At 34.0% G+C, this 575180-nt stretch overlaps 32 protein-coding genes, 1 long non-coding RNA gene and 2 pseudogenes across 67 annotated transcripts; 22 read left to right on the top strand and 13 right to left on the bottom strand.

Moving 5' to 3' along the window:
• The first annotated feature begins 242 nt into the window (after nucleotides 1–242).
• Nucleotides 243–13786, top strand: LOC128183973 (scavenger receptor class F member 1-like). The gene is made up of 6 exons (XM_052853220.1): nucleotides 243–556; nucleotides 1350–1443; nucleotides 12227–12364; nucleotides 12532–12813; nucleotides 13129–13260; nucleotides 13521–13786. The coding sequence occupies exons 1-6, from the start codon at nucleotides 251–253 to the stop codon at nucleotides 13661–13663; spliced, it is 1095 nt and encodes a 364-aa protein (XP_052709180.1). The 5' UTR covers nucleotides 243–250; the 3' UTR covers nucleotides 13664–13786.
• Nucleotides 13787–18870: 5084 nt separating this feature from the next.
• On the top strand, nucleotides 18871–19849 carry LOC128183974 (toll-like receptor 4; annotated as a pseudogene).
• Nucleotides 19850–19947: 98 nt separating this feature from the next.
• Nucleotides 19948–24864, top strand: LOC128183971 (toll-like receptor 4; annotated as a pseudogene).
• A 4063-nt stretch (nucleotides 24865–28927) lies between these two features.
• On the top strand, nucleotides 28928–31551 carry LOC128183968 (toll-like receptor 4). Its single transcript, XM_052853216.1, has one exon. The coding sequence runs from the start codon at nucleotides 29371–29373 to the stop codon at nucleotides 31549–31551; it is 2181 nt and encodes a 726-aa protein (XP_052709176.1). The 5' UTR covers nucleotides 28928–29370.
• An 81-nt stretch (nucleotides 31552–31632) lies between these two features.
• Nucleotides 31633–34213, top strand: LOC128183976 (C-type lectin mannose-binding isoform-like). 2 transcript variants are annotated; one of them, XM_052853224.1, is made up of 5 exons: nucleotides 31633–32743; nucleotides 32847–32925; nucleotides 33313–33386; nucleotides 33515–33608; nucleotides 33770–34213. In XM_052853224.1, exons 1-5 carry the CDS (start codon nucleotides 32579–32581, stop codon nucleotides 33985–33987), a joined length of 630 nt encoding a protein of 209 aa, XP_052709184.1. In that variant the 5' UTR covers nucleotides 31633–32578; the 3' UTR covers nucleotides 33988–34213. The 2 variants fall into 2 exon arrangements, with proteins under 2 accessions (XP_052709184.1, XP_052709183.1); XM_052853223.1 differs by having other exon boundaries at nucleotides 31646–32743; nucleotides 33313–33407; nucleotides 33770–34212.
• A 969-nt stretch (nucleotides 34214–35182) lies between these two features.
• Nucleotides 35183–37431, top strand: LOC128183750 (toll-like receptor 4). The gene has a single exon (XM_052852903.1). It carries the CDS (start codon nucleotides 35206–35208, stop codon nucleotides 37429–37431), a length of 2226 nt encoding a protein of 741 aa, XP_052708863.1. The 5' UTR covers nucleotides 35183–35205.
• A 1942-nt stretch (nucleotides 37432–39373) lies between these two features.
• LOC128183753 (uncharacterized) lies at nucleotides 39374–43979 on the bottom strand. The gene is made up of 7 exons (XM_052852906.1): nucleotides 43606–43979; nucleotides 42685–42827; nucleotides 42109–42225; nucleotides 41892–42002; nucleotides 41444–41805; nucleotides 40984–41142; nucleotides 39374–40646 (listed from the first exon to the last, which is right to left on the bottom strand). The coding sequence occupies exons 1-7, from the start codon at nucleotides 43968–43970 to the stop codon at nucleotides 40437–40439; spliced, it is 1467 nt and encodes a 488-aa protein (XP_052708866.1). The 5' UTR covers nucleotides 43971–43979; the 3' UTR covers nucleotides 39374–40436.
• An 842-nt stretch (nucleotides 43980–44821) lies between these two features.
• Nucleotides 44822–68195, top strand: LOC128183752 (src substrate cortactin-like). Of its 2 annotated transcripts, XM_052852905.1 has the most exons (21): nucleotides 44822–44916; nucleotides 45069–45132; nucleotides 45778–45884; nucleotides 45985–46126; nucleotides 46702–46932; nucleotides 47266–47362; nucleotides 47978–48120; nucleotides 56158–56259; nucleotides 56745–56948; nucleotides 57112–57222; nucleotides 57648–57702; nucleotides 58586–58696; nucleotides 59278–59388; nucleotides 59913–60023; nucleotides 61969–62135; nucleotides 62613–62679; nucleotides 64046–64194; nucleotides 65200–65349; nucleotides 65582–65717; nucleotides 65909–65964; nucleotides 67325–68195. In XM_052852905.1, the coding sequence occupies exons 1-21, from the start codon at nucleotides 44837–44839 to the stop codon at nucleotides 67403–67405; spliced, it is 2475 nt and encodes an 824-aa protein (XP_052708865.1). In that variant the 5' UTR covers nucleotides 44822–44836; the 3' UTR covers nucleotides 67406–68195. The 2 variants fall into 2 exon arrangements, with proteins under 2 accessions (XP_052708865.1, XP_052708864.1); XM_052852904.1 differs by lacking the exons at nucleotides 44822–44916; nucleotides 45069–45132; nucleotides 45778–45884; ... (2 more) ...; nucleotides 47266–47362; nucleotides 47978–48120 and adding exons at nucleotides 54181–54318; nucleotides 60790–60900.
• A 9754-nt stretch (nucleotides 68196–77949) lies between these two features.
• On the top strand, nucleotides 77950–148230 carry LOC128186245 (cGMP-inhibited 3',5'-cyclic phosphodiesterase 3A-like). 8 transcript variants are annotated; one of them, XM_052856032.1, is made up of 13 exons: nucleotides 77950–78915; nucleotides 111700–111726; nucleotides 129767–130018; nucleotides 131808–132401; nucleotides 137902–138159; nucleotides 138803–138914; nucleotides 139592–139732; nucleotides 141543–141724; nucleotides 143362–143568; nucleotides 143816–143977; nucleotides 144378–144570; nucleotides 144751–144980; nucleotides 145298–148230. In XM_052856032.1, the coding sequence occupies exons 1-13, from the start codon at nucleotides 78040–78042 to the stop codon at nucleotides 145415–145417; spliced, it is 3354 nt and encodes a 1117-aa protein (XP_052711992.1). In that variant the 5' UTR covers nucleotides 77950–78039; the 3' UTR covers nucleotides 145418–148230. The 8 variants fall into 8 exon arrangements, with proteins under 8 accessions (XP_052711992.1, XP_052711993.1, XP_052711994.1 ...); XM_052856033.1 differs by having other exon boundaries at nucleotides 139592–139720; XM_052856035.1 differs by having other exon boundaries at nucleotides 77951–78915; nucleotides 131808–132131.
• A 1483-nt stretch (nucleotides 148231–149713) lies between these two features.
• Nucleotides 149714–180747, bottom strand: LOC128183865 (excitatory amino acid transporter-like). Its single transcript, XM_052853057.1, is given in 15 exon segments — nucleotides 149714–149896; nucleotides 150164–150276; nucleotides 151431–151590; nucleotides 151679–151893; nucleotides 152605–152648; nucleotides 163091–163253; nucleotides 163602–163736; nucleotides 164497–164691; nucleotides 165707–165940; nucleotides 166648–166774; nucleotides 167698–167990; nucleotides 174546–174762; nucleotides 175920–176118; nucleotides 177416–177824; nucleotides 180517–180747. Coding segments are annotated over 14 exon segments (2388 nt in total). The 5' UTR covers nucleotides 177560–177824; nucleotides 180517–180747; the 3' UTR covers nucleotides 149714–149747.
• A 12606-nt stretch (nucleotides 180748–193353) lies between these two features.
• Nucleotides 193354–211942, bottom strand: LOC128184232 (uncharacterized). 2 transcript variants are annotated; one of them, XM_052853614.1, is made up of 14 exons: nucleotides 211862–211895; nucleotides 211397–211462; nucleotides 204778–205940; nucleotides 201977–202701; nucleotides 200349–200431; nucleotides 199638–199801; nucleotides 199085–199205; nucleotides 198683–198850; nucleotides 198125–198263; nucleotides 197684–197815; nucleotides 197296–197429; nucleotides 196553–196684; nucleotides 196242–196328; nucleotides 193354–195949 (listed from the first exon to the last, which is right to left on the bottom strand). In XM_052853614.1, exons 3-14 carry the CDS (start codon nucleotides 205911–205913, stop codon nucleotides 195842–195844), a joined length of 3129 nt encoding a protein of 1042 aa, XP_052709574.1. In that variant the 5' UTR covers nucleotides 205914–205940; nucleotides 211397–211462; nucleotides 211862–211895; the 3' UTR covers nucleotides 193354–195841. The 2 variants fall into 2 exon arrangements, with proteins under 2 accessions (XP_052709574.1, XP_052709576.1); XM_052853616.1 differs by lacking the exon at nucleotides 211397–211462 and having other exon boundaries at nucleotides 211862–211942.
• A 729-nt stretch (nucleotides 211943–212671) lies between these two features.
• On the bottom strand, nucleotides 212672–222340 carry LOC128184233 (dual specificity protein kinase Ttk-like). Its single transcript, XM_052853617.1, has 15 exons — nucleotides 222199–222340; nucleotides 221958–222109; nucleotides 219688–219761; nucleotides 219476–219582; nucleotides 219123–219263; nucleotides 218563–218815; nucleotides 217811–217987; nucleotides 217452–217588; nucleotides 216897–217180; nucleotides 216597–216677; nucleotides 216332–216495; nucleotides 216031–216200; nucleotides 215485–215696; nucleotides 214969–215145; nucleotides 212672–214513 (listed from the first exon to the last, which is right to left on the bottom strand). The coding sequence occupies exons 1-15, from the start codon at nucleotides 222275–222277 to the stop codon at nucleotides 214436–214438; spliced, it is 2286 nt and encodes a 761-aa protein (XP_052709577.1). The 5' UTR covers nucleotides 222278–222340; the 3' UTR covers nucleotides 212672–214435.
• A 414-nt stretch (nucleotides 222341–222754) lies between these two features.
• Nucleotides 222755–253767, top strand: LOC128184235 (rho GTPase-activating protein 8-like). Of its 8 annotated transcripts, XM_052853629.1 has the most exons (16): nucleotides 222757–222976; nucleotides 234969–235073; nucleotides 235306–235335; nucleotides 235774–235863; nucleotides 239848–239954; nucleotides 240422–240485; nucleotides 240921–241008; nucleotides 241199–241330; nucleotides 241872–241958; nucleotides 247063–247161; nucleotides 248608–248715; nucleotides 249063–249133; nucleotides 250305–250382; nucleotides 250683–250811; nucleotides 251220–251326; nucleotides 252364–253767. In XM_052853629.1, the coding sequence occupies exons 1-16, from the start codon at nucleotides 222964–222966 to the stop codon at nucleotides 252529–252531; spliced, it is 1476 nt and encodes a 491-aa protein (XP_052709589.1). In that variant the 5' UTR covers nucleotides 222757–222963; the 3' UTR covers nucleotides 252532–253767. The 8 variants fall into 8 exon arrangements, with proteins under 8 accessions (XP_052709581.1, XP_052709585.1, XP_052709582.1 ...); XM_052853621.1 differs by lacking the exon at nucleotides 252364–253767 and having other exon boundaries at nucleotides 222755–222976; nucleotides 240404–240485; nucleotides 251220–251434; XM_052853625.1 differs by lacking the exons at nucleotides 235774–235863; nucleotides 252364–253767 and having other exon boundaries at nucleotides 222756–222976; nucleotides 240404–240485; nucleotides 251220–251434.
• A 380-nt stretch (nucleotides 253768–254147) lies between these two features.
• On the bottom strand, nucleotides 254148–268953 carry LOC128184234 (cyclic AMP-responsive element-binding protein 3-like protein 1). Of its 3 annotated transcripts, none has more exons than XM_052853618.1 (9): nucleotides 268569–268953; nucleotides 261686–261860; nucleotides 259687–259989; nucleotides 258316–258494; nucleotides 257884–258027; nucleotides 257587–257645; nucleotides 257181–257343; nucleotides 256573–256762; nucleotides 254148–255779 (listed from the first exon to the last, which is right to left on the bottom strand). In XM_052853618.1, exons 1-9 carry the CDS (start codon nucleotides 268668–268670, stop codon nucleotides 255463–255465), a joined length of 1632 nt encoding a protein of 543 aa, XP_052709578.1. In that variant the 5' UTR covers nucleotides 268671–268953; the 3' UTR covers nucleotides 254148–255462. The 3 variants fall into 3 exon arrangements, with proteins under 3 accessions (XP_052709578.1, XP_052709580.1, XP_052709579.1); XM_052853620.1 differs by lacking the exon at nucleotides 268569–268953 and adding an exon at nucleotides 267023–267110; XM_052853619.1 differs by lacking the exon at nucleotides 268569–268953 and adding an exon at nucleotides 263092–263286.
• A 1097-nt stretch (nucleotides 268954–270050) lies between these two features.
• LOC128185604 (dynein axonemal heavy chain 1-like) lies at nucleotides 270051–312716 on the bottom strand. Of its 7 annotated transcripts, none has more exons than XM_052855192.1 (75): nucleotides 312597–312716; nucleotides 312112–312282; nucleotides 311847–311919; nucleotides 311641–311726; nucleotides 311459–311547; nucleotides 311037–311320; nucleotides 310480–310641; nucleotides 310086–310338; nucleotides 309748–309905; nucleotides 309334–309548; nucleotides 308882–309049; nucleotides 308611–308741; nucleotides 307992–308142; nucleotides 307691–307884; nucleotides 307169–307397; nucleotides 306880–306999; nucleotides 306685–306767; nucleotides 306455–306596; nucleotides 305945–306100; nucleotides 304743–304941; nucleotides 304381–304493; nucleotides 303674–304192; nucleotides 303173–303400; nucleotides 302615–302794; nucleotides 302083–302384; nucleotides 301849–301962; nucleotides 301634–301724; nucleotides 301439–301536; nucleotides 300257–300362; nucleotides 299822–299935; nucleotides 299388–299537; nucleotides 299205–299291; nucleotides 298982–299088; nucleotides 298262–298341; nucleotides 297906–297997; nucleotides 297663–297817; nucleotides 297358–297535; nucleotides 296999–297193; nucleotides 296623–296742; nucleotides 295675–295692; nucleotides 293850–294008; nucleotides 293531–293644; nucleotides 293233–293373; nucleotides 292952–293112; nucleotides 292601–292758; nucleotides 292231–292404; nucleotides 291420–291592; nucleotides 289419–289652; nucleotides 289001–289197; nucleotides 288377–288721; nucleotides 288121–288292; nucleotides 287604–287915; nucleotides 287390–287515; nucleotides 286951–287274; nucleotides 286318–286596; nucleotides 285944–286075; nucleotides 285532–285777; nucleotides 285271–285420; nucleotides 284998–285158; nucleotides 284635–284860; nucleotides 284264–284459; nucleotides 283973–284130; nucleotides 283291–283794; nucleotides 282881–283012; nucleotides 282300–282473; nucleotides 282069–282083; nucleotides 280740–280919; nucleotides 280442–280618; nucleotides 278304–278474; nucleotides 277959–278089; nucleotides 276956–277100; nucleotides 276609–276704; nucleotides 276339–276449; nucleotides 272703–272937; nucleotides 270051–271048 (listed from the first exon to the last, which is right to left on the bottom strand). In XM_052855192.1, exons 2-75 carry the CDS (start codon nucleotides 312274–312276, stop codon nucleotides 270927–270929), a joined length of 12636 nt encoding a protein of 4211 aa, XP_052711152.1. In that variant the 5' UTR covers nucleotides 312277–312282; nucleotides 312597–312716; the 3' UTR covers nucleotides 270051–270926. The 7 variants fall into 7 exon arrangements, with proteins under 7 accessions (XP_052711152.1, XP_052711153.1, XP_052711154.1 ...); XM_052855193.1 differs by lacking the exon at nucleotides 300257–300362 and adding an exon at nucleotides 301014–301119; XM_052855194.1 differs by lacking the exon at nucleotides 282069–282083.
• Nucleotides 312717–314479: 1763 nt separating this feature from the next.
• On the top strand, nucleotides 314480–317171 carry LOC128185611 (putative amidohydrolase YtcJ). Its single transcript, XM_052855205.1, has one exon. It carries the CDS (start codon nucleotides 314580–314582, stop codon nucleotides 316491–316493), a length of 1914 nt encoding a protein of 637 aa, XP_052711165.1. The 5' UTR covers nucleotides 314480–314579; the 3' UTR covers nucleotides 316494–317171.
• An 872-nt stretch (nucleotides 317172–318043) lies between these two features.
• LOC128185621 (ataxin-7-like protein 3) lies at nucleotides 318044–329671 on the bottom strand. The gene is made up of 13 exons (XM_052855221.1): nucleotides 329626–329671; nucleotides 324346–324485; nucleotides 323917–324032; nucleotides 322947–322963; nucleotides 322558–322759; nucleotides 321675–321751; nucleotides 321500–321571; nucleotides 321039–321104; nucleotides 320800–320825; nucleotides 320288–320331; nucleotides 319859–319927; nucleotides 318855–318991; nucleotides 318044–318285 (listed from the first exon to the last, which is right to left on the bottom strand). Exons 1-13 carry the CDS (start codon nucleotides 329654–329656, stop codon nucleotides 318182–318184), a joined length of 1101 nt encoding a protein of 366 aa, XP_052711181.1. The 5' UTR covers nucleotides 329657–329671; the 3' UTR covers nucleotides 318044–318181.
• Nucleotides 328036–331326, top strand: LOC128185608 (uncharacterized). The gene is made up of 3 exons (XM_052855203.1): nucleotides 328036–329413; nucleotides 329943–330080; nucleotides 330285–331326. The coding sequence occupies exons 1-3, from the start codon at nucleotides 328072–328074 to the stop codon at nucleotides 330950–330952; spliced, it is 2148 nt and encodes a 715-aa protein (XP_052711163.1). The 5' UTR covers nucleotides 328036–328071; the 3' UTR covers nucleotides 330953–331326.
• Nucleotides 331327–333466: 2140 nt separating this feature from the next.
• On the bottom strand, nucleotides 333467–343746 carry LOC128185609 (uncharacterized). Its single transcript, XM_052855204.1, has 2 exons — nucleotides 340687–343746; nucleotides 333467–335529 (listed from the first exon to the last, which is right to left on the bottom strand). The coding sequence occupies exon 1, from the start codon at nucleotides 343658–343660 to the stop codon at nucleotides 341594–341596; it is 2067 nt and encodes a 688-aa protein (XP_052711164.1). The 5' UTR covers nucleotides 343661–343746; the 3' UTR covers nucleotides 333467–335529; nucleotides 340687–341593.
• A 9392-nt stretch (nucleotides 343747–353138) lies between these two features.
• On the top strand, nucleotides 353139–375727 carry LOC128185636 (GTPase IMAP family member 8-like). Its single transcript, XM_052855239.1, has 8 exons — nucleotides 353139–354035; nucleotides 354501–354665; nucleotides 354809–354847; nucleotides 357497–358240; nucleotides 364622–365007; nucleotides 369721–369820; nucleotides 369940–369978; nucleotides 374163–375727. Exons 2-8 carry the CDS (start codon nucleotides 354587–354589, stop codon nucleotides 375065–375067), a joined length of 2292 nt encoding a protein of 763 aa, XP_052711199.1. The 5' UTR covers nucleotides 353139–354035; nucleotides 354501–354586; the 3' UTR covers nucleotides 375068–375727.
• Nucleotides 375728–378033: 2306 nt separating this feature from the next.
• LOC128185625 (uncharacterized) lies at nucleotides 378034–379325 on the bottom strand. Its single transcript, XM_052855226.1, has 2 exons — nucleotides 379230–379325; nucleotides 378034–378833 (listed from the first exon to the last, which is right to left on the bottom strand). The coding sequence occupies exons 1-2, from the start codon at nucleotides 379246–379248 to the stop codon at nucleotides 378034–378036; spliced, it is 819 nt and encodes a 272-aa protein (XP_052711186.1). The 5' UTR covers nucleotides 379249–379325.
• LOC128185632 (uncharacterized) lies at nucleotides 379267–389586 on the top strand. The gene is made up of 8 exons (XM_052855233.1): nucleotides 379267–379356; nucleotides 379474–379644; nucleotides 380013–380189; nucleotides 380391–380522; nucleotides 386731–386843; nucleotides 387745–387848; nucleotides 388039–388273; nucleotides 388376–389586. Exons 2-6 carry the CDS (start codon nucleotides 379599–379601, stop codon nucleotides 387751–387753), a joined length of 477 nt encoding a protein of 158 aa, XP_052711193.1. The 5' UTR covers nucleotides 379267–379356; nucleotides 379474–379598; the 3' UTR covers nucleotides 387754–387848; nucleotides 388039–388273; nucleotides 388376–389586.
• LOC128185612 (uncharacterized) lies at nucleotides 382114–384186 on the top strand. The gene is made up of 2 exons (XM_052855206.1): nucleotides 382114–383692; nucleotides 384040–384186. Exons 1-2 carry the CDS (start codon nucleotides 382355–382357, stop codon nucleotides 384169–384171), a joined length of 1470 nt encoding a protein of 489 aa, XP_052711166.1. The 5' UTR covers nucleotides 382114–382354; the 3' UTR covers nucleotides 384172–384186.
• Nucleotides 389587–395233: 5647 nt separating the features above from the next.
• LOC128185628 (uncharacterized) lies at nucleotides 395234–396211 on the top strand. Its single transcript, XM_052855228.1, has one exon. The coding sequence runs from the start codon at nucleotides 395341–395343 to the stop codon at nucleotides 396019–396021; it is 681 nt and encodes a 226-aa protein (XP_052711188.1). The 5' UTR covers nucleotides 395234–395340; the 3' UTR covers nucleotides 396022–396211.
• Nucleotides 396212–416098: 19887 nt separating this feature from the next.
• LOC128185629 (uncharacterized) lies at nucleotides 416099–420059 on the bottom strand. Its single transcript, XM_052855229.1, has 3 exons — nucleotides 419935–420059; nucleotides 416748–417093; nucleotides 416099–416484 (listed from the first exon to the last, which is right to left on the bottom strand). Exons 2-3 carry the CDS (start codon nucleotides 417052–417054, stop codon nucleotides 416129–416131), a joined length of 663 nt encoding a protein of 220 aa, XP_052711189.1. The 5' UTR covers nucleotides 417055–417093; nucleotides 419935–420059; the 3' UTR covers nucleotides 416099–416128.
• Nucleotides 420060–422370: 2311 nt separating this feature from the next.
• On the bottom strand, nucleotides 422371–427646 carry LOC128185613 (PR domain zinc finger protein 13-like). The gene is made up of 3 exons (XM_052855207.1): nucleotides 427366–427646; nucleotides 424229–424472; nucleotides 422371–423401 (listed from the first exon to the last, which is right to left on the bottom strand). Exons 1-3 carry the CDS (start codon nucleotides 427567–427569, stop codon nucleotides 422533–422535), a joined length of 1317 nt encoding a protein of 438 aa, XP_052711167.1. The 5' UTR covers nucleotides 427570–427646; the 3' UTR covers nucleotides 422371–422532.
• A 3431-nt stretch (nucleotides 427647–431077) lies between these two features.
• Nucleotides 431078–437789, bottom strand: LOC128185620 (radial spoke head protein 3 homolog B-like). 2 transcript variants are annotated; one of them, XM_052855218.1, is made up of 8 exons: nucleotides 437673–437789; nucleotides 437404–437553; nucleotides 437078–437165; nucleotides 436654–436941; nucleotides 436224–436427; nucleotides 435588–435750; nucleotides 435174–435424; nucleotides 431078–431764 (listed from the first exon to the last, which is right to left on the bottom strand). In XM_052855218.1, exons 2-8 carry the CDS (start codon nucleotides 437508–437510, stop codon nucleotides 431669–431671), a joined length of 1197 nt encoding a protein of 398 aa, XP_052711178.1. In that variant the 5' UTR covers nucleotides 437511–437553; nucleotides 437673–437789; the 3' UTR covers nucleotides 431078–431668. The 2 variants fall into 2 exon arrangements, with proteins under 2 accessions (XP_052711178.1, XP_052711179.1); XM_052855219.1 differs by having other exon boundaries at nucleotides 437404–437550; nucleotides 437673–437763.
• Nucleotides 437790–438755: 966 nt separating this feature from the next.
• LOC128185606 (amiloride-sensitive amine oxidase [copper-containing]-like) lies at nucleotides 438756–445241 on the top strand. Of its 2 annotated transcripts, XM_052855200.1 has the most exons (3): nucleotides 438756–439041; nucleotides 439496–439652; nucleotides 441249–445241. In XM_052855200.1, the coding sequence occupies exon 3, from the start codon at nucleotides 441252–441254 to the stop codon at nucleotides 444057–444059; it is 2808 nt and encodes a 935-aa protein (XP_052711160.1). In that variant the 5' UTR covers nucleotides 438756–439041; nucleotides 439496–439652; nucleotides 441249–441251; the 3' UTR covers nucleotides 444060–445241. The 2 variants fall into 2 exon arrangements, with proteins under 2 accessions (XP_052711160.1, XP_052711161.1); XM_052855201.1 differs by lacking the exons at nucleotides 438756–439041; nucleotides 439496–439652 and adding an exon at nucleotides 439672–439849.
• Nucleotides 445242–451389: 6148 nt separating this feature from the next.
• Nucleotides 451390–453809, bottom strand: LOC128185633 (dynein light chain Tctex-type 5-A-like). The gene has a single exon (XM_052855234.1). The coding sequence runs from the start codon at nucleotides 453431–453433 to the stop codon at nucleotides 452960–452962; it is 474 nt and encodes a 157-aa protein (XP_052711194.1). The 5' UTR covers nucleotides 453434–453809; the 3' UTR covers nucleotides 451390–452959.
• A 3125-nt stretch (nucleotides 453810–456934) lies between these two features.
• LOC128185614 (carbohydrate sulfotransferase 11-like) lies at nucleotides 456935–470712 on the top strand. Of its 2 annotated transcripts, none has more exons than XM_052855210.1 (5): nucleotides 456935–457130; nucleotides 465257–465364; nucleotides 466764–466873; nucleotides 467559–467765; nucleotides 468018–470712. In XM_052855210.1, exons 1-5 carry the CDS (start codon nucleotides 456950–456952, stop codon nucleotides 468885–468887), a joined length of 1476 nt encoding a protein of 491 aa, XP_052711170.1. In that variant the 5' UTR covers nucleotides 456935–456949; the 3' UTR covers nucleotides 468888–470712. The 2 variants fall into 2 exon arrangements, with proteins under 2 accessions (XP_052711170.1, XP_052711169.1); XM_052855209.1 differs by lacking the exon at nucleotides 456935–457130 and adding an exon at nucleotides 464660–465066.
• An 8356-nt stretch (nucleotides 470713–479068) lies between these two features.
• Nucleotides 479069–485079, top strand: LOC128185634 (uncharacterized). Of its 3 annotated transcripts, XM_052855236.1 has the most exons (6): nucleotides 479069–479101; nucleotides 479228–479333; nucleotides 481143–481249; nucleotides 483965–484053; nucleotides 484215–484268; nucleotides 484389–485076. In XM_052855236.1, the coding sequence occupies exons 2-6, from the start codon at nucleotides 479302–479304 to the stop codon at nucleotides 484500–484502; spliced, it is 396 nt and encodes a 131-aa protein (XP_052711196.1). In that variant the 5' UTR covers nucleotides 479069–479101; nucleotides 479228–479301; the 3' UTR covers nucleotides 484503–485076. The 3 variants fall into 3 exon arrangements, with proteins under 3 accessions (XP_052711196.1, XP_052711197.1, XP_052711195.1); XM_052855237.1 differs by lacking the exon at nucleotides 479069–479101 and having other exon boundaries at nucleotides 479132–479333; nucleotides 483968–484053; nucleotides 484389–485079; XM_052855235.1 differs by lacking the exon at nucleotides 479069–479101 and having other exon boundaries at nucleotides 479132–479333; nucleotides 484389–485075.
• Nucleotides 485080–491062: 5983 nt separating this feature from the next.
• Nucleotides 491063–517410, top strand: LOC128185615 (carbohydrate sulfotransferase 11-like). Of its 3 annotated transcripts, none has more exons than XM_052855213.1 (5): nucleotides 491063–491199; nucleotides 510262–510368; nucleotides 514331–514434; nucleotides 515689–515892; nucleotides 516421–517410. In XM_052855213.1, the coding sequence occupies exons 2-5, from the start codon at nucleotides 510266–510268 to the stop codon at nucleotides 517288–517290; spliced, it is 1281 nt and encodes a 426-aa protein (XP_052711173.1). In that variant the 5' UTR covers nucleotides 491063–491199; nucleotides 510262–510265; the 3' UTR covers nucleotides 517291–517410. The 3 variants fall into 3 exon arrangements, with proteins under 3 accessions (XP_052711173.1, XP_052711172.1, XP_052711171.1); XM_052855212.1 differs by lacking the exon at nucleotides 491063–491199 and adding an exon at nucleotides 497161–497299; XM_052855211.1 differs by lacking the exon at nucleotides 491063–491199 and adding an exon at nucleotides 505333–505498.
• A 5698-nt stretch (nucleotides 517411–523108) lies between these two features.
• LOC128185637 (uncharacterized) lies at nucleotides 523109–525297 on the top strand. The gene is made up of 3 exons (XR_008243832.1): nucleotides 523109–523279; nucleotides 523977–524117; nucleotides 524696–525297. It is a non-coding gene; the product is annotated as an uncharacterized LOC128185637 (long non-coding RNA).
• A 7090-nt stretch (nucleotides 525298–532387) lies between these two features.
• On the top strand, nucleotides 532388–539110 carry LOC128185617 (innexin-11-like). Of its 3 annotated transcripts, none has more exons than XM_052855217.1 (3): nucleotides 532388–532516; nucleotides 535784–536543; nucleotides 538124–539109. In XM_052855217.1, the coding sequence occupies exons 2-3, from the start codon at nucleotides 535906–535908 to the stop codon at nucleotides 538503–538505; spliced, it is 1020 nt and encodes a 339-aa protein (XP_052711177.1). In that variant the 5' UTR covers nucleotides 532388–532516; nucleotides 535784–535905; the 3' UTR covers nucleotides 538506–539109. The 3 variants fall into 3 exon arrangements, with proteins under 3 accessions (XP_052711177.1, XP_052711176.1, XP_052711175.1); XM_052855216.1 differs by having other exon boundaries at nucleotides 532393–532516; nucleotides 535671–536543; nucleotides 538124–539110; XM_052855215.1 differs by having other exon boundaries at nucleotides 532394–532516; nucleotides 535684–536543; nucleotides 538124–539110.
• A 6066-nt stretch (nucleotides 539111–545176) lies between these two features.
• LOC128185506 (innexin-11-like) lies at nucleotides 545177–550761 on the top strand. The gene is made up of 3 exons (XM_052855087.1): nucleotides 545177–545311; nucleotides 548411–549302; nucleotides 550437–550761. Exons 2-3 carry the CDS (start codon nucleotides 548437–548439, stop codon nucleotides 550759–550761), a joined length of 1191 nt encoding a protein of 396 aa, XP_052711047.1. The 5' UTR covers nucleotides 545177–545311; nucleotides 548411–548436.
• Nucleotides 550762–575180: the final 24419 nt, after the last annotated feature.

Here is a 575180-nt window from a genome sequence, read left to right on the forward strand (position 1 = left end):
CAATAAATGTAGAATAGGTTATCCCTTCTATCATTAAAAGAAAAAAAGCTGTTTGTATACCGTATAATCTGTATGTATGTGGTTTTTAATATAAACAAATATTGATGACATTCACTGTCTCTGTGCAATATCCTGGATAACGTGACTGTGGTGTTTTTCAAAATGTTAGACAATGTTTTCCCTTCTTTCAGTTGATACGTTTTGTGTCAGGTTTCAGTCGGGACAGCTTGTAACTGAATGTACCATATGCATGATCCGTCGGAGTACTCACGCAATATTGCAATCAACCATGTTTGTAAGTAAATCTATATCATATATATTATATGACTGGTCAGATTTCTGTTTTTCTAATTACTACCATTACTTTTTTAAATTCGATCAAGAGGGGAGTATGTTGACAGTTTGGATCGCTCTGACGCTCTATTTAAGCATTGGCTATGCAGCAAATCGTGACGTTAGGTTAAAGGTTAATTGTTCGTCCTTGCTTAACAAGCAGCTGTTCCATCGTCATTCAAATCTGTGGAATGTGTCCAAGTCAAGCGAGGTTTTTCTTAAGGTACTTAACCTTTTGTTTTTTCTTTATTATTTGCGTTCGTGTTTCTGATAGATTTAAAAAAGAAGAAATACACATTTGCTGAAATTGTACATAATTTCGTAGGAAAGCGTCTTCCTAACCACATTTGAAACAAGATGTTCTAATGAGAGGTGCTTAACACGGACTTCTATGGCAAGACATGGTATGATAAAGAGAAGGGAAAATACGTTTTAAATAACATGTGGATAAATCTTGAAAAAAAAATCAGTTTAATAGATTATTGAATTTACCAAATGCAACCGGTGTGTCATGCTTCTTTGCCCGAAAAAAAACCCATTTACCTATGAAAGATAATACGCAAAAATTATGAATTTAAAACATGTTTCATGTTCTTTCCAATTATTTAATACACAATTTTTTTATTCAACTCCATTACTTAAATCTTGTCCAAAAGGGTGGACATCGAGAATGAGTAGTTGTTATCGAGTATTCTACAAAAAAGTTAACTGGTTTCAGGCCCAGGTAATGGCAGATAAATTATTTAATAGGACTGAATGGTTGTGGTAATTTTTGGACTACATTAATCCAGACTCGTAACATTAGTGGGGTGACTGCCCCCTGCCCCTCGTCGGAGTTGGTCCCCACTTTTTAGATCTAAACAAACAATATACAAGAATTTACGCAAGATCTGATAAGTAATGGATGGACCATCCAGCCTCTTTTATAAACAATATGATATATGCATTTTATTATATTAGATTTTTTGTACGATTTTACCTATAATTGATAAAGTATACGTATGCTTTTCTTTAAGATGAATTGCCGAAAATTTGATAGCACTCTTGCTCACATTGAGGATGAACTTGAAAACCAATGGTTAAGAAAACAATATCCTGATATCAAAACAGGTAATTCTAGTCAAACCATTAAATCACAGAATATAGAGAGTCTTGAAGTATTTAAGTGTGTTTGTATTTATAGCTCTGTTTGTTTTTCTCCTTTATGTCTGGGTTGAGAGAAATACACGATATGATGAAATAATTTTAAAAAAATTCTTTTAAAACGTTATTGCTCTCTATTTAAGTGAAAGGAAAATAGCAACGTGTAATATCCATTTTATATGTTATGCGAACGACCACCAGTGACATCGATTGGTATATTTCATATATGTAACATATTCAAATATGATGAGTTATAATTAATATACTACCCTATACGATATGAAATAATATCCATGGAAGTATCATGTAAAAATTATGATCGTTTCACTGAATCTAAAATATACATTTAAGGAACATGGATTGATGCCGTAGATTTAGGAAAAGAAGGTCAATGGATGTGGTTCTCATCCGGAAAAACCGCAGCCTATTTCCCTTGGTTCAGTGGTGAACCAAACAATTATCGATCGATTGAACACTGTGCAGTTATCTTCGATAAAGGCCAAGAAAAATGGCATGACACAAAATGTCATTACAGCTTTTACTTCCTTTGTGAGAAAAAAATTAATTAGTTTTCAAATTCTTTGTTCATCATTTAATGTAACTTTCAATTCCGGTATTTATGAACCAATACATGTAAACCATGTGACATTTATCTTGTAATATTTACATATACACATATGTTTCTTAGATGAAGCATTTGTAAAGCGAAAACTTTTTGTGTGCGCGTGTGAAATTTTAATGACATCACAATGATTACCATAGGCGCTTATCTTTTGACGGATTCATTACTGTACTGAAGACATAAAAACACAGTTATGTATATATTTTAGACGAGTTGCTTTTCTCAAACCTTAATAGAAATAACAATTAGCAATGTTATTAAATTCACCGAAATATGAACTTGGTTGGTACGTGATCAAACTTTATCAGAATCTCTTTGGCATTCACGTGACCAACCAAGTTCATGGTGAAATTTAAGATTGCTCTTTATTTTCTAAATAAATAAATAGTAATGATTTTAATATCAGATGAATAATGATAATGCCTTACTTTTTTGCTTGTAACTGAAAAACTATGGCAGGACTCTAAGGAAAATACTAATCACTGGTAGTTGGGGCTTTTTTATAAGTACAATCCCCTATTAATACTTTGGTAACAGTCTACGCAACCTATCTAATATGTACATAATAATCAGTTTACGTGAAAGCTCCTCACCCACATTCTTAAATTATTGCCTACAACAGACGCAATAAGAGACAAACCTTTGCATCATATACTAACTAATTGGTTCATATGATGTTCTTACCAAATTAAGAAAATGCCTAATTCAGTTTGTTATATTTCTTACAATGGCATATGCATGAGTTTGAACTTTGTTAATTCAGAGAAATAAACGCCCTATATAACGTTAATATAAATATGAACAAAATTTAAATTATTGGAAATTGTTAAAATTGAATAACACATTTGTTAGAATATTGTGCTCTGTATTCTAAAGCAAATATTAATGCGTGAACCGAAAATCATATATCAAATGTAAGTATTTTTAAACACATAAGACCCAATAATTTTTTAAGTCGTTAAATTTAGGAACATTTACACGCCTACGGTCATTACAGTATTTTTTAAAATTGTTATTGGTTAGGCTTTTTTAAGTACATATGTTTTCCGTTACCATGTTGCACAATTGTTTAAATTGTAAATAAATTGGGTTTTTTATTTCATAATGAACATTTTAAAAATTCTTTAGATTATAACTCTCCTGCAAAAAAACTTATTTAAAATCAATCATATTCAAAATTAATAGAAATATAAAATTGTGCTTTAAATAACTGAACCTAAACCTGCTCACGTTATTTTGTAAAGTGACAGAAAGTTTGTGTCATATTTTAAATACTTTACTTGTCTCACGGGTAGAAAGATAAGTAACAGCTTTCACTTCATACTTATGTATGTTATGTACTTCCTTGTACACTGGGTTTTTAAGTGTAGATGAAGATTGTTTCCACATATAACTAAAATTTGTTCTTATAGTTTGCTTTTTGGCAATAGTTTCCAAAGAACTCACCATTCCTCATTTCTGCGCCCAAGGTTGGGTTTATAAAAAACTAAAAACGGTTACGGGTGCTCATTTAGATAATCTTGATAGTCTTTGTTCTAAATTTACAGTTTGTACCGATTGCACATTTACATATTTTGATAACAAGGTGAAGGTCAACTGCTCTGTATGTAACTTGGCATGTATACCAAGGTAAAACATAACTGTCACTTATCTATACTAAAGTCACTACAAACTTTCTTCTAATTGCCGTCTGATTTGAAAGATCTTTCAAGCAAATAAAATGTAGGTAATCAATACATGGGGTTGAAAAAAAGTTTATTGTCGCATGGTTAACAATAGTTAATAATTAAACTGAGAGTCTGAGCACCCATGCTTTTATGACCAATTTGGTATGGATCGTAAGAACTTCAAGATTCCCTTTCTTTAAGCTATTCAGAATGGCAAAAACATGTACCAGTCTTATTCTGTTTAACTTTTTAAACCTCAAACTTGCGATTGTCATTAAAGTTTCAAGAAAGCAGATATTATGGTTTTTTACATGACATTGTTTAAGCCAACCTAGGCTTATTTATTTTCCGCTTAGGAGCATCTTCGCAAGCCAAGGGTTTCTGATCCGCACCGCTTCTCACGAACCCCTGGCCTATCGTGCTATCAAAAGTCGGGATTTTTTTCCCTTAATTCTGATTGGGGTTTACTATAAGTGGTCGACCAATCAATAAGTGCATAACAAATCTCATATGACGTACAGTCTCCGTTCGTGATGTTTCTATACTGTTTACTCAAGGGAAAGAAAAAAGTACGTTAACAATGTTCCAAATGATAACAGCATGGCCGCTAATACAAAGTGCTGTATTTGTTCAACCGAAATCGGTCCTAAACAGCGCCGGTTAGTGTCTTCCCCAGCATTTCATTTAAAAAATCAACTAGAAAAAGTATTGGAGAGATGAAATATAGATGTAACTAGCATATGATTTAGAATTTTCACCTGTCAAACAACAATAAATCGCAACTTTTTTTTCAAAAAAGGTGATGCAGCTCCAATACTAATTTTACCTAAAGGAGTTGCAGATAAAATGGAAAAATCGAAGTAACTGTTACAGAATGTGATGTAATTCTTTCTTTGCTTGCAACGTTGTATATAAAGCAGTGTAAAATTTTATCTTAAAAGTTTACTGACTATCATAAAAGATTATATACATGTAATTTGAAATTGGTTGCACCGACAAATATGGCCAATTTCACCCTTTATAAAAGGGGAATCCTCATTGTTGTGAAAAACTGCCTCCTTAAAACAAAATTAATCTTAATGTATATAGTAAGACGATTTTTTCAAAACTGCTATTTCCGATTTTTGAGGCATATTTTTTAGTAATCTAACTTTTTGAAGAAAAAAATGTTAATACCTCTGAAATCTAAAAACGCTTTGTTAAATTTCTCCACAATTAGTCAAGTCTAGATTAGTCGTGTGGTTATGCAGATAGAATAGATTGTAACTTTGACCGACTTGTTTTAATGGGTACGAATCCCGAGGCAGGTGCATTTTTAAAATACACTTTTCATAATAGTTTGCCGTGTGCTTAATTTTTTTTTCAGTATTACTTACTGTGTGAAGTCTCCGTTATAAACTGGAATTTTAAACGTCTTCATCTTAACAAGGGATTGTAAAACAATGTAAGCTTCAATGTAGAAAGTTGATTTTTCTCCTTAACCGGTATGCTGATTTCAAAGATACATGTACAAGTAATTAAAAGCAAAATAAAAGATGAAAGCATCGATAGTGAAGCAATAGGTCAATGAAAGTATGTACGGATAAAATGTTTCCACCTTTTTATCTGAACTAGGCGTTTATCTAGATACTATAGAATCATAGGATGATTTTAATTACAACTCTGACGATTTTGAAGAGCCAGAATTAGATTTATTCATGTAGCTATAAAGAAGAAGAAATCAAATTTATGTATGTTAACATTAAAATACAGAATATATTATTATCTTCCTAACTTTTTTTTGGTTGTTGCCCATCTTCGCAAGCCAAGAGTTTCTGATCCGCACCGCTTCGTGAGAAGCGGTGCGGATCAGAAACCCTTGGCTAGCGAAGATGGTTATTGCCGTGTTCGATAGAATGCGCGTAAATGTTTGACGTTTTTGCCTTCAAACAAAACATACTAGCTATGTAAATGTAGCCGTCTATGTAATGTGTCTATATTTAGAGATATGACTCTTTAAGCAATTCGTGTTAGATATATGCCGAAAACTGTTCTGTATGAAAAAAATATCAGAGAGTTTCGAGGCCCGTTAGCGCGGAAAACTGTCTGATATTTTTATACAGAAGTGTTTGAGGCACATATCGTACTAAAAACACTGCCATTGAATTTCATTGTTGATTTATCTGAGACAGTCCGACTTTAAAGGATATCAGTATTGTAACCACTGGTAACGGTCTGATATTAAGAAACGTATCAACATCGGACTGTCACATGTAAAATTTTAGACTGCTGGAACAAAGAAATCATATCATAGCAGTGTTTTAAGGACATTTAAAGGTCCTTTCTATGTTAGGGAATATTCCCGGTTTTTTTTAAAAACCTTTTATTTATTCACAGAGAACAAGGTCACTTAGCATAAATTTGTGCTTTTAAGGCTGTTCGATGCACCATAATATTATTATATCAATCTATAATGTGTTTTTAATGATAAACATACATGTATTTACATCCATGAAATATGTTTATTACTTTCTCCAACAGAAATTGATTATAATTCATGCATGACGGGACAAAAATATACACAATCCAAAGCACGACTTTCCTATGGGAGTAAGTTATAGATAAATTGTTAACCTTTTAAAATGTTAACTTCGATTCAAGTAGCTTTATTTGATAAGTTTTACATTGTTCATAGATGTCTTTTTTAACACTTTTGCTGATTATTTTGCGTGAGAAAATTCTTGATCAGAGCTACAGCTACATTGAGAGCACTAACTCTACTTTACACAGGCTGTTCTTAGACAATCAAGTAGACTGTTGATACAATGACAACATTCACATATAGGGAAAATGACTGTTTCTTCTTTGCAACGTCGTAAACGACAATTTACGTTATTTTATTCGTTTTATGGGGAACTGTTTAAATAATAAAATGTAAATGTGAATATAAACATAAGGTGTAGATGTTTTCTTTAATGCCTCATTGCTATCAATGCAGATTGCATTGCAGAAACTTCAATTCGTCATCATTTTAAAGAGGAGGTCAAGAGCTTATCTAATTCCGTTTTTGGAGAGACTGTAGGTATTCTAAATATATATTTTAGTAGTAAAAAATGGAAAATCCGAAATTTGTTCCTTCTTTCTTTTGTATTACATAGAAATTGACAGTTTAAAACATGACTTTTTATTGTGCTTACCAAAACGTTTAGCCCCAGTACACCATATCAAACAAAGTAAATGTTATAAAGCATCATTGAAAGAATTTATATCTAAAATCTTATAAACCCGTAGGCACCTATCATTTACTAGATCTTGACATGAAGGTCAAGAACTAGGAAATGATTCCAGACTGTCTTTTTGGTGCTAAAACCATTATAACGTCATAATTGATGGCTGCCATAATTGATTTGATGAATCTTTTCCCGTATTTTACGGCTTTAAAGGAATCATGTAGAAAATAAAACAAATTTTGACATTCTATATTTTATCACGGGAAAAGTAATCCCGGTACCTATATTTAGTTTGACATCATTGTAAAGAGGAGGTAAAGAGCTTGTTTAATGCCGTTTTGGAGAGACTATAGGCATTCTAGATAAATTTCTTTAGTCAAAAATGGACAAAATTCCGATGACTGTTACTTTTATCCTTCATATTTCATAGAAATGGTTGTTTAAAACATGATATTTTCATTGTGTCTACCAAAGATTTAAGCCCCGCTACACCCTATGAATCAAAGCATCATTAAAAGAATTTATATCTTGAATTTCATAAACCTGTAGGCACCTTTCATTAACTAGATCTTGACCTTAAGTCTGTTTTTGAAAGAGCAGACTTTGAAAATAGCATTTTGTCTCAATATGTCGGCGATTATTTTCGGTCTTTATCTCAACAGAAATCTACCTGAACAGTCCAAAGGTGTTAATGTTAGTGTCTTGTAATATTTCGTTGTTAATGATTTCTGTTTCTTTTCCTTTGGTTCTTTTACGTAAATGAATAAATAATTAAGTTTGCTTAAAATAATTAATATAAAACAAAAATGTATTATTCTTAAATCCTCCATGTTTCACAAATATATATATATATATATATATATATATATATATATATATATATATATATATATATATATATATATATATATTTCCCTGTGCTTTAAATATATCTATATCATTCACTATGGGCAGGTATATGTCAATTCGAGAGTTATTGCAATGTTTGTGCTTATCATATATGTGTGTTTCTATGCAATGTGTATCGTTCCGATCCTCTCGAATTGTCGTTTAACTGTATTCCACCTTTATCTCAAGCGAATGTGTAGTGCGCGGCCAGCGCGATGGGTTCTTTTTGTCATCGAAAGCAAGATTTTTGTCTTGCCTAGATGGCCGAGTGGGTAGCGCGGTGGCCGCTCACTGCTAGGAGAATGGGTTCCAGAGGTCGAGAGTTCAAGCCTCGGTCGGGAAGGAGGTGGAGCTCAAACAAAAGTGAATTTCCCTGTGCTTTAATATATATATATATATATATATATATATATATATATATATATATATATATATATATATATATATATATATATATATATATATATATTCACCTCGTCTTACACTTTGCTGAGCCTTATCGCACCGCGGGTTTTTTTTCATTTTGTGTCGAGGCCAAAACAGAAAACAACAGATCAAAGGCACGGGCACCTCCTCGCTTAGCGTGGATTCTTATAGAATAGTGCTTATAGAATAAAAACTAAAGTCTGGTTATCAGCCTCTCTTTCAGCGTCGATAGCGTTGTTGACGTAGATACCGATAGATTAAAGCGTTATTAATGTCGGTAAAATATCAATTTCCGAATTCAGTTTTAAAAGAAGTTATATTGTTCACATGTGACAACCAACACCACTTTGATTGGATGAATAAGTGATGAAATTATGAGCCTGCAAGTTAATTTAAACGTGCGTCTATTGTTATCGTGTGTGAAAGTGTCTCATACTCATAAAACATCATGAACGAGGATCCCATGTTTAGCACACATCATGTGTCTGTATGATTTAGCTCATATCATACTTCGTTCAATGCACATCAATTACACAGACGAAGGCGTTAAAAATATCGTAAATGTTGCGGTCAAATACTGCCATTACCGTATCTTGTTCCAGGGATGGGGGGGGGGGGGGGGGGTCCAACGCTTTTTTTTTTCGAAGAATATTTTTGAGAAGCCGTAGCAAATATAATTTAAACATCTAATTTTAATTAGGTTATAGAAATAGATTTTATACGAATGAATAAATAAAAAAGAAGACATGAAATGAATGACCTAATTAACAAAATGAAATTACTTAGAGATGTAAATATAAATAATAACGTTATGCATAGACATAAAATAGCTGGTGGAAAATGGTTTATAAAACCTGCGTATTCAATTGCATTATTTACCTGCAGTAAAGATCTGTATATGCAGTCTTATCGCTTAACAGCATTTTATTAAATTTTGCAATATATGCAAAAACAAGAAATTCATATTTTATGCAATATTAATCAAAAAAGTTAGGATGCTAAACGTGTCTCGATTTTTAAAAATAATTGTTTTCTCCGAACGAAATCTGTAATTTTATGCATCATCGTGGATGTAAGTTTTTACCTAAACTCCACTAGATGGCACAATTTAACTTTAGCCTGGTTTCCAAGGCCTTAAGCCTCCGAAGTGCAAGCTTCGTGCTTGCACTTCGGAAGACTTCGGGAAGTAGGCTAAATTTTACTTCCGTAAATTTAGACGAGAAAGGAAACTCAAGAAAAATGAGCAACAACTTGTTTATAATCTTAATTTTAGTCTTTCTGGTCCCCTTAATCAGTATATCATCTGGTAAGTTTTGTAAATAAGTAATATTGTCGAGTTTTTTTTTATATTTGGGGTGGGATTTCTATGTTAAGATAAACTTAAAAAAGATCATTGGAATATATGAGAATGTATATCGTAAAATCTAGTTTGAATTAGGCAATGTATATTGATTGGTGAAAAGACGATCTTAAATCACTCTTTGCATTTTTTGTTTGTATGGCAATTTGTTTCAAGCATTTTTTTATTATTTGAACCAAGTTCTTGGTTCATCCCCTTTTATTCATTAATACCTTTAAGCCTATTATCCGTGTCCTTGTTTTGATTTAGGGAATAACAGCGTTATTAAAATCCTCACGAAAGAGACGGGGTATACTGTTTAATCCTTGTGTGTGTGTGTGTGTGTGTGTGTGTGTGTGTGTGTGTGTGTGTGTGTGTGTGTGTGTGTGTGTGTGTGTGTGTGTGTGTGTGTGTGTGTGTGTGTGTGTGTGTGTGTGTGTGTGTGTGTGTGTGTGTGTGTGTGTGTGTGTGTGTGTGTGTGTGTGTGTGTGTGTGCGCGCGCGCGCGCGCGTGCGTGCGTGCGTGCGTGCGTGCGTGCGTGCGTGCGTGCGTGCTTGCGTGCGTCCGTCCGTAACAATTTTGTCGCATTTTTCTCAGCAACTACTAAGTGGGGATGCTTAAAAAAATACGCTCTTTGTTAAGACATGCCACATGCATGGTCGCATTTATCTTGATACAGATTGGACGTCAACTTCCCATTAAATGACGACTTTTGATAATCTTAAGCCTAAATTTTCAACAAATTTTCGTCAAAGATTTCTTACCAACTATTTAACAGATGCTCATTTGAAATTTTTACGCACTCTTTGTTTAGGCAAGCCAAGTATTGGGATTTTTTTACCAATTGCACGTCAACTTTAAAATTTTAAAAATTTAGCCTTAATTTTACAACAAAATTTTGTGAAAGATTTTACAGCAACTGTTTGTTGCAGATGCTTGAAATTTTAATACACTTTTTGTTTAGACATGCCATATTGTGGGATTTATTTTCGTACCAATCGCACGTCAACTTCCTGTTAATTGATGCCGGTGTTTATGTATTTCTTGCTTAAAATTTTGAATACATTTTCGTCGACACACTCTGTTGCGGAAGGCAACATGGTTGAATTCATTTTTCACAAATTTGATGTCAACTTCCTGGTTTATTTCCGCTACTGGAAATAGTCTTACATTTTTCTAGTTATCCGTTTCGTCGGTGTCTCTCAAGCATTCGAGTGTCCTTAATTACATGTTTGGTTCTTATTTCAATAGTGTCACTAGAGTCTCTTCCTTGGACTCACACAACAGTTAAAAACGTCTCTTGAAGAACCCTTTTGAACTCTGTCAGTGCCCGTTTTTTTGGACAACTTAGATTGCAACTACCATATCACATATCTCCTAACATGTAGATAGTTTTACGATTTTGAATATAGAATTAACTGCCACTGTCAAAATACATAAAACCACCGATTTCCAACCCACAATGATGATTCTTTGAGTTGTAGATTCGTGTTTACTGGAAATTCAACCATAAGTCCACACAAATCCGCTAAATGAGGAATACATGGTTGTCTACTGATTAAAAATTGTACAGGTTTCTTCCAAGATACATGTATTTTAAAATACTTAACATGTACTGGTTTATGATTTAAGAAATAAGTTTTTGGATTGACGTACCAACGGATAAATTTTGAAAAATTGCAAGTTCTTTGTGCTTTGTTGTAACAGTATATTTAGCCGGGTTGATTTCTTGAAGAGCAATTGCCAGCTATTATCGTCCTGTTCATTGGCCGGAAACTTACCATTTCAGTGCTTAATTAAGCCTACGTTCTTTTAAATAGATAAGCACTCCCGATTGCTGTTGAAGCTAGACTTTTAATATGTGGCTTATAACATCAAGCAAAATTAATAATAAGTTTAATTACTTCTAAAAGTATAAGTTAAATCAAGCATATCATCTTGTGCATTTTTCCCTTGAACAAAAATATATTAACATCAATTGACCATTTTTTAAAATAGAATTATGCTGATCTTGTAACTGAATGTAACTGAGGGGCTGTGAATGAATACGCAATAATAACAGCGACGGTATTCAAAATGAATGCACCTTCAGCTAATGTGAGCTGAATGTAATGAATTTCTCACGAAAAGAAAATTGTAATATGTATGGAAAGCCAGAGGATTCAATATTATATCTTTGTGATTAAAATATATTTGATTTTTTTTTTCTTAAATGCGTTACTCGTTAAATGTTAACGAAGAAATTTAAATTTTCAATCATTCATTGAGTCTTCGAATATTGTACATATAACCATTTGTAAATCGTTATTTGTAAGCTTTTAAGGGTTTCAGTAATTCGTTGATTCATAATCCGTTTGATGCAAGTTTGAAATGTACTTGCGTCATTCGTGATTTGTATTTCAAGATATGTAAGGCAATGTATATTTATGACGATGGGGGCACTCACTACATCAAATCGTATGGGTAACGGATAAAGAATTATCTAAATATTTTAATTCTTAAATTTAGGAATTTCATAAACTTTTAAGATATTATCTCTGAAGTTCAGAGGATATGTTATAGGAATCTTTTTAAAAATGAAACGTGTTCTTTGTTTCAGCACAAGTGTGTCCCTTAGGCAAGTTCGGATGGCATTGTAAGTTCTCATGTTTTTGTGCTGGAGGAGACTGTGACTCAGACACTGGACACTGTCCCTCAGGCTGTAAAAATGATCGTTACGGACCAGGATGTCAGCTTCGTAAGTTCCAGGGAGTGTAAATGAGCTTTACATTTATTTTAGTATGTAATTCAAAGACATAATCAATAGCTAATAACATGCGAAAGTATTGTGAATCAATGTAATAAAAGTTTGTGGTTGTTACTAATGCTCTATTCCTCAGTTTCTTTACCATATTTTTATTCCAGTGTCAGTGTACCGATACTCCAAGCTAGCACATGGTTACCTTGAAAACATGGACAGAACAGAATCTGGTAAACAATGCGTGCAGGGGAACAGCACTGTTTTTGTTAAATGTTACGGGCTACATGCGTCGTATTTTCCTGACAAAAAAATTCCTGGGGCCGTATGTCGAAACATGCTGGACAAAGTTTTGAATAGACTTGGACCGAAAGACAAAGGACCTTGGTGCTTTACTAACTACTCCGAGGATTCCAACTTCATGGAATCATGTGACCTTCCACTCCAAGGTTAGTAAAGTCCTCATGTAATGTGAATCTGGGTGACATGTACATACACTCCGGTTTCAATAATAAATATATTTATGGGTAACTTTTTAAAATTATCTCGCACTTTGTAAAATTTAAAATTAGTGGCATTGCATGGATATCATGCTCAATGGCATTCTTTGTCATGTTTCTTACCCATTTAAGCATTTGAATTTGTATCACTAATATAACAATTAATAGAATCAACAAAATTTAATTCCCATGAATGATTACGTTACAATTTAAGATATTCACGTAGATAGAGGAATGTCATCGTGAGTTCTCTGTGTTTGTAAGGTTGTGACCCGGGGAAGTTTGGAGAGATGTGTGAGTTTGAATGCCACTGCAAAAACGAGGAACCATGCTTTTATCTCGGCAGCTGTCCCCACGGATGTCACCCGGGCTGGATGAACACCACGTGCCAGACAAGTATAACTCGGCAACACAATCTTCACGTTCATCTTCTTATTGTCCAGTCTTTATTCCTCTATTTATGGTTTGCAAACAAAAAGACATATGAAATTTTAAATCCTTAACTTTTTTAGTAAACCTTAACAGCCTAAGTGTAACATTTAATTTTTAAAAAATAATGAGTGGAAGTAAAAATGAAAGCTACAACACAGTTCAGTTTAATTAAGTGAAGTGATGGACACTGTGTGCAACAATTAGCCTCGTTTTGCGTACTGTAGAGTGCGAGTCTGGTCGCTATGGTGACGGCTGTAACTCAAATTGTGGAGAATGCAAGTCAGGGCCATGTAACATTGAAACAGGAGAATGTGAGGGTGGGTGCGCTGCAGGATGGAAAGGAGCGCTATGTAAAACAAGTGAGTAACAGGAGAAAGTGATTGTCGTGTGATTTTAATTTGTTATATTTACATTTTTCAGTGTCTTTGCCAATGATAACACTACGTATAAATTTTGTACTATATAGTATAATAAATTCAAAATACGTACAATTGTGGCACAAAAGGGGTTTGCTTATCTATATTCTAATATTTAATCATACAATACCTGAAAATTATATCAATCTTAGTAATAAGGAATCATTCTGTGAACATTATGAGGTAATGATTTCTGTCGGTGCTAGATCAAACCTTCAGCCTTTATTAAATTGACCCGACCAAAATTATCACCTCATTATACTCAAAGAATGATTCTATATTCTCTAAATAGTTAGTGATATCTCCATATGAATCATCTAGATTTAGTGAATTTCAGTATTTGTAATTTAGAGTCCGAATTTTGGAGATTAATTCAAATGAACTAAACGCATTAGTTAGAAGATTATACTTAATGCAGTCAATTAGTGTTACAAAAACACATGCACTGTGTGGTTTCTCTTGTATGTTGTGACCTGAAAGAATATAAAGAGAACTATCAGAAAGTGTGTAGGGCGTGCATCTGGGTGACAAGTGACTTCCGTACTTGTCAGTGTACAAGTGGGACATGTGACATCCGTACCTGTCAGTGTATCTGGAGGTCATGTGACACCCGTACCTGTCAGTGTACCTGTGGGACATGTGACTTCCGTACCTGTCAGTGTATCCGTGGTTTTTACATTTATCCTTAATACACGCTCTTCATGCTTTTTGAAAGTTTGTCGTAAACTTATTGCATATAAATAATTGCTGCTAAAACAATAGAAATTGCTAGTCCTTTGTCCCTGGTGCTATGCTGAAACAGTATATTTGTTAAGATAACATTGTGTTACTGCAATTGTTCGATTACAGAATGTGACCCCGGTCGGTATGGAGCTAACTGCAGCGAGGTGTGTGGACATTGTTTATCAGGGAGCTGCCGTTTTGTGACGGGGGCGTGTGTGGGAGGATGCATTCCAGGCTGGCAGGGAGAGAAGTGTCAGGATGGTGGGTGTCACAGCTCCTCATCGAGGCAGCTAAATAATGTGTCAAATACATACTATATTAATTAAAAACATTGTTATATACTTTAAATGTCAAATATAACATTTGTCAAAAAAAAGTGATAACGAAAGAACATGACAAACACATACTTTAATTATGTTTCAAATACAAAAATTATAATGTGTTAAATAAAGAAAAAATTGATACAGAACACCTTAACTACAGACCATGCCATATGCATAATGTGGCATACAGCCTTTATCAAAGAAGGTTTCTTTACCTAACCTGAATACCAATAATTTTTTTTTTACTAAATAATAATGGTAAGGTGCTTTCTTTGACAGCCTGTGATGACTTTACTTATGGAGACAACTGCTCCTCTAAGTGTGGGGTATGTCGAGGCTTGACTTCGTGTGACAATAGAGACCGGACTGTGTGCAGAGGGCTGCGAGCCCGAGTTTGTGGGACAGCTTTGTCTGGGTAAGTTGATTACATGTAAACACTGTTACAGCAAGCAAGCTTTAAATGAATTCAAGTTTCACACTTAAAACTTAAAATTGAATATTAATGAATGTTATAATTTTTGTTAAAACAAATCAAAATCGCATGTCCCTTGTGCTTTGCTGTATATAATTTTTAACCGGGCTTATTGTTCGACGAGCAATTGCCTTTTTAATCGCCAAAAGCTGGCTGCTTTACGGCTATTTTATTTCTACGTACTAAAATACAGTGCACATACTTCAAATCGCTGTTAAAACAACACATTCCATATCCAGCTAATAACATGCAGATAATCTAGCATTATTGATAAAAAAGCACAACAAAAACTGCATTAATTTTATTTACAAGATATGTTCTCTGACAGTCTTTACACATAACAGAGAGCTAAAAATATTATGCAACATCTTCCGCAAGATGAGCGATAAATACAAATGGGCAGAAGATAAAAAAAATATATAAATGCACAGTCCTGTGTGGTTTGTTATGTGCAAAACTATTATCAATCATAAACATGCAAAGGACGCCAGTTTTAAAGAAATAGTAACTTTTATTCATCAGAGTTGGCTAAGATATGTGTTATGGGTGCAACTGTAAAATAGCGACCAGAGTGGATATATTACCCTTACTATACAACAGTAAAATTTGTCTCTGCATGCATGCCACAACACAGTTATGCAATTTTTCAAAATCAAACATGGCATTTATATAACAATGTTTGTTAATATTCTTTATTAAATCGTAAGTAAATCCGTCTATAATTTTATTGATGCAGGTATCAAAGAAATTTGATGACCAATCGGTAGCGCCTTTAGTTCGTCCATCTAATAAATATCTCAAATAATACACAAACAAAATGTCCACATTTGAAAAATATATGTTTAACTTTACCTGTTTATTGTATATGTTAAACACATATTATACACATGTGCAACATATGCATTATACATGTGTTTTACACATATCTAAAACATATACATGTTAAATACACTTTTCAAACAACATAAAATACTTATAATACTAATAAACTTTTGCCAGCTAACCTATTGAAAATTTATTTAAACCAATTCCGGATTTAGATTATAATTAGCTTATATTCTGTCGTTCACAATCAATCGTGATTTTTTACGTCACGGAAGCAGAAGATGATTTGAAGCTTTAGGTAAGGATGATGTTTTTAACGTCGGGGCTTAATGCTTTTCTTTTTTCTGCCATCTTGAAAACTGTCATCAAAATACTGTAGAAAATGCAGATGACAGTCAAACTTATGGCACGTGTCTGTATGTCGGTAAACATTTTCCACAGAGCGTCAACTTAACAGCTATAGCTAAATACTATTCAGGTTGCTTAAAGATTAAGCTTAAATAAAATACAATGTACATTTTTATTTTGAGAAGTGCAAGTAGAAAAAACAACTAGAGTAAAGCTCGTTGCGAGTAATGAGTAGGTTTTCCATGAAGCAAGTCGAAATTTTATTACATTTATTTGTTAATTTGTCAAAACTGAACAAATTAATTTGATTTTAAGTATCTTTATCTTTACAAAATCACTCGCTGAAATTTTCTGTTGATTACTTGATATATTAAGCGTTTTCTTATTAAACTATTTTGTTTATTTTCAGACCTAAATATTGTTTAATATTGAAAACATCAGATGTCTGCAAAAGCACTATATTGGAGGCAAAAGTGTAAACTAAGTGCTCTAAACCTCTTATCATGTACATTGAATATACATTAAATATGTCATGTTTCCATAGTTTTTGTATTATAATACATGTTATACTGTACCTGCAAAGTACTATCTGATATGCAGCTCATTGTTTATATCCAACAATTGTGTGTACATGTATGTTTTGGAGCAAACGGCTTTAGTTCAAAGAATACTAATATTTGGTTAGTCAGGTAGTCCGAAGACATATTACTGTATTGAACTTTTCAAGATCCAGACGTTCTTTTTGACTTCATACATAGTCCTGTACTGTGGCTTGTAAAACATCGACAACTCATGGTAGTTTTCTCATCAAATGGTTTACAGGGTGGAAAATCATAGACCACCCAGGACGATCTGTTTCTGAGGCGGGCGGGGGCGATACATCAGATGACTGTCTAGAGGTCGTTCAAATTTTAATAATCAGTTCTTATCTTTAAATTGACAATTTTTAAATTGTTTACCTCATTCTCAAATAGACACCCCTTAACTTTCAAAAACGATGCTACCTGCCTGAAACACTACATTGTAAACATAACCAAAAAAAAATATTTTCCATCCAAAGAAATTATACTTATAATATACTTATGACTATAATTACACGTATATTCGTAGAATCATATGCGTAGGGTTTTATAAATTACTTAAAATTCTTTGAAGACTTTTGACTTTATTAAAACAATAATACTAAAAAGGCCTAAAAATGTCTCTCAAGGTATGCTTATGTCACTTTTCTGCTATTCAAATACATTTTCATATTGTCAACAAGGTCTGTACAGGTGTTGGTCCAAGGGGGGGGGGGGGGGGTGATAACAGGTCATGACATTGTGTAGAGTGTAAACTGTTCTACGGGCATTCTCCAAATACTGTTGTTCTGCCTGCGCCTCTAAAATATTTGCCTATCTATTTCTGTGTAAATCAATGTTTGAGTCAGTAAGATTTGAGATTAAATAATGCTGGGTTATTTTGGGCAAGAAAACATTTCATATTACTATTTTGTCTTATATAGCAAAACTTTATTTAGCTGCTTGTGATAGAGTATTTTTTGCAAAATTCGTTATTGACACAGTCCTAAATTGGGCTTTTTAATGTTTAAATAAAGATTATTATGCAATAATATCTTACGATTTATTTCGTTCTGCACAAAAGCTGGCAAAATAAATCAAACATTTTGAACTGCGATTTCAAACTTTCCTGGGATATGTGAAATCACGGAAGAATCTGCCTGCCAAATCCCCTCTTCTGAAGTATGAACAAGGTAACTGATTTTGTAAAAACCTAGAAGGTTGTTAGAACGTGACTTTGAACGGTTTGTATATCATTATACAATGAAATATGTTCAAACAAAATCAATTGGCCTTCTTTCAGTTTACTTCTTCATCCTAACTTTCAGAACACATTATCTTTGTCTTTAACTTACATTTAATTTACATAATTTTCTCTTACAAATGTATCTTGCCCTAAAATACAAAAAAGGGTTTAATATTATGAAATAACATTGCACACGAAAGATTTTAATATCTGTAACATAACATTATCAATGATCAAAATTGATGGGCCTTTCTTACTTACACAATTTTCCGATCTATTTAAACACATATATCAAATCACACGATGTAGGATTTCAACAGATGCATATTAATTGCAAAATTGTGTGACATTTCATCTTATTTATTGTATGTATAAGTCTCACTTAAGTATTGCAATCTTAAAGATTTATAGGTCGTGTATTTAAAAACAAATAAGATAAGCGTGAGTAAGAGAGGCAACAGTCTTATCTGGAATCTTGAAAAAAAAATGACTCATTCAATATCAATTTTAGAAGTAATCTTAACTTCCTACTTTTAATATCACTATCACGAGGCCAACTTATTTATGCAATTTATAATGTGTAAGATAGGATAAATAGTAAATAGTAAATAGATAAATGAAGTAGCTTCGCACGAGGTTAATATTCTTGAACATTATAAAAATGAACGATTTGGCGTTCTTCTTTTTTGGATTATCCCGTTTGGATATGGAATCTCTTCCCATGCTTTTTCGAAAAATTGCAAATGGACATACAAGGACAACGAGGTAAAAGTTAATTGTTCTGAACGAGGTTTAAAATCTATTCCAAAATTCAACGACACTGTAACTTACTTAGACTTGAGTCACAACGAAATCGGTGTAATCACCGGCAATTCATTACCAAAAAGATTAAAGCATTTTGACATTTCGTGGAATAGTATCAAGCATTTAAAGACGGCGTCCTTTGGATTTTTACCAAAGCTGGAATATTTAGACTTGTCCTACTGCAACATACGTGATGTCGACCAAGGAGTGTTTGGAGAGCTGGTCAATCTACGGTATCTTAACTTTCATATAACAGAGAACTAGGATTTGCATCCTTGCCCAATCTAACGTTTGATCTCAACAGAACAAATATTTTGTCTTTGAATTTTAATGGAATGAACTGTGCATCTGGTGTAGGTACAACGATAAAAAGATCTCATTTAAAATACATTGAAACAGCAAATTTGTCTGAACTGTTTCTTGCTAATAACAGACTTGAACTTTTTAAGCCAGGGGTGATATATAATTTGCCAAAAAGTGAGCAACTTCTTTCTACGGCCGAAAATAAATTAACAGCAGGTGTTTATCTATTGGAGTATCAATCAATGTCTGGATTGAAAATCCTAAACATGAGTTACCGATTACACCCACCTGTTTATCCCAATTCTGTCGTAGACCAATGTAGAAAAAAGGTGGATAAAACATGAAAGGAATTGTTTACCATCAGAAAACCATGTCGCACCATTTTAACTGGAGTATGCCATTTCCTCCAAATTTTGAAACCTTGTATGCACAATCTAGTCGACTTTATATCGTTGATCCCCGATTTTCAGTTATTGCTCCAAACCTTCGACATGTTTACCTTCAAAACAACTTTATCATTTCTTTGAAAGGCCAAATACGAGCGAAAGACAACCAAGTAGAAACCATAGATATTTCAAACAATTTTTGTAGCCATTTATTTCGTGCATTTGATGGGAAAAGTGTTAGACACATGAACATTTCTCAAAATGATTTAAGCCAAGATATAGAAAGAGACACAGAGGGTGAAATCTTTAAAACGTTTACAAATCTTAAAGTATTAGACATGTCCTTTAACAAAGTGTTGTCCCTTCCAAAGCTACTGCTAAAGAACCAAAACAAACTGAAATATCTGAATGCAAGCAATAATCGTTTATCAGAGTGGTTTGTCAATGTAAAACACATGTCAAATCTTACGTTATTTGATCTGTCTGACAACAAATTTGCAACAATTAGTCCAAGTGCTCGCAATCAATTAGAGAAGCTTTTCTAAAGCAACTTAGCTTTGGATTTGTCAAGAAATGGATAAGCATGTACATGCGAAAACCAAAAGTTTTTGATGTGGATTCTAAAATATAAATCCCATTTTATAAATGACTGCCGTCACGAGAAAAGGGCCCTTAAGGTCAAAATTTCACAAACTCACTTTTTTGTCAATTCTGATTAGTCAACTCTTTCTGAATACAAATATACTAAGAAATCCAAGATCTTGTGTGTTTTAAGCATTTTATGACAATTTTAGTAAGAGATGTTAACACGACTTTGACGTAGCTCGTCGAAAACGTCACGACGTCACGAACGTCAAATTTTTTTTGGCATTAATATTTTTCTTCTATACTTCCTTTCATCGTCTTGAATTGTTTGAAATGAAGTAGAATTAATTAATAATTTTCTACCACTCTAGATTTTTTTTACAATTTTAGCAAAAGAGATCAAAACATTTAAATATCCGGATATAGTTAAAGTTCTGCACACTTCTGATGACTCCACACGCAATACCCCCACCCCCTGCACATAAGATAAATAGATAAAGGATATCTAAGGAGAACAACAAATATCAAACTTCTCCCCAACCTTTAAATAAATCAAAGTTATTTAAGCTGCCGAGAAGCAAATTAAATAAGCAAACATGTAACAAACAAAAAGATTGTCAAATTCGATGCTTATGTTTCCCAATTTCGGGGCATTGTAAAATTGCATACACGAATTTATTTTCAAAAAGAGAAATATTTATTCTTTTTAATTAACCTTTTGCACGGAAATTTTATCGCATATTTACTGATATTACTTTTTAAGTATCTTCATAGTTCTGAAACAAGTTTAAAATCAATTATAGCTGTTTTTGAAACTCGGATGGTATGGTGTTAAATTATTGTCATGATTTCTCTTCTTTTTTATACGTTATCAACACTTAATTCTAATAAAATTACCGATGGAAAAAATCGGTTTTGACTGTCTCACTGAAAAGTAATTACAATTACAAGAATGTAGACAGTTTATTTGAGAAAAAATATTTTAACAAAAATGGCATCTTATATTTATAGATGAAAATTTACATCCATTAAGTATGATTCCCTCTATTTCGTACGAAAATTGATTGTAATTCACAGCTGTATAGAAAAAGACAAGTCTGAAATCAACTCGGTCCAGTTCTAACCATGCAGTTTACCGATCGGTCGAAATCTTCAGAAACCTAAGAAAAATCACTGATTGCACGAACTACCGTATATCAGGTTTTTTTCCGTGTCTTGTTTTTTCCGCGATTCAGAACTTAAAACTGTATATAACATTTTTTTACTATTTCAAAGTCATAGTGGAAATATTATAATATTCAAGATTGTTTAAACTTGTGAGGAAGGAGGGTAAAAGTATCTAAATTGCCGCTCTTAAAATAAAAAAAAAAAAATTGGCCAATAAACCCATTTACTCGATTTCCTTAATGTTAAATAATTACCGATAACTATTTTCAGTGACGCAAACAGTCATAAATAAAAAGATCATGTACCCTTACATATACCAGTAGCTCAGGTATGATTAGACATCGGTTTACGCAAGAAAAGCGACCATTTTAATAAGCTTGTCAATGGATTATTAAAGAAATTACGAGGCTTACATACATGTTATGTGGCGCTTGTCCGCCAAACCCGCAATTTGTACCTCTAAACTTACTGATCACAGTTCATTGTACTTTAACATACCTGTTTACTTCATAAGAAAAGAAAGAACTAAATAATAGATACCAAATTTTGTATCAAATTTACGCTGATATATTTTATGCGATTCGGAAATCGTCGCGAACAAAGCGGAAATTGGATACACGCGGAAAAAACTGATATATGGTATATAATCATGATGATGCCAAACTTAAATTCCCATATAAGATGCTTTGGCTACAGCTTTCATCTATCGTTCTGGTGTACATTAACAATAATTTAATGACCTTTGCTTACTTTTTACGATCAATTCAATTAATTAATTTATTAAGTAAAAGATGTAAATATATAAATAATAAAATGCTTTCTTTGGTCTTCGGTGATACATGCGGGTTATGGCTATAAAGATAGTTACATTTCAGAACGCGGGTTACATCCCTACTTTTTTTTCATGTTTATTGTTTAAATATAATAGTACACACCAAATATCGGCTAAGTGATTATCGATTTTAAACAAAATGACAAATTAAATGATAGACTTTATAGAGTGCATAAAGTTGCATACGGTATTCCGAAGTTTTAAGAAATATCGCGATTCTCGGATTTTTTTATTGCTGTACATTGTAACAAACACACATTTATACACATTGACTATCATCGAAAATTGTTTCTTGCATTAAAAAGAAAAGATGAGAAACCATTATCTATGAAGGTGAATTGTACGGCCGTGCATGTAATTAATTGTAAATGTTGCACATGTAGTGTTTATATTTATCGATAAACATGAATTAATTTATAAAACGGCAATTTTATCGACTTGATATGTAACATATTACTATAGTAGTATAATGATTGCGTTTACAAACCTGTTTAATTTTGAATCATGTACGTAACTGATTTGAGATGAATATAATCATACAAATGCTATAAATCCATGAAATTGTGGTAAGTTTTCAGGCATTATATGACTGATTTTTTTTTATCTAAGCTATAAAAGTACACACAACATGTGGATTTGGGTTGTTAAATTGCACAAGAAAACAAAATATGTTGCACTCAATTAATAAACAATTTTTCATTCGTATATGTAAACATACTTTTATGTTGTTTCATTAAAGGCACTTTAATATGAATATGTCACTAAGAATCAGACCTTTCCGTGAAATCAAATGCGATATACATGTATCAGAGTTAATTTTTACGCTGTCAGAATATTTCTCAAACTCTACTAATCTTTTAATTATAGCTTTTTATTCGTTAAATAATTTCAAAATTTGATTGCAAATTCTTAAAATGTAATAGAATATGCGAGAATTCATTTTGTATGTTGGCAGTAGCACTATAATTGAGATATAGCCGCTTCTCTCGTATTCCTTCCTACTAATTCAAAAAGTGTAGAATCGTCTCCCGTGAGGTGAACTTCCAAACTTATGATTTGAAATATTTGACTTGTATTGTTTCACAGTAATTACTGCACAGATAACTGGTAGATTTGAACAATACTGCTCTGCATCGATTCGGTATGTCTCAGCCTTCAACATCTCTTATCAACAACGAGTGTACAGTGTAGTTTTTTTTTACTTTATTAAATCATACATGTATTGCTCATGCTAACTAAAGTTGTAGAATTTTACTCAGGTTACTTTATTAATCATCATCGGAATCCACGACCAGTTGCGCATTCAATTAACAGCGTATGCGAGACGGGTTTTTGGTTTTTAACAATGATTTATAAAAAAAGTGATTTCCCATTTAGGGAATATTTTCATCACACACTAGAATGTAAAATGTGGTGTTTAAGTTTCATAGCGGATGCAAAAGCAGTAATTTTATGACGTCTCAGCATCAACTTTTGTGCAATATTTACGCGTTCGAAATGTGTAGATATTGACGTTACATGTGTATATTTCATTTATCAATATTTATTTTTTAAACCAACAGGTAATATTTGACTGAAAAAATATTAATCGCGGTATTAAAACAAGGCCAGACTCTAGTTATTCAGAAAACACAACACAGACGCAGAAAAAAAAATAGAAACAGAAAATTAAAAAACTGCGTTTACAAAGCCGCAACTTTGACGTCGTTTTCTGAGCATTGTGACGTCAAAAGATAAGGGTCCTTTTCTCATGACGGCAGTCAAATATTGATAACTACACTTGTTCTTCAACAAATACTTTATTCAAGTTTAAAGAAGATTCAAAAGTTTTGAACTTGTGCATCATATTTAGGTTGGTACATAGGTTGTTCAGTAACTTTGGCAATGTTCATTACGTTTGTAATCAGTTTAGTACTTGTTAAAAATAAATGGAAAATACGATACCTTATTTACAAATCCAAGCAAAAATTCGGAATTGTCACTCCCTTTAATATATATTTACCAACTGGTATGCATTATGAATATGACGCCTCCCTTTCATACAGTGGACAAGAATTAATGTTTGTTTTAAAGGAAGTTATACCTCGGCTCGAGGTCAACAAAAGCCTAAAACTCATTGTCAGAGACCGAGATTATCTGCCAGGCATTCCGAAAGTCGACAGCATAATGAATGGTCTTCAGGAAAGCAAGCGGACCATTTGTATAGTGTCGAAGAAGTATTTGGAGTCTAAGTGGCGTGACTATGAAGTAAACATGGCGAAAGTAGAAGCCATTGAAGATCGTGGATCTCTTGATTACGTCATTCTTATAATGTTACCTGAAGTTTATAACGATGGAATTCCGCATAAAATCATGGACCTTATCAAAAAAGACCGCTTTATTGAATATCCGATGGAATCTTGCGCGTATGATGACTTTTGGGAGAGGCTTATGGGGATGCTTGATCAATTAATTGACAGTCTGTTATTCAAGGGTGGTAGAATTTTATTATTTACTATTAGGAAAATTCTTAAGCGTAGTTTTTCTTATTTCTATCCGAATTACTAAAAGCTACTGGGGTTTTTCTTATGTCTATACATGTCAGTCGTTTTGTTTTTGTACTAGTTAATTTGTTCCCTTCATTTGTTGACGATAGAAATTATTTAAAAATTCTATCTTTAAAAACACATATGATCAATTCTGAAGATGTGTTAAATTATTAAATACACATAATAGAATTTTTTTTCAATCGTTTGAAATGAAGATTCACACATCTTATGGTGCAATGAAGGTAAATGAGTGTCTATTTTTATGCGTGTTAAACCAAAGAGATTTTTGATATAACTATTCACAATGATAAATATCTGAAAGCATTTAATATATCTGAAAAAAAATTAACTTGATATAAGCATGCATTTTTTTTTGGCACCAGCATTTAATAAAATGTTAGACTGAAATAATTGTCTGATGATAAATATAAACCATATTGAAAAAAAGTGGATTGTATTCACAGTATCTTTATATTGGTTATAACTAAAAGGTTGTTAAATGCTATTAGTGAGTCAGAAAAGTACTTCCCAATGGTTAGAATGAATGTAGATATGGTTTGCTATTTTACCATTAGATTGATGTTGTATTTTCAAGTATTTGTATTAGTTTAACAGTTTAACACTTAATTTATGTTATATATTTTTTTAATCAGTTGTATTACGTTATCACTAGGAGATCTCTCTCCTTTGATACCTTAAGTTCTATAATGCCAATTTCCGTATCCTTCCAAAGTTGCTATATTTTTTTCATACGTTTTAAAAATGAAAGCAATATAAATTTCATCACGGTTTTCATACACTTTAAAACATTATTGCAAGTATACGTCACAATCATGATAGAATTGGGGGAAATATTTCAGTATCTCTTTGTGTCAAACTGTTTTTGTTCTTTTTTATTGTTATTTTTTGGTCTCCGCGTGGCCACATAGACACATATTTTGTAGAAATTAATGTTCCACAAAACACTTAAAATCACACAAAATTTCTATTGTTGTTTTGCTCTTCTGTATAACAACACTTTTCAAGGTGTATTGGGTTTACGCCTTTGTCAAATTAAACTATGGTTACTATAATCATTTTGATGAAAACATTAAATGTTTCATATATTATTTACATATGCTAGCAGAACTTTTTTCAATAAAATCAAAAATCAAAACATCACAAAACAAGTCAATAAATCAAAAGTTTTTGCTCACTTTTCAGTGTTGTATGTTACAAACTTGATGATAGATTGATATTTGAAAGAGAAAAATTGGCACTGATCTTTTATCGATATCAATGATGTATTTTCTATATTTTAAAAATTCAAATCTTACGAAAATCGTTTGTTTTATAGCTGAAGATTGCAATGCATTGTAAATAGATTATTATCATTACATGAATAATGATATTACGCAGGATTATAAGCGTAAATTTTTCATTTTTTTGGGAGGGAGGTGTTTTTGTTTTTGTTTAATTTTTGTTCTTCAATCAATCTGGAGTTATTTAGATTGGGTAAGTAATTTTGGTTTTACTGGTTTCTTAAAATTCGATTCAAACCAAAAAAAAATTACTATTTTTTAATACGTAAATTCATGAGTTATGGCTCTAAATTTAGTAGGATTGCCTGATTATTGTTGGTGTTAATTATTCGTATTTTTTTTATTCTATAATACATTTTTAATTAATATCCTAACGTGAAAGTAAATCGAGATGGTATGCCCTATCGTTTAGGAATAGAAAAATGGGTTATGGATTTCAAAAAATCTAGCTTAGTTCGGTTGCAGGTTGCACTACAGTTTTAAATTTTACTATATATATTATATACCAAAATTGCAAAACTTTACATACAGATTAAAAATCTAAAACGAACTTTTGGAAAACAATCCTCCTGACATCTTTTTAAACAACGTTCATTTACAATTTTCTAGCAAAATATACACGCGCATCCAGCAAGGCGTGAGACTTTGTTTACCTCGAAGTTAGTTGAAAATCAAGGCCGGGCCTTCCCCCCCCCCCCTCCGGAAACAACAAGCATCAAAAATTCAAAAGACCTCGCATTATTACAAAACTGGCATAGTTTGATCTCTTACAGACACGTAGCATCAGGGGGGCCAGGGGGGGTTAGTGCTGTTAGTGAGCCAGAATAGTACTTCCCAATGTTTAGAATGAATGTAGATATGGTTTGCTATTTTACCATTAGATTGATGTTGTATTTTCAAGTATTTGTATTTTTATAACAGTTTAACACTAAATTTAAGTTATATATTTTTTAATTTTTGTATTACGTTAACAGTATTATCACTAGGAGATCTCTCTCCTTTGATACCTTAAGTTCTATAATGCCAATTTCCGTATCCTTCCAACGTTGCTATATTTTTTTCATACGTTTTAAAAATCAAAGCAATATAAATTTCATCACGGTTTTCATACACTTTAAAACATTATTGCAAGTATACGTCACAATCACGATAGAATTGGGGGAAATATTTCAGTATCTCTTTGTGTCAAACTGTTTTTGTTCTTTTTTATTGTTATTTTTTGGTCTCCGCGTGGCCACATAGACACATATTTTGTAGAAATTAATGTTCCACAAAACACTTAAAATCACAAAAAATTTCTATTGTTGTTTTGCTCTTCTGTATAACAACACTTTTCAAGGTGTATTGGGTTTATGCCTTTGTCAAATTAAACTATGGTTACTATAATTATTTTGATGAAAACATTAAATGTTTCATATATTATTTACATATGCTAGCAGAACTTTTTTCAATAAAATCAAAAATCAATACCTCACAAAACAAGTCAATAAATCAAAAGTTTTTGCTCACTTTTCAGTGCTGTATGTTACAAACTTGATGATAGATTGATATTTGATAGAGAAAAATTGGCACTGATCTTTTATCGATATCAATGATGTATTTTCTATATTTTAAAAATTCAAATCTTACGAAAATCGTTTGTTTTATAGCTGAAGATTGCAATGCATTGTAAATAGATTATTATCATTACATGAATAATGATATTACGCAGGATTATAAGCGTAAATTTTTCATTTTTTTGGGAGGGAGGTGTTTTTGTTTTTGTTTAATTTTTGTTCTTCAATCAATCTGGAGTTATTTAGATTGGGTAAGTAATTTTGGTTTTACTGGTTTCTTAAAATTCGATTCAAACCAAAAAAAAATTACTATTTTTTAATACGTAAATTCATAAGTTATGGCTCTGAATTTAGTAGGATTGTCTGATTATTGTTGGTGTTAATTATTCGTATTTTTTTTATTCTATAATACATTTTTAATTAATATCCTAACGTGAAAGTAAATCGAGATGGTATGCCCTATCGTTTAGGAATAGAAAAATGGGTTGTGGATTTCAAAAAATCTAGCTTAGTTCGGTTGCAGGTTGCACTACAGTTTTAAATTTTACTATATATATTATATACCAAAATTGCAAAACTTTACATACAGATTAAAAATCTAAAACGAACTTCTGGAAAAATCCCCTTGACATCTTTTTAAACAACATTCATTTACAATTTTCTAGCAAAATATACACGCGCATCCAGCAAGGCGTGAGACTTTGTTTACCTCGAAGTTAGTTGAAAATCAAGGCCGGGCCTTTTCACACCCCCCCCCCTCCTTCCGGAAACAACACGCATCAAAAATTCAAAATACCTCGCATTATTACAAAACTGGCATAGTTTGACCTCTTACACATTGTTTTCATCAGCAAATCAGCTCATGTCGCGTGAACGCCGCAAATTCAAAGGGAAATTCGGGAATTAATTTGCCTTAGCCATGTTTTGAACCTTCAGTGAAATACTGTTATGACACCTATATTGCTTATTGGAATAAGATGCTGTTGTAGTTAATAATTAAATCCATGTTTAATATTTTAGAATAGAATGATGGGATTGCTTATTGTTATGATATATTTTATCTTTTTGACCTTTACGAAATTGTTTGTGCAAAAATGAAGAGTATTTGTACATGACCTTTTTTGTTTCAGTAAATTGTTTTTAAAATAAAAGGGAGGAACCTATGCAATTCATGTAAAAAGAAAATACAATCGAACATTATAAAAATCATTTAGCAGTTATTGTTAAAGATTAAATAACTTCTACGTTTCCTCAAGATTATAAAGATTAATTGAGTAAAAAGTAGCTTTATGATAAATATTAAAGCGACCAATCACACAGAATGAATACAGTATGTTTAGTCAACAACTTTTCAAAAAACATGTTTTGTTAAAGTTGGTGTTAATACTCCTTTCCTTTTTGGTGGTTTAGTTTAGCTACTTAATGCCTCTTGTCAAAATGAAACCCTTATACAAAATTCTGTTTTACACTTAATTATTCCAAGTACTTCTTGGGTGCATACGGGAAATACACATTATACTGCTAACGTGGATATGTTGGTGATTTCCACGGTAGAGCTACAACATATTCTGTTATTTTTTATAATGCTAAAACGATGGCCTTATGAAAAGCAGTGCATTCGATAAAAAAAATAAAGGAATAGTCATTGTTTGTCGTTTTGTTAAACTGTGTCATTTCGAAATTACAAAAACTGAATAAAATGAGAAGCTTCGTCATTTGGATTCTCGCGGCGGAAAGTTTATATTCTGTGTTTGCATTATATACCGATTGCACATGGACATATTTTGATTATGAAGTGGTGGTAAACTGTTCTGGAAGAGGTTTGACATCAATACCAAGGTTTAATGACAGTGTCACCTATCTAGACTTAAGTCACAACAGATTCTCATCCATTCCCGTGAAATCATTGCCTAATAATTTGAAACATCTTGATATTTCTTGGAATAATATAAAACAAATAAAAGGTAGGACATTTGAATTTTTATCAAAGCTGAAGTTTCTAGATTTGTCTTACTGTAATCTACAGGACGTTGACAGAGCAGTCTTTGGAGAGCTGATAAATCTGCAGCACCTTAATCTTTCATATAACAGAGAACTGGGATTTGCCTCTTTGCCTAATATAACGTTTCACCTAAACAAAACAAAAATTTTGTCTTTAATCATTGATGGAATTAATTGTGCGACAGGCATTGGTACATATATCAGGAAACATCATGTGGATGGGATTCGAACAACTCATTTGAGAAAACTGTCACTTGCTAATAACAGGCTTGAACTTTTTGAACGTGGTGTAATTTATAACTTACCGAAAACTTTAATGTTTTTTTCAATAGCAGGGAATAAAGTGACTGCTGGTGAATATCTTATTGAAATGCACACAATGTCAAACGTCCGAGTAATCGATATGAGTTATCAATATCACCCACAGGTAAACTATCCCTACTCAGTACTAGAGAATTGCGAAGAGAAAGTTGAAAAAGAAATGAAAACTCGTTTTACAGGTTTCAATACTCAAGCGGTACTAAGCGGGCCAAACTGGAGTATGCCTCTGCCTCCAAATTTAGAGACTTTGTATTTGCAATCTGCCAGATACATAATTAAAAATCCAAGTTTTTCCCTTATAGCACCGAATCTGCGGCATGTATATTTACAAAATAATTTTATCATGTCTAGTAGTGGTCGAATAATATTCCCAAACAATACCATAATTACATGTGATATTTCAAACAATATATTTTCCCATAATCCAGTGAATGATGGCCGTCACATGAAGTACTTGAATATTTCAAACAACAGGTTTGATAAAAGTTTTATGACAGACACAGATGGTACAATATTTGCAACTTATACTAGTTTGGAGGTAATAGATATGTCTTTCAATAACATTTTCTCTCTCCCAACGATGCTACTTAAGAACTCACACAAGTTGAAAATCATAAATGCTAGCAACAACAGACTGTCAAACTGGATGGTAGATCTGACTGAAATGCCAAATCTAATATCATTAGATTTGTCTGAAAACAAATTTACAACTTTAAGTGAGGGAGACCGCAACCATTTTGAAAAGGCGTTTCAGAAATCTAATTTGTCTATCAATTTGTTTAGAAATGGGATAACTTGTACGTGTGAAAATCAAGAATTCTTGATTTGGATACAAAAGCACAAAAAACATTTCCTAAACTTTGAAAACTACACTTGTTCTACAAAACGTACTTATTTTGATTTCAAAAATCTAAGATCTTCCTTGGCCATCCTGAAAAAGCAATGCGCGTCATACTTAGGCTGGTACATTGCTTGTGCAGTCACATTAGCGACATTCCTAACTTTTTTAATAAGTGTACTACTTGTTCGAAACAAATGGAAAATACGGTATCTTATTTACAAATTCAGGCAAAGATTTGGGTTTGTAGTTCCATTCAAAAAGCATTTGCCAACCACAATGCATTATCAATATGACGCCTTCATTTCCTATTGTGGGCGTGAATTGATGTTTGTTCTCAAAGAAGTCTTACCTAGGATCGAGGTTGACAAAAATTTAAGACTCCTGATCAGAGACCGGGACTACATACCGGGTATTCCTAAAGTTGACACCATTATGAGCAGTCTACAGGAAAGCAAACGGACAGTTTGCATAGTGTCCAAAAAGTATTTGGAGTCTAAGTGGCGTGACTATGAACTAAACATGGCTAAAGTAGAAGGCATCAAAGATCGTGGATCTCTTGATTATGTCATTCTTATACTGTTACCTGAAGTTTATAACGATGAAATTCCGCATAAAATCATTGATCTGATTCGGAAAGACCGCTATATTGAGTATCCGATGGAATCCTGCGCTTATGATGATTTCTGGGATCGATTAATCAAGATGATTGAAGAATAACTGTTGCTTGACTTATCGATTATGATTATTTTGAACTTATTTTATAAATACATTTCTTCACATTGTTTAAATAGAAGATACTTACTATAACATTTGTTTAGTTTTCTTTTTTTGGTGATCTTTATTTTCTTATCATCTCTTTTTTTTAACTGAACTTTGATGTTACAGATTGAATTGGACGTTTATTGATCCTAGAGTTATTCAACTTTCAACTAATTGGTATTTGATTTTTATCGAACATGACATGTTTAGGCAAAACGAATTTATCCATATATAATCTTTATTTAACAATTTTTTAAATTTAAATTTGCCTAATTAATCTGCCCGGACTAATGTAGAGATCAAACATGATTCCAGTGATAACTTATTCATATAGAAGAATTGGATGTCAAAATTATAAACGTTTAACCAATTGATTGGTAATACGAATGTTTAAGCACATTTGCACACTTTACATGAATACATGAAGAGATATTAAAATAGATGTAGAAAGGGTATCATCATTGCAGGAATGATTTGTTCAGTCTGCAGACGCAACTTTTATTGCTGTCTCCACACTTATTTGACCACTAAAGATGTTTGATTTATTGCAACAATTATCTTTTAGAACTTTCGATGTGATATAGGTCTAGTGATTTTTGCATATTCTATATACTTTATCATATCTATTTTCCATAAATGATAAGCCCAGTTTCTATCAGTATTATATGTATGTGTTTTTTAAATAAACAAAAAAATGATAACATTCACCGTTTTAGTGCATATTCTGGTTATATTAACCGTTGAATTTTTTCAGAATGGTGGGTAAATATTTTGCCTTTTTTCCATCTGATAAATTTTGTGTCAGGTTGTAGCCAGGACAGTTTTTAACTGATTCTATCATTTGCATGATTCGTCGAATTTATCACGCAATTTAGCAATCAGCAATATGTGCAAGTAAAACAATATCCTGTATATATAATATGGGATTGGGTTTATTCTAACTATTACCACCACATCTTTTTTGAAGTTCGGTCAAGAAGGGAGTATGTTAAAAATCTGGATCACTTTGACGCTCTATTTAAGCATTGGCTATGCAGCAAATCGTGACGTTAGGTTAAAGGTTAATTGTTCGACCTTGCTTAACAAGAAGCTGTTCCATCTTCATTCAAATCTGTGGCATGTGTCCAAGTCAAGTGAGGTTTACCTTAAGGTACTTTACCTAGTATTATTTCATTTATTGTTCGTATACGTGTTTCCGATAAATTTAAAAATGAAGAAATATTCATTTGTTGTAGTTGTATATAATTTTGTAGGAAAGTGTCTTCTTGACCACTTTTGAAACAAGATGTTCGAATGAGAGGTGCTTAACACGGACATCCATGGCAAAACATGGTAGGGTGATTAAAATAATGGTATTTCATATATATACAGCTCTCACATAAATCATATATTTTGGGAAAATTATTTTTCTGTACAAGTATTACTGAACTGTTTGAATGAATTTTTAAGAGAATACTTCTAAAATATCATTTTCCCATTAGGATTTGAAAGGCCTGTAAAGGATGATTAAATAGAACAAGATAATTATGTTGATAAAAACGTCATATTTTTATAATAAATTAATATCCTGATGTGGTCATTTTAAGTTGCAGCAGCACAATTTAAGATACAAACAAAAAGTCAAACCTAAATTTAATACTGTATTTAAATGTAGAATTCTGTTATTTTATAAAATTTATAATTTTCTTGCTAATTTATCATGCATTTTGAATTCATCAGTTCCAGTACCTAAAGTTTGTCCAAAAGGGTGGAAATCGAGAAAGGGGAGTTGTTATCAAGTGTTTTCGGAAAAGGTGAACTGGTTCCAAGCCCAGGTAGTGACAGATCAATTTATAAATGATAAAGAAGTGTTTGATTATATTCGATAAAGTTATTTATTTTATGTTTTGGTTGATATTCTGAGAGTACATTTTCCTCACAGATGAATTGTCGAAAACATGATAGCACGCTTGTTCAAATTGAGGATGAACTTGAAAACCAATGGTTAAAGAAACAATATCCTGATATTAAAATGGGTAAACCTTCGCATAAGATAACAACTTAATTTTAAACATAAAGATTTTTTTTATGAGTGTTAAGATTATATCTCTGTATATTATAAAGATCAAACTTTATTACAGAAGAAAAAAAATTAAAATAAAATTATTTTATTTTATTTCTTTTGTTATTACCATAGCAACATGGATTGATGCCGTTGATTTAGGAAAAGAAGGACAATGGATGTGGTTCTCATCCGGAAAAACCGCAGCCTATCTCCCTTGGTTCAGTGGTGAACCAAACAATCACAATTCAATTGAACACTGTGCTGTAATATTTCATAATGGCAATGAAAAATGGAACGATACAAAATGTCACCACAGCTTTTATTTCATGTGCGAGAAAAAAATATACTAGTCTACAAATTGTAATCGTGAAAATTTTATATTATTCAAAATACCCAGAGTGATTGAATAAAGTAGACATATGCATATTAAATGATTCATTTGTAATTGATAAATCATAATAATTCCTAAACAACGAAACACTGATTCTGATCGCATTTTTCCAATTTGTTTTACAACTCCAAACGTCTGGGCAGGTTGTTTTAGAAGGTTTCGGCCTCTAGTCAGTTGTTTTATAAAATATGAATAATCAATCAAAGGTAACATTTGACAGCGGTTTGACACAATCAGTATTCTATGAATTCTGATTATATACACACATATACAATGTATCAACACACAACATATAATTAAAAGTTTACTTTTTAATTTTGTAAATAGAATCAACACGTCATGTTCAATACTTTTGTATTAATTTCATGCAAATTATGTAGAGAAAGAATATGATTCGAAATAAAACAAATTACTGTCCTTACTAAAATGATTACACCGTATTTTTAACTTTATTTGGATGTGATGAATTATTACGATTCGAATTTAACAATACAAAAAACGCAATAATAAAATGATAGCTGAAATAAATCATTTATCAAATGAATTTTTAAGGTATCAGTGAAACTCTTACTATACCTACTTGAGTTTTATTTTATAATAAATCTTAATTTTCATTTTATAAATTTAACCACAAAGTGTCTACAACCTTGCTAAAACACACATTTCTCTATACAACAAGCTCTAAAAATGAAAAAATAAATATATATGAAAAGAAAGACCAAATATGAAAAAATAAAATATTAGAAATAGCCCAGATTTGGAGTTTTTTCTTCTTCTTTTATATTATATGAAGAGATGCATAGTGTAATGTGAATTGACTTATATTTGTACGAACTGACATTTTAAAACACAAAGATCTAGTACATATTCTCTTATTTTGGGTTTCTTAAATACTGTTACCATGGAGTCGGCTGTTCGTGTGTGTTACGATTCAACAATATAGTTTGTCTCATAAGAATAAAAAAAAGTACTTTAAGAGCTGTTACTGCATATTTGTTTTATTATGATAAGTACTTCCTGGTACACTGGTATACGGAACCTCTAAGTGTGGATAAAGATGTTTTCTACATCTCACTAATATAAGATGTAATATGGGGCCTTGCATTCGATAGTTTCAAAGGGAGTCATCATTCATTCTTCTTTTCTTTCGAAAGTTTTTTTTTAAAGATCTGATACAATGACAGGTCTGCTCATTTTGATAACTTTGATAGGAGGTCTTTGTTCTGTGAGTGTAGTTTGCACATTGGCACATTTCGATAACAAAGTGGAGGTCAACTGCTCTGAAACAAATTGCACATGGACATATTTCGATAACGAAGTGAAGGTCGACTGCTCTGGAAGAAATTTGACCAGTGTACCAAGGTTTAACGACAGTGTCACTTATTTAGACTTGAGTCACAACAAAATCCTTTCCATTCCACCAGTGAAACCTTTCCCTACTGATATAAAACATCTTGACATTTCGTGGAATAACATTAAGCAATTGAAAGGTAAGTCCTTTGGATTTTTACCGAAGTTGACATACCTGGATTTATCATATTGCAACTTACGCGACGTTGACAAAGGAGTCTTTGGAGAGCTGGATAATCTACAATACCTTAATATTTCATACAACAGAGAATTAGGATTTGCATCTTTGCCTAATATTACATTTAACCTAAACAAAACAAAGATTTTATCATTAAACTTGAATGGAATCAACTGTGCGACTGGCGTTGGCACTGCTATTTCCAAAAATCAATTAGAAAACATTCGAACAACCAATCTAACAGAATTATTTCTAGCAAGCAACAGATTGGAGCTATTTGAAAACGGAGTGATTTATCACTTACCAAAAACTATCACTGCATTTTCTATAGCAGCAAATAAACTGACTGTTGGGGAATATCTTATCGAAATGCACACAATGTCAAACGTCAGAGTTATGAATTTGAGTTATCAACTGCACCCACAAGCAAAGTATCCTTCCTCGGTACTAGATAATTGCAAAGAAAAGGTTAATAAAGAAACTGAGAATCTGTTTGATAATTTCGATACCAAAGTATTTTTTAAAGGTATAAATTTGAGTATACCTTTACCCCCAAAACTAGAAACATTGTATTACCAATCGAGCAGACTTCTAATAAAAAATCCAAGCTTTTCTATTTTAGCGCCGAGTCTTCGGCATATTTATCTACAGGATAATTTTATTATGTCTAGCAATGGTCAAATACGATTCATAAACAACACCGTTACTATATGTGATGTTTCAAACAATATGTTTTCCCATATTCCAGTAAATAACGGACGTCATGTGAAATACTTGAATATATCAAACAATAGGTTCGATAACAATTTTATTTCAGAGCAACGTGGCGAAATATTTGAAACACTTATTAGTCTAGAAGTAATAGATATGTCGTTCAATAACATTTTCTCGCTGCCAAAGCTATTGTTTAAAAACTCAAGGAAATTGATGTATGTGAACGTCAGTAACAACAGGTTGTCCGATTGGTTAGTGGATGTGAGTGAAATGTCTGATCTAAGATCGATAGATCTGTCCGACAACAAATTTACAACACTAGGTGTCAGTGCCCGCAATCAGTTTGAAAAGGCATTCGAACGCTCTAATCTGACCATCAATTTGATTGGAAATGGGTTAGCTTGCACCTGTGACAACCAAGAATTTTTACGTTGGTTACAAGAACACAGAAAACACTTAATAAGCTTTGAAAACTTTACTTGTACTACAAAGGATACGTCTTTTGATTTCAAAAGCCTAGGATCTTCTTTAACCATCTTAAGAAAACATTGTGCGTCGTATTTAGGTTTGTACATTGGTTGTGCAGTAACTCTTGCAGTATTTTCCAGTTTTATCATAGGCGTAATGCTTGTGAAAAACAAATGGAAAATACGTTATTTGATTTACAAATCTAGACAAAGGTTTGGATTTGTTATTCCATTCAATAAACATTTGCCAACCAGCATGCATTATGAGTATGATGCCTTTCTTTCCTACAGTGGACGCGAATTGATGTTTGTTCTCAAAGAAGTTATACCTCGGCTCGAAGTAAGCAAAAACATAAGACTCCTAATAAGAGACCGGGATTATTTGCCTGGCATTCCAAAGGTTGACAGCATTATGAGCAGTCTACAAGAAAGCAAACGGGCCATTTGCATTGTGTCCAAGAAGTATTTGGCCTCTAAATGGCGTGACTATGAACTAAACATGGCGAAAGTAGAAGGCATTCAAGATCGTGGATCTCTTGATTATGTCATTCTTATACTGTTACCAGAGGTGTATAATGGTGATCTTCCAAGTAAAATCATGGACCTGATTCGGAAAGACCGCTATATTGAGTATCCAATGGAATCGTGCGCTTATGATGATTTCTGGGATCGGCTAATCAAAATGATTGAATAGTGATAACGATAAAAGGGTAGAGACGAAGATACTTTACTTCAGACTAAATTAAAGATTGCAATTACGTTACATCTAAACGGATACTAAATTTTAATTAGTGATTTAATGTTAAGGTTTTTTTCGTTACATGCTTTGTGCATAATTGTATTTAATTTACTTTCTTTTGTGTTTTTACGCATGCTTATTCCAAATTATCTACATGTGCTTGTACATATGTTTGATAGAAAGTTATAAAACGAATATATTTTACTCAATTTAACAAAATATACAGTAGTGAATACTGGATTTTATGATTTCACAAACACACGGAACGAGTCACATACACTTCCATCTCTACTGCTTATTCATAATAAAGAGTGCTGAAGGCGGGGGAAAAACTTATTGATAGTTTAACGACTGACATTCTAAAAGATTGAACCCCCGGGTACAGAACATGAAAGCAATTTTAAGTAATATAAGTGACTGTGACAATTTCTATTGTTCCATTTATCTACTTCAATAGAGCTGGTTGGTCGTGACCATTTTCTGACTAAATTTACCGCCTTTATACAAAGAGCTTTGTATAAAAATGTATGAAAATGTTCGAAATCTAAATCTAAAGCTTAAACATTTTCATTTGTATTTCTTTACTAAAACAAAGTTCATGGCCAAATAGATCATAATCAAACATTTTAAGACAGATATGATTGGTTATTTGTAATTTGTGGACCACCCAGCCTGCGTTTATTATAAGCCTTTGATTTAGCCCACTGCACCATATTCTACTCGAAGGGAAATAACTGTGTAGTTTGAATGTAAAATACCACAATATTCTAATGACAAAGTATATGAGATGAGATTGATGAGAAAATAGAACTATGAACTTCAAACAAATAAATGAATAGATTCTGCAAACAAAGTCTTAAATGATTATATGATATACGTACACTTAATGTGCCTGAATTAAGTTTTTATTTTGCATGCTTTTGTGAATTTTTATTGAAAGATGTGTGTTACAACTTTTACGAAAATATACAATAATCACAATAATTACAATAAACAAAATACAGATAAAATATCCACATGTTTTGTTTATTGTTATTTGGTTGGTGAATGTTGCCATTTTTCTTTCAAAGGCAGCTTACATGTACATTTAAATTCGGTAAACTCTACGCTGTACAATTTTCTTTTTTGATATATTTTTGTTATATTTAAAAGCAGCTTGGATTGATTCAATAGAATTTAAAAGATCGAGTCGATCGTTGGATGTTGTTTCCATCCGGAAGGACAGCATATTATCTTCCTTGAAACATGGGGGATCCTAATTCAGTGTTTTCTTGTCATATCGAATTACTTGTAGATATATGGGATGGTGAAAACTAAATATCAACCATTATATTATCTGTGAGAATTTATTGCTCTGAGAAATGGAAAAGAAGATATTTCTCTCTTTAATTTTAGGAGCAATTTCGTACGCTGTCGACGCATGCGTATGAATCACCGGTGTTTTCTATAAGTTAGAATTGGAAATAAAGAACCGTGCAAATGCTCTGTAACGCGGTAGTCTTAATGCCTCTAATATACATGTTTCATTCTCAAGTTTGCTTGGAAAGTACTAAAGTCACTTCAAGCGTTATTGCTAGATTTAAGTGCGAAGGAGTGGGAAAAGGCGTACATGTATTTGTGATATAGTTTAATTGTTTAAGTGCTTAGTTTTATTGTCATACGCAAAACGAATATTGATCAAACTAATTTTCTTTTGCAACCACAATATTGCTATAGGTACTCCATGTTTACCAGGTTATTTAATGTATTTTGAACTCAGAACATACATGTTTAAAATATATTCTGAAAATATCAGGAAATACCTATCCATATTTTGTTTCCTTCCTTTTTTTTCTTGATTCAAAATTCATCGATAATTCCATTAGTTTTGTTTAAAACAACACATAAACAAGATCCACAAATTGATTACATTGTCTGTATTGTGTTTTTAGTGTTTGTAATCATCGTTATTAATTTGGCACAACAAGTTTACAAAGCCTCTAGTTATGCAATGATCTTCCACTTACATGTACCAATGTATATTAAAAAATTCAAGAAGATGGGGGAATAAGATGGCGCAAATGCCCATTCGGTTTAGTCGTGAAATATAATTTTGAATTTATTTTTTCCCAATTAATATATTCAAATTTATTATAATACAAGTTTGCAAAAGCACAATTTCTAACTGTATTCAGTTTTTAATATATTTATCAAAAGATAAGAAAAAAAAATATTCTCTGAAATGTTGCTGGCATCGAACCCATAACATAAAAACTCTAGATATTTAAGGTTAGCTTATGTCAGGTACTCTAACCACTAATCCATTTCAGGCACAACAAAGTAGGCTGTTTAAATACTATGTGTGACTTTGGCCACGAATTTACGGACTTGTATTATCTTTTCAAATCGTTAATTGTTTGGATACAAAATGATATTTTTAATGTATAGTGGGTCATCTCTCCACGTTTTTATTGATTGAAATCGGTTTGTTTTCCAATAGACCTAAATTAGACGATGAGAAAAATATGGAGCACAGACCCACTCTATAAAAGAAGATGCCTTGAAGTTCCAAAATATGACACTATTTGCAGGTTTTGATACGTTGACGCCTGTCTGAGTCAACATATTCCAAGTATTGAACATATTTATTGGTTAAAAATCAATGATATGTTAAATATGTATTGTTTTAAATGATGTTTTTTTTAAATATCAGATTTATTGACATTTTAATTTTTCAGTAACTTGTTCGACCGTGTATGGGCATTTTACACGCCTTATCCACCCATCTTCTTTACATTTGTGTTAGGTGACTTTGATTAATACAAGATTACTATAAGTATTATCTACAATATTTCTGTTTCAATTCCTCGTTTGCACAATGCTAGAACAATTCACAGATATTTCAAATTAACTTTATAAATGTATGCGACACCGTCTGAGGTTTTTTTTACGTAAAACTTTAACTTCTTATCATCAAAGGTTTACAGTTTACATTTGTGAGATACTGGGTTTGTATGAATCGAGTCCTTCCAGTTGATCTGGCTTAAGGCGTCAACTAATTTGACAAAGTCCGATAACTCGTTGTAAACGTTCGCCGATAGTCTGAGAAAAAACTGGCCCTGAACAGCACAAATTAAACAAACTACTTTGTGTTTCTCCATGATATCTAAATTCAGTTTTCTCGCTCCCTCCTAAAATATAGAAGAAACAAAGATTACCAAACCTGACTTACAAATCCGGTAAAATTGTTTTTAAAAAACTTCATCTCTTTCAGCTAAGCTATTAGAAATTAAGCCCATCTCTCTCTCTCTCTCTCTCTCTCTCTCTCTCTCTCTCTCTCTCTCTCTCTCTAACTCTCTCTCTCTCTCTCTGAAAACATCTATACAACCATATAAACGGTTGTGTTAATTAAACTTAGATAGGTACGATATTTTTTCATTAATTTTCATTAATAATCAAAAGATACACAAACAAATATTGAGATTGTGTCTTTTATCATATAAATAGTGATAAGGACTTTTTACGTACAAAGTTAATTGTGTATCCTTTGAATCGAGGAAGATGAATCAATCTCATGTTGGGAGCCTTCATGGATTCAGGAACCTCTACTGGTCTGGCTCCCAGACGATTCCACAGCATTTGACAGGCACTGTCTAGAAGAGTGTCCGCATAACAGTGAATTTTTTCCTTATAATAAAAATTTTGAATCTTTTAATTGAAATATTTATCAAAAACAGCTGAAATTAGATTCAGTGTTTTTAAGATAACGGAAGCATGTTAAGAAATAAATATTTCGTTTCAGATTTTTTGTTTGTGTGTGTGTGTGTGTCTGTTCTGAATTTCTTTTTCATTTTATTGTAATCTCAAAAGTATTTCTTAAGCATATTCTATAATTATTCTACTAGTATTGTCTAACTGAAGTTTAACATACATTATTTTTCGCGTCTTAAGATTCATTTTTAAAGTTTATTTCATAAAAATTTTATACCAATCCTCCTATATCTTCAAAGAACTTGAGCACTTCCGGTACCACTAAATACGGTATATTGTCACGTGTTCCTTGAATTTTGAACTCCTTTTGATAACCTTTCTTGTACTGCAGTGAAATTAGTAATGGGGCACACCATTTCTGGTGTTCCTCTGCTACCCATAGTATGGCACATCCTCGTGGTGTGTATAACCATTTATGAAAATTTCCGGTATAAAAATCTGGTCGAAGGTCCTCTAAATTAACTTCAACTTGTCCTATTGCGTGCGCACCATCAACCAATGTTAGAACGTGTCTTTTCCTGCATTCGGCAATCATCTCCTTCACGGGGAAAACAACTGTAGTTGGACTGCTGATGTGATCTACAGATCATTTAATAAAATTAGCTAAACTCTAAGTATATGGGTCCATTTTATAGATATCTATATAAAGGTTCTGGAAAACATACCCAGCACAACCAATCGAATTTTCTGGAAATTATCGAGGTATGACGTCATGCTTTTGACGATTTCTGACGAATCTTTTATTGGAAAGCGTATTTGAAATTGGTGAAACTTTCCTATAAAACAATTAGGAAAGTAAATAAAATATGTCTATAACAGCACATGCGTGAGACGAAATAATTTCTTATAATTACATAATGAATAAATTCTCAATTTTTCTACCATTTATGGAATCTGCGACACTGCGGCAAGCATTAACATTGGAGGTAAATGTGAAGTTTGTCCCTAGAATCTCGTCACCATCGTCCCAGGGTAGAGACCTCAGAACTGTGTTGACACCTTAAAATACAAGCAAAAATCCAATAAGCCAAGTGATCCAAAATTCTTTAATGTATTAACTAATATATCTAAAAATTGAAAACTTTTATAAATTATTTTCCTTTCTTAGTTTATACCATAACAAACACTTTTGATTTATTCGTTTCTTCCTATGATACATTGAGGCTTCACTATATTGACGTTTGGTTTATAATATTCTTACTGAAATCCGCGGGTAAAAGTTGGAATTGCTTAAATTTATGTCTTAATTAAAGTAAAAATCAATGCTTATAGACACAGTGGTTATCGTATAAGTCTCGCATTACCTGCAGATATTACATAAACTATCTTCAAATTGCTTAAGAATCTATTTCTCTATAGTTATTATAAATCTTAGACATTTTCTCCCTGATTCCCAAAACGGAAAGTAAAATACATAGACTTGAACACGTTTTTGTATAATATACATGTATGTCTTGCCTGTGGTTGCATTTGGAACAAAGACCAGATTCTCTGCTTTGGCGCCTAAGAATGCTGAGGCCGCTCGTCGTGCTTCATCATACAGCCTGCCCTCGACGATCTTGTAGAATCGGTCAGGGTTCTCATTCATCAAATCCAACAATCTGGTCGAAGTAGAAAGTAAAGAGGTGTGGCGACACACATGACATTATCGTCGATGTATGTACAAAAGTATACACTACATGTACTTACACTGTCGTCGGCGATATCATGTACTATACACATTGACCCTGGCGACATGATATACTAAGTACACTACAAATATTATCGCCGGCGACATTGTGTACAAATATACAAATGACAAATGTACACTACATAATGGCACTAGCGACACGATGAACAAAATCCAGAAGTCACGGTTTTGGATATGGTAAATAAGCAATATGTCGATGTATTCCATTTAGTTGTATAAATCTCTCTTTCTCCACCTCTCTCTCTCTCTCTCTCTCTCTCTCGCTCTCTCTCTCTCTCTCTCTCTCTCTCTCTCTCTCTCTCTCTCTCTCTCTCTCTCTCTCTCTCTTATTTGGATGTTACCTAATAGAAATAGAAAGTGTAACTGGGATTTAGGGGGCGGGGCTGAATGAGAATGATTCAGGTCACTAGGAAAAACAAAACAACAATCAAAACCAGTTTCTTTTCCTCCAATTTCTGTTTGTTACATTGGGGTTGGATATTTTATGATGAACTTTAGTTTTTATTACTCCTTATTTTATAAACCTAAATTTGTTTTCTAACAAAAATTACTCACAATATTTTAATATTTCTTGCTCAAAAATGAGATTTAAAAAAACTTACCGTTCTTCTAAGATAAGTTTTATGCAATTTGAAATAATAACATTATTTCACCCAGTTATAAATGTATCTATTCTCTAGATTACTCACTCTTTTTGCCTCTCTCGCACAGGCACAGGGACCGCTCCGTAGGACCCATGATTCAGAAAAAAATACCCCTCCTTGAAACCAAAACATGTCCGCCTTATAGATCTTCCGAACTCTATCTCGGTCATGCTTTGTACTGACTGTATTATTACATGTCTGCATATCCTTTCTTCTCGGATATGATTACGGTAATGCATGGATTCAAATTGCTTGCTTTCAAATACCGGTATTTTAAATACACACTTATACCTGGTTACCGCTGATTTTAAAAATAAACTAACATAACAATCATGAAAATCAGTGGCCAAACACCTACATTTAAAACTTTTTTTGTTTTGAATCCGTTCTTCTTTTTGGCTTTTATACATGATAAATACTTCTGAATTTAATAACAATCCACTAAGTTATTTGCAGGTGTCCATTCTTAAAAATAATGGATAGAAAACTGTCAATTCTTTATAATAATGGACAGAGACAGGTAAAACTGTTAACTTATTGGACGTCTACAGATAAAATGGAAACAAGAATCACATTTGCAATAAAGAAACAGATTTAATGTTTAACACCTTGAGAATGAAACAGATGCTAGCATGATAGAGCGAAGAAACACTAAGAACTGGTAAATATTATTCAGATTTCAGTATGATATATATATATATATCTGCTCCATTTTTCCGAATCAAAATTATTCCATTTTATCATATCAATAACTTGTAATTACAAATCACATCAGATATGATCAGAACTAAGATTGAGAAAAATTTCACTTTTTTTTTTTTTTACTATATGAAAATCAAGTCCCCAAGCGACCACCCCCTCCCCCCTTGAAAAAAAATCCAAGAGCTTGCATGGTACTTCCATCATCTCAAAACATGCCCAATATGTACACTCTGTAGAATCCGCTCCCACGTACATGTACGTGGACTCCCGACCATGGCTTGAGACGACGATGTTCATGTTCCTCATGCCAGTCCCCTCAACGCCCACCCCCCCCCCCCCCTTTTTTGAAAAAATTCTGGATCCGCGACATGATGTGGTGTTGGTCCTTCACTTAAATTGTGGGTCAAATTGCCAGTACATGTACAGGTACATGTATATGCATCCTCCACCCACTCCCACGAAATATAGGCTTTTTACGATTCGCAAACATGCTTTTTTATCTCTTTTTTTAAACGATGCCATGCTACGTGCCTGTAGAAGTATGTAGCGTTTTCGTTCATTAGCCTCCCACAGCATGAACATGAAAGTGAAAGTAGCAAAAATGACACAAAATGTGGGTCGGCTGCTCAGAAAGGCGTCTCTTGGTTTTAACAGGTAGATAAGGCTGGGAGATAGTTATACTGTAGTCATTGAGAAACTAGTAGGTTAATTTAGCCATATATGATAATATTAATCAATGTTTATTTGGTCTGTGTTTTTGTAGAAATCTAGGCCTAGTAAGTTTACATTTGTACAATTCTTTTCAGACTACAGCTGATGTCGGGTAAATCTGACCATCTGCAGAGAACAGCGGAAAAATCCAGAGAGAATGCAAGTATTTTTTTAAACTATGATTAAATGTTACAATAAGGACCCATGTGTCTTAACTTAAAAGATAACAACAACACTCTCCCTCACCCAATGCTTTGAATTTATTTAAATAAAATATTGAAAATGTTAAAATATAGTCTGTCCCAAGATATTTATGCAGCACATTTGAACAACAAGAAATACACATACCTGTGTAAGAAGTGCATTGAAATAGATGAAAGGGAAATTATCCAAGGAAATTTTATTCACACATTATATCATTTTTCACTTGGAAAAATTCATGACAGCAGCAGACTGATTTCTTATGGAGATTTATAATGGGGAATGTTGACATCTTTTCTTCATTTGAAAGTCACTCAGAATTTTTTAACGTTATCATCTAGGTCTGTTGCTATTCCAAATTCCTGAAGACATCACATATTTAAGCCATGTACTGAAACCTGATAAGCTAGATTTGGCATTTCAATTGACAAAAGAGAAATCTTGGAAATTTTTCATACTTTTGAATGAACATTGTTTTAACCTTGAGGTATTTACAGATATCAAGTAATTAAGCAAAATTCGAATGGACAGAGTATAACATGATAGAATTAAGTGCCTTTGTTAATGTTACATGTACTTGATTACATGAAATATGTATAATAGGTTGTATCTGTGGCCGAAGTGATAGCAATGAGAAATGAATCTACTACAGTGAAAAGTTTAAGACTAAAAGTGATAGAAAAAAACCTGACATTCAAAGCTGGACAGTGGTGAGCAATCTCTCTCTCTCTCTCTCTCTCTCTCTCTCTCTCTCTCAGGATTTATGAAACAAGAATGAAGAAACCTTCTGTTTTGTTCCTCGGTCGACAGGGTTGACACTTTTCTACCAGGTTTAGAAAAGGTTGGTGGATTCTCAATGTATTCATCCCCTGGAATGCTCAAAAGGGAGAGAACTCTGGATTTAGCTGTCAAATACAGTGAGCATCCTCCAGCAAAGTGGATCCATGAAAAGGTAAGAATTGCAAGACAATTTAAACCTAACACCCCTACCTTGATTTCTCAGTGTTCCCTTTCCATCACTTTTTGTTTAATTTGTTTCTGATTTATACTTGAACACCTCTGTGCTGCTTTCAAAGTTTTAAGGTTCATTGTAGTTATTTTAAATGAACTGTCATCTTGTATTTGTCTCTTACTCCAATATAAGTTATTAAGAAATACTGGTACATTATTTGAATATATCTTTTATATGTGATATGCATGCCAATTTCAAGCAGAGAAATGAATAAAAAGATGTTATACTATAGAATAGTATATTTTACAAAGGTACTATCTGATTAAATTATAAAGTAAGGTTGAAAAATTATATTAAAACCACCATATTAGATAACTGTTAGTTATCTTATCTTCAAAATACATGTACTAGGTTACTAGATTATTTTATTTAAGGGCTAAATTAGATTTTTCTATAGGATCAAAGCTTCTACTTTCTCGATCCTTTCTGTGACATTCTAAATTATCAACAGAATAGACAAAATACTAGACATACCTTAATTATAAATACATATACTGTGATTTGGGGAAATTCAGTGCACAGTTGGAACGGAGCTCCAGATCCGAGTGGGAGGAGACGTGTACTTTGATCCAGATCCAGATAAGCCATGTCCCGACCTACTTTTGATTGCTGGAGGTATCGGAATCAATCCAATCCACAGCATCTTTTGTCATGTGACAGATCTTCTGGACTCTCATTGGACACACTCTCCTAAACATGTTTCTCTTCTCTACAGTGCATCTTCTATGGATGAACTCATCTTTCATGTAAGTTTTTGATATTTCTGGGTCTTAAGTATAAAAAACAAGATTTGAAGACAAAAATGATGAAATTTTAATATTATATTTAATATAATACAGTAAAATGCATATGTTCTCTCATATTGATTGAAATTTCTGAATAGCTAAGGTTTAATACACACATGCATTTAATTTGTAGATATATACATTTAATTAGTTAAGTTATAAAAGTATAAATAAGTCTGTAGGGAATTCATTATGAAAATTGCACACATTTGCTTGTGTCTCATAATTGCATTACAAATGCTATTTTATTTCAGGTGGAACTATTACAATACAGGATTTATTTTTATTTTTTAGGAGGACATTTTGAGACATTGTAAACAGAAGCCACATATTCTATCTTACCAAAGCTTTGTGACAAAAGAGTCATCCTTGGTTAATGATGAGATCTGTGGTAAGAAACGAATCTTATGTAAACAAACAGGTGCCTTCTTCCAATCTTAAAGTCAATCTATTGTAGAATTGGCTATAAAAATATGTTTCTTAAGTAATATTTTTTTTTCAATATTGCTTTCATTGTTAGCTGTGTTCAACAATTTTTGTGGATTTAGAAAATTCAATTTTGAGAATACATAGATTCTTGGGACAATGTATATACCAACACAAATTGTTGTTAGTTATCTTCTTTCAACGAACATTTGAAGTAATCCAAAAAATGAAAAAGAGGGGGATGGGGTCAGGGAACTGAAACAATACAGAGATTTTCTTGCACAAAACTAAATAAAAGTATGTTAATTAAAGCCAACAGAAACTTTTAAAGAAGAATGAAGTGTTAGCAATATTTCAAACTACATGCATGTACCTTCAAACCTCATGAACTCTGGAAAATAGAAGAAGTTGAAAAATCTGAGGATTCTACCCGGTACATAGTATAGTAAAATATATACAGAAAACAGTTTTTGACTAATGGTTCACTGAAAACATATCTTAACAACCTCACTGATAAGCCAAAATGGAATCCTGGCCAGTTCTTCTTTATTTATAAAATATTTCTACAATTTCTTGTCAGGTCGGAGGATTTGCAGGGAGGATCTCCTGAAGGAGGTAGAGAGGATGAAGTCACATGACCTGATGGTATTTATATGTGGGCCGCCTCCTATGATTCACAGTTTAGAGGAAATGCTGGTGTCAGTAGGAGTTCAGAAGGAGAAGGTCCGATATGAGAAATGGTGGTAGTGAGAGACCAACTGTTAGAGGAGTAAAATTTGTGGATTACAAAATTAAAATCCTATTGACAGACCTCAGGGATAATTTTTATTGTTGATGTTGAATTTAATTCTTGTTTGCTTGAGTCTATGATGCTATTAAAAGTTTGATAAATTTATGTTTTCTCTCTGTTTGCTCTTAATCTGTGCGTTGAGTGAGAAATATATGAACTGTAACTTTAGAGTTCCAATGTGTCCACCTCTTTTGTCATCATCGGTAAACCACGGTTGGTCTGGCTTCTTGGAAGTGAGACCAACCATTGGTTTCGTATGAGGATTTTTTGCACCTGTAGATCAGTTGGTAGACTAATTATTGCATGATCAATATTTTTTAAACACTTTGTAGGATAGACCTTGAACCCTTCAAGAAGTAGATGACCAATTGAATTTTAGATCAAAGGTCAAACTACTCTAGCTGTTAGATATATAATTATCCATGCACTTAATATCTAGAGTAACTTATGTTGGTTAGTATTAGACATATTGTGCTCCTGATGCATATACCAGATAGTGACATTGTATTATATGTATTTAAGGTCTTCCGTTTTCAACGGAAGACCTTGTACTGATTCTGTTGGTAATTCTTTTTATTCTTTTTTTTCTTCTAGACGTTTTTTAAAACTCAAATATCTTGCTTGTTTGTTGTCCTATGAAATTCAAATTTTCAGAGCCCATTGGTAGTTACTAATCCTCAATATATAAGGAAAATCGTTGAAATCGACACTTCCGGTACCGAGTTATTCCCCTTTTCCCCAAAAATATAGGCATTCTTGTGCACGCAAAGGCTCTGAAACCGCTCACAGCATGTGTTACAAAGTCACAAATCTTAAAAATAGAGAGTTTGAACGTTGTCCCCCGAGTTTTGTTTTTACAATTTTCCTCCTTTAAAGTTTCAAAAAATTAATTTAAATTTGTGTTTCAAAAAATGCTGATTTTTGGTTGTGTTTTTGTTATGTAGCTCTTTAGTTTAAAATTTTCTCTAAACACATATAGAACAAAATATGTGCGAATTATCAAGGGCTTTCACTTGACACCATTGAAAAAGGGCTGGCCCCTTAAATTAGGGGTCTAGAGCCCTTAAAAGTTTTCGCTTTATAACTCAAAAATGGTTAATATTTCGCTATAGCTGTCGATAGAAAAGTTGTTCATTACTGTGTTATCAATGTCGCTACAAAATTATTTTGTACCAGTAATGCGTAATATGAGTGTAAAAAGCTTGTCTTGTTAACATGTACCTGTATTCATTTGGCAAGTAAGCGAATCGTCTTTGTGCGCATAACGTACATAAATTAACAGCTGAAAGTGTACCAGCATATACGGGAGGCTTTGATTCATTTGAAAAAGTGTCTAAAAAGTATACGTGTACATGTTTTTCTTACAGCCTTTTTTTGGAGTCACCTCTGTTTAGGTCCTATAGTGGACAACCGTTAAGAAAAACAAAAACGAGAAAATATAAACGTTCTTTTTCTTATTTAGTGAGATAAATAAACTAGGCCTAGATTAAAAAAAAAATAACTTCCATGAAATAGATTTGAGTCATTTTACTGCAAGCATTTCAAATCGACCTAAATTCTTAGTTGTGTGTGTCATTACATAACCCATCTCGCCCGCGGCCGAGAAAATCGATCGCCAAGGTCGCGGCTGGACTACCTAGCGGTCAGCAGTTATCTAATTCACAAGAATCGCGTCTGTCATATGTGATTTTATTTAGCTGCAAACACAAGAATCGTACACAATGACATTAAAGCTTACTCTTCTTAATTTGAATTAAACGATAGAGTGTCAATAAGAAATCGTTCTGCTTAATCATAAAAGCAATGCCATTCTCGAACTGAAGCAGTATCAGACAGATAGATCAGCTGTGGGATTAAAGGGGGAAAAAAAAACTTATATTAATTAGAGTTTAGTCATCATACTGCAAACATTGTAAATCTTCCTGGGTTCTGAGCTCTCTATGTGTGTTTTACCTTTACGTAAGTTATCCGATCCCTCATCCGCGGCCGAGGAAATCGGTCGCGGCTGCACTACCTAGAGGTCAGCGGTTATCTAACAACAAGATATATATACAAGAATTGTTTCAATTTTATGTTCTTAAAGTTTGTTCACCTTCAATTTATTTAATTAAACATTAGAATGTGAATTGAGAAGCCCCTCTAAAAATTGATAAAAGCCATATTATTCCAAATCAGAAACATCATCAGACACAATTCAATAGTGAATTTGTAATTCTAAAATGTTCTAAAAACTTATACATGTACTAATAATGTTATAGATAAACAACGAAAAACCACAAAGATTAAACCTTAAAATGATGATCACCCCTAGAACATAGCCAAGGAGATCCCGCGCGAGTTGACAAGTGATCCGCGGTAGCTTCGTGTTCTTCTACATGTACCTTATCACACGTGCATGTTTATTGATATTTTGTACGATTCAAACTATTTGTTTATTCGAGATTTTGACCGGTACATGTAAGATTGACTTGTGTTTCAATTTAAGATTTTTTTATTTACCCACGAATATTTCCGCTAAATACTGCTGAGAGGTTTCATAGATATCGTAGAAAGTAGTTGACGTCTTCATAAGGTTGCACATAAAATGAGAGAGAGAGAGAGAGAGAGAGCGCTCAAAATTGGTAGCATTATTTAGCCGAATTTAGAAAATGAAACAGTCCCCAAGCGTTCAAGGCAGGATAAAAAAAAATCAAATATCAAATTAACACATGCGGTAGAGGCAATTGCAACTTCACTGGCCTTTCCGGCAAGTTTGGAAAAACACCTCGAATGTATTAACATCACCGGGTGTTAGAATTTTATACAAAATGGAGTGGCTTCCCATTAAAATAAGTATCGGCAAGAAGTCTTGTATGTCGTTTCTGTGTTATATTTTAGTGTATATTGATACCTTTAATGAAGTATAGCTCGCATCTCAACAGATCATAAAATGTGTTGTAATTATATCAAGTTTTATAAAAAGGGGGGTTGTCATGGACGCCTAGGTAATACATTCGAAGTGTTTTTCCGAGCTTGCCGGAAAGGCCCGAGAAGTTGCGATTGGCGGTAGAGGCTGACACGATAAAAGAATTGTCCAGAATTGAGGGATTTAGTGATTATTTGTAGAATGTTCACATGAGTTTTTAAACAAGATTTGTTTAGATTTTATCGGTTTCATGATCAAAGTGCAAGGGCTTTATTTTTTTTCAAAATGTGGTTTTGAAGACCTATTTTTGGCGACTACTTAACATGTGTACATTTTTCTCCTCAATGTATGTCACTTTCCCACCCGTGTGTTTATTCGGTCAGTCTATGGTGGCAGGGGATATTTTTTTGTTCGAGGATATGCGAGGCAGATAGTGCTCATATATGTGATTTAAATTTTCAGTGGATTTTTAAATTTGCTTAAATTGGTTTGCATGCAGGGGACACATGGTCCCGACTCTTGAGAATTTTTAAACATTTCAGAATAAAACAAGTACAACTTACATATAACACTATGTAGAATAGCCAGGGACGGTCTCAAAATTTTCTGAAAAATTGCCCTTTTTCACATTTTCACGGGTCCAGCACCACGCTTCAGTCCCAAGCAACTGCCATAAACTACCACAAGATTGGTAGCTTATTGTATACCCATGCAAATAATCACCAATTGATGGGGGTTCATTCACCTTCTTTTCGAGTGACATTTCGTGTTCTGAACCCACCCTACTTTTCAAGCACAAAACCAAAAGTGAAAATTTTAGCCACAGTTTCGCATTTTCATTCCATATCTGATGAAAAGTGCTACCGTTATTAAAGTGTCATATATCAATTAAATTGACACGAGCTCCTATATCCACAAAATGAATGCAATAAATATTCTAGCAATTTATACCCCTCAAAAAACCAGCCAAGCCTCAGGTTTTCCCTTTATTTCAAAATTTTGACCGGGTCTTTCCTTCGAAACTATCCCCTGCCATTTATGCTAAGTCAATCCGCTCCACGTGCGACCAAAAATCTTGTGTCGCGTCAGCGCACATAGCTCAGAATATTGCCCCCGGGCTGCAGATCAGCAACTGATAAATAATTGAGTAACATTTGGAAGGATGCTTTCACTGCAGCGGTCAATTGTTAATAACAATAGACAATAAGTGTCTAAATATTCGATGTCAATTAACCTCACATTAAAGGTGCGATATCGTAATCTGAGAATGTGGCTAAAAAATTAACCTGTTGAACACGCTAAACTTCTATAGTTATGAACAGAATAAAATATATATTATCAGAGACATAAATAACTTAATAAGTTATTTATGTCTCTGGTTTTATAAGTTAATAGTTTTAAGTCAAAGATTAAATAAAATTTGTTCTCAGGATTAGAAGTAATGATATACGACTACATTAAGCAATAAAGTCGGTCGATCGTCATTAAATCATCAGAGTACTGCAAGTGTCGACAGTCTCTTATTTCTTTGAAACAATTGACTTGCAGACTATAATATAGCGTATGCATTTAATTGCGATAGATATTTTTTCTTGGAGATTTTACTTATTGTTATATGCACATTGATAAAAAAAATCATCGAAGTTGTGTAGTATGAGGTTGTAATGCAGATTAAGTGACCTAAAACTCAGCTGAATATTTTATTTTAAATCTAGCTTGTCAAAATGGGAGATTGTTAACTTGTAGCTTGTTAACTCTGAAAAAGTCTAGAACAGAAGAAATAAAGTCTTTATAGCTTTCGCTACATCTTCTTATTTATGTGTACGCGTACATAAAGCTATTTTAGTGTTTTTTTTTACTGTATAAAAAGTGTTGTTTTTCCTAACCTTAAATTGAAGTTGTGTAGTATGAGGTTGTAATGCAGATTAAGTGACCTAAAACTCAGCTGAATATTTTATTTTTAATCTAGCTTGTCAAAATGGGAGATTGTTAACTTGTAGCTTGTTAACTCTGAAAAAGTCTAGAACAGAAGAAATAAAGTCTTTATAGCTTTCGCTACATCTTCTTATTTATGTGTACGCGTACATAAAGCTATTTTAGTGTTTTTTTTTACTGTATAAAAAGTGTTGTTTTTCCTAACCTTAAATTGAAATCTATAGAAATTCAATATCTACATGTAACATCTCAAAAGCTTTGATATAATATTATATAGAAGAACTTGCCTGGTATGAAAATAATACTTTGAAATTGAGTCTCGTTTTCGATTTCTTGAACTTACTATTATCATATTGATAATCCAGTATCATTAAAGACCATTTCCCTTCTCCTTACACTCGCCAGTTTCTGATAGACCTGTATCAATAACAGACTATCTCCACTTGACCTCCACATTTGCATACAATCTAAATAAACACCTACTTAGCAAAGATATGCCTTTATCTGTTTAATGAGTGGTGCAATACTCAATCTAGAGGTTACATAGAAAACAGGCATGAATTAATTTTTTTTTGTCTCCATTTGAAGAGTTCCAATCAATTTTCTAAAGCTCTAAATTAAGAAGAAATGGTCGTGTAAAGATGACCTTTTATCAATACAGGGTCTGTCAGGCTCTGACAAGTGTCAGGAGAAGGAGGTGTTTTAATCAGACTGATGGACAATCCTTTCGCGACACGAAGTTGCGACGGAAGACCTACTCGTTGCTTTGCAACGAGCTCGGCTCTAGTTCATATTGTTATACACTCCAGAACACCTCTGAAGTTTATATGTATGGTAACATTTATGTATTGTGGGATCGCTTCGGACCCTAGAGGTTTTGGTGATGGGGATAATGAAACTTATATTGACATGAAAAATGCATTTTAAATTGATGTATATTTCTCTCTATACTCCTGGACAAGATCTTTAACTGTTGCACCTGCGTTTGGAATGGCAGTACGCCATTTTAGGAAACTTACAAGGCTATCCTTGAAATTAGAACTACATGTGTTCAATAGACTAAGAAAAAACATAAACAAAAGGCAATTTTCAATCAGTGGTAAAAGATATGATAGGGCCAAATTGATCGGGGGTCGATACCACCAGATGCCGATGTTGTGAAAAAGATCGGGTTCGGTATTCTTAGGCTTTGACTAACATTGCGGAAGTGGGAAGTTTCTGTGTACAGACACTTATTTACTTTTGACAGGGAAGAAAATTGAAGTTTCTGTGAGTTTTCCGCTATTATCAGGTAAGTGGACATTTATTTGGCCCGTCTTAGACATATATAAATTATGCATCGCTAGTTTTTGGCAATCGTGCGTTTCTAAATGAGTCAGCCGGGTGATGTGCGCGAAAACATGCAACACACCTTTGCTTCTCTGTCATGATTTTCAAAACAAACTCTAAGACGGAAGAGTAATCGTCATATATGTTCCTGTTTGTAATATAGAGAGCAATATTGTAGTACTCTAATTTTTTTTTAATTAATTAAGAATAATGTTTGCTTAAGATGACAATAATGCCACTAATGATTATGAAAAACCGTCAATTGTTTATTATATATAGACTACCTTTCATTTGCAATCTAAAAAAATCTTGGTTAGTGATCTACTTTTTATGAATGATAAATGTGTGGCACATGACATAGATTTGGGAATGCATTATATATCTGTATTAAATCAGATTATATATATGTTTGTTCATTAACCAATCAAAGGCCCTCAGGTGGGCATATACGAGGGTTGTTCGGAAATTATTGAGACAACACGGATATTTCCCTTTCCAAGTGATGAATTAGGGTGAAAATTGGCATGGACTTTGAATCAACCTTAATAAATAATTAATGAAAGTAATATTTAAAAATTGTTTAATATTTTGTTTTCAACGGTAGATAAACAAATCTGTGGTCGGGGTACCCGGCGCAATCATAAACTCGGAGAATAATAAAACTAAAACTTCATCTATCTAAGTGTCCGCAAACTTACCGTTTATAATAAAAGAAATCAGATTATATATTTTCATTTTGCTATTTTTTGTGACTAACTTTTGATCAAGTTTCACTATTGTTCGAGTTGAAATACGGATATGGTACAGGTATATTTACCAAGCAATAGAAATCTGACAGTGAAGGTATATTGAATTTTGATGTCAATGCGGCGCAGCGAATATCATCAAATTGGTGGAAATTTCGGAAAAAAACCTTTTTCAGGGCAATTAATTGCTTTAACAAAAAATATACGATGGCAAGGGATAAAGAGCTTCGGTTTATCTTCTTTGTTCACTAATTGATTAACTAGAATTCAGACAAAGTGACTAAATATCAAGTACTTTTTACACACTTACAAATGTCAACAGTTCTAAAATATGTACACAGAATGACTGTAGGAGACATTTTACAGTAATTTGACTTTTGCTTAGAAATAACCCGATTTTTTTCCACAAAAATCTAGAATGGAGAGAATGTGCGAATGTTGACATCTTAAAATGTAAACAAAAGATGAGAAATGAAAAATTAATTCTATTCTATTTTGTTTGTAAGGTGTTTAAAACATAGGATCAATGAGCTGCATTAAAATGCCGTTGCGGTAAGTTTGCGGTTGCGCCGGTCCACTGGACGAAGGCAAGTTGGTCAGTTTACCAGGAATGATCTAATCATGCTATGGACACAAAACTTTTCGCAGTGATGAACCCTATCCTGGTTTACGTTTTGGGGAAATTTGAAGGGTTTATCTTTTTCCCTAAGGAAATAAGAGTAAATGTCTCAATAATTTCCGAACAACCCTCGTACATTAAATTTACTTGTTTGCCTGATTAAAATATGTCCATTACTTTGATTTTGAATTAAATAGAAATAATAACCCACAAAACTTAATTCAAAAGTCACTGCCGTTAAACTGGGTCATTTGGACATTATCATTTCAACATTACAATATTATCTTTTAGCTATCTATGGAGTTCAAGTTAATGTACAAATTGTTTGGGGTGGTTTTTCTTTACATTTAGTTTATCAATCAGTGAATGTGGTTTTGTAGTCATCATGCAGTTTGTTGATATATATTGATATATTTTCTGTGATATTGTTACACAGTCATCAATCATGTGGAAGGCCGCTGCTGGACACAGCGTGAAGACAGGGAAGCCCCCGGTGAATGACGACGATGACGACTGGGAGACGGAGGCCGACTTTGTGGTTTGTATTTGTTTCTATAAATGTGTGTAAATCTTTTCTGGTTGGTAGGGTTAAAAAAAAAATTCAAAATTGACAGAACATTTTACTGTAAACTAACTACATTTGCTGTGTATTCTAGCGTTTTTGGCGGAATGCAACCTCCGCTAAATCAAATTCGTTGCTAAATGCCATGCCCATATTTATAATTAAGAATAGTCAAATTCAGGAAAACACTTATTCAAATCCACTCTAACTTGTTCAAAAACTATTTTCTGCCAAATATCTTACACGCCAAATATAATACCCTTACAGTATTACTAAATCATTTCTGATTACTTAAGTAAAAAATAGATGTATAAACAACTTAGAATTTTTAATGATACTCAAAATGTTGACAAGTATATCAGAGTTGGATTGTTTTTTAATCCATCGATTAGAAGAATGTAAACAAAATAATTCTTAAAGATTAAGAAATTTAGGAAGTTACATTTTGTCCATCTGAACAGAATGATGTCAGTGAACAAGAACAGAGATGGGGTGCCAAGACAATTGAGGGCTCAGGTCACAAGGGGTCACTGAACCTGGACCAGCTCAGACAGGAAGTGTCGACGGATGACAAATCCGTCAAACAAAAACAAATGGAGGAGGGGCCAAAGGCATCATATGGATACGGAGGGAAGTTTGGGGTGCAGAAGGACAGAATGGACAAGGTGAACATGTCCCAGTGAAGTTTTATAAGTGCTTAGAATCTTTATTTCTTTGTGTGGGATTCTTTTAAACTGGGTTTGTTTTTTTTGGAAAACAAAATACAAACGTTATAGTACACTGTACATGTATAGTTCAAGGTTTTGTGTTTTATTATTTTTTAACCAGTCTGCAGTTGGAAGCAACTATGTGGCAGATGTAGAAAAACACAGCAGTCAAACTGATGCTGCCAAAGGATTTGGAGGGAAGTATGGAGTCCAGAAAGACAGACAAGATAAGGTATGCTACCCCCAGAGTTAGTGGCTAATATACGGTACTTTTGGGAAGAGGGAGATCAGTAAAGGTACAATTACCCTTTTAAGAGAGAGAAGTTATTCTTACAGGGGTAAAAGACAATTTTGAGATTGTAAATAATCGTAATTGCCTCGAAAGCTGTTATTGATATTCTGATATGGTGTGTGTTTCAGCTGTTCGTAAGATTCCTTATGTAAAACTCTTTCCAACATGTGTTTATTAATGCCTTTTTTGCACATTATCTTAATAGTATTATTTTGTAAAATTCAAAAGTGGTGGATAAGAAGAAAGAGATATTTAGAAAAAAAAAATTTTTGACTCATTAAATGACCCAAAAATGAAGACTTCATAATAAATGTATATTTGGAATACGTGTATCAACAACACTTATGAATTGAATTTCTTCACAGGCTGCTGTTGGTTTTGACTATGCTGGTAAAACAGAAAAACATCAATCACAAACAGGTTTGTCTCCATGGAAACAAAAAACAACAACAAAGATTTTTTTTTTAAATACAGTAATTATTAATTTATGTGTGTACTTTATGGTATATCACTTTTAGCATTAAATTGAAAAAAAACATAACAAATCCTCTTAGTAAGCTGCATACCATATTTTAAATGTGACATTTTAGCAATAATTTGAATTTCAAATCAATTTTGTCAAAATGCATATAAAATCTTTATCCAATATAACTGAATACTGCATAGCTTTTTATTTTTCTGTAAATATCAATTTTAAATTCCAAGTTGCATTCTCTACCAGTTTTAGAGGAATTCTTTGTACTCCAAAACTTATCATAAATGCCATGAATTTCCCAGAAATTGTATTTTGCTACATCTTCTGCAGTTTATATAAATGTCATTTGTCCATATCCATATTACCGATTAATGCAGATATACCGGTATGGGACATGAATGGTCAAAATGAAAGAGTATGGGGAAAGAAAATGTATACAAACACAACAGTCTAGATCTTAATAACATTTTAATATGAATTTACTTCGCATGAAACAATTTCGAAACTCAGATTGATGTTGTTTGAATGATATTAATTAACTTTGTATGCAAAAATTGAATGGATGTTATTGATTTGAATCCTATCAGCTAATTACTCATGTTAATAGGGAACCAAGAACATTTTTTGCATCTTAGTGGGTCATTATTGATTCATATCTTGTCACGTGCTGACATGCATGAAAAGATTTTGCATATTAACTATGAATGTTAAATCCAACAAGTTTTGATGATAATTTCATAAATCTAATGGAAAATGATTTAATGTGAATATGCATGAATCTGTTGCATGTTTTCTATGTTTCTTGAATCTCTTTGACTGTGAACGTAGATTATTCCACGGGCTTTGGAGGGAAATATGGAGTTCAAACTGACCGCAAGGATAAATCTGCTGTCGGATGGGAGCATCAAGAAAAACTTGAGAAGCATGAGTCACAACAAGGTTTGCCCCCCAACGCCCCCGCCCCCTAAACATTATTTCATACGCTGTTGGAGTGTGGAGTGCTTAAATTTACAAAATAATATCAGATACAATTAAAAAGATCTTATACAGTGGATTTTGAGAGATTATTGGAGGGGTTGGGGTGATTTACTAAAGATTGTGATTACAAAAAATTCTTCAACAGATATCTTAAAGAAGATACACATACATGGAAAAGTGGCATTTAACATCTTCTAGTATGTGTGTGTATGCATATTTTTTAGATGTGCTGATTGATGTGAAAGCTTTTCAGAGCTTATCCAGTACTTGGTGGCAAATGTTTGCAATGGGTTTCTCTGTTCGCTTGATTTACAAAGATTTAAAGCATGCTTAAATATCAAGTTGTCATTATTAATAATAATTCTTTCAAGTGTTTGTCTAACTCATCTTGAAACCTTCATTGACAAAGGCATAACATCAAAAATTTGCAACACCTACATCATTGGTTTTGGGGGAGTTTTTTTAATTTAGAGCACATATTTATGTGAATTAAGAAAATCATCTTTGGAAATTGTATTCATCAAGCGCCTGAATTTTTGTAGATTACTCTAAAGGATTTGGAGGTAAATACGGAGTACAGAGGGATCGCCAGGACAAAAATGCCGTTGGCTGGGAGCATCATGAACAGGTCGAAAAACACGAGTCACAAAAAGGTAACTAGACAATATAAGCATTGAATACATTACAGTGGTATTAACTAAGCTATGTTCACAAACTAAGCAATGTTCACAGTTAAAAGAACTTTGGGGAGGGGACAATAAATCAACATTTATATTTGTTTCGTACCAGTTTTACATCTTTTAAAATTGTTTGAATATACTGATACAGTAAAACACGGTTATAGCAGACCCGCTTATAATGAATTGATGCTTACAGCGAAGTGATTTTCATTCCTAGTGACTATATTACATGTTTTAAACTTGAAGGATATAATAAATTACACATATGATAAGGAATTTATTGTCCAACCTTTGGTTAAACTGAAATGATTTGCCCTCCTTCTTTTGATAAGGATTTTTTTGTCGGAATATTTAGAAGCCTAAAACTCAGATTCAAAATATTTTAATTTAGTGATTTTATCTATTCAGTAACAACAATTTTTTATGTTATTTGATTATTACACCCATCAAGTAAATTATGACTATAAGTTTCTGAATCAGTGTTTTTGATTTTGTAGATTATTCCAAAGGATTCGGTGGGAAATACGGCGTACAGACCGACCGGGTTGATAAATCGGCCCTGGGGTACGAACACCATGAACAGGTGGATAAACACGAGTCACAGAAAGGTAAATACCTGTGTGTCAGTCTTTAAGGTACTTGAGTAATGTTAAGTTATGTTAACATTATGTCAATTAATGATGATAGGTGGTATGTGACATCTGTCAATATTTATATGGATTAAAGTACATTTATAATTAAACTTCTTTCACTGGTTTAAATTTTTCAGACATTACAATATTTAACAAAAAAATACCTTTTTGAATATTGTTTGGAAGGTTAAAATTTTAAATCCCCATTGGGATTCGAACTCATGACCTACAGATTTGTAGTGAACCCTCTAACCCACTGTGTTATGCTGTTAGATGACAGTTTGGGGAAAGAAACTATTCATAAAATTACACTAGATTTTGATGAATTGTAGTCACAATATGGAGGTGTCCAATACCACCCTAGAGTAACAAGTACTGTTAGTTTCATTCCAGCAGTCCATGCTCAACCTTTCCTCTAGCTCTAATGGCTCTAATTTTAATTACCGTAATTAATCTCAAAGATCCCAGTAGAAACAGTCTAATTAACAATCTGACTGCTATCTTTAATATGTTTTGGTACTTTTGATTTGCCATAATATATCAAGCTTGAAATTCTAGATTTTAAAAAAAATAATTTTAAAAACTTACTCTGAAATAGATGCACTGGAATGTGTATTTTTGAATTGATAACATTGTATACAGGTTTATTCAAGATTAAACACAAGAGCCATATTGGAGATTTGATGAATTGTATTGCATGTTATCGTATCGTTGCTGTACAAACTGAATTGTTTCCTGTCAGATTACTCTAAGGGTTTTGGAGGAAAGTTTGGCATCCAGACGGATCGTGTGGATAAATCCGCCGTCGGATTTGATCACCTAGAAAAAGTTTCAAAACACGAGTCCCAGCGAGGTTGGTCGGTGTGACCTGCATGGGTGTTGTGTTAACTTGCTTGGTGTCTTTCTTTGCAGAGAATTTATTTCAAACCACCACCACATAAGAATTTATCAGTTCAGTGCTGTGAAACTTTTGTACCACTGGACACATGTAGATGGAATTTTTATTTGCAGATTAGGAGTGTTAAAATTGAGTTCCCAAGTTTCACTTTCAAAGCATCAACATGTACAATATGTTAAAATGATAATTTCATTACAAACCTGTTTTAGTTGTAAAAGAACACCAAGGTTACAATCCATTACATGTATATAAAACTGCACAAAAACATTTTATTAAATTTCATCACTCAGGGTTATATTTTATCACAAGTCAATTGGCCTTTCATCTCAAGGTACCTCACCACATCAATGCTTATACTTTTTATGACGCTATGTCACAAGATGGCAATTTAATAGTTTGTTAAAATTTTTGTACCATAATAGTCATGAAAAAGTATGAAACTTGATTGGTCTAAAGGGCAACTGATCTTTACAGATCACTAGCTGAAACCCCAAATTATTGGTCCTAGATTTACTGGACCATCAATCATTTTAAGCTTGTTCACTGCTCTAATGTGATTAACTGTGTTTTGTGTCTTCTTTAAAACAATAATTGATGCTATGAAGTGTAAAATGAGTCTTCGATGTTGTTTTGTTTGTTGCGCTAGAATAGTTTGAGTGAATTGATAAGACTGTGTATTTGCTGTTATCATACCTTTATATATTATGTATAATTTTTTTTTGTACAGGTACATGAACTATAATACTTACAATTTAATGCTGAAAGAAGACTAAAAAATTTCATACCAATCGAACAATTGCAATGTATATTTTTTATTGATCATGATGGATACAATTTTGAAATTTAAAAAAAACGGTGTCCTATCAATCTTTAATGTGTGCTTCTAGACTTCCCATTATCAATTAAAAAAAAAAACCATGTACCAATATTTGTACTAGCTTAACTCTTAAATTCTTACGATACTGCTTTATCAGTTTGTCAAAACTTAACAGTTTTCTCTGTATTGCTTTTGTGACATTTCAGACTACTCTCGTGGCTTTGGAGGTAAATATGGTGTCCAGACAGACAGACAGGATAAGTCAGCCCTGGGCTACGACAGTCAGGAGAAGGTCGCCCTCCACCCCTCACAGACCGACATGAGCAAGGGCTTTGGCGGGAAATTCGGTGTCGATGCCGAAAATAAAGACAAGGTCAGATTATTTTCTGTGGAATCAGTTTCTCAATCCATGGAACTGCATGTTTTCAGAAAGTTGGTTTTTACGAAGAACATATTATCGTGGAATGTAATGGACCCAGAATTCTCCATTTTTCTGGTTGGAAAGTTGTAAGGGACCCATGTATCCTGAGGTACATGAAAAATATTCTAAGTGGTTTGATATGTTTATTGTGATCTACATAATAGATACAGTTTTCTGTGTCACATGAAATGTAGAAATGTATTATGTTTTATATGCATGTATGTTTTTTACCTGCTTACATAAAATTCCTCAAAATGAACCTCTTTTTGTACAATAATTAGTTTAAGCTCTGTTACCGGTACAAGAGGCAATGCGTATTCCTCATATTAGTAAGAGCATATTACAATAGAGAAGAAGCAGTTAAATACAAGTACAGCCCTGCATATTTGTCTGAATAGGTGAGTTTATCAGTCGTTGATTTCCTTTCAGTCTGCTGGGTCATACAATGACATGCAGGGAGTGTCGTCTTCATACACCAGAACACAGGCTGATGCTAGTGAGTATTCACATGGAGTCTAAAAATAAGTATAATCAGGGTTTGACATTAAGTTTTTGAATTACTAGACCAGTCGGGCTACGTCAGCAATGTTTCACTAGCCCTGACTGCTTTACTACTAGCCCTGACCAATTTTGACAAAAATAGACTAAAAGTAACAACAAACACCAAATATGAAAGACTTTTTTCTGTTTAATTGTATTGGTTTATCTTTACCAATAATGAATCATTCAAACCTTATTTAAGAGTCAATTTAATCAACTTGTATGTTAAGGATCTTTTTTTTTTAAAAGATAACTGTATTCAAACTTTATGATTATTTAGCATTAATTTGGCAGAGTTATTAACTAATTACAACTTACCAACCAACTGAAATATCAACACTGGGTCTAGCCTAAAAGTAATCAACATTGTTTTGCACAGCATGTGGTTGCAACACCCGTCTCGACTTATTAATCACAACAGGCATTAAATTAGTCTGAGAAGATGTCTTTAGAATTAGATAATTACTAATTTATTGCATCTGGGTTAACATACACGATTGTGAACTCAGTGTACAGGGTGACTTGAACTTTTCTTTCGGAGGAAATTCCGGCGAAGTAACCGATCAAAAAGCGAGTATTTCGCCTACATCATCTTCTAGGTTAGTCATTGGGTTGTACTTGAATTACGATAGTTTGTAGAATTTATGCCTTTTATAGGAAAAGGTGCTTTTAAAGTTATGTGCACACTTATTTATTTTTTCACACGACCCAGTCGGGCTCGTACACAGACATTTTGCCCCGACCGGACCTATCATTTACTAGACAAAGTCGGTCGGACATGCCTTAGTGTCAAACCCTGATAATGTAACATAAATCAAAATTATAAGATTTGGGATTTAAATTTCATTGCAAATTTACTGCTAAGTTTTATCACCATTATATGTAAATATGGTGGTAGTTCCAGACAACTGATGAATATTAGAGAATAAAATCAGACTTGCAGAGATTGAGACTGAGCTAGTGCAGAAAAGTTGCTTTTAATCCAGTCATTTATACAGAAATCAAATGTTTAAATGAAATATTCTCCAGCTGTTGCAAACAAGCAATTCATACATTAATCTGTGATGATACAACGAAAATTGTTAATGATCATTTTTAAGGCTAACTGCATGCATACCAAATTATCAATTGACATTTACAGTATCAATACAAACCATTCAAAAAGTTATTGTATTGAAACCATGACCAAATTGTATGATCCTCTCTGTATATGAAGAAGACCTACATATGTACTCCTGACCAAGTCTACATATGAAGCAATCTTACTTTCTTGTAAAAAAAAACTTTTAGCATAATATATCCTGGTAATTTTTCAAATTCAGGTTCAGAAGGAGCCAGAAATATCAAAGCCAGGTTTGAGAACTTGGCCAAATCTGGGGAAGAAGAGGCGAAGAAGAAGGCAGAGGAGGAGAGGAAGAGGAGACAGGCTCGTGAGGAGCGGGAGAAGGAGGAACAGAGGAGACAACAGGAGGTGAGGGGCCAGAAAGTGTATAATGTGTATATAAAGAATGGTAAAAGTTAGAGTGGAGATGAGGTTGTATAGTGTATACTGTAGAAGCACATACTGTACACAGACTTATATTCGTGACGACTTTATTTCGCAATTTACTTCCGATAAACTGGTTTGCTACGACTTTTGTTCATGACCAAGCATTATCCAGACTCCTGTTGTTATAACAACCATATGACAACGACTGGTTCACGGCGGGAAATATTCGTGACGAGACTCTCGCAAACCTCTCGAAAATTTCTCACACACCGAATATAAGTTGGTTTACAGTATTCGATGGGTTAAAATTTCATTGTTTGTTAAGCAAATAAAATTTCTAAGGGATTTACTTTTGTCATAATTTAATCTTTAAAATGTATTATGTATAAACTCTGTATTTAAGAATACTTGGGTTAAAAATTTGTCATGGATTTAATTTCTTTGATTAAAATTTCCGACGAAAGTAACGTATATAAATCCTCAACAAATATTTCTGAATCAACAGTAGATAAATTGTGTGAATAACAGGGTATGATTTAAACAACTTTATGAGAGAGGTTCTCCATACTGTGAGAAATGCTTATTGTTAATTAATAATTTTGTTGAAGATAAGATATAAATGTACTAGCATATGTTCAATTTGAAAATTTCTTATAAAAAGCTATTTTTTTTTTAGGGGGAGGGGGCATAATTTTCAACAAAAAATTGTAATTTGACATACTAAATCCCTGTTGTATTCAAACGTAAGATCTGTGGGTCAGTAGTCTGATGCTATAATCACTGCACTACAAAGTTATACACGAATAAGAAAACATGTGGATCTAAACAATTTGCCAATGCAATTTGTTCTCCATGTTATAAAAAGTGTAAGTTTCCATATGTGCAGGACCCTTAAGCAAACTTGATTTTATGCATGGTGTTCCTAAAATTATGAAATATGAATAGCTGTAAATGATTCAAACATATATTTTTTTTAATTTATATAAGGAGAGACTAAACAGAGAAAAATTGGAGGAAGAAGAGAGGGCGGCCAGTCAACCGGAACCACAACCAGAACCAGAGCCTGAACCGGAACCAGAACAGGAGGATTATGGAGACGTGTCATATCAACCGGAACCGGTTCACAGACAGGTGCCGGTATGTAGCGGTGTCACATACACAAGGCTCTCAACATTGCAGAAAAAAATTACTGCTATCACAGTTTATGTATTTTTTCTGCAATGTCGCCACCTTCATAAACCGTATGAATCATCAAGGAAAACATATTATTGTTTAGATAAACATTTCAGTGTGACATTTACTGAGGTATTTGAAGTGTAATATGGTAGATTCTATCCCCACTATTTTTGCCTGTTTTTGTGGTTTACAGGAAGAACCTCCAGCTGAGGAGCCAGAGGATGCATATGAGGACACGACTCCTCAGGATGCTTATGAGGACATAACGCCTGAACCAACGAAAAGTTCTGGGGGGCTAACTGCTGTAGCAATTTATGACTATCAAGCTGGTTAGTGGAGAGAAACAGAGTTACTTCTCTTTATGTAAAGGATTAAATACATGTAGTGATTGATTTAAATTGTTGAATACATAATTGGTTTTTTGGGGGGAGTTTGTGAATTTTTTTGTTGGTTTACCTGTCGGTGAATGCAATGACGTTTGGACAACATATTTATTACAATCCTCATTTTTTTTTTTCAGCTGATGATGATGAAATAACCTTTGACCCTGATGACATCATTACAGATATTGAACAGGTAATTGCCATTTTATGAGATGAATGTTCGCATCTAAATGAGTAGTTTTCTGAGGAATTCTCTGGTGTGGAAGTGGTAATTAAACTGCTAAGGATGGAGAAAACTGATAGCCAGTGAAGTAGAAAAATAATTAAGAAAGACGTGTAGCATCATGATGTCCATGTAATTAATATCTGTTATCTTTTATCAGTTGACTGATTTAGAAAATTGTTGAATGTGGTACTTAATGTTTGTATGTACTTGTTGTTTGTACATACTTAGTACAGAGTAACAATCGTATGTGTATTCAATATCTTCTCTAAAATTATAAAAATTGCCTAAAAATTTCTTTTATATATTAACTACCCACCTATATTCCTTTGTCTTTCTAAATGTTTAGTCAGAACTTTGAGTTGACACACACATCACATTTTAAGTTGGTTCATTTTGTGTAATCTTGAAGTGTAGATAACATGTTCCGAAATTCCACAGGGAATTAACCATTAATAACCGGAGACATTTCCAGAGACCATATCCTTCTTAGAAAATGTTATTTTTATGGCTTTCAATCAGTCAGCGTTAAGAAACTATTTCCAACGACAAAAGCAACCAATTTCTGGCCGGGGAAAGACCACTGCATTTGTCAATGATCTGGATAGCTTTATTACCTTCAACCATGGAAGTGTTGTGCACGACCATGAAAGTGGATAGCACCTAAAGCACATCAAAATTAATGAACGAATCAAAATGTAGATTGATGCCTCCAAAGGCAGGGTCGCTCGTACAGAGGACGTTCCTCACGAGACGGAAAATTATTGGTGCTATCCCGAGGACAATTTCTTCGCTACATTCGAAGATCATACACATGGTTGCACTTTTTTTATTTCATGTGTCACTGTATGCAATATATTTTCTACCAAGTTTGACAGCATGTTTTATTTGCTTTATAACTGATGAAATTACTATTGCTGTTTTTCTTCCTACTTTGAATTGTTTCGTTGCCCTAAGATTAACGACGAGGGGCAAATTAATGTTTGATGTGTCTACAAGTTTCTTAACCTGCAGCTTTAATGTTGGCCATATCATATGAACTTAAGAGTTCAGAAAAGAGACTTGATAATTATTTGGTTAAAATAAAGGTCAGAGGTCGAGAGATTAGAAGGTCAAATTTTTTTTCATTCAGACTTCCTTATCAAACTTCATAAATACCTGTACATATTGTTGGGATTTATCTTTAAGGTGCATCTATATGTCAACTTAGGTTATCAATAATCTCCTTTCGGTAAAGAGTTCTGTCATGCTGTGTTTGGTTTCTTCTTTGATGTGTTTTTTATGACACCTGCTTGTTGACAAGATCTTACCTTAGTCTGTTTTTTTACAGGTGGACGAGGGATGGTGGAGGGGATCGTGTCGAGGTAAAAACGGACTTTTCCCAGCCAACTATGTGGAAATACAGCAGTGAAATCCAGGGACAAAGTTTCTGCTCGAAAGTTCAAAGTGCACAGATTCCAGTTTTTCATACAAACAGATGACGGAGATTAAGGGTTCAAGTCATGGTATAACCATTATATGCAACGATATAACAATTTTCAAAGAAATAGTCATTCATTTTTTTTTTTAATAAATGTTTAATTGCTTTTTCCATGAATTTAAAGAATGTTTGGAACCCTGTCTTCCTTTGAATGTGTTTGATAAATGGTTATATTCATTCATACTTATTTTATGTGGGTATCACTTTTTTGATGACGATGTATACAAACAGTTTTTAAATAAAGATATTATATATGTGTATGTATTTTGTAAAGCATTTTGAAGTCAATAATAATTTTTTGATTTAATGCATAAACTTTATGTGTTATGCTGTCTGTATAGAAATTATATGGACCTCAATGAAAAAAATGATATGCTTTGAGGATCAAAACTGTCAGTTTATTATGATTCTTTGATACATGTATATTGTAACATTATACACTCATATTACATTTTCCACTTATGGTGATATTTTTATTATTTTGAACAAAAAAATGTATTAGGTTTGAATGTATTCCATCTCTTAGATTTATTTAAGTTCATAGGTTTATACTACCTGTTTTAGTGTTTCATAATGGTGAATACTTGGATGTTGCATTCCAACAAAGATACATGATTAACGCAAGCCTAAAGAATCAAGACTATATCCTGTCATTTACATTTTTGTGTCCTAAATGATGCTGAAGGCCGATTTCTGAAATCAATAAAATTTTATATTTATATTCATATTTTTTCTTTAAGTTGATTGCACCCAGAAATGTGGTATTCTTTAATAATTTATGTTTTTACATGAGCAACAAAGCAGAAACAACAGGGTTTATAATTATTCAGATATATTTATCAGGTAGATCATTAAAAAACCAAGAAAAAGGCAAGCCATTACCCTGATGTAATTCTGCAAAAAAAAAAAAAAAAATTATCACGTTTTGGAGAATAGCATAAATATTAGATTAATGATGATTTTGGGTGAGCGATCTGGGACAGTTAATTTGTCATTTGCATAATATGTCGTCTAATATTGACGTCATCAACAGCCACGTGCGTGCCGATCGTCTGCTGTGCTCCGGAAACAGTGAAAGCGAGGTGTTGCGTGAGTAACATTTAGTCTTTATTGTTTTCTGTGGATTGGAATATTGTACACCTTCTAAAATCAATGTCACCTCTCTCACGGTAGTCTATATTAGATAGAGATGGCTATTTATCGCGCCACAAGGGAGTGGGGGGGGGGGGGGGCTCTAATTTTGGGACAACGCAATATTCGGGCAGAATAATATACGTTTGGATCTAGCCGTTTGTTGAAAGCATACATCGGACTGTTTATCGAACTTGCCGAAATAAATGTGTTTATCCCGACGTCCCCCCATGCAAGATCCATCATGTTGATATTTCCATAAAAGTCTAGAATTTGAACATGCAAATTGCATTAAGTTATTCACGAAATGAGCATTTAATGTATACTCTTTATTTGCTGATTTTGAGAGAAATTAAAAAAATGGCTTTATAAAGAAGGATACAATATAATTTGACACGTACATGTTTCCTCACCAATAGACGCACGAAATATGAGAAGTTTGTGTATACTAAAGCAAGATTTAAGATGCTTTATCAGTTAATGTGAGAAAATTACTCGAACCCTTATGCGACTCAAATAGATTATTTTAACAAAAACTTTCTCTCAAAGGCCCATTTGGTGTAATACTTCCCATTTCTATCGAATTTGCTCCCAAAATATTTGATATATAGCGACGTTGAGTAATTAACACTGCGTCACCGTGTGCTGGTGGGTCCAAATTACAAAAGCAGAGAATCCAAAGAGGTGCAACATTAAGTTGTCGGCCAATCGATATATTCGAGAAAAAAATTTATAGTAAAGAAGTTTACAATTCTTAAATTAACGTATTTATTGAAAGGTTTACGAGAACAACAAATAAACACGTAAGCTATCCAGCTTCTTGCGTTTTTGGATGGCCGATCTATAAGCATATAATATTGATAATTGCATCCTGTATCGAAAATGGCTTCGTGAATGTAGAAAATATTTATGGGTCTTTGCTTTGAATTTAAATGCGTATTTTCAACAAAAAACAAATGCACATAGAATAGATTATAGTTGATTAAGGGATAAATTTAACACGAAGAGCGACATCAAGGAAAAACCACGTTTTCCGCAGTTATTTCCGAATAGTCCCCCGAGCTATAAATAATTATAAATATGAGCCCGTTGCTGCAACAACAATGACGTCAATCAGCGATTTTTTTTACAATATTGTCAACTCTTTTTCCGACAAAAATTTCAATCATTTAAGCGCTACATTATCCTTTTTGGCGATATAGAGAAACGAGGAAGATATTGAATTAAATGCGCTTCAGCGACTCTGCTAGACTGAGTGTAAAATGAATGAAAACCCCTCTCTCTCTCTCTCTCTCTCTCTCTCTCTCTCTCTCTCTCTCTCTCTCTCTCTCTCTCTCTCTCTCTCTCTCTCTCTCTCTCTCTCTCTCTCTCTCTCTCTCTCTCTCTCTCTCTCTCTCTTTTAAAGCTTTTAACTATACTTTTATTTCTTAATTTTTTTAAAATCATAACCATTGTACATATAGAAACTTTCAAACAGAAGGTAACGATCACCATGAACATAAATATATAACTGTAGGGGGTGTTCCTTCTATTACTAAACCATGCAAGTTTATGTTTTACAAGACGTGGCTGTCGGGCCAAGTGGTATAACTAGTAATACTTGGAGAACTAGGTTCGAATTGTAGCATGTTAGTTGTTAGGTTGTGTTTTGATAGTCTTCCCTATATAATTTATGTTGAACTCAACATTTTTTCGAGGGATCCATTTTTTATCCCGATAACTTCACTTTATAAAGCAGCTTTTCTGTAAATATCGCATGGTAATAGTTTTGCATTTCTTTGCAGGTTTTTTTTTTCTCGGGGAATGGGGATGTTGTGTGTGATTTCTTTTAATTAATTACGTATACTGTATATCTTATTGCAGGAAAGCATGACTTTTTGTTTTAAAAATGCTTAAGCACTTAAATACTAATTATGCTTTTTACTTAGTTTGCATTCTCTAAATTGGTCCAGAAGACCTAGAAATATTGAAGGAAGAGTGAAAGTTAAACCGCGCGCAACAACGACAAAAGCTGTAAAAATTTGAATTTCATTTGTAGAACGGGCTTTGTGTTCAGTAATTTACTCATTCATGTGAACACGTGATTGATTTGTGAAAAAAAATGCATAAGATGTAGATGGGTCAACGGTTGAGATATACCTTATCTACAGAACGAAATAAAAGTGGGCAGAATATTTTGAACCAACGTTAATTACACATGAACAAACAAAAAACTAGCTGAATTATTCAGTTCAATAGTTCAGTACTTTTTCCGTTTTTAATAAGTATTGATTTGAAAGTTTAATTCCTGTGAGCACGATCTGTACCTCTTTAGATAACAAACAGATAATAATGAAACAATTCTGTGTAAACTCGACGCATGCACACATGTATAAAGACTCTCCAAGTCCCTTGTCGGATGTGCATTAATTTTGCATGTGTAATTTTCTGATGGTTTATTTTTGGTTTATTCGTTTGTACTGGTCGATATACGTGTAGATCTGTATATATCGACATTTGTGTCAATGCCATTTCTATTCATTTCTGATTTCTTAAAACAAGTCTGGTCAACAAAATATTTTTTTTGTACTAGATTATCTGTAAAACTTTTTACTTGATTCTGTACAAATCATCAAACGAAAGACAATATTTTCAAAAGGTCCAACAGTGTGTTATTTTTTAATAGTAAGCACGTGCATATAGATGTAGGCCTATGCAATAATAGCTGCGACGCTGCCTTGCGTAAACCCATCAGGACTATTAGTACTTTGATTTTGTAGACCTTTTACGCGTTGAATGTTCGCTCCCCTGTGATATGGTTTTACGACTGTCGTTCAATCAGCTGGGGATTCCGGCCTTTTATTTCAACTTTTTCGCACACTACAGTTGACCTTGCACTGATGGTCGCCTCCTGTAATCGCTATAATTACTGCTTTCCAATGAACTACTGACGTCAGTGAAATCCAATTATCAAAAAATTATAGAAAAGTGACTACTTTTTTGTAGACAAGGCCGCGAAAAGGCGCAATTTCTTCCTCGTCTTCTTAGGAAATAAGAGAGAAGAAAAAAATCGATTGTTTGATTAGCTGATGTCTTTATAAAATATTGCAGCGCAGGGGAAGATCTGCGATAGCTGCATAAATACATAATTATATACCGCTTTTGCGTGCATCCCTTTGATGACGTCAAACATAAATGATGTGGTAAGGGTCAATAAACTTATTTCTTCGGTCATAAAAAAATCAGAGTGCACCGCTGCATTGTACGGTGCAATGTTCCGGTTGAACGGACAGGACAGCGTGCGCAGACGCGATTAGAGTTCACAGATTGCATAATATACCTTTGCTTTTTCAGCAAAATAAATTACCGGAATGTTCAACGCTTGCACTTGTGAAAGTATGCAAGATACTATGTTTCCTCTAATATTTTACGTCGCCAATACGTTTTTAATTGTTTTCATGAGAGAGAATGAAATCAAAAGATAGAGGAAATAATGGAACTCGGCAAAGGACGTTGCTGTGATCAACAGTCGTGTATCTATATTAGAGGTTATTTAAGTATTGAATCCTTATTTTTTGACAGATTTAGTCTCATAACTGCAACGGTGTGTGCATACAAATTGAATAACGCGCGTTAGCGCGTTATGAAAATTTGTTTGCACACACCGTTGCAGTTATGAGACTATTATATCTTTCAAAAAATAAGGATTTAATGCTTATATTAACATTTTCTTTACCTTCTTGCGTTGTACGCAAATGCACATTATACCTCAAATTACTGCATTATCCTATGGGTAAGAAGAGCCACAGTAACAGCCACAAGCTTAATCTTTGATTTTCGCTTGTGACGTTGTATTTATCAGCGTTCAACGTTTGTGACGTCACAATTAAAACTCGTGATTTAACCTTTTAGTACCCTGTCTGTGTTATGGTGCTATATCTGCAGTAGCTTTAAATGCAAAATATATGTGGAATGTAAATATAGTAATATATTTACATTCCAAATATTTTTTGCATGTAAAGTGTGTGAAAAGATACTGCAGTTATTATAGCATTGAATCATGATTTTTTGAAGTATACACTCTCATAACTGCAGCGGTGTGTGCATACAAATTGAGTAACGCGCGTTAGCGCGTTACTCAATTTGTATGCACACACCGCTGCAGTTATGAGAGTGTATACTTTAAAAAATCATGATTTAATGCTTATATTTACATTTTTTTAACTTCTTGCCTTGTCTGCAAATGTGATTCATACCTTAAAATTCCTATCTTATCCTAAGGGTAAGTTAGTATTAATGGAAGAGCCACAGTAACAGCCACAAGCGTGAACTTTGATTTTCGCTTGTGACGTTGCAGTTTACAGCGTTCAACGTTTGTGACGTCATAATAAAACTCGTCGATTTGACCTTTGACTACTTGTTGCATTTAAAGGCATTTGAAGATCACAGAATTTAATGGAAAAACACAGTAGAATGTAAATATAAGACTGTAACACACACAGGGTACTCAAAGGTTAGAATGACTAGTTTTATTATGACGTCACAAACGTTGAACGCTGTAAAATGCAACGTCACAAGCGAGAATCAAAGTTCACGCTTGTGGCTGTTACAGTGGCTCTTCCATTAATTTAAACTTACCCTTAAAATAAAACAGAAATTTTGACGTAAAAATCACATTTGCAGACAAGGAAATAAGTTTTTAAAAATGTAAATATAAGCATTAAATCATTTTTTTTTTTGAAAGATAGGGGACTAGGCCTATATCTTTCAAAAAATAATGATTCAATGCTTAAGTATCAATTTCTTAAAATGTAAAGGAAATTAGACTTCAATCTGTGGAAATGATATCATTGAGGTTGTGTTGATTTTCAATACCAAAAAAATAAAAAATACTATTCAACGCCCAAGACACATACATTCTATTACAGGAAAATAAACTTCCCTTAAATTAGTGACCTGTAAGATTGACCTGTAACCTTTATTTTACAGGTGATATTGATAAGTAGCCTTTAATTGACCCATGATATTGACATTTAATATGGCCCTGTAATGTCTGACACATCTCTTGGTAGTATATATAATATAGTCTTTGGTAGTCAACTCTAAGCCATCGCGGGGGTGTTAAAGTGAATGAAATCTGAGTTACATGTAATTATTTCCGCGAAATTACTGATCATATCCTCAAAACAGTCTTCACCCAGATCTACATCAGAAGATAAAATATCTTCACTCCTGTACAATCAAATCTAAAATACATGCAACCCCCGCCATTTCAGTATATATGTTTTTATCGCAACAGGAAGTATAGGGCTCGTCCATGTAAAGAATCTTGTCAAATGTAGTGGATATAGACCTTTAATTCTAATATGCTAAGACTGAGAAAAAAATGGGGGAACATGCCACTAAACTGCCTAAACCTTAAAACTAAAAAAAAATAAAGACAAGAGTGACGTGAATCCGAGACCCATCATAACAGCAATGGCCAGATATATTGACCATGCAATAAACACTGGGTGCGTTCAGAGTATTTCAAGTGGTACCAATACCTGTTTGCCAATGGTAAGCATTCGTGCCATTGGTGCCATTGGACCCATATATACTCTGAACGAGTTTTGGGGTGAGTCATTACTATGCGATTACTATACCATCAAATACACACCCGATGATTGTAATTAATACCGTTTGTCCAGGGACACATTTGAAAGTCAATGCTATGGTTAATGCCAACAAAAATCTAAAGGGTCCTACCCCTAATATTGAAAAAGAACCGTTGGTGTTTTGTGGAAACTACGTTTGAGAGCTTTAATGTAAACAATATTTAATTCAAAATAGAATAGGATCAAACAGCAGGCATGGCCTATTTTTGTCCTCTCCCTACAAACAAGATCAAGATAACACTATGTAATTAAATTAATAATATAAGTATGGTGCATGAAAATAAAAAATGTTTAAACAGGAGATGCACAGACAACAACAATTAAAGAATGAGAAAGGAAAAAATACCAAAAAAATAGTAAAGAAAAAAAAACAAAAACAATAACAAAAGAAGTGTTTTAGAACATCTATTAAAAGAAAGATTTTATAGAGTATATTTTCTTCATAAAATATATAGAATAGATAGACAGTCTACATCACAAGCAAAACATTGGAGAAGACTTTCAATTTCAAATTGTTTTTGGTGCTTTAGATGGCAGTCATATTCCAACCAATGTCCTCAAACACCTGCAACATGCCTACATATACTGAAAGAATTTTTTTTCAGTTGTACTTTTGGTATGTTACAATGCTTAGAAGGAATTGTTCAGCTACAACGAGATTTAAGGTGGAAAAGCTGTGAAATTAATCTGTTGCCATCACTGCATAAATAATATCCGCCATTTTTGTGACGTCATAAAAAAGGTTACCATCGCTAACAGAGCTCTAGATCGTCTGCAGAAATGTCTACCTATGGTAAATTTTATCGACAAACATTGGTACCGTTTGCATACCAATGGTAAAAATATTTACGTGGTAACATCTGTCTGCCAACCACAGTACTCTAAACGCACCCGCTATAAACAAAGAAATAAGTCCTATGGGTATTTTCAGTACTTTGATTGTATATTACAATATAGTAGACTTTAGCCCAAAGTTTTTACCTGGCAATTGCCCATACTGAATGATGATAAAGCACAGAGAAAATCACTTTTGTGACGACCTATGGAACCCATTCTCCTAGCAGTGAGCGGCCACCGCGCTACCCACTCGGCCATCTAGGCGCTACCCACTCGGCCATCTAGGCAAGACAAAAATCTTGCTTTCGATGAAAAACGGAACTTAGCGCGCTGGCCGAGTGGGTAGAGCGGTGGCCGCTCAGTGCCAGGAGAATGGATTCCAGAGGTCGTGAGTTCAAGCCTCGGTCGGGGCGGAGGTGAAGCTCCAATACAAGTGAATTTCCCTGTATATATATAATTATATAAGGATTTCTGATGTCAACTTTTTCAGATATTTGATTTGATTAATACATATTCATTTTGCACTTTTTGACAAACATTAATTTTTTTTTTGGTCAACTCCTTTGTAAAATTTGGTATTTCAAACACAATATTAATTAATTAGAGTTCTACTAATAATAAATGTTTGTAATTCTTTTGCTATATGCAAGCCGCAAAAATGCTTATTTGGTATTGTTATATAAAGTCTCAGGAACACCATGTTGGGAATTTTCCTAAATGTATATGTATCACAATATTATCCATATTATCCATTATATTTCTTCAGACTTGGAATCTGCAGAATTATATAATGACCATTTTCTTAGGATATCAAATGATGACGTGGAAATGTAATTACATCCACGTGTTTGGTGGACCCGTCCTTACAACAATATAGTACATGTATACTAAAACTCTCAATCAGTGCATAATCCATAATTCATAACAGGGGCACATGTGCCTATTCGAAAAGTATACAAAACAAGGCAAATCATGTGTAAGACTTTTAAGAGAGTTATCTTTCCTTTGAACAATTATTACATGTCAGAGTTTAAAAAAAATTAATTTGAAATAATTAAATATCTAAATGTTATGAAAAACATGCACAGTCATAAAACAATCACGGACACACCTCTCTCTCTCTCTCTCTCTCTCTCTCTCTCTCTCTCTCTCAATCTGAGAGAAGAGTATGGTTGAAAGTACAAGATCAAACGATGAACAGCTCCAAAATTGTGCATGTGTGAGCTTAGCGACAGCCTGGATTCCGTCATTCTTACGACACTCGGCATTCAAAGGCAATAATCCTCTATAGAAAGCCGGATAAATCGGTTTAATCCATGTCTGACGTCTGTGATAATCCTACATGCTTTATCACCCTCGGTGCTGCATTAAATGTATCGTGAGGAGTTTTATTGCTAGACAACTATTGAAACAGTCCCAAGTTAACCAACAAACCAGAAACTGACCATCTTTTTCGAATTTTTGAACGCTCAGCTGTTGGATAAAAATCTCATAAAAATATTCGTTGAATATTTCATTTAAAATTTTGCGCTTTTGACCATTTAGAACTCGTTATTGTTATTATTTTTAAAAATCTTATTGATGTAAATATAATATTCTTAAGAGAGAGAGAGAGAGAGAAAGAGAGAGAGAGAGAGAGATTAAATTGAGATTCTTTACTTGGAGTAATCAATAAATAATTACGAAAAGTTTGTCTTCTCATTTAAAACACATTAGTTCTTAATTCATTTTTCACTGAACCCAACAGCAGTGTGTGATGGAATTCACTTCGGCTGAAAGTTCGTGATATCTGTCTATCTCTTTGCCAACGAAATTACTACCAGCCTAAATGAGGTTACTAACAAGATTTTGAAGGATTAACTGATGGCTACATGCAAGCATTGTATGGACATGTCCATCTTTGTATAAAAATGACCGGCCTTTTTTTAACACACAAACTGTACTCATACATGTAAATTACCGAATAAAGGGTGGAAAAGGCTTTCCAGAGTGTATTATATTTCTCAATATTTTAGACAATCAATGAAGCTTTACGTATGCGTATGTATTCAAAATGTTTATTCTGTATATCATAGTTCATCAATATTTAGGAGAGGAAGTTGTAATTTGTAAGAACTTGTTTCCAATCCTTTTGTGTAATTTACACAATAAAATATGTTCAAATTAAATCAATACTTACTGAGTGTAAAAAATATGGAGTCGTGCATTGTTTTCTATTTGATGAGGCCAAAACATATGTACCACACTGACGAGTTTGAATGGGTATATATAGAACTTCATGACTGTCGTGTATTCTCTAAAACCAACCGTGAAAATTACATACAGAAATGATGGCTTATTGAACTAAAAAAGAATAAAGTATTGATTTCAAAGCATTAAAAATATTTACATTACATGCGTGAAACACCCCTACATATGTACATTATATTGGCCTACATGCATTTTTATGGAGCCAAAAAGTATAGAAAATTATTAATCTAATATAATTATAAATATAAACCGGTGGAAAAAATCTTCATCCGTGCACTGTTGGTTAATAAAACTGTCTATGGGAAATGCCTGATATTATAATTTTTTTAACACAATGACTTAAATGGGGAATGGCTATGGGAAATGCCCGATCCACTCCGAAGTTTCAGCACACACACTCAATTCTATCGCTGTTATAGAGAGCAACACCAACTATCGATTTCCGAAGATTTCTGTGTATCACTTCGCATCAAAAACAACACTTGCTGACAAACAAAAGTGTGTGACACAACGGAACGGCAGGCATAATTAACATTGTATGTAGCAGCCAGTCAATGTGAAAGTAGACTTTTCGCTTCCTTGTTTACGAAATTCGTTACCGCTAGAGGGAGCGCAGAAATATATTACCCATGATTCTTGTTGTGTATTGCAGAAGTGTTGTGTTCGAGGCACGTCGGTGTATTAGAAGGGACAATCTCAATGTAATTTAAAATGGCCCTGCACCGTTCCCCCCTTTCCACGAGAAGGGGGTCGAAAAATGATTCGCAAAAGGACGATGACGATTCGGAAAATAATGGCTACGTGCAGGTGCTTGTAAAGCCTCTGGAGCAAGGAAACCTGTCCCTTGTCCTGAATTGGTTAGGAGGAACGGCCAGTAAAATATCGTGTCAGCATCAGGGTGCAGTTTATGGAGTAGTTTTAGCAGTATCCCTTGTGATAGGGTATCAGTTACTAAGATGTGATATTGGATCAGTATTTCATCGACTATGTGGGATCCTTGTACCAATGTTTACAATAATTCAGAGCTTCTTTTGGCTCTCTGTAGGGCTGCGGAAAACATGGAGTTGCACCAGCGTGTATCTCTTATTTGCATCATGTTTTGTGGGGGAAGCCATCGCACAAATATTCATTCAGTCCTGGTGTGAGGAGGATGGTCCCTCCCTAGAGCCAGGGGACAAGGGTATAGAGAATTACAGTCAAATCACCCAGCCCCTTGTGGTTTTTGTGGTCCTTTTTGCTGTGTGCTCAGCGAGTGTGTTCTCAACATTAGAAACTCAGCACAGTGCAGCTGTCATTTTCCTGGTCAGCTTCACACGCTTTTTAGCATGTTCCACGTTGGGCGACTTTCCCCAAAATCTCAGACCTTATGTGTCCTATGTGTGTGGGCTTACTGGAATAATCATATCTAAATATATGGAAACGCTGTTTAAACCTCAAATAAATAATTTTATGACACAGGATGGAAAAATTCCAGCATACAAGAGACGATCAAGCTCCAGTTCCCAAGGTGGATTTCCAGCAGCAAGGGCGACCGCCAATCATACAAGGGATAGGAGGGTCTCCCTACCTGCTCTTGGAAAATCACAGGTAAATGGGGGTATATTTATTTAAAAAATTGTAAAAAGAAAGAAAATTTAAAGTCAAAGTATTTGCACATTTATTTGACCATTAAAAATGAGCTCCTATGGTCCCAAAGTACATTTGCTAGAACAGTGTACCTAGTTAAAGGAAAAGGGTTTAAGGATTGCTGCAATGTTTTTCAGTAATATTCTTATTTACTGGGATTAAAGTAGATTATATTATTTAAAAATAATCTGAAAATGTTTCGGAATAACACATTATACAAGAAATCATGTAATGATATGAACTTTCCCTAACGTGCTTACTTTTTATCCTCTTGTTTAATTCGAAAAAAAGAAGAATTTGAGAAAAATTGAATAATTCAAAGAATTAATATACAGAAGAAGCACAATTTGTTTTACTTAGATCTTATTCCCAATGTACAAATGTGAATATGCTTAGATTGTCAACATGTTTCTCCTGTACAGCATGTTCAACATCTGTACATTTACCTTAAACATTTTATACTTGAGCAGTCTGAACATGTTGAATGAAGCATTGCTACATTTCCTGCTCTGTGGGTTGAGAGAAACTGAGGTTATGTTTTTATGTTATTAAGTCAAAATATGCCCCCTCATTTGATTACAACCATGCAAACAAGAGTGCTAAGAATAACCTGTCGTGTAATTAATTTAGATTATGAACATTACTTTGATGAATGCAGTCTATTTCTTTCCTAGGCAATTGCAATGTCAAGGCTGATAAGGATTTTTATTTTGTAACAAATAAGATATAATTGGTAGGTAGTGATAGCTAGCATATTTTGCAACCTAATCTCACGACAAAAAATAAATGACGCAAATATAAGAGCTGTCATCATTTGCGTTTTTTTTATTTTGGTTATCTTCTTTTTTTTATCATTATCAGTGTACTTTTTAAAAAATTGCATAGTTTTGTTGACACTTTATACGCTGCATTGTAAAATTCTTTATTTGTATTAGCAAGAGAGGACTCACCTTTGCTTATGAAAATATGAAACACAAGTCATTTTTACCTGTAAATTGTATTTTGTAGCATAAATCTGCATTAATTTGCCATTTTAAATCTATCATCAGTCACTTTTGTATCAAAATAAATCAGAATAGGAAACCACACTCGTAGTATGCATAAAAAAAGAGACCACAATTTGTAAACCAATGAGGCCTATTTCTCGAATAAAAAATGAAGAATAAGAATATAAACTTAAAGCATTATGCTGATTGGAGAATTAAATGGGAAACAATTTAATGTATGTAAATATTTGTTGTATATCATGGTATGAAAGGAAAAAATGATAGATTCTTTGCTGCTTGTTTACACAAGGCTTGAAATACTGACTGTAAATTCATGTCATTAAGATATCTTGTAATGGGGAAAATTTAATGCACTGCAATGTGATATATATTATACTATGATACCTACTTGCAAAACCTTTATTATGACATATGTCTCAAAGCCATATGCCATTTTCAAAACGTGTCAGTGCATTGCACAGATTTTAAAAGATTTCTTCATAGAAAATTGACCTCACTCTTTCTGTCCCACTGACTTTAGACAATGCCGCAGAGTATTAGTGCACTTCTTTTAGCAGTTTAAATGACTCCCTTTGGTTGTGTCGTTGCATTATTTGAATGAGGTTCAGAAATAGGTTAGATATGGTGTTATTTCTGGTTTTGTTGCCACAATAATGTGAAGTTTGGATGTCATTAGAATGTTGTCTGGTATTTGCAGGTGTTCAATGGATTATTAATAATGTCTGATCTTATTCCTGTCCTTCTTATTACCGGTTGGCACAGACAAGTAATTGACCCATGTATCGAAGCATACGTTGTACATCAATCAGTTCTTGTTTTCTGGGCTTCTTGCAAGTTTTAACAGAATTTCTTGAATTCAATCAACTGATGGTCATTACAACTGCCATATAAAACCCTACAATCATTTAGAGAAGTTGGGTCCATGGGCAATTCAGTCTTCTTTTCATAGAAGAAATGTCCACTGTTTATTTTTGTTTTTTCAATTTCTGTGAATCATCAGTCTATTCATATCTTTTACAAGTTTGTTGTTAACGGATAAATTATTTCCAGTATTTTAGCCAGCTAGCAAACAATTTTTATGGTCGCAAAAAAAGCGTCCATTTCCTTCGCGGGAACAGTTGTACCCTGATAGCAATCATTGGTGGAGTTGACATTTCATCAGAGTGAAATGATGCTGTGACATTCAATTGTAATGCAAATGCGAACAATTAAATGTAGCACCCCATTCTCCATTAAGTCTAGATTTCCTCTGTTTTGAGATGATTTATCAGGCAGTCCTATGCAGTGAAGACTCTATCTGCAATCAGTTTACTTAGCTGTTAAATTGTGTTGACTCTTCTCACCTTTTGTGACGTAAGGTGCCATTACAAACTGCTGAAACAAGACAGGCACAGGTAGTTTCACCTGTGAATTTATAGGTTACAGCATTGCTGATAAACTTACCTGGATGAATGAAACTCGTACAGCTCTATAGCTCATTCAGTAAAGTAATTGTCATTTGTGTAGACTATGTGGAATAATAAAATCATCAGATTCAGGCACCCTCCCTCAATGCCTTCTCTATCTCAGATCTACACCATGAAGTTTGATGGAAAACATGAAAGGGTTTATAAATCCCCAGAATGTTTCAGCCCCATTCCATCTCATTTATACTGATTAACAAGGGGGAAATGGGACAGGATTGCAAGATTTCTACAAGGTTAAGCATTTTAGCACTGAAGGTTTACAATAGTTGGTTTTCACTTGACCACAGGGGACATTTTAAAACTGTAGAAACACAAGAATGAGGGCAATGCTCCCTGCTCTAGTGTTTTGTTTTGTGCCCGGGTTTTTTCCCTCCAGTATTTTCTGTCTTATCAAAATAGTATAGATGACAAAATACATAGAAGAGACTTCTCTTGGATCCTTTGATATTCGATATGTCCATTGAGCTGATTTAATGGATGATCTCCCTAGAACCACAGTATTCCTTTGAATCCAACAGTCGGTGTAATAGGTGTATAAGCAAAGCTTTTCTTAGCTATATACATATATACATTGCTCATTGCAAACTTTTGACCATCTGCAGAAAATTCAGCTTTGTCAGGTGCATTAGTATATATGAATTTCATCTTTATGATCATAACTGTGTAATGTTTTGATCATCTTGTGAAGATGTTCAAAGTATATGTGGTTAACACATATCTTTTGTGGACGAAATTTGAAAATGTTGATCAAAATCATGAAATGGTTTTAAAAAAGAGAGAAATAACTTTTTTATAATAACACATTCATTCAATGCATTTCTTACATGCATACATGTAAAAGTTCAGGAAATGTACTTGAAATTAAATCTTCTTTGAATAATCCCTTTAGATCAAGCAGCATAAAATTTAATCTTATATCAGATTAATTTTCATAAGAGGTTATAAAAAATGAGTCTTTAGACTGTGGAAGTGTAATTGCTCTGTCCCTTTGAGTTGTACTTGTCCAAAAATATTCACAATCCGGTCCCTAAAACACAGGAAAACTCGAGCATTAAACAGCAATCAATAGATAGACATTCATTCTAGGCTGGCTTCTGTGGCCAAATTACACCATCTCCTGCCTGAAACAAAGGGTAACCAAAGGCTATGGATTTGTTTGAAATATTACCTGATCTACTTTTATTGACAGTTGGGTTTTGAGAAAGTTGAATGGATATGAGGATAAGGTTTTCCTTTCCGGATCAGGCTGTGGTGTTTGGGTAGGCGAGCTGCCTTGTCAGAATCCATCCGATCCATTATCCTGATAGCTGCCCCAAAATCAATTCCAACAGACTGCCCAGGAAATATGCTTAAGTTTACAGCAGTTTTCCAATGGATTACATTACAAGATTAACATACAATATTTTAATGTCAAAATTTTATCACTCAAGGACAACAATGTACCGTTTCTTGTTTTTCATTGAATATATTATATATACACACATATTCTTGTGTATAAGTCTAAAAGGTTTATAAATTGGAGCTAACATTAGAACACAAACGTATCTGGTCGAATTATGATTGTAAAATTTATATCTTCAGCTTGTTTGAATTGTGACGAAAAATTCAAAGTCATGGAAATATGTATGGTAATTGTCATGAAAAGATAGACAGATAAAACAAATAAAAATCAATTTTTAACTTTTATTGGCTTTTCATTCCATGATGTTAGAGTGGAAACATTGTACAGTTATGAAATTAAGTTGACAAATTGCCCCGTTTTTCCCTTGGTTCTGCCCCATAGGAAGCCCAAAGTGTGCTACCGTTGTCATCATTGGTAGCAGATGTCAGCTCTTAAATAAGTATTTGGTTTTTTGATTGCCTGATTGTTCATAAAAGATGTCTGAATGTGCATCTACCATTAATGTAATATATACGGTGTCTGGGCCCAAATAGCACCTTCTATTGGGCTTAAAATGGGATTATTTTCGTAATGTAATTTTGAATATAATGCAGATAGTTTTAGAGGTTACCGTTTTATGATGCATTTTCATGTACCAGTAACTGCCATATACATTTTTGTGTCAAAGTGTTTAATTGAAGCAACTTTTATGGCTTTGAAATTTTATTTGTCTTGCCAATTGAAAATGTTTAGAAGCAGTTAGATATCATGTTTGTTCTCTTTTTTTTCATTATTATTTTTTTTTACATGTCAAAATATCCCCATCCACTGCTTGGTATTTACCGGAGATTGCTAACATATGTTGTAGACAATCAGAAATGACTGCAACCTTCCAGTAATCTATCATCATTGTAGAGCAATATTGTTTCTCTGTTGAACTAAAAGATAAACTAGAAAGCTTAAATATGTAGGTAGCCATTGGTGGTCATCGAAACAACGAGGGCAGCATTTCATCATTTCAAGAGCAAGCTCAAGATGTCGACAATCTGTGGAGATACATATGATACCTATTTGAAACCTACATATATATATATGTATGTATATAATAAACTATGACAGACGTGCACTGTCATCCCCAAAAAACAAGGAGCAAGTTTTTGCCTGAGATGACGACCACACAAGCTCTGAACATTGATCAAGTTTTTTGTCACTTTATAATACCGGTACATTTTTTTTTTTGGGGGGGGGGGGGGTATAAAATGCTCACAATGGCTGCTCAAGAGAAAGAGAGAAATACATGTGCTTGGAGTGTAAAAGGAAAAGGTAACAAGTGGATGGATGATGAAGAAAGCCTGTCTTGTTGAAACACTTACAAAAACAATCATTAAATGTGCCTGTTATCTAATAAAAATTAGTTTAGTTTTACTTCAAACTCGCAGGTACTTGCATACCAGGATGCTTTGGGAGCTTCAGTGAACAAGTGAAAGGGTTACAGAATCATTTCATTCAGTTGAAACTAACTTCTGTATTTTTCAACCATACTATAATGATGTTTTTACTCTCGCCTCTAGGCTTTTAAGATTTAATTGGAAATTAGTAGATTCTCATATTTCTCCATTAAGGCCATAAAAAATTTACTGACTGAAAGAGAAAACGCTAATTTCAATTACTGTCATTTTTCAGCCATATTGATTTGAAAATTAGTTATATGGATATACATGTTAACTTCAGTATATACATACATAAATTTGTTTATCGAGTGATATTGTTAGTCATATGCGTTGATATAAAAGCATTGCTTGACTACGAGGGAATTGTCGATTGATGACATGTCAACACATAGTAACAGATGATATATATTAATTGATAACAAAACTTTGACTCTTTTAATGATCTTGTCACTGAACAACTTCCTCAACCTTTTGCAGAAATTTCCAAATACTTCTGAAATCTTTGTTCTTGGAATTGTAAACATCACATTGTTGGGTTTTGGATGGTGTAAATTCTTTGGACATGTTTAAGTGGAAACGTTAATCTTCTCTTGCAGATAATCAGCATGTTCACTAAAAATATTATCTTGGTGATAACAAGGGGATTTGAATTGTTTTTCAACACTTAGAAATGCTATCAGTTCACAGTTTTCTCAGATATTTTCATCTGGAGAGAGGGAGAGAAGAAGCAATTGACTAAATAATGAGGCCCTACTCATAGGCATTCTTGGGTTGCCAGGAAATATGGCATTCAGAACAAAATGGAGTGTTTATATCCATTCATTTGGTGTTAGAAACTCGGAGGAATCTATAGTCCTGTCTGATCCCATCTGGATTGATTTGATTCCTCAGGATCTTGTGCATGTTGAATTCTCTGGAATGCCAAAATTGTTATTAGGTAATCAAAGCACTGAAAGTACTAACTGGCAATTCGATGAAAGTTGGATACAAGTGGATTTAGGAAAGATGGGAAATCAATTTATTTACAAATTTCAGTCAAAACAAACATCACATGATTGCATTTGTTTGATTGAAAACTGATTGAGTAAAATATATTTATAACATCAGAATAGCATTACACAGAAATAAATGACAGTTTACAATTGAATTGCTGTCTGGTTCTCTCTGTATCGTGATTTTGCAGCAGGTCCTTTAACAGTGATGCTGCTGCTTTAATTTCTACTGTAATCTCTTTGTATTAAATTCCATTCTGTCAAAATATTCAGTTTCTTATTATAGTAAAGATCGATGCTTACTGGTTATTTTGGGTATTAATTGGAAAAACAGGGTTGTCTTTAAGACCCGTGAGGCGGGGAATTCCCCCGCCTATAATGCCTTAATGACCCAGCTATTATTGCATTTCAACACAATGTAGCTATAAGCAAGACCCCCAGACCACCCTTGTATTTTTTTATTTCTCCCTTCTACTTCAATTTTTAGAGACAACCCTGGAAAAATTCAATTATGTCAAAATTTTCAGTTTCTTGAACTTTCTTGTTATAGTTGGGGTTCAGGGTGATTATGATTTCATGCTGTAGTGAAATCTTTTGAGCAGTCTTGTACAAAATAATTGTTTTGATGAAAAAAATAGAATTTAAATTTAAGAATTTTCTAGGAAAGGGCAATTAATAGTCATTTAATTTAGACAAAGAAATACTGTGATTGGTGAATTTCTAATATCTCCGTCTTCACAATTACTGCTGCATATGTGGAGAAAGTTGGAAATTTGATACGCTATATCAAATTCTACTGTCATTCAAATTGCCAGAAAAGGATATATTATTCTTCAACAAGGGACGATGCTTGCATTTCAAAAAGTTGTGCTTGTTTGTTTTGAAAATCTAAATAGGATTCAAAATGGAAATTGGAGATTATATATTTTGATCTGAAAGATTGAATTTTTGATGGTAGTATTCTGCCTCTGCATGCTCTGATTTGCATTGGATTGAAGATTGAATCAGAACATAACATAACAGAACATAACTTTGTTAAGGTGAAGGACAGTGTAATGTCTAAAGCATCTTTTGACATCAATATGATAATGAAACATAGGACAAAAAGAATCTCCATAATTTGTGATGGAGTATGATTTTTATTGGAACCATTGTGTGTTTTTATCCTTTTATGAAGGCCACAAGAGCGTAAAACATACTGATATATATAGTAAATATTATCCAATCACAAATCGTCGGAGATTCTTGATTTAAACTTTTTATATTTTATTTTATGTATGCCTTTGATCCATCATTTATATTTATTAACTATTGGGAAGAAAAGAGACACATTAACAATTCTTGAGTTGCATTATGACCCCTGGGTAGACTTAAAGATTTTTCTTCGTGTGTGCCAAGGCTATCGGTGTAAAATCTTTATGGAAATCTAGAATTGATGGAGAAATACAACCTTTTGGCCTTTGTATGTATGTAATTTGAAAATAAATGTATGATTTATGTGTGATTTACTGTTTACTGTGGAGGTTTTATTGAGAATTTGTCTGTACAGAGAGGTCAAACATTCATCCCAAGAGCTGCACATTTAAATAGGTTTGTAGATCTCCAAATAATAATAATTATCAACCTGTTAATTTGAACTCTATAACACAGTTTGATGAGTCGTGATTGGAATTTAAAGTCTGAGTTTTAAAAATAATCTTTAAAGACTTTAGAGGCATTGTTTCAAAGTGTTGTTGAACCTGATTGATTGAGTTTATAATAATGCCGGCCTGCTCAATGACTGGGCATGTGATCAAAGTCACTGGCACACTGATATTCTTGGCCCTGATTTGGCACCACATTTGTGTGTAGTAACAATCGCTCCAATGATTAATTTTCGTCAAAGAAATGACGCTCCAATGATTAATTTTCGTCAAAGAAATGACGCACAGGTTTAGTGTTATTGTTGTATTCTGATAGTTCATTACGAAAAACAAAGAAGGTTTAGGTTTCAACTTACAGAGTGGCTAAACACTGTCAGACAAGTGTTCTTTGTAAATAATGGGGATAGATACCGGTATGCATTGAATGAAGAGCAGGGAACCAGATCAGACAGTGAACTGGTTACCAAACGATTTATTTTCATTGTTTCTACTTATTTGTTTACTTTATTTATGAGTAATCTAAAAATCACCGATGTAAGTTAACATAATTAACAACTTAAAAATATGAATTATTACATGTAATCAGTTATCATAACTGAATATCTGCATTTGGTTTTGGGGATAATACATTATTTGCACTTAAAGTTTGGGCAGTATCTTTATGCAATAAAACTTAGTTATAGTGAATTCTTAGGAACCAATTTATCTACAGGTACTTTGCTGCATTCATAATTCATCATATCTGTATGAAGAATTTGTAATAATCATAAGTATGCAGCAAATTTGTAATATACGTTTTCTACACAATTACTACAATATGTGCGTATATATCTAAAAATCTAGAATTACTGGAATATGAAAGGAAGGATTTTTGTAGAAATGTATTCTTTCAAAAATATTGCAAACTTTTAAAACAATGTGTTATGATAGATGATTTTTAGTAGCTCATTCTATTAAATTGTAAAATTTTACAGAAACAGATGAGAATTTTTTTGGAACCCCAAAAACTTGCTATATCTGTGATTGTATTTAGAACATGTTTTACTGTATATTTATATGTTTGCAAAGTTTTGGCTTTCGGCTTTCAGTAATTTCTGTTTCGCTGGTAAAGCTATGACCAAGCAGGATTTGTTTAGATATATGTACTATCTGTATATTATCGCAAGCTCCTATATTTTCATTGCCTTCTCCCTTTATTTTGATGTTTTGGCCTTCAAGGAGGCAGCATTTTCTGGAGATCTGGAGAAAGGAATTGGATTACTAAAATAGCAATGACTAAAAAACCTGTCCATTCATCAAATAGATCATTTCTCAATTTTAATTGCATATGCTGCTAATGGACTGAAAACAGCATTATTATACAAAAGGATTGACAAATTACAGATTGATTCTTTGTTGTAAATGACAGTCAGATTTGACATTGATCTGTGTTGTTTGACAGACTAGGTGCTAATCAGCTCCGCTAACTGTGAATTTTATGCAAATTTTCGTACAGGAGTCTTGAGAAAACAATAAATCAGAACTAATAACCATCTCGTTAAAACGGTGTTATTATTAAGATCTCTGCTATCTATGTGAAAGGATTTTGGAGTAAGAACTTCTGAGTGCTTCAAGGTTATGATAAGCCCGTTGACCAGGGGGTAATATTTCTGAGGCTTAGAGTAAACATTGATTCTGTTCCATGTCTAACAGTGGAGCTGTGTTGACGTCATCCACCAACTGTACAAAGATCTCGATCATTCCGAGCTACTTACCCCAACAATTTATGATTTGTCAATTTCACCAATATTTGTTTCATGTGGATTGTCACACATTCTGTCAGTATTTAAAGAGAAGTGTTTTGATAACCTTTGGACGATTGACCTAAAATACATACAACATGGAAGGACAACAACAAAGGAGGAAAGTTTACAAAACAAGATATTGCTGTTGCAATTGAGTTAAACAGCAAGGAATCGTACCCTACTTTGACATAATATGCAATTATTGTTATTTAGAACTAATACATGTTGACAAAATTGCACATGTACATTGTACCAAGGTTATTTTCTCTGAAACTATGTACATATGTTTTGTATGCACTGAAGCGAGTATGATTTCAAGCATTAAATAGTGTTTTGGATGGATTTAACATAGTTTTAGACCAAAATCATCTGTATAAAAAAGGATTATGTAAAGAAAAAGATTTTATAGCTATGGATGGGTGCCCTTTGCACACATCACTTGAAGCATGTCTAGCACAATTTTTGAAGGGTAAGGCCGAGATAGATCTTTGAATGAAAATACAACAGATCAGAGATTTCATGAATGTTATTGCAATAAAATGTAGATGTTGTTTTGCTTGTTTGTATGTTGACAACTACATTTGGCTTCCCTGTATCAATGGTACTTGTAGATGTGTTTGTAAGCAGAGAGAGAGAGAGAGACAGACAGACAGACAGAGAAGAGGGGGAAAGGGGAGAGAATTCTTTTATTTCTTTATGATTTTGAAAAGGATATTATTAAAATGATAATTTTGTGAGTCACATTGGCTTTGAAAAGTTTGAACCCGTGATATTACCATGATTACCACATTGGCTTTGAAAAGTTTGAACCATATTACCACATGTTCATTTGGAATATTTTCATGTCAGGCTGTAATGTAGCATTTCAGAGAGTATCTGAAAATCTGATGCTGACAATAGAACTGGATCTCAGCAGCTTGCAGGAACTGGTCAAGATTCACTTAATCAGCCTGGAATACAGATTCTTCTAGATATAGAATTAACACGGAGAAACCCTCCAGCAATATCGATTCCAGAGATTGGGATTAGAATGCACAGGACACAAATTGGGATTTTATGGAAATTGTAAGACAGAAGTCCAGGAATTGAAGGGTATTAGAAAGGATTAAGTTGAAGAACGTTAATTAGAATCTGTAGGTCGAACTTTTATAATGTGGATGTTATGGAAATGCAAGGTTGTGACTTATGTACACCAAACTTCCAGGGGATAGAACTTAAATGGAGAGCAAGCAATGGATATATTACTAAAATAATAAAATCACTATGAAATGTTAGACTCTTAGCATTTTATGATTGTGAAGGAGAAAATGATATTGACAGAAAAAAACCAAGAGTATTCGAGATCCATAAAAACCATTGACAACCTTTGTTTCAACATGTGCGTGTGTGTTTTATCTACACTGGGAGTATAATAACTGGGCCCCTGATTTATTTGATCCTGCATTAACAGCATTGTAAAATGATTATCAAGTCCTGTTGTTGGAAGAACCCCTAGTTCTGCCTGCCCTGGCTGGGTGATGGCTCATTGTTCTGTTGACAGTTGCTGAAGTCACTGGGATTCTCTGATCTTCTGCAGCAACAGCTGGTCAGAAGACCCTACTAAACAATGCCCCACCGCACAATGCAGGCCTAGTTTCTGTGTCAACTTTGTCTCATCACTGATAGTATCTCTTATGCTTGCAATAAATTAATAAAATTACATTGAAGTGTTTTGCTGTAAACTATGGTCTCGGAGATGGATGCAATTTTTTACTGAGTAATTTTTTATTTTTATGGCTTATAGGATTAATGTAAGTTTCAAATTTCAGTTTTTATGTCCAGAACAGATGTGGATGGTTTTAGAATTAATTTTGTTGACCTTGAGATGCCCTTTTATGTAGTGTTGCTCTGTAAAAGACAGATATTTATTGATTAACCTTTAAACTTTGGAGAGGATAAGTAAAGAAAAGTGGAGGAAACCCCATTGGAAAAGTTGATCCCTGACAACCTACAAGTGTTGATATGATGGTCAATGGAGAATGTAAGCATCCCCACAGTAATTAAAGACCAAGGTAATCAGTCAATATAACATAGATAGAGCTTCAGTTCTCAGAGAGTTTGGCAAGAAACCCTATAGGAAAGTATGGCTGATAGTAATGCAGTGTCTGTGGCAAGCACGACTCATTAATCACCCCGACATCTCCGGGATCCACTGAGAGATGACCAACTTCTGCTGCTGCCGCTGACAATCTAGATCACCAACATCACGACAGTTCACTGTGGAAAACAACAAACTGACGTCTGTTGAGTCAGATTTGACATAGAATATATGTACATCTGTCTTGGGGAATTGGGGGGAAACATTCTGTCAAATTGTATAAAAGATTGGGGAAATCATGTGTTTATATTGATACATGTATTAATGTTTATTCCTGTGGAAATTTGCCAATCATTATAGTGAGCAGATTGTTAGCAAAATGTAACAAAGCTAGGAGATGTGCCAAATCAAACCCCCTGTTAAAAATTCATAAGTGTTCTTGTGCTTAAAATAAAAAAATAACTTGTCTAAAGTTAGTATAAAAAAAATCACATATCTTGGCAAATTACAGCAACTATATTTATTTATGTCAAAGAATACCGAAAGTTGAAACATTCTGCCTGCATGCTTCCAGTCCTTTGTACTTTTTAAAAACATATTTGATATAATATTATCAAATCTTGCAGGATTCGCTTATCTTGTTTTAATAAATCCCAACATTGAAATAATGAGTTAGACATGGATTAGGATGGAGGCTATAATTTAGGGTAGCTGAATTTAATCTGGACTTCAAACAAAGCGGGGTTGGTTTTGGGGAGGAAGAAGGCACTTGTGTATATCTGGTCAGTAGTGTTAAGCATCCTTTGTAGTCTTAAGGAGGTCTACCTCTTCCCTGAACGAGATACAGACAAGTGCGTCACAACGTTTATTTCTGGCTTACCAAGTTTAATAAATAAGTCATGAAATTGTCAAAACAAAAGGAATGTTGATAAGTCATTCAAGATTTGAGGATGCAGTTCTTGAGTTTTATTATAAGATTTTACTCTAAATGTCTGTGTGCTTGTCTACAGCTGTTGAGGTTTTGAACATGGAAAATATAGGAAGTTTTACCTCTAATTATTGATGCAGCAACGTCATTCTTGCGTTGGTGAACTAATATTTAGGAATTATTAGCACTCTATAGACTGTTACATCATCAATTATTAAAGCAACGAGGCATATATCACCAAATGTATGAGAGGTCGAACTAATAAACCTGCCCTTGTTTACAACACCTTAATGTGAGCAAAATATGTACGTAAAAAGAAAACCAAATCAGCTAGTGTTGGAAATGATGTAAATGGGTGTGAATGTCGGATGTGAAATAGGAGAGAGAAACACCGTTTAGCAATTACAAAATCAATAGCCTATTTATGTTTGAGTATTGCCCTATTAATGAAATGCCTCATGAGTTATTTCCCTTCCAAAAGGTCTGCTTGGATAATGCAAATTAATCATGGTGCAAAGGTTGCCCCAGTTTGAAAAATGATGCCATATTTACTTGGAAAGTTTTTATTTTTGAGAGCCATAAAAGTAGAGAGATAGATGCATGAAAGTTATCATGGAAATTTATCGATACTGTTTATTACATAGTTACAGGGATGGAGGTTATGAATGTAAATTAAGGAACAATGTAATGAATCTTTCCCAACTTAAAAGACTATAGTGTGAAGTGGTGACTTGCAGGATGTTTGATTATGTATGATGTAATCACTGATTGTTTCCTTGCCTGCAATGTCTGCTTCGGTACACTCCCTTGACAGTTTTGGTCAGACAGCTCATAAAGCTTAAAAGCTGGAGTGCTGTTTTATGTCCTGGAGACAAGGAGATGGCTACTTGCAGTCAAAACAATCCATTCTACTTACATCACTTGTAATCACTGTGTACATTGCAATTGAACTTCATGTCCCTGATTTTCTTCAAGAGTTCCTATCTGTCAACCAAATATCATAAAATAAGTAAAAAGTATGGAGACCATGGTGTGATTAAGTTTTTGTAAACAGTTAGGGTCCCAGTTTTTGGACTATGAGTGTACAAGTTTGAAATTGGTGGCGATGCCGTCACATGCCAATGTAAGTCATCAGCCCCAGTCAGAGAGAGAGAGAGAGAGCTTGCTTGCTTTAGAAGTTGTCTATGGTATGTAGGAGTGCATCTTTCCCAGTGTGATGTGTAGCCTGAAATAAGTAATTACCGTGATTACACAGATAAAGAAGTGATTTCACATTCTTGGCACAGGCTACTGGAACTTCAGTGGCCAACACTTCCCTGTTAACAATGCATTGGAAACGGCAGACTTTGGGGATGGTGGAATCCATAGTGTTAGATCCTCCACATGGAGTCTTCTATGCAAATGTCAGAGTGTGCATAGTGGCGTAGGCTTATTAATTACAACATACATTTAAGAAACACCATTATATTGAACAGCATTAGAAATATTGCTTTTGATGAAATTTCATATTAAAATCTAAAGTTCATTGCTCGCAGTAACAATATGAACTTGGTACAAGACGAGACAGTCTTTACACAATACATTTTATGAAGAAGTGCTCAGCCAGTATCCAGCATCTATTTACCACAGTGACATTGAAAATCTGGTTTATTAATGAACCACTGACTTCCAAAGAGTAAGAAATTTTTAGAAATTTGGTGGAAACAAGTGCTGCAAGAGGGTAAGATTATGTGCTATTGAGAGTGGGGGGTTCCCAGCAGGTGTGATACACCATAATCAGCAGCCACAGGGGACTGTTAAAGACGGAGTCAGAACCAAATTAACCAGCAATAAAAATTTGTCAGGAAATGGTGTGATTTGTGTTGGGCTGTTACTGTTGTTGTGTGGGAGCTCTCTTTATGTGCAGTATTGATACAACTCCGCAGGACGTGTGCTCTGTTCCCCTGCTCAGAGACGCTTTTTTCTTTGCATTAAGGGAGGGAGATTAAGATAAGCTGATTTGATGGGAGATGAAGTCTTACTTATTCTCTATTATTCTCCTTATATCAGTTTTTATGCAGTTTCACTGTTGAAGATAAAGATGTACATACATCATTGTTCTTCTGTGTGAACAAGATTTAGAGATTATTGTAGTCGTGTGTTGGTAACATATTGTCACAAGAAATAAGTTACCTATAATTTTACTATGAACTCCCCTTTGATACATGTACTAAAGAGACTAGGCTAGACTCTGTGTATTACCGTAATGGTCCCTGGGTACTGGACTGGTGGCCTGTCCTCACCACTCCAGCCATACAATCCCCAAACCTGTCTCGGCAGTCAGTGATGTTCACAGCTCTACTACTTAGCTGGTGATTGGGTTTGTCTGGTTCTGGGCCCTGTTGATGCTTTTGTCTATGTTTCTTTGTTTCATCCCCTATTTTCATAATCAGAAGGGACAAAAAATGTGTGAAAAGTTGGGATGTATGGTAAATGATTTGTGGTAAATTTGATGCCAAGATAAAAGGGCTTTTGTAGAATTTAAGGGTATTGTATAATTTGACATAAAAATGGTATATAGATGTTGAACATGAGATAGAGGCTAACAGCACGATGATGTGTAATGGTGCCATGTACTTTAACGTTCTACAGTTCGTACATACAGCCATTAAATATCCTTGAAGTATAAGAGCTAATTCAGAGACTGACATTATATTATGGTTTGCAATATGGGAAAAAAAGTTTTTGGATGTACTAAATGCCCTTTGATATTAAGCAAAATTAGATAAAAATATGTGTAATTATCTGAATTTCAAGGCTAATGTAGGGTTATAAAGTTGAATATTTTGAAGTGGTTCCAGTAAATGGTGTGTGTCTGATTGCTTCAGCATTCTGACCGAGGTCATTGATCAAGATTGACTCCAATAACTGTAATTCTATAGACTGGAATACTGGGGCTCTGCTCTGTATGAACTGTAGTCACTTATACCAAGTCTTCAAACTGTAGCCTCAGATTCTCTATAGCCAAGTCCTCTAACTGTTGCTGTTAAAATTGTGACGACAGTGCAGTTTCTAAAAAATAAACAAAATATACAATCTCTACAGCCATGTCTTTTAACTGTAGCTGTAAAAAAAAAGGTCCAATATCAAACTATAGTACATGTACTTGTAACGAATGTGACTGCAGACTACAGTGCAATCAACTAACTGTTACATTAGTACTTATAAAGACTGTGACTGACTACAATCCAGTCTCTAATTGAAGCTGTTAAGACCAAGACTTTGTGACTGCAGCCTATTTTGTTTAACTGTCTCCGTGAGGGATGTAACTATAACACAGTCCAGTCTTAAAGAATGGGAATAATTCAAGGAAAAGCTCTAAACTCTTTTCTTCTTCTTTTCTTTGCACATTTTTATTAGCTCATCAGAGCCAAAAGCTCAAGTGAGCTTTTCTGATTACTTTTTTTCAGCATCTGTCTGTTTGTCCATCTATCCAACCATTTGTAAGCTTTTTATGTTTTCAACTTCTCAAGAATTTCTGGGCTAATTTCACTGAAACTTTGCATGAAACATCCTTGTGTGGAGAGTATTGAAGTTTCTGAAAACGAAGGACCATATTTTGAAAGGGAAGTTAATAATTATAAAATTGTTGAAACTAAAAAAAGATCTTCTCAAAAAGTATTTGGCAATCAAGTAGTTAGATTTATAGTAAGTGTGGTCATATCATGATCCCCAGGGGTAGGGTGGGTCCACAACGTGAAGTTGAATTTTTACATACTAGGAATAAATAGAGAAAAATCTCTAAAAATCTTCTCAAATATTGAAACTACAAAAGGGACTTGATGTTTATCGTAACAAGATGTAGATGCTCTACTAAATTGTCCAGATGTTTTGTGCTGGACTAGATAAAGCTGATCTGATCAGAGTTATGGCTATTGTTGCTCAGGTGAGCAATGTGGCCTCTGGGTTTCTTGTATTTTTTCTTGGAAATTCATTTCTTTCTTTGATTCTTAGAAAAACATCAGAAATTCCAATAAAAGAATGGCAAGTCTTATGAAATATGATTGGTTTTTTTTATAAGCAGGCTCCAAACTGTTTCATGTATAGTCTATAAATACATAGATAATAGTATCATATTTTATAAATACTGGTATATCATCAATTTTTTTTTTCTGTTGGTAATTGACAAAGTTATTACCATTATATACGCAGGCTGTCAGGCCTGTTGCATTTATATCTAATGTTTTTGTCTGTTATAATAGGCATTGAATTTTTGTGTGCGTCAAAAAGGGAAAATGATTCAAGAATAACCAGATTTTTCTGGTGTTTTCCACCGCACCATTTATTTATTAACCATTGGTATCTTTCATATATATGTGTATAGATTATCACCGAAATTAATAAATTGCATGATTCAGTCATGACTTCAGGAGATAATCCATTATCTGCCATTTGAATATGTTCACAGACCTTATATTGATTTCAAAAGTAATTAATGAACATTAATTTTATGTGAAAATTCAGGCACTCATGAGTAATGATTATGTTACACAGAGGAAACAGTGCAGAAAGCCAGTAAAGATAGAGTAGAGTTTCATTGATCCAATCTAATAGGTCTCATTAAAATTAGTCTGGCATGCACTTTCAAATTACACCAAATTACGCTAAAGTTTACTTTGCCTCAGTTTGGTTTTCAAATTTGCTGATAAGACGTCCTAATAAATTTGATTGCTGGCTAAAGGTACTTTTACTGTGTGTGATTGACGGAGTGTAGGATTTTGGTGACTAATGGGGGCTCAGATTTGATTTAGAGAATGCAGATTTTATAATCTTTTGGCTGAGCCATGTGACAACTCAACTCAATTCCTCCCCTTTCTGATACTATGCTGTTGAGCATGAAGGTCAAACCCCTCCCTCGGATACCAGATCTTTAATATATTATGGATCAATTTGATTTGAAGAAAACTTGAAAGGATATGCAAAAAAATTCAATTATGGTTTGCAACAGACTTTTTGATTGGCTAAGAATTATTTTGTGTGCATGAGCTTATTTATTGTTCTATTAATAACTTTTCTTTGGTCTCCCTTGATTTCTTTACTTGTCTCCTTGGTGATATTTAGATTCATATCAAGATCTTCACTGACACCACAATTTTTGAAATTTAAGCATTTCAATTAACATTTTCATCAGAAACTTGTGTTCAGTTTGCTCATTTGAATGCTGCAACAGCTGAAAATTTCATTCCTGTGCTGTGGTGGTGCTTGTGTGGGTGTCCTTATGGCAGCATGCATGATCATTACACAATATTCTCAATATATGTCCTTATACAACTCCTGTGTTTGCGGTCTCGTATTTTATTTTCTTGGAGCCCAAGCTGTCCACTTTCTGCCTATGTCGCAAATCTTGGCATTCCTGACAGAATCTAAGGTGAACACAGATGCACCCGTCTTTGTTGCGTTCATCATTTGTTAATCCTTTATGAGGGTGTCTCTAGAGGAGAGAACTGTGTATTGACTTAAAGAGTTGTGTATTGGTTCCTAGGAATGAGTCTATAGACAGAGGAACAGAAGGAGACCCTCGGTGTCATTAACTATTCATCATCCCTCCCTGTAGTGTCCATTAAATCTAAACTTCTACATCAGCAAACTTTACATCAATCAGACTCCCTCTATTCAATCAATGTCTTGTTCTGTCAGGCGTCCTGGTGGTAGATTATTGTAAGGAATTATGGCCTTAAATTTCTGTGTATAATCTGTATGGTCAACATAGTTGTTGATGGGGAAATGGGGGGGGGGGGGAGGGGGGGGGAATCTGAAACCATATTCTAGAGCCACACTGTGATGAAGTTAAAACAGGGGATGGTTGTGGCCATTTTTAGACTATATTAATTTCCCAGAGAAAAAGAGCTTTGAAAAAAGAAATAGGGAAACATTAGAATTTCAAAACTGAAATATATTACAGAATTTTTCTTTCCCATCAGATAATAGTTTATGGCTTAAAAATCGTCTATAAAATTTTCAAGTGGACCTGATTGGTGATTTGGCTGATCACCCAGCCAAATAGGCAAAAAAGAAGTTGGTCATTAACTCACCAAAACTATGCAACGTGTCCCAAGATGTTTTATAAATTGGCCAACATTCTGGGGTTTCTCAGCCTAGCTAGGTACAGGATAGAAGGAATGAATTTGAGTATTTTCAGAGATATTAACTTCTTTAAAATCTATCTCTCTGATAGCGCTGTTTAAATAGATTGCTATGGAATGCCTTCATGTTTTGATCCTTGATTTGATTCTACAAAACACTGAGGTTCTTGCAGAATGTTTTGGTATATCATTTGAACTTTCGTTTAATAGTTTTCTTTGTTTTTATCTTTTACAGGTAGGTGTCTTCTATGAAATGTAATCTCAGAGTGCATCAACAAGGTAGGCTTTTTGTGTGTGGATGGTATGTAGGCCGATTGATACCAACAGCTTGCAAAGATCGAACTTCACAATTCTCTCAGCTTCAGCTTCTGAGCAGCCCCATTAGACAGGGGAAAAAATATTACCAAGAATTGTAATGAATTTGCTGGCAATTTCAAATAATCTAAACTATAAATCAAACAACACACAAACACATGAATCATTTCCAAGGAAATTAAAGAAAAGAATTCCATCTTGTTCTCTGATGTTATAAAAATCACCAGATGAAATATTTCCCTTGATAATGCACGATATTTCATGAAGTAAAAAAGTTTTCCCATTTGTGGTTTAATCAGTGTGCAGTGTGCAATGCACAATGGATGATCCTTGTTATATTTTATATTTTCTTCATACAATAATACCCACAAGTTGCATTTCAAAACATCCCGGGTTATAGATAAAACCCAAGTTTGGTAAAATATAATTTATATAAGCGGGATAGTTTTAAAAACGCAACATCATAATGAAGTACCCGGTAAGGCCCAACAAAAATTTGTAGTAACTTATAAGGTGTCATTTACTGTGTTAAGAAAATTTTGTTATGAAACTGAGAATCTTTTTAGACCAGCGTTGATGTTGTTAGAAGAAAAAAAAAAGTTTTTAGCTTCACTTTTGTTAAAAAATACAAGACTATATGGAAGGGAGCCCATTTTCTGTATATCACTCAGCAGGTAGTGTGAAAGCCATGCATCTTGTTTAAACCTTATACCTCATCTACACAATATACAGCTTTGATTCCAAGTTCTCTAGGACTGATGAATGAGTTACAAGATTTTTACATAATATGACGGTTATTGCACGAAGGTTTTAGTTTCCTTGGTTAAAACCTGTAAAAACGATTAAAAAAAAATACAAGTGCTTTCCGTAAACCCATTGATCGAAAAACGGAAGATTATGTAATTGTGAAAGGGTCTAAAACCAAAGCTATGCCTGAACACAAAAATAACGTGAAATTCTTCCTATCTTTTTTTTCTCTGGAAAAAAGGTTAATTGATATATCATTGCAAAATATCATTTATTTCTGAAATGATTTGTCGTAAATATAGGATTATATTTGGTAAGCTATCATTTAGGCAGTTCTCTCTACTGTTTTTTTATAGAAAACAACTCTTTCTTCAGGGAGTCTCTTTTAAATGTATCCTTCATAAAAACAACTGTCTCTGTAGAAGGAATTTTGCAGCTCAGTTTGCATTTTATAATGATTATAATATACATGTACGTTATCAAATACAAGATAAAAAGTATTGGGGAGACTGTTAACCTGCAATATCCATGTTCTATCTCTGTGATCAGTTTGAAGGTTAATGTAGGGAATTGATGCTTCCAAGTTCTTTGGTCTACGATCCACCATCACATCAATGAAACAGTATAGGATCCTACATAGTGGCAGTTGCACATTAAACCACAATATTTTATTGGTGGAATTTTATTATAGTCTAGATACAATTACGATAGCTTTCCTCATTGATTTGGCTGATGGTGAACAGCTTTTGGAAACAGGAAGTGCGATGCAGAGGGGTGTTCCTCTAATAAAAGTCATGAAAAATGACAAACTAGTGCAATGCTTTGAAGAGATAGGGGCTCAATGCTATAGTACTTTGGTTAATGCCTGTTGTATGTATATACAATCATGTAGTTACTGTATTAGGCAAAATTACTGCTTACCAGTGGAATAGTTTTCAATGCATGTACATATTAAAATAGTTTCCTTTACTTTGTTTCTATTTAAATGCCAATACATGAGCACTGTTTGCACGTACATATAATATAGCTTACATAGAGATATGTTCATGGTGACATACGGTAGATGACAACATTTGGGCAGGTGTCCCAGACATGTAAATCAATGCACATGATGATAATTAAAAGTACATGTATAAATATTGTATTGCTCACATTCAGTGAATCTAAGCCAAGAGTGAAAATTTACCATACAAGGATGTTAATGATTTAGGTCTGATGGAAAAAGGATTGGTTGTAGAATATCCGTGACTTGATTTTGTGTCTGACATATTTTTTTTAAGGTTTTTATTGTGAGTCAATTGAATTTAGGAATTTGATGGTTTAGATTTTCAAGTGATTAAAAAAATTGTTCTCATTCATAAGTTGAATAAGTTTCATATCAAAATCAGTTAAGTAAATTTAGTATACAGTATTTAACTAAAGCAATTTCAAAAATTCATTTTCTCACACCCCCTTCTTGACCTAGTCAGGGAAATTCCTAGGAAGAGAGAAATTGGTTGTAGATTGGATATGATTTATGCTCAGCGGTAGAACATTAATTATAGATTTGTTGCAAGTTGGTGGGACTCTAGAAGCAATGAGAGAAGAGAGCTGAGGAATCAATCTCATCTATACCCTGGCTCTCACCTGTAGTATCAATATAGGTAAACCTCTGAGAATAGAAAGGAGGTCACCATCTACGTCAGTCTAATCTACAGTGCTCTTCATGGCTTCAGAAGTTTGTAGGATTTTGCTCCCATTTTTTGTTCGGGGGATAGATTGCCTTACTGTCACTCCATCAAGAGAGTAGTGGTTTCTTTGTTTTAGTAAGGCTGATGGACAACTATAGTTATTGGGCCTGATCTGGGGTCAGGGGATTTCAATCACTGTCTCGCTTATCAGCCACGAAATGCAGACATCTAAACACAAGAACCAAGAAATGTCTTATATATACATATAAAAAAAAAACTTGAGTAAATATTTAGATTTACTAATGCCTTTCATTTTGATGGTCAGTATGTGTTAAAGAAACTTATTAAAAGCCTGCCTGTACAATGAAATTGCCCCCCTGTCATTGGGGTCCGACAGTTCATTTATATTCCTGTGCCAAGATCATCATCAGTTGATTTATCCTCAAAACACCTCTTTTCTTACCGCCATCACAGGGCTGAAATAGGTCTTTTTATTTGATGTGTATATCTGTGTATTGCAAGAAGAAAAAGCCATAGAGCAGAATTAATGTAGATCTCTTTTAACAACATGAAATTGACGCTAGGCTTATAAGATATTGAACTTTTAAACTTAAGCTTTATATATATTGGCGTTTAATTTTCCAAACTCGATTGAAATTCTGTCAGGTAGTGTAGCACTTCTTTCATGTAGGCCTGATCAATAGTATTAAAGGTGTCGTTGGGTTTTGACTGACAAGTGGCACGGAGAATGGAACTCGGTTATGTATAATGTATATAGACTTGACAATAACAGGGAACTTGGATCGTTAAGATTTGGTGACAGTGATAATTTGACTGTCAATTTAACCATGTTAATGAAATGTCTTTTGACAATTGCTATGACAAGACGAGACCTTCAATGCTCAGTGCAGACTAACTCCTCGGGTTTTACAATGCAATAAAAGAGGACCCTATTGAGTACGTTGCAGTAACTCTACCCCAAAAGTCAACATTATTACATTTTTCTGACAAAACAAGATGTACTTGATATCATCATATTATACCTCCAAGAACATTATGACCAAAAGATGATACGTAGGATATAGTGAAAAGGGGATATTATTATCCATACATAAAATGCTCAGATAACATCTAATATATTTTCTGAGGGTTTTTCACCCCAATTTTGTAATTTGGAGATTATGGTTTTTAATCAATCTTTCAGCAATATTCCAATGGTGATTTGATCCTACAGTTTGATAAATTCATAAACAGCAAATTGCCTTTACATATATTTATGATATTTATTTCATGAAAGTGCATGGTTGGTGATATGTTGTTGTCAAGAAAAAAATCCCATGAAATATCATTAAAACTGTTACTTGAATACATGTAAAGTCAAACTTTGTTATCTTGAAGTAGATGGGACTGCATGTTTAAAAACTTTGAGATATCTGAGTATTTGAGGTATCAAGGGTAAAATAGTTTTAAAAATAAGTAGCCGGAACTTAAAAATCACTTCGACATATCCGTGTTCGAGATTTTAAAGTTCAACTGTATATGCTTATAGACAAATGAACATAACAAGAATATGATTCTTTGTAGGTTAAACTGCAATTTTAGGTAAAAATTGAAATTTAAATATTCTTGCAAAACTTAACCAATATATACCATATTGCTTTAGGCCTAATTGTTACTTAGGAGATGACATGATTCGATCATGTCCATTTTACCCACTTGAACACTAGGGATTTTGAGATTGTTATCTGTTTGTAAAATGAACTTTATGACTGTATTAACTTATGAACAAAAAAGAAGCCAAGGCTTCTGCCTCTTATTGATTGTAGAATAAATATGTCGGACACAGAGAAAAGTCTGATGTTCAGTTTAGATTGTTGGTTATAATTATTAGCATACATACTAGCTGCAATAATATAACTCAATTTTTGTTTATATAAGGAGGGGGGATGTTAGATTTTTACTAAAATGTCAGATTATAAAAAGAATGAAGAATAAAGCTTTTTGCATATTATTGGATAGTTTGTATTCACCAACTTGCACATCATTTTATCACCTTACAGAGGCTTACACATATCATTGGCTTGCTCATATTCATCATCATACATACCATTTGATTGTTTAGATGCAATAGTCAATCAGATATGCTGAACCTGCATTCACAGACATGTATATAAGCATGCTTGGTATTTGCCATCTTTCCACAGCCTTGTGGGCAATTTTTCAGTGGACAGCATTATCAAATTCATTAGGCATCAATAATTCATTTCGCAGTGAACTTTGTTTCTACTTATTGGTAATATGTTGACACAAAATCTCAGTGGGGCTTGGCATTTGGTGTACATGTACTTTACAAGTTCTCTCTAAACTACCCAACATGTACTTCAACAGAATGGTGTTGTATTTCAAAGTCTCATGCAAATCACGCTCAGCTCTCTCAAGTTTTCATGTTATGAGATCATGGTTCTTGATGATCAGAGAGGATATAAAAATTACAGTTTCCTAGGATGCTGTATAAATGATTTTCCTTAATTTTAGAAAATACAACAGTGGGAAGTTATTCAACTATTTATTTTGGGAATGTTTCTTTTTTGGATTTAAAAAAAACACTGATTACAATATTGCCAAAAAGTCATTGATGGAACACCAAGATGGCCTTTTTCATGTAATTAAAACTAGTTTCCTTCCCTGTCCCCCAACAAGGAAATTCCATTCTGTATTCAGCGGATAGGGTGGGGAGGAGAGACACTATCACTAATGGATACAAGTTCCTGTGTAACAGGGCCTTGGGCATATGGACTGAGATGATCGGGGTCAGATGGGCTGTATCGTACAGTGCAAGGACCCTAAGACATGAGTAATTACACAAGGCTTCTTGTAATCATGCAGTAAGGCATGTGGGAAGGGTATTGATCCTGTTAGTTTGGATGTTACAATCCTCTTACTCAGTTCCACTTTGTTCCAGATTCTTGGATTGTCCTATATGTTTCACCATTCCCATTAAATAAATTAAGCATGCAACATTTCATGTATTCTGACTTTGATTATGAGTTAAGAGTGGAATATTGGGGTGTGATAGATTTAATTAATCAGAATGTCCCCGTATAATGGCGTGTTATAAAAAGTGGCAGGGTTTTCTCTGGAGGTCCCAGTGTCGTTTGACGTCAAGCCCTAGCCTTCATCATTGCGTTGTCTGTCTAACAGGTAGTCTGATACCTCTTCTCACTAAGTGACTGTGATGGCATTCCCTCATTCCAGGAATTACATGCGAGGTTCTGCTGTTCATGGCCAGCATCAGATTAACCAAGATATTGTAACACTGATGTGGAGGGTTGAGATCACACTGTTTAGTGGATGTCAGAACTCTGTTACATGAGCTCCTAGTTGCATCAAACAGATGGGAGCAAATCACATCTTTATGCTTGTTGTTCACTCTCTCAAGAATAGAAATCGGGAGACTTTAAAAATTACTGTGGAATCATTTTTTTCATGGGGGTCAATGTTCGTGGGCAGCCAAAATTTTCCTGGTTAGTAGGGATGTAGCTTCGTTGGTAGCAAGTTCAGTACGATTTTATTAAGTATGAAACAAATGCTTGTATATATATGTATGTGGGAATGTAAATTCATGGGTAAGGTTTACCCATGAAAACCATGAATATTGATCCCCCAGGAACAATGATGATTCCACAGTACCCAAGACAGGATGTTTTAAATTTGCATTTCTTTCAGCCAACTGAAATATCCACAACTCGTTTTAAGAATACCAGAGTTATTGTTCTTGCATAGAGTATAAAATAAAAATCAGATGATTTATTTATTTTTTTGTATTCAATTAAGCTGACCTCCAGATATCATTAGTGTGTAAGAAAATGCAAATTGGTGATAAGTGAACAAATTGGTCTCATGCATTATTGATGCAGCACTTAAATTACAATAAACGCAGCTACAGTAGAATAGCTATTGAATAGGCACACACAGAGTTCTTTGTGCTGGTGTGTGTTTTTTGTAATGCATTCAGGGAGGGATCAAATTTCCATAGGATAATGTTTCATTGTGCGACATGGAGACTGTTACATAACATCCGGCAGATAGATCGCAAATTGAATGTCATTGTCTGTTTGGGAAGTGATTGGTGATAAGGCTGCATTAAAATGCAGTCTCTTCTATTAACAGGTTGCTCAGACTTTTATACACCATGCATTTTAATATATCTGTCTATCTCCCTCTCTTCCTGTCTAGTAGAGCATCTAGTCTCTCTCTCTCTCTCAGTGTGACCTTGGGTATGTTTTCATCAATGTTTTTTTTAAATTACGCACAGCATACGCATACCACAGCATGTAGCACATGGAATCCTCAAGTCTGTGGGGAGGATCTGTAGAGCATGGCTCTAAGCAGACTGGTGACATGTTGAAGGAGATAAGCTAGCAATCAGCCCTGGCTATCGCTATGTAGCATCTGTCGCAACCTTGGCTTTTATTCCCACCATTTCAATTTCAGTTTGAAGTATGCAGATCAACAATGAAACATATGGATATATTATGTAATTAAAAATGAATCCATTTTGGGGAGCATCATTGAAACAAATGAAAAAAGTCATTGATACACTCAAGGATAACTTCGATAAAATAGAAAAAAAAAGTATGAATATTATTCAATCTTGAGAATCATCTTTAAGGATTTCATCATGTCACAGCTTGTATGTTTGATTGTAATACAGATTTCTTGAAGAGAGTATCTTTTTTCTTGTGTCTTTAAAAAAAACAATTACTTTCTTATATACCCCGGTATTTAAATTGAGAACACAGCTATTTTTTTTTGTTCAAAACTTTAAAAAAAAGTTTTTTGATTTGTAACATGTACAAGAAGTCTCTTGGGAAATTCATGCAAAATGTACTGACTCTTGACTGCTGCAGATAGTTCTAATTCACTTATTCAAACAATCATGATGATTTTGAAATTATTACTTAGACACTAATAAAGGATAAATAAGTTTAGTGGATGCATACAATTACAAGTGCCCCATACATATACTGTAACTCAGTAACACATAAAACAAATGCATTCCAAGTTGACTTTGAGTGGGGTTGGGGATATGTTACACTGTCAGATAGGCAAACTGTAAAAGCAATTTTTTTTTTATATTAAAAACAAAGATTTTTTTCACAAGTTAACCTATTCTACCCATTTTAATTTTCAATACTACCTGACATAATCATGGATTTGTAAACAAGCTTAACTTTTTATTCAATGTACAGCTGACAAACTTTAGAAAGAGGTCAAATCAAAAACAATCATTAGAAAGTTCATACCAAATATATATGTATCTCTCTTTATTTTTTATTGTATTAGCACACAGTCACTGGTTGCCGTTTTTGGTCAGCAGTGACAAAGAGAGGTAACTCCAGCTGGAAGTGCAGGAATGATAATGAATTATCTCTCTTTGACATGTTCCATTTTTAATGCTATTTAGAGATGCTGAATCCACAAATTATAAAAGAGCTTTAACCTTTATTAGTTACTGATAGGCTAAGAGGAAGAGAAAAAATTTCAGATTAATTGAGGTAACGTGGTAATGAAAAAAAGGTGGTTAACTCGAACCAAAGAATGAATCAATATTTTAAAGTTAATGAGGAATAAAGTTGAGAGGTCTCCATTCAGGCATTGTGTGACAGTGCAGCCTCTGACTTGAAAGGCAGAAGTCAGTGGTCCACATTTCTGTGTTATATAACAACGATTAACAGAGGAGCATTCAAGTCAATGTCCCAGTTTATGACTCGTATTTCATTGCTAGGCGGGGTGCAATTCTGCACTGGTAGGGGGAGGCATACCCAGAGGTTTAATCTGAGTGAGCTCCGATCAATACTCCAAAGCAAATATAATTCAAATCCATACGCATTTCCAAAAAGTTTTTTTTTTTAATTCTAAACATACATTTATTCAGGATTGAAATTGTCTTTTGTGCTCTCGATCACGATTTGGGGACAGATTTCCCAAACAAAAGAATTTTTTGTATCTTTGTGATGGCACAGAGGGGAAGTTCTATTGCACTGAGAGTTGGCAGGCTCTGTACAATTTCTGATGTTACGTGTTGGTTCTATTGATCACTGCCTGATGACGCACTATCCAACTCTGTTACACTGACCCACTAGAAACACCAAATTGAGATCATTCATTTTCTTTTATGGGGCCTTGGTCATGATTTTTTTTAGTGCTAATGCACATTACACTAAAATCAGATAAAACGGGTCTGGGCCATTCTGACAATGGGCCCCATGACGCAAATCATTTCATTTCTTTTGACATTGCTCTCCACATTTTTTAAACAGAGTAAATATTAAAGTAGATCTTCAGTAATTATGCAATGGGCTTTTATTACTTGTATTTTTTATATTGACAAACCAGAGTGCAGTTGACACATTTTTTGTCCCACTTTTTCTGTTTCCAATCTTTGATACACTTTCTACTGCAAAGAGAAAAAAATAATTATTGCTCATTCATTATAATAATGTTAGACAATCTTTGGAGCTCTTTATTATTCATAATTTTCGGGTTCAAAAAGTGATAAGACTGAGGTGCGGGATTCTTTGTTTCATATTAATTTTTCTCAGGATTTAGAGTAGGAGTCTTTTATACACATATGGGAATCATTTTCAGTCTGTAATATTCCAATTTAACACATTTTTTAAAACACATACCACCCAGTGTTACATAAGACAGGATGAAATAATGAGCTGCAGGAATAATGTGAATTTTATCACCATTTGGATTACCCCCCAAAGTGAGGTTCTATAAAGTTGCCTATAACCCTTGCCAACTAGCAACTTTATTTGATCCCTATAATAGGTGTATCTATCAGAGGTCAATTCTGTTGCAAGGTTAAAACTCACTCTCTCTCTCTCTCTCTCTCTCTCTCTCATATTACTTCATTTGAAAAGTTATGTTAAGAACATGCAGTTACAGAGCAGAACTCATCACGTAAGGTTTGATTCCATTCTTACTTCTTTATTTTATTGGAAATTATTTTGCAAGGCTATTAACACACACTTCATTCAGAAAAAACCAATCTAATGACAGAGAATATTTGCTGAGTGGGATTGGTAGGCAGTAGATGGATGGATTCTACCGGGAGACTGCGTGAATGACACAGTGACCTTCAACTTTCTGAAGGTCACTGGCTCCACTAGTGCACATTCAAAAAAAGCTTCTTTTTACCACAAATCAGTTTACTGACCATATTTTGAAAAAAATAGAACTAGTTCTTTTGTTCCAGTAATGATTTTCTTTTTGATGTTTAGCTCTAAGCAAAGTCTATGGAAACCTTTCATGATTGATGGTACAATGTAATGCTTGTAATTAAACTTCAGTTTCTTTATAATTCAAGAAGAAAAGAGAGATCTAGTAAGAAAAAATTTGCTTTTAGATTTGTCTTTGAGTTTCTCAGAAAAGATTACAATATTCTCTTCTGTTTCTTCTATTCTCTATGCAGTGCTGAGATTTCTGATTCCACGTCTTGCTTTCTCATCAGTGGGTTGTAATAATTTGTTGATGGTCAGTGGGTGTTGGAATTCGGTGATGGTCATTGGGGGTGGGGGTGGGGTAATTCGGTGGAGAGGTAACTTGGTCAGCGAGTGAGTCTGCCAAACCTATGATGAACTGCAGAGGTACAGAACCATTCAAAATATCACCGGCCTTGAAGCACAGCTTATTGGTATTCATGGAATGATGCAGGAATAAAGAATTAAGCTGCAGACAGAGCTAGGGTGGTAGCTTGAGATCCTGACAGATCTGAAAGCACTCAAAGAGTGAGCACCAGAAAGTCATGTGGCTTCAGCTCATTGCTGGACACAGATACCATTTCTTGTTGAACTCTGAATGAGTTCACATGTACTTGGAAAGAGAGAGAAAACACTTTTGAAAATTTTACTATTAATGTAAGGTTTATTTGTTCGTTTGCAATGTTATTTATTAAAAATGAATCTTGTTTCAATTAAGAAATTGCTGCAATTACTCCTAATTGGAGGTACATGCATCCTCTGAAATACTCAGATATTACCTGTAGATATAATCTGGCCGATAACATTATATGCTGGCTATACAGTGTAACGTAAAGCTTTTTAGATAATGACAATATTTTTTAAAACCTTCACCTACTAAAACTAAAGTACAGCTTTTCTCTGCAGGTTTTAATGGATTGGCAATTTCTTAAAAAGCACTCTGATCCTGTTTTATTTGCTTACTAGATTTATTAGCATGCAGTCTATCATGTAAATCCAGTATTATATCTCTTGTAATGTTATGATTACTTACAACATACAAGTCGTTAACTTCTGAGCTAAATGTGTGTTTCTACATACTGTAGATTCCTAATTAAATGCGAGGAATTAATATCCGCGTAAAATCGCGAGAAGCACCCTTCGCGAATTTTAAAATCTCGCAATTATTTTTTGAGAGTTGAGAACTGTGAGAAATATGGATAAAAGTTCCGCGTTTGTGATATTATATTCTCACGATTTGATACAAAACAGCGGGATTGCGAAATTAAGTACTCGCGTAATATAAGGAATTTATAATGCAGTTTACTTACACTAATTATTTGGGAAATGTAACTTTTTTCCTATTTTCTATTTATAGTCTGTCCAAAGTTATTGCTTCCATCACTTTTTGATGATTTTTGATAAAGATACACATACCTGTGAAAGAAATACAATTGAAATCGATAAAAGGGAATATGTGCAAGATATCTTCATTGAACAATTATCATTTTTCACTCATTAAAGTTCACAGGAGCGATAACAAATTTCTTACGGAAATTTATAATGGGAAATGTTAACATCTTTTCTCCACTCGGAAGTACATGGGATACCTCGCGCAATTTTTCAACGTAATCATCCGGGCTTATTAATGGCTGATTCAATGCAAAATCCCACAGACTTTCTATTAATGGATGTGTATTGAAACCTGAAGCGGCAGAGGGGGCGTTTCAAAACAGATAATCTGGACATTTTTCATATTAGTGGATGAACGTAGTTTTAGCACAAAGGTATTTATGGTTATTGAAATATCAAGCAAGGTGGTGGAAGCAAAAATTCGCGACAGAGTTAATTTACATGCATCCTTTGATAAGTCTCGGTTGTTCACCAAGTGTCCTCAGAGGTCTGATGCTGACACTGCCTATTTTCAGGTGTATGTTCTAGACTCAGGCAAACCTTCCCAGTCCAGTCTATGTGACTGGGACCAATAACTGTTGTAAGTTTACTGCAGAATAATGATCCAGTAATGACAAACTCTAATAGCAGTAATTCAGCGTGGAGTAAAAATGACAATCCATTCTGGTGATTGACGTCAATGGTCATGCTTCAGCGATTCTGGGTATTACACAGCAGGGCTGTGTCGAAAAACTCTTTGCAATTAGACCATTCGAGATTTATTTTTTTTTTCTGGAAAAAGGTATTTTATCCAGTGCCGAAAAAGAAAGCATTCTAATCATTATCTTGTTGCGCCATGTTGTAAAGCATTCACCGAACATATTTTAATTTAGGAGATTGTCAATCATCCAGAAGGGAAAGTCTGATTAAGAATTTATCGTCATTCCTTGAGGGGAAATCTGAAATAATTTTACTCCGATCCTGAAGTGTCGGAGTGAGAGTTTTACTTATGCTGCACATCTGGCTGGAACTCGTAGTCAGTTTTTCTTTACAGTGTATGTATTTTAGGGGGGGGGGGGGGTTCTTTCTCAGGTTTGATTACTTTTGTATTTTTTCTGTTTAGAGTTTTATCAGGCAAGGTTGTATCTGATTGCAGATAAAAATTGACAGAGGGCCAAGAAAAAACATTTCATTGTCTGACCTTCCAATTAAGCATTTTGATCTTAACAAGAAAAATTTAAGACTAAAATAAATTGAAGCAGCAAAAAAAACATCATTATTCTTACATAATGAGAGTAAAAAAAAAATAGTTGTTTATTTTTATTCTCTTTCATTATCGGAAGTTGACATATTACCAAAAAAAGCAGATATGATATTTCATATGATATTAATTTGGCTCATTGCTGATGCAGAAATGGAAATAATGGCTCTGGCAGACTTATTTTTGAGACCTTGCCTAGGTCACAACAGAAATATTACAGGAAGCTCCGACTGACGTCAGTGTAAATGTGATGCGTTAGATACTGGGCGGTGTTGGGATGCAATACCAATCAGGCAAGGTCGTCTTGGTCCCTGATTGGGTACCAGATGAAATCTGTAATGGTTATTATGTAATAACACTTAGTTTTGGCCGATTAGGGACTAGTAAGGCAAGGGAGAAGTCAGTGAAACCGAGTACAGATACAAATCTTAATGTGATGTTATAGTGGAGTTTTATCAAGCATATTAAATGCCTGAATGTGTTTGTGACGCCATGCTTCAAAGAGCTAGTTCAGCACAGACCCAAGATTGCAACTGTCATAATTTCAGTAATTAAATGAAACAACGGACGTTGCATAACATACGTCTGTATAAGAGAGGCGAATCTGACTTGTCTGTGGAATAATCACTTATCTGAAATATCTCAGATGTATATACTTGCTTATAGTATGCTTAATGAATAATCTTTATTATGTAACATTCTACTTATATAAAATATTATAAAAAGATATGAATGTGATGTACTTTTAATGAGCAAAATATGTCAAAAAAAGGAATGCGATACTGCATGAGATTATGAAATGCATCTGCTTTATAATATATTCCAAACAGAAAGTAATGTGATGGTTGATAGTGGAAAAATCATTGAATACATAACCAAACATTTCCTTCCCACTCCAACGCTACAGATGCACTTTTCTTCAAACCTTTGAATTATCTCAATAAGCCAGTTTAACTAAAAAACTTAATAAATCTAAATGTACAAGTGAGGACTCTACTAGGTGATTCCTTTTGAACACAACCAAATGTACTTGTTATTGCCTAATCCAACCACCCCCCCCCCCCCCCCCACTTCAACTCCATGAAAATTTACTAAAACGCAAAATAAACCTACATGTGCAAGCGAAGGCTCTAATTTCTTTTGCTATGCATGATTGATTTCTATTTAAACCTTTCTTGTTGTATCCTATTTAATGCTTTAAGTACACCTCTGTATACCTATTGACTGTATTATCACAGCTTTTTACTTTGTATTTTCAGATTGACTTTTTGCGCTATCCGAACAAGGTAACGCCTGCTGCTCTCTGTTTGTTTTGACATCGTAAAAAATTCTAACCCTACCATTGTGTGTACTTGTAGATACTAGAATCCTAAGTCAGTCAATCAGTCAGTCCTTTAAATTAATGGATTTGATGTGAATTTTATTTACTAACATCAGCACCTTTTTTTCATACACTCTGAATTGTGCACACAAGACCATTTTGCACTAGCACTTTGATTGCATGATTATTTGATGGGTGCTTCCTCCATTAAATCTGTTTTGGAAACTTGCAATGCAATAAACTTTATAAAGCCTTTGATAAAGAGTAATGTAGAGTAGAGCAAAAATTGTCATTGAATTAGTACAGTTGTACGAAAACCATGCTTAATTAGCCTCTTTATATTGATGTCTTTAAAACACGAAATGTTGATGAATTATGTGAATAATAAGCAGATTTATTGTAATTCTACACCGGAGATTTAACTCTTATTATGAACATGTTGTCTAAGAAAAAACTTGAGAGTCATTACAATCTTAGTTGGAGGGTCCCTGACCCGATTCTCAAATGAAAAGAAAATTATGATTCAGAAACCCAGAAGCCTTGAAACGTTTAAAGTTGAATTTTTTGAGAAGGTTCATTCCACCCACCAATACTGGGGTTTTTTTTCCTTTTAAATATTTATAGTAAATTTGATTTGTAGCAAAATTATTCCGCGTTTAATTGACTCTCCTGCTCCCGTTTCTGAATTACCGTGCATAGCTGCCATAAATTCTTGTTGTTGATGTCAACCCTTCTCCTGTTTTTTCAAACCGAATTTCAAATGTTCATTGGATTGAATCCGAATTTTGTAAAGATGTTATGAATAGGAGCATTTTAAACTGGCACTGGACCAGTTCCAATCACTTTGACCTAGTAATATTGTGTTGCACATCATTACAAAATAAAACCTCATTATGCTGAAATATAATCGCAGCATTTTATAATGGGTTGTAGATCATTGGGAGACTTCAGAAAATCTATTAAGCTTTTTTTCAATATACGGCAATATCTTTGCATGTGTGATTTTAAGGATATCAAGAAATGTGGATTTTTTTTCTGGGAGAATGGTTTTTGAAATCAGTGGAATGGAAAATTTTGATACCATTGAATGCGTTTTTTTTTTTTTAAAATATATGTTATTATAGATGTTTACTGCTTATATAGCGATAAAAACTGCCAGGGTCACTTAAAGTGTTGATCAGTTAAGTGGAAAAATATATCTACTAAGTGGAAAACAATCAACTTGATCTTTCTTTAAAGGATAATTGACAATCTTATACTTAGAAGTTGTGTGCTTTTACGATACATCTACCATATATAGTAAAAGTAGAAGTCATCATATTCAATTGTTATTATAGGTAAATATGAAATCAGGAAATGAACTTTACATACAATGTATACATGTATCAATAAATGAAACCTAATTCATTAGCATTGTGAAATTTGTATAGTATCTGTAGCTTATATCGTATTGATCGATGCATATTTTTGATGTCTTAGAACTTTTCTTGTCCTGTCAATTTAATAATGTTCATATGTTTATTCTTTTAACACCAAATTTAGTTCAAATCAATATAGCGATCCTATGGACATATTTCTGTGGAAGTAAACAACTATTCATACTCACACAGTACAATGGTGATGTCATTTAAACAGTCAATAATTTGTAAAGATCAGCCTTGTGATAAATAAATTAGGTTCTACTAGAGGTTAACTTTAGGGATGTATCTCTGAACTGTGTTTCCTCACTGCAGTATTTAAATTTCATTAATTAATACTGAATTAATTGTCCGACTTCCAATCCCCCAGTGAAGTATGTGGATGGACTTTTAGGATAATGTATTCTGAGTTGTTGTGGTCTGTTCAATATCTGTCGCCTGCAGGGACCTAGAAGTCACTGAGGTTGACTCGATGCCAACATGTGTGATTATATTCAAGGGGAGGCAGTCGACGGCCCCAGGAAAAGAGTAAAACTGTTCTCTCCAATCGGGTCTCTCCATCTTTAAATTGTACTGTAAAAGCCAAAAACATGGGGAAATAGCACGTTCTTGCACTCCAAACATTTTTCTACTTGACCATGTCACGCCATGCAGATAGTGACGGCCTTGTCAGCAGTGCACCCTGTCTTTGCTCTGTATCTTTGTTCTGTAGCGCACTGAAGCCTGCAGTCAAATATCAATCTTTTTAGAACTGTCTGACTCTTGCTAATTTTCTGTAGATGTCAGTCAGTAATCGGCATGTCCAAAAATTACAAGGGGGAAAAAACATTGGAACAGATCTTGAAGATAAAAATTCATATGCTGATCCGCAGCTGCAAAAATGCCTGCATGTACCCAATCACTTCTGTACACGATCTCTGTATTAAGGCATTCTACTTATCGAGAAAAGGTCAAAATTACCATTTTAAGGATTAAGCCTAATGGAACATAGTGAAAATAAACTTTCTTTTTAGAATCTGCCTTTTCTTTGTTGTATTCAAGCAGGAAACTGTTTTTTAGTTTAAATTGTTAGCACTTATGATTCTGTTGTGTCACCTAGCTTGCTTATGTAGCATCAAGGTCCCGATTAGATCTAGATTAATGGCCGTCACACCCTTTATTTCTTTGACTTCAGTGATATGGATCTATCAATGCTAATTTATGCCAAATTCTTCCATCAATCTGGTCTTTTACAGTTGTTCTTATGATCTGCTGTTTTGAAGTTTTAAGATTTTTGTTTTGGTGTTGGTATGGATGAAGTGAAGTTATTATTTTTTTATATGATTTTAAGGTATTGGTAACTTTAAAAAGAAATACAGGGTTTTTAAACTGATGTAGGGCTAAATGCATTGGAACTTTATTTTCATAAACTAGATGAAATGTTTTGCTTATAACATTTTTAGATACCAGTAAGTCTTTTAGAAAAGGGAAAATCCCCAGCAACCTCTTTACTGTCCAGTGACAAACCAATGATTGGTCTTCATTTTAAAAAAAATCATGTTTAATATACAGACAGCTAAAAAATAAATTCCATGATCAGTCTTCTGCAGATTTCCACACTGGATGAAGAACATTTGTATTTACTTTAACTTGCGGAAATAACAACCTTTACAAGTAATAAAATTCAGTGGTATAATTTACCTGAATGAATGTAAATGAAAACATCAACGTAATGAACATGAATTAAGTGGCACAGTTCACAATTCACCTTCCTAATTAAACTGTTTCAATGAAAGCAAGGATGGTACCAAAGATATACCAGAGAAAATGCCAGGATGAAAAATATGCTAGCGTTGTTAACTGACAGAGTATATTTTTTTCATTGTCTTACACAACTAATAAATAAAGCAGTGCAAAAAGGCGCTTGGTCTACTTGTACATAGACCAGGAATTTTTTTTTTTTACTGCAGGAAAAATGGTATGAAAACTAAAATCTGTTGATTTTGTTCGTTATCAAGAAAATTACATAATTTTGTTGTTCATGTGGGTGTTAAGATATGAGTTCTTTTGCCAGAAGAAAGTCTTGGTTATACAATTATATAATATATTTACATGAGATGAAAATTCGATTAGAGTCTGAATGAAAGACTTGGTGTAACATGAAACACCTACATGAATGTTCCTTGGAAAGACTGGGCACGTCCATTTATTACCCATGTTATTGTACAAGAAAGCATTATGCAAAGAAAATGCACTTTGACCATAAAATGAAAGTTTGAAAGTTTTGTATTCTTGTAGGGAAATATTCTAATGGCTGATACTTTAGTGGTTAATACATTTTCTCCCCATCCTTAGAACTTCTACGCCACACACACACACAAAATATTAAAAACTTTTAAAAAACTCAAACGATTGGTCAAAAGAGAGGACATTGTTTCTACACAAACCAAAAAATAACTCAAAAAAAAAGAAGCAAAAAGATTGGTCAAAAGAGAGGACATTGTTTGTGCACAAACCAAAATATAACTCAAAAAAAAAAGAGCAAAGAGTGAGAGAGGACATTGTTTCTAATATGGGTACACATTAATAAATAATTCAAACAAAAGAGTCATTGCTGCTCCCGTCACCTTCTGTCGTGATGACAATGAGCTGTGTGGGAGAATGAACAGCCCTGTCACTCCTGGTCCAACCAAAAAAACTTGGCCGGGCCAACATCAACCAATCACAGTCCCCCAAAATACCTGGGAATAAAACTGTTGTTTTTGTTTATATATATTGTTGCTGTCAGATCCTGTAGATCTAAAAGCCTTTTGGTTATTTTTATTCTTATCTTTTAATAGAGAGAATAAAAATGAACCATCTACTTTTAATATAGCTTTTATATGTGTGTATATACATGTATATCCGTTTGCTTCAACAAACATGTTTCGTCAACTTTAATATATAAAACGGGGAATTTTGTGTGGTTTCCTGTTGTTTGGAAGGATTCTAGGGAACTTTGAGCCCTTGTAGTAATTGCAGCATCTCTCTCCGGTATCTGGAATCTATCAGGAATTAATACCACTGTTATATGAGTTGTTTATGGTGTATATCAGAGCAAAGGCCATTAAACATTGAATTGACATATTCCAATACATTGGGTACACATTTACCAAACCAATTTCTTAATTAATCTAGCAATTTTCTCCCCTGTGGCACTATTAAGCCAGTATCTTTGATCCACCTTTATTAACAAGAATCTGTAACAACTGCTGTGTAAATGAATAGTGAATGCTGGAAGAGGCAGTCTGTGATTGATACTCTGTAGAGGTTGTCACGAGTTTCCTACAAACAAGTCAGCTAGGATACGTCGCACTGTGTCCTTCCTCTGTACTTGTACATACAGAATGCATGGGAATATTGTACAATCTGATTCAGACTTTTGTGTCGGACACAGTCGGCTGGTACCAAAGACGTCAACAGACCCCTTTGCTTGGTACCTATCTATTGTGTGATAACATCAGTAATGGGACCTTGGTCATGTGCATTCAATACACATCTGCTGCTACTGGATTTGGACTGATTTTTTGTGCACACATTTTTGGACTGCATTAATTTGCCTAAAATCCTTTTTCTTCCTTAAATACTGGGAAAAGGGGTCAGAGATTGTGAATGATTTATATGATAAATTCTATTACTGAAAAAACTTGTTTTATGACGATTGAGACTCAGGAAAACATTTAAATGATTGCGTAAATTCCGATTCAATTGGCAGGCATACTTAGGGAGACTTCTCTGTGGCATTTTTGAGCAGCTCTGGGAGGACAGAGTTTATGGCTGACTGTTGTCTCTTTTATGTAGATCTCGGTAAATAGGAAAACTATCCAGGCCTGGTGTATGTTTACAGCTGTGTCTAACCAACGCTGGAGAACAGCTACCCTTGAACCATTGCCAGGAGTCGTATTCATTACAAATGTTCATAATCATTCTATTTACTAACATGCACCCCCAGGCTATTTTGCATATTAATTCCAATTAACCAGTGGTATTGTTTTAGTGGCTTCAGTACAGCTTTGAGATAATTTGATAAACTGAGTTGTTGGACTGAGCTTTAGTGGTGAGGATCAATTTTCAAATGAGGAGATGATTGGTATAGCCTCATTATTGATAATTTAAAATATGCATATCTGCTCTAAATCAATGGAAAGGACATTCACAATTGATGGAATCTTCCCAGCCAAATTAAATGCAGCATGAAAAGAGAGAAAGTTTCATGCATTGAAGACTCTGTTTAACAGGTGCTTTATTCTCCCTATGTGGTATTTTCTTGGTTTGCTGCCCATTAAAAAATTCTTTTTGGAGAAATTGTCTTACATTTGAAAAGAGGAGTTAGATATCAATTTATCAGCAGTAAAACTTTCTCCTTTGAGTGCTATAGACTCCCATTTGTCGAAGGAAGTGAACAATGTAACAGTCAGGATTTTCCTCAAGGACATATTGCAGAATCGGTCAGGAAATTCTGTGCTGTTTGTACTTTTTCCCTTTAATTTCTTTTGACGTTGAAAACCTAATTATATATCTTATTTTGTGAATTAACTTCTACCAAGTGTTTAAACCCTCTTCAGGAGACGCTTTTCCCTGATTGGTGGAAACGATTGCGATTGATTTGGCTGCATGTCACTTAGGTTTCTGACGAACATGCTATGATGTATAAACCTAGACAGGCATAACACACTGGTCACTTACTGAGGGCTTGTGTATTAACATCCATCACAGGAGGTCAGGGGTCAGCACGGGATTATAACATTGGACAGACTGTGACCCAACACCCCCCATGTCATGTCCCAGCAAAACCTTTATATACACTTCCTCGTGAAAACAAAACAAGAACTATATCATTGAGCTGGGAGGAGGTGCTGGCTGAATTTGGCCGGTCACTGGTAGGAAGAAGAAATTCACAGGATTGAATCACCTGTTGATTGAGACTTGCCAGAACTCACCTGAGTAAACGAACGCATCCTTTATCACAGAGAACCCCAACTTGTTGCCAGAAGTTGTTCTGACTCTCCAAGGAATGAGAAAAAAAAACTATTCAGATGCTGTGGTGCTAACAAGAATTTTCTTGATTTTTTTTCCCCTCTGAGATAATGGAGGGCATGATTTTTTAAGCAGTCGTGGAACATTGATTTTATTTTTGTGTGTGTGTGCAATTTTAAAATTGTGGAGATTATTATTTGATTTTCAAATTGGAATATTATTACCTATGGGATGTGGATTTTCTAAGTCACAATGATGTTCCGGAAGGACAAAGCTAGCCAGACTCCGGATCATTGTGTACACTGCGTGTACACAGATGATGAGGTAGCCTATTACATGGTAGGTACTGTAACAGAGGGGGCAGGGGGCAGATTTCACACCCCAAGGTCATACAATGATAAGATAAAAAAAAAATTCTAATTGGGCTTAATTTTTATCAGTCCCTGATAAATGTACTTTGTATGAACTCGCATATTCAAAAAAAAAATTCTGTTCCATTTTCAAATGGTTTTAAAAATAATTTCAGCTCAAAAAATCCCCTGTATAGTTTGGACTATTTCCCTGATATTGTTGAGTTATAAGCTTTTGTGTGGTGTAGATAGGAGTAAGAGATATCAGTATTGGCTCTCTGTAAACTTATCAGTGCCTTTAATCTTTTGATAAGCTTATAAACTGGTTCCCTGTGAATATTAATCTCCAGCCTTTTTTTCATGTCTGAATATTCTCCTCTGTTTAATGTTTGTTTTCGCTATATGTATGTTTACGAAGTACTTAGCTTAGGGTAATGTTGACCTGTAAGGCTAATCATGGTCCACGATTTAGGGGTTTCAGCCCTCCATGTTTATACACCTCGGCCCTAGGCCATTTAATTACCCAGCATCCCCAGTATTCTACGACCCTTTCCAAACAGTGAATGATGGTCAATGGTATTATCAGGTCGGAGATTTTTGCACAAAGTAAATATGGCTGTCAGGGGTCCCATGGAGATCATTAATAAGGATGAAGCATCACCTTGTGAAATCTGTCAAAAGATTGCAACAAAAAAGCCTATCATCTTTATACAGAGATGATTTATGTTTCCTTTTCCACTATTTACACTGCCTGACAGAATCAAGACAAAAATCTCGCGTTTTGTGTGCGGTCTTCGTATTATTTTTTCTTTTCTATGCTGTATTCGTTGAACATCAAATTAACACGATTTTGTATGGTAAGCCAACTGTTGGATCTTGTACAGGGTTTGCAGAGTCTAAGCTGCCAAGTTATGAAAACTTCAGATTCTGTCTCTGTGGTGGTAAAAAAAAAAAAGATGGCCTAATTTTAAAATCCCAGTCATTTATGAAGTATGACAAATGCCATTAAAAATCCATCACTTGGTCTAAAGTTTTGGGGTCATAAATCATCTAGTAATGAGGACAGCTTTACTAAAGTCGGCTTTTTTGTCATGGACTTTGGTTTTTATTCATTATTAATAGTTCTTATCAATATTGAAATCTTATTCATCAGAAATGTTGACTGATTGTTGAGGTACATAGTTAATGAAGTCATACAAGGCTAAATTTCTCCAGATCCTAATTACCGCAGAGGGATTTTCAGTTTTACATTTTTTTCAAGAAAACCTTTCAAATTCTATGAACATGTATTGGATGATATATTGGATTAATTAGTGGCAGATGTCATTTTACTTTTTTGACTTGGAACTGATTTCTTAGAAATTCTTTATAGTTTTTTTATGTGATTTTTAAAAGGAAATTTAAGCAAAATACAGAAAGTTTCATGAATTTGTTGTGGTTCAGATTATTTAGTGAACCTAGATTATGGAAATTGACTTAATTCAAACAGGAAAATGATGTCAAAATACTCTCTGGCAGTGTTAAAACTTCCACGATTTTGTGACACTGTTTGAATTGACACATTCCATTAAACTTTGATCTGAAAGCTGTTTAAGATGTTTGTACTTTTGTTAAAAAAAATGTGCAGCTCTCTCATTTCCAGTCACTAGAGTGACCTTTTTGCACTTAATAACCAATAAATGGCTTTTTGTACAGTATTTAAGACAGGCAACTGTAATATTTTTTCCCCAAAACTTCACCATTGCCAGACTTCCGCACAGTTTTCAGAAAAGAGATACAGGTATTTAAGGGTAAATAATAACCATGACCCAAGCAGAACAACAGATGACAAACCAAGACAAATGAGTTTACGCAAGGTGTTCGTGTGGGGACACAGAAGGAACTGAATGAGTGGCATAAAAAAAAATATCAGGAAAAGAAAATCCCCAGAAACTGTTGCGTTTTGTCCTTCCCTAATATTTCTATGTTCCGCTGTTGTATGTTCTGTTCTGTTCTGTATGACAGCTTTCCACCTTCTCTGCTGTAAACAACATGGTTGTTAGGGAACAGAAGTGTGTTTGTATATGTTAATAATAAGCATAGACTTTTGCCCTCCTCCTTGCTCACCTACATAAAAACCATTTAAATAAAACCACAAGGTACATGTAGGTCGCCACGGTGACAAGTGACCTTGACTTATCAAGTAGAGAGAGTTTCCTGTTGTAATTAATCAAAACAATTTGCATGGTTTTTGTAATGTTCATTAATTTAAGGCAAGGTGTGCCAGTCTAGTTAATTAACAAGCAGGAAATAAAGTCTTTCTAGCTCTCTCACATGAAGAAATCACGATCATTTGCATTATTTCATATTCCATCATTGATCCTGACTAGTGCAGATATATTTCTAGAGTTACCTCTCTTGTACTATACTGATAGGTCCAATAAGCATCCACTGTTAGTCCTAAACTACAGATTTGGTGTAATTCTCATAAATGCACTCAGTTGATGTTATAATCTTGAAGGAACTGAAACCTTTTTATGTAGTAAATGAATAGAGGTGTTGTCTTGTGCACTTATCTGATCAGTCAATTGCAGAATATCTACCATTGAGAAGTTTTTAGATTTACACATTTTAAGTCCTTGACAGTTGTCTTCATTCCAGTTCTTGACCATGAAAGGTCAGGCTTAAGTGTTGTGGTGTAGAAAAGAAAATTGGCCATAATAAATGTGAATAATAAGATCGAAGTGACACGGGTGACCTGTCATGCCTTACTTATTGAATGGAAATAGTACATGCTCTCCCTGTCAACTCCTCTCTCCATTCACAACTGTGGGGGAGGTCTGAATTCAGCTGTTACTTGGGGTAGAAGGTGTTTGTTTTCACAGCAAGGGGAGGGCAGCAGTCTTTTGATTGTGCTCCGGCTGACTGTAGGTGTTAACCAGTATGGATTGATCACTCCTGGCTCTATAATGCAGCAGTGTTGGCTATGACGTAAGTAGGGCAAATTAAGTCAACATCCACTTGTCCTTTGGCAGCAGAGCTGACTGCAGACCTACAGTATGCTGCACACATAACCCCACCGCTGATTCTGCAGTGTATGTGAAAGAACACCATTCATCCCCAACCCACAATGTTACCATTGTATGCACTTTACTGATAGCTAGGCCATTATTCTGTCCTCACCTCATGATGCACACAGTTTGACATCATTTACCTGTATGCATTCATTGAATGATTTAATCGAGGTAACCTTGATCTAATTGACTCGGTGTGTCGGTGGATGTTTACTAGAGGAGTCCATGACGAAAACATACCACATATAACTGTGAATGAGAACCGCTACAATTTTATGTACTTCAGTCTCTATCTCTCAATTCTTAAAATTTTTGTTTTGGCACCATGCGTGAAAGAAATATTCAAGTGTCAAACCTTGCTGGTACCCACTTGTGAACACTTTGTATTTCAAAAGCCGAAACATTAGTTTAGCACTCTGACATAGCTCTTGGTTACGCATTAAGATAAAAATATCGAGGAAATTACACAAAAAGAAGTTCATTGTATAAATATCTTTCTTCAGCACTGCTGTTGATATGATTTTTTTTTATTTTAGTTTTCCCATCAAACGCATTAGGTGCATCCTGGTAACTTGTAACAAATGATTTAATTGGTTAATGCTTCGCAGTTGTGTAAGAGGTTTTTGAAGTTTAATTCCTTGTTTTCCACCAGAGAATTCAGCTCCTTCTCCTAGTGATGTCAATAGGAAAGTAATGAGGGAAAAAAATCATTAGAGGCATCAGATAAACAGAGGTTGTAGATCTCAAAGTCAATCTCATATTAGAAATTGATTTTTTTTTCAAGAAAAACATCGGAGAAAGAAACTGCATTTTCTCACTGTGAACTGATAACCTTTTGAGAAGGAAAAAGTTGTTGGTAAAATAGTTGATTTTATTGAAGGCATAGCGGAGAAATCTCAGCAATCATTTTCCATTGATTTTTCATTAGGTTGAAGGGAATTTTTGGATAGAATTGACTGGTCACTGACTCAGGCAATATACAGTGATGTCTTTGATTGGTTCCCACAAGAGGTGGAACTACTTGACAGGTCGAGCGTGGTCGGGTACTAAGTGCCTGCCTCCAATTTGAAAAACTTGGAGAAATGCTTCTTTTCTCATGAGAATATATACCATTACAAACAGCGAGGAAAAAACATCTTTTTATTTTCAGAAATTTATTTTTATAAAATCAAGACAGTTTTCAGTTTTATACTAAGACATAGGAAAATCCAGAATGAATGGATGCATTTTTGAAATGAGCTGACTCAGCTGTGTTTTCAGATACTAGTACTTTAAGAAAGTGAAGAAAGAGAAAGCAAACCTTACATGTACAAATAGATTTATTTGTACAGTGTATCAACTTCCTGGCAAGGTTAGATTTGTATAGCAATCGTATTTCCGGTGGTTCTGAAGTGGGAACTTTAAGGGCAAGCAAACCAAATGAAGGTGGCAAACTATTAAAAGAGTCTGTGTAATTCTGGAGGCTGAGATAGGAGTCAATTACTCGGGAGATCTCGAGATATACAGACCTGGCACTCTGTTGCAGTCAAGTAGTCCCTACCAGCCTAAGCTACAGGAGACCTTATCCATGAACCTAGCAGCAAGAGGGGTTATCGTGTGTCGAAAACCTCACCACAAGGACAAAGGATCGTGTTGTTAACTGTAGATGTACATGTGACTTTTGATGATGTTGTAAAGCTGCCTCTAATGAAACAGGATCTGCACTCTCTCTCTTTGCTGTGGATCTCAAGATTCTTGCTGGCTTTTATTTCTTGGAATTCCAGTGTTTATATAATTGGATTTTTTTAGACAGCTGATGACGTATGGTATATTTATCTGTGAACAGCAGACTGGAGCTTGGAAGCTGTGAACAAAACACTTCACCTTTTAGTTAAAAGACTTTTCAGCTCGAAAGCAAATACAGTATTTCAAAATATAAATATGATTTTTAAACACACCAGGAGATAAAGGAGTTCATTGAAAAAGGTTTGTTCACTTGACGTCACGGCTTGTGACGATTTATTGGAGGGACCAGCTGTATTATAGCCTTGGGTTGTGCCATTGCATACTTATCAATGAAAATCCCTACCGATTATGACTACGAATCGGATGACATTTTCTTCGATTCATCGGTGGACATGTCTACCAAGAAGCAAGGGAAGGTGAGAGATCACCAGAAAATTCGACGATGCTATAGTGAGGTAAGGTCACCATGGAAACCTGCTTTATTATAGCAGTGACAATTTATTGCAGATACCTGTTAACCTTTTTAATGATCTTTTTAGGTAAAATTTTCTGTGGAATATGATATTGATCATGTTTGTAAGCAGATCATTTTTCTCTGTAGTCATGTTGTACAAGTTTCTTCTTTCATTAACTGTCAGTTGACGCTGTCACACAATCTTGCATTAATTATGGTACATGAATTAAGGAATTTTATTCTTCTTCAATGGGTTATTTCATTTGTGTCAAGATGAGGGTAAATAGATACAAACATTATGATTCTTGGTTTTTCCTCTGTACGTATTGAACTCAAAGTGCTAATTCTGAACAGTTGTCTTTGAGTCGGGCTGGCATTGTAAGAAATATGCACGCAACCAGACTTAAACCGGTACACAGAGTATCTAGGATGGAAAGTGCTGCATTGCTATTGTACTTCTTCGCTATCGCACTGACTGACAGATCGCCATGTACTAACACAGAAAACAACAGTTGTATTCGCAGTGTAGGTGTCACAAGTACAAGCTTTGCTTTGGTGTGGTAGAAAGGTGGCCATGAGATGAGGTGGTGGTTAAGTCCTTTGCATTGTTTGTGTAATGGGATACATGTAAGATGTATGAATTAGTTGTTGAGGTCCAGTGTCACGTTGTGCCAGACGTCTTGTGTGTCAGTATGACACAATAAATGCTTCATGTTTTATTTTTTTCGGTATCACATTCTGCGTATTAAATACTTCAAACTCGTGTTTTGGAATGTGATTTTTCTGTGGTTTTTTGGTTATTTACTTGTCATTAATCGAGGGGATATCTCTCCATTTTAATTGTGAATCCCCAGATTTTCTCCATTCTAATTCATCTGACAAAGTATTAGTATTAATGTAATTTGCTATTCTTTTATAACACAGGTTCATTCTAATGAGTACAAATGTTTGATCTTTTTGTACCAAATTTGATAATGAGATTCGGCAATTAACATAAGGAGAAAGCTTATCTATCCAGACCACACATTAGCAGGTTGATTTGACTGAGAATCTAGACTGTTGGGCTGACAGCTACAATATCCTCACTGTTATATGGTCAGCAATTGAGAATACATTTTCTCAGAAATGGTACTGTTGGTGAATGGCTCCAGCACTGCAACTTTCGCCTGGCCATGCTTTTATTATACATTAATTTTTAAAAAAAACCTGGCCATGAGTACATTATACATTTTATATTTATTTGAAAATACCAGTAGGCATTTTTATCTCAAACATCCACTCATTTGCATGTTTATTTGGAAAATTTTAATTTATTTAATTTGAATTGATGATATTCATGCCACAAATTCTTTTTCTAACAATCTGCAACTTTCTGATGAATTTTTAAATATTACCCTATGAATTCATAATTGTAATATATACTGTTAAAGGGCAAGTGAAGAAAAATAATGTTACTCTTACATCCTGTCAACTATAAGATCTTGTTTCCTTATAAGATAATAATAAAATAAACTTGAATAAATTGGTCAAATATATTAAAGAATATTATGGTTTCCAAATATATTACCTGTATTTGAATAAGAAGAAATGAAACAAATTTAACATATTTCATATCAGTACAAATCAGCCTAGAAACTTTGTCATTTTATGGATTCTTTCGTAAATAAATACTTATACTGGTATATATTGTTATCAACATTTGGGAGAGGGAAGTAGTTCAGTCATTCAAAAGTTTTAAATTATTGATGCACCTTTCCTACCATCTTAGATTTTTAAAAAATTATCAAGGTATAATATGTGTTGTGTTGAATTTTTTTTAGCTCATTGATATACATTTTAAGTTCAAACATTGACGCAAAACAAAAATTCTTCTACCAGGAAAAATTCAAAGACATCTTAATGCAGGAGTCATGCATATATGTTTTCCTATAAAATAGATATTTTGCATTTAGAATCTTGGCTGTGGTACAAATGATTGGTTGTTAGGGGGTTGTTCCTACAATCCAAAGTAGAGGGGCGAGATGTCTATAACCCTCGAAGAAGCAGAGTTTCTGACTGCAATCTGAGATTTCTCTGACGTCATTCTTCTCATTGAAGAAGCCTCTCATAATAAGCTTTGGAGCGTTTGATTCTTAGATCAGGTCTGAGACTTTCTCCTGCAGGTCATCAGGTTCTTATGGGCCTGACTCTTCAGGAAATGTATACTATCCTATTACCCTTCTTCAAGTTGGTGGTGTATATTATATTATCAATATCACATTTTCATTATTTGTAATCGTGTCTAGACTGAGAGACTGTCAAACTTCACTTCCCTATTATCTTACCCCTTTCAAACTTGTTTTTTTTGGAAGGTCACAACTTATAGCTGCCCCTCCCCCCAATCCCCATTTACCTCCCCTACCATGGAAGAAAAGAAATGTGGAACATTTAATGTGTGGCTTCCATTGATTTTACGCTTTCATAAATTTCTCTGTCTCATCACAATTTTATTGTCTTTCATTCTTAGTTGAAGACCCTTGCATTCATTATTATATTCTTGCAAAAAAACAATCCTCTCTCAAGTTCATATTTAGAATTTACTTTAGTTGAGAACTTGGTGCTTCAAGATGATCACATTTTCTGACAGTAATTATAAACTCAATCTTGGCTTCAAGTGACGTTCAATAACGCTATTAGTTCCTTGAATATATATATGTCTCTCATTCTAAGCTTTATATGAACAAGGGGAAAAAAAGCTAAAGACTTCCAGTCACAAAGAGCAATGTAGATAGGTATTGAGATGTGGAACGATTAAACCCCTCTGATTGCTATCTATTGTGTTGCGGGGCTAAGGCCTTTGAGAACAAATTGGCATTTACGTCATTGAAAATGTTAGAGGTTTGTATTGGAGGTACAGTGTGCCCCTGTCTGTATTCATGGCCCGTTCACCCAGTCAAGCATGCTTTCTTCATTTAATTCTTCTTTATTGAATAAAACACCCCATCAGAAATACAAATTGCAATAGATATATCTGCTATGTACTCTTTTACCATTGTGGACTTTTATGCCTTGCCAAATGCTTTTTACGGGGAAATGAAACGAAGCCACAGCCAAGACTCGGTACAAGAGGTATAGATAGTTTTAATGCTTCAGGATCTTTTTCTTCCTACCTTTCAGAATCTTTCTTTGTAGACTGTGGAGAATGGGGCGATTGTTTATCGTTTTGATCTATTCTTAGATTGTCTGTCGATGTTTTTAAGAACATCTTCAGAGTACTCCACTACTCGTGTCATTGTAATAATTCTGAAATGCTTTTTGCGGTAGCTCCAGGGTGTTTCAAGAATGTTGAGGTTACAGAGTGGAATGATCTTGGCTCCTGCTACTAAGAGCATAATAACCCCCTATTCCCTTTTTTTTATGGCCCCAGAGTCTAATGGACAATTGTAATGTTATTATCTACAGGTCATATATTTTCATTAACTTTTTAAGCATATCAGTATTGAGTCAGTAATATCATTGGGTGTTTCTGAACTCTAAATTTGAATCATAAGATTTTGTCTGTAACTATCCGGACTTCTGATGATATGTGAATTAGTACCGGTAGAAGGATTTATTATTTATCAGAGGTATGGCCAGCCCTTAGTCCTAGTGGGACCATTAAGGAATATGTTCCTGTAATTCTGGGAGAGTGAAATTGGTGGGGTCCCTTAGTCATAAACTCTGGGATTTAGTGAAGGGATGGGTTAAAGCATCCCACCATTTACGCAGCTTCAAAAAAAACTGATGCAAGCACTACAAAGATGTTACAGATTTGATGAATTTACCTTTACTATATTAGAATAAGCTTATAACACTTAATTTTGGTTGTCTGTATCAGTCAAATTATTTATTCTAAGTAGAGTGCTGATTTTATATAGTCAAACTTTATTGGTGAAAATGAAATTCAATCAAAGCACTAGATAAGGGACTCTCATGGGTACCAAACATATGATTAAAACTCCCACACATTTTGCTGATGTACTTTACAATGAAGAGTCTTACAGAAAATTTGTTTAAATTTGCATCTCTTGGATAAGCAATTTGATGATTTCTGTATAGTTGTTTTTTTCCAAGAAAAAGAAAACTTGTTACTATTAAAGGATGATGACGTTGATTTGAAGTGTTACTTGTTCCTTGTGGTTTTTCTACTGATATGTGTGTTAAATTGTAGTCTGCATCAGATGCTAATCTTACAAACTTCCTTATATTGATACCAATCCCTCTTACGTCGGATCAGTTCAATGTGATTTCAAAAAATAAGGTCTTAATAATATTAGTGAAAGGGCAAATGTAAAGGGCTGATATTTAGTGAAATTTTGCTCATATCTTCACCATTTAATGTCAAAAATCAGAGGTTACAGCTCAATATGGTTCTGTAGTGTCATCAATTACAGAATCCTAGTTTGGCAAAATAGTGAGGTCTCAGCAAAATCTTCCATAAGGCACAGACTTGAAACAAATTATTCCTGCTTTTATTGCCCACAGAGGCAGTACTTAATGGTGACCTGCTGGGGTCCTCTCTTCGTATCATTGTACTTGAGGGATAGCTGCTCTGTGATTCTTCTGACCCCTGCATCCTGCCGAGCAGGCTGTCAGGAGTATTGATTCTGATGGAAATGCAAGTTTCTTGTTTCTATGATAAAGAGGATCAAATCTTAATCAGGAGACATTAGCAATGCAAATGAAGGTCCACAAACAAGGAAATTACTGCAAACTCGGATATATCGTCATCAAGGGCAGGCTCTGTAGAATGGAAATGACTGTGGGATTAGAGCTACAGATCCCCTTGGGCCTTCTTTGTTGTCACCAAAGGCTCTGATAAAATCTTATTATGTAATAGGCATGATGACTTACAGTACTTGCAATAGTGTACATATATACACATAGAGTCACATGTAGGCTTGACTTGGAATTGTGTATTCACCTATATTCACACTTAGGCTTATGTTCTAGCAGAGACTTGGAACCTCTCCATTCTTTTTTTTTTCTGCACTTTGTGATAAATTCGAATATCTTTGGCACACAAAAATGCTATTAAGGGGGAAAACAAATTCAGAATGTAAACTTGTTATAACGCTACAGCTCTATATATCAGATAATGCTTGAAATGAAAAATCTGAGGCAGCTGTTGCATGAGGTGGGCTGGGATAGCATCCTTGATGCTTGTATTGCCTGTGTATTGTTAGCCATTGTAATTACTTAATCCCACTCACTTCATTTACCCTACATTGATGGGGGCAATACAACATATATTAATTTGTGTCACACCTTGATTTTTGTCCTCGGATATCAATTTCCAAGCCTCGTTAGGTAAAATAATCATTATCTTCAGTGTCATACATCAGACTTCACCTTCAAATGTTTCAACAGCTTATAATTCATTTGAATTTAGCCAATAAACAATACCTTCAAATGATATTTGTGACAATTATATCTATTCAAGCTAGCTATCAGATGATACCATCACAGATACTATAGTACCAGTTTAGTATGAATGTACTTGTGTGTATTCATGCATTGTTTAAGTACACTTACATAAGAAATAGTATAGTACGTACCAGCTGAGTATGAATACAATAACTTGTTAGTGTTTATTGGTAATGGACACTTGCGTAAAATAAAGGGAGAAACCTGCCAAACTAACATTAGCGTAATATATTCACACCTTCCATTCCGACAGCAATATGATGCTTAATCTATGATTTCATTAGTTGTTGTGTTTTTTTTTTGTTTTTTTTTTTTTAAAATCTGAAATCATGTTTGCTACACTGAATTACAGACATAGAGATGTGGGTTGATCATAATAGCTTTGGTACTCTGTGTAAAAATTATAATTAAGATAAATAAAAATCATGTTTCAATGATAACCAAATCAAAGATTTTATTCCAGTTTGATATTACACAATATAAATGATATGATCACCTATCTAGGTTTGATATATAAATGAGTTCATCTGTTCCTTCTTTGACTTTGCCTGTTTATTTGTTTCAGAGCTCATCCAGTTTTGAGTCTGCGATTTTGGGCGAGGCTCACGGACTGATCACAGACATGTTGGCTGACCAGTCCCTACCCCTCAACATAGTGAGCGGCCTCCGAACTCTCAGCAACCTGCTGAAGCCCCCAGAGAGTCACTCTTCCTTCCACAAAACCAGAGTGAGTCCTCTCGTCTCGCTCACAGAGTCCACCAACTATGGATCGGACACGGAGGAAAACCCTTACACCGGGGAACGACCTTCATCCAAGGTCAGACTCAGCATCATGGAGAATGTTTCATACATTAATTTATAATATCTTTCAATATAGGGAATAGATAAGCTACTAAAGTAAATAAGTGTATGAACAGTTATCCATGTGGACAAACACTTGGAGAAATTTTTATACAGTAATTGACTTACATTGGTAATATTTTTCAATTTTTTTTCTATTATAAATTTTTACATAGCACTGATAAGTTACTTCCAACAAAAAATGTTGGAAAACTTGAAAACTTTTGAAAAATCTGAAAAATTATCCTTATCAATATTCGATGCTATTAGAGTATCTGGAAATTGATTTTAATATTGTTTTCTTATATTATTTTTCAATTTAGGTAAAAAGATATTTTCATGGCATTATAACTACAAATTTTATTGCTCTCAATCCACAGTATTCCCTTAATCTGTATCAGTAAAAAGATTCTAGTTAGAATTACAGAGGATGAGCAAAATGGATGAATTTCTCCATGCTCAAATTTCAATTAAATGCATTTTTGGAAGGAAAAACACATAATCGATAGTCATTTAGCTTGATAACGCATCTGTTTGGCCCATAAACCAAACATCTTTATGACAAGCTCTCTTCCTGATTTACAGGATTATAAATTTCTAACCATAATTCTTCAGCATAAAAACATTGAACGCTCTTGTAATGGAAATTTTATTTGGAGCATGTTTGTATTTGTGAGAAAGGAAGAGCTTTAAAGTCCTTTATTCCTCATCATTTGTTTCTTAGACAATTACAAATAGGAAAGCAATGACTTTCCTTTATAAATTGTGATAGTCAAAAACTTAGTGTTGGGGGCTTGCAAGCAGAAGACTACTGAATTCAGATTTAGTTTAACTTACTGAATACAAACCTCATGTATATTCAGTTTCTAAAATGTCTGCAGTTTCGAAGTGCTGATAAATGTTATCTCATTAATTTTAGAAAATTTTGCAAAAGTTGAAAAATGTTATTGATATTATGTATTAATGACTCAAATTTGTGATAGGGCCAGCACATGTTGCAATTTTTCTGTGAAATGGGAAAGGTTTGAAATTGTACTTTTTCCCCAGAAAGATTTTGCCTAGAATTTTCATTGATAAATTCTTTTACCTCTCTAGGGGGGCACAGAAACTGAAGGGAAAAAAAAATTTTCCTTGCCTTTCAATACACACACAAAATTGTTCGCAAGCCCTTCAAATCAGATCTGCCGTTAATTAATAGTCACGTCTTGATACAAGATCTGTGCAACCTTTCTATTTATTGTGCTGGTTTCCATGATGATTTAATTATGCCAGTGACCTAAAAATTTCTAATTAGTTGAATGATTGCTATTTCTCTGCAAAAAACATGGTTTGAGCCTTCCTGTACTTTAATGAGAGGAGCATGGTAGATCTGAGGAAACCTGAATGCGGTGTACTGATATTACTGAAACACATGTCTATTAATTTTTTTTGGCTGAATAGATAGAACAAGGATCAGTTGAATCATTAAGAAAAATATGTTTCACTTCAAGATTATGTTGGGGATCCTTTATCGTGATGTAAAACAAATTCTGTCTAGTGTTTACAGATTTCTACGTATTTTAAGATGTTGAGTACAATTTTTATATCAATATATGTCACTTATTTTTTTTGTTTTGTGAATGGCGAGTTCATTATGTATGAAAATGTGAACAGGAAGAGAGAATGTAGGTTTTGTTATTAATATTAGAATTCTGCCTTTTACGATGATATCACTTGTGAGTTCAGAAATTATTGAAAATTTTAATTTGGTTTTTTGTTTATTATAGAAGTCAAGGCGTAGTTTACCTCCAAGCCTAATACGTAGAATGTCGACCAGCACGTGGACTACCACAACATCAGCTACGGGCATGCCCACGCTAGAACTGGAGCCGTGCAGGATCCGGAGTTCCAGCTTCCGTCACAATCGTGATGGGACGCCTGGGTCCAGCCCAGTGGGGAGTCGCAGTAACTCCCCCTCCCCGAGCTCTCCGACCGTGGTCTTATCTATTCCCAAATCACGGTCCTTCTCGCTCGTTGCACCAGTTCCTATTGGAGGATCGCATCCTAAGCGACCTTCAAGGAAGAGTGTAGCCTCCAACATGGGGACTGAAGTAAGTGGCATCTCCAAATCATCCGATTTCATTCAACTCAGTCCTTTGGTTAAAGATGAACTGGATTTTGCTCAGGAAAAGGGGGACAAAAAGTCCAATAATTCAGCATCATTTCGCAGAATTAATATGACTTCAGATTACGAGAGTAATGACTCCCCTAATTCTAGTGACCATAGTGATAATGTGACTACTTATGATGAAGTGGCAGGGTCACCCCCTAAGAAGGTTATTTATAGCCATGGGACTCCATCTAGTTCACAAAAGTCATGGGTAAGTCTGAGGCCATGTTCACAGTGTAATCCTCTTTTATGTACTACTCAGGAGCACTCTGCATTATCTGCCTGCCGAACAAGTTCAATTCCATTCCCTGTATGTTCCTGATCCTTTTGTCTTTTTTGTAACTGTGTTTGTCAATTAATACAAAGTAATAAGACTTTTAAAGTCATTTAAAAATTTCACAAATTTATTCTTTAATCTTTTACTTTAGAAACCAGTTACTAATCATAATGTAATCATGCAAATCAAAAATGCTATAGAGAATACTAAAGACAGTGGAATGAATGAACTTGTATGTCTCTTTCTTGGTCTGTATTGCTGTCAGCTTAGGAGCAGAAACAACTAATTCTGATGCAGATGGATGAAGTTTGTCCTCCTTAATCCTGAGTAACAGTCACAAGACAACACTGGGTCTAACCGTCACCTCCTCTCTATCTCTTTCAATCCCTCTGCATCACGATTTGTTCAGCCATTTTGCCATTTTCATTGATGTCTAGAAAAACAACTCTGCATTGCTCTTCATAGTAGTTCAGTAGGCAAGCCATGTCTAATGTAGATGTAGATTGGTTGTGTATGATAGGTGTCTAGCTATTGTAGATAGAGATAAAAGCATGTCAGTGTTTTATTAGCTCATACAGACATAAATGTTGCTTTGGTGCCTGGGAACAGGATACATATCATTTGCATGAATATGGTCAGATATGATTGGAAGGTAGTGTGAATAGAGAATTTGTTATAAGTGTTGAAGATGTCAGGTTTCTGAAGAACAGCTTGTTTGTGTACTTGTTTGTATACTCTAGTTTATATACTTGTTAAGTTGAAGTTCACTTTAATAAACAGATATGAATCATACAAGGCAAATATTGTCACAAGAAGCAGACGTGTAAAATATGGCATTCCTGGAATTCCAAAGCAATATCAATATTCTATCATGTTAGGGTAGCACATTGGTCTAGATTATGGAGTGTTGGCCTCTTCAATGATCTTCATATGATGTCATAAATATTAGTCGAGAGCCCTGTGTGACATATAACTGCCACCTTAGATTAAACATCATAAAAACCCTCGCCATACCTCACACAGGTTGTGTATCAGAAATCGATGGAATCAGAGACTGGAGAGTTTGTTTGTGTCTCTTTGGAGTGTTTTGTTTATCTGTTTGTTGGTGTATGGAGCATCTGAATACATAAACATGAACACTCTGTTTACTACTTCTGTAATCAGGAGTATGTCAAGATGAGGGGGAAAAACAGACCCCTGTTTAATGGAGGAAAAACACACAACCATCAAATTCATCATCCAAAAGCAGAGACCTAGATAAAAACCAGGCCCTTAAGTTATTTTTTTAACCTCAGAAAAATAAAGATGTTCAGTGGAAGGGATGGCACATCTTCATGACGTTCCATCTTTGTGTTTAATTAGGTCATTAATTTACGTCATTTATTTGTCTAAGAATATTCCAGTGTGTTACAGTCCATGGCTTGAGTAGGCTTACAGAGGAAAAGCAGCTTACAGAGTAAGTGGGTGGGGATCCGATAGGGAGGAAGATTTAACACCTGAAATGATACAATCGTCTGATGTTGTCATTACCTCTCTGATTTACTGCTTCCTAAGAAAACAGCAGATATTAGCTCCACAGTAAGGTGTTAGGTGAATAACACTGAGACAGCATAATTGAAGAGACAACAGACTAGCTGAGGGGACCACTGGTGATTTAGTTCAGTCGGAAGTGATCTGTGGCCAAAGTCCCAGTATGTCTCCTCTAGCTTATTTAAGGGGGGAGCTGGCGTGGGGGTGAGTTTTGGCCTTATACCCACACATTGTACACAGGCTGCCCTAGGTCATACAGCATTGATCCAAAGTTTTGAAAATTGTAACAGGCAGCCATTTAGCCTCATTAAGCAGTAATAGGCATAATCATGTATAAAAGAAAACAAAGCCCAGCCAACTTTTTCCTTCCTGTTCCTGCAAGAGATAATGACAAGTAATTATTGTCTTGAATGCCAAAGGTATGTTAGCAGTAGAAGTCATTACAGTACAGAAAAACCCAGCAAGATCTCAGAGAAGTGCGTCCATACTGAGGTCCCCTAAAGAAGTAATCTCAGTGGACTGAGGTCCCACAATGCAAAACCTACAATTTATTTATCCTGTATGAGCTGAAATGAAATAGTTCAGTCTGAGATGAGCAGATCTTGCTTTTGGAGATCTCATTTCCTTCATGTATTCTGATTTAGTGAATAAAACAACTTTAGGACATTTTGCATCTGTTTAGCTGCACATACAATGTAATTTGTTCTGAATTTTTACTATGTCACAGCGCAAAAAACCTAACTGACGTATAATAACAAGGCCGTAATTAATGAAATACATCAAAAGAGAAGTGACCTACTGTTGTGCCAAAGTTTATATACGAAAAAATAATAACAGAAACAGTAAGATGCAGCACCTCTTGTAACTCTGGTCATTAATTATGATGAATCTGTCAACTCCTTCATGCACAATTAAATTTACCGTGACAAACGACAGACCGCAGGCATCTGACCTGATTACCTCAGATCTCTTATTATAATAAAGTAGGACATTTTTTATACGAGTCAGGAACTCCATGTATTTGAAATTTTTATGACATTGTCACTGTCTTGAGCTGTCACCAGACCTTGTTTTGAAGTCTCTCAAAGATCAGTGAAAGCATCCCCCCTAAAAAACAAGAACGCAGTGTCAACACTTCAGATTAAGTGAAGGAAACCTGCTAATGAGATATAGGCTGTAAGCATCGGCCTGCATGAATGAATGAGATCCTAGTAGTTTCTGTTACCTTGAGAAAGATGAGTGTCTATACATGGCTTAACAATGTCCTTGTGGGGAGGTGATTCAGAAAAAAACAGGTTGTCTCCAGGTCTGTTCATCAGGATCTCTTAAAACACGATGTCAGACACCTTGCAGTGAAATTAGCAACGAAACAACTCACCCTGCACCATAACTGAAGTTGAAACAATCCTTTACAAGCCATTAAATGAACTGCTTACTAATGTCAGATGACCTGCCAGAATTTTAGTGAGCTATATATAAGGCTGTATCTACCTCGTATGATGTATAAATAACGTCAAGTGTTTGAAGCTTTCATTCATGTGAAGGGTCACTTACCTGTTGTGTAAAACAAGGCAGTAAGCATTATTAATTCCCTGTAAACGGGCGGAAATCAAAAATATATAGGAAGTCCTAACAGCTAACCACAACATACGCAAGCTCTCGTAATTTGAGGACCTTGTTTATAAGGAGACGTATGGGATACAGCGTTTTAATTGAAACTTTTTATTTCTGAATCGAACTGTGCTCGCTATGAATTAGTGTACAGTACTTTATCCAAACCATGGAGTTACGAGGGAAAAACTTTAACATTTGTGAGTGGATAAAAAAATTGAAATCATTGTGTTGTGACAGAAAAGAATTAAACAAGGTATTACATTTACATCATCCAGGATTTTGTTCAGCCATAATCAATTCACTTCACGGTGGACTTCAAATGAGTATCAAGTTTTCATTTTATAATTTTTTTGCAGATCTAGATCCAAGAAGTAGATATTATTTTTATGTTTTCTAAGTTCTAATGTATTCTGGATAATTTTGGTTGTACTCTCTCAGCTTCACTAGTTTTCTTCACAATTTTGCATTGAGTTTCTCTTTCTCTGGGAAAAAGTGTCGTCTGGAATGGTTTCTAAAATGTCAATGGGTATATTATCCCCATAACATATGTTGATGAACTGGCTGTTCAGGGTGAATGATCTATTTAGACATTGTTCTTGCACAAAAAGGATTAGGATTTATAGGATATTTTGGCAAAAGTACTTTGGATATTTTGGACACATGAGGTCAGTTGCAGATTAAATTGGAAAAACAACGTCTTGTTGTGTGCAGCAGAAAGATTTTGACCCGAAGAAGCGTTCAACATCGCATTGACAGATATTTTTTTTGCGCGTGGAGGTCATCGCCCGAAGCTTTAGTTGTACGTCCTGATGGTGTCCATTGTTTCAGTGTGTACGCGTCATGAGTTGTCTCTGGTAATCATGGGTCGGCCCTCTGAAGATTTGTCCTCATCTGTGTTGTCCCACAGAAGTTCATTAACCCTGCTAACTAGACAGCAGACGACAGCAGATTATTGTGTAGTGGTCGGCTTCCTTTGGACTCAGAGGTCTTGGCTGTGAAGTACTGGTACCAATGGTGTACTAGAGTCACAAGGTGCAATATTTAACACAATCATGCTACTTGTTCTGTAGTGGTTGGTTAGTAAGGTTATGATGTTTGTTGTTTCTTTCAAAGGACAAGCCCCTCTCCACACCTCACTTGCTTCCATCTACATGTAGTTTGTGGTTTTAATGTGTTACTGCAAGAACAACAACAACAAAAAACCCTTTAACAAACTGTCTGTCTACCAGATCACCAGGTTTAGAACTCTCTCATCTCCCCCCTCCAGGGCCCTCCGTTTGAGTGAGCAAATCGTTCTCCAATAAGGTCTCTAGGTTCTGTATCGTCCTGGTACCGCAAAACTAGAAAATCAGCTCAGCTCTTCCTAGAACTCTATTTTGTTGTTTACTGCTCAATTTGGAATCCTGTTATTTTCCTATGGATGAAAGTCAATTTCTCACAAATTAAAAATCTAAATAAAACTACCTTATGAAGAAAGGTACTGCTGTGTATTATGATGTCTATAACAGGAAGTTTAAGGTTTGCCCGCTCTATATATGAATGATATGCATTTGCTTTGCTATATCATCATACGATTCCTCAATTAAAATGATATGACATGGTAGGACTTCAAACTTCTTCAAGGTTAAACTTTCGTGTGTAGAAAAAAAAGTGTAACTGGATAGTTGTCGCCAGTACATGTACGAGGGATCATTTGAGTTTTCCCAGGGAGATGTATCAAGTCTCAAGGACTAGGATGGTGTTTGGCAAGGTAGAGAGTCGTTGGAATGTAAAGGGACCAAGAGGCTTTCTCAGATTGTATTTCAATTGTTCAGTTCCTCGTCATACATATTTTCTTGCTGTGGCTGGCTTTTTATATAGAATTTCTATATCATTATGTTAATCATTAAGCTATTATGCTAGAAATTAGATATTTGATTAATGAAAGCTATCATTATACACATATTATTCTGTAGTCTCTAACATTTCCCACTCATATTTTAATACCCTGCATAGCAAAAAATACTGTTCAAATTCATTAAGCCAACCTTCTTTTGCTATCTCTCTGACGGTTATTAACTGCCTTTATATTTACAAATTTTTTAATAAAAAAACAAAACTTCTGTAATTGAATTGATGATGAATTGATTAGTGTTCTGATGTTAGACGTTGTATCAGTACACTCAAGTGATTTTACGTCATCACAGTAGATCTTACAACATTGTGACCTTCTCGTCACCCACTTGAGTTTGACTGTGGTGGGATTTTTTTTAACATACATGTAATAACCTCTTTATGTTTCATTCTGTAGGTAATACATGATCGACGTCTACAAGAGAATGTGGACATGGCAGAAGACGCAGACGAAGAGGACGAAAACGAGCTGACGGCAGAGGAAGTAGACGGCAAGAATTCATCCGTGGCTTCCCCCACGGCCAACAGTGTGAAAATTCCATGGGAAATTGAAAACATTGACGATTGTGAACTCTTGCATATACACAGACTTAACGAATGGGATTACCCTATTTTTGACTTAGCCAGTCAGTGTAGTGATACTATCCTTAGTAAGGTGAGTTGTCGGTGGGTTATATTTTTTGGAGTGTTGTCGTAGGGGCCATTTCTGGCCATGGATTTCATTATGTAGGTATTTAATAGGATTCAATATGTGTATTTAATATTTCGAAAATTTTATTCCTAATAATGAATTTTAAATTAGGGATTTCATCTTTCCTATAATGTTTTCGGTTAAATTCAGCCAAGTCATTATTTTTAATGCTTTTTAAACGGATGCAGTGCTCATTATATGGATGCAAACATGAAATAGGATATATTTTTTCATTAGTGTCATCATGTAGGCTAAACAATACACACAGAATCAAATGTGCAAATTTTTGCTTCATAGTCAAAATTTATGGACCATAGCTATTGCATATTGTTTTACTACTAGAGTGTGTTTTGTACATTTTTGGGAAGTGATTAAGCATTATGTGTGCATAAGTTTTCTGGACTGTTAAATAAATTAGAAAACCCTCATAAAAGAGTATTTGCCTTGTGAATGAATTTCTTTATCTCTGAAGCTTCATTCTGTGTCAATCATATCTCTGAAGCCAGCAAGAAATGGGGGGAAATTCCAGGAATTGATCTGATTACAGCCCTGATTTTCAGTGATTATCTTTGAGGAATGTTCTGAAATGTTATGAATTTTCTTTCAGGTTGGGTATAAATTATTTGTGGAGGTGGGGTTATTTGAGACATTCCGGATTCCTGTTGCTCCCTTTTTACATTACTTCCATGCATTAGAACAAGGCTATCGAGATAAACCATGTAAGTATTCCCAGCATTCAGTTCCTAAGAATTGAACAGAACTATTCTATTCCATGCTAGCATAAACAGTGAGCCAAGGTATTTGGAAGTCATCAGTTAGTCTACCTGGCACCATTCATTCAGAAAATCAGACAGAAGCCAAAATTTGGCAGAATCATGTTTATATGAACCAAGAGTTCTTTAGGACCTTCAACTTTTCACTTAATTTCCAAGATCAAAAATAATGGTGCATCTTAAACACACATTTTGATGAAAATCTTGATCAGGTCTTCTGTATAACCTTTCTTTTTGAAGATGACAGTTGGCCTGCATCGAGTTACAGTCAGCAATTTTGAAATTTTGGTAGAAAATTCACTGCTATCATGCCTCGTTATAGGCAGCAAGATATATGGTACTTAAAGAGACTAGGTGGTCAACAACTTAACCATCAGATCTACTTTTAAGTTTTGGATATGATTTGCTTAGCTATTAACTATCATTTAGTTCAGAAAATATCCATACATTTTAGATCTGAAATTTGAATATTTTGCTATATCTTTATACAGAGATCTTCTTCTTAAGGAGATTAATAAAGTCTATAAATTTGCCAAGACCATCGTGCCTTCTTAACGAGGTAGTTTTATATGCATGTACATGTAGTTGATGAGTGTGTGAGGTTTCTGGTTGCTCTTTGACAGATCATAATCGAATACATGCCACAGACGTGTTACACGGGGTATTCTACCTCACCACCCAGCCCATCCCGGGCTTCACCCAAGTCAACACCAGCAACATGTTCTCCAGAAACGGGTCATCCAGTGATTCAGGTACTTACTCAGGTGAAGATCAACCAATATTATATCTATGTACTTGTGTTATGTCTGCACACTGATTCAAGGTGGGCCCTCTGGCCTTTTTATATCCCCACCCTTAAAACCAATTTTTATATATAATTTGTATGTACCCTTTTTTAAGGTCAGAATGCTAAATTTGTCTCTCAAAAACAAATCCTAGAATGTTGATGCTGTTTTCTCAACTGTGGCAATTTTCTGATACATCTCATACGTATATGTTAAAAGGAATCAAATCATAGCACTTTCCCATTATACAAACTCTCTTGATGGAAATCTGGAGTAGAAAAATGGACTTTGATTGATAATACAATGAAACATGTTATAAATGTTGCCAGTTGTTGCCTGTATGAGCTGTATTATAGCTGTCTCACACAGAAAATGTTTGGTGATGTCTGCCCTCCCTAATCCACCTCTAATCAATAATCAGTTTCCTCTCTCCAAGACACTCCAAGGCATGCTGCGCTGTTTTGAAGTGATTATCAAGCAATTAAAAGATAGCTCTCAAATTTTCCAAATTTTTTGCACCATAAAGCATCTTAAAGATGTTGTACTTTTATTGCCAGCAGAAATGCTTCTTTTTTGTGTAACTTGACAGATCCAGCCCCAGCCCCTGTTTCTGTACGCACTTCCTGTTTTGAATCTGTCGAGTATTTATGTATGTATTCCTGGAGGAACACGGTGTTGATAAGAGGCTGCGTATCGACGATGACAAAGAGATCCAAAATTACCCTCTGTAATAACTTATCTCCCCATACAAGTTCTCTTTTTTAAATCACTTGGCAAATGTTTCCTATCCCCGATCTGAAACGTCAGCTTTTTCGCAGCCAGTTTCTTTCATGGCTTCATCTTCTAAAGAATTGGCCTATACATCTTGTCAATGGCCCGACAGATCATCTACACCTAAAAAATAAAAAGAGAAAGAAAAACCAATGATATAATTATCAGTTGTGAATTAATAGGATGATACTCCAGGAAAAAGCTTTCAGAGACCAGTTGAATGACCACTGGCAACCGTGAGGGTAAGGCTTCCCCTCTATTGATAAAGAAAGATTATAAAGAATGAACAAAATCAAGTGTTTTTTTCCCAAGGTTGAATTCAAGTGTGTCTATATGAATTAAATGGCCTGTATTCTAAAGTGAATTGTTAATACACAGTCTGTCCTTTTCCATATAAGATACCCACTCTTCCACCAAATGATGTACTTGGATACGTCACTGAAAAAAAAATATGTTACTGTAATGAGGCAGTTAATGAACGTGAATTCCCTGTGTAAACATGCTCAACTTTTTAGTTTTTCTCCTTGCCTGGGAGATTTATTCTATAGATGTGTATGGTTAGTGATGTCATTTCAGGGTGTATACGTGCCTCTCTGCATTGAGTAAAGGGCAACTGCTGGAGAAACTAGAGTAATTTTTGGGGAAAATCAGACACACAAATTCATGTTGTTTATCTTATGGAACTTTGAAATGTTATTCTCTTACTGAAATTCTATCGCAGATCAACATCTTTTTTTTTGATAAAAAAAGTGCAAAAAAAAAATTCCCTCCTCCTACAAAAAAAATGTTCAAAAAGCAAAATACTATCAGTATGAGTATTAATAAAAGGGTATTAAAGTGTTTAATCCAGCTCTGAACCATTTGAGATTAATTTATAATATGTATATGTACCTATATAATTTCAAGATGCTTTGAAGTGATTCTATAATGTAAATACATGTTCTGTGAATTTCTGTACTCTCAGTAAACATACTTTGATTTGTATTGAATGATTACTATTTACTCACTCCCTCTGCAGATGTGGACGCAGAGAAGAGCCTGACCTACCGAGCCAACAGCTTTAACTCGGAGGATTACGGCATCATGGGAGGAAACTTCCCCGCCCTTGAGTTGATGGCGCTATACACAGCTGCAGCAATGCACGACTTTGACCATCCAGGTCGTACAAACGCTTTCTTGGTGGCCACCAACGCTAAAGAGGTAAATATATTTTTCGAACTCTTTTGACATGCTGGTCCATATTGGCATTATCATCAATATGACCGGATCCATATTTTTCTTGGTGTAAGAATGTTTTTCGCACATGCAAATAATGGACATGGCTGTAATTTTTATTTCTAGTGTAGCTACTAAATCAACTTTCCTACAATAAAAAAATTGTATTTTACACACACATCTTGTACTTGGAGGTAATATTATAAAGACACTCTGTTAAAATCTCCAGAGTGTCCCTTTTAAAGAAAAAGATTTATGTTTGTTCATTTGAGAAATGGGTTAAGTAACAGCCATTAAAGGCACTGTTTTTGCAGTTGGCACTAGACATGACGCATTGATAGTAAAGCCCTAGGCTACGCAACATTGTATAAGAGTTTCAGGACGTCCTTGAGTGTTGACTAAATTTAAGTTTTAAAAAACCTCAGACAAGTAAATAAAGCTTGAAATCCAACTGTGGGGATTTTTTTGTCCCATAAAAGTCACTCAAATGCATTTTGAACCATATCCAAATGTACAGTTGTTTTTAAAAGCCTTGTAAACATCAATTGTTGTGCCAATGGGACTGAGCATCCATCTGGTGTAAAATGGTAAATTTGATATCTTTGTATTGTAGAGTGCAATGTCTAGAATCGGAAACAAATCATTAACACACAAACAGACATTCCGGCCTAGATGTTTCATTGTTCTGTCATACATACGATACCTCTCTCAGTTTGTTGAATTAAAAAAAAGCAGCTATACTGTCATAGGAACTTGTATAAGCTTGACACCATGCATCTAATGGATTTCTGAATTGGTCATGTCCATAAAAATACTGGTGCATTCCAATTTTACAGAAGGTCCAAGATATCATGTGACATTTCATGATCACTTCTAAGCTTTTCTTAAAGAAGGATCTTGGCCAGTAATAATACAATGGATGTATTTTCTCCATGTAATTACTTGGCTAGTAATAAAATAATTTCTATATTTTTCTCCCATGAGTACTTTTCCGTCTAGCTTCTTTATATTGATCGTGATTGAATTGAAATTGAATTCTTATTCTGATTATTTTGTTGACTCTGAAGAGTTTTCTAGTCATCTGATATTTCTCTGTCAATGTGGGGGCGTTCAAGGGCCTGAGAATCAATACCAACCGTTACCCTCGCATAGACTCAATGGGCCGCGACGCTTCTATCCAACATCCGCTTGCGCTTCTATCCACCATCCATTCACTGCTAGAAAAAATGAGAGAGTATGGTTCAAGGCTGATATTTGAGATTAAAACATTTGGTTAGCATTATAACAGTGCTGCAAGGGAACATTATGTAAATGACAGTTGTTATCATCACAACAGATGGAGGACAATCGTAGGGCTCGACATCGAATTATCAACAGATCCTTTGAAAGCACAGAGTTGCAATGACTTGACAATATTGAATAAAGTTCTCCTGTACTTGATTTTTGACAGAGATTTCTTTGTTTGGGGTTTCTTCTGTCAAGTATCCCATATTGACTATTTCACCAATGTATGGTCTATTGCAGAGTGATGATTGTAGTGTAAGGGAGGCAACTCCAGCAAAGCATTATACAAGTTATGTTAACAGATTTTTGTGGTAACCTTTTGTTTCTTTCTGTGGCAGGCAGTGCTATACAATGATCGGTCAGTATTAGAGAACCACCATGCGGCTCAGGCGTGGTCCCTCTTCATGAAAGAACCAGTTCTCTACAACTTCCTGTGCGGACTTGAGGCTGCAGAATTCAAACGATTCCGTTTTCTGGTGATTGAGAACATCCTTGCCACTGATCTCAAACGCCATTTTGAAATTCTGGCAGAATTCAATGCAAAGGTGAATTATCGTTGAATTTGAAGATGTTTTACGTAACTTTTATAAGATATATTGGATACAATGCAGACAAATGAAGATGACATACTCCAGTTTTATATTTTGTATTTGGCATTGAATACAGTGCAAATTGTAAGATACACACATTTATGTGATTTAATCAAGTTCTATACAAAATGGCATTGAATACAATGCAGGTTGTACAACAATCAAATTTTTGGGATGTTGAGTGTGTTTTTTTACCTGGCAGGTGAATGATGATGACGCTGTCGGGATAGACTGGACTTCTGAGACCGACCGACTCCTGATGATGCAGATGGTCATCAAACTAGCCGACATCAACGGACCTGCCAAAAGACACGAACTTCACGTCCGCTGGACAGAGAGAATATCAGAGGAGTTTTACGAACAGGCATGTTAATTTTAATTAGAATTAACATTTTAATTCATGTCAATTTAATCTACATGTAAAATGAACCTACACTAACTCACTCATTTGCAAAATTTCCTGTCTCAAAATGATTGCATTTTGTATTTTTATTATCATGAATTAAGATAAGAAAAAGAATTTATATAACAAAAAGAATTTATTTGTTATACAGTGTATTATACATGTATCAGATCATTTTGATCACAGTGTGAACATATTTTGATAAATCAATCAACCATAAGCTGGTGCCATGATATTTTTTATGTTGTCTTGACCCATTGAAAAATTGAGTGCAGAAAATAATGTTTTTGTTCCTGTCTAGTATCATATAAGGAAATATACATGCAAATGTAGAAATAATTGATTGGTATTGGTTGATCAGGGTGATGAGGAAGCGCGGTTAGGAATGCCCATCTCTCCTTACATGGACCGCAGGATCCCACAGCTAGCCAAACTCCAGGAGACATTCATCAACCACCTGGTGGCACCTCTATGTAATGCCATGGTAACCGCCGGATTCCTGCCAGGCACATGGGCAGACCAGGAACTGAGCGAGGATGAAGACGAGGAAGAGGGTAAGAATTCTGACCACGGATCATTGTGGACTTTTTTAAAATCCAAAACTTATATTAATATCTTTCTTTGGCATGGATGTTAGTGCGAGGGGGTCATTGATGTGGGAGGAAGCAGGAGTGCCTGGAGAAAACCCATGTGTCTATAGAATTTCATTTCATGTACCGATGTATGTATTTTAGGTCAATCTGACACTGATCAAATTGAAAGTACCGGCAAAGACTCCGAGGATGAAACAGAGACCGACAATGAGGGAGGACAGATCTGTCACCAGAAGTGTAAGAAGAAGCCGCGCAAAATCAACTGTCTGCTGACCAAGAACCTGAAGGAGAACCACGAGTACTGGGTGGCCATAATCCAGGAGGAGGAGAAACAGAAAGCCAGTAATGAATCAACCAATGAAATCTCACAGGTGAGTGTCAATCTCCTCAATGAACCAATGAAATCTTACTGTCAGTCTCCACAGTCAACCAATGAAATTTTGCAAATGATTGTGAGGCTACCAAGCTCAACCATTGAAATTTCACAAGTGTCTTTCTAATGAACTCATAATAATAAGCAAATCACAGATTTTCATATGAAAATCTGATATTGCAGATCTAGAAGTGGAAGATGGTCCTACACAAAAGTTTCTTAAAATTGAATGTTTTGAATAATTTTGAAATCATGTGCATAAAAATAAAATGAGCCTTCTGGTTTTTAATCACATATATGATTTTATTTTCACAGGAAACCTCAGAGGTCACAGAAATGGAATCTATAAAAGAAGAAGTGGAATCCCAGGCCTCTAATAATAGTTCCCAACCTAGCACTCCTACCAAAGACTGTAGCCAATCTGACAACACGTAGCAGCCACACCCAATACTAGTTCTATAGACTTGTTCTAAAGTGGTTCAGATCTCATGCCATCATTATGATATCAAAAACGTCTTGCCACAGAATGATGTCTACAGCGTGGATCTGAAGTTATCGCTGCATGACACACCAGTTCTGGGCCCACATCAATCCTATTTGTTGTTAATCGTGCAGATCATATTTTTGAAAGTGAACTACAGTGTCTGTCAAAAGTGGTGATCATTTTGTCTGTCATGAAGCAGACGTGGAGCACACACACAATGGCCGTCAAGAGATTTACACTGAGGAAATCAGCTACAGCAGCAACTAGCACCCAAGCGAATTTGTCTTCAAGTTGAATGATTTTTATAAAGAAAGGAAATAACCCAATTATCATCTAAAACTATTTTTAGCATAATGTATCATGAATCTAATTACTAGTAGTGGTACAGATTTTTATTTATAATTTTTACAGCATTCAAGTTTTTAAACAGAAATTTTTTTAATTTAATTTTTCCGATTTTAGAGGAAAGCTTTTTCTAGCAATTTCACTCTGTATGGAGTGTTGAATTATCTGAGAATCTTATCCGACTGTTGGATGCTGGGGTTCAGTGTGCTAGTCATAAACTTACTACATCTGTACTTACCCTTAGATCTACTGCTCTACACTTGTGTAGATACCAACTAAACACACAAGAATCTCCACATCCACCTACATATGAACTTCTGTAATTATTTCTATATTGATTGTTAGAAGAAACGTTTTCTTGGCCCCAATGAAAATTATGCTGGAGAGATGGACAGACTTGTGCTGTAAAGATAAAACGTGCTAGATCGAAGGCAGATTCTGAGGACAGAACAGCATTATAGATTGATATACTTTATATTTACTACTGAGATAGGGAAAACTAGATCTGAGATATCTTGAGACTAGATCTGTATTGTGTGATGTACTGAGATAGTGAGTGAGAGCTGCGTTGAGATACAGTTAGGTGTTTAGCATTGTATTTTTTGTCTGTACATTCCTCTCTCTGCTTACGACATTGAATTGTTGACACCAGGTTGTTGTTCTGTTTCACAACTTCAACACAACTTCAAGTTTAGTTCAGTCTTCTACCCTCTACATAGGTCAGGAATTACGTACATCAGTGCTGTCCACTGAAATACTAATGAACTGACCCAACAAGCTGAAAATGACCAACACCCTGTAACAAATAAAACGTCCGCAGATTTTCGCAATACCCATCAGCCGTCGGTAGTTGGGAGATTGATGCCCAAAAGTCCTACACAAACTGTCTGTGCTTTGATGTCGTATAACAGATGTTTCTATAGCAATAACCCCCCACTATCTGTGTGTGATGTACACTGATCACAGTGACGGTCCTTGGAGGGGCAGGGCATTGTCCCCACCCCCCAGACCCAGACTGTGTTGTTATTTCAAAGCTGTGATACATAATGTCGTAGAGTGTATACTTTTCAAATTTCAGTCTCTATTTTTTCCCCCTTTTCATTCTCCATTTCATATTGAACTCTTGATATTATTGTCATTACAATGCAACTATTATAATAATTAAGGTGTATAATTGTAGATGTTAGGATATTTCAATTGTGTGGTTGTAATGTTTCTAGATGTACAGACGACTTTAATTGATCCCACTTCTGCCTCAGAAAATGTAATATTTATTGTACTTCTCATGCAATGATGTACTTGGCTTTTTATTCCTCTTGCTTAGTGTTCTTTAACTTAATGCAGGACAGCATCTTATTTTTTACCATGGATGTCTGTTGACAGATTTTTATAGATTGTATGCTCGTATGTTGATCTTTTTCTTATTCAGCGAGGGATCTTTTTTATCATCCAAATATTAAAATAAGACATTTTGTATAATATTCTTGGGCGCTTTTTTTAAAAGACCTCTATAATTTTTATTAATGAAAGAATACTCATAGAATATTATATAGATTTAGTAGATCTGAGGTATAAACAAATCCAGGTGTTTATATGCCCTTGACCTATTTCCAAGGTCAGTGTTTTCTTTTTTAATCCATATGTGTAGAAGATGTACATAAAACAATTGTCTGTATGATATGATAACCTAATTTAATGGTAGATAGCCCTGTATTGTTTATGTCTGTGTACATTATCTATGTATGTGATAGATATATAAAAATCCATTGTTATTTTGTAACTCTGTAAGAGAAAGTGGGCTGCTGTCAGTGCTAATTTGTTTGTCTCAAACTCAACAACATTCTCCATTGTAGCATCTCCTTTTTAAACATTTGTTACAAATTGAAAAATCTCTTTTGATATGACAAAATTGAATTAATTTCAATGAAAATGTTCCAATATGTTATAACTTTAGTTTTACCTGTTTTTATTAAGAAATTTTCAGACATTTTTCTTTCTTTAGTCAGCCCACTGCAAAGTCAATTCTTCTGTATGACTTTTTCGTTGCTCAGGTTCCATTTTTTTTTTTAATTTATGACCTTTGACCTCCTCCATATTGTTGACATTGTAGCTTTATGCTGACTGTTTATATTCTGTCACCAGGGGGCACTCACCCCTGTCCCAGCCAATCAACTTCTTTCTGAACTACAAGCTGCTGTACAACCAACAGATTGCTCACATCATGCTCTGTGTGTGTGTGATTTGCTGATTTATGTACTGAGTTGACCTAGTTACCATGGAGATGGTTGCATGGTGACTGGAGGTCACACAATATGTTTTGTTAAATATATATATTATATCTTGTGACAAATTGTTACAGGATTTTTTTTTTCCTGAACGATAGCTGAATAAGAAATAATAAATGGTCATGACTGCTATATTCACTGTGTTGATTATTTTTTTTATATGACTGAAGCTTCAATGGTATTTAGTGAAAAATGAAGATCAAATCTTGGCCGTACATAAGGCAATTTTACCGAAGCTTTATTTGGTTGGAATGTATTGTAATGGTTTTCTTAGAGAAGCGTGAAATAGCCTGTCTTCCTTTACTAAGGTTTCATTGATATTTAATGAGCACCAATTTTAGTGGATTTTGGTGTAGAGTTGATCCACAGAATTGAAGTATGATTTGGTATTTATTAATGTTGTATTGATAGAATCATTGGCCACAAATTTAAGAATTCTTGAAAGTAAGATTTTCACTAAACCCACAAAAATTGATGTTCACAAAAGCTCATGAAATCTGATTCTGATCTCTCAGAGGTCTCCTGCAGGGACCTTGCAAAATGAATTGATGATGATTTTAAACTTTGTCCTAAATTGGACCAAAGCTAGTTCCGGGAAAAGAAATATTTTATGATTTCTAAATGTGATAGTTTCTACATGACTGATTTGGTACATAGCTATAAGTGATTTACCCCAGTCATATAGCCTCATAATCACTACATGCATATGTAACCTTTTCACAACGCTGCATGTATTTAGAACAAAGTAAAATCAAAGTACTGAAGTACTGAAAGTCGGGCTCTTTTGGTGTGTCTTTGCGCATATATGCATTCAGTAAAGACTGAAAATCTCTCTCTCTCTCTCTCTCTCTCTCTCTCTCTCTCTCATGCATTTAATGTCGGCAAAGCATCAGAGAGCGACCAAATTTTGTAAGCGGCTATAAACAAATCAAAGTACTGAAGGCCGGGCTCTTTTGGTGTGTCTTTATGCATATTGTATAGTAAAGACTGAAAATCTCTCTCTCTCTCTCTCTCTCTCTCTCTCTCTCTCTCTCTCTCTCTCTCTCTCATTCAATCCCCGTTTCTTCATCGCGCAGCAAAGAAGTTCATGGAAATTCATGCGCATTGTATGTGTCCAAAATGCATAGTAAAGTTTTAAAAACACGTTATTAATAAGTAAGCTAAAAAGATAGACAATTCATTAGAAATTAAAAAAAAGAAACAAAATGCCAACACTTTTGACAAAACGTGGCTCTTTGTGTAACTATTTGGTTTAGCGGAAGCCTTACCTTGACGCTGTTTGGTTTTTTGTTTACTTGTGCTATTTATAGTAACATCGGCGATTTGCCTGCCTATAGCCAGGACTCTGCTTTCAGCAGAGCCCGGCTAAAAAATGGTTCACAAAAAATAAAACTGAGAGAGAATCACCTATCCCATAAATGCAAGGTCTAAACAAGAAATATATCAAAGAATTTTATGTATACGAGTATATATCTTTAAGAGGTCCTGCTATGCGATGCCTAAGTATGTCAAAAAATATTTTTGCGCATAATTTTCACATAATTTTAATGCCTCATCTAAACGGTAGGCTTGTGTTCTTGACGACAGTTTGTTTTGAATGAAAATTATCAAAAGATAGAAAGCAGAATATGACGTTTATTGGGGTACAAAGTCAGTCCTGAACCACGAGTCTTGGAGGAGAGAGTTTACACTGGGTCCTATCATAGTTCATGAACACACTGTGTACCGGTTGACCCCGCAGACAGGCGGCGAACTCAAGGTCACAGTCGCAGACGTCACGGGCGCAGGAACCAGCTGGGTCTGAAAAAGAAATATACACTGCACACTGGTCGGTTTCCGTAACACGATGGTAAGCAGCAATTTATGCTGTGTGAATAATATGTTGGTAATTTATTTCAATAATTTCGATAACGACTCTGTTTCGAACACTCCCGTTTGGAGGGGAGGCGGTTATTCTTTTGGAGTCCAAAAATAAAACACCATTAAATATCAAGATTTATTGTGATCATGAGCAATTTTTCAGCAGCTGATGGAGGGAGAGGCTGCAACAAAAGTTGGGATACTGACCCGTGCATTGACATTCCTGGGTGGTGGAATTACATGACGTCACAAACGGCACAAACTGGGCCCCGAAGTAACAGTTCACCCGGCCATAACACGAATCGTGCTTCCTGCAGCATCTGCCAACAAATGTGGAAGAAAAATATTTTAAAATCTTTAAAATGAATGTGATTATAGAAAATTATTCTATTAGGGAAAGAGAAAAGAAAATGTCACGTCCTCTTTGCACAAATACTACTTAAACTAAACAATGTTTATGATATCGCATGTATTACCTTTAGAATTTCAGAACGAATATTCAATTAATGGGTAAAATACAACAATAATTTTCACCCATTGTAAAACCTTGAATGTCCATTCTCTCTCTCTCTCTCTCTCTCTCTCTCTCTCTCTCTCTCTCTCTCTCTCTCTCTCTCTCTCTCTCGTATTTACACAGAGAAAAGTGATGAGCGACTTATCACAGGTTGGTAACCTTCAAATGTTGACAGAATGACGCTCTGTCTGGTTCGTCAGTCAAGTTACACAACTGTATCTATTATACTAAGTACATTGAAACTAAAAACCAACGGTCATTTCGTGAAGGACAAATCAAGCGACCATTGAAATCGCGTTTGGTACCCGCGATACTGGACTATACATGCACTATTCAGGGAAAGGTGAAACTACATGTATTGTTATAACAGAACTTTGCACATGCTTCTCTAAGTTAACATTCTTTCTTATTTGTAACAGTAATTCAAGGTAAAGATTTCCCCTCCAGGAAAAATCCAGGCACGCAGCAACTAATTGTTTAAAATATACATAAAAGAAATTGAATTATCATGGAGTTGCCCCCCCCCCCCCACTTTTTTGGGAGCATGTAAAAAATTGATATGAAAATAAGGAAATTCGGATTGAAATTGAAGTTATATACTACGCCACTTTAAAAAAAACGATGCTACGTGCCTGAAATCTCAGTTTAAATTAATGTATTAATATAATTGGCCTAAGGCCAAGTAGGCCTATGTACATGTATGTGCTTTACTTTGAGCGATAGCCAGAGAAGGCAATATCATCACCCCGCCAAAATTACCCGCATTTCAGAATAATAAAATGATTTTGTCGCACAAGTTGGTATGAACGCAAGTAGACGTTAACAACTTAGTGTGAACAAGTTGATGTGAACAGACAGGTGTGAACACGATTTTGTGAACAAGTTTATGTGAACAGGTTTATGTGAAACAAGTTTATGTGTACAAGTTTATGTGAACAGGTTTATGGATGCATCGCTTACCCGTCCACCCTGTCCACCGCTTTGTAACCCACCTGCCCGTACCCACAGAAACAACCGTAATCGTTATAGTCATAGCAGGAATTCCCCGTGTAGAACTGGACCAGCTCACACATCTGGAACACACTGCGCTTGTGAACAGTCTTAGATTCCCCGGGATAAACTGCAAAAATTCACAATTAATTTAAGAAGTCCCATACGATTTTTGCGATGTTGATTTAAATGTTGCCAACATTGTACTGGACGCTTACCAGAAACCAAAAGAACAACCAGGACAGTTGTGAAGAAAAGGCTGAGATTCGCCATCCTTTCTACCCGTTTGTAGAGGGGGAAATCACGTTTCTTGGAGAGAGACAGAAGTAACAACCGTCGAACTCCTTGCTGAAGCAGACGATCCCGGGTCACGTTGATGGCGGGAACAGACAATCAGGTCCCTGCTGTTGTTGACTCGGTCTGGACTTTCGGACTGATTAGATACAATGTTTATCATTAACACAGACGAGATAAAATTATTTCAGTGTATATGCTCTAATTTTAGAAAAAGTACCCGTCTGTATATTTGATAACATCAATTTTTTATAGCCTACATATACGCAAGATAAATTGCAAATTTATATCAACATGTAAAACTGAACAGTGAATACTGCAATACTATGTTATGGCATGGTGCTCACGTTCAAACAGCTTTCTTTACACTTGATACAATTACCCTCCCGTTAACGTTCTGTCTTGCGGATAGCTAGTTGATAATAGTTAATGAAAATTGGATTAAATTGAAATAATAACGCGCATTGGATTGGGGATAACGACCTGAAGGTCTCTGAACCCTAACGGCACAGCGCGCTCTTTCTCCAAAACGTTCGTTATGAAATCCTCGATATGCATGCCACCGTAATAAGAAGTTAACGAAACACGGGTCTGGAAAAGCGTTTTTTAAAGAGTAGAGATCAGCTGCTAAAATATCCTTACAAGCTCAAAAATGTCTGAAACTTAGAGTTCCTGTCGCTCGATTTTGTAAACAAAAATTTGGTCTTAATTTCAATATATCTTTAGCAAAGCGATGAACATTAGGGTGGCCAATGATTGCGCAATAGGTCCGCATTGTGTATCACAAATAACAATTCAAACATATTTCTTTGAAAATAAGCAAAATATATATGTACGTGTATATACGTACCGCTGAGGTAGACCTATTATTCCTGCTGGTTTCAATTTGTATACCTAAATAGCAGGACAAAACCAGTGTATTTATTATTACATGGTAAACTGTTTGACATTACTATCTAACGTTTGTTTGACATCTAACTGAGATGGGGGGGGGGGAGGCATCACGTGCACTTATGAAATCAACTAGAAAAGACACCAATTCTTGACGACTGATACAATTAACTAACGACGTATATGTGGGGTTTCATCAAAGCTGACAGCAAAAGAGTTCCCTTACGTTAAGCAAGAGGTTTGCCACGCCAACATCTGACTCCTACTCTCACTGGTCATACAATGCTTCTTTAGTACTGAATGAATGAAAATGTACTCACTTTCTCTCTCCTGGCGCGTTTTTAGGAAGATGTAGTGCCTGAGCCTCCGCCGTTTCCACTGTCTGTGTTTTCAGTACGTTTCCCTCCCATTCACTATCCTATTGTATTACGTATACCTAAATGGAACCAATGTGTTAAAGTGCGTAACACGTGCCATTGGCCTCACCTCTGAGGTACTCGAGAACCCTGATAATATGGTATAACAATCAAAGTATATGTTTTCACTTTTTTGTTGTATTTTCATTTTGCAATATTTGGTGCTGCAACGAATATTACGGTTGCTCTTAAAGGTCCTTTGCTTTTTATATAATTTAATTGGTCAAAGATGCACAGAGAGAGAGAGAGAGAGAGAGAGAGAGAGAGAGAGAGAGAGAGAGAGAGAGAGAGAGAGAGAGAGAGAGAGAGAGAGAGAGAGAGAGAGAGAGAGAGAGAGAGAGAGAGAGAGATTAATTTCGCGAACATTTATCACACAAATCAAGGTCTTACATTGAGTGCAACTTCTTAAATTCTTAAAATTAATTCAAATACTCGTTTTGAACTAAAGGAGTTCTTGTCATTTTTTAAAATTGCGTTTCAAGTGTGACATTGGTGCAATGGAGACGTGATATTTTTCCTTTATGTATCATTAGCATACTAGCTTTTTGTGATCGCATTACTTATTTTATAGAAGTTTGACACGAACACAAATTCTTATATCATGCCGCTGCAATAATACCTATAGCTACGAAAGTAGAACATAGTGTAAACAAACAACATCAGGAAAAAGATGAAATCTGGCTACGAAAAGTGTTTGCTGATGTTTCGCAAGGCTTTAACACCACACCAATGGGGCTAAAGCTCATCTCCCGATAATCGAAACAATCGCTCATATCCTAATGAATTGGGATATGACGACAGTTACCCTGATTATTGGTAATACAATTCATACCCAGATTATCGGTACTACAATTCAAACCCTCCTTATTGGTAATACAATCTAAACCCTGATTATTGGTACTACATGTACAATCCATACCCTGATTATTGGCACTACAATTCATACCTGATTTTTGGTTCTACAATTCATACCCTGATTATTGCGCATGCATGGTACTACAATTCATATACCCTGATTATTGGTACTACATGTACAATCCATAGCCTGATTATTGGTACTACAATTCATACCCTGATTATTGGTACTACAATCCATACCCTGATTATTGGTACTACAATTCATACCCAGATTATTGGTACTACAATTCATACCCTGATTATTGATACTACAATCAATACCTTGATTATTGGTACTACAATTCATACCCTGATTATTGCATGGTACTACAATCCATACCCTGATTATTGGTACTACAATTCATACCCTGATTATTGGTACTACAATTCATACCCTGATTATTGGTACTACAATTTATACCCAGATTATTGGTACTACAATTCAAACCCTCCTTATTGGTAATACAATCTAAACCCTGATTATTGGTACTACAATCCATACCCTGATTATTGGTACTACATGTACAATCCATACCCTGATTATTGGCACTACAATTCATACCTGATTTTTGGTTCTACAATTCATACCCTGATTATTGCATGGTACTACAATCCATAGCCTGTTTATTAGTACTACAATTCATACCCTGATTATTGGTACTACAATTCATACCCTGATTATTGGTACTACAATTCATACCCTGATTATTGGTACTACAATTCATACCCTGATTATTGGTACTACAATTCATACCCTGATTATTGGTAATACAATTCATACCCTGATTACTGGTACTACAGTTCATACCCTGATCAGGTACTACAATTCATACCCTGATTATTGGTACTACAATTCATACCCTGATTATTGCATGGTACTACAATTCATACCCTGATTATTTGTACTACAATTCATACCCTGATTATTGGTACTACAATGCATACCTTGATTATTGGTACTACAATGCATACCTTGATTATTGGTACTACAATTCATACCCTTATTATTGGTACTACAATCCATACCCTGATTATTGGTTCTACAATAATACCCTGATTATTGGTACTACAATTCATACCCTGATTATTGGTAATACAATTCATACCCAGATTATTGGTACTACAATTCAAACCCTCCTTATTGGTTATACAATCTATACCCTGATTATTGGTACTACAATTCATACCCTGATTATTGGTACTACAATTCATACCCTGATTATTGGTACTACAATTCATACCCTGATTATTGGTACTACAATTCATACCCTGATTATTGGTAATACAATTCATACCCTGATTACTGGTACTACAGTTCATACCCTGATCAGGTACTACAATTCATACCCTGATTATTGGTACTACAATTCATACCCTGATTATTGCATGGTACTACAATTCATACCCTGATTATTTGTACTACCATTCATACCCTGATTATTGGTACTACAATTCATACCCTGATTATTGGTACTACAATGCATACCTTGATTATTGGTACTACAATTCATACCCTTATTATTGGTACTTCAATCCATACCCTGATTATTGGTTCTACAAAAATACCCTGATTATTGGTACTACAATTCATACCCTGATTATTGGTAATACAATTCATACCCAGATTATTGGTACTACAATTCAAACCCTCCTTATTGGTTATACAATCTATACCCTGATTATTGGTACTACAATTCATACCCTGATTATTGGTACTACATGTACAATCCATACCCTGATTATTGGCACTACAATTCATACCTGATTTTTGGTTCTACAATTCATACCCTGATTATTGCATGGTACTACAATTCATATACCCTGATTATTGGTACTACATGTACAATCCATAGCCTGATTATTGGTACTACAATTCATACCCTGATTATTTGTACTACAATTCATACCCTGATTATTGGTACTACAATCTATACCCTGATTATTGGTACTACAATATATACCCTGATTATTGGTAATACAATCTATACCCTGATTATTGGATCTACAATCCATACCTTGATTATTGGTACAACAATCCATACCCTGATTATTGGTACAACAATCCATATCCTGATGATTGGTACTACAATCCACACCGTGATTATTGATACTAGAATTCATACCCTGATTATTGGTACTACAATTCATACCTGATTATTGGTACTACAATTCATACCCTGATTATTGGTACTACAATCCATACCCTGATTATTGGTTCTACAATAATACCCTGATTATTGGTACTACAATATATACCCTGATTATTGGTACAACAATCTATACCCTGATTATTGGTTCTACAATCCATACCTTGATTATTGGTACAACAATCCATACCCTGATTATTGGTACTACAATCCCTACCTGATTATTGTTACTATAATCCGTACCCTGATTATTGGTACTACAATCCATACCCTGATTATTGGTTCTACAATGATACCCTGACTATTGGTTCTACAATCCATACCTTGATTATTGGTACAACAATCCATACCTGATTATTGGTACTACAATCTATACCCTGATTATTGGTTCTATAATAATACCCTGATTATTGGTACTACAATTCATACCTGATTATTGGTACTACAATCCATACCTTGATTATTGATACTAGAATTCATACCCTGATTATTGGTACTACAATTCATACCTGATTATTGGTTCTACAATAATACCCAGATTATTGGTACTACAATTCATACCCAGATTATTGGTACTACAATTCATACCCTGATTATTGGTACTACAATAATACCCTGATTATTGGTACTACAATCCATACCTTGATTATTGGTACAACAATCCATAGCCTGATTATTGGTACTACATCCATACCCTGATTATTGGTACTACAATAATACCCTGATTATTGGTACTACAATCCATACCTTGATTATTGGTACAACAATCCATAGCCTGATTATTGGTACTACATCCATACCTGATTATTGGTACTACAATTCATACCCAGATTATTGGTACTACAATCCATACCTGATTATTGGTACTATAATGCATACCTTAATTATTGGTACTACAATCCATACCCTGATTATTGGTTCTACAATAATACCCTGATTATTGGTTCTACAATCCATACCTTGATTATTGGTACAACAATCCATACCTGATTATTGGTACTACAATCTATACCTTGATTATTGGTTCTACAATAATACCCTGATTATTGGTACTACAATTCATACCTGATTATGGGTACTACAATCCACACCTTGATTATTGATACTAGAATTCATACCCTGATTATTGGTACTACAATTCATACCTGATTATTGGTACTACAATTCATACCCAGATTATTGGTACTACAATCCATACCCTGATTTTTGGTTCTACAATAATACCCTGATTATTGATACAACAATAATACCCTGATTATTGGTACTACAATATATACCCTGATTATTGGTAATACAATCTTTACCCTGATTATTGGATCTACAATCCATACCTTGATTATTGGTACAACAATCCATACCCTGATTATTGGTACTACAACCCATACCTGATTATTGGTACTATAATCCATACCTTGATTATTGGTACAACAATCCATACCCTGATGATTGGTACTACAATCCACACCGTGATTATTGATACTAGAATTCATACCCTGATTATTGGTACTACAATTCTTACCTGATTATTGGTACTACAATTCATACCCAGATTATTGGTACTACAATTCATACCCTGATTATTGGTACTACAATCCATACCCTGATTATTGGTTCTACAATAATACCCTGATTATTGGTACTACAATATATACCCTGATTATTGGTACAACAATCTATACCCTGATTATTGGTTCTACAATCCATACCTTGATTATTGGTACAACAATCCATACCCTGATTATTGGTACTACAATCCATACCTGATTATTGGTACCATAATCCATACCTTGATTATTGGTACTACAATCCATACCCTGATTATTGGTTCTACAATAATACCCTGACTATTGGTTCTACAATCCATACCTTGATTATTGGTACTACAATCTATACCCTGATTATTGGTTCTATAATAATACCCTGATTATTGGTACTACAATCCATACCCTGATTATTGGTACTACAATCCATACCTTGATTATTGATACTAGAATTCATACCCTGATTATTGGTACTACAATTCATACCTGATTATTGGTACTACAATTCATACCCAGATTATTGGTACTACAATTCATACCCTGATTATTGGTACTACAATCCATACCCTGATTATTGGTTCTACAATAATACCCTGATTATTGGTACTACAATAATACTCTGATTATTGGTACTACAATCCATATCTTGATTATTGGTACAACAATCCATAGCCTGATTATTGGTACTACATCCATATCTGATTATTGGTACTACAATTCATACCCAGATTATTGGTACTACAATCCATACCTGATTATTGGTACTATAATCCATACCTTAATTATTGGTACTACAATCCATACCCTGATTATTGGTTCTACAATAATACCCTGATTATTGGTACTACAATTCATACCTGATTATTGGTACTACAATCCACACCTTGATTATTTTATACTAGAATTCATACCCTGATTATTGGTACTACAATTCATACCTCATTATTGGTACTACAATTCATACCCAGATTATTGGTACTACAATTCATACCCTGATTATTGGTACTACAATCCATACCCTGATTATTGGTTCTACAATAATACCCTGATTATTGATACTACAATAATACCCTGATTATTGGTACTACAATCCATACCTGATTATTGGTTCTACAATCCATACCTTGATTATTGGTACAACAATCCATACCCTGATGATTGGTACTACAATCCACCTCTTGATTATTGATACTAGAATTCATACCCTGATTATTGGTACTAGAATTCATACCTGATTATTGGTACTACAATTCATACCCTGATTATTGGTACTACAATCCATACCCTGATTATTGGTTCTACAATAATACCCTGATTATTGGTACTACAATAATACTCTGATTATTGGTACTACAATCCATATCTTGATTATTGGTACAACAATCCATAGCCTGATTATTGGTACTACATCCATATCTGATTATTGGTACTACAATTCATACCCAGATTATTGGTACTACAATCCATACCTGATTATTGGTACTATAATCCATACCTTAATTATTGGTACTACAATCCATACCCTGATTATTGGTTCTACAATAATACCCTGATTATTGGTACTACAATTCATACCTGATTATTGGTACTACAATCCACACCTTGATTATTTTATACTAGAATTCATACCCTGATTATTGGTACTACAATTCATACCTCATTATTGGTACTACAATTCATACCCAGATTATTGGTACTACAATTCATACCCTGATTATTGGTACTACAATCCATACCCTGATTATTGGTTCTACAATAATACCCTGATTATTGATACTACAATAATACCCTGATTATTGGTACTACAATCCATACCTGATTATTGGTTCTACAATCCATACCTTGATTATTGGTACAACAATCCATACCCTGATGATTGGTACTACAATCCACCTCTTGATTATTGATACTAGAATTCATACCCTGATTATTGGTACTAGAATTCATACCTGATTATTGGTACTACAATCCATACCCTGATTATTGGTACTACAATTCATACCCTGATTATTGGTACAACAATTCATACCTGATTATTGGTACTACAACTCAAACCCCCCTTATTGGGAGTATAGCTCATATACTGATAATATGGACAGCGGACAATATCTTGATTATGAGGACTGCAGCTTATATCCTAATAATCGGGATAACATCAAATATCATATACTCAGTAATCAGGATAACATCTCATATCCTAATAACTGGGATTACAGCTCATAATATGATAATTTGGACTAAGACTCATATCCCAATAATCAATACAACCGTTCATATCCTGGTAATTTGGAGAACAGCTCATATCCTGATACTCACGACTGCAGCTTATATCTCCTGATAATCGGGACTGCAGCTCACATCCTAATAACCGGGACCAAGTCAATATATTGATAATTTGTACCACAGCTCATAATTATCCTGATAATCTGGCTTACAGCTTATATACTGATAATCAGAACTACATGAATTGCTAATATTCTAATAATTGGGGCTATATTATGTGTCCAGATAATTGGTTTTACAAATCACATCCTAAAAATCAGTACTCCCATAATTAATATCTTGATAATGAATTATGGAAGTACTGATAGCTTGTATCCATATAACTGAGACTACATCTCATATCCTGAATATAGGTACTACAGCTCATATTTTCTGATAATCTGGACTACAGCTCATATCCCGATATTCTGAACTGCAGCTCATATCCTTGTAATCCAGACTACACTTCATATCTGGATAATTGGAACTACAGTTCATATCTCCTGATAATCAGGACTGCAGCTGATATTTCCAGATGATAAGGACACTAGGTCATATCCTGATAATCAGAACTACAGCTCAAACCCTGATAATCTGGACTACAGCTCATATCTCCTGATAATCAGGTCTGTAGCTGATATTTCCAGATAATAAGGGCACTAACTCATATCCTGATAATCTGAACACCTCATATCCTGCTAATCAGGACTACACCTCCTATCATGATAATCTGACCTACACCTCATATCCTTATAATATGAACAACACCTCAAACCCTGATAATCTGGACTGCAGCTCATATCTCCTGATAATCTGGACTACAGCTCATATCTCCTGATAATCTGGACTACAGCTCATATCTCTTTATAATCTGTAATACAGCTAATATATCCTGATAATCAGGACTGCAGCTGATATTTCCAGATATAAGGACACTAGCTCATATCCTGATAATCTGGACTACACCTCAAACCCTAATAATCTGGACTGCAGCTCATATCTCCTGATTATCATGCAGGACTGCAGCTAATATTTCAAGATAATAGGGACATCTGCTTATACACCTCATATCCTGATAATCTAGACTCTAGCTTAAATCTTGATAATCTGGACTACAGCTCATATCTCCTGATAATCTGGACTATATCTCATATCCTAATAATCAGGACTACAGTTCATATCCTGATAATCTGGACTACAGGTAATGTCCTGATAATCTGGACTACAGCTTACATCTCCTGATAATCATGCAAAACTGCAGCTAATATTTCCAGATAATAATGATTCTAACTCATATCCTGATAATCAGGACTACCGCTCATTGCTGGATAAACAGAACTATTCTTAATATCTTTATAATTGGGAATTCAGGACTACAGCTCAAATCATGATAATTTGGACATCAATTTACATCCTGATTATGGGGAGTACACTTCATATTTTGTCTTAAACATGTATACATTAGCATATTCTGGTATAGTTTCATTATATCAAGCTTGATCTGGAATATAATCCACTAAGCACTAAGCTGGTAATATGTATATGACATCATAGCTCTCTCTCTCTCTCTCTCTCTCTCTCTCTCTCTCTCTCTCTCTCTCAAAATACTCAATACTCAAAAATATCATCCGAAATTGGAAGATAGCTATTTATTTGGTAGAATTTTTAATTATTACAATCTAAGAGGGTAAAAGTACTCTACATGAAAGATACAATGTAAATGTGAGGATGTACATATACATGCTATAAACAAGCATTACGGCAGTTTTATATACACAGGTAATTTCTACAAAGTATATGTACAGTAAAACCAAGGTATACATAGCGTAAAAAGTCACTTCATACAAACTGCAAACAGTTCCTCTTGTATGGCGGTGAAGATTGTATGAGTTATCTTTCTTTTAATGGTTGCTTATTGAGAGTCATAGGATAACACATTACAGAACACACAAATATATGTAAAAAAGTCATTAAAATTTATCTCCTTTAAAGTAATTAAGTTGAAATATGAAATCTTTTATGTATGACTTCAAAGAATGCCTTCAAAAATCTAAGACAAAATTGATATTTGGAAAATTAATATAATCTTCGTTCATGAAAATGCCAAAACAGTTGGACACAATCATTGGAAGACAAAAATTATACAGGAATAATTACATCTTAACAGGCTACAGTGACTAACTATTTATTTTAAAGATTAAGCTTTAATACTGTTTTACAATGTTGACTTGATATAAATTTAGGTTCATCAACCCCTACTATGTACTATTTTCCACAAATGTAATTCTTTTTCAACGCCATGTTAATTTTCCATGAAATAATGTATAAGGTAATATCTTGAGAAGTTTAAAGAAAAAAATGAGATGTTTGGTAAAAGGTGTCTGCTTGCATAATAAGCATTTCGAAGTACCAGGTAACCTTACACATCCATTGATGATAAATCAATGCTTCATAAATAAATGTTTTTAGTTTCAAATATGAGAAGTTTAAATCTGGTTTAAGTGTGAGAAAGAAGTGAAAATTTTTAACTGATCTAGTCATATTTAATATTGAAATTGACTTGAAAAACTATTTGAATTCCATTTGGAAAAAGAGCAGCAGTTAAAGTTGTTTGTGGACATTGGTGATAGATGGAATGATTTCCAATCAATTTTACAAACACCACAAGAGATGCTAAAACAATGAGTAAAAGATGCAAAATCTCATATAAAAATAAGCTATATAAAAAGGTGTGTAATAAAGAGAGCAGACACATCTCTAGTACAAATACAATAGTAAAAATACAACAGACAAGAAATGTTTCCACTTGGACTAAAAATGGGGAATTTTTCATGTGTACTATTTCCTGGAGCTATGGCTTACATAACCAAGAAAATAGACAATTTGTAGTAAAAAATATAGACATTTGACACTTTGGTGCCATTTAAACACAATTAACACTTTTACTCTATTACATTCCAAAATAATTGTTAATCCATAAGAACTCTTTTACATTCCTCAATAATTATTGATTTATAAGAGCCCTTCGATGTGTATTTCCTATATCATCCCATTTCCTAAAGCTATTTGAATCAGTGCGAGATCTGCTCATATATTTTTGGGGTTGCCTCTGAGAATTGTCCTGATGGCAGTTGTCTCCCTTGCCAGCACTCTCCAGTGTTTGACCTCTGACCCTATTACACATTAGCATCTCCATTGGATTTTTCTGGTTCCTCCTCGATGACCACCAGTTCCTGGTCTGTGGCATGGACCTCTGCCCCCATCAACTCCTCCTTAGAGAGGTGTGCCACTATAGCTGCCCCATAACTGTCGCCCAAAACATTGATGGCGGTTCTGATTCTGTCTCTGAAAATTTAAATAGGTAAATAGTATAAATGATTCCTTTTCTTCTTTTTTTGAGGTGAATATTTTAATGACTCAACAATTATTGTAAATTTATTTTCAGAACACAATTTTTATTTCAGAATGTTTCACAATAGAATAAATGGCATTGAGACATATCAATTATAAGTACTTTGGACATGGAGCTAAAAGAGAATGATGAATCTTAATAATGTAATTAAATCCTGTAAATGTTCTCATTAAATGCATATACACTGTGTACGATTAAAATGCAAAATGACATGGGTAAAAAAAGAAAGAAAAAGTTTTAACAGCCCCCCCCCCCCCCCCACTCTATCACATGATACTCACAGGAACCAATCAACAGCCAAGATAAGACTGATGTCATCAGTGGGCAGTCCCACAGAGGTCAGCACCATCAGCATAGTGATGAGACCAGCACTAGGGATACTGGCAGCTCCTATACTGGCACACGTGGCTGTCAAGCTAAAACAAAAAAAGATATTGAAGCAAATTCTGATGAAACCAACACTTTGTAAAATTCCAATATGAAATACATGTATGATACAAATTAATTTTTGAAAAATTTACAATGCTTTTCTGAATAATTAAAAATATGAACAAAAGTTGGTCTTATTGACATTACTGTTCTTGATTCATTAAATACTAATATAATGCATTTATTCACACCAAAGGACTATGAGTGGTATGGTCAAATATCTGCCCCCAATTTTAACCAATTTTTAAATAGTACATGTATCATAAAAAAATAAAATCTTCATACATTATTATACAGTGGACGCCTAGCACTTGAATCTTGATTTAAGTAACCTTTTACACCCTTATTTTCAATATGATTTTAACTATCTTTCACCTTATTTTTAAAGCTCTTTACCAACCTTAAATTTTGGGGGCAAAAAACGCATAATACCACACATAGTCCTTTCATTCTCTTCAGTGAGTTACTACCAACCAAAACATATTTCCACTTTCTCATAAAAGATACGAAAAAAAATTGCATAAAATAATCGAGAGCATATTAAATCCTTCTTCAAGCAACCAGATTATGTTTCAGAAATAACACTTTACCATTATGTTACGATCCATGAAATAAAATTTTGGTGTAACATTCCACCTTTAAAGTCATGCATAGATCAAAAACAAGTTTGTCCAAGTTTTATAGTTCCAGAGCCTAGCTGATATCAAATAGGCAACAATCTGTAAAATATAAGATCTGCTACAATACCTTATAATTACGATCTGTCCAAAACTGAGTTCAATGTCGTTCATCTGAGCAATGAAGATCGGACCCACAGCTTCATACAGCGCGGTCCCGTCCATGTTAATGGTGGCTCCAATAGGGAGGATGAATCGGGTCACGCGACTGTCGATGTGCAAGGTTTCCTCCAAGCAACGAAACGTAACAGGCAGGGTGGCAGAGCTGGGAATCAAGAATCTTGGTTATTAAGGTTGAAAGGAAATGTTACAGAAATTATGAAGTCTAACAATCACTACCGTAATTAGATCTCTATATCTTTCTTCTATTTCAAGCCTTTGATTCTTCGACATCTACTATCAGACATAATGCAAGTGTGTATAGTACGATCGACAGTAAGTATAGGAAAATTTTTTAATTACTTTACATTTATATTCACTTGATAAAGGTTTTTTTAGTTTTCAATGGCCAATATATATTATAACATGTGAAAGAGTTTAAATCAAATTCAAAAAATGTGGAACTTTACGACAAACTGTAACATGAATAACATACATGTTTGTTTAAGGCTTAATAACTACTGAGGAATCATTTTTAAGTGTGGGGGCCAATTTTTGTCCGTAGCGAAAATTTTCAGGGTTTGTGGGGACATATTAATTATGTCGGTAGCAAGTTTTGGATACTGTAAATTCCGACTTAAACGCGAGGAATTAATATCCATGTAAAATCTCAAGAAGCATCCTTCGCGGATTTTAAAATCTCGCTATTATTTTCTGAGAATTGAAAACTGTAAGATATAAGGAGAAAAATTCAACGTTAGTGTTTTTATATTCTTGCGAATTGATACAAACCAGCAGGATCGTACTTAATTAAGTAAAATTTACAGTAATTTTAATAAATATCAAACAAATGCGTTCATGGGGAAGTAAAATCAAAGGCAAGGGTTACACACAAAAGCCTTAAACATTGGTCCCCCATGAATTCCACGGAATCTGATTAAAGAGATAATTCTCAAAAAGATAAATCACTATAATTCCCATACAAAATTTAAAGATATAGCTGAGATATATGTGACGTTTAGCACAGAAAGTATGCTTAAACTGTGTGCATTTTGATATACAGTTAACTTGGAAAATCAATATCCATTCAATAGCAAAACTTCTCAAAAATGCATTAACTGGATGGTTTGCTTTCAGCAAGTTTCTGTAAACCAGTAAACAACAGAAAGGAGTAGTGATACCTGGATCCTGTTCCAAATGCAGTGACGAGTGCCTGGAGAACACCGCGGAGTATGACGAAGGGGTTCTTCCTGGTGGCAGCGAAGTAGACGAGGGAGAGTGTGATGAAGGCATGGATGAAGAGGCCGAGGATGACCGTCAGCATGTAGAGCCCCAGGCGCTCCATCATCACCCCAGGGTCCTCAATGTCCAGGATCTTCCCACACACCAGAAACATGATACCAATTGGAGAGTACCTACCAAACAAAGGGTCATTACAGGAGAGCAATATATTGAGGGGGAACATGGTACCTAGAGGGGAGTACCTGGGAATACCAGTTAGACAAAAGAGGTTATTGTATTTATACTGTAGATACCTATAATTAAAAGTGGGGAATTAATATCTGTGAAAAAACGCAAGAAGCAAATATCTTGAATTCTCATTCTCATTCTCTGGCTTTTATTTTTTAGACACATGTAAACTAGACGAAACTGTGATAAAAAATTTGGCATTCAATATTTTATGTTCTTGTGATTTGATGGAAAACGATTAAATAGTGGGTAGAATAGGAATAAAATCTACAGTACTAAGGCAGAAATACAGTGAAATCCGCTTACAGTGAACACACTTATAATGAATTCACAATTTTAGCAAAGCAGGTTTGTTTTTACATGTTAATTCACTGTAAGCATGTTTCACTGCAAAGTAATTCAATGTTGACTTATTAAAAATTATTAAAGTTGTCTAAACCTTTTCTTGATTAATCAAAGGGCTATTTTAATCAGCCTTAGGCGTAAAGACATGAATGTTACCTATATAAGTACATGAATTAAAATTTTTGATTTAGCTTTGAATTTGGGCATATATTTAAGCATAGAGACAAATGGAAAATCTCCCACCAAACCCCACTTTGAATATCTATTTATGTAAGATCTGATACTGTTCTGATTCAGTTCCACTCACCACATGATGATGTTCACCATTTCCATGATGATGTGGTTCAAAATGGAGAAGAAATCCACCATTATCTTTCCCTTCTCTCCCATCTTACTCAGCAACATTCCAAAGGCAGTGAAAAATCCAATGATTCCTGCACAAAGAAAAATGTAAAGGCAGTGAAAACCCCAATAGTTCCTACAGAAAATACATGTTAAGGCAGAGAAAAATTCATTGATTCCTACAAAAAATACATGTAAAATAGTTCAAAGTTATTATTTCAAATGTAAAGGTCATGACTTCACTCTGCATTTCAATCTGACCCTATTAAAGACCAATGTCTTAACTAACTTGGCTTGGGAAGTTCAGCACCAAGATGACCAGGTTGTCAGATCAGGGGATGTCAAAATTCAGGAAATTGTAAATGACAGTCTAAATGGATGCCAAAATTAGAGAAAAAAGTTTCACTGTACCATTTATGCTGGAAAATATTGTTATATTACTAACTACAACTATCAAGTTTATAAAACCAGGGAAGTGCCGTTGCTAAGCAAACCTTTATAGTCATAGTGATATCATCCAAAAGCACTGCATATTCTTCCTACCATTCAAATGTTCCGAACTTTACAGGCAATTATTGCAAGCTCTACTAATAAAGCTATAAAATTGATTTCATAATGAATGGGCAATTATGACTGTATGTTCTGTTTGAAGTTTATCAAACACATTGATACTAGCTTACAATACCTTACTATGGTTCACATGTTTTCATGGTTTTCATTATGAATGGGTATATATATACTGTATACTGGGTTATTTTCACCACGTGTAATTTTTGCCCTTCTTCACTTGCAAACAGTTTTGCCTCTTCAATTCAGACATGTTTGTGTTTACGGAGAGATGATTTGAGACACTTGAATTCGCCCAGTGCTAAATTCGCCCAAAGACGAGGGCAAAAGGGCCAAAAATATAATGGGGGGGAATATTTAATTGTATACAGTATACATCTGATTTCTTAATGAATGGGCAAGTATAACTGTATGTGGGCAATAACTGTATGATCTGCTCCAAGTTTACCTAACACATTGATGCCGTTCCTGAGACTCTGTTTCTGGTCCGTGAACATGTAAGGTTCCTTGTAGTACAGCTTGGTGGAGTTGAACATGTCTGACTTGTTCATGCGAACCAGTTCCTGCCACTTCTCACTGAGAGCCAGACCCAGGCTCATGTTCACGCGGTCTGTCAGGTTCAGATCCAGCGCGTCTTGCTGAGTCACTGTGATGTACACCTTCTTCAGCTTCGTTTTGTCTGTGTAGGTTGTCATTAAATGCTGAAAACCGGCCTGTATAATGTTGTCGGGGAATATGTTTCTGTGAGGAGAGAAATAGGAATACTGTGGTTTCATCAATATTCGTTGAATATCAATTTTCGTGGATTTCGTTGTTAAGTTTATCCATGAAATTAAATGTTCATTGAAATGCAATTTCTATTAACATTTTGTATTGATAGGGTCATTAGCCACAAATTTACGTATTCTTGAAACTGTGATTTTCACTTTATCCATGAAAATTGGTACCCTTGAATATTAATGAAACCACAGTAACAGATTTGATACATGTAATGTGCACTTTCTTTTGATTTTAGAAGATCCGCACCACCAACTATTTACTGCAATGAAAGTGTGCACTAATAATGTCTCGAGAACTGCACCAACAATCAAATTTCTTATTACAAATTTATTTTACACTCAGAATGGACAGAAATTGATTTCCATGATGAATAAAGATTGCATACTTTGAGTGAGTTTTGCTTTTTGTCGTACTGGGTATTTGATAGTAAGAAAAGGAAAATTCTATTTTTGACCGAACTTGCACATTAAATCACAAACAAGGATAGGAAGAAATTCAATTTGTTGCTTCAGTGCAGCTACTTGTCAGAAAATTGTAGATAATGACTGTATCCATTGCAGATAATTTCAGCTACACATCACTTCTGGAGTTTAAAATTAAATAAAATGTCCAAGAACCCAAACTCATATTCAAGCTTGTACCCATTACACACTGCACTGATAATCTCAGCTGCACTTGAGGCCTGTCATTCAGTTGTTTGTAAAATGCTTATATTGATAATATCAAGACCAGAGTGGCACTATAAAAAGCAGGTATCTCTTGCTTTCAGTTGTAGCCTGTTACTTACCATTTCAAATACTGCACAGTAGATTCCTAATTAAATGTGAGGAATTAATATCCATGTAGAATCATGAGAAGGACACTGTGCAGATTTTAAAATCTCGTATTTTAATTCTTATGGAGAGATGTAAACTAAATGTAACTTTTATAAAATTTGGTGATGGCAAATTTATATTCTTGCGATTTGATGCAAAACAGTTAAATCAGAGAATTAACAATTCACGTAAAATCAGGAATCTGGAGTATTATATTCTTTTTCAGTAAAAAGGAAAATAAAATCTACTGGTAGTTTTCTTTTCTTCAGTATTATATCCTTCTTGTTTAGAAATTTAATAAAACAAAAGTTGTTAGAGTTGTTACAGATCCTGTACAGATATTTTCCGAAAATTATTATTGTTACGACTTAATCCACAACCCAATAAAAGGATGAAGCCATATTGATTGGATAAAAAACCCAGCTATTATGGTAAGCTCATTGAATTGTCACAGCTCTTAGACTCTGAGAGATCTCATTTAGACTTTAATTGGCTTATTGATTTTCTAAATCTATACCTAACACAGTTCCCCTCTCTTTTCATAAGGTCTCCATTTCCTCTAGAAATGTTTTGTCACGGATTTTCCTGATTGAAACAGAAACACCAGGGTGTTCATTTGTTGTTGGGAGTTCGGGATGAGTTCAATTGAAATTAAAGTTCTCGGATTTGCTAAAATTAATCTGTTACATTTCAAACTTTATGTATTGTCGATCAAAAGTATCAGAGGCAACCATAATTTATTGAAATTAATCGTAGTTTAAAAGACTAAAATTTGCCTTTAATGGACCCGAAATAAACTTTGGATGGTATCCTTTAATATGTGTCAGCAGCCCTATCTTATACATTGAATTATAGTCAAATCTACCATCATGATTTTCATTTCTATAAATAAACAGGGAAAAAGTGACACATCTTGTTTAGTGTTAATAGCTTTGATCATTTCGATGATTTTGCAGACCCACTAACAGGGAATTTTGTTCTCATTTGTGACCATGTCCTTTCAGTGAATAAAAAAATTAGCAAAATGGGCAAGCCCTAATAAAGGATGATATGTATATCAAGAAATTAAGCAGATCCAACAAGACTCATTTACATATATCACATGACAGTGTTAATCGCCAAAATTTCATCAGTTAAAGGAAAATTTAACACTCAAAAATAGCATCCATTGAAAATATAACATACAAATAATGCATTCACATAAATGAAGGTCAGTGGCATATTTTGTCACATTGAACACGCTTACCAAAAAGGATGTCACGTGAGGACAAGTAACTTTATGTAAGTGTAATCAGGTTCACGCAAGATAATTTTATTTTGGTGAATGCCAACTGGTCTAAAAAGGTGTACACATTTTTTTCCTTTCACACATTGATCAGCTTTCAAAAAAATACAATGACCAGCTGAAGGAGAAAAATGTACCTATTTGCGCTTGTGTGTTTTAAAGGCTTTAAAATGTAAGGCGTAGCTAAAAGTCTACGGGGATTGAATGATGGCACAACTAGGTCATTTGGTTAAAACTTTGTCAATTTGATGAATTCTTGAATAAAAAAACCCTGTATTCGTTGTAATGACTGCCCCTGACAGTAATTGCTAGAAGATGCTGATGATAATGAATGCGAGATACCAGTCATCATGAGAAAAAGAAAAATGACCTTGACCCAACCATCAGTGTTTGTTGTTTTAGAATTCAATAGTACTATGTTCAACCAAGAGGAGAACAAAAATAGGATTTGAACAAAGACAATTATATCCCTAGATCATGGTGAAAGTGTGGCTAAATGAATAAATTATAGCTTTACTTTGATTGATGTTGCTAGAAAAACATCATTTATTTCAGAAAAATCATTACCAATTAATCGACTACAATTGTTAAATTAGCCAACCCGTAATCAGGGAAAGGGAAATAAATGCTTTTAGAACGGTATCCATCAATCCGCGGTCTAACAATAGAAGGAAAAAGTCAACCCCTTGTTGTAATTTTCTGTAATAAAAAAAAAAATTGGAAGTGAAGCTGCCATGATATGATGGCATCAGGGTCTAGGGAGCAATTAACAGGGAGCACCACTTCTACCGTCGAAGAATTATCAATAAACTGTCATAGAAAACTTTCATATTCTTCCATTAATATTGGATCGTGTTTTTTAAAAAGAGATAATTAAAAAGCTATTCAATGTTGAGTGCCTTCTATCTGGTTGTGGATAAGACTCTTTTCAGGAACCTCTCGAAGAATGCATGCTTTTAGACTATGGGGAAATTGATGTGGTTCGTCATATGCTTTCGCCTACAGCTGATATCCCTACCGGTAATGCAAATACAACGTTCTGATAACTAATTAAATGATTGAATGCAATACTCAACAGAGGCGACATATTTTTTCTTTATGAGAACAATGGAAGAAACATCTTCTTTGAACGGCCCCAGATGTGACAAGGAATCTGGAATTTGCCCAGTATCCGCTAACACACTGCTTAACTTATCCAAGGGGAAATTGATCAACAACATATCTTCCCCATTTCTGATAATAATAAGTCTGAGTGAAATTACTTTTTCTTGTAAATGCATCTGCATGGATGCAAACTGCACTTTTCATCACTCCCCTGTCTCTACAATGGCATATCCAGCATTATCAGCCTGAAAGCTTTTTTTTAATATTATATAACCCTCTGATGATACAAAAGAAATTCTACCAGCACTTACTGGTACAAATAACATGTATATAGAAAAAAACCACGGCTGGCAAAAATTTTTTTCAAATGGATTTTTTTCTCCTGAGAAAAAAAAGAATTTGATTTAGATGAAGTAGCACAATAAAAAAACAACGGTGTCACCTTTCTTAATGAAAAATCAATTGACTCTTAAAATGATTATGGAATTGAGGAAATAACCGTTACAGTGAAAACTTCACAAGTTCCATTCCCATCATAAACATGGAAAGTGGAAAATTTCTTTGACATTAAATGTATTGGTCCTTTCTCTCTTGGGGTGTTTTGTGTGAATAAAATCACAGGGGTTAACCTGTTGCCATAGCAGCACGACAAATATAAATTTTTAATTCATTTGCATTACGTTTTTTTAAAACCTTTTCACACCATTAAGCTGTTGCTGCTATGTTAACTTAATTTAAACTCCACATGGAGTCTAGAAACTCACAAACATATCTAGCATGTAATAAATGAACAGACATCATAGAGCCATTATTGTATTCAGATTTAAAATCATTGATAAAAGCCCCCCTTTTTCTTACTCGACTGCCGCTATAGTTTCCAAATCTACTTAATAATATATTTTTCTATATTTACCATACATATATATACGAGGGTCAATCAAAAAATACGAAGACAATGTGGCTGTCTATCATATTTTTTTCATGAAAGTCTTACTTAACGGATTAATCTGTGCACCAACACTAATGTCATTGATTTGCGAAGTTTTAGTCAATTTGATGAAACGGTATTTTTGTTACTCCTTTTTAAAAACAACATGTTTTGTCACCACGGCGCACGGTAACGTTCAAATCATGACGTCAAGATTAAACACGCACAGTTTATAGATATACCCCATCTTTGTATCACGCTTAGTCTTTTGTGCTTTTCTCTTTACAATTAAAAATGGCACTGAACCACTTAACATCTTATTTTCACACATTTGTTTGAGAATCATAAGTTAGTTCTTCGAAGTTTCCATTATCTAACCATGTATCTATTAGTTTACAGTAAGGATAACCCTGAACGTCGGTTGATGTTACTTATTTTTTTACCAAATATTTACAGATATTCTACTCTCTCTCTCGGGCTGTTTTATATTCAAAATACAATTACCACCACCCCCACAAAATTTATTACAGTTAAACGCAAACTTGCAAATAATTGTTGACTTATTTTTTGCACCATTAAGCATTTTCACAACTTGTATCGGCTTTTTCCTGGGTTAAATCCATTTTGTTTGTACTTCTCGTTGCGCCGTGACGTCCGGCGACGTTGATGTTTTTAGTCAATTCTAAAGAGGACTACCTGTCTTTAGTTACAAATATCTGATCGACAAAACAATATATCCCGTCAATATTTGGATCATGGAATTCAATGACTATACTTAATGTGAGGTTTCAATATTATTTGGTTTTAAGCCCAATTTATAGAGATATTACTTTCAACATTATATGGTTTATTGTTGACATAACACAAATGTTGACCGTGCGCCGTGACCTCATTTTTCCAGGATTTGATTCTAAATAATTCTTAGAAATAAAGGAATTTATTAACTTTTTCTCTTGCAAATTGTTTGAAACTATTGCTAAATTATGTCTTCCAAATTTAGTAATGATATGACGTTAAGTAACATAGCAATGACAAAAGTCTTCGTATTTTTTGATTGACCCTCGTATATATTTCTTTTATCTTTGGCATCTTTTAATTATCCCAATAACAACCAAATATTGGATTGGAAACTCTAAATGTATATGGGTTTTGATACAATCCTAATAACATGTATGAGTTATGTCCCTTTTTGACACATTTTCCTCCTTAAAGACATTTGCTTCTAAGGAGTTTATGGGTAACCAACAGTGGTTTACAATTTCAAATGAGCAAGCAAATTGAAGCAATACAATCAAAGATGCATGGATCTTCACAACTCAGACAGGACTGAATTAATTCCTGGTCTATAAATGTCGGCATCAAATGAACGCAGTAAAAAAGATGTCTGCTGCTGATTCCATGTCTTACACACTCTCAGACTCGATCCCCATCATAAGATAATCAGGAAATGGCCATCTCTGGTGGATGAATCACACCAAAAAATGATTTGGAATTGCCATTAAGAGGTTTATTTAGAATTTTCTCCCTGATTGCAAGCAGATGAAAGGAGAGAAATCAACACTATTGTTATCTTTTTTATCAGAATCTACTAAATCATGGATGTTATAGACATTCAAGGAAAATTATGACTTACAAGGATAATCTAAAAACCGATCTGATCATTCTGTTCAAAATGAACATGAATGAAGCAAAAAAATTGGATCATATTCTATGACCTTATTACCCATATACGACAATCAGACTATGTCAGCTTTATATTCTATTTACTGCCTTAAATGCTTAAAGGCTGTTGTTGGATTTATCTTCTACAATGTTTTACTATTTGTGTTTCTATAATTTGAAGAAAATAAAAAATCCAATTTCAATTAAAAAACAGAAATTATACTTTGCTATTTTTTTTTCATATGTATTCAACACCAAGAAGCACATAGTGACAGCTATACATGGACCCCATTTTTATCTAGTAGTTTGGCACAGTGGTTGAAATGACACTTCTTGACCCCAAAGACTGCAGAGCATATGGTTGTTTACCTAATTACAGACCTCTTTATTTATTAATTTATAAAATGCCCAATTTATAAAAAGGACTACCGTGAGAATTCTTGCAGTGGTGAGATACTACAGCTGAAATCAAACTTCTAACCATAAAAAAGCAAAAGTATCTCAATTTTGTACCATAATAAATACCACATCTTCACTAGCCAAGGATTTCTTATCTGCAGCACTCTCTTTGAGGAGCAGTGTGGATCAAAAACCCATGGTTAGTGAAAATGTCAATTTCATGGACCCCATAGTGCCTTTTTTCATAAAAAGGCCAGTCTGGTACAGCACATCACTTAGTTGTTGATACACAAAGACTGTAATGGAGAATCTAGGTCATGTACCTGATGAGGTCCAGGAAGGCGTCCAGTGAGCTGACTCGGTCATCGCCGAGTTTCTCAGCGTCCTCGTCTTCCTCCGGCATGTTGGCCTTGTCACCTGGGTGGATGGACACCACCAGAATGATCCCGAGGATGATGGCCAGGAAGGTGGTGACAAAGTAGTACAGCACGCCCCGCAGACCCATCTTACCGCTCGAGTGGACATCCATTGAGGTCAAACCTAGATTTAGAGCACAGTTTCAAGACTGTTGAAATGTATTAAAATCATTCAGCAACCCCCCCCCCCCCCTTTAAGTCCCATTCTCTCTTTATCCTGGACGTCCATGGAGTATTTTGAGTTTAAAATCTTTTAAGGTCCTCCACACACCTTCTAAATAACTTAAAGATATGGATTTTTAGCATCTGTTTGACTTAAAAATGACCAAAAATTGTTTAAACAAATTTTCAATTTCGAGGGAAAAATCATCTTTAAAATTTCACCGCTTATCACTAAAATAAAAGTCTCTGCAGTCTTCAAACTTGGGACCTGTGGGTTGGTAGACTGAAGCTACCCCATTTGCACCACAGAGTTACACACCAAATCTTGGAGATAATCACCATGTTGTGGTGTACTGTCATAAAAAGTGGAAGTCACGGAAGTGTCGAGGATCCTTAATATCTTGTCGTCATTTTTAAAATGAAGACTATCAATATTTTTCACAAATTTGTATTTAATTTACTGTACAGTAGATTTCTTATTTTACACAGGTGATTAATTCTGTGATTCCACAGATCTGTCAAATCATGAGAATATAAAATTGCATACACAAAGCATTTATTAGGTCACAATTATCGTGAATATAAAAAGCAAGATTATTAAATCCACAAAGGGGTGTTTATCACGATATTATGCAGATATTAATTTCTTGGATTTATTAGAATCTATGGTAACTTGGTATAATTTTTATCTTTATTCTAGTACCTGTAAATTAATACACAAACTCACTTCCTTCAATAAATAAAGTGTTGTGAATTATCTAAAAAAATTGTAGATTGTTAGTAAAAAATTGAGCACAGTTACAATGGATCATTGTATCTAATCAAAAAGGGTCAAGTATATATCATGCACTACTGCTACTTATTTGGTACATATCCTTGGGAAAGTCAAGGAGAATTTAAAGTGTAATATGTGTACTTCTGAGATATAGTTCATCAATTAATTTTCCTTCTTCAAATTTCAAAAAGATTCTCAATATAAATATAATATAATAATATAAATATAAGGTCAACTTCAGATAATTTAAGAACCAGAAATGCTAGCACTCATAATAGCCAACAGAAATTGAGCGGTTGAGAACTGAGCTTAATCTCAGAGGTAAATGAGTCGGTCAATCTCACCTGTAATCATACATGAGACAATGAGAGGTAGAATCATCATTTTGAGCATTCTCATGAGTATATCTCCAGGAAAAGCTATCAGTCGGATGGCTTCTTTGGAAGGTTCAGCAGCCCGGAGTGCAATGCCCAGGATAATTCCCATAAAGACCCCGCCGATGGTCAGGACCAGCAACAAGTTCTCCTTACCCCAGGAGTGACACTGCCGAAATAAAATGTGGACGATTACTGTGGAATCATTAGAATTCGTGGTGGCTCAATTTTCGTGGTATTCGTTGATAGCCCTTGCCCACAAATTTAAATTCTCAACGAAAAGTAATTATAAAAGGTTTGGTATACCTAATGAAACTGAAAACTGACTCATCCACGAGATAAGATCCCCACGAACAAGCAAAAAACCCTAAATCCACGAAAATTGGCCCCCACGAAATTAAATGATTTCACAGTATAGCTTCTATAAAAATAATCATGGGGTTAAAAGTAGGTATACTACAGATGAGTTGACTTCTTGATTCAATGTACACTAGCAGAAAATTAAATAGGATTATTTAATCAAAAGTTTCTGGGACTAAAAGCTACAAGATGACCAAAGACAGAGACTCTTGTATCATAATTCTTGTACACAAAAGAAATCTTTCTCCAGGGTTTGAACCCAGAACTTCCTACTCACAGGTCCAGTGGTCAAATTGAATGTCATATGACAGGAAATATTTCTAGGAAGATGCAAAAACAAAATAATCGTATTATTAATTTTAATTTTACAATAATACAGGGTAAAATATATCGCACTGATCTTCGAATTTAATGGGTCATATGATGCAGGATGAAAGTTTATTTCATATTTTGTTCTGGAAATCATTGTGATAATATGTTTTTATCTGAGTTGCTAGAATCCAACTTTTGACAAAGGGATAACACAATTAAATCACACTGCTCTGCATTTAATTTTCTGGTACTAAAATTATTACAAATAAATTTTAACAAATTCTTTTCAAAACATATGGTTTAGTACTAGCTATTTATAGGCATAGAAAAGCACTATTAGGTAAATCTAAACTTGAGCAAATTCACAATGATTATTACAATGTACCAAGAACATCATAATTTGCCAATAAGAGCCTGATTTTATTGAGGCCACTGCTGGGTATAGTAATTCTACAGCTAACTTTGGTAACAGCCAATAAATACCCCCAGCAGTGGAAACTTTGTCTGTGCAATCCTGTCCACTAAAACTTCAATTATCCCAAAGTCATCTGGGAGTTTATGTGCAAATTATAGCTAGATTTGGATACCAAGCAGGATGCACAAATGTCAAACTGCATACAGTAGCCCAAATAAAAGGTCCTTCCCCATTGTTACCAGCGAACAATATTTCATTTATGAGTGATTACTCTTACACCTCCACAAAGAACCCAAGCTAATCATGATGGAAAACCTGTAACTGGTAATTATTCAACAATGCATCAAATTCTGGATGAACATTTGCCATTAACACTCACAGATTTCACTTTTTTGCCCATTTTGATTCGTTTTATTCGGTCCAGGCGACTTTTCTTTCCGTCACTGGGAGCACTTCCTGTCCCATCAGGCACTGGTTCCTTGTCTTTATCCATCATCGGACTCGTCTGTTCCTCCTCAGACATCGTTAAAATTCAAAGGATGAAAACGTCACAACGATCAAATTGTACAGCTGCCTTTGTGTTACACAAAATTAGAATATATGCTTCTTTTTCTCCTGAGTTTTCTTTTCTTCTGTCACTTTTTAATGGTAACTGCCAGACTTTGTTTACAGATATTGAATGTTCCCAAGAAACCAAAGTGTCACATCATTTGAATTTGAATTCAAATTTGTAGAAGCCCTGTTAATTTGCCGCTGCACATCAATAATAACTTCAAGGCTCTTGGATCCTGCGAAGAAAAATTAGGAATGATGATATTAACTCAATGAAATGGCAATTTGCATTTAAAATAGTGTCTGTGTTTCATCTTACAACAAGTGCATCGTGCATTTAAATCAAAAAACCAATTTGGCTTTATTATTGCGTTCCTAAATTTGCATTCCGAATTTTTATGAGTGAAAAACTGCACGACATGGCAACTGACAAAAGAGTTTTTTAATGCACAGTTTTGGTGAATTAAGTTTGAATGTTAAAATTTTTTTTAAACTATTGAGAACAAAATTAAAAACCCTTGAGAAATTGTACATGAAAGTCCAAAACAAAAAGGACCTTTAGCTACATGTTACAGCTTCCAAACATATCATGTATAAATTTGGCCAAACAACAATTCAATGGTATGGTGATCTAACTACTCAACTAGGTTAGAGAAGAGAAGCAAACGTGGATGGGGTTCGACTGATGCTGTGTAATATTTACTAGGTACTGGTCTCTCTATCATGAACTATTCTCCTTTGAGAAGTGGACAGGCATAGCCTTCATCCACTGGATGATTTTAATCATCCACTGGATGAAGGCTAAGCCTGTCCAATTATCATTAAACATGTTGCTTTATCAGAGTAACTTCGCACTTCAGTTTCATCACAGACGACAGTACGCATGAGCAGAGTCCATATTGTTAACTACACAAAAAACCAGCATCACTCAAATTCCACAATAAAGTTGACAAACTAAGCCATTCATATCAAACCTCTCTAATTGGTGGATATACTCCATGGGTCTTCTTTGAACATGTATTAGAACTTTTATCATAACTCAAACCAAGATATCCCTAATTTCGTACACTTGGCAATGTGTAAACCACTGGTATGAACTCATATCACCTCATCTTAACATGCAAAGCACTAGGTTCTCTAAACACTGCACAAAGTACTACTCTTCTCCGCAGCAAGTGTGATTTCTCTAACTGATGCTTACCAAGTATTTATATGTCCTGATGAAGGATAACTACTGTTTTGTATATATACTCAGGAGAAATTAATAGAGCAAGCCAACTAGTGGAGTCAATGGTCCAGGGATTAAACTTTTCAATAAAACAGCAAGAGCTCAACATCTCATAATGACCTGTAAATTGGGTAATCAGACCTGTAGGGGGTCAGTGCAGAAAGTTCAGAGCACCTGCTGGGGACAAGCATGTCCCTTGAAAAATGTTTAAAAGTAGGTTACAATTGGCTGTTCAAGTTACTGTAGGACAAAAAATGCACCAAAAACTAGTAATGAGATGAGAGAGAGAGAGAGAGAGAGAGAGAGAGAGAGAGAGAGAGAGAGAGAGAGAGAGAGAGAGAGAAATATTTTGCCATCTGTGCTATGAAAATATATGAAAAGCATGGAACAGGACTGGATGATATCAATGTGCCTGTCAGCCCTGCTGAGTTTATGATTTAGAATTAATGAGGCTACATTAATCCCAATGCTTATACTTTTAGCACAGCTGAACATGGAATGGCAGTAGTTACCCAGTTGTTGTTCAAGCATAATTTGAGTTCAACCCCTCATTTGATATGCAATTAATTGCCATGCAATATGCATCATTATGCATTTGTAAGGCAATACAAGTAATGACAATGTCAATAAAAAGAATATTTGATTGGCACCTGCATAATAAGTCACTGACTGACATCTAATCTTAATAACATAAATATTTTGTTTCAGCTTAAATGAACCGAAAATACAAATGTGCACTTCAATATGGTGAAGGCCTAATTGAATGGGATTTGGTCTCAGCTTGAGTCTTTAACAACAAGTTGATTTAGATCACACTAGAGGCTTTAACCCACTCCGTCTGTGACTCTTGCAGAATGGGGTCCCAAGGGAGGATCTATTGAATGCCAGTGTCTGACTCTGTGACCTAGAGCCCTTCACTTCCACTGACCCCTTGGTGCATTCAATTGTCCGCATAATCCTCTACTCCTTCCAGAGGGTGTCAGCAAGAGGCATTATCACTGAATGAGGGGCTGGGAATTTCTACTCAGACCCCTACCAATTACTTGTAGTGCCAGCTACCAGAATTCATAACAGCCTAAAATTAACTCAATTATATGAAATAGTCAGATTCCACCTATAGAGTCCTATTGATGGATTATACAATTTTTTGAATAATCGGAAGAACGTGACATCAGATTGTGATCAAGATACTGCCAACCTCCATTTAGAGGACTCTTATTCAGACTCTAAATCCCAGTGTTTGAAACAAAGACCTAGATTTGAGCAAACAGATTGTCAAAGCTATTGGTATATAATTTGAGACTGTCTCTAGTCAAGTCTAATCAGTTATTCTGAAAACACATAAAAGCTTTCATTGACTTTTTCCTGTCTTTTTGTTATTCTACACAGCAAAAAGTATTCTACACATGATCAAGATTTACACAACACTTATTTAAGCTCAGCACACAGCATTTATTTTTAATGACATGCATCAGCGTAGAAACCATATGCTCTCTATAAATTATGCATCAAAACTAAATTACTGCTTCATTCATTCACTCTCTTCTTCCACTTAAACTTAAAAGTAGAAAATCAATGAATAATCACATGCATTAATAATGCATAAATTTTTTTAACAAAAAAAAAAAGAATTAAAGAAAGAGTATTTTAAGACCCTGCAAGTTCAAGTTACAGTCTTACAGAAACAATCTGGATCTTACCAAACTGTCAGTTTATCCCAAAAACTAATCCAGGGATAATGAATTCTGTGTGTCTCTTTGGGCTGAGTTGTCTTAATCCAACAGTGGAAAAAAGAAAAGTAATCATTTAAATCAAAAGAAAAACTCTTTAACTGTCTGTGCCAGTCACTATCAGCAACACATCTCTGAAAATCAATAGCCAGCTCGCACCAACTCTCCAAAATGTAACCGACTCACCGTGAGCCAACCAGAGACTGTATTCAAACTGCACAGGAGCATGTGAAAAATATCAAATTACAATGCCAAATGCAACCATGCATAGCCAGGGGAAAATCTTGTCTCCGCTCTCTCATAATAAAAGGCGGGATATTAAATGGGGGTCAGGATAAAATGCAGGAACAATTTCATGAATAAATATTTGTTCAGAGCTCTGAGTAAGGAAGTCGTTAGAACTGCTATTAAGCCAGCTAGCATCCAGTGCGCTGGCGAGAGGGCAGGAATGACAAATATTTTGACAGGTTGAGGGTTAAAAGCCAACTTTGGCCTTGTCATCAAGAGGTAACCTAGCTCATATTGTGGAGGTAAAGAAGATCACTTGTAAGATGAAAGAGGACAAAACCTCCATACTAAAATTTCGATCACAGACACTTGGTTCTGTAATCATTTGAAAGTTTTCCCTCTCTACTTCATACTACCGTAGTAAAAATCCTTCATTAAGTTATCTTATCTCAATTGCAAAGCATGTTTTTCTTTCATATAATTGCAAACATAAATCTTTCTAGAGATTAAAAACACAAGAGCTTTCATTTCATTTTTTGTCTGATGGTTTGATGACCGAGCGTGGTTATAAGGCCTTGAGCGGAGTTGGATTAGCCTCCAAATAATTTCCAAAATCAACAAACATGGCCTAGTCTTTTTTAATGCACTCATAGCAGGGTTTTAACAAGATGCACTTTAACTCATAATGCACTCCAAATATTTGTGATAAAGACAGGGTGTGAATTAGACTCAATAAAATCCAACCACTTTCCTGCCAGCCACATGTTTTTAATTCTTCAAGTTTTTGCTGTTAATTTGTGGGTTACAGATATTCATTTTTTGTGTCATTTGTTTGGAGCATATTTTCTTTGGTGGATGCAAGTTATGGTAGAGGCTTAATTGATATCAAAAATTAATTTAATTCATTATCTGAAATCAGAGTTTAGATGGAGACTGAGTATTTGAGTATACTGCTAAGGATCTGAGATGTTTACACAGAGGCAATGTAATATGTTTCTCAACACTCAACACCTCTCAGTAACAGTAAATTGTTTTCCAGCAGCAATCTTGTTAAATGCTAAAAACAGTAGGGAGAGGAGTTCAACAAACTTCTTCAGTTTTACATTTTGCATCCAGCTAGCTTTTTTCGTCCTCATCCATGAGTCCAATACATCTTTCATTGGTGGAACCAAAACCAAGGAACTAATTCAAAGTTAATAATCTTCAGAAAGGAGAATTATTACAGCCCAAATCTAATTAGCGTTTCCCTTCGGCACACAAAAGTGTGTTTTTATTTCTCTCTGGAAAAAAGACGTCAATAATTTTCCCTACCTATCAGAGGGACAACTACTAGTTTCTATTTATAATGGATGACACATTCACAAAATTAGAAAAGGCACTGATTTTACAGGCCAGAAAATTACAGTGAAACTGAAGATGTGATGAGAGTTTCACACCAATAATAAATCCACCAGCCATCCCCCCTCTCAAAAAGAGCAAAGCACGTAAATTCATTGAGTAGAACTGGATAAGCGGGTTTGATTGCTATTTTAAGGTGGAATAACACACCTGGAAAAAGTCATTCAAATAAATAGTAAATTATTTGATTATGAAAGGTATAATGATAAATAAACTGTACATATGTGAAATAACTGAAAAATTTGCAGTTTGGGGATAAAAAATGAATTTCTAAAAAATTCAATTTGGTAAGTAACAAGAAAAGCCCCTGTTAACTTAGAATGTACGAATTAATGAAATGTTGTTTCAATTAGTGGTCAGCCATTTTGTGATGATGTTGATCTGATGGATACATTGTTGAGCAGCCATGCAGCCTCCTATGATGTCACATCAATACAGCTGTTCTCTTTCAAGCCACTTTAAAATCATAAGCTTTAGCTGATACATAGACCCACTAAGTCACGACAATCACCTTAACATGCATTTTGACGTTACAACAGCTTGATAAAGTTCTTGATCAAATTTCTAGGATGAAAAAAAAAGACAGCAGTATTCTTGCAACAGATTGACAAAATTGTTGAAAAAGGATACAGAAACCTGCAGTCTAGCTAATATTTCATCAAAAATTTACAGATTGAATGAAAATAGTATTTTTAAATTGGTAAATTTTGAAATTTAATAAAACGGAGAAATCACTAGCAAAAAAATTGAAGCAGAATTTAAACCCCCCTCAACCCCCCCCCCCCCCCCCAATCACTACTTCTGATTATAGATTTAATTAGGAATGTTATTATCCTTTTTTAGGATAAATGCACATGTTTATGAGTGTTGTTTGTTAATTAGCAGGAAAAAATGAGTGTAATTAAACAGTTGTAATTAATCATAAAATTAATATATTGTTCTTTGTTAAGATAAACGCTTGCTTTAATATGTGTGAATTTTGAGTGCTAGGTGATAAAAGGTGACAATAGCCATGTGGACTGGGCTATAAGTGATTATTATACTTTCATGTTAAATACTAAAATCTGATTGGTTTAGATGCAGTTGGTAATCAGTTCTATTACCCTCTGTGTTAGCAACACACTTGGCAACGGGTAACACAACGAATTGTTACATGCGCGTAAATTATGCGTGTACGGTTCGCATTAGCATTCACTTTATTTCTATAAAAAAGCAGTAAAATTTTCTTTAAAAAATAAGACAGTCAGTATAATAAAATAAATAGTGCCTGTTAGGGAGGGTAACTGTTGAAATTGACACCCCCCGAAAACCATTGTCAACCTCCGCTTCGCGTCGGTTGACAATGGTTTTCTCAGGGTGTCAATTTCAACAGTTACCCTCCCAAACAGGCACTATTTATATAAGGGCACAGCATGGGATCAAGGACACAGAGGTGTCAAGGACACAGCAGGTGTCAGGCCCACATGGTCAGCATTGTTTTTATGACATGGAACCTGGGACTTTTAGACCAGTCACTAGCAAACAAGTAAGGGCTGGGAGAGACTAAGAGGAAACACAGACTGTCAAAGAGCAAAACTATTCTAAACAGTACATTTGTATTAACCTATACATTTAATACTCAACATCAAAATGTTACAGCTTAAAAAAAGGAAGATTTATTTCAGGAGAGAAAGATCGAATTGTAACCAATATCTATTCATATCAATTTGTTTGCAACCACGAATCATGAATAGGATTATGTAATTCTTAAAAATTATCTTTTTTAGGGATGAAGAAGTCGTATATGTTACAACATAGACATTTTTTTTTATTTAAACTGGAATTATCATTGATATGATCCCATTTATTTCTCCATTTCTATGAGCTAACTTGACTATATGAGCCATTATTTGATTGCATGTTCAATTTGATTCCAATTCTAGGCAACTGACAACACTACTTCAAATTAATGTAACGAAGATATCTTTGAAAATAAACTTAACTATAAGTTCCCACTGGAGCCTATTTAAATAATGATCAAGGGATGCTAAATCTAGAAACATGCGATGATATATCTTGATGACATATACTGGTACATAGCCCATTTCAAGCGCGAGAGACGGCAAATTGCTTTCTCAGCTTATTATCTTTTATGATGCTTCTCCAGAAGCTATCAGAAAATTTGTTTTATTGTTCAACTTTGTGGTTGTATTTATTGCAAATCAAAGGACTGAAAATACTGAGAGTATAGTGTTTTCAGAAGTTAAACTCACATAATTTGATTTGGTATAAAATTTCTTAGAACCAAACTAAATAGAATACTGCATGCATTAAAAATAAATAGCACCATTATCATTTTACCAATATTTGTACTATTTTAAAGAATTTACTTTGAAACTTTATTTTTTGAATTTTCTCATGAACAAAATAATCATTAATCAAGGGGAATGCATCTGACCCCCTATTCTGAGACTTAATGCCCCTTTCTGTCCTTTTCACAGAGTCAGACCCCCCCCCCCTCCTCCTCTTTCTTCCTCAAAAGGATATGATTTGAAAACAGGTCAGTAAAGTCCCTGTTCTTGCAGAATCTGTAAAGAATTATATTTAACAATGAAATTGATCCTACAGTGTCCGGAAAAACTGTGAAGGAATTTATCTTGGAGGGTCCTTAACATAAATCTAGCCATAGCTAATTGAGCAGCGGTGAATTGTGCCATCAAATATCTGCTATATCTGGATACATCATCCTCTGGTCTGGCCCAGGAAAGATTCTGACAGTGTGTTTTATGGAGAGGAAACATATATTCAGACTTGCTGAGGAGACTAAGGACGGATGGAGCTCTCAGTGAAATAGCTGCAGCTTGATTTATCCCATTTTTACATGATCGGGGTTGTAACATAGATAGTTATTGTTTTTGTTCACACCCAGAGAGTTGGTGATTTATACACAGTGTTTGTAATGTACTTCTATGGACAAAATATATATGTACTGATAATGAATTTCTGGGTTTCTTGCAAGATATCATACACTGTATCAATTTAAGCACTGTAAATAATTCTTGCAAAAGTACTTCTAAAGTACTGAAATTACTAGAAATGTATTGAAAATTGAAGAAAAAGGTTTATTGATGTTATGACACATTCACTGTACACATATTACATTTGACTGCACTCCAAGAACATCACTAAATGCTTTGTGTACATGTATGAGAATAGGTGATTTCGGGAATATGCTTATATGCACCTAATCACAAGGTGCATATCTGAGTGACTCAGGTCACCTAAAGGTTTTAACATTAAGTTCTAGTTAAGGCCGTCCAGACATAGTTGACTTAATATTGTGCATTTCTCAAATTTGTCAAAATATTCAGAGAACATTTCACATGATGCACAAAAAATATTGTCTTATTAAAATGGTCTACCTTTTGTCACACCTGTAATAATTAAAATTCTGCAGCACACATTGTCACAACAAACTGTGACTAGCTGAGTGATGGGGATTATCACTGACTGAGACAAGTCAAGACCACTTGCAATGCATGGAAAAACTTCAACACTGTTACAACATTTCAAACAAAAACATTGTAATGTGACGCGATCTTTCCATAATCTTCATCATCAGTGTTAATAAAGACTGACCTTAGTCACCCCTTTTATGTGCATATGGAATACAGGAATGAATAAACCTTGCATTGTGTAAAGTTGTAAACAGTGGGCATTTCCTCCCTTCCTTTTTCCTTGTTCCCACTGGTAAGGAAACTTTCTTTTTCCAAGGTCTTAATTCATATCAAGAATTCATATCAATTAATACATTAATTTTGTGCCTTGCACAGGAATCACCTGCCCTAATTATCATGGTCTAATCCATCAGTGTTCCTACTCCCCTGTATTACAAGCTTTTCTGACAGCCCCCCTCCTCTCCAATCTGTCTTACACTCCTCCATTGACAATTCATCTAAAGCTTGGAGGTCTGAATTCATATCAAACTTAGCTGTGGTGTGTAATGGTTTTTATCTATGACAGATTCAGGGGCATAACAAACTAGTCTCCTTTGTCATTCAGACAGAGAAAGAGTGTGAAGAGAAGGAGGTCTACAGATCAGGTGATTTATACACTTAAGTAGGTGATGATTGATCATTGAAAAAAAACCATAAATTTTTCTCAGTGCATTTTAAGTGAAATTTACACCCTTACAGGACTGATAAATCAAACAAATGTAAATTTCTTTAGTTATTGTTTTACCCATATGATCATATCACAATAACAATGATGTTGCACATTGTTTTGTTGCACTTTGCCAAAAGCTATAATCCTGGTCAAGGCACCAAATAAAAATCACCATTCTTGAGAATTTCAATTTTAAATTTCATAGATTATTACTCCATCCACAAAGAAAAAAGGAAAATATTTTCCAACAATAAAATTACACTTGAGCAGAATCAAATTACAGAAACCTGCAGTCTTGTTGTTCATTTATTACTTGATACAAATATGTATTACTATTAAAGAACTCTCTACCATTCAGGAGTAATCAGAGATATATCAGCAATATAAGGTATAAATGATCAATTTTGTCTTCTATAGCTCTCATTGATGTTAATCTTAGATTAATTCAGCATCATTTTGAAAACATTCAAAATGAACAAAAAATCTCTTTCTAACACAGTAAATATGTTTAGTGCACACACCTTCGTACTTTTTAAAGAATTTTTAAAGACATCTTTGAAACTGCATACATCAGCTAACATCAAAAGCCCAACTATTTCATGCTAAACATGTTGCTCCTACAAAACATGCATCTGCTTAAAGAATATATTTTAAAATTTTAAATCATCAAAATTTGAATGTTGCATAACATCTGTTTAAATGTGTTTGTTCACTTCAATTGCAGCAAAAATCAGACCCTTCAGTTCTCTGTAGAGGCTGATTTTTAAATCATGCCTACAAACTTTATTTTCACCATTAATAATGAACAGCTTGAAATGACACCTATGGTTTGAATCTTAGAACTGGGATTGCTTATTACAGAATTCTCTGTAGAGTTTTACATGGAATAAAATTTTTGATGGGTGTACAAAAACAACACTCACAATTTTATTTGCCAATGAAATTCCACATTATCATTATTACTATGCTGTGCCAATACTTTTATTCACAACAACTTTATTTCATGAATTACCTGTGATAAGATGGTTTGTGGAAAATTTTTTAAATTAACATTAAAATCATACACTAATATGAAACAGCAAACAAATTGTTTCCTGGTAAATCATTCTTGCAAATCCTATTTTATTTCCTCACAATCATTCATAATATCACATGTAATTTCTCTCTGGATAAAAAAGGAGAACTATTTTGTACAAAGTCAGGGGTCACAAAAATTTGAGAGGATGGTTATTGCATTGTGGCTGTAAGCTATGAGAACCTTTGGATTGAGTGTACTGATGAGGTGTCTGGTTTCAGAGAAACTAGCAACAATTTAGGTAACAGCCCTTACCTCCAAATTGAGAGTGAAATGGGTCATCATTGATCATTTTACAGCTCAGTGTGCAGCTGTACGACCTTTTCATACCTACTACTATGCCATTTATTAATATGTATAATACTATACAGTGTTTAACAGTACATATGTAATTGAAGGAGGTAGGATGTAAGATAAAATGTAATGACCCTTTTTACAAAAATTCTTCAAGAAAATTAAAAGCCCTTTATTACAGCTTGTATTTGTATTCATTCTAAAACTTATTATCATACCAATAGACAAACATTTACCCTGCACATTTGATTGCTTTCAGTCTAAAACCTTTTCATGTTGACAAAAACAATTTCACACTTCCCCCCTTAATCTATATTCTGGCAATGTATTTATGCATTGAAATGAGTCATACTGGCATAAAAAAAATTAAAACTCTGAAAATCAGACCCAACACAGTACTTACAAATATTTGATTTGCATCCAGCCAAACATTAATTCCACACCACACCTGGTGCGCAAATAACACAAACAGTGATTTTGTTAGGAAGCATAGCTCTGTTCCTCACATGCATGTTATGTAATCAATTGTCACAATTTGAAAATTGAATGAACATATATTGTTGGGGTTCAATGATGAGATTTGGATCACAAAGAAACAGGCAAAAGCTGTCTGATCCCAACTTGTCAGATCTTATTGTTGATTTAAAAACTCTGTCTTTATTATCTGTAAACCTACCTTTTTTTAGTATGCAAGAAAACATCTTTAAAAAGTGGCAAAAACCAATGCATTCATATCTAAATTAACAAAGTTCAGTTTTGAGAAAAAATTGAATCAATGAGGCCAAAAAATGAAAAAACCAGAAATTTTTTATCAAGATAGAAATTTAGTTATCTCACCTGTGTAAGATGGTGTGTGCATGCAACCCAATCCCGAAGTAAACAAACTGAGAGGTATGGGCCCTGTTGTCACTGGGTCATCACAACACACAGGTAAACAGGAGAACAAATTACCAACGCATGCTGGTTTCTTTTCTCTGTCCATGAATAGCGTAAAATTGGCAGGGAAGAATTTTATGAGAGGTTGAGAATCTTCAACAAGAAAAGCCCAGGACTTGATTCAAAAGTAAAAGTTTCAGTTGGGATAATGACTCGTGAATTAAATGCTTGAGATAAATTTGTTGTCAATCTTGCAGCACTATCTTCTATTGTTATATGGTAAGAGTTTACAACAGTGGCTGAAATTAAAGTCAATTTAAAGTTTTATTTAGGTCATGCAAGGATGAAAAAGAAAAGGAAAAAATTTGCAATTAATATGTAGGCAACCAATTTTACAGTTTCAAATCTATTTTGGTTAAAAGTTAAATTTACACTAAAGTCATTACTCTTGAAATGAAATGACTGCAGAAAGCAATATGCCCTTGAACACAGTCTATCTTCATGCAGTAAATGATTTCCAGATATTCACTATATGAATTGCAGTCACTTAAACAAATAGTGGATTTTAATGCTACCAATTAAGGCTTTGTTATGAAGGATCACTATTTCTACTGTTATTATGGAGTCCTTTTTTGTTATTTCTACACAATGGGAAGTTGTAGCCAATTAACATTTGTATTGAATAACACTTGCTCTGTAAAATACTTCAAACTGATTTAACAGCCCAAAATAAACTCAAAATGAAATCAAACAAATGTTAAATATTAATGCTGTAATTATACCTCTAAGTCCTAATTGAAGCACATTTCACACGGAAACTGAACTCTTATCAATTATATATAAAGATGTAGCTTCTTTTTCTGGGTCATCAGAGTGTTTTGTTGGGTGTGTAATTAACATTTCAATTTCTTTTGGGTTTGAGATGAGCATTTGAGAGGTTTATTCAGAAAACACACCCATAAATAGTCTCCGTGTCTGTTTACTATTCGGTCTCCGATTATATTACATTGTTCCTATTTATTTTCAATTATTTTCTTGGATTGAAAGAGTACATATAGCACAAAAGAACAAATATTTGGAATAACAGAAATAATTGATACATAAAAATCTGGTTTCCACCCCTTTTCACACTATTTTGTTACATTTTTGTTACCACTCTTTTCTCAACATATATTGGAAGAAAATTAATGCAGGTGTTACCAAATCCCTCGAAGAGAGAGAGAGAGAGAGAGAGAGAGAGAGAGAGAGAGAGAGAGAGAGATTGTTCTGTAATTTTGTTTGTAAATAACAAGTATGTCAGGTATTATACCTATAATTGTCTCCTGTAGGAATGTCAGATATTTAGTTGTGTATGGTCTGCTTCTCTGATTAATACATAAAAACAAACGCGTAGTCATATCTGTATCAATTGCGAGTCTCTGTAGGCCCTAGGTCATAAACAGAATAGTTGCTGTGTCAAAGATGACCACAACAATGCTTGGTGCAGGACATAAAAATGTTACTATTTTTCATGAAACTATTGGTCACACTGCTGTGCTGTGCTAGGTTTATGCTGTCTTGTTTTAATGAGGTAATGCTGCCGTGCTGTAATCAGGTCATGCAGCAACACTGCCAGGGATTATGCAACTCATGCACTTTCATTTCTAATATCTCTAATGAGAAAGTTATACAATGGAAAAATATAGAACATACATTTAAAAATCATAATTTTGCAAAATTTTTACTGAATGGTTGAAAATTCTTGAAATTAAAACTAACTTATACAATCTGGTAGCTGGGATGTAAATGCACACATTATGCAATTACTTTCTCCTTGCCAAGTTAATTTCTTTAGTTTGATTTAATTTTTGGTTTGATTTTGATTAAGACAACCTTTAAAACCGACTAGAGCTGCGGAATCTGGGTTGCACCAGTTGTTTTGATAGATTATCCCTGTCTGAGAATTTGGGTCATCCAATATTTTCTTTCATTCACACCTACAGACATGAACAAAATGAGACATTCAAATGTAAATTTTATACAACGGTAGATAGATATCACTTTAATCTTAATACCACATTATGTGCTCTAGGAATCTACCTATAGTTAAGTATTCACGGCAGGGTTGGAATGATTTATGTATACAAATTCCTCACTAAATGAAAAACCAACATACATCTAATTTGTACATATCATCAAAGTCTAATGTAAATTTTATAAGAAAATTGAAATAAAATCACATTACATTTGAAGAAGATATACAAAGTATCCTTTTCACCCTAAGTTTAATACTTGTAATACATGTATACCTTTATTATAACAGAGACATATATATAACATGTTATTTATGTCTCTGATTATAATTATTTACCCCCAGAAAGTACTGTATATTCCTCTTTGAGTACTAGTAATTCAGCAATTCAACCATTTTGCATCCAATCACAAGAATATAAAATCGCACACACCAATTTTGTTTACCATGGTTTCCTTTAGTTTATTACATTCATATTAAAAAATAAAAGCGAGATTTTAAAATATGTGAGATGTGCTACTTGGCAAATTTACACAGATATTAATTCCTCCTTTTAACTATAAATCTACAGTACTGTAGTAATTTAGTGTTCCTAGGTACTAGTATTTTACTCATGCATAAATACTAATACAGCAGTGCAAATTCACACTTGTATTGATGTATTTTCACAAGAATATTTTAGCACTAATTTCCAAACCTGCACTTTGTATTTTAATTTTCTTAGCTTTTTATAAACATTTTATATTTTTGATCTAAGAAAGTTTACTTTTTACCATTAAGTTACCAGAATTTATAATGTACTGTCGCAACGTTATACAGAATAGCTAGACCTACAAGTTTACACCATGATGAATTAATTCTTTACTGCATTTTCATTTTGGTATTTTTTAGACTGCAGGTTTTTTTTTCACTTTTGAAAACTATTTCTGTACTCATATGACAGAAAAGCTATGAAATAAACCTGTTATAACATTATTTTATGATTTGTTTGTAAGCTGATCAGCATCATGCTCCATTTCATAAATCTTGCTAAACAAAGGCTGTCAAGAAATCCAACATCTCAATGAATAAATATACATTTTCTTGATAATACTGTATATTTAGTGCAAGTTAATGTTACACAAATTGGTGTTATCAAAAACAAAACACAGTTGAGATGGTATCAAGAAATGTATGTAATTTGTCATTTTATACCAGGCAATTAGGCAAACCTACAAAAATAGGATCCCAGACGCAGCCTCCAGTTCAACCAAAATTACACTCCTTGGGGGGATAGAAGATCACCCTCCATTCATTTACAGCTGTCTTCCCCATGGGCACAGGGGAAACCCTGAAAGTGACCTGAAAAAGACAGGCCTAATTAAAGATACTCCTGACCAATCAATAGACACATTAAGTTAAACAATGAATTATCACAAAACTAGCCATTGCTCTACAAATACTTCAACATCATTCACTAATTGTACTTTAACTCTATATTCTTTTTCCTGGCTTCTAAAATTTTCTTACTTGCTTCGACTCCTTTGTGCCTAGAGCACAAAAGGCTTTCTAATATTTACTAAAGCTTTATGATTTTAATTTTTGGAACTCACATACAGTACCTATATAAAAGTACACATGAAGATCATGACTTTCATCCAGCCAAACGGAGTCCAGCAATCTGGATAGAGAAGACAAAATTATCGATAAAGTATCAATTATGGTACATAACAGAAATATTCGAAGTAATTTAGTTTATTGTTTTAAAGTAAATTGTATATTCCTTTCTAAATTTAGAAAAAGTTTCTGAATCAAAAATAAAAACAAAGAAGGGATGGATGGTATCATTGGCCTGGTACCAGCATTCCACCAGGATTATTTTAAAAATACATGTAGTGACATAGCAAAAACAAAAACATTGTAGTTCTTAAAAATATTATTTAATTTTTTCCCTTTATATTCCTATGTTGAACTTTAAAATTTGGATGTGTATTGGTTCCTTCTGGTAAAATAGGCACGACTTTGACATTGTAGGATCTACATATATAAGGAAGATTTCTTGTAAATGGTGAAGTGGTTCTTGAAATGTATTTTTTTTTATTACATGCACACCTACCCAGTCCCCCCCCCCCCCAGTTATCTTTCCTAATTAATTGGACACCGATGGCACCGATACCAGTACCAATGGGTAGACAAAAATTGTTGTCTTCTCTTTGAAAAGGGTGAGGCACTATATTTTCACAATTTTGATTTTCCTTCATTTATAGATACATGTCTTAAATTTATGCCAAGTTTCGTCGAAATTAGCCAATTGGTTCTTGAGAAAAAGACAAAAATGTGAACTGTTTACAGACGGATAAACAGACTGACGAACAAAGACGATCAGAAAAGTTTGATAATAATAAAAATTTAGTATTTTTCACCTGAAGTAATTTAGTTATTTTATGATTCTTTACTAAAACTCATTACTTACAATGCCAAATATACATTAATTCTAACAGTTTGATCTTTGGGATCTGCGGGTCAGTGTTCTGGGGCCACATCCACTGCCTTTTGAAGTTAGACATGCAAACGAGTCCATATGAACAATTTGCTTACACAAATATACCTCCTTGTCGTGACATTCATGTACTGTCATAAAAAGTATAATTCGTACCATAGGTCTGGAGGATCCTTAATTACATAGAATTCATCAAACAATCAGTTAATCAACACTTTCCAAGACCATTTTGGTTAAAAAATACCTCCCTATGTTATTCAGCTTATGTATGATGAAAAAAAAAGAAGAATTTTTAACAGATTCAACTTCAGATTTTTTATTCTTACAAAAAATAATATCTCTCTTTTTCAGGATATAACAAAGCATAGATTATAATCATCTGCCTAATATGTAGACATATCAAATATTAAGCTACCTAAATGAACATCTAAAAGTATTACATGTACCAGTACATGTATCACCAATTCTACTCAATATGACAGCTCGTACTAGACTTTCTTATACATCTAGCTTATACATGCATGTAAAAATGAACTAGTTTTGAAATTGCATATCATTTTACCAAATACATTGACACATATCAATTAATATAAAAGTGAAGAGAGAGGGAAATGTGCCTCTGATTGAAAAGATTAAGAAAAGCAATATATATGGCACTCATGCATTGATATGAAAATTGTGTTGTCCCTCCAACCCCCCCCCCCCTCCAGCAATCATTTAAAGACTTTGAGTTACATCATAACTCATAAAACCAAATTTAAATAAGATTTAAATTGCTAAAACATAAAAAATAATCCTGAATGGGATAAAACATCAAGTCAACAAAAAAGGCTCAATAAGTTATCGCACCAAGAGATTGCTAAAGAAAGCAACATATCCATCACAATTACTCGCACAGGATCAACCATCTCCAAGAAAGACAACTGTGTAAATCATTTGGTTCTGTACAAAAACACATCAACAACTGTCAGACAGACAGGCACAATGTCAGATTGTTAAATACAGAATTCTCCAGCCATATAAAAAAAAGTCAGACCTCAAGCCATTTAAAACAATGTCAGACTTTAAATACAAAATTCTCAAGCCATTTGAAACATTTTCAGCCTTTTAAATAAAGATTTCTCGAGCCATCTGAAATAATGTCATGTTAAATAAAGATTTCTCGAACCATTTGAAACAATGTCAGATTGTTAAATAAAGATTTCTTGAGCCATTCATATATGTAAGAATGTTTCTAACATTCACCATCTGATAAAAATTTGATAACAAGAACGCAGTGAGCAAATTAAACAAAACACAAATCAACACATAAAAATCTACAACTACCAGTACAACAGGTTTGTATTATATAACAGTTACATAACAGTTCTAGACATGATAGACAGGTTTTGTAAGCATGTTGGGGAATCATTTTGTGACAAAAAATGAAGACAGTGAAATATTAGTAATTCTCAATACACACAGCTGGACAACTTTCTACACATTATAAACAATGGCCACACACACACACACACACACAAAAGAAAGCATCATGATCGCCAACTGTCCTGTACTTCATTAAATCTCACAAAAAGAAAAACAAATTGTAACATAGGCTAACAATGTTGAACATTGAGGTATCATTTCTTTTCAGGGTTGGTTTCTTTCTAGCAGTGTGTCATCAATACCCGGTAATCATATGACTACCAGGTTCTCTTTCGCACCCCCCCGTCCCCAATTTCTCGGAAGAGAGTTTATATATAAGCAGGGTTGGATAAGATCTGTTTAACCACCTTAAATGGTTTCTTTTTCAGGTGCACCTTAAACTTACTTATATTCATTTTGTTTCATTTTAACATGCATAGTGAAAAGAAAAATATCTTTGCATTAAAACACACAGCCAAATCTGCATGAACTTAACCAAAGTTTATGGGAGACTGGCCATTGATTCCCAAAGATGAAACAAATATGGATTTGAAAGGGCATGCCAATTGCAAATGTATTTCTTTGTATATAGATAAACAATAATCCAAACTTTTATTGTAGTTTTCATCCGTGTTGGCAAATTTTGATTGAGGCCGGCTCTGTGGACTGACTCATATCCTGGGGAAGGGGTCCCCACCCTGTATATAATTGTCTACCAAACTACTGCTCTGTTCCCTCTGTCTATTATATATCCCCATCATTTTGTAACAAGGAAAGAGTACACAAATACCACAGACAAGTCATTCATTAAAACTACGGTACGCTTCTTAAAAAATCACCGTCAAAAAAAACAAAGACACCAACAAATCATGTCTAAAAATCAAACTGTAGCAAAACATGAGCACTCTCTATCAAAATGGAATGTAAAATTTTTTTTTAAAAATTGTGTTTATATGTTCACACAGGTAACAGATAAAAATATATGAACAAAGGTTTGGGTTTCCTTCTATACATTTTTTACTCCATTTTAGAGGAGAAAATTGTACAACAATCTAAGGAGAAGTGTTTAGACTCTATGAAAGACAGGCAAAATTTTCTCAGCTTTATCATCAATAGAGTTGTTTTCAGGCATTTCAACCATGATGATGAGAAATATTTGGCAGTGATACAGTTGAGAAAATAAAGCATTCTGATTGGATGCTGTCATTAACACGACATAACCATCTGTCCAGTTCCCTTGAAGCCTGAATTCTCAGGTTTGTCAACTCAAGTCTATTATAACAGGAAGTCATTCCAATGACTTATATAAATTTCTGTAAAAACGATGGCAGTATTGGTGGATGAGGGATGGCCAGCCATTTTGTGGTTACTGCTTCCAAAGGTCTCAGGAGTTCCGAGGGTTGTCGGACAAAAGATCAAAATTCCCTTTAGCCGCTGCTGCTCTTATTCTTCTCATCAGGTCAGTAAATGATATCCTTTCACTAAGATTTATCTATCAAATTAAGAAAAACCATGGTGACTAGGTGTCTTTTAACAAATACTTCCACAGATACTTGATATGCCATATGTAAAATTGATTATAAATCCACAATAAAATATCTTTTCATCTGATTTTAACATGGAAATCCACAATGTCATCCACATAAAATGTACAAATATGAAGGTACGGTATATTAAAAAACATGCATGAAAACATATTGTTATAAATGAGTTTGTTGGGTTTTTTTTTTAAACAATGAATTAACTTATTAAAAAAGAAGAGTTTTCATTGTAAAAACACTAACCCTGAAGCAGGCCTTAAGAAAAGCCAACAGTGTAGCCTGTTTGATTTTTCCTTCCTCAGAACTAAATGGACAACACCCAGATTTCACCTGAAATTAGACAATCAAGTAAAGAACACTCTCTATTTTCAGCAGACTTTGGATTTTCCACAATACTGCAGTTTCTTAACACTGTAAAAACAATAATATAGTAATGGGTAAAAAGATGAAAATGTGATACAATATTTATCTATTGAGTAATCCCAAAGAGACGTTTTCTTATACTGGTCATAAGGGACTGAGACTGACTGTCCATGTAGTATAACTAGTTTTACCTTGTCCCACAGACTTTCCCTGGTGTCATGGCGATGGTTGTACCAAATCTGGTGACCCGTTAACAAGTGGACCATGACACATGCTGCACCCCAGCAATCACTGTTTTGGGTCAGTGATACACCTGTCAGCAACTGAAATTAAACAACAAACTTTGCAGCAATCTTAACTTCTTCTGTATACTGGGTTATTTTCGCCTAGTGTGATTTTCGTTCTTCTACACTTGCAAATAGATTTGCCCCATATTGAATTCACCCAGACCCAGCTGTGTTTAAAAAGAAGTTATTGAGGACATCAGAATTCGCCCAGTCTTAAAATCGCCCGCTGATGAGGGCGAAAGGGGCGAATATAAAACGGGGGCAAATATTTCCCTGTATATTATTTGATGAAAAGACAGTTTTCCTAAAAATCTTGTGGCAGTCATATCTATTGAAGGACCAGAATTGGGAGTAAGGATATATTTTGCTATGGAGTCAGGGTCTGTCTTACCTCTGGGGGACCAGTCTTGGAGGGAGGGGCTGTTAGGTTTACCACAGACAAATCTCTCCTACCTCTAGGGAGGCAGACATGGGGGTAAAGACTGTTTGGTATAACACAAACAAATCTGTCTTACAACTGAAGGGACCAGACTTGGGGTAGGGGTTGATTGATATAATACTGATGAGTCAGTCTTACCTCTGGGGGGACCAGATTTGAGGGGGAGGGAATGATTGGTGTAATACAGGTACAGACAAGTCAGTCTTACCTCTGGGGGGACCAGATTTGGGGGGAGGGACTGTTTGGTGTATCCTTCATCATAGTTTCCATCATCAGTCACAGACAGTGTCAGGTTGCTCAAGATCAATCGCTTGTTCAGACTGTCCAGTAAAATGTTCCCCACTGAAACAGAGGAAGAGTATCATAAAACATAATCCATGAATCTTGACAAAAACTTTAACTTCTAAAGCTGAGCAAGAGTATCAATGGACAAGAAAGGTAGGCACTAAAACAGCCATGAAAGCCTATTGTGGTCCATCTTTCTTGACAACAACTTAAATTTCAATTGATCTTATTATATATCAATACAAAGATCCCCCACCTACAAAATTGATGCAGCTTTTATTGTAGAAAAGAAGTACGAGTCCTTTACTTACGGGACCAGTAGAGGTAAATAATTCCATGGGAATGAAGGAAATCCACCGCATCCAGGACATCCATCATCATCTGTAGGACCATAATCGGATCAAACAACATCCGATGCTGGAGCTCCGCCTCCAAGGTGTTTCCTGGAAAAATCCAAAACTTAATATCAAACACGACACTCTTCTTACCATCCCAACAATTCCACATGAATAGGAGGAGAGGAAGAGAGATACCGAATTTATATTTGAATATTGTGGTATGATCTTTGCAGATCATTTAATCAAATTAATCCTTAAAGTCAATTATTTAGATATGACAGAAAAAAACATTGCAATAAAATATACATACTTTAAGAACAAAATGGATAATTTTTGCCTCTTCCAGATATTTATTGTAAAAATGTAGGACAAGAGAAATAGGGAGATAAATGAAGTGAATACATGAAGTCTGACCTGGTATGTATTGAAGACAGATGTTGATGTGATTTGGGTACTTTGTGATCCAATAGTGGCGGATCAAATTGGGGTGTTCCAAATTCCGCAGTTTCTCAAAAATCTTAGTAATATCAAAGTCTGACTCATCATTGCTGATCTGAAATGGCAACACAGAAAGTAAATTTCAAAATAAACACACCAAAACTTTTGAATATAATCTTACACATAAGTTTCAGACCAAAATACTTTCAAGTTCATCAATATTAACATCGGTTGACAAGCACAGATAAATAATCTAACGGTGATAAGAACATTAAAATATTAATCAATTGTGCAAGTAATGGTTCTAATCAACAAGAAATGGGACCTTTAGAAATGTTTATTGGATAAAAATTATTTTACAATATTGTTTTCTTTTCCAACTGAAGATATAGCATTCTACTCAGTCTCAGTACTGAAGATGTACCCAGTATGCAACACAGATATGGATTTTAAAATATAAAATTTCATTATTTGATTTCTATAACGAGTTCAAGTTCACAATGTTATATGGTGACGTGGGAATTTAAGACAGACCTGTTTGATTACATAGAACTGGTCAGTGAGGGAGACCTCGGAATCAAAGGAGGTCAAAATGGGCTTGGTCTCTGCTACCAGCATGACATTTCCAAAGTGACCAGGCTGTTCAATCCGACATGTCACTTCAAGACTTGTAGATTCCATGTGGTGATGAGTTGCGTTTAGCTGGAAGATGAAGTCAGAGTATTGGTTTATCAACAAAACCAAAAAGCTTCACAACAAAAACTTGAAATTCAATTGATTTTGATAATCTAAGTAAAAAGTACACCAATTTTCTGCGATTTTTCAAGATCAATCACAATTAAATATTAAAACTTGGAGTCTGAAAATTAAAGAATTTGAGCAAATTGAAAACACTACCCCAAATATTCCTCCAGTTCTGTTGCGACCTTGACATACCTTGATGAAGCTCTCAATGTCGTCATTGGGGAATATATCCTCTTCACAGACGGGGGTGTCAAACGCCTGCTTGATCCAATAAAACACCATGAAGCTCGTTACCTCTTCCTCCTCCGAGTACCTGCGTCAGCAAATCAAAAATTAACAACCTCATGAATATGCATGGGAAAAAAACCCCCACAGAAACAGATGTCACAGAAAATCAGTCATAATTTTAAATATAATGTTTCACCATTACAGTACCTGCATCAGCAAATCAAAAATTAACAACCTCATGAATATGCATGGCAAAAAAAACCCCCCACATAAACAGAATGTCACAGAAAATCAGTCACATTTTTATATTTAATGTATCAAGAGCTAAAACTCATGATAGTAGTTTTAATTAAAACAATTTTCTGGTAGAGACATATATATGGGATTCCATTTAGCTATGGCTAGCGAGTAAATACTTTAGTAATTAAAAAATACATCTTTATATTCCCTAATCTGACTTCAATCATCAAAATCCCAATTCCTAGGGAAAGGAAGGGACATGTGAGGTGTATCTTACCCTCTAAGGAGGTAGCACCATGGCACAGGGCATCGCATAGGTGGTTCCTCACAGTTCCTGGCATGTTGGAACAGACTCTGACACAGACTCTGGACATCCGTAGAGTTGTGAATATCCAGGAAACCGTCCAAGGTATGCTGGAGACCAATCATGGCAGCCTTCATCTAAATGTCAGGGAAATAACAATGTGTAGCTCATAATGTCCAGGAAATATCAGTGTGTGGCTTGTAATGTCCAGGAAATAAGAGTGTGGCTTATAATGTCAGGGAAATAACAGTGTGTAGCTTATATCTCTCAGAATCATCAGCAGACACTGATGTATTGTAGACATTAAGATAAGCGTCAGAGTGACTAAAATTTGTAAGTGGCTATAAACAAAAATATGTCTGTCTTGAAGGAAAAATTCAACAGTGTATTGAATTTTGAAACAAGCATTATAAAATCAGTCCCCCATTTCTTCTTTTACATAAAGCACAAGGAAAAGATCTAAAAAGTACATATTTCTATTATTCTTTAAGAAGTGCCCTTTGTTAGAATTAAAAATTATAGGTATGTAGAGATGCTACTTTTTTATTTTACTGGTACTTATTGGGGATGTTCTGTACGTAAAACTGTGGTACATGCATGTTTAATGTTCATTCAGCATTCAAGGGCTCCTTGCATGATAAACAATATATATTAATAATTTTTATAAATATAGACTCGACATACCATCTGACACTTGCGTACTGAGCAGTCCTTGTCTTTACATTGTGATGCGAATTCTACACAGGAAACACTGACCATGGAGCCTTCTGTAAAGTTTAACAGTATCAAGCCACAAATTAGTAAATTCAAATGTAACAAGTTATGTAACAATTCACACGATTCCACATATCAGGTGCTATCTATATAAAAGTGTTGTTTGTTATAAATGTACTATGTCTAAATAGTTAAACAGTATTGCTGTAGGCTCCTGCACTATGTATCAAACACTGACTACTATTTCGGCATAGTACATGCACAACACAGCACTAGTTATTATGTTGACTGGTGTACCATGCTAAACAGCTGTATTTGACTGCTGTCTTGTCCCTAGAAGTAATTCCCAAAAAAGCAAGGCATTTGCTATTGCATAATGTTTGACTGATAATTTATTCAACGAGTTACAGGACTTTAAAAAAAAATTAACAAACTTTACTGTTCCTTCCAAGAAATGGGGCAGCATTCAGACCTTTAAACCAGATGTTACACATTTACTGGAAAGTGCCCACAGATATATTGGTTTTTATATGAAGTGGAACTTAACAAAATGATGACATGCAATAATTTATAGCTATATATATGCCGCTTTTAACACTGTTTTTGCGATGTTGGAAACCTTACCCAAATTTTGTCACTGTGATGATCTGTATGAACAATAACACTGTGATGAATGCCGGTACTGTAACTTTTATGTAAGGAGAAATAAATTTTTTTTATGCACATTTATAAACGATTAATGTAATTGCAACCCTGCACATGACCGCGGGAAAAGTAGTCGAGAGAGAAAAGCATGGGGGAATAAGAATGACAGCAAGTTTATTTTATTTTTTTGATGTTGACAAAAAAATTACTTCTTCATAACTTTCTTTAGAAAAGAATAAATATTATAAAAAAATTTTAATTCATACCCGATCAGACAATAAATACAGAACATCAATATTACCCATTTCGGGGCACCTCTACTCAAAACATTTGTCGTGTCTCTGTTTTTTACTTTCTTTTATATATATTGTTAGCCTGTAACCAGCATGCTGACCACGCTTTCGCATCTACCTCTTGTTTACATATTGAATAGGCTTGCAACATCACACGATCAGGTGAAAATGAATATTTCAAACTAAGGCATAAATAATTTACAAACCAGGTTGCATGTAGAGAAAAATAAATGTATTTGAAAAAGTTTCTAACTTATGTAGATCATCAAAGTTTGGGTTGGATTTCCAACGTGGCAAAAAATAGCTTACAAAATGGTATATATTTACATTTTCAACTGTCTTTGTCAAGGGCATGTCTTATAGCATAACCAAGAAACGGTATTGGCTGTGCTGCTTAATAATACATATCATGTGCTACATTAAAAAATTGTGGTTTTATCGATAAAATGTACAAATTGGAAAAAATATAAATATAAGTATTAAGGAATCATTCTTTGAATATTATGAGGTGATAATTTCGGTCAGAGCGTGGTCAAATCTATCATACTGCCCTTCGGGCTTTAACAGATTTGACCACGCCCCAACCAAAATTATCACCTCATAATACTCAAAGACTGAATCCTTATTCCTTAAATATAGCTCAAAGAAAGCAAGCCCTACCTGTATAAATAGGAACAGGACAAGAGGGCGGTGTGCCGCTGTAAACTCGTAACAGATTCTGCAGATTATCCACATCAAAATCAAAAATTTCGGGGTTCTTTAAAAAAGCACTAACAATGTTGGAAAATCCATAACTAGAATGACCAGTAGAGGGGGCCGGCCTGCTCCTGGGGGCCTCGGGACTGGGGGGAACATGGTCCGGAATTTTAAAATCAGCGGACCCTGGCCCCGATATAGGGCCATGATCTTTACAACACTGTTGCAGAATTTCTGTCAATTTTTCCCTTGGAATACCGGGTGATATTAAATGGAGGACTTGATCAATGTTTGGGGTCTTTGGTTCTAAGATATTAAAGTTTGGTAGCTGAAAAGAGCTATCTGAGCTAGGAAGGTCATCAGGGCCCTTTTTCTGACTTTCATCGCTGCACGGCACTTCTGTGTTTGACTCAGTTGTCTTTGTTTCACTTTTTGAGGTACATCTTCGAGTTTCTTCCTCCTCCCTTGGCAATGAATTATGGGTCATGCTGTTGGGGGCGTCGGCCATGGAACTTTCACTGACGACAGAATTGTCCATGATACTAAGAATGGGTAGCAGGCCCTGTGTCTCCTCGATAGAGGGCTGGTTCAGTAATGAGGTCACTACTGCTGGGATCAGGTTCTGACTGACTCCACTCTCTTCTTCCCTTTCATCATCCTCGTCGTCATCTTCATCATCAGAAACAAACCTGAAGCATTTGGTCAAAATTCTTTCATAAAATCTATATTGTTGGGTACAGAATTCCACTATGCATAATTCTCACAATTTTCTCAGTTTTTTTCACAATTAAATTTGTAAATACTTTGTCTTTGATTCTTGACTTGGTTTCATCATGAACACTTCTGTACATTTAATGAAACACAAGTCAAATACAATTCAAATTTCAAATAGTTTTGATTTCTTTCAGAGTCCATACATTTCTACAAATTTTTTATTACATGTATAACTTAATTGCCAGGTATTTTATCAGCAGGCTTTGTCAAAGGATTTCAGTGACTGCATAAAAATTATTCTAGAATCCAAAATAATGTTAGAATTAATCAATATTCATTGTTCGATTATTACCCCCCCCCCCCCCTTAATTTCCTGTTCACTAAGTGACAATTATTTAATTAATAAAAAATGATATAGTACTGGCCACGATTATATAAAGGGAGCGGGATGCATAATTGTTATGTTAAAGTAAACAAAGATTGATTTATAGAAAAGAGTGTGAACTAAATCATAATATGCTAAACCTTTGAGGTTTATATTAGAGTGAAATTTTGGTTCGAATATTAAACAAGGTAAAAAAAAAACCCATTTCTATGAACTAGTATAATATATAAAATTGTACATACAGTATTAATTAATTTAGAAAACAGATTTCCCCCTAGTTTAATTGCCTTATGTTCCTATCCCTTTAGTTTAAGGTGTGTTTAGAATGTGTGTGCTATAATGGATTCTGTTTCAACAGTTCCTGTTTGCTTTAAAAATATTACCCAAAATGTGAAGAATTAGCATTGTTTCACAAGACAGCTAATTGTTTTTACATAATGAAAAAAAAGAAGAAAAAAGAATTCTTACCAACTAAACTTCAATTCTCTATATAAAATCCACGAATGTCGCCATTACATTCACTAAATATTTCTGTATCCGATTCCAACTAGTTCCCGTTTAATTTTTTATCCATAAACGTCCGAAAGTGAAAGTAGAATAAATGGATTTTTTAAAATCAAGTTAAAATTAAAATTTATTATAAAACAAACATCTGCATAAAATCGAATTTATGTTTTGAAACCTACAGACTGTATATATCAAAGCCTAATTTTTAAAAATTTATCATTGTTAATCCACTTGCATTTTTGTCTACTTTCGTTTTCATTCGTGGTGGATCTAACTTTAATACAAGATGCAAGTGTTCTTGGTTAACATTAGACTTTAATTTTGATACGTTCTACAGAACTTGTGAATCATACAGAATTCTAATTTTTGACCTATACTTAATTGATAGTTTGGTAAATATAGATCCAATCTCTAATTTCCTGGATCCGGCATATCTTTATAGCACATATAACCCCATAAATAGTAACATTCTGAAGGCATTTGAGCTCATTAACTAAAACTTCACATAAACAATTATAATACCATTCTTTAAATATAAATATTTAAGTATTGAACACAACATCCTTCATAGAGAGTAACATTCTAAATTAAAACTGGTTCTAATTACCAAAAATATTTATTATAACAGTGATCTTTATTGCTTTTCACAAAAAAACCGAATTGTTTACAAACCAGTCATAAATAAATACAGGTTCAGCCAACCTCCATTGTAAATAGCTCTACAAAACTGAAAAGCAGAATTCAGTTTTTCCTCATCTGTGAAGTTCTTCTAGGAAGCCCATTGCAGTTTTTAATTCAATTATTTATGTTACCTTGCGTATTACCTCATAGATGTCTGACATTAACTGTTATTTAATTGATTTTCAATGTCGATTCTTTATCAATCTATCAATTATCAGAATTAGATCTTTTACGCTCATGTATTTTGATATGCATGTAGCTTTGACAATATTATCAGTCAAAATACTGAAGCAAAAAATAACCAAATTCTAATTTATAAATAATTGGTAATATTGGTTTAGTAAAATTCCACATCCATTGTTTTCTTTAAAACATGTGTGGATTTGCATTGTTTTTTTTACTTCTATTTCCAACTATATAAGACTAGGAAACACAACTTAACTTTGTGTAGGAAAATTTCATTAGGGGAGATCCTTACCCATTGTCCACATTTCCTGAGGACTGATCCACTCTTCCCATAGACAGTCCGTTACCCTGCTGTACTCCACCCCCTTTCCGAACGAGTCTCACCGAGTTCTTGTCACCCTCGTACATAAGAGACAGTCCTGAACCCCTGGTCTCTTCAACTTTTCTTGCCAGTACTTCTAGAAGGGGTCTTTTCAGCTCAATACCCTTACCATCCCCATTCTGTTCACAGCTCTCCCCATTCTGCCGACACATTTCCCCATTTTTCTGAAAGATTTCCCCTTTCTGTTCACAGATTCCCCCATTCAGCTGATATAGTTCTCCTTTCTGGTCACAGATATCCCCATTTAGCTTACAGATTTCCCCTTTCTGTTCACAGATTTCCCCATTTAGCTGACAGATTTTCCCTTTCTGTTCACAGATTCCCCCATTCAGCTGACAGGTTTCCCCATTTTGCTCACAATGCCCCCCATTTTGTACACAGTTTCCTTCACTTTCCTGACTGTAGTTTGACATGGTCCCAGTGCTTGCCTGGGACTGAAGAGATGTGTTGCTCCCTGTGCCGTACCCACTCGACATCCTATACTCCTTCCTACGGCTCTCCGTAGACTTGTCATCTCTATTCTGAAGTAAATCATCTTGAAAACTCACAGATCTTTTGATTCCTGGCTTGTTTGTTTTAGAAATGACTGCAGTCAAAGGGCCTACAATGCTCTGGTTCTCCTCTCCTTCACCAACACTTCCATCACTGCTTTTCTCTGTCTTCTTCCCAGGACTCATGGATAGGGAATGTTCCCTTGGGACAACTTCAGGGGACTCCTCTGAGTGAACACTACTCTCCAAGTCTACATTTGAATTGGTGCTTGAACCACTAAGCACCACACCAGAGAGCACCGAATCACTCTTACTTCGTCCTGTGTCACTTTTCTTTATTTCACCGCCATTACACCCAGCTACCAGAAACACGTCATCTGTGTCCTCCACCTCAAATTCTTTTTCGTTTTTCGATGTTCGGAACTGATTTTGTCGTTTTTTGCCCTCCCCACTGATGCTTCGCTTGAGAGGTATTGGTGGTTCCTCGGAGCCATTCCCAAACAACTCGGCATCACTGACGGAGGACTTTCTGGAACCTCCTGGATCCATCATCATCTCATTTCTCAGCGTATCCCATTTTCACTATCAATAACAAAAAGAGTTCTGACATCTTTATTTCATTTCCTTGTGACCCATTTTCATTCATTTAAGAAAACCATTAACTGGTCATGCATAATCTTTTTTAAAAGGATCTACCAGACACTCTAAAGTTAAACATTTTTAAGCAATACATGAAAAAAGAATGAAACAAGTGAAAAGCTGTCAATGTGATAGCAAACCGGGTTTTCTTTTATGTGAACTTTATCCATAATCCATGTCAACCCATATCCAGTGAAATGGTGTACCCCTATATGCAATATTTTGCCAAAAAGTGACTAAGTTCAAAAGCTGGTATTTTTTTCATAAATTATCAGAAATCAAAATCCTAGCAAATGCACACCTCTGATATAACCTATGTACAATTGATCTGCAAAAGAACAACTTCCTATCTTGAAATCTGTAGGAGGAGTTATACATACAATGAGGGTACCCTATATGCAATATTTTGCCAAAAGTGATTAAGTTCAAAAGCTAGTATTTTTTTCATAAATTATCAGAAATCAAAATCCTAGCAATATGCACACCTCTGATATATGTACAATTGATCTGCAAAACAATAACATCCTATCTTGAAAACTGTAGGAGGAGTTATCCGTACAATGAGGGTACCCTATATGCAATATTTTGCCAAAAAATGACTAAGTTCAAAAGCTGGTATTTTTTTCATAATTATTGGAAATCAAAATCCTAGCAATATGCACACCTCTGATATATGTACTATTGATCTGTAAAAGAACAACTTCCTATCTTGAAATCTGTTGGAGGAGTTATCCGTACAATGAGGGTACCCTATATGCAATATTTTGCCAAAAAGTGACTAAGTTCAAAAGCTAGTATTTTTTCCATAAATTATCGGAAATCAAAATCCTACCAATATGCACACCTCTGATATATGTGCAATTGATCTCCAAAAGAACTGTAGGAGGAGTTATCCGTACAATGAGGGTACCCAATATGCAATATTTTGCCAAAATATGACTAAGTTCAAAAGCTGGTATTTTTTTCATAAATTTCATAAATCCTTCAGAAAACCCGGTTAAAAAAACTATGCCATTTACTGGTGATTTATTTCTTTCACCTTGATACACCTTATTTAAATATCAAAGGAATACACAATATCGAGTTTACTATAGCATCGAATCATGATTTTTTGAAGTATACAGTCTCATAACTGCAGCAGTGTTTTCATACAAATTGAGTAGCATGCTTTAGCACGTTATGAAAATTTGTATGCACACATCGCTCCAGTTATGAGACTGTATACTTCAAAAAATCATGATTTAATGCTTATATTTACATTTTTTAACTTCATACCTTGTCTGCAAATGTGATTTATACCTTAAAATTCCTGTCTTATCATAGGGGTAAGTTCATATTAATGGAAGAGCCACAGTAACAGCCGCAAGCCTGAACTTTGATATTCGCTTGTGACATTGCAGTTTAGAGTGTTCAACATTTGTGACATCATAATAAAACATGTCATTTTAACCTTTGAGTACCCTTTGTGCATTACAGTGTTATAACTGCCGTATCTTTCAACACACTTAACAAGCAAAAAATATGTGGAATGTAAATATATTATGAGTACATCTAAGAACAAACTCCAATACTGATCCAATACCTAAGACACCCAGATGTACCCATTATCAGCTTTCCAATAGCTTATATTACCTATATAGTCAAAAAGTCATTATATTGGATAGCTCACTTACCTTTATAATAGAATAAACGAAATTAGTGTATGCAAATTATCCTCGCCATTGAAACATGACTACTGTATTTGGATAAATGAATGGCTGTCACACAGATACTGGAATGCTACCATATTGTGTGAAAATAGTTGCAAAATACAATTTTTGTTACACAAGTTTGTATTAACCACATTACAAAGTTACACACATTTTAAATCAATTCTTCTTGAGATATACATTCATAGAATGAAATATGATCAGTATCAACTGGAAAAAAAACCCCTCCCCAACCTGTAGCCTGTATTCTTTTGTCAGCAATATTGATAAGATGTCACTTTGCCCATTAAACATGGTAAAAAGATAACAATGAAGCCCCTATGTTTGCTACTAATTTCACAAATCATTTGACTGTCTTCGATGTCATGCATAGTTATGTGGCAAGAAATATCAGATCTGCATTGATGCATGCCAGCCATTGATTAGGCTGTTAAAAGTAGAATCTCAAGTTCAATTGAGTTTAAAACATACTCAAATTTACAATACTGATAATTTAGTGTATAGAAATGAGTCAGAAAGAAGTCGCTTTTTGTTGGTTTAATCATAAAAAGGTGATAAAGTGTAAATTTTTTTGTTACCAATTTCAGCTACAATCTGGTACACGTACCTGGAGATTTTACTATAAGAACGAAGTGTTTAGTTGTTGCTATCAAGTTTGTGATACTATGAAGCGGGAACCTGTATAATGTAACACCATAAACAAAATATTATTGGAAGATATATATATATATACTAATTCATTGTACCACTCATCATGCCTTTGACATTTGGCATTGTGTCTTTTCAACTACACTAGCCATGCAGAATCTCCCTGACCATTGATCACAGGAGAACGTTATTAAAATGACCGAATTTTATCTCTTATGGCCAGCTACTGAACAGCAACTCTTGTAGACTGAAATTCCTGCACCAGCACTGTCCCTAAAACTTTTGCCTCCAACCCCCACCCCACCCCAAATAATGTCAGCTTTATTGATCAAGCTAAGGTAAAACTCTGCCAAGGTAATAAATTAATTACAATTGAAATTTTGTAACATTATTTTTGGAAACTGTAAGTTGTGTTTTTACATTCTTAGTGGTTTGGCTTTGGAGTTACAAATATTTTGACATAACTGTAAGTTTTCTTTACAATTGAACTGTTAACAGCTAGTTGACTATCTTCTCTGAACATTTGAAACAATGTTTCACAGGATATCATTTTACATGATCACAATTTATTCTCATGCACTTTATGCTTGGATATACAGTCAAACCTTGTTATATCGAACTAGATGGGATTTGTTAACAAGAAGCCCATGGGCCACATCGCTCACCTAAGGAACAATAGGTATGATAAAATCAGCTTAATGGAGTCATAATACAAACTATCTGAACAATGTACAATAATACATGTAGATCCTGTATAAATAAAAGCCATCCCCCCCCCTGGATATTCTTATGTTTATAAGCATTAGTCCCTTTTCTAACAGGATGATTTTATAGTCATATCATATGTTGAGTATTGCAGTTCTCAAAAAGATCCTTAACAATAGTTTATATAAGGGATATAAACCTACATCAAACTCTGAACCTTCTTGTGAGGCCAAAGAATTGTCCTGGGGCCAAAGTCTTAACAATTATAAAGAATCATCAAGCTAATTAGTTTCTGACGAGAAGATTTTTAAAGATTTTCTCTATGTATTCCTTTGTTAAACTTTGAGCCCCCCCCCCCCCCATTGTGGCCCAACACTACCCCTGGGGATCATGATTTTCACAACTTTATATCTACACTACCTGAGGATGCCTCCACACAAGTTTGAGCTTTCCTGGCTGATTAGTTTCTGAGAAGAAGATTTTTAAAGATTTACTCTATATATTCCTATGTTAAACTTTGACCCCCATTGTGGCCCCACCCTACCCCCGGGGGTCATGATTTTCACAACTTTGAATCTACACTACCTGAGGATGCTTCCACACAAGTTTCAGCTTTGTTGGCTGATTAGTTTCTGAGAAGAGGAGTTTTAAAGATTTACTCTATATATTCATATGTTAAACTTCAACCCCCCATTGTGGCCCCACACTTCCCAGGGCTCTACATTAACTTTTTTTCCTACTTGTCCATTCGGACAAATGACCAAGACATTTACTTGTCCGAACTTCAACTTTACTTATCCGAAAAATTTTCAATATTAAAGATCAAATATTGTCAACTTGAAAACTACAGTTCTGTATTACTAAAATAAAATCATTTATTGATTATTCTAGCTATTATTAATAACCTGACTTTTTAAATGGAAACTTAAAGTGTCTTTCCTATATGTACATGTATTTGTCCATATAACATTAAACATGATTTGTCAGCTGTAGCTTTGTCATGGCAAATTACAAGACATTTTAAATTTAGCATCAGGTTTAAAAATACATGTAACTGTTATATTGATTTCTCAGCTGTTTTTTAAACTAAACATGGAAAGTCATCATAGTCTATCAATGATGAATGAAACCTAAAATAAATTACATTTCTTTCCATAATCTTTTATCTTTGCTACCTTTTCTTCCTTTCTTTTTCTTAACGTATGTGTTTGATACTTTGTAAGAACTAAGAAAGTTGTTTGAAATTAGTGAACTTCAATCCCGATCAAGAGTATCTCAATTGCATTGCAATTTGATGTCTGGATCGAAATTCAAAATAACTAATCGATAAACTTACAACGATAAACTTATAACGAGACTACGGATAAACTTATCAGAAAACTTTTTTTCTTTTTTAGATGTTGGAGACTTCTTTACATAAAAAATGCACTTGTCCAGTTGGACAAGTGGCCAGCAATATTCACTTGTCCGCATATTTTTTTAACTGGTACCGGACAAACGTTAATGTCGAGCCCTGCTCCCCCCGGGGGTCATGATTTCCACAACTTTGAATCTACACTACCTGAGGATGCTTTCACACAAGTTTCAGCTTTCCTGGTTTTATGGTTCATGAGAAGAAGATTTTTGAAAATTTCTCAAAAATTTTCATAAATTCCTAATTATCTCCCTTTGCAAAAGAGCGTGGTCCTTAATTTTCACAACTTTGAATCCCCTTAGGCTAAGGATGCTTTGTGCCAAGTTTGGTTGAAATTGGCCCAGTGGTTCTTGAGAAGATGTTGAAAATGTGAAAAGTGTACAGACAGACAGACAGACAGACAGACGGACAACAGACAAAATGTGATCAGAATAGCTCACTTGAGCTTTCAGCTCAGGTGAGCTAAAAACTTCGAGACATCCAAGTATTCGAGATATCAAGGGTAAAATACTTATTAAAGTTTCGGTGTTTGGGACTTAAAAATCACTTCGACATAACCATAGCATTCGAGATATTGTTGTTTGAAATATTGAAGTTCAACTGTACTCAAATCTTGTATCAAACATAAAATAATCTATAAAGATAAATTATGGGCCTTGTTTATTAATCTAAACCAAATTTTGGCTTGGCTTGTCACAACTTAATAAGCATGATAAATGATGGCCTTCATCCTGAATTTCAAGCAAATCCATATTTCAGTGGAGATTACCAGTACATGTACCTGTTTGAATACAAATTTTTATGATTTCTAAACTTAATTGTAGAAAATTCATATAACAAGGAATGAATATTTTAAATAAATAGTAAAGATCAAGTATTTCCCATGGTTGTATTTTGAGGATATTTTAATAAAAAGAAATTACCTGCATGCATGGTAGTTTATATCAACACACATACACCACAACAATGTAATCTTCTTTTGATACAGTCTGAATTAAGATAGGAATGACAATGATAGCATTTTGCGCTGGATTGTGCAAATATTTTCTTAAAGTGCAGGAGGGGAATTCCCCCTCCCAAACCCACCCACGCAAGATCAATATCAAAATCGTTTCGACGCCCGTATGCATACAGTGCATGTTTTTTTTTTTTTTTTATAAAAGGGGGCCTACATCCTAAACATTAATCAATGCCATACACAAAAATAGCCCTTTTGCCTTAATGACCAAGTCAAAGTTTCACCAGAAAAGTGAAAACACAGTACAGTACCCAGGTGACGTACAGGTTTTAGCAACATCCTTGTCCAAAAAAAACCGAAATTTGGCATAAGTTAAGTAATAATTTTCTAATAGAATTCAATTAATATTTAAAACAAAAACATGACAAACCATATTTCCAGTGAAAATCAGCTGAAATCGCATCAAAACATTCCAACCAGTCAAAAATCTACATAAAATGTAAAACGTTTTTATGACCACGGTATCCACATAAAATCGTTATTAGTGTCTTTGGGACCGAAGCTTTGACCCCCCGCCCGCATTATCTCCTTTTCCTTTCAAATTAAGCTTGTTCTATTTTTTGTTTTATTCAGACATCATATTTTCTAGATTATATTCACAGAGTAAAAAAGGATACAAATAATGAATACATGATTTTTATTTTCACTCAAGTTAAAAGTCCTTTTATGAAGTAAATTTTGGGTATTTCCTTTAAAGATGGTTATTTTTGTTTTACTTTTTTTTTTTAGATAACAAGAGCAAGGCCAGTATGCCTGGTACTTTAGTCCAATATGTACCAGAGGTGGGAGGGGGAATGGGAGGGGTCAAGGACTCTTTTTAATTTGTTGGGGTAAGGCACCAACTCTGATTTGTATGTGGCCTTGTTATTTAAAGGTGTCCTTTTTATTTGATTCATTAGTTAAAAACAAAAAGAGAAATGGATATTGAGTTGGTTAAAAAATATCCAATATGTTGAGATTTGGCTGAGGATCCATTCCACTGGTTGTAACCGATATCTTTCTAATGATATTAACACACGCGGATCCAGAAAATTTTTGCAGGGAGGTCCGACAGTTAATCAAGTTTGTTGTGGATGGGGAAGTGGTGTCTGAGGCATAATTTTGGTATTTTTATTATGTAAATTTAAAGAAACTTGACTTTTGCGGGGGGGGGGGGGGGGGGGGGGGATCTACACATGTATTGAGGTATTCTCATTTATAGAAAAGAAAAACCAAACACATTATTTGAATGGATACATTATATATAGCTTTATACATGTATAAAATTCATTGCTAAATTTTTTATCTCTTGAAAAACAGTACAGTCATGCCTTTAATATATTTCATATATCTCTTTAGCACTATCTCTACTTCATGTATGATGATAATGTATCCAATAATTTGTACTGGTAGGCAATAAGAAACAAGTTTTGTAATTACGTTGTGATCTCAAGAACAAAGTTTCAGAGAATAAGTTAATGCTATTTAACAAGATTTTCAACTGTTTACAAATTAAAAGTACATCATTGTAATAATTGCATTATTTCTTTTTAAAAAAATTGACAAATTCACTGCAAAATCCAAAAAAAAAAGACCTTAAAGAGAATGTGTATCAGATAACAAGAAAAAAATTGGACACAACACACTGGTACGAATAACAACTAAAGTTTACCATAACTAAAGATTACCATAACAGGTTACAACGATTTGATAAACTACAGTATGGTACAACCACATCCGCTAAGTTACTGTAAACATATACATGTACATGACAGATTATAACATTTGATGTTTATTTTTTCATAAAAAAGTTTATCAAGCTTTCCAGTGTAATTCAGGGGAAAAAATAAAGTACAAGGCTAGGAGTTTAAGTTAACTTATCATTCTAATTTTCACACATTGAGATCCCATTTCATGCTGTACTGAATGTGTCAAATGGAAATAATGGGTGCACAACTAAATTACAAAAAATTGCCAAAGGTTACAGAGGTTGAAACTTGACTATATCACACTTTAGCATAAAAACACACCATGAAAGCTGGCGATGTTCGGATGAAGGTCCCTCATTTTTTCACAAACATCAGGATCTCAAAATTGGATTCTGATTATTTTTAAATTTTCTTAACAGTAAAAAGGTATTTTCTCTAATGCATTTCATTGAGATGAATTGCTCGTGGTAACAAAGTTGTCCAAGTACATAATTATTGTGGTAAGCCTATATGAATTTTACTCTTATAATTCACAGCGATTCTAGTCCTTAATATTCTATAAGACTATTTTCTTTTACTAAATAAACTAGTCCTTTTTCAGAATACTTTTAATGTTTAAATAGTAATGTCATTATCACAGATAAGCTGTTCTAGCCAAGCAGTTAAATAGCAACAGTTGTTGTCAGTTGTTATAAGCAATTTTTAAGATGGAAAAAAATGGACAGTGAAAAATTTGATGAATAATGGGCATATTCACATTACAGTAAAAATTATGTCACCATATATCCCATTGACTGATTTGACAAGGTTTCAGTGATTTGGAATAATCTTTTTACCATAAAAGCAATAATATAGTCATATTCCACTGCCAAATTCTAGCAAAAATGAATTTAAAAACAGTCTGTTGCTTTGTATACTATACAAAGTAATAAAGTCATGATAATATTCATGTACTCCGTAACAAAAATGCTGTCATTGCTCAAACATTATAAAAGCAGCTAGAATTAATCTCTCGTATATGAAAATGCTGAAAACTTCACAAAACTATCCAGTGAAGCTAAAATCAAAACCAAATTTTCCATAAAGAAAACAGGTAACCCTCAGGCATTGTACCCAAGTCTGCATATTCCAGCCGAAGGGCTGACAATCATTCTCATTCATACTTTGTGACTGCAATCTAGCTACACACAATAGAATTTGATACAGTCAAATGAAAGGTACATGTCCATGACTTCATGATTAACACTTCACAGAACTCAGAGGGAGTGTAGGTACTCGTGCTGCAGGAGTTCCTCTATGCTGGGTCTCTCCTTGGGATCCCTTGTTAGGCATCTCTATAGAATAAAAATAGCATCTGTGAAATCAAAACTTGTCTTTGATAATCAACCTCTACTATGAAATTGGTAATAAATAAATAGACAAACTGGTACATGTACACCATTTTTACAACAAAATCTTTGCATTGTATATCCAATAGTTTGTTTTGCTATATTTTTTGGAATGTATAGTTTAACAAAAATTAACAGTGTAAAAGAAATTGTGTACACCCACTTCAGAACATTCAGCAAAATAATACATTTTAGATTTTCATGTAATACATGTACAAGTATAAACTTTGTCACTGCAATCTAGCTACACACAATAGAATTTGATACAGTCAAATGAAAAAATTGTTAAAGTACATGCATTTAGTTGAACTTAATTATTGTCTAATGCGGAATTATAAATAATAATAATAATTTTTTTTTGAAAATGTCATCCAATCCACGAAACAAAACGAGTAACAAACCTTCATGACATCTAATAGCTTTTTATCCTGAATCTCAGGAAAGTTGATTTGATATTCGGGGTTGATGATGGCCATAAGCTTAGCGTACTGCCTGACCACTTTTTGGAAGGGGGTGTGTCCGTACACCATACAGTAGAGTATACAACCAAGGGACCAGACATCAGACTTCACACTGATCTGAAATGCATTACAAAACAACATACTAATAATAAATAGCAATGAATAAAGGGCACCTGCCATCTTTAGCAAGCAAATGAGCAACATTGAAACTGTTGTGAAGAATGGATAAATCTCATGCTTTATCAGAGTCATAAAACTTATGAGAACTCACTTCTGATATCAGTCTCACTTTTGCATTATACATTCCTCTAGGCCTGTAAAATTGAGCTCAAGATTGTAAGTGAGCTCATCAAAGTTTTATGACTCTAGGGTTTGTTTAAACATCTGCCATTTTTTGTACCACTTTGCACAATACAAGACAGGTGTAAAAAACAACATGAATGATTTGGTTGATACCTTGAACACCGGTTTTTGTGCGTCCTCCTCTGTGTACCCACAATGCTCTCTGATACTCTCAGGGGACATGTAGTTGAGCGTCCCCACCTGTGTATCGGTAATGATACTGGTCTTATCCTGCTGGATGGCTTTGGAAATTCCAAAGTCAATCAACTTTAGGTTTCCATGGCGAAGGAGGAAATTGGAGGGCTTAAGATCTGAATGGATGATTCCTGGAAAACATGGGGAATGATCAAAATTTAATAACATGCCACATTATTGAAATAAAATGATGTCAATCTGAGGAAATTTATCTCTATCATTGAAACATGTTTACATAATGAGTGAAGCAGATAGACAAATAAAAGTGCCAACAGTTGGCACAAAACAATGAAATCATTTATACATACTCAAAAGCTAGTTCTTTATCGCAGGTTTTGTTACACAGCCAATCACTTGATACCTGCAGTTTAATGACCTGTAGCATTTGATCTTACCCCCCCCCCCCCCCAGTAGATAACATCAGAGAGCCCCCACTGACCTTCTTTATGCAGAGCCCCCACTGACCTTCTTTATGCAGGGCCCCCACAGCCTGTAGCATGGACTGCCAGTAGAACTTGATGTAGAGTGGGGACAGGTGCCCCTCCTGTTTGATAGTGTCCTTCAGGTACTTGTCAAAGTCAAGTTCTCCACACTCCATCAAAATGTACAGCAAATTGTCTGCTTCTTTGTACTCACTGCAAAAACACAAGACTGATATTTAAAAATTCCTTTCTTTATACAGGTGCCCTTAATCAAAGATTTACACATATTTTATTATAACAAATTTGTCTACTGAAAGTTTCCGACCTCCCCAAGTGATACTTACAAATCATGCAACTTAATGACTTTAGGGCAGTACTGTAGTCGTTTGAGAAGCTGTATTTCGTTTTTATAGCCCTCGATGATCTGCTTGTTTTGGTCTTCAAGACGGACGACCTTCAGTGCCAGGATCTGAGGATTCTGTCCAGAATGGTCTATCACTGTGTACACCTGGAGAAGCATTAATAATAAACACATGGATGAAAAAACTCAAATATTAGCTGCTATAGAAACTAAAGAAGGGCTGTAGAAAGAATGTGAACAAAACTTGCCTTGCTTGAGCCTCCATGGCCAACGCATTGCAACACCTGGTACAATTTCCCATTCACATACATAGTCTCCATGGTTGGAACCTACAACAAATTCATACAATGATGACATTTCTAAGTCAAGCATTATCTGTCTTTTATATTGCTTACAATTTACAATATTTTAGTTTTACAATATGAATAATAAATCTTCATTTATAAATTGGAAATAAAAAATAAACATCAATTAGTGAAAAAGATCTTCCATTCTGTATCATTGTACATGTATTATGAAATCAACATTTTGTAAACTTTGATAAAAACCTGTGGTGAAGAGTTCTTTGTGAGTTCTGACTTGGGAGGGTTGGGGACAGGAGAGGGTTGCTTCACAGGATTCTTCACTGGAGATTTGACTTTGGGGGGAGGTTTCGGTTGGGATTGCTCTTTTTGCACCCCCTTGATGTCTACCTCCATTGGTGGTGCCATCTCATTCTGGATGGGCTTGAGTGGTTCTCGGTTGCGAGGCTTTTTGATGGGCGAGGTCTTCGTGTTAGCAGTGTTGGACATGGACATGTACCCCGAGGTGTGAGCCATGGAGCTTGAGAGACCTGAAAATGACGCAGGCTTCAGTCATGTGATGTTTTCAGTTGTTTTCAACTTATATCCAATGCTCAATGAACATGATGAAGGGTTTTTGTTTTGGTATACTATTTAGAGCTTAAAGACTATTCCCACAGGTTTTAACTGTAGTTTTTTAAAATATTGAAGCCTTTAACAAGCGTAATCACAAACACCTTTGAAATCAGTTATTCCCAAAATAAAATAGCCTGTAACAAAAGTTGGTTGAGAGAATCTTGTAGGATTCAGTGAACCACTAACCGTTGAAGGACTGTCCGTCTAGCGGAGTGATGCTGGGGAATCCGGTATCTGGGTCATTGTCCTCCTCCTTCTCCGATAGTTCACTGAATGGCAGGTTCATCTTCTTCACTCTCTGGGGCAGCAAGTTCAGCTTTGGCCTGAAAGACAGACAACATACCATGATTGTTCAATACTACTTTTAACAAATTTGCATTGATATCAAAAAAGTGAAAGCAGTCTTTAAATTGAAAGTAAATTCCTAATATGTTAATTTATACACATGTAAAATGTGACAAAAATTTTTTGCAGACGGACAGACAGATGAACACTTTCCTTCGGAGAGTGGGTATAATTATATAAAGGACTTGGATTTCACTGACTTGTACATGGCCTTGGAGGAGGACCCCCCTCGTAACTCTGGGGTGCTGTGAGCTTTCCTCATGGCCGGCTGGCATGACATGGACAGCTTGGAGTGGAGGGGCGGGGCGCCCAGTCTCTGGTTGATGGGCGCTGTCTCCATTTCCACACTGTGCTCCACTGGGACCGGCTCTGGCTTCCTGTGGGCAGGTATCAAACTTAGTCATAGGACTTATAATACAAGTATATCAAGGTACACATAGATAACTGTAAACAAACTTTTACTTGTATGCAACCCCTTATCAAAAATTTATTGATTACTGGTTTAATCACTATTAGTTAGCATCAATTTTTGTGGATTCAATGGAAATGACAGTTTCAAACATACGTAAATTTGTGGACAATGATCCTTTTAATACAACAGAAATTATACTTTGATGAACATTACTTTTTTGTGGTTCAACACAACAATGAAATCTACGAAAATTGGTACTCCATGAATATTGATGAAACCACAGTTACTGTAAACCAACTGTCATTTTATTCAACCATTTTTTAAAGTTAATAACTGGTGAGCGACAACTAAATTTTGAGACCAAGTCTGTTTCATATTGAATAACAAATATGAAAGGTGTTAAAGTATCAAACTTATATGCTTCAGATATACATGCAATGACAAGTTTTTTCGAACCATGCAAAATTTGCTATCACACAAATCAAAGTTGGTTCATAGTATATTACAGAGTATTAAAAAGAGCCAAAACAAAATTCTCACTTAAAGTTGTATGGATGACAAACTGGTGCCTCTTGAACCATCTTGGAGGGTACTGCAGGTGTGGGTAGGGAAAGAGGGGGGTCTGGATTGCCTCCTCCTGGTTTTGGACAAGGTCTGAAAACATTCCCAGTCAGGTTGGTGCTAGTGAGTCCCCCTGTCAGACTCGAGCTGGTCAGATTTCCCGTCAAATTATGTAGGTCTCCAGTTGACTCATTACTGCTTGTGCTGCTCTTGAACCCACAAGAACTAGTTCCTGTCAAATCAATTATACACAAAATATAATTACATTCATCTATAAATTCTGAAGGTTTTTAATTCTACATTTTGTAGTCATTTTATCAAGTGATGAACCAAACAGTTTAGTGTATATCATTTCTAACCTTTGAACCATCTTGAAAATTACAAAATTTTCAAAACTTTTGACAACACATTTTTATAATAAATATGTACACCATTTTATAGACTGCTAGGACATTAGTAATATTTGTAAATCAAAGCTATTGTACCACAGACTTCAGGCTTACATTTCCTTCCATTGTTTTCTGGGGCTTATCACTCACCACAATCAACCAGTAAGTTGGACGTCTGTAAGTTTGTCTGGCCACTGTCTAGTCGAGCTAGTGCCTCAGTCAGGAGGTGGTCTGGTTCTGCCTCAAGCTGTCGCGCTTTCTCCAAAATCTTACGACTCTTTCCAACATTCCCTTAAAAATTATCATTCTAAAATTACTGAAATATTGATTCTGTATTCATGTGATAGAATAAGATATTTATTTAAACAATAAACCAGTGTCATTTATAGGTTTTATCAGTGTAAACTCATAAAAACTTTCCACATTTCTGATGATAGTTAAGGTAATATTACTATTATCTATCTTGTACGTATATCATGACATCTACATACTAGGTATCTTACCTTTAGACAACTCGTACTCAGCGTGAGCAATGTGAACAATCGCGAGTTTTCTCACCACTCTTCTTGCACAGTTAAACAAATCATCAGCTTCATCTGGCTGGAACTTGCTGCAAGATATTAAAATTATGATGCACAAACTTATTGATTGTAGAAAAAATAAGTATAGCTAATTTAGCTCACTTTCATGCATGAATTCTATAAAACGATTTTACCTTTTCATGCGTGCAAACTCAACAAAGAGAGCTCCGTAGAATATGTTTCTTTTATTTTCTTCTCTGGGAATTTTCTGTCCAAAAGAATATCATGTTAAAAATCATCAAATGTTGATCATTTAAATTAAAAATTAACATGTTTTACAGTGGGTTGGGGAGAGTGCATCATATGATTAAATGATACATGCAATTGATAACAAAAAAAGCAACAGAAATGAATTTAAATACAAAATAAAATACATTATACCTTTTTTTTCCGGTAAATTTGTTATTCATAATCTTTACACTACAGTATAAATGATTTTTTATTGATTTATGAGTAGGACTATAGTTTAATTTCTGATTCAATGTCATCATGGTCATTGGATAATAAAGATTTTAACATAATGTTTAATGCAGAGTTTTTCCCTTTTTAAAGTAACTGTAATGTCAGTTTACTTTTAGAGCAGAGTATGGTAGGACTCGTCTGAGAATCAAGGGTCATGAATAGCCAAAATTACACTGTGCATAGTGCATTAAATATATAATGTGAGCATTCATTCAAATGTGTGCAAGTTACAATTAATTCTTATCTCTAAAGAAATGCTGTAATTTGTTAGCTTTTGCAAGATTTTGAGAGGATTTTGGTCATTCTGGCAGATTACGGTTATTCAATTTACAGTCATTACAGTTCTCAAGTTATTTCCCTGTATTTAAAGTGATTATGACATCATAGTTCATGTCAATTAAGTGTCCTCTGGCTCTTTAGAAAACTTTTATGAGAATTTTAAAAACTATGACTAGAACATGTAGTAGTAGTACATTGTATTATTTACCTAAAAGGCATGACGTTCTTTAACTTTTTTCTGGTTCTCAAAAGTTTTACTTTAATTTGCCACAAGAATGTGAGAATTACATATGCAATGTGTGGGATTGCTATAGACCTCTTCACAATAACTACAGTACTGCTCTTTTGCAGGGCAAATTGATATGTGCTTTGTTGAAGTTTAGTAGGTATAATTAAATGGTATCAGGAGAAAACGTATCCAATCTCTAGGGTACGTTTTCTCCAGGAGAAAACATACCCTATGAAAATCATTATTATACTACATAATAGTTTTAATACTTTTATATATTATTTTGCATAATAAATATACAGAAAAGTAAAAATTTTATAGATATATGAATTTACTACTTTATAATCTTAAAGGGGTTGGACATATCAAATGATTTTCAAACGCTACTTTAATGCATATTTCAATGCATAGATGTATAGAAATATATTCATTTTATGAATAATATCTTTAATTATAAATAATAATTGTAGCAACTTTTATTTTAGTACGAATGACCTGTCATAAAGTGTTATCAGTCCACTTCTTCTAATTATCCATTTATCGGTAGCTTTACCGATTCGAGTTTCTCTATGCAAGATCCCCTGATTTTAATTATAGTAATAATAGATCCCCTGATTTTAATTATAGTAATAATCAATACCTGAGCAGTTATTATTACGTAATATTATGTATTGCCCCCCCCCCTCCCCCGCACAGGAGGTAGAAATATTCACTCTCCACACATTACACATGTCAGTGGCGTCGGAAGCAAATTGACTGTTTGATGTTACATTTTGTAGTTGTTTCCATATATATTAATCAAACAAATATTTAAAAGACTTGGACTTGGTTTTGTTAAGCAACTTTGTTTTATAGATAATTTTCAAAAAAATGTTTAAAAAAAACACGATATCGACTTCTTGAGATACTCATCATTTAGTTCTCCAAATGAGATTGCAATAAAAACTAATTATTTAACGGTTTCGTTTGTGGTGGATTAATTGTCGACTAATTAAACTGCTCAGGCCATGTTCGTGTATGTGTATGTTACAAATTATTGTCTTAATAATTTAAGTACGTGACTATGCATTTAAAAACAACAGTAACAAATGATACAAATTTTATTTTGTTTCATTTAAGAATATCCATGAAAACCATTAATTAATATTTTCATAGGGTACGTTTTCTCTTGGAGAAAACGTACCTGGGTATGTTTTCTCCGTACCCTATAAATTGGGTATGTTTTCTCCTGGGTCGTTTTCTCCAGCATCCTTATTAAATGATATAAATGAAACAATTGACGTTACATCTTTTTTCACAACACTACCTCATTTTGCCCTGTAAAAGTGCAGTACTGCAATAACCTTGAAGGGGTCTATAAATTTACACATCATAATAAGATTGAATGTTTCAGTTTTGACAATCAATTTAACATCATTCTGTAATTTCACTTACATCAAATGCTGTCTCATAGAGATCAGAAAGGTAATTATGGTGCTTAAACTCATCAGAATAATGTGAGTTTGCCGTCATGTACCGCATAAAATCCAGCCAGTCTTTTGGTTTATTTCCTCGACTTCCAATAAGCTTAATCCATTCTTTAGGATCTAAAAAATTAAAAAGCCCAAAGAATTTATTTGAAATTCTTTCATTTTCTAGTCATGAAAAAAACCAAATAAGTTCAAACTTCACTTACCTTTTATTTCAAATGTGCCTGTATCGGTGTTACCGATTTTGCTGAGTTTATTCCTCAGCCTCTTGATATCAATCGCCATTTTCTGTTTTCATATTTCGCCGTTTGATCTTAGCGGGTTGTAGAGAAAGACGAAATTTGATTGGACAAAGCTAAAAGTAAACTAAACGAAAGAGTAAAATAGGCATACATATTTTTCCGGAATTCAATAAAAAATCTTTTATGTTACAATTTGAATATATTTATATGATTGATTTATATAATCAAATATTTTTTTTTATTTTCTGTCACTCTTTTGTTCCCCAAACTGCATCTTTAAAATCATATAAAAGTTATATGATTTTTTTTTTTAATATTCAATACATTCAATAAATCATTACGTTAACGTTATATCTTTCACTTATATTGAAAAAATCAACGAACATTTGAAAAAAAAGTTAAGTATATTTCAACATATGACATTGAAAAATATAACAATAAATGAATAGTTTTTCTGATGTTGATTGGGCCTTTTGATCAAAGTATTACCGGACCAAAACGTATGGCAAACGATTTAACTCAGAACCGTCTCTCTTACCGGATGTTGACATTCCGCCCAGTAAGAAGAAGTCAGGAGAAATCGATCAGTGGGATGATTTGTCTTCTGGGGTTTATTTTCAGACATACGATGCATTAATTACTGTAATCAAAACTTTCTTAAATACCGTAATCATAACCACAAAAGAAGTCATGGTGTAACCGTTACTCTTGAGAATTTAACACTTCGAAATGGCAGAACAAGGTAGGTGACATTTGTCTATAACTTTAGGCAACGAATAAATCATAATTAGTGAGCATGATATCCAGCATTTGTAAGGTCTCTTTGTCGATTACAGACTCTCGTTGTAGACGAGAAAGGAAAAAAATCTGTAGGTTTTAAAGAACCCTGTTTTTGTGTGTTGGTTATTAAATTGTGATGTGACAGTTTGGATTTGACAGATATATGAACAAATTTATTACCATTCAGCAATGATATATGTAACTAGAGCAAAGCTCGTTGCAAAGCAACGAGTGGGTTTTCCGCTAACGTCGAAAGCAACGCTAGAAGTACGTCTAAGAAGCAGAGTTCTTTATCTAGTAACAAAGAAACCTAAGTACAAAAAGATAAAAAAAAATCGAATGATTCTTGGTACAACTTAACATAATCCGAATGTTTTTAAGTACGACTTAACCAAAAACCCTTAACCATTTCAAGAACGACTTAACAAAAAAACAATGTGTTTAAGTACGACTTAACAAATTTGACTTCATTTTAGGTACAAGTTTACTTTACCTTGAACTAACATCTTTTTTCTTAACCCAGAATGCAAAATTAAAATTTACGTAAAAAATCAATTTTGTTTAAAACATAATTCTGAGCAACTTTTTCTCTTCACTGCTTTTCAAAGGGTTGACCTTTCGTACTGTGTGCTCGTTGCGTCATTAATTGTCAGAAACTTATCGATGTAAAGTTTACTTTACTGTACCTCTGTGAATATTTTCTATGTAAAATTACTATGAACCAGACAACATTGAAATGGTGAACATTTCAAAGGGCCCCGCTTATGTTATTTCAGAGAATTGTGCTTTGACCTTGACCTATAACTTGAAATTTTTCCAGCTGGCATAGAACTTTTAATTCAATTTCATTCCCCCTAACATACATGCATTTTTGTTCAATCTGACCAAGATTAAGCATATTTGGAAAATAATCTACTGTCTAAAACTAATTTTAAAAAGATCTGCTATGACCTTCCAGGGCTCTACATTAACTTTTTTTCCTACTTGTCCATTCGGACAAGTTACCAAAACATTTACTTGTCCGAACTTCAACTTCACTTGTCCGAAAAATATTCAATATTAAAGATCAAATATTGTCAACTTGAAAACTACAGTACTCTATTACTAAAATAAAATCATTTATTGATTAATACTCTAGCTATAATTAATAACCTGACTTTTTAAATGGAAACTTAAAGTGTCTTTCCTATAATTATGTACATGTATTTGTTCTATATAACATTAAACATGATTTGTCAGCTGTAGCTTTGTCATGGCAAATTACAAGACATCATAAATTTAGCATCAGCTGGTTTAAAAATACATGTAACTGTTATATTGATTTCTCAGCTGTTTTTTAAACTAAACATGGTAAGTCATCATAGTCTATCAATGATGAATGAAACCTAAAATAAGTTACTTCTTTATTTCTTTCCATAATCCTTTATCTTTGCTGTGGCCAGCAATATTCACTTGTCCGCATATTTTTTTAACTGGTACCGGACAAGCGGACAAGCGTTAATGTCGAGCCCTGCCTTCACATTGACAGACTTGGTTCAAGGTCACTGAACGCCATTAACCAATAAACTCTGTAAAGGTAAAATATTAGCCAAATAGGGGCTAAAAGGAGAGTATATCTATGCTCTTAAAATATGGATTTTTGTGTGATCTGATATGACCTTGACTCTTCATCTACAAATATCATTCGAGGTCATTGCATATATTTTGATCAAAGGCATCATGTGGGTGAAGTATGAGGCTGAATGGAGCAAAGGGAGAGAAGATATACTTCGGACAAGGATTTTTAAAAATATAATTCTGCTATGACCTTCACAGTTTCTTTTCACTGAAAATAGGTTCAAGGTCACTACACACCCTTTCACCCTTTACTCAAACGCTCTGCTTATGTGAAGTCTGAGCCAAATAGGGGTTAGTAGAAATTATATATGCTCTCAAAAAAGGATTTTTGCATGATCCGATATGATCTTCACCCGTTATCTAGAAATTTCATGCAAGGTCACTGCACATCGTTTAACCATTGAGACACTCTGTGAGTATTAGCCAGCTTGGACCAAAGGGAAAAAAGATATGCCCCAGACAAGGATTTTATATATATAATTCTGCTATGACCTTAACCTTATACCTAAAAACATGGTTCAAGGTCACTGCACATCCTTCAACCAAAGCAACCCTGTGGATGAGGTATGAGCCAGATTGGGCCAAGGGGAGAGAAGCTATGCTCCTGTCATTAGCCATCTCGGATGGACAGACGGACAAATTGATCACTAGAAGGCGCCCGCATAAACATGCCTTTTTATCTAATTTAAAATAGTATCCATGCTATCTGCCCATGGTGAATAGTCATCAAAACCATTCATCAGCAAAATTTGATTTCCCTCCTTTTTAAGGTAGTATGGGACATCTGTCGATATTAATGTGGATTAAAGTACTATATAATTGAAAAATTTTCACCGGTTTAGAATTTTCAAATTTTACAATATTTAACCAAAAAATAGCTTTTAAAAATATTTGAAAAGGTAAAAATTGTAAAAACCCCACTGGCCCAGCGGGATTCGAACTCATGACTTACAGGTTCCTAGTAACCCTCTAACCCACTGTGCTAAGGAGTTAGGTGACCATTTTTGAAAAGAAACTACATGTACTTATATAATTACACTTTATTTTATTGTTTATTTCGATAAACAATACGTCACAACATGGAAGTGTCCCATATCACCTTAAACTCGGAACACCTCTGATCTAATAAGATCGCCGCATTAAATACAAAGTTTGATTTAACTCTAATTTGTTTATCATCAAGAAATTGTGCATCGCTGACAAATAAAGTTTTCTTCTGTATAATGAAATACCAATTAACTGACTATTCGGACAATAGCAAGTTTATTGTCCCACTCCACAGCAACTATTTCCCTTGGCTTTGCCTCATTAAATAGTTGCTGTCTTTGGGGACAATAAACTTGCTATTGTCCTCATACCCAGTAAATACTAAATAGGCATATAATATCCCATCCACCTACATTTCATGTTATATAACCTCCCGTTTGTAACCTTCAATTTCACTGTAAAGTCAACATATCTGTCATAGCCGCAAGTTTCACAATTTATTTCTGCTTCTCATGTACTTAAAATTAGGGGCCTTAATATTGCTTACCAATTCCAACAAGAGACATCCCTCTAACTATTGATAATCATTAAAATTCATTTCATGAATCTACGCAACAATGATAAACCTTCAAGTACAGTCACTCTCAATTTTACAAAAATATTGATGGTACTTTATCCGAAACTGTTCCTTGTACCTTTAACTTAGTACACTAACATTTTTATGAAAAGACTAAGAAAGCTAATGCAATTCTGAGAAAAAGAATACCACATATTGCCAATTCCATTGAGGTTTAATAAAAATATGGCCATTTAAGTGAACCCATCATTTCCAATTTCCTTTAGTAAACACAGATTTACAGGGTTCTCCATAGTAAAACATCTTTACCTGACCTTTTAGAGGTCAACTTTTGTTCAACCACCTTTAAAAAGAAACCTTATTCAATACAACATACGCCTACATGATATAATCATGATAAAAGCTTCACATCACTTAGAAATACCCTTACATGTATACCCCCCACCCCCCAATCTTTTGATTTTCATAAAAAGTCATGGTTTGAAATGTTTTACCTAATTTTATGAAACGTGTGGCAATTTCCTTGAGTAATTTCTCACACATATTTGAAAACAATCATCAATGATTCTAAAATTTGATCTTTATTTGTTTATTGTATGATTTGTACCATTTTAATTAACAAATAGACAGCTGTCCTGCTTGTGATTTCTTGTTTTCATGAAAAAAGTAAGCTAACAATCATATTTAGTGAATATCTAATCTATTCTGATTTCTAATCTCCTTCTAACCATGCTAAAACAGTAAGTTACAACCTACAAGTTAGACATCTGCCTTAAATTAAAATTAAATTCAAACACACCCAGGTAGCTGGAGACAGATCGAGTTGATTTCCATGAAAAATTTTCAAATTTGACATGTTTTTCTACTTTTTTTTTATGCATATATACCTTAGAAAGGTAGAAATAGGTTGTTTCTTGTTCATTTCAAAAGTAATTATCATAGCAGATGTTATTTCAAAGTCAAATGTACATTTACATATCCTACATGTAATCTTAATGCAGACAATTAAATAGAGGGGGGGGGGGGGGGGGGGGATTTTTCAATTATGTAAACACATCTAAATATCTTTATGAAATAAAAAATAAAGGAAACATAATTGCATACTTTTATTGAAAAACAAATTTTCACAGCAATTATGAATTTCTTTATAAACAACCTTAATTTTGTTTTCATAATTTCTTATCAAACACAAACCACAACATGGCATGATGCTTTCTTCAAGTTCCATTATTGTTCATGCATTATCGGATTTAATTTGAATTACCGGTAAATAGTCTGTAGAACACAAGGAATAGGCATGTGGATAGAGGTGACAGGTTAATCTCAGGAGCTGACCCACAAGAATCAACAGGTACCGGTAAAAGCCATGTGGTAACAAGAGTCTGTTTTGAGCTGAAATAAAAAAAAAATAATTAGCTGTGTTTACATAAATGTACTAGTAATAGCTGTGTTTACATTAACATATGCATAGTATTTCTGGAAAAAATACACTGACCATGCAGTGTAATAGGTATGACATATCCCAATACATGACATAACATTTAGGCAGTACAAGATCAAAAATTTGCATATCAAGTCATAATATAATATTAAAAAATTTTCATAGGTATGAACACTTATCAAATTGAGAGAGAGAGAGTTTGAGAGAGAGAGAGTTTATTACCGTACTTGTAGTGCAACAGTCAATATTTTAATTCGTAAATTACAAACGAATATTACCCACCGAACAGCGTCAAAGTACATGTACTGGTTTTAGCTTCTGGTATACCATTTTTTATCAATTCTACTGTGTTGTTTTTTTTTGCAAATAAATTTAGCGAGGGTTTTTGCTTATTTTCTTATAAATTACATGTTTTAAAAACAATACTATGTGTAATAAGCATAAAACATGTATGAGTAAACTTAATGAAGAATTTTTAATAGATTATTTTTCACAGAATGTGGTACATTACATGTATGTCAATCTTTATAAAACTAGCGTTTATTTCGTGCGCCATAAATTGCAAGTTTTTTGTAAATATCATTTACTTGCATGATAGGTATACAGGGTTGTCTCTAAGACCCGGGACGCGGGGAATTTCCCAGCCTATATTGCCTTAATTACCCGGCTATTATTTCATTTCAAACACAATGTAGCTATAAGCAAGACCCCCAGACCCCCTGCTACTTTTTCATTTCCTCCTTCTACTTTAATTTTTAGAGACAACCCTGGGTATATATGGTCTAACCAAAATTTTCTTCATAAAGCTACAGCTGTATGTACCACATATATGTTTTGTCACAAGTATACATTTAAAAAAAAACAAACCCAAATTCCAACAGTTGAAATAAACTCAACTCATTCTCTGATAAGTTCATTGTGTTTTGTGCGTGCATATCTTATTTGTCTGCTGCAACAGCAGCCAATCAGCGGTAAGCAGAATCCACAAAAAGAAAGTTTGTGTTTTAGGAGCGGGTAAATTGTTTATGCGACACTGTCAAGAAAACCACACCAAATAATAACAAGAAACATAAATATTCACTTATATGTATTGTGTTGTAAAGTAAAGGTTTTTAACACTTATTGCATCTTGCAAAACATGTGATGACCCTTAATCATCTGTCATATATCTGATATACATGTATATGTAAAAGATGGAAGAAATAACGACGGAACAAACTGGGATTTGAACCTGGCCCTCTGAATCTCTAGTCAAGTGCTCTACCAACTGAGCTACATGTATCTGGCACCGGTATTCAAACCAGTCTGACCGTCACATTCCTTCCCCCTTAAATGATCTTCACCCTCGAAGATCACCCCTGGCAGGAGTTAACCTGTTAGTTCCAGGGGTTGGTCACAACACCAATATTGTAACGGGATGGGAGAAATAATGCAGGACCAACCGGGATTTGAACCTGGGCCCCCTGAATCTCTAGTCAGGTGCTCTACCAACTGAGCTATCTGGCACTGGTATTCCAACCGGTCTGATCATCACATATATATAAAGAATTATTTTAAACAATGTTGTTCAATAAAAAATAACACGCGCAACGTTCAGTTTTTGTCTGTAATTAATCAATATTGGCGTGCGATCAGTTCTCGCCGAGTACCATTTCTCACCAGTGCATTGTTACGTCATTTTATCAACACATAAAATTATATACGAATTCAAAATATGATGTAACAGTGCACCAGCGAGAAATGGTCCTCGGCGAGAACTGCTCGCAGGCCAGTACTGCCAGTAGTCAGATTAAAAAAAGAGAATAAAAAATTACATTTAAAACATTAACAAGGACAATTTAAGTACACATCATAACTGCTAAACAAGAAAAATTATGTGAACTGGTAGAATAGTACGCATAGTTCTAACTTGTAACCTACATGTACAAGTACATGTACCGGGTACCCGTTGGTCTGCTAAACCTTTCTAATGATACAATGATTGGCATCATAAAGATATTAAAGTCATGTTTTAACTCTGAAGTCTGAAGTATACAATTTTATTTACTTGAAGTTATGTCTACAGGATATTCATGACTACATTTGGAGTCTTCTGCACAAGAATATATGATATGTTTCTAATTAGACCCTGCTTTGAATTTTGAGTTGAAAATTCACAATCTGTTATTTTTTTAAATAGATAAATTCAGTTACCCTTTCCAGTCCCCCATGAACCTCGAGCGAGTCTAAACATCCATGAAACATGTAAAAATTACACGTTAGTAAACAAACACCCACACCATAACAAAAACAAACAGTGTGCACGTACTTACATGTACATCTATACTATATACTAAATTTTAACTTTAACTTTTTTAAACTTTAAAAGGAGTAAAAGCCTCACCTTCTTCAGTAACATCCACATAAATCACACACTTTAATGTCCATCTTTTCTCCTTTATTACTCGTAGCTTATCAACGGCTGATCGTCGACAGAAGTGTGGCTGTCAGAATTTCCTCGTAAACGATTCACACGAGAAAAATATCCTCCTTAAACAAATATGTAGTATTGTTCCCTGTGCATGTTCATATGTTTCACAGTAAATTGAAAATGCATTTGTACATCGAAAGAATACACAACTTCTCTTCTGCATTACGGCTCTCTCTTTTCTACAATGCCGTTCGTTACTGTTTACATTCGGCGCGCGCGCGGGCGTTACAAACAGGGGCGCCCCGACAAATAGTTGCACATAGAACGTTAAAATAATGTGTGTTCATTGAATTCATAAATGATATAGATGAAAAAAATGAAATTGAATCACAACTATTTATCTAAGACGCAACACAACGTAATGCAGTAAATGCCTGGGCCTTAAAGTGGCATTTGTTCGCTTGTGTGTCTATGTAGACAAATTAACTCGTTCATGTAACGTTACGATTCACACATATTTGTTTTATGAAATTTGAAAAAAATAGGGCACAGAACTTTTTAAATTTGATACCAAATGACATTATTTAATATATTAACAATAACTGAATTAATTTTTTTTCATAAAATGATAACGATTTTTGCTATTAGAAAAATACGTGTATGAGCTGCAGACCCCTAATTACAGGGGCCAGCCCTTTTTTCTTAATTTTAAATGAAAGCTCTCGTTATTCTAAACAACTTTTGTTCTATATGTATTAACAAATTATTTTCAGTTTAAAGGTTATTATACAAAAAGCAACAAAATTTCAGACCCCCCAAAACCTTAAACTTTACCGGCAAATAGCTTAAAAACTAAAAAACATTTTGCCAAAATTTTCATGCCAGCAAAACTATAAAATGTTACCAACAATCCTGCTAAATTTCATGCAACTATCTTTTGTAGTTCTCGAGATCAACTCTGGACAAAAGACCCCCCAATTTTCAATTAAAGGGCAATAACTCATAACCGGAAGTGAATTTTAAAAATTTGAAAAAAACGTCTCCAGATATTAACATTGTCTACATACCCTGAAAGTTTCATAACAATCAGACAACAAATGTACGAGAAATGGCCTACACAAAATTTGCGGATAAAAAAAAAAAATAATAACTAGAGCAAAGCTCGTTGCAAAGCAACGAGTGGGTCTTCCGGTAATGTCAAAAGTAAAGCTAGAAGTTCCTGTAAAAAGCAGGGCTCTTAAACCAACATAAGAAACTAAAGACGAAAAACCGAATTATTCTTGGTACGAATTAACTAAATCCGAATGATTCCAAGTACGAATTAACAAAGCTTATCGATTTCAGGAACGACTTAGCAAATACAAATCCGAATGTGTAAAAGTACGATTCAACAATTATCGAATAATTTTAGGTACGAGTTAATTTAAGTCTGAACATAAAACTATTTTCTTAACTAAGAATGTGGAATCAAAATGTCCGGAAAAATCAATTTTTAAACCCCTATATCTATCGTCCGATTTTAGAACGGATTTCAGTTTTGAATTATGAATAATAAGCTCTTATTTTCTGTTATTATGATTAATAACAAATTATAGCAAAAATAAGTTATTATGAAAAGTCTTCGTAGCCCCTTTGGCCCCTTATTTGAGGAGTCACTCCTTTTTTCTTGATATCAAATGAAAGGTCTTGTAAATATAAACATATTTTGTTCTACATGTATTCACGAATTGTTGACCGTTATAGAGATATCCGAACAATTGTGTTTTAGGGGCCGACCCTTAAACTCCTTACCAGGGCCACCAACATAAATGTTTTAGATACCATATCGTTAAGAACATTATTTTAAGCATTTTTTGTTCTATAGTGCTTATCAAAATATTTCTCCTTTTCTAGATATTAATGATCAAAGTTTTGGACATATGGCCCCTTGAAACCCCTAATTACGTATCATATGACATATGTATGGTACCGTATAGATAAACAGATGTACAATGAACTTTTTTGGTTCTATAATTGATAACAAATTTTTTTTCAGTTAAGAGTTATTATAAAAAGAATTTACAGCCCTCTTGGCCCCTTATTTGAGGGGCCAGCCCCTTTTTCTTGATATCAAATAAAAGGTCTTGTAAATATAAACGCATTTTGCTCAACAAGTGTTCAGAAATTGTTGACCGTTCTAAAGATATCTGAACAAATGTGTTTTAGGGGCCGACCCTTAAAATCCTTACTGGGACCACCAACAAAATTTTTTTAGGGAGCATATTGTTAAGAACATTATTTTAAGCATTTTTTGTTCTATAATGCTTATGAAAATATTTCTCCTTTTCTAGATATTTAAGATCAAAATTTCGGACTTTTGGCCCCTTAAAGCCCCTAATGACATATTATATGACTTAGACATGGTACTGTTTAGATAAACAGATGTACAATGAACATTTTTGGTTCTATAATTGATAACAAATTATTTTTCAGTAAAGAGTTATTGCAAAAATATTTTAGAGCCCTTTTGGCCCCTAATTTGAAGGGCCAGCCCCTTTTTTCTGAAATCAAACAAAAGATCTAGTTAATCTAAATAACTTTTGCATTACATGTCTTAACAAAATATTTACACATTAAAAGTTAGGGCCGAAAATGTGCGAAAATTTCGTGAAAAAAATTGGTGCTTATTATCGAGCTCGGGCGAGCTTCGCCGCCTTGCTCATTTTTCAAAATATAAGATAAATAGGATCATCTACAAACATTCATCTACTATCCCTGAAAGTTTCATATTTCTATCGCAATTAGTTTTTGAGAAGTTACGTGGACAAAATGGTCCTTAAAAATTTACTAAATCCTCAAGATCTCAAACCGGAAGTGACGTCATCAGCCAGAAATTTTATAATATCAAGTACGTTTGATGCTCAATACGTCCTGTAAATTTCATGCAAATCGGTCCAGTAGTTCACGAGAAATAGCGTTCGAAAAAAGTCAGAAAAAAAATAAAAAATAAAATAATAATAAGGAAAAGAAACAATAGAATAACAAGAGGGTCTTCCGTCGAAACGGAAGACCCTAATAAGAAACAGTAGAATAACAGAAGGGTTTTCCGTTGAAAAACGGAAAACCCTAATAAAGTCATTAATGCACAACCATAATCTCAACTAAGATTTGGTTCGGCTTGATATTTGGACTGAGGCTTATCCCTAGAGATTTGTGTCAGCCTGATATGTTGACTGAAGCCATCACCAATATGGTAATTCATGTGTGGATATTCAGCCCCAATTTCAGTTGCTTAATTTTTGTCACCCATTAAATTGTATTATTTGGTTGTTATGTACCAGTATATACGCTATAATTCTTAAGGAAAGTATTCCCGAATAAATTATACTTTTATGCCTGTTCATGTAAAACAATTCAAATTCCTACTGAAGAAATACTTGCCATTATAGAATTTAATCACCTTTGTTTTCTATCACTTTGGGTTACATGTTATAGTTGTGACATCATTATCTGTAGACTGTACATTAGCTTACAAGGAAAGTGAGGGTGCTTAGCTGACTTAATAAAAAATCAATCCATTTTACAGTATATACGCAGTTATTCAACAGAGGGGCGCAATTGTCAGAGTCTCCGAGATGAGTTGTTTTTAGATGTATGGATAAGAATATGACGCTAGCAGTATGATACACTTTCAGTCAATAAAGTAATAATTGATATTTATAATGCATTAAAATAAATACATTAAGTGTTTTTGTGTTTCAAGTGCATGTTTAATTAGGGTTCAGACATTCTGCTATTATTGTGATTTGTCCATGGATGCAAGCGTGAGTCTCAAATCACATTGAGACTTGAAAGGACACTTTTAACAATAGCACTTGGAAAAAACCCCAATTTTAACACTGTCAGTTATTTCCTTGTTATAAATATGAAAAGAACAAAAAATTGTTTAGTTGAATAGTTTTACAAAGTAAATAAATGAAAATGTGATTTGAATAATAATAAAAGAAATATTAATGATACTTAGAGAAATCCCAGAAACCTGTTGACTACATTGTTTTCTCTGCTAGTGCCTCTTGGTCTGTTGATCTAACTGATAACTAAAGACACACACAAGGCATGAGCAATGTGTACTATAAACCACTAGAGAACACTTTTTCATGAATAAAGCATTGTGTATATAGTTATATACTGGGTGGTTTTGTTTTATTTGGAGATAAACACTTCATCTCACATCCCCTCACCCACAACACAACCATGTCCACTACTAGCAGCAGTAGCTCTAGTGATGCCCATTTGATATGGCTTTGAAATATGATGACAAAGTTTAGAAAATTTTAAACCCTTACTATGTAGATTCCATAGGTTGTGCATCTACTAAAGTATTGATTTTCTGCCTGCCATTGAATATAAGTTTCCAGAATTCATTAGCATTAGTTTTGGATGCTGTTGCCTATATCATGTATTATCTCATTTACTTCTGGTATTAAATCTTTAAAGATGTTTTGTACTAAGTAGAATGTTTTGAATGCTGTTAGCTGTATCATTAATATTTTTGTTAGTGAATATTTGACAATGTTTTGTAGGCTTACACCAAGATACTGTGGTTTCATTAATATTTAAGGGTATCAATGTTCATGGATAAAGTGAAAATCACAGTTTTAAGGATATGTAAATTTGTGGCCAATGACCATATCAATACAAAATGTTAATAGATATTGCACTTCAATGAACATTAAATTTTGTGGATCAACTTAACAACGAAATCCACGAAAATTGGTATTCAACGAATATTGATGAAACCACAGTAAATGTTTTGAATGTTTTTGCCTATATCATGAAGACTCTTGCAGTGAAACTTTGACAATGTTTTGTAGGCTTAAGTTTTGAATGCTATTGCCTATATCATGAAGATTTTGTACTGAAATCTTAATGATATGTTGTAGGCTTACACCAAGCTGAAGGAGCAGTCAATGATGAAGCCCTGTTTGAAAACGAGGACCAGGATTTTGAGTTTGATGAAAGTGGCCTTGAGCTGGCAGCCAAAGAAGGTACACTTGAAACTTCTCTTTGTGAATGTGATGAAGTTTACTCCTTCCCCAATCATATAAGAATATCCTAAATGATGAAATTGCTATGGTTGTAGTTAGGGTCTAAGATTCTGATTATTAAAAAACATGTAATTCACATCGTAAATATAATTTATCAATAAGTTAATAGAATTTCATGAAAAGTTAATGTAATTTTGAATTTAAAGCTTTATCTGATTTCTTGACTTAATAGCTGACCTAGATTATGAGGCAGAATTGGAAGGTAATCTTTTTACAAATTCAGGAAACACGATCTGGTCAGATCTGGCCTCTGACTCTACACTTTTTTATTTTTGAGGCGCTACATTGCTTCGCTATTTCGGGAATTAAATGGATTTATTTGTGCATGTTTCTTTAGAAACACAAACTCTGCTTGTTTAATTTAATTTTCAAATTAATTGCATTTTAAGTCTACATATTTGTGTTGTTTTATTTAAGTTCTAAGCATGTTCATTTTTTCTTCTGTTTATGAAATTTGCGAATTAAATAATGCACGGTAATACAAGGACTCACAAATACGGATTGTTTGCTTTAAGTTTCGATCCTGACTGTTGATTTTTAAAAAAAAATCTGCATCTGGCTATAGCGGTAACAATAAAATTAATGCTTGAAAACAGAGGAAGATAGATTCAGCCCTAATGTCTTGTTTGTGATCTTCAAGGAATTTACCCCAATGAAAACTTGAGCTTACCAGAAGCCTGGAACTCTGGTACAGCTATTCTACCGACTATCACAGATTGGAGTAGTACCGGTAAGAGGCGTGCTCAGGTCAAGGTCAGTCAGGGGTCATCAGAGTATGTCCAAGAAACAGTTCGTGCTATCCTAAAACAGAGAATTTTCCTGATTATACACAACCTAAACATCATTATATAAACATGTCTGATAGGTTGTCATATGGGGATTTTGTGGGGAGGGGGGTAGGCAGTATATCATTTTCTATATATATATACCGTATATACCTGATATATTAGAAATATCAATGACCATTGAAAATATTCTGTATAACATTAAAAAGTCTTGATGTAAAGTTTGTTCACCTTTAAGTGGATTTACAATGTATCCATCTGATTGTAAGTAATAAGATAGGGAGACTGAAAATAGATAATGACTGTAGAAGTCTAGACCAAATTGATATGGAATGCAATCTATTAAAGAAAAAAAAACCATTGTGCTTTATGCGTCATGTACAGAAAACAATGCCCTGTATTCATGTACTTGTAATACAGGCATTAGTCATAACCTTAAGATATTCAGCTCCTAAGTTTTAAATATTTCAGCCCTAGATGATTTCTTCAAAATGTTAAACCTTATATATTTCATATACTGGTAAGAAGTAAACTGACTAGTTAACCACTGGGTATGTCAAAAGGAATTACCGGTGCAGTTAGCATAGTATGATTGTCAATTCTTTAGGGACACATACTCTGATGTACCCGAAGAGCTGAGATCAGCAGCTGTTTTTGCTAAATAGGAGCTCTTTCTCTTCTGATCCTCTAAGTCTGAAGTTGAAATCCAGCATGTATACTTTTGATGCCAGCTCAATATTTATGTTGCAGATGTTGCAACTTGACTGAAAAATGTAAACAAATCCAAAATCTATATCTTTCTTATTTTGGAGATTCATTTTTACATGAAATATTTGTTGTAAAAGTATCTCTTGTGTTAAAAAAGGGAAGGGGTGGGGTGTCAACGATTTTACCAGTAAATCTATAACGTTTCAATGTCATAAGCACTTGAATGGTATACAGTTGGATTTCTTCTTGAGTTAGATGTTGAATTAACACCGGATTGTAGCCACCGGCTTGTGTTTGGTTGAAATTCTGCTCTTGCATGTAGATTGTTGTATTCTTTTCTTCTTAATAAACTTGCAAAATTGATGGTTTCTGACAGAATTATATCAGATAGTATCTTTTTTGTTGTATCCACTATTAACATTTATTTATAGTAACCATGTGACTTGCATATCTATCATGTGATTTGCATATACCTATATCAGTTCTATATATAGTAACAGTTTGTATGTGATTATCAATATTCAATATGCTTATCTTCTCTTGTAGAACTTTATATATATTTAAACTTAGCTTTGTTGACTTTTTGACTAATTCTCTTGTTTTCTTTATAGTTAACAATTATGTAACTGATTAAGAAATATGACACAACTTTGTATGTAATATGTTTCTTTGACCCTAGATGATATTTACCATTCTATTAGGTAAAACAAGAGGGCAATTGTCTTTTGACTGTCATAAGCATTGTTTAAAAGATGGAACTTTTTTAAAGGATTTTCTCAAATTTGATTATTCATCTGCATGTTGGTAAGTTCCAAATGCATATGAACCATAGGTACTTGAAAAAGAAATCCCTTAAGCTCATGAACAAAGCTGTAAGTGTAATAACTTCAAGGTATTTTCCCTATATTGATCATTCTCATTGCTATAAATCACAAGCCATTGTCAGCAACAGTTGCTACAAATGGTCACATGAAAGTGACAATTATGTTGAATATTGATTGTCAGAATAACACTGTACCTGATACAGATTTACCCTACATTTTTACTTACTGTAGACACTCATAGCTTATGTACAATGCTGAACATATTTTTAATTGCAATTAAAGTACCATAGACAGTAAAGATATTTGTACAATATGGTACATATTAAAAGTCTTGTATATGGTAAACAATAAATTACTGTAACAGATTTAAAGTCTTGTATTGGTGGATACAAAACAGTACAGATTACTGGTAAATGTCCTGTGTAGGATTTACAACAGTACAGATTACTGGTAAATGCCCTGTGTAGGATATACAACAGTACAGATTACTGGTAAATGCCCTGTGTAGTGTATACAACAGTACAGATTACTGGTAAATGCCCTGTGTAGGATATACAACAGTACAGATTACTGGTAAATGCCCTGTGTAGGGTATACAACAGTACAGATTACTGGTAAATGCCCTGTGTAGGATATACAACAGTACAGAATACTGGTAAATGTCCTGTGTAGGATATACAACAGTACAGATTACTGGTAAATGCCCTGTGTAGGATATACAACAGTACAGATTACTGGTAAATGCCCTGTGTAGGATATACAACAGTACAGATTACTGGTAAATGCCCTGTGTAGGATATACAACAGTACAGATTACTGGTAAAAGCCCTGTGTAGAATATACAACAGTACAGATTACTGGTAAATGGATATACAACAGTACAGATTACTGGTAAATGCCCTGTGTAGGATATACAACAGTACAGATTACTGGTAAATGCCCTGTGTAGGGTATACAACAGTACAGATTACTGGTAAATGCCCTGTGTAGGATATACAACAGTACAGATTACTGGTAAATGCCCTGTGTAGGGTATACAACAGAACAGATTACTGGTAAATGCCCTGTGTAGGGTATACAACAGTACAGATTACTGGTAAATGCCCTGTGTAGGGTATACAACAGTACAGATTACTGGTAAATGCCCTGTGTAGGATATACAACAGTACAGATTACTGGTAAATGCCCTGTGTAGGGTATACAACAATACAGATGCAAAGTCCTGTATTAGGGATACAAAATAGTACATATTAAAAGTCCTGTATAGAATGTATGATACCGTTCAGGTGGAGGTGGTAAGCCATGATCAGACTACTATAAGGACCATGTATAAGCTTTAGTATGTGTGCCTTTACTCTCAATGTTGTCAGTTCTGTTCACTTGTAACATTGTCTGACTCAGGTGTGTGTTGACTTACCTGTAACTTCCTTGTTGTTGACTTCCCTATCTTTTATTAATGTTCTATACACATGTTAACGTTAAACACATGATCACGTTAAACACTTTGAAAGTTTGATTTCATTATACAAAGATTTATTTCATTTATATCCATGTATTAAATAGACAAGTATACAATCATGTGTGCATGTATTAGCTATTAATGTGTCCATGAGTTTGTGATATTTACATGTATTATACTGTATATATGATATTTATTTTATTAGCATGTTACTTTCCATGAACATGTAATATATGATAACCATATATATAACAGTTTAGTTACTAAGCTAAAAATAAACCTACAGACTGAATACTTTATCTATAGTTTTGTTTCGTACATTACATATTGAACACAGCCACTGTGCATTGTTCACTGAATCAAGTGACAGTGTCCTTTGTTGCATCAGTATCAAAAATAAACAACACTTTAAAATGCATACTTGACTGTATATACAATGAATACTTATGAGTGGTTTTTCATTTCATTTGATTGAAACTAGTAGGATAACTGTTTGCAATCCATAACAAATAATTTAGATGTTAGTAGTTTCTGTTTGATTATCGTAATTCTCGTTTCATGAATATTTCAGGTACAAAATTAATTATAATATACTATGAATTCATTTAACTTTGTGGAGGCTAATTTCTGTGGATGTCTACTTTTTAATTGTTCAATAGGAATGTAAAAATTTCATGGATTAATTTATAAGGACTGTGTTTCACATTTTGATGGTAACGTAATAATTCCTGGCTGAGGGATAGATATGTAGGAAATCCACAAATATCGTATTTTGGGGATAAATTTTTTAATGACTGCGTTTCACATTTGCTGACCATGTTACCATAGCTAGTGATATTGATACCCAAGAAATCCGTGAAAAATTGAGCCTCCACAAATTCTAATGATTTCACAGTGTGTCCCCCAGCACTGATCCCCTGTGTTGTGTGTTGTTACAGAGTTGACCAGGGAGGGATCTGACGGCCCCGCCCCCTTTCGTAGTGGTGCCATCACCCCCGACGGATTCATCGAGGAAGACTTTGAGGCAGAGATAGGGACTCCCTCTGTACGTTTTATTTCCTTGTTTTTTGTACTTTCTTCACCAGACATAATGAATTCATGTACAAGGTTCATGCATTGTTCATAGCTTCCTGAATATGTTTGTAGATTAAACCCTGCACCAGTTGCAGTTTATATAAACAAAGTTTACTCAACCTTTAAACTTCTTTTTTATGTTTTTATGGTCACAGTTTTTCTTCCTTGTGAATAAAGATCTACCAGTATACATTTTTTCTGTGGGCTTAATCATGTCAAACAAAATTTAAACCTTATGTGTGATAATCTTTGTTAATGATGTGTGACATGCTAGACAGTGAGAGTACAGACATGTATTTTGATGCCGTCCACTTCGAGCTTAGCCTAGACACTGACAGTGTGTGTAGCTTGTGTCCTACCTGTTCGTTTGTCTTTGTCTGTCTGCTTTTGTTTATGCATGGTTGTTGTTTAAACTTTCAGTTAAATAACTATTTCCAGGATGATGAGGAAACGGACGAGGAATTCCAGGATATTGCCGAACATAAAATCTTGGAGGTTGCAGGTTTGTAGACCAAAGCTGCATACTGTAGATTCCTTATTTTATATAAGTACTTAATTCGGCAACTCAAATGTTTGGCAAAAAATTGCGAATGCCGAATTTGTATCATAGTTTCAGGTAGTTTAATTATATCTTTCAGAAAAATAAAAGCGAGATTGTAAAGTAAGATGTGCTACTCGCGAATTAGGAATCTACAGTACACAGAATAAATTTGGATACAATCACATATGCATGCATTTTTAATCAGTTATTGTTGGATTATTATATACATGCCAATGAATTCATAAACATGCACTAGCAATTCATTTTCATAACATTTTGAGATACATGTACATGAAAAAGTTACATTTTATGAGTTGTATTCAGTGTGAAAATTTTCAACTAATGTACCTGGTATATAAGCTGAAATGGGTAAGATTAAAATTTTTACCTACACAGGAGATGACCTCTATGGTAGAAAGGTCATTGTGTTTGCAGCCTGCAAACTTCCTCCAAGTGCCCAAATAGACCACCAGCGTCTGCTAGAGTAAGTAACAGAATTTAGTTTTAACCTTATAAATGCATGTCATTTTTAATGGGGTTTCTTACTGATCAGAGATGAAGATTCAAATAATCTTACCTTTGAGATGACCCTCTATATCATTGAAACATTACTATGTTTTTTTGAGTAGATGATCTCTTTAGTTTTACATGTTTGTCTTTCTCTGTTGTTACAGGTACATGAAGCACGTCTTGGACCAGTATGTAGAGAATGACTATGTGATAGTCTACTTTCACTTTGGTTTAACCAGTAAAAATAAACCCAAGCTCTCCTGGTTGATACAAATATATAAAGAACTGGACCGCAAGTAAGACCAGTCAGGTGGCTTTTTGTTAAAAATATTTTGCAACTTTAAAAATCTGATCAGGGTTAGTCTGATTTTTCTTTAAATTATAATGTTGTGCATGGACATTTTGTATAAAATATGTTTCATTAATTCAGTAATATAATTCTTTTTTTATATTGATGAAAAGTAGATTAAAAGATGCACTCTCTTGATTTGAACATCATTATACTCCTGCTTCAAGAAGAGGGGGTATACTGTTTTACCCTTGTATGTTTGTCTGTCCGAAACAAATTTTTGTCAAAGCTTTCTCAGAGACTATTTATTGTACAGTAGATGCTTGAAATTTTAACACACTTTTTATTCAGGCATGCCTTATGGTGGGATTCATTTTTTTTTTTTAAATCCTGTGTCAATTTCTTGTTAAATGTCGACCTTACTTATTTTTTATGTTCACATCAGAGCGGGGCTATCAGTAGTGGGCATTGTCTTACAGAAATCTTGTTTGTTATTTGCTTGATAGATAAAACAACAAATTGGAATAATGATTGAAATATTTCAACAGATACAAGAAGAATCTCAAGGCTTGGTACATTGTCCATCCAACCAACTTTATAAAAATCCTATGGAATATTTTCAAACCTTTTATAAGGTGAGTACATTTTTGGAAGGTCACATGATTGTCATGTGATTAGTTTTTGTGTCATGTGATCATATGGAATGTGTGTGATTTGTGAAGTTTAGAATAGGAAGGACAAATTGAACAAGTTGAACTTTGTATGCATGGTTAAGCAATGGAAATGTTTTTTGCAGTAAACATTAGGAACATATTTTACAAACAAATTTTTAAGCATAAAAGACAATATGCAATGCATGTGATTAGATCAAGTCATGATGCATTTTGTCCACTGTTTAGATACAGAAAAGTGTGGGTTTATATTTTGATTTTTCTAGTATTGTTTTGTTTTTTGTTGTCTTTCATATCTTTGCATCCAGAAGGTATGTAATGGAGGCCGATTTTTCTGACTGTAGTGCTGTACACTTGTAGTAGTGTGCTGTGAATGTCATGTCTCTCTCACCAAGTGACGGGACATTGAACTAATCTCTTTTTTTTCTTGTTAGATATCTTTGGTGATATTAAGTACACATTTATCTTGGACTAATATTTTAAATTTGAATCAGTTTGTTCAAAAACAGGTATGCTTCACTTTTTCAAATATTTTTTTTTTCTGTTTAATGCACTTTGCACAATACAATAATGAATATTTGATGGTTGCATGGAATGGGGGCCTTAAGTCAATATATCATTGTTTTGAATGTGCTCAAGCAAGATGTTCTTTTATCATTTTGTAAGATAAAATTACTTTGCTAGAATAGCTAGACTAGTGTAAGGTTTACCAAAGCTTCCATTTTAAATCTAAATATGCCTTTTATTTCCTGAACGAACAATTCACAAAATTAAAAAAAAATTCAACAGTTTTACATATAAGTACATGTATTTGTCCCCCCCCCCCCCCCCCCAGTTTTAACCAATCTTTAAAAAGTATCAAATAAAACTCAAATTTCATTAATCATTTTACTTTAATCTTCATATTAGTTATCATTATTCATTAGCTGTTGATCTATGACGTCACCTCAATGAGCTAATTACTGCAATTTTGCAAGTAAACAAAAATATTGTCTTTTTTCATTATATATTGCATTTTGGACTATAGAGCGTAGGTCTGCTCAAGTACGATTGTTACATATGTTTTTGTTCATATATTCATACATCATACTAAAAATGGTAATGCAAGCCTAAGCTTGATATCTCCCAGTCGAAAAACCATCGGAAAACGCTCATATTTACCTAGCTTAAAAACATCAATTTATCAAAATTAGACAAACTACATCATGTAATTTCTACATTGTGACGTCACTGTGGTGAAAACCTTTTACACACTTAATTTGAATATGATTTCAACTACTGTCCACATTATTTTAAAATCTTTTTATGAAACTTTGATTTTGGGGGCAAGAAATGCATAATACTACATATAGTCTTTTTACAATATTTGATCAAAAAAATGTTTTAGAAATTTTTGGAAAGGTAAAAAATTAAAAGCCCTTGCAGGATTCGAACTCTTGACTTACAGATTTGTAGTTAATGCTCTAAACTATTGCTCTACGTTGTTAGTTAACAATTTCGGGTAAGAAAACATATACAAAATTTGATTTTATTGTTTATTTTGATGGGAAATCCGGCACAATATGAAGGTGTCCCATACCACCTAAAAATGGATAGGGTTAAAAATAAGTTCAGGTGGGACACAATGTTTTAATTATCAAAAACGTTTGCCATCATAGGGAAATGTCTGATTTAGACAAATCAATCTGTTGACCTTGCATGTTGACCCTGAGATTTTAAATGATATTTGAATAATAAATTCTACCAAACCTATTAAGGCTATTTCAAAAATTATAAGTACAGTTATCTTACAGTTTATGAGCACAAGACTATCTTGAAGTGCTGCTCTACAACAAAAGAATATTTCTTTTAACCTTCAATGCTGACCATGACCTAATTACTTAAAAACTTAAATGTTTGTAGTAGATCAAGAACCTCTTGAATTATTCATCTTTCAGTCTTCTCTGGTTATTTTAAACAAATTTAATAACATTTCTATTAATACTTACATGCATAATGAGTCAATGTGTATGATGTTTTATTGCATATGTATGTGAAAGTAGATGATCTCCCTTTGACTGACATTTAACACAGAGTTATCTGCCTTTTACAGCCAGTGAGTGGTTTGTAGCTGTATCTACTGCTATCTGCTTGTTTTGTTTAAGACAGGGAGCTGGGAGTATAGTTTAACTTGCAATATTACTCTTAGATTCAATGAAATATCAGGTTATATTTGTCTTGTATAAAAAATTATATTTTGATTAAATGCTATATCTCTTTTACCGATATATTCATTTCTCTCATTAAAGTTGCTCCTGAGATAAATGTTATGCATGTTTACTGATAACATACAGGTATTTTATATCAGTTGCTGGTGAAAAGAAGCTATTACCATATCTTCACATTTATTCTTTATATTTTTTTGGTAACTGGTACTTTGTACATGTATTTGATATTTCAAGAATAATCCTGATTTCAACCAATTTAACCTTCTTATAAATTTATTTTTTTTCTTTCAATAATGAATGAGTTGGATATACAATGTATTCACTCATGCTTTACTACCGGTATATCTATTGAAAGTACATATACTTGAAGTCAAATCATTGCTGTAGCAGTCATGTCATTAGTCACGATGTGATTGTAAGGATTAAGTTGAGATTCATCCTGTTATATTTACATTTTCCAGTGTCTTGAATCAATTTTGTAATGTCTAATGCATTTCATCAATGACTATTTTAATATTTCATCATACAATTGCTATAAATTATATAAATACATGTATATGTAATAAGGAATCTTTCTTTGATTGTTATGATCAAATTCGGTCGGGCATGATAAAATTTAACATAAAGCTCTTTGGACTTTATTGGATTTGATCACCCCGACCATATTTGAGCATCTTAAAACTCAAAAACTCAAAGAATAATCACCTTTTTCTCAAGTAGATTTTATTTTCTTTGGCTTTCTTTTGTAAAAACATATATTTACATTCAGTGTATATTTCCTCTAATGTTTGCATCGTCTGCGACGTTCGATTTTCTAAAAATACACTCACAGTGCTAATTCATGCACCATGGGTATATACAAATATAAACGCCATCACGTGTTTTGAGTATATTTAATTTTTGTAAGATTAAATGAAACTTTCAATCTTACATAACCAATTTGATATGTACTTTTAAAAAAACAATCATTAATACATATCTACTCCTTAAAAAAAAGATTTTTCTCCACAAAGTTTCAGGTACTATATTTTTTGTTGCAGAAGCTAACTAAATAACAGTCATGTTGATATGGCTGTTCCATGTATATTTCATATTCATGACTTAAGAGCACAAATTATGGCTTTATTGCAGCGATACACAATATTTCATACAAAAAGACATCAGAATGAAAATATAAATATAAGCATTGAATGCTTATTTTTAGATGTCGTCAGTCCTATGACACACGAAGCGGTGCAGACAAATTATCGCGCTAACGCCCGGACTCAATTTGTTTGCACGGCCTGGTGTGTCATAGGATTGACAACATCCAAAAATAAGCATTCAATACTTTAATGATTTATTTGTAGTCTATACCTTAGTTATGGATGGTGTAAACAACTTATTTTTACACTTCAATCTTATTTCTAATCTATATACGTAATTCTGAACTTTGATATTTTAAGTTCTTACTAGTATAAATTAAGAAACTATTATTACACACAAAGATTCTTTGAACTGACGAAATCAAGAGAGATCCAAACAGATTTTGTTTATATGAATGTCAGAGGGAAACCAATATAAAAAACAAATATTTACATTTGCAATTACCGGGTATGTTTCCCTACATGAATCTATAGAATGGCGAAAACATTCAATTCTGTGTGAACTTTTTTATGGCATCACAATGATTATAGCATAGTAATCTTAACAATTCTGAACAGTTTGCCTTCTTTAAATGTTAATATAAGTAATAAACAGCAATGTTAGAAAGTTCACCAGGATATGAACTTGGTTGGTACGTGATCAAGTCTTCTGAGAAGCCCTTCAGACTTCACAGGATTTGATCACATGACCAACCAAGTTCATATCCTGGTGAACTTTGTAACTTGCTGTTTATTTTTTAATAAGAATACAAGAATGCCCTTTGTTCCTTATTTGAGGGTTGATAGTAGGATATTAGAAAGAGCAGATATTATCAACATTAAAGATATTTAAGATGGTGGAATATAGGATTGTTTGATATTTTCCCACATGTCAAGAATACAGTAGGTAGTATCTATGAAAGATGATATTCATTTTTTAATAAACAAATGTTAGTGTCAAAATAATAAGCGTACTTTAATCTATTCTAGGCTTGAATGTTACTATTAATAACTCTCTGTTGACGATACTTGGTTTTGTAATTTACGTCAGAAAAGTCTTGTCATTAGCAGCTTAGAATCGTAGTATTGCTCCACATTTCATTTTTATATCTTGACAGTAAAATCAATAAATGTAGGTACTGGTATATATATATAGGTAGTGTCTTTACTACAAGTCAGTATTAGTACCTGGATTCATTGCAGAGGTAATAAAGATATTTTTGATTGCCTCAGTTATTGTAGAATTTTAATTTTTTAACTCAGTGAACTCAACAATGAAGAAAATTAAAGAATGAATTACAAAACTCTTTAATAATTGTGAGAAATAGATAATAATGATAAAATACCAAATCGCACAATAGTTTGTTGTCATAAATTTTGTTTATCGGTACATTATTGTGGAATTAATTTTGGGAGAGGGTTTATTAATAGTGTGTTTTTGATGATGATGAGCTGCTAATGTGATAAAAGCCATGTAAATTTAGGCAGAATAAGACATATGTGATAATAAAGAATTCATGCTTTATATGTGACATAATACTTCTTCCATAGGCATGATTTGATGATATACATGTATGCATTAGCATTATATGAGTGAAGGGTATTTCAATTTTGTTATCTGCATTGTTTTAGTGCTTTTTGAAATTAATGACGATCAGACCTATTGCAACATTTTGCAGTACTGATCTTTTGGTTGGAAGGAAATATGCTTTAAATCTCTCTATTTCATGATTTCAGTGTCAAATTTGGAAGGAAGATAATGTATGTGAACTACCTGCATGAACTGAAGGAACATCTCCACTTTGACCAGCTAGTGGTACCCCCATTAGTACTACAGTAAGTACCCACCAGATATTGTGTTCCCCTAGTACATGTACTAGAATAAGTAAATAATGTCTTTCTTAGTATTACAGCAAGTGACTCCAAATTGTGTGTATTCCTTAGTACATATACTAGAATAAGTGACTACCAAATATTGTGTCTCCCGTAGTTCATGTACTAGAATAAGTGACTACCAAATATCGTGTCTCCCGTAGTACATGTACTAGAATAAGTGACTACCAAATATTGTGTCTCCCGTAGTACATGTACTAGAATAAGTGACTACCAAATATTGTGTCTCTCTTAGTACTACAGTAGGTGACCAACTAATATTGTCTACCTTAGTATTAAACTAAATGACTACCTAATATTGTGTCTCCTTTAGTACTGCTGTAGGTGACTACCAAAAATTGTGTCTCCCTTTGTACTACACTAAGTTACTACCTATTATTGTGTCTCCCCTTAGTACTACAGTAAATGACTACCTAATATTGTGTCTCCCCATAGTACTACAGTAAATGACCACCTAATATTTGTCATCCCATTAGTAATACAGTTAGTGTTCACTTAATATTGTGCCCAATATTGAAAGAGAATTCACTGGAATTTTATTTCGTTCCGGTTTACTTACCTGTGTCAACTAACTTATAGTATTTCTTACCGACTCGGTTTGAAGCAGTCACCAGATCTGACCCATTCTTACCGACTCAGATTGAAGCCGTCAAAATGTGAAATATGTGAAAGTCAAATCACAAAATGTGCAATATGTGAAAGTCAAATCACATGATACGATTTTAAATGAAATTTGTATGAAAACGTCCTATTTGATCAAAATCATATAATGTGGATTTAATGTGAAATGTGTGTGAGGAAAATTCATGTAAAGATTCAGGTCAGACAAAAGATGTAGCACAGAAAGACACATGTGTTAAAAACAAGCGTGGGCTGGTACAAATGTTTTTAGATAATATAGACACATTGTCTAACAGCTCGATATTTTGTGTCTGGATACTTGATATTTTAATCTTACATTTTCACACATTCTGTTTTTATTGTTATTGCCAGTGACATCATTCAAATGAACACCTATAGTTTTATGTTCCTAGATATAAGTATAAGATTATTTTTAAACCATAATATGTTGACAGTATACACATATAAACATATCAGAGTTGGCCCTGTTTAAACAAAATATTCAAAAGAATTCTCTCCATACTTTTGCAGTTTTACGGTTGACTCTATAGCAGTACCTTTTTTGGCATTTATCCAAGTGTACACATTCAACATAATTAAAAATCAGGTTGAATTGATTAGCAAATAAAAATCATAGTTTGTTCTAAGAATCTCCTAAGATTTTTTAATTGATAATTGTATCAACCTAATCACAACTATCCATATCATAGTTGTATTTCCATCACATAGATGATTAACGATTCATAACTGGATTAACTGCCATTGTAGACATGATGCTAAAATGGTGGCCTCCAACAAACCGAAGTATCCGTATGGACAGGACAGTAATGATGCTGGTACCCTGCCCACACAGCAGTACGGGGTCTCCCTCCACCAGTAAGTCTCAGCATAATGATTGTAAGGGTGTAATTGAAAGATAAAAAGAAAGATTATTTGAAAGTAAAATATCTTCTAACACCAAGGTCTTGAATATTGACATTTGAAACACAATGAAATTGTCGAAGTTGGTTAGAAATCTAAAACCCCTGATTCTAAATCCTCGGATATACATGTATACCGGTATAATTATCTTGAAGAATTTTCGTCAAAATTTGAGATAACAAGGTTTGACTGTGTATGCAAATAAGAAAATGAACTTGAAGAAATTGTCCAAATATATAAATAAAAACTGTTTGTACATAGTTATCCGTTTTTAATAGAAATGACATTGGTCTGTCTTGTAGCATAAAGTCCCATTACGGCACTGTCATCCCTCCAGTGGTTCAACAGACGGTCGACTATCTCAGACAGAATGGTGAGTGTTACCTCAGTCATATTGAGACAATCTCAGAGAGAATAGTGAGTGTTATCTCAGTCATTTCGAGACTATCCCAGACAGAATGGTGAGTGTTTTCACAGTCGTATTGAGACTATCTCAGACAAAATGGCAAGTGTTATCTCAGTCATTTCGAGACTATCTCAGAAAGAATGGCAAGTGTTATCTCAGTCTTAATGAGACTATCTCAGACAGAATGGTGAGTGTTATCTCAGTCATATTGAGACTATCTCAGACAGAATGGTGAGAGTTATCTCAGTCATATTGAGACTAACTCAGACAGAATGGTGAGTGTTTTAACAGTTTTATTGAAACTATCTCAGACAGAATGGCAAGTGTCATCTCAGTCATATTGAGACTATCTCAGACAGAATGGTGAGAGTTATCTCAGTCATATTGAGACTAACTCAGACAGAATGGTGAGTGTTTTCACAGTTGTATTGAAACTATCTCAGACAGAATGGCAAGTGTCATCTCAGTCATATTGAGACTATCTCAGACAAAATGGTTAGAGTTATCTCAGTCATATTGAGACTAACTCAGACAGAATGGTGAGTGTTTTCACAGTTGTATTGAGCCAATATCAGACAGAATGGTGAGTGTTATCTCAGTCATAATGAGACTACTGTAGATTTCTTATTTTACACAAGTACTTAAATCTGCGATTCAATTATTTTGCATTGAATCGAGGGAATGTAAATTTGCAATTGCTAAATTTTTATCCTAGCTTCATTTGGTTTACATCTGTCTGAAAAATATAAGTGAGATTTCAATTCTGCTAGATGTGCTTCTCGCAATTTTCCGTGAATATTATTCACCAGTGTATAATGAGAAATCTACAGCATCTCATGCAGCCAGTGCTCAGTAACAGAAATATGTAAAAATTTAGCTCAGGTTGATGTTAAAAGCACAATTTCTGGGACAAGTTTCATGATTTTGTATTTACATGCATTGGTGCATTTCAAGTAAATTAATCTTTTATTAAAAGGTGTGTTAAAATTGAATTATATACAATTATTAAACAGACTGAGTTTTAAAATACCTTTAAAAAAACATGACTGATGGCAAAAACTGTTTGAAATTCTGTTGAAATAAATAAGAAGCTATCATTAGATAATTAATTAACTTGTCATTTTACTCCTTATTCCAGCACTAGATGTGGAGGGCATATTCAGAAGATCCGCCAATGCTGTTCAGCTGAAAGCTGTCCAGAAAAAGTTTAATCAAGGTCAGTTTGGCTGATATGTAGTACATGTACAAACATCAAACAGCACAATTAGTAGATGTATTGAGAAATAAGTACCAGTAATCTGTTTTTTTTTTATTATTTTTCATTCATTTACATATGTTGCTACTATCTATTTTGACTCTCTTCTTTAATTCTATTCTGTACCCATTTGGTTTCAATAAATCAAGTGATTTTTCTAAAAAGCATAAAAAAAGGCTTGGATTTCGATGTTTATTCAACTGTGATTAACGATTTTGTTGCCTTATCTTTTGTACTATGGGAACTTTTTGGTTATTTTAGGAGAAACCGTGAATTTCGCTGTGGAGGGAGATGAACACATTCCAGCAGTTGCATTGAAAATCTTTCTTCGTGACCTTCAAGAACCTCTCCTAACCTTTGACCTCTATCAACCCATTCTCAGGCTTCACAGTAAGCGGAAACTTTTCCCCTCAACTGTATGGGAAGAAAAATTTTTTTGGTTTATACTTTTTTTTCTGCCCGAGATTTTTTGTTATATGTTACCGTAGATTCCAAATTAGATATGAGTAAATTAATATCACTGTAAAATTGCGAGAAGCACCCCTCGTGGATATTGAATCTCACTATTATTTTTCTGATAGTTGTAAACTTTATGAAATTATAACAAATATTTGGATATTCAAGAATTTATATTACTTGCAATTTAATAGAAATTGATGGAATTGCTAAATTAAGTACTTTCATTAAATATTTAAAAAAAAAGAAATCTGTAGTATCAGTATGAAATTCTTGGTTCATAAAAAAAACTGAAATCCCCTCTAAATGTGACATATATAAATGGTTGATTTTGATTGACAGCTGTAGAAGATGAAAGGAAGGTTGCGGAGGTCAGGAGGATGCTTCATGAAGAACTACCTGAGGACAACTACCAAATCCTTAAGTTCATAGTTCAACTTCTTACTGAGGTATGTCAGAGGTCAAAGTTAAACCCGTTACAAAGGTTGAATGTCAAAGGTCATAGTACAGCTTCTACTCATGCAGGGCAACTGAGATTTTAGGGTCTTATGTCAGAGATATTAACTTGGCTTCTTTATTGAAAAAGACTTGTCAGGGGGTAGTTTTTGTGATAATAAAAGGTCTATTTTGATGATTGGTCTTCTTTCAGAAATCTACACATCTGTCTCAAGATATTTATGCCGCACATTTAGACGATTTGGAATAAAATACACATACCTGTGAAAGAAGTCCAATTGAAATCGATAAAAAGGAAAATTTCCAAGACATCTTAATTGATATATTATTGTTTTTCAATCAGGAAAATTCACAGAAACAAAAACCAATTTCTTACAGAGATTTATAATGGGGAATGTTACATCTTTTCTCCATTCGGAGGTCACTTGGTATACCTCGCACAATTTTTCAACATTATTATCTGGGTACCTTCATCTCCTTTGCAATGAAAAATCCCTATAGACTTTTAATTTTTAGCCTTGTATTGAAACCTGACAAGCTAGAGGGGGCATTTCAAATAAGAAATCTTGGGATTTTTTATACTGTTGAATGAACATCGTTTGAACCCAGGGGTATTTATAAACATAAAACAACTTAAGAAAATGTGCGGCATAAATATCTTGGGACAGACTTTACTTTACTTTGCTTTAAAGGTCTCATGACAAAGGTCATTGCAATTTAAATTTTTTAGGAAGTTACTAAGATGTGATCTGTTACTGAGATATTTTCTCAATGACAGATACTACCATATACTCAGTTAATTTCGCAATGATCTAATTTTTGCTTTTTTTGCAATCACATTCACATCACAAACTAAACAATATGCAGAAACACACTGTATGCAAAACAATCCAGATATACGGTACTTTAATTCTTATATTCATACATTGATTAGTAGAGTTAACTAAAGATAAAATGTTAGTTAAATTACATTAGTTAGCCTTAAATTTCTTTTTTTATTACCCTCATCATTTGCTTTCATGACTTGTAGGTAGTTGATCATTCAGCCATGAATAAGATGAATTCATCCAATCTTGCAATAGTGTTTGGACCAAATCTACTGTGGCCTAAAGGTCAAGCCTCGCTTTCAAGTATGGGATACCTCAACAACTTTGCCAGACTTCTCATCGACAATTACAGCCAGCTCTTTGACAGATAGCAAATCACATATCCTCCTTGGTTAACTGGTTCTTGTTCACATTTAGACACAAATATGCCATACATTAGCAGTTCACGATTTCAACAACAAAATATTTCATTTCCGAATAGTCTGATGAATATTTCTGTATTAGTTGTATTTTGTTTTTCAACAAGTTCATATGATGAATATTTGCAATTTTAGATGAAGGCTTTGAACTTGGTTTTCTGAAGAACAGTTAAATATTATGTACAGATAACGCAAAATTTGTGCTAATTGATTTTCTCCAATTTGGATTTAATAGTGGAAATTTTCTAGCATAGAATTTAGATAGCCATATGCATGTTAACTTGTTTGAGGTAGTGAATTGTGCGAAAGTGTTTCTCTTATTGGACTTTCTGTGAGAGGCAGCTAACAGTCAAATCAGTTCCGTTATGTAAACCATTATTTCTTGTGTCTTAGTTGTACCCATACTTAATAAGACAAGGGTGTTCTAAATCTATTACCAGTAGGTGCAAACTAATCACTGGACCTAGTCAAGGGAGATAATTCAAATCTCAGTGTGCAGAGCACTAATTAATTAATACACATGTACGAAAATGATGAAATTATGAAATGGAAAAAAAAAAATCGAAGTTTTGACAAGTGTGCAGTAAGTAATTTGTGTATTACAATACATGTACAATGTAATACATCTTTGTCAAGGAATTTTTGTAAATATGTATACTTTTTTTTGTAACGGTTGAGCCTGAAGGTGTAAATAGAAAATGGGTTTGTAGTATTTATGGTAGATCTTCCAAATATAAGATGTAGAAATGAGTACAGAAAACCATAGAAGACACGATGTTGTATATTTATTTAAATACTCAACCAGGAGCTTAAGACAATATGAGACGGTCATAAACAAATGGTGAATTAGTCAACAAACCTGAATAACTATTCCAGCCCTTTAAATTCAATTTCAACTTTTTCTTTTATTTCCTGATACATCAATGGCACAATTGTACCTGTACACCTGTAGTAAAGCATCATTGTAAAAAATGACTTCAGAATGATTAAGTTACCATGGTTACTGGTAGAGCACTGTAGAGCATGGTCGGTTACTATGTAGTTTCGGTAATCCAATGACTACATTATGTTTTGATTACCGTAATGTAGACACTTTCAATGTTTAGTCTGGCGACTATTTATATTGATTTTGTTATTATTTTGAACTGTATCATGAACTGTTTTATATTAAATGACCAATACCTGAAAGGTCTTTATCTTCGTCTTTCAAAGCAATGTGCTGCGAGTTTACTGGACTTGGTAAAAAAGATTGTTACCTGTACATGTGTGAACCAGACATTGTGTAATTGTTGAGAATATCATTAAAAAGATACATAAACAATATGAATCTGTCAAGCTATAATTTTTTTTTTTATAGATATTAAAGATGGAGAAGTAAATGCTTGTTCAATCTTCAATTATTCCAAGTAATTGTCAAGTTTTGTTTGTATCTCTCTGTAACAAAAAGACTGGCATATTATATGCAATTTCATTTTAAAAGCTTTAGAAAAAATATTTGAAGATTTAGACCATTTACATTTACTGCAAATAGGTTTCAGCCACTTTGAAAAAATCAACAAAACACAGTATTTGAATGCTCTTTATATATATTTTTATTGATATATATGATTTTATATTGCATGACATGGTTGCATCTTATATACAAAGATTATGCCCAGAGATCTCTTCCCCCCGGGCAGAGGCTATCTACCCCTGGCCCTGAGAAGATCTAGTCTATGTCAGTTACTCTATAATAAGTAATTCTACATGTATTTGGCTGATCCCACAACCAGAACATTGACAGAGGAAATTCTGGTAATTCCAACAGTTTTGACAAGAACTAGGCCTCAAAGTGTAAACTTAATTAGGGTTTACTTTGAAACTAGAGATCTTGTCAAAACCAAACAAATAAATATCCTATATACAAATAATGACTAGGGTCATTAAAATATGTGATAAAAAGTCTTATGGAAAACAATTCATAAATAAAATTTATGCCTGTGATCATAGAATGCACTTTGCCGCCCATTATCAACATAATGTCTCATACTATTGTAAAATATCCGAATAAAAAATGAAACAAATACACATTTCATGCAAATACATGTATATGCAAATTTCTCTATGCTTATTACGCTATACTGTAAATAAATGCAATGGATATGTTCAAATACAACTCTTTTAATACTGTTTGAATTTACAAAAATAGACGCGATCTGTGATTGGTTGAGGTGATCCAAATATTTCTTGCACAACTATTATCTATGCTGCATGCACATGATTGTAATTAAACCATCAAAAGAAAAAAATTCCATATGCATTTTACAACTTTTTCACTCCCTATTAATAACTAATTGTAACTGAATGAATAAAAAAAATTTAACAATCAGTTTGCTTCTTTCAGAAACATCACAATAATCACAAAAAAAACTTTGATTCCAATTAATACAATAAATTAATGAAAAATCAATAAAGCGTAGTTAACAATGTTTATCAATAAATATGTAACAATTAACAAGCACCTTATCGCGCGTCCCTGCAGTTGTAAGATAACTCAAAAGCAAAGAAACATGCCCAAAAATAAAGCAGGATTTGTCTCCCTTCTCACACTTACTCTTGCATACATGAAGGGAAAAATGTGACTTATTTACAGTGAATTATGATGAGTACCTGGTCCTTCTACGAAAAAAAAAATTAAGAACATAAAAAAAGAAAGTGAAATTAAAAAATATGAAAAAAGTGAAAGAGACAGACAAGTCTCTAAAAAAAATTTAAATGAAAAGTAGAGAACAACCTAAATGGATAATAAACAATCCCCAAAAGTAGTCACCTACTATGAACATAGCAGCACTTAATAAAAAAAGGTCCATGGTGTTTCAGGTGCAGTGATATGCCCTGGTAGTTTCAGGCAGTTTCGGTCTCCACAGATTTTTCTATGCACGGATTGGCGAGTCCCATAGGACTAATGATTTCTGGATGGAGGTTCTCTCCGTGTTTGCGAGTTGTACAGTTGGCCTGATGGAATCGCTGATCCACTGTCACCACCTCTAGCCGACCAACTACGACCGGCTCCGTTGGATTTGTGTCTTTTTGGTTTGTTTCTTGACTTTCTTTCTCATGATCCGAGAATTCTGGCTGGCTTCGCGGAGTTAGAGGACCGTAGGGGTGGTACCACGTCAAATCCTCTTCCTCTCGCAGGGACAACAGAACTCGCGATTTCACTGAAAAAATTCAAATATCATAACATTACAAGTAATTTGAAACAAGTATGGCAAAAATAATATGAATCAGGCACTTTTAAAATAAGCATGAAAATAAAATTCTAATTTATTTTCGATTTTTTTTTTTACTTGGTCAGAAAATTATATTGAGTAGATTTAGATGAGTGCTTCCTCTTGTGCTCAATAGATTTTTGAAATTCATTAATTTGAATTTTAGTACTAATTGTCGTTTATCAAATAATATTAGAATAATTGTTTGTACTGTTGTAATCCGTCATTTCTTGATTTAAAAAATTTATACTTATGCAATGAGTTAATAAACAGGGAGGCAAAGTTGGGTTTTTTGTACACAATTTAGTTGAATCAAAGGAATAAAAATCTTGTAATACTTCTAACACTTTAAAACACTCATTTCTTATGCGCATTTACGCGTTGCAGAAGAAAAATTTGGACAATTGCCAATCCAGCTCAACGTCTTAAAAAATCATAAAATAATATTAAATACAAATCAAACCTAGGTACATGTATAGCATGCAAAGCAATGCACATAAATTACAATTTGTAAAAGACCAGCATTTCATATGGAACAAACACCCCAAATTCCATGTATCATGGAGATAAAAATATTCTTTCATGAAAACAAAGTAGATAGACAAATGCTAGATCTTTTACACGAGTAAAGTGACAGGGGATTGGGAGGTTTACCACATGCAACAGGTGACCTATACCCTTCCTTTCTCCACCAATCAACAGCGTGAACAGAATTCAAAATGTACAAATCACACATACTTACTGGCTGGAGTGGAGTACTGATCCACCTTAGCATCCTGTATAGAGGGACCCATCTTTATCCCGGGCTGAAGAAGGCGGGGGTTGTTAAAGAGGGACATTCCGTCCATAGCGACGGAGCCAGAAGAATATCCGATGTTAAAAGAAGATGGAGTCCAACTTCCCAGAAACACAGCAAAGCATAACACCAACACCTGCAAGAGTAACGTTCCCACTTAAAACATTTCCAGCTATTAAGGACAAAATGAAAGGTAACTCAAAATACTAGACTCTTACTACAAGAAATAAGGAATTTGAGAAGATTTCTTAACAAGCACTTAGTTTCTAGATATTCTACTGTGACAACTATTCATTCATTGCCCTATACGTAACAGTTCTGTGACACAACATCACATTTTAGTAACATGCATACTTAACAATTATGTCTTCTTCAATCAGAGAGGGCTTTCAATAATTCTTAAGAGGTGAATTCTTCACTTGAAGAAACTTTTTAAAAAATTACATGTGCTTTGTTTTGCTGATTATGAAATTTAAAATGGCTTTGTGAAAAATCACCACCTGTCTCTCCCCTTACTGAAAGCCCTACTTTAGGGGGGTGAGGGGCGTACCCACCATTAGCACTGTTCCCGTTTGTGTCGTGGCCCCACCATGGCGGGACACTTTCCCCACCAGGGCCTGGAGCTTCTGTAGCTGACCCAGAAGTGACCGGTTGTTGTTCTCCAGCGAGTCCACTTTCTTCTTCAGATCATTGTTCTCCTGAGAAAACGCCTCCACGCTGTAACACCCAAACATTAGCACATCAAAGCATTTATCTTCATTTTTATTGATATATGTATATAAATAGTTTATTAAATTCTCAGCACTAAGGAAGAATTTTCATTCTGTCATTAACAGGTTTGGAGTTAAAACAAAGACAGAGAAGGTAATCTAAATTTCTATAATAAACTCTCGTCATTAAGGCAATTAACTTGTCACCAATGAGTTTTTGAGAATCAAGAACAGGGAGCAATATATGTACCGTTTTTCTAAAGCTTCTAAGTATTCTTTCTTCTTCCTTCTGCTTTCCTGAGCAGATATCTACAAAAATCAATATCATTAGTACAGTGCAGACCGTCCTTTGATAATGATATCAGAGTAACTTCCCTTGGAGAATGCATCTGTCCTATAAAAGCCATTTATCTAATCATTCTGCTATCTACAGGTCGTAAGTTTATTTAACATCTGCATTCAGTTCCTATATTTACTTGCTGCTTTACAAGGTCCAATTTATGGCTTTCCACAGAAGTTTCCTTTATAATGGAAGGTTAATGCGTACCTTGTTTTTAATTTTTCTGCGTATCTTTTTCAGATTTTTCTCCTCCTGCTTTGTAAGCGGGAGTTTATTTGGTATGGGATAACCTTCCGAGATGAGAGTCCGTTTCTCCTCCTCAGATAAAATAAGGACTCCTGATTGAGGAATCTGAAACAATGTGGAAAAATGTAGAGAAATCTCTCAATAACAATACAAAAAGGCATCGACCTGAACATTTATTGTCAAGAATTCTTTGACATATTTGCTGCTGTAATTTCTAAGTGATTGAATTACAATCAATATGGTTTTGGCAACTATAAATATGTTTTTCAGGGTTTTATTTAATCATTATTTTGCTATCAATATGGTTTTAATATAAAAATATTCTTTGGGTTTTATTTCATCATCATTATGTTTTTTTTTCGTTTTGAGTTCCCTCCAGGGGAGACAACTTACCGGACTGGTGAACAATGGCTGTGAATATGATTTGCTTGTGGGGGAATGAGAATGTCGTGAGAGAGGCAGCTGTCGGATCGGACTAGAGGGCGCTGATGGCTGGGGGCTCTGTCCCCCCTCACTGTCACTGGATGCACTGCTGGGCGGGGTGGGGGGCATGATCAGGCTGTCAACATTGACTGAAACAGAAAGCAAAAATTAGGTCAAAACAGGTGCCCTCAGAGTATCACATTGCTTACTAGTAGGTATGAAGAGGTCAAAACAGGTGCCCTCAGAGTATCACTTTACACCTAAAGTTAGAAGTGATAACGGGAGTGTGGTAGATAAAATACCACATCAGATAAAGCTTGAATTTCATAAACAAACTGTATGTGTAGTGGATGCTTTTGCTGAGAAATGCTTTATCAAACATTGACTTATGACAAGTGTGTATTTGTCATGATCCTAATACTTGTAAGTCAACTGTTTGTTGTACAATGAACTTAATCACCTAATGGTAACTGGGCCAAGATTAGTGGATTGAGGCCACCATCTTCATATTTTTATTTCATTAGGAATGAAGAAAATTTAAGATAATTTTAGAATTTAAGTACAAAGTAGCACATTAATAATTATATTTGGAGCAAATCTTTTAAAAATTCTACACTTGGAATGGCAGGATATGTGTAATTCATCACCATGACAGAAAATATTTAATAATGCCGGCGTCTAAATCTGTGAGGCGATTAACGCTCTGTACATTTATTGTGTTACGTCAGGTGATCTGCACCTACTGTACTTTTGGTTAAGTGGGGCGACAACAGTTAATTGTTCATGCACGTACAACTAAGGAATGTCGCTATGGCCTCAAGTGTCCTGGACTGAGAGCCCATTGCATGTTTATAACTCCAGTGGTTGATTTTTAAAACCCCTATTTTGATTTTTAGCTTAAAATATTTGTCACTCACAGAGTCTTGTATGATAATTTGGCTCCCTCATTTACATATAAAAACTGAAAATTTGCTAGAAAATGAATTGCTAACGAAGGTGTCAGGCAGAACAATCTGTGTATTGTATAAACTCAATGTGAAGAGTTAATATGGGACAACTTTACTAAATATCCTCGATTTAAATTCGCTTCTGTCTGAGAAAAACTATGGGGACATGAAACACGCATCATTAAAGTACACTTCCAATTTACATATATATATATTAACTTTTTAAAGAAGTGGTGTACTTCTTGTCTTAAAAGTCCCAGCATTGATAATTAAGAAATTTCAATTTTCACACGCGGCTGATTTTTTACAATGTGTCCATTTACTAGAGTTTCTGTCTACCAATTTCACCGACTCAGATGGATATTAAAATATAAATACATGCTTATAAGCACACCTGTTTGCTCCATTGCGTCTGATAACTGATCAGCAGGTTCGGTTTTGATCGTGACGATGGGGGGTGACACAGAATGCTGGGGGTGAAGATGAGGGTTACCGGCGGCGGCCAGGATGATGGTTGGTTGCTTAGTAACTGTCACTGTCCTGGTTGTCATGGTAGTGACAGTGGTAAGCATGGGGTCCATGGCCTCCATTTCTGGTTCCATTTCGGTTTTGACAACTTGTTCTTGTCCTGGGTTCAGGGTGGTTTTGTTTGTAAGGTCTAGGGCTTGGTTGCTTCCAAAAAATTCACTGTCCAAATCTAAAAGTAATCATTCATAACCATGTTTAATTATGAATTTTATTTTTTTCCCTTAAAATATGAAACCTGGTTGGTTCTAAATATTCAATGTTCAAATCTAAAAGCAATTATCTATTTCAATGTAATAAAATTAAGATGTGTTGTTCTTAAAAATATGAACTCTTTTATTTGTGGAAATTCTTTGTGGAACACTATAGATTGATTTGACCTGAGCTGGTAATCCCCCTACTTTTTTGGACAAAGCTGAGTGTGCAGCATGAAAGGGCAGCATATCTAATTATTCCAAGGACTATTATCTGCATTAAGTTCCTGATACTTTGTGCTCTAGATCACTGATTGATTAATTACCCGATACCAGAATCTATAAAACAGAGCCAATTCTTCCTGAACCCCCCATTCAATGCCAGGCATGCACCTATAGAAACAATGTGTAATCAATACCCCTTTCATGTCTACTGGAGGTCTATAAACATGTACCAGGTAAGCTGGGGAGGATACTACAATAGACCCGGATATATGTTTTACCTTGGGCTCTGGTATTTAGGTGTATGTCTATATATCCTTATCTGTGACTCCAAATAGCTAACAAACTACCAGGGGACCTAATATAAATACCTGGAGCCTGTCACAGGTTTATGTAGTTCAAATGAGATACTTTTTATACCCCCGATCAAATTTAGCTCATGAAGTACCAGGATGTGTACCAATACATTTCTAAAATTATTAGCGACCCAAAATTTTGACAATATTTAGAAAAAACACCCCCATGGGTTGGAGTCAATACAAAGACATTGAAAGAGTTCATGGGGTACTTATACAGGTATTTCCATCAATAACACAGGTATATTTGCAGTAGGTGTTATCTTATCTTTCTCGTACTCCTGCAGAATGGGGGCCAGTAAAATATTCTCCCAATACAGAATTAGAGGAGTCAACAAGGTTCGTTAGTCTCATTAAATCTAATTAACAAACAGCGTGTCAGTTGCCCATCAATTCTTTCCCTCTGATTTATTCATGAAACCCCGGCCAAATATTAGAAAGGTGTCCATTTGCATATCTACCTGTTACAAAACAATATCATAACTCCTGCCACTCAAATCTAGCTCCTAAATGACAAACTTGAGTTACAATAGGACTCGGATCATATGACGCTTTCCACAAAGAACAAAAGGTCAATGGCCCTGTCGTGTTCTTATTACTGGTCTCATTAGAAGAAATAAACATCAGTTATTGCCAGAGTATCAAGTACCTCCAAAATATCCAGTGCCATCTGGTCTTGCTTTACCCCACTGAACTTTTTTTAAAGCTCAGTTGATCTTTTGAATAGATCTTTTGTATAGGTATTAGTTTTTTTTATGTAATTGAAGGATTTTAGGGTTAAATAACCTACATTCTATATGCTAATAGTCTTTCTAATATACACCTTTTTTACACCCTCTATTTTATCAATCTCCTTTAACGATACTTTTGCCTCAATTTAATTTGTCCAAGTCATTCACTCTCAAAAGAAAGATTTTCTGCAACACAGATCCTCAGACAAATTAACAATACAAACTAGGCGGGGCCCTTGTAGGGTAGATTATTTATCTGTCTGTTTAACCTTAATGGGTGGGTGGAGCTTCTTTCGAGGGCCAGCTTTGTATGTAAACAGTTTTAATATTGTCTCCATTGCCATGACAACATTTTAGGGTCGTACCTTCCAGCTTTCCGAGTCCGAGAGGAGATGAGGGCACACTATTGTCGTTAATGGAGTAGCTGTGTTCGGAGTGGATCCGCGGAGGTTGTACAGCATCCGTTATCATTTTGTCGTTCAGAACTGGATCCTCGAATAAACTGTCCAGCCAATCATTGTCCATGTAGCCATCCGAGCTCTGTCACAAAAAAAAAAACGTAATATAGAAATAGGGTCAAAACACTTTTTTATTTTTTTGTTTTCTATTTTACTTTTAATGACTCGTCTAAGTTGAATTCATAAACAAAATTTTTTTTGTCCTCTTTAATTTTTGTACTTGTACATGCTTGCAACATTTTATCAATTAGAAATGCACTTTTTAACAAATTTAATACAATTTCATTTTTAAGTGACCTGGGAGATTTAATTAGATCCACCAAGGTGTACTTGAAATAAGGACAGTCAACAATCTCAAGCTATAGAATTTAAATGGGGGTAAAATTGATTTCATAATCTGTTGACCTCCTAGTTGTAGCGGTTTTTGGCCAGTACTGCATTAAAGTCTTTATCATAATAAACTGACAAGAAATTTGAAAGAACAGCTGACCCGCTCCAGGTTGTAAATTCATATTGTTCTGGGTTTTATTGTAAATCCCCGAGTCGGTGCATTTGTAGTTTCCACTAGATCTGTCTATATATGTTCACTTCACCTGTATTGATCATGTAAACCCTAACAAACCTAGGCCCAAAACCTGGGTGTTTTTTTTTTATTTTAGTACAAAAAGAAACATCAATATCTATGAAAAATTCATTGTAGTGTAAAAGGGAGAGGGAGATATGGATGAATCTACCTGCCTTTACTAAAACATACAGACAGCAAATTGTGTACCCAACACCAAATCATTCACTTTCATCAAATTCAATATTTCTTTTCATTTTTGAAGTTTATCAATTTATTTCTAGATGCAGTCTCTTCTACTTGCAATTATAAGTAACCAAGGTTATCAAAACTACGTCCTCATTTACCTCTGTATTTATTTTTTCTATTAAAGAGTAAAATTTCCACTAAATTACTACATTTCAAAATTCAATTTGCATTTATGCATAATTAACTCATTTCATTTCATTTTTTTCTACAATATCCCACAAAATTTCAAGCTCAAAGTATAATCATGCCTTCAAAATACAATGCATTTAATCTTTAATGATAATTTGACCGATTTATTAAATTATTGAAATTCATGATAAACCACCTGCCACTCAGATTATATATTGTTTCCAGTCAACAAATATATTCTTCACTTGAGAGTTAATGAATTAACCCATTTTTAGAGTACAGATTTTTTGTTTTTCAAATTTGCAGACATTGCACCTTTCTTAAGCGTTCAATGAGTTAACCCAGTGGTAAAACTGGAAAGTGTCATAGTTACCAAGAAATTCTGGATTTCTGAAGATAAAAGGTCCAGAGAGGACCAGACATCCCCTGTGTACATAGTAGTCCCGACCATTACTCAAAATCACACAGTCCTCGGGTACTTGAAGTATTCAGACATTGCATCAGACAAAACACAACTTGGCCAACTTTTTCAAACTTCCATACTGGACGTCAGCCATGTTTTTTTTTTCTACCTCTCTCTGCCACATCATCAGAAGTGATGCTGCACCAAATATCTCCATGGCAACCCTTTTAACAAAGGATCAAGTAGCCATGTTGAATAATCAACAAAAACCTGAAACAGCTGATGGTTTTATCAGATGATTGATGTAATAAGTCTGTTGTACTACAACCCAGAAAGCTGGCCAATGTATGGAGGGACAACAGCTTGTGACCCAAACTATGGATTTCTAATTCTTTAATCTAAACCTTTTCTTTTTCTTTAGAAGACCAAACATTTCTGTTCACGCTGCTAAACTATACTTTTATCATATTCTGTCAACTGGGTTAATACATGTCTGTTTGAGTGATCTACATAGCAATAAAATTTTAACACCATTTCAAAATTTTCATGTTTTCAAGAAAATTCAAAACAGGGAAGCGCAGCAGTTTTCCAGTTGCATTAGTAATTGCTGCAGAGTTTTACTGATTGAAATCTTGATGTCAGTGGCTTTCAGTGATTCAAAGCCAGACAAGGCCATGTGCCGACTCGCTCACACTTCAAAACCCTGGCGCTGGAGTTCTCACGATACCTCATCGTGAACAGTTTAATGTTTTGACATTTTTTTGCTGTGTATCCAGAAAACTTTCTCCCATGAATTTTCAAAACATCAAAAACATGCAAGCATGATTTACACAAAAAGAAATGTGTTCCCACCTTGTACAATGTTGTAATGCAAGTAAGTAATCTATGTGGTTTTGTGGTTTCAATCAAAACAATTTTTCTTCTGTGTTTCTGAAAGTATCAAGTTCCTGCCACATTTTATTATTAATCTTGAGAACATCTCGAAACCAGATGATCCAAGTCAGATTGCAAGGACTGCTGAGTTGAGGAGGTGGATTGTACACTGTAGGTGAGTACAGGGACATTCCTAGACCTCCACTGAGCCGAGACAACACAAGGTTTATTTTTATCGGTGTCCCTGGGTTTGGGCGACATCTGACTTGCTCCCATCTCCCCCGTGATAACAAGCTGTCCACACTCACAATTCCACACCGACAACACAAAGTCAACAAACTGCCCGGCAGCTTTCAACTCTCACACATTCTACGGAAGTTAAAATACGACAAAGTTATATGGTCCTTGGGCTTCTGAGTTGAAAAACTCTTGACCTTGATTTAAGACATACAGTATGTCACTGCTCCAACAACTCAAGTACTATGTCATGAGATAAGTATTTCTTTTCAATGACTGCTGTCTGCATTTATTGCATATTTTTATTTTTCATATTTTCAAAAATTAAATTGTCAAAGAGTCTAGGAAGTGGGGTACAATGTAAATCCATGTACCGGTCATCTTTCATTTATAAAACACTTTTATATGTACATGTAAATAGACATGTTACACATTCACCTTTAGAACTTATGTCTATGTGCTTCCACACACTGAATGCTTCCAGCTGTTTACATCAGTAGCTAAATAAAAACAGTCATCAACAAGCTAATGACATCACTTTGGTCATGATGAGGACTTCAGACCCATTCAAGGTTCAGAAGCAAGCAGCATTTCGCCTTTAATCAGCTGTATCTTTTGTTTTTAAAACATACCCCCTCTCCTTCAGTTGGACATTCCCCCTGATTAAAGTTCAGAGACTCCCCCACTTATCTTCATTACTTATCTCTACTGGGAGGGCACAGTTAGGAATTGTTTACACTCAGGATACCCTGGTGGTCGGTGAAGATACAATTATACAATGAAGCTCTTGCTTTCTTCTTTTTTTTGCTGATAGAGAATTATATATCAATGTGAATGGCCCGTACATTGAGAACTGTGTGAATTTTGACCTGACATTGATAACTTTGCTTGTTTAGTGGTCAGAAATCAGCTGAGCAGACTTTTATACATTGCTTTGTGGCTAAAAGGTTTTCTGTTTACATAGATCAGATCTCTCTTCCCCCCTCCCTCTGTCTTTGTTGATTTCTTTTCTATCTGTTGTTGACTGAGGGGGAGGGGGGGGGGGGGTGAAGTACATTAGTTATGCTTGTTCAGTCATGCAGAGAACTTGCACTACAGTGTGAACAAGAATGTATCAGGATTTAACCTGTCTTATAAGCATTTAAATTCTTAAATCAACAATCAGAGATAATGGCTTGCATTTTATCCTCATTAATGCTGTTACGATTCAAGATGTAATGAAATGCTCAGGACCAGGATTTCTACTTCAACTCGTCTAAATCCAAAATCCGTAATCTTTCCTTCTCCTCAATTAATCCATCCTTCCTGTTATCCAACTGTCAGAGTTTGACCAATAAACCTTACACATATTATTAAGATGGTGTATTTATTTTTTCATTTGACCCATAAAAATATCATGACATGCCGTTTCAGTTCACTGGTTTCTGAACTGAACGTTAACTCCTACACATTAACATTATATATATACGTAAATAAAGCCCCTTATACTTCTAACAATAACGCTGATCAGTTGTACCTATATATTTTTAATTCTCTTTTTCCCACAGGGGTGTTTAAATCTTTTTATAGGTTGTCCACTCACGTTTTTACCACGAAGTCCTTGGAAATGCAGTGATGTTATAATCAAGATTTAAATTTCCAAATTCATCGTGTTTTAAATTTCAGGGCAATCACGAATCACTATGAGGCCACTGACAATGGGAAAATAACAAGTTACAACATTTCAAAATTATAGCGTTTAAATTTCAGGACGGTTAATTCATTTCGTAGGTTTGCATTCTGTGAAAGCCTTTTCTGCCATCAACAAATTGACATCTTATGATTGCTGATTAAGAAATATTTTGTACTGTCATTTTAAAGTATATTCTCTTGAGGTTCATAAAGATTCATATTAATATTGATTTTCTGTTCATCCAGTAAGATATTATCAAATTGATGATTGTCACATCATGAGACAAACTTAACTAAAAATCAATTAATGTAAGCTAGACCTATAAAATGCAGACATCCGTCACATTTTCAGTTATAGATAATGAATCAAAGTGGGAGAGTTTTGAAAATGTGTATTATAAAAGTCACTGGGCATTTCAAGCAAGTGAATTCAAGGTCAAATGTAAATACCATGTGGTTATTGTTGATATTTTACATAAATTAGTAAACAAAGATTGTCTATTACTGGTTCAATGAACCATGACTAGTCCTGATCTACATAGAGGAGACACAATAATCTGTCATGTAAGACAGAAGGAGATTCATCCTGAATCACAAAGAAATCCCTCTTATCTCCCTAAACCCTCCAAGAGTGTGAAAAAACTGACTAAGAGTTCCTAAACACATTAGAAGTTAATGGGGCTTAGTATTATCCGTTTGAAATATACAGGATGGCTAAAGCCTGCAAATCTCTCTGAGCAAAAGCTAGACTTAATCATAGCTATAAAGATCAGTCATTTTTTATATGGTGGTTTAATTTCTAAATAATGGTATCAATAATCTGACTTGCCATTCTCACGAAATTTTAGCTAGCATAATTTTTTTCAAGTTTACGATCAAATCAAGAGTTACTTTGCATATGTAAGCAAAATTTTCACACTCCTTATGTAATCTTCTTTACTGTAAAAGATATACATTTGAGTGCACTAGAAAAATCATTGTTAAATCATTTTTTTATGACAACCAGGACAAAAATTCCCCATTACCAAAAACATTACACCAGCTTTTCCTTATCCCTAAGCATTTAGTAGTCTCTGTTAGTAAAAAAAGGAAATAACTTGTCCCCCTAGATGCAGGGTACCTTCTGATCCAAAAGGATGCACTCCTCGATCAGCTGATCACAGCCGCTGAACTGACGCTTACGTTTGGGCATTCTAAGGCCAAGCTGTTACAAGAACATCAAAGAATTAGAGCTCCAATACACATAAACAGGGGACACAACTGTTGATGCTGGGCCACATATGAGAGAAATGCACAGACTGCATGTAGTCCTACTTAGTACATATAGCAAAATACTGAGAAATCAGCTATGTAGTGGTTTACCTTAAAGCATAAACTGTTTCAGGTCATTAGTGATGTAACCTGACAGGTTGACCCTGGGGGTAGGGACGGTTTGTGACTTAATAGCATGAAATCAGCTGTAATTATTTCACTGTTAGATAGTCTGGCCTTCAAATAATTAGATCGATCAAGGTCAGTTAAGTGATAACTGGCTGATAAGTGTATACAACTGGAGCTAACTGTACAAAATTACAGGAGCAACAAATTAGGGAGCAGCTGTAAAATTACAGTTAATGTCAATGGGAGCAAGTCATTTTAAATCTTTTGAAAATTTAAATATTAATATATGCTAATCTATATTCTTATTCATTGCATACACATGGCTAAAGCTGAAATGTCATTATTATATAAAATTACTTTCAATGACCAATTTTATTATTAGTCTAGTTTGTGAATGTCATAAGTAAACAAAGGTTGAATGTTTGATACCGATATTTTCCTCCAGGTCCACAAGAAAAATTGGTCTCATAAAACATGTTCAATCTTTCATGTCCTACATGTATAGGATTTTGTGTTGCCATTTACATTAACACCTATGATCTTCTAGGCAAAGATCTATATCAATCACTTTCTCTACACATTACATCATTTCTCAACATGTTTATCTTCAAGATAGCACTTTTATGTCCTGCAAAACCTCCACCCCTAGGCAGATTAACATTGTTAATCTGTCAAAATATTGTTGATGTACTTTTTGAGGTTTTATGCTTGGTACTTTTTTTGATAACCCAAATACAAACAGGAAAAAAAAACAACAGTTCTCTCTTTCATCATGGGAACTACTGTCCTTTCTCCAAGATAAGGATTTTAATTTAATTGAATATATAGTTTTTCTTGCGAAACCACAACCGTATAATTATACGCCAGACTGCAGGCACCTGTTCCCAGGTAAATTCGATAGATATACATACTGGCGTGTTCATATATATATAGATATACCATGCCTCGCCGAAAACCACGTGAGGTTACCGCAAGTTTTAGACAGAGTCTTTCCTAGAAGAATTCTTTGAGACAACATGAACCCCCATCCTATTTCGCAAACGAGTTTGACATTTTACACCCAAACATCACTTGATACGGGTAAAAATGGGCGTCACCCGCATCAAATGCATGATTTCACAGCAACATATGTTTGGCAATAAAACCATAAATTTGCACTAACATTAAAAAAATCAAGTTATCATGCACCTAACAATGATTATAATTAACAAAATATAGAACATCTTGAAGTTTTTACCAAATTTCTTGCCAAATTTTCAGTGAAAACATATTTTGAATGTACTAACCAATGAAGTTGGGGATTGAAAGTTTTCATGATCTAGAATCTCTCCCATAGATGAGTCTTCCATTTCGCCAAGTTTGTGGTCACTATCGTAAAGAATGTCCATGGTCAGAAGTCCCGGGAGGGTTCGCCTCGGGGGATGAGTCGTTTTCCGAGGGGTCAGTCCGTAAAATCCGTTTTCTCCGTTTTTCTCGCAATCTTGTCTGTTTCACACCGTGAAACACACTGAACCAAATAACACAGGTTAAAAAGGAATCCGCACTAAAAACTAGGTATTCATGAAGCCGTGTAATTCATATAGATTGGTGATGATACATTGTGATTATTATTTAAATGAGTTATTTTACACTAGGGTATTTCAAATCTGATGTGTGTAATCAAAGAAAATTCATCCAACTGATATTGTAACTCAAACAGGGACTCCCCTCGCGAATGAATATGAACAAGATAAACGATTTTGACGTCAGTTTCAATGTTGGCCAATCAAATCGCACATAAAAATATCAGTCCTTGTAAACGGTGAAGCACGGAAATCTATTATTTGGGATATTTATTAAATATAAATAAACAAATTAAAAATGAACCTCTGCGTGATAAAATAAGAACAACCTAACCCTTGACGTAAATGATGAATGAACAATTTGGCCAACTTTAAAAAGATAGATAAATAAATTTTAAAATTTACATAAAAATTTAAAATAATCAAATGATCGAATTTAAAATTGAAGGAACAGCAGACTAAATTGATTATATGGAAGAACTTTTCATTTTTTGTGTATCCAAGAGAGAGAGAGAGAGAGAGAGAGAGAGAGAGAGAGAGAGAGAGAGAGAGAGAGATTTATTACACCCTCATGAAGAAAATATTCTGTATTTTTAAACTTTAATCAAATCGCTTCGTGAGGCCCCTTGTATCGTATCATTTTGAGCAGTAGACTCAGCTGTCTTCAGAAAAAAATATGCATTTGTCAGCCAAATAAAAACCTAATGGACAGCACCTACACGATCGAGTGACTTGGGTTAAAATAACTCTTGCTATACATTATTAGAAAACTAAAAATCATAATTAATATACATAACGGGGACTGAACGTGTCTGATGTGGTTACTGAAGGTTTTTATAAGACCCAACAATTTAAAACTACAGACGACTTGATATTCTAAATCATTATCACATACTATATAATGTATACATACATATATATACATGTAGTATACTATAGTATTATGCATTTTATTCAACTGTGCATTAAACCCTGCAAGATTTTTGCACATATGTAAGAAACTTAATGGATTTCAGCTCGAGTTGCTTGCTAAAATGATCATTGTTTATTACTGTGCATGATAAACTGTAATCTCTTTTAAAATTTTAATGTAAAATTACTGCTGTTTACATTTTATTCATCTGGCACAGTGTTTTTATAAATAAAGGGAAGGTGCAGTTATTTGGTTTAAAATCATCAATATAAAGAGTGAAAACCAACATCTCATCAGAATTAATTAATCTTTATTAATAACCAAAAAACAAATTCAACAATTATAAATAAAGAGAATTTCAAGAAGAAAACATTTTTCATATATTTGGATTTCTTTATCATGAATGGATTTTTTCTTTGAAGGTATTTATTGAATCAGCTGTCACATAAAATTGATTACTGAAATACAAGACAGAGAGGCCACAGAAAAACTGTACTGAATTGAAGGCCATATGGTATATACAAATACACTCCGCAAAAATCTATATATTGGTCAAGGTACAGTCTGTGTTATTGAATCACTCAATTAAACATGTTTAGGAAAATTTACTCTAAAACAAACAACAAACTATTAAATGCCTGTGTTAAACACGCAAGCTGTAGTAAAACTGTATGAAAAGAGCCATGGAATTAATTGGCACAAAGCTAGGAATTGTCTGTCTATTTGTAAAAATGTTATCCATATTGACCTTTATAATGTATATATTACTCATAAAAAATTATAGAAAATTTAGCTTTGTACATTTTAAAATAAAAAACTTACAGTAAAATAAATAACAGCTAGTATTTGTGGAATAATCAAGACAGAATGTTAACCAATGTACATAAAATAGAAAACTTAGGAGTAAATTAAAAATATACATGTGGAAAAATTGGACGGAATATTTAGCATTGTAAAAATCATCAAGTTTTTATCACAGATTTCTTGTATGTACATGATGGGATCAACATGACATGATACAGGAGAAGAAGGAACCCCACAATGGGCATCCTTGTTGTCAGGAAGTGTCCCCCATCTCCTCCAAACCCACATCCCTCACCGTCCACTAACACAAGTACATGTAGTACAAAAACGTCACATATGTGGACCACAGACGCTGGGGGAGACAGTTAGTAGTTGAGGGCACACAGCATGGCCACGCCCCTCTTGATCCAGTGTTTCTGTAGCTGGTCGGTCGGTAGTTCCACGGCAAACACAAAGTTGGTGGAGTGACCAGTGGTAGACAGAGTACCTGTGGGGGAGAAAAATAATGTCATCAGTAGTATTCAATACTTGTAAAGTATTGTAACAACTCTTAATTACCAGTAATCATATACAGACTCAATACATGTAAGATCCTCTTTTGTATCTTTATTTTAAACAGGCTTAATGATGTAATGTAAAATCTTTAATGTATCTCTCATTTAACTGTTACCTCACTACATGAAGTAGAAAACAACAAAAATTAAATATCTCATTCAATCTAAGGTAAACAGAATGTACATATGCCAACAATGAATAGAAAATCGAACATTATCAACCAACACATCAAATGTCGTCAATGTAAACGAACATCAAGCGGAGTGAAGTTGTGACTGTATATATTGTATGTCTACTCATTTTGCTGATGTCAAAAATCATTCATACGAATCAGTGGGCCCGAAATTTCAAAACAGTCCCATCCCCCAGGGAGAAGAAAGTGTATCCAACCAGGACACGTTATTATTTCCAAGGGCTTTAAAAATGATTAAAATTAATCTTAGACAACTGTTATAAAACAGAGTTTGATTCGTTCATAGAGATAATGTGAAGGAAGCAAGGATATATCCCGTTATATAGCTAGCAACAACTCCCGGACTGTCTCCAACCCCGATTTTGATCTTTTCCCCCACCAATCAAAAGTTACATGTAATACTTATGAAAGAAGAGGATATCTAATTGAATAGATAGCCCGAAGTGTATCAGTCACTGCTCAAAACCGGTGCCTGGAGATATATAAACCCTGGAGCTGTCTCAGCATCAAGGACTTGCGTATACATGGATAACGGTACATACTGCTTTAAATAGATGTATTTTACATTACAGGAAGACTCTGTCATAATTATCATGTAAAAGCTGTTCGTAAGTGTGGGTGTTTTAAACTGATATAACAACATCTCTGGCTTCAGATCAATGGCCATATAAGTACTCCATTGAATTATATATGTATACCAAATGTGGACCTATATGTTACACGCCCACATATGGTACAATCTCGTATCTACCAGTATATAAAAAATCAATCTGTTGGGTTCAGGCTTCAGAGAATACATGTAACATGTGTTCATGCATGGAGTAATAAAAGAAATTTCAAAAAGGAAAATAAGCTGATCCAAGTTGTCCCCTTCAGTTAAATCTCTGTCTGTCTAGATATTTTGTTTCATGCACAGTATCAGAAAATCTTTTAAAGTTTCCTCCTAAACAAAGTTTGAAATGAAGAGGAAGATGATATATGAATTTCCTAAGATTTCATACTTGATATTCTTTTTACCTAAATATCCCAAACTTGACTTTTGATTTCCTTATACTCAAAGAATGTATAAATTACATTGAATTATAATATATCTGATATAGGTAAATGTAGTTTTGCATTTGAAATTTTTTCTGAATTTATCTGCAATGAATATTACTACAATTAACTGCTTGAATAAAATTAGTTTGTCTAACTGGTTGGGTTAAGATTTGGTTTACCTTTCCTTTTCAATTTTTTAATTAGCTTTCAACTTGCCCATCTACTTGTTGACTTTCAATCTTTTACACAATTTATCCATACCTATTTTAAAAATATTTTTTCACCATTAAAGTTTTGACCCACGCATTAAATTGTTTTGAAGACCTTTCAAGTTTTAACCCCTAACGTTCATTACCTGCACGGGTGAGGGTCTTGTACACCGGACACTCGTAGATGCCCTTGTCTGGGTTTTTCCGGTTGGCGGTGGGAATCAGCCAGATGACCGGCACATCCACGTAGAGCTCTTTGGGGCGAGACTCGGCCAGCATCTGCTTGATGGGGTCCCAGCGGGCCCCCTCCAGGAACAGCCCCCGGATGTAGCAGCCGTCGTCCGGCTGTTTGGTCAGCTCCGTCAAAGACTCCCTCATCACCTACGCACATAAACAACGTCCTTCATTATATTCTTTCAAAATTATTATTTAAAAAGTTAAAAACCAAATGCTGACTAAAAGTGCAAGAAAATTTTCCAACTTCATGTTTGTTTTGTTTTTAACTTTTTATTCTCATCATTAATTTCATACTATCATATACTGGTAAGCCATTTCTGTGTTTTGTATTTAACTTATTTTCCAATTGGATTAAATCAGCAGAAAATAAATTGCAACCCTTGGGATTTATAATTGCACATGTATTTAATTATTAGCTTTCCAATTTTTTCATTCACATAAAAAATTGAGACAGTTTCCCTGTATGAGAAAACTTATGCTGTAGCACTTTGTTCAAGGAAAGAGCTGACATGCAGTGTTGAGAAATGTTGAAGTGAGAGCACATTCACTCTAAACAAAATGACACTTTTCTATAAATCATTTTTCAGCACTTAAACACCATGCACATTCCGTGGCTAGGATAGCACAATGTATTTCTTTCTTTATTTTTTTGTGCAAGTGGCTATGACATGCATGAAGTAGTTTCCAGATATCATAACAATGGTATTTTGAAGACCTTGTACCATTCTGACTAATTCTGACTAATTAATGACTAAAGAAATCTACAGTGAGCAAAACTACAAATACATTTCTAGTGGGCATGCAGGTAACATATACATATTGTACTAGAATCCCTTTTCTTCGAATCTATATTTGTATACATAAACCTAAAATAGTTGCATGCAAAAGTGATTTTTGAAAGTTGATATAGTTCAGAAACTTTCAGAGAAATTGATAAATAATAAATAAAAAAGAGAGTCCTATATACATGTATACTATATAAACTATACAGTTACAGTACAAAAATGCCGTCATCTGCTGAACTTACTGGAAGAATCTGCAGAAATGATAAATGAAGTTTCAGTACAAATTCAATGAAGTTATAAAAAATCCATACATAACTACAGTACTTTTGACATCCCATCAATACTTCTCTTTTGTTTCCCTATCATCCCTCTCAATTTTATTGTTATCAATGACATTTCCCCTATGATGGTATATATTAATTAGGACCCTTAAAAAAACCGATGGGCACCATGTGTTTAGGAAGGCTGCGGAGGCAGTTTATAGCAAGATAATTGACAGCCACTGGTTGAGGACCATGGCCGCCAGTAGCAAGGATGGACTCTACATTGGGGAAACATATGTCACCGTTATCCATTCAGTCACACTGGCTTCTGCTGCCTCATCCGACAACCACAAATCTAGGGGAGTATTGAATACATCTCATCAAGCACAAGGGGTTTTATCAACACATGTTACAAGCCCCATGGTCGACAATACTGACGAACACAGATTTATATTTGGTCTCGCACACCAATCCTTATGTTACATCAGCCATATTTAAAAACTATCGTCACAGAAGGGGCCCATTTACGCAATAGCATTTCCTCAGATAATGTTCAACAGATAAAAATAAATATTTGTCATATAAGTTGGGATAGATAATATTCTACAGCTTTTTATTGCACATGTCTGGGGTGAAATAAAGAAAATGCAATACATAAAATATCTTAATTCACAATTTCTTTTTAAAATTCTTTATTCCTTCTACATCAAATAATATATTTTTATGATCTAAATTCTGCTGGAAAAAAAATTGGTTTGTCTATATACCTAGATATTTTAAAACCAGTTATTAATCTTTTATTCTCCACATACATATTAAAAGTACATGTTGATATAGATTAAAGGGAGATAAGTTTGAGCGACTTCCTGATAATGGGAATCTTTCACTTCAGGTGACAGTGTGATCAGGTAGGGCCTCAGGAGAGGCTTTGACACCATGATAAGTGGCCTACACTTCTAAGCTGTAGATAACCAGAAAACAGCAAGCTTCTCCAAGAAAACAATCATCATCAAGTTTACATGGGTGACCTTGATTAATTTATTTATCCAGGAATGTTCTGTATGTATAATGGGCTTTGCACTTTTATATGCAGGGATTTTGAATTGATTTATTAAATAAATTTACTTGATTTGTTAAAGATTTCATAGACAAATATACAATAATTTATCAGTGACAGGTTTACTGAGGATATAAAAAGTTTCAAGTACTTTTAGATTTTATGAATATGGAAATTAAAAATGAATACCCAGAATTATTTTGTTGAACTTTCTTTCTATAAAAATATGAACTTTTAACTACCGGTACTTAGTTTAAGGCCTGTGCAGTTAGGAGACAGAAGACATTATCTTCATTATTATAATTAAGACACTGAGACAGGTGACAAGATTATCCAAGGTCAGCCCTGACCGGTCAGTAGACCAGCTAATGTGAGCAGGGATTGTGGGAGGACTATCCTTGACAAGGAACTACTGACGGACCACATCCTGGTGTAGACCAGTGTGACACGGAACGCTCTCCTACATGATTTATCATGGTCGTTATAGCTCTCTACTTAAAGGGGCATGGTCATGATTTTGGTCAAAAATTATTTTTTTGATTCTAATGTTTACAATGCTTCAGTAAGGCATTTTTAATAGGCAACCAAAATTTGAGTGTCATTTTTTGAGTTATAAGTGAGATGCAGAGCTTACAATTCTTTGCTACATTAACAACGCTTTTGTTTACATTTTGAATGCTGAAGTTAAAATTCTAGTTTTAGACCTAAAATGAATGTGTTAAACATTATGAACTGTTTATTTATGCTTAAAATGAATAAGAAGATAGATAAATCAGCTTGAAAAAGATCATTAGAAATGCTGCATTATTAATAAAGCATTGTAAATACAATGTAATAAAAAAAAAAAATAAAGTTTTACCAAAATTGTGACCATGCCCCTTTAATATTAACACAGGGGGAAAAATATGGAAAAGGTGTTTAAGGAAAATAAAGAAAAAAAAATCTACAAAAAATAATTTAAATCATTTTTAACTTGTGTTAGGTCATCAAATAATGAATCTATTGCACTGATACTAGTCATTCATTTTTTAAAATAATTTAATCTGCAAGTCATATCTACAGCAGAAATTGGGTTCAGCATACAAATAATAAAAAAAAATTGTTTAAGTTCATCATTGCATAATTTGCTGCATCCCTATAGGAGAATATGTCAATCAACGGAGTGGATCAAAGGATGAATATAAAACATCTTTATCATGCCTCTGGATAAATTTAACTACTAGTAGATCTATACAAACCTAAAACATGAAATACAAACAAATTTTTAACTTACAGGTTTATAAATTGCACTTTTGACTAAAACCAATACATTTAGAAATTCTGACCAAACACATCTATCATTTCCACTAAATAAAAAAAAATAAAAATTGTACAATGAAAAATAAAGTTTTTTATTCTAAGGGGGATCACTCTGACAATCTTCAAAAAGGAAGTCGTTACCTTGAAGTCCCAGGAGATGGTGTCAATGGAGATGACCTTCTTTCTGGCAAAGTTCTGAAGCGTTCCTGTCAGGAAAGCTTGCGGGAAGAAGAATCCGGAGATCCAGTACACCTACAACCCAACATAAAGCCCAAATCTAACATAAAAATAGTAGAATTACCCGGTAGTGCTGATGAAACATTGTGGTCTTTTTACAAGATTTATGCAATATACAGACAAACAAAAAATCAGTCAATCCCATTCCATGACAGTTGTATGTGAATCACTTACAGATGGCATGCCATTCTCTATCCAGTCCGTGATGAACTTCATACGTGCCTCCAGATCTACTACCCAGGATGCCAAGGGTTTCAGGGAGGGATACGCCTGTAAATGACAAATTACGCAATTTATCAGTGCATGTGGTGACAAACTAACTCTCCAAAATAAAGAAATTACTGTAAACATGTACAAAATATCAAGCAGAATTTCTTTTCTACACAATTTGAGGAAAATTTGATTTAAACATGCCTGTACATAAAAATTAACCTATAATTTGATAGTAAACATAGGAGAAGTTCATCAAAAAAAAAAATGAAAAACGTGATAAGTTTACAGTATGACAAAGTGTACATTACCTTCCCTGCCCACATCGATGGAACAGAGTTGATAAAGAGGCTGTTGGCCATGTTCTCCAGCTCCTGAGACATGACCACCAGACCCTTGAGGGCCTTCAGTAGAGCCTGCAGCGAGTTGTGTACGGTCTCCAACAACCGGTTGTACCTACAACCAAACATACACATTTAACTTACATGTAAACAACGATTTAATATACAACGATGGTCATCATACAGATATAACTTACAATAGACTCACTGAGGACTGTATAGTGAAAATTATAACAGCAGTATCAAGTCAAAACAATATCAAGACTTATTGATATTGGAGAGGCACACCTTCTGTTTATGAGTACTCTGTATGATAACTGACAACCAGTTCAATGTGTCTACATGAGCTTTGGAAATCCACATATACTGGGAATTCCTGGTGCGATTTAAGTCAGTGGGTGAAAAATTGTGTTTAATTCAATTCTTGCAAGCCACTATGAATTTATATTCAATCTATGATAAAACGATACCAGGGTAGCCTGTATTTGATTCTATACATGTATTGGTAGACTGCACATATACCGAGTTTGATCCTACATGTATGGGTGGGTCCTGTGTTTGATTGTACATGTGTCTACATGTACGGGTGGGTCCTGTGTTTGATTGTACACGTGTCTACATGTATGGGTGGGTCCTGTGTTTGATTGTACATGTGTCTACATGTATGGGTGGGTCCTGTGTTTGATTGTACATGTGTCTACATGTACGGGTGGGTCCTGTGTTTGATTGTACATGTGTCTATATGTATGGGTCGGCCCTGTGTTTGATTTTACACGTGTCTACATGTATGGGTGGGTCCTGTGTTTGATTGTACACGTGTCTACATGTACGGGTAAGCCCTGCGTTTGATTGTACACGTGTCTACATGTATGGGTGGGTCCTGTGTTTGATTGTACACGTGTCTACATGTACGGGTAAGCCCTGCGTTTGATTTTACATTTATCGACATGTATGGGTGGGTCCGAACACTTACCTGATGACCTCCTGGATGAGCACAGTGTTCATGGACTGCTCGTACATGACCGGGTACTTCTCAAAGATCGGGTCCAGCGGGATCGGCTTGGGGACCTTGCCTAGAATCTCCTTAGCTGTCTCCTCCATTACCTACATCAACACCAATAATAGATCTCAATATATTCCATCCAACATTTTCTTTTCATTTTAGATCTAGCAATCTTACCTCACACAATAAGAACAGTAATATGGGAGCTCAAGAGTATCTCAGAATAGGAGCAGTGCAAAAGTGTTGGTAATCTTTATTGCCTTATAATATAGCCGCGATAATAGGAGTTTAAAGAATCTCTAATCTCCCATTTACCTCCTCCCTAGATTTGCCACCACCGGATGATGTCTTCGGCTGCAGTAGCAACAGACCTCCCAACATGGCGTTGGTCTCGTTCTGGGCGAACGTGATGTTGGCATTTTCATGGAGAGCGAATATTTCCGGTGTGTCGTTGATTGGTAGACTCTTGATGTACGACATGTATCCCTGAGAAAGCACACATCATACAGTTACTGAATATCCAAACATTCACCATATACTGATACTGATATACTAGTTTCTATAAAGTTTAAGGACATCAAAATTACGTCGGATTTTATGGATGATGTCAAAAATTAAATCCATGAAAATTATTGATTAATGTATAAATGTAAATCCAAAGCATTAATTTATCAGGGTATATATGGACTAATTTATTTTTGCCAGTTTACATCTCATGTATTCTTATGCCAGTAACTTGACAAACACAGTTGGCAATGCTTACAGGCTGCTCACACATTTAGACAATACACGATGTTCTACAATTCCAAGCATTTGATACTCAAATCAATATACAGTAGGTCAGATGAATGACCAACTCACTAGGTCAAGGACATAAGACCTATACTCAGAGCTCTGAAATACTGAAATATCAGCGTAGTAAAATATTAGCCTAGTGGTGCCTGTATTATTGGTTTATGTGATATATATCTCCTAAATTTGTTTCCCATTATTTATTATCATAAGAGAACATGCAATTAATGTAAGTATATGTATATAATGTAAGAACTCCATAAGAACACTTCTACCAGGTACTTTAGGGGAAAAAAAACATTTTGTCCATTCAAACAGTATTCATACTTTTTGACTTTTCAGAATATATTGCAGCATATCCATGTGGATTCAAGTTGCATAACTAATTACAAAATAGCATATATTGAGAGAGAGAGAGAGAGAGAGAGAGAGAGAGAGAGAGAAAGAGAGAGAGAGAGAGAGAGAGAGAGAGAGAGAGAGAGAGAGAGAGTAGTGCAAACCACTTCCATCTGTTTTGACAGGTGGAAAAGCAGTGTATTTGAAATACCAAAAAGAACCAGTTTCCAAAGAAATAATTCTGGTAGGCTTAAAAAAATTCTTTAAAAATAATTCTAATACGAAAGCATAGAAAAAAGGTGTGAGCAAGGGCAGCAGTGTGCAGTTATATATAGAGCTATAAAATCTCTACCATGTTTCCAAAGAGTTGAATAAATGAAAATGATTGTAAATATGCTGCATGTGTTTCTGTGCTATTATATATAATATAACAGGTGTTTTTCCAGAACTACATGTACTAAGTACAGATTCTAATTTAAGCTATTGACTGTGTTTAAGCTGCAGATAGAGAGCTACAGAGTATACAGTCTATGTGGTTGACAAGGTGAGATGATGTCTGTCCTCCAATACACTGACGGAGCTAACACTGGAATGTTCTGATACATTCAAGTCAACAAAGCTGGAACTCATTTCTTATGACAATTTTTCCTCTTGAATTTAAACTTTTTATTTAGACGTGTACAAAAATGAATGAAGTTCCAGCTTTGTGTTGGTAGTAAAGCACAAAAGCAGAGTTAGTCTGATGTTAGTAAAGGATTAGTTAAATATCTAAGTAAGCAATAGATAAATTAAAGCTACTATACACCCATCCCTGAAAATTGAGAATATTTCTACATATACAACTCATTCCTTTTCAACATTCAATGATCCAAGATTTTCAAAAAAATTTTGGCATACAAAATTCATATAAGAAAATACTTTTTCAAGAATCTTTTAGTTAATCAAAGGATTTTGGACTACATACATGTTTTTGGAATATAAGGAATGAATTCTGTGACAGAAATATTCCCAGGTTGTTAGCATAGTCTTCAAAACACACAACACACCAAACGTACATTCATGAATATTTTTTCATAATGCAATATTTCAAAGGGCAAAGAGGTATGAGATCTTGTTAGCACTGTTAGAAAACTATTAGAGGTAGCTTAGGGAAAACTTTGTTAATATTCTGGGAACACACAAACAACAATCTCGCTCATCTCGCACTCCGAATGTCCATAAGTTAACTGTGATACATCTACAGAAAATAGGCATGAAGGAGAGATAGAGCTGTTGCTAGGGGCAACAGTCTACTGAGCATGCTCAGAGATGCATCACTTAATTACATTATGGTCATTGGATGGTGGGATTTGCTTGTAAATGCCCGATTCAGAGAACTTGTAGTCTTCATTGAGGACTTCTGGTTTGTAGAAGTCGTTAAGGATGCTCATCATACAGCGACGATCCCAGTCGTCCGTCACACGACCTCCGTAGTTAATGTGTCCAGCGGTGTACACCAACACCTGTCAACAGAAGACAATACAGATATCAGGACCTTAACACATTCAGTTTTGTCTGGTTAGTCAAAGGCCCTGCACATAACCTACATCTGCATTTAATCATGTTTGACCTTGACACACTGACCTTGAATGGAATTTCCTTGTACTCCATCAGGAACATCTTCAGCTGACTGACACAGATTCTGAGGTCACCATCGGTGAACTCGTAGGGAATGTTGAAGCCGAGGGCTCCAAACTTTCTCCTCTCAATGCCAACACCATGAAAGAAGCACAGAGAAAGCAGGAGATGCTTGAACTCTACGGTCTGAAAAACAGATATAGGTCAGGGGTAAGTGAAGGTCATTCTGTGGCCTTGGTTATGTGAATCACGTGCAAAACTTCTAGAAGAAACTTAAAATTCTAAAAATGAATATAAGTATGTGTAATTAAGAAAGTGTAAAGCACAAAATGATGCCCCCCCCCCCCCTTCTTAAAAATTGTTAGAACTGTTTAAAAGCACAAAAAAATCATCAGATGCATAGATTGGAAAAATGAATTCAACATGAAATGATACATAGAAGTATTATATTTGGGAACATGAAATCAATATTTCATATTACATGCATGCTCAGAAAAAAATTATATCACTCTTGACTGTGATATTTGAATCTAATACTAAAATCTACATGGTCCAACAAGTTGATTGCAACCTGAGAAGAAAAGAAAGTTCATGTAGTTTACAAGTGAAAATATTTTCTATCTACAATTACAATCAGTGTCTCAATCAATGCTGAAAAATCTTGTTCAAATTTGACATCATGCATAATATAAATCTAAAAGTTAAATCTGCTTATAGTGCATGTAGCAGATACAAATAAGAATTCATGCATATGTGCTATTGTCGTGCATACAAAATGTAATGATCGATCAGCATGCTGGATGATTTTGTATACTGTGTATAAATGATATGTACACCATCTAAGTGATGAGCATGATATAACAATACTATCAATAGAAAGAATGAGTACCATATTGACTTAGATTGATCGAAAAGACAATGAACCAAAAGTAAATTAAAGGCTAGATGGTTGTGGACATTTTTAGACTGTATTGATCTCCTTCAGAAGAAGAACTTTGTATAAAGATATAGGGAAATATTCAAATTTTAAAACTAAGTTACGAAGATTTTTTCTCTCTCATTTGTTCAAAATGTTATTGTAGATCAGATGGTCAATTTTTGACCATCCAGCCTCTTTAATGCTTGAATTGACATTAACCATTCCAAGAGTTGTCATATGGAATAATAAACTTTCTACAAAAAGAGCTGTATACTTATTTATACTTGTAATACATATTAGCAGGTTCATTGCCTTTTGCTGAGCTACTGTTTATGTTTCAGAGATTGTGTTTGACTCCTGTACAGAGAATAGTGTTGGCCATATTGGTCTACCCTCTACATTGTACCAGGGCTTACCCGAGGAGATTTCAGCTAATCAAATCAACACATCAATTAGTCCATATCATTACAGCCAATTCATAGTCCAAATAAAAAATTCATTATTTCTCAAAAACTTGACAAGTTTAGCCATCCTTGGGAACAATTAATTCATTTAAATAATTCAACATTAATCAAATTTTATTTTATCTTAATCATTGATCTACAATTCCTTATCCACAGAGATTGATCACACTGTGATTATTTTACCTTGTCACCACAAGAGTTGAGGAAATCGTCGGTGAATCCTGAGTAGGACTTAAGCAGGTTCGCTTTCAGTCCTCGGGGTGGTTCCACTGTCATCTTGGAGCCGTTCTGAAGGATGTAGACTGGGAACTTGTCGCTGGGCATACTGGTCAGCCACAGGCGGAAATCCCTGTGTACCTACAACACAATAAAACTGTCAGCAAATCTCCACAGCGTCCATTGGAAATAACAATTCAACAAGTCAGTAAAACATACTGATCATGTTTCTGACAAAGTCATGCTTAGAGCAAAGTTAGTTTCATTAGCCTGATCTTGAAAATTGTATAATACACTTAATAGATATGGCCATTCATTATAACTGTCTTTCACTGTAAAGAAGAAATACTATACTCAATCACTAACAACAGTCTTTGTTATTAGATCTAACATCATCTTAAACATACTAATTCAGGACGCACTCCTCAGACAAGCTTTAAAATCTCCTACAAAAACTATGACAAAACAATTGGAAATACTTTCCACTTTTGTCTTCATGCCTCTTACAAAAGCCTAAAACCAATGAATGATTGACTCTCTGGACTGACCTTGTCTGGGTCAATCTGCTCAATCAGCCTCTCCAGGCTGGGCATCCAACTGGGGGCCAAGTGACAGTTCTGGAAGAACACCCACTTTCCTCGCTCCATGGCGCTCCTCATCATGGCCTCAGCGCGAGGTCCCTGCAAGTCAACAAATCAGAACCTCAAATTTGCTCCTCTTAAATGTTTTTATCACAATGAAATACTTGAAACTTTCAACAACATAATACTTAAAATTTAGAACTAAGTTTTGGTTCCACAGAATAAGCTGACTTGCAGTCTTAATCTCACTTTCCAAAAGATGGTAAAAGTGTGACTAAGATCAAAAGTGAGCTTTTATAGGTTTTATGGCCCTGGAGCCAAATGCCAATAATTGTTGCAATACAGAAGGCAGAGTTTCTAAAAAGTATTTCTCATACCTGACCCTGTCCAAGAGAGATGGCACTCAGTTTCTTAGAGAATCTCATCTCATCGGCAAACTTGTACAGATCAGCAGCAGGGTCTGTCCCTGTGGACAGGACAAAGATAAGCGGGGTGGTGGGAGATGAGTCCTTGAACACTAGATGTAGGTCAGCTGTCTGTGGCTCAATGAACCTCTGACCCAAGTTCTCAGCCACATAGTCCTGCATGGCATTGGTCACTTTGTCTGGTCGCAGACATTTGAGGACGATCAGTTTCTGGAAGGAGTCTAAGTCAGTGTTCCACTTCCCTGGCAGTTCCTCACGGTGTGGCTCTGAGCTGTCAAAGATCTTCTTGAAGCCATCAGCGTGGTTCTTGAACTCTTCGGAGAATGAGGCAAACTTTGGCAGCACCCCAGTGGTGAGTATGTCGTTCCAGGATCGGATGGACACCCAGTCCTCACAGGGGTTGGGGATCTCCTTGGGTTTACTTGTGCCACCAGCTAACAGGAAACGCCACTCATCCTACAGAGATCAACAGTGGTTCAACTGTCACATTCATGGTTATTACAACAACATATCAACTTTACAAAAATCATTCTTATGTTCACATATGGACACTACAGTAGAAGTCTTTTCAGGAACTTGCTATGTTTCAGATAGCAAAAATGACTTTGGAAGCTTGGAGGCAAATTAAACTTACCATATCAATTTCCCCATTATGCTGTTTGATTCTGGAACACAAAAGGAAGGCAAAGAGCAGTTTGTGCTTCTCAAACAGTGATCGGCAGACATTGGAATAGAGACTGAAGGTAAAGTAGTTGTTGATGTTCAGAACTCTTTGCTTTATGTTATTGGCCTCTACAAAACAAAACAAAATCAACTGTCATAAAACTGCTAAAAAAAAACCACTATAACTTTCAATGATATTTAGAATCAATGCATGAAAATTGAAGAAAGAAGGGAACGGATAAGTAAGTGTTGATGCCTTTACCTGCTCTCTCGGCATGAGCGATACCACCAAGGAAGATGGTGACGAACCACTCGAGGGAGTACTGGTACATGGGGTCAATGTTGGCCATGTCGGCCACACAGAAGAACAGGATCTGTGTGTTGATGGCCACAGGGATGTACTGACTGCGAGTCACGTCAATATCCTTCTCTGTCTGCTCAGCCACCATCACTTTGGCCTGGTAATCAAGAATGAAACAAAACATATATCTCGGTTCTCAAAATAAAACATCCATTAACTGAATCAGCAATCTAAATTTACAACACAAGACCATATTTACAGAAATGATCTCAATGTTGATCAGCATCATTTTAACATCAATAGTCCAATGAACCAGAGGACAGAAGTTGTACCTTTATTTCCTGGGATTTGATCTTGGAAGCTTCCAACACAGCAATCAGGTCAAGGTCGTCGACTGGGCTGCCCTCGGAGGAGCTGAGCCTCTCCAGGATTTTGTCCTCAATCTCCTTCAGCTCCTGCTTCATTTTGGCATTGCTGATGATCAGCTGGTTCTTGGCCTCCTCAAGGTCAGGACGCTCCTCAGCCACCACAATTCCCAACATCTGGTCCTCCAAACCACTGTGTGAGGACAAATAGAAAATATTTATGTAATCCTCATATAATCAACATTGTCCGGTCCTACAAACCGCTTTGGAAGGACAGAAAACATACATCATATCTTTAATAAAGAATGATTTACAATACATTGTATTTACCTTGGAGACAGTGTGAAGTTGACCAGTGTGACTTTGGTGGAGACCTCAGGTGTGTAGTGAGGATTGGGGAGCTTGGTAGTGATGTAGAACTTGAAGTCATCGTGGTATGGAATGATGGCATCTCCCAACTTGATCACCATACTACCTTGTTGCTTGAAGGTCTGTAATCACAACATCAGAAATTTCTCCATTAACAATGCTGAACTTCACTTGAACTAAAACACAGAACTCATCCATATAGATTTTTAAGATACCTGTGGTATGTTAACTCACCTGTTTCAGAAGAATAGGTTCCAAGGCAGGGTCTAAATCTGTCCCTATGTTCTCCAACAGACACGGCTTACCAAACCTGACGGCGTTCTCCAGACTTCTGAGGAAGTCCTTGTCTGAAAGTTTGATCACATCCAGACCCGCATCTCGCTCCTAACGAAGCAAAGTTCAAATTGAGCACTTTGCTCACATTGACAAAAATGAACCTACAATAATTCTCTACTTTGTTGAAATTGAAGACAACTTGATAATACCAGTACTCACCATATTCTTGACCCATCTGTTGGCCTGACCCTGAGGGTCAATGAAGAGGGGCCATCGACGGGAGTACTTGACAATCACACCGTTCTCTGTCGACAGATTATCCTTGGGGAGCCCTGCGATCTGCCAGCTGCGAACTTTGACCGGGTCAGACAGGGTGGCCACTAGGGTGGGTTCACCAGTACGTGGGACTTTGTTCTCATCCAGTTTCCTAACCCACTCCTCCTGCATGTCAGATCTATACTTTCCCTACAATGGAGAAAAATAATAACAAATCAGTGTAAAAAATATTCTTCATAGAATTAATTAATGAGTATACACAGTGACCAATATTCAGCATTGGATAATAGGAAATCAATTTCACTGGTTGATTCTACGATGATGTAGACTTGACAGAGAAATCTGATGATCTTACAGTGAATGGCCCCAAGTAAGCTATGTAGCCTGCAGACACCAGGACGTCGCCCAAGTAATTGTTGATGATGGACTCCAACTTCTCTACAGACTCCTTCCATCTGTCCTTTTCATCAGCCAGTCCTCCAATCAGCTGTATGACAAAACAAATCAGAAGGTCTTTTACAAGCAGTTAATAACACAGCTACTCTTTATGCTAACTTATGAAAAAATAAAAACAATACTTCAATCTAAATAAAAATTTAACTGCATGACAAAATTGTCAACCAAGAATCAAATTTATGCAATAAATATAAGCGAGATTCACACGCAACCTTTGACCATTTGTTTATAAAGCATCATTTATATAATACTTAGTTTACTGTATTGGTGTACCTTGTCGGCTCTGACCAATCTCTGCTCACACTCGGTACACTTCTGGTCGAGTTCATCCTTCTTCCTTACACAGTCGTCATACTTGGCCTGCAGTGTAGCAATGCCTTCCTGTACGTCATGAAGCCTCATCTTGGCGGCCTCCAGAATGGCCTGGGTCTCCGCCAGGTCAGCCTGGGCCTGGGCCAGCCTCTCCCTCTTGGGAGCCACGCCCCTGGCAACAAAGTGATACTTGTGCATGGCTCTCACCCACAGACAGATGGAGGTACAAGCTTTAGATACCTGTGTTTAAAAACAATAGATCGTTTATAGATGTATAAAAACCACATTGCTTTAACTCGTATACTAACAGTATCAATTTCCCCCAAAAGTAGTTTTAATAGATGATAATTCTCTTTCCAAAAACCAAGCAAATTTAGTTTTCAGTTACTTCATCTTGGTCCAATAAAATGTTTAGAATACTTCATTTCTAATCATATTATATAATGTAGATTTTATTTCACATCCAAAGGCAGATTATTCTATTTCACATTAAAAGGCAGATCTACATAAAAGTATCCTGAAATGCATGTCCTCAGCAGGGTTCTTTGCAGAGTGGACAATAAACCTTTCTATTATCCTTTAAAACTGACTGACCTTGGCAATAGCAGCAGGGGTGAAGTCTGGGTTGTCAATCAGGGGTTGGATCTTCTTGATCACATCATCTGGGATATTGTCCTTGTCAAACTTGAACAAACTCTCCAGGAATTTTCCAGGGTCGCTCAGCAGGGCTTTACCAGGGTCCCAGTAGTCATTGATTCTCTCTCCTGGCTTGTCGCCGGCGACCTTCTTTGGTTTGACCTCCTTCATGATACACACGGCCTCCACCACCATCTTGACCCCAAGTGGAGGTCGGGTCATGGCCCTGACCTCTACCACGTCATTCTTGTTCAAGGACTTCAAACTGGCCACAGCCTCTTCCTGTTTACAGTAAAATGAAAATTTAAACAAACAATTAATGATATACACTTGGTTATTGTAATGCCATTCTGAGATATACAGCATGTGATAGGTTGAAAGGTTTGCGATGGCTTACCAAAGCAGGGAGGGCTTCATTGAGGTCCCTCTGGGCATCATCAGCGATGGCTTGTGTCTCCTTGGCTTTCACAGTGGCTTGGGCTTCCTCTCTCTCTACCACTTCCATTGTGTCTTTAGCAACCAACTAGTCAAAGATAAACATATTAAAGTGTTATTTCAGAAAAACTTTCTTTGAGCTCTAGCAAGTTATAATTATAAGACCTCCTTCTTACAGTGTCTTTGGAGATCTGCTCCATGGTGGCTACAGATTCCTTTACAGCTTCAGCCAGTAGTGGCTTCATGGTTTCCAGCTCAGCAGACAGTTTGGCCACTTCATCTGCAGTGGTCAGCAACTTATCCAGACCTGTCTTCAGGCGATTACGAGCTGTATTCAGCTCAGTCTTTTTCATGCCCACCAGTTTAGAGAAAATTCCAAGCAACTCCAAGTAACTTGTGGGAGTCACATAATTATAACGAGAAAGTTCAGCCAGGAATTTCTGGGAGTGGTTAAACACAGACACCTGGATTTCTTGACACATTACAACCTGTAAAAACAATATTATTTATTGTAGAGTGAAATTCATGCTAAATGTAGAAAACTGCACATTAAACAGATGTTAATTCATAGAAAATTTACTCTTTGACAAGAAAAATTGTTTCAAAACATTAAAAAAAAATCAAACTCTATAGTGATTTTATTTATTTGTTTTATTATTTTGAAGTTTTATTGAAGTGAATATATTCCCTTACCAGACCCTCCATAATTTGATCTGTGGTTTCTAGTTCTGGAATGTCCATCAAGAATCGTAGAGCCACAGATCTAAGGGCATCGGCCGGCCACTCCGAGAACCAGTCAATGGTACAACAGTTTACCAGGGCCGGGAACTGTCTCAGGCGGGCTCGGAAAATCTCACCCAGGGGACTAAAATAACATTACATTCAGTTAAGTAGCAAATCAGGGGGTCTATGTTTATCAATGCTTTACAATACTTTATATTTAACTGACCTCATCGTGATGACTGTGTGAAGGTTACTCCGGACATTCTTTGTGTACAGAGAGAACAGATTTGTTTTCGTAGGCTGCATTCCCATATCCTGACACGCGGGCTTCATTGCAGTGTATATATTCTCCAGGTCATCAAACGCATAAATATTAGGCACATCCCCAGAGTTCAGAATGTTATTTAAGTCCTCCAGGAAGGACTCAGACTTGATCTGAGTGTCACTGAACAAGAAGACCATCGGCTTGTTCTCCAGCCCCGCCTTCATCATCGTGTTCTTCAGATCGTCTCGCCACTCTGTCATTCCATAGTTCTTGGCCAACTCAATTTGGAAACAGTCATACTCATTTCTAGAAAACAACAAAGACCCTTCATACTAATAAATTATTGAGAAAAGTGTTAAATCAATCCAAGTTAATTGCAAGATTCTTTATGAACATTCACTAAGCATATGATATTAAAGGATTATAAAACCAACACTTTCATACCAATCAGTTCAAATGCTGAAGATCATTACATATATATGAATTAATATTCAAAGTCTATCAATTTGATATCAATTAATTATGACAAATACAATGTTTTAATCCATAAAAACTTTTCATAAAACTAATCAGAAGTGAGCATACATGTGAGCGGCTAGCCTGGTGAGGGACTGGCGACCACTGCCTCCCATCCCCAGCAGTAGGGCGTTACCCAGAGGCTGCCGGATGATACGACTGATGCGTGACACGTGCTTCACGGCGTCCATAAACAAGACCAGCTTCATCTGGGCCGTGTTGATCTGATTGTAGTCCTCTAGGTACTCATCCAACAGCTTCACCATCTACAAATGACAGGAGATATCTCTGATGTAACAACATTTAATAACCATCCTCAGACTTATATTGAGACCTGTTTATTTTAACCATCTTCAAATCAAGGCAAAAATCCTATACTTAACAATTTCAATCATCCATATATTCATATTCATACATATTTTTGGCAAGAACATAACGCCACAGCAATCTTGTATGTCGTTGTACTTTTTTTCCTTCCTACAAATACCTTTTCGTGGTCAGTGATTTCTACGTAGGGTTTTTGATCTCCGCCCTGAGACATGAAGTCCCCAAATATAATAGGCTGCTGTTTGACAACGTCTTCGAACTCAATGTTAAACTCGGACTTCATCTTGGACTTCATCAGGTTGTCGAACCAGCTCCTGTCCTCATCGTTGACCAGACGATCCTGGAACACCCGGCAACTCTCATGGTACCACAGCTTCATCACGTCATTAATGCCCTGAAATCAGTCAGGTCATCTTAAACTTTACATTTTAAAAACAAACAGCTAGCTCTGGTCATATAAAATAACATTGATTTCACTTTTGAAACATGAAATCAGATGAATTGCAGACAGTTCTTTATGAATATTCCTACTTAAAATGTAATTTCACTCTAAAATCACACCCTAAATACTATAAGTCAAAAAAGAACTATAAAAAATAATCTCAAACATTTACTATTTGGTTACCAAAAAATTTCATTTGATATCTAAATCTATACTTATAAAGCAGATCCTGATAAAGAAACATCTACGATCCAAACCCAAACAGAATTCAAATTCTGAAACTTACAATCTCTTCCTCTGTGTGACCAAACTTGGTAAAAATTGAAACAAAATTCGAACAAAGTGAGTAACATGTAATATGTAAAGAATGAAACAAACTGTCACATTAACTGTCACACTTACAATGGTGGTCTGGCATAGAACAGACAAAAAATATCAAAATTTTAATGTTCTCCTGTATTTCACAGAAAGAAAACATCAGCATTCATCAAATAATTTTGTTGCAGTGGAAACTTAAGGATATGTAGATTCTTTCAGATTTCAATATCAAAAGAACAAACTAGTACCCTATTTTTTGGAAATTAGGTCGATACTTTTTTCCTCCGACACGTGGACCTCGCCCTATTCATCGCTTCACCAAATTTATGTGGTTTTTTTTTGGTTGGAAAATTTGATATGAAATTTAGCAAAAATTTATGCAACCCTCCAATAAAATGATGGGTGTTTACTATAATACTGCTTGAATTTCTGTGTAAAAATCGTATGGATTTTTATCATACTGTAGTAATTTATCATTTTAACAAAATTAAATGTAAACAGATTTATTTCTTCTTACATTTCTTACTTAGATCACTGACTGAATCATCTTACGATCATTATTATATACTGTCATGCATTTTGATCGTATGCTTACGATAAACAGGAAATACATTTCGCGCAGTAAAAGTAAAATGAGAACCGTACAAAGGGTAATTACGGGGGGAAAATATCGTCAGGTAGAAATAAAAAAAAAAACAATTTGTTTTCATAATAGAATACATGAACAAGTTTTTTTTCTGTATATTCAACATAAAACTTTCGATGAAATTTTAGCCAGGTGTCTCTGAAATCAGTCTGGGTATCGCTTACTTTGTTTGTTGAACTCTCGGCACGTGCTACTCATGCCCGCAGGCTTCAATAAGATCAGAGGTTGACTCGTGTGTATATACACAGTGAAAGTCACACTGAGACACGGGGTGGCATGTGCTACCATAGTAATGCCGCCAGGCTAGGTTACTATCTCTTGGTTAACACCAGTTTGTACACATGGCAGGGAAGTAATAAAAAACGATCTTAAATTAAAACCGGTCGTACTGAATTAATTGGTTTGAAAATTTTGATGCATTTTCAGACATTTTCTTATGATGTTTTCAAGAAATACATTTTATTTCCCTTTTGTTTAAAACTGTGAAATAAGATTAAAGGCTACTATATGATATAATTGGTTTAAACCATTTATTCATTAGAACTAGCGGTAATTTTACGACCAATTCTTCGAAGTCGACCTATTTATACTTTTTTTTAATTTTTGGCTAAAAACGGCCTCTTTCGCCCAATAAACCGCATCGACCTAATTTTCGAAAAATACGGTATGTACTGGAATCACAATGAAATTACGCAAATTCACTTATAAGTATTCAAGATTTCCACAGAAGAGGTTTGTAAAGACTGGGGGTGTACCTCTATCTTGCCCTGCTCCATCATTAGCATGCCCTGGAACACCTTGGACAGGTCGCGCAGGTTGAAGGTGTAGTGGGACTTGGCAGGGGTGGGCAGCAGCTGGGTGATGATCGTGTTGTACACCAGGATACAGGTCTCCACCATCTTATCCGTGTACTGGGCACAGCTCGGGGCTACACAGGGGGGTAAAACATTGGTATAAATACAGTGCAAAACAATATAACACAGAAATGAAACTTGACCAAAGTTCATGAAGGTACTGACAAATCTATGTCATTGACTATAACGATACTGATAGAATTGACAATTCTCAATGAAGGCATTCATAGTCTTATCGTTCTCAATAATGAAACTAAAAAAACCTTAATAATTGAAAAACAAATCACTTACAGACTTAAATAACCATTCTCTATTTCGTCCATTATTGGGTTGCAAATACAGTTAAACTTCGATATCTCGAACACTGATATCTCGAATACAGTGGATATGTCGAAGTGATTTGTAAGTCCAAACCACTTATTTTTTAACTATTTAACCCTCGATATTTCGAATACTCAAATATCTCAAACTATTTAAACAGTTACATCTAGTTAGAGATAACAAAGTTTGACTGTAGACTGACTGTTCTCTATAAGAACACTTAAAACATATCTTTAAAGGATAAAGATGAATATCACATTTTGCAGTCTTTAACCATTCTCTATATATACTGATGGTGATAGGCTCTATCATAACTTTGTTCAAAGCACTATCAAATAAGCAAATAACCATTATTATTCTACAGTTCTAAAATAGCTGTAATCAAACATACGCATCCAAGACTTTAAGATGGTTCCAAAGATCTTCTTCTTGCTGGGGTCCTCCATTTCTGTGAAAGCAAGCAAGTTGAAGTGTCTCTGGAGGCGGGCAGTGATGGGGTTCCTACCACCCCCAGGGGGTCCCATAGCACAGCAGAAGTTCACGTCCACAAGGTTACGGAAGTCACCTATAAAACACATCATCATCATCACAATCATCACAATCATTTTCATCATCATCATAATTGTTTTCATCATCATTATCACAATTGTTTTCATTGTCATTACCATAAACATCATTAATATGCTTTTATAAATAAAAATACAAGTAAAAACAAGGGACTGCCTCCTTTAAAAATTCTCAAAATGGCATTAACAACTGACCTATGGCCTTCCTGTCGTACCACCCATAGAAGTCCATCCACTGCCGGATCAGCTCAATGGGAGGCTGTGCTCCATACTGTTCTAAGGCCGGCATGTTCAAGTCATCAATGAAGAAGATGAAGTATTTTCCAAGTGGAGGACCAAACACACCTTTACGCCTGAACACAAACACAGAGAGTTTCAAACACATACTAACTAATCAAAATGATGAACAATCTTATAAGCTTTGCATGAAATCTGATAATGTTTAGAGAGTCACACACAAATAAATTGAAGGATCTACAATGTCATGAGTTCTGGAGATATGATAAATGTCTGACACAGAAACGAAGACAATCAGAGACTACTCACCTCTTGTCCAGCTTTCCGTCGATCAGATCCTGGGTCTGGTTGGCGCTGGTTTTGGCTGAGAAGACGATGAACTCTGGCAGGAACTCTTTGGGCATCTTAGAGGTCAGCTTGTCAGCAATGGTCAGAGTTTTACCTGTACCAGTAGGACCCACACACAACACCTGAAAGGGGGTTATCAAATATTCAACAACAAACACCTCAACGATGTATTATCTTCCAAAAGAAACCATTATTTCACAAATAAGTACTAAAAATATTATTCTGATTTATTTTTAAATTACCGTTTTCTTGTTTTTGAGGAGCATCTCCAAAACATGGGAGGTTCGAATTGTGTCCATTGTGGGTACGATGATGTCAGAGAATTTGGTATCTGGGGGGATGTTAAAATCTGGCACTCCATGTAACCAGTTCCTCCATTGGACCTAAAATACCAAACAGGGATAACATTAAAACAATTTGCAGCAACACAGAATACAGCCCACATTATTTGCCTTAAAGGAATTCTTGACAATCTGTTGAATCAGAAGCTTTAATAGGACAGTTTTTATTGTCTCTGCAGAACTTTCACTTTGTGTTGACCTTTTGAACTTCTGTTTCCTCCTCCAGATTCTCATCGTTTTCACTGCTGCTGATCCCTGCATCATCCAGCCGGTAGTTGTACACAATACCCGTCTCTGGGAAAGGCAGCTCACACTGAAACAATACCAACATACAATCAGGATGCAAATATATTATCTAGTCATGTAAGAATAGTAAGATTTCTTTGTTTCACTTCCCTAAATAGACAACAAAACATTTCTGAACTATAGATATATAGTTACATACATAAAAGTACTATCGAGAGATGTAAAAGCATAAACACAAGAAAAATCATAGTCTGGTTTGTAATTTTACTGACCCCTTCTTTCTTCATCTGTTGGCGGACCCAGTCAGAGAACTTGAGCCAGCTATCGTTGTCCCCGGTACAGCCCACAGACCAAACCAGTGAGAAGAAGAACCAGGGCTCGATCAGCTCCACAATCCGGTCCAACCGCGCCTGCGGGATCGGCTTATCTCCCTTTACAAAGAATATGACAAGAAGACGTTTTACAACACAGCATTGTATGGTGTAAGGGATAGGCTACAAAATTTTCACACCTTCCTAAAAGGATCAAAGAATGTTTATCATAGTGATGAAAGAAAAAGATTCCACTTGTTTTTCAAAATTCTTGAAAATTTGAACTGTACAATGAATTGCATGAAGAATTACAAATAAGAGAGTGAACATTTTTTAAAACACAGTTCATGCTGAAATGAACAACAAGAGCAACAAGAATAGTAACTCTGGTCTTACTACAGTGTTCTCTTCCTCAAGTGAAAGTAAATCCTGATAGAAAGGATGTTAAAAGATTTAATTTATCATATTTATTTGATTCAAACTGAAAATGAATAGCAATGCTGATTAAATTTAGTTATACGCATTCATATATATTAATTTGTGGTCTCATGTTTCTTTTGTACAATATAGGATGAAGCAACAAATGGACAGACAGACAGACAATAAAAGGGGTTCCAAGCTGTCATTATGGTTTTTCAGGTGATACAAAATAGCTGACCAAATCCTGCTCCAGACTGTATCTGAAATTGTAAAAACTTCTCTACTCTGTGCAAGATGACTAATAATATTGTGTGCAGTCTCGTAGAGTTTTTAGACTACAAAAGGTATCCATTGACAATTAGAGTCCCATTAAATCATTAGGTATTGCTGATTCCCCATTTCCAGGGATAATTCAGGATCATAGTATTGTTCCCTTTTCCACTGATAATTCAGAATCAGAATTATTAATTTCCCACTGCCAACGATTTAAGAAATATTTATAAATTACCCCACGCATAGTGGAAGGCTGTAATTAAGATCACAGAAATCTTAAACATAAAACTAGTTTTGAAATAAAATCTAGCTTTGAGTTTTGCAATAAATGTAAATGACTATAGACTGGCTGTATAAAAAAAAAAATTACAGTTATATTTTCTAATCACTGTGTTTATAGTTCCATGCAGCTATATCCGTTTCCTATACTACCGTGTACATCTACACATGCAAATAAACAGTGGAGTCTCTGTGAGATACAGGGTGACAATAATTCAATCATTCTATTGACTCCTCTAAATCTTTCTGGCACACTGAGACATGTATTACTGACTGACAATAATATGCATTTTGCCCTGCATCTAGAAATTCAGATTTTTTATTGGGGAGGGTTGTGGGAATAGTATTTTAGAGTAAGTTTTACCTTAAAGAAATTTCAAAGAGTAATGATAACTTTATACTGAGTTTGGATTGAAGACAAATACAGCTATTAAAGTAGATTTATTAAGTTGGTGGCTTTTTAATTTCATGACCAAATGTAATTTACAAGAGTAATGAAAAATAATGAAAAAAGACATGGGCTGTTTTTCCATACAATACAGTCTAGACTGTAAAAAATGATCCAATGGCCGGAACACTGGCCCTGATGCTAGCTGAATATCTGAGGGACAGACATAGTACATGTACATTACACTAGTGGGGACACTGGCCCTGATGCTAGCTGATTATCTGAGGGACAGACATAGTACATGTACATTACACTGGTGGGGATACCTTGTGTCTCATTGCATGCCCAATTTGCTGTGAGAGAGAGACAAGACGAGATACATATGCATATATACAAATAACTGATTGAGTTTCATGCATGGCTTACCCATTTTCTCTTCTCAGGCTATTATTTTGCATAGAAGTAGGATTAATTGTTATATACACTCAATACACAAAACTCTGTTGAAACCTTCCATTTCTTTTCTTTCAAATTTTATTTAAAATTGAAGATTTATTCAAAATTCCATGATTTTTGTTCACTATTGCAGAAAGGTCCAAAGATATTTCTTTCATCGACTTTTTACATTAACATTCAATTAGCTATAGAACATGGAAGGCTCCAGAAAAATCAAATTTCAAACAAATTAATTCTAGTAGGAATCAGTTAAAGAAACAAAATTATAACTATATGACAATGTTAGAAAAAAAATATCAGGAACAAAGTTGCTATACCCTTATAAAAGTATTTCTCATGGAAATTCTTAGATTGCTACATTTAAGTAAGTAATATTTATAGATATTTTCATTTCAGATCTCAGTGGAATGGAAACAGCAAAACTGTCCAGTGTTACAAATCTATACTCCTATCATTAGTGAAGGTATAGCAAAACAGTTTTTACTGAAATTCAGGCACTATGATTTGTTGGACCTGGTGAAAAAAACGTTGCTCTTGGCCTTCAGCCTCATGCAACATTCCGGTCTAACACAAATGTATATGAGTCGTAAAGTTTGTGATCTATGAGAAAAACCCCGTATATTTACATCAAAACACATCTATTTAAAAAAACATCGCCAGGCACTGAAGAATTATTAGATTTTCGAGGACCATCAGAATCTATGAATTCTGTAAATTAAGTTGGCAATTTTGTACGCCATTAATACATTGATTTTTATTTTGTTGATCAATGAAATCGCATCCCCATAAACCTATAAATTCTGAATGATTCATACGAAAACTGGCCCTGTGAAATAGAATAATTCCACAGCACAGATACATCAGTAGGGTTATAAGAAGAGGAATGATGAAGGGATGGGGAATGAAGCAGACATTTACCTCCTGAGGAACAAATGGCTGGAAGAAACAGTCAAGAAGCTTCAGAAGACTGAACACCAGGTTACAGTCCACGGTTGGCACGATCTCCTTCATCTCCTTACGCACAAACTTAATGGCAGGCTAGAAATAGAGAGTGAAGAAATTGGTTGGAAATCCAAAGTGAGAGGTTACACACATGTAAAACATGCAGGATAAAAATTATATATTAAATGTATTATTGCATAAAAATTTTAATACAATAATATTATAAATGGGTTAGAGTTTCAAAATTATTTACATGATGATTTGAACTTGTTTATATTTTTTATGATAGGTATACATTCCATCAATGTACTTGTATGCCTATCAAGACAAGCTATAAAGTAAGGGAACCGACCTCCATAAATTTCTCAAATAGCCCCTCCAGCTTTTCTTTGTGGGGGTAGATAGCGTCAGGGAGCTTCCTGATCCAGCACTCCACAAATGGTCCCAGGCCAATATAGCTGGGTTCCAAGTACACCATACCACAACGACTGACAGTGGCAGGGGAGGCAACTGCCAAATCCTGGACCTCAAACATCATGGTCATGTGCTGTCAGGCAAAAAACAACATAGTTAACAAAAGAACTAAAAATTCCAAACAAATTCTAAAACACCGAATATCAAAAACTTAGATCATTGACAGAAAATACCAGGAAGAGTTAATCTAACAATAGTATTTACAAGTACATATAAAGTCAGAAGTTTTCTCTTTACCTCGGTCAGTTTGATGATTTCTCCACTACTCAGACAGAGCTTCTTGTTGTCATCAAGTACTGTGTTCATGTTCTCAATCCAGACGGCATCCACAGGTCCGTCAAACACATACCAACGCTTCTTGGGATCTGTAGCCCCGGATCCGATACGGATCAAGGTGGACAGGATACCGTCAGTCCTAAGGGGGAGGGAAATGACAATTTTTGATTGAATAGTGTTCAGTAAAAAAAAATAAACACTGGTAATTCATTTTAAAAATTTAAAATCAAAACCTAAATATTGTTCTGTTGTATTTTAACTCCTACCATTCATGTGTGAGCAGATCAAACTCTCCGTAAAGTTGACCCATGGTGATGGATTTGGGATTCAGGACATATGTCAAGGTTGTCTCAAATTCAGTTCCTGCAGGTGACATTTCTCCTTTCAGCGATGTTTGGGCATTCTTTAGGACCTCATAGCACTAAAAGAAACAACATCAGCTTTATCACAGGATCACAAGGATATTTTTGAAACCAGGAAATTTTTGTATTTGTGATTTGTTGACCTACCTTGGTTTTGCCGGAACCAGTCGGTCCGACCAACATAAGTCCGTGCCTGACCACAGTTGTCTCAAACAGTTGGATACACTTGCTGATGAATCCTGGTGAAAGAAAAAATAAATGTACAATACATTAGGGCAATATTAGGAAATCTGACAGAATATCAACATATCAACATTTGCACTCTGCAAAATTCCTGGTGCAATAGATGTAGAGCAAATAATAATGTAACACGATACTGTAGATTCCTAATTAACAGCGAGGAATTAATTTCCAAGTAAAATTGCGAGAAGCAGCCCTTGCAGATTTTAAAGTCTCGCTTTTATTTTTTAGACAATTTGTGAGTAAAGCAGGGTTTCCTGTACCTTCCACATCTTTGAGTCCTCCCTTGACACACATCTTCCTCAATGAAGTGTCCAGGGCACCATAGTCAATGGGCTCCTCCCTGATAAACAGAGGTGAAGGTCACATATCATTCATTATAATCATTACACATGGAATATTAACATCTATGAAAAACATCTACCACAATTCACACATAAAAGCACACAAATATTAATGAACATCTAAACATTTCAAATTGATCTACATTTCAGAATTTAAATAAATAAAGGTCTACAAAATGCACTCCATATTCAAATGAATTAGGATGTCTACCACCCTGCTACAGGTAGTTGAGGACTTACTCTTCACTGTCTGAACTGAAGCACGGAGAAAAGAATGAGAAAAATCAGACATTGGCCAAAAAATTGGCATAAGACTGAAGTAAGATTATAATAGACTGGCATACATGTTAAGACAGTTAGTGTTAAGACTTGGAGCATCATATACAATGTATGTTATTGGAAGTATAAGAAGTTATACAGAGATTTTGTGTATCTTTTGTTATGTGAAGGTGTAAGAGATTGAATCATTATACCAGCAAGTAGCATATGACTAACTTAAAAGTTTACTACATAATACTTTTTATGTCTAAAATAGACTAAAATAAGATGGTAAAAATTAATTATACTTGGGAATGTTAAAATTGTAAATAATGTTGAATCATGAAAATGGAAACCTTCTACGATCATGGCGGTACTTACTTGATGTTGGGGAACAGATCAGACACGATACCGCTGAACAGTTTCAGATCCTCTACCAAGAACTTGGGAACATTCACATCTCGGATAGCTCTCAGGACTATCAGTTCCTATTTAGGGTAAAAAACATGCAATGTAAGCAATACAGACATCAACTCACATATTGCCAATGGTTTGAATGGTCTGAAATCTGTTAGATAGATAATATAGTTTAGGTAGGACTGACCTCGTTCATGTCTGGATACTGTCTCTTCAGGTTACCAGCAGCTGAGATGACAGACTTGACGGCTCTCATACCAAAGTCGTAGTGGTCCTATAAGAATATCAGAATATTACACTTATTGCAACGTTCCAAAGTACCAGGAGACAGAAGGTAGGTGACAATTGTCAGTGAATAGTGTGACAGTACCTGAGAACTGAGCTGTTCTGAGGACAGCTTGAATGTGGTGACAATCTTCTTGGCCAACACTCGGGCGTCTGAGAAACCAAAGGAGAACAGACTGATCTCGGCAATGAGAGCGTAGTCCGGCACCATCATAGCCACGGGACGGAACAGAGCCTGGTAAAACAATGATAGGCATTAAAATAAAGGCAGACCAGCAAAGTAGAATATACTGTAGTTTTTACATTTATTCGTTAGATTTCATTGTTTAACAAGTTCATCAAAATGAAAAATATGTTGATGGTTTATTTTTGACAATTATTGTCCACAAATTCACATTACAGTGAAACAGCATGCTTTATGAAATTCATGAAAATTGATACCTACAAAAATTATTGAAACCACATACAGCTTGTTTACAACTGAATTTGTTACCCTATGGTTGATGGGAAGAATTTTACCTTAAGATTGTCAGGAAGTTCAGTTCTTCCGGCGTAACCAGGATTCATGGTGATGAAGACGGCACAGGAAGGTTTGAGGACGAGCTCCACCCCCTCAAAGACAAACCTGTCCACCTACAAAACCCAGCTATCAGTCAGAGAGGATTCCAACAGAGCTTCCATTGTATCAAATCATTTTACATCAAAGTTTACTGACATTCATTTGTATCAATATTTGACTTTTCATGAAAGAAGTTAGAAACTATAGAGGATAAATAATTAGAACATGTACAAAGTAGAAGCTCTACAGACAGTGTTATATTCCAGTATAAATATGTAAGACAGTCATATTTCAGTTTGCAATTAATTTTCATAGAAAATAAAACCATATTCTGTCATACTTTGATTGGAAAAGAAGCTTCAACAAGCTCTGCTGTTTGCTTAGATCTGCATTACCTTGGCGTCCATAGCCTTCTGAATGGTTATAATTTGCATGGCAACTACAGACAGCACTTCTATGTTTATTCGGTTGAATTCATCAAAACATGCCCATGCACCAGAACTTTATGGGAAAAGAGAAAGTGAATGACAAGCACCCTGGCACATGATAGTCACATGACGTTAGCTATGCCCCAGGGAACTTCTCAGAGGGTGACAAGACATTACAAATACAACTACATGCAGACAGATGCTTCCTGGAATCTTGGTCAGTTCAAATAAAGGCTTTGTCCATAATCAAAATATATAATTATCAAATGACCAATCTTCATTCCTAGAAAACATCTTGAAACTACGGTGTGAACAATCAAAGCTACATGTATAACAAGTACGAAGCTTATAACTACATGTATACAGAGCAGATTAGACTACAGGACTAGTTAGTCTACAGGAAGCTGAAAGATAAAGAACATGTTATCATCAGTGCAAGGGAGAGTCACTTTGGCAATATGACACCACCAGTGGAGCAGAGATCTACAGAAATCCACACCCTATAACACTAAAGGCCAGTCCCTGCACCTCGCAAACAGTCTGGCATTGAAGTAAAACGACTGCCCAACTGTTCACTACAGTGCATAGGAATCTAAGTTGCTGGCAGTTAGGAGAGAGCGGTTACATGGTGGGAAAACATGCAGGTCTATCAAATCCTACAGCCAGAAGTTCTAGTAAGGACTAGAGCAGGACTAAGGGAGGTTACTCAGGGTGGAGAATTTACCCTCTGTTGCTGAGCCTTCTGAATGGTGGTGATTTGTTGGGCGACCACAGACAACACTTCGATGTCAATGCGGTTAAACTCGTCAAAACACGCCCAGGCTCCGGCACTGAAATCAGCTCATAGTGTTAACAGACAACACCAATATATCTAGTGTGTAGAGTGACTAACATTTCTAGTGTATGTAGTGTTCTTGGACTTAAAGTGTGGGTACAGCTTTGTGTATTTGATCCAAGTTCTATATAATTAATCATTATTTTGGTTTGTGATTTCGCTTCATGACACAATATTGAACAAATGTAAATTGTGACATTGTGAAACATGTTTTACAATTTGATAAAGCAACAACATTTATCATTCTTTGTTGATTTTTGTTTAACTTTACAAATTAATGAACCAAGGTGATCATTTAGGTACATATCCCTTACCTGGCTAAACCTTTGAAGAATTTTCCCATAGCCATGAAATCCAGCTGATCTGAGCAGTTAAATACCACACACTGGATAGCCATGGCTTTAGCCAAGTCCTGTAAAGGCATAACAATATCGATTTAGTCACCACAAATATCAAAGGTCATTCTCCTTTGTATTTTAAACAAATGATCTTGACCCTCCATTACTGACCTTTGTTGTCTCTGTTTTTCCTGTACCAGCTGGTCCTGCAGGGGCACCTCCAAACTTCAAGTGAAGGGCACCAGTCAAGGTCAGATAACATCTAAAAGGTCAAGGCTAAAACTGAGTACACTCAAAACACTCTGATCTTTTGGCATATATTGCATTGGTTACATCAGAGAGAATATATATAAAAAGCCCTGTCCTATAGGGACAGAGGCACCCACCTGTCTGTGAGAGGAGTGATGACAAGACGTAGTGTGTTCCCGAGATACTCGTATCCATAACTAAACTCTGCATTCACAGCTCGAATAAACAGGTTCTCTTCCTTCCAATAGTACCTACAATCAAAACAGTTATAAAAGCATTGAAACATTTATTGTATATTAAGATGTAAGTTCTCTTGACTATATCTCTGTCATTAGAATCGTATCAAGATTAAATGAATCAAACAACTGTACCTAAGCTGACTGATCCACTCGAAGTCGTTGGCGTTGGCCACGTTCTCTTCCACCATCCTGGCAACCACATCTCGGGCATGCACCTCTATGACAATTAGTGCAGACAGCGTCATTCTCTCGATCTTCTTCAGGTCCAGCCTGACCAGGTTTCGCAGGTCGTCCAGCTGACTCAGCAGTTTCTGGTAACCCTCTTTCAGACACTTGTTCTCCAGGGCCTCTGTCACTTCTGATGTCCAGTACGTCTGACATCCGGCGATCACAACCTGACCGGGCCACTTCAACACCCAATCCGTTCTCTTAATCTGTAAAATATTTGTAACACATAAAAAACCTGGACAAAAATTTGAGACCCAAGTCTAAACAAGTTTTTTTTTGCAACTTATGAAGTATTCCTTCTCTTCTCTTCTCTTCATCAGAACAAGGAATTTCCAAATGTTATATATATGATCTTTTTATAGTCTTTGAGAGATATCCTTCTTTTTGTTTAAAGTCCTAAAAGGATACTCCAGAGCTAAATATATAATACACATACCTCTTTGTAGTCTTTGAGGGAATCCCTGATGATGATCCTTAAGCTCTCCTTCATGCAGCGCTCAATCTCCAACATCCAGTCCTCCACGTTCCCTGTGGGGTAGAGTGTCTCCATGAAGGCCACATCCTCACCCTCAGCAGAGTACATTCTGGTGATCTTCAGATCCTCCTCAAACTTCAGCTGTAATCCCAAACAAAGCCATTTAGTGAAGCAATCCCAGACAACTCAAGTAAGACAGGGCATCAGTTGTAGGTGTAAAGTGTACTGTATACCAAATTTTATTCGCTTGCCAGAAAATTTCATGAAGTTTGAAAATTCAACATCATTGCAAAAATATTTCTTGCCTGAACTTGATGTTGCTTGTATATTTCAGAGAATCAGCATATATTCAATTGCAGACATTAATCACTGTGAACCAGTTTATTACTGGTAAATTGCAAAAATAAAGTAGTGCCAAATAAAAGTTGGTTTTCAGTGCTTTTTACATTGATTCTAATATGTAATTTGCACTTCAAAGTTTTCTCATAATTTTGTCTTTTAACCATATAAAACAAGTACCATAGCAATGTTTTCAAAACATTTCCTGAGATGGGGCTGTACAGCTGTGGGATCTTTGGTTTGAGACAGAATCTGTAGCAGTTCATCATCGGACAGGAAGTAGAATCGTGGGAAGGCATTCCTCTTGGTCTCCAGGTACTCGGAGAGACCTTTCTGCACTTGTTCAAGCAGTTTGTTACACTCCCTCAGGTTGTCCAGGAGTCTATTGTCTGGACACAGGGAAATCACCTACCAAAAATACCATAAGAGTCACTATAGCTACATGTAAGTCAACATAAAAATAATTTTCACACCTTTAAACCAAAAATATTTTAATCAAGTGATGTTAAACACAGTATGTTCTTTTTTGTTTTGTTTTTTCCACATATACATTTATATTTCAATTCTTAATTTTTGAAAAAAAATTTTAGGCAAATGTTAACGATTAAATTCAGGATGTCTACTAGAGAAGCACACAAGCCCTACAACACAACCAGGTATAAAGGTAAATGGGTTGTGTACCTGAGGATTGTCCTTGGCGGTTTTCATCAGCTTCCTCCAGATCCTCTCCATGGTCTGGTACCTCTTACTCTCCACCGGCAGCTGTCGGTTGATGTCCTCCGAGGAGAAGATGGGCTCCAGGTACAGCCACGACCTTTGACATGTGATCCATTCATCCAGAACATCCTGTGTTGTCTTCAGCTTGTTCTCCCAGCTGCTGATGCGGTCCTCGAACGGCTTCTTGTATGGTGAGAATGACATGGACTGGGTCATCACAATGTGATCGTCCAGGAGCTGGGAGGTCTCCTCGGACGTCCGGATCATGTAGGTGCCGGTGTCCTTGTAGGGTTTGATCTCCAGCTTAATGTTCTCCCACTCCTTCTCCATCTTGTCTAAGGCCTGCTCTATGGAGTACTCCTTACCGGCCACCTCCGCCACCTTGGTGATGGTGCTCATGTGATCCTGGAGCTTCATCTCCAGACACTTACTGAATGTCAGATTGGCCTTAGGTCGCACTGGGAATCCAATGTCATTCGACAGCTAAAATAAAATAAAGTCATTCTAAATGTAGGAAAAAAGTTCTAATTGACAAACTAACAAACCATCCATTCCATAAAAATCAGAAAGATGAGGATTCTAATTTTCGATAATATTTGGGATTTAATAACTATGAGGTCATAGAAAGTTGATTAGCCTTGGAGCAATTAGTTTTGTGGGCTTTAACTGACCTGATCCCAATGTCTGCTCCTCATTCCTGGGTTCCTCAGACCCTGGATGAGGGGAATGTAGGGCTTGAAGTCCTCAATCAGACCCTTGATCTCTGTGGCTACTAGCTGGACATCTACGAGACAGAAAAAGTTTTGATATTATAATAGTACAAATTCAAAACAGACACAATGCAGAGTACAGTAATGCTCGACATCTACAAGATACAGTACGCCTAGAACATTGTAAATCTGTTGGCCTTACAGAGTTAACAAGTGACCAACCATTTCAAAATTACAGTATCTTCACTATATAACTTTGATTCCAGAATTGTACAGAAATTTAGATCCTTGTTTGAGGCAGAGAATGAGAAAATTAGACTTACTTGGCATTTCTTGGAAGAATCGGACCGACTTGTGCATTGTCTTGAAGGCTTCATTGACGTTTTTCTCTACCTCCTCAGAGTTGATAGCATTTAATGGATCGTTCATCCAGCTCTCGTGCCACCGCAACCAATCCGAAACAGTGATCCACAAGTTTCGGAATGGTTCAAATTCCTTCACAAGTTTGGACAGCTTTTCATACTATAATGACAAATGCAGGGCTGCCACTATCACTTCTATTACACACTGTGCGTTCTGTAAGCGCTGTCACAACAATCAAGCTACATTATCATACAACACTAAGGGTATTGTTCTACAGGGTAACACATCTAGATCAAACTCTCCCTAGGTATTATGAATTCAATCAGAATGAAAGATAATGCATGTCAAATTCACAACACCTTCTAGGAGCTAATATTGCTGAAGGACCTTTCAGTGTAAAATTTCTATTAAGAAATTCTACACCAAGACCTTCATTGCATTCTGCTAACAAAAACGTAAACTTTCTAGGCATGCAAATAAGTAATAATAAGTACATGTATAACTGTTCTGCCTAGATAGTATAAATGAATCGATTAACACTTTTAACATTTAAATTCTATGTGCTTGTGTTTTCTGATACATTAACAAATTCTGTGTGCAATACATATAGACAAATGCATTTCAATCTACCATGCAATCAATGTTAAGAGTTTAAGAAAATAAAACTAAAATATACTACAATGTGACGATATAGTACAATAATTAATTTTAGCAATGGATAAAATGGAAGATAAGTCACAGCATACACATCTGCAGCTACACTCTGAAAATGAAGTAAAATTAAAACCCTACAATTAAGATTATATTCTACAATGACATGTAAATAAAAACACAGGGTATAATCACTACACTTTGTGGTACAGTCAAAGTAGTTTGTACACTATCATTAAAAAAAAGACATGCAAAAAACACATATGGATGTTTATTCAGTCTGGGAACTACCAGTAGTTAAAACATCTAGAAGCTAAAAACAGGAACAGTAAGCCACTGGGTGCAAGGTATAAATAAAGCTACATCTGCCATCACAGTTGATAAAACCAGGCACCCTTGGAAAGGAATCCGAAACGAGACAGAAATGGAGTCAGCTCCCTAAAAAACAATTCCTGACACAGGGTTAGACGAGTCACCATGCTCCGATCATCGTGTATGGACGGGTACTTACGTTTGTGACAGGCATACCAAACAACCTCTCGCGGTTGTTGTATGTGCTGGCCAATCCCTGAGCTTCCTTCAGCTGCTTGTTGACCCTCCTGACCTCATTAGCGATTTCATGGGCCTTGCTAATGTCAGTGTAGGCGGCCATTCCTGCCACCACCATCTGCAACAGAAATGGTTCACAATTCACAGAGCTGTATTCTCCCATTAATTAGCATATATAAAACACTAGTGACTTTGGTCCATAAAATTTTATCAGAGAGGGACCAAAATTCAAAGATCTGTAACCTCCTATAAGGTTATAGATAAAACTGGTGTTTTGGTCCATCAAATTTCCTAAATGGGGGACAAAAATTCACAGAGCTGTATTCTCCTAAAAAGTTTCCTATGCATCAAACACATAAAAAATATGTAACGGCATACATTTAATGCCGTTTTTGTAAACCATCAGAATTTTCAATACTAAGATATCAAGGATTTAGCTCTTTTAGTTTTAGGGGATTTAGTTTCCCCTTACCTGTAGTGTGTCCAGTCGGTCATTGAAGTTGGCCTGGTCCGAGCCCTGCAGCTTACGGAACCTCTCCTCATCCTGGTCAAGCTGCTCATAAGTCTGCTCCATCTGTCGCTCAATCTTGTGTGGCCAGCCAATTGCCGTCCACCTAAAAACGCAAATTTAAGTGTTTTCAAATAACCCCCTTATCAAGTACATTTTTTTCAAAGATTTTGTTAGGTTTCAGTGTGACTTACTTGGCATTGAAGTCGTCTGTGGACAAGTTATAATAAAACTCCTCTATCAACTCATAGTCATCCATAGCTTTGTCAATTTTTTCCTGTTAAAATCAAATTTATCCTTTAATTTAAAAAAATCAGACAAGAAAATTATAGATTCCATCAAAATCCAAAAATTCTGCTGATCTGAAAATAGCTATGATGTTTGAGTACCTGGTGTTCTTGGAGTCTCTCGGGGATTCCCTTCATCCACTCCCTCATGTCGGACAACTCCTCCACACAGTTAGGTTTGTTGTATAACTTACGGTTGATCTCCTTGAATTCCTCACAAGCCTATTGAATCAAATCCTTAAATCTCAAAAACCCATCATCAACACAAAAAAATATCACTAAAAAAAACTGTTACATCAAAATTACGATCATTCATTCTCCTTAAATTGTAAACTTTCATGGAAATAAAATTTGAATAAAAGTATATAATTTTGCAAATTAATGCTCTTACATCATCAGCCTGGTTGCGGAGTTTCCTGGCCAGGAGCTCCAACATGGCATTGCTGAGGTTCTTTCTCTTCTTGGAAAGGGTCTGTTTGACGTTCTCTGTGTTGACCCAGAATGGCCCAATGACGATGTTACCAGGGATAGTGGCCTCGATGATGTCCTTCTCCTTAAGGTGCATCTCAACTTCCTGTTTGACCTCCACTGCTGTGGTTCCCTCCTTCTTTTCGTAGTCACTGACAAAGAAAGCACCAAATACCAGCATTGTACAATATACCACTCTTACAATAAAAGTTCCAGGATCAACAATTTTGGATTCATTATAAACAAAATTCAATTTATCCAATAAATTTATTATACAACTTAAGTTTAGACTCAGAGGAATGAAGTGGATTTCAATGTTAGCTTCAATTTATTAAAAGATAGCATATTTTTGTATCCATTGTTGACTGTATTCCCTTTAGACATTTTTAAGAACTCTCAGTTGCTACATGAGATGCATGTTTTCAGTAAGGACCTAATTTCTTACGCGATGTATTTGTTGATGTCAAGGTTCATCAGTTCCAGATGTTTCTCATACTCTCTGGCGTAGGCTTTCATTGGGATCAGTGCCTGGTTGATGGCCTCCTTGATTTGTTTTCTGAGTTTCTCCACGGGTGGCTCATGGGCTCCCACCGACTCCAACAGAGGAGTACCCGACCAGAATATGTCCTCCAATATGTACTGAAAAAAAAATCACAAAATTTAAAATTTACTCCATTTACATGTCATGTATATTTTATTTCAAAATTGATAAATCAAAATAATTTAAAAATATATTTGATGATTACCTTCTCGAGTTGAGGCACGTTCTGAGTCGAACCAATGGCCTTATCAAACAGCCCCACCAACATTGTCTCAAAGCTGTTCAGGTTTGTGCTATAGTGGACACCCTGATTATCCAACATCAGATCCACCAAGAACAGGGCATTCCTCTTGGGCCTAACAAATGAAATACAATAAGCATCAAGGAAAAATAAAGATAATTTAGATGATACAATATGTTGGCTTCATTCTATAAGGAATAACCAACTAGCTTAGCCATGGCTGCCCATTGCTGTTTCTGTAAAATTGTATAAAGAGCATAAGGTGTCCAGGTAGCGTAGTGGACAATGCACTCGCTTTTCACCGCTGCGACCGGAGTTCGATCCCCGTGATCGACAGGGGTCGTATGTGATAGGGTATGGCGGTCGCCCGCTTGGACACGTGGGTTCTCTCCGGGTACTCCAGCTTCTTCCCACACCAATGACTCCCTCGCGCTAACATCCGTGCCAACGAGAGATATTAATATAAGTTGTAGAACTTGTTTATCAATCGTTGTAAAATAAATAAAGATCAGTTATAAAGAGCATACAACCCTGTAGTTTTGATAAGACATAGGGAGTTGATTTTTTAAAGTATGTGACTCACTTGTAGGTGCTGCTGATGAGGTCAGTTCCCCATGTAAAATCTTCAGGCAGCTTCAGAGTTGAATGGCTTGCATCAAGCACCATCTGTGTGAAGTTGACCAGGGAATCCTGAATCAGGTACCGCATGGAATCCTGTGGGTGAAAAAAATCATCCATGAAAATAAGCAAGAAACTTTCGTGAGTAAATTATTTATAACCTTAAAAAACATTATTGCTTCAAATTTAGAAGTTGAAAAAAGTGTTTATAGAAATTTCAAAGAAAAGTTTCTAACCTGCATGATGAATTTGACCATTTCCATGAGCTTCTTCAGCTTGGAGATTTCATAAACCTGAAAGTTTTTCTCGTGGATGTTGAACCAGCCCTTGCCGACATCTCGGAGTGAGGTTCTGATGGCATTCCTCAGTGTGCTGATCCAACTGTCCTTCAGGAATAAGGACACCTAAAATAAAATAGAATGTAGCTTATCAAAAAACCCAGAGGCTGGAAAGGTGAGATGTTAGCCTTTTTATTTGGTGATTATTGATTAAAATAATGAAATCATGTATAGTCAATATCTACAGCTTGTAGTGAGAGCCCTTTGACAAGATTGCCATGGAAAAGAATTATGAAATGTAACTGATATGTAGAGGTAAGTGAAGAACAACAATTGAGTTTTTATTTACAATAGTGCAATGTAATCAACATGTACAGGTAGGCAAGGGACCACCTGTAATTTTAGTTTACCTGTGAAGTGGCCTGGGCCTGTGTCTGCTCAAACTCCTCCAGCCTCATAGGTTTGGTGGTGGGAATGTGGAACAGGGACATGATCACCACTTTGTTACACTCGCTGCGCACCATCCCAATGGCCGAGATACTCTCCTCCCTGGTCAGCAGGGAGTTGAACGTGAAGTCGTCGTACTGGCTGTCAAACGGGTACTCAGTGATGTCTACATTGCAGCCTGAAAACAAGAAGGCAGATTTTACATGTCTTGGCACTGCGCAAAATCTGACCCTCTTCTATTTCTTTAACAATTAAATCAAAAATTCCTACAATTTCCAATTTCTTGATGATAACTATATTATATACAATCTGCATACAGTTGTCATGATTTTTTTTATATTCTACAGATCTTTCCTTTGATTTGGATGTGCCTATACCTTTCTCTGGTACCACAATATTTGCCTCCTCTGGTTGAGATACGAAACCAAAAGTGAAAGGATCATTCTCCACCGTCTTATCAAAGATGATGCGGTTCATGGATCGGCAGAAGTCAATGTTCACCTCCTTCTCAAGCACTTGTAGGTAATCATCCAACCTAACCACAAATCAAATTCATAAGCTTTTATATTAAAGGATTCATTGTGTGAGTAATAATAGTTGGTAAAATATCAATTTTGCAAATAAAAGTCTTACTAATGCACTTTAGCAACATTTTGTGAATCATTTAGTGTGTGAATGAGTGAAAAAAAGGGGGTGTAGGAAGGAAGTCAATTACCGTTTGTCTCCCTTGAGTCCGCGGACATCCCGGGACGCTTCGATCATTCTCTTGAGGGAGGCCTGGTCCAGCTCCCCCACCCCCTCCATTGGCATACAGTCCACATACAGACTGTACCGGACCAGGGCTTCCGTGTTCTTCCTCAGCCGGAACGCATCCACCACTCTCCTGGCAAAAACTCTAGGATCCTCTCCCCTAAACATCAGCCTCACCCTGTGAATCCAGTACTGGCTGGGAAGCTCTATTCTGGAACCTTTATCATAAATTAAATTTAAAAAACTTTGAATTTATTCTTCCATAAACATGAGTAGGATATCCTTTATTGAAATTTCAATTTGGATCACTTGAGCCATTCTGCACTTTGTAATGCTACTATTAGATTTTATTTCCTCACCATCTGGCTGAATTCCTCCATTGATAACTGGCTTCCCTGAACCATCCACCACACGACCTTGACTGTTGACCTTTTGCACAAGGTAGCACTTGTCTTCTGGGTTATAGTCCAACACTCCGACCTCAAACCAATCGTACACAATCTTAGGGTCTGTTGGATCCACTGAAGAGAATATAAATAGTTTTAAAGCCATTAAACAAAATGCTAGGACTAATTTATTTACATCAATTTAAAATACAAATTCTCCATAACGCTACTTAAAAAAATTGTTTGTTTGCCCTCTAAAGAATGACTGATCAAAACTACCCTATTCAAAATATTTTCTTTAAAAACCTGATTGTCTTTTTGAAAAATTCAGTTATTTGCAGCTATACAATTTTTGCACAACTCAAAATTAAAAAAAAAACCTTTACTTTCTTCCGACCCAATCATAAAACACTGAGTGCATGGTGAGAGGGCAAACATACAGTGCCTTTACACACTTTGATTATGCCATAAAAAATTTTAAAATCGAGTAATTGTAATTTATGTGCACATCTATATCAACATTAACTTACACTCTTTGTCTGAATCTTTGCTAGGCAACAATGCTAGCCCAGGGACAGGTTTTCTGTGTCCATTAGTGTGTCCCATGAGGATCCACTCGCCCGAGGTACGGATGTCATGTTCCTCATTGTCAAACAAATGGAGGGGGAGGTAGGGAGGGAAGGGGGCGGGGTCATTGGGATCCACATTCAGTTTCACTGGGAACTGGCTCTCTTTTGGCATTAACTGATCAGTCTTAATTCCCTCAGATTTAAGGAGGGACTTCAGGTCTAAGGTGGAGTATAATCGTCTCCTCCTGCAACGATGAAAGGAAGTGAAAATGAAGTTGTGCTTTATAAGTCAAATTTCTTATCAAGCAGAGTCATTGCACCATGGCTTGAGTTGATATTTGATATTCATTTAACAAAAGTTGTTCATGAATTAATTTTCTGACCTTTCTGTTTCGATTTTCCTGGGGCATTCCCCAGGTTTTGTGTAAAATGGCAATTCTACTTTTGGCTCTGATGCTTCAATGGGAAAATCCTGTAAATGAATTATGAAAATAAATTAATGTTATATCCATGATTGCATGAATAATAAAGATAAGAAATACTTTTAAAAAGTTAAAACGCTTACAGAAATGGCTGTGATTTCGGTGCTTGGACCATATGTATGCCCTTTCAGTGTCTCTAACACATCTGTTTTTTCTTCAAATGCTGTCACTGTCAACCAAATAAAAATTAATCAATAAAGACATCAATATATCAATGAAATGCTTCTTGCTTGATGGATTTTATCTGCGTATGCACAATTTAAAGACAAATCTGATTAAACAAACAAACCTTTGGGTATGTGTTTTTCTTTGGCGACGTTCCACAATGTGTCATGATCTGTTAGAGGTCCCTCTAACACTTCCTGGAAAACATCCAATTTCTCACCGTTATCGTATGCATGTTTAAAAATATGCACATGTTATATAGGTAATTACTGTAATTGATTGCCTTATAATTTACTTTTTGCGAAAAATTTTAATATGTAAAATAGTTTGTTTTTGGTCAAATAGGCTGCCCTTTTTTATTTTCAATGTATCATTCAATACAAACTCACTGCAACATCTGCTTCTGTTCCAATGATATCAGAGTAAAATCCCCGCTGCTTGATTTCCGGGTACTTCTGACCATCAGCTGTAGTTTTACTCGCACCCTCTACGCGAGTTCTGTTGGCAGAAAACGGTTTCCCACCGTGGGAACTTCTGCTCATTCTTGACGTCATATCAACCTATCAACAAATATTAACGTCTTTTCATAAGACATTTATTCAATCACCACATATATTGTTATATAAACAATAGTATGGAATAAGTAGAGTAATAATAAAATCAATGGTTGGTCTACAAGTTGCAGATATCTCTAAAGAATACTCATGTATGGAACTGTGTTAAGAAATACTACGTAGCCATTATATAGCCAAGGGGCACCGATTATTTTACTAAAATAATGAAATACAAATTTATCATTGACGTATCGATTTAGAAAGTGAATTTAACATAAAACTATGGTTCTGATTTGTCTCAAAATAAAAATAGACTTTACCTTCGGCTTATAAATTCATTCGTAAGTTCTGAGTTTTCTCACACTGCCGACAAGTTGAAGCAGTTTACATTCAAAATGGCGTCGTCTCCTAGCAATGGGCAGGACCTAACAAGCGATATCCTTAGTTTTTTAAATATTTCTCATGACATATACTTGCAAAGATGTAGCAAATTCTATAAGATAATATTACAATGTTATCACTACAGTGATTCAATAGTATATATATCTAAAATATAAAGAGTAACAACTCATTTAAACCGTATAACGTTATCGCTTATTTTCCGCTTCGTTGGAGTTTCCCGCCAAGTTTCAAATTTGTAATGTGGATTGACCCCCCCCCTTTCCATTTAACAGACAAAATCTAAATTTTTCATCATATCGATATAGAATCACATATAAACTATAACTTCTTTATGTCAAAATGCACTTATATAAATTTTAAGGAAGGTTTTAGATCAACTTGAATTTGTCAGCTGTTTGTAAACTTCTATGTTTGCGTTTCTTTCAAGTTATCCATATATAAAAATCCCTGTAAATCCCTTGTAGCTAGAGTTCATTGACATTTTCTATAAAATACAGTTACAATAACAAGTAGTACTTGGTACTTGTGAGCTTATATCATACATCTATAAACACTAATAAAATGATATACGTGTACGTCTTCCATATGATAAAAAGTGACAAAAATTACATAGAAAAATTCATAACCTATAGAACAGAACATTTATTTCTAATTTAGAGCCCAGAACAGACAGGTATCCAATTATAACAATTAAAAGGGAAAGATATGTCAATGAATAATATAAGTATAATTAACAATTATAGAAAATGACACTGTTAATTCCAACAATATTGTACCATTTCAGGTAAAATGAGTACAATGTATAAATAAGTGTTTTACTAAATACTATAGTATGTTATCATTAATGAATTTGCCCACAAAATTAAGAATTTCCTTGTCTTCAATACTGAGTTGCCGTAAGAGAGTTTTTTTTTTTTATATCATAATCTAAAGCTGAAAAATTTGGAAACATGCCTTTATTTATAACTGAAATATTTCTTTTCCTTAGTGCATGATCATATATTTGACATGTTTTCAAAAAATGAGTTTCATCATCTATACTGTTAGAATTAAGTCTATTACATAATCGATTCTTTTCAAGAGATGTTGGCAAGTCTACCTACTTCAGTTTGCTACCTGTGAGAGGAAATTCTTAATGGGCTCCAAATTATCTTTATAATAAATAACAAATCTAAAAGGTTGTCCTGGAGTATGGATAGGACGGGGAGGGGGGTGGGGTGCTCCAACCCTCGAACACCCAGCACCACCCCATTCTCGATGTTCCAAATTGGATAGGCTACAAGCGTACTTTAAAAATCCACCCACTAAAATCTGGTCGATTGAGCTATCTCATATTCATCATGCTCTATAAAAAAAAATTGAACTTTTTGAATATGAATGTACCCGTGCGTCTGACTCCAACACAGTGTCTTTTATTGAATTTAAGGTGAATGTTAGTTTTACCTGCAAAAATAAAAATTTTGACCTACTCTGCATGCGCTCTATAGAATATAAACAGCCGCAAACCGGTTCATATTTGTATTATATAAAACGTATCTGTCAAATACAATTTCTTAAAAAAAAAATAGGATAACAAAGTGAAATGTTGTATTTAGACGCAATGATCCAAAACTACTTGCATTAGTTTTGCGTTTATTATTATCTTGCTTTGACTGACACAATATCTTTTTCATCACGTTTTCCGTGAACGATACAATGAATTTAAATATTTTATTTGTATCCTGTGAACCATGTACCCCAGCTTGCTTGATTTTCAACAGGACAAAATCTCTCTAGTTTCGCCAAACACTGTTGGTTATTTAAACACCCATCCGTGCAATCTATTCTTAGTTAGTCTGGCCGACAACTGACTTGCAAGTTGTCATTCCGTCAGTCGTCTGAGCTCGACTTTCAAAACAAAAATGCTGTGTTTGTGTTGGACATTGCTAACCCTAGCAATAACAACCTCAGGAAAAAGCCTATCGAAATCATCGACTTTGACCCCAAAAGATCGCCTGCTCTTAAGAGAGATCGAATGCCTCCTGGAAGACGAAGCACTTTGTGACCAAGACTCTATGCCGCAGCAAAGCAATGCCGTCAAAAATACTATCTACTTCAACGGAAATGTGTACACTGTTGACGGAACAGACTGGGACCAAACCCCCAAGGAGGCAATCGTGGTGCAGGATGGGAAGGTTGCGTTTGTGGGGTCTAACCAAGATGCGTTAGAGTACGTCAATTGCGAAAGCAGTGTGCTGGATCTAAATGGAGCGACGGTGCTGCCAGGATTCCATGATGTCCATATTCATCCGTTGGAGGCTTCGTCGCGCGTTGGTAGCACCTGCAAACTTACGTCGGACACAGACCCCGAACTAATGAAGGATATATTCAAAACATGTGCTCCAAGACAAATCGGGACGGAGTGGGTTCTGGGCGGTGGTCACTCCATTACAAGTATTCTGGATCACATCGAAAAGGGAGGGAGACCTCCCAGGGAAATCATTGACGAAGTTCTGCCGGATGTCCCCGTGGTCATGCTGGAAGAAACCTCTCACTCCGTGTGGGTGAATTCCGAAGCGCTCCGAAGGGCAAACATAACCAAATGGACCCCAGTGAGGCCCGGGGGTGTCATCATGCGAGAGGAAGGTACGGGCGAGCCCAACGGAATCCTGCTGGAGGATGAAGGAGTATCGATCATGGAGTTCGCGATGAAACCAACGCCGGAGTTAGAGGAGCTGAACTATGAAGGCCTGATAGACGGTCTGTGGTATCGGAATGAGAACGGGATCACTTCGGTCAGTGACGCCAGGGTCTATTGGGGACGGGGAAACGACAAGACCTGGGAGCGGGTATGCAAGGAGGGGAAGTTAACAGTGCGTGCCAATCTGGCTCTATGGGCGTATCCCCAAAAAGATGATTCACAACAAATCGAAGCCCTCAAGGATATGTTCTCTAATGAGAATCCAAATTGTTTCCTCCGGAAAAACCAGATTAAGGTCTATATTGACGGTCTTTTGGACAGTACCACGGCGGCAATGGAAGAACCATACGTGAAGAACTTACATTTACCGGGAATATCCGACAATAGGGGTTTGAACATTTTTGATCAACCACGGCTTGCAAAATACGTCAAAGAGTTGCAGAATTTCGACAATAATAAACGCTACGATTTTCTAGTCCACGCTATCGGAGATCGGGGTGTTCATCAAGCACTGAACGCATTCGACGAATCGTGGATCTCCGCTGGAACGCGTCATCGGATGACCCATTTGGAGCAAGTGAAGCCCGAAGACATGAACCGATTTCAAAAACTAAACGTTATTGCAGATTTTCAAGTGGCGGGAAATTTCACCAAGCCATCCACTAGAGATCACATTGAATCTTTGGTTGGCAAAGATCGCGCTCATGATTTTATTCCATTGCGAAGCGTGTACCATACAAACGCCCATGTGACTCTGAGCAGCGACTGGGACGTGAGTACGATCAATCCATTCGTTGGAATCCAAAATGCTATTTCTAGAGGTCATCAGTCAGTAAACGTCAAGGACGCGGTTGAAATGTACACGATCAATGCTGCCTTTGCAATGAGACAAGAGCACGTGGTTGGTTCCCTAGCAACTGGGAAAGACGCCGATCTTGTCGTCATTGACACCGACATTATGGACCAAAATAACGAGGATGTCATTCATAAAACTAGAGTTCTGCAAACCGTTTTAGCCGGAGAAGAGGTTTACTCGACTGAGGACCAGAACCAGGTGAATGATGTCACTTGCGAAGTTTTTGAAAACAGAGCCGAAAATTGCCAGGACGGTCATTATTGCTATACAAACCCATAACGAAAGAGTACGAAACACCGCAATGAATCAATATATTCTATTAGTATTTTCTACTGAACATAATAACTTTAATAAAAGTTGGAAGTGCGTTGTTATTATGAATTTTTATGTTGAAAACAAACAGTGTGCTTAGTCATGTCATTTGTATTTTATTTGAAAAAAAAACTTCATTACGATACAGATTACAGGCTTTTCATAAATTTCATTAAAACATAAGCCTTTTAATTGTCTCAGTGTACTTAATGATTTTGATTGTGTTGATGTTATATACCCGACTGTTGTCTGGATTTGTAAATTGTGATGTAAAAAGATGTAACTAAATAAAAATAATAATAAAAAAAGTATTTAAACATTAACTTGGGTAACTTACAAATATAAGTGTTAACATTTCATAATTTCTTCATCGTTACGCAGTAGGCATGAAATAAAAAATCTGGTGTCTTTCTTGAAACTTTGTTAATTTTAAAGCTATAATCAGAGGAACTTATTGATTTGATATTAACTGTCCAAAACAAGAATTTTCGGTTCGCAAATTGGAAGAAGTATATACATGTATTTGAGAAAAAAAAAAATCCTAATGTTTTGTCTGAAAAAACAAATTTTACAAATGATTGTCTAAATCTTATTTTAATGTTTGTCCAAAAATGCAAACTTAATATGCTTTAATTAATATAACAAAATCTGACTATATTTATATGACGCACAGAATAAACTTTGAAATTCGTTTTGTTTTTCATGAAAATAAGGAAAAAGAATAAATTCACATAATTTTTGTACATAAGTGTATGTGGTGAAATTGGGAAAATTACCTTTCGTATCTTGTCTCTTTTTTTTAATTATACGATCAACAGCTCAGAACGCTTTATTCTGATTGTATTTAATTTTTAGTGCAGAAAAAATGTCCAATTTAAGCTATAATTATGCATGAAGGTCATGATTAAGGAATTTATTTCTCGAATCTAACAAAATAAGGCCCTTCCATTTTATCAAACCTTTGCCTTAAGTGCTCTTTTGATGTGAATTTTAAGTAAAATGAATTGAACCAGGAGTTCGTTTAATGTAAAAAATTCAACACAGTCATGGCGTAGCAACCATTAAAGTTTTAACCTTCATTTTTTCTCGTTTTCAGTAGAAATCATAAAATCTGCCCAATTTACCAACTTTTAAAGGTTCTACAATAAATATACCTATATAAATTTAAGACCTGACGCAAGTGGTGAGCGGAAATTGTTCTTTAGTAATCTAGATTCCTAATTCAACGCGAGGAATAAATATCCGCGTAAAACACTGAGAATTGCCGTCGCGGATTTATAAATCTCGCTTTTATTTTCCGAGTTAAGAACTATGAGAAAATATTACAAGTTCCGTATTCGCGATTTAATACTCTCACGATTTGATACAAAATGATGAAATCGCAGAATAAAGTACTCGCATTAAATAAGGAATCTACAGCACTTCCAATAAGTGTGTGTGCCTGGGCCTATTTTCTGATACTTGAAGATTTATAACAGTATTGATCTTTTTTCGCATTTCAAAATATGTTATACATATTTATATGAAGTTTTCAACACTTTTGAAAACAAATGATTTATTGAAAACAAATAACAACGGAATAACAACAAAGTCTTCATCATAAAACATTCCCTAACAATGTTGATCTTATGTTCCTGGTACATATAAACAATCACTCAGTCAAAATCAAATGGGCTGGACCTCGGATCACTGCCATACCTACTCTTCTTTTTTTTTAGTTTTGCACTTTTGGGTCCATTCCTCTTTTTTGATCCTGTACCTAAGAAATAAAAAAAATTGAAAAGTGATATATCAAATTAACAACATGAATTTTTAAAGGGAACTGTTCAAAGCTAGAATTGAAAAGCTCTTTTTTTGAGAGACTAGTGAATTTATGAACATTCTTTAACTTTTGCAGCATTGGAGCCACCCCTCCCACAGATTGTCCCTCAGTGATTGAGGTCATGACTTACTGATTTAGGTCATGACTTCCTATTGTAAGTAGAGGTGGAGTCTGCTGGGCATGAAGCTTTGGAACCCCCATACACTAGTTGTCCCTCGGTAATTGAGTTCATGACTTACTATTGTTGGTAGAGGTAGAGTCTGCAGGGGAGGAAGCGTTGGAGCCCCCCTCCCATAAGTTGTCCCCAGTGATTTAGGTCAAGACTTACTATTGTTGGTTGAGGTAGAGTCTGCTGGGGAGGAAGCATTGGAGCCCCCCTCCCACAAGTTGTCCCCAGTGATTGAGGTCATGACTTACTATTGTTAGTAGAGGTGGAATCTGTGGGGGAGGAAATGTTGTAGCCCCCCTCCCACAGGTTGTCCCCAGTTACTTAGGTCATGACTTACTATTGTTAGTTGAGGTGGAGTCTGCGGGGGAGGAAGCGTTGGAGCCCCCCTCCCACAGGTTGTCCCTCAGGGACTGGCTGCTGTCCACATCATCCAGGCTGTCAATGTCAATCGTCGTATCCTCGTCCACCACCATTCTGTACAATCCAAAACATTCCAACTTTACATTATATTTCATTACAAGAGACATAGGTTATTAAGGATTATTCTTTGTGTTTTGAAAGTTATTTTTTTGGTATAAATACATATAATTTGTTATTTCAAAGTGTATTGCTGATCATGCATATAATCTCATTCTTTAAAATTGTATTGTCATTAAAATTATAATAGGTATTTGCTTTACCGATATTTACATGTATTCCGTATCTTTGCCCTTTCTGTCGCCCATGCATTTCACAGTATTAAACTGTAATATCTGTGGAATCATCGTTAGTGGGGTACCATTGTTTGCTGCTTTCGTGGGTAACCCTTAGATCTCCACAAAGGTATATATTTACAGTACACTTTCCAGTGTCTTTGCCTGTGATAACACTACGTATCGATTTTGTACTATATAACCCATAATACAAATGACGCCAAATTGAGGCGCCAGCGGGGTTTGCTTATTTATATTTAAATATTTAATCGTACGATTGCTTAAAATTATATAAGTAATAAGGAATCATTCATTGAATATTATGAGGTAATAATTTCGAGCTTTATTGGATTTGATCACGCTCCGACCAAAATTATCACCTCATAATACTCAAAGAATGATTCCTTATTCCTTATATACAAGCATTTGTTTAATATTTAATTCTCTTAAAATTATACCGAACGTTCTACCAACGAAATTATGTCCCCATGAACCAGGAAAAATTTGGCAACTCACAAACATTGATCCCCACGAATAAAAATGATTCCACAGTCGTTCCAATTCATTAAAAATGTCCTTTGGTCAGTTCTTTGCTTTATGCATGACAATGTTTTACAAACATGTAGATTCAAGTAACAATGAAACTTACGACTGTCCCAATAAGTACTGCCGAACTTTCACCCTTTGATCATCAGTATGTTGGTGACATTTTTGAGATCTGAAATCAATCAGCCATTTAATTTTAATTGTATAAATCCAAATCTTTTATACAGGCTAAAACAGCATTACAATACTTTTCTGCTTCCTAGTACATCTCATTTTCTGTGAAAGTTTATTACTAAAGTAAGTACATCTAAAAATAAAATTCAAATAAAACCCAACAATAATCTGAAGAATCTTTAGGGTGTCATAAAATAACGAAATTTTTGTAGCAATTCATAAACATATGTCATTACAGTATGTGTAGATATTTTCTTAGATTGCTGTATTGTACTCAACAAAAGGAATTAAAAGTTTGAATTGTATGATTATGGCTGATAATACATAACAATATACATTGACAGAGTTTGTAACTTACTTGGCACACATTTTCTTGGTGTGCTCCGATATAACTCCGCAAGTCTGCAAAAACCATTCAAAATAATGAATAACAAATAAATACCACCATAAATGCTGTACATAGAGTTAATTATTGTCCATGACCATACAGTAAAACTGTGCACTTAAAATTTAGCACCATCTTCAAAAATATTATTAGAAAAGAGCAGCTTGTATTAAAGATGTTGAAATATGATTATCATCTAGGTATTTATGTTAACAGTAATTCATAGTTGTTTACAGCTGTTTAGTGTTATTTACAGTACGTGTATTTCAAAATTATCAGCACACACTTTGAGAATTTTATGATGTTCAAGATCAATACTGGTAATCAACTTCAGTCACACCTAGCATACTGACTTGAATCCTTGAGCGAAGTACAGTGTACTGGCATTGATTATCTAAAGATATGAATGCTAAGAACAGACTTCATCAAACTGTAGTACTGTTAGATCTCATGTTACATGTACTTATTAAGAGCAATCAACTTACATTCACTAAAATCTGTTTTCTTTCCTCTGAATAAAGAGAAAAGAATTATGGATTTTCAATCAATAATCTCATTTTGAACAAAGAATTTAACAAACCAAAAACATATCTGAATGGAAATTTTTTCGACAAAAATTTCTATCTTAAGGCATTGTTCAAAAATACACAATATACACAGTATTTCAATAAATAATTTATATATAAAACAATAGGTTCTTTCTTTTTTTTTAGAAATGATTTACCTTGAGACAGGTGTTCGTAGGAGAGACCAGGTTCAGGGGTCGCAGATCTGTCCGAACTGGAGTCACCTGACAGTGAACAAAAAAATTACCTGAGAATTCTGAACGAGGCATTGCATTTCATTGCAATTGGTCATAGTCACTTATACGTTCAAGAATGAAGTTAAATTCATGCAAAAAAAATTACAAAATCATTTTGAGACAAGTTACAACCGATCTGATATTGTGGAATCATTTTTATTCGTGGGGGTCAATGTTCGTAGGTAGCCAAAATTTTCCTGGCTCATGGGGACGTAATTTTGTTGGTAGTGTAATCGGACTAATTCTAATAAATTTTAAAAATATGATTGTACATACATTCGTGGTGATGTAAATTCATGTGCAAAGATTACCCACGAAAGCCACAAACATTGGTCCCCCACGAACAATAATAATTCCACAGTATGTGATGGGGAAACTCTCACCATTCTTGTGGAATCTGTTAAATTTGTTCCGTCTTGGAGAATGGGTACTCTTGTCCTTTTTCAATTTCTTAACTAATGAAAGAAAAAAGCATAATTATACAAAATGTACTGTAAAAGGTGAGTCAAGATATCTTGGAGAATTCTAGATAAAGATGATGTGGGACGGTAATCTTACTTTTTCTGTCAACATGGTAACTCCAGTCTAAGTCATTGTCATCATCTGCGCTGTCATCCCCCAGAACAGACATTCGACTGAAACAGAAACAAAGGCATACCAGTTATTAATCAGTTGAGTTAAATTCCCTTGAGGTTCATAGGGGTGGAGCTTTTATCCATTTTCTGTGGTTCTATGTGAATGGAAATCCCCGAGTCCTCCTGACTTGGATATCGGTCCATCCCGGTTAAATTCCAAGCATAAGTCTGCACACATTCACCAAATGGACTGAGACAATGCATACTACGTATCTTGTCCAAAAACACACAACATCAAGTGCAATTGATGGGATTTAAACCTGACCTCTTTCAATTACTGGCATAAAACCTATCCCATCTAAGCCATGCACTCCACTAAGTTAGTGTTACATTTTATGTTCAGTCCATCACTGTTTGTGGCACTAACAGTGATGGACTAAACATAAAATGAAAACTAGATGGATAGGCTTTGACTATATTTTCTTTTTACCTACTCCACAATCTGTGTACAAGTGGGTGCAGGCTGTAGCAGCATACAAAATTTTGACTGATGAATCAGTTATTTACATGTATTACAAGATATTCATAGAACCATTTTAACAAGAGCTTGGACTTTGGGCAGTTGTGTCAAACAGCAATGTGACATAGACCTGTCTATTTCATTGCTGGCCACTTAGCTGTGGCTCTTTGAAATCAACAAGATTTGTCTGGCTTTTGAGCTAAGACTATGCAATCGGTGCATATTTCACTTGAAACGGCGTCATTTTTATCTTGTTTTGACGCAAGAAATAAACAGCTACGTCCAACCGAGAGTCCAAGGTCTTGTTAAAATGGTTCTAAAATAATGCTCTGTATGCAGTAGATACCTTGATTCATTTTCTTTGGCCATGGCTGCCTGTCGCCTATTGGCGATACGGGAACTGTTTCTTCCCATTCCCATACATTTTTCAAGGTGAGGGGCAAAACGAGAAGCGGCAAGGTTTCTTTGACAGTTGGGACACACGCACTCAAACTGTTTCTTTGTGGGAACGTGTCCAAAGACGTCCACTCCTGCTCTATCAACCAGCTCTGAACCCAGATAAAAAATACCATATTAATTGAAGATATTTACATGTACGATCTCACATATACATGTATACAGAGTGATTCCAAAACTTACATTCCTATTATTTATATTGTAGATTACAAGCAAAATATATTTTATTTTTTTTTTTGTACATCATATTGACAAATGTCATATTTCAATTTGACATACCATGTTCTCTTTGTGACCTGCAATGTAAAAAGGAATATTTATATATAACAATAAATTTGAGGTTCATACTTCTGCTGGCAGTGAAACGTAAGTTAAACTACTGTCATCAATCTAACCTAACATATGTATGACATATTTGCATATTTTTAGTACATAGTAACTGCTATTAAATGAATTTTCATGGATGAATGTGTTACATCACTATGACTATGTGAGAAGAATTTGCTGAACAGGCCTCAAAATTGCCATCCCAGACTGTAGTCAAAATATCTGATGTTTTCCTAGCTTTTATAATGATTTTGATATTTTGGCAGTAAAATGTCAGAATCTGCGATAATCATACTGAAAAACAATAGTGTTGCAAAACTTTTTTCTTGCGAGATCTCAGAAATGCACGAAATCAAAATAAATCTGTATGGTTCAATAGAATGTGATTAACAGTCTGTTTATGGGATGAAAGAACCCATAAAATCGATATTAGTGAGAAGTAAAATCATTGTTTTATTAATAAGTTCTGTGTGAAACATTTAATTCAACTTGCAAATATTTAAAATCAAGCCGAGAATGCCATCTCCAGTTGGGGGGCGGTGAATGTCCAGTTGTTGTAATGGCACCAGTTCTGACATTTTCCTGGTATGCAAAATATCAAAACTGTTAAAAAAGACACACGGGATAAATATCTGCCATTCAGTCAACTGAATCTTAACTGATCGAACGGTCTGGAAAGGTGACTGAATGCATAGCTATATGCCATTCCGCCATCTTTTAGTAATCATTCAGTCACATTTCAGTTGACTGAAAGGCAGAGATTCATCATTTGTTCATCCTGTGACAGGAGAACGTCAGATATTTTGGACTACCAAGACTGCTACAGCTCTGCGGGTAATAATAATCTCCATATCTAAATTTTCAATCTGTCTTTCTGCAGGGGCAAAATATTAACTGATAATGATTATATTATGAGATTTACTTTGGGTCTGTGTCCCCAAGAAAAAGGGTGCCATTTTTACAGGCCCTGTGAACTTCAAAGCAGAGACCAAGTGTTACATCATCTATCAGCTCATACATCACATCTGACACCAAGGTCTGTAATGGAAAATACTGAACATGACAATTGTGTTACTCAGTTATTGTATAACAACATTACAGAATATACATAAGAAAGACTATTATGCTTTTTGCATGCCTCTGCAACATTATTCATTACTGTTTGGTGCGGAACATAATATAAGGTGATTCAAATGAAATACAGTGTCTTTGACTCTTTCTGCATGACAAAAACAAACCGGGATGTTGCCGTCTTTCTTTGCATAGCAAACATTTTTGATTTACTTTTATTCAGCAAAGATGTTTACTCTTTGAAGTGTGTATTTGCAAATAATCTAAACCAATATATAACCTCATGGTCCAAATCACCGTTTAGGTGGCTGAACGGCAACGAGTCCATCAGCTGGAGGCACAGGAAGTGTTTCTCAAAGTTATGCGTACATCGAATGCGCACTAAGAAACCCAACCGGTGCGCGGATCTCGTCAAGAGAACTTAAAAAAAAAAAATAAAAAAAATAATATCTGAAATGTTTGAAAATCAACATGTTACATTTAACTGTAAAAATATTTATAATTTTCATACACGTAAAAAATATATTATGCTGGGTTCTCTCTTGTTCAAAATTAAAATATGAATTCAATCTGTCACTTAAAATCATATTGATATGAAATGCATCATAAATGCAATTAAACTCTTAAAATTCTGCCGGATTTGTGTTTTAAACTATGTGCTCTGTCTATACTGCAGTATGCTTCTGTACTGTGGAGAAGAAATTGATAATTAAATATAATATATTTAAAAAAGTAGTTTAAAAAAAAAGTACATTTGTAACGTATAGATCGATCTTTCTAGAAATCTAAACTGCCATTTAGCGGATAAAAAATACACAATTTATGCCTTAAAGTGGAGTAGCTATAGGATGTTTATGAATTAATCAGTCTATCTGTAACCATGCAATATCTCACCGTTTTACTCAGTTTGATAAATGTACTTGAACTCAGGGTCATCTACCTGTGTTCCAGATCTTTTGAAAATTAAAAAGGTAAACCATCTCTCTTAATTGCAAATCTTAACGATATCATCTATTCAAACATGTTTTATCGCCACTTCTGGTTCCTAATGACAAAAGGACAAGACATATCTTCTCTAAACATGAAGCCATCTCCTATATGATATAACTATACTGATAAACGACAAAATGATATTCAATTTTTAAGTAAATGTACTAATACCACTGGTCAATTCTGCACACAAGGACAATCGGACACAAACAGATGGACGAACAGACGGACGGTTGGATGGACAATTATTCGCAACCATTTCCATGCGCGAATCCAGAGAATTTTCCGGGGGGGGGGGGTGAGTTTGCAAGGGTGTCTTGGGCATATTTCTTGTAATTGTATAATGTACATTTGAAGAAATTTAATTCTGCAGTGGAGGGGTTGGGTCCCCCGACCCCCCCCCCCCCCCCGATCCACGAATGATTTACAAATATGTACGCATTCATGTACTGTATCATGATATGGGTTACAACTTTCGGGTGTCGGTGGGATGTAGCTACTGACACCATGAGCACTAACCAACAGTACGTGAAGGGGGAAGGGAGAGTTGATTTTTTGTTGCCGTCAATCCAATCCCTATATTTAAAGGGACTTGGACACGATTTGAGATCAAAATTTTTTTTTATTTTTATGTATAAAATGGTTTACTGTTGCATTTTAAATGATTTACCAAAATATTGAATGTTAAAGTCAAGTTACAAGAGAGATACAGAGGTAAGAATTGATTGTTATGTAAACAAAGCTCGAGTCTTATAGTTGTTTACAAAAATGTAGCGTAGAGAATTACCATTTCTTTGACAAAATGACAGGTAAAAAATGATTTAAACTAATTCAATATCTTCATAAATACTATTATCAACAAAAGAAAGATACATTTGATTGAAATTTACACCAATACAACACATATTTTAAAAAATGCAATATTCAAGCTTTATTTACAAAACAAAGAATTATGAACTCTGTATATTGCTTATAACTTGATATTTGACTTTCAAATTTTGTCATAGCATTATAAACTTCTATATTTATCAGTATAAACATTGAAAATTGAAAAATAAAATTTGAAAATTTTAAGTCAAATCGTGTCCAAGTCCCTCAAAGCTGTTAAAGTCATCGTCAAAAACCCACGGCCAGTCTCGTACACGCATGGGTCTCCGACGTATACTTTCATGAAAAATGGCAATGACGATGAAATCCACGTGGTTCTACAAGAGAATCGTTCCCAAGAAGTGGCCCTTCGTTTATCAGTCGCTCTCTGCATGCTATTGCCCTCGAGTCACGTGACGACAAAAATATACAAGTTATCATAAACGGTCGCAGACGTCTCGAGATATCGCCTGATACGGCACCGTCCCCGCTAGATAAATAGGCATGGTCAACTCTTCAGACGGTGCTGCTCTGATATTTTGCGGATATTTCGGCTTTCTGTTATCTAACTTCTGCACTTTGCACTGCCTATTGTCAGGGACTAACAAGTGCTTTTTCTCTTACAGTCCGATAAATTTTTATCATACTTGTTGAATTCGATCAGTATTTTTATGTGTTGATGTTTAAAAAACCTCAGAATTTTTTTTAAAACAGTATCTGAATTTTGTTACAAGAAGCACAAAAGGTCTTTGTATTGTTAGGTAACACACATCTAAATTATCAATTATCTCTCATTTAATGTAAAGGAAATGCATTAAACTGTTTAATTATATTGAAAATGTATTATATTGTATGATACCATGGCAATAATCTTCTAATAGAAATTCATTTCAGTTAACAACCCATACAAAGGTTTGAAATAGCCCATATAGAATATAATATTATCCATTCTTTTATAATCTCTGAACAAGCATCTGGCTGTTATCTGCTATAACATTATATTTCGCAATCTTTAAGAGTATACAGATATACACACATTTAAATAAGACTAAGATACACATTATAGTTATATATCTTACATTTTATAGTTTAATAATTTGGAACTAGACAACATTGTTGGTTGCTCGTTATAATACATTTGCATGAACCTATTACAGTTATAACAATCAAATACTTTTTAAAATGTGAAATACAAGTCCTTTGACAGATTTTAAGCTACTGCACTTTTTCTTGACAATAGATAATGTATATATTATATGTCTAACGTGCAGCAAGAACCACAGACCATCCCTTTGTTTTTTAACCATGTATTTGATTATTTGATAACCATGTGTTATTGAAATATTTTCATAATGAATGATTATTGAGTACCTGACGTAATATCTTTACAGTGGTACGCGAGCTGCTGCAGTTCGGGATTTTTATTCAAAAAATTGTTACGAACTACAAAATTCATACCAAAAATTAAATATATGGTTTATAAGCTCCCGTCAATCATTTTTTGTTGTTGGAAAAGCTTTGTAGATGTTCTGAATAAAGCGATATTAAAATCATTGTTGTACTGTACAAAAATTAGTTTTCTTCATAATCCACATTTCATAAATGTTCTAATTAATGTAAGAATTTGTTTAAACTTCTTTATCACAAAGATTTTAAAAATAATAAGAGAACTATGTAGCAGCAAAACACTTGAAAAACTCTCAAACATGTTGCTGTTATTTTTAAAATGCGACACCCATAAATGTACATGCAGAGAACAGAAATCAAACACAGAAGCAGAGATATATAACAGATAAAACCCATTGAAACTAAACAAGATGTAAGAAATGAAGCACTTTGAAAATAGGAAAGAACAGATTTGGTTTCAAATGACAATACAATGTAATTGTTCTTAACAATATGAGGCTGCTGGCTAGGACCAAAGTGTAATTATAAAAAAAAAAGACATTTTCTCAGGATCTGGTATCGATAACGCAGTGCTATATAATCTATTCCATATAACCCAGAAGTCAATAGAATAGATTATTTCAAGTGCACAATATTTCTTAGTGTTTCCGTCCCACTTAAGGAATTATCATCATATTTCTGCGTGATAACTGATATATAACAACGACCAGAGCGCTCGAGCGTTATAATCCCACTTTTAAGAATGGCTGACAGTTCGGAAGCGGAGAGAGCCAACCCAGACACAGTCCCGGCCCAAAACCAGGGGGATGGTGACGTAACAGACAGCGAAGATTCTCTAATGATAGACAGCGACGGGGAGCAGCCAAGCAGCCGTGGCCCTGAGGCCAGATTCCAGCGACCCCCGGGGACCAGTTATGACCATTCCTCTCTTGACCAATACGACATGAGACTGCATATGGAAAATAAAAACACCCAGAGAAAAACGGACACAGATATCCGCATTGTCATCAGTTACTTGCGGTCAGTGGACGAGAGTCGAAATCCCGAGGACATCCCGGGCGCCGAGCTTGACCGATATCTGTCCACGTTTTTTACGATCGTAAAGAAACACGACGGGAATGAATACGAGCCAGCGAGCCTGCGCGGGATGCTTTGTAGCGTTGAACGTTACCTGAAAATGAAGAACTACCGAACGTCCGTGACCAGGGACCCTGCCTTCTCGTGCACCAGGCACGCCCTGAAGTACAAGCAACAGAAACTCCGGGAGATCGGCAAGGGCGTAAAGAAACCAAACGAGCCAATCGTCAAGCTGGGGTTCGATAGGGTACACCAGTTATTCTCTGAGCAAGAAATGGGACCGAACACTCCGATGTCAGTCATAAACACTCTGTGTTTCGTCATCATAGTTCACTTCCGGTTACGCAAAGCCATCGATCATAAAAATTTACTGTGGGGTGATATAAAACTCAAAACTGATTCTAAAGGGAATGAATATATCATATATCAACCAATATCGGTATCAAATCATAACTTTAAGTCTATCAGAACAACTGACGGTAAGCTCTGTATCTGGAGCAAACCCGAACTCAAAGACAGAGACCCGGTGAGTATTTATAAATTGTACTCCCAGAAGAGGCCTCCCAGCATGCAGCACGACAATTCACCATTCTACTTAGGAATCACTACCATGAATCCAACCCCTATGCAGTCTTGGTACCGGACCTGCGCCATGGGAGTTAATAAATTAAGCGATCTAGTGCGCATGATCCGAAGCATCACAGGACTTCCGCGTACCACACTCGATGGATCCACCGAGAACATTCTTTCCGCCAACTTCTCCATTCCGTCCGGAAATGATCGGCTGCCATATTCCTACAAACCAATCACCCCCGTGCCGAACTTCACGCCCATCTTTAAGCAGAAGGCGGAGTCGTCTGAAGAGTCGACGGAAGGAGTGGGCCTGATGGGAAATACAGAGGAAGCAGACGACGAGTCCCGCTCTATGTGCTTTTCAGAGAGTCCCCTCTCTGTGTCCGACAGTGAGCATCTGTCGTCCTCATACAGAGCCAGGAACCAGACAAAAGGTACGTAGCCATTCCACTGGAACTTGTACTTATTTATCAGTTCTTTTAATGGCATTCAAACTATTCTATCAGCAATGGTCAAATGGCCTTCGAAAAAGAATAATTCTTGAAGACATACATGTACTGATTGTTACAAAAAATCCTGAGACCATGTATGGCAAAAAGATAATTCTTATACTTGTACTAAATATATCTAGAGGATTTGTTTGTACCTTGTCCAGAACTGGGTCTTAGTTCTGTCATGGATAGCAATCAATCCCATATTCACATGGCACGGAATATCACTTGCAAAAGTACACGATATAAACGGCCGCTATTATAAGATTGATAACATGGCACTCAGAAACCAGGACAACCCCAAATTTAGAACATTAGATTAAAGAGCACACCGAACCCCATTGCTTCAATATGGACGATAATTTTATATGTATGTAGATAGTAATATATATCATCTTTTTTGATTATGCATTCGATATCAACGAAGTACAATGTTGATTACTGTTGATTACTATCATTTTTGTTTTTTCAGGCGATCAGTCAAGTCTGACACCGTTGCAACAGGCGAAGAAAGCAATTTGTGACGTAATTCAGACCTTAGAAGAGACAGACGCAAAAGAAATTGGGAAATGGTTGAAACAGTCTTCTTTTTGGGAAAATGATAACTTTAGTAAGTAATCCCATCTTAAAATTGTTCCATATGATTTCTTTTTTTTTCAGAACGTGAATATATATAGAAGAAAGTTTTAAAACAGTGTCATTGATTATTTATATGAAACTTCACATGTAGTTATGACATCTGCTACTGAGTAATATGAAGAATTGATCTCCATGTAGATAAACAACAGATGCAAAAATCTATTATTTTTCACAGACGACAGCCAAGAAAGTCGGAAAGAAGACACCTGTGAGGGAGAAACTACCACACAAATAACACTCAGTTTAACCTTTAACCCCCGCGCCAAAAACGGAGAAGAACCCATCAAAATTAGTTCGGTAGTTACAAATCAAAAGCCTAAAAACATTGAAACCAAGGATAACAAAAATGACAGTCTTCCAAGCATGCGCAAAAGAGAATCCACTTCGCTGGATGACGTCACAGACAGGGAAACCTCACCGTCTCCTCAGAAAAGAAATAAAGTAACTACTCCGAACCCTGTCAACCTGACCAATGAAAATCCGACAAATGTCATGACGTCAGGTGATGACTCACCAAGATCATTCAAAAAGTCGACGGATAAAGATGGCTTGGTCGCGCAGATATCAGAGAACATGACTTCAACAGGTGCGGACATCTTGCCCAGCTTCTCGTCCAGCTACAACACGGTGCCTCACGCCCACATGGCACCCGCGCAACGCCCGTCATTCTTTGGGTCTCATGACCCTAACTGGTCCTCTTCCTTGACCTATCCCTCTCTGTATCACCGGGGTGGGATGGAGTCCGTGACCCCAATGACGGCCCACTGCAGCTATACCCAGTACCAGTTTGCGCAGTCTCTACATTCGGCTAACCCATGCCAGTTCCCACAAAACAATATGTAATAATAAACGAAGAGTTTATGAATTAACGGTAAATTTAGACGAAAAGACGATAAGACGAAAAAGATAACATATTTATCTCAATGATCTGCGCATGAATTTTTATATAAACTTTTTATTCAAATTTTACTTTGAATCTCCTTACCACCACTTCGTAGTTAAAATTTGGATAAACGTTAGCCTCAACATTATCAAATGATTTGAGGCATATCAGCGCTCTGAGTTCCTTCAATAATCATTACTGATGCTAAGAATCTTAATGTGTTTTTGCATTATTATGTATTCTATATTTTGCTGTATTGTAAAACAATTATGCAATAAATATAATGAAAAACAAACGCTTTCTCCAAAATGTTAAATTGAATGATTCCTAGATTGTTTTGGATCGACCCAGATGAGGTAAAATTTTACAATATATAGCTTTGTGTGTCTAGACTTGACAAGTTGCTTACTCCCTATATGACAAAAGAACAAACTCGAGGCAGGGAATTATGGAAGTGATTTCGCGAATCGAAAAATTGCTTATGATTCAGAGCACACGTTTATATTTAAGGAAAATTAAATTGAATATAAAGGTTAGCACCCTGGAGTGCATTATTGATAGTTTTTCACGTAAAAAAGGTGTCGCATTTGAATATACATGTATTAGTACGTGCATCTAAAATAAAATAGCCAAAGTTGCATTGAGCCTTTTGAACAGAAAAACGTTGTAAAAGGCAACTTTCTCTTTCTTTTTATTCAGAATGTCGCAATGTATGCTAGCAGTTTTAAGTTTTCCATTAAAATATTTCCTACAAATTTTTATTTGAGCAAATCAGAAAGGAAACAATTATATTTAGGCGAGCACTGCTACCAACTGTATGAGTTGTTCAAACAAGTAAAATTCGTCATTACTTCATTACATCCCTATAAAATAAAATTCCCCTCTAAAAAAAAAATACCCCCCCCCCCCCCCAAAAAAAAAAAAAAAAATTTATCTCGTAATTACGAGAAAAGATCTCGGTATTACGAGTTAATTTTCTCGTAATTACGACAAAAGATCTCGTTATTACGAGTTAATTATCTCGTTATTACGAGAAAAGATCTCGTAATTACGAGAAAAGATCTCATATTGATTACGAGAAAAGATCTTGTTATTACGAGAAAAGATCTCTTTAAAATGGTGCGGTTCCGAAGAGAATTCGACTGGATCACCGTTTCAGTCTATCTTTTTCATTTAAGAAACGTTGATTCAATTTTGATTAATATTTAAAAATAACAACGATCATTATTCATTAATTTCTACATATCAATAATTGGATTTGTCATTTTATCTTATATGACTAAAAGGAAAGAACATGATTTAATTTTACTATTCAACTTATACATGTATATATTATAATCCCACTCCGAAGTAAATAAAAGGTAGTCCTATAGTCGTAAAAGTTACAGATAACTTTTATGACGATATAGTTTCAGTCATGGATATGGATATACACGATTTACCTGAATTTGTGTTTTATATGTTTATACACACATTTTGGAGTCCAAAAACAAATTACACGTATCCTTCTTAATTATTGATAAACAGTTCGATGAATTTATTAATCAATCTGCTTTGCTACTTCTTCTAAAATTTATTTAAAACTGCTTGGTCCGATTTGAAATCAAATTGTGCGTACGCTTTTAAACGATGATTATGCTAAGTATGTGTATATCAATAGACATTGTAGTAGTTCATACACTTTACATGAAAAGAATAGAATAATGAAACGCGACATTTTAAATAGATCTTTTCTCGTGATAACGAGATAACTAACTCGTAATAACGAGATATTTTCTCGTAATAACGAGATGATTAACTCGTAATAACAAGATCTTTTAAGTGGCCCTATTAGTCTTTCGTAGATATTGGTTTCTTTGATAAGTTTTTTTTCAATAGTCATTGATTCATTAATATTTTTCTATTTCAACTTCGCAGATAATTTTTCTAGCGATGACAAATTTTTGAATAACTTTCATACCAACATTTACGGACATTAAAAAAGAAGACAATATTTTTTCCGCCACTGTGTCTCCATAGATTTCCGGTTAGAAAGAGATTCAGCATCGGAGACGCCATGACAGAAAACACACTCTAACTTGTAAGTGTTCTTATGCATTTTCATCACTGATATAAACCAGTTAGTTTTGCAATTTCAAACGGACGATGTCTAATAAAGTAAAATCCGAGTTTTGTTTGGCATAACAATGTCATGGGGTCAAAAATATTTATGAAAATCTTGTAAAAAAAAGTATGTTACAGAATGCTAGTGTACTCAGTATCGGTATATGCTTTGCTTCCGTTTTGCATTCAAGTAGAAAAAATGTGTACAAAACTTGAATTCGTTCAGATAAGATAACTTTATTGCTACAGTATGTATCATAATTAATGCTCAGATATTAGTTTAACTGTTTAATACCTAATACTAGCCCAAAAGCTATAAGAGGAAAGGAAAAATGAAAATTCAATATGTCCGGATTATTTATGATGTGACCATTTTATGCATCACATTTATTTTTAATGTTTTTCGAATTAAACAATTCTATTTGATTTCATTGTTTATTTCGATTCGATCTACGCCTCAATATGGGGGTGTCAAATACCAGCTGTAATATTTCCTCCACAATTGAACTGCATGTACTTTCAAGTCTTTAAAAAATTGAAGACAATAACTCAAGAAAAATCAAAGTACTGAAAGTACTGATAGGTGGAAGCATCATTGCATATTGTCAATGTTATTATGACTACTTTCTTCAGAATTAGTTTGATATGGGGTAGTTATGGTAACATATTAATGAATGAGAAAAATTCCTCTCTTATTGGTTGCCTTAAGATACAATAGAACAGATATATATTGGTTCAATAATTTTATTTTATTGTGGATAGAATTATGATACAGGGACTTGGACACAATTAGAGATCAAAAATTTTATTTTTATATTTTATGTTTAAAATGGTTTATTGGTGCATTTTAAATGATTGACCAAAATATTAAATGTTAGAGTCAAGTTACAAGCTCAAGTCTTATAGCTGTTTACAAAAAATGTAATGTAGAGAATTACCATTTCTTAGATAAAATGACATTTAAAAAACAATTTAAACCAATTCAATATCTTCTTAAATACTATTTTAAACAAAACAAAGTTACATTTGATTGAAATTTACACCAATACAACGAATATGTAAAAAAATGACAATATTTGAGCTTTGTTTACAAAACAAAGAATTATAAACTCTGTATCTTGCTTATAATTTGAGTTTTGAGTTTCAAATTTTGACATAGCATTATAAACAGTTACTTCTATATTTATCAGTATAAATATTTAAATGGGAAAATAAAATTTGAAAATTTTAAGTCAAATCATGTCCAAGTCCCTTTAAAAATTTGAGATTTTATGAAGGCATTACAGTTTAAAATGAAAAATGTGAAGGAATAGTAAACAAATCATAAAGAACATAATATATGTACTAATATGGTACAGATGGTCAATGTGGAAATATTCAGTAACTTCCAAGATAAGTGTGTATAATACCTTAAAGATAAAACAGGAAAAGCAAATTGAACATCAAGATATTTATTTGTAAAATATATTTGTATAACCAGTTGACACTGATATGCAAGTTGAAAAACGATAATGTGTCAATGAAGATATCTTGGAAATTTGCCCTTTATTGATCACTTTCTTTGCGTATATGTTTATTTTATTAAAAATTGTCCAAATGTGTGTCATAAATATCTTGGGCCAGAGTATTATATAGGTTAAATATATTCAGTGTAATTTGGATGGAATGATGAAAAAATATCAAAGAATTTAGGAAACTGAACTTTGGAAAATGCAGTTTTTCATACTTTACAATATAGTTTCACCAAAATAACAAAGATACATATGTAATCATTTGATTATAGAACTTAAAACAATCAAGTAGCTTGTGTGTCACATTGCTCACATGAGAAGCAATTTTAACAGCCATTGGGAATTCAGCTTAATAGAAAAATGTACAAAATATCTGGACAATGTGTAGTAAAATGGGTCATGATTCATATGTTTTTCAATTTTTTTCTTTCGATATTCTCAAGTTTTACATATGTTCAAAAATCAGAAAAAGTTTATTTACTAACTGTACTGTATACCAAAACACATTTAACAATGATCGACCATACATGAACATACAAATGTTAAGAAATAAAAGTGCAGTAGTCAAAGGATATTGCTAGAAGTTTTGTTATAGGTTGCTATTTAATAATAATGTACAAATAAGTGTATTATGTGTCCTTTACAATTGATCTAGGGTGTACAGTCAAATCACAGTTCTCTAATAATGAAGACATTTGAACTTCATGTCTTTATATCAATACTAATGGAATGTTTAAGAGAACTTTTCCCATGATACTAGTAGAACATTCACTTTCAAAGAATCCTTTTATAGCTGCTGTAAACGTGTCCTTGGAAAGCGTATAATCCTGGTATATGCCATTTGTTGCACAACAATTTCAATAGACTAATGACGTCTTGCCGCCATCATATCCCTGACAACTGTCTTTTTCAGTAGGATTTTCCTAAAAAGTGTTGATGAAAATGAATTATGGATATGTATTCAAGCAATATATTTCTACAATATACTTGAACTTTCATAAAGAAAAACATGGATTTCAAAATAAAATGAACCTGTAAAATATTTTGAATTCATGTTTGTTTTCCCCAAAGGATTTATGTTCATAAGCATACATGTATTTTGCTTATAAAAGATGAAACATTTTATTAAGAAGATCACAAGATATAGAATATTAATATTGGTAGGGTTATTATGGTGTATTACATATAATTAATAGAAAATGAAGTGATCAAACTGTAAATAAAAGTTGTTTTTTTCTTCAAATTCCTCAGTTCATTACTGCATTTAGAATAAGAACAATTAACAAAGTTGTCAAAGATTTGTGCAACAACATAAGTGTGAGGCAATGCTCACTAGAGATGCCCCTCTCTGATGTGAATAAACAAATTGAAATACGCAGAGTAAACATTTACATGTGACAGAATTTTTAGCAAATGAAATCCACCATATGGCATACCTTAAAAAAAGAGTGTGTTAAAATTTCAAGCATCTGCGATTAGATTTGTTAAGAAATCTGCTATGAAAATTTGTTTGAAAATCTGAGCTTTAAATAAACACAAAGTGTTAATTAAACAAGAAGTTGATTACCGATCACTACAAAAATGATTCCCATCATATGGCATACCTAAACAAAGAGTTTGTTAAAATTTCAAGCATTTGAGATTAAACGTTGCTGAGAAATCTATTATTAAAATTTATGTTACAGACAGTCTGACAGAGAGACATATACATTTTTCTGGGCATGCGTGGGAGTATGTGGCAGTTAAATTTTGGAGCAGTGAATTGGTGTATGTATTGTCTACATTTGACTTTAATCTAAGTCTGTAGTAATTTTGTCACAAGCTTATAACATCTTACATTGTATGACACAAAAAAATGAGTACAAATCCCGATGGTAAACGTCGTTTATCGTCTGATGGTAATACACCCAAACCGGTTCAAAAATCAACAAAAATGGCGGAATCTCCACAAGAGAGCTCAGGTGAGAATCCGGGTGTGATTGACAAATTGACAGTCATCGCCAAGGCTGTACAAAATCTTCAGGCTGGTCAGCAATCACTTAAGTCAACGCTAGAGAGTAAGTTGGACAAATTCAGAAATGAGTTTATGTCGAGCATTGACGAAAAATTCAAGGCCATGCGATGCGATATAGATCTCGAGTTAGCAGTACACAAGAAAGATATAGATCAATTGTCACAGTCTATTGACTCAATTGTTCGCCGTTTAGACAGTATTGAGAACCAACAATACTCAGGTCCTTCACCTCAAAATGTAAACAGTCCTCTCGATGACCCCAACCTAACCATCATTGCATCAAATGTAACCGAGACCCACGATGAGATACTTGACGTTGCGCGTGATCTCGTGAGCAATCTGGATAGCAGTATTAACGTCACTGCAGCCTCTCGGCTCAACAGTAGATTTGGAAAACCGGGTCTAGTTAAAATCTCGTTCTCATCGTTAGAAGAAAAGAAAGCTATACTTCGAGAGAAACGCAGACTTCGAGATACCGAGAAATACAAAAATGTATACCTCAGATCCAGTAAGTCACACACGGACCGACTCATCGAACTGAACGCCCGAACAATTCTTAATGAAATCCCAAACGGAAGACAATTCAGAATTATGTCTAACTACGTCTAACGGTCGCATCGTTAAAAAACAGAACGAAATCCAACGTCCCTTAACAGACACTCATGACGACGGATAGGACAGACCCCGACCCACCGAACATCTACGGATTGGACATTTGAACGTCTGTGGATGGACACGCACAAACCATAATCTTAGATCTGAAATTGTAAAACAACTAAACTGTGACATTATAAGTTTGAATGAAACTCACCTACTCGATGAAAACGAATTGAACTTGTCAGATCATGGTTACAAGTGGATAGGCTTTAATCGCTCAAATATTCATGTAAATGCACCGAAGGGTTCCGGTGGAATTGGTATATTAGTGAAAAACAGTCTTTATAAAGTCTACCATGTACACATAATTGACAAATCCTACGAGGGTATTTTGGGGGTCAAGTTCCGAAATAAAGACACCGACTTTACATTTATATTATATTCTGTATATTTGCCGCCAGAGAACTCCCCATGGGGACGTGATGCTAGTTCATTATTTGCTCACCTGCTCACACAAATATATCAGTATAGCGAAGCGGATGCCATAGTTATCTGTGGCGATTTTAATGCAAGAATAGGCTGGACTAACGAATGTAATGACTGTGTTGATAATATTCCACACCGTAGCTCTACTGACGACACACAAAATCAGCATGGAAAGTCCTTTTTAGACTTTTTAAACGACAGTCGTTGTTGTGTATTAAACGGACGATTTGGTGACCAATCGACAGGATACACGTCTCTCTCAACTCGTGGGCATTCAGTTGTTGATTATATTTGCGTCCCTCATGATATTTTCCCACTTTGCGAAAACTTCCGAATAATAAGTTGTAATGACATAGTTGAGCGATACAATTTAACAAACTTTCTGGGGGAGAAGAGTAAAACACCAGACCACGCAACAATAACATTCGAACTTAAGGTACCTTCACACACTTGCAATCCTCCTGTAAATGAAAACAAAATAGGGATAAAAAAGCGTTACAACCTACGACGCATCCCCGCAAATTTTATGAACACAGAAAGAACTCGCAATGCAATTCTAGATCTCATTTCCAAAATAGAGATGTGTCGAGAAATACAAGACCAAATCGACAAGGTCTACGACGACTTTTGTGATACAATTATCGGGGAGATGGCCGAAACAATTCCAAAATATGACTGGTCAAATAAAGGTAGAAAAAAATTGCGTTTGCACAAACCATACTGGAATGATGAACTTACCGACTTGTGGAAAAACATGCGTAACAAGGAAAAACAATATTTAAAATGTGAATCAAAAGATAAAGGCACAAAAAGAGTCCTTCGTCATGATTACAAAGTGGCCCAAAACACTCTTGACAAAAGAATCCGTTTTTTTGAAAGAAAGTACAGAACCGAATTATCTATCGATATCGAGTCCTCAGCTGCACACTCGTGACCCTAACAAGTTCTGGAACTATATTAAGCGTTTGGGACCAGAAAGAAAAAACATGTTTCCTGACGAATGTTTTAAAAAACGGAGAAATACACACTGATCCCGAAACTATGAAAGACGTGTGGTCCAATGACTTTAAACTATTGTACAACCCACAAACGGATTCATCATTCGACGAGAACTTTAAACAACAAGTCTTAAATCATAAAGACCACTTAGAACGGCGCATGTTAGACCCGTTATACCAATCAAACGCTGACCTGAACAGACAAATAGACATAAACGAAGTACGTTGTGTCGTAAACAAAGCGAAGGCCGGTAAATCTGCAGGAATTGACGAGCTCCCCTATGAAGTCTTAAAATCTGAGAATGTTATTCAAACACTGCACAAAATGTTCATGCTAATATTCGATACAAACATAACGCCGTTCATATGGCATCGTGCGATCATCTGTCCAATTTTAAAAGACAAATCGTCGGACCCTAGAATTCCACTAAATTACAGAGGGATAAGTTTACAATGTGTAACGGCGAAGATTTTCAGTTCCGTCCTAAACAATAGACTCATGGTGTACTTAGAAGACAACGAGCTACTCGTAGATGAACAAAACGGGTTTCGAAGGCAAAGATCGTGTCTAGATCACATTTTTTCCTTGAACAGTGTCATTCAAAACAATAATTCAACGTTTGTCACATTCATCGACCTACAGAAAGCGTTTGACACTGTAGATAGAGAATTACTCCAGTACTGTCTTTTAACCCATGGAATTGACGGCAATTTTTACCACACTATTAAATCACTTTATTCAAATACAGAATCGTGCGTTCGAAACATCACTGTATTGAAAAGGTGCAAAATCGAGCCCTCCGGTATTTCCTTGGTGTCCATCAGTTTACTCCGTTGCTAACAGTCCAAGGGGAGAGCGGGTGGTTAAGCTGTAATTGCCGCCACAAGATGAATATGTTGCGTCTCTGGAATCGACTAATTTACATGGAAAATGAACGCATCACCAAGCGCGTGTTTCTTTGGAACCGTGAGCAAAACAATACTTCTAATTGGAGCTCCCAAGTTAAAAATATGGAATCGTTAAACATAGAAAGTACTTACTTAAATTCTACACCCTGTAATTTACACTACGCAGAGGAAAAGTTACGTACAAATTTTGAAACCGAATGGCACAACGATATCCAAAGTATACCAAAACTTCGTACATATATCCTCTTTAAATCCAGCTACACAGTCGAAAAATACGTTACGCTAGATCTCCCAAAACCCATCAGATCAAAATTGGCGATGTTTAGATGTGGTGTACTCCCCCTGAGGATCGAGACTGGTCGCTACAGAGGAGAACCGGTGGAGGATAGAATATGTAACTTATGTAATCTTAACGAAATTGAAACTGAAAAGCACTTTTTATTACGTTGTCCATTCTTTAATTACCAGAGAAGTCAATTATTTTATAAAATTGGATATGATGTAACTGTAAGTCAAAATAATACAAATGACAGTACTCTTTTTGTTAACCTAATATGTAACTACCCCCGCCAAATCGCTAATTTTATTCATGAATTATACAATTTAAGACAGAAACAATTGACAAAGCCGTCTTGCTCCCAAAACATGTAAAACTTTTTATATTGTAACAGTTTGAAAGTGACTTATAGGTCCGTTGGGCCGGGTGTATTGTGTTATATTTGTAAAATGAATTTTGTAATCATGCTATATACACATGTCACTATAATAAATTATTTACTTACTTACTTACTTACTTTATACACAAGGGTAAAACAGTGTATTCCTTCTCCTTTGGAGCATGGGTATAATTAATTCATACTTTAACCAGAAAATGACAGGAAATATCATCAAACTTCGTTATCTCAAACTCCATTGGACTGTTTAAAAACTTTCAGATATCTGAGTTAAGATTTCAAAAGTAAAATACTTAAAAAATAAGAAGTTGGAACTTACAAATCACTTCAACATATCCATTGTATTCAACATATCAGTGTTGCAAGATATTGAGGTTCAACTGTAAGTTGTAATTTACTCACCTTGAGAATGGTGTTAAGGTCACCAAGATGAAGGTCCCTGCTGGGAGCATATTTTTGATGCCCTGATTCCAAACGTTCAATGTAAGTCCCTCTAACAGTGATGAACTGAGAAGCATCTCTCAACAATGCTACACTGCATTTATAGCATCTGACCGTCTTTTTCTGTGTTCTGTTTGAATTTTGCTGTGTGCCTAAGTTTAGCAACTCTCCCCTTCAGCAGAAATGAAGGATGATGTTGGGCTCTCACTGTTTCCTCTTGTCGTTGAATGTTAATCAGTTTCTTGACATTCATCTGAAAGAATGTACAGGTGTTATAAAATAAAATATTTCAATCATATTCATATATAAGGTCATTATACATAATCATGCAGTGTCAGGTATATGAATTGATTGGAATTGCAATTAATCATGTACCATAGATGAAGAATTAATATGGTACATGTACTTCTCTTTAAAAATTAATAATGTGGTAAATAGACAACAATTGGTTTATGATCAGAATAGTAGGATTCAAGAGTTGCACATGAAATATCTGAATCTGACATACAGCTGGTGTAAACATGATCCAAACATGTGTCATAATCAGTTGTACTACTATGCATAATCTGCCTTAGTTTGAATTTGTGCAATGAAGATGACAATACCTTCTGATCAAAGAAATCAATATTTGTGTCACCTAAAATGATTACAGGCTCTGAACTTGCATCAATATCTTGAAGTATAGTTTGAAGATATTTGGTAAAAGATGCAATTGATGATTTTTGAGGAGGACAGTACAAGAAGAAAATACGAATCATCTGACCCCTATGTAGAAAAGTTGCAAGAACTGTTGCAATTCCATCAAAAACACAATGAGTCAAATCAATGAATTCTTCTCTGGTATAAATGACTATGCCATTATATGACCTCACACCAAAATTTTCAGAACCATCAATCTAAACATTTGAAATCCTGGCAGATTATAATCATCATTTTTGTCCGTTATCTTTAACCTGCTTTCAGAAACTGCAATGATATCAGCAGACATGATATTTTTATCATTTTTCAAGTCTTGAAAGTGTTTGTGAAGAGACCTCGTATTGTGGTAAATTATTTTCATGTCAGAGTTGATTTGCAATAGATTTGGTAAACACAAGGACAATGAAGCTTGCTCACGAAGTCTTGCCATTTCAACAACAACTTTTGGGGAGACTGATATCTTGTCTTCATTTAATTTTAGGATATGCAAATCAGATAGACAACGCACTCTACTCATGGCAACGTAATGCATATGCTCCTGTTTCCTTTTCCCTAAATCTATCACTGCGTGTTTCATAGTGGAACCTTGAGATTTGTGAATTGTTTTTGCACAAGCAAGTCGTAATGGAAACTGACGCCTTGTTACATGACAGGCTTTGTACCTTCCCACTGAAATTTTTTTTGAAACTTCAAATATAGGAGTCCAAGTTTTCGAAATAGAGTCAGTGTAATACTGAGAGTATTTTGATCTGTTTGCAGCACCAACACTTTCGTTTTCAAACTTAACCCATATGATACTGCATCTCATAGAGTTTGTCACTCGGAAATCAAAATTTTTCACTAAACATGGTGATCCATTAGTAAGCCCATCAACTACATCTATATTCAAACAGACTTCAGCAGGTAGGTCAAGAACAAGGTAGAGATCTTTTACTAGACCCATTGTTTTGTTAGGATCATCTGAGACTTGAGTCAAAATTTTCTGTTTTACATCATTTGAAACATCCCCTGTGACATAATCTATTGCAGATATATGACACTTATTTTCAGAAGAAGCATTACTATAAGCTTCCATATTGTGGCTGTTGACTTCTGCATTTGTAGTAAATAAATGAGGTATGGTACCATAGTCAACTGTCTGCTTATTTATCAAGCCTTTTTGTCTTTTTTTCAAAACACTCATGTCATTATCTGTTTGGACACCTTCACGCAGTCTATTTAAGATTTCAGCAAAATCTCGATCCCCTTTTTGACGCATTTTTTCTGTTAATTCAAACATTTTGAACAAGTCACACCACAAATTTTGTGCAACTGGACCATAGCCTTCAACCAAATCTTCAAAGATCCAACCATCAAATACAGGTTTTAATTGATAAAGATCACCAATAGCTAATATGCTAATTCCACCAAAAGGCTGATTATTTGAAAAAATTTCTTGAAGGCGCATATTGATGAAGTTGAACATTTTGTTTCCAACCATTGATATCTCATCTATAAATAGTACTTTCAAACTACGGAATTTAACTCTCATGTTGTCCAACTGCTGTACATCTAAGGGTGTATACTTCAGATTTTGGTTTGCAGGGATGCAAAACAATGAGTGAATTGTCTGGCCATGGATATTAAATGCAGCTTTACCTGTTGGGGCACACAAAACAGCTTTTATTTCATCGGGTCTATCTGCTAGTTTCTTGGAAAAGTATCTGACAATACTTTGGTAAAGGCAAGTTGTTAAAACACTCTTTCCTACCCCAGCTCCTCCTGATAGAAAACAATACAATGGAAGTTGATCAGTCTTCACACTATGTAAAATGTGATAAAAGAACTGTTTCTGTTTTACATTAAGTTCACAAGTAAGTTTCCTGTACTCTTCATCATTCATTGTGTTGAAAACCAAGTCATTTATTTCAACTTGCTTTCTTGTAATACCCAAATCTAATCCCAAGTCATAGGAAACTCCTGCTGTCTCTGGATTAAAGCAACCATGGTCCAAACACATCTGATCTTCAATATTCAAATCAATCTCTTCAGAATGCTGAAGTGCTGAAATAACATTGGCATTGTCATTTAATAAAACCATTTCATTGTCTTCCACAATATCAGCAACACCTTTGTCAAGAGCATAAGCTTCCCTGTTGTTAAAGATGATGTCTTTGTTTTGAATAAATCTGCTTTCATAACTTGAATGACTTCCTAACAAATCATCGATTTCTTTTCGCCATGGTAAAAACAACATTAACTGTTCTCTATAATAATTTTCTGGATCTTGGTTTTTGTTAAACCTCACATAGCGAATCACTTTTTGTATATTCCTCTGCTTTAGTATTGAACCTACTCTCATAATATATTCTTTCTCTAGCTCCATCAATCCCGACTTTGAAGTCAGCTCTAGAAGATAATCATCCTCATTTGTCTCCTCTAATTCTTGTTCGGGTAAATATTCAACGCTTATGTTTTGTCTTTTTTCTTTCGGTGGTAATATAATGTCAAATTTTGACACAAAATCTGCTAGACAACAGTTTTGAAGTGCTCTGGGTCTTCTTTGATAGCGTTTTATCCAATTGTATGACTCGATATTTGTAGATTCACCTGGCATGTCTTGTAAAATTTCCACAGGTTTCAATAAGAATGTTCTTTTTCCTTGTTCACTAGTGTTTATGAAAAAAACTGATCTACTGCTCGATTGCATTGGCATTTGCAGGAGAATATAAGCTGTTGAATATATATTATTATATATATTATATAAGCCTCTTGTGCACTTATTTCAACATGTGTCAAGAACTTGTTTCCAATTTGTCTGACCTGTTGTTTCAAGGTAAAATTACCTTTCCTAGCTTCCTCACAAGCCTCATGCAATAAATTTGACATTCCTCTTTGGGATTTTGAAATGTATGAGACAATATAAGCAGCACAAGCATAGCCATCCAGTATATACTGAACATCTAAATTGGCTTCCCATGCTTTTAACAATGTCTGATTGTAAGCATTAATTCTAATTTCAGACACTTTGCGTTCTAGGAAAACTTTCGGAGTCTTCAAAGATGATCGAATTGCTATTTTATACATTTCTTCAGACATATTCAATTTTGAAAGGAAATTTTCAAAACTCGTGAAATGACATCCAGATTGGTCTAGTTTTATTTCATTGAGAACTTTTTTGAGATAATTTTTCTCTACATCTGGGTTTCCATCCAATTCGTTTTGATCAAGAGGCAATAGTATTGTTGTCTTTGGCATAGGAGGCAAGGGGAAATTAAATCTGCATATATTTTTCCCTTTTTTCTTGCAAGTGCGAGCATGGCGGTGGGTCTGATAGTTTACCAACTGAGATATCTGCTCATTCTTGGCACATGTAGTATGCCTATCAATGAATGTTGTAATGTCTTCCACAGAGTCAACTTCAAAAATTGGAGCGTTTTCAACCCATATCAACATGTGTACATGTGGTGAACCTCTCTGTTGAAATTCAACACGATAAAAGTAGTCTTTTATTTTCCCAAGTGGATGTGTAATACCTTTCAAGACATGTGATAGAAATACTTGAAATCTGTGGTTGAAATACCTTGCACAAGTAACAGGATCTTTTCTGATTAAATCACACTTTTCCTCCCATGTTAAGTTTCCAATTTCCTCATCTGTTAGAATTTTGTTGAATAGTGTCTTGTGTAAAATTTTAAGCACACTAACCCATTTTGTTTCTGCAGCTGAAAATGAGCAGAACCAGGTAGGAATTCCTAGCTGCCTTATCATTGCAAATACATCTCGTTTTGCATTTTCCCAATAGGCAGGTGATCCCCTTAGAGTTCGAAGTACTCTATAATCTTCATTCAATCTTACAAGTTGGTCAAAGGAAGTATCATCCAATACTTGACCCACTGTAATTTTCTTTCCTTCAGTCTTGCATTTCCGCATGGCAAGGGCAACTTTATCTTGGATTTGCTTTATTTGCAGTCTTTTAAGCTTAAAAAATAAGCTTGGCATAGAGCAAGCTGATCTTCTGTCTTGTGATCTAAGTTCCCACTTACAAATTGTAGCATAGGTAACAGGTGTATGTCTGTCTTTGTTGTCAGGACGCCTCTGTCCACAATATATAGTTGGGAAAGCAAGATATTCTGCATTTACATCTTCATAAAGTCCAAGAGGAGATTGGTTTTCACCAAGAGCAAATGAAAAGACTTTGCTTAACGACCTTACATCTGCAGGGTGCAACAATGTATCGGTGTTTCCAGTCAATCTACTTTCAAAATTTACATCTTCAGTCCACCCATCTTCCTGTTCCTGAGAATTAGCATCATCTAGCAAATTATGATCTTCAGAACCAGAATTCATTTCATCAACATTTTCATGATTAAACCCATACCAGCTTGACTGCTCGCTAGAAATATCCCAATTCTCATTTATGGTTATTTCTTCATTCTGAAACATTTTGCTGTTCTGTAAGAGCCATTTTAATGCATCAATGCATTTCTTTGGTCGAATAGCTTCATATAATACATGATGTTTGAAACTTGTTTTTCTCTTGAGTTTAACTTGAATAGTTTCAGATTCAGAAAGTGTTCTTGGCAAAGACTTAACAGTAGTATTTACATCTGATGGAACATTCACAACATTTCCTTTTAAACTTCGCTGTCCTCCTCTTGGTTTTTCCATTACTTGCATAAATGGTATTCTTGGAGTGACGAGTCTCTCTTCCATTTCTGTAATATTTAACTCTGTGGGTTTTTCAGGAAATCTAAACCCATTTATGGCAGCACAACTTGGCACCTTTCCATTCTTTATTGATCTACAACATGTTGAACAAACCCACTCAATATTGCCTTCACTTATTAAACCTTGTAAACATTGTTGTCCAAGTGGTAAAGTATGTAATGTATCTGCTTTCTGAACATTCTGTCTAAACCATGTTTGAGTACAGCAAGAGCAAATATACACTGGTCCAGTAGATACCATATCTTTGAATCGAGTAATTACAATGTCACTGAATTCACTCTCTTGCAAATAGTTTACCCCATCAAGTGCATTTGTTGTCAAAGCAATATTTTCACTGTCTGACTCACAACTACTGACACCAGGAACATTTTCAACACTTATGTAGTCTGATGTGGTTTTCATTTGTTCAAACTGGTCTGTTTTTGAAAATACCTCTGCATCTGATATTGCAAAACTACATGTATCTTTCATCATCATACATGTTCTCATTGATGTATGAGAAACTGGAACTCTTTCTTGATTTCTTGAACAAAACTGTTTTTGTTGGGAGCACACATCTTCTTTTCCACTACAAGAATGTCGGGGATGTTGACGTTTTCTTCCAAAATTTTTAATAGCAGGTGCTTTCTCAATAAAAAACGATTCAGTTTTTCCAGGAGTAACTTTAAGAGACAACTTTGTTGAAAGTGAAGATACAAATATTGATGATTTATGTGGTCTTTTTGAACATTTCTTTATAGAGAAAGAAGCAGCTTCAAACTGCACAGTTTCTAATGAACTTGAGGAAATTGACATACATAATTGGCGCAGAAAGTCGCACAAGATGCCAAATGAACTAAATGTCGACATAATACAATTTCCTTCAGGATCACATAAACCATTGTTACCCCTACAGTGTGAATCATATACAAAGTATCTGTTGTCCTTTCTGTCAAAGTAAATGGCTATTGCTGATGAATTGAAAACAAGAATACATCCACACTGTTTGACAAAAATCAAATTCAAACAATTTTCAAGATTAGTCCCAATATCTGTTAAAACACATTAAAACCAGGTTTGAAAATGGTTACACATGCAGACAAATGTGGCAGATTTCACGCTTTATAAAAAGGAAATCCTTAAATTGTTTGTAAAAACTGCCTCCTTGAAACATAATTTAAGAATTAACTTTTTTGTTTAGAGTCAAAAAATTTATTGAAAACTGCTATTTCTGATTTTTGTTTCAAAGAGGCACATTTAAAAAAATAAGTTAAGAACAATTAAATCATTAATACCTTAGAAAAATGTAAGAACGCTGTGTTAAATTTCCCCACTAGTTATGTCTAGATTAGTCTAGCGGTGACACATTTGGAATAGATTGTAACCATGTCCGACTTTTTTGATTGGGGTTCGAATACCGGAACGGTACTTACTGGAATTCTATTTATGTATATTTCTTTTAATCGCATGATAATGTTGATACTACATAATTTAAGAATGTCAGAATCGAGTTATTTAAACGCTTGTCAATGTATAATACATGCATTTTAATTTTTATAATTCTAATATTTTTTTTAACAGCCCTATGAGAAGTTCCCGTTAAAAACTACATTAAATTATATCCATTTTTAGCTCACCTGAGCTGAAAGCTCAAGTGAGCTATTCTGATCACATTTTGTCTGTCGTCCGTCTGTCCGTCCGTCTGTCCGTCTGTCTGTCCGTAAACTTTTCACATTTTCAACATCTTCTAAAGAACTACTTGGCCAATTTCAACCAAACTTGGCACAAATCATCCTTAGGCAAAGGGGATTCAAAGTTGTGAAAATTAAGGGCCACACCCGTTTTCAAGGGGAGATAATTAGAAATTAATGAAAAATTTCGAGAATTTTTCAAAAATCTTCTTCTCAAGAACCAGAAAGCCAGGAAAGCTGAAACTTGTGTGGAAGCATCCTCAGGTAGTGTAGATTCAAAGTTGTGAAATTCATGACCCCCGGGGGTAGGGTGGGGCCACAATGGGGGGTCGAAGTTTTACATAGGAATATATAGAGTAAATCTTTAAAAATCTTCTTCTCAGAAACTAAGCAGCCAGGAAAGCTGAAACTTGTGTGGAAGCATCCTCAGGTAGTGTAGATTCAAAGTTGTGAAAATCATAACCCCTGGGGTTAAGTTGGGGCCACAATGGGGGGTCGAAGTTTTACATAGGAATATATAGAGTAAATCTTTAAAAATCTTCTTATCAGAAACTAATCAGCCAGGAAAGCTGAAACTTGTGTGGAAGCATCCTCAGGTAGTGTAGATTCAAAGTTGTGAAAATCATGACCCCCGGGGGTAGGGTGGGGCCACAATGAGGGGGGGGGGGGTCGAAGTTTTACAAAGGAATATATAGAATAAATCTTTAAAAATCTTCTTCTCAGAAACTAAACAGCCAGGAAAGCTGAAACTTGTGTGGAAGCATCCTCAGGTAGTGTAGATTCAAAGTTGTGAAAATCATGACCCCCAGGGGTAGGGTGGGGCCACAATGGGGGATCGAAGTTTTACATAGGAATATATAGAATAAATCTTTAAAAATCTTCTTCTCAGAAACTAATCAGCCAGGAAAGCTGAAACTTGTGTGGAAGCATCCTCAGGTAGTGTAGATTCAAAGTTGTGAAAATCATAACCCCTGGGGTTAGGTTGGGGCCACAATGAGGGGTCAAAGTTTTACATAGGAATATATAGAGTAAATCTTTAAAAATCTTCTTCTCAGTAACTAATCAGCCAGGAATGCTGAAACTTGTGTGGAAGCATCCTCAGGTAGTGTAGATTCAAAGTTGTGAAAATCATGATCCCTGGGGGTAGGGTGAGGCCACATTGGGGGGGGGGGGGGTTAAAATTTTACATAGGAATATATAGAGTAAATCTTTAAAAATCTTCTTCTCAGAAACTAATCAGCCAGGAAAGCTGAAACTTGTGGGAAGTATCCTCAGGTAGTGTAGATTCAAAGTTGTGAAAATCATGACCCCTGGGGGTAGGGTGAGGCCACATGGGGGGGGGGGGGTGTTAAAGTTTTACATAGGAATAAAGAGTAAATCTTTAAAAATCTTCTTCTCAGAAACTAATCAGCAAGATGATTCTTTTTAATTGTTAAGACTTTGGCTCCAGGACAATTCTTCGGCCTCACAAGAAGGTTCAGAGTTTGATGTAGCTAAATATCCCATATATAAACAATTGTAAAGGATCTTTTTGAGAACTGCAATACTCAACATGTGATATGACTATAAAATTGAAGCAGGCAGCTATTTTTTCATTAGAATCATTTTGTATTACTGTTTTGGGTTATTGCCCTTGATTTATTGATTCTTGATTATTTTAATTAATGCATCCACTGTTAACCAATTAATGTGATGATTATTTTTATACAATAATAAATATTCAATGTATATAAGTTGTTCTGCATAAGTAGTTTTGGGTTAGGCTGGATTAGTTTGTTTATTTTTGATTTCCAATTTTTAGATACTATGAATTATTTTAGGCTGGCACATATATAGGGACAGTGTCTATTGCATTGCAACGAGTGACTGTTTGGGGTTAAACTTGAACAGGTACGGAGAGATTGAGGGTGTTGACATCCCTGCTCTTTCTAATTTTCGTGTTTTTCTAACCAACGATACAGAATGTGCGGTCATTTCTGCCCTGTATCGCATTGATACAAGTGTGCGGTCATACCTGCTTGTATTGGTGGTGGTTGCGGCGGAGCACTAGTGTATGGTCATCCCTGCTGGTGTTCTGGCCTTTCTAGTGCAAGTGTGCGGCACTCCCTGCGTTAGGTTGAGCTGTTGGCGCAAGTGTGAGGTCATCCCTGCTTGCGTTATCTCTGCTTGCATTAACGTTGGTACCTGTTGAGTTGCGTAGGTGTGCGGTCATCCCTGCCTGCATAACGTTGAGTCCCTATATATGTGCAGGAGCGGTGATTAAAGTCTGCTCTTGTAAATATTTTCAGCAATCAGGGCTATCCGAGTTCCAAGGGGGAAAAATGGATTTTATTTATACAGGATCTACATGCATTAATGTACATTGCCCAGATTGTATTATGACTCCATTAAGCTGACTTTATCATACCTATTGTTCCTCAGGTGAGCGATGTGGCCCATGGGCCTCTTGTTTATGAATAAGGGATTTCAAAACAATGTACGCATCAATGTAGAAATTTTTTTCCTTTAGTTTTTAGCTCACCTGAGCTGAAAGCTCAAGTGAGCTATTCTGATCACATTTTGTCTGTCGTCTGTCTGTCCGTCTGTCCGTCCGTAAACTTTTCACATTTTCAACATCTTCTCAAGAACTACTAGGCCAATTTCAACCAAACTTGGCACAAATCATCCTTAGGCGAAGGGGATTCAAAGTTGTGAAAATTAAGGGCCACACCCGTTTTCAAGGGGAGATAATTAGAAATTAATGAAAAATTTCGAGAAATTTTCAAAAATCTTTTTCTCAAGAACCAGAAATCCAGGAAAGCTGAAACTTGTGTGGAAGCATCCTCAGGTAGTGTAGATTCAAAGTTTTGAAATTCATGACCCCCGGGGGTAGGGTGTGGCCACAATGGGGGGTCGAAGTTTTACATAGGAAGATATAGAGTAAATCTTTAAAAATCTTCTTCTCAGAAACTAAACAGCCAGGAAAGCTGAAACTTGTGTGGAAGCATCCTCAGGAAGTGTAGATTCAAAGTTGTGAAATTCATGACCCCCGGGGGTAGGGTGGGGCCACAATGGGGGGTCGAAGTTTTACATAGGAATATATAGAGTAAACCTTTAAAAATCTTCTTCTCAGAAACTAAACAGCCAGGAAAGCTGAAACTTGTGTGGAAGCATCCTCAGGTAGTGTAGATTCAAAGTTGTGAAATTCATGACCCCCGGGGGTAGGGTGGGGCCACAATGGGGGGTCGAAGTTTTACATAGGAATATATAGAGTAAACCTTTAAAAATCTTCTTCTCAGAAACTAAACAGCCAGGAAAGCTGAAACTTGTGTGGAAGCATCCTCAGGTAGTGTAGATTCAAAGTTGTGAAATTCATGACCCCCGGGGGTAGGGTGGGGCCACAATGGGGGGTCGAAGTTTTACATAGGAATATATAGAGTAAATCTTTAAAAATCTTCTTCTCAGAAACTAAACAGCCAGGAAAGCTGAAACTTGTGTGGAAGCATCCTCAGGAAGTGTAGATTCAAAGTTGTGAAATTCATGACCCCCGGGGTAGGGTGGGGCCACAATGGGGGGTCGAAGTTTTACATAGGAATATATAGAGTAAACCTTTAAAAATCATCTGCTCAGAAACTAAACAGCCAGGAAAGCTGAAACTTGTGTGGAAGCATCCTCAGGTAGTATAGATTCAAAGTTGTGAAAATCATGATCCCTGGGGGTAGGGTGAGGCCACATTGGGGGGGGGGGGTTAAAATTTTACATAGAAATATATAGAGTAAATCTTTGAAAATCTTCTTCTCAGAAACTAATCAGCCAGGAAAGCTGAAACTGTTGTGGAAGCATCCTCAGGCAGTGTAGATTCAAAGTTGTGAAAATCATGATCCCTGGGGGTAGGGTGGGGCACAATGGGGGGTCGAAGTTTTACATAGGAATATATAGAGTAAATCTTTAAAAATCTTCTTCTCAGAAACTAATCAGCCAGGAAAGCTGAAACTTGTGTGGAAGTATCCTCAGGTAGTGTAGATTCAAAGTTGTGAAATTCATGATCCCGGGGGGTAGGGTGAGGCCACATGGGGGGGGGGGGGTGTTAAAGTTTTACATAGGAATATATAAAGTAAATCTTTAAAAATCTTCTTCTCAGAAACTAATCAGCAAGATGATTCTTTATAATTGTTAAAACTTTGGCTCCAGGACAATTCTTCGGCCTCACAAGAAGGTTCAGAGTTTGATGTAGCTAAATATCCCAATAATAAACAATTGTAAAGGATCTTTTTGAGAACTGCAATACTCAACATGTGATATGACTATAAAATTGAAGCAGGCAGCTATTTGTTCATTAGAATCTTTTTGTATTACTGTATTGAGTTATTGTCCTTGATTTATTGATTCTTGATTATTTTAATTAATGCATCCACTGTTAACCAATTATTGTGATGATTATTTTTATACAATAATAAATATTCAATGTATATAAGTTGTTCTGCATAAGATGTTTTGGGTAAGGCCGGATTAGTTTGTTTATTTTTGATTTCCAATTTTTAGATACAATGAATTATTTTAGGTTGGCACATATATAGGGACAGTGTCTATTGGATTTTGATGAGTGACTGTTTGGGGTTAAACTTGAACAGGTATGGATAGATTGAGTGTGTGAACATCCTTGCTCTATCTAATCTACGGTGTAAAATGTGCGGTCATTCCTGCCCTGTATCGCATTAATACAAGTGTGCAGTCATATCTGCTTGTATTGGTGGTGGTTGCGGCGGAGCCCTAATGTATGATCATCCCTGCTGGTGTTCAGGCCTTTCTAGCGCAAGTGTGCGGCACTCCCTGCTTGCGTTAGGTTGAGCTGTTGGGGCAAGTGTGCGGTCATCCCTGCTTGCGTAAATGTTAGTACCTGTTGAGTTGCGTAGGTGTGCGGTCATCCCTGCCTGCGTAACGTTGAGTCCCTATATATGTGCAGGAGCGGTGATTAAAGTCTGCTCTTGTAAATATTGGCAGCAATCAGGGCTATCCGAGTTCCAAGGGGGAAAAATGGATTTTATTAATACAGGATCTACATGTATTATTGTACATTATCCAGATTGTTTGTATTATAACTCAATTAAGCTGACTTTATCATACCTATTGTTCCTCAGGTGAGCGATGTGGCCCATGGGCCTCTTGTTTAATGAAATAACTGGGTATGCCGTTTTCAAAGATATATTATACAGTTGTTGACTGTGTTTCGGGCAACAGTTGATCTGTCGGACCGGCTTGCAAAATGTTGCCCGCGGCCTTCAACCTTGGGCAACAATTTGCAAGCCGGTCCGACAGATCAACTGTTGCCTTCGACCCCAGTCAACAACTGTTTTGTAACACCCTTCTCATCAATTACTCGTTTTCACGGAATGTGACGTCACCGGTCAATAGTCTTTTTTAACAGTCGATTTTAACAGGTCCAATCCAACAGTTCCAGCCCAACAGTTAAAAAGCTGGACTTTTTTTTTTATAGAGCTATAGAGAAATTGTTTTACAGGGGTATAACAAATACAGGTTGATAGGAGCAAACAATTCATTTAAGAAAAGTATGAGTCGGTGATGAAGCGATAGGTAAATGAAAATATGTACGAATTTTGTTCCACCTTCTTATCTAGACTAATTATTATATAGATACTATAAAAACATGCGATGATTATAATTACAACACAGACGGTTAGAATCAGATTTATTCATATAGCTCCATAGATTGATATATTAAACACGTTGGACAGTAGAAATCAAATTGACACGTTTACATCAAAATACAGAATATAACGTTATAGTCATCTTCTTAACTGTATTTTTGAAAATTAAATGGTGGTTACCGTGTTCGATAGAAATGCGTGAAAATTTTTTGTGTATTTTGCCTACACACGGAACATACCCGCTATGTAAATATAGTCGTCTACGTAATGTGTCTATATGACTCTTCAAGCGATACGGATATTTAAAGGTCCTTTCCACGTTAGGTAATAATCCCGCTATTTTTCAACATCCTCTTTTTACGTACTTTTTCCAAGCCAGGACAATTCTAACATCAAATATAAATTTCAAAACATTATTTTCAATTAGAAATAGCACATACAACAAAAAATTAATGCACAAAGTATGAGACCACCACAGAAGTACTGCACGTCGGCCCCGAGTTTCAGGAGTGCAATCGAGTGTAACGACATTGAAGGGTGTGACGGTGCCTATTTATGAGTGCTGTTCAGCTTTACAGTGATTTTGGTCAAAAATTATTTTTCCGAATTTAATGTTTACAATGCTTCAGTAAGGTATTTTAAAACGCAACCAAAATTTGAGTGTCATTCGTTGAGTTATTAGCAAGTTATAGAGCTTACAATTCTTTGCTATGTAAACAAAGCATTTGTTCAGGCCTACATTTTGAATGTTGAAGTTAAAATTCCAATTTTAGACCAAAAATTAATGTGTTAATTTAAACGTTAGGAACTTTTTATTTATGCTTAAAATGAATAAGAAAATAGACAGGTATATTGAACCTATAAAACAAAAACAGTGCACGAACCTTATTCACATGACAAAGAATTGTGAGCTCTGTGTTTTGCTTATAACACTAAGAACGACTCTCAACTTTCATTTGATCACTAGAATTGCATTCCTAAAGCATTGTATGCTAAATAATAAAAACAGAAAAATAGCATTTGACCAAAATTGTGACCATGCCCTTTTAAGGTCAAAACGGGCACGACCCCTGTGGTGTGGACTAGAAAAGTGAACATAGTTATTCTATCCCAAGGAGAAAGAAACAGAAACGAGCCATGGGTCATTTCGTGATGGTATTTGTTTTGTTGCTGACTGCTCTACCTATAGTGTTCTCTGATTGTCGAGCCCGGAATGGTAATCATCAATCAAATTCTATTTATTAAACTTTATTAAACCTTAATTTAATCTATCAAAATGTTCTATATTCTATGAAACAATAGCTTGTAAGAATTTTCATACGTGTGTATTGCTTTCAAAATTTTTTGCTTCATCTTTAGATTATGGTGCTGGGAAATACTGTACAGACAGTTCAACAGGTGTGTATGATGCAAAACGGAAATTCCAAAAGTATCGCATCTTCGAATGCTAGCCCAGGGTTTCTAATCCGCGCCGCTTCCCACAAGGCAAGAGTTTGTGCAGAGAGGCGCGGATCAGAAATCATTGGCAAGCAAGGATGAATGTATCGGTAAAATTATGATTCATTAAAATCATTAATTGTAAATTACGTAATGTATAATGCTGCATGGACAGATTAAAGAAATCATGTCTGTGGCGACAGGGCGAATATTTCTGTTTAAACGGAAAATTAATACATAATTGAAGTTTAATTCACTGATACTATTTTATTCGGTTCCGATATCAAGATGTGTATGTAAATTAAGTTAATTCAAACTATAAATGATATACATGTTGGATCTGAAAATCGGCATGTGAAAGGCGAAGTGATGTTTGAACAAATAATCATAAAAAGATGTGCGAATAAGATGGCGTATAAGACCACTGGTTTAATAATTTCAAATTTAATTTTTCCATAATGTAATATAATACAATACCGCAAAACTCATTTTCTAAGTTTGAATATTTTAACAAACGAATAAAACCAACATAAAAACATACCTCAAATTTTGGTGGTATCACACCTTCATTCTTAACAACTGTGTTTTAAAAACTAAAAAGTCATCTCAAGTTTGGTGAAGTTCTGCAGCTAAACTATTTCAACTATTAAACCTTAAAGTTTTAATTGTTACAAATCGAGGTTGTGTTAAATATGTATATCGAATAAAATAAACTGTAAAGCGAGTTATCACAAATGTTGATACTTTATTTCTAAGTATCTTAACGGTACAATTCAGGTATATTACCCACCTTATTCGCCCAACTTTGGAAACAAACATAATTATTGCACAACATAATATCTTACCTTCATAAATTATAAAATTAACGCTGAATTTTCAAAAATATTATTTAAAGGGGCATGGTCACGATTTCGGTCAAATCATTTTTTTTAATTTTCATTGTTTACAATGTATTAGTAAATCAATCCAAAATTTGAGTGTCAGTCGTAGAGTTAAAAGCAAGATGCAGACCTCGCACTTATGTAAACAAGGTTTGTGCAATGTTTTTGTTTACATCGGCTCAATATACCTTTAAAAGTTTCTTTTTAGCTGATTTTTCTCTCTGCTAATTGATTTTGAACATAAATAAACAGATCTAGCGTTTGTCACATTTATTTTCGGCATAAACGTGCAATTTGTTTTTTAACATTTAAAATGAAAACGAAAACTTGACCTGAGCTTTATTTACATAACAAAGAATTGTGAGCTCTGTATCTTGCTTTTAACTCGACGACTGACACTCAAATTTCGATTGAATATTAGAAATGCCTTACTGAAACATTGTAAACATTAAAATCGAAAAAAAATGTTCAAAATCGTGACCATGACCTTTTAAGGGTCCTCGACTCCCCGTGAATACAAATTTTTATGAAGTTGCGAGTACGTAAGGTCATGGCGATTTCAACCCATTGTGAAACCGTTTATATCGCCAGTCGTCGTTGTTTATTTCTGAGCGCAAATGGCAAAGCTTACGTGTAGTGATTCTTTGGTCCCGAGTTTGAATGTGTGGGATTCTGCTTTATATATATATGTTTAATGTTTTTTTCTTTTAAAAGTGGACCTCCTTTTAATTTAACAATTTTTCCTCTTATTATAAAGGGACTTGGACACGATTTGAGCTCAAAATTTTTAATTTTATTTTTCCATATTTAATGTTAATATACAGGTATTTTTAATGCTTTATCAAAATTTGAAAGTCAGATATTTAGTTGAAAGCAAGAGTTTGGAATTCTTTTTTGTTTTGTAAACAAAGGTCGAGCCTTGTTATTGTTTTCATATGTGTTTTATTGATATAAGTTTCAATCAAGTGTTGCTTTCTTCTATTGATAATATACACATTGATTAAGTTTGCATTGTTTTTTAAGAGTTATTTTGTCTATGGTAATTCCACACTTTACATTATTTGTAAACAAATTTAAGACTCGAGCTTGTTTACATAACATTGAATTCTAACCTCTGTATCTCTCTAATAGCTTCAATTATAACATTCAAATTTTGGCCAATCATTCGAAATATGCAAGTAAACCATTTTATATAAAAAAAATACGAAAAAAAAATTTGATCTATAATCGTGTCCAAGTCCCTTTAAAATCAAACACATGCTCGAATTAAATCCAAATCTCGAAGAAATGAAGAAGTTCGCGCTGGGATGCAAAACCCTTCCCAAAGTAGTGTGGGATCTAAAGTTGCATGCACATGTCACGGAAGCGTATTAGTGCATGTTGACACCCTATACTGTGGAATCAGCTTTGTTCGTGGGGGATAAATGTTCGTGGCTTTCGTCGGTAACCCTTGCACACGAATTTACATCCCCACAAACGTAAATACAAGCATTTGTTTACAAAATAGAACTTGCTACCAACGAAATTACGTCCCCACAAACCAGGAAAATTTGGCTACCCAAGAACATTGACCACCATGAATTGAAATGAATCACAGTATATCATTTATTTTAAAAATCTTAAAATGAATTTTTAATGCATGAATTAATAAACTTGTTCAATTTGTATTTTACATGTATATACCATTAGGCGACAAAACGTTTCATTTATGATAGCAATATTATTCCAGATTTTGCCGAAGAAGTTCGAATGTTACTAATTGGAAAAACTGGTTCCGGGAAAAGTACCACCGGAAACACAATCCTTGGATTCCGCGCATTTAAGAACAGTGTTTCTGCAACTTCCATAACGAAACAAACACAATACAACGAAACAATAAGATTTGGCAAAAGATTGATCATAGTTGACACACCTGGCCTCTTCGATACAAATCGAACAACACAAGAAATCTTGGTAGAAATGACGAAGTGGTACACACTTGTATCTCCCGGGATTCACGCCATTCTTCTTGTTGTACAAGTGGGGCGATTTACTGAGGAGGAACAGAAGACGGTAGACTTTTTTATGAATACATTTGGCGATGATTTGAAGGATTTTTTGGTTGTAGTATTCACACATAAAGATCGTTTAGAAGATAACAATATGACCATTGATGATTTTGTTCAAACGATGGATAACTCCTCTAATCTTCGAAAACTGATTAATAAAAGCAAGGGTAGATACACCGCTATTGGGTATAAAGGACAAAAGGAGGATCGCGAGAAGGAAGTGAAACATATTCTATCTATGATTGATGGTATCAAAGGAAAAGATGGGCTGAACTACTACTCAAATGATGTGTTTAAAACAGTACAAAAACTTGAAGAAAACGAGAGGAGAAGAAGGGAGGAATTAAAAATGAAAGAAAAAATGTACAGGGAGGAAGTATTCCGGACTGAATATCGAACACAAATCGTAAACAACAATATCCAGAGTGATTTGTTCTCTACGTTGGTCTCTGTCGTGTTTAGTGGAATTATAGCTGCAGGGGGACGTGTGGTGCTGGGAGGGGTAGGATCAGTACTTTCCTACGTAGGAGGATGGTTTGGTTTTTAAGATTTATGATTTTGATACAAGGTTTTCGGACGTTGTTTACATTTTTAACTGTTAAGGAAACAACTAGCTTAAGCATTTGTGACTTATTCAATTGATACTTCTACCATGCACGTTTTCCGTGTTGTAACGATCTGCCTGATAAAAATGATTAAACATCTATGATTGGGTTAAATCATACAAAAGTATAGTTTAGTTTTTGTGAATGTTATATAGCTAAATGTTTTGGGATATAACAAGTGAACAGTCTTGCTGATGAAATAAAATGTGAGATAGAGAGATAATACATCAATATTTAGTAAAAAATTCATGGAAAAAATCAGTAAGTTGCACATTCTGTCATGGCATTGTATACATGTGTCTAAGAAACATGAGTGTTTCACAAATCGAAATGTTTGTACTAACTATTTGCTTGAGTTTGTAATAAAGATTCTTTGTTCAAGTCATTTTTACACGTTTTCCGTCTTCTGTTTAAGAATAAAAAAGGTCACATCAACCACACTTAAGCCATCCTTATATTTGGAGGATCAGAAATGTATGGAACTAGCACGTTTAGTTATGCAAATCTTTTGAGGGAAAAAGTAGATGTAAATAATGATTTTGTATAAAATATTAATTATCACCGGCAAGATCAGCCATATTTTGTTCCGCAATGTGTTTACAATGTACACCAAGGATTCAGAAAAAAATGTAGTTTGTAATACGTTCGTCAGTTGTGTCCATTTATTTCTTATTTTTAAAAGCAATTGCTCTTTAACCGATGACAGGATTTTAATAAACTTAATAGTAATTGAGGCAATAATGTGTAAATGAGCATTTTATCAAGAAATTGTTATCAAATTTTTCCTATGAGAAGTTTTCTCCATGTTGAAGCATGGTGACGGTCAAAACAAATATAATCACATTGTGTTAAACAGCGCCTCATTCTGGAACGTGAACTTTGTAAATTTCAGGAACTTGCCCTTTTAATTTGCACATCTAAGGAGGCTAGGAGGTCAATAAATTGAGCATCAGATACCACCCAAATTTTCAGATATGATATTTTAAGTTATAAACAATTATTCAGTAAAGACAAATCCAAATCTGTTTTCTTTTATCTAAAATATTTGGATTTAGTTTTTACTACGTAATTTATAGTTTATAACTTAACATATCATATCTAAAAATTTGCTATATCTGCATACAGAGTTCTTCTGTTTAGGAAATTAAAAAAGTTAAAAAATGACCACGACCATGCAACTGAACTATTAAATTAGTTTAATTACACGAGTTTGGTGAAAATATTGCTTTTATTGAACTTAAGAATAAACAATAAGCGGACTATTGTTTTTGTCAGTAAAACTTCTCTTAAACATATTAACAGAATATCATGAATCTGATTAGCTAGTAAGGGCACACTGTTGAGATGTTCATATTTGCAGAAGATTTTTGATTCACTTTTTTCCCCTGGAAGATTTGTCCGTTTGAAAGCAAAGCTTTTCCAACCTTAACTATTCATATATGTTATACTTATCCATTTGAACTTAAAGGGTATAATCATATACATTTTTATCTCATAGTTAAAAATAAATCCTTTTCATAAAGGATATGAATATCAGATAAAACAAACGTTATAAGCTGTTTGGAACAATTCAATAAAAAAATTATATTGCTAAAACTGTAATCGATTAGGACATATACAATTTATAATCAGAAAATGAAAATTTGTATATAGTAAGTAAACTTTGTTTATTTGAAAATAGCATTGATCCTAACAAACAATAGTAAATCTATTCAAAACGTGTTGCATGTATACCGGTAACTTGCATTCATACGTCACAGTTAGGTTTGACGTGCGCTATCGAAGTATGATGGTCACATATTCACAAAGCAACCAGCAGGGAACTATACACGGTTATCGAATGTAAAGCTTCATTATTAAAGGTTCATTTGAATAAACTTTGTAACTATGTAAGCAATCGCGGGTAAATAATCTTTTTGAAGGCAAAGGTTTATGACATGACAAACATTCTTATATTTGTTCTTTTTAATTTGTAATGCATAAACTGTCAATAGAAGGAAAAGAAATTCATAAGTTGCCAGTAATTTGTTTGTTTAAGCCTTTCATTACCATTTAACGTCAGTCATCTTGAAATTCTTATATGTAACAATTGAATATAAACAATCCGTATGTAAAACGAGAATATAAAACTATACATTTCAAATGAAAAAGTATACAATTCAAGCGAAAAATACTAATTAAAGTGTTGGATTGCGACTTTTAACATGTTATTGTTAGGTTGACCAAGGAAAATGTTTTTATCGATGAGCTTCTTATTTGTTTTTCCTAGTATCATGTGTATATTCACAAGTATTGTTTAAAACAACTCCGATTTTTGTATAGAGTATCATAATTAAATATACATGTATATTGGCAATTCGTATAGATATTTAAGACAATTTATATTAATACTGATTTGAAGTGGTCAATATGTCCTATATATGTGAACTTATATTATAAGTTACTATGTTATGCTGTTATTATAAATGTATATTTATTTACATTGACTCCATATTTTTATAACCATGCGGTAAAAATAATATGTTTTACGGTGCGACCGTTGGGGCGAGCGCAGCAGGTGATCAAAAATGAATTATGATAAATCAAGAAAAATAAAAGTAGTGACTTAAAGTAAATGAATTTGAATGCAAAATAAAATAAATATACCTATTTTTCCAGTAATTTTTCATTATTCATAAGATTTTTTATTTATCTTTTATTTATTTTTTATTTATTTATTATACCAATCTGCTTAAAATCAGATCTTTGTAACGCTCCGAAATTCAGATAGTCGCTGAACAATAGCGGCATCAGAATTTGTTGGAGCGGATCAAAGATCTGATTTTAATTTAGATTGTTTATATACTGGTCGCACGCCAGTATAGAATTTATCTCAGATAAAATGTTGTTGAATAATAAAGATTTGAACATAATGTACATTGCCGTTTATTTCCTCTTTACTTGCAGCAGACATTTTTCTTAAACTTACAAATAAAAATTGACTTATCACAGATTCCCCCCTCCCCCGTTAAAAAAAAAATCAAATAAACGTATAAAAACAATTTGTTGATCACATAAGGAAAATGGATCCCCCGGGAGCATGTAATACCGTAAATAGTAGTGAAAATAAAGACACTTTTGAGCAGCTAAAGAGCTAAAGGCATACCACGCACTCCCTATTCCTCACCCCGATTAGAATTTTCCCAATTTTGAGAAATTTATTTTTCTTTTTGCATGTGAAGATTTTTTGAATGATGTTGCCACGCCCCATTTAAAAAACGTTCCTGGGAATTACCGTAAATATAGTGAATACTAAATGTGAGCATTCATCCAAAAGAGAGAAAGTTAAAGCTGTTTCCTATCTCTGAAGAAATGTCCCGATTCGTTAGCTCTGCAAGATTTTGAGAAGATTTTTGGTATTTATATTTCAGCAGATTTACAATAACTACTTAGAGTAGTTTCTCCTTATTGTGACGTCAAAGTTCACGTCGGTCAAGTGTAGTCTGTCTCTTTGAAAACAAACTGGAAAAAAAAACTAAGCGAAAAATACTGTTTTGTTCACTTAAAAAGCATATTGTTCTGGAAATTACACAATTTATCTGTTTCTCAAAAGTTTTACTTTGATTCTCGCGAGATGGTATCCAGTCTAGTGAGATCGGCCGACATTGAGGAATTGCATTGTGGGTCGAAATTTACTGACTCCGAAAAATTTTGTCGGATCAATGTGTCACTCTCTACCATCAGTGTCTGAGAGAGGAACGAACGACAACTCTGCATAGGAGATTGTCAATGTGTAAGAAATCCATTGTGACGTCACTCGAAAGGACGATAACTCCGTTAGTCTTTAAAGTAATGGAAATTGGCGTTGTGTTATTTACAGTGCATGTACATAGTCTTTTATCTTGTTCTCGTGAGAGTGCGAAATGGGAAACCATAATTACAGGGAACTACTGGGACGATTAAAACAATGCATTACTGGTCCGATTTACTGACGCCAAAAAAATCCGTTGAATGAATGTGCAAATAGTCCGAATTTTCTATTCACACACGCCTTGCCGGTAGAGCTCGCTTCGCGCCGGCGCTGCGCTCGCTAAAACACGATGGTATAAGACAAAATCTAAAGATGGTAGTGGTGCTGTTTACGTTTAACGGTTAATGAAATATTCTATTATAGCCTACATGTTTACATTAGTTATATTATAATACGGTACTTTTTAATATAATAGTTTGTGTTAACCAGGACACCTAATAAAACAATCATTACAATGCAATAAACTCATTTTAATTACCTTATACAACTTTTGCAAAATGACTCCTTCTGTATTAAACAAACTTTCTATTTACATTTTATACAAGGGCATTCAGGCACAGCTTTGTCAGATTGTATATTTTGGAAGCTTATATGATATAAGAAGAACGGTCAAACTAACGATGCATGAAAAAACACGGTAAATACTCCGAGTAAAAAAAAATGATTTTAATTAGCGTAACATGTGTGGGTTCAACGATATCAGTATGTACAAATGATTTTGTCTGTTGAAAAGTAAGAAATCTTTAAAGATTATAAGGCGTATTTGGTCCACGTCAACGAGTTTTTCAGTGCAAATTGATTGTGATCATTCAAAGAAAAAGAATCGAAACTAGGGCCCAGATTGTTCGTCCATGGTTCGATTTCCTTGCTGCAGCAATTTAAATGTACTGTAAGTGGCAATTATTTAGTAAAATTATAGTTTGATTTTATTCAAATTCTAACCAAGCATTGTATGCTTAATCTAATATTACATACCTTAATGAAAAACTTTTCAGACAATTCAATAAATAAGCATTAGTTCATATCTCATACCAGTGAAACTATGAAAGTAAAATGCAGATTGGTTACTTTTCCACAAAATCGTACAGCTAAACAGCCGGGTGTTCATCTGACATATTCGAATTTTCATACCCGAGACACGCTTTATTCTGTTGTTGTTATTTAAGAAAAATCATTTACGAGTAACCAAAACGTAATTAGATTAACTTGGTTAAACATTTACTATTTTAAAATGACATCTTCTAGTAAACATTTTAGAAAGAATTTTTACATTATCTAAGTAATTGTATAAGAAATGTACAATAGAGGTTGTCATTCGATAAACTCTCATGCTCTTTATTGTAGTATTGAAGAAGAAGGTAGAAGCAACTAATGAATCACCACAAGACCACAATCCTTTTCTTGCTGACTGTCCTACCTAAGGTCTTCTGCAGTTGTGAGGAACCATATGGTAACGATTGACTAGAATTCAATATACTGAAGCTTTTAAAAATTATCACTGAATTATAAATATGAATCAAAATTATTTGACATCATTTAGATGATTATGTAAAATCTGTGCAAAATTTTTTTTTATTGGAGTTCTTGATGATCCGGTGATATTTAATAGATTGTAAGATTAGGAGTGAACATTTCTTAGAATGAAATTTAAACTCTGATGCTTCGACCAATAATAAATAATTCATATTATAGTTGATTTCTTGTTCTGATTAAAATAACCCGAAATATCTATAACTACTACAGTCTGTCCCAAGATAGTTATGCATCACATTAGGTATATTTTTTTTTAATGGAAAAAACCCATACCTATGTAAAAAAAAAAGTGCAATTAGAATAGATGAAAAGAAAATTTTCAAGATAACTCTATTCACGCATTATCATTTTCACTAGTAAAAATTCACAGGAACGAAAAAAAGATTTCTTACGGAGATTTATAATGGGGAATGTTGTCAAATGACATCTTCTCTCCATTCGGAAGTCACTCGGAATACCTCTCACAATTCAACGTTATTATCCAGGTCTGTTACAAAATCCCCGTAGACGTCACATTTTTTAGCCGTTTATTGAAATCTGATAAGCCAGAGGGAGCATTTCAAAGAGGAAATCTTGGAAATTTTTCATACTTTTGAATTAACATCGGTTTAACCCTAAGATATTGTAATGAAACAAAATAAAAATCGAGTATATCTTGGGACAGAGTATTTAAAATATGGTTTTAATGCACCCAACACTTACAATGAAATTGGAATTGGTAATACAAGACATAGAAATCTTGATTCGATAAACACCATAAAGGAAATCAAATTTTTATCTTACACCAGATGAAACATGGATTGCATGTGTAAACGATAACATACCTTGTTTTTGTTCATTTACAATTTAACGAATATATATCTTTTTCTTCCATCTAGATGAGTTACTGGAAATTCGAATGTTACTTATTGGGAAAACGGGAGCAGGAAAGAGTAGCACAGGGAATACTATCTTGGGGAATAAAGTGTTTTCGACGTCCTCAGCCTCCATTTCTCACACTGATGAAGTTCAATATGGTGTTGTTGATAGATTCAATAGAAGACTTGTTGTGATTGACACACCGGGAATATTCGATACCGGCAAAGACTCAAACGAAACGTTTGCTAAAATTGAAGAATTTTCTAGTGCCATCAATTTTGACACTCCGGGATTATTTGCTTTTTTACTGGTCATAAAAATTGGTCGATTAACTGCTGAGGAGGAAGAAAGTGTCCGAATTTTGACTGGCCGATTTGGCGAACAAATAAAGAAATGTTTAATAATTGTATTTACAGGAAAGTCTCAACTGGATGATGACAACATGAGCTTAGAAGAATATATTGATACTATTGATGATAATTCTGATATAAAGAAACTTATTCAAACCATAGATAAAAGATATGTTGCATTTGGTTTGAAAGGAAATCAATCTGATCGCGCAGACGAAGTAAAAATAATATTGAAAATGATAGAATATATGAATCAAAGCAATTATTGTAGCAAATATGTTAACTTAATTTTGAGATGATATTATTATACATTAAAGATTAAAGTTATTTAGCCGTCCTTTTGATTTAATAACGTCATGCAGAACTGCAAGAAAATTATACTGTATGTTAACCACAATTTGAAAATAAACACTAAAACGAAAGTATATTTTCCTTTTATTTTCCTGATTATTTTCAATGAGCAACCTGAAGTACTTTCATAAAGGTTAACATCATTGCTGATAAAAAAGAAACTTGTTATGTAATCTTTAAATAATTTTTACCAGTTGATATTCAATTAAGGTGGTCCGGAAAGTGAGAAGTATGGGGGGGGGGGGGGGGGGGGCTGACATCCAAAAAATCTTAACAAGCCAAAAATAAAACCTGTCGATATTAATGAGGATAAAAGTACATTATAACCAAACAAATCCTTTTACCTGTTTAGAATTTTTACAAAATTTGACCAAAATTAGGTTTTAAAATCACTTTGGAAAGGTAAAAATTAGGAAAGCCCCAGCGGTATTCGAACCCATGGCTTACAGATTCGTAGTTATCATTCTTAACCATTTTGCTACTATTTTAAATTCATAGAGAAAAAATATTAAAATATCCTTGATCGTATTGTTTATTTTGATAGGAAGTACATCACAATAGGGAGGTGTTCTATACTACCTTACAAATCTCGAAAATTGAAAATGAAACAAAAATAAAGTGTTTTGAAATAGAAATATTTCATATCTTCTAAACCATTTATTGCAATTATATCTATCTATCTATCTATCTATCTATCTATCTATCTATCTATCTATCTATCTATCTATCTATCTATCTATTGTTGAAAAAAAACCTTTTTTTATTTACAGCGTGCAGAGATCATTTGAAATTCGTGGTCACGATACAACATCGATAATCATTTTGATTTATGTATGAATACTTAGGAATTCTGAAATTTGACAATTAAGTTCGATTCTCTTTGATCGAGAGTGGACTTTTCTTAAATTGATAGGTTCAAGTCCAGAAAGCGATATATTTTTTTTTTCAAATGTATATAATTCTCGTTTGTGAATTTCAAAATAAAACGTAACACAAGCTCTAGGTTTAACAATCAGTTGAAACGAATTCTTTCAATATATTATTGAAAACAGAAAAAATATTTATAGTGCAATTTAAATGCAATATTGATTGCGATTTTTCAAAAACATGTCTTAACAGAAATGCGGTGTTTCCAAAAAACCAAATCGAAACTAGCATTCAGATCGTCTTTTTTTTAAAGTTTAAAATCGCGTATCAAGACTGCCTGTACCCCGAACCGTAAGTAGCAACTTGATAAATATTTTTTAACATTTCTTTTGTTTTAGTGTTATTTAATGCAATTAAAGTCCATATCTTTATACATAGGCTCTTTGAAATGCGATATTGATAGGGATTATCCAAGTCTAGCTTTAACAAAAAATGAGCGGTTTAGTAAAAGAAACAAAAACTAATCTCCATTCCATACCACTAGTGCAACGTATATTCCATTTATGTAAGGAAAAGTCCATCATTGTCTAAATGTGCCGTATCATTGATACTGTACATGGTTGATATTGTACGGGTTGGTCGCGGGATTAAATCCCGTAGAACCCGAATGGATATTTCCTACCATATATTGAAAACCTGATTGATCGAATCATTGCGTCGAACGGCACATTTCAAATAAATGAAAATATCTGAATTCTGTAAAACATGAAAAGTGCCCAATATCTTGATTTGGTTCAAATAACCACTATGATCAGAAAGAGGTCCCAGAAAAGGTTCAGATTTGGTGATAAAAATATATTGGAAAAATCTTATTGAACTCATATATCAAAACTGGTTATGCTAGATTTTTTGAAATACTTTTGGAAACTACCCCCCCCCCCCCCAAAAAAAAAAAGAAGAAGAAAAAAACCAAACTTTTAGGAAATATTTTTTGAAGTAAAAGGAGTCTGTTATCCACTAACGTTATTCGAGTATATACAATGATAGCTTGGATTTGAAAAAAGGAAATCGCGCTGATTTATGTTGAAAATTTTGCGTCAGAATGTTAAAGAATTATTACACATTTGCATTTAATATTTCTAAAAATTAGCACTTGGATGTCAAAGAAGAATCTAACGTTTAAAATAAAACTAATACTGTTTGATAACATATAGGAGATTAAACAAGTTACACATAAAGGACTATATATGGTATGGGCCTAAAATGGCCCCCTAAAAGGAATATCATTATTTTACTGTAATTCTTTGTTTTCTTTGTACAGATATATATGTGATGTTTTAACTTAATGTTCATTTTGATTCAAGTGCACACAATTTAGAAATACGGCATTGTAAAGACAGCCTTTTCCCGCTATTTTTGCATTTTAGCATAAAAAGGCTTGTTTTCAAGAAGTTTTTCTTTCAGGAAGCTTGAACCAACAAAATATTTTAATCAGAGATGTATCTAGCCAAGACTAATAAGTGACAAATAATTTGTGCGCTCTATATTTCCCATTCGTAAAAAGATGAGAAAAATGTCAATTTCGACTGATTTTGATTGAATTTTTGAAATAGCGTCACTTCTGACGTCATATACTGCAAGTCAGTGCAAATAAATCATACAAATATGTGAAAAATATATTTTATATGAACTCTTCTAAATTATAACATAACATTTTATTGTAACCGAAACACTTTAAAAAATGGTGAATTATGGGGGCCAAATTTTACTCTTATCATATATAGTTAAAAGAAATAAATGAAGGATACATAAATTCGAATGAATGCGATCAAGGTTAAGAACAACTCCTTCAATAAAGATATTCGTAGATGAAATTTAAAATCAAATGCTGCACAAGCTCTAGGTATAACTATCAGTTACAACTATATCTATCAGTATATTTATGATATCAGAGGCGCTATTGATGCCATATTAACATTAAATTTTCCAGTTCATGTTTGAAAGAAATGAAATATAAATCGAAACTAGCATTTTTAACGTCTGTTTTTCAAATTGCGTGTTAAAACTGCATGTGCACAAACTGTAAGAAGCATTTTAATCAATATAACTGAACACTTTTTTTGTTTAAGTGTTATTCAACGCAACTGAAGTCCATTTTCTCATTTAAATGCTCTTTTCAATGCGATATTCATTTTAACTACCCAACCGTAGTCTTTACAAATAATGGGTAGTTCGGAAAAAAGAGAAACAGTTCGAGGAAATAAAATATCTGAATGATATAAAGCATGAATAGTGCCAATTATCCTGATAAATTGAAATTATAGCGACGAGCGTAACAAATAGAAACTTTAAACATGTAATTTATATTGTGGTTGTTGAATAGTGTTTCTGAATTTATGTAAGCTTAAAACTTTCTAGATATACTTGTATTTGGTTCTGATAATATCCTGTATGGCCAAAAAGAGGTCCCAATAGGGGATCAGATTTGATGGTTGAAATACATTGGAAAGCCTTATAAAACCCATTTTAATCAAAACAACGGTAACGCTAGATATTTTAAAGTAGTTTTGGAAGAGTAGTAATTTTTATGAATGAAAACTGTTACAAAGAAAAGTATTCCTCTGTAATAAAAGGAAGGTGCTATTTACGACTACCAGTAATATGTAAACATTTTGGTTGTATTGATTACATTTTATAGATGCAAATGTTGATGACATAATAAAAGTCAATTGTCGAATACATTTAATTGGAGTGTAACGCTATCAGATTCAAAACTTCAATGTGAAAAAAAATTGGAGTATGGTTTAATAAAAACTAAAAAAAGAATACATGAATGGATATCAACTTTTTTAAGCATTCGTTTTCCAGTTTGTTTTCCACATTGTAAAAGTGCATTATTTTAGTGGCCAAAATTTTCATTTCGTTTTTGTTCAGAACCAGAAAATCCAATAGGAATAAATTGAACAATCATGTTTTTCCGAATTTGTTTGGTTTTTTAAAATCTTTTTTTTGTTTGATAGTTTTATTTAGTGGTTTAAAACATAACTATTTTATCAAAGCATTTTCGTGATTAAAAAGTGTATTGTAGTGTGAGTAATATGTTTGCCGAGTTCAATACAACTACATCACTAAATTGGCCAATGCATTAAATTTTTACATTATTATCTATTTATAAAATATGTCATTTATTATCATGCTCTAAATATTTTTAATAAAATACCCTCTACATTAAATATTTTTTTTACTTACCAACGTTTTGGAAGGGGTTCAAAACTACATGTAGATTTACAAACAAGGACATTGTAAAAGCCCTTAGAGTAAATGGAACTTGAACATTCATAGTCTGAAACTACATATTTTTTTCCTTTCATTTTAACAGAGGGACAAATACCATTACTCAATATCTTGGAAATTTATTTCGATATTATTATTTGATATATTGCAAACTTTCAAAGCCGGTCAATACCTTTTAAATGCATTAGATATTAAAATATCATGGATTCATAAGAAGTGTTCAAAATCTTGTACTTCAAAAGCTCTTTTTTTTACAGCAGGATAAGAGAGGAAGAAAAATGAAAAAAATCATGATCAAATTTCTTTTCGTCTTGACTGCACTACCCATGGTATTTTCTGCGTGTAAAACATCAAATGGTAATTATGAATCACATTTTGTTGATGTACTTTATCATATAGAATTTTGATTTTCTATTCTATAAACTAAAAACAATTTTCGAAACACTATTGATAACTTCATTTTGATTTATCATTAGATGATGCTGTAGGCGAATATTGCAGCAACAGTCCACATGGTACGTATGATTTAGATATCAATACTTCAATTTGTCCCAATATGCCTTCACATCACATCATACCCCCGCTCCAAAGAAGAAGAAGAGGGTTTTACTGTTTACCCTTGTCTGTTTGTCTGTGTGTCCGTAAAAAGAGCTCTCTGTCGCATTTATCTCATCAATTATTAATTGCAGGTGCTAGAAATTTACTACACTATTTATTTAAGTGTGCCACAAGTGTGTCATATGGTGGGTATGATATTTATACCAATCAGACGTCGACGACCTGTTAGTGATGTCTTCGTTTTTTTTAGCCTAAATTTTCGAACAAATTGTAGTCAAAGATTTCTCAGCAACTTTTCGTCCCAGATGGTTGAAATTTTAACACACTTTGTTAAGGCATGCCATAAGCTGGGATTAATTTTTTTTAACAAATTTGATGTCAACTTTCTATTGATGTTTCTGGTTTTGTGATTTTCAACATCTTGAGAACGATGGAATAGAGCGTTATCGTCTTGAAATAAAAGGTGTTGGTCGGGAATTAGGTAGTTATAACTGACCACAAGATGTCTCTAAGGATTCAAACGTACTTGTGCATATTCAATGTGCAATTTACAGTTGTATAACTGTGTACAGATCGCAAATTATACTAGAAACCGAGGATTAAAGGCCATGTTTTTTTAAAATCTAATTATTTCAATTTTCTAACTTTTTATGAACACAAACTAAACGCTTTTAGTGTTTGTCCCATTGAATCGTTTTTAAACCTTGTATTTTCCATCCCTCACTAAAAATTGAACAAAGACATTGCATGGGCTTTGTTAACATAACAAAATCAAGTACTGAAGTATTGACGGAAGTTGATTTTATCGATTATCATTTATTTTAAAATCAACTTATCTTGCATGGCAATTAGTTTCTAATCTGAATTTGAATTACGCACTTTTTTATAATATGGATTTTTAGACTTTTCTGACATTAATTTTGAGAAACCCCATATGAATCATGTGTAATATTTAAAGATGGATTTTAAACTATGTATTAGTAATCGAAACAATTCTAAAAATTGTATGGATCCAAGCACTATTGATATCGAACTCTCGTCTCGCTCAACCATGCGTTCGGGTGTCTCCGTTAATCTCCGACAAGCAAGAAAGCCTCTTTGCTTGTCGGAGATTTACGGAGTCAGCCGAACGTTTGGTTGAACGAGACTACATTAAAGCTGACATGAATTCATAAATATGCATTAATATGTCCCTTTTATCTTAGACTACCGCCATATTAGTTGTCGATTTCTATTGTTCTGTTCATCTCTACACACCCCCTATATAAGACCGAGAGCATTATTCATGCTTCACCGCATTCAGGTATTTCATATACCCGAACACATTTCCTTTGGCGAAAAGACGTGTAAACACGCGTTTTGAACAAATATAATATGACAACCACTGCACTGGCAAGGAATATCCAATAAACGACGAAACAAGACAGACTGAAATCCAGACACAGATACTTAAAAAATTAATCGATAGTTGTAGACCGTTTTCCTGTGTATGTTATTATAATATTGCACATGTGCAAACCACACACTGTCAGATTGGCAGATCGAAAAATGTCAGTGATCGCATGGATTATACATGTAGAAACGGAGCGTTTTTGTAGAAACCGATGGAAACGATGTTACGTTGTTACTTTCTTGGATTTGCTATCATTTATCTAGTGTGTTTAATGTAGTACCGCCGGGGTTTTCAAAAAAGATGCAGACGTTATGCACTTCGTTTGAACAACACACGTGTTCGATGTGCATGCAAAGTAGGGCAGCACTATCTGTGCAAAATAATGCGGATATCTTTGAAGTTATTTCGAAGAATAAATATATTTTGATTTTTATTGAATGTAATTTCTTTTATTCTTTATAACACATTTTACTTAAATGTGTACTTCATGCATTTAGAAGTCTGTGCAACCTGAATGCCTCGATCGGAAAGCAACCGACTGTAACTTTCTCAACCGCTATATATACCCCAGATGCAGTAGAGGAGCGATCAAAACTAATATGGCAACCAAATGCTTTTATGAATTCATGTCAGCTTTAAACTCTGGCGAAGGAATACATGAGACTACAAAAATATCTAACTTGTTCGTATTATATAAAATCTGACTATTTTCAAAGTGTTTATAGATAAGTTTCCTTGAAAAACAATGCTTCAGCATACATTACATCGAATTTTTGTATAATTTTCAAGAACTAAGTCTTGTCAGCGGTGGTGATTTTGCTTAGGTCCAAACACTGTTTCACTTTCGGTTTGCCAGAGTAACTGCATAGGAGAGTTGATTAAAATCAACTCCCAAAAATCATACCCTCTTTATCTCTATTTTGACACAACGACTGAAACTCCAATTTTGCTTCATCATTAGGAATACATTAATGAAGCAGCGTAAACATAAACAATTAAAGACCAAAATTTAAAAATATCCAGCTAAAACCATGACCATGCTCCTTAGCCTTTTAAGCCTAAATGTGTCGCAATCATAAAAAGTTCTCTGTAGATATGAAGATTAATATTTAAATTTTTTAGCTATGATTTTTCGATTTTTTTCTTTGCTTAATATTAGTTTATGGTCTGATTTTTTTATCCCTATTTAGCCTATAAAAGGGAATATTCTATGTGGATGCAAATATTGTAACTCTTTGTGCATGTCTGTATTGCTGATGACAAATGATATGAGCTCGAGAGTTTTTTTTTTCACATACATAATGAGGATCTAATAAAAATCTTAATGTTACTTGTACAGATAAACAAAAACAAAGCAGGTCAAAAGGAGCACACAATACATAATATTGGCAACAATTATTATAATTAACATAGTTTTTTTTGTATTTTTAATGCTTTAAAGAGACAGTACAGCTAAAAACACGTGTGAATAACTTCAGATTTACCCATTGTATCGTTCGGAAATAAGAAATAACGTTGATTGTAATCGTTGAAATACATAAAAACCCCTTTCACATACCTTATTAACGTAATTATGAGCTTCCGGAAAGTTAAGGGTCGTACAAACCGCAATAATCTTAATATATCGTTTACTTGTACAACGTGGACTTTGATTGACAGTATTGATACGTGCTGAAAACTACAAGATCTTCGTCAGACTACGGTCATCATAGTATACGAGGTTAAAGAGACTCTAAACGGAACACATCATTACTTTCTCCATAATTTATTGACGCTTTACCAACTTCGGTTCATTTTAAAATGAACAGACATGAATATGTCAAATAACCATTAAAAGGGCCTCAATTACAGGAATGAATTTAGGTTGTAGCAACTTCTATAATAAACACGCAAAATACATGCTTACAAAAAGATAATTGTGGTTATTTTAAAAACTTTGAACAATTATTACCTGAGAGAAGTAAAAATGACATACATGTATCTTTTTCAACAAACATGTTCAGGAGAATCTTCGCGAGCCCTGCATGTGTTTTGTTTACAGTAAATACGCATGCGTATTAGTATAGAAGGCTGAACCCCGTAACACGCTGCGATGTTATTATGTATAGGTTATATGTAATTATTAATTTTAATAAAATAATTAGTTTTATTTCATGGAGAACTTTGTAATTTTCAGAAAGTTTATACATTTATGAGTAGTACAAAAATACCAAACCCGATCGAAAAAATTTTTCAAGTCGTTTTGTTATAAGATGCGCCGTACTGTTTCTTTAATTTGCAATTGTGTTTCAATTTTCGTTTGCATACTGCTTGATTAAAATTGAAAACAGCTCGTAAATAGGCACCGTCAACTCACAAAGGTACCTGGTATATAAACCCTTCGATTCCGTTACTCCCGATTGCACACCGGAAACTCGTGGCTGATGTGTAGTATACCTTTCGTGGTCTTTGCCTTTTGTACATTTATTTCTTATTCTAAGTGCATATTCTGTTGTAAATAATGCATTGACCTATTGATTTGATGTGTGTATTGTCCTGGCTTGAAAAAAGTGCATAAAATTTGATTATTTTATCGCGACCGTAAATAATTGATTTAGTCTTGGTCTTATTCAAATTGGCTATCTTCAAAAGAAAAAACAAACTTTCCCTCAAGCCCAGTAGAATGTAGAATTTTAGATTCAACTTGTTAGTTTATAACGTTTGATTGACCATTTGATTTACATTATATATTTACAATGAATATTTCAGATATTGACGAAGAAAAGCGTATTTTATTAATTGGAAAAACCGGCGTTGGAAAGAGTACTACCGGTAACACAATTTTAGGATTTCGTGCATTTAACACCAAAGTGTCTGCATCGTCCATCACGAAACAAACACAGTACAACGAAACAATACGATTTGGCAAAAGACTGGTCGTGGTTGACACACCTGGGCTCTTCGATACAAATCTTACGGAACAAGAAATCAGTTTAGAATTGGCCAAGTGGTACACACTTGTATCTCCCGGGATTCACGCCATTCTTCTTGTTGTACAAGTTGGGCGATTTACTGAAGAGGAACAGAAAACGGTAGACGTTTTCATGAAAGCATTCGGTGACGATTTGAAAGATTTTTTGGTTGTAGTATTCACACATAAAGATCGTTTAGAAGATGAAGATATGACCATTGATGATTTTGTGAAAACGTTGGATAACTCGTCAAACCTACGAAAATTGATTGATGTAACCAATGGCAGATACACCGCTATTGGCTATAAAGGACGAGAAGAGGAACGTGTAAAGGAGGTAAAACACATTCTGTCTCTGATTGATGGGATCAAAGGAAAAGATGGGCGAAACTACTACTCAAATGACGTGTTTAAAAGAGTCCAAGAACTTCTCGAAAAAAACGAAAGAAGAAGAAAGGAAGAAGAGTTACAAAATAAAGAAAAAATGTATTCCGAGAGCGAGGTCACTAGACTTCTTCAGGCGGCTGCAGTTAGGTCAGAAACAAGAACACAGATCGTTAATAACAACATCCAGGAGGATTTATTAACAAAGCTATTATCAACCGTAGGCAATGGAGTTTTAGCAATAGGTGGACACGCTCTTAATGCGGTAGGGGCAGTTGCATCGTTCGGTGGAAGATTGATTAAATGGTTATTTTCTTAAATGTGTGGTTGTTTGAAACAAAACATGTACTGTAAAGCATCTTTCCGCATACCTTTTTACATGATTTATTCATGACATGCAACACTATACGTTATGTAAAATAATAAAAAAAGTTAGCAAATAGCCATGCTGTGGCCTTAATGAGCACAAATGTTTTGTATAACAAATTATTCATGAATAATTTTATACCTAAATACTGCGCAATTTTTGTTTTAAAGCAGAGTGACAGAATTATCTACTTTATGACCTGACAATGTCTATTTTAGCAGAAACAAATTAAATTGCGCAGTAGTCCTTAATGATGTTATGCAACTAGGTGCAGAATGCGGGCACAATAATATCCAAACTGAGAGTATAAAAGGAGTCCGTGTCCTCATCGATAACTCTGGTACTGTATACTTAGTCATGCATTGCATGTTTTATATAACCTGTGTAACCTTTTGAACCATGTACCCATGCATATTTCTCTATATGACCTTTCATTATTGCTATTAGGAATTTGAAAGGCTCATCCCAATACTATATGTAGGCAATTTTGGTTAATGTATTTATAGATTAGAGGTAAAATAAAACTTCGGAATTTTAACCCTTAATGTTCATTCATAATCATCACAGGTGGACAGAACAAATCAAAACTGTCGGTCATAGATTTTTTACTTGGATTTAGTTAGATCATACTTTTGCTGTCCCTTACCAAACTGACCAGTCTGCGGTAACCTTGCGGTAAACTAACAGTAAATTAGCAGCTAACTATTTTGTTCACCAAAAACTTTAACACTTATTCGCAGCCATTCGCCGGTAGCAGTGAACTTGTGGCGAACAAAATTGATGTTCGCTGAAAGTACACCAGAAATAGTTATTTACCATATTTGTAAACAAGAGACTCAGATACTGCCTGATAGCGGTGAACTTGTGGCAAATAAAAATGCAGTTCGCTGCAAGTATACCAGAGATCCTAAATTTAATATAGAATACATGTATATATATAACCAAGTGCTCATGTCATTTTGTATTGAATCTGATTGTCTATCTGTCTCTCTCTCATACAAAAAGATGTAAAATTATGTATTCATTTCAAATTTAATCAGATTCTTTCAGATTTGGTACTTCACACAGAAAGTAATCTTCAGATTTATCGTCAATATTAACATTCACTACAACTGACATTATTTTTGATGAATCCACAACACTAACAGTATTTGATATTTTGGTTACTTTGATATGGCTTGCTTTCACTGACAGAAAGTTAGGATTCACTATTGAAGGCTTTGTTTCTTCAAATTTACGTAGGACTGCAACCAAGGATGATTCACAACTGCAGATATTTTCGAAGCATTCACATTTTTTGGCATGAATGTAATACAAAATGGATCCATAGCAGGACATTTTGCTTTCAGATTCATAATATTTCACAGTAAAGGTGTTTCTTACACTAACTCTACTATATGCTTCTGAGTGAATTGTGAATCCACGAAGACAAATTCTCCTATAGCATAAACTGTTTGAAGGTTTAAATTGCACTGTTGAAATAAGCTGTGCATATATATCATCTGAGAAATGCATTTTAATGTTGCTTCCGACAAGCATTGAACCAGAAAGAGTTCCAGTGTAGTTTTGCGAGACTTCGGATGTACGTTGCATTTTTGCTGCAAAAGCCTTATGAACTGAATCTTCAATAGGTTGAAGTAAAAATGGCATTTTCTGTACAATGTTAAGGGAACTAATAATTTGAAGCTCTATATTTTGTGTTCCATGGAAAAGTTCGGTGAGCAAACCATTTGCATTTTCATATGGGAAGCATGAATACACCCATAATGGACCCAGGTCCTCTACACATTCAGGCAAATGCAAAAGAGAGTGCATATTTAGTGTCACATATCTTTCTCCATACATTGAACTGAACATGTGAACAAAGTATGAAAGCAAAATTTTACTTTTCTCCAAATCTTCAGGTGTAATACAATCTGTGCTCAAAAGATAAATCCCTTCCACAAAAGATGCAAAATGATGAAAATATTTTTCATCAAGAATGTCACATAGAATTGGAAGAGAATAAAAGAAGAGCCATGTTCTCAATTCTGATGCTTTCCAATATTTGATGTGACTTGAAATTGTTCTAGGTACTCTTGTTATGTAAGATGGTGGTTTAATTCTTTTAAGGCGATCATCAATAATTGAGATGTTGGACGAGATTGAAAACCTTTCTTTACTGTTACTTCCACTCGTCCAGAGGTTTATTAAAACTTTTGTTACTCCAAGTAGGACACCATGCATGTAATCAATGCTGGAAGACTTTACAAAGTCATAGTATTTAAGAGTCATTAAAAAAGATGGCCCCTTCATTCCATTTATAACACTTCTGCTGTTCACAGCTTCAACAGCATTACTCATACATTCCTGTGAAGTTCTCTTTCTTGGTTGAGGCTTGGAGCGGTCATAAGGAAATGTTCGCACTGTACCCCCTTTAACAGTTCGAAAGGTTTCTCCTGAATGCAGACACCTTAAACAGCTATACTGCCCATTAAACTGGTTGCAATTCATGACTAAGCTCTTTGCTGGTAAATCAGCAGTACCACAAATCAAGTATGATTTGCTGTTATAAATTTGGCCGTTAATGGTAAAATCAGTTCCATTTGTTTCCAGATCCCTCAGAGTATGAATTAGAGATTTTGTAAATCCACCCATAAATGGCTTTGATTCCCCAAACCAAAGTCCATATAAAATCATATTTTCAGTTTGCATTCTCTGTTTGACGGGCAATTCATTAACTGTTAGATAAAGAGGCCAGATGGAAACTTTTGAACTTTTAAATATAGGTATTCCATCCGTGTTCCATGTAAAAGATAAATTGTAGGGGTTTTCTTCTGAGAGTGGTCCACCTGTTTTGGATAAATTTCGGTAAAGATTCCCATCATATATGTCTTCAATTCCCACTGATTTTTTATTTTTTCTTGTAAATCTATGCTTTAAACTTTCAAGTGTTCCTTTTTTTCTAAAAATGTTTTTACTTGATGTTTGACTGGAATTTCAATAAAGTAACTTTTCTTTTTCAAAGATAATTGTTGTTGACACTTTTCATTTGGACAGACATCTTCATTAACAGTTACATCACAAAAGCAAGTTGAACAATAAAAGTGCTTCTTCATTGGCGATTGAAGATCTGTGAAAAACCGCTTAAATGTGTACATGCTTTTGAGTCCTGGGTGAGGATTCAAGCAATGGAGACTAATCATTGTCAATAAGTCACTTAGCTGGGCACCACTGATGCTGTGACACATAGAATAAAGTAGAATCAGCACCATGCTTGTATAGATTGTCATATGATGACCATGGTAAATAGTAGAATTCCTGTCAAATTCATCAGTTTCGGAAATTTCTTTTTTTTCAGTTTCTACATAATCTGATTCATTCTTTGTAGAATCATCATCAGCTAAAGTTTCTGGAAGGTCCATTAGCTCATGCCATTTCTCGTTGGAAATTAAATCGCTGTCATCATCTTCAGTATTAAAGATTGCCTCTTCTATTAAACGTTGTACTGTTTCATCAATATTTGGAGGTTCGTCCATGCCTTCTTCATAGTTTTTGTAATAAGATTCATCATCATCTGACATTACCTGTGATTGACTTTCGACAAATTTTGGTTTGTCAGCTGACAGGTCACTTTTTGCTTTCTTTGGTAGATTTTTCTTCTGAGAATATGATTTAGGTCTGACTCTTCCAAGCTTGTCTACTCTTTTTCCCAACTGCTTGTCACTTTTGTCATCCCCTACAAAATATAAGGTATAAATCAGACAGGTTTTATTCAATGTTTATCAGGTTTTTCAATAGCCATGCACCCCTATCAAAATTTAAGGCCCCAGTGGTTTAGTAATTAATACATAAAAATCCATTAAATGAGTATTTGTTTTTCTGTAGTGTTGTATCATGAAGATAAGAATCTCTTAAAACATACTACTTTTCACAACAATACTGGGCACACACTCGATCACCATGCATGCACATGCAATTCAACACACATACGTACAGTATACTATACTATAACTGCACGTGACTATATATTATATCCTGTACTGACTGTACGCATTTTTATCACTAACGTTACTACAGTATGAGAAGAGATCGACTTATAATACGATAGAGTGAAGAAAATTCTTGCACATACCTTGCGAAGAATCATCCATTTTAGTTCGCTTTTTGTTAATTAAGCTCTCGAAGGTCTTTGTTTTGAAAACGAAACCGGATGTACAGAGACGAGAAATTAAAAGTTGAAAACCGAATATATACTTCAAGTACGTTGCAAGGTTAATGACTATGCAATTTTATAGGAACCATTTATGTATTCTCATTTCCTTTTTTAAACAATTGTAAAAATATGTATACTAACACGCTGAATTATTTCGTTTTAGCCAAAGTGTACAAGTTTACTTCCGATTTCTCCCGACCAATCAAATAACCGCGCGCATTTTGCCATAATATTCGAAGTCGGAAGTGGAATTAATCGGCAAGATTGGAAGACAAGACTAAAGCGAATATGTCGAAAAGGAGAGTCAAACTCCCAGGGGGATTTTCAGAAAGTAGTAAGTTGAACACAGATAAGAACATTCTTCCTACTTTGATTTGTAATTGTGATTTAATAAACATAAGAATACGATTTTCAGAAAATATTTTTCGGCGCCATCGATATCTCGGGCGCGCGCGCGCGGGTCTTGAACCGCATTTGTGTTGATATTATTTTTAAAGATTTAACATATGTAAATTACTGCACAGCATATAGTGAAACACATCAAATCTCTCTTTATCAAGAAATTGTTTTTCCTAAAATTTGTATACGTCGTAAATATGGTGATTTAGAGACGTTATTCATGATCGAATTAGATTGTTTAATTCAATTAAAAAATCTACATACCCTAAATGCATAAACTATTCAAATGATTTGTTTTTCAAGAATGGTTTGTGATTCGTTACTCGTCGGACAAGGAATTAAGTCCACCTCTGACCTCTAGTCAATTGGAGGATGAAGAAACAGGAGAGACAGGGGAGGAGAAAGAATTCAAAGTTGGAGACCAAGTCCAAGCACCATGGAATGGAGTCATGTACCAGGGAAAGATTGAATTCGAAAGTGGTATGTTTAATGATTACTATACTGTTTACAAATATTTTGTAACTTAAAATGCTGTAATGACAGTTTATTAATAAAATTGAATGAGTTAATTAGTGAATTTGGATGAATGCATGATATTTAATCGTCCGTTTGCAAATATATTGGTCATTATAGTCATGGTCTAGACATAACTAGCTAAATTTTTTACTTATTTCATTATAGACAGTAAAGATGAATGTCTGAAGTACACAGATTCAAAGAAGAAGACAAAGAAAAGGAGAGCACATGTACCAGCCAAGAAAACTGCTGCAGATGTTGAGGATGCAGATGCTATTCTCAAGAAATCAAAGAAAGGTTCATGATCATATTTTATGTTCTGTTAACCCCAAAGAACTTGAGTCAGCAAAGTGCTATATATGGCCTATTAAATTCATGAAAATACAGTGTACAATATATAAAAGTTTGATTGTGTTTATTCCATCTACTCCACGTGGCCTGTTTACCTGTGTGTCATTTTTGTCACACCGGATGTTGATATGGTTTTAACAACTGTTGAAACCTATCTTGGTTGTGAGCTTTCCGGAATTTTCTTCATATTTACGAACATTTTTCTTATTTTAACATGGGGCGCATTCCTCGCGGAAAAAAATAAAAATACAATAAAAAACATCAATATAAAATAAACAATTCTGTACCAAATTTTTTTTCCGCGAGGAATGCGCCCCATGTGAAAAAAAATAAAACGTAATTATCGTCTGATCAGCTGGCGTTTGCAACTTTCCAAGATGACAGTGTTGACATCCGCTTGTGTCATAGTTATCGATTTGACAGTTGTGCTATAAGAATTTCTCATTATTCAAGGTAAGAAAATTATTTTCTATCTATCTGAACTGATATGATAAAAAATTTCACGTTAGACTAAACTTTTATACATGAAGAACAAAATTCTTTCTGCAACATATTCTGACACGATGTATTTCATTGATAACTGCAGATAAAGACAGATCTGGAAATCCCCATTTTTGAAATTATGTTTGCATTTGTAATACATTTGCCTTATAAACATAGCAAATTAAAAAAAAATCATTTAATAATTAATTGACAGGTTAAAGGTCACAACAGTATCACTAAGCAGAGAAATCGTATCGGTGCTCGCACATCGAACTGATCAAGTAGAACCGTTACAATCGTGTCAATCGAGAAAAACAAAAACAAATTGGAGACATTTACTATTTTCTTCTTTTACTTATATAAACACAGACACACATTAAATTTTCACGCATTGTTTCCTTCCATGGCGGTTTTGTGGAGTTTTTATTGCAGAAATCAACATTCATGTCTGCGATGCCCATTTTGTCGTCTGAATGCATTTCACATATAACGTTATGCGTTGTTTTTTCTCTAAATTTTTTTTACAAAAGACGTTTTTTAGATCAACAAAAAATGTGTTTCAATACGCATGAAACAGTAATCGTAAACATTCCCGATTTATAAATTAAACAGTAAATATAAAGTAGGTTAACCCTTACCAGTGCTTTCCGAAATTCCTCAACTTGTAACTCCATCTCGAGTCGTTATCCAAAACTTTACAGCCACACACAATAATTATCCGTACAGATAGTATAAAATGGTTTTGTCGAAATAAATCTCCTTCATTTTACATTTAAGCCTTGGTTTAAAGTATTTCGTCCATGTTTCACACATACGCTATGTTCCAGATAAACTAGATCTACACATGTGAGGCGAAGGTCGTATTGAACCGCGTCACAACTTCTAAAGATTTACTACACTTACTCATGCAGTGTATATACAAAGAAATAATGTCTTGTCTAAAAAAAAAAACCCACAACAATATTCAATATTTTATGATTTTAAGAGAAATAATATTACAAAAAAAAATATAATCCAACAAGGGAAACAACTCAAATACAAAACATGTAACTCTAGACAAGCAAACATTTTAAAATCAGATTTAGAAAACAAAAAGTTAACACACTGGAAAAAAATGGAAAATGAAAACCATGAAAATTAACATGTTTAAGAAATTATATATATACATCTGTATTGACATAGATGCTTCACTGGTAATAGAATAATTTCTTTCAATGAAAAATAATTAATGAAATTTCAAATAAAACATAGCATTAAAAGTAAGGCCTAATTTTGTGTTTTACTTAAAATTTTAGATGCCTCGTTCAAAAAGCTGTGGACCTAAATCATACGGTTGTTTTAACTGCCAAAGGAGAACTCGCCAGAAAGACAGATACCCTATCCACAAGAAATACAAGTCTCTTCTGTACAAACCTACTGGTAGGACACCATGTGAAACAGACTCTTTATGCAACAGATGTCGCCACATGTTTGACTCTATTCTGCGAAGGAAGGATGGCAAGAAAAAGAGCAGCACATCACTGCAGCAACCTGAGGAAAAGGTCCTTCACCCCTCACAACAGGCTCCATTCAGTCCGCCTTCGGTTACCCTTCCATTTCCCTGTACCACCAGAGGTCATTCTTCATGTTGCCTATGCAAGAGACCTGGTCCAAAGCTAGTAGTGGTGCCCGTTGACGTTCGACACAGGATTTTCATTTCCCATGAAATTGTCATACCAGCTGGAGCCCGTTGTTGTCCCAATCATCTACAGAGAAACATAGAGAAAATCAGCCCTTCAGCAGAAACCACTACAGTGAACAGATCCTATATATCTCAGCTCATAAGATTTCTAAGAACAGAAGTACTGAAAACTGAGAAGACCAGGCTGAGCTTCGACAATTCAAGTCACCTCATTGACAGCGACTATGTTGATCTTCTAGGAATTCCGAAAGCTGCTTATGATGATCTCCTGAAATATGTGGACGGCAGAGTGAAAAGTACACCATCAAGAACTGTCAGGACAAGTCTGGCCATTTTTCTCATGAAGCTGAGAGGAGGAGATTCCAACAAGGTTCTTTCTACTCTATTAAACATTTCAAAGTCTGGGATAAGAAGAAGCATTAAGGTCATTCGCTCTGCTCTCATTGATGGAAACTTTGTTAAAGAAAACCTTGGGTTCCAGCACATCACCAGAGAAGAGATCATACATCAACACACTCGTCCACTTGCACAGACCCTCTTCGGAGACAACACACAGCCACAAGTTATACTCGTCTTGGATGGCACATATATCTATATCAACAAAAGCAGCAATTTTAAATTTCAAAGACAATCCTTCAGCTTTCATAAAGGGCGACAACTTGTCAAACCCATGGTCATTGTTTCCACTTCAGGGTACTTTCTTTCAGTTTTGGGGCCCTATTTTGCCAAAGACAATGATGCAAGCATCTTGACCCACATAATGAGAAGCAACCTTGAAGATATCCGCAATTGGGTTGAAGAGGATGACGTCTTCATTGTGGATAGAGGGTTTAGAGACTCTCTGACGTACTTGGAGGAACTTGGAATTCAAGTCAAAATGCCCTCATTTATGGAAAAAGGGGATAAACAGTTGTCTACAGATGCAGCCAATACAAGTCGTTTAGTAACAAAGGTAAAAAAAAACAATTGTAAAATATATAAAAATGTAATTAAAAAGTTATTTATCTGCAAAATAGATATTTTAAATACCAGTATTATCAAAATTCCAAACTAAAATACATGTATAAATTTGAAAAAAGATCATAGAAATTGGCTAAAACAACTTGAAACACTTTACAGTGTATTCACACTCAAAAAGTCAGTAAAATATCAATTCCAAACAAAAAACATCAATTAAAAATAAATTTAAAAATTGATAAATAGATGTTTAAAGGTATTAATATGTGTGCCATTACATGGATCATGTAAATGTTAATTACATGTTTATTTTATATCTGCATACCTCAATTTACTTTACAGATAAGATGGGTTGTTGAGAGCGCAAATGCAAGAATAAAACAATGGAAATACCTCAGTTACATTTTGCCATCCAGCCAGATCCCCTTTATAGGGGATTACGTCAGAATTGTATGCAGCATTTGCAACAGGTAATTAAAAATTTACTTTTAACATATTTTTTTTTCGTTGAAGACTTGAAACAGTTCTAATACATTTATAATATTTTAATTATACTTTTATTATGGGTAAATGTTTAAAAAAAATTCAATTTTTGCAGGTATTTGAAACCCCTTGCCAGTGGGAGTGTTGAAGAGGACCAGGCTCTTGGAGCTAAGATGCTGTTCCTGTCCAAACAGGTCAACCAGCTGAAGGAGCAAGTGGAGGAACAGCATCTAGACCGCCGGACTGTATGTTGGAGAGAAGTGAGCGAGATGGTTGACTTCCCACAGTTGGATGAGGAGAGGCTGCGTGAACTGACGTGTGGAAGTTACCAGCTCCGTCTATCCCCCAGCTATGCTCAAGAGCACATAGAAGGGGGCTGTACCATCCACATGCACAAGGAGGAGGAGGGACTATTGAGGATACGTATTCAGAGCAGGCACATTTCTTCAAAGACCTACCAACTCTGGATTAGGTACAAGGATGGTGACATTGTTGCATGGTATTGCAAGTGTAGAGCTGGTGCGCGGGTTGTTGGCATGTGCGCTCACACAGCATCCATTGTATGGTACCTTGGGTATGCGCGGCACAGATGTAACCCAGGCAGAATTGGAGTGCGTGACTGGGGAGAGTTCTTGGAGGATGCCACAGCCGTGGACGAGTCTGAAGAAAGCGACAGTTCAGGTGATGAAAGTCCTGTAGAGGAATAATTTCATTTTCTTATGCAGTCTTAGTTTTAGGTACGGTATTTAAAAATTCTAGTTCAGTTTTCTACAAAAATGATTAATTAATATGTATGGAAAACATTCATAACATTAATATATTGGTATTTTGTATTCTGTAGAGACAAAGTATGATTTTATCACAAGAATTTTCTTCTATTTACATGACCATTGACCAAGCATTTAATCATATTAACAATTACATGTACTTTTTTATGTCAGCATTCATATGTCCTTGTGTTCCAATGTTATTCCCAATGACCTAAACTAGACTGTTAGTGTTAGATGTTTCATTATTGATGAATATATTGTATATTTTGATTTTTTTTGCAATAATTTTTTTATGATGATGTGATTAGATAAAAAATTTTATGTTGCTCTCTCATTTTTATTTCTAACAAGAATTTTATATTTTAATTTGCTACTTTGTAGAGTGAATTTCATAGCATTGGAATTTTTTTTTACAATAAGAATTTTAATGTCTGGTTTAAAGGAGCTTAAACACTGAACTGTTTTAACGGTGTTCAGAAAAATAATAATTTTAATTGATGTAAATGATAATGAATTACATTTTAATTAAGATAAACTTGATTGCAGTTTAAAAGTTTAAATGCTTTACTAATTTTAGCAATATGCTATTACTGAGTGAGTGAGTGAGTGATATCACTGAACTATGGACTGAATTATAAGGAAAATGCAGAGAGAGAGAGAGAGAGAGAGAGAGAGAGATATGAAGAAATCTTATCATTTTGGGAAAAAATCTGATATACACATATATACAGTCTGTATACACACTGCATTTTGCTGACGGGCATAATTTAAGTACAGATGTATAATTCATAATAAGATAAATTTCAGTTTTTGTTAAGAGAGTTCATATCTTAGATTTGTTGTTGTTGATGGTTGTTTTGTTTGTTTGATTTCATGGACTGAATGTGAAGATTACATGTATAAGGAAAATGCAGAGAGAGAGAGAGAGAGAGAGAGAGAGAGAGAGAGGGGTGGTGAATGTGTGTGTGTCTGTTTACAACTTTACAACAATCCTAGATTATAAATATTCTTCAAATAATTTGATTAGTTATTATATAAATGACAATTGATTGATTTGAGTTGTTTGTTTTTATTGCGTAATGTTGACAGAAGACAAAAGTGAAAGTAGGTTACGAGTGGTGCATCAGATCTTTAATTTCTATGGCTATATTAATAACTAAAATACATGAATTAGCTAACATAAATGCTAAAACATGTATTAAATAATTTGAATGAATTTTAAACACTTACCTTTTAGTCTTCTCACGACTTCTGTCATCCACATAATCCGTGGTCACCACGGTGGTGACACCATTTAATTGAACGGTGCCCAAATAGCATCGCACCATGGGTAACTCGAACCCGGATGTTTTATCAAAATATTTTTTTAACATTGTTCATTATAAACAAAACTCCCAAAACAAAACTCTATGAACAAAAAAAATCCTATGTTTATTGATCAAGTTTATATCTTTATTTTGGAGGAAAACTTTCAAGACATTGCGTTTTTCCTAGAAATGACGTAACTTTCAGGTGACAATAAGAAATGGATATGTGTAGTTCAAACTCATGTAACACGCTCATTTTTGAAGTTATTTAAAAAAGAAAGGTATTTCTAGAAAATACAAAGTCTCAAGATATTAATAAAATACACATTTAAAAGTTTTTAAACTGGGCCATTTTTAGTACTTTTTGACTCAAGTTCTTTATTTTAATCTATATGTTGAAATTTCTTGTTTATTGCATAATGTATTGTATTTTGATTATTTATTCACTGACAACCAAAATATATTAATTTCAGAAAAAAACGAGAAAAAGAAGAAGATAGAGGCGGCACAAAAGCACACAGCTATTACAACAGCTGAGGAGTTGTTTAAATGTAGTTTTCTAACTGCATCGCATACTACAAATGATGTAAGTTTAAATAATATAGAAGTGCCTCTAACATCCTCCCCTGCACCTTCATGTACTCCAGACTATGAACCCATTTCTCCTGTCACTTCCTCATCTCCTGTGATGTCCTCTTCACCTGTCAAGTCCTCTTCTCCTCAGTATCGGTCTTCCCAGGCATGTTCTGTGGATTCACTCCCCCATTTTAACAGAGGATATGGGTTTCCATCCCCCTTCCATCCTCTTCCACCATTCTACTATCCTATGTATCAACAAAACCAAAATCATTACCCATCAGTCTTCCCTAATAATGTTATGAATGTGCCTTCTCCTCCAAAACTCAATCTTTCAACTGCAACGGAATGTCCCCCTTCTCACTCAGATAGCTCTACGCATCTTTTGAATATGACATCTGACATTCCTTGCACAGTTGACAATGATCTGAATGTTGATTGCGACAGTAGAGCTAACATTAACACAGATGCTGGTGCTAATGTGTCTTCCTGCCCTGCTACATCCTCACAGTCAGGCTCCTTTTTATCTGCTCTCTCAGACAACGGCTGTGGCGAATGTATTCTAAAGGATACTGAATTAAATAGTTCTAGAGAGTTTCAGAATCAGCAAGAGAGAGATATTGCCTACTGGAAGTCTGAGGCTCTTAAATTGAGGGTTGAATTAGGTTAATGCTCTTAAAATATATATATTTATACATTTATCTGTTTGATGAGTAAACTAAAATTAGTTATAAGTAACTACACAAAAAAACCCCACAACTTATTTAGCAAATCTGGATATCAAAATCCTAACTTGAATTAATTAGATTGTAAATTTTGATACTCTGGAACATATTTATTAACACCCCCCTCCCCCCCCCCCCCAATAATGTTCTTTTGTTTCTCACTATTTTTTATTTTTTTTTTATCAGAAGCATTAAAGAAAAACAGCTCTGAATCAGCCAAAGAAACATCTGATGGCCAGAGCAACCATTATCTCCCAAAAAGGGGAATCTGTGTTGACAAATGTTGTTATGTAAGTGACATCTTTTATTCATTATCAACTATATATACTCATACTTCCGTTGAAAAAATAAAGGATTAAAATTTAAAAATAAATAAAAACAACATATTTATATTTTACATGTGCAAGCAAGTTATTTAACTTTCCTTATATTTGGTAGATAAGTATTGTCTAATTAATCATTTGTTTTGTAATATTTTAGGTTGTTGCTGAAAACCCAGAAAACTTCACAATCCCAAGGGGTTATGTGAAGTTTGTAGACGGACACGACATATACATTGAGGCCAAGTGGCTTTCTAATATCAAAAGCCTATTCAGAGGGAAGACAAAACCTCACTGCCTAAAGCTGATCATGAATGGGTTTTATGAGCCTCATGAAATTCAGAAGAAAACTGCAATGATTTTGTTGCAGACACCTCTTGGCCAGGCTTTAAAAGGTGAGATCAGAATGCAATATATGTTAAGATTTTAACATTGATGTTATTCTTTATTTATTTTGTTATTTGTATTATGTTAATTTTTCTTTTAAATTTTTCCAGCATTTGCAGTCACAACCTTGGGGATGGACAGCACTGACATTGTTAAAGCCATCAACACCAAAATAGGGACTATGTGCCGCTCTATAAAAGAAAACAGACAATCAAAATAGATAAATATTGTGTTCTAATTCGTTTAGCTCAAAAGATCAACATTGTTTAATTTTTTTCTCTGGATGGTATGAATTACTAGTATTGGATCTTAATTTGCCAAAAAAAATGGATTATGTTCTGTGATGATTTGAATGAAAACCTTAATTCATAGACACATTGCTTTTTCATCCAATTGTAAGTAATATGCATGTTTTTAATTCATTTAAGAATCAAATAGAAATATTAAAAAGTTCATCCGTAGTCTAATTTCATGTGCAAGAAATCAGTAGGGCGTGGTCACAACAAGATCAATTAAATCATAGCTTAAATTGGCCATTTCACTATTATGTTTGTAAGACAAATCTGTGGCTGAAGTGTTTGTATTAAATTGAAGCAAAAATAAATTGAGATTTATTTGTCAAAACCAAATTTAAAGATTGTACTGTAAGTGTGTAAATAATAGTATTTTGTATATCTGGCAATTAAGACATGTATAACCTTGCATGAGTGAAATTTATTGATGATCGAGTAGTATATCCTCTCAGTCACTTTATATTAAACTGCAGTGAAATGTATGTACAAGTAGTGTTGCATGATTACCAAAAAAAAATTATTAGTATTAAATAAACAATTCATGTATTCTTAAAAATGAAATTGTCATTATTTTTTTTTTGAAATTCTATTATTGAATATAGAGAAAGTATAAGGAAGATCATGGAAATTCAAATAACCTCTATATTAGTAATCAGTTTTTTGTAGCCATTCATAGTTTTAATTGAAAGCTGCAAGAGGTTTTAAAACCACAAACTATATAAGGCTATCTGACAATGTTTGCCAGAGGTTCGCTGCAAACTGTACTTGGCTATCTGGCAATGTTTGCCAGAGGTTCGCTGCAAACTGTACTTGGCAATCAGAAGTTTGCCAAAGGTTAACCGCAGAACTTCACCAGAGGTTTACCAAAATCCATATTTGGCTATCTCAAATTTGCGGCAAGTCTGCCGTAAACTTCATTTGCATGGTAAAAAGTCACCGTAAGGTTGCTGCAGACAAACTGCGGTAACTTTGCCGCTAAGTTTGCAGCAAATTTGCCGCAATACTTCACCAGAAGCCTCTTTTTTTGGTAAGGGGTAGAATTGAGTTTGTAACTTTGTTAAACCATAACGATCACGCTCTAACTAAACTGTTTTAAAGACTACTTTTGGACGTTCTGTTTTTTAAGTTTGAACTTCAAGATGAATAAGATGATTTTCTTTAAAAAATGTGAAAAAGAAAATTAATAATCTATCGAGTGTGACTTTTGTTCAGAGGAGGAAATTATTTTGGTATTTGTATCCATGATATTCCAATGCATGAACTTTTATAGCATGTATATGTTTTGTGTGACAGCAACATATTTCCGTCCGGCCGTAATTTTTTTTCCACATTTTTTACTTCTTCTGTAGAACCACTGGGCCAAATTTGAATAAACATGGTACAAATTATCCTATTGGATAAGTTGTGAAAATAAAGAGCGTAACATCAATAGATGTTCAAATTTTAAAATTCAAATGTACCAGTATATAGAAATTGTTTGAATAAAATTTGTCATATTGTTATGCAAGCATTTTAAGATAGTGTACTAGCATATTCTAATTGTTAAAACCGTGACCCTCAGACCAATAATAGGTTCCAAGGATGGGTTCAAAGTTCAGCGTGGAAGTATAAAGGAAAATTGTTTGTAATTCTTTTTCCACAAAATACAATGCTACATTTAGTTACGGTATTTAACTATAAAAGCATCCTCTTATCTTCAAATCCTGATATTTTTTTTCCTGTAGAAAAAAACCCATAAAACTCGCGAACGCAGATTATGTATATTATCGGCAATGTCTCAACCTTCTTATTCGGACACCACTTTAACCATTCAGCTTTCGATGACCAACGGAACCTAGCGCGCTAGTTATGAAAATATATAGAAAAAGATACTACAATAAAGACTAAATACTAATAACATCTTCATTTCTCAGTATTAACATTAATAGAAGTTAATGTTTAAGATGAGGCTTTTGTGGTTCGGAATATCACCAATTATTCTAGCATATACATGTAATAATCGATATTTTTAGCATCTTTTTTCATAAAAAAAAACCCAATGTCTATTAAATTTCAAATCAGAAAAAGAGCATTTGTTTCAATAAAAATTTAATTAACGGATCAGTTTAACAAAAACATTACTTTAGAGATCAGTACATTTCATCCTTTATCTTTTTCTAACAGCAGAATTTTCCCCATTTTACAGCGAGCCTGTACATGTCATACACCGTGCAAGACAGTAAAATCTCACACTGATTTCACACACTTGACAAACACTAATTATACAAGAAAACATTTTACTATACTCTAAATCGGATCATAAGCAGCTGTCGGTCCTAAACTAAACACTTCATTACATGTTAAATTTATAGGAGCAGATGCAAAGATGCATAAGAGAAAATAACTATTGAACCTAAAATATACAAACAGTGTATAGAAGTGTAAATACAAAACTAAACATTTCATTGGAAAGATATTTTTTCTTTCATGTACCTGACTTAGTGGACATTCTAATGATACTAATTGGAAAAACGGGAACAGGAAATAGTAGCGCAGGGAATACAATCTTAATAAAGAGTTTTCGACATCCCCAGTCGCTAATTCCCACACCGATGATGCTCAATAAGGTGTTGCAAATATATTCAATAGAAGACTTGTTGTCATTGACACACCGGGTGTATTTGATACAAGGAAAGACGTACGTGGAACGTTTTCGAAAATTAAAAGATTTTATTATTGCCTTTAACTTTGATTATCAAAGACTTAATGATATCTTATTAGTCATAAAGATCGGTAGATTGACTGCTGAGGAAGAAGAAAATGTTCGTCTCTTTACTAGCCAAAATAGCGAAATTATAAAAGAATGCATGATCCCTGTTTTCACAGGTAAGTCTCAACTGGATGAAGACAACATGAGTTTAGCAGAATGTATGGATACTATTGATAATAATTCTGATATAAAGAAACTTATTTAAACCATAGACTAAAGATATGTTGCATTTGGTTTGAAAGGAAATAAATTTGACCGCGAAGCAGAAGTTCAAAAATTACTGATTATGATAAAACATATGAATCAAAGCAAAAAAAAAATGTAGCTGATTTGCTCAATAAAATTGAAATTAATAGATATTAAACTTTAGGTACACTTTCTTTCTATTATCTTTTGTATATTGTCTTACGAAATGTAAATGTGCTGTACATGTGAATTTAGTCTTCATTTTTGCATCGCATGTAAGTAAGCAAAGTAAAATCCATGAACATGTTGCTTTATATAATAGTGTCAACCAACGTGTCCAGTTTCCACTCTGCACTGATTTTATATCATTTGTAATTTTTTAACAGATGCAAAGCTTACCCTTTAATAAGAAGCTGAATTGTATATCTGTGTGAACTCGCTTAACATTTTATCATGTTACTCATCTTAACCACGCATGTCACGTGACAACATATTGGTAAGCGTGTTCTATGTTACTACATAAGCAATAAACCTTTTGTGATAACTATTAAAGTAAACTGTATTTTTGACGAATATTATTTTGGATCGCTAAGTATTCCCTCAATTAGTTCATTATATTGATGAACAAAATTCTTTTGATGATAAACATTATCACGTTACATGTAAACAAATTCTAGTCTGATCCGTTTAAGGGGGGTGTGCGGCCATCTTAAACATTTCGAGAAAAAAATGTAAGCATTTCTCGAACTGGTTTGTGTCTGCCCTAAACTGATTAAAACTGTTGTCGAAAGATAAAAAAGCAATAAATATGACGTTCTACGTGCTGTCTTATATGTAAATTACACATACAAGATCAGAAAAATGCCTCTTTCGGTCACTTAGAATACAGATTTATCTTGAAGGAATAAAAATCTGAATAAAATAGGTAAATCGTGTCGCCTCTACAATCATTTGTTGAGAAAAAGGTCAAAGATTGCTTAATTAGGTTGTAACTTTGCCTCAAAAGAGGGTACTCTATTTTTAAAGTGGGTCTCTAAACAAAACAACCAATTTACACGAAATATTTTTGGCTGTGTCTTTGGAGGTACATTGAATTTATATTTTTTTTAAATTAAAAAAATGCATGTACATCTTTTATTTAAGAAAACAATACATGTATTTAATATTTTGGAACCCGTATCATACTTCTGAAAAGAATTAAATTTTAAATGTACCTATAATAACCAATCAAATTAGTAAAAAGTACCTGTGACATTTAAAACAGATTGGTTTGAATTGACATTAGTTTTTTTTGAAAATATAACGTCAAAGTGCCTCCATAGTCACAGGAATTCAAAGTATAGACTGGAGTTTTCTCTTCTTAATATACATAACCTATTTTGAAGAAAATTTACTCTATTTATATGCAAGTTTCAACCTTTTTCTCATCAAATGGGTGTAGAGAGGACACATATGAACCCCTGTTTTATTGGTTCAGGTTTTCTAAACTTAAAAAAGGACTGCATCTGCAGGTGTTTTAAGTGATCGTATTCTTGCATTCTTGTATGCGTAATTTGCATACAAATCAACATGAAAAACTGTGTTCGTTCTGGTCTCAGACTAGGACAAAATTCACAGTGATCGGGTTAAAGATATCATTAATAATGCGTCCATCATTACATTTAAAAACCAAACCATTAAGGGAGATGTTGCGAACATCTTGTACATTTGAGTATAAAAATGTAAACGTATCTTGAACTGGCATGTTTTTGCTCGAATCAGATCAAAACTGTTGCCAACAGATAAAAATGCAATAAAAGATATAAAAGGTTTGATTAAATAGAAAACATGCGGGAAACCAATAGACAAGATCCTCAAAAATTAAGTAAGCGGTCTCTTTTACTCTTAAAGTAGCAGAATATTGACCATCAAAAAAAATTCAAACTAGAAAGAAAAAACTATTAAGTGTCAATGATTCTATATGTTTTGATTGTAATGATTGATGCATTATCAACGATAGTTTATACCTAATACAAACGAATTTCGTTTTAGTTTGAAAGCTCCTGCTCTAAATAAGTAAAAAAGGTGGAAAAAATATGTGGGCTTAGTATAAAAGATGTTTTATTTATGACAAAGTAGATATATTTGACACAAGTCGTTTGCATATTACTTGACATTGCTTATAAGTAAATTCCGATTGACGTTTATCTAAGTAACATTCGTTGAAATCGTATAGCTTATAGATGACTTATTCGATTCAATGAAGAAAGTCGGCATGTACAAGTACATTTACGTTGAGCACGTTACTGAAATTTATACCACTGAACACGCTAGATACACACAATTAATATACTTAAAGGTTCAAAGAGTTCAAACGATGTAAATTACACTGCTTTAAGTGGGGAGAGCCAAAATGAATATTGTATTTTTTAAAGAAAAATATTTAAGCGCAATGAAGTACAAATACATGTTGATTTTTGTCACATGATAATTGACCCCGATAAAATGCATTTATCAGTTAAATGTAATGAGATGAATGTATCTTATTGCGCTCATGCGTATATAGGGCTGTTGGATATTGCACCGAGCTGACGTTCTAAAGCACCCCCCCCCCAAAAAAAAATGGTTGTAGAAACAGGTTCAACCTATTTGATATCAAATAAATAAAATCCAGATTCTAAATCCGAAACATATGGATGGCGGAATATGAATTTACCAACAACAAAAATAAAAATTGAGGACATTATCTTTATAATTGAGTGTTCAAAGAATTCAAACCCAATCTGGCTTCATTACCGAATACTACATACTATGATATTACATATTTATCAATAATTACAAATGTGAAAACAGTATTTTCTTCACTATGTCAATTTTGCCAACAGACCCTAGAGACAATGGACCATATTTTTCTGACTGTTTAGTTAAAGAAATTTGGATAGAATTAGAACAATGAATGAAACATGTTTTGATACACAAATGAATTTTGATATTCAGTTTAAAAAAAATAAAATAAATATTGGTGTTTACACAGAATTGGGAGATTAGTTAATTCACAAAACAATTTTTTAAAAAAAATAAATAGCTAAATGGATGTTGATTGAAAAAAATTTCTTCTGATACATATAGCAATACTTATCTACCTGATACTTATTGGAAAGCTAGAATTTAATGTTTGGAAATTTGATCATTTTCTGATGTATCCCTCTGCATTTTAATTCTTTTTGGCTATAAAAAGCACTATCATGTATACCAAAATCTGTTATAAATACAATATAAGCTGTTTAAGAAGTAATATTAATCATATAGTTAATTTTTAATGCATTAATCAAAATAATACATTTAAACATACTTTCTAATTACTAAACTGCAATTATATGATTGCGTGTTCATTTTGATACTTTTTAAAAAGTAAAATAAACTGATATTAAATGTTTTTTAAAATGGTTTTATTGGAAAAAACCCATTGCCCTTCCATATATCAATCTGCATTTGTTCTACGCTAGATAAGTGTAGAATCGAGTAAATAATTAGGGTGGTTTAAAAAGAATATTTGTCAATGTTTTTGCAGAGTAAATGCTTCAAGATATACATGAAGAGATAAGCCTACTTCACCTCATGCAAATATACAGTCTTGAAAATTAAAGCATTTGGTATTTTATGTTAGACAGGGTTTAAGTAAAACCTTATGATTCCTTATGATATTAAAGCTATAAATTCATAGAAATTAACCAGTCAGATTATAATTTAGTTTCAGCATTTCAAGGATCATCCTAGCAAGGTCGATGAAGGGAAATGTGGGGACACAGTATTTCCAAAAATAGTAAAAAACATAGCGGTAATTGAAAAGTATGGCAATATAGTAGAGATGTTTACAACATCTCTGCAAGATGCAGAGAAAATTGAAAAGGAGACTGTAGACCAAGCTAATTGTGAATTGTGGTTCAAAGAAAGGAGAGATCGTCTTACAGCATCACAGTTCGGGAAAATTTGCAAACGAAAAAAACATGTAAATGAAATCTTTTTAAGGGACATTTTTCCATCTTCTAACAAAACTTTCTCTACTAGTGCAACTTCATATGGTAAAGGGAATGAAAATTCTGCAAAAAGTAAATATCATGAATCATTCCAGGAGAGGCATATTCATGACTGTGGATTAGTTATAAACCCCGATTTCCCATTTCTAGCTGCAACACCTGATGGCAAGGTATGTTTTGAGGGCAAGACAGGTGTACTTGAAATTAAATGCCCCTTCTCTGCACGAGATTTGACAATTCCAGAGGCCGTTCAACAAGTTTCACAGTTTTGCCTTACACAAAATGCTGATGGAAATATTGAATTAAAGAGGACACATGAATATTTTTTTCAAGTACAGGGACAACTGATGGTCTCCGGGGCTTCTTTTTGTGAATTTGTTGTCTATACAAAAAAGGATATTTTTGTTCAGAACATTAAAGAGGATCTGATGTTCCAAAATGAAATGTTTCAGAAGCTAGCTAATTTCTATTTGCAACATGGTGCTGACTATGTTAAATCTTTGAGAATCTAATAAATTCATTAGAGAGGACATTGGTGATAACTTCAAAATGAATCAATCAAATTAAAACGTAAAAATACATTGTCTTTTGTCTGACTATTTTGAAGTACATGCAATTTCTGTCATCACAAAAAAACAATTATATAAATATATTTACATTTACAAATATGTTTCCTGATATGAACCTATAGAATTACGAAAACGTTCAATTCTGTATGAACTTATTTTTTTGACGTCACAGCGGTCATAGCACGCATTTATCGCCCATCACTTGGATTATTATAAACTTAAAATCTCTGTAATTTTAACACTTCTGGACGATTTGTCTTTTTCAAACGTAAATGTAAGTACATGTAATAAACAGCAATGTTCTAAAGTTCACCAGGATATGAAGTTGGTTGGTACATGACCAAATCTACCTAGAAGCCCTTTGGGCTTCACAGGATTTGATCTTGTGACCAACCAACTTCATATCCTGGTGAACTTTTTGGTCAAACTTACACTGTTCACTTGTTTGACAGGCAATTTCACACTGATGTGCATCACTCTCTGTAGGACCAGTATCCATTTCTTCATTGATACTGCTACAACATTAGCAATTAATTATATCAACATTTTTATTAATAGTATGAAAATGTTACATTAATTGCATCCAGTCTTCATTGATTTCATCATTGATATTTAAATGCGGACTTAAATGTTGTGGCTAAATCATTGTACTTTTAAATACACAAACATGTATATCATTTGTCTAAATTGCCACGATACATATGTACCTGCATATTGGAGCAGTTTAAACAAGGCATATGGCAGGAGGGGGATATACACTACATATGTACCGCGTTTAACTTATCACACATGGGAAGTGTTGTATTACCCGGTAAATGGTCTATATCTTAGCCATCATTTAGAAATTATTTTAACCATAAACAAACAGTATATCTTTTTTAAAGATTTAAAGCTTAAAGGGACTTGGACACGATTTGACTTAAAATTCTCAAATTTTATTTTTCCATTTTCAATGGTTATACTAATAAATATAGAAGTTTATAATGCTATGTCAAAATTTGAAACTCGAATATCAAGTTATAAGCAAGATACAGAATTTAAAATTCTTTGTTTCGTAAACAAAGCTCGAATATTTTCATTTTTACATATTCGTTGTATTTGTGTAAATTTCAATCAAATGTAACATTCTTTTGTTGATGATAGTATTTAAGAAGATATTGAATTAGTTTAAATTGTTTTTACATGTCATTTGGTCTAAGAAATGGTAATTATCTACATTACAATTTTTTTAAACAACTATAAGACTCGAGCTTTGTTTACATAACTATCAATTCTTACCTCTGTATCTCGCTTGTAACTTGACGTTAACATTTAATATTTTGGCCAAACATTTAAAATGCACCAAAAAACTATTTTATACATAAAAAATAAAAATAAAACTTTTGATCTCAAATCGTATCCAAGTCCCTTTAATCACTTATAATGCACTTGAAATATTAACCTGAGCGAAGGTACATTTTTGCAAGCAGCATTTTCCACAAACAAATTGGAGTGCTGACGTAATGGTAGATGCCTTGCCTTCTTCAATTCCCCTGATTTTGCATCACACGGGTCTGGATAATCTGTAGTCGGTCCGTCGTTATTGACGAAGTGCTAAGAAATAAATAAAAAACAATTTTTTGCAGTGCTTCCTCGCCATGTTTACTTTTAAATAGAGCTATAAGGTAGCGACGCATTTTCGTGAAATTTCTCTTAATTTTCTGGCAAGTATGTTTCTTCGTGTACTCAAGCACAATAAACCAACTTACCTTTGTACATATATACGTATCTATTGTTATTTTGTTGATATTTAACTGGTCTTGAGGCCTATGACACAAGGCAATCCACCGCATGCACTTCTCTGAATTTGTCTTTGGTTTGGGAAATGGTATGAATTTGGCTCCATTTAGTTTGTCTGGATACCGATTATCTGACTTGCAGGTTCCAAACGAACTATGTTTTACCATTTTCTGTTATGTGGACAGACACACTTATATTATTTACGCTTAATTGCTAGACGCGTCTTTGTTTACGTCTTCAAAACAATGGCCGATGTCCGAGGTTTGTCCGAGGCGCGAGCTTGTGGGCGGAGCTTATTTTTCAACTCATTTCATTGGTCAAAATATGAGGTCACGAACTTTTATGGATCGGTGTATACTAATCTAAAAAATTGAACTATTTTGAAAGAGGAAATTCAATTAATTAATTAACTTTGATAGAATTCATTTAATTTTTTGTTAAACAAAATGAAAATGAAGTTTATAAGTTTATATACATCTTAAGTAATTGATAATAAGCTATGACAAGCAATGTTTGCAATGTGCTTGAAATGAAAAGATCAAAAAAGATTGTCGAGGAAAACGTCACATTTAGCCCCTTTTTCTTCCAGTAAGGTCATTCTTCTCTCAGTTATTTTATTTTTAGTGACGTCGGAGATCTCATTATATCGCATATGTTGTTTTAGCAATTTGGACTTACATTTAGACGCTAACGTAACTGCAGATGATACGAGTTTATCTAACATTCTAATATTCCCTCTCTCACAAGCGCCTATCAGACGGGCTTCATATTCCCCCATAACATCGTTTTCATCTTCATCGCTCATGCTGCTTAGAAAATCAAACGTCTCCAGAACTTTGCCAAATTCTCCTAAAGTGAAAAAAGACATGGTTACAAATATCAAAGCATTTATGTGAAAATTATTTGTTTAATTAGATTACATGGACCTGAACCTGACGCACATAGAAATTTGAGTGTTGTAGTTCCTATGTACTTTTTTATTATTATGATCATTTTTATTATTGATTTACTGATTTACCACAAAATGGTTACCCTTTTCTATTCTTTCTTTCGTCAAATTTTCAGTGAGTTTGGTTCTTTCTGTATAGATTTTTACAAGAATCTTCTCAGAAACTGGCGTTTGAAGTGATGCATTTGTCAATGATTTAATTTTGCACACATGGTTTGAACATATTTTATTGTATATATAATATACAAAGGGTTCGAACACAAGTTCTTGCAACTTACTAGGTTCTCACCCATATTAACAGCGAGTGGTAAAACAGAGGTCAAGTTGTATAGGTCTGCGCAGGAAGCATATTTCAAAAGAGCGTGAAGATCGGGCCTTTGAATTTCATGGTTAATACTCTTTTGGAGCGTTTGGATAATAAACTTTTCACATCTCTCCTTTACCTCTAATACCTGGTACTCTTCTGCGAGTGGAAGGATGGTGAAAACTGTATCATCTGTAAAAATAAAATAAAATAAACTTTAATCCATGCAATTTAAAAAAAAGACCATTTAAATCTTTACAAAAAATAATAACACATGTAAAACCACCTCTCACGTGTTCTGCTAAGCCATTTCGATTTCTGGTAGTTTTTCTGTTTTTGACATGAACAAATAATTATGTATGGCGCTAATATTGATGCAGTATTACTTAATACATTTGCAAGGTGAATTTATAAAACATGATTTCTTGTTAATACTGTGACCCCCCCCCCCTCCTCCCCAAAAAATAAAAGATTCAACCATTAAATACCAGTGATTGGAGGAATAGTCTCAGGGTCATAAAAACTCCTTAAAAATTCAACGATGTCCTTAAACTTCTTTCCTGGCAGAGGAATTTTCCTTAAACTCTGATTTAAACATTCGCTCAAACATTGGAGAATTGTCCGCTAACACCTGTTTGCAGACATGAAGCTGCATGCCTTCCACTTCAAGAATTACATCATGTTGAAGAAACAGTGTTGGTGGTTTCATATCAGTCGGGTGGATTTCGATGGATTCTTCTAATGCTACCTCCTGTTTATATTCGGTATCCATATTGTTCCTTTTCTGATTTGTATTTGTCCAAGCCCTTTATATATCTGTTCCAATAAAAAGTCATTGTATGTTACTCCAGCAGTTTCATTTTTTAAGAGAATGTCTACGAGGAAAACATGTAAAAGGTTGTGGGAGCAAGGTTCTCTGATCAACTTCATACTTTGTGGGTGACAGTATGCATCTATATGAATTCATTTGCCACAAAACTGATGTGGTCAGTCGAAACAATGTTCTGCAGCTCTGTTACTGAAAATAGCATTTTGACCATTTTAAGCATAGTTCACCAATTTCTTGATAAGAATTCTGAGTTAAGTTTAAATATAAATTCAAAAAGCCATGTAGAGTTACCACTAACAAGATACACTAGTATAAATCATTTTGTGAGAATTCACAAATAATCTTTCTGTTATGTGTAGAGAGGTCATGAATCTGGCACTTTTTGTAAAATTGTAAATATATACATTGTGGCACTTTAGATTTACTAAATCTGTTTCTAGTTATAAAAGGACATTTATCTTTACAATATAGTGGAGCCTCAGTTATCCGGACATTTTCGTTCCCAAGTCGAATCGTCCGGATAGGTGAAGCGTCCGGATATCTGAAATGTGTCTAAGGTTGTCATGAATGATAATGGATTTGTATACAATGGCTCCCAGTGTTGATACTAGTTTTTTTGCCTTTCATACCATATAGCAACACATGCTAGAGTTGTCTGTTGATATGAACGTTTTTAAATATAAAGAACTCTCTGCTTAATTTTATTATTTTGTCATTAAAAATTAACCAGACAATAATGATAACCGAATCTAGCTAAATTCTTTGTGTCCAAGTGTGATATGTGTGTGATACACTGTTGTTCGCAATTTTTCAAATTTTGAAAGCGATTTGGGAAGTCAGTGTGTTTATACAAGCTACTCATTTGGGTCTTGCACTTAAAAAAGTTGTGAAACTTAATTGACAGGGTAATCTTTTGTACTGAGTAGGGTATCATCAAATTTTACCGTCCGGTTAAATGAAGCAAGATTAGTAGTAAATCAGGGTTTGTGGTAAAAACAGACCGTCCGGATCCGGAACGCGGAATTCCGGATAAATAAGACAAATAACGTATAAAAAATCTGTTCCTAAATAAAATCGTTCATAAACTGAAGCGTCCGGTTATCTGGCGTCCGAATATCTGAGGCCCCACTGTATTTCAAAAAGCTGTCTTTGGACTCTCAATAATATTGCAAATATATTGTCTTAAAGTTGGACACTTTTGTACTTTGAAAACTCTCTAGAATCTATAGTTTAGCGTTAGTTTTACACTGTCACATGTATATTACGGGGAAAAACATATTCGCGAGCCAAACAATATTTTACTGAACTGACGGGTTGCTTTAACACATTTCAGGTTTTTTTTAAAGTCAATGCCATTTAAGTCGAGAAATCATGGGAAAAGGGGATTTTGAATATAAGCTGGAGTGGACTTAACTATTTTTTTGAAAATCTTATATATCTCATTATTAATGAAAGAAAAATTAAGCAAGCTTACATACCCTATACACCCCATTATTTGCCATTGCTACACATAAAGACAGGCAGAGTACCCATTATTTACATAATTGAATAGTTACAGGGGCAACACTACAAAATTCAAAGTCGTGAAGTACTAAAAGCCGGGCTCTTTTGGATTGTTATTATACATATTGTTTACTAAAGATTGACAATCTCTCTCTCTCTCTCTCTCTCTCTCTCTCTCTTTCTCTCTCTCTCTCTCTCTCTCTGCTAATTCGATAAACATATTGATACATGTATTAATCTTTTCATTTTTTATTAAAAATTGAACTATTGATCTTTTGATTCGGGAAGTAGGACCGAATTTCATACCCCCCCCAACCCCCCCCCCCCAAAAAAAAAAACCTCAAAAAACAAAACAAAAACAAAAACAAAACAAAAAAAACCCGAAAAGGTTACCTCAATGGAAAACAAATACTTTTTTAATTTAACAGACGATTTTTTAAAATGCGAAAGTGGTGTGGAACCCATTGTCAATGAATGTTCATCACATTAAATAATCATAGAATAAGGTAGATTTTGGTAATTACTTTTGTCCGACAGTATAAAATATTGATCTTTTATTGTTTGAGGGGTTGAGGGACCCAATACCAAGCCTGAAAAATCGTTAATAAAAGTATCATACATCATAAATTATAATACATCACAAATTACGCTTAAAATTTGTAAATATCATCATAATATCAGCGTAATAAAAAACACATTTTTAAAATGATTTTATTAGCATTACATTTTTTCAATTTTTTTTAATCACAAGACAATTAAATAGTGTAAAATTTTTGGCTTTTTTATTAGACTGCTTCATAATTCTGGGACAAGGTCATCTTACGATTGGTTATGATTAAATAACATCCCAAATAACAATCCTACAAAAACAAGTTATGATGTCTATATTATTATATTGGGATAACTTATTTATAGTTCATGTTAATTTATATGCAGGTTTTGCAAGTTGAGATCCCCGGGGGAAAGGGTAACTAAACACCTCCTTTTTTCTTTACAACTATATTTTAATTTTAAGAAAAGGTACAAACTTTGATTTTTTTCAAGAGGAGATAAACTGCTAAAAGAGAGGGAGGGGGAGTGGAGTTTATTTATTTCAGATGTACTTACTGTGTTATATTCTCAAGAACTAAAAAACCCTGCCCCCCCCCCCCCACCGTCATTTCAAGATTCCATGAATATTATAACTTAGAAAAAAGTTTGATCGAACAAATGAACTATAGCTTACATTTTGAAATTTAAATGCAAATCATATTAAAAAGGTGTCAAATTACTCCCTTTTACAATTATTTGTTTGCTTAATAAATTCAAACAGTCAAAATTAATGCGTATAGGAGTCTATAACCTCAACACCTGCAGGGTGGTTTGTAGATGGTCAGTGAAATATACACGTACAGCAATGTGATGTCTATTGCAACAGACTCCGATGATAACGATGAAATGAAGCAATGAGGCACGAGGCATTCCTAGTGAATTCCAAATGAAGAAATGATGTCAACATACTCTTTATAAATCTTTGTAAGAAGTCAGTTTTCGTTTCTGTGGATTTTTTCGAGTAAAATATGATAATCTGTGAATGAAATTATCTTGGAAAATTTTCCCTTCACCTATTTTAATTGCACTTCTATCACAGGTTTGTATATTTTGATTAAAAATCGTCCAAATGTGCTGCTTAAACCTTAAATATATTGGGACAGAAAATAGCAGTTTAGATTAGATACAAGTCTCCTTCAAACTTCAATATGTGATAAACTAAATAGCACTAACAAGACAGAACAATTTTTATGCAATTAAAATCATTCAATATTATAATATATATTAACAACACTAGTACTCATAGCATTTCTCAATGTTTTGCCTGAACTTGAACTTGTATAGCTTTGTCAACATTCTGACTAGTTTACCTTCTCTACAGAAGAGCCCAACAGGGGAGACGTTTCTAACAGTAGTAATGAAATACAAATGTAATGAATAAGAATTTTTTGAGATACAGTGATAACAACTAATTATTTTTTATAAATTAAAAGCAAAATAAGGGTTTTTTTTCATGTTTAATTACAAACACTGACTTCAGTTGATTAAAATCGCTTGTAAAATAAAATTTAAAAAACCAACAAATTTTCATTTTATTTGAAAATTGGATGTTTTTGTTAATTTATTACTTTTTAGTCATTAAGAGTCCAAAGATGGATTTTGTAAATTTGTACAAAACATAAGACAGTTTCTTATTAACACAAAATCTTAAAAAATAATTCGGCACTTTCTGAGAAATTCTCTCTCAAAAATTGACAAAGATGTACAATTAAAATTTCTTGGCATCCTGCCAACATTTACACCCTTTGGACTTCATTGTGTATATAGAATTATGAAAAAAAATATGCAAAGATTAAAGGTTTGAACTTCCTCTTTAAGAATATAGTCTTATTTTTTTCAAACATTGTTTATACATTTTGTAATTAATTACTGAATTTGACAATTTTTCTCTTAACTTTTCTGGATTTTAGAGGGCAATACTGGCCGTTACGATAAATAAAAACAACTAGTGCAAAAACAAACATATCTGACCTTAGATGGGTATCCTTTCAATCTATGATAAAATTCTGTTCATTCTTGAGACCTGCTACCACAGCTTTTTTTCCATATTTGCATGGTTTTCTCGTAGACATGCTCTTAATAGACATTTCTCACATGCACTTAGAGAATGGAAACCCCCTAATCCTTTTCTATTGAAATTTTAAAAAATCCGAGGCCAACTCGTACTTAATTCTTGTATAAGTTTTTTTATGCACAATACTTTTGTTTCTAGCTCAAAAAATCGTGTTAAGCTAGTATTTGAATTAGCGCTTTTCAACACACATTTTAATATGCTAGTTAAAAATGCAATTTCTAAAATATAGCTCATAGAGTCAATTTTTTTCCTAAAAAATAATATGCAAATTAGGATGTTTTCAAAGGAAGATAGTAAAAGTGGATGTTGACCTTAGAATATTTTTAAATTTGAAGTGGGGGGGGGGGGCATTGATAAAGTACCTGTGATATCACTATCATAGCAATGTGTCAGGATTTTCAAAACATCAGAGAGGTCAATAGTGTTTAGTTTAATCTCGAAAAAGTAAAATTGTAAGAAGAAAATTGATAACCCTTAAGAAACACCAGCACTTTGTGTTGAAATTTATTTTAGCTGAGTATTTATTGCGACATTGGTATGCCTCGAAATACAATATGTTGATACGGTCTACCACTTTTTAAATACAAATCTCTAATGCCCCCATGTTAGTAAACAGCAACCACACCCCTACACGTTAGCATAGGTTATATATTTTTGTATTGAAAGTGAAATGTATATTTAAACTATTCTGAAACATTTTTATTTTCTTTTTGTCAATGATTCAATTTTTTTTACCTACAAGAAGGATATATAATTGTCAAATACTCTGTTGTTTACTTTTATTATAAAAATCCTATACAATTATGTGAATAAATATGTGGGAGGTGAAATGACGCTGAATCAAAAAAAAGTTGATACGGTCTGTAGAATGTAATCTATTTTTTTAAATGAAATGTTAATTGTTTTTCTTGAAATTTCTTGTCGTAACCGTTTTGCAAACTTTTATAAATGAATGCATGTATATTTGGCCAATCCTCTAACTATTTTTAGAATGCGTATGACCTTTAGGCAACACAGTTGCTATACTTGCAGAATATTTATACATTTATTGTGATTTTTTTTTTTTTAAAAATCAGAATGCTTGACATATATCAGAAGAAATTTGCATTTTTTAAAAGCAGTTGTTAAAATTGAATTATCATTTGAAGGAAAGAATTGAATTTTACATTCTTTCGGAAAATGCCTTCTTTTCTTTCATTTTCAGAGTTTTTCAATACAGAAGCATTTTGCCGGAAAACGAATCTAACTGCACATCACGAAATTTTAACGAGAGTGAGACAATTTGATGAGCTTTCATTCAAGGGGTCCCTCGCTGGTTAACTAGCAACTCTAATAATCACATTTCCGCATATGGAAAATGTATAAATTAGTAGTCTATAACCTATTATACGTACCTAAGATATATTCCCTTTAATCAAACTGTTCGATTCAGTCTTTTAAATGAAGATCAAGTTCACATTACACCCTGTTTTTGAAAACTTGCTTACTTGTTGATAACAAAGGTTTTAAAGGCAGCTTTATGACAATTGTTAAAATTGCATATTTTTTAAAGTATGAGATGGGTGCGCTTGATTTAGTTTAAATTGTTGTACATCATAGTACACCGGGGAAAGCATTAAGTGCACTTAAATGGTGTAGTGTACAATGTTTGGGGACGTATGACGGAAAAGGAGGAAGTTTTAACAAAATCTGATGTCCTCCAACAACTATACTTTTTTCTGATAAAAGTACAATGAAAAAAACACATTTCAAATTTAATGGCTTTTTATAAAAAGACAACCTACATGTATGTGCGACTTCTAATGTTAAATTACTTAGAAATATTTGTCAATTTTTCAATCATAACGTTCATCCGCCTTATTGGTTTCAGTGCTACACCCAACAACATATTCCCCTAACAGTCAGCGGAGAAAAGTGTTCATCCGGTGTACACCTAAATGCTAAAGTGATGAAGCAACTTTTACTTTCGCTTTCATACCTACTATACACATCTTAGATAGTGCAGAAAATAGAAAGTTGCAAGCATGCATATTCCTTTTAGATAAATAAAATATACATTCAGCACATGTTGCAATTAGGTTCCGGTGTTGTAAAGTGAGATTTTCCCCGAATAGATGGCTATGTAGTGAGTCTGAGACTTCCCCCTGAAGACTGGCTAAAAAAGTGAGCCTTTTCTGGAAGCAGGGGGGGGGGGTCTAACTATATTACCAGTCTTCCAGGGGCAGGTCATTCTTTCGATTTCCATTTTCCCCTCCATTTTATTACAGTATATATCATAATTAATTTAGTCTAATTTTGACAGGATATATGTACTGCAACACATTGCGATTGAGTCTTTCGTAATATCGGTAATCTAAATAAGCTATTGAGCTGCTACTGCCAAATGTAAATTTGTATGATAATTAAGTTAATTTATTTAAAACATTGCCTCATCCTTAATTTAAAAAAAAATGGCCGGGGGGGGGGGGGGTCATTATATACGGCTTTTGAAACGCTCACCTTTTCTCTCATTTGCATCGTTAAATCATTTTTAAAATATTATCAACGTTTCAGAATTATAAACTATATTTAGCACACAAACATTTGAAATTACAAAACATAATTATTTTATCTGATAAAAATAGTTTCACAGTTGTGAAACTATGATTAATAACTCTCAACTATAGTTAACGACTGTTGTATACGCCTCAACTTGTGCACAATTAACAATTTCTTTTATGAATAAAAGTAGTTCTACGGTACGTCAATCCGAAGTTACCGTTAAGTTACAGTTCTGCAGCTACTTGAACACTAGCTGTGGTTAAACCTTTTAAAAAATCTTTGTTGGCTACCATATATTGTATTTACTGTTTTTTGTGAAGCAGTCTAGGTAAGCTTAACATATGGTCCGAATTTAATTAGATTCACTGGACTTCTCTCCTTATCCAAGTCAAAAGTCCTTTAATGACGTTTTGAATCATGGTACTTCATATACCGTGTTGATATAATCTATAACAAGGAATGTCTATAACACAAGCACTATATTTTTCTGTATTGTTATAATGACTTGGTCTTGTCGATACCTGTCAGACCCTTAAAAGGGACAAAAAGTTTTAATCAGACTCAGCCATTTTCTCCAAAATAACTGTTCACAATCAGTTGAATGATAAAAATGTTAACTATATTATTCTGGGTGTAAGAGTTGAAAACCTAAATTTTATACTAATAAATATATATGGTCCTAATAATGATTCTCTAAAATTTTATAAGGAGTTTTCAAATAAAATTAGAGATATTTCTCAACATATAATATTAGGTGTTTACTTTGATTAAGTACTCAACAAAAATTTTTTATTACATGAACTACATACATTTAAAAAATCCAAACTCCATAGTCTAGATAAGAAGTCCTGAATCAAATAGACAATTTTTAGCTCAAATATATTTACCGTAGCAACAACCCAGAATAAAAAAATATACATGGAGACCTACCCCCCCCCCCAAAAAAAAAACAAGACTAGATTTTTTTAACCTCGGAATCTTTACAAACAAAAGCTCCGTGAATAAAATTCTAAAATAGCTACACTTCGGACAATTCACCAGTAGTGCTTTACTGCAAAATAAGGATTCTACAACTTCAACAATTATTAACAGATAAAGAGTATGTTAATATAGTTAAGGAAACAATAAATGATGTTAAAATACAATATTCACGTCCAGTCTATAATGCAGAAAACTTATTAGAATAGACAATGATATAATACAGTTTTTTATTTTTTTATTAAAGATCAAACTTTCATGGATATTTTACTAACAGATATAACAGGGAAAACAATTTCTTATGCGACTTTTAAGACAGAGAAAATAAGTGAAAAAGAGTCAGCTCTTGATAAAGATATAACAAATATAGAACAAAACTTAGTACGTAATTCCACAGAATGGTAACAAATAAACAATTGGGGTTTGAAGTTATCAGAAATAAAAGAATGATGGGTCAGTGTATTAGGGCAGAAATTAAATAGAGAGAAGATGGAGAGAAGCCCATTAAATATTTCTATTGACTAAAATTAAGAAATCACATAACTAAATAAATACCTCAAGTGGTTAAAGATGATGGACAAGTTTTTTCTGATCAGTTTCAAATTTTAGATGGAACAAAATAATTTTATAAAAACTTACATTAAAAAAAATATTAAATCGGAGATTATCAAAATTAAAAAAAATATCGAGCGATACAGAGTCTAAAAGAATTAAGGGCCAATTTACCAATTTTGAAATTCTCAGTTTAAAAAAAAAATAGCATATATATACAATAGCTGTTATCGGGGCTAGGAACCCAAAATCAATTGCAGTTATAATGATAAGTAAAATCAACATAGATGTTTTATGTTTGATGTCAAAAAGAAGTATAAACGTACCATATACACATTCTGTGATTGCCTGTCTGTCTTTTATAACTCTTTTACAAAGTATAATGTTATAAATCTATTTTTTTTGCACCAATATCGTTACATATGTGAAATTGTAAAAACGTTTCAATCAATTTACTTAAAAAAATATGCATAGCCTTAATAGGTGTAAACATGTCTTGATTAATCCTAAATCAAATTCTAGGTTAATTAATTTTTACCGTGGCATTAAAAATAACAGTCATCCTGTTTGTTTATACATGTAGTTTCTGTCATCAATTAAATTTGCTCAGATATTCCTACCATACTTTGTGTATATTTTCGTTTGAAAGTAATTAACCTTATAAACGTCATACAACTATTCTGAATATTTTTTTTCAATACTCCTAGCCAGGTAGTTTCACTACATTCGTAAATTTGCATTGCGATTGTTCCCGTTATCTTCAAGAAAGGGAACCCTTTTCTCGTTTATTTTATTTTTAGTGTCTTCGGAGATAGCATTGTATCGTACATGGTTTTTTAGGGATCTGGAATAACATTTAGAAGCTAATGTAATTGCAGATGACAAGAGTTTGTCTAGTTTCAATTTTTCCCCAGCAATAATAAACTCAACAAGATTGTCTGTTGATATAGCTTTGTCGTCACATGCTTTGATAAGACGGTCTTCATATTTTCTGAAAACTCCGCTTTCTTTATCGCACGTGCCAATGAGAAATTCAAATGTCTCCAAAACCTTGTCAAATTCACCTATATATAAAAAACCCAATATATTTCTTTTAAATCAGTGTCTAGCTATTTCAGTACGTGTGATCACAATATTTACATCATTACCAAGACTTCGGACTACATATACCTAACATACACAGAAATTCAATATGTAAATGTTGCTATTATCTGTGATTTATTAATTTTATTACCAAATTGTTACCTTTTTCTATTCTTTCCTTTGCTAAAGTTTCCGTAATTTTAGCTCTTTCTGTACAAATTTTTACCAGCGTCGTCTCGGAAAATGGAATTTGAAGGGTGGCTTCTGTCAATGATGTGATGTTGTACTTTGCACACATACTGTGGTTTCATTAATTTTCAAGGGCATCAAATTTCGTGGATAAAGTGAATATCACAGTTTCAAGGATACGTAAATTCGTGGCCAATGACCTTATCAATACAAAATGTTAATAAAAATTGCACTTCAATGAACATTTAATTTCGTGGATCAACTAAACAACGAAATCCACGAAAATTGGTATTCAACGAATATTGATGAAACCACAGTAGTTACAGCGAGTGGTATAACAGAGGTCTGCGCAGGAAAAATATTTCAGAATAGTTTGGAGATCAGGTCGTTCAATTTCATGGTTAATAGCTCTTTGGAGTGTTTGGGTGATAAAGTGTTCACATCTCTCTTTAACCTCTGACACCTGATACTCTTTTGCGAGTGGAAGAACGATGAAAACGGTATCATCTGTAAAAAGAAAGTTAAAAATAACAATGCAATTTGGAATGTAACATCTAAATTCTGACATCGACCTTTGATATTTTGTCCGTTTTTGGAGGGAATAAGATTACGTGTACGGTTAGTTTTAATGTAGTTTTGTACAATATATTTACAATGTGATTTTATTAAACATGGGGTATTTTTAATATTTAACAACAAAAATACCATTGAATACCCGTGATTGGAGGAATAGTCTCTGGGTCATAAAAACTCCTTAAAAATTCAATAATGTCCTTAAACTTCTTTCCTGGCAGAGGAACTTTCGTTAGATCTCTTTCCTAAAACTCTGATTCGAACATTTGCTCAAACTTTGGAGAATTGTCCGCTAACACCTGCTTGCAGACATGTAGCTGCATGCCTTCCACTTCAAGAATTACATCATGTGGAAGGAACAGTGTTGGTGGTTTCATCTCAGTCGTGTGGATTTCGGGGGATTCTTCCACTGCTGCATCTTGATTAGTATCTTCCATATCCATATTGTTTCTTTTACTGATTTTTATATCTCCAAACAAACTTCCTTGATATCTGTTCCAATGATAAAGTGGGAACATGCATGCATGGTATGTGCTTGTGGTGTTTCTATCGTAGCAAAGTGACCCTATTTTAAAAAGATAGTAGAGGTCGACAATGTATACCTTGTGTAACATTAAAAAGTAAATTTGTAAGAAGAAAATCGATAAACCTATACGAACACCAGCACGTTGTTTTGAAATTAATAAGAGCTATAAACATTTTTGCCGACACAGGTAAACGTCAAGATACATTATATTAAATTGATACGGTCTGTAGAATATAAACGAGTTTTTAAATTAGTAAAATGTCAATCATTTTTTTTTTAAATTCTTGTCATATCAATTTTGCAAATTTTTTTTAACTGAATGCACGTATATTGGGTAAACCCTCAAATTATTTTTAGAATTGGTAAAGAAAATAGTTTCTACACTTGCTGAGTGTGTAATAATTTCTTTACTGTGACCTTTTAAATCAGAATTCTGAATTATCATTTGAAGAAAAGAATTGAAATGTACCCCCTTTCCATAACTGTGATATTACCTACTTTTACTTTCATTTTCAGTTAGTCAATACAGACGCATTTTGCCGAAAAACGAATTTGACTTTACATCATGCACGAAATTTTAACAAGAGTGAGAGAATTTGATGAGCTTTCAATAAAGGGAATTTTTGTTGCTGTATGAAAATTAGGGACGGGGCTATGAACCAAAATTTTCACATTTCCGCCAATGAAAAATGTATAAGTGGACTATTTTACATACCTTAGATATTTCTCTTTTAATCAAATTGTTCGATTCAGTCTTTTACATGAAGATCAAGTTCACATTAGACACTGTTTTGAAAACTTGCTTACTTGTTGATTACGATGGTCTAAAAAGCAGCTTTATGGCGGCTTACTCAGCAGGCAAAGGGAAGTATCTTGCTCTTTTAAATTGCAGCTTTTGTTTCAAAGGGAAGTATTTCGTTCTTTCAAATTGCAGTTATTAAAGTACAAGATGGGCGGGTTTGGTTTAGCTTAACTTTGTGCACACCAGTATGCACCGGTGTAAACATTTGGTATTGTATATCAAGTTCACTTAAAAGGTGTAGTGTACATGGTATGGTGACGTTAAGAACATATATGACGAAAAAGAAGGCAGTTTTAACAGAATCTGATGTTCTGCGACAATCCATTACTTATTTCTGATAAAAATACAATAGGATACACACCTTTTAAATTTAATGGCTTTCATACCAAAGTCAGCATACATGTATGTGAGACTTTTTATCCGTTTAAAATCAATTGTGAAGATTCCAATCATAGCTTTTCCCCACCATATTGGTCTCATAGCTACAACCAAGAATATATGCCCATGTCTCAGTGAAGAAAAGTGAATACCTAAAGCTACAGCACTACACTTGATTTACAAAAAGTGTACACAATGTACACTTAAATTGGAAAAAAAAATCAGGCGCACCCGATGAAGTGAGTTTTATTTTCACCTTTGTACATGTACCTACCATACGAATACACCAGGACACATTTTAGATAATGCAGATTCATAGGAAGTTGCAAGCATGCATGTTCCTTTTAGATTAATAAAATATACATGTACTGATGTAGCACTTGTTGCAATTAATCTATGGTATTGTAAAGTGAGAGTTCCCCATTAGTGAGATTTCCCCTATAGTGAGAAGGATGGCTATGAAATGCGACTTCCCTCGAAAGGCTGGCTAAATAGTCAACCAATTTTTGTCTTCCAGAGGTGAGTCATACTTACTATCAAGTTATTCTTTCCTTCATTTTAGCGAGGCTCTCCCTTCCTTCAAATATAGCTTTGTCCGGTAAGAAACAATTTGGTTTTAAGTAGGGATGTCAATTTTACTCGGTTAGCTTAGTCGATTAATCGCGCGATCGGAGGTTTTGGTCGAGCGATAGTCGAGTACTCGATGATTAATTTAAAAATGTATGTCCTTTTCAAATCTATCAATGCTACTGCCAAATGCATCTTAAAATATCTCAAACTAAAAAAAGAAAAACTGATGTTATACACATAATGTATTTGAAAATGTAAATTAAAAAGTATTAATTAAAATGTTCCAGCTTTTCCTTTTTTTCTTTTAAAGAGGCATGGTCACGAGTTTGGTCAAATTCTTTTTCTGTCATAATTTACAATGCTTAGGAATGCATTTCTAATGATCAAATAAAATTTGAGAGTCAGTCGTAGAATTATAAGCAAGATACAAGGCTCACAATTCTCTGTCATGTAAACAAGGCTCGTGCCCTTACATAGGTTCAATATACCAGTAAAAATCTTTTTAAACTGATTTTTCTATACTCTTAATCAATCATTTTAAGCATAAAGAAACAGTTTTTAACGTTTAACACATTCAATTTAGGTCTTAAACTGGAATTTTCACTTCAACATTTTTAAATTTTAAAAAATGTAAGCAAAAGCTTCTATAGTTTACATAGCAAAGAATTGTAAGCTCTGTAACTCGCTTATAACTCAACAAATGACACTCAAATTTTGGTTGCCTATTAAAATTGCCTTACTTAAGCATTGTAAAAATCAAAATCAGAAAAATAAATTTTGACCAAAATCGTGACTTTGCCCCTTTAAATCTTATGCATAATTGAGCCCCTTAACATCTCAAGTAACCTGTTCAATTTTAATAAAATAATTGTCCGTCTCCAATCAATTATTGAAGATTAATGCTTATAAAAACAAACGCCTTTAGATAACTATTGATATGTTTAAATTTTTGATAATGCAAATATATAATCCAATAAATAACTGATTAGAAGAAACACAGATTGTTCCCAAGTACATGTACATGTCTGCTTAAGTAAATCAAAAGAGATTAATTATTAGCCGCTTCAAAAATACACCAGGGGCACCGGATCCTCTCGTAATTACGAGATAAATATATTTTTTTATGTGGTCCAATTCGTCTTTTGTAATTTGGTGTTCATCAGAAATGCAGTTTCTTCATCCCCTTAATGGCATTCAGTGCAATCCATTTTTGAATGTTACTTTTGTTGTAGCCTGTCAATATTATACGTCATAAATGGTCAATGTCTTACTTCAAGTCTTTTGTTGACAAACCGTCGAAAGCTCGAACATTTTGGTTACAAACTCATTTTCTCAAAAAAGTAATGCATGTATCATGATCCCATTTTTTTCATATTCTTTTATTTTATGCATGTATCCTAAAATCAGGAAAACATTTGTCAATCAATACTAAAAGCCATATAAAATGGTCATTTCTTTAATAGAAAAAAATGACTTGAAATAGCCTACAATTGACGCCAACCTCGCAAGAGTATTTAAATAACAAATGGAATAATGATAGCTCAACATAATTTATTGCAGACGCCGATCTGTTACATGTTCATATTAAATTAATTTATAGCAAGTAAACAAATGTAGAATATAATCTAATAAATAGTAAAATTTTAAGTCGTAAATCACAATGAAGAACTGGAAAGTAGACAATGTTTCAAATGACCACAATTTCTACCTCGACATCCGACTTCATCTGAATGTTAGGGTGCCGTAATTTTATGTGTCTCTATAGATCCCGACGCCTGATCAAAATCTTACCACAATGATCACACTTGTATGGGGTCTGTCCCTTCGCGTACAGGCGCACGTGCTTGATTAGATTACTTTAGTATAGATTATCAAATAGTATTTTTTACATTGTGCCCTCTCTAAGTCAGAGTTTAAGTATACTCGAGGATTAATATTAAGAGACTTAGGACACGATTAGAATGCGATAAATAAAAAATGCCATGTCGTGGTATATATTTATATCTTAAAAAACATTTTAATATGAAATATCATGTCAAAAATAAGTTTAATACAATTAAGGTAAATTAAATTTCTGCAATGAGATATTAATTTATTTTTCTAGAACCAAATGGCTTATCAACCACAATTGAGGAAAATATTTTTGGATTAAGAAAGAACGAAATAGTAAGAAAATATACCTTAATTTTTATTTTTAAAAGTTACAGAAAACACGTGTTTTTATGAATTAAGTGGGCGTGTCGATATTGCCTATCGATAAGCTGTCTAAGGGTGTTTACGGGTCAATAGGGTGATTTCATCCATGCTACACATGACTTGGACGCGTATATATTACAATTCGTATTAAAAAAAAGTTATCCAAAGTTTGAGGCTATTTTCTAACAAAATATCCTTACCCACCCCTCCAAAATTATAACATTAATATTGAAATTTTGTTTTTTTTTAATGAATTTTTCTTCTTTGTTGAATTATTCTGCATGAAAGTAAAGAGACTAAGAAAGCCATGTTCATTGTACTATATATATATATATATATATATATTTGTTATTAAAGTCTTTTGCATTCGCGCATGCGAGCCCATCATATGAATTATATGTTTGCATTTTATTTTATAAATAATTTATGTTCTGTTAAACTGGTAAATAAGAACATATTATTCTTTATAATTCTTCTTTCTAGGAAATTATTAAAATAGTAAATGCATGATCGATATAATCATGTTCCAACTTATGAACTTATGAACCTCTTTTGGCCATTGGTTTATAAAAAAACATCATCCATATTTAAAAAAAACAACTTGACATAAGCTTGCTCCACAAAACAATTCTGATTTGAATATGTTTTAACTAAAAAGATGATGGTCCATCAAAATCATAAGAGGAAAAAAATACCCTTTTTAAATTCAATAAAAAGATATGCACACGTGTAAACGTGTCTTGTTTATCCCTAAATTAAATTCTAAATTGATTAACTTGTCAGTGACATGAAACTACGTGTACTATCCATCATGTCTGTTTATACTTTCTGTCATATGATATTTTTTTCGGATATTCCTACCAAACGTTTTGTTTACATTCGTTTGAAACTCATTGACCTCATACACGCCATAAAAATATTCTGAATAATTTTTTTATTGTATACACCCAGCAACGTAGTTTTAGTACATTCGTAACATTACATCGTATTTGCTCCCGTTCTTTTCAAGAAATTTAACCCTTCTCTCGTTAATTTTATTTTTAGTGTTTTCTGAGATATCCTCGTATAGTATATGATGTTTAAAGGATCTGGAATTACATTTGGAAGCTAACGTAATTGCAGATGACAAGAGTTCATCTAGTTTCAATTATTCCCCAGCAATAATAAACTGAAAAAGATTGATTTTTGATATAGTAGCATTTTCACAGGCGATGATAAGACGGTCTTCATATTTTCTAATAACATTGCTTCCATCTTCATCGTTCATGCCACGAAGAAATTCAAATGTCTCCAAAACTTTGTCGAATTCTCCTATATAAAAAAAATTTGTTTTTTCACAGATAGTTATACTATATTATTTAATTACTTGGACCTGGAATTATATATATATATATATATATATATATATATATATATATATATATATATATATATATATATATATATATATATATATATATATATATATATATCAAAACTTTAACTATTTTGTATACAATATTTTCTTAACTTAAGACTTAGTCGGTATAAACCTGACGTATACAGATATATGTTAAGTTTACCACGTAATTGCAATAAAGTGCCATTTTATATAGATGTAATATTGTTCTATTACGAGTACTGCGATAAGTGATTATAAATTATTGTTACCTTTTTCTATTCTCTCTTTTGTTAAAGTTTCAGTAAGCTTTGTTCTCTCTGTACAAATTTTTACATGCGTCTCCCCGGAAACAGGAGTTTGAAGTGAGGTTTCTGTCAGTGATTTGATGGTGTATTTTGCACACATAATTATGGCGAGTGGTAAAACAGAGGACAAGTTATATAGTTCTGCGCAGGAAATATACTTCAAAAGAGTGTGAAGATCAGGCCGTTGAATTTCATTGATAATAGCCTTTTGAAGTGTTTGGGTGATGAAATGTACACATCTCTCTTTAACCTTTGACACCTGGTATTCTTCTGCGAGTGGAAGAATAGTAAAAACCGTATCATCTGTAACAAGAGAGTTAAACTATAATGCATGCAATTTGAAATAGGTTTAAATTTTGATTTAAAAAAAATCATATTAAAAACCATCTCTTTTCTGTTGTGCCAAGCCATTTCGAATTTTGTTTATTTTCTTGTTTTTATCAGGAACAAATATATTTTGTATATGGTTAATTTTGATGTAGTATTGCGCAATACATATGCAAGTTGATTTTTATAAAACCTGAGGTTTTTTTTTAAATACTTTACAACAAAAACACTTTAAATACCCGTAATCGGACGAATAGTTTCGGGGTCATAAAAACTCCTTAAAAATTCAACCATGTCCTTTAACTTCTTGCCTGGCAGGGGAATTTCCGTGAGATCTTTTTCCTTAAACTCTGATTGGAACATTTGCTCAAACACTGGAGATTTCTCCGCTAACACCTGCTTGCAAATGTGTAGCTGACTACCTTCCACTACGAGAAATACATCATGTGGAAGGAACAGTGTTGGTGGCCTGATCTCAGTCGGGTGGATTTCGGTGGACTCTTCCACTGATGTATCTTGTTTATCTTTTATATCCATATTGTCCATTTTCTGATTTGTATTTCTCCAAGCAAATTTCCTTGATACCTGTTCCAACGATAAAGTCTTTGCATGATACCCCAGAAGGTTCATTTAAAAAATATATAATTCTTATACGTACTTAGGCCATGCATAGATAGCCCCCTCCAATCCTTTTTTTTAAATAAAACAAATTGCATTTATTTCTTGGTTATATTTATATATACACAATACGTAATAATTAATGTTTGGTTATGTCAAGTCTTTTTCAGCTTATTTTTAAAACAGTGTTGTTAACTCTTACCTAAATAAGTCAGTTGATAATGCGATTTTTAAACATAGCTCAAGAAGTAAAAAGGCTTAAGTTTTATTTTCCATTAAAAAATTAGAATTTTTTCAAAGGTAGAAAGTAAAATTGGTTGTCCAACGTTAAATGCTGATACTTTTCACTACATGCTGATACTTCAACATTATACATGCTGATACTAGTCTTCAACATTATACATGCTGATACTTCTGCATTACATGCCGATACTTCAGCATTACATTCTGATACTTCAACATTACATACTGATACTTCAACATTACACGATGATACTTTATGACATTTTGTTATACTTTCATGTTAAATACTGAAATCTGATTGGTTAAGACGCAGTTAATAATATTTTCAATTACCCTCAGCGTTAGCAACGCACTTAGCAACGGGTAACATTAAAAAATGTTACATGCACGAAAATTTTGCGCGTACGGTTCGCTGTAGAATTCACGTTATTCCTATATAAAAGCAGTAAAATTTTCTTAATAATTAAGACATTCAGTATAACAAAATAAATAGTGCCTGTTTGGGAGGATAACAGTTAAAATTGACACCCCTCGAAAACCATTGTCAACCTCCGCTTCGCGTCGGTTGACAATGGTTTTCTCGGGGTGTCAATTTCAACTGTTACCCTCCCAAACAGGCACTGTTTATATAATATTACATGCTGATACTTCAACATTAAATGATGATTCTTTAACATTACACTAGACATTGACCCGTGCGTGCACGGGTTGACATTGCATATGATATCCGACATCGAAATACGCTAAAACCCAGAACACGTTGATGCCTGTGAAGATTTTAACACTTGGCTGTTTCCCTGTTTCTATACTGATCAGATAGATCCACTGAGATTAGTTTCGATCAAGATACTCAACAAATACTTACATTTGATTACGTGTTGTCTTTTAAAATGGTCATTTTAAAGAAGATGGAGGAATCATTAGTTTAGTCGTGAAACACAATTTCAATTTCATTTTTTTCCTTTTGATATAATTGATAATGTTATAATACAAGTTAACAAAATGACAATTAAATTCTTAAGAAAAATCAGTTTTGAATATTTTAACAAATGATTTAAAATTAACCTTAAGTTTTGGTGGTATCGAACCTCTAAAACAAACCCTTGCTCTTTGTGGTAATCTTATGTATGGTGCTCTAAACATAATGTCAGTCACAATAAAGTACGGTGTTTAAACGCTATAATTATCCGACTTTGGCTACAAGTTCACGGACTTGTATTATTTTTCTTAAACGTCCAATTGTTGATATACAAAATGATATTTTTTAAATTATAGTGTGTCATTTCTACACATTTTTGTTGATTGAAATTGATTTGATTTCCATTTAACCCTTATTTAGACTATGAAAAAAAATGGAGCCCAGACCCACTCTTTAAAAGAGTACGCATTGAAGTTCTAATTACATTATTTTCAGGTTTTGACACGCATGCCCTAGTTTAAATCAACAAGTTCCAAGTATTTAACATATTTAAGGTTTACAAATCGATGTTATGTTAAACATAAATTGTTTTTAATATTAATTTCAAAAAGAAATTATAAGATTTGTTGATATTTTATTTTAACAGCATCTTATCTTTTTCTCGTATAGGTATTTTACACGCCTTATTCATCCATCTTCTTTAACGAATATCTGCTTGTTGAGAGCATCGGCTGTGGTATTTTTATCAGGACAAAGTGTCCAATTTTTGAAAAGATCGCAGAGGTCGAGAGTGTATAGTTTAATCTTGAAAAAGTAACATTAAGATTGTAAGAGGAAAAAATGATCACCCTATAGGAACACCAGCTTTTGTATTGAAATTAATAATAGCTGAAAATTTTATGCTGACACAGGTAAACCTCGAACACGGTATCTTGATACGGTCTGTAGAATTAATAAAATGTCGATACTTTTGTTTTTTTTAATTTCTTGTCATTCCCATGATATGGTGCAAGCTTTTTAAATGAATGCATTTTTGGGAGTTGATTTTAAATCAACTCCCCTATGCAGTCACTCGGACAAACCGAAAGTGAAACAGTGTTTGGACCTCAGCACAAATCATTGCTCCTGACAAGACTTAGTTCTTAAAAATAATTGATGAATTCGATGTAATGTATGCTAAAGCATTGTTTTTCAAGGAAACTTATTTACAAATACCTTAAGAATAGTCAGATTTTAAATAGTACGAACAATTTAAATATTTTTTGTAGTCGTATGTATTCCTACGCCAGAGTTCAATATAGTCTCGTTAAACTCGACGCTTGGCTGAACGTTTGGTTGAACGAGACTAGAGTTCAATATTGCTTGGATCCATACAATTTTCGAGAAATATTTCTACCACTGATACATAGTTTGATTGAATTAATTTTATCTTTAAATATTATTTAACATGATTCATATGGAGGTTTCTCGACATTCTAGTCGAAAAAGTTAAAAAATTCATATTATAAAAATATGCGTAATTCAAATTACAAACTACGTATACATGTACTTGTCATGCAAAATAACATTTCATTGATTTTAAAATAAATAAACATCGACAAAATCAACTCCCGTCAGTTCTTCAGTACTTTGATTACTGTACGTACCTTTGTTTTCTGGTTAAGATATATCGCTTTCAATCAATTGCTCTATTCCGTCTTCAATATCAAATTCATAACTTATACTGTTTTGAAAACCTGCTTACTTGTTGATAACGACGGTTTAAAAGATTGCTTTATGACGGTGTATTCAGCAGGTTAAGGCAAGTATCTCGCTTCTAAGAAAAAGATAGAGTGACTTTTACTTTCACTTTTATACAAATGTACCTACCATATTAATACATCAGGACACATCTTAGATGGTACTACAGATACATAGAAAGTTGTAAACGTGCATGTTCCTTTTATATAAATAAAATATACATGTAGCACTTGTTGCAGTTAGTTTTTGCTGTTGTATAGTGAGAGTTCCCCCATAGTGAGATTTCCCACGAAAGGATTGGTATGTAGTGCAACTTCCATCGGAAGACTGGCTAAATAGTCAACCTTTATTGGAGGCGGGGAAGGGAGGGGGTCTCACTATATCACCAGTCTTCCTTCAAATATATTTGTCCAGTATAACAAAATTTGGTTTTTATATATAGTACTGACGTTTTAAGTATTTGAATAAAATATCTGTTACAGAATGTATCATAATTAATTTACATCAGATTTATAAGACTCTGATTTTGACAGGATGTAAGTGCTAAAACACATTACAATTTAGTCTTTCGTAATAATGTAATAATTTGAATAAGCTATTGAGCTGACCTACCGTCAGGTTTTAATTTGCGTGATAATTAAGGAAATTCATATAAAACAATGCCTCATTCTCGATTTAAATAAAACCCAAATTCAATATGGAGGGAGGGGGGGGGGGGGGGGCGGGGCTCACTATACTCGGCTTATAGCACGCCAAACGCGGGGGTGTGGGGTATGTGAGCTTGTTCACCTTTCCTTTCATTCACATTTCTGAATCATTGTTAAAGCTATCATTTATGTTTCAGAAGTGTAAACTATAATTATCACACAAACATTTTCAAATGCAAAACGGTTGTGAAACTATGTTAACAACTCTCAACTCTAGTTAACAAATGTTGTATACGCCTCAACTGCAACTAGCCGCAGCTTCTTGAGCGTAATAAATAATTATGCAGTTTCTGTAATGAATGGAACTGTAGCTCTACCGCCAATACCGTTAAGCTACAGTTCTGCAGCTTGTCGAACACTAGCTGTAGTAGAGGCCTAATAAGTCGGACCAAGCAGTTTTAAAGAAGTTTAAGAAGAAGTAGCAAAGCAAATTGATTAATAAATTCATTAAACTGTTTATTAATAAGAAGGATACATGTAATTTGTTTTCAGACTCCAAAATGTTAATATACAAAATCAATTATTTTCAATATACATATACTAGGTTGTGTATAAACATATATATAAAACACAATTCGGGTAAATCCTATATATCCAGGATTGAAACTATACAGTCATTAAAGTCATCTGTAACTAATAGAATTGTGTTTTTACGACTATAGGACTACTTGGTATTTACATCGGAGTGGGATTATAATATTTAGGTTGAAATCTCTTTCCACGAATTCATATAACATAAAGTCGAATCCGATCATTTTATGTAAAAATTAATGGATAATGATCGTTGTTATTTAAATTTTTTTCAAAATTACTAGTAAATCAACGTTTCTAAAAAGAAAAAGATAAGACTAAAAGGGTGATCCAGTCGACTAGGAGGTCCTTTCAGGAACGCACCATTTTATATCAATCTTTTTTCGTAATAACGAGATCTTTTCTCGTGATTACGAGATAATTAACTCATAATAACGAGATCTTTTCTCGTAATAACGAGATCTTTTATCGTAATTACGAGATAATTAACTCGTAATAACGAGATAATTTACTCGATCGTAATAACGAGAACTTTTCTCGTAATAACGAGAAAATTATATCGTAATAACAAGATCTTTTCTCGTAATTACTAGATATTGGACTTGTAATTACGAGATTTTTTCTCGTAATTACGACATAAATATATTTTTTTTATGTGGTCCTATTCGTCTTTCGTAATTTGGTGTTCATCAGAAATGCAGTTTGTTCATCCCATTTAATGGCATTCAGTTCAATGCATTTTTGAATGTTACCTTTGTTGTACCCTGTCATTAATATGCGTCATAAATGTTCAATGTCTTACTTCAAGTCTTTAATTATACAGGTGACAAACAGTCGAGAGCTCCAACATTTTGGTTACAAACTCATTTTCTCAAAAAAGTAATGCATGTATCATGTTCCCATTTTTTTCATATTCTTTTATTTTATGCATGGTATAGGTGGCCTAAAATCAGGAAAAAACTTGTCAATCAATACTAAAAGCCATATAAAATGGTAATTTTTTTTTTTTTTTTTTTTAGAAAAAATGACTTGAAATAGCCTACATTTGAAGCCAACTTCGTAAGAGTATTAAAATAACAAATGGAATAATGAAAGCTCACCCAATTTATTGCAAACGCCGATCTATTACAAGTTCAAATTAAATTATTAAATTATAACAAGTAAACAAATGTAGAATATAATCTAACACATAAACTAAAATTTTAAGTCATGTAAATTTACACAATGAAGTGCTGGAAATGTATATCAAGTACATTAGACGATGTTTCAAATGACCACGATTTCTTCTTCGACCTCCGACTTCACCTGAATGTTTGGGTGCCGGGATTTTATGTGTCTCTCCAGATCCCGGCGCCGGACCAGAATCTTACCACAATGATCACACTTGTATGGGGTCTGTCCCTCCGCGTGCAGGCGTACGTGCTTGTTAAGATTACTTGGATCTCCGAACGGACGCATGCAAACCTTGCATTTTAAAGGTTTGTACCCAGTATGCGTGCGCAAATGAATTTTCAATCCGTACTTCCGGGAATATAGTTTTCCACAATACAAACATAGATGTCCCTTCTGAGATTTATCAGCAAAGAAGGATTTGGGTAAAAGGTCCAGCGGTTCCCCCTCTACGTCACCGGGTAGCGGAAGTTTGAATCTTGTGGGGTCACCACTGTAAGAACTGAGAGTTTGTCTATCCTTAAGCTCGTTCTGCCATTCTTGTAGAGAACTTTCTAATGTTGCCGCTCGACTAGTTGGCAGAAAATACGGCGCTAGAAGTTTGCTGTAAACGAGATCATGAGGTTGGAAAGCCATAATAGGCGCAAAGGACATCGGGAAATACGGCATGGGTGGATAACGGTGGAAGTCTATGGGGTTTGTCTCTGAGTTTTTGTACTTCGGGGTTCTGTGTTTCGGAGATTGAAATGCGCTTCCGAGAGTCCGCAAATCCATACCGGTTTTCCTACTTTCTACAGGAGATCTCTGACTACTTCCGGTATCTGCAGAATCAAGAAATGGCCGAAATAGTTTTTGCTGTTGTTGCGTCATCATTTCTTGCGTACATACGTATTGGATGTGGGCCTTCAGTGGATTCGGGTATTTGAACGTCTTCCCACAAGAGTCACAGGCGTAACATTCCTGTCCTGTAAAAATAAAGATACAAGGTAACTAAAAATAGTACAAATAATATAAATAAATGAAGTTTACTATGAAATATTTATTGAAAATTTGAGGATTAAAATATGTTTAAGTTTTGCCTTTATAAGTTATCTCTGTATGTAGCACCTTGGTTTGGTATTACATATGTAAACTAAGATTCAGACTGCATGATTTATCAATTGAAATAACCTTTTCACCTATATGTATTATCATTATTACATATAACTGAATTAAATATCTTTTTTTTTTAAGGTTTGCAATTTAGTTACAAATCACGCGTTAAATGCACCCAATTCATATATCATTCCGATTCTACATGTAATAAACCATCTCTTTACAAGTTACCCTCACGCTATTTTGTGGGTTTTTTTTTTATTCTTAAAAGTCATCTACGAATATTTTCATGTTTCTGTTATATATCTTTGGTATAATACCATCTTATGTAGATATCAAATAGCATAAAATTTATATCATCGAAATATATATCATAGAAAAAAAAAAAATCATAAACTATTTTTTAACATTAAGCACAATCATATAAAGAGATTTTGCATGATGTGTCATTCATATAGGACCGAATTCTAATCAATTTACACGGAACATTTCAGTACAGACGAAAACGAATTCATTCGAAAAATATCATGACAAAAAAAAAATGATATATAAATTAAACACGTCACGTGTATCTACTTGCAGTACAGACGCAAATCCATGTGAGAAATATTATGACAAAATATATAGTTAGATGTTAGATAAATTTAACACTTTACAGGTATCTACTTGCTCTACAAATCAAAGCGGATTCACTGACCTCGTATGTTAACCAGGGACAGGAAAGGGATGCCGCACTTTATCGCAAGATCGTCGCTATACCAGCCCAACACCTCTTCTCCAACCCTCAGTTTCCGCAGGGTCCTTAAATAAATACCCCCGTCACCCAACCGAAAAAACTCGGCATTCTGCTCGTGGCGGTCTCGTGCGGGACGCACCCCCCTCAACCAATCAGTGCTTGTCGTATGCAGCTCGGGTACAATCGTGTCATCTTGAAACTTCACCTGGTAATTAAAAAGTTAAACACTTAACATATTTCAATCTTAGAACAAATATTGGATTAAAGTTGATAATTTCCTCTATGGAAGTATTAAATAAAAATTGATCAATATCGACGTGTAATCCTTGTACAAATTGACAGAAGCGATCAACCGGAGGCAGATTTGATGCAATGGATATTTTCTTCCTTTCCAGTGGAGATCCCGGCGGGGGATTATAATTTTATTTCAATTCTTGGTCAATAAGCAAAGGGTTTTACTTTACACCTGTCTGCAGCATGGAGACACCTTGTACCCACGACTGGCAACAGTGTCTACCGATTGTTTACACACAGAGGTGATCCCCATCCACGCCAAATACAGTGATCAAACAAGAACGAAATCCCTTAATCTAATATAATAGGTTAATAAAGAACTCAAAACGGTCACGGATCTGAAAAATTCAAATAGTTGCACGTTCCGCTGGATGCAATTAAAATGTCTTTTGCCTGACGCAACTGCAACTTCCTTCCAAACAGCGCACTTCGGTTTAATTTTCTTGGTCAGAGAAAGCTCGCGCAAGATGTTTTAGCATAATTGAGTCGCGAAGGCTTTGTCAAAATTGTGGACATAGTGACCACGTCGACACGTGCTGCGCACGAGAATACAGCCACTTGATCCATCTCGACATTTTAATGCGTCCTTACAGCGGCCATCTTCCACCTCACTTGAAACAAATGACCCACTTGCAGGCCCCTTCAGAAAATGATTTGTACAAAATTTTTCTGATTTATTGATAAATAACACAGCTAATTACAAGTCTGGCCCATTCCCTCTCCGTACGTCTTGTGTCAAAATGAAAATCTCTGAAGAACCCCGAAGAGGCAAATTACATGGCTCTGGTTTTACCGGGGCTCCGTAGGAAAGGCCATGAACATCTGACTCGGCGAATTAATCAAAGCACGTATGACACATTCCCAAACAGAATACCCCTAGAAGTGGACAATGTGCAAGATAAACCTTTCTGATGAAAGGAGTCGAGTGCTACAATTTACTTTCTGTGATGGCCAAGTGGTCCATTATCTCAAACAGGGATGTGAGATGTCGGACAATATTGTTCAGATTCATCAATCGATTATCGGCAATTTTAGGTGCACTAATCCTATATTATTAGTGTACACAAATGTTTGGTCTTCTAGCGGATTCAGGAATATGAAAATTTGATAAGTTTGTAGGAAAAAATGTATATATATACACTACGATTCAAACCAAAATTTGCATCATTAAACATATTACCTGGTCAAGTACATGTACTACATAAACTACAAATAGTTTAGTATATAGTTGATTATTTACCATAAAAATTTTGAAAGATTTTTAAGGAAGAAAAAAAATAGAACTCCACTTTGTGTTTATTTTTTAAATACGTTTTTGGTCAGTCAGTAGGAAAATTGTTATATCGCTGTTGTTATTCTATAGTATGATTTCTACAGGAAATCCCAAGTTCATGTCTTACACTCAAAAGTTTTTTTCAGGTAAAAATTAAGCAACAAACAGTATATACATTATATCACACATGCATACAATTTCTATATGGAAAGTATGGTTTTATTTTGTTCAAACTTCTGACATTCGAAATTAAATCTGTAGTATATGCCCGCACCTCGAAGAAGTACCATATTATATACATGTAATTATCTGACTTTGTTCAAATAACTTAAGTATTGGAGACTGCAATTTTCCTAATGATATAACTTTGATTTTACTCGGGTTTAAATAAAACGTTTATTGATCTACGATTAAAGTGGACATAATATATGGTTGAAATTACCATTTCAAGTCAGGATAATTGATGTAATTTTTAATCTCAATTTGTACATCTATATTATTTTTTGTCGCTTCACTATTTTTTTTTCTTTTCATATTTCTTTAATTTTTATTTATGGTACCTAATTTTAGAGCTTGACATCATTACTGGTTTTAGAGGGAAAATTCACCCTGTTATCTGGGTAAGATAACAAGCATGATTTTAGTGTTTTTGTTTTTTTTTTAAATTTCCCTTTACAATATTGCAATTTTTAAATAAGCTAATTAGAATTCTCAAAGAGCAATAAAAGTATTTATCGTTTATTTTTCGGATTCTCAGAATTTTAACATTATCCATTCAGACTAAAAACTTGATTGAATTTACATGTAGATAACTTTTTTTACGCCATGTGTATGCAAATTATTTATGTAAATTTTAAAAAAAAAAAACCCACCCTGTTTCATACGTTTTAGCACAGTACCGTTACTGAAATAAGACATTTTAAAAATGGCATCTATTTCTGGTTTTAATATCAAAATTAACTTACAAATACTAATTAATTAAAAAATTCAATGTCTTGTATGCCACTGAATAAAACATTTTCCACATGAAGAATTCTTATCTACAAGGATACAATCTGTAATGTTATCTTTTTCCTTTGTTTTAATTTGATTTTCATCGACATCACACTTTTCACTTAAGTGTGATGTCGATTAAAATCCTCCAATTAAATCACTTATTGTTACATTTCCTCCCGGATGATAGCAGGATTACAGAATACGATCTTATTTAAAAATGGTTTTAACAATTGAAAGAAAACTAAGAAGTTGCTTTCTGCTTACTTTAAAGATATTTTGCAAAGTAAACCAGTACCGAATCAAAGAAAATTTTTTTTACTGCCAGTATGATAAAACGCGAAGATCAAACTCGAGAGTTATTATCATGATTTTAAGATGAAAGTAAGAACGGAATGAAATGGAATGAACAAATGAATGAAAAACGCAAGTTTTTAGACAGTTGATTCGGTTATGTTAATTAATATTTTGATACCAAATGGAATTACATGCAGCATTAAATTAATAAATCAAATAAAATGAATTGATAAATTAATACCTTTATATCAACGGAGCTATGGAGTTCATCATTAGCATCTCTACCAAACCGGAATTCCCCGGGGTATGGACCAGCCACACCCCTTGCCGGAATACTGGTCCTCGCCACCACCCGAAACTTGGAAGGGGTCAGAGGGGTGGGGGCGAGTGGTGCCACTACAGAGGACATAGTAGAGAGCCTGGATCCGCTAGGCAACGATTCCATCAGGTTTACGGGAAAGAAGTGACATTCAAAACCTTGCGAATTATTCAAATGAAAACTAAAAATCTAGTGTTTTGGTTTTATAGGATGTAAAGTGTGATGGACAGTCCCGTGAACTAACAGCTGCTAGTGAGCGGGCGAGTCTCTATGACAATTATTTGGTTTCTATGACAATATCAAACTTTCTCCTTCAGCGGGACACACCAAAAGCCGACAGCAGCGGCGACGCATGCGCTCTTGGTCATTTATTACTCGGAATTCAATTGATATTAAAATTCATTGACATAAACCAAATCAATTGGTGATATGATATAAATTTCGGCTTCGTACATAGTTTTGGTCATCGGTTTTGTTTAGCATTAAAATTGATCAGTTACCATAACACTAGCTAGGTCTGGTTACAGACGATGATAATTCGGCGCGGTTTATCTCGGTGGTTTGAAATATCCTCTCTTGTCCTGTGCAGGGGATTAACACCCCAATGCCTGTTTAAAAACCCTTTATTCCTCAAATAAGTTTATCTGTTAAAGGTGTGACATTTCTAATGATGGATATTTCATTTTAATTTTTATTGGTGATACCGATCTAAATTGAATTTTAATGACCTTGAAGAATCGAATTTCATTTTCAAATAAAAAGTGTTCCGATGTTTAACCGGTTCACACTTTCGGTTTGTTGTAAGCAGAAACACCATCTTTTCCCCCATCAGAAACTATTGTTTCATCTGATTATGTTATTGAAATTTAAATAACATAAGTGTTGAATTAGACGTTTTGCAAATTTACTAGCGTGGTAAACATACAAATGTAAAATATGACACATATTCATCGCTTGTTTACGAATTTACTTCCAATTTTTGGTATTCAAAATTAAAGTTTTTAAGAAATTTTCATCTTCAAAATCATAAGGTTGGTGCTATGCGTGAATATAAAAACAATAATTCCCAAAAATAACAGATTGTGTAAGTTATAAAAAGTGAAAAATCGGAAAAAAGGGGTGAGGTAAACAGGCTGTCCGGAATCCAAGGAGATGTCCCCCACCGCCGAGTAAAGTCTGTGATGGGAACAGAACCGCTGGTATGCGGCGGGTTTTCCCGTCAGGGATGGCGGACGGGATGCTAAATCTTCTCTCGTTTCACCAGTGTTCGCTCATGTTTTATATACAGTGCCATTATTTCACAATGTCCAAAACCCAACTTCTTTTCTGTTGCCGCGTACTTTTTGAAATCCACGCGCAGAGTCGCGCGCCCGGCGCGTGCCAGTATCGTCAGCCACACGCACTTCTGCCTCTCCCTTGGTCGTGCTTCGTATGTCTTTTGATGTTATCGTTCATTTCCAATTTGATTTCAATAACAATAAAGACCTGTTTAGCATTTACTCTTTTGCATGTCCAATTAATCACAACCAACTGCAAAGGAATTAAACATGTGTTTTACCGAAATATTTTCCCACATTTCAAAGGAGAAAAAAAAGAAGACAGAAAGGAAAATTAGAAGAAATGGGCGATTTCTGCGACTAATTCGTCAGTGCATGTGTCGTTAAAATACATTGTACCTCTTAGACTTGGTGACTATAAAGTACAAACTATACCGTTGCATTGAACGATCACAAATTGCAGAAATCGTAATTATTGCCTAAGATTTTTTTTTTGTCTATGCACAATGATTTTTATCGAAATCACACAGGTAAATATGTGTCTTAAAAGTAAACTTTAAACAGGTTTATTTTCATCTGGTTCGAAAATTCCATTTTCTAGACAACTAGGAACTACAATATACTGTTATGCAAATTTGATTTTAATTACAAATTTCAATTAATATATACGATATAGTATTTGTACACATATGTTTCCACGAAGTTATTGCTCTTGCTACAATTTTTAAAAATGTTTTGACACTTTGTCCATTTCTTGGCTTTAATGCATAGCTTGATGATTTTAACAACGGAAACACCCAGAATCGCTCATAACTGGGAACATTTTTCTACCGTTTGTGTACGGGGGGGGGGGGGGGGTGCATTTCTTCAGTTAACCATGCATGAATTGTTATTCACACTGTATAAAATTAATACTAAAGTCTAAAAAATTTCACGAAAAAAGTAAGCTTACAATAATACGGCCTGCAATTTTACAATTAATTCAGAATTTTTTATTGTAAAATTATAATGTAGTACTCTGGATCCGATGACTGCAGATGTTACATGTAGTAAGGGATCAAAAACATTTTTGAATTTATACATGTTTGATTTTCAAAAGGGAAATGATTGCATACTAGTATTCGAAGAAAAATTACAGTATAGCTATCTTGCACTAAATATTTTTTTTTATAAATGTTTAACTAGTATCATTCAGAAAGAAAGAATTTAAGAAAAAAGAGTTCGGTGCAAAAGAAAATTCTTTAAAACACATGCATGTATATACGTATGTATGTGGCTATGATAACTTTGAATGTTCACATTAAATGTCAATATAAACATTTATTTTATGATTGAATTATGTACTTGTCAATTTGATACATACTAAAGTGTATTCATTTAATTCTTAATCTGGTACTAATAAATGTGATAAAATTTTATTTAGTGAAATAAAAAATCAGAATTATCTTCGAGTGCGACAATTGTGATGTGTGCGCGGCATCAAAGATATCAGTTAAAGATGGACATGTTGACAGCTATTGTTTAAATCAATTCTACGAAATCTCTGAATACTTTTGTGTAGAACCAACACAGCAGTCCCATTATTTACCTATCATCCGGTAAATATACAAAAGTACGCTATGGGTACAAGAAATCAGCTCGGATATTTGCCGTTCTGCTGTGGGTCTAATACCCGACATCTACAAGCGGCGGACAAATGGAAATTAATTAATCTTATTGACCCTGTAAACACCGAGGTTAAGTAATTCTGCGGTCAGCTTGGAGCATTCCTTACATTTCTTGTTGACTGGGACGTTTGCCCATGGATGAAGTATCGGTTTGTAGTAAGCAGTAACAATAGTGGAGAAATGGGATCTCCTTGTAGGCAAACACGATTGTGTGATAAGTGGTGACGTGGAGTCACCCGGCGGCCACCACCGGACCAACCACGACATTGTGACGTCAGACAGGACAATCGGTCCCGCTTCTACTGGACAGCAGCTGGTGCACATCAAAGGGGACCAGTTTCCGAGCGCTCCGTGATTCATTGTATGTTTTACAAAGGAAAATCTGGAATTTTGTTTGAATTAAACATGCTGAAGTCCATATATTTGTTATATATGCGAGACACTGGTATGAAGTTAGTACCTTTGGTTCTATAAATGTATGAAAAATAAAACTATCATTTTTTTTCTCAAATTTATCTAGCGTGAATTAAATGCTTAAATACTGCTTTTTTGTTACTTTATACACTTAGTTGTCATTTTACTAGCACTATTTTAAAATATCAAATTTAAATATATTGATCACTGTCGCACTCTTGAACTTCCAAAGAACATGAAAATTAATCAACCGCATATTAAAAAAAATCCATCAAATTCCATTTTTTATCGTTTAATCTTAAACAACAGAGTAAAAAATTTCAGTATTCTTCTAATGGAACTGTAGACACTTTTCATTCAAAGCAAAAATTTAGCAATAGATATATCACATACAAATTTGTTTACTCGGGAGAGAAAAAAGTTTTAACAAACCAATCACCAAATAGACAATACACAAAGGAGAAAACTCATTACAACATATTATTTCATTCTTGAAATTATCTCCCTTGGGTAGTTCTGTTTTGTGATTTATAATAACTAGTATATTCAATTATATATTTATATGTACATTTTGATCACAGACAATATGAACTAGAAGGTAATATGATCCAAATTTGTTTTCATAATACTTAACATGGAGCAACCATTATTTCCAAGAGATCATGTAGTACTTTACTTTGTAAATGTTCTGAAATATGTTCAAAGAGTACATTTTTCTTCATTTCAAATGTGTATATTAAACTAATATCAATATTGTTTGTGCCACGCACTCTCATTATGTTTAACAGTTTGTGTAGTGGATCCCCTCGCAAGTTCTTTGTTGGTGGTCCAGATAATGACTGCTCCTCCCTAATCCTGACCCCGGGTCTAGTCATCCCCACCCCCTGTTTCTTCTCCGCCTTCTGTTTTCCCTGAGGGTTCCTCCGTCTTTTCAGGTGCTTTACTTTCCTCCTTCTTTTCGCCCTATCATCAAAAAATAAAATGATTTGTAAGACTTAAATTTAACAAAAAATGAATCTTAATTAATAATTAATTCCTGTACATACATGTAACAGTGACCAATCACTATATTAATAAATAATGAATGATTAAAAAACATATTGTAATTAGGACAACTATAATAATTTCATGTTTGATGTACATTCCGACCCATATTTTTATGGTGGGTAGGAAGGTAGCTCTTCTTTTTTTCCCCAAATTTTTTTGCACATTGATAATCTTATAATCAAACAATTTTTTTTTTAGCTGAGAAAGCTAAACAAATTCAATATGTTTTGATACATAAAAAAATCTAAATGTGTTTTTAATATGACAAGTCATTCAATTTTAAAAAAAAAATCAAATTAATATTGCTGAAAAAAAATATTGGGTACGGGCAATTTTGATGGGTAGGTCAGAGTACATCAAACAGATCAATGTTTAATTTTTGCCTATACTTAAAGGGCGCGAAGTGAAATAGGCTTGTAAGAGGGACTGCAATTAAGCCTGAATTATACACCTTAAAATAAGATCAATGAAAAAAACATGTTTTAATAAATTAATTGACACAGGAATATTGAATTTTTAATAAAATGTGAAATAATTCTGAGCATGCCTGAGTCATTGACCTTTTATTGTGAACTATTGACCCCAATTGACCCTCATTGCCACATCATCTTTGTCGGAAATTAAATCCTATATTTTACCAATTTTTTTTAAAACCAATTTTCTCTGTTCATGGAAGAGAATGGATGAGCAGTATTTCGCAATTTGAAAAGAAATTTAAGAGATAATTTATCACTGTAATGATGATTGTAATTGGTTTGTTGTTATTCTATTTAATTCAATGAACTCCTATTTGTAATGCCATGTCCCTTTATGAATTGCATTGTGAATCCTCAGGTTTCCGTTCATTTGTCAAATTAAAACCCCAAAGAGGAAAATATAATGGTGTCATTGAAATAATTTGCATATTTCAATTGTACAGAAGCGTGGCATTTCTCAATGCTACACCTCAAGCCTTATCTCTCAAGTTTAATCACAACTAATATTGTGTAATATATGAAATCATATATCACAAATATTGACAATCATTAGTAATCAAAGGTGGAAATTATGAAATATATCAAAGAAATTAATTTTCATCTGATCTCATCACTGACAAGCACATGACTTCACACCATGCAAGCGAAATGAATAATTGATATTAAGTGTTTGTACCATCTCCCCCATTCCACAAGCCTGTCTTAGGGGTAAAGTGGATAAGTGGGTGGGACTAAAATCAGAGTCTCATTTATCATTAAACTGTCGCCTCTCGATCTGTATCAGCTTATACAAGACTTGAGTCATTTGTATGGAAATTGATATAGCCTCTGACATGCCTCTGTGATTTTCCATTGAGTGGACTGTGTCTTTCTCCTTCACTGGAGTTAATCCATTCCTCATAGTATCAATGTCTAATCACTATCACTGGGGGGAATTAACACCCGACAATGACCCAATAAACAGGCCCACAACTATATCAGACCTCCCCCCTCGTACCATCGACTCATTAAATCCCTGCCAGCGTCATCCTTCAGTTCATCCATGCAGAAAATAGACCTAGTCACCTGCTTCAAAAGGCAAATTCACAAACAGAAGAAAACCCGACGTGTGCAAGTCTGCAAGAGATACACCAACCGAACAGGGAATCGTGGGAAGGCTACATCTGGTTACCCAGCAGATCTGTCACCCTACACAGTGAGCATGATGCATCAGCGACTCTGGCTTTTGTACCCCTCTAAGCCCCTTCGTTCACCATGACCATCTCCCATACTTCACCCCTGGCAGTTCTGATATTAGGCAGGAAGTCAGGGGACAATTTGATTCTCATTGTTTCTAATTAATTATCAGGTTCTCTTTCACTGGCACCAGAGCATGCAGCATCGTTTTTTAATCAAAAACAAAACTTCTGTCACCTGTCTCATTTCTCATTTGAATCAATGATATCACAAATCCTACCAGATCATTGTGATCTAGAGTTTAGTAATAAATAGAATTCACTTGTACTAATTGGGACTTTTTTTTTTTGCAGTACAATCATGTAGATTTAATTTATTTGAACTTAATGATATAAATAATAATATAAAGTATGTACTGTTGAACAAAATGAAAATGAAATGTTGGCATCACAAAAAAGGAGCATTGCTAGCTATCTTTTTTATAATCTATGCAAATATTGTACCAGTAGTTATCAATATTCAATGCTTGGATGGGGAGAAAAAAAACATGGGCTTCGATCTTAATTATGACTGCTTATTTCCATTTTAACGAGGCCGAGTACAGAACGAGTACGCAAGGTTTCGCGCAGCGTTTCATTTGTATTGTGACGTCATCTTTTTGCTTTGTGCACCATGGCGTGATAGCTTCAACTGCAGATATTCAATTTGTTGAAAATAGCTCGTTTGATGCGTAAAATTTATTTTATATTGTGGAATAAACATAAATGTCTTGAAGTATAAGCTATATTTGGGCTCGGGTTGAAAACGTGAAGAGGGTTCAGCAAGCCTAACCCTCTGTCACGTTTTCTTAACCCGCCTAAATATAGCTTATTTCATATATTTCAAAACAGTACCCATGTATTTTATTTTAATGACCTTTAATGTGTGATGTTATAAATTTATTTATTACTAAAATATGTCTGAATGTTTTAATAATATTATAAAGATCACTATTTTTGTCTTTGTCAAATAAAAAATAGCCAATATCCGACAAGCTGGAAAATTGGGCATACAAAAAACAACTTTGATAAGACCCCTGGAACAAACCAGGAGGTAAAAGGTTTTTTTTATTTGACCATTTGATGCCTTTAAGCAATAACTTTAATATGTAGAATAGAAAAAGAAATCCCTAGGGCAGAAGTTTAAGACAATTTTTAAAATGTGCAAAATTGATACATTTCAAGCAAAATACCATAGGGTCCTATGTTAAAAATTAACAAACTTTGAGATGACCCCTTAAACAAATGGTGTGGTAAATGTCTTATTTTTTTATCTTAAAATAATAATTATATCAGTAGAAATTCATGGAAACAATTTCATTCAAAAATCTAGGGCAGAAAAAATTAGACCCGGCCTCGTTAATTCAAGTGATTTGACTTGAGTGAAGTGCACTTTTAGATACTGTCTTTTAAGACTGGTATATTGATTGAGCATAAAGTAATTTTAGCCATTCTTTTTTTTTTATCAATAAACAGGGCAAATTTTTTTTTTTTAAAAACCCTGATGCAACACAAGTTGAAAGGACTTTAAATATTTCTTGCCACATGATATTCTGAGTTCTCTCTGTTAATTTTGTTTGTATGTATATGGTATTTTACCAAACAAGGTGACAAATTAATTAAGAAGGTCCTCACCTCTGATGTTGTGGCGGTGGAGGGGTCCTGTGGGGGAGCAGCATTATTGGAGCCGTCAGCAGACTTGCTGTCACTCACTTTCGCCCCACTAGTGGCCCCGCCCCCTGATGTGGAGGTCCGGCTGTAGGCGTCTATCCTCTGGTTCATCACATCCCTGATGATTCCGTCCAGCACCAGTCGGCCAAGTTGAGATTTCTGTAGTTGTACTTGTACCTGGTCGATCAACCACGGCATGAAACCCTGCTCAATGTCTGTAAAATGTATCAAAATTAGCAAAATAAATTATATGATAGGCTAGTATTTTACAAACCATTTTTAAAAAGTGTGAAATATTAATTTCGGTGCAATAAAAAAATTGTGCAAAGCTTAATTACTTTTAATGAGACCATATTAAGCAAATAATTTTTTTTTTACCTCTTTCAACGGGATCATAAAAGTAGCCATTGTCTGACAGTGTCCCAAACACAGTAGGCACCAGATCGGCGAGGTAACTTTGAGCAAAGGCGCGGGCAGCAATTTTGTCTGAGGTCTCCTTCTCCTTTTTCACAATTTCTCGTTGTTGTTTCATCCTTCTCTCCTGTACAGAGTAAAATAAAGGTATAAGGGAGGCAATCCAAATTCATTCAAAAGCATGAACACATATTCTAAAATGCAAGGAGATTTGTATTTTAAATCCATGTAATACATGTATAAATATATAAACACATCTATTTAAAAATAAGTACATGTACATGTGTTAATTAGCTGCATGATCTGTAGTTAATTACTTAAGATTTATAAGCGGTCAGTAAATTTTTTATTAGGCAAGAGCGAAGAACGACATAATAAGGGAGATTTCTCGTAAATTGAATGTGCATGGAATATTCATGGTCTCTATAAGACTGCAGTTAATTAATAAATTCCTCACAAATTAGCAGGAGGTGAGATATTGTTTAGTACATCCATATAAATGCATAACATTTTTTTCCACTGATTCGGTTACCTTCTCCTCCTCATATCGATTAGCATGAAGAACCGGTACATGTACATTTATATGTAACAATCCATTACCTTCTCCTCGCGATGTCTCCTCTCTTGCTCCTCAAGCCTCTGTTGTTCCACCAGCTCCGCATTCCTCAGCTCCTCAAAGGCACGCTGTTGTGATCGGAGATTGGCTAGTTCCTCCTCCTCCATCACCTCCAGTAAGGCTTGTTCTACCGTCTTACCAACTAATACCTCTAGAATAGGCTTCACTTCAATATCAAAGTCGAAAAGCTGAAAAAAAAAAAAAAATTGAATACCTCAAGACAAAAATAAAACTTGAAACTGAGAAAGATAAATTCAAGAACAAAAAGACCATTGGCAATTACAGTCCACGTGACCATAAAACTTAAATCAGCTCACTTTAGATTTCAATCTCCCTTTTACAAAAGGGATACACAGTGGAAAAGTGAGACTCATCATAGTTCTATGGCAAGTGAGGTATTGATATGATACTTACATCCCCTTCTAAGATTTGTGTGGTAATGTCCACTCCTGTTTTAGCAGGGACATACATGGGTGAAGGAGGCCTATCGAGGAAGGCATCTGTTTGAACCTCAACGTCAGCCTCTTCCACGCGGTCACTGAGTTCTTCTAGATATAGCTCTGTTTGTACATCGATGTGTTTTCGTCCCTCCACGGGATCGGGGGATCGTGGACGGAGCTGCTCCTTTGCCCTTTTTCTAGCTATTGCACGACGACGATTCTCCTGTTGTCTTTGAATTTCAATAGGATCTGGCTGTGCATGCTGGTAATGAAAACAATTAGCATAAAACACACATCGTCATTGATTAAACTGCATCTTAAATGAAGAACGAAAGCATTCAAGGATTAATTTATTAACTTAGCAATAAAATCATTGAAATGAAGCTGCTTGTACGTACTGCTGGAAGTGTGTGCTGAGCATATGTGTTTCCACGCACGATACGCCGGTCGTACATGATGTTTCCATATTGTGGAGGGCCTTGACTCCTGTAAAACACAAAATGAAAAAGAAATATATCACAATACGAATACAACACCAATAAGTTAAACTGTGGCATAGTTAAACGTGGATAAACAATGCATATTTCGCAAAAATCTTTTCCTGTGTCAATGTCAATAACGCCTTTCTATCAGATGTTGTGTTATATCTTTTATGCATATACATACAAGAATACATGGACAATACGGTATATGGCTACAATATGAAAATATTCTTTACACTTACTGGTCGATCGGGTTGGCATCTCTGTACTTTTTCCGTTGTTGGACTGCGCGAGGCTGACTGGCAAACGTATATGTGCCTTGTGGCTTTTGAGGAAGTACCGTCGTCATGATAGAGTTGTATTCATGCAAGACCTGGCGAATTTAATGTCTGCTGCAGAAAGAAAGCGAATTTTCTTTGCTTTACCAGTCTTGAATAAAGTAGTTGATGTATGATATTGAAATACAAAATCTAGATAAACTTATACAATAAACAAAGCAGAAAGCGGTTACCTTTTCGGTATTTTTGACGGTTCCTAACCTCCCTCCAAATATTTACGAGTCACGTTGCCAAGATACAGTAGGGTCGCAGTAAATATGCTAGACGGTCATCTTTAAATAATATTGGAGCGATGTTTTAAATAATTAAATTTTATGATACTACAGTAAAAATAAAAATTGAAAAACTAGTTTAGGATATTAATTAAAACGATTAAAAAAAAAACACAAACAAACGAAAATAGACCGCACTGAATAATCGAGCCCGATTGAAAAAAAAACATTGAGCCCGATTTAAATTTGAGGATCAAAATCAAATGCTTTTTTTTTAGTATGATCGGCGTCTCACTCTGCATCAGCAATCTGTCAGTATCATGGTATGTTTTAATAAATCTGATAGTCAAAAACCGTGCTCTTCTGAATTTGGTAATTTGTTTCTTTCCAGAATACCAAACAATGAATAAACTTTACCTATTTTTGCCTCATGTGTGCAAGTTATTTTTTTGTCATATATCAGTCGACATGCAAGATTAATTTGTTGATATGCAAGATAATTTTGTCAACATGCAACATAGCTATGTTGACATTCAAGAAAATTGAAATTAAATCAGAATCATAACAAACTGCTAGATAGCTACTTATCTCTGTCGACATGGCCGAACTTATTCATATTACCATGCGAGATAAATAAGTTAAGTTGACATGTAACTTATTTATGTCTACATGCAACTTAGTTGTGATGACATGCGAGATAGATATGTTGACATGCAACTTATTTATGTCGCCATGCAACTTATTAATGTCAACATTCAACTTATTAATGTCGACATGCAACATATTAATGTCGACATGAAACTTAATTAGTCATGTCGACATGCTACATAAAATTTTGCCATGCAACTTATTTATGTCAACATGTACAGCAAGTCCTGCAATTATTTTGAAAATGGAACTAAACATTTCAACTGTGATAATCTAATCTATTTCTATAAATAAATCATAATAGAAAATGTTAAAGATATTACATAAAATGACCCAAATCCAAGAAAAGATATCTCCTAATTTTTAAAAGAAAACGTTTAGGTGAGTGTGAGGTTTTTTCCTTGAAAAATGAAATAAAACACCGGTATTTCCCGACAGTCTTGACATTGCTCGGCAGTCCAGCTCATGTGTGTTAATAAACATGTCACTTTATCTCCTACAGTAAACCGCCGGAACATAACGAGGTTCCACCTTCATGACAACTTGAACACATCGTTTGTAATAATGTCCGATTAAACGGCTGGTTGGAGTGTACGTATTTCCCGGTGTCATCGGACTAGCGGTCCTAAAGTGCCGCGGAATGTAGCCTTCCTAGGGAATTTCCGTGGAATCATGGATGTATGTAAGTAAGAAAGTATAAGTAATTTATTTTTAATTTTTTATTGTGATATGTGTATATACAATTCCATATGGTACTTGTATAAAGACAATGATAAGTATGAATTTAACACCCGGTCCGTCGGGCCTTTTAACAACAATAAACTCGTTATATATGGAATAAACGAAAGTAACACAGCGTCAAGAGATAGACAAAGATATGCATAAAAATATATTTATTATATATAAGTATAAAGATTTCATTGGGCCGAACCCATGATTTTACATAGATGTATGTATCTTAGTGTGTTTGTGACTAGGAGTACGAGGACAGTTGAAGCGGCGAACTCTTTTGTTTTACTGTGGTCATGCTTTTCTACCTTAAAACCAGTTGAGGAAACAACTGACGTTAATCAATTAGTTTTTTGTGTGATTTATTAACTGAAAAAAAATTAAACAGTAATTCCTTTTATTTACAGCGACATGAATTATCGTGGTGCATTTGAGTGATCATGTTAATCTATGCAAAAATGCCAAATTCTAACGGAAGCGATTGCAAATAAAGAGAACAAATCACCCAAGTGGAACAGCCAACGAACGTGAAAACAATGGATGAAGATAGACGACAAGCATTAGGTAAGGAGTGTTTCAGTCCACAACTAGGGGACCCACATTCATCAAAGTTGTTTTGTGCACTTCTTTAATTATCATTAGTCGAGTGGATCAAGTAATGTGTCACACAAAGTCGATTTTTTTCGTCTCAAGAGTTCTTCTCAATTTTCGCATGTAGGAGCAAGTTTAAGGAGTTTCTGATCAGCTTGCATCCTATACAGGTGAGATCTATATATATAAGTGTAACGACATCTTTTCACTTCCTGTAAATAGCAGACACCTTTATAGGAGTCCGATGACAACTTATTGTAAACGTTAGATAATAATTAAATATGGTAAAGCTGCGATTAAATGGTATTTGAATGTTGTTCATCTTGAAAACTTTTATTTCATCGATGTACCACAATTGAAAAAAAATATTTAATAAAAATTTTCTAATCAAATTTGCAAATTGATTTAAGTTTTAAAAGAATATAATGGATTAAGTTCATTTTTGGGGTCATCGTGAGCTAGATAAAATCAATTCCTATAATACGATAGAACTCATATTTCAGATTATCAGTCAAAAGGAAATGAAAATGCGTCATAGTCAATCTTACAAAGCATGTAGACCTTTTTGATTTATAATTCAAAATGATCATTACAGTCACGTTTTATAACTAAGTCAGAACTCAATGTAATTTCTTTAGAAAGCACAATTAAGCACGTGGATTATCAATTTTGCTAAATCAGCTGATTGTATTTTTCCGGGAAAATGTATAATATTCCTTTACACCTACGAGAAGCACTAAGAATAAACAAGGTATTTTTCATGTCCATCTAACTACAAACCTGTGTTTTCTAGAGGGCGTTCCATCAATGTCATTATCACAATCAGATGCCTCATACATTCATACAGTAGAAATCGTTATAAAGTTTGAAATCAATAATAAGGTAAGGTACCGGAACATTAAAATATTTTTCAATCATGTCTATTATGATTGATCATATCACCGATCGCCTGTCATTCATTGTCACCGTATGTAAATAAACAAGTCCCGACTGTTTGAAGATTATCCCTTATATACCTTCCTTGTTTCGTGTTTTTTAACACCTTTTGATAATTATCTGGTCAAGAACAGGATACACGTCTCGACGAATGACCCACGTTCCCGCCATTAATCATTTGAACATGTCCAAGTCAACGTGAACAAATCGGACAATGCATGGAAATGACATGTTATAATAACTACAATAATGACCGACAAACTTTTGAAATCTACCAGCGCGAGCGCACGTGTCTAAAGAGTTTCCACTGATTTGTCATATCCGGAGAAGCTAACCATGACCATACTAAAACAATACGTATGTTGACTGTGATCTGATCCTATATATCGAAGTGTTATAATAATAATAATACAAGTAAGACTTCTGTAATATGCCCGTTTTTACTACCTTTTTCCTGTATGACTGTGTATGTATACTCCTTACGATTTATTCTGTATAATTGTATGTCTCTCTTGTACCGAAATATTTGGTTTGAGTGAAAAAACTGAACTTGAACTTGTAAAACATATCACTATGCCCTCATTGACATTATGAAGTTATGAATTCATATATATCATCTGTCATCTATTTCAGGGGATGGATCAAACCAGTTCTAACAACCACCAGTCAGGAAACATGGCCAGTGATTTTTATTCATTTTCACCTGAGAACACGACAAAAAAGAAGACAAAGGCTGTCCGGATCACGATTTGTGCCCAGGTGACGGGTGTGGCCCTGTTTTGTTTGGGGTTGGTAGTGGGGCTTCTCATAGGAATATACGGTTTTAATGGCGTCAACAAAAACGAGAGCGGTCATTCTAGTCCTACCCAGAGTAAAGTTGTTGGTCAGAATGAGAATAGACAGACAAAACCTGTAGATACGCATGATCACACACATAGTCACGGGTCACGGAAACCCCAAACTGTATCTCCACCCACACCGGGCTCTCATGGACACAGTCATTCACCCGTTGATTCTCATGGTCACGATCATGGTTCACTTGATTCTCATGGTCACAGTCACGGTCCACTCGATTCTCATGGCCATGGTCCAGTGGATACGCATGACCATGGTCATCATCACCCGCATCCGTCCTCGGAGAATATCCTGGACTCTCCAAACGTCGAAGCTACTCTGCCGAGCACGGACACTGGTCTCGGTAAAGAACCAGTATCGGCACCGGAAGATGAACTACACTGCACCCCGTGTAAGTGGACTCATCCTGTAGACGAAGTAACCAAACCAGAACTCTTCTCACCAATAAACTCGACTGAGATGGTTAAAGCCCGAGACGCCCTATACCGAGCTGGAATAATAACAGTAAAACCTGGCCAGGAGTTAGCATTTAACGAGTCGTATGTCCAATCCATGTACTTATTTCCACCTGAAAAAGTGAAGGCACTAGCGTACCTAGATCATGACGGACCCTTTCCCGGTCGCTATGTTACAGCAATGGTTGTTGAGGGGGCAAAGAAAGAGCCACAACTTATGAAATACAAAATAGGACCATTGGAAGGGGATGTAGAAAACATGATGATTTCTCCCTTACTGAAACCCAATGAGGTGCCATTCAGTAACCGCCCCTATGACACTGTAGAGACACGAGAGGTTATTCTTACAGTGATGTCCGAACTATACCGCATCAATTCAATGATGGAGGAATGCTTTGATTCTAGAACTCCCTACAAAGATATGAGCGTCATGCCTAATGGTCCCTTCATGCACAACAATGAGCGCACCAGCCGATGGACGGCAGGGCTGAGGGGACTCGGAGACAAAGATTTTGACTTTTTGAACGTTCTTCCACTGAACGGATTAATCTATCATGGCGGACAAGATCCATCAAAATGGCGAGTGTACGATATATTCTATTTGAACCAAGGTCCTTTTGATTCCGTGAATGAGTTATACGAAGCGTACAATTCTTCGCAATTGGTTGTGGTTCATTATCCCGAAGGCACAAGAGAATGGATAAAAAGAAACACATTCCCGAAACGAGATCTATATCAACCAATTCGCCCACACTCTGGAAGACTCGGCGCAAATACTGTTGAACCTACAGGACCTCGATATCGACTAAAGGGCCACACCATCTCGTGGCTTGGGTGGGAGTTCTCCGTTACCACATCTCAGCACAGGGGTCCTGCAGTGTTTAACGTGAAGTTCAAAGGGGAGAGGGTAGTGTACGAAAACGCCCTGAACGATATTGGATTACTGTACTCTGCCGACGGATCCGGACAAGACAGCATTTTTTACACCGATTCTACTTTTGGTTTAGGAGAGTCCAAAACGGCTATTTCGGACATTGATTGCCCTGCTCATGCCTCCTACATCAAAAGTGTCATGTGGAGCCCCACGGCCATGAGGGGCTCAGAACTTCTGACAATATGTATATTTGAAGTGGATGCGCAAGAACCATTGTATCGTCATAAAGGTGATGACATTGAAGTGGGCATGCGCAATCGATACTTAGTAGCGAGATACCCTACCCAACTTGGCAATTATGACTACTTAATTGATTTTCAGTTCCATATGGATGGTAAAATCGTGACTACTGCAACGGCTACAGGCTTCATTCAAGCATCTTATTATTACATTAATAGTCAGTTCGTGAACCCCAATAACCCAGGGCAGACTCCGTTTGGATACAAAGTTTCCAATGACATTATAGGACCAATCCACGACCACACGTTTGCTTTCAAAGTAGATCTCGATGTTGTAAGTGAAGAAAATGACTTTCAGCTTATTCATTGGAAATATGGAAACATAATGGACGCACTCAAGACTGTGAAGAAGGAAAATATAACATTTCCAGGTTATTTCTTCCACAACCAAACCCGGTATGTTGAATGGGAGCACGTGAAAAACGAAAGGGCGCTGAACATCGACTCAAAAAATCCCAAATTCTGGACTTTCGTGAACAATAACAAACTCAATTCTTGGGGAGTGAGTAGAGGTTACCGCTTGGTGCCTATGCACTCGGGAACTCAGAATATTCAGGATGACCATCCGGAGGCTCAGCACCTATCATTTACACAACACCACCTAACAGTAACGAAGAGAAAGGAAAACGAACAGTACGTGAAACCAATCTATAACCCAGGGAACACGAAAGATCCCGAGCCTTCCCGAAAGTATGTGGAAAGCATGGTGGACGGAGAATCCATAGAAAATACTGATATTGTCGCCTGGGTGGCCTTGGGGTTCCTCCATATTCCTACCGCAGAAGACGTTCCCATGACGACTAAAGTCACATCCGGGTTTACTTTAAAGCCTTTTAACTTTTTTGATAAGACGGCTGTGTTTGATATACCGTCTCATGCAGTGGGAGTTAATAAAACAAAGTATGACGAGGAGCCGGCGGAGCTTCCGTGTCAGTTCATACCCTACAGCGTGCAAGGATGATCTGTGTAATCAATGGTGCTCAAACAGCGTGCAAGACTAATATCTACATGTATATAATCATTGGTGCTCACACAGCGTGCATCAAGACTGATGTCTATGTAACCTTTGGTGCCTAAACAGCGTGCAAGGCGTATTAGGCTTGTCTGTATGATCTTTGGTAAGCACATAGCGTGCAAGGCGTGTAAGACTGATATTTGTGATATACTGGTGCTCATAGAACGCCCAGTATTGATTCGTGTACCTGTTTAACTACATTGTATAATTGGTGCTCACCTTTAAGGATGTAAACAGTATAATATTTCACTGGATGACAGGAGAGGGAAATATCCTCTACATAAACCCTCATGTATCTTTTGTATGAAATTTATAATTGAAGTACATATACATCTTTTGAATCTTCATATTTTCTTAATTAAGTGATGTCTTTTTTAAGTTAGTTCGTATTGATTGAAACCATCTCAATCGTTGTAAGTTGTTATCAGTTAGTTTATCTCGGTTTAAATTTTTGTTTTGCAATCGTTCAAGAGTACATAATTAACTATGCAGTTCAAACGACATGATAACATTAAGGAAGAGCCTAACTAATTCCTACACAAGATTCATGCAGCACACATGCGTCATTGAACAGGTACAACATAACAGTTCGCCATTGTTTGGTTTTGTGGTGTAGCCAAATAATGGTAAAACAGTTATCTGTCTGGCTAAATTAAAATTTCAAGGTGATTGATGATTTATTTAATCCATATGCAGTGCTTATTTTGTTTGGTAATTTGTCTTATAATGATCTCATTAGATGTTCTGATTGAATGTTATTTAAAATTGTACTGTTTATCATCTCAACTGTAAAATAAAAAAATAAACACATATGTATATAATGCTTTGGTCTAAACCGTGCATGTTTCAGACCTTAAAAAACTTTGTGTGTTAAATTAAACCTACATCTTACGTCACAAAGCATTGCATCCAAAATAAAACTGAATAAAAAATCATAATTTCTCATTTTGTATATAATCCGAGGATGGGTGATGAACTGTTGTTGTATTGGTATAATTGCAAACTGACAAGTACTTGAATATTTTGGACACAAAATAATGCATAAATATATTTATACTGTATATAAACTTTAATCGAAACATTCAACTTTTAGATAATTTTATTTTGCATTAAACAGGGGGAAAAAGGTCAGTTTCCAGCAAGTGTGAACATCGTTACCGTGACAACAAGAGGCGCCATCGCGTAAGGCAACAAATCCAGGAAGTGTTAAAGGTCAATTTTACATGCATTTGATGTTAGAAAATGCCGCCTGTTTTGTTGAGATAATTTCTATTTAGAAAACCAGCGATGCGCAAGTTTACCATTAACCTTGTAGTATATGTATGTTTTAAGATTGAATTTACACTCCCCCCCCCTTTGCTCTTGATTATTTTGTTGTAAATTGCACGAAAATAATGCAAAGGTGTTGAATGATTACTTTTCTGACAACTGTTAGCTTTGTTTAATCACTTCTGAGACTTGAAATTGTTTCATGTACACTATTTCACTATTAATTTGCAATAATCGGGGTTTACTAAGTATTAAATGTACTGTATAAGGGTTATTTTCGCCCCGTTTAATTCTCGCCCTTCTACATTTGCGAACAGTTTCACACCGTCATGAATTCGCCTGGAGACAGAAAGGTGGTTAAAGAGAAATGATATTAGACAGTGGAAATCGCCCAGTCTTAGATTGACAAAAATAAAACAGGTGAAATTATTTTCCTGTATTATATTATTATTTACAATCTATTGACACCTCAAATACTAGGCTCTTTATCAAATCTTTATCAAACCAGAAATTTCATAATTTTGTTCGCTTACTTCTACACGCGTACGTCATTAAAAATAAAATCTTCGAAGAACTGAAATTACTGATGCGTCGGCCCCTGTATAAAAACATTGTTAACATAGTTACTGTACTATATGCATGCATTATTTGAACTTATCTTGCTTTTTCTTCCTCTCTTCATAAAACATAATTTTGCAACACTGCATATGTACCGAGAAAATATAAATGCACTTACATTGAACAAACAGACGAAGACTGATTATAAAAGCCAGCGCTGACCATGAAACTAGCATTTTGCCCCCCCCCCCCCCTTTCCACCCGATGATCTGAAGTGTAAAGAGATAATTGTGATGTCTATAAATATCTTTATTTCAGATATTACTATTTACAAAATATAAAGTGGCTAAAATAGATGGATTTACTCCCCTTCCCCTTTTTGAAACTTGTTTTATTATACGGGTATAGAACAGGTCTATGCCAAAAACTGATGTCCATGTATAAAAAGATCTTACTAAAATTGTACTTTACTTTGAAGAAATTTTGTTAAACTTTGTCTTGTCTTCTCAATAAAGGATTCACAGCGATTTTAATTAATTGTAACTTGAAGTTCAATGTATAACTCTTGCTATGCATATTTTAGGCTAAGAAGTGACCTTTAACAGATGTTTCATGTTAAAAGATTTCAGAGAAGAAAGCCACATCAATTACTTTAACGAAGCTACATGTTAACCTGCGGCATTTTTATGATACAGAATTTTAAAAATAGGCACATGACAAAATAAAATCCAATACGTATTGTCACGAGGGATAATATATGACGCGCGCAGTCTAGAGTTATCGCGCTTTACGAAACACTAACCTAGAGAGATGTTGACACTTTTTTTAGCATCAGATTGGATATTTATATCACAATTATATTTTATGCACATTTTCTTACGCTGTTTGAAGAAAAAAAACCCCATAAACCAGAGTAGATTTTTATGTTGTAAATTTTCAATTTACTGAGTAGTTGTAAATTCCGGAAAAGTACTTGGTATCTACTGTAAGTCATAAATTCAATCGATTGGAAAACATAAATATTATCTGACGAGCACTTCCCGGTATATATTCACACTTCCTAATTGCATGTACAATGATACGAAATATACATTTCAATACATCTCAGTTGCACCTACGAATTCTGTCCATTACTTTGTGTGTGTTGATATTCTTTCTTTGTTTTATTTTGTGTTTTTTTTATTAGTTGGACTCAACTGAAGACTAAAATAGTAAGCATTTCTGCACAAAAAGAAGAGATGTGTGATTGTTCGTCCATATCTCTAGAACTTGTGTACTGGAGGTTTACAGCCAAACCTGCACACGAAGTATACTCTTCGGAGAATGATTTTCAAGCTGACCCCAATGAAAAGGTAGACTCATCTCAAGGAGAGCTAGTTAAGTTTAATGTCCATTTATACATGTGTAATGGTATACACAAAAGACTATTCGGACACAGATAAAATGCTAGGGACAATTTTACGAAAAAATATGCTGTTTTTTTCTTGTTAAAATAAGGCAATGTAAGTTCTGAGTTGAACATTTCATTTTCAAATTTAAAATTAACACCTAAAATGCCCCCTTGTGGCCGAGAGAGAACACTGGTTGGGGTCCAGATATCATTGAGAAAGACAGACTCCTCGAATAAAAATGAAGGCTGTTATATGTGAAATAAGCACACAGAGGCATTTCACTGAAACTAGTCAACACAATTTTCATTTTAAAGGGCCGTTTTAGGCTCAGATCATATGTAGTCCTTTATGTAGACGAAGTTTACTAGACCAAAAGTATTACTACGAAGAAGAAGAAGAAGAAAATGAACAAGATAGTATGAAGAATCTTAAAAAGAAAATTTACTTGCCATGTTTTTGTTAAATATGCATACATGTACGAGGGTCAATAAAAAAATACGAAGACTTTTGTCATAGCTATGTTACTTAACGTGTATGTACACATAGCTAGACATGTTCTCGTATATCTGTGTTACATGAAAAACTAAAAGTATGTCTTATAGTTTAAGAAATATTTTATTCAAAAATATACATATAAGTATATAAATGAATCAGGATTGAACAGCAGGCAAAAATAGCCTATATTAGTTCTCTCCGTCTGAGATCAAGGTAAAAATATCTATAATACTAATAGTATATACTAAAAGTATGTCTTGTGAAGAAGAAGATGATGTTATGGAGAAGCTTGAATATAATTTACTTGTCATATATGTCCGTTTAAATTATGAAATAATTAATGTTTGTGTTTGATAAATATGCATATGAGTGCATATAGCTAGATATATTCTGGTGTTGTCTGTCTTTAATCCAGTAAAGCTCGTTTTATTAAGGCTGTGGTATCTTTTTCTCGTCGTTGTCTAGTTCAACAGTTCGCGATGGCATCGATCTTCGTAGAACCTTTTCAACCTTTTTTTTAACCCGTGTAAAAACATTTTTTGATGAACGTAAACCTCCTAGATATTTGAGGTTCTTATATTTTGTCATGATTAACCTGACTACGTGACACTTGGGTGTGTTACACCCTAGCAACTATTAAACAAATACGATACCTACCCCAAAACATCACAAAATGATATTTTAATCATTGCAATCCATATATATATTAACGTTGCCGAGAAAAACGAAAATTTTCTAATTTAGTTTGGATCACAACTGTAAAAGCATAAAGAGACAAATCTGTCAAATAATTTTATCGCGTATTATAGGTAATAAAATCAAAAAGTGGGCCCACTGTCTAAACAAAGACTCGTATCAAGGGTGCAAAAAAGTTTATCACCGGTTAAACTCAATCAAAATTGGTAGTTCATATTTTTGGAGACCACTTGTTAATATTTTTAAATAGAACGAAAACATTTTAGATCGAAATCCCCTGCTCATTCATACAGAAAAGATGAAAGAAAACTGAAGAATTCACAATTGCGATTATTATTTTGTCACATATCTGTGGCGTTAGAACTTTATTGTTATGAATTCATTAGTGTATAGTTGAAAGTGCTTACAGAGTGTATGATAAATGGTAAGGGCACTTGATTCAAAATATGGCTTGTATTTCTTTATTTTTGTTTGCCAACGGAGTTACTCCCTGACGCAAATCTAGTAGCTCGGAACAAAAAGAAAAGAAGAATTATATGCATGTACGTATTTAAATTGCATTAAAGTGTACAACCTTTATTTATTTGTAAAAATCCAACTATTGTACGGCCATTACATGTATTTTAATGCCGAAATGCAATGAAGTCAGAATGAATACTGGCGTTTAAATGCAATTATTTCGACAGAACAGAGTAAAAGAACATGTGTTGGGAGTTTCTGCATGTCATGGCTTCATTATTTATTTGAACAAAATGAAACTAATGAATTAAATAATATACAAAACTATGATGAAGTCAATAATTAGGTTAATAAGTCAATAGTAATGTTTATAAGTCAATGATAAATAATATTGAACTGACGTTGTTTATGATAAATGATTTTACCAGGAACAAAACTGTAATATATAGTATTACAATGTTAAAATATTGAGAACTGAAACACTCAGTAAATTTGATGTGTCAATATGAATTGTAGAGCCCGCGAAGTGATGATAAGTTTTGGAATTGCGTATCGTACGTGACCGTTATTAAGGATTCCGAGATGGAAATAGAGGAGTAGATTTATTGCTTGTAACAGTAATCTCGCTGGGCCGAAATGAGGCGAAAAGGCTAATTGAAATGCAGATGAAAAGAATACGACTTCGTTTTTTATTTGGCAGGCTTGTGATTTTTTTCACATATAAATAAGAATTCGTGGAGGTAATAAATAGTGTTATCATTGCCCGCTCTTCTAGAAACCTGACAACGAAGAAGAGTATAGAAAATGTTCAAAAGTTGGGCAAGCGAAAAGAAAAACCATTCTTAGGATTCATTAAGCCAAGATGTTGCAGTATAAATAAGGGATAATCAACCAGCCATATTTAAAGGTTGTGAATATCAATTTGGGAATTGTTTAGGTCTCAACTATTTCTGTCTAGGGAGTTGTGGCCTTACAAACTGTTCATTACAATATTCAACATGTGACCAGAAAAATAATTGAATCGGAATATCCTGGTAATACTGTAGACTTGAAAAACATTACGATGTTTTTAATTTAACTATGTTCATGATCATAAAAGTTTCCGTGAACATTAAGCCACTGTGAATATTGAGCTGTGCATTCACCATCTCCGTGTAGGCCGCTATTCAAATGCTTTTCTGAGACCGCCATTACAGTTGCTTTTGTTAGAGATGCATTTGTGCATAAGCATAACCTAAGTTACCACTTGCGTATCGATATCAAAGCACTTTTAAAATCAGTTAAAAATAGCAAGCATGAGTATTATGTGTATGTTATAACTGAAGTAAAACTAATTATAACGGAAGATTCGTTTCTGATTCATTTACCCGCTCACTTATGATCTCAGACATATCCTTTGGACAAAGACTCATGTACAAGCATGTTGTCTGCGATAGGCAGTCATAATGAGCAGTTCACTTTTAAGATTAATGGATTGTAAAGTTGTACTGTTTTTGAACAGATAACGTTACCCCTACTTTTCAGGCCAAAAATATCAAATGCGCATTATATATCAAATGCATATTAATTTTAATCGACAAAATACTTAAATAATTCTTTTCATATCACTTACCGCGAAAAATACTAACTGTACTTTATTTAAAAATTTGCATGTTTATTAATCGTCTTTTTTTTTTTAATCGGGATTAACTTTTCTATGACAGAGAAATCGATTATCCGTGAAATTAAAACACTGTGAAAGCTTGCAAATCTTTACATTGTGTCCTAAATACCTACAAAGATTTTCGAAATTCCGTCCAACGGTTTACGAGGAGTTGCGCTTACAAAAGAAAAACAATAATGAATGACTGACTGACTGACGGACTGCCTGACTGTGGGAGTGACTGATGAACTGGGGACTGACTGATGACTGACTCACTGACTGACTTACTGACTGACCGACGGAGTGACTTACTGACTGATGGACTTACTAACCGACTGACAAATTGACTGAATGAATAACGGACTGACGGGGTGAATAAATTACTTACTGACTGACTGACTGATGACTGACTAATGACTAGCTGATGAACTGAGTTACTGACTAATGGACTGACGGACTGACTAATGGACTGACGGACTGACTGATGACAGACTGACTGACTGACCGACCGACAGACTGACCTACTGACTGATGGACTGACTGACGGACTTATATATGGACTGAATGACTGACAGTCTGACGGACGGACGGACAGACTAATGGACTTACTGACCGATGGACGGACTGATTGATGGACCTAACGACCAACCGATGGACGGACCAGTCAAAAATATTATACCCCTACGTTGCCTGGGGTATATAAAAACTAACCTTAATTATATGGGTACTCTTTCTTCCATGTATTTAACATTTGTATTTCGAGAGAGACTTGCTAACGCTTGTAACAATTCGTCTGTTTGTCTCGATTTTGGACACTTTTTGAGAGGGAAGGCCTATTCAAGTCGCAGTTGATGTGATATCTCATGCCCGGGTCAGTTGCCACGATTAACAATTCTTGATAGTTCAGTAGTCTAAATTTGATTGTCCATAAAAATCAAGATACATTCGTTTTAGATAAAATGCTTCAGAAAATATACTCGTCACAATTTCAGTCTTTGGTTCAGTTTTTGGTCCAAGTTAAAGCCTAAGTAACATAGAGCTGTGACATCTTATCAGTTCTAACAAATCTTATTCGTGTTAAGTAGATAGGTCAACGATTATTGAGCCATTCCACACGTGTGAAATGCTATACCAATACTTAAATATTGAAATAGGATCAAATAAAATATAAAATGACTCGGAAAGGGTCGTTGCTTTTCAATGAAAATGCATTTGTGTCGTTTAATACTTAGATCGGCTTGATATAAGGTGATCCGACCCTGGTTTACCCAAATGAAGGTTTCACCCTAAGCTTAAACTCGTAACCTATTTGTTGTAATCATAGAAAGTGGTTTTTTTTCCTGTGCCATCTGAATAAGAAGTTCCTTGAGACCTTTAATTAAAACACAAGAACTTAGGATAATTCTCGGCGACATACGCTCTAGGGATTTGTCAAAATAGAACACGTACCCAAGCACCCATTATGTCATTTGCAAATACTTTAAGCCAGAGACAAGCAGTTCATTTTCTCCCTTTCTCTCCCCATTCACTTTAATCATATTCACTACAATGTCTTTTACAGTGCCACCCTTTCACTCTAGAACAATATTTCAACATAAGGTACAACTCGGCAGTTTTCATATGTCCTCGTACATTAGATTTTTTTAATCCATACAAAGATTTAACAAAGCTTTCTCAAACAAGAGACGAGATAAGGGCTCATATCTCTTTACTTGCAGAAAACAAATACATATTACAGGCGATGTCTCTTGCCAACATGTGTCAGGAAAAGTTCAATCAATAAATATCTCTCTCTCTCTCTCTCTCTCTCTCTCTCTCTCTCTCTCTCTCTCTCTCTCTCTCTCTCTCTCTCTCTCTGACTGACATTTCACTGTTGATTATCTCGAGAGACAACCATATGTTGCGATATTACATAAGTTCCACATTAATTTATATACACTACAAGGACATACAGACAGTTTTTAGTCCTTGCTGGAAGTTTTCACTCATGGCGACATCTTAAACACCCCATGCAGATTTTTTAAGTTTCACACGTTCTAGTACTAAATCACCGACTTGCCAATATTTGTTCGACACATTTCCAATTTTAAAAATTCATATTTGAAATCAAATTAAGGAACTATATATCTAACGCTATTGTTACACCAGTTCACACAATTTTCTTCTATTTTGATCTTCACTCAAAACTTTAATGCAACTTTTCTCTAGATGGCACACAAGTACAGTGTAGCTATTATAATAAAATCTCCACTAGTATCAATCAAGGAGAAGAACTATTTTAAGATGCGAGAATTCGTTGCTAGTCCTTTTGTTATCTATATCATAAAGTCCAACCATCAATCGAAATACACTCCGAAACAGGCCGCTACGGCGAAGATTGTCTTAGTCTTGTAGGATGTACAGGCGAAGCTGTCCGCCGCCTGGTCCAGCAAGCACCTACTACCGACCTGTACAGACTGGTTCTTGTTCTGTCCGAGCACCACCTGCACCACATACTTATATCGGGGCCACCCCAGCCCTTGGATTGCTTTCTTGATGTCGTTTGCTAGATCCGTTGTGAGGGCACTACCCATGGAGTCTTTGTAATCCACACGGTCGAGTGTTTCACTCAGAATTCTCCTCATTTCGCCCTCCACTACGTAGCTCTTAAACTTTTTGTCGTCCTCTGGGTGTAGCTGGTACGTGTTTTCCGATCGCATTGATTCATTGTGTATCAGCTTTTCCGAAGTCACCGAATGATTATCAGAGAAACCGGGTTTAGTTGTTTTGGATACCTTACTGGCAAACCGCTTCTTCGATTTCACATCCATATTGCAAAACAATATAAAAAAAAATCTTTTACTTTTGATTGAATATTGCACTAAAGCACTTTTCAAATGCGTAGTCTCACAAGACCGGGCTGTTACATAATGTTCATTCACACCGTAGAACCGATTCCAGTGAGGAAAGGCTTAATTCCCTCGCTACAGAAGACCAGCTATAAGCGGTACCTACACGACAGCACGTGAATAATTAAATCACTTTCCGGTATCTATACAAAGCGCCTGCATTTAAAGGTTTTGTCACAGAATGACCGAGGACCTTAATCCGCTAATCCGGACCGCGTAGATCCAATACGCACCCTGCCCGAACCCTCTATCCAATACACAGAATGCATTAACACGTCAAGCTAACATACCCGGTGGAATTATTGCAGTTTATTAATAATCCAAGCTTCGTTTCACTTCTTTTCATTTCTCATTGTATATCTCGATCAGAACTCCGATCAAATATTGATTATATCTCAGATTGTGAAAATGTCTATTTTCTAGTTTGCTTTATTGATATAGGCAGTGGAGTAAGATATGATATGACAAGGCTGAGAGATTCGTCAGAATATTATGGACTTATGAATATGAGTATTTGGTTTTTTTTTTTAATATCTTTTATTCCATGTTGTTATTTTGTCTTTCCATATACATGTATATCAATGGTTGTTTGATATCATTTTGATATAAGATCAAGGTTCAAGAACTGTTTTCCAGAGTGGGTTGTTGGGTTGAGGGGGGGGGGGGGGGTGGTCCAAAGTTTATTTAGGTTTTCCGGGGTGGGGGCTGTCTAAGGCATATTTTCGGTTATTTACTATGTACATTAAAAAAAAATTTCTAAAGGGTAATGGTCCTGACACCCTGCCCCGCTAGATTCGCCCATGAAAATGAAAATACGTTGCTCCTCAAGGTACATGTAGTATTTTAACACAAGCAACCAAGTAGATGAAATCATAAGCTTCTACATGAGATTCGGTCCTTGCACTAACCTATAGAACTGATACAGTGATAGGTCTCTGAAAATAAATATTTAGAGGATATTAGCTAGAAGAATTATGAACAATTATTAAAGATATTAATGGTAACACAAATATTTGTAGAATCAATGGACACACGAATTTCGAATCTGACAAGGATATTATCAGGCATGTAGCAAAATAACTAAAAATCACTAAAAATTTAAATCATTTAAGCTTAGATATAATGTACAATAATAACAATGTAATTTCTTGAATTTGAGGGGGGTGGGTGGAAGATGGTGTTCTCAAAAGAGTAAATAAATCCTTCTTTATATTACGAAGATTACAAACATGTAGGCTAAGTGATTTGATAGTTCCATACCTGATTTAAAAAAAAACTTTGACGCAGTAAATTTAGCACACATTTTAAATATTAACCACGGTTTTAATTGATTAAATATAACCTTCTCTGTTTTTTTCCAAGGAGGTCGCTTTACTTCCCTTTGATTTGATCGTAATATAATAAAAAGACATATCATAACGCGAGACAGAGAAAGCCCATTTGATTATTAAGTGTGCCATTCTTAATCTTAATAACAAATTACAAGATTCGCTGTGTTCATTGTGCCAGATGTTATAAAAGTTATATCATGATGAATGAAATATGAAATAAGTTAAAATGTCTAATTTCTTTTTAATCCGTTTACGATAATCTGGCTTTGGACGGTTCACACTGTTCTGAACAAGCAGATTAACACGATTATTTAAGACGCTTTGAAATCGGTAACTTAGTATAATTAAAATAAATTTAATGCTTAGGGATGTTTTCTTTTGATTTATTCTACGATACTGCATTCAAGTTACATGTATATTGAATTAAATTACCATTAAATGAAGAAAAAAAAATAAACGCGTTGTTCGAAATATCCTCCGAAACATCACTTACATTTTCCGGATCCTGTTGATAAACCACGCTTTAGAAAGATAAGAACGATAACTCTTGGATAGGTGGCGTACACTATTTAAAATACTTACAGTAAAACTCGTTTAGTACGCACACTGATATAACGAATTCTTGGATACAGCGAAGTCCGTTTAGTCCCCAGTAAATTTTAAACAAATCTATGCAAAATTTCACAGTTATAAGGAATTCCGATATAACGAATTTACGGATATAGCAAACTGATTTTTAGTCCCGCAGAGGTGAATAGTAACGAAATTAAACACCTTTATAACAATTTCTATACAGTTTAAAAAAGTTTGCACTACCATTTAACAAAATATTTTAAATTAATTCATTTTCATATAATTTTTCAATTCATAATCCGATTTTTAAAGGTACTAAAGTAATGTATTTTTATTTTTAGCCCCAATTAGCAAAAATTATTGTCTGGTGAAAGAATACATGTTTATAGTGAATTCGCTATAAATATTATGACAAATTCGTTGTTCGGATATAATAACGAATTACGGATATAACAAAGTAATGTCATTGGTCCCTAGGACTTCGCTGTAACCGAATTTTACTGTATCTATTTTTTTGTCCGTCCGTCCGTCTCTGTGTTCATCTGTCCGTCTGTCTGTCTAGATAAGATGATTGAAAATCCATGTTGACAGTGACAAGAACAGTATTTTAACAATACATAGAAGCCTTTGACTATTTTTATAAATTTATTTAAGGTGGTATAAGACACCCCGTACTGTCTATCGAAATAAAAAAAAGGACAAGTATCATTTTAAAAATTTTTCTATGCCAAAATGGTTACAGATCAGCATAGCGCAATGATATGGATAACAGCTTTAACTAAGAATCGGTAAGTCCAGATTTGGAATCCTGCTTAATTTTTTTTACCTTTCAAAAGTTTTAAAACATATTTGGTCAAATATAGACAAAATTCGAAACTTAAAACCGATAAAAGCTTTTGACAAAATGTACTTTTATTCACATTTATATCGATAGGTGTACCATACCACCTTAGAAAAAACAATATTGGAAATTGAATTCATCTACATATAAATAAAATAATGAGAGAACAAGCACTAATGGTTCAAAATCAAATATTAGGAATGCAGCGTTCAAGTACATTACAATCCATACATTACTGTTTTTGCACATAGTTACATATTTTCTGTTTGACTTTGAACTCACTTTCCCAAGATAAGGGATACAAGCAATTTCTAAACTCCAAATTTTGTGTTCACGCGACTATGTTTTAATCTGTTTAATCCAAAACTTTACCCAATTACAGTATATATATAATTAGAAAATATAAAGCAAATTCTATACTTTTATTCTATAGGTATACTGAAAAGAAATTTTCTTTTTATTTTATATATGGTCATGAAAATTCAGCAACGATGAAGTACATGTAATTTTCTTAATAAATCAAACACTTTATATGAACTAATGTAGAATTTATCTCGTATGAAAATCATGTAAACACAAACCATATCACGTTTAATCCATTTCAACGCATGCGTGAAAGTATAGACACGTTGTGAAATTCAGCAGCAAGAATTTTGTGTTTATCCCAAAATTTAGCCAAATTTGGCAGTTGTTATGTCAACAAAAACTCCGACAAATGTCCCGACTAGCGTGCCAAATAAATCTAGACCTGGAGCTGATGTTGGGAAGCGAAGGTGTTTGTCGGACGGTCAAACCCAAAAGCCAACACCCAAGCAAGTCAAAATGGCGACCAACAACTCACCGAACAGCTCACCGAACACACACGGCAAGTCTGGTGAGTCAAACATTTCCCATGCCGATTATGAAACAATTGTGAAAAAATGAATATCATTGCTGATGCAGTTGATAAGTTTTAGAAAGGGCAATCGATACTACAACCAATTGTTGAAAGCAAATTAAACAAGACTTAGTTAAAAAACGAGTTCGTTCGGGCAACAATGAAAAACTCAAAGCCATGAAGAGCGAAATTAACCTTGAGTTGTCCATTCATAAAAATAAAATAGACATATTGTCACAGACCATTGACTCTATTGTGGAACGACTTGAACTGGTTGAGAATGGGGATCGCCCGAGTTATGAAAGTGGTGTACATGGGGTTGTACACAATCTCCTAGAAGACCCATATTTCACAATTATTGCAACAAATGTCAAGTTTGAACCTAGCGAAGATATATAAACAGTAGCTAAAGAATAAGTTGCTCATCTTGATGATAGTGCCCAGGTTATAGCGGAGGCTCATAAAGAATAGAAAAATAGATAAACCGGGGTTGGTGACAATCAGCTTTTGCTAGGGTAGATCAGAAAATAGAGGTCATGGGGGCAAAACGTAAACTTGAGGAGATTTCAGGCTATCGCTCAGTTTTCCAACGTTCGAGTAAAATTCACACGGAAAAGCTGATCGAAATAAACGCCTGAACTATCTTAAATAAAATGCCGAACGGTAAAGACTTCAGGATAACTGCAAACGGCCGTATTGTAAAGAAAAGATATTTCAAATCAAAACATATTTCAAAACAAGGAAACCATATAATCAACCAAGCATGAGAGATGAAAGTTCTGATTAGGAATTCCCCCGACCCATTGAAACAATAAGGATAGGGCATCTTAACGTCCACCTCTGCAAATGTTATTGTCATTTAAATTTAGAACACGTGGTTTTATTGACCCTTACAGTTTCGCAGTAAAAATCGTGCCTCGTGTTTAAAGTCTATTTCCTGGAATCTAGTTACCTATAGTCAAATATAAATGTAACCGTGGGTTTCTCATCAATAAATAACAACAGACGTTGAGATTCGAATGAATGATTTATGATGCTATATCCTACAAAATACATACAACATAATCAATAGGGCGTATTTTATCACATTTGTAAATAATATATATATGGATATATTTATCATCAAGCATAAAATCCTAAATATTACACTGTTAGCTAAATTCATGAATTTACTATTCAAAAGGAAAATAGGTCTTATTACCCAAATTATAAATAGTCAACTTATAGATGGAAAAAATCAATGATTACCGAATTGTTGACTCAGATTACTATTACTTACTCTAATACAGACATTGTATGATCAGCAATACACGGCTTTGACCTGTATTTACAATAACGCACTTGTCAATCTATGCACAATGATATATAATTATTTATCGGTCACGATTTATATTAATCTATATACATGTATCACTTAAATATTGATTGCTATAGCTATGTGTTATTAATAAAAACAACTTGATATTCTTTATATTATCATTTCTTACTTACTTCTCAAATCAGTCACTTGCACACAACCTTTCATTCTCTCACCAGCAATATTGATAATGGAAATATTAATAAAAGAACTTAATTTCTAAGATCATTCTTGTGTCCAATGAAAATAACTTAAGAATTATATTAAAACACTTTGAGACCTCCACTCTTTGAATGCTAGAGTTGAATTGAATTAATATATGAAATACAAAATGAACTCTAGGAATTTGACCCTAGAATCACCAATAGAAATCCAGAATACTTGTTACGACCAACAGACTGTCACTGACCTCTAAACTAGTTCTTATCTGAAACGGGTCCTTATGAATATTTAAAAAAAGCTAAGAAAGACAACTCTAAAGGTAAATTAGTAAGTTCATGCTTTGTGAAATTAGTAGTATGTAAATGTACTACATGAATAATGTATAGTTTAACTTTTGAATTGTTTTATTTATTTCCAGCTACTTACCTGATATTAATATATTTTATTTCTTAATTTTATTTACAGTTTATAACCATTAAAATAACACATTATCACCCCCTGTTGAAAAAATGACGTCCTCGTCAGTAGGAGTATATACATAAACAGAATTAAAACACATTATCTTGTTCATAATATTTTCAATCAACTGAATAAAAACATTTTTATACTTTTTATCGGTGGTTGTAATTAGTTGTTGTATCATAAACACTCTTTCTTTCCAGTCATCTGATACTTTGTAACAATGGTAATCAGATAAATGGCTGGTTGGTTTAATTCTCCGTTTGCTTCTTCTGACTTATCTTAGCTTCTTCATTGATTCATTCTTTGATTCTTCTTCATTCTGACCTATATCAGTATCATGTTCTTCAACATAGTTTTCTACTTGTTCACGTTCGTCTGGTGGAGTAACTTCGGACTCCTCATGGGCTCCGGAGTTTTCCATCACTTGATTCTCCTCTCTAACCTCAGTACATCTACGCCTAATGTCAGTTGGGACGTTTTATGTACTATCCTTACCAGCTGGTTTTCTGAATCTGAATCATTATCAGAATCGTCTGAGTCAGTTTCTACAGCCTTCTTTCTAATAGGCTGTTTAATCTGTCTTGGTCCTGTTATTCTTTGTCTTGGTCGTGGTTGTGGTTTTGGTATACAAGTACTTCTCTCAATTCTAGCCTCTTTATTACTGGATGTAACATCTGTAGGTAAGACATCTAAGAAGCCGAACGGAAAATGGCTGCTACTTCACTATATACGGCTTTTCCTCTCATCTATCCATTATCTTAAATTAATGCCAAAATTTTCATTAAAACTCTATCCCCTATATCTATCCTTGCACCTCTGGCTTTAAGATTATATCCTTCTGTCTACTTTTTCCTTGTCCTATCTGCTACATCTTTTGCTATTCTAAAAGCATCCTTCATTCTGGTCTTCAAGTTCTTGGCACAATTGTTGAAACCTTTAAAATCTTTTCCACTGACATTTAAAGCTAAATCTATTTATGTATTCCTGGATTACGCCCAAACATAAGAATGCATGGTGTTCGGTCTGTACTTTCATGTCTTGTACAATTGTAGGCTGAAACTTATGGTGCTACATATTCCTTCCACTTGGTTTTCTTGTCTGGGTCTAAAGTTCCTAACATGTCAAACAATGTTCTATTGAAACTCTCAGTCATTCCGTTTCCCATCGGATGGTAAGGTGATGTCCTGGATTTCTGAGTAGCTGTAAATGTTCAAATTCCATGAATGATCTTACCTGTAAAATTAGCCTCTTAATCTGAGTGAAGTCGATTAGGATATCCATCATTAAAGGGAAGTTCTTAAGTAGTGTTTCTGCTGTAGTTCACGCAGTCGTGTTTCTGGTTGGTACAGCTTGGACATATCTAGTAAAATGATCTGTAATAATTAACATGTGTTGATAACCCCCTGATGATTTTCCCAAAGTGACATAATCCATACAAACCAAATCTAATGGATAGGTGGTACTGATATTAACAAGTGGTGCTATCTGGTTGGTCTGTGATTTCCTGTGAACACACCTGCTGCATTACTTTATCCAGTTCTCTACATTCTGTGGCATACCTGGCCAAAAGAATCTATATTTAAGCAATGATAATGTTCTGTCTCTACCGGGATGTCCAAATTTATTGTGAATTTCTGTCAAAATAAAATCTATTTAGTTGACAGGTAGTATTAACTGCTTTCTTATTTTATACTCAATTTTGATTTCTTTGAACACAAAATATTGTTTTCAATCAATTATCATTCAAAATTTCTGTTGATGACATGTGGCAACAATTTTGCACAAATTTCATTTGATCTAGGTTTCCTTCCACTTATTACTACTCTCCTCAAAAACCTAAGAGTCTCGTCTTTATCCTGTTCTTTAGCCTAGTTAATGTGCTTGGTAACAATTTCCAGTGATGAACCAGTATCTACCTGATTCTCAAAATTGTCATCCAATACCAGACTCTCTACATAAGGTTGTTGATACAGAGTTTGACAAATGGCTGTAATACACCTAGGAATGATAATACCTGCACCCGATGAGTCTATCTTTTTTTTGTCTGATAGTCGGCTTAGTTCGTGTACGTCTGAATTGTTCTTTGCAGGTCTAAAAGAAATTTCATAATCAAAATTGTATAGCGCTGCTAACCACCTATGTCCAGTCGAGTCTAACTTGGCAGTTGTCAGAATGTAAGTCAAATGGTTATTGTCAGAAAACACTATCGTTCTCCGTCCATAAAGATAATGAGAAACAATTTCCGTCACCGCCCATTTTAAAGCCACAAATTCGAGTTTGTGTGCGGGATATTTTTTCCCGACCTACTTAGGCTTCTACTTGCATAGCTTATAACTCTATTGTACTTACCTTGCTTTTGATAAAGAATGGCTCCCAAGCCATGATGACTTGCATCTACATGTAATTCAAAAGGTTCCTGATAGTTTGGGAATCCCAGAATTGGAGTTTGACCTAAGTGTTGTTACAACTGTTCAAAAGCTTCTTCTTCCTATGATCTCCACTTTAACTTGTGCTTTTGAACTTTGTGGCCTTTCTTCTTTATAGGATTAGGAAATAATGCAGCGAGTGGTTTGGCAATCTTACTGAAATTCAGTATAAACCTTCTATAATATTCTATAAACCCTATACAATTCCTTACCTCCTCGGGTGATTTAGGTTTTGGCCAGTTTAGCACTTTCTCTGTTTTTTCTCTGGGTCTGCTTCTATTCCCTTCTTTGACACTATGCGACCTACATAAGTGACCCTTTCTTTGCAGAATACACATTTCTTTGGTGATATCTTCAGTGCAGTTGTTCTGAGTTTGTCAAAAACTAGTTGTCATCTCTCTAAATGTTCCTCCAATGTTTTAAAAAAAATATTTAAATCATCCAAGAAAATAAAACAGATTTTCAGATGTAACTCCCCTAAACATTCCTCCATTAATCTTTGATAAGTTGCTGGTGAATTAGATAACCCAAACGGCATTCTATGGAATTCTTAAAACCCTAATGCTCCGACAGTAAATGCAGTTATTTCCTTGTGTTCTTCTTTAATTTCCACCTGATGATATATATCTATCCTGATTTAGCATCCAAAACGGTAAAGTACTTGTTTCCGGATAAATTCTCTAAAATTCCTTCTTTTCTTTGTTAAGCGTAGGCATCCTTTTTGGTAATACTGTTCAACTTCACTTCCTATAATCTATACACATACGGAGTTCATTGTTCTTCTTCCTTACCAAAACAATATTGCATGAAAATGGAGACTTAGATGGTCTAATAATGCCTGTGTCCAGAAGTCCTTGCAAATGATCTCTCACCTCCTGGAACATTGCAGGTGGGATTCTGCAGCACCGCTGCCTAAACAGAGTGTCATCTGTCAACTCATTGCAGTGCTGCACTGTTGTCACATGGCCTGGTTCATTGTCGTTCCAAGCAAAAACATCTCTGTTCTTGGCAAGCAGTTCTCTTACTGCATCATACTGATCTATTGTCAGGTTATCTGTGTTGATATTCAATGTGACAATATCCTGTTGTTGTTCACTCTCATCATTATTTTCTTGTGATGTCTCAATACTAACAGGTTAAATTTCAGCTATAATTGTTCGGGGATGAATCTTTATTGTCTGCATTGTGACATTGCTTAGTACGATTGGTATATGGCTATTATCTTCATTGTCATACAAAATAGCAGTTGATGTTACATCAACATCTGATTTCCTTTTGTTCATATGTATCTGCTGAATAATAGCACATGTTCTGCTGTACGGAAGTTTCGTCTCTATAAATCCGTCGATATTCTTGAAACTATTTGGTGGTATAATGACAGGTTCCCGATTGGCTGAACTGATGATTGCTAGCCTCAATTCCTGTTTCTTAAGTCTTTCTCCCTAAGATTGATGCATCTAAACGCTATGTACCAATTTGTCCTTAGATTTGCTTTCTGAAGGAATCTTTTACCAAAATCTGCTTTAGTGTCTTCCATCAAGCTTTTAGTATGTTGGTTTCAATTAAAATTGGCACTGTTGAATGATAATCAGTATCAACAACGATCAAAAATAATCCTGTATGTTCTTTTTCACTTCCTAATCTATCTGATTGTAATTTTACCTCTATACATCCTTTGTAGGGCAAAATGCTTCCATCAGCACATTCAAGATTGAACATTTCTTGCAGTTCTTGAATAGGATGATTGCATGAATATTTTTATGAAAAGATGCTGCCATAGTAGATACAGTAGAACCTTTGTCTCGGCGGGCTGTTGTCTGAATATTATCTATCTTAATTAAAACTAGGTGAAGAATAATGTGGCGGTTTATCTTTGTCCGATTTCTCATTTGTTACGTATGCTTTGTTCTTCTTATCTAATACATCTTTATTAAGGTTTTGAATCATAGCCTTAATTTCTTCAACTTTCTCTGTTGTTGATACTGCTTGAGTCCTTTTAGTTCATGACTTCTTCCGCTGGATCATTTCTTCGTTGATCCTTATTTCATGCCTCAAGTCATCAAAGTTTTGTGTTTTGTCAAATATAAATGCTGTGGTGTCTTTCAGCTCTGGTCTCAATCCTTCATAAAACAGAAGGAAATTATTTAATAATATCGGATATAATCCAACATTAGTAATGTCAAATTTAGACGATATTATTTTTCTAATGTCAAATTTTCCGAGACAAACCTCTAAATATTTACCCGAAGCTTACTTTTAGAGACAATCATTATCATTATGATATAAAAACGCAATGCGGAATATGTGTATATAATGTTATGATTGTATTTGCAATGACATATACATGTAGGCCCAATGGGCCAGGTGTTTCATTATTTATTTTGTATTACATATTTGTAATTTGTTATATATTATAACACATGTTACTATGATAAATTGTTTACTTACTTTACTTACTCTAAAATTCCATTTCTATATGCAATACCCATGACATTTGAATGCAAAATTAACGAACATAATATCATTTCAAAAGTCAGAAAAAATCATTTTGACGTCATTGCAATTATAATATCATATCAAAAGTACAACAATTACACGCCATTGGGTAATAATGAAGCGAATATGTAAGTTTACTGTAGACGACGAATTGCTCTAAAAAAATTCGTTTACAGACTGAAAAAAAATCCAATTTGTTATTGACCTCCCTTAGAATTGCTCGTTTTTACCCTATACCTTGTTCTATGAACAAAAGGAATATGACTTGGATTTAGAAATTAGCACGGTTGTTGTCTTTGTGTTAATATTCTTTGACTATTATTCTCTAGTCGCCGATTTGCTGAATATTATAACATTAATACAGATTAAAGTTGAACTCATAAACGTTGAAGCGTTAATTCGAAAGTGATTATACTGCATTTAATTCTTTAAATATACCTGTATAATAGCCACTGTAACTGACCAGACCGTGACAATAAACAACTTGCGTCATAAGTAAATATTTGAGGTATTACATTCCTGACTGTTCAAAATGATCAAGAAATTTAAAAGGGCAAACTGACCAATATGTCACAGGTAATTTAATTCGTGCGTCCTCCAATATTTAGTACCTTAATGATAACCAATGCAACCAGGAATAGCTCGATATGGCAATTTTACTCATTCAACCCAATTTTAATGGAGACGGGGAGGGGGTGTCTTCTCATGGAAGAGCTAACGCACCAATGGAATGAATTGCAATCTTGTGTTTCAGTATTTGAATTGAAGAAAGGAAATTGACCTTAAGTGAAGTTTAATTCAGTAAAGTTCAAAAGGCTTTACAACGATCAGACCGAACCACTAAAGGAACGGATTTTTTGAATTGTCAGTGGCCATTTAAAGTACCTCCAGTCATGGGAATACTATTTGTATTGAGCAGACAGTTAATATTTAATGCACAGTGTAGTAAATTCATTGTGAATTTTGTGTCAGAAAGGATGAAAGTTCTCGCAAACAGCTCTGCAAAAACAATGCTCTGACCACGTTACAGGTACGGAGTGAAATCTTTCCCGCAGAAAATATCACCGCTGTAAACCTTATGGAATTATTTCAACGAAATTCAAAATGTCTTGCAAATTAGTGTTCTAAATCCATTTCAAGTGCTGTAGTTTTGTTTGTCATCGAACATTTTTAAAAGTAAGGAAACGTCCTTTTGATTGCTTTGATTTTATTTCTTTTAGGGAATATGCTGCGGAAACTTTGTTTAAGAAGGCGTCGGTTCTGGTATCTCGTAATCGTGTTTGTGTTTCTGCTGTTTGCCTATACACAAATCCTCTCATGGAATTCAGGTAATCCTCTAACGTAATAATGTATTTGCATTGTACTGCCAATTCAATTTTTCTTGTACCTTTTACAATTTCATAATATTCGCTATGTATAATTTTTTAAATGGAGCATTAAAGCTTGATTATGCCTGCCTGACTTTATTTGCCGATGACAAACTAAGGACAGAGTTGTACATAGCTTCAGATTTGTTTGTTCTTCGAACGTTTATGACAAGAATGCATAAGATGGTCATGCGCAGATCTCTCTCTCTCTCTGAAAACTTAATCCACATTGTATAGTTATCTTAAATTACAAAAAAATAGGCAACCCCCATTGCAGGTCCAGTCTCAAACTGATGATCATTGCCTCCCACGATTAATTTATACTAATTTATAGCAACAACCGATACAGGAGTTTGAATCAAATAAAGGCAACTCTTCCTAGTCTGGCAATCTCTATTAAGAGCTAATAAGCAATGGGTTTGCAAATGTTAACCCAAAAAGTATGGAAAGCTCACTATCATTTCCCGACTGTATATGTTCCCTCTGAGCCGCCGAACAATCAAATATTTTGGTTTTTACCTCACAGTTAGATCATTTTGAGTGAAATTTTAGTGATGAAGAAAAGGCGGAGGGAGGGAAGCAACTGGTGCCTCTAACTAACTTAGGAAGCAAACCACTTTTTTGGCAAATCCAATTAAAAATTATGTGGCATTCAATTATGGATTATTATCGAATGTTTGAATTTTATTCAAACTGAGGCCGCTTCACATTTATTCAAGTCTTAGCTATGAGGCCTTAATTATAATTATCTTCCTTGGTTTATCAAGGGTACATAAGAGAAGAGAATGTTTCGTTCTTATACAATAATATATAATTTATTTCGGTTGAACTCTTTTCTTTTGTGGAAACGCCAATTAGAGATAGGGGCGGGGCTTAAGGTTTTGTAGGTAAGTCGTGTTCGATATGTATTCATTCCGAATATTTCAAACTTTGCACGGGAAAGTTTAAAGTGTATGGTTGTGGTAATCGGTACTTGATAAGGTTCTTATTGAGTATACTGGTATTATGGTAATGTGCTCTTGAGCAAATATGACAAGCTGCTTGTCAAATGAAAACTTTAGAAGTTTTCAGATGTGGTTGATGTTGAATATTGCAGAATATTGATGTTGAATATTGCAGATTGTGTGGGAGTGACTTTCTGTAATGCAAGAACGCAATTGCAAAAAATAAATATTGTATTTTTTTTGGTGTTTATTGCTCTTGTTAAGTGCAAGTACAAAAGAATATATGTACATGTAAGACAATGATCCAACGAGTCGTATATCTCACTAATAATACATGAACATGCCATCAAAAAATCCAGAAATCTTCAAGGGAAATTGAGTACCGACTAAAAGAGACACGCATTTTTGTCTTTTAGACAACAGCTCTAGATGGTTTGACCAGGTCCAAATGTTTGACCAGAGCGATGGTAAACTCTTTTCGAACAGACACTCCAAGAATACGCACGAAGAGGAGCATACACACCAGGTAAGATCAGGCTTACCATATATACAGGTGTGCTTTTGTCCAAATGCTGGTATATCGGATGAAAAATTCAAAACTAATTTATCTATTTTAAATCTTTTTTTTTATGATTATTTGTCCTATTTTAAAAAGTTCTCTTATTTAGTGTAGAACCGAGATAGGATAGCTGCAGATCTGTACATCTTTGTGGAGATTCCAGTATACTTGTATCTCTGATGCTTATACCTGAATGTTCATTGAATCGAATTTTCTGCAGCTACAAATAAATATACTATTTATTATTTATTGAATATGTGGTATCATTAGTTAGATATTTTTCCCCAATGCTGCATATGATCGGGAGTATACGTGATTTGCCATATTTCATATAAAGTTTAATCATGCATACTGCATATACAATATTGAACATCCTCAGGTGTAGACAAACAAAACTTAAATTAGTACACCGATTCTTCAAAAGGTTCAGATGAAACAACCTATAATATTTATTTCTCAACAACATAATGCACCCCCCTCCCCCAAAAAATCGTAAAACCAGAGATCGTGATCCTTATGTTAATGTTTACATGTATGGTAAAAGAAAAAAATAATCTTAGAAGTGTAACTATTTTTATCCTTTTGTATAAAGATATTGTTACAAAAGTTATTATCTCAGCAGCAGTATAACTATTTTGCTTATATTGGTCAGATACGTGATGAGGATAAGGAACTGGACCGGATACACCGGGAAAGACGGACTCGTCTTCAGGAAGTCTGTAGCAACCGAAATCTGGCCTACCTGGGTAAATCTCGAGAGGAGCAAGTTCGGGAACACTTCATATTTGATGAAAAATCCCAGGTTCTGTACTGTACGATAGAGAAAGTGGGCTCAACCTTCTGGAGGCGATTGTTCCAGGTCAGTTTATAGGGTTGATACAACGTTCTACATGCCATTCAATTACATTTGAAAATTTATCAAAACAAAGACAAAGCAAAACAATGATACTCTTATTCCTAACAAGATTTAAAACTTGAGTGAAAATCAATGCGAGATTTTAAGATCATTTAGAAATAAAACCGAATGGATGGCTTACAGCCTATAATGATTTTGAAATTGGAATGCCGAGGACAATAATTTTAAATGCATTTCTCAAAACACTTGTTGCAGATTCTTGCTGGAAAGTCAAAAGTGAAAAGTCCGTTTGACATTATGCCAGCACACGCTCTGGGGGGTAACGTCCATACTTTCGCAGATCTTCCATTCCATTTGATCACATCAATTGTATCATCCTACACTAAGTTTCTCATCGTCAGAAATCCATTCGAACGCCTGTATTCTGGTTATGTGGATAAGATATTCAGTCTCCATTTCGCCTACATTGGAAAGCATATTGTCATAACCCAGAGAAAAAACGCAACACGTCATAGTAAAAACTGTGGTCATGACGTCACATTCGCCGAATTCGTTAGATATGTCATCAAGGGTGAACGAACAAATAAGAATCGCAATGCACACTTCTCTCCAATGTATGATCATTGCAAACCATGTCAGATCGGTTATGACTACATTGGAAAACTGGAAACTTTTGAAAAGGATACCATGTACATTCTACGGAAATTAAACTTCAGTTCCGTGGCTTCCGGTCTCGAAAAAGACTTCCGGGGGAGAACCACAAACGATTCAGCAGCAGATCAAGCCGACCTTCTATTTAAGTATGCAAAAATTCACAGGAAATGTATCGATCCACACGAAATTCAAAAAATTTACTGGAGGAAAGAGCAGATCCGGGGACTTATTGATCCTGATATCCCGTTTCCTTTCTCAGAAAAAGAGTCACAGAACTTAACGGCGGCTCAATATCTCAACGCTATTCATAGGTCTATAGGTAGAGCCAAGAACAAAGATATGGCGAAGCAGTTTCGCCGTGATGCCATGCTAAAAGCATATTCGACAATTCCGAACTCAGATATGCAAAAACTAAAGAAAATTTTTAAACCTGATTGTGACATATTTAGTTACGATTGTAATTCTCCTTAGATACATGTTATTCAGAATCAAATTCATATAAAATTAAATCTCTATAGCACAAAAAAAGAAGAAACAATTGTAAATTGTTCATCGGGAATTTATTTTTTGTTCAGCTTAACAGATTTCGTTTTCAAATTGTGGACATCTCTGAATAAGGAAAGAGACTACTAAGTTCAAATAATTTTAATAAGGTTACAAAGCAAAAGATGAAGTAAATACAAATCAGGTAAGACATTTATCTCGGTTATAATTCCAATAATAGTGTAAAAGTATAGTTATCGTTCCAAGCAACAGGCACGCCAGATAACAGTCTCTGACGGGAGAAGTTATTCTACAGTCTGTGATCGTATAGCTTTAAAGTTTCAGGATGGCTTGAGAGTATGTCCTTTCTAAGTGATGGTGCTCTCTTCTGACCAAGTCTGATTATTATCTGCGTCCGTGGCGTTGTCTCTTCGTGTCGCAGCTGACAGATGAAAATGTACTAATATAAAAGGATAATTAACCTCTACTCTGATGGTTCTGTCGTAGGGTTCCACAAAGTTGGTGACCACGTCAAACCTTATTTATATTATGTATAGAAACATACATATATATACTAATTAAATGTTTATGTCTGTCCTAGCTCTTTCAATCGTCAAACTCTTTCCCTCTTGTACATGTTTATTGAATGTTTTATATACATTGGATGTTGTATGTACATTCTTTATGTTGCCCCTTGAGGGCCCTTAATTGGTAAATTAAGAAATTGAAATTGAATTGAAATATATATATAAAACACGAAATGTCCACGGTTCTTGTCGCAGAGCCCAAAGGCATAGTCAAAATGTCGTTGGTGGTCATCCGGAATGAGAGTCGGTGACCATATCCCTCGAGGTGTTGTACTCTAGCGTCCAGGTAATGGTCCGGTAATGGTCCGTGTCTGCATAAACAACACTGCTGTGGTCGAGTACCTGGGGTAAGGGTACTCTGTACAGGTGTTAATTGGTGTCCACTTTTGTAAGAGAATTCTTGGGGTCAAGAAAAAAACTACAAATAATTTAGTGTATTATGAACTGGGTAGATTTCCTTTGTATACGAATTTTCAAATACTGGTTAAAAATTAAAAATACAAATAACATTATCTTGAAGGAGGCATACGAAAGCATGCTTGTCAATAACGATAACTGGATGGTTTCCATACAAAGCGAGTTGTCTAGCATGGGTCTAAAATATTTGTTTGACGAAACTTGTTCAAATCAATGTCAAACCTACAAGATAATTGAGTATAGAATATTAGATATTTATAAACAAAGTTTGTTGTCATCTTTTTCGACATCTCCGAAGAGTAGGTTATATCAACACCTTGTGGATAATTTTTGTTTGCAAACTTATCTTAGGAGACCGATTAATTATATTTCAAAAAAATTTATAAGTATTTTGCGAACTTCATCACACTCTTTAAATATTGAAAAAGGTCGACACAACAAGGTGCCAAGAAATGAAAGATTTTGCAATCATTGTAATAAAAAATATTTAGAAGATGAGTTCCACTTTATACTCATATGTTCTTTTTACGCTGAATTACAAAAGAAATATATAAAGAGTTTTTATTACAAAAAACCAAGTGTTTTTAAGCTTACTAAACTTTTAAGTGTTAACAATACAAAGAAACTCAATAATCTAGGAAACTATTTGTCTAGCGCTTTCAAGATGAGCGCGCAGCATTGTAATAATACTACAGTTTAAGCTATTTATCATACATTTATGTCTATTCATATTTTAAGATTTGTACATATTATATTGTCCTAATATGTCCACTCACTTACTGCACATTGCACATTTATATATAATTTTATATGTATTATAATTTGTATTCCGATGAGTTGTAAAACTCAAGGATAATAAATTGAATTGAAATTGAATGCCGGTAGTAATAACACAATTTGTTGTGGCTAATTGTTACACAATTTTAAGAAAATTTTAACTGACAATTGATATCACATGCCGATCATTTCTTTAAAAGGAATTCTTTGTTTCTCTACTGTTTACCGACAACTTTACAATTACAGTTCCTTTGAACTTATGTGTGCATATGGTATGAAATCCCAATCCCATTTCAGATAAACGTGTGCTACCCATTACTCACAGGAACAAGGCTATCTCATGCGCAGGCTGAATTTTCCCCATAGCATCCGGTTTAACCTCGCTTATATATTTTCTGCGTGGACCTCGGGGTCCACGAAATAACGCAATATGAATTTCATTATATATTTTCTTCGATGATGTTATATTGAAATGAACTGAGCATATTTTATTGACCAATTATGTCAAAAGCATGGAGCACAAGTTCTTATAACTAAGATTGTCCTTTTGTTCTTGCATACATTATATATAAAAATTATAGTACAAATATCTGTAATAATATATAGAGGCTGAAATCAGTCTAATAAGAGGTAAGTTGAATACATTATACATTTAAATATTTCAAATTGAAAAAATAAACTATTTTAAGCTTTTACATTTGAATAATCTAGTTATACATGTATCTTCCTCAGTCTTTTATGGAAGTGTGATCTGCGTTAAATATGTTCACACTTTCATCATCAGACAAAGATTTACCACCCCAAGTATTAGGTGTACATCAATAATAAGTTTAACAGTAAAAGATTATAATTAAACTAGATTTTTACCCGTGCGTGCACGGGTTGACAATGCATATGGTATTGGACATTTACGAAATCGACCCGTATTGTTGACATTTACATAACCAAACTTTAAGCCTAAAATAATGCTATTAATTTCACTACACTATGCTTAGTTATAATAATCTTACTGTGTCTTGGGACAGGCCTTCACCAGAGTTAAAATACCTCCCATATAATGTAGCAAAACATCGCAGAATCGCTCCGAAACGATTTTTGAGAAAATTAATGAAGCTGCATTGATAATAACAGTCGAATTATTCATAAAAAACCATTCTGAAGCTTTAAATACCTTTCATTAAAAAATTCAATTCATATTGATAAGAAATTCAACACTTTTTTACCAACGTTTTTAACTCGCTTCGAATTTACACTTCATGTTGACATTCGGAACTCTCGGAATTTTTCATAATAAATGCACAGAGTTAGAGTTATCTCCCGTATTTCCTTTGATTGACAGAATACAGAATATATTACAAATTTCCAATAAAAAAATACACGTATTTGTAATATCGTTTCTGAGTTTATCCATGCAAATGTGATATTGTGGAAACATAAACTAAAGAGCATCTCATGATTTAGCGTGAATGTAATGCGCATGTGCAAGATATTAAAATCCAAAAAATCCAGATGATTTCCGGATTTTTAAAAGGAATTTTTGTTGATTTTTGATTAGCAAATCTTGATTGAGAAAAACTAAAAACAATTGGGTAACCTTTAAGTACTGATGATGTTTAAAATATATAAAACAAAAGACAGTACTCTTCCGATTCTCGGTATTGAAGCCCAAAAATTCGAGTCTATTATTTTAATTTAGTAACTTGACTTTAACCCGTGCGTGCACGGGTTGACATTGCATATGATATCGGGCATTTACAAAATAGATACATCAAAACACTGTATCATTTGCATAACCAAACTTCAAGCCTACAATATTGCTATTAATTTCACTACACTCTGCCGAGTTGGAAAAATCTAACTCTGTCTCGGGAAAGGCCTTCACTACAGTTAAAATACATCCCATATACTCGTAATGCAGCAGAAAATTGCAGTATCGCTCCAAAACGATTTTGAAGAAAATTAATAAAGTTGCATTGAAAATAACAGTCAAATTGTTCACAACAAACCATTTTGAAGCTGTAAATAAGTTTAAATCTATAATTGTATAATTCAACATATTGCAAGAACGTTTTTTACACATCATGTTGACATTCGAAACTCACGGAATTTTTATAGTAAATGCACTATGTTAGAGTTATCTCCCGTATTTTCTTTGATGAACAGGAAAAAATATTCCAATGAAAATTAACACGCATTTGTTTTATTGTTTATCCATGCAAGTATGATATTGTGGAAACATAAAATAAAGAGCCTCCCGTGATTTAGCGTGAATCTAAAGCGCATAAGCAAAATTGTAAAATCCAAAAAAATTCCGATGATTTCCGGTTTTTTGAGGAATTTTCGCTGATAATTAATTAGCGAAGCTTGATTGAGAAAAAATAAAAACAAATTGGTAATGATGTTTAAAATATATTTAACAAAAGACATTACTTTTCCGATTTATCGGTATTAAAACTAAAAAATTCGAGTCTATTATTTTAATATAGTAGTATAGATATAGATAAGGGATTGTCTTAATAATATATTTTTCACACTAAAAGCAAATTTGTGCATCTTTTAACTTATCATAATAACAAGTTGGCTGTGCTATTATATCGCAGCGATGATGATTAGAATAAAAATGCAGTTGTGTCTCAGTTTATTTTTTATGAATACGTACATGTATAATGTCTATAAATTTCTAACATTTGAATATTACTTCGAAGGCTTTACAATGTTTCTTTTTTTAAATTGTCTTCAAAGTAGTTTGTGAGGTAGCTCCCTTTGTTTTATTACATGTACTCAAAGCACTCAATGGTCTAGTTTTAGTGATGGAAAGAGGTAAGGCTGCTTATTACACGGATATTTACTTTATACAGTTCAAGCCTATTAAACTCCCAAAGTCATGCGAGAATTTCATTGCTTCCGAGGTACAACTGGTAAACATGCTAGTGTATTTTTATCTAGTTTTGATTTATACATGGTTAGTCTGTGAATCATGAATTAAAAAAATCATTTTATCTTAAGGTAGTCTTACCTTGGTAGATCTTTACAGTCTGAAGCAAGTCAGCTGCATAAAAAAAAATTGCACCAAATACGGAGATCCTCTGAAATTGCAGCCCTAACAAATGAATTTTCAGAAATTTAAACTAAATTTTTTTTTTCTATATTGTGTATCAGGTGTTAAAGCTGATAGAATAATGACGGGTGGGATGGTCGTGGGCCTTGTTATACTTAATAAATCTCCGCTGGAAGAAAACTCATGTATAAATCAATAGATATATAGGCAATCAATTAAGTTTTTAAGTTAAATACATTGAATTTATATTCACTAAATTGTTGGAATAGTTTATAGCTACTGATTATAAATCAGCTTTAAAAAAATAAAGGTAGATCTAATGGATCATTATAATTTGTTGACCATCAAGCCTTCTTCTTGAGAAGTGATTCTCTATTTTTTAAGAAAAATGTGACAATCTGAGAGGTGTTCAGTAAAGCGGGTGCGCTTTCCAAAATTACCTTTAGATGCAAAACAAATTTTGGCAAGCGTGTGTGAGCATACGCTCTGCTGAAGACGGTCTGTGATTAATTGTCTGGCGTCATACGGTGTGTAAGTTGAATTCTTTGAAAAAGTGCAACCATAGGAGCTTGCATTATTAATTTTGTGGAAAATTAAACAACACAATACATGGTTAATGTGTGTCCATAACCAAAGAAAACATATATTGGATGTAATAAGCAATCATGAGGAAGAATTTTCAAGAAAATGGGGGTGTTCATTGTACGGGCGAAGATACTACTGATAGTGTCATCTTTTTCGACTGAAATTTTCTGGTATTTACCGATATTATACTGTCAGTGCTGACAATTGTTACTATTTCTCATAATTTTACTTTTCTTGCTGATACTACTGTAAAGCATTAAGGTCAAGATCTAGTAAATTATTCCACAGTATCTCTTTGATAATAGAACCATTATGACGTCATAATCAATTTGATGAATCTTTTCCCGTATTTTACGACTGTAAAGGAATTATGCAGAAAATAAAACAATATTTTACCATTCTATATTTAATCATGGGAAAAGTAATCCCGATAGCCATATTGAATTTGACTTCATTTTAAAAAGGTTGTCAAAAGTTTGTTTAATTCAGTTTTTGAAGAGACTGTAGGCAACCTAGATATATTTCATTAGTCAATAATGGACAAAACCCCGAGATTTGCTACTTTTATTCCTCATATTCCATAGTAAATGGTTGTTTAAAACATTTAAGCCCCGGAACACCCTATGAAACAAAGATTTGTTATTAAGCAACATAGAAAGAATTTTTATCTTGAATTTCATAAACCTGTAGACACTATAAATATTTTTTGAAACTAACGACATTATTTTTCAATTATATTAACCCTTCATAATTAAGATTTAACGCAATTCCCTTTTTAGAGTATTTTTGTACATTTATTTATGTAAATGATTGTTTCTATTTTTAATTCTCAACTCTGTACTATACATGTAAATAAATACAAACTATATAATTCAACATTAGCATATGGATCATAATCCTATTTCCTTAAATTAAGAGAAAAAACCAAAGCCGAGCAAAAAAGAAACCAAAAAAAAAAAAACAACAACAAAACAAAACAAAAAAACAAAAAAAAAAAAAACAACCCGCAGACTACACATGTATATTTTTGAATCTCGTGAATTACACAAAAATTCCAAAGTATTGATGCAGGAATCTTGAGATAATGTCTAAACAAGCAATTATTCTTGTTAAAATTCATATAAGTTTGATATTCCAAACCGTTTAACTGTTCATTCACACAAGAGGTGCATGCATTCTTTGAAATTTTAAAGTGCCATTTCGATTCTAAAATTACTGAAATTATACACTACAGTTGACGTAAAGTTAGGTTAATTCATTTTACATACAATGAGTATTCAGTATGATATTTAATTTTTCACTAGTTTGTACAGAGATTCCGATTGCTTAGTAGGAAGTATCAGCATGCAAACACTGTCAGTTTTATCTGAGGATCATGGCGGGAATTCACAACCAGACAATATAAGTGTAACCAACAAGAATGATCACAATTTTTGCTGTGAAAAACAGAGAGATCCATTTACAATTGATGATAGTTTATATTTAGAATCGCTTACATATTTATGAAAGAAAAGGTTTATTTTAATTTTTGTGCGCAAGATATTTGTAAAGCCCTGTTTTGGCTCTTTAAAGTCCTCCTGTGTGTGAGGCCAAGTCACCATATCTCAGTTAATCGTCTAACAAAGGTTGTATTTTTGTGAATATCAATCTAACCCAATTTTACCCAGATAAAATACAATTTTTTATTCCTTCAATTTAATGGAGAGTATTAAATGAATAACATTGCATGTGTAGCTGTTCAATGTGAAATTTTGGTTGTTTAGAAGGTTTGAATTTTCCACTATATACACTTTAAAATTACAAAACACACAACGATTTCACTTAGGTAATGTAAGATGAAAATTAATTATTGACATTCTCCAAAGGTCAACTTGAGCAAAATGGGAAAATAGCGCTATGTATGTTTTAATAACTGTTTTCATGAAAAAAATAAACATGGTAAATCCTATATCTTCTCAGCTTTTTTAGCGAAACAGTTAAACTTTAATTTTAAAGAATCAAATAAGCAAGTGTACAAAAATACGTATGTTAAGATATTTCAAATGTGTCAAAATATTATTTTTTCTACATTATTTTTTTTTCATTTAATTGTTGTTTAATCTTTTTATTAAAAAATGACAACTGAAATGTGTTTTTCTCATATTACTTGGTTTAAAATATAATCATAGTATAAAATCTTTTTCAAAATATATTTAAAAACGTCAAAAATGGAAACTGGCTGGAAACATGCTTTGAAAAGGGGTATACATATTGTGCAAATTATGGTATGAAAGGTAAGTTGTTAAGGATGACGTTTACTCAGAATGAAAAAAAATTCCACTGATGATAATGAAAAACCAACTATTGTGTGTTATAGACCTTTTATTGTAGTGTTATTTTTCATTTTCAAAAAAGTAGGTCAATGACCTACTTTTGGAGTTAATGGCCATTGTATATTTTTGGAAAATTTAAGGAAAATCACTCAAAATTTTACACTATGATTGAGATTTTCTTAATTGTGAAAATAATACAAATTGCTCAACACTTTTGAAAATGAAATACAATTTATGAATGGCAGTGACACTAAATACATACAAAGCATTAAGTTTTCCTTCACAATTTTTTTAAATATTCCAGTCCGAATTTCCTCTATCACTTTTCAAATTCCTACCCATTTTTGATCCCATTTTACAAAAAAATTGAATGATGATAATACAAAAACATTTATAGTATTAAACTACTTAAATTGACCTTATTCTGTTGGCATATAATTTATATGAGGTCAATGATCAAAATTTTGAGATACGGTGTCTTTTCTTGTTTTGAAGCATATTTCAATATTTTTTAAATTCATGCCATACGATGATATAGACTAAAATATAAAATCTTAACTTTTAATATTAGAGTACTTCTGTAAATTTTTAAGCATAAAACAAAATCTGCAAAATTTAGTCCGAATTTCCTCTGTTTGGCTAAAAGTCTATTTTTGTTTTGGCATAATCCCATAATATAGTAGAAATATCGAATGTTATGTCAGTAATAATTCATTTCACAGATACTTTTTGTGTTTAGAACAAATTTTACTCATGACATTGAACTTTATAACAATCCGAATTCGAGAACTCAAACCCTGAGTAAACAACACCCTTAAGAGAAGATCTTGTGGATTTTTTGAATTAAATATGGTGTCAAACTAATACTTTCACTGGAAAAAGTCACTTTAACAACAAAATTGCTGAGTAGGGACCCACCTGGCTGATATCTAACACATTTTTCCTGTACAGGACTTGTCTTTGCTATAGTTACCTGTGTAACTTAGTTAGGCCAGGTCATCTACAATTAACACTCAAGACAATTTCGGTTACAAAAGTTATTTATAAAGAAATAAAAATATATTAAAACTTCATTAAAGTGTTATCAACTTAACAAGCTTTATTTTTTTAAATGATATATCATATACATGTAGTTGAAAATGTTATGATGCCGAATACACCGGTATAGCTGAAGATCAACCTAGTTTATACTCTAATGTTCGCTTATCTTTACACCCTCTTTAATACACCAATCTCACAATATTTGCCTCCTTGTCAATCATGAATGCTTCCGAGACTGTAGTCCTGGACTAAATGCGACGCATCGGTAGAGGTAATTTTCTTTGAATTTCCTTGATGGTTCTTTTCCATGACTAATGTCACAAAACAGGGTCTGCACAAATGTCAAAATGCTACAATTGTTAATGCAATGGGCCAACTGATTAATAGCAGCATATCAGTGTGGACAACATGTACTGGCAACTTACTAATTCAAATAAAAAAGTATTGTAATTCATGTATGTTTATAAACTTTGAAGAGTATTAAAAAACGCACGAATAATATGGCACCTGACTCCCAGAAAATCACTTCTAGACTCACTTCCACCAAAGACATTACATTTTTTTTTCATAATAAAAAGCTAGTGTTAAAAAGGTACGCTACAACAGAAGTAAAACAAGATACAAAAGACGTTCAGCGTTATCGTTTGAAATAAAGAGTAAGGTATATCAACTCTTACTTAACTGTCACACCTGACTGTCTACGAAAGTAAAATGAAAACTAGCCAGAGATACATGTATACTAGTACTGTGGATCAAACGATACAAGAAGATCTTTTTACAAATAAGATAAAAATACTCAACGAAATAAACTGTAAAACTCCGAGTTATGAAAGTTTCAAATATATGCAGCTAAACAGCCTTAATATGGTGTTAATCGTGCCTTGTTACACAAACTCGCACTCGAGAATCGTTCGATTGGCAAAACGTCACGCAAAAGCACATGATTACAAAGAATTATGGATATAAACGCCTTTTTAAAGGATGGTAAAGCTAACGTTTAATCTTGTGATTTTAAAACTTTGCCAAACAATTTGGCTGTTGAAATATTTTTAATTTTACAAATTGTGTTTGTAAGAGATGGTGTTTTGATTTTTTATATTTAGCGTAGCATTATTACTTAGATACTATTTTCATTGCTTTTCATCAAACTATTAGAAATTGATATATATTTCATGCGTGTAAGGGATATTATGACCGAACTAGGCAATTAAGAGGTTCAGAATTAACTCAGGTATGATCACGATTGGATCTTCACATCTGTAAATTTTAGGTTTTTTTCCTTTTCCCTGTTTACATCCTTGTTAGGATATATCCATTGACACCGAAAATTTGAATGACATTTATCGAGATATAATGGACCTTACATCCGGGTGAATTATTTAGTGGGTAACAATCTCTAACCAGAATTGTTTAGACTACCAACAGGTGTTTTTTTTAATGCATTTAAATGTTTATGCAAAGAAACGCACATTTACATGTCAAAAGGTGCTGGTCTGCAGCATGAATTAATATATCTGTTATAACCCCGATCTTTTTTCTTTCTTGTTAAAGATAATTGTAAGGTCCAGAAAGAAAAGTTATCTTGTTTAAATGACGGAGATTTAGTCAAGGGCCATCTTGCATAAATGAAAGACACGAGGAATATAGAAAGCATCAGGTAAGGTTTAGAATTTGACGTTAGCTGATAAAATTGCTTTAATCTTTTCAAATCGTATATAATTAAGATATTGTAACTGAAAAGGGGACAGCCGTTAACGGACTAATTGCAATACAGTAAGCAGTTAGGAATTTAATTAAAAAGAGACCAAAAAAATATTCGTTCAACATAAGCTTTATTGCAACTATCAAAATGTTAATTACATTTTATGCAAATGCTAAAATTTAGATGTTTTTAAAAAAATACATATTTTATTATTCATCCAAATCCTTTAATCACTTCCGTCTATTAATATTGATCAAGATTGTTTCAGAGAAGAAAATGAGAAATTAAATTGTGAACATCATTACCCCCTATTTAATTAGTCAGTTTTTACTATATAATATTGTCTATATGCATTAAGCGAACATTTAGCAAAGTTAGAAAACACGTAAATGATTTTACTATATAGCAAGATTTCTTGATACTTATAACAGTTGTTTGTGTCATATAAAAACAATTTACATTTTGAAAACTTTCATCTCTACTTTGGCCCCCAAAAAAGTGACATTTAATCATTTTAAAAGAAATAAGATGTTTAAGGGCGGATAAAATGTGCATCAATCTATAATTAAACTGCATTTTAAAACAATTACTGGTTTTCACCTTCCGGCTTTATATTTTCATTCAGCTTATGTCATGGCTCTGTTAGTGGTACGTGTAGGCATAAATGATTTCAGAAATTCTCCTTAGGCACATAGCTAATAATATATATATAAATTGGTCAAAGTTGAGCTATCTATCCTAAGAAATCATTCTTTTTGTTGTTTCATATCAATAATTGTTAAACTGAGAATTATTCCACCAGCATATCTTATGTCATCTCGATCCCACTCATTTCATAATTCGTCTTAATAGAAAGTTGTTGACATTCCACTCGTTTAAATCAAATTACATATTAAGATGCGTTGAGTACAATGCTCGACGTGATCCTTCATGACATTCTTGAATATTATAATTATTAGATAAATATTTTTTAAAAATTTTAATTCAACCTCTTAAAAGGATTTAAACACCATTTGAGCTTAAATTTTTAATGTCTTGAACATCTTATACAAAATCTTTAACTGGTTGGCCAAAAATTAGATTAAAGATATCAAGTTACAACAAGTGTATAGCGCACAAAAGTATTTGCTATGTAAAAAGCTCTTGTCATGGTTTTGTTTACTAATAAAGTGGAGAAAAATCCTAAATTTTACGAGATAAAAACTCACAAAAAACAAAATGTAAACAAAAATTAATGCTCGAGCTTTGTTTACATGACATGAATTTAAATTTTGATCAAACCTTAAATACATGTATATGCATCCCCAAGTTAATCATTCAAGACATAATTATTAAAAAAATTGAAATTGTTGACATCAAATCGTGTTTAAGTCCTATTTGATTTAATAATTTTCTTGCTTCTTGCAAGATGAGTCGTTATTATGTTGGAAAATATACTTCACCTACCGCCGCCGTCCCATTATATCAACATTTGTCGGAAGTGATTCAATTATTTAAAAAAAGAGGTCGAGATCCCCTCTCCCCCCCCCCCCCATGCAGTTATGTCGAAATTGCGGTTATTTGCTTCAATTTCAAAGTTCAACTGAGAAGAAAAGTTTTAAAAAATGCATTGAAATCACATCTACTAAAATTTTCTGATAAACTTAAGATTTGACCTGTATCATAAAATGATAAACTATCTTGAGTTTATCACCGCAATATGTATGAATAGTAAATTATCATAATTTATAATTTTCTTTCGGATTACTTTTTTTCTTTTTTAAGCAAAATGGAGAAAAGACCAGCTTCCAAGTCCCTCATTGTCTGCAGTGTGTTTGTTTCAGGCAGTGTAATCTTGACAGCCCTGGTGTTTTTGACTAAACCGAGTTTAGGTAAAATCTTCACATCTTATTTAAATTGAAGAAGTCTTGTCATACCCATTGTATTGAAACACTAGAATTGTTTCACAAAATAAAAAAGACAATCGATTTTTGTAGCAAAGTCTGATTAAAGCATCATAATATCTTTTACCACTGAGGATGGTAAAAAAATGTTAATAGTTTATCATGTGACAGCTATTTTTTTTTCAAATACAGTACCGATCAGACCCAACCTAACACCAGAGTAAACCCCAACTAAACCACGGGTTTACCTTTGGGGGTTACTTGGAGTTTACAATGGGTTTACTTTTGAATTTTTTTTTCCACTCGGGTTTTACTTTGGGTTTACTCTAACATATAGCGTCTGTTTCAAGTGTGTACTTCTTATCGGGGTTACACTCTGTGTCCACTCTTGGTTTACTATGGGTTTACTCTGGGTCCAGTGAACCTGGAGTAAACCTAAAGAAACCTCAGAGAGTTCACTCAGATTTTAGTTGGGGTTTACTTTCTGTTATAAATTAGGTTGTACTATATGTGTTATTCGTGTATCAGATAAAATTACTTACACGTGATTAATAACTAAACAAGAAGGAATAGCTAGCCTTGTTTACGAATAACAGCTAGAATGATTGTAGTTGAAATACTGTAGGCGCTCTTTTTGGGAGGGGGTGGGGGCTACAAAGTTATAGGATCTCCATAGTAGTAAAGTTACGGGTGTTATTCACTTAAGCAATAATTTTGGCTCAAATCGTATATAAATGAAAATACCTTTTGCAATTATCATCTGAACTTAAAGACAGAAGTTGTTTAAAGCATAAAAAAGATAATCCAAAAATATTAATTATAGCCCATCTGTCGGTCATTTTTCAGGAGCGGATTTTGAACTGAATAAAAGAATTTCCTTATTTTGAACATAAATAATGCGGTGTATATATATATATATATATATATATATATATATATATATATATATATATATATATATATATATATATATATATATATATATAATATTTATTACAGTAATATTAACGTTATCAAGCCTACCAAAACTCTAGGCGTAAATACCATTAAATTACGTGAGAGGTGTCATAGCTGCTTATAAATATGGATCGTAAACATGCTGGTTTGTTTTACCTGGTTTTAATTTATATGGTTAATCTGTTCAAACTTAATCTTAAAAAAAATATATTTTCATCGAAAGTAAAGTCGAAAATAAAAAAAAAACGATCTTATCAGATATGAAAAAATAAACTTACAACATTAAATAGATTCTATGAAATTTTAGATCCCCCAGAAAAAATAATTGGAGATGCCTTCATCATTGCAGCTAGCACGATTGTAATTTATTTGGGATATCATATTTAAAAACATGTTTAAAAACCTAGGTCAATAATCTAAAATTTTCATTATGTGAAAAGATATTCTGCCAGACTTTTACTTTAAACGAATCTGAACGATATGCAAATCCTCAGTTTTCTTTATTCAAATTTATTGGTAAAACAGTAAAATGTAATTTTGATATTAGGTTGTTTCCTTGTAAGATAAAATTTAACAAAAATATTAATGATTTTTTACCCGGAACATTTCATTGTAATAGTCATGTAAATACTTCTCTGATATTATGACTACCTGGTATTCAGAAACCATACAATGCTTCCTCCTTTAGAATGTATTACGTTTCAGTATTGACTGTCATTCAGTTTTGCCTTTCTTTACATGGATGGCCCTTAATTTAAAGGGACTGTAATTATGATAACTTTAAACCAAACAAACATGTATGAACTAGCTATTTGATTTTTTTTCGTTACGAAAAAATCATGTTACACAACAGTAAACTAAAATACTAACATAACTTGAGAGCAAATAATCACAATAAGGACAATAAATTAGAAATTGGTCATACTTCAAATCTAATTGTTTTTCAAAATATTAATATTCAAAATAACGTAACTGTCAATTCCTTATATTACGCGAGTACTTAATTCCGCGATCCCGCTGGTTTGTGTCAAATCGCGAGAACATAAAATCGCGAATGTGGAACTTTTCTCTTATTTCTTATATTTTTCCACTCTTAGGAAATAATGGTGAGATTTTAAAAAACGGGAAAGATGCTTCCCGCGATTGAACGCGGATATTAATTCTTCGCGTTTTATTAGGAATCAACAGTATTTTGCTATACAGATTGCTCATTCTTTTCATCCGTAAATAACTCATCTTTTTTTTTTAAGCAAACACGTTGTTTATCTATCTTTTGTGATCAGGATATACCATAAAATTGAGTATGTAATCTGTTGTTTTACCAGAACAAGATACTAGAGTAAACTAGAGCAGAGTACTTTGAAAAGCAACAAGTAGGTCTTCCATCGCTGCTTCGTTATAAACTTGAAAGGGTACAAAATCAATAATCTGGCCATGATACCATATAAGATGTATAGGCCCTTACTAAAACAGACAATAAATTTTGATATATATAAGAGTTTTTGATTCATGATGATGTGTTTGTGAAAAACAATTACTCTCAAACAGTGCTAAGCTGTTGAGATACATGGTTTTATACATTGAACCTACCTGATACATTTTTGAAATATTGTTTTATACTATACCTTGTGGTGTATCAGGTCTAATACTTTTGGTTTAAAAATATATATATATACCGTTTTTATTTTTTTCAACAAATTTGTCTCAATTATTATCGTTTTATGAGAAATGGGTTCGTTATTTCAGCAGAAACCTTCAGATCCAACATAGTGGTCATTATTCAGGTGCTCTCTCTTGTCTTGTTTATTCCCCTTTCTTGTGTGGTTTGCTGCATGGTGAGTAATTTTTTTTTTTAACAAAACGTAAATTTTCTAATGTCAATAAATTTTAAATTTTAAAATTACTTTGTTCACATCATAAATTCTTATTAACATATTTACAAGCATTTTTTGTTGCTCTTAAACCCTTTAATTATCCCTGAATTTTCTCTTTACAGGATCGACAGAAGCAGAAACTACTGAGAAAAGAAATGAATGTAAAATGCAGATTAGTAAGTTTAAAAAAAGAATATATGAAAATTAAAAAAAGAATACCTGAAAAACAATTGCATTCAGACATTAAATATCAGCCTTTTTTTCTTACGTTAACTGTTAACATTATTACATTGCAGAGAACCCTGACCTTTGATGAGGACAAAAGACAGATCAAGATTAAGAAAAAGAAGAAGCTCCCCCCGAAACTTGTTCCTGCTCCCCCTGAGGCTGTATATTACAGAATGGGGTAGTGAAGTGGTTACATTAAAACCACCCTCCCTCTACACCCTACGAAACGGATTACAGTGTTAATTTAAAAGGTTTTAATCTAATAATCCTAGATCTGTGATAATTTGTGATGACAATGTACATGCATGGTTTTTACGATATTTTTTATGTACCAAGTAAGATATATAACATTCACTTCAGAATTAAGTAAAAATTTTTATCTAATCAATTCAGACTTGAAAATTCTATTATTCAATCATATGTTTTGATAGAGCGTTTTTAATAATGCTTGGTGAATGTCTAATAATATATGTAAATTCATTTTTAATATTAATTTATATTCAGTTTGATACTCTATGTACAGATGCATGTCTTTTTTATTAAAACGTTTCAGTAGCAGCTTTTTTATGAAATTATGTAATAAGTTGCACTTTTCTCTCCTGTCATTTTAGCATTCATTTAGTATATATTTGAAGAGAGTTGAACATTTTAAATCATCAAAGACGATTTAAAAAAATTATTGTCATAGCATTCATGGTTACATGGTCAAATACGAGTTCTGATATATTAGAATTGCGTCTTTCAAATAAAAATGATTCGAATTTTTCAAAATAAATTTGTTATATGGTGCATCTAAGAAATATGAGTGGTCGGGGCCATCTAAGACTATATTTACCTACATTTAGCGGAGAGGTTTGTATAAAGATATAGAAAAGAATTCAAGCTGAAATATTTGGAGTTTTGCCTTGCATAATCATAAGGATCAGGCAAAAAAAAAATCATATTTAAAAGTTTAAGGTAGATCTTATAGGTAATCTGTTGACCACCCAGACCCCTTAAGTTATAGTCATACTACTTACTTGTTAATAAAGTTGCTCATTTTCATTGGTGAAATGCAGCATCAATTTCATTCATACATAGACGCAAATGATAATTGCATGTGAAACTTATTTGAAAGCTTTGTGATGAATATTCTATATCTTGTGATGTATCTTAAAAATTTCGTGATATATATTCATAATAGTGTGATGTATATTCAATATCTTGTGATGCATATATATGGCAGAAATGAAGAGTCCAGCGCTCTGGTTTAATGAACTTGCCGATAGAGCAACAGCAAGCGCAGACCCTCCCCTTGGAATTATAACTCCCGCGCACGGGTTTACAGAACTTGTCGGTACGTCAGCAGATAGCGCAGACCAGTCCAAAAAAAAACCCCGATGAATCCCGCAATAGACGTAAAACAAAACTTGCCGACAGGGCCACGACCTACACAGTTGTGTCCCTGAAAATGATGAAACCCTCTCCTTGAATTATACAACTTGACGATCAAGGCCGCGGCCTACTCAAACCCGTCCCTCGACCTTCCGACAAACTGAAAATACCCGCGCTCGGTGTAACAGAAAGCAATGTTTTACACGCCATAAATGATGATGACTAATCTTTGAGATAGAACCGTCGATTTTTGATGCAATGTCTGAAGGTTAAACTAAAAGTACTGTAAGCAAGCTCACAATTGATGCCCACCGCTAAGAAAAAATCATAACTCATGTATTTTTTCTATTATAGAAAATATCGGATGAATCTATTTCACCGTCCATTTTCTATAAATAACAACTCCTCTATTTTTTTTATTACTGTTAATGTACACAAAGTACACAAACCAATTAATATTCTTTAAAATTCCATTTTATTTCAAGTTAACTGTTACTGCATGAGGACATTTGCATCCTTATGTTAACAAACATGACTCGAATTAAACGAAAATCCACATGTCAAGCAGCCATTTAATATAAACATTTTGAATTATTCGTATACTGAGCCCGATTTTTTCCCACACATTCTTTTTTCCCCCCAAAAACAAACAAACAACCCCCCCCCCCCCCAAAAAAAAAATACCAAAAAAAAAACCATCGGGACAGGCCATTTTCAAAGAGACGGGGATAAGAATCTAAAAATAACTTTATGTGACCTGAGATAAGCAAGCTTTCTGACAAATTTTAGCTTCTTACTATTTCCATTTATACAAGACAGAAATTAAGCATTTTAAACAATGACCTTATACTTCCTCAATTGATCTTGGGTCAAAATCAGGCACACCCTCAGGTTATTAGCAATCTTTATGTGAATTAAGAACTTCCAATTTTTGTCCATTAGAAAGATATGGACTGGGCATGAATTTTGCACTTTTCTGCGAGTGACCTTGAATTTGCCCAAATGACCTTGGGTTAAGGTCATGACACATTCTTAAGTCATAAGCAATCTTTGTGTGAAGTAAGAACTTCCAATGCTTGTCCATAAGAAAGATATGGACCGGTCACGAATTTTGCACTTATTCTGCCAGTGACCTTGACCTTGCCCAAATGACATTGGTGCAAGGTCATGGCACATCCTTAGGTCATAAGCAATCTTTCTGTGAAGTAAGAACTTCCAATTTTTCTCCATAAGAAAGATATGTACCGGACACAAATGTTGCACAGAGAGACGGACAGACGGACGGACAGACAGACGGACGGACGGACGGAACAGGGTAACAACAATATACCCGCACTTTCTTTAGAAAGTGTAGGTATAATCGTACCATCCACTTTTATAGATTTTTTTTTTCTCACAATCAATGTTTACAAAATTGCTTTACAGAGAACCCTGACCTTTGGTCATAAAGAAGCTCCCCCCGAAGATTGTGCCTGCTCAAGCCGAGGCTATATATTACAGAATGGGGTTTTATGAGTTTGGATAAAGATATTTTGTCTTACATGGTCTATACGCAGACCCCAAAAAGTTTGCTTGCAGGACCCTCACTTTTGTTAGAATTAATAGGTAAACCGAACTGTTTGTAAATATTTTGCCAACTCGGTACAATGAGATTTGTCACTGCTACCCACAAACAGGAAGACATAAATGTAATAAATAATCATTGGACTATAGAGATTTAGCTGGTACCCAGTGTAGGGATGATGAGAATGCTTTGAATGTTGAGCATACTATGGAACTATGGAGGGTAATCGTGTTCAAAAATCCAGACATGTAAACTTGTAAATCCGAATATGCAATCGTGTTGATGTGTGAGTCTGAGTATGAATGAGTGTAATTTTGATCGTACATGTATAACCTAAAAAACTTAGGGATAAACACTTTAGAGCCTTCAATCTAATGTTCCCTACAGATTCTACAGCTGTAAAATGCTGTTTGTTATTTACATGTAACCTGCTACTATAATACACACTTTCCATCTGTAATCTCTGCATTTGTATTTCTGTTTTCTGAAATATCACGGCTGACATCTTACAAATTAACAAATGTAAAGTCGACAAGTTTGTCGAATTATGACATGACCATATATGGAAACAGTGACTTCACTGATAGAAAAAGGCTAGCTGCAGGTAAAGGCATGCCGTAATCGCCGGAATAGGGACGGAATAAATAAATAAAAATATTAGGTAGGCCTATAATCATATTATCTCTGGCTAACAACACTTCATAGAAAGTATTATTTTTCGGAAAATTAAATAATGAGATTGGTGTACATTTTATCAAGAAAATGTATAAAAGATGATAGTAAAGAATTCGATCGGCTTCGGATATCCTTTTAGAACTGAAAAAAAAATACATTTAATAACTTGGTTTGAATACACGTGTATAAAGATATATACGCATTTTTATTCATAGGCGTCGGAACCAGGGAGGGCTAGGGGGGTTTAGCCCCCCCCCTACTTTTTTGCCAAGTTAGACCTAACCATTAGGAACATAGCAACAGGGAGGGTTCAGCCCTCCTCCCACTTTTTCCTCGCAATAAACAAAATTGTTCCTTAAAAGACCTAAAAAAGAATGAAATATTAATAGTGATATTGAAAATTGGAGTCATAGTAGGTATACTAGCACACCCACCTCCTCCCCCTCCCCTTCCCCACCAGCACGGATTAATTTAGAAAACTAAAAAGAGTAAAGCTGTCAATCTGACAGAAAACCGGGTTTTCTTTTGTGTGAAGTCAAGTTTTAGACGTGTTTATGCCCGACTTTTATATGTTAGACGATCAGAATTACACATATTCATTCTCAGACTCACACATCAACACGATTGCATATTCGGATTTACAAGTTTACATGTCTGGATTTTTAAACACGATTACCCTCCATATGGAACATCAAATGGGCATACATTTATCGAAATAATATTTTCCTTCAATACACAAGCTCAAAAGACAGAAATCCAAAGGATGAATTTTTGCAGTAACCCAAAAACATTTGTGATCTTACTTGTTGCTTGGATGCATACAAAACTGAACATGATGCAGGGTCAATGTAATCGTTTACATTGTTACAAGTAGGGGCAAACAGGTTTGTAATTAACCAACCACCATCTTTTTTAGGGAAATGCCTACAGGATTACATCTAAGATTGAATATAGGGGATTGTTGAAAGGTCCAGCCACGCGACAAGACCTATTTCCTTACTAATATTTGCAAGTAATGCAATGCTATGAACCTTGGTTGATTTCATATTCTTGGTTCTCAGAGGAAGCCTTAAACCAGTGAAATTTCAGAACGGAAACCACGTGATACGTAATCAGCAGTATCTTTGTTAGGGTAATTACCAAATAGTTCTGCATAATTTCGATCTTGATTTGAGTTAAACCGAGGTCCCATAAACCTTTGTCTGGCTTTAAATATTTGGCGTGGGCAGAGGGGGAGTTGGCGCAAAGTGGACGAAGAGGAGTGTTGTTTGGTTGCTTGAATTGAGTGGGATTATGACGGGTGTTGGTTGATTATGATGACCAGCAATGTATGCACACATGCTTTTTATTGCAATGCATACACAAAAGTTGGCAGAGACAAACTTATCTGCTACAAGAGCCTTTGAAATTAAAATCGTAGGCATTCTAAGTTTGCTTGAATGATATGTGTTGCAGCTTGATTGTCCATATACATATGCCATAGCTCAGCATCTACAGACCCCCAAAGGATAGATATGTTGGAGATTTTTAGTCAAAGCTATGTGTACTACGGGTGTTTTAGCAAATAATTGCTAAAAAAACCCAATAAATATATCAGTCCAAGAATCGACTGTTGTAATTTTCTTAGGAGTAGTTTTTGGTGACAACCGGGACTCGATAACAACGATAGAAGGTTGTTTAAATTGCTAATGTGAAACAACTATGTGTTATACATTAAAGAGCCAAAAAAAAAGACAAATCTATTTACAAGTTACGTGTACAAGAGGAATAATTAACATTAATAACTAAGAAATGCTATGGTGTTTATGTATGAGACATCGTTTAAAGCCATCGTAGGACAATAGCGTCGACCCGTGTTTTTTTAATTATTACTTTCTCATTTTGCATTAATGTACACTAGGATCGAAGACAAATGGAAGCAAACATTTCACCGTTTTGTTTCCTATAAAATTAACTTACGAACTGAGTTGGTATCTGGTAATTTTTGGAATTCAGAATGATTGAACTATCTGCTTGAATGTAAAATCCAAGAAAGGAAGTGGACTTTGGCGCATAAACGATTGCGCGAATTATTACCCGGGAACGATAGCTCTAAACTGAACATATAACCAATTGAGGTTATCGAGAGCTATCTTTCTTGGAACTAGTTATCTATTCGTTCCAATAACTGGACTTAACTCGTTTCCAGTTATGTATGCTTAAATTAGAGTATTTTCCATTTGAATTGTGTTCACATTGTTGTGTCTGGAGCAGAATAAAATGACAGTGTCGAGATTTGCTCAATCCTTTGCGCAAAAGGAAGAAAACGTTTCAATTTAAATAGTAACACAATTTGAAATGATAAAGGTTACAGCAAAGATTTTCAAAGAGTATTTTAAAGATGAATATGAGAAATTCGAAGCGTTCAACTTTGTTAAATCATAGATGAGATGTAAGGCCGTTTAAAATTACATGGATTTTTGAAGATGTCACAATTTGTAAAACAAATGTTTCACTTGATAGTCCTCGGAAAAACAAAATACTTATTAGGTATATTACTGACTTAAACAGACTAAATGCATACAACGAATGCGAGACAACGTGCAAAGTATGCGAGAGCTCGTGCGAAACCAAAACACTTTGCGATTGGGAGTTTTTGGCTCCGCACAAGCTATCGCATACGTTGCAAAAGCTCTCGCATTCGTTGCATGCGTTTTTGTTGTCCCATCAAGTTTCCTCAAAGTATTGGACATGCACAAAATCATACGCGACCGAACGCGGTCCAAATTATTGCAATGCAAGGCACGAACATTACCGGTAGTACGAACGTTTCACAACGTTTTGTCGACTCGCAAGAGTGATGCACGATTTTTAAGATAAACTAAATGGGATTGCCGGGTACCTATTCGTACCAGACGCTTGATCTATAATTTCAAAAGAGTAGTCGATAAACTAATCGATGAAGATGGCAAAGGCATGAATACAGTTGTTTGGACTTTACCCAAAAATTTAAACCGTGTCTGTTTATCAAAACGATTGCTTAAAAGCTATTGATCAACTTTCGACTTTCGAGGGCTGTCTGTCATTAATGCTTCAGGTATTTAAATAACACAGTATTAGTACTAAGATATAATGGTCCATATTTTTAGGCAAGTGCAAACACTTTGATCCTTTAAAATGAAAGTATGTGTTATTATTTTTCTACGCTTTTTTGAGAAGTCAACAGGAATGGAATTACTACGTATCTTTTGGAAATTCGGTGTGATGTCATTTTGTTGATCAGCTAGGTAAGAATTGTAATCGATTTTAAGTTTTTTTTTATGTAAATAAGGTACATCAGATGATCAGGTACGTATAAATTGAACTGACTTCGTACAGAAGTAATGTAGGAGTCTTTATTCTTTCCTGGTTTTCTCTTCCGTCACTTTTTGTCAATTATTATTCTAAAGGAAGTATGCATGTCTACTGTCAAAGAACAATTGAAATCGATAAAAATATAATACATGCTCCTTTTGTAACACATAAAAATTGTCAAGAATGAAAATATGATATTTTTAAATGAAATTATTAATAAAATTTGACTTTTTTCCATTTGAAATTTGAAAACCTTGCACATTATTTAATTAAATGTTACCCTCCAATTAATATCATTTCGTTTGTCATGCAAAATTTCCGTAGATTGTTAAATTAAATTGAATGTTCTTTTAAATCAAGAGTTCTTCGGTTTGTTTTAATAATAAATAAGCATAGCTTTACCACAAGAGTATTATGTTTTATGAAAGTCGAAAAATAAAAAGCAAAAGTAACGAAAAAGATGATTGGAAAGTTTGGTAATCTAATGGTAAAGCAGACTTTAGCTAAAGTTTGCGCATTTTTTTTAATGTTAGAGTTTATGTTTTACTAATGGGTATTTAATCAATAAGGACGAGCTTGAAAAATTCCTATAGCATTTGAAAAGATACCGTTAAATAATTGACTCTATTAATTGGGTTCGCGTACTTGGAAATCCAAAGCGCACTGACAACAAACAGCATGTACTCCGTGATTTTCTGTCTTATCAGTAAATACCTTTAATTAATTATGAGGCGTTTCATCTGTTTTTATTATTGAATTTGATTGAGCCCCTAAACAATTTATACATTTATTCGACTACAGATGGGAGACCATTGTTTTGAAAATGATGAATGTGTTGTCATTCCTTAAAACATTAAGAGATTCTGTGATTAGATAGTATATACTGTCTAGGCTTATTTATTTATTTTTGTTATGCCATAAATTCACATGCATTCGAAAAGTCATAGATTAACCCACTCCGTTATGATGAATGATGAGTAGAGCTGTTAACTCCTGCATAGGTATTGTTTAACTGTCCGGAGTACAGTACATGTACAACGAATTAATGAGAAGGGTATGCAGCAATTGATATTATCAAAAGGAATGTTAACTTAAGGGCAAATGCACGAGCTTCCGCTTCCTAGCGGCTTTTAAATGTCCATCAAGCTCTCAAAATGCAAAGCTAATGATCATAAATTTTTATTTTTTATTTTTGTTGTTATTAATCAACTAATAAATTTTATTTTCGGACCATCAACATGTCAAAAAGTAAATAACGAGAGGGAAGATGTTTTTAAAGGCAAAAATTCTGTTATGGATCAGAAAAATTGTAGATTCAAAAATGGTTTTTGCAAAGTAGACGCGTTAAAAAATCCCCATATGTTAGACCATTTGATATTATATACCATATGGTATCCTGCTCAAGCGCCGATGGCCCTTCATGTTCCGCCATGATGTAAATTATTAAACACGCGTTCTTGGATACCCCATTCTGAAAAGTTCTTTATATCAAAACTTAAATCGCGCATTCAAGAAACGACATTTTTACATTTCATTTTTTCACAATTTATCAAATATTAATTTCTATGTATACCTTTAATAATTTTCATGTAAATCTTTTACCTCTTTACGTATTTAAAAAATATTTCAACATTGCAAGTACATAGGTATCCATTTTGATGCAAAATCCCACTGACATGCATTCACCAAAGCGTGTCCACCACCTTACTCTCATATATACTATATCCACCCTAAACCCACCTTATCCTATCAACGAATCCAAAGCTTGTGCATGCATTTAAAGACAACGCTGGTTTGTGCTAAGTGTCCCTTTTGTTCACAATAGTAGCACTTCCGCTCCGATAATTGTACTAACGGCTTTTGTTTTTCCATTTGAGGGTTCATTCTAAACATTATCCTTACCTTTAACAACAACACTTAGCATCAAATCAAATAATCCATCTAAAGTTATTGGTATATTAGACATGTTGATCCATTTTGTTAAATATGATCCAAGCCTTACCGTAAATTGCAAAAATGTCTCTTCTGGTTCAGGTCTACTGGATCTGAACTTTCTCTTGAATCCACCTTCCGTCAGATCATATCGAAGTTATTTAAGTTAGTCATAATTATGAGCAGTTTTGGCTAATATTAACGCGTATACAACTAATGGTTTCGCAATTAGACTAGTAGCATACGTCTTTTTATCATAGTTTTGACCGTCGCGTACAACTCAAAGCGTCTGAAATAACTGTCCCATTCATCATGCCTTTCACCGAACGGTGGAATTGTACGTATTCTTGCTTTGGTGCCCAAATCAGTATCTACTTTTAACATTACTTTAACCCATCTTCATCTCAAGTTCATACTTATTTTCTCTTTTTTTTTAACAACTTCACTGCCTGATTAAATCTATCTAATTCTAATCTATACGATCTCTCTTCCTTATCTTTCTCTCTCTCTCTATGAAATTCTCTCATTTCTCAGCCTATCTTGCTGCTTTTTCACAGAATCTTTCTTTGCTGCTTTGATTTTGCTCAAACTTCCTCATGACTTAGTTGTTAAATAGTGCTGGCTGACAATTAAAGAGGCATGGTTACGATTTTGGTCAAATTCTATTTTCTGTTTTTATTATTTACAATACTTTACAGTGAAATCTGAGAGTCAGTAGTTGAGTTACAAGCAGGATACAGGGCTCACAATTCTTGGTTATGTAAACAAGGGTCATGCCCTGTTTTTGTTTACAAAGGTTCAAAATACCAATAAAAATATTTGTTAAGGAAATTAGTCCTACCTCTTTATTCATTTTAAGCATAAACAAACAGATCCTAACATTTAACACATTCGTTTTAGGTCTAAAACTGGCATTTGTTCTTCAACGTTCAAAATGTAAACACACGCTTTGTTGACATAGCAAAGAATTTTTACCCTGTAATTCGCTTATATTTCAAACAATGACACTGAAATTTTGGTTCCCTATAAAATATGCATAACTAAAGCATTGTAAACAATAAAATCGAAAAAATAGTTTTTGACCAAAATCGTGACCATGCCCCTTTAAACATAAAAAAATGTCAACAAATAATAGACTGAATGTAACGTTCACAATCACTACAAATGTTCTACTATCAACAATTGACAGACTGTGACCCTGACTTTTACAATAATGTTCTACTATTCAGGGAGTATTGTAAAAATACTCACCACACAATATCTACTTTATAGCAAAATCATGGTCGCTTACGTTTTGGCGACACAGAACCTATATATGACTAACTAAAAAGTTTTTGAATATAAGCTAAACAGCTTAAAACTTCACTTTTCCTGACCAGATTCTCAAACTCACATTCCAAGGGAGGACAGTTCTTGTTGATAAATTCGCGCTTCTGTTTGATTCTTCGTCCAACTAGCAATGTAAACCACCAAAAACCTTTCTAAAATATAATGTAAACGTTGTAAAAGCTACAAAGTAGAAAAAATGAAAACAAGAATTAAAAAGGTAGTTATTATTTCCAATCACAGAACATATATTTGACAATTTTTCTAAGATAAATATTTTTCTAATAACAGTTCTGTGCTAAGTAACTAGTATCCCACTTCTGACACCAATGTCACAGAATGACCGTGCTGTTTGTCATAAATGAAGGAACAAAAATTTTACTACATTGTAATACAGGACATATTTGGTAACGTTTTACACAGAAGATATTTAAGTTTTTGTTTCAAGCCATCCGTCCAGGTATGATAGGCCAAAGTGGTGAATGTGTACAGTTGAAAACTTAAATGAACAGTTAAGATTAGTTTGGTTCTACAGTCGTTTATGGAGTACTGGAGTACTTTAGTTGTGGTTTACTGTAATACTGGATAACGGAGTACAGCAATACTGGAATACTGAAAACTATGTTACTGCAATACTGGGATCTATTAAATAGCTATAGTACACATATCATAACTGTATATATCATACAATAGGGTTATATACTATGCACGTTTTTCCACACAAATATACATTACTTTGCACAAATACTTATCATATATTTACTTATATTATACATGCATAATTTTACTCATGTTTTTAAAAATATTGATTTACTTTTACATGTATACTTGTACTTTTACACATACAATATATATTACGCAAATAGCATATTAACTTATACATTGAATTCACACAATTACTGACACATTTTTTACAATGTCTACGCATCATTGTTACTTTACAACTACTTTTTATACTTCAACATGCTAAGTTAAAAACAACTTTATGGAACAGATCACCAAAACACATCAAGGTAGTTGGCTGCCATTGTAACTGAAAATTAACAATATCTCACAAGGGAACTTGCCAATAACCTTTTGATAGATCTAGCCGTCAGAAATACGCATTTTCCGCCATTTTGAAAACATCGCAGCTATTTCGGCATTGGTTGTGCATCAAACAGTGTTTTTTGTTTAAGGAATGAAAATCAACATACAATCTTTTTTTTACGACAAGAACAAAAGGAGACAAATTTGGACGTCTGACGGTTCGATGATGTTTAATATCCTTTTAACTTCACCTTTTACAGTCTCTAACATTGAATATTGGAGTCGTCTAGGAGCAATCCTGACAGGTTTATCTATTGTGGTTCTGACCTCATGGATCAATACTTTGGTAGAACCTGGTAAGTCAGTGAATATATCTGTATACCGACGCAAAACGTCCATGGATGCGCTCTTGTTGACTCTACTGGAGATCAGCGTTAATGTCAACGTTGAGATACGACTCACTCATTGGAGAGCTAAAAAAAAAACCAATTTGTTGCTTATCATCAATGGTATCTGCGGTGACTACTGAAAAGAGATTTACATCTAAATTACGTTCTACATTTTGTTTTAAAAGATTGATGTGAAACGTTTTACATGCAATCTTATTCATTTATGACAATCTCGTCAGCAACTCTGTTAAGCTTCTTGCAAACGACAAATGGTCACATCCCTTGCAAAAGCAATTTGTTGCTATCTGTTGGCAGTAAAAAGATATGTTCTTTCTTCTTTCAAACAGCGGTTTTTATTCTTCTTGACATATTTTTTCTTGAATCGGTTAAATGATTCCTAAAGTGTTTGGTGTGGTAACCCACACGTAGACTCCAGTCTGTCTCGCAAATCCAGGACATATTGATAAGTTGTCTTAATTTCCGGATCCTTGATTTCCCTAAGAATCGTTATTGGCCCCCATACTGGTCTGGCAAATACTACGTTAAATGGTAAAAATCCAAGACTACCATGTTGAACATCTCTATAGGCAAATAGCAATTTGGCAGATATTTGACCCAGTCTTTAGGTCGGTCAGTACACCTTTTTTAAGTATCTGTTTCAACATTCCATTCAAGAGCTCAACTTACCCATTACCTATGGTATGGGGTTGTGGTCAGTTGTGTCATAGATATAATTCTGGTTACTTCCTTCATCAAAGCTGACGTAAACTGGCTAAACATATCAGTAAGCATTCTTTGAGGACAACTATGCGGGAAAAAAATCTCGACCAAGGCTTCAGCAACGCGTTCTCTTTCGATTCCTGGCAATGCGATTGCTTCCGGGTATCTAGATGCATAATCGACAGGTGTCAAAATAAATATATATTGCCTTTGTCAGTTGGTGGATGTAAGAAACCCACAATATCTACAGCCACCTTTTTGAATGCAACATCTATTATAATTAATGGCATTTTGGCTGGAGGAACTTTGGATACTCGTCATGTTGGCAGTGTTCGCTGACATGTATCACACGAACCGCAGAATCTCTTTATTTCTGTTCGTCACATTCAATTTTTAAATTGTTACTCATAGTTTTCATATACTTACATATATTTTGAATTCAACTCAGGTGTCAACATATCTATATTAGTATCTTTACCCTCACCCGACTGGTTAGACATTTAAATACCCGTGCTGGTGTAATCATCTTGGGCGTAGCAGGCACCAGCGAAGGACATGCTGTCCTGTACTAAAGTTTATTAAACTTATAGTACTTGCATCTGAACATTATTCTAACGTTGTTATTCCTGCTTCTGAGGTAAGAGAGTTTTATTTTTAAGTTTGTTTATTGTTAATTTTCAGTTGCAATGGCAGCCAAGTTCTTTTCTGTGCTTTGTTGATCTGTTCCATAAAGTTTTCTTAATCTTAGCACATCAAGTACATAAATACTGCTAATGTAATATAAGTATACGAAGTAGTTTGTAAAGTAACAACGCTGTATAGTCATTGTAAAAAGTGTGTACAGTACAAAAAAGCGTGAATTCAGTGTATTAGTCAATATGCTTTTGCTTAATATATTTATTGTAAGTATAAAAGTACAAGTATACATGTGAAAGTAAACGTATATAAGTAATAACATGAGTAAAATTATGCATGTTTAATTTAAGTGAATAACAAGTAATGCATGTTAACTAAAGTATTTGTTAAATGTAAATATATGTGCATAGTATATAACCCCAAGGTATGGTATATATAGTTATGATACGGGACAGCCTAATCAGTGAAACAAACACTTAAATATTTTCTATGTAAAACTATTACCAATTGTGCATTGTATTAAAATGTAGTAAAAATTTCAAAAAGTTGTTCTTCCTGACAACCAGCACGGCCAATCTGTGATAGACAATAACATGATTATTTGATACTGCATGGTTTTTGCCGACTATAAATTCTTAAATTGCTGTATGATGTTGTCAAATGATTTTTCAAATATATTGTTTAAGTCTGAAAAAGTTACGTTACTTTTTTTAATCTATTTGATTTTTGAGGATAATGGTTCGAAAAAATTCTTTGGTGTTCACTCTATTGGTTCTAAGAATTCTGCTACTCTGGGTCATCATACATATCCTAGCATCGAGCTTGGGTAAAATCTTGCATTTTAAATCTTAATGCATTGCGTCTATTCATATCATTTTTAAGGATAGCAGGTTTTAGTTTCCCCATGTCGCTCCATATGTTTGTCGCAATTACACATTGCATTGGTTATAGGTTTAGAGAGCCAGTACCTTGTCATCTTGGAATCCCATTATCAATTGCGCAATTGTTCAATCCTTTCCTATATAATATATAATTCAACCACAAGAAGTAAATTCTTGATATTGATTATGTCACCTACATGTAAACTATCGATATATTACGTTGTGCGTCGTCATCCGCGCAACATTTTCGATTAATATTTGATTGCTTTGCAGAACAGATCTTTATGAAATTATTTATGTAAAACATTTAGTTAAAATTTGGATTTAAAATTGACTTCCCAAACCTCACTTGCTCTTTGTGATATTCCCCATCAACTTTGAAGATGTATATGTTTGTTGTTTAAGTGATGTGGATTGTTGAATGTAGAACTCAAGTGAAACGTAGACTGTTCAGAGTATTTAGCCGAGCCGAAAGTCGACAACTGCAAAAAAAAAATGGGAGAGCAAAATGTTCCTTTTGATCAGTATTTACATAATAAAGATAAATATCAACGTTTTGAGATGTGATTACAAGGGATATTTTAATTTACGATCAATCGATGATACACATGATTACAATAAAATCATAATTTTTAACCTGTGACCGTAGATCGAATTAAATGAACAAAATCTGAAAATAGAGATTATTAAAGTAATAAAGTATTGCCAAAAGCACGTCCTTTTTGTTACCCTTTCTCGCCAAAAGATTTGTTCTCTAGATTTTATAGGCAGTGATGATGGAAAAGAATGCCCGTCTACTCCTTCCAACCTCGACTGTTCTTTTCATATGATTGAAATAATGCATTTTTTAGTGCGTATGTGGGATATTTTATAACTCTTTCGACTGCTTTCAGTTACAGTTTGAAACACAATTTTTCAAACGCAAATGTGATCTAAACATGACTACGCTACTGCAAATAATGGGTTTTTTTTGTTGTTGTTTTTTTTTTTATACAAATAATGCAGTGCGCACAGATCAATCTTACTTTAAAAGCAAATTTCACTATTTGTTTGAAAAAAAAAAAAAATTCGTTTCATTTTATGACCCTTAACCCACCTACATTCCACCAACAAATCCAAAGCTTGTGCCTGCATTTGAAAACATTGCGCTGATACACTGTCCAAGCTATATTTCTAATATTTACATTCCAAATATTTTTTGCATGTCAAGTGTGTGAAAAGACACTGCAGTTATAAGACCGTAACACACACAGGGTACTCAAAGGTTAGAATGACTAGTTTTATTATGACGTCACAAACGTTGAACGCTGTAAAATGCAACGTCACAAGCGAGAATCAAAATTCACGCTTGCGGCTGTTACAGTGGCTCTTCCATTAATTTGAACTTACCCTTAGGATAAAACAGAAATTTTGACGTATAAATCATATTTGCAGACAAGGCAAGAAGTTAAAAAATGTAAATGTAAGCATTAAATCGTTATTTTTTTTAAAGATATAGTCTCATAACTGCAGCGGTGTGTGCATACAAATTGAGTAACGCGCGCTATATCTTTAAAAAAATAATGATTCAATGCTTAATTATTCCTTCTTTTTTGCTTTTAATACAATGGTTAACAGCAAGACCTTTTGTAAAACGTGAACACTTTAAAGCCATAAAATCTAAATCCGCTCCATTTTCTGAATCTATGAAAAACTTAGCGATTACAAAATACAGAATGATTACGATTCAATTTTTGCTGATAATTGATTAATTAACGCTCATTAAAAATAAGTCCTAATTATTATAATTAATAAGTACAATAATTATAATATTATCTAAAACAATCGACAGTTCTTTCTCAATTAACCGGTATCAAAGCACAAAAAATCATATATTGAATATTGCAGTGACAAAATCGACTTAACATGAAATATAAAACCAGCAATTATTTTTTGAAATATTTAAATCTCGTGGGGGAAATTCAACGTGGCTCACGCAGCGTCTTCTAGATCCGACATCACTCGATCTTAAGTTTAAGTTTTTTTGTAATTTATCAGTAACAAAGATATGCAAAACATTAGTTGGATAATATTCTTAATATGCCATTATACATGTCAACCAATGTCGTACTGAACTTAACAAAACATAACTATATATGTTAACAATACTGAACAAGATTTATTGCATATAAATATCAAGCATTTATTCACACAAAATCTTAAACCTTACAGTTTGTCACTTTCCACCAAAACTGATTTATTTTTCTCTTTTTGTTATAAAAAATACAACAAAAATCGTATTACGTGTCCTTGAATATAAAGCTGATGAAAGTGAAAGATGTACAACACCGGTCAGATATAAAGTTTTTTTAAATGGTATTGTTGTGTTCTGTAACCGATCTGGATGTAGAATTTATACAGTTTATACACCATGGCTAGATGATACCCGACCAGGTTGTTTCTATACATCAAGAGAGAGAGAGAGAGAGAGAGAGAGAGAGAGAGAGAGACTATCTGAGCTATTGGATAGATAGATAGATAGATAGATAGATAGATAGATAGATAGATAGATAGATAGATAGATAGATAGATAGATAGATAGATAGAGAAATTAATCTGAGCTATTGTATAGCTACGGTCTATAAATGTCTGTATCCCCACCCAGATCGGTTTACAATCCGTTTTACATCCTACCACTCCGTTTAAATTGGGACTTCATATCTAACCGATTTTGTAAACAGTATCATTTTCATTATTGCATATGATTTCGGACATTCACGAAATAGATACATCGACACACCCTTTTGTTGATATTTGCATAACCAAGCAACAATAATGCTATTAATTTCATTACACTCTGCTTAGTTAGAATAATCTAACTGTCTCTCGGGACAGGCCTTCACCAGAGTTAAAATGCCTGTCATATACCAGTAATGTAGCAAAAAATTGCAGAATCGCTCCGAAACGATTTTGGAGAAAATTAATGAAGCTGCATTTAAAAAAACAGTCAAAGTATTCATAACAAACCATTTTGAGGCTGTAAATACCTTTCATCTAAAAAATTAATTCATATTATAAAGAATTCAACACTTTTTAACAAATGTTTTTACTCGCTTCAAATATACACACCATGTTGACATTCGGAACTCTAGGGATTTTTCATATTAAATGCAGCGAGTTAGAGTTATCTCCACTATTTTCTTTGATGAACAGACTATATCGAAAATTTTTAATGAAAGTTTACACGTATTTACATAGGCAAATATGATATTGTGGAAACATAAACTATTATAATAGAGCCTCCCGTGATTTATCGTGTATGTATTGCGCATACGCAAGATGGTAAAATCCCAAAAATCCAGATGATTTTAGGATTTTTTAAAGGAATTTTCGCTGTTTATTAATTAGCGAAGCTTGATTGAGAAAAAATGAAAACAAATCTTCAAATACCAATGGTGTTTAAAATATATAAAACAAAAGACAGTACTATCGATTTCTCGGTATTAAAGCCCCAAAATTCGAGTATATTATCTTAGTATAATAGTATAGATTCATTAATAATTAATCAAAATGTTAGTGTGTACTGGTAAACCAGCTAAAATACTCATTTATTTTTACTGTTATTTCAAAGGCTATTGCAATGTAACTGATCCCACAAGGGGTTTTCAAAACAGCTACATGTATCTATGTACAAAGGTTTCATACACCTAATTAGATATACAAAGGTGTCATACATACTGTTAGGTAACATACACCGACGGCAATTTATACATATAAAGTACAATGTGTGGTAAATACACATAACGAAAAGTGGAGTACAGATAAAGTCGATACCTGAAAAAAAGTTCAAGATACGAGGGCTGTTAAAAGAGATCGCCGACAAGGTTATTTACGGAAAAATTCCTTTGTACTTTGTAGGACGTTGTATCAATTGAAAATGAGTATGCCAAAATCATATGATTTTAATATTTTTTCAAAATATACAGCAATTTTAATTTGCATGAAATAGATTTACTGAGCACCATTTCATTTTTCCACAACGTCAGGTAACGTCAAACACCTGAAAGGCAAACCTGTCACTCTTTTCAAAGTAAACAACTTTCAGTTTCACACATTTTTCATGTCAATCAATGCATTTATAAAATATACTTTTATACCATTATTTGTCAAGTTTTTTGTATAATGTCTTTTGTGACATATTGTAGATCATATAAGTCCAAAAATCTTTACTCACGCTGTTTCGACTTTAGATGAGAAAATAAAGCGAAACCCATAAGTGCAAGATCCGTGTTGTATGGGGGTAGGGTGCTCAAAATATCAGTTCTTCCACCCACTGGTAGAATCTAAAAACATTTGGTCTCCAGCAATTCATTTGAAACTTCCACAACTGACATTCATAAGTAATTGTGACGTGTTTAGGTACTAAACTATCTAGACTTCTATATTATTAAATTCCTAATTTTGTAGACCAGGAAGCCCTCGACCAGAATTATAAATTTCATGTCTCCCATGTTAGGGGTTCTGACTCTAGGGCGGGGCAAAATAGTCATTAAGTGTTAATGCATTTAATGTTTTTAGAAAATGTCTTCTTTACTTCTGCTGATCCTGAATAAAACTGACTGCGTATGAAGAAAGAAAATAAAGTTGTCTATCAAAATTTAAAATTTCATGTCTCCCAATGTAAGGGTTTGAATCTAGGGTACGGACAAAACACTCATATTAAGTATAGGGAAGGGGTTCTTTTTGCAGGGTTTTGAAAAAGGCAACTGACACAGAATAACAATGACTACATATTTAGAAAAAACCCATTAAGCTGTCATCTTTGAATATAATATTTCATGTCACCTACATGTAAGGCAAGGGTTATGGCTGGGAGGGGGTATATATTTATTTAACTATTTTACTCTGTTTAGGAACTCCAATGAAACAAATGAGTAAATTCACTTTATATTTAGATAAGAGAAAGAATGAAGTTCTTTATCAAAGTTAAGGTATTATGAGAGCATTTGGAAAGAGTTCAAGGGGGTGGGGTGGTAACAGTTAATGAATTATCTTCCTTTGCTTCCTCATTATGGAGTTATCTTCCTTTGCTTGTTCATATTTAGTAATAAATCATTGAATACAATGTAATTAAGAAGTTGTATAATTAAAGGAATAATGCAAGTTTTTTATCTTTTGAAACAGTTTTTTTAAATATACAAATATAACCTATCTTGAATGTTAACAAATATGGGAAAATCATTTTCTATCAGAGTCTTGCACCTTTGTAATATCAGGTCATGCAATTTATTATGATCTTTAAAGAGACAGTACAGCTGAAAACACGTGTGAATAACTACAGATTTGCCCATTGTTTCTTTAGGAAATACATGTAAGAAGTAACGTTGATTGTAACAGTTGAAATAGATAAAAATCCCTATCACGTACCTAATTAATGTAATTATGAGCTTCCGGAAATTTAAGAGTCGTACAAACCGGAATAATCTTATATCGTTTTATTTTTATTTGTACCACGTGGATTTTGATTGACAGTAATTGACATGTGCTGAAAACTACAAGATATTCGCCCGACTCCGATCATCGTGGTATACGAGGTAAAAAGGACTCTCTAAACGGAATACATTATCACTTTCTCGATAATCTATTAATGGTTTTCCAATTTCGGTTCATTTTAATATGAACAGACATAAATGAGTCAAATAACCTCTCAAGGGGCCTCACTTACAAAAATAATACTAGCTTGTAGTCAACCCCTATGATAAGCACGCTAATTACATGCTTACAAAATAATAATTGTGGTTATTTTAAAAACTTTGAACAACTATTACCTTGGAGAAGTAGAAAAGACATATTTTTATCACCAATGACACCCTCGCGCTAACCTCCGTGCCAACGAGAGATATTAATATAAGTTGTAGAACTTGCTTATCAATCGTTGTAAAATAAATAAAAGTCAGTTTTTTTAACAAACATTTACAGGAGAATCTTCGCGAGCCCTGCATGCGTTTTGTTTACACTTCATACGCATGCGTAATAGTATAGAAGGCTTACCCCGTAACAGGTGCGATGTATTTATGTGATGGGTTATACGTAATTATTAATTTTAATGGAATAATTAAATTTATATAATGGAGAACTTTGTAATTTTCTGAAAGTTATACATTCATAATTAGTACAGAAATACCGAACCCGATCGGAAAATTTTTTCAAGTCGGTTTTTTGATAAGACAGACATTTGTAAAGAAGGATAAACTTGAATAATTTCCAAAGCATTTAAAATCAATACTGCTAAAACAAATATCCTTGATGATAGGTATTCACACTTAAGATCAATACGACAATAAACCGCGTTATTACCAATGTGTAGGGTCACCTTAGCAACAGATTGAATTAACAATGAGACTGTTAATTGATTTTGATTGCAAATTGATTAAACCATAATATGAATATAGACATGTAAACCAGTTTAACAGCATCTGAAAGACTGTTACCTCAAAAATGTTAATAACAGTTGCCCCCTGTTTTAATACATGTACGTCTACGGACACACAAAAGTTTATCAATAAGTTATATGTATTTTTCACTCCTTTTTTTTTTTTTTTTTTTTTTTTTTTTTTTACAATTTTTGTTTCGTTATTTATCCATAGATATTCTAAATATCATAACTGTAAACATGTAGCCCGTGCATGAACTAACCTGTGTTAAGAGTCCACAAATGATTGGTATGGGCATTGGGAAATAGTACTTTTGTAATAGATTGCGTATACGATTGCAGCTGTACGAAATTTACATTTCCATTCCATGGTTATCTGTAAGTTTGCCAAACTACAAAGCAACCTTACATTTGTCAATTTGTAACATGTCAGATGTGCTATTTCAAGCATGAAGATACATCTACGAATTGAAAATGCGAAAAGTCGAAGGTTTAATTAACTAACAAAAACACCAAAGCTGCAAAGTGTGAATCATACGCAGAACTTGAATCAAATCTTAAGTGTGTTTATGCTCGAATATTATAGGTTACACGAACAGAATAACACACAATCATACTCAGACTCACACACCAACACGATTGCATAATCAGATTTACAAAGTTTACATGTCTGGATTTTTTAACACAATTACCCTCCATAGAAATATTTATAAGTTTGCTAAACTGCAAAGCACCTGTCTTGGCATTATTATGGTTGTTTCCGCTTACATATTTTCCCAGAGATCTCAAGTGAGGAACTGCTTTTTTAAAATTTGTATTAAACAGGAAGTAATTGATTAAAAGTAATTAATTGATACTTTGTTTGTGTTAAAATTGTGAGGATACACTATACCAAGGAAAGATACATGTAAGTATTATATTAATTTTACAAATTTGAACGGATAACATCCACTATATATTATCTCATAAATCGAAATAAATCTTGTAGCTTCGTAATTATTGGTTGTTGGATAGTTCATATTTACATTTTCCAGTGTCTTTGTTTATGATGATATCACAACAAATCAAAAAATATATTTACAAAAAATCTTACATTTACGATAACAGCCTAATTGAACATACGACAAACGTACGTTTACGTTTAGGGGGCTATTTTCACAAGCTGTCGTAAGATAATGACGTTGAACTAGAGCCGAGCTCATTGCAAATAACGAGGAGGTCTTCCGTTACAGCTTCAACTCAAGAAAGGATTCACAGGACGAAAAACCACCTTTAAGCAAGTCCTTAAAGGTGGCTTAAAGGTGACTTAAAGGAGCTTAAAGGCTATACGACCTTTAAGCCGCCTTTAAGTCACCTTTAAGCATCTTTAAGTGGCATTTACGCTCTCTTTACACTGCCTTTACACTGTCTTTAAGTGGCCTTTAAGTCAATATTGATCAAGCTGAACAATAAACACATATATTAAATGCAAAAGCTCTTTTATAGAGATGGAAGGGGGGTCATCCGAGTGATAATATAATTTCCAAGGAAGGGGGGGGGGTGTTCCAGGCGGTTTTAATCGTCGCTCCATTAAACACAGATCGCTATCATCAGCACCGCTCCGATGGACACAGATTGCCGTTATAAAATTCTTTATAATTTTTTGGGGGTTTCAAAATTATTGTAGGGATGAGCGCAGTCTCTGTATCTTAATATGTGCATAAAACTAATTAAAGTATGTTTGTTTCCTATTATAAATTAATCGGTGAAAAAAATCTCTCTCTCTCTCTCTCTCTCTCTCTCTCTCTCTCTCTCTCTCTCAGTTCATCCGGTTATTAAACAAAATAAAGATAATGAACCAAAAATGCATGATTTAATTTGTTAATCGGTTTAAGGTTTGTATTTTTTTTCAATTTTCATTATTTCTAACTCTAGATCTGCTAGATACATGTTAAAGATGAAAAGACTCTCAATTTACTGCCTTTGTTATATCGGGCAGGATATTACTGCTTTGTTTGTCTAGACATAGTTTTGTTCGTTTGTGTATATCTAATTAGAGTCTATTGTTTGTACAACTTAAGAAAACCCCTGGAACTAACACAGAATATACAAGATATACACAACAGTTGTGTCGTGTGCCCAGGTGCATGTTTGTGTATATCTAATTAAAGTCTATTGTTTGTCCAACTTAAGAAAACCCCTGGAACTAACACAGAATATACAAGATATACACAACAGGTGTGTCGTGTGCCCAGGTGCACGTCAGGGTTTCTAAACGCGTTGAATTTTAGTATGTACGAGTATACGATAAGTCTAGTGAATAAAAGTTAATTTACATTTGTAATTCATTTTCAAAGTATTATTTCCTAGCTCTGGGTTTCAAAGATGTTACGTCTACAAATTAACGATACATGTATGTAAGAGTAAAATCTTGAGGCTAATTAATTAATGTACCGGTGATCATAAATAGGGGTTGATTATTAAAATATATGTATAAGGGTAAATATGTCAAATATACCCGGCCTGGCACATCATACAATTGTATGTACAAGTCATTTGCAATTGCCACATGCAGTAAATACGTCACCGGTAATTGGTAATTTTGTTTGTAATAGAATTGATAGTTTATAAATCATGTACATACAATTACATGTAAATATTTAAACATATTGGAACGGCGCCGCGATCATGAAAACCTGGAAATTGCGGGAAATTGAACAAATACCCTAATAGTATCAATGCATTTAATAAAAGAAATGATTTCATTTTCTTTCTTACATTCTTATAGCTATAAATAAGATGAACGTATATCTACTCGGTTTAAATTTATTAACTACATGTCAGAAAGCCTACTATAGTGAACCTAACGGTTTCCATTTAGGTATAATATATTTTTGTTCACTGAAGACCAAGTTCCGTATTTCATTCTAAATACATGCATGCATGTAATTTATAAATTAGATATAATTGATTGTTACAAACTGAATGGTTTGTCAAAATCTTTTCAAGTAAACACATTCAATACAGTGATTCAATATCCACTGATATATAGGATATAAAAACGCTTATGTAAGTTGCCGTGGCGCAGGGGATGTGTGGTGATGCTAGTAAACTAAGGGTCCCGGGTTCAATTCTCGCCGTGGCCGGGTTTTTTTTGGTGTTTTTTTTTCATATTTCTTTCTAGAACAAAAACCGTTTTAATACCTTTTCTTTCATAAAGTTAATACATTTTGTTAGAAATTAAGCACAGCATTGAATTAAATTTTTTTTAATGGCTTAAAGGTGGCTTAAAGGTAGCTTAAAGGTGGCTTAAAGAAGTTTGGACATTAAGGACCTATAAGTTGTCCTTAAAGGTGGCTTAAAGGTGACTTAAAGATAGTCTTTAAGCTGCCTTTAAGCCATCTTTACGCTTTCTTTAAGCCACCTTTAAGCGATACATATAGCTTAAAGGTAGCTTAAAGGTGGCTTAAAGATTGTCTTTAAGCTACCTTTAAACACCTTTAAGCTATCTTTAAGGAGGACTTAAAGATGGTCATTCATCCTGTGATTGTCAATCAGTCTTGATAAAACCATTCGCCTTCTCCTTACACTTGTCAGGGTCTGAAAGCTATTGATCGGAGGTCATTTTCACACTACCTTAACTTCTGACAAATCAGGGCTTTAGAAAATCACTTTGAACTCTTGAAAATTAGTTCATGCCTATTTTCTATGTATTGATATAACCCCCAGACTGCAGAGTATTGAAGAGTTAGACCTCTCGTTAAACAGATAAAGGCATGTCTGTGATAATTTGGAGATATATTTAGACAAGAAAAGTATTGACTGCGACTATAAAACACTATTACGCACAGGGAGCTATTCCCTATAAGCAAAATGAAAGCGGGTATGCATGTCTTCATGTGAAGCTTTTAACTCTCATATTACGCATTATCCAAACAAAACTGTATTACAACTAGATTGATAAGATAATGAAGAACAACTTTCAAACAGACATCATTATCGTAGCATATATCGTTTATTAGTTATACAGCAAAGACTTTCCAGGCACCTAGATCCCTTATTTAAGAAACCAGCCCCTTTTTTTTGGTCTCAAATGAAAGCCCTTAAATTTATGCACAACTTTTGTTCTACATGCATTAAAAAAGTATTTCAAACTTAAAAGTTACGAAGCAAAAACATGAGTAAAAATTAGTAATTTATATAATTCAAGTGGTACAATCGGAAAAAAACTAAAATACAAAAGTCAGAGGACAACATCCAAAGCGTCCATTTTAAAGATTTCTAACTTTGGATTATTTGCTACGGACCATTTCGGAGCCTTCGTTCGGAAACGAATGCCCCTACAATATTTTAAAAAGGCAAATTACTCAAACCCGGAAGTTACGATTTTTTTCATTTTTAGTGACTTAAAAACTTATCTAATTTACAATACACCCTGAAAATTTAAATGAAATCGTATGACAAACAAAAAAGTTATTAACGTTTCAAAAACGTCTAGAAGAAGAATAACAATAATGAAGAATTACCATCAGAATCAGTACAAGGTCTTCCGTTGGAAACGGAAGAGATTAATTACGTCTATTACAGCCGTTAGTGCGTCTTAGTCCTTAGTTACTGACAAAACTCAGTAGGCATTGTCACGGTAAAATAATCACGGGATATTTTGCCCCTTTGAGTTATTTCCCCTCCCATACGCATATTCGAATATATTTTTGTTTTTTACAACTATCGTGAAAGTAAACTAGCATCTTATTTCTGTATAAAATTTATATTTTAAACTTCATTAAAATTTATTATTTGTTGTGATTTATCGTGGAACCCTTAAAATATTGTAAGGTTATCTCTACATCATGAAACGCCGTGTTTGTCTGTGTAGTGCTATAACATGTACTATGGTGATGACATAAAAACTTTGTATTATCACTCCCCGTTTCCTTTTGGATTTTTCCATAAATAGAATGTTTGCAATTTAATTAATGACCATCAATACAATAAGGGATAGACTAACGCCAGCCAATTACTAAACGTAAACTTACGACCATGTTTTTGACGTAACTTAAAACGTACGATTTTTTGTGAATTAACAAAATTGTAGGAAAATCTTGTATGCCAACCTTACATTTATCATTGAACGTTAGATCTTTTGTGATTAGATTGTAAAGTATAACCATAGTTTAATCGATTTCAAAAATGACGTAGTGTTGGGGCTTAAGCTGGGTTGGCATTGATAGTAATCCCATTTAAAAAACAAATCAACAACATTTTATTATGCAAATAAATACATGTAACGTGAAGGGGTGGAATGTGTGTTATAATAGCATGTTTATGAGAGCAAAAAAATATTAATGACACTTTAATTCAGAAAAAACCAGTATTTTAAATTGATGTTGGGAGTTGTATAAGAAACTCCCTATATACATGTAACACGCATTAAACCATTTAAAACAGTATAAATCATGTATTCTATTGCTGACTGTTATTGACTGTGTAATTGTATCAATGATAAAGATGTAGGGTTATATTGCAAGTGATCTAATCTATAGTAACCTATAAAAAGGCAATAAAAATAAAACTATAATTTATTGGCAGTCTTTCAACTTTTTCACAGGAGATATCTGTTAGATAGGTTAAACAACACTGTTTTGGAACCTTAAATAGCTACAGTTATCTTTAATATATTTGCTTTCTAAGGAAAATGGTAAGAAGACGTTGTCTGAAATCCGTCCTGCTGTGTATTCTGTTTGTTCTTGGCAATCTGCTACTGTTGGCCATCATACAAATCATGACATGGAGCTCAGGTAAAATCGTAATATCTATTCTTACTCACGCATCTAATTATAATTTTACCTTATTTAGATACTGGATTACAGCTTTCTTCTGATGGTCTGTCTGTTTGTCGTAAGACCACTTTGCTTGATTCGTATGCACCTAGCATTGGTCGGTGATTGTAAATACCCTACAATTAATAATTTTCCGTTCCCATGGTTGGTTCTAATCGCGTATCATTGTACAATTCTTTCTTTTTTTGTTACATATGGTAAGATCACAAGTAGCCAATTCTTTACTTTTGATTTTGTCTAAATAATTTTAGGTAATCACAGACGGTGAGAGGGTAATAATTAGAAAGAAGTCAAAGGACATAATCCATATCACGTGCCAATCATTTAATATTTGTTAGTTTAATAAGATTTTGGCTCTCCTTATTGGTCGAGAAATTTCTTTGATACCTGCGTCAAAACTTTTTTTTATCGTTTTGATCAATTTTTACAGGAAAAAGATTAGAATTCGTGATAACGTAGTTAAATGAAATTGCTCGACGAAACTGTGTGGGAACATTCGGTATTGCACATAATGTTCATTTACCGGAAATATTAAATTTGCAATGTATATTGATTATAACCGTAAGTAAAAACTTGAAGAGTCAAGGAAACTGCAATTTTTATTTTAAAGCATTTTTAAGGATACAATAGGTTTAAAAATAGTCATTTAATATGTGTAATTAACTGTTGTACAATACTTGGTCAGACGCAAAGTAATTTGGATTTATTAAAATCTTGCAGCTGCTTCCTTTTAGAGGAGACATACCTCCTGCCTACTTCCGACACGTATAAAAAACAGCGATTGAGAGCAGCTGGCGAGAGTCCTACACAAATAATTACTCTCTTAATCAATAATATTTAAAAACTTGAAGTTGAAGATTTTGATTTTCCATATAGATAACAACTCACTTGAAATTTTACATCATAACACATCAGTTACCGCGTAATTTAGGTTGAGTTTTATAAGAAGGACAAAAAAAATAAATATGTACATCAGTATGATATTGAGCTCTTTCAAGCCTTGGGGAATAGTTCCTGTCTTGGGTTTGATAAAAGAGCTACCCTCCCTCCCCCACAGCTGAGTCTATAGTCTTCTCTTCTGTTTTCGATAATCAGCGGTTTTTCTAATACCAATGAATGAACTTTTTCCATTGGGATTAGTGTACATGTAAATGGTAAATAATTTTAAATTTGTTTTACACATGTTCAAAAATTTGGCCACTAGCGTCGTACAGCCAGTGCACTTCCTCCTTTAGTGTGTTCTAAGCGGCAGCTATGTCGTTTTTATGCCACATTTTCGTCTACGATCGTGTCTTCTTCCTTTAGTTTAAAGAGTTTCGTTTCTCTGTTTCTAGTTAGCCATTTAGGGGCATCTCTTTTCTGATAATTCTGCACTAGATATTAATTGTATTTGTATATTTAAATTTTACACTGCCAAATACACTATATTGATTAAAAAAGTTATGATTTAAAGAGCTTAGTAAGTGACTATATTTTATGGCGGAAGATTTTCAAGAAAACATTTCCTAATTTTCAGAAAGGTTGTGCATTTCTAATATCTTCATTTTGTTATGAAAATCAAGTTTGTTATTATTTATATCGACATATATTGGCAAATTTAGCTTATATTTCATAAAGGTCAAGACAAAATTAACTTTAATTTTGCCTTAAATAAGCTTATCTAATGTCATATCTAAAATACAGCATAACCAACTACTTTTGGTTTTGTTTTCTAAATTTATAAGAATTTTTTCGACAAGTCTGTTATAATTCGAGTAAAAATATGAGACTTTAAAATAACTTCATAGCATTTTGAAATGTTAAAGACTGAAAACAGCGTTTTGTTGGCGCAAAAAGGTAAAAAAAAAAAAAAAAAAAAAAAAAAAACAACAAAAAAACTAGGTGATTAAATTGTAAAAAAAAAATCCTTATAACTACTAGTATTTTAATTTTTATTTGTTTTAGATAGAACAATTTGCATTTGATGTCATGGTTAATTCTGATAAAAAAAATATAGGAAAAACGATGTATATGTAAGTTTCACTATCAGTGCAAAAAGATCAAATTAAATGCACCTTAAGCTTAGAGCCGTAAGAAGCAATTTTTGGTTTGAAGTTTGGTTAAGCTGTATGTGTAGTTTTTATAAAAATACTCAAGGAAAAATATTGAAAACTTTTAATCGCAGGATCCAACCTCCTTAACACCAGATGCATATTCCACTTGCCAAACTGACAATGACCAGTTTAAAGGAATCTTTCTGCACAGTGAAGAAAATTACAAGTTGTATGATCCACCCGTAACCCATTCAGCAGTTTCTTGTTGTTGCAAGTTTCATTTTGTGTTCAATTCAGCTCAGCACTTTGCATCAGCTGAAGGTGTATCCATTTTGAATGTTGTTGCTGTTATTGTCGTGATTTCCTACGTGTCGCTTATATGATATTATTTAACCTTTTTGATGATTGACACTTTCCGTTTCCTTTTTTCTTTAAATAATACTTGTGACGTCGTTCCAAATATTTGTGAATTTGTGACGTCATTATCATGCCATTCTTTTGTTTGAGTTCTTTATTATTTGAACGATAAAATTATTATCTTATTAAAAAAGTATTTCCCTGTTTCCAATCTTGATCATATTGAGCATAAAAATTCTTCAAATTTCCCTAACCTTAATTTTTTAAGTAATCAGGGTTTCGTTCCACGTATACCTTTGCCATACAAGGCTTGAGCCAGAAGTCATGTGATAATGCAAAACTAATATTTAAACCATTATGATATATTTTACGCAACTTGTTCAGTATGGGATATCAAATCTCTATGAATATGTGGGCGTGGTAATTTTTTAAAATGTATACGAACAAAAATTTCTAACATATTGCAAAAATGTTTTATATCAATGCTATCAATAAATTATTTTTCGAGGAGATATCCTATATAATTGAGAAGAGTTAGCACCAACTGAACTATAATAAATTTTATTCTTTAAGAATAATTAACTTTGATTTTTTTTTGTTGTCAAACACATTCTGCTGAAATAAAGCAAAATTATAATTGTTAATGAAAATCTTTTTTTTTTAAATCCCCACGAACTCTGCAAGTTAAAAGATTACGTGTACACGTAAATGTTGAGAGGTTGTATCTGCTAGTAAACAGATAAATTTGACAGGCAATTAAATATTTGGTACCAAATTGTTGCACAGAAATTGTTAAAATATCGGATTTAAAACTAATGCATAGTCAACCCGTATACAGAGCTGCTTCAAGGAATATTAAACCAATGCCTCCTCGTCTAGTCCATGTTGTTTAATCCTAGTCTTTTTTTTCATTTAATGAATATAAACTGATGTTTGATGTGTGTATGTTTTAATTTATTTACTGATTTTAATTGTAATATTTCTTTTAATAGCCCCTTTCTTAAAATTGTCAACGATCAGGCGTGTGATTTTTATCAGAAATCTGTAATTTGGACACTATTTCCATTTCTTTCATGCAGAAAACAGTAGCAAGTTGGAAACCTATCTTGGAGAGAATGAGATTTATGCTAGGTTTATTCATGGGTTGGCACAAATTCTTGATCTTAACAATAAAATTGTATTTTTTTAATAATTTGATGCACTGAAGACAATTTGAAATAAAGTATATAAATATAATTTGAAGTGATTATATATTTGAGATCCTGATCTTGATTATATGCAAATATCTTACATTTCATTAAACATACCTGGTACAAAAATTCAATTTCTGTAACTAGTTTTCTAACTTGTTCATTAAAATTCTTAAACACAAACTCGCGATTTTTTTTAAAATCAATAACCAAAAATATAGGACTTTATACCTCAGCTTTAAGAAACATGTACGCTCTCTCAACGAACCTGATAATTATTCATCGTGCTGTTCTTCATAAAGCGCACGGATGTCATGGAAATTCTTTTTATCTTTTGAAGGTAACACTCCAGGATATCATGCATTGCTGTCAAAGAACCCCATTTATTACGAGAAATCAAATAATCCCCGTGCAACAGAAAGGGGGGAACATCAGATACAACAGGCAGGTGTTATAGCAGAGTGTGGAACTTTAAATTGATATGTTTGGAAATTCATGGCCGATAGTGCTGTGTCTAATATCAGTCAAAAGGGGCTTCATATGGGGTCCACATTTTAACGAAACAGGCAAACAGGGGTCGCAAAAGGGTGCCTTCAGAAAAACATACAGAAAAAAATCTTTCCTTTAAACTGAAAGTGTTTTTGTGAAACTAGTATCTAAAAGGAATTTGATCTTGAGAGAAAAATGATCATTACATTTCACAGCATTGAAGTTCATTACATTTAATTTTCACGGCAAATGATAAAAAAAACCAAAAGGGGGTAGGTTATCTTAAATTAAAGGTGGAATGTCATTTTAAAAATCATGCATAAATGTATGTCAGTCGTCTAAAGAAAATTGAATTACGCCAGATCTTAGGGTTTTTTAAGGATGAAAAAGGTAAGACATAGTAGGGATGAAGGCGGGGCCTTTTATATTTTATATCATATATATTATTATTCCGGAAAAGTGTGATAAAGGGTGTGGTGAAGGATGAAATAAATGGTGATGATACGGGAGTGTGATAAAGACGCGTGCCTCTGTTTATATCAGGGGTGCAAAAATCCTATTTTATATACCTAGTGTAAAATATAGGGCGTTTGCACCCCTGATATCAGCAGTGACACGCGCCTTTATCACACCCCCGTATCATCAACCTTTAATTCACCCTTTATTACACCCTTCAGAAACACCTTTGTATTTTTTTTTCGGATTACCTCGGATTTTATTCTCTTTTTCTGTGCATATCTGAAGTCGAAACTATGACATCATGATCTGAACATTTCTAGTATAGATAACGTCACAATAATTTGAACGTCGAAAATACGCGTTTTGGAGATAGTGATAAAATGCTTATAAGTTTTTTCAACCTGAAAATGTAAATTAGCTTTCTGAATTCAAATATATAGTAAAAACAACAATATATGTCAAAATCTCTATCACATACATGTACCATATCAACGCTCGACCAATATCGGGCTGATATGGGAGTCTCGGGTTGATGTGATACAGATTTTGCCATGTATTATTCATGTATTATTATATTTACTTTATACCAAATATTTAAGAAATGAACTCAATGTACATGTATACCCAAGTGATACGAGTATAACCTGGGTTGGGGCAATTTACGCTTTATAATCCGCGAAGCTAGTGGGATTTTGTTTTAAAAATTTCTCCCCAAGTATTGATTTTAAAAAAACCCATTACATTTGACAGAGTCAGCGTGAAACTGAATTGGACCGTGTTCATAAGAAAAGAAGAGAGCATCTCCAAGAGATATGTCGTTACAAGAAGATGACCTTCCTCGGTTTCAGCCCAGAAAATGCCGTCAGAAATCACTTTGTGTTTGATCAAAATTCTCGAATTCTCTATTGTGCAATGGAGAAAGTAGGGTCTACATTTTGGAGAAGACTATTTCAGGTCGGTCGGTCATGAATAGAGTTATTAAAAAATAATCTCAAATCTATATAGAAAAAATAGAGAAAATCTATGGAGGAAAATACTCAAGGAGAATGTATGTTTTCATTTAATTGTTGGCACCATGACTAAGTATACTTCAAACTAATTTCATGTTAAGAAAGCAAACCATAAAAAATTCATTTCACGTGAAATTTGCAAGTAAAAACCATTAAAACCTGATATTCACCCGATTTTTTAGCATGTTTTTTTTTTATATAATATATTATATTATACATTTGTAATTCATGTGCGCATTAATTAAACGCGTATTTTAAGGCGAATTCGTGAGAGAGCAAAATTAATTGTCTGTTCATTTGATACGTACATGATATATATGATATCAAACGATCTTTGTTCTATTTGTCCTTGGAATTATATGGCAATTTAAATGTTTAAAACAAGACAATGCCATTGGCAAGTTATGTAATTACTTTATATGAACAAAAGTTTTTCGCCGATAGTACTCTTTTATTTTTTTCTGTTATATAGATTCTTGCCGGAAAATCAAAGTCTAAGAGTCCATTTGATATTGATCCGGGTGATGCTTTAGGAGGAAATGTCAAAACCTTTTCAGACCTTCCATTCTACATGATCACAGCAATCGTTTCCTCATACAAGAAATTCATCATCGTCAGAAATCCATTCGAACGCCTGTTTTCTGGTTACATAGACAAAATATTTAGTCTCACGTTTTCACATATTGGAAAACACATTGTTCTTACACAGCGACCAAATGCAACACATCATAGTAAACAATGTGGCCATGACGTCACATTCGCAGAGTTTGTAAAATACTTTATTCAAGGCGAACGCACTAAGAAACACCGGGATGGGCATTTTATTCCAATGTATGATCATTGTAAGCCATGCCAGATCGGATACGATTACATAGCAAAATTAGAGACTCTAGAAAAAGATACGATATATATTTTGAAGCAGTTAAACTTTAGTTCGATGGCTTCCAGTCTTGAGAAAGGCTTTAAAGAAAAAACGAAAAACGACTCCGCAGAAGATCAAACTGAACTTCTTTTCAGATATATGAAGGTTCTTGAAAAGTGTATTTCCCGACATGAAATTCAGAAAATATTCTGGAGAAAGGAGCAGATCCGAGGAATTATTGATCCCGACATCCGGTTCCCTTTCTCTGAAAAAGAGTCTTCAAGTTTAACACAGGAACAATATCTTGGCGCACTTTATCGGTCAGTGGGAAGAACCAGAAGTAAAGAGATGGCGAAGAAGTTTCGTCGTGATGCCATGTTAAAAGCATACTCTACGATCCCTAAATCCGACCTGGAGGCATTGAAAGAGATATTTAAACCAGATTGCGAAATATTTGATTATGACTGCAATTCTGTGTAGATACTAAATATTTTTGCAACCAGAAAATACTTTTTTGGAAAAGTATATTTTTTCTAAAGTGCTGTATAACATGTATCATGCCTCAAATAATGAAAAAGTAAAACTACATGGTGCAAAACGTCGGGTTGGGTTTTTTCAATATTTTTAGTTCGTTTATTTACTAAGAAATATATAAAATGCAATAATTAAAGATGTACGTGTAAGTATACTGCATCCAACAATATAGAAAACAAACTAAACTAAAAATACTAAGATTGAAGAACATTAAAGAATATTTGCATTACATTAAGGAAAAAAGAATTACATGTAAGTATTTGAGATTTCGTCGGAGAGGATCAAAGATCTTATTTTAATCAAACGTACCCTTCATAAGCTCTCGCCCCAATGTCGAGATTATTACAAATGTTTTTAGACTTATACTAAACGTGTTAGGGCTAATAAAAAAATAAATCTATGTTTACAAATTTCCACAGATCTTTCTTAATAAATAATTGTATAAAATTGATAAGGAGAGTCAATGAAAGCAAACATTCGGGGGAAAACAGTGTTTTTGTTTACACTTAAATGCATGGAGCTAACGTTGCGTATTTTAGTGCAGCCCAACACAAATCAAATAAATTTCCTTACTTTTAACAGTTCTATTTTGAAAAGCGAACGATTCAGCTGGTGTATATGAGGACCTTGCTTATTTAAAAATAATAAGGCGGTGTACTTTTTTTGTGGCTCAACAATTTTATAGTCACTATCAATCAAATGGAAAAACTAATTAATACATAGATCGATAAATAAATGGCCCAAAATTATGGAAATCAGGCGTTGACAAGGCAATATACTATAAATTTAGGTCTGATAGGTGCAATGCAAATCTTGCAATAATAGAAATTCCCTCTGACAAACTGTCTCTGGGCACAATGAAAAACACCCTCAGAGTAAAACCAGTCTCTCCGGTCAGAAAGACACATGCCCAATCACTCACCAGACTTTTGCCGCGAAAAATATTAATTGAATAAAATTGCAAAATACTTTATAAATACACTTATTGAATTATTGTAATTAAGAATCGAGTTAAATTTTTCATAGCACACTGTATTTTCTTTACTACTTGTCAAGTAAATGCATTTATAAACATAACTTTTAAAGATATTTGCTATGTTACATGTAAATCTATACAATTAAGGAATAATGTGTAGGTAGATTGGTTATTTATTGTAACTGTATTCAATACTTGTAGTAAGAGAGTACTACCATTGTCAGAGTTACATTCAGCAGCTAAGAGCATGTGAAACCTTGTTTCATAAACAGTGTGATCGTTGCAAAGTTATATTTTTATGTTTATTATATGCATCTTGAAATAATGTAATCTACAAAGGAGCTACAATGTATATTGAAAATTTTTATGTTTTTATTTAGTTAAATATTGATATTGATAATAATATAGAGCATATTTCTATATTTTTGTTAATTGTGTTCAAGGGGAGTAACTCTTCTTGACCCTGAAAGTATGATGGATTATAATTATAATTTTTGCAAATTGTTTATTGAAGATGAGAAACACTTTGTATTGTATTGTTCCAAATATAACCAATGTAGATTGAATTATAATGATATTTTTAATGTGAACACATATCCAAATGTCAATCCCATTAAGGAACATGTCAATCCTAAACACATTACAGCTGCTAAAAGGATATGTTGTTTTCTAAAAAAACTGTTTCAACGCTAGAAAGGAAAGTCAACAATGAACACTTATACAATTTTATGAATACCAATATAATAGTCTTCGCACAAACCTAGTTTTGTTCACCCAATGTTTTGTCCATTGTAGATTTGTGGTGTAGATTTATTAGTTATAATGTTTAACTTTTGCATGCTATGTTTAATGTTTTTGTTTTATGTAACTCGTATTCATGACTGCATGCCGACATGGTAATTGTCAATAAATGAATTGAATATAATCAGAGTTATCCTTCTTTACAAATAGTTTGATGAGTGAACTCGGAGCAGTAATATATTTCATGAGTATAATTATATTATTTGAATATGACTGTATTTTTTTTATGTTGGGACTTATTGTAAACATTGATCATTTTTATGCTGATATCTATTAATTATATTACTGGGTTTAATCCTTTAATCCCTACATTCTATATCTGAATAAATGAAAAACCCTTAAGTGGACTTGTTGATTACACAAGGACACTACCACATATACAATAAACAATTTCAAAAAGTATGTGTATTTTAGCAATCCAGTCTTTAATTCATCGGTTTATCTTTTGGAATCACTAATTATAAACATTATTGATTTATTAATTAAATTTTTGAAAATAAATATACCTGATAGTGAATGATGTTTAAATGACGCTGATAGAAAATACTCGTTAAAAACTGACCAATGTTAAGGTCATGGTAACTGTAAAAGCTGTTGGTATGTTAGCCAGTGTGAAAAAAAATGAATGCTTTATATGCAACACATGTTCTGTCAGTAATCAGTTTCAGTTTCCTTCGTTGCATAAACTGGTCAACTTATTGCCATTCTCTTTAAAGACATCAACATGGTTTATAAGTATTTGAAATATACCACAGTATTAAACTGAAGAGAGAGAGAGAGAGAGAGAGAGAGAGAGAGAGAGAGAGAGAGAGAGAGAGAGAGAGAGATTTTCTGATATATGTGCAGTTGCTATACGTATCACACCGGTAATTGTTTTCACTATATAGCACTATAGAGGGGAAACAATTCTTAAAACTCAGTTTGTATTTCTCATGACAAAATATTCGGAGGAAGTGTTATTTGTTACCTATCTCATCAGCTAACACCATAAAAAAGGGCAAGCGATACGACATTTTCTCAAAATATCTAGCTCCAAAAAGGTCTACGCTCAAAACCAAGTGTTTTCCGTTTGTATGTAAACAGACTACACACTCCCCAGGAGGCTGCTGCATGTGCCCTGAAGTAGTCCCTGTGAAAAAAGATCATCACCTAGGTTGGTCCTCCAGGCACGTAGCAGGAGGGGGGGGGGGGGGGCCAGGGGGGCCTGGCCCCCCCCCCCCCCCCCCCCACTTTTTCTCGCAGCAACAAATTTTTTAAAATTTACATATAAAAAAATGAATTATCATGGAGTTGGCCCCCCCCCCCCCCCCCCCCACTTTTTTGGAAGTTAGTAAAAAATTGGTATGAAAATAAGGAAATGAGTAGTGAAATTGAAGTCCCTCTCTCCCCCCCCCCCCCCCCCCCCCCCCCCCCCCCCCCCCCCCCCCCCCCACGGATTAGGAATTTCATGATTTGGAGGGGAAAAAATTTTGGTAGGGAAGAATTTTTTTTGGAAGTATATTTGAGTTCTCCCCCCCCCCCCCCCCCCCCCCCCCCCACGGATTAGGATTTTGAAGATTTTTGGAAAACTTTTAATTTCCCTTTTTGGATGGGTCTGGCCCCCCCACTATCAAAAACGATGCTACGTGCCTGTCCTCTGTCTCTATCGTACGAAATAGACCTGGTGATTACCGCCATCGAAGCCAGGGATTCCTGGCTTGATTGAAGCGCCCTCTATAGCTGCTGCTTTACACTACAGTATGGGAAATAATCCAGTAATTATGCGATCCGCTGAGTCCGTAAAACAATACTCTTTTACTCAGCCTATTATGTTTCCTGTGTGGATTGCTACAGTTGGTAATACGGTATAAGGGTACAAAGTGAACGTCCCAAAAATAAAATAAAAATGTGTGAAAATGTAGAACGTTTTGTGTGTAACAGTTAGATGAAATGTTTAATACTCCCGTGAAACAAAATTTGAAAAACGAAATATTTGTGTTGTATGTGGAATACTTGAAGAAAACTCGAGAAACTGATAACTGTCCATAACACTTGTAGTCGTTCTGCACTCGGTGATCTGTTTTGGGTTCCCCGAGACATTTAAATTTTGTGTCACCGGTAATTTTCATCATCAAATGAGCACGTTCATCAGAGGGCCCTTTACATTACTGTATATCGCGCATATCAGACAGGCATTGTCTAGATCATCACCTAACAAAATACATGAAATATCCTTCTCAGAGGTACAAAAAAAAAAAAAAAAAAATTAAAACTGAGTAAAGGAAACTGTAAAAATGCAGTCAAGGAAAAAAATTATTCTGAAGTGTATAAGGAACTACAATTGAATAAATTCATTTTAATCTATGGAATGCCATAGCTGCCTTAAGGTCAATTTCATTTTATGAATTGGTATATTTTTTATATGCAATAGTAATATCATTATATGCAGTGCTAACATCATTATATACTATTATTTCAGCATTATATTCAGGGGTACAATCTTTATATGAAGAGGTAACATTATTACGTTATGTCGTAAGATCATTATGTGCAGTAGTTTATTCATTATATGCTATGAATAAATCTTTATATGATATGATAAACTCATTTCACACAGAGCTAAACTCATAATGAACTATTGTTCAATCGTTATGTTATATGGTACACTCTTCATGTGCAGTTGCAAAATCCTTTTATGCAGTGCAACTTCTTGACATTAGGTGATAAGTTCATTATATGCAGTACTAACATCATGTTATGGTGTATTAAAACCATTATGTATGGTGGTAAAACCTTTATGTATTGTGGTGAAAGCTTTACATGCAATTGTAAATCCTTTATATGATGTGACAATTTTATAATATGCCGTTGTTGAGTCATTATATTATGAGGTCAGTTCTTTACATGATGTGATCATTTCATTATATGGAGTGGTAACTTCTTTATATGCAGTCGTAACTCTTTATGGAATGAGAGTACCAAACCCCCGGATGTTTACATCAGAGAAAAGTTATAGAACGTTGTAATAAGGAATGAATGGGTAGGCGTTAGGCGATTGGCTGAATTCAGGTATGTGACAATTCTCATTTTGTAGTAAAATTATTAGTTTTTAAAATAAATGATGGAATGGGGGAATATTTTAAAGAATAGAGCAACACTAGGAAAAATTGTAGGGGTGGGGGTTGATTTTTTATGTAGAGTGACATTTACTGCCGATCGCTGTAAGTTGTAAACAACTGCAAATTTGACCTATAAACGCCACGGGACCCTATATTTTTTTTGTCATTTCCTGAAAGGTCTTGAATTGAAGTTTCAAATGATACCAAAGATTTGACTGAAACTATTATAGTAAAGTACTGAGAGGTCATAACATTTGTATGGAGTTCTATGGGAAAATAATTGGTAGGCTTTTCCCTATAGAGACCCTATTTTTTACATGTTTTCTTTCTTTAAAGTCAAACAAATGTCAATATTTCATGATTATTTGGACAGACTTGACATTTCAATACACTTGCAGTAAAATTAGTTCATTAAATTTAAATTTTAAGATGGGAGTGGCTGTAATTTAAAATTGAGGGGGACTGGAGTATTGTATATGTGTAAAGAGTAAAATTAGAGGGACCAGGAAAGAAGAAATAGCAAGAAATATTGGTTTGAATTCTAAATTAGAAAATATTATTGTTGATTACATGTGTAGCAATTCATTTTTGCAGTTCTTTGCTTGTTTTTTAAATTTTTAAATTCATATTTAACTCATAATTGATGGGCTCAATTAAGGTCTGCTGATCATCTGTCAATAGAATTTGGACAACAATTATGTTGTAAACAAGGTTTTTTATTTGTTTTTCTTATTTTTTGTAAGCATCATATTTGCAATGCATTAAAAAATGTCTATTCTTTTCAAATTGATGACCTGATGCTATTTAATGTCAATTTAATGTCATCTTAATGTTTATTTTTCAGCACTGATCTTCATTGTTCGGGTATTCTGCATCTGGACCAGCAGAGTGATTTGGATCAAATACTGCCTCCCATGCTTCCCAGCTATCCACGTAGAGGAGTTCTGCAGTCTTTTCCCTCGCCTAAATGGTCTTGACCTGAGTAAGGTTGATGTACAAGACGGTCTCACCCACACGCCCTGAAACTACCGCAGTTGTCAACATCTAGTGCCTTCACTTGGTAAGTTACCATGTTTCATTTTTTTATCCCTAGATTTGTGATTGTGAGTGTTTAGCCAGAAGTACATGCTAGGCATACATATGGTCAGGAATGAGTGTCTCTCACCCCCCCCCCTTTTTTTCTCCACCCACTCCTCTTAAGAGAGGGGTGGGGAGGGGAGTGTTACACATGTTTATTGCACATGAAAGGGAAATTGGGGTTATGACACATTGGACTCATGTCAGCCTAGTATGGGGTATATGTTATTGGAATGATTATGTTTTATGAGTTTAGTAGGGGCATTTTGTAAAGTTTTCATGGTTAAAACTGCTTGAAACTGTCAACAGTGTCCATTGCAAGATAGCAGTTTTTAGAGTTACTTCCCTTAGACTAACTGACTGAGTGATTCAGAATTTCAACATGATGTAATTCTATTTATTTGGACTGACTGTATGTAATTTTTGATGAGTTACTTGAATTATGTTATGACTGCATAAATCACATTTGGCATTACATGTTATTACATGTATTTACATGTAATAGTGTTTATTTAAGTACCCCACCCTTGACAGATCATTAAATTCTGTATTTATGTGTGTAATCAGAATGTATATATTTTATTTGTAAGGAATATATGAAAAAATTTGATGTATTAACATTGTTTTGTGCAATGAATAATTAACTTATAACTCTGATTTTTCCTCATTCGTGCACTTAGGATGATCTCCATTGTTCAGCCGCCTCAGCTTTGGAAGATGATAGTGGCAGGGCGGCGGGGTCATTTTGCCCCATATTGATGCTGTCGGACAGTCGGTAGCCATCTGATTCATCACGATGGACATTCTTCTATATAATGAAGGTAAACTTTTCAGCATACTATCTTCTGTCTCTGTACTTGGAGGCGCATTTTGTGATTTGACACTAGAATAGTTACCCCTCTTGATTTTTGACATTGGCAAGAACTTGGCCTTTTCTAGATTTAATTTTCAATAATTTTACAATTAAACAGTTCTGTTCATTACCCCAGGTACCTAGCTCTAATATTATATCAAAATTATGTCCTTTTTCGTTTGCTAGAATAGTGTTTTAAAGAAAGATAAGGGGGCACCTGCTAGTTCTGTAAGCTGCATTACACTGGGGGGTTGTGATATTGTTCGCACATGCTCAATCAACAGGAAAGGCCTGATTAGAATTATTTGGCTTATTAGAATCAATAATGGATGATTGTTCATGATATGAACATTTTTTACCAATTTGTCAGTATAAAGCATGTATATTTTGATTAATTTACTAGGATTTCATCAATTTTAGGAGGTTTTCTTAAAACCTGGGTAGAATCTACCCTTATTAGGAAATTAATAAATTTTGACATTTTATCATATAGATAATACCAATACTCAAAAACAAGTAGTAAACAAACTATTTTATTGATTCCAGGCACTAATTATATACAAATAGATTCAGAGGTCTGAAAGTCATTCACTCCCTGTAACGCCAGCATCTGCAGCATGATGTCATCAATTGAGCTAGTGACAACATCCATGACATTGGACTCATGGGACTCAAATTTCATACATAAACTCAGGTAGGTCTAAAGTCTTTAAAAAATAGCAAATGGACTAATTCTGAGGTAGGTAAGATTCTAAGTATAGGAATGAGAGTACCAAACCCCCGGATGTTTACATCAGAGAAAAGTTATAGAACGTTGTAATAAGGAATGAATGGGTAGGCGTTAGGCGATTGGCTGAATTCAGGTATGTGACAATTCTCATTTTGTAGTAAAATTATTAGTTTTTAAAATAAATGATGGAATGGGGGAATATTTTAAAGAATAGAGCAACACTAGGAAAAATTGTAGGGGTGGGGGTTGATTTTTTATGTAGAGTGACATTTACTGCCGATCGCTGTAAGTTGTAAACAACTGCAAATTTGACCTATAAACGCCACGGGACCCTATATTTTTTTGTCATTTCCTGAAAGGTCTTGAATTGAAGTTTCAAATGATACCAAAGATTTGACTGAAACTATTATAGTAAAGTACTGAGAGGTCATAACATTTGTATGGAGTTCTATGGGAAAATAATTGGTAGGCTTTTCCCTTTATGATGAGGTTGTAAACTGGTTCTCGCTGAAAAGTTTTAATGGGGAGGAGGTCCAGTTTTATTTTTAAAAAGATGCCGCGTTCGTTGTGACGATGCACATTTCCTGGTCAACTTGTCGTTTGTTTTGAAGAGAGAGAGAGAGAGAGAGAGAGAGAGAGAGAGAGAGAGAGAGAGAGAGAGAGAGAGAGAGAGAGAGAGAGAGATACTCTGTTCTTGATACATCGATGTATGATAAATCGAATGAATTTTTAGTAGAGTACGCGTTTAATTCTAAAAGTAAAATTAATTTCAAAAAATGATTGAATTTTGTAGAAATTTAATACCCCCCTCTGCTTCTAGATCCGCGCATACAGTTAGGAAGAACACTTTATGTATCTTGATATGAGCATAGAACAATTTGATTTCTACTTGCTATCGTGTTTTAAATATAAATAATATATGTAATTCTTTGGGGCTTTTTGAATTAATAAATCTAATTCTGTCTCTTCAAAAACGTTTAAATTGAGGAGTTACTTTGCTCTTGATTGTTATGTAAAATAATTTTAATAGCATCCATATAAACCGTGGTGCTTGGAACAAACTTATCCGTATTTTGCTGATTCATACATTATTGCACGGCTTGCTTTTAACGATGTCGAACAATGTGTATATATATTTTGAAAACGACATATTTTACAAAAAAAAAATACATTAACTTTATCGATTAATGCGTTACTTCCTCGTTCAGCAGCAAATGTTTTAGCTGCAGACCTGTAGCTCTCTGGTTGAAAAAATTCGGATAGACAATTTGTCTATCCGAATTTTTTCAACCAGAGAGCTACAGATCTGCAGCTACAAATGTTTATACATGTAATGTGAACAAAGTCGGTAACGTTGAAAAAATCAGCACACATAAAATATTACAATGACAAGCGTTTTTAAAACTTATTTATCCCGATATCATTTATTTTCAAAACCATCGGAATAGGGGTATTACCTTTTCAAAAAGGTTTATACAATACTGAGATGTGTGTGAATACGCATGATTTTATATACCGATTGATAAAACTCGAAAAATGTTTAGTTTTGAATTTAAAAAAAAAAACCAGGATTTATTACACATTAAATGTATTAAAAATCATCAGATATGTTCACGAGTTCTGGTGTACATGTAATCATGTATAGTAAAAAAGAAGATCCCGTCGAAAATGTCTTATTCAGGACATAATTTGTATCACCGTCAACATAGCTAACAATCCGTTGTCATTTTAAACCCTTCAATGTACCTGAGTATTTTGATGTATGTACGAAAGCCGAGAAGGATCATTCGAAATTCGAGATTCAAAATACGAGATTCAAGATTCGAAATTCGAGATTCAATATCTAAATTAACCAATCAAATCAATGAAATCAAGGATCTGAAAATATGTATCCTAGCGACATCAAACTGTTCTAAATAAAAATCATCCGTGCATGCTCTTATATACAAATAAATGCTATGTTCACTTCTCCCTACCTAACTATATAATTATTTGTATTTACTTTTACACAGAATATCTAAGTAGACTAGATATAATGCAGTGTGTTTCGCGGATCTAAGTGATTTTGTGTGCCCTGGTGCATTTCCACCTGATGCGTTTGAACCCTGGGGTATTTCACCACCAGTAATAGTTTAAAACCCGGGTTTACTCACCCCTTTTGTGTAAAAATGCGGTTATGGTAGAGAACTTCATAGGCGTAGCTAATTTTTTCTGTAGGGGGGTCCTAGGCCAATTTTAAATAATTTTACTATGTAAATTTGATAAGCTCCAATTTTCCCGAGGAGGGGGTCGAGATCCCCTGACCCCTTCCTTTCTAGATCCGCGCATGAAGATTAGTACATGTATCTAAATAATCTAATTATAAATAATCAGTCCGGTTTCACCAATAAATATAAGCATTACTTATCTTTTTATTGTATGCATACAGTCATACACTAGTACTATGATGATAAACAAATCATTGAGATAGTATCACATCATACGGAATTATTAATACATTTTTTTTCCTTTTCCTCAGTAAACAACTTATTATGAGTCTTACTTTTGGAATTGTTTTTAATATAGAAGGATACCTACTCTCTACAATTAAAGGTACGGATGATAGGGTGCCAATTTGTTCACATTGCCGATTTCTTGTGCAGAGAACAGTAAAACTTTTTAAAAATTAGATTGTGCATGAATATTTCAAAATTAATTGTTGCACATGCATTTTGTTATAATTCATTCATTGATATATCAACAAGAAAGAATAAAAGGTATAGACAAGCTTATGTATCACAGCCAAGTTAAGATTCTCTGTAGTTTCCTACCCCCCCCCCCGCACCAAAATTGACAATAATTACATATAAATCATACAAATGTTTATTTTGTTTGTAAGTAAATCTCTCAAGATGTAAATAAGCACTGCAAACAAAGATGTGTGTATTTAATATACTACTACATTACACTTAGCCAGATAAAATGTAATCAGGGTGAAGCTACAAGGGGCGAGTGGTGCAAATTTACCAATTTGTCGCCATACACACAGAACACCAAATAAAGAAATTGTGAGTGGTGTGTGGAATGCATAAAAGATGGCGGCAAATTATCTCAGATAATCAGTGCAAAAACCAACAAATAGGCTGTTATTTGTTACCTATCCTGCAAAAACATTGATAAAAAATGTTATCATCACATAACATAGCCGATTAAGTTAATGTGTACATGTACATATGGTCAACGTACATGTAATTCTAATATACAAGAAGGTGGACGTATCAGGCGGGGATCCAGAAAATTAAATTTCAAAAATGATCGGTTGAATTAAATGCTTTGAAAATTGTTTTGAACTATCGCACGGGTCAAAATGCATGATAGAAGCTATGTACAGTGTAATTGGAAACTCATTTTATATCAATATGTAGTATTACCTATTATAACAAATGAGAGTATAGCACAACTGCCACACGCAATACATGTCCTTTACCGGTGTAACGAAGAATATTGACCCGGGTTGAAAATTGACCCGGGGGTCATTTTTCAACGTTGAATATTGACCCGGGGGGTCATTTTTCAACGTTGAAAATTGAGACCAAAATCGTGAAATTTATACCCGGGGTCATTTTTCAACGGTATGAGAAAGATATTTCTAAATTCTGATGACCTCGACCCGTTGAAAATTGATTCTGTTGAGAATTGACCCAAACCTCAGAGTTTTGATCTGAACTGGAACTTACTCTACACGGTTTAAATGTACAATCATGCACATATTTGAAAGTTTCAGTTTTAAAATTTACATACTGTCCGATACATACGCGGACGTGGCTAATTTCTTTTAGGCTGATATGTCCAATTAATCATTTAGTTTTTAGATTGAAAATATGATATCCATTTATTATTACAATACTATGTATAAAAGCTAAGAAGATGACCGTTTGCTTCGGAATGGAGCAGGCGAGTAGGACTAGAATTCTTTTTGACATAGATGGCATGGTTTTCATTCCCTCATGTGACAGAATTTAAAGTTTAAACTTGTCACAATCTGTGATAAACATATCTAACAAACATATTACCCGTTATTGTCACTTTTAAGGCAATTCAACAGAGCTCTATTCGACAGGCACCTGACGTTGTATATTTTTCTAATAATTGAAAATATATAACCTCTATACTGTTTTATTGGGTAAAGGGTATATATATTCATATCAAGACAAAAGGATATAATGTCAGATACCTATGCTTAATTTGAAGAAGTCAGAATATTTCACTGACAAAATAATAAATGATTGGTTGTCATATTTTTATCCTTTTTCATATATACTGTTTTTTTTATACGTATATATATACAGCATATACATATTACACATGTTTTTAATTTTTTACGACTTAAAAATTATTTTTCATAAACTCAAGTTATAATATTGAGTCGTTAATTTGTGCTTCTTTGCTGTTGAATTTTGAACCGGTTTCATGATCAAAATTCCACGATGCGGGTCAATTTTCAACGGATGAGGGTCTTTATTCAACACCTTTGGTCTCAATATTCAACGTTGAAAAATGACCCCCGGGTCAGTTTTCAACCCGGGTCTAAATTCTTCGTTACACCGGCACCACCTCCCTCCCCATAAAAAATGAAACAATTGTCGTTTTATTTGCTAAAATGTGTGTGGTTCAAGATTTTTCTAAAGGACATATCGAAAGAGTCGTACGTTTAAAACTAATTTTGTCAAAATTTTTAGATTCATTTGGTTATATTTTAGTCCATTTGGGTAAATAGATGCACCAGCGCAGCTCTAATTTATATATAATCAGGCCATAAATTCAAAATATTTTCAAAAATTAATAGCTTTAAATCCAGTGGATAAAAAAAAGGAAAGCAAGTCGAACTCGATGAGTGCTTATACCTGTGTTGACTGAATGGTACAGTCGGATAAGCGCAAAAAAGTCCCGTCTACTCTTTCCTATCCTATATTTATTGGAATATTAAATCCGATTATAAGAGTCAAATTAAAAATCAAGTATGGATATGTACCTGTTTATTGAAAGTAAAACTACTCATAATTTATCTACAGTGCATCGTTATGGAGCTACAAAGAAAGTTTTATATTAATTTGCCGAGCCAAATAAAAAAACCTGGAAAACGAAGAGAAAAACAAAGTGGGGACAGAATAACTGACAAATTTATTAGGACTATATAGCCCCCCCCCCCCTGAAATGTGTATACTGAAAACAGATTATTGAGTACAACATCCGCACACAATTTAAAGTAAATTTCATGTTTTTTTATCATTTTCGCTAGCTAATGTAAGACATCACAAATACCCCAAACCCCCTCACGGAAAAGGAAATGCATGCTAGGTGATGAGAGAGAGAGAAAGAGAGAGAGAGAGTCGATGTAAATCACAGGTGCGCTAACACCGTTTAAATTAAAGCTTTCTCGTTGGTCTGCCCTGCCCTAGCTACCTCCTTTCTTTTCTCCTTTTAGAGGCTTAATTATTGTCTATATATGCTTGTATCAAATCAAATCAATTTCAAATTCTAAATCAAAATTGAATTTGACACTACAAAACTCTCTCTCTCTCTCTCTCTCTCTCTCTCTCTCTCTCTCTCTCTCTCTCTCTCTCTCTCTCTCTCAAATCGACAATGGCATTGCCATACCCTACAATACACTATTCTTATCTAGATTGTTGTCGTTGAGGTTGTAAATCATTATATCTTCTATGGTTTAAATCTTTATCATAACCTATATTTTGACATGTTTCGTTTCATAGCTCAAACCACACTTAGTTTTAATTATTTAGATTAAACAGATCTTTCTTTGCGAGCCGATTTTTACACAGTTGGGGCGAATACACTTCGGGTTAAAATTGTTCGGGGGGAAATACATACAGGGTAAACAAAATCACTTAGATTCGCAAAACCAACAGTGTTATCACTAATTTAATTGTTTATACTGTGTGGGGTTAATTCATCAATGTTAATTTAACCATTTTATAACCACTATATAAGAGCTATTAAGACATTTATTTGTAGGAAAGAGCATGTACGAATGATCTTTATTTAGAACAGTTTGATGTTGCTAGGATACAGGTTTCAGATCCATGATTTGATTGGTTAATTTAGATATTGAATCTCGAATTTCGAATCTTGAATCTCGTATATCGAATCTCGTATTTTGAATCTCGAATCTCGAATGATCCTTCTCGGCTTTCGTATGTATGAGACTAGTTTCAAAATCAAACAAGAAAACATATTGACGCAAGCGTCAAATGGGCTGCAAAAAATATAATTGTTGTTTGAATCATCATGGTTGATTATAAACTGTACATAAAAACCAATCACAAAGGGAAATTTTATATCTTTTAATACACTACAATTGAAGTTAAATATGAAAACAAACTACATAACCTATTTAGGAATCAAACATGCTATAATATCTGATATGAGAAAATGTAATATATGCAGATATGTATGTTTAGATAAACCTTTTATTCCGATAAATATCCAGATTTTTTTCGCCACAACAAGAAAAGGATCAAAAGCTATGTATGATGTATTAAATAGATCAGTAATCAAGCCATGTGCTCAGGAAAAGTGGGGGGGGGGGGGGGAATCTTTGAAATAACTGACTAACAATGGAAAAGGATGTATTCTATCCCATATCTTACTACCAATAATGCCAAATTACAATGCCTACAATATCGCATAAATCATAACATTTTAACAACAAATAGTATTATGTTTAAAATTGGGAAAGAAGATTCAAAATTATGTAATCTATGTCAAAATGAGGAGGAAACAATATGCCACCTAATGTGGAATTGCCCAACTGTACAGCAGCTTCTTAATAACTTCATAAACTTATGCCAAATGAAAAATATTGATTTTAAACTGAGTCAAGATACAGTCATGTTTTGAGAATACAAAACTAAAGAAAATATTAGACAGAGCAATGTTATATTTATGCTAGCAATACATATACAGAAGCAGATGCTTTAAAAGTAACTTATCAGTCCTTGGAGTATAATACGAGATCGAATCATATATTAAGGCAATAAAATACACGTGACGATGCTAAAATAATCTTTTTTTTTCTAAAAAAAAATACGAACAACTGATTTAGATTTTCACTTTTCCGTAAATAAAAAATTCTATAGTTCCTTGGACCCACCCACAATATCATTTTTTTGTAAGTGCACGATAGTGGTTTGTAATGTGTTCACGTTTCTTAAGTTAGCACCATCCATAGTTAACCTAATCAAAGACATGTTTTTAAAACAGTTAAGATATCTTTAGCCTTAAAAATTATGAAACATAGATTATTTTTTAGTGTTTTCTTTAATCATTTCATAATTATCGGATACCTTTGTTAATCGTTTATATACGTATAGTTTGGTAAACCTATTTAGATCGTTTTTGTACGATGCGGGTATATGTAGTTACTGATGCTTATCATAATCACCATTTTTTTAAGAGAGAGAGAGAGAGAGAGAGAGAGAGAGAGAGAGAGAGAGAGAGAGATAATGATAGCTGTGCAGTTGCTAAACGGCTGTGGATAATTTTGTTTACTTGTGAATTTCGAAATCAAGGTCAGCTGCTGAACAGTGTGAGTTCTGGTGAACTTCGTCTGAGGTAGAGCCGCATCACGAATAACGCTGGTAAGTAGGCATGTTATTTGATTTTATAACATCATTTTAGGGGGGGGGGTATTGTGCGCATTTTGCCGGTAAGAAACCAGAATTTGAATTTTCTAACTGAAAATTAGCTGTCAGTTATTGTGCAAAAATGTAAATTGCAGTTAGTGTCCTATGGGCAACACCAATTAGGCCGCCGAATTAGCACTTCTGCTCGTTGGAGTGGGTATAGCGATTTATATATATTTTTAGAGTTGATTTAAGCAGTTTTCATGGCAATCCGGTGTAAAGAAGAATAATGACCGGGGGTCATTTTTCGACGTAGAATAATGACCTCCTTGCTGTAGAATAATTTAGATTTTTTCTGAAGAAAAAAGACCTAGGGGAACAGTAATGACCCTCGTAGAAAAATGACCCCCGCTCTTAACAAGAATAGAATTGGGTCCCCCGTATCCAAGATATCTGACTCTGAAATTAATTGAATTTTACAATTACTTGTAAAGATTTATTCATATCCGTAGCAAACACTGAACAACACAAGACTTACATTGCCACAGATAGATTGTTAACAGTTACGTCGACGTCTCTTCTTTCGTCGACATATGACGTTGCACTTGTGTAGAAATCTCTTGAACTGTATTTGATACTTCACCATTCATCCAAGATTTATTATTTTAACAAAGATATTTGATTAAAAATTTATGCACAGCTTACTAAACTATATTTCATCGAGATTTTACAATTGCATCGACAACAAGTTGCCAGGTCTACACGTGTGTAATTAGAAATCTGTGTAGGTGTTGCTACTGTTGCATAGCCATTTCGTAATTAAAAAAAAGAAAACAAAAGCAAATCACATTCATGCACAATGAGTAATAAACATTCTCTCTCAGAGGAGATTGTGTAATAAATAACGAAAAATAATCATGTCAGATTTATTGTTGTAATATTATAATCGACATTCTAACCATTTGTTGTAATGTTGTATTTGTGATAATGAATAAAACTATTTTTTCAGAGCAATTGTGTGGAGAGTACCTGACTATAGTAAATCTTAAATAGATTATAAACACTGATCGAATATAATAAAAAGAGATTACTTCTAAAAGCGTTGATAAGATAAAAAATTCATTTACATGTTCACATTAAAAATTTTATTCTTTACTTTAAGTTTCATAGCAATTTTAGGTGAAAGTAAATACAGTGCATCTGTGATTACCGTGAAGGAACGGACTGAAGTATAATGTGTTACCTTACACAGAGTTCTTAACAAGGCTAGATGGTCAACAAATTAACCTTCAGATCTGCTTTCAACTTGAATTTAGTTTTAAAATTTCTTCTTTTTAGTTTTTCTTCTTAGGATATTTAAATAGTTTAATAATAGCCACGACCATTGAGCCCTCTTAATATTTTGATTCAAGGTTCCTCGACACATAGATATTTTATTTGATGGAAAAATAAAGAATCTTCTTTTTTAAATATGCATGCTTTCATAAAACAGAGGCCAATATCGGCTTTGAATTATTTTATGTGAATTTTTGTTATATGTTTTAAGTGAGACGGAAAAAATACGTTTTGACTGCGAACAAGGTATTTTAAATTTGATAGAATGGTCATTTGAGTAATAATTCCACCAGGCTGATTTATTTAAATTATGTCGGCAATAAAGTAAGATATAATTTTTTGTTTGAGTACTCTCAGTACTTTGATGATTTTCCTTATCGGCCATTAGCTTCTACTGGCTTAATGATTGTTGTTAGTGGCTGCTAGCTTCAGTATGGCTATAATGCATAAAACTAGAGTAATCCTTTCATAGATTTGGTTTCATCATTAATTCCGGGGGATGCACATGCATACCCAGTAGTTTGTAGGAGGGGAAAATCGTCAATGCAAGTATAATTCATGAACTTTATCAAGTCAGACCTTTCTTCGCCAATAAGGATAATTTTGTTGTATACTGTCTTCTTTCTCGATATAATTTTAATGTGTTGTCACTCGTAATAATGAGATACATGTAAATGTAACTCGTGAAGATGAAAACCATACCACGATACAATACGGCAGTATCTTGTTCTAAAATATACCCCTTCCTTCATTTTAAGTTTATTTGAATATGAAGTATAATTTCTGTTACTTTCTGAAAACTGCAATAAAAATTACAATATTGTAAAGATTACTGTACAAATAATAATGAAAATAATTTGAATGGGGTCATTATTTTACATGGGTCACTTTTCTTCATGTAGAGTGTGTTCATTTTTATGTAAATGACACTTATTCTTCAGACAAAAGGGTCATTCTTCTACTATGTAGAATACTGACCGGGGGTCATTATTCTACGTCGAAAAATGACCCCCGGTCATTGTTTTTCTTACGCTGGCAGTGAAAAAATGTTTTGGCCTAAACACAAATCATCACCGCTGTCAAGACTTGGTATTTCGAAACTATTGGATAAATTCAATGTAAAATATTCAAAAGCATTATTTTTCAAGAAAACCTACTATAAATACTTTAAAAATAGACAGATTTTAAATGGTAAGAACAAGTGAGATATGTTTGCAGTCGTATGTATTCCTACGCAAAAGTTTAATATTTCTTTGATAAATTTTCCATAAATATTTCGATTATTGATGCATAACGCATCGTAGAGGTTGGTGGCGTAATTATAGTATATTTAATATTACACAGCATGAATCATATTTGGTTTTAAAAATGAAAATAAAATAAAAACAAATATTAATTACATCTGCAATATATTGAAAGTCATTAAAAATGTTAGCGAGTTTTGGTGAACATGTAATCATTCAAAGTACTAAAGAAGACCACATCCAAAACTTCATAATAAGTACAAAATTTGTATCACAGTCAAGGTGGCTAACAACCCGTTGCTATTTCATTTCTCTTACATGTAAAGGAGTACTTAAGTTAACAAAATTTCAAATTGAATTGATGATTCTAAGCTATTAGGATGAGTTTAATATGAATTAACCAAATAAGGTAATTTTCTTTTTAAAAATTATGTGGGAAGCGTAAACATTTTCATATTTAGCAATGGAGTATTTTTTTGTATTACACTGTGGTGGAGAAAAAATGATTACGTTCTATGTGGATTGGTTACGTACCCGATTACATTAATCATGATATATTTCAAAATTTCTGATATAATAATCTTCCACAGCTTGATTGTTCAGAATAGAATGTCACATTCATCAGTGGAGAGTTGGGTGGACGGATTGAACGGGATATGGACGCCGTTGCTGTTTCTTGTCTTGGGTGTTTTCTCTTTGATAGGACAGTTGTACGTGGGGCCTGTGGCGTGCAATTTCCCTCGAGAATTTACAGAAGCTAACGTAAAATATGGTACATACCGATGTTTTACTGCGACCAATCTTTACGTCTCACGTTTTGAACCCATGTTGGTTTTCAGCAACATGAAAGATAACAAATATATTGTGCCGACTTTATATCAATACGTTCCGTTAATTCTGATAATGCAAGCCATTTTCCTACGGATTCCATATATTCTGTGGAACATAGGAGAGAAAAAATTAGGTATTCACTTTTCCGTAAAATCTGGGAACACGAATGACAACACCAGAACAATCGGGAAAAGTCTTGCTATATACCTGGAGCAATGGATTAAAGACAGAAAAATCAACATCCTATCCATTGGGGCATTTACAATGTTCCATTTGTTCGTGAAGCTGCTTTATTTTCTAAATGTCTCAACTCAATTGGGTGTGTTAGATCCTCTCCTAAAAGAAAAAAACCAGACCAGTTTTGGTTCTCAGGTGCTCGGAAATATACGAGAAAACGATGCACACTTCTTTCAAACCTCTCCGGCTTTTCCTAGAGATATACTGTGCGACTATGAGATACACCATCTGTCCAATGTCCAAAGATACACAGTACAGTGTATCCTTCCGTTTAATCCGTATCTGGAACAGATCATGGCTGTTGTCTGGTGGTGGTTAATCTTCCTTGTGGCTGCAACTGTAGCAGATGGTCTCATTTGCTTTTTTGGAGCTGTCCTGCCGTGTTTCAGGGTGTGGTAAGTATGAATAGAATAAGAATGTAAGAAAAGGTACAGAGCCAGAATTTTAATTAATTATAACACATTCATGAAGATATGCATGTTTGTGGCTAACCTTAAATATCTCAAAATGGTTATTTTTATATTTATATCCCTAGCTAAATCATGTTGCCAAAAATACATTCCATTTTTTTGTAAATGCAAAAACAAAGGACTAAGTGCGGTTTTATGCAATTTTCCCCCCCAAAATCAAAGTTTTAGAAAGAGCTTTAAAATAAGGTGAACGATAGTTAAAATCATATTGGAAAGAAAGGTGTAAAAGGTTATCACCACAGTGACGTCATAATGTAGAAATGACGTCATGAATATTGCATTATTTTGATAAATTGATGTTTTGTAGCAAAATATGGGTGTTTTCCGATGGTTATTCGACTGGGAAACATCGAGCGCAGGCTTGCTCAAGTACCATTTTTTAGTATAATATGTATAACTATCTGAAGAAAAACATATGTTAAAATTGCACTTGAGCAGACCTGCGCTCTATACTTCTGAATGCAAATATAGAGCAAAAATGAGAATATCTTCATTTGTTTGCAAATTTGCGGGAATTGGGTCATTTAGGTGACGTCATAGATAAACAGGGAGTGAGCAATGATGACTAAAATCATTATAAAAGTTATAGGCATCCTCTTTTGTGAAGATTTCATTTTTATACGATACTATTTAAAAATTGGTTGAAATCGGGGGCAGATATTTGACCATACCGCACATAGTCCTTTATACCTCATCAAAATTGTGATTAGTCCGACTGCTAACGATTTACTTTTTAAGTATGAATAGAATATAAATTATTAAGGAAAAGACAGAAAGATCCAATTTTTCATTAATACATTAATTATAAATTTATATGGATTGATTTAATTTGTTTCAAAACATTCATTGCAGTAAATATAAAGAAAATAAATGTAAATAGCTTTGATTGTTTATTTCTTATGTATATCTTTAGCTAAATTTTGTTACAAAAAACCGGCACAATCATTTTGTATATGTACATGTAAAAACAAATAAACCTCATTAAAACACTGCGCTATGTCGGACTACTAACGGTTTACACTTAGATGTATATTATGTTTTGTTATATGTGTGGATTTAAAACAGACCATGACATGAGCATCATGGATTTCTCTAATAGAATATGTTTGAATCATACAAATATTAAAAAATCAATTCCTTTAAAATTAAATGATTTTTTTCCCCTGGTGTAACAATGTTTTGGCAGAAATCGCAATATCTGACATATTTATCTATTGAGCAGACAGGTATATAAAAATATGTAAAATATGAATATGTTTTATTCAGAATCAAAAAGGTCTGGGAAACTGAGCTTTTGGTCTCATCACCTTTGCTCGATAATCAAAAATTCCAAATATTTATCTTGCTTTCCTAATTAAAAAATGAAATACAATTTCAAATTTTTATGAATCTCTTAACCGAAATTTAACAAATAAGCAACTTACAAACACAATACATTAACTGGTCAATGTTTTTTTCATTTGTAATGGCTAAAAGAGTACACTTTGTTCTCCAATTTTATTTAGGTTCGTAAAGTCCAATTTATTGCGTGTTGAACTTGGAAATTTGAACCAAACATTGACAGATCAGAACATCAGCAGATTCTCTAACAACAACCTAGGAGAGGACGTCATCGTATTTCTAAAGCACATTCAAGACCAAGAAAATGGATGTGTGGTCATGGAAACTGTTACAGAATTGTGGAGGGTATCCCACAGCGGCAGCGTGCAATCCGTCCCATTGGGCGAATCCTCCCCTTTACTTCTTGGAGGGACAACCGAGGTCTCCAATCCATCAGCCCCATCGTATAGTCAACATGGTGAACATCAGCGTGAACCTTGGAAGAATGAAGATCAAGGTCACCAGCATCCATCCAGTCTGTATCCATCGTATTCAAGCAGAGCTTGAGATAGTTAAAGTACCACTGATGAACCATTGGCTGTTTGATAAGGCTTGGTGATTTTTAAAAAATTGTTTATCATATTCACTACTTCTGTTTTATATTTTATATATTCTTATGTACTTGAATGTATATCCAAACATATGTATCCCAAAATATAAAACTCATTATAGTTCAATTTTATTAATAAATTTAAGTTAGTGTTTGATATTGCTTCGTTAATTAGCATGAAGAATTAAAAATTACCATCAAATGAATAAAACGAGCACTAAATGCCTTAATTGTAGTTCAATGTTTACATATTCGTAAACAGATTAAATAAAAAAAAGTTGATCTAAAAATAAATATTTATTTCAGAGAATTAGCACATTCAGGAATTTTATTACACTGGACATATCCATTGCAAGCAGGTCTTGTAAAGGGTCCCATTACTAATCGAAAATTGATTTTTTTCCCAAAATGTTATTGAAAAATTCCCACATAAGGATGCTGATATTGTATCTATGCTGAATGAGATATCCTTATCAAAATATCTGAGTGTTCTGTTAATAGGAGGTGTCAGCAAGCATTGAGCTTTACACAATATTTACATGGAATGTTGAATAAAATATTTATAGATGAAATTTAATGAACCTGATGCTTATAGATAATCTTAAAAAAAATTAAGTTACCAAGATACATACTCTCTTGTTTCCATGACAACCAGGCCAGATTCTTAATTCTTTTTACAGATATTTATTTGACCAAATGTAATATATATTAATTATTTTATTACCAAACTTCAGTTGAATTAAAAAAAAATGTGTCAGAAAGTGTATTAAAAGCATTTTATTGTTTCTACGGGATAATAGATTTTTTAGCATACAAACAAGTTACAGACTGAGTTATACAGCGCCAAATTCTATTTCTTATTACCACAAAGTTCTCATTAAAACAATGCCAGATATATTCCAGAACTTACAAAATATAAATATTCCATGGCAAGGAAACATTCACGGTCAACCACACACTCATACCAAAGAAAGAAGAGAATAAATCTAAGACCGGCAACTTACTTTTGGGACACTATTATGATTTTTGCCATTTTTAAGGAGCACATGAACATGCAAAATAATCAGGGTTAAAAATTATTTAGCCTAAAGCTGAATCTTATTGTGAAATGATGCAATAAGTCATTGTATTACTCTCTGCAAGAGCTAGTATGTTTAAGCTATTGTATAACCATTTCCGGACTGTACAGTGTTAAACAAGGCCATTACAGATAATCATAGTTTTACTAAGCATACATTTTGCCAAACTATGAAAATATTATACCCCAAGACGTATCACTATCTTTAATAATGTATGCTGGTGACATGGTTATATTATCTGAATATCCACAGGGCTTACAAAACATGTTTGATACACTTCATGAGTATTGTAATGACTGGAAACTATCAGTTAATGTATGTAAAACAAAACTAGTAGTTTTTAGACAATCTGGACGTTTGAAAGGTAGAGAAGGTTATAATTGTTAGTCAATTTACTTATTTAGGGCTAACACTATCATATACTGATAGCTTTTCTTTCATTTACAACTGCATCCCAAAGAAGAAAATATATGTTTAAGCTTATGAAAACAATGAAATATGTATACCTTAACCATGTTAAATTACTCGTTTATCAATATTTGATACATATGTAGGTAGTGTATTGAGCTATACAAGTGAAGTATGGTATGTGGATTTCATAAAGCTGATGCTGTTTAAAAAAACATATTTCGAATACGAAATGCGAAAAGGTCTTCTGCTCTCATGTTTCATAAATTTCAGAAAAACATCATGTTATAAAAATAATTTAACAGGGACCATTTCTTGTGCTTTGATGACGTGATGTAAATGGGTAATTTCCCGCATTTTTTCAAAGCATGAAAATTCCATCAGTTTTTTTCACATTCAAGAGTAGGAGTTAAAGAGCGCAATGTTGCTCCAAAATCATTTTTAAATATATCATATCTATTAAATATATATATATATATATATATATATATATATATATATATATATATATATATATATATATATATATATATATATATATCATTTAAAACATTATCGAAGCTCTTCTAAAGCTTTTTAAAAAATTAGTATAGGTTCTAGGACTTTATTTGGTACAATGTAAAAAAGTAAGTTCAGCCATTGTGAAAATGAATACTTTGGAGCCTTAAAGAGCGGGAGCAGATTTATTTAAAATATGTTTCACGTCGTAGATAAAATACATGAAAGCATCATAAATCAAATCAATGATGACATTATACCAGAGTTAGCATATCAAAGCAGTAAAGCAATGATAGTCACATAAACATTGTCCTGTTTCTCTTTAAACTCTGAAAAAATCTTCATTATGGATAGGATATAAAAATTGTTAAAATTAAACACCAGTCTCTTTCCAAAAGTGAAATAACTACAAAACTAGTACAAAAGGAGACCAATAATCTAAATTCAGTTAAAGGATGACTGCACTTAAGGGTGTTGTTTACTCAGGGTTTGAGTTCTCAAAATCGGATTGTTTTAAAGTTCAATGTCATGAGTAAAATTTGTTCTAAACACAAAAATTATCTGTGAAATGAATTATTATTGACATAACATTCGATATTTCTACTATGTTATGGGATTATGCCAAAACAAAAATAGACTTTTAGCCAAACAGGCAAATTCGGACTAAATTTTGCAGATTTTGTTTTCTCCTAAAATATTTTTGGAAGTACTCTACTATTAAAAGTTAAGATTTTATATCTTAGTCTATATCATTTTGCATATTTTCCAGTAGTTTAACCTCATTTATTCATTATAATAACCGTATGACATGAATTTAAAAAATATTGAAATATGCTTAAAAACGAGAAAAGACACCATATCTCAAAACTTTGATCTTTGACTTCATATAAATTATATGCCAACAGAATAAGATCAATATAAGTAGTTTAATACCATAAATGTTCATGTATTATCATCATTCAATTTTTTGTAAAATTGGATCAAAAATGGGTAGGAATTTGAAAAGTGATAGAGGAAATTCGGACAGGAGTAATTATAAAAATTGTGAAGGAAAACGTAATGCTTTGTACGTATTTAGTGTCACTGCCATTCATAAATTGTATTTCATTTTCAAAAGTGTTGAGCAATTATTATTATTTTCACAATTCAGAAAATCTCAATCATAGTGTAAAATTTTAAATGATTTTCCTTTAATTTTCCAAAAATATACAATGGCCATTAACTCAAAAAATAGGTCATTGACCTACTTTTTTGAAAATGAAAAAAAACACAACAATAAAAGGTCTATAACACACAATAGTTGGTTTTTCATTATCATCAGTGGAATTCTTTTTTCATTCTGAGTAAACGTCATCCTTAAGGAAATTTAAAAAAAATTGTAACAAAATTAAATGTTAAACCTGGCATATTTCTTTGAACTGTAGGAATCCACAGAATGAACCTCAGAATGCCATTCAGTTGACCGAATGGCAGAGGTTCATCCTGTGATTGCCAATTTTTTAACTGCAACATTGTGTGATTAAATCAATATAAAGATCATATTTATAAAGAACGGCGTCCTTTTTTAGAGGTAAAGGTCATTGCATTTTCTTATATCTCCACAGAATAATGAGGACACCCACGTTTTTGTGATCGGCTTCGGCCGATCACTGTTGTGTCCATATGAGGCATTCGACAAATGCTTCCACGTGCGCACACATTCCGCTTGCATAATTAATTCTTATAAAAACTTGAAGCTTTGGTTTAGTATTTATATAACAATTTACTTAGTTTTATTTCAATTCGGTTACCTTAAGAGATGCAAACATACATAAAATACAGTTCGACCTGTTAATTCAAGAATGCACATTTTGTAAGAATTTCGATCGAAAGATTCATTCAGTAATGCAGTTGACCTCGATGAACTGACTCCATTCATAAGAAGATGCTCCATGAACTTACCTCGATCTATTGATGTTGCATAATAGTAGCTAGGAAGACGGCTTGATTTATAAATAAGGTTACGTTATAATGCGACCTCAATAGCAAGTTATGATGGCATTCAATGTTTTTCAGTCGCATTAAAGTATTTTAATACAACTCTTTCTTTGTATACGTGTTAATGCTCTTTGAAGAGCCCTACTCAGTATTCTGAAGAAGAAGAAGATATATTAACATTTAATAATTACGTTAAAAATATAAAACTAGACAAGGAGTTTACGAACGGCTTTCCCCAAATTTATTTCAAAATTAAATTTGTTGACGGTTTATAATGATGAAATTATGGTGTAAAGATTCAAAATATTCTATATTTAGAAAAATACAGTACTTTTTAAATTATTTTACATCAAACTGATCATGTTGATTGCTTCTAGCTATCTATATATCATTATTGCCGATCATTCCTTTAAAAGGAATACTTGTTTACAGACTTACATGTAATACATAGTCAGCGCATTTTGTCTATTGTTCTCCTAAATTTAGTTGTTTATTCATACATATAAGTTCATGATGAAAGGATATCGATAGACAAACATGGCTCATGGTTAAACAGACAAAACAATGTTTCTTCTTGTGTTTGTGTTCTCTGTTGTAAACGGTATACTTTGACCTATTGAATGATATAATTCATAACGTGATTTATAACGCCAGGTAACTTTGTGAGTAATGGACGCCCATCATGTAATGTGTAAGGTAGCTCAAATTCTGCTGGGCGATATTATTTGTCCATTCCTCTTTCAATTCATTTTAATGGAGTAATATTTACTTCATTTCTATACGATGTCTTTGAGAGATTAACAGTCCTTTGCATTAATGGTTATCAACTTGTTAAATCTTTTCGAACACGTGAATTGTTGACATCAGTTACTGGTTTACGATCACCAATTTCTACTTGTGCTGGTGGATTTTATATGTTATTTTTTTTCTCAAAATATGCAACATTCAGAGAGAGAGAGAGAGAGAGAGAGAGAGAGAGAGAGAGAGAGAGAGAGGGGGGGATCAGGTTGTATTTTGCTAATAATTCTACGACTGACCCTCAAATTTAGCTGTTCGTTTTTGTATTCCGATTTCTTGGTTTTTACAGTCTGCATATTATGTATTGATTGTAAAAAAAAATTTCTTCATGATATTTGAATTAGAGTACTTTTTGTATACATCCTCATACAATCATTGTATGTATCGTCAGTGAGATTTGTAATGGAAAATATTTGTTATATGGATAATGAATAACGGTAAAATTTTGGCAGCGGGGTCTTAAAAATACTTCGTTATAGCAGTAAATTTATTATAGCCGTGTTCGTTATATACGTCACATTTTCGTTTCGTTTGTTATAACCGTAAATTCGCTGTATCAGTGTTCCTTATATTCAAATTTTGCTGATACTCGTTAAAAATGTCCAATCAACTGTTATGGTGATAAGAGCTGCTATGTCAGTATGATATAAATGTGAATGCTTTACACATGTTCTATCAGTTATCATTCTAGGTTTCCTTCGTTACACAAGCTGGTCTACTTATTGCCTTTTTCTTTAAAGACATCAACATGGTTAATTTGTATTTATAAATAAATGACATTTTCCGAGGTATTGTATTTTACTGGAGAGAGAGAGAGAGAGAGAGAGAGAGAGAGAGAGATTCTGATATATGTGCAGTTGTAAAATGGAGGCTGTGAGTAATGTTGTTTACATTGGTTATTTCAAAATCTAGGTCAGCTGCTGTACGTCAAGGATAAACAAATCGTGTTCCAGCGAACTTTTCATCTGTGCTAAGGCAACATCGAAAAGGATAGTGAGTATAGACACTTTTTTATCAGAGTTTAAATTTTATCCTCATTTTTTTCATGTTTTTATTCTAAAATTATGGTTTGCATGAATAACAAAATGGTTGTAACGTACACATGCAATGAAGCAAGCATTTAAGGATGAAATATCAAAAAGAGTTTATGCCTATTGTTTGCACTGGTGTAATGTATTATCAAGCAATCAGTAAAAAAAATACATATATAAAACCTCGACGTCGAACCAAAAATCACAGATAAAAAGTAAACTTACAAATAAATAGGTCAGTGCTGTACTTGTCAGGGAGGCATGTTGAGATCACAGTTATGTGTAGTTTAAAATCGCTTTATTTAATACTTTATTGGATACGTTCACGTTCTATGAGGATTGGTCACGAATCCAGCGATTTTTTGCATATAAATGACCAATTCATTTCATATGAAATTGACCCTGAGGCAACTATTTCATATAAGGACATTGTATATGAATGCTGAAATTCTCTATGTAAACCTTGAGACTGTCCCTTTAAGATATATCTATGATATACTGCAGAAACTCGTAACGATGCTAAAAAGATCCTGTTTTTTTTCTAAACAATTTGCGTACTTGTTGGTGTCTTGAAAAATAGTATATCCGGACAAAAATAACAACAACTGGTTTGGATTGTGACTTATCCGTAAATAGAGTTCTATAGTTCCTCCGACCCCAGTTTTGTAAGTACGCAATGGTGGTTGGTATTGTGTATACGTTTATTAAATTAGCCCCATCCAAAGTTAATCTAACCTTAGAAAAGTTTCTAAAACACTTAAGATATATTAAACTAAAAATATAATGAAACACAAATATTTTTTAGTGTTTTCTTTTAACATTTCATTATCAGATTCTGATAACGGTGCAGTTGCCAAACGGCTGTGGGTAACGTTGAACACTTGTGAATTTCGAAATCAAGGTCAGCTGCTGAACTGTTTGAGTTCTGGTGAAGTTTTCATTAGAGGTAAAGCCACATCACGAATAACGCTGGTAAGTAGGCACGTTATTTAATTCTTCAGTTTAAATCATAACATCAATTTTTCTCTTTTGTGTGAAAGGGACAAATGTTGTGCGCATAACTAACATAATGGTTTAAACGTTACGAAACCAGAATTTGTTTTCAATTATTTTACAATCATCGTGCAAAAATGTAAATTACAGTTTAGTGTTCTAGGCGCAACAACATTTGGCCGACAGATTACCACTTCTATTTGTTGGAGGGAGTATAACGATTTATATTTATTTTTGGGAGTTGATTTTCGTTGACTGTCTTATGCAGTTATCCTGGCAATCCGGTGCAAAGAAGGATAATGACCCCCGTACAATAATGACCGAGGGTCATTTTTCGACGTAGAATAATGACCCCCCCCCCCCCCTTGCTGTAGAATAATTGAATTTTTCTGAAGAAAAAAGACCCATGGGTGATTTTTCTTCATGTTAAACATGACTTTGAAATTACTTGAATTTTCACTATGTTCAGCCTATTTTGAAGTTATAAACACCGAACTTATAAAGAAATCGCTGTACATAATTTTTCCATATCCGTAGCAAACACTGAAAAACACAAGACGTACATTGCCAAAGAAGGATGTCGACGTCTCTTCTCTCGTTGACATAAGGCGTGAAAATGACAATTGTGTAGAAATCTCCTGAAGTGTACTTGATATTTTATCATGAATAATTCTTACCAACATTTTATATAGCTTTATGATGTAAACGAAGATATTTGATTAAAAAATTTATGCACAGCTTGCTAAACTATATTTTGTTGCGATTTTACAAATTGCATTTCTGGGAGAAAGTGATTTTTTTAAAAATCGTTTTACGGTAGTTTTGTTCTCTCCTACGTAATACATATATATATCGATATTCTAATTATTTGTGGAAATGTTGTATTTGTGATGATGAATGAAACTTTATTCTTTCAGAGTAATTGTGTGAAGAGTACCTGACTATAGTAGATCTTTAATAGATAATAAACACCGATCGAATATAATAAAATGAGATTACTTTTAAAAGCGTTGATTATGATAAGTTAAAAAAATCATTTACATGGAGGTCACATTTAAAATTTTATTCTTTAATTTAATATTATTTCAATAGCAATTTTAGGTAAAAGTAAATAAGCGATCTGTGGTCATCGTGTAGGAACGGACTGGGTATAATGTGTTTCCTTACACAGAGTTCCTAACGAGGCTAGGTGGTTAACAAATAAACCGTCAGATCTACTTTCAACTTTAATTTTAGTTTCCTATATCTTCATACAGAGCTGTTCTTCTAAGGAGATTTAAATATAGTCTAAAAACAGCCTCGACCATCGAGCCCTCTTAATATTTTGATTCAATGTTCCTCGACACACAGATATTTTATTTGATGGAAAAATAAAGAATGCATGATTTCAAAAAAAAGAGACCAATATCTGTTTTGAATTATTTTAAGTGAGTTTTTATGTAAAATGTTGTTAAGTGAAATGGAAATAATACGTCTTGACTGCGAACAAAGTATTTTAGATTTGATAAATTTGTCATTTGAGTAATAATTCCATCAGGCTGATTTATTAAATCATGTCGGTAATAAAGTAAGATATAATTTTCTGTTCTAGTTCTCTCAGTAATTTGATGCTTCTACTGGCTTAATGATTGTTGTTAGTGGCTGCTAGTTTCATCGTGGCTATAATGGATAAAACTAGAGTAATCTTTTTATAGTTTTGGTTTCATCATTATTTCGGTGGGATGCAGTTGCATACCCAGTAGTTTGGTATTAGGGGAAAATCGCCAATGATTCATGAACTATATCGATCGAGTCTGCGTTTTCTTCGCCAATAAACAGAATTTTGTTTTCTAGTGTCTTGTTTCTTGATATGATTTAAATGTGTTGTCACTCGTAATAATGAGATACATGTAAATGTAACTCGTTAAAACGAAAATCAACCCCGATACAATACGGCAGGATCTTGTTCTAAGATAAACCACTTCTTTAATTTTAAGTTTATTTGAAAATGAAGTATAATTTCTGTACTTTCTGAAAACTGCAGTAAAAATTACAATATTGTAAAGATTATTTCACAAATAATAATGCAAAAAAATTGAAGGGGGTCATTATTTTACAGGGGTCACTTTTCTTCATGTACAGTGTGTTCATTTTTATGTAAATGATATTTATTCTTCAGATAAAAGGGTCATTCTTCTGCCTTCTTTTCTATTCTTCTAGAATATTGACCAGGGTTCATTACTCTACGTCGAAAACTTACCCCGGTCATTGTTCTACGGGGGTCATTATTTTTCTTTCCGCCGGAAATGAAACAATGTTTTGGCCTAAGCACAAATCATCACTGCTGTCAAGACTTAGTACTTGCAAACTGTTGGATAAATTCAATGTAATATATTCAAAAGCATTGTTTTTCAAGAAAACTTACTATACTCAGATTTTAAATGGTAAGAACAAATGAGATATTTTTACAGTCGTGTATATTCCTATGCAGAAGTTTAATATTGCTTTGATACGATTTTTCATAAATATTTCGATTATTGATACATAACGCATCGTTGAGGTTGATGGCGTAATTATAGTATCTTTAATATTACACAACATGAATCATATTTGGTTTTAAAAATGAAAATAAAATAAAAACAAGGATTTATTACATCTGCAATGAATTGAAGGTCATTAAAAATGTTAACGAGTACATGGTGTAAATGTAGTCATCCATAATTTTATAGAAGACCCCGTCCAAAACTTATTTATAAGTACAAAATTTGTATCACAGTCAACGTTGCTAACAACCCGTTGCTATTTCATCTCTCTTACATGTAAAGGAGTACTTTAGTGAACAAAATTTTAAATTCAAATGATCATTCTAAGCTATTTAGATGAGTTTAATGTGCATTAATCAAATAAGGTAATTTTCTTTTTAAAAATTATGATAAAATATTGTGAGAAGCGTAAACATTTTCATATTTAGCAATGGCGTATTTTTTTGTATTAAACTATGGTGGAGAAAAAAGTTTACGTTCTATGTGGATTTGTCACGTACCCGATTACATTAATCATGATAGATATCAAAATTTCTGACATAATAATCTTCCACAGCTTGATTTTACAGTTTAAAGAATAGAATGCCACATTTATCGGTGGAGAGTTGGGTGGACGGATTGAACGGAAGATGGACGCCGTTACTGTTTTTTGTCTTGGGCGTTTTCGCTTTAATAGGACAGTTGTACGTGGGACCTGTGGCGTGCAATTTCCCTCAAGAATTTACAGAAGCTAACGTAAATTATGGTACATCCCGATGTTTTACTGCGACTAATATCGCCGTCTTACCATTTGAATCTATGTTCAGAGACCCATTGGTTATCAGCAACATGAAAGATCAAAAATATGTTGTGCGAACTTTGTATCAATTCGTTCAGTTACTTCTGATAATGCAAGCCATTTTCTTACGGATTCCATATATTCTGTGGAAACTAGGAGAAAAAAAATTGGGTATTCACTTTTCCATAAAGTCTAGGAACATGAATGACAACACCAAAACAATAGGGAAAAGTCTTGCTTTGTACCTAGAGCAATGGATTAAAGACAGAAAAATCAACATCCTATCCATTGGGGCATTTACAATATTCCAATTATTCGTGAAGCTGCTTTATTTTCTAAATGTCTCAACTCATCTAGGGCTGTTAGATCCTTTCTTAAAAGAAGAAAACCAGACCAGTTTTGGTTCTCAGGTGCTCGGAAATATACGGGAAAATGATGCACGCTTCTTTCAAACCTCTCCGGCTTTTCCTAGAGAAATAATGTGCGAATATGACATATGGTATCTGTCCACTGTCCAAAGATACACAGTACAATGTATGCTTCCATTTAATCCGTATCTGGAACAGATCATGGCTGTTGTCTGGTGGTGGTTGATCTTCCTTGTGGCTGCAACTGTAGCAGATGGTCTCATTTGTTTTTTTGGAGCTGTCCTGCCGTGTTTCAGGGTGTGGTAAGTATGAATGGAATAAGAATGTAAAAATATACAGAGGCCAAAATTTTAATTAATTATAACACATTCATCAAGATATGCATGTTTGTGGACAACCTTAAATATTTTTATATTTTTACCCATAGTTAAATCATGTTGCCAAAAAAACATTGCATTTTTAATAAATGTAAATACAAATTTATACCTCATCAAAAATGTGATTAGTCCGATTGCTAACGATTTACTTTTGAAGTATGAATAGAATATAATTTATTTATGAAAAGATAGAAAGATCCAATTTTTTCTTAAATACATTAATTATAAATTTATATGGATTGCTTTAATTTGTTTCAAAACATTCATCGCAGGTAAATATAAAGAAAATAAATGTGAATAGCTTTGATTGTTTATTTCTTATGTATATCTTTAGCTAATCATTTTGTATATGTACATGTAAAAACAATTAAATCTCATTAAAACAATGCGCTATGTCGGACTACTAACGGTTTACACTTAGATGTATATTATGTTTTGTTATATGTGTGGATTTAAAACAGACCATGACTTGAGCAAGGTAGATTTTTCTTAATGACTATGTTTAAACGATATAATTAGCAAAAATTAAATTCCCTTAAAATGAAATGATTTTTTCCCTGGTGTAACAATGTTTTGTTAGAAATCGCAATATCTGACTTATTTATCAATTTATTGAGCAGACGGGTATATAAAACATGTAGAATATGAATACGTGTTATTCAGAACATTATAAATAAAAAAGGTCTGGAAAACTAAGCTTTTCGTCATATCTCCTTTGCTCAAAAATAAAAAAAAAATAAGATACAATTTCAAATTACAGTACGGTTACAGTACGGTTATAGCGAACACGCTTATATTGAATTGACGCTTAAAGCGAAGTAAATTTCATTCCCCAAGACTCTATTTCATGGTGTAAACTTGACGGATATAACGAATTACGCTTATAACGAAGTTTAGTTGCCCGTCCCTGGGACTTCGTTATAAGCGTGTTTTACTGTATATTGACACTCTTAACCGAAATTTAACAAATAAGCAACTTGGAAACACAATACATTAACAGATCTTATTTTTCATTTGTAATGGCTAAAAGAGTACACTTTGTTCTCAAATTTTATTTAGGTTCGTAAAGTCCAATTTATTGCGTGTTGAACTTGGAAATTTGAAACAAACATTGACAGAACAGAACATCAGCAGATTCTCTAACAACAAGTTAGGAGAGGACGTCATCGTATTTCTAAAGCACATTCAAGACCAAGAAAATGGATGTGTGGTGATGGAAACCATTACAGAATTATGGAGGTTATCCAACAGCGGCAGCGTGCAATCCTCCACAGTGGGCGTGTCCTCCCCTCCACATCTTGTAGGGACAACCGAGGTGTCCAATCCATCAGCCCCACCGTATGCACTGTCGTGTATCCGCGCCGGTAGTGACATGTTTGGATAACGTGAAAATGGCGTATACATTGCAAAAACAATGAGTGCTGTGTCCTTTTTTCTATCGACAACGGGGTAAATATTAATTAAAATATCGTAATAGTCATTCATATTTTTCTGAAGGTTTTGCAGTTGAAAAGAGTGTGCGTTATTTTCGTTCATCGTTTATAAAAACGACTTATTTGTAGAAAAATTAATCGTTAACGTGTCATTTTAACGCTAAAACCAAGAACTATTTCTAGATTACGTAGATATTATAACACATACTAAAAATCTGAAGCAGCCAAAATCAATTTAAAACATTACATTAACCAAATAAAATCAAACCGATGTCTTTTTAATACATTAATATGTATGAAAATAGCAATAACTTCATGCACCTGCTAAAGAAGTAGTACGGTTTGGATAAATAAATTATTCCGGTTTGGATGCTAAAATATAAATTGTGCAAATGGTACGGTTTGAATAATTAAAAGTTATAGGATTTTTGATATTTTAGACATAAAGAGAGCACTTTGCATTTTATCGGTTTGCCATCGAAGATACATCTTTTTAAAAAATAGTGGGTCATTCAAATTACACAGCATGCAAAAGATGCATTTTAAGTCAGGTGAAAAGAACTTAATGTACAGACGATGAATTTTTCTTTACTGTCCGACATTTTTATAAACGTTATGAAACCAAAATACTTCCACATGTTCGAAGGGAACTAAAACTGGATGTCTAAGTTTATTTCTTTAAACAAGCACTTTTTTTTTCTTTGATAAAATGGTATATTTAGTGTATAATTGATCATAAATTGATTATTTAACGAATAAGGAATCATTCTTTGATCGAATATCATGAGTTGATTATTTTGGTCGGGGCGTGGTCAAACCCAATAACGCTCGAAACGGAATTACACTTCACAATATCGAATGAATGATTCCTTATAACTTATATTATAGATTCACAGCAATTGTACTTTTAAATATTTTGATAAGCAAACGTCATTTGAATTTATTGGACTGAAATATGAACAAATTGATACTTAGTGTTATCAAATGAAAAAAAACATTGAAAAATGTAAATATTGTTATATCAAATCTTTTTTTTTACTAACATTTCAAAAGAATACTTTCTTTAATTTTAAATTATAAAGAAAATATGAGTTGAAACATGGGGAACACAATAAAATGTAAAAAAAAAAAAAAAAAAAAAAAAAGGTTTTCACCTTTAACCTGAAAAGCAATATATCATATAAACACCTTAACAGACAACTATCTACTACTTTAATGGCAAGCGACTGTATGATGTGTTTTTAGTTATTCTGATATGATATTTATAATCGTGAAGTAAGTTGAACGGAGAACGTGCTTGGTAATAATATTATGAAAGTGAGCCTCGTTTACATTCAATACCAAGCCTGTACATCGCTAGACAAAGAAAGTTCTACAATTATTTCACTCCCAGTGATTATACTGATATAATACAAAGTACCATAGATGTCTGCCAAGTCATATATTTACTCTATTGTTAGAAATAGTTGGTCCAAAAAATTCAAGTGATGACGAGACCTAGGTAAACATCGCCATTTTATATGTACATTAAATTTTATTCAATCATAATTCTCACCAGAAAATCAAAACAATAAATATGTATCTATGTATATCAAGAGGTTTTGGTGACTCGTGCGGGAAATGAAGATGGCGTTACTGCAGAAAAAGTACAAAACCCGCGTTATTATTTAACATGAAAGTATAATGATTAAAATTTCATTGTTAAAAATTTGCCAAAGCGCAGTTGTTAGGCTGTTGCAAAACTAAAAAGTTGTTTGGGAACGTCTCAATCTTTAATTTAACAAAAATAGACAAGTATGATGTTTGATAGGTTACTCTGTATAAAAGAGAATTTTTTTTTCATTTTCATGAAACCCATATCAGGATACCAATAATTAAAAATATCCACGTTATCACGGTTTGTTCTGTGCAGTGGATCGATATATTATATCGTTTCAATTTTAAAAGAAAAAAAATATTTGTATCATTAGATGATTTTACAGACTTTAAGCTTTTTAAAGTTGGTATAATTCTGTATTTGACTGATCTCTTTTGATTTTCTGACGTTTTCACGTTTAAAGCCGATAACGATATAGAAGCATAACAATTGAAACTGTCGTAAACACATGTTTTTTGTGTCGGTAAAGATTTTGGTAAGGCTAAATCTTTCGAAGTTAATATCGATGGAATGATTATACAATATACTTAACATATCTGTAAAGCAATCTGTATGCAATTTTTATAAGCCAATTGCAAGTTATTTGGAGCGTGTGTAAAATTGAAATTCAAATTTCGGTATATTAAGTTTTGTTGGCTTAAATGCACAAGTCTTTAACGTGTATGTTTATTTTTTTAAACAATGTGACTTCATATGTCTATCACATGACGATATCCATTATATTGAAAGCATGCTTTTTAGCGAGGGCATGTATATCGCATAGTAGCGATGCTATATCCCCCTCGCGAGGGGATAATTACAGGAGCTGTTTACACTCACAAATTAATTACATCCAAACCGTATCAGATGCGTATCCAAACCGTTCCTATTTTGAAAAACAAGGTCATCCAAACCTGTTCCGTTGTTCACAATTAATCGACATGAACTGCTTATTTACATAATTTTAACATAAACTTCGTAGAACTTTAAAGATTTTATGCACTTTTAAATAGATTTGACGATCTTTTTCATGTAAAAGTAGACAATGTAAGCTTTATATAACACGAAAACTTATCAAGAAGCAAACGGAACCACCATTTTCACTTTATCCAAACACGTCACTACCGGCGCGGATACACGACAGTGGTATGGTCAACATAGTGAACATCAGCGTGAACCTTGGGAGAATGAAGGTCAAGGTCACCAGCATCCATCCAGTCTGTATCCATCGTATTCAAGCAGAGCTTGAGATAGTTAAAGTACCACTGATGAACCATTGGCTGTTTGATAAGGCTTGGTGATTTTTTAAAACTTGTATATTATATTCACTTCTTCCGTTTTTAATTTTATATATTCTAATGTACTTGAATATATGTCCAAACATATGTATCCCAAAATATAAAACTCATTATAGTCCAGTTTTATTAATAAAAAGTAACTGTTTGATATTGTTTCGTTAATTAGCATGAAGGATTAAAAATTACCATCAAATGAATAAAACAAGCACTAAATGTCTTAATTGTAGTTCAATGTTTACATATTCGTAAACAGATTAAATAAGAAAAAGTTGATTTAAAAATAAATATTTATTTCAGCAAAATAACACAATCGGGAATTTTATTACACAGGAAATATCCTTGGCAAGCGGGTCCTGTAAAAGGACCCATTACTAATCGAAAATTGATTTTTTTCCCAAAATGTAATTGAAAATTCCCACAAAAGGATGCTGATATTGTATCTATGCTGAATGAGATATCCTTATCAAAATATCTGAGTGCTCTGTTAATAGGAGGTGTCAGCAAGCATTGAGCTTCACACAATATAAACATGGAATGTTGAATAAAATATTTATGGATGAAATTTTATGAAGCTGATGCTTATAGATAATCTTTAAAAAAATAAAGTAACCAAGATACATTCTCTCTTGTTTCCATGACAACCATACTAGATTCTTATTTCTTATTACAGATATTTATTTGACCAAATGTAATATATATTCATTATTTTATTACCAAACTTCAGTTGAATTAAATAAAAAATGTGTCGGATAGTGTATTAAAGCATTTGATTGTTTCTACGGGATGATAGATCTTTTAGCATTGGGTTATACAGCGCCAAATTCTATTTCTTATTACCACAAAGTACTCATTAAAACAATGCCAGATATATTCTAGAACTTACAAAATAAAATATTCCAAGGAAATATTCACGGACAACCACGCACTCATAGCAAAGATAAAAGAGAATAAATCTAAGACCTGCAAATTACTTTTGGGACATTATTATGATTTTTGCCATTTTTAAGGAGCACATGAACATGCAAAATAATCAGGGTTAAACATTGTTAAACCCAAAGCTGAATCTTACTGTGAAGTATGTTTAAGCTATTGTATAACCATTTCCGAACTGTACAGTGTTAAACGAGGCTAATGCAGATAATCAAAGTTTTACAATTCATACATTTTGCCAAACTATGAAAATATCATACTCCAAGACGTATCACTATCTTTAATAATGTATGCTGTTGACATGGTTTTACTATTTGAATATCAAGAGGACTTACAAAACATGATAGATACACTACATGAATATTGTAATGACTGGAAACTATCAGTTAATGTATGTAAAACAAAACTAGTTGGATTTTTTTTTAAATATGGACGTTTGAAACAAATTGATAGGTGGAGGATGTTAAAATTGTTAATCAATTTACTTATTTAGGGCTAACACTTTCATATACTGGTAGCTTTTATAAATCCTAGTCACAGCTGCACCACAAGGAAGAAAAAGAAAATATATGTTTAAGCTTATGAAAACAATTAAATATGTATACTTTAACCATGTTAAATTACTCGTTTATCAATATTTGATACATATGTAGCTAGTGTACTGTGCTATGCAATGAAGTCTGGGTTTTCACAAGGGTAATGCTATTTGAAATCAAAGTACTGAAAGTACTGATACGAGTTGATGCTTAAGGAGTCAGACATTTACGGCCCCTTTTCTGCTTTCAATAAGCAGAACTTGAAATAAATAATTAATAAAGTATATAGGTATCTTATCATACTAGGCCATAACATATCAAAGATAAACAAATCATGAATCGTGAAAGATTATTTTTTCTAAATATGTAATTATATAGAGGAGCATATGTAAATATTCTTAAAAGGGACTTGGACTAAACATTTTAAATTCCATTTCTCCTTTTCATTTATGTTCAGAATGGTTAATATTGGTATTTTTAATGTCTTGCCAAAATTAAAAAGTCATATATTGAGTTAGTAAAAGCACGATACAGAGTTTTTATTTCTTTGTTTTGTAAACAAAACTCGAGTCTTGTTACTGCTTACATTTGTGTTTTGTTGGCATGAATTTCCGTTAAATGTTGCTGTCTTCTGTTAATGATATTATAATAATTATTATTATAGAAAGGGATGTTTTGTCATATTGTATATTTGAGGGTCAACATGTAAACATATATTGAACTGGATTGTTTTTGCCCAAAACTGACTAAAACAGTTGTTATAACATAAAAAAACCCAATAAATATAAGTTTTACTTATTGGTTAGTCTGCAAATTACGCATACAAGAACAGAAAAAAGAACAACACTTTTTTTGAAGCTGCATGGTCCGATTTTATATCAAATTTTGTGTACGCTTATAAACGTTATGCTGTTTGTGTATAACAACACACATTGCGGTAGTCTTCCCGGTCAATTAAGACATATTTCAATGGGAAAAAAATATGATTTTTTGTTTACAAAACAAACATCATAAAAAGGGTATAAAAAGGGTATCGCGTTATTTCGCCTTATATTAAAATTCGCCCCTGAAGTCGAGGCGGGGATGGTTGTATTATGACTTTGACATCGAGTCTAAATGCAAAACAAAAATAAGATAATTGGTTTGTATGGAAAATGGATACTTTAGTAGCCAAAAAATTAAACCATGCAGCTTTAAACAGGTGGTTTGTATTGTAATGACGATCAACACAAATAATGTTTAGTTCATTCAATCGGCCACATTGAACTAACGTTATGTATCTTTCTCATAATTAAATATATATACCCTCATACCGGTACCTTATTATTAGGTAGAGGGTATATATTTTTAATTATGAAAAAAATGTATAACGTCTTTGCGTGTGATTTATCTGTATCTACTTCACTGAGAGCAAACCGTAAATGTGATCAAATGATGGTGTCTTCTTCTGTCATTCCTCAAGTTATCATACTTCCTTTCAGAACCTTGTTCCATTTTTACATTACATTTCAAACCATTTTTACAAAACTTTATGGACACAAGATTTTAAAGGGTTTTATAAATCATATGCATGTTACGTTTTAAAGTTTTTTCTTTAAAATTGTTTTTTTTTTTCCTTTAGAAAAAAGTTTTTAAAAACCTCAGGCGCCTGTGTTATATTAAAACAATAAAATGCTTTATTTTGGTGATTCATGGGGGATATGAAGGTGCCAACATAGCAGAAAAATTACATTATCCGCGTTAGTGGGTTGTGTAATTTTTTTCTGCAATGATAGCTACCTTCATAACCCACGTGAATCATCAGAGAAGCATTTAATTGTTAATAATTATATCTTTTTTAACAAATTAATACTTTATTGTAAAAATTAAGTAAAAAATTCACAAAATTACTGTTAATGTACATCAGTACGATAGCTAAAATAAACACCAAAATCGTCTTTAACCTTGATGTCAAAGGTCAATGTGAGAGCAGGTGATGTAACACAAATCTTTTTTAATTTCTAGTTGCGCACAGGTGTTTGCATTTACTAGTATTTGATAAAAATCTTCTTAAAATCTAACAGATGTCCCCCTCTGAAGTGCTGAAAATTGCATTTTTAAAAATTTCCATGGCAACATTGTTTTTGATTGTTTACCCAATTTTATTTATTTTGTTCTTATATAAACAAGGGATGACAGAATTATATTAAAGACTTAATAAGAGTAGTCTGGGGTTTTTTTTAAAAAGCTTTTGAAAAATATAAATTTAGTTGTATTTTGTTTGGTTTAAAGCATTGCTCTTCTCGTGTTGCCTTAGCAACATAAAAAGAAAATAATAATCCCAAATACTTTATCAGAGTCAAACAGAGGATAAGGTTCATTTGAATAAAATCAACTATTGTCAACAATTTTCGCATATTTTTTTGAAAACTTGCAATTTTATTACGTGAATCTTGCTTTTATTTTTAATTCTTATGTTGGTTACTAAGGAAACGTTTTCTTTAGATACGACCCCTTGATTTGGCTGAAATTAGGAACTTTTTTTTTAATGTGATTTGCAAAGAAAAAAAAATCCATAATCACTGTTTGCAAAAAGTTTTTTGGTTTTTTTTTACTTTCCACGAAAAGCTCGATGCTTTGTGGCCCTGCCTATAAGATGCGGTTTATTTCCTTGAATACATTAATTTAATGATTAAAAATGTAATATGCAAATGATTAGCCCCCGAAAAAATGTATTGAATTTTTGCTTTTTGTTAACTTGTGTTGAGTCATATTAGTTAAACTATTTTCCGCAAAAGATCAATTTGTCGACGAAAAATTCCAAATTATAAGAGTACTGGGCCCTGAACGAAAAATGGTTATTTAAGCAAATGGGCATGTGCGATAAACTGTCATTGCCTCAGATATCTACATGTATGTATCACTTTTAAGAATAATTATTCTAATAATTAAACAGAGCTAATGACAAATTACCAAGACGCTTCTGACTTTTTATCTGAATGCATTGGTTTCATTTTTGTAGCACTTTCGTTTGTAAAAAAGACGATACATCAACTATTTTAGGACTCCCACGAATTTGAGTCATTTCTGGGTACCATACACCTTTGAAATAAACCTAAAAGCATGTTTTCAACCTGAAAATAAAAGGAAACGATACAAATTTTGAGAAAAATAAACATTTGAAAAAGTTGATTGATAGTGATATTGATAAGGTCCTATGATGTTCGTACTGAAACCAGCTAATCAGTAGACCAAATCCATACCAACTGCGCTACAAAAAGACACCATCACCTCCCTGGCAATGAAAGCAGATTAATAATTGGTCGTCATGTTGATGGTTTGTCAAAAACATCAGTGTCACAGTGGATTGAAGATATACAAAATTTTATACATTTTGTCATACCAGTTGAATTTCATCGCCTGTGTGGTTCTATAGGGAGGGTTAGTTTGATTCAGATTTATTAAATTCAGTCTTAATTTTTGAAATTTCAGTTTTATTTTTTACCGAATGTAATCTTTCTACAGATGTTTTATGTAGCAGCAGCACTTGCAGTCGATAATAATTTTCAAAAAAATCAGTTATCTTTGAAATTTATAAACTTCCACCGTTATACACCAATAGAGTCGGTCTCTTTTCACAGAAAAAAAATCTAAGTACTGATTATTTCAAAGGGAATTTAAAGAATAAAAATATATGATTTTTTTTACAAATTTTAAGATAAATAGGATTTGAAGTACGAAGACTACAATAGAAAATGCTGAAAGATTGATATTACATTGAGAATCTTATAGCTTCATGCTTTAACAGTGAATACACGTAAACAAATATATTACAAAACAGAAAAAAATATTTTAAAAGTTACGATAATAATGATTAACAATACATACTAAAATTTATGCTAAAATAATTTTAATACGAACTCTTGAACAGCGCACTTTTTTCATCTTCACCCCTGCTTAAAAACCCCAAATGATAGGAAATATGATCTCAATTTCGCAAATATGTCTTTTTGTTTCTCCTCCTATGCAGATTGTATATTCGATTGTAGAGATTGATCAAATATACTGCTCGGAATTTCCAAAAATTATGGAGATATAATATTTTCATTCAAGTATTGCTTAAGTTTTCCCCAAATTCCAGGAAATGACAATTTTCTCAAAATTTATATAAAATTTCTTGCAAAATTAAAATTAGTTTATGTATCAAAGGATATATTTTTAATACACATAACTATTTATGAATATCATTGTGTAATGGTATGCGTTATAACACCTCTAATGCCCCCGTAATATACTTTTAAATTACATTCTGTCAAATGTTTTTTACACTTTTTTCACGCAAAAACACTAAACTAAAAGCCTCAGTACTCTACCCATGCACATTTTAGGTGATTTCAATATATTTGTTTCACTATCCTTATAGTTTGTTTATTATGTGTGCCAAAACACTTTACTGATTATAGTCAAAACGGAAGGACTCGTGAACATTAAGTAAAGTAAAACTAAACGAAACCAGGCCTTACTACGATTAAGGTTAACGGTAATTTGCTTCACAGAGCAGCGGTTCAACTAATTGAATTTTCTTGTTAAGGTCAGACGACACGTTCCTCGAGAATTTTTTTTGTATCTCCTCGTAATAAAGAGTTCCAATAGAAAATATTAATTTTATAAATACTTATAAAATGATCAAAAGTTACTTGTAATTGGTTAATGTCTAGATGGTCGAGTGGTTAGAACCGTGGACGCTAACTGCCAGAAGCACATTATTTCTAGACGTCGTGAGTTCAAAGCCCCGCTCCGGCGGAGATATTTTTCTAATATTAGTGAATTTCGCAGTGCTGTAGATGTATTAAGTTTTATATCAGCAATTCAAGTGTATTTTAAGAAGATTATATAGGATAATGCATACTCTAGTATTTTGCAGAAATGCCTGGTAAAGGTACCCTGGTTTTTAATGGAATAGATACAGCAGGTGTGGTCATGTATAAAAAAAATCGCCTCCACGGGAGATTCATCGATAATGCGCGAGTGATAAACAATAGAGACAAATAACCATACCATGTGATTTCATTGAATCTCATTATTGTTGAATAACTTCGTAAACCACTAGATGCTTCTTGACTCATTATTTGACGTCACGGACAGGAAGTTGTCTAAAAAGTATAAATAACCACTATACTATTTCACAACAATGTTGCTTATGAACCTATAACATCACCAATATTCATCTAACTTATGCATATTCAGTTGATGAATGAAAGAAAATGGTGTTTATTAATGCTACATATATAGTTATATTTAATGTATATTTTGTAATTGCAAAAATGTTATTTATTGAATAATATTATTAAAATATGAATTCTTAACGAATATTGCGAATTTTGCTGCCAGGTTGTGTTTGTCAAAGCTTCTAAGTTCATTATCGACGTCACATGCAAGCTTGCCGGTAGCAATAGGGGATGCTCATAGAACTTTCGTCTAAAAACATACGTCGTAAGCGTTTATCGAAAGAAAACTGTTCGGTTTTTTTATTCCGATTTCTTGTTTTTTTCAGTCTGCATATTATGTTTTGATTGTTAAAAAAATCATTTTTTGTATGAGATTTGAATTAGAGTACCTATTGTATGTATCCTCATACAATCATCGTATGTATCGTCAATGAAATTTGTAATGGAAAAAAATTGTAATATGAATAATGAATAACGGTAAATTTTGCCAGCGGGGGTCTTAAAAATACTTCGTTCTAGCAATAAATTTGTAATAGCCATGTTCGTTATATATACACCATATACGTCATATTTTCCCGTCATTTTTGCCGGGACATTATTAAAAGTTCGTTATAGCCGTAAATATGCTATATCCGTGTTCCTTATAATCAAATTTTGCCGATACTCGTTAAAAATGTCCAATCAACTGTTACTGTGCTGTTATGTCAGTGTGATACTAGTATAGATGTGAATGATATACACATGTTCTATCAGTTATCAGTTTAGGTTTCCTTCCTTACACAAGCTGGTCTACTGTTGTATACATACGTATATTTTATTGATAAAGACAACTTTCTTATACATAAATATTTCATCCATAGTGAATTAATTTCCTTTTGTAAACCGAGTGGTATTTTATGTTTGAAATTTAATTTGTTTGATCATTTTAGAAATACATTGCCGCATCTGTTTGTGATCTCTCATGTTGACATCTCCCTCCTCTCCCTTATCCATTTTTCGCAGTGATCCCCTGTTTATTGCCATTTGTTTATTTTCGTTTATCTGATTGATGGTCAGATCTTAGACTGGCGTGTCTTTGAATTTATTATGGTAATTCCCTCCTGTATCCTGTTTTGAGAATTTATGTCTTTGAGCGTTCCCCAAATTTTGGTTCCATTTTGGAGTTATTTCATTGGTCAATTATAGAGAAAGGGGAGGAGTTGTCAAAGATGAGACATGCGGGATTGATAATTATTATATATACACTCTCACTTTAGATTTCTTTTTAAAATGATGTTTCTGTAATTGTGATTTTGAACTTTAAGAAATTCTAAATTTTAAAACTGGATATTTTTATTTACGTTTCATTACGTAACCAATATTACGTAATCACAACACTACTTATTGCCTTTTTCTTTAAAGACATCAACATGGTTAATCTATAATCATAAATAAACGACAGTTTCCGAGGTATTGTATTTTATTGGAGAGAGAGAGAGAGAGAGAGAGAGAGAGAGAGAGAGAGAGAGAGAGAGAGAGATATTCTGATATATGTGCAGTTGCTCAATGGAGGCTGTGAGTAATGCTGTTTACATTGGATTATTTCAAAATCTAGGTCAGCTGCTGTACCTACAAGGATAAACAAATCGTGTTCCGGCGAACTTTTCATCTGTGCTAAGGCCACATCGAAAAAGGCTGGTGAGTAGACACTTTTTTATCAGAGTTTAAATTTTATCCTCATTAAGGTCTTCCGTTTCCAACGGAAGACCTTATAGTGATTGTAATGTTTCTTTTTATTATTAAGGTCTTCCGTTTCCAATGGAAGACCTTATTGTTTTCGTTAGGTTTCTTTTGACCTATTATTTTTCTTGTTTTTTTTCCTGCACCAAATTTTTCAAAACCATATATTAAAAACAATTCGACGAATTTTCACGAAATTTTCACAGATAGAAGGGAATACTTAAAGCTATGCATACGCATCTTTTTGAATATGACGTCACTTCCGTTCGTCAACGTCGTTCAATTTACTTTTTTCAAAAATTCATTTTGTCCAGCAAATATTTAAAAAATGGTTGAAGATAGAAACTTCAAATTTTCAGGGATGACAGATCTACCTTTGGAAGGATGCCCATAGGTTAAATGATTAACGTCCGTCACTTCCGGTCGTCACCGGAAGGAAAGACAAAAAATCGATTTTTTCAACTTTTTTCTTTTTTTATATTTTTATGTAGGGTTGATAGTGACCCTTTCACTGATTCAGAATATGTAATTTGTTTTAAAATTGAACGACGCATTCTCGAGATATCTAGCATCAAAGTTTTGAAGCGAGAGTCCGAATAGCTCAGTCGTTAGAGTCGTGGACATGTGCCCTGGCGACCCGTGTTCAAGCCCCGAGCGCCGATATTTTTTTAGCGAAATTTATGACATTTTCATATCTAACTAACGATGTTCTGAACCTTAACAGAATTTTTTTTTGGTTGATGACATCATTTCCGTTTTTTAGATATTGACATTTTAAGGAATTTTAAGGTGTTGGTTTGTGCAAGAGTGTTCTCATGACCTACTTACGATATCGATTTCAAAATATCAATGATGATTAATAGCGAGCGCAGCGAGGCGGCGCGAAGCGCCGCTCGTGTAGCGAGCTTCATAGACAACGTGTACGAACGGAGGAAATTCGAGTTGAAATCTGCACATTGTTCAAAGAAAATTTTATGAGGCCACGTAAAAACGTTCAACTATCCCAGTGATCCTTTGCGGTGCATAGCAACATGGTGGAACAGAAAGTGTTTCTACGGAAAATTCTTACCTCTACATTGCATACATCATTTTCATTTAACAATAAAAAAAATCCTTCTAAAAACATTACAGTAAACAACACATAAGCTTACGTAAAAAAACTTAACTTTTGCTGACATATGACGTCATTTCCTTCTCCGAATTTGTCCGACAATTTACGAAAACTGTCGAGCGCAAAAGAATGTTAACTATGACGTCACAAAGATCTCGCGTTTTAATTTCCCGCGATACATTTAGAGGTGGATCAAGCATATGTACTGGATCATGTAGGAAGTACTCAGTATCAGTGTTAACGGTGACTCTTTGGCTGATTAGTTTTGTTTTGATGATTTTTTTTTTTGCTTAGTAAATACATATGCAAGTTCCATGCTCAATTTATTGTCATATTGATCCAATCATATATGCATACGTTAGGTAGGTGACAAAAAATTATTAAGAAAGAAAAGTCTAATCATTATTAGATCTACGTGCAGCCACGTCATTTTGTAATGAATAGATAAATGAAAAGAATTAAACTGTTAAAATATCTACCGGTACATGTATTTGTTATATAGTTGCATATGTGGTCAAATAATATTGGATATCACACACTAAGAAAGGGGTGAGGGCACAACGCTTATATAGCGTACAAAAATTAAAAAGATTTAATTAAAACAAAATCAATGTCACTGAGGAAAATAATTAAAACACGGGTTACAACAAGGAACAAAATGAGAAATAACAAACAAAATTATTTTTACTGATTTTAATGATCATTATTAAAAGGTAAAGAAAAGATAAAACATAATTGTATCTACATAAAAAAAACGGCGTTGTGTTTATCAAAATATTTAATACAATGTAAGTCTGTTCAACATTTTATTAATGCTCAGTGGTAGTTTGTTTAAGTGTATAAGACTAGGAAGAGGCCATTGGAATAAAAGTTTAATAATTTCGGGTTCCTTGCGGGGTAAAAGTTTTCGAGACAAAGCCAAAGTTTTTTGGTTAGGGCAAGTCCAATGATGACAGATGTGTGGTTCCTTCTGCGCTCGCCCCAACGGTCACACCGTAAAACATATTAAAAGATTGTTAATTTGTACAAAAGCATTTATATTTGCCTAGCACAAGAATTACCGGAGCTCGGTAGGGAACGAAAATTGAGATAAAAAAGCGTTGTAATTTTGCATGCTTTTCTTAGTGTTTCTCTTTTCTCGCAATTATTTTGGTGAGACATTTTTTGAAATATTTTTATTTACAAGATCTTTTGTTTGACATCAAGAAAAAGGGCTGATCACTCAAATTAGCGACCTAGAACCCTTGAAAGTTTTCACTTTATAACCCCAAAACGGTTAAGATTTAGATATTGCTGTCGCTGCGAATGTTGTTCATTATGATCTTATTAATTTCGTAACAATAATTTTTTGTTCGGGTATTGCTTAATATGACTGTAATAAAGTTGTTACACACGTATTTTTATTTTATTTGGAAAAAACGGGGTAATTGTGCGCTGCAAATGTTGTTCATTGAAAAGGGCGTTCTATGTGATCTTGTCTATGTCATAAAATAGTTTAATGTTGAAAAGTAAAATTCATTTGTCGAACTTCAAACATTTGAAAACCACCACGTTGAGTGTACATTTACATAACACGGGCCGAGGAGATGCTGCGCTTGTGGACAACCGATTCAAATCACTGTAGTTAGGACACATGCTTCTCGTGTTTATACGTTATCACACATTTGAATGTTCATTGATTCTTTGTTAAATTATTTCAATTCAAAAATTAGCGTTGATGACGTCATATCAAATTCTAAAAATCGGACGGAAGACCTCCTCGTTGCTCGCAACGAAATCGTGTCTAGTTATTATTAAGGTCTTCCGTTTTCCAACGGAAGACCTTATTGTTTTCGTTCGGTTTCTTTTTCCCTATTATTTTTTTTCTTACGTATTTTGTGTACGCGATTTCTCAAAAACTACTCGGCCGATTTATATGACACTTTTAGATCTGATAGATATTGCTCTGAACCTTATTGCAAATTTTTTTTAACGATGACGTCACTTCCGGTTTTGAAATATTAACGATTTAACGATTTTTGGAGGGTCGGCTTGTCCACGAAGGTTCTCAATAACTAAAAAAGATATTGAGTTCAAAATTTCAGGAATGATAGATGAAAGATTGTAGATATGTAATAGGGCATTTATAATTTTTCAGCGCAAAAATCGCCGAAGTTCGGTAGGGCTCAAAAATGAGATAAAAAAGCGTTGTGATTTTGCATGGTTTTCTTAGTTTATTTTTTTCCCCGGAAATATTTTGTTAAGACATGTAGAACAGAAAATATTTATGTTTAAAAGAGCTTTCACATGACATCAAGAAAATGGAGCTGGCCCCTCAAGTTAGGGACCTAGAGTTCTTAAAAGTTATCGCTTAATAACTCAAACGTGGTTAAGATTTCTATATGGCTGTCGCTGCAAAAGTTGTTCATTATGATCTTATTAATGTTGTGACAATATTATTTTGTTCGGGTATTGCGTAATATGAGTGTACAAAGCTAGACTTGTTACCATGTATTAGTGTTTTATTTGGCAAATAAACGGGGTGTTTGCGCGTATAACTGACATAAAGGACACCAATTTACATACGGAAAGTGTTTAAACATTTAAATTATTTCCTAGTGAAACATATTATTGATAAAAGAACTCATTCTTTGCAATGCATTTGAGTCCCTTTTAAAATATAGCTGAATTCGGAGCTGCGTATGTGAACACCCTTGCCCGCGGCCGAGGAAATAGGTCGCGGCTGGACTAGCGAGCGGTCTGCCGTTATTTAATACACAAGATTTGCGTCTTGCTGTAATGCACACACGTTTTTATTTATGTAGTTTCAAACACAAAAACTATTTAACACTTTTACCTACTACGTATACCATATAAAGTGAGTAAATAAAAGAGATTACACTTTTACTTACTACCATATAAAGTGTACCAGGTTACATGTGGAAAGTGTGTAAACAGTTTAATCTATTCTAGGGAAACACATTATGGATAAAAGAATTGCTTCTATGCAATCCATTTGAGTCGCATTTAAAATCTAGCTGGATTTCGAGCTGCATGCGTGTAAACAATTATACGTATCCGATCCCTTGCCCGCGGCCGAGGAAATAGGTCGCGGCTGGACTTAAAAGCGAGCCGTCTACCGTTATCCAATACACAAGATTTGCGCCTTGTTGTAATGCACACTTGGCTTTATTCATGTAGATGCAAAAACACAAAGAATTCCGATTTTAACGATATCAAAGAGTAATACCTTTACCTACGAAGTAATGCTGTTTTTGTATCATAATTGAAAAAAAAAATAGTGTGACTGTCATTGAAATAAGGCGTTCTTTGTGATTTTGTCTAGGTCATGAAATAATATTATTGTTGGAAAATGAAATTCAGTTATCAGGCTGCAAACATGTCAAACCCACTACGTTGGGTGTTCATTTACATAGCACGGGCCGAGGAGATGTCGCGCTAGTGGACAGCCGATTTGCTGTAGTCTCGGACACATGCTTCTCGTGTATATACGTTATCACACAATTGAATGTTCATTCATTCTTTGTTAAATTATTTTTATTTTCAATTATATTTGTTAACGATGTATCAAACCATTGATTTAAAAGTGCGTAAAGTAAAAACAAATGCGATCAATGAATATAATACAATGTTTTACAGTTGTACTAGTTGAAACGTAAATACATTCACCTGTGTCTATTTCTGACATTTTGCTGCTGCGAATTTAATGCATTACATGTACATTACCTACTTCAACAAAATATAGGCGATATTCACAAAATGATTATTCCAACACACACATCGTAAGTATCTGTAATATGTGATAATTCATTTGGCTAACAAAATATAAGAATCTTTTTATGAGCTAAGAGAGAGAGAGAGAGAGAGAGAGAGAGAGAGAGAGAGAGAGAGAGAGAGAGAGAGAGAGAGAGAGAGAGAGAGAGAGAGAGAGTAAAAGTTGAAATATATTTAATCAAAGTACTGAAAGGACTGGAAAGCGCTAAGCCGGGAAGAGATCGTTAATTCATAGACAGTCTCTTCTGCGGTATATTTTAGGGTATATCATTAAATTTAACTTAGTCTCTAGCTCATATCTTATCATACGTAAAAAGTAGTGTGTTTCAACAAGTTTAATTAAAGGATGTTGTCATGGACGCCGATTCAAATGTCATAACAGTATTTCACCGTAGGTCACGTCAAAACAGGGCTGAAGGAAAATAATTTCCTATTTTCCTCCGAATTTGGGCCGTTTCCACCTGCGACAAGGGATAACCTTTTATGTAATAAAAAGCATGTGTAAGGTTTCTGACTATCTAAGTTTTTTTTATTATGCAAGATCATTTGAATTTTTTTATGCTTGTTTTTTTTTTTGGAGGAGGATAGATGAAAAGTTCTTGACTTGTGGTCTTGTGCTTTTCAAACACACGTGTAACTTCGACGTAACAAACTCTCACGCCTTGATGGATGCACATGTGTTTTTCCAATTATTGCTTAACACCTAATACACAACCAAATGCATATAACACCCATTTTTTCCCAAAAAAAATTTTAATTGGAAATAAATCATCATCATGAATGTGATATCTTTTGGAGCACCCATATCCGATATATAATAATAATATTCATTAAAAGAATTTATTCCCAATTTTATACTGATAGAACAAATGTATCTGCATGCAGGATAACTTGAAGATAAGTTTTCCCTACTGCATAGTTATGAGTTCTCCCGAGTACGACTTCTCCAGGGTACGACTTCTCTAGCATCCGCCAGTAGGTGGCGGTATTTCGGAAATGCGAAATCAAAAGTGGAAGTAGGATCAGAAACCTGGCGACAAAAAAGCGCTGCAGCTATGCTTAGCGCTTTAAAAAGCGTTCGAGATAAGGCAATGTTACATGCTTGCGGTAGGTGCGGGCACGATTAAACTAACCATTTTTAAACAGGTTTTTTTTTATATACAGGCCGTAAAAGACTAAGGGTCACACTATTCGATTAACCTTTTTTCAATGGTAGTCTGATTCATAAAAAAGAATAATCATTGCTGATTTTATTCTTTTATTAATTAGATTTTATTGTTTGTTATTGAAATTTTATTCTGAAAGAATATTCGAGTTTTAAGAAAGTTTATGTACATTCGATGAGTAAAAGTTTTGATTGGATTCGGACAGTTTAAGATCGAGTAGAGGACAATCACATGATTAAAAATACTTCTTAGTAGATAAGGGAAATTTTCAAATCAAATGGGCTTTGCATATTCAGGCACACTCTAATATTTAATACATAAATTATATATAAAACGTCTGTATGCTTTATTATGTATTTTCTGTAGGTTATGGAGTCAATAAGCAAATCAAATTTGCCAATTAAGCAATAGCAGTTATCCAATGCCTATGATTGATAATTTTACAAGGTAAGTTAAATACATGTAAATAGGAATTTTAAAGCACTACCCGTCCCCTTGTTAAGAGCTTCCGTTTTCGACAATCTTTTCTTTTATTAGCGATTTATGTGCACGCATTTTCTCGAAAATGGCTCAAATTTTGTTACACGGCACCGATAAGAAGACCCCTAAAACTTCTTTCTCAAATATATCTATCAAGAGCGGTCTAAAATTTCAAACACTGGTTGCATGAATAACATTTTAGTTATTTTGTGCAAATTATATGTGCATGAAATGACAATTTTCCTGTAACGTAAAAAAAAAAATTACACATTGTGAAACCTAAAAGTTTCTAAATCTATCATTGAAATTAATATTTTTAGACGACCCATGCAGTAAGTTTCTGTAGCCGAGTCTTTCGTTCAACAGCGCATCGATTGAACATTTCAGCTTGGTTTGTAACAAAAGGGTGAAACGACCATGATATTTGACAGATTTGGCTAAAAGGAGTTTAAAAGTTATGGATACAAAATACAAGTGCGATTATATTTTGTGGAAGAAAAAAATAATGATTAAAATAAACATTTGCCATAAATACAAAATTTTATCATGAGAATATTTTAACATTTAGATCCGCCGAATATTTCCATTTCTCCTCATTGTTTGGTGCCTGATTTGAAATTTCAACGTTTCGGGGTATACTGAGGAGATGACAAACGATATCGGCAGTCTTACTCCCGCAGTTTTCTGAATCACGGCCTGAAACAAAAATGGGGTGAACTTATTATCTAATTATGGGGAAAAATGCGTATTTATTTACGACAAGACTTAACGGTATAAACTGAAATAAGTTGCTACTTTGCATCTATAGTCACAGTTATTTAAATCAATAAATCAATAGCAACGACAGAAAAAATGGTCTATAATTGAGAATTAAGTATCTCGCAGAAGGCCGATCGATCAATAAGTGGTCGGACTACGGGAGATAACTCTTACTAATTATAAGCAGTCGGGTTTGTTTTTCATCGCAGCGGTGTACAGAATAGACAGGATCCGGATTGCACAACACTTTTTAAACAAAAATGTTAGGAAAATGTCAAGGGGCTGAATAATGTCGCCGGGTTATACAGCATGCCGGAATACACAATATCCGGATCCAACGAGTTTCAACATGTACATTATTTTTTATTGAAATATGGCTTAATTGACCGGGAAAACTACTGCAACGTATATTAAATTGCACAGATACTTAGCATAACCATCGTTTGAAAGCGTACACTTGTTTTAATGAAAATCGGACCAAGCAGCTTTAACATTTAGATTTACATGTGTAAGACGCTTTATTAGTCATATGCATAATCATGTGCATGAATTATTTTCAAAACCTTTTCACTCTCCAAAATGATCGCCAATTCCATTCACAACTGTTATCATTCAAAATCACGTTAAACAAAATTTCTTTTGAGTCGATCTCAACTGCTATATATCCAAGGAATCTATTGATTTTATCATGTGTTACGTAATTAGGTTTCTAGGGGTCTAACGTCCAAAATTTGATCACCCATATATCCTTTGATATTTGATTTTTCATTCGATATCAAAAAAAGAGGGCTTGCCTCTCACAGTAGGGGACCAGAGGGCTCTTAAGTCTTTACTGAGAGATATTTTTTTGAAAGATCATAAAAGCAGATATGTTATCTTATAGTTACGTATCCAAGCATTGCAATGATTTTACCATGCAGTACATAATTAGAGGTTTTCAGAGGTCAAATGTCCGAAAAAATTAATTACCCATATATCAGAAAGGAAAAATCTTTGGAAATGCAGTATAGAAGCAAAGATGCTCAAAATGATGCACAAAACAATATTCAACCTTAAAAAATGTCGCCAAACGGTCCTTATAAGGAGATAAGGGATCGGTCCCAAAACTTTCTTTCACATATATCTCAGGAACGATAATGAATGTCTAAACACTTGTTGAACAAAATGTGTTTAAAATTAGACGACCTTTCATTTGATATTAAGAAAAAGGGACTGTCTCCCTAAATTTGGGATCAAGATGGGCCTAAAGTCTTTTATCTATATAGTTATTTCCTGAGTCATGTTTTGTAATAGGTCATTAAAGCAAAATTAGGTATGCGTTTATATATCCTAACAATATAAGGGTTTTTTCTTGCGCTACTTAGCGGGGGATTTTAGGGGCCAGAGGTAAAAAAGTTTAATCTTTTCTATCTCAATTGGAAGAAATGCTAGTAATTAAAAAAGCAACTTAAGAGAACTTATAAAAACATTACAGGAAAGTATGAGTGCTCAACTCCTGTTTCCAGATCATGTTTTATTATCGAAAATTGGAGTCGATGACGTCATATCACCTTCTAAAAATTGGACGGAAGACCTCCTCGTTGCTCGCAACGAGATCGTGTCTAGTTATTATTATTTTTCTTTTTTTTTCTTACAAATTTTGTGCACGCGATTTCTCAGAAACAGCTCGACCGATTTTCATGAAACTTTCAGATCTGATAGATACTGATCTGAACCTTATAGGTTTTTGATTTTATTGATGACGTCACTTCCGTTATTGAAAAACTGACGTTTTAGCGATTTTCAGAGGGGTGGCTTGTCCCTCTAAGTTCTCCTAAACTATAAAAGATAATGAGTTCAAACTTTCAGGGATAGTAGACGAAAGATTGTAGATTTGCAATTTTATTTTCATTTTGATCTAGCTTTAAAGGCGCCGAAGCTCGCCTGGACCCGAAAATTGAGATGGAAAAAACGTCGTAATTTTTCGTGGTTTTTTTTAATTATCTCTTTTCTGAAAAATATTTTGTTAAGACATGTAATGTAAAAATAGTTTCTACTTACATGACGTTTCTTTTAAAATCAAGAAAAAGGGGCTGGCCCCTCAAATAAGGGTCCAAAGAGCTCTAAAGTCTTTAATCTGTAGCCCTTTACTGAACGATATTTTGTGAAATGTTATAGAAGCAAATATGTTCATCTTACAGTTATGTATCCAAGCAATGTAATGATTTTTCCATGTGTTACGTAATTAAGGGTTTTTAGGGGCCGAAAGTCCAAAATTTTGATCACCCATATCTCGGAAAAGAAAAATATTTTTAAATGCAGTATAGAAGAAAAGTTGTTCAAAATGATGTTCTTAACAATATGCAATCTTCAAAATTTCGTTAAAGGGCCCCTATAAGGAGATAAGGGGTCGGCCCCTAAAACCTTCTTTCTCATATATCTCCAGAACGGTAACAGATTTCTAAACACTTGTTGAACAAAATGTGTTTAGAATTCAGTGACCTTTGATTTGATATCAAGAAAAAGGGGCTGGACCCTTAAATAAGGGAACCAAAGGGCTCGAAAGTCTTTTTTATATAGCCCTTTTCTGAGAGATATTTTGTAAAATATTATAAAAGCAAATGTGTTTATCTTACAGTAATGTATCCAAGCAATGTAATGATTTTCTCATGTGTTACGTAATTAAGGGTTTTTAGGGGCCGAAAGTTCCAAATTTCGATCACCCATATCTCAGAAAGGAAAAATATATTGACATGCAATACAGAGGAGAAGTTGTTCAAATTAATGTTCTTAACAATATGCAACCTTCAAATTTTCGTTAAACGGCCCTTATAAGGAGATAAGGGATCGGCCCCTAAAACCTTCTTTCTAATATATCTCCAGAACGGTAACGATTTTCTGAACACTTGTTGAACAGAAGTTGTTTAGAATTAAATAACTCTTCATTTAATATCAAGAAAAAGGGGCTGGCCTCTAAAATTAGGGGACCAAAGGGTTCTAAAGTCTTTAATCTGTAGCCCTTTACTGTAACATATTATGTGAAAGGTTATAGAATCAAATATGTTTATCTCAGAGTAATGTATCCAAGCAATGTAATGATTTTATTATGTGTTACGTAATGAAGGGTTTTTAGGGGCCAAAAGTCCAAAATTTCTGTCCCCCATATCTCAGAAAGGAAAAATATTTTGTAATGCAATACAGAAGAAAAGTTGTTTAAATTAATGTTTTAAACAATATGCAACTTTTAAAATTTCGTTAAACGGCCCCTATAAGGAGATAAGGGATCGGCCCCTAAAACCTTCTTTCTCATATATCTCCAGAACGGCATCGGTTTTCTAAACACTTGTTGAACAAAATTTGTTTAGAATTAAATGACCTGTCATTTAATATCAAGAAAAAAGGGGCTGGCCCCTTAAATAAGGGGACCAAAGGGCTATAAGTCTTTAATCTGTAGCCCTTTTCTGAGAGATATTTTGTGAAAGGTTATAGAAGCAAATATGTTTATCTCACAGTTATGTATTCAAGCAATGTAATGATTTTATCATGTGTTACTTAATTATGGGTTTTTAGGGGCCAAAAATCCAAAATTTCATTCACCCATATCTCAGAAAGGAAAAATATTTTGAAATGCAATACAAAAAAAAATTATTCAAAATGATTTTCTTAACAATATGCAACCTTTAAGTTTTCGTAAACGGTCCCAATAAGGAGATAAAGAATCAGCCCCTTAAAACTTCTTTCTCATGTATCTCCAGAACGGTAACGAATTTTTAAACACTTGTTGACAAAATGTGTTCAGAATTAAATGACCTTTCATTTAATATCAAGAAACTTTTTTCTTGATATTAAATGAAAGATCCCTTAAATTAGGGGATCAAAGGGCTCTAAAAAAATTATCTATAGCCCTTTAATGAGAGCCATCTTGTGAAAGGTTATTAAAGCTAGATTAGGTATAATACGTTTATATATCCTAAAAATATAATGATTTTCTCTTGCGTTACCCAATTAGGGTTTTTTGGGACCAGATGTCAACAAGTTTAATCTTTTCAATCTTCATTGGAAGAAATGCAAGTATTTTAAAAAGCAATGTAATAGAACTTATAAAAAGCGATACAATAAAGCATTAGTAGTTCACTCTTTTTTCCATACCATGTTTTGTTGTCACTATTTTTCTTTTTTTTTCTTACAATTTTTGTGCACGCGATTTCTCAAAAACGGCTTGGCCGATTTTCATGAAATTTTCAGATCTGTTAGATAAAGATTTAAACCTGATAGGTTTTTTATTATATTGATGACGTCACTTACGTTTTTGAGAAATTGACGTTTTAGCAATTTTTAAGGGGGTTGCTTGTCCGTGGAACTTCTCATAAACGATAAAAGATATCGAGTTCAAACTTTCAGTGATAGTAGACAAAAGATTGTAGATTTGTAATTTTATTTTCATTTTGATCTGGTTTGAAAGGCGCCGAAGCTCGCCTGGACCCGAAAATTGAGATGAAAAAAATGTCGTAATTTTTGTGGTTTTCTTTGATAATCTCTTTTCTGAAAAATATTTTGTTAAGACATGTAATGTAAAAAAAGTTTCTATTTACAAGACCTTTTCTTTAAAATCAAGAACAAGGGGCTGGCCCATCAAATAAAGGGTCCAAAGGGCTCTAAAGTCTTCAATCTGTGGCCCTTTACTGAGAGATATTTTGTGAATTGTTATAGAAGCAAATATGTTTATCTCACAGTTATGTATTCAAGCAATGTAATGATTTTTCCATGTGTTACGTATGCAAGGGTTTTTAGGGGCCAAAGTCCAAAATTTCGATCACCCATATCTCAGAAAGGAAAACTATTTTGTAATGAAATACAAAACAAAAGTTGTTCAAATTAATGTTCTTAACAAAATGCAACCTTCAAAAATTTGTTAAACGGCCCCTAAAAGGAGATAAGGGATCGGCCCCTAAAACTTTCTTTCTCATATATCTCCAAAACGGTAACGAATTTCTAAACACTTGATGAACAAAATTTGTTTAGAATTAAATAACCTTTCATTTGATATCAAGAACAAGGGGCTGGCCCCTAATATTAGTGGACCAAAGACCTCTAAAGTCTTTAATCTGTAGCCCTTTACTGAGAGATATTTTGTGAAATGTTATAGAAGCAAATGTGTTTATCCTACAGTTATGTATTCAAGCAATGTAATGATTTTATCATGTGTTACATAATTAAGGATTTTTAGGGGCCAAAAGTCCAAAATTTTGATCATCCATATCTCAGAAAATGAAAATATCTTGTAATGCAGTACAGAAGGAAATTTGTTCAAAATGATGTTCTTAAAAAAATGCAACCCTCAAAATTTCGTCAAACGACCCCTTTAAGGAGGTATGGGATCGGCCCCTAAAACCTTCTCTCTTATATATCTTCAGAACAGTAACGAATTTCTTAACACTTGTTAAACAAAATTTGTTTAGATTTAATAACCTTTCATTTGATATGAAGAAAAGGGGGCTGGCCCCTAAAATTAGGTGACCAAAGGGCTCTAAAGTCTTTAATCTGTAGCCCTTTACTGAGAGATATTTTGTGAAATGTTATAGAAGCAAATGTGTTTATCCTACAGTTATGTATTCAAGAAAGGTAATGATTTAACATGTGTTACGTAATTAAGGGTTTTTAGGGGCCAACAGTCCAAAAGTTTGATCATCCATATCTCAGAAAATGCAACCTTCAAAATTTCGTCAAACGGCCCCTATAAAGAGATAAGGGATCGGCCCCTTAAACCTTCTTTCT

The sequence above is a fragment of the Crassostrea angulata genome, chromosome 5 (assembly GCF_025612915.1).
Source record: "Crassostrea angulata isolate pt1a10 chromosome 5, ASM2561291v2, whole genome shotgun sequence".
Taxonomy (NCBI): domain Eukaryota; kingdom Metazoa; phylum Mollusca; class Bivalvia; order Ostreida; family Ostreidae; genus Magallana; species Magallana angulata.

Coding starts and splice junctions, on each gene's coding strand:
- LOC128183973 (XM_052853220.1), top strand. CDS start 251: ATGATCCGTCGGAGTACTCACGCAATATTGCAATCAACCATGTTTGTA. Junction 557..1,349: donor CAAGCGAGGTTTTTCTTAAG/GTACTTAACCTT, acceptor CTTTTCTTTAAG/ATGAATTGCCGAAAATTTGA. Junction 13,261..13,520: donor GAACACCACGTGCCAGACAA/GTATAACTCGGC, acceptor TGCGTACTGTAG/AGTGCGAGTCTGGTCGCTAT.
- LOC128183968 (XM_052853216.1), top strand. CDS start 29,371: ATGAGAAGCTTCGTCATTTGGATTCTCGCGGCGGAAAGTTTATATTCT.
- LOC128183976 (XM_052853223.1), top strand. CDS start 32,579: ATGTTAAAAATCTGGATCACTTTGACGCTCTATTTAAGCATTGGCTAT. Junction 32,926..33,312: donor GACATCCATGGCAAAACATG/GTAGGGTGATTA, acceptor TGAATTCATCAG/TTCCAGTACCTAAAGTTTGT. Junction 33,609..33,769: donor ATATCCTGATATTAAAATGG/GTAAACCTTCGC, acceptor TTATTACCATAG/CAACATGGATTGATGCCGTT.
- LOC128183750 (XM_052852903.1), top strand. CDS start 35,206: ATGACAGGTCTGCTCATTTTGATAACTTTGATAGGAGGTCTTTGTTCT.
- LOC128183753 (XM_052852906.1), bottom strand. CDS start 43,970: ATGTATAAAAGCCAAAAAGAAGAACGGATTCAAAACAAAAAAAGTTTT. Junction 42,226..42,684: donor TGTTCCAAATGCAACCACAG/GCAAGACATACA, acceptor TTGTATTTTAAG/GTGTCAACACAGTTCTGAGG. Junction 41,806..41,891: donor AATTCGATTGGTTGTGCTGG/GTATGTTTTCCA, acceptor AATGATCTGTAG/ATCACATCAGCAGTCCAACT.
- LOC128183752 (XM_052852905.1), top strand. CDS start 44,837: ATGAACATGAAAGTGAAAGTAGCAAAAATGACACAAAATGTGGGTCGG. Junction 46,933..47,265: donor TGGATGAACTCATCTTTCAT/GTAAGTTTTTGA, acceptor TTTATTTTTTAG/GAGGACATTTTGAGACATTG. Junction 56,949..57,111: donor AGAAGGACAGAATGGACAAG/GTGAACATGTCC, acceptor TTTTTTAACCAG/TCTGCAGTTGGAAGCAACTA.
- LOC128186245 (XM_052856032.1), top strand. CDS start 78,040: ATGGCCCTGCACCGTTCCCCCCTTTCCACGAGAAGGGGGTCGAAAAAT. Junction 78,916..111,699: donor CTGCTCTTGGAAAATCACAG/GTAAATGGGGGT, acceptor TTGTATTTTCAG/ATTGACTTTTTGCGCTATCC. Junction 130,019..131,807: donor GGGAACGACCTTCATCCAAG/GTCAGACTCAGC, acceptor TGTTTATTATAG/AAGTCAAGGCGTAGTTTACC.
- LOC128184232 (XM_052853616.1), bottom strand. CDS start 205,913: ATGATGATGGATCCAGGAGGTTCCAGAAAGTCCTCCGTCAGTGATGCC. Junction 202,702..204,777: donor TCAGGAAATGTGGACAATGG/GTAAGGATCTCC, acceptor CAAATGCTTCAG/GTTTGTTTCTGATGATGAAG. Junction 199,206..199,637: donor TGGTGCTACCTCCTTAGAGG/GTAAGATACACC, acceptor TTGCTGACGCAG/GTACTCGGAGGAGGAAGAGG.
- LOC128184233 (XM_052853617.1), bottom strand. CDS start 222,277: ATGGCGATTGATATCAAGAGGCTGAGGAATAAACTCAGCAAAATCGGT. Junction 222,110..222,198: donor AGGCACATTTGAAATAAAAG/GTAAGTGAAGTT, acceptor TTAATTTTTTAG/ATCCTAAAGAATGGATTAAG. Junction 218,816..219,122: donor CAACTTACTGGTTGATTGTG/GTGAGTGATAAG, acceptor TTGATTTGACAG/GAACTAGTTCTTGTGGGTTC.
- LOC128184235 (XM_052853629.1), top strand. Junction 235,336..235,773: donor TTATGAGGCAGAATTGGAAG/GTAATCTTTTTA, acceptor GTGATCTTCAAG/GAATTTACCCCAATGAAAAC. Junction 240,486..240,920: donor TAAAATCTTGGAGGTTGCAG/GTTTGTAGACCA, acceptor TTACCTACACAG/GAGATGACCTCTATGGTAGA.
- LOC128184234 (XM_052853618.1), bottom strand. CDS start 268,670: ATGGACATTCTTTACGATAGTGACCACAAACTTGGCGAAATGGAAGAC. Junction 261,861..268,568: donor TTCAATCCCCAACTTCATTG/GTTAGTACATTC, acceptor TTTTTGTGACAG/AGCTCGGATGGCTACATGGA. Junction 257,344..257,586: donor TTAGAAGCTTTAGAAAAACG/GTACATATATTG, acceptor TGGGTGTTACAG/CGTGGAGGCGTTTTCTCAGG.
- LOC128185604 (XM_052855192.1), bottom strand. CDS start 312,276: ATGACGTCAAGAATGAGCAGAAGTTCCCACGGTGGGAAACCGTTTTCT. Junction 311,920..312,111: donor GAACAGAAGCAGATGTTGCA/GTGAGTTTGTAT, acceptor GATGTTTTCCAG/GAAGTGTTAGAGGGACCTCT. Junction 311,727..311,846: donor AGAAAAACACATACCCAAAG/GTTTGTTTGTTT, acceptor TTTGGTTGACAG/TGACAGCATTTGAAGAAAAA.
- LOC128185611 (XM_052855205.1), top strand. CDS start 314,580: ATGCTGTGTTTGTGTTGGACATTGCTAACCCTAGCAATAACAACCTCA.
- LOC128185608 (XM_052855203.1), top strand. CDS start 328,072: ATGGCTGACAGTTCGGAAGCGGAGAGAGCCAACCCAGACACAGTCCCG. Junction 329,414..329,942: donor AGCCAGGAACCAGACAAAAG/GTACGTAGCCAT, acceptor TTGTTTTTTCAG/GCGATCAGTCAAGTCTGACA. Junction 330,081..330,284: donor TTGGGAAAATGATAACTTTA/GTAAGTAATCCC, acceptor TATTTTTCACAG/ACGACAGCCAAGAAAGTCGG.
- LOC128185621 (XM_052855221.1), bottom strand. CDS start 329,656: ATGACAGAACTAAGACCCAGTTCTGGACAAG. Junction 320,826..321,038: donor CTACGAACACCTGTCTCAAG/GTAAATCATTTC, acceptor CTCTTTATTCAG/AGGAAAGAAAACAGATTTTA. Junction 320,332..320,799: donor GAAAACAGATTTTAGTGAAT/GTAAGTTGATTG, acceptor TGGTTTTTGCAG/ACTTGCGGAGTTATATCGGA.
- LOC128185609 (XM_052855204.1), bottom strand. CDS start 343,660: ATGTTGTTTTTACCATGGCGAAAAGAAATCGATGATTTGTTAGGAAGT.
- LOC128185636 (XM_052855239.1), top strand. CDS start 354,587: ATGGGTCATTTCGTGATGGTATTTGTTTTGTTGCTGACTGCTCTACCT. Junction 354,666..354,808: donor TGATTGTCGAGCCCGGAATG/GTAATCATCAAT, acceptor CTTCATCTTTAG/ATTATGGTGCTGGGAAATAC. Junction 369,979..374,162: donor TTGCAGCAACAGTCCACATG/GTACGTATGATT, acceptor TGAATATTTCAG/ATATTGACGAAGAAAAGCGT.
- LOC128185632 (XM_052855233.1), top strand. CDS start 379,599: ATGTCGAAAAGGAGAGTCAAACTCCCAGGGGGATTTTCAGAAAGTA. Junction 379,645..380,012: donor AGGGGGATTTTCAGAAAGTA/GTAAGTTGAACA, acceptor TTGTTTTTCAAG/AATGGTTTGTGATTCGTTAC. Junction 380,190..380,390: donor AAAGATTGAATTCGAAAGTG/GTATGTTTAATG, acceptor ATTTCATTATAG/ACAGTAAAGATGAATGTCTG.
- LOC128185612 (XM_052855206.1), top strand. CDS start 382,355: ATGCCTCGTTCAAAAAGCTGTGGACCTAAATCATACGGTTGTTTTAAC. Junction 383,693..384,039: donor CAAGTCGTTTAGTAACAAAG/GTAAAAAAAAAC, acceptor TTTACTTTACAG/ATAAGATGGGTTGTTGAGAG.
- LOC128185628 (XM_052855228.1), top strand. CDS start 395,341: ATGTTTACAACATCTCTGCAAGATGCAGAGAAAATTGAAAAGGAGACT.
- LOC128185629 (XM_052855229.1), bottom strand. CDS start 417,054: ATGGACAATATGGATATAAAAGATAAACAAGATACATCAGTGGAAGAG. Junction 416,485..416,747: donor AACTATTCGTCCGATTACGG/GTATTTAAAGTG, acceptor CTCTTGTTACAG/ATGATACGGTTTTTACTATT.
- LOC128185613 (XM_052855207.1), bottom strand. CDS start 427,569: ATGGAATCGTTGCCTAGCGGATCCAGGCTCTCTACTATGTCCTCTGTA. Junction 424,473..427,365: donor ATAGCTCCGTTGATATAAAG/GTATTAATTTAT, acceptor TTTAATTACCAG/GTGAAGTTTCAAGATGACAC. Junction 423,402..424,228: donor GTCCCTGGTTAACATACGAG/GTCAGTGAATCC, acceptor TTATTTTTACAG/GACAGGAATGTTACGCCTGT.
- LOC128185620 (XM_052855218.1), bottom strand. CDS start 437,510: ATGACGACGGTACTTCCTCAAAAGCCACAAGGCACATATACGTTTGCC. Junction 436,942..437,077: donor CTCAGCACACACTTCCAGCA/GTACGTACAAGC, acceptor TTTCATTACCAG/CATGCACAGCCAGATCCTAT. Junction 435,425..435,587: donor TTATGATCCCGTTGAAAGAG/GTAAAAAAAAAA, acceptor TACATTTTACAG/ACATTGAGCAGGGTTTCATG.
- LOC128185606 (XM_052855200.1), top strand. CDS start 441,252: ATGGATCAAACCAGTTCTAACAACCACCAGTCAGGAAACATGGCCAGT.
- LOC128185633 (XM_052855234.1), bottom strand. CDS start 453,433: ATGGATGTGAAATCGAAGAAGCGGTTTGCCAGTAAGGTATCCAAAACA.
- LOC128185614 (XM_052855210.1), top strand. CDS start 456,950: ATGTCAACAAAAACTCCGACAAATGTCCCGACTAGCGTGCCAAATAAA. Junction 465,365..466,763: donor AATCCTCTCATGGAATTCAG/GTAATCCTCTAA, acceptor TTTGTCTTTTAG/ACAACAGCTCTAGATGGTTT. Junction 466,874..467,558: donor AAGAGGAGCATACACACCAG/GTAAGATCAGGC, acceptor TATATTGGTCAG/ATACGTGATGAGGATAAGGA.
- LOC128185634 (XM_052855236.1), top strand. CDS start 479,302: ATGAAAGACACGAGGAATATAGAAAGCATCAG. Junction 481,250..483,964: donor TTTGACTAAACCGAGTTTAG/GTAAAATCTTCA, acceptor TCGTTATTTCAG/CAGAAACCTTCAGATCCAAC. Junction 484,269..484,388: donor TGAATGTAAAATGCAGATTA/GTAAGTTTAAAA, acceptor ATTACATTGCAG/AGAACCCTGACCTTTGATGA.
- LOC128185615 (XM_052855211.1), top strand. Junction 510,369..514,330: donor AATCATGACATGGAGCTCAG/GTAAAATCGTAA, acceptor TATCTTTTGAAG/GTAACACTCCAGGATATCAT. Junction 515,893..516,420: donor TTTGGAGAAGACTATTTCAG/GTCGGTCGGTCA, acceptor TCTGTTATATAG/ATTCTTGCCGGAAAATCAAA.
- LOC128185617 (XM_052855216.1), top strand. CDS start 535,690: ATGTCACATTCATCAGTGGAGAGTTGGGTGGACGGATTGAACGGGATA. Junction 536,544..538,123: donor CTGCCGTGTTTCAGGGTGTG/GTAAGTATGAAT, acceptor AATTTTATTTAG/GTTCGTAAAGTCCAATTTAT.
- LOC128185506 (XM_052855087.1), top strand. CDS start 548,437: ATGCCACATTTATCGGTGGAGAGTTGGGTGGACGGATTGAACGGAAGA. Junction 549,303..550,436: donor CTGCCGTGTTTCAGGGTGTG/GTAAGTATGAAT, acceptor AATTTTATTTAG/GTTCGTAAAGTCCAATTTAT.